This window comes from Aotus nancymaae, unplaced genomic scaffold (genome assembly GCF_030222135.1).
Source record: "Aotus nancymaae isolate 86718 unplaced genomic scaffold, 86718_ANA_hifiasm-v0.15.2.pri h1tg000012l, whole genome shotgun sequence".
Lineage (NCBI taxonomy): Eukaryota > Metazoa > Chordata > Mammalia > Primates > Aotidae > Aotus > Aotus nancymaae.
In genome coordinates, this window is record NW_026988423.1 from 29,567,957 (window position 1) to 30,141,314 (window position 573,358).

General features: G+C 45.7%; 8 protein-coding genes, 1 long non-coding RNA gene, 1 other non-coding gene and 2 pseudogenes across 27 annotated transcripts; 8 read left to right on the forward strand and 4 right to left on the reverse strand.

The window, feature by feature from the left end:
* The first annotated feature begins 23,389 nt into the window (after positions 1 to 23,389).
* Positions 23,390 to 49,213, forward strand: SLC37A2 (solute carrier family 37 member 2). Of its 3 annotated transcripts, none has more exons than XM_012470197.3 (19): positions 23,390 to 23,889; positions 37,055 to 37,136; positions 37,526 to 37,619; positions 37,753 to 37,831; positions 39,448 to 39,583; positions 40,021 to 40,097; positions 40,949 to 41,115; positions 41,767 to 41,804; positions 42,112 to 42,264; positions 42,596 to 42,686; positions 44,136 to 44,198; positions 44,554 to 44,639; positions 45,138 to 45,186; positions 45,380 to 45,453; positions 45,707 to 45,785; positions 45,890 to 45,987; positions 46,263 to 46,327; positions 46,516 to 46,572; positions 48,081 to 49,213. In XM_012470197.3, the coding sequence occupies exons 1-18, from the start codon at positions 23,831 to 23,833 to the stop codon at positions 46,544 to 46,546; spliced, it is 1,521 nt and encodes a 506-aa protein (XP_012325620.1). In that variant the 5' UTR covers positions 23,390 to 23,830; the 3' UTR covers positions 46,547 to 46,572; positions 48,081 to 49,213. The 3 variants fall into 3 exon arrangements, with proteins under 3 accessions (XP_012325620.1, XP_012325621.1, XP_012325622.1); XM_012470199.3 differs by lacking the exon at positions 23,390 to 23,889 and adding an exon at positions 35,707 to 35,930; XM_012470198.3 differs by lacking the exon at positions 46,516 to 46,572 and having other exon boundaries at positions 23,391 to 23,889.
* Positions 49,214 to 55,125: 5,912 nt separating this feature from the next.
* TMEM218 (transmembrane protein 218) lies at positions 55,126 to 70,181 on the reverse strand. Of its 6 annotated transcripts, none has more exons than XM_012470204.3 (4): positions 70,101 to 70,181; positions 60,152 to 60,374; positions 59,200 to 59,302; positions 55,126 to 56,052 (listed from the first exon to the last, which is right to left on the reverse strand). In XM_012470204.3, exons 2-4 carry the CDS (start codon positions 60,259 to 60,261, stop codon positions 55,918 to 55,920), a joined length of 348 nt encoding a protein of 115 aa, XP_012325627.2. In that variant the 5' UTR covers positions 60,262 to 60,374; positions 70,101 to 70,181; the 3' UTR covers positions 55,126 to 55,917. The 6 variants fall into 6 exon arrangements, with proteins under 6 accessions (XP_012325627.2, XP_012325626.2, XP_012325625.2 ...); XM_012470203.3 differs by lacking the exon at positions 70,101 to 70,181 and adding an exon at positions 69,961 to 70,083; XM_012470202.3 differs by lacking the exon at positions 70,101 to 70,181 and adding an exon at positions 69,929 to 70,083.
* A 53,673-nt stretch (positions 70,182 to 123,854) lies between these two features.
* PKNOX2 (PBX/knotted 1 homeobox 2) lies at positions 123,855 to 390,014 on the forward strand. 7 transcript variants are annotated; one of them, XM_021671229.2, is made up of 14 exons: positions 123,856 to 123,969; positions 179,984 to 180,072; positions 194,120 to 194,190; positions 289,130 to 289,237; positions 308,687 to 308,795; positions 324,638 to 324,777; positions 341,095 to 341,266; positions 353,024 to 353,212; positions 366,211 to 366,340; positions 366,790 to 366,887; positions 367,710 to 367,829; positions 385,900 to 385,976; positions 386,810 to 386,988; positions 388,035 to 390,014. In XM_021671229.2, exons 5-14 carry the CDS (start codon positions 308,709 to 308,711, stop codon positions 388,259 to 388,261), a joined length of 1,419 nt encoding a protein of 472 aa, XP_021526904.2. In that variant the 5' UTR covers positions 123,856 to 123,969; positions 179,984 to 180,072; positions 194,120 to 194,190; positions 289,130 to 289,237; positions 308,687 to 308,708; the 3' UTR covers positions 388,262 to 390,014. The 7 variants fall into 7 exon arrangements, with proteins under 7 accessions (XP_064231606.1, XP_064231605.1, XP_021526904.2 ...); XM_012470186.2 differs by lacking the exon at positions 123,856 to 123,969 and adding an exon at positions 177,500 to 177,515; XM_021671228.2 differs by lacking the exon at positions 179,984 to 180,072 and having other exon boundaries at positions 123,857 to 123,969.
* LOC135274664 (U6 spliceosomal RNA) lies at positions 234,462 to 234,570 on the forward strand. Its single transcript, XR_010342453.1, has one exon. It is a non-coding gene; the product is annotated as a U6 spliceosomal RNA (small nuclear RNA).
* Positions 390,015 to 401,842: 11,828 nt separating the features above from the next.
* Positions 401,843 to 421,218, reverse strand: LOC105729446 (fasciculation and elongation protein zeta-1). The gene is made up of 8 exons (XM_064375538.1): positions 421,195 to 421,218; positions 418,950 to 419,036; positions 416,065 to 416,233; positions 411,520 to 411,791; positions 409,541 to 409,621; positions 407,785 to 407,860; positions 404,534 to 404,599; positions 401,843 to 402,200 (listed from the first exon to the last, which is right to left on the reverse strand). Exons 1-8 carry the CDS (start codon positions 421,201 to 421,203, stop codon positions 402,184 to 402,186), a joined length of 777 nt encoding a protein of 258 aa, XP_064231608.1. The 5' UTR covers positions 421,204 to 421,218; the 3' UTR covers positions 401,843 to 402,183.
* Positions 421,219 to 445,416: 24,198 nt separating this feature from the next.
* On the reverse strand, positions 445,417 to 452,274 carry LOC135274625 (fasciculation and elongation protein zeta-1-like). Its single transcript, XM_064375539.1, has 2 exons — positions 452,134 to 452,274; positions 445,417 to 445,776 (listed from the first exon to the last, which is right to left on the reverse strand). Exon 2 carries the CDS (start codon positions 445,729 to 445,731, stop codon positions 445,417 to 445,419), a length of 315 nt encoding a protein of 104 aa, XP_064231609.1. The 5' UTR covers positions 445,732 to 445,776; positions 452,134 to 452,274.
* On the forward strand, positions 451,258 to 453,772 carry LOC105729444 (putative uncharacterized protein MGC39545). Its single transcript, XM_012470180.3, is given in 3 exon segments — positions 451,258 to 451,420; positions 451,423 to 451,649; positions 452,518 to 453,772. Coding segments are annotated over 3 exon segments (693 nt in total). The 3' UTR covers positions 452,821 to 453,772.
* A 62,014-nt stretch (positions 453,773 to 515,786) lies between these two features.
* On the reverse strand, positions 515,787 to 538,371 carry LOC110568359 (uncharacterized). The gene is made up of 4 exons (XR_002478655.2): positions 538,224 to 538,371; positions 521,316 to 521,433; positions 518,267 to 518,414; positions 515,787 to 515,797 (listed from the first exon to the last, which is right to left on the reverse strand). It is a non-coding gene; the product is annotated as an uncharacterized LOC110568359 (long non-coding RNA).
* On the forward strand, positions 517,489 to 535,184 carry EI24 (EI24 autophagy associated transmembrane protein). The gene is made up of 11 exons (XM_021671234.2): positions 517,489 to 517,548; positions 520,356 to 520,474; positions 523,147 to 523,292; positions 524,145 to 524,205; positions 525,370 to 525,436; positions 526,035 to 526,159; positions 527,133 to 527,252; positions 528,257 to 528,368; positions 529,351 to 529,462; positions 530,308 to 530,382; positions 531,407 to 535,184. Exons 2-11 carry the CDS (start codon positions 520,433 to 520,435, stop codon positions 531,567 to 531,569), a joined length of 1,023 nt encoding a protein of 340 aa, XP_021526909.1. The 5' UTR covers positions 517,489 to 517,548; positions 520,356 to 520,432; the 3' UTR covers positions 531,570 to 535,184.
* LOC135274668 (U6 spliceosomal RNA) lies at positions 522,596 to 522,691 on the forward strand (annotated as a pseudogene).
* Positions 538,372 to 538,641: 270 nt separating the features above from the next.
* On the forward strand, positions 538,642 to 571,649 carry STT3A (STT3 oligosaccharyltransferase complex catalytic subunit A). Of its 5 annotated transcripts, XR_010342414.1 has the most exons (19): positions 539,166 to 539,238; positions 541,288 to 541,410; positions 542,458 to 542,518; positions 546,417 to 546,538; positions 546,903 to 547,048; positions 548,858 to 548,948; positions 550,273 to 550,379; positions 550,969 to 551,133; positions 553,694 to 553,874; positions 554,902 to 555,057; positions 557,204 to 557,295; positions 557,965 to 558,120; positions 558,391 to 558,579; positions 559,486 to 559,602; positions 559,720 to 559,822; positions 565,123 to 565,311; positions 566,756 to 566,871; positions 567,524 to 568,288; positions 568,409 to 571,649. XR_010342414.1 is itself a non-coding variant. In XM_064375542.1 (18 exons), exons 2-18 carry the CDS (start codon positions 541,323 to 541,325, stop codon positions 567,560 to 567,562), a joined length of 2,118 nt encoding a protein of 705 aa, XP_064231612.1. In that variant the 5' UTR covers positions 538,642 to 538,721; positions 541,288 to 541,322; the 3' UTR covers positions 567,563 to 571,649. The 5 variants fall into 5 exon arrangements, 4 of the variants coding, with proteins under 4 accessions (XP_064231612.1, XP_064231610.1, XP_064231613.1 ...); XM_064375542.1 differs by lacking the exon at positions 539,166 to 539,238 and adding an exon at positions 538,642 to 538,721 and having other exon boundaries at positions 567,524 to 571,649; XM_064375540.1 differs by having other exon boundaries at positions 567,524 to 571,649.
* LOC110568360 (prohibitin 1-like) lies at positions 560,689 to 563,354 on the forward strand (annotated as a pseudogene).
* Positions 571,650 to 573,358: the final 1,709 nt, after the last annotated feature.

Consider the following 573,358-nt stretch of genomic DNA (forward strand, 5'->3'; position numbering starts at 1 on the left):
AACAATGAAATGAAGGTAGAAATAAAGATGTTCTTTGAAACCAATGAGAAAGTACTGGAATCTCTGGGACACATTTAAAGCAGAGTCTAGAGGAAAATTTATAGCAATAAATGCCCACAAGAGAAGCAAGGAAAGATATAAAATTGACGCCCTATCATCAAAATTGAAAGAGCTAGAGGTGCAAGATCAAAAAACTCAAAAGCTAACAGAAGACAAGAAATAACTAAGATCAGAGCAGAACTGAAGGAGATAGAGACACAAAAAACCCTTCAAAAAATCAGTAAGTCCAGGAGCTGTTTCTTGAAAAGATCTATAAAATAGACCACTAGCCAGATTAATAAAAAAGAAAAGAGAGAAGAATCAAATAGATGCAATAAAAAACTGATAAAAGGGATATTACCACTAATTCCACAGAAATACAAACTACCGTCACAGATTACTACAAACAACTCTATGCACATAAACCAATAAACCTGGAAGAAACGGATACATTCCTGGACATTTGCACCCTCCCAAGCCTAAACCAGGAAGAAGTCAAAACCCTGAATAGACCAATAACAAGGGCTGAAGTTGAGGCAGCAATTAATAGCTTACCAACCAAAAAAAGCCCTGGTCCAGATGGGTTCATAGCCAAATTCTACCAGACATAGAAAGAGGAGCTGGTCCCACTCCTTCTGAAACTATTCCAAAAAATCCAAAAAGAGAGAATCCTTCCCAAATCATTTTATGAGACCAACATGATCCTGATACCAAACGCTGGCAGAGACTCAACCAGAAAAGAAAACTTCAGGCCAATATCCATGATGAACATAGATGCAAAAATCTTCAATAAAATACTGGCAGACCGATTGCAACAGCACATCAAAAAGCTTATCCACCATGATCAAGTAGGCTTCATCCTGGGGATGTAAGGCTGGTTCAACATATGCAAGTCTATAAATGTTTCACCACATAAACAGAACCAAAGACAAAAACCACATGATTATCTCAATAGATGCACAGAAAGCCTTCAACAAAATTCAATAATCCTTTATGGTAAAAACTCTGAATAAACTAGGTTATTGATGGAACATATCTCAAAATAGTAAAAGCTATTTACAACAAACCCACAGCCAATATGATACTGAATGGGCAAAAACTGGAAGCATTCCCTTTGAAATCTGGCACTAGACAAGGATGCCCTCTCTCACCACTCCTATTCAATATAGTATTGGAAGTTCCAACCAGAGCAATCAAGGAAGAAAAAGAAATAAAGGGTATTCAAATAGGAAAGGAGGAAGTCAAATTTGTCTCTATTTGCAGATGACATGATTGTATATTTAGAAGACCCCATGGTCTCAGCCCAAAATCTCCTGAAACTGATAAGCAACTTTAGAATAGTTCAGGATACAAAATCAATGTGCAAAAATCATAAGCATTCCTATACATCAGTAACAGACTTAAAGAGAGCCAAATCAAGAACAAACTGCCATTTACAATTGCTACAAAGAGAATAAAATACCTAGGAATACAACTAACAAAGGATATAAAGGACATCTTCAAGGAGAACTACAAACCACTACTAATAAGAGAGGACACAAACAGTTGGAAAAACATTTCCTGCTCATGTTTAGGAAGAATCAGTGTTGTGAAAATGGCCATACTGCCCAAAGTAATGTATAGATTTAATGCTATCCCCATCAAACTACTTATGACCCTCTTCACAGAACTGGAAAAAACCACCTTAAACTTCATATGGAACCAAAAGAAAGCAGCATAGTCAAGTCAATTCTAAGCAAAAAGAACAGAACTGGAGGCATCATGCTATCTGACTTCAAACTATACTACATGGCTACAGTAATCATAACAGCATGGTACTGGTACCAAAACAGAGATATAGATCAATGGAACAGAACAGAGGCTTCAGAGGCAACACCACACATCTACAACCATCTGATATTTGACAAACCTCACAAAAACCAGCAATGGGTAAAGGATTCCCTGTTTAATCACATGGATAACTGGCTAGGCATGTGCAGAAAGCAGAAACTGGACCCCTTCCTGACACCTTACATTAAAATTAACTCCAGATGGATTAAAGACCTAAACATAAGACCTAACACCATGAAAACCCTAGAAGAAAATCTAGGCAGAACCATTCAGGACATAGGCATAGGCAAGGACTTCATGACTAAAACACCAAAAGCATTGGCAACAAAAGCCAAAATAGACAAATGGGATCTAATTAAACTCCAGAGCTTCTGAACAGCAAAAGAAACAATCATTAGAGTGAACCCGCAACCAACAGAGTGGGAAAAAATTTTGCAATCTACCCATCTGACAAAGGGCTAATATCCAGAATCTACAAAGAACTAAAACAGATTTACAAGAAACAAACAAACAAACCCATTGAAAAGTGGGCAAAGGATATGAACAGACACTTTTCAAAAGAAGACATATGAGACCAACAAACATATGAAAAATTGCTCATCATCATTGGTCACTGAGAAATGCAAATCAAAACCACATTGAGATACCACGTCACGCCAGTTAGAATGGCAGTCATTAAAAAATCAGGAGACAACAGATGCTGGAGAAGATGTGGAGAAATAGGAACACTTTTACACTGTTGAGAGTGTAAATTAGTTCAACCATTGTGGAAGACAGTGTGACAATTCCTCAGGGACCTAGAAATAGAAATTCCATTTGACCCGGCAATCCCATTACTGGGTATATATCCAAAGGATTATAAATCATTCTACTGTAAGGACACATACACAGGAATGTTCATCATGGCATTGTTTACAATAGCAAAGACCTGGAACCAACCCAAATGCCCATCGATGATAGACTGGACAAGGAAAATGGCACATAAACACCTTGGAATACTATGCAACCATAGATGAGTTTGTGTCCTTTGTAGGGACATGGATGAATCTGGAAACCATCATTCTCAGCAAACTGACACAAAAACAGAAAATCAGACACCACAGGTTCTCACTCATAGGTGGGTGTCGAACAATGAGAACACGTGGACACAGGGAGGGGAGCATCACACACTGGGGTCTCTTGGAAGGGACTTCAGGAGCAACGATGGGGGGTAGGGAGGTTGGGGAGGGATAACATGGGGAGAAATGCCATATAGGTGATCGGGATGGAGTCTGCAAACCACATTGCCATGTATATACCTATGCAACAATCCTGCATGTTCTTCACATGTACCCCAGAACATAAAGTGCAATAAAATATATAAATAAATAAATTAGTTTAAAAAAAAAACAAGAAGACCCCAGGCCAGGTGTGGTTGCTCACACCTGTAATCCCAGCACTTTGGGAGGCCAAGGTGGGCTGCTAACCTGATATTGGGAGTTCAAGACTAGCCTGACCAACATGGAGAAACTGTGTCTCTCCTAAAAACACAAAAAATCAGCCAGGTGTGGTGGTGCATGCCTGTAATCCCAGCTACTTGGGATGCTGAGGCAGGAGAATCACTTGAACCTGGGAATCAGAGGTTGTGGTAAGCCGAGATTGCGCCATTGCACTCCAGTCTGGGCAACAAGAGCAAAACTCCATCTCAAAAAAAAATAAATAAATAAAAGCACCCATGATCCAACAATCTCATTTCAAGGTATATATCCAAAAGAACTGAAAGTAGGATCTCAAACAGATATTTGCACACCCTTGTTTATAGTGGCATTATTAATAATAGCAAAGGTGGAAGCAGCTTGAGTGTCCATCAGTGGATAAATGATAAACAATATGTGGTACATACAATAAAATATTATTCCATCTTAAAAGGAAGGAAATTGGCCATGCACAGTGGATCACGAGGTCAAGTGTTCAAGACCAGCCTGGCCAAAATGGTGAAACCCCATCTCTACTAAAAATACTAAAATTAGCCCGGCGTAGTGGCATGCGCCTTATAGTCCCAGCTACTCGGGAGGCTGAGGCAGGAGAATTGCTTGAAACTGGGATGCAGAGGTTGCAGTGAACTGAGATCACACCACTGCACTCCAGCCTGGGTGACTGAGCGAGACTCTGTCTCAAAAACAAAAAGTATAAACAAGTCCTCTCACATACTGCAACATTATGCTAAGTGAAATAAGGCAGTCACAAAGGACAAATACTGTCATATGTGGACCTTTGTAGTCAAATTAGTAAAGATGGAAAGTAAAATAGTGGTTGCCCGAAGCTGGGAGTAGGAGGAAGTGGAGAGCTTTGTTTAATGGGTATAGAGTTGCAGTTTTGCAGGATGAAATGGTTCTGGAGATCTGTTTCACAACGATGTAAGTATACTTAACACTACTGAACTGAACACTTAAAAATGGTTAGAATGGTAAATTGTAGGTTATATGTTTTTACCACAATTAAAAATTTTAAAAATAGAAAATAAAGGAATCCCCCATATCCATTAATAGTCACTCCCTGTCTTCTCTTCCAAAATGCCCCTCCAACCATAGGCAATCACTGATTACTTTCTGTCCTATACAGCGGCCTATTGTGGGCTTTTCATAAAAATGGAAGATGTTATATGTGATCTTTTGTGATTAGATTTTTTCATTTAACATGTTTTCAAATGTGTCCATCTTGTGGCATGTATCAGTACTTCATTACTTTTTATTGCTGAATAGTACTTTATTCTATGAATATTTCACATTTTATTTATCCATTTATCAGTTGATAGAAATTTGAATTGTTTCTACCGCTTGGCTATTACGAACACTGCTGTGACCATTTATTTGCAAGTTTTTCTGTAGACGTATGTTTGCATTTATCTTGGATATATACCTGAGAGCGGAATTACTGAGTCTTCCGGCAGCTCTGTGTAACCTTTTAAGAAACTGCGAACTGTTTTCAAAAGTGGCCGCGCCATTTTACATTTCCACCAACAGTGTATAAGGGTTCAGATTTCTTCACATCTTCGCTAACACTTATAATTATCTGTGTCTTTGCTTATAGCCATCCCAGTGAGTGTGAAGTGGTATTTCATTGTATTTTTAGTTTCCATTTCCTCATGGCTGTTAATGATGAGCATCTTTTTCAAGTGCTTTATCTCTTTCGGAGAACTGGCTTTTCAGATCCTTTGTTCATTTTGTAGTTGGGTTATTTGTCTTTTTATTATTGAGTTGTAAGAGTTCCCAGTGTATTCTACTTATAGGTTCCTTATCATATATATGATCTGCAAATATTTTCTCCCATTCTGGGGATGGTCATTTTACTTTCTCGATTTTCTTTGCAGCACAAAAGTTCTAAATTTTGACAAAGTCCATTTTATCTACTTTTTCTTTTGTGGTTTGTGCTTTTGTTGTCTAAGAAACCATTACTTAATTCAGGGTCACAAAGATTTACTCTTAAGGGTTCCTCTGAAAGTGTTATAGTTTTGGCTCTTATATTTAGATCTGTGATCCATTTTGAGTAAGTTTTTGTGTATGGTGTTAGGTAGTGTTCCAACGTCATTCTTTTATATGTGGGTAACCAGGATCCCAACACTGTTTGTTGAAAAGACTTATTATTTGCCCCATTAGGTTGACAATAAACATGAACTTTTATTTCTGAACTCTTTATTCTGTTCCATTAATTTATATGTTTTACTGTATGCCAGTGCAATCTGGCTTGATTACTGTAACTTTGTAGTAAGTATGGAAGTTTGGAAGTGTGAAGCTTCCAAATTTGTTCTTTTTCAAGATTGTTTTGCTCTTCTGAGTCCCTTGCATTTTCATATGAATTTTAAGATCACCTTCCTACAAAAAGCTGGCTGGGATTCTGATAAGGATTGCGTTAAAGCTATTGATGAATTTGGGGACTATTGTCATCTGACTTATAAACATAGGATGTCTGCCAATTCACTTAGATTTTCTTTAATTTCCTTCAACAATGTTATATAGTTTTCAGAGCATAACATTTACATTTATTTTGTTAGGTTTATTTCTAAGTATTTTATTCTTTTTGATGCTCTCGTAAATTAAATTGTTTTCTTAATTTCATTTGCAGATTGTTCACAGGTATAAATACAGTTGATTTTTTGCATTATTAATATCTTTTTAGAGAAAACTTTAGGATTTTGTATATATAAGAGCTTGTCATCTACAAATAGCCTTTTATCACTTTTGCTTGCCTAAGTACCCTGGCTAGAATATCCAGTACAATATTTTATAGAAATGGCAAAGTGGACATCCTTGTCCTGTTTCTGATTTTAAATGGAAAGCATTTAGTCCTTCACTACTATGTAGTATGTTAACTGTGGATGTCCTTTTTCAAGTTGAGGGAGTTTCTTTCTATTACTAGTTTGTTGAGTGTTTTTATTATGAAACAGTGTTGGATTTTGTCAAATGCTCTTTCTGCATCTATTATTATCATATATTCTTTGTCCTTTTTTTCTATTAATATGCTGTATTACAATGTTTTCAGGTGTTAAATTACTTTGCATTACCAGGATAAGTTGTAGTGATTTTTATTTGTTTATTTCTTTCTTTGGTCTTATACGAAAATTGTATTTTGCTTGTTTCATTTTCCTATTTTTTAGTTTAGTAATCTGAAACAAGTGAATTGACTTGTTTGACATCAATTTAGTAGTAGAATGATAATGGGATTAGATCTTGCATTGGATTAGGAGAATTTCAAGTCTTCCCTTAGCCTTTGAATACAAATTTCATCTATGAATATATATGTTTTTGAATTATAATTTGGTTATTTGTAGACAGTGTCTAATGATTTATGTTTGTGGAGTTAGAAAATGTTGAGTAGCAGTTACCAAAGAGGAAGCCTGAGTCTCATGACCCTTTGTGATGGTAGTATAGTGAATCCTGTTTGGAATGGATTCGTGTACTTTGGAAAGGAGCCTGGTATCTTAAGTGGTTTTTTTTGTTTGTTTGTTTTTTGAGTTTACAAATTTGTGAAATCAGAGTTGTAAGGACATATTCTACCGATTTTCTAGATTAGCAGGGACCTATTAAAAAAGAAGAGGTAAAGATAAGAACTGAGCATAAATGAGTAGATTTTGAGTTGGGGGGATAAGAGTGCGAGGGACAGGATTAAATTTGGGTCCCAAATTTCAAGCAAGGTGAATGGCAGACACTTCAACTGAAAAATGATTAAGAATGAACATTTCCTAGATGACTGTTTCATTTCTTTCTTTCCTCAAACTTCCTATAGGTTTTTTTCTCACCTTCACTCCCAGTCGGTGACAGTGCTTCCCATATCACTAAAAAAACAAGCAATCTAAAGGGAATTTCACAAGTTCCCACCATCATACCTACCCACCTACTTGCATCTATTAATTCCTGTTAATGTGGAGAAACTGTTCTCCTTTCTTAGTCCTACCCTGACATGTGGCTAGATCCAATTCCCTCCCACCTACTCAAGGACACTGCTTCAGCATTTCTTCGCCCTCTTCTGCATCATCAGTTTTCCTCCTGACTACTAGAGTACTCCTATCCGTTTATAAACATGTAATTTTGCCCATCTTAAAAACCAACCAACTAAAAAAAACAAGAGAAAGAAAAAAACACCTTTTTTTATCCCACATCTTCCTTCGGCCTCCACTGAACTTCTCCGCTTCCCTTTATAACAAAAATCCTTGAGTCGTACATATTTGCTGCTCCTATTCCTCTCCTCACATCCTCTCTTGAATCCATTTTAGTGAGACTATTTGCCTTTACCTCTCTAATAAAATTACTCTTGTTAAAGTCACCAATAACTTCCACATTGCTAAATCCAATGGTCATTCTCAGACTCCATCTTACTGTCTTTCTTCCTTACTGTCTTACTGACTCACCTATCAACAAAATTTAACACAATTTATAAATCTTTTCTTTTTTTTTTTTTTTTTTGAGATGGAGTTTCACTCTTGTTACCCAGGCTGGAGTGCAATGGCACGATCTCGGCTCACCACAATCCTGGGTTCAGGCAATTCTCCTGCCTCAGCCTCCCGAGTAGCTGGGACTACAGGCGCACGCCACCATGCTCAGCTAATTTTTGTATTTTTAGTAGAGACGGGGTTTCACCATGTTGACCAGGATGGTCTCGATCTCGACCTCGTGATCCACCTGCCTCGGCCTCCCAAAGTGCTGGGATTATAGGCGTGAGCCACCGCACCCGGCCAAATCTTTTCTTTTTGAAGTACCTTATTACCTGGTTCCCGAAACACCAGAGCTTTTTTATTTGTATTCCAACTTCAACTGGCTATTGCTTCTTAGGGGTTTTTTGTTTGTTTGTTTTTTGTTTTCTGTTCTCCAGTCTCTTAATATTGGAGTATCCTAGGGTTCAGTCCTTGGACGTCTTTTCTGTCTTGCTTTTCACTTGCTCTTTTTGGTGATCTCTTCTTATCTCATGATGTTAAATACCACCTATATACTGATAACTCTCAAATTTGTATCTCTGGTCTACAGCCATTCTCCAACCTCCAGACTCATCTAACCCTGACTGCCTTGACATGACATTTGGTTTTTCACAGATTTGCTCCTCCCTCAGTCTTCCTCATATCAGTTAATAGCAGTTAATGTATCTTTCTAGTTATTGAGACCAAAATCCTCATGGAAATCGTTGACTCCCACCTCCCCTGCTCATCTTTCATCATTCCATCAGCAAACTATGTCAGTCTACCTTCAGAATCGATCTGCAGTTCTCATTACTCTCTCTGCCAGATGGCTGATCCAACCACCATTCTCTCTCTCATGGATTATTGTAAGAGTTTCCCAAGTAATCTCTCTGTTTGCACCTAAGTACTTTTGCAGTACAGCTACCATATTTAATATACCCCAAAGCGAACCTTCTAATCTCTGTCATTGCACACAATCCCCAGTAAAACCAACCAACAGAAATTTCCTTACTATAGTCTTCCCCATCTCAGTAAATAACAACACTCCATCTTCTGTTTCTTCTGGCCAAAAAAAAAAGGGTGGAGTCCACCTTCATTCTTAAACAACTCATATCCAATCCTTATTGGCTCCACCTTGAAAATATCCTCAAAATGTCATTATTTTTCAGTGCTTTCCTCACTACAGCCCTGATCTAAATTATCATCATATCTCATCTGAGTTCTTGCAATAGCTCCCAAGTTGGTTTTCTTGCTTCCATACTTCTATAAATTGCTCTTAGCACAGCAGCCAAAGCAGTGAAAATAATTAAGGTCATGCCACTTCTCTGCTCAAAGCCTCCTTTGACTATACATTTTGCTCAGAAAAGGCTGGAGCCCTTACAATATCATATAAGCCCTACAAAATCTGATCCCTGTTACTTTTGAGCTTTATCTCCAGCTGCTCCTCTCTTTGCTCACTCTACTCAGCCACATTGACTTTATTCTTTCTTGGACATTCTATGGACACTTCTACTTCAGGGATTTTTATTTGTTGTTTGCCTGGAGACACGTCTCCATTAGAAAATGTTTGGCCACCTCCTTACCTTCAAATCTTTACTCAAATATGGCTTATCAGAGGGCCTTCCTTGATTATCCTATTTTTAAATGCAGTCTTCCAACCCCCAAACACGGGTACTCCATATTCCCTTTCCTTTCTTTTTCCTCATGACACTTACAGCTGTATGACATACTATATATTTTACTAATGTTTATTTTCTCTCTGTCCCCACTAATTTGTATACTTTGTGAGGACAGGGATTCTTGTCTCTTTTTGTTTAATGCTGCAGCCCTAGTTCTTAAGGCTATGCCTGGTGTGTAATAGGCTTTATTTTCAATAAATATTTGTTAAATGAATCAATAAATGTATCTTTAAAACATTCCAAATATTTCTACATGATTAGTAGTTTTACCTAATGTGATATTTACTAAAAATGTTATTAGGAAATCATTTTGCTTTGTTTTCCAGGTTCTCATTGCTATTGTGATTTGGAGCAAATAATTTTATTTATTTGGGCAGCACTTTCTTCTTTTGTAAAAGAAGAGGGTTCTATTAAGTGGCCTCCCATCTACCCTGTAATTCTAACATTCTAGGAATTTATTATTTGTTTTATACTTTTGACCTCACTGTTTCTCATTTTTCAGTTCAGTCACTCTTCATGCTGAGGTGTGGACTAGTGATAGGTTTTACTTGTGAACAGTGAAATACAGTATTCTTCTCTACTGTAACTTAGGATTGATTGCGTTGTCAGAGTAGATGCAATTTCTATAGGTCAAAGTGGAATAGAAGGGCAGAACAGAAGGGGACAGGAGCATAAGGATATGAGCCCAACAAGAGAGGCACAGTCCTATCAAAGCTTAGCTTTAGCTCTTACCTAGAAGGGAACTTTATTTATTTCCAAAATCCATGGCAAGAGGTGAAAATGTTATATGATAGAGGCAATTCCAGGATTATGGTAGTAGCAAGGGATATATATGCTGTACTTTTCCCTTAATAGCCATCAGAAAGCATGTATGACATATTTTCCTAGGCATCAAGCGTGAAGCTGCTTGCTCCAGTTGCTTTGATTTACTAAACTTCTGTGTCCTCTCCTTTCCGTTGTTCCTGGATATTACTTAATTGTCCAGGCCTCACCCTTACCTATTTAGCACTTTTATGATGGGCAGTCAACAACTTTATTGACCACCCACTAGGTGCAGAGGCTAGAAACTCTTGTTTTCATATCTTCTAGACATTTAAGGTTTGATAAAGGAGGCAACAGGTATTATTTTTCTGTGTTTATTTACCTAGATTCTGTTTTTACAAGTAAAATATGTCCTTCAGTTTCTCTCGGAGTGTGGTGAGCATAATTTACTTTGTATCCCATCTTAGACATTTTTTCATGCTTCTTAGAAAAAAAAGTTTGGGAGATTGGAACTATTACAGAGAAAGACAAAAATAAATAGCCTCCTGGCATGCTGCACCCATTCTGTTGGGTGAAAGATTTTAAACATGTTGGTTTAGATTTTTAGAGCTCTCTTAAGGGGAAATGAATGGTCTATCTCTGGTCTTGTTCTCCGTATTACTGACCACTATTTGAGGTGGGCTGTATGGAAGCTCTCTAACATAGCTCACACCCTGCCAAGGAGAAGCTAGAGTGATTCCTTTTGATGAAGACAACATGGTGTACCATGGCACATGTATACCTATGTAACAAACCTGCACTATCTGCACATGTACCCCAGAACTTAAAGTATAATAAATAAATTAAAATTTAAAAAAGACACATGGTATTGTACTGCATGACTTATCATTTACAGGCTCCAAGATGAGCTTTCTGCTGGTAGAAGTTACCGCTCAATTCTTGTCATAGATTCTCCCCATGCTCAGACACCTACACCAATAATTAATGGATGAAAACATGGTCATCTGATGTAATGCAATAGGAAGGATGCAGTGCCTTCTATAAAGTATTTTTGCCAAATAAAAGGTCAAAACTAAATATAATCAAGCCTATCAGTCTTTCTCACTTGGTTTTTGGGTGAAAATTAAGCCCTAATGTTTTAAGGAATCCATTGTATATAATAAATTAACTTCTCTCCTGTTGATCTAGAATGGTACTAGTTACTTATAGACCATCCTTGTGGGAATTAAAAACATAATCACTCAAATTATTTTCTGGTTTAGATGATAATAATATGTAAAGAGAAAAGCCATGAGGATTCTATTTATAGGAAATAGAAGGAAACCAGTTAAATTATGCCATGAAGAAGCAGAAATCCAGAATATGGGTCCTTCTGTAGGAAAATAGAGCCAATTTCTTTAGCAAGTTAAGGGCTTGAATTTTAAAAATGGGGAGATGGCTCTCAGCAAGCTTATAGAGTTAGCAACCACTAAATATAATGTATGGACCTTGTTTGGATCCTGATGTAAAGAAACAGTCTGAAAAATAGAACTTTGAAGCTATCAGAGGAATTTGAATAGAATCTAAGTGATTGATTTTGTTAGTAAGTTGATGGCATTGTGGTTATATACAAGAAATATACAGAGATGGCTACTGAAGTATATAGGGATGAAATTATGTTTGAGATTTACTTTAAAATCACTTTAGCTTATTCGTAAGATGGGCCAAAAAAGATAGATGAAGTAAGTATGGCCAAAGCTTGATAATAGTGAACCTGGGTGACGGGTTTATGGAGTTTCATCATGCTATTCTTTATTTTTGTTTATGTTTGATTTTTTTTAAGTTACTTACTTCAGAAAACTTATGACTGAATAATTTTGTTAACAGTATAACTGTCTTCTTTTTCACTCTCCCAAATAATAGGAGATTTGGATGGGAAAGCAGTATCCCTTAGTTCTGGGACTTCTGACATAGTTATTATTAGGTGGTGGCTAGAACCTAGTGGCTGCAGTGTTTTGTAGCCTGTCTATAAGAAAGACTGAGTAAATGGAATTTAGGTTTATTCAAGAGACCAGGTCTGTTTAGAAGCTCCCTCGAATAGATCACACCCTAAGTAATCAGATAGGCACGTAGCTACCTGGTTTTATGAACTATAACTAGTGAATTCCCAGGCATATAAAAGTTGAGGAATCAGAGGTAAGAAACTATGCAGAGCATTAATGACAGAAAGAACAAAATGGTAGTTTTGCAAATAAAAGCAGTTTTGGAACCTTAGGATGAGATGGGGGTAAGAGATAATATGTGGTTCAATTCAGAGATGATAAAAGTCCTTTATATTTCTGTCTTCCCTCTGAATACAGTCTATAGAGATTGAAAAATTGCTCGTTGTTGTCAGCTGTTTCTTGTTGTCTTCAAAGGCCCTATTTCTGTGTGATAGTTTTTGTAGTGGTTAGGGTTGTGTTCACAGTTTAAATTCTGGTTTTATCTCATATCAGCCATGTGACCTTAAACCAGTTATTAATATTTAGGTCTGAGCCTCAGTTTTATCATCTGCAAATTGAGAATAGTAATAATACTTACTTCATAGCGTTGTGGTGAGAATTCCATGAGATAGTGTGTAGACAGTGGCTAGCATAGTGCCTGACACATGGTAAGTACAGGAAGTGTTGGAAACTAATATCAGAATTAGTATCTCTATTATCATAATTACTGCCACTATTATATGCCCTCTGTCTTACATATCCGAATATTAGTACTCATTTCTTACAGTCCTTGCTTAACAATTCAAGAGAGGAGGTCTTCTTCCCTTACATTAGCTGCATGTGGAATTCTTGATGTTTCAGATATTTTAACCAGAATAAGCTAGTTAGGCATAGGAACACAGGGACATCCAATTTGGCCTTTTGAATTATTGCCTAAGAGAAGTTTTCTTTGTTCCTAGGTTACGATGACATTAACATTTGATTTGCATTTGGCTATTTGATCTTACTCAGTGCTCCATCCTACACTGAGCCTACTTACCACTAAAACCAGATTTTTGTTTTGAAGGTGGAGGAGCAAAGGAAGAGTTTGCCAGATCGATGGGTGTGCCATTTAAATTGCAAATTAGCATGACTTCTTTATTGCTAAACCTGAGGGTTAGATGATACCTGTGTTTAAATCCTTCCTGTTTCAAAGCTGTAGGTGCTCCAAGTTACAAGTTAGAAGTTACCACATTGCCAGGATTGAGATGTGTGGTTCAGCTGGAGGAGGACATGTCTGTTGTGTTTTGCCAGGTGGGCATAGTGTTTTCTCTAAAAAGTTCAAAGCATTTGCCAAACAGATGATCAATACCACTTTTTCTTTCACACATTAGGACATTACATCCTACAAATAAAGTTTGACTGTGACACAGCTCTTTTAGGGCTTAGAGTCTTTTCTCACATGACTGTAAATCCTTGTTCTTACCTCATAAGTAACTTGGGTCAGGGATGTTAGGTAAGGGGGGATCTGAAACAGAGCTAAGACTATGAGGGAGATAACGCAGATACAAGGCAAGGATCAGAAGTGAGCTAAGGTTACAGAGCTTGAAGTAGAGCAAGACTGGAACTTGAGCCAACACAATCAGAATCAGTAGTTTAGCTAGACATGGGTCTCTGAAAACTGTGGAGAGGTGTTCGTAACTCTAGACTTACATATAGTGGCTCACATTGGAAAAAATCCATTCATCAATGCATATAATCTGACACAGATAAACCATGATAGCTGGAGACTGAGTGAATGCTCTGTGAATATATATTTTTATATGTATTACATTTTCTGAACCCCTTACCTGTCTCTTCTTTTTGACCATTAGCAAAATAGAAATGTAGAGATGAATAGCTGTTAATGCAGTTTATTTTGACTCCAGAAGTAGGATATCATTGGATCTGTATCACTACTACCTGGCCCACTGAGGCAGCAGGGATAGGGAATTTATTCAGATTGCGGTATGTAGTTCTGCTATATTACACACAGGAAGTGGGTTGTGATGCTTATTTCAAGACACATTGCTTTGGATCCATGAACCACTTATCCCAGTTACCATAGTGCCTCATGCTTCTTGTTTCCCAGGAGCGTTTCCTCAACTGAATAGTTGGAACTGTAAGCCTTGCCAGATAGGGATGATAGATAGATTCACTTGGATTGGTTCCAAGTTGGGTATTGTCCTTACATGAATCACATGGGACTGAGTCTGTCCTCTCCTTGGGGACTGTAGAAGCTGGGTGCTGGCTAATAGCTTCTAGGTTCATTACCAGGAGAGTCCCTTAGGATTAACAGGCCTTTTGTTTGCCTGAAATATTCTTCAAACTCTCAGTCTCAAAATTCTAATAACTCTAATAAGACAAGGTACTACTATCACCTCTCTATGAATACTTACCTGATTTCTCTCATTCTGAAGCAATTATTCCTGCCCAATTACATAGTATACTAGTTGTAACTATTTAGCACATAGGTTTTCTGAATTATATGATAATTGTTTATATATGTTAAAAGATAATTTTCATAAAAAGGTAAAATCATGACTCATACAGATACAAAAATGTATTAAACATTTTATTTAATTCATGAGGGAAATAAGCAGATGTTTCAGCTGGTTCCAAGAAAAAGGAAAAGGAAAAAAATGCACAAATTCATACAGACAAAGGAATGTTGGATTGAATGTACAAATGGAAGCAAATTGATTTTTTTCACACTTTATCTACAATTTGCGGATTGTTAAGGAGAACTTTAGGCTAAAATCAGACCACTTTGGAGGGGTATCCTCTGGACAATGCATTATTTTCCACTGAAACAAATTTTTTTCTACATCCTCTCCTGTTTTGATCAAAATAGTCTCAAAGAAAGACTATGCTTCATCGCAGAATAAGGCTGATTTCATTAGGTTGGGTCCAATAATAAGTGCAGTAAGCATTGTTAATTACCATATAAGCCTTCTTAAGTTTACTTTGCTGGAAGTTTTCATAAGGAACCTCAGATTGAACTTTTAAAATACTTGTTAATTAACTGGACTGGTGTATTTTGTTTGTAGTATATCTGTCTTCAACGTGATTGGATTGTTAAATTTTGAGATGTGTCTGTGTGTCTATGCCTTAAATCTCATGCTGTACAGTAGCCGAGGACTTGATAAGACAAGAACTTGAAAGAAACTAAAGTGTTTTCTGACTTTTCTAGAGATATCTGAGCATGTCCATTTCTCTCTAGCTGAAACTCTGTCATCATAAACTGGGAAGTAACTGTTTCAATTTATTACTAAGAAGGGGAAAAAAAGGTCCTTAGTAACAGTTCTCAGAAAATACCAGACAAGCTGGACATGGTGGCTGTTACCTGTCATCCCAAGGCTGAGGTGGGAGGATCACTTGAGGCCAAGAGTTTGAGACCAGTCTGGGCAACATAGCGAGGCCCTTCATCTCTAAGAAAACAAAAATTAAAAAAATAAATTAGTTGGGCATGATGGTACATGCCTCTAGTCCCAGCTACTCAGGAGGCTGAGATGAGAGGATCACTTGAGCTCTGGAGTTCCATGCTGCGGTGAGCTGTGGTAGCACCACTGCAATCCAGCCTAGGCGCAGAGAAAGATTCTGTCTCTAAAACATATTCTTTTAATTAGAAAAAGAAAATAGAAATTACTAGGGCACACTTTGGCATACAGTGAACATTTGGATGTTACTTAATTCTGAAGAAAGACACATTTGGGCATGAGAATGAGTTTCTAAGAGGATAGAGTGGGATCAGGACTGATCCTGATCAGTCCTGGGATCAGCACTCTTTTCCAGGAATTTCCATCTTAATCTTGATTTCCTGAGTCTTGTATCCTGTCCTTTATTCATTTTACAATAAGGAATGCCAACAGTATACTAGGAGTGAGGGCTCTCAAACCAGTGTTAAGGAGTTGTAGGGAAATTCTAGGATGAAGCTTTTGCTGGGACAAAAAATATGAGAGTCGAGTTTTCCCGGATCTGGGACCTACCTATGGGGGCTGCTGTAGACATCTAGAGGCAGCAGCGATATCTTCAGTCTTTGTTGTGTAGCGCTGGTTTGTTTATTCAGACCTTCTTTAATCTTATTAATAAAACTCTTCCCTTGAAGACCTTTCAATTCTTGCCTATGAAAAGCATCATAGTTCTTGAAGTCACATGCTTTTGATTCTAAACCCATTTTCATTTTCATTTGTTCAACCTGTTCTCCCTGTTTCATTACTCTTGCTTCACAACGTTACAATAAGAATGTATTCCCAATTGTAGTATGAGGCAGGGAGGCATTCCCACAACTTCCTTGAGCAGTATCTTAGGCTTAATTGGTAAGAGGGACAGAGGTTGGCCCCACATGATAAGAAGGAACCTGCTTTTACATATAGAGTGGCCCTTGGGTAGAGCTTCTATCTCATCTTTCCACCAGCATCACTGTGTGAACCAGGCATGCCTGTTCTCTGCAAGTTAAACTTGTTTGTCTTAGTAATAGGGAGGAGTATTATCTCCTAGCCATCTAGAAGTGCAGATGAAGCTGTTCAATAAAAGCAGAGTTACACGTTAAAAAAAAAAAAAAAAAAAAAAAAAACCCTCACTGATCACTAAAGAAATGCAAATCAAAACCCCAATGAGATACCATCTCATATCGGTCAGAATGGCTATTACTAAAATGTAAAAAAGAAAAAAAAAATACAGATGCTGGCAAGATTGCAGAGGAAAAGGAACGCTTTTACACTGCTGATGGGAGTATAAATTAGTTCAACCATTGTGGAAGACAGTGTGGCAATTCCTCAAAGACCTACAGAGAGAAATACCATCTGACCCAGCAATCCCATTACTACGTATATACCCAAAGGAATATAAATCATTCTGTTATAAAGATACATGCACAGGTATGTTCATTGCAGCACTATTCACAATAGCAAAGGCATGAAATCAACCTAAATGCCCATCAATGTTAGACTGGATAAAGAAAATTTGGTACATATGCACCATGGAATACTATGCAGCCATAAAAGGGAACAAGATCATGTCCTTTGCAGGAACATGGATGGAGCTGGAAGCCATTATCCTCAGCAAACTAATGCAGGAGCAGAAAACCAAACACCACATGTTCTCACTTATAAGTGGGAGCTAAATGATGAGAACACATGGAGAACAAAAACACACACTGGGGCCTGTCAGAGGTGGGATGGAGTAGGGGGCATGCGCTGGGTTGTGAGGGAGGGAGAACACCAGGAAGAATAACTGAGCTTAATCCCTAGGTGAGGGGATGACCTGTACGGCAAACCAGCATGGTACACATTTACCTATGTAACAACCCTGCACATTCTGCACATGTACCGCTGAACTTGAAAAATAAACCAATTATTATAACTTGGAATCCAAGGCACAGTACTGAAATCTGTATTGAGAGTTAGGTACTTGAGTTAATATGGGCAGCTGACCGTGTTGCTCCATAGCATATTCTCCAAAGGAAAGATTTCCACTTAAAAGGTAAATTTCTCCATCCTGTTTCTGGAATTAGAAAACTGAGAACTACTAAAAGGAAACTAAAGTTGACATAGAGGTTTTTCTTTAAATTGAATGAGACTCTTACAAACTAAGTATAGATTTACAAGGAGTTACAAAAATGGCTCAGAGAGGTCCTGGTGCCTTTTACCCAGTTTTCCCCAGCAATTAAATTTGACATAACCATAGCATGTGTGTGCTCTATTTTATCACATACGTTGATTCCTGTAAACACCAATGCAAACAAGATACAGAACTATTCCATCACCACAGAGATCTCACTTGTGTTACCCCTATAAAGTTACACCCTTCTCAACCACCACCTTTCTTAACACCTGTCCATCTCTAATCTCTTTTCCATTTCTATAATTTTGTCACATTGAGATTGTTCTATAAATGAAATCATACAGTATGTGACCTTTTGAGATTGATTTTTTTCCCTTGGCATAATGCCATTGTATCAGTATTTATTTCTTTTTATTGTTGGGTAGTATTTCATGGTATGAATGTACCACAATTTGTTTAACTTTATCTATTGAAGGGCATATTGGTTATTTCCAGTTTTTTGTTATTATAGATAAAGCTGCTATGGACACTTCATGTACAGGTTTTTGTATGGATGGAAGTTTTTAGTTATCTGGGATAAATGCCCAGGAGTGCAATAAGTATATGGTAAGTGTATTTTAGTTTCTTAGGAAAGTGACAGCGTGTATTTGGGTCATGCTTTTATCTACTCTGCCGGGGAGAGAGGTATGTGAAAGTCCAGGTTTCCCATTTGGCCTCTTACAGCATCCCTGACTGGGGGAGGCAAAGCAGGGTACCTCATCGCTGCTTGGAAGGATGGGAGTTTCGGCTCTCCACTAGGCCTCCATTGATATCGCCCTGTATGGGCTCCATTCGGCTCCCCATGTGACCTCCAATGACACCTTAGTGGTGGGGGTGGGGTGCTGTTTACTCATTACAGCCAGGTGCAAGTGGAAGTCTAGGTTCCCCACTGGCCTTTGCTGATAAGATGGGGTGGGGCTGCAGTGTTTTCTGTGAGGTTTAGTTGGAGCAGGGTGGTTATTGCTAGCCTGCCCCTTCCTTGGTCTTGTAGCTAGATAGAGCCAGGATTTCTTAGAGCTTTGGTGTTCCGTCTGTGTCATTGGTGCTTCTGGATTTGCTGGCTTCTTTAGCACCCAATCCAGGTTATATGAAGCCAAAAACAAACCCAGATAACTCACCACTGTGTCTTTCCTCAGATCTCAAGGTCCCTCCCTGATCTGTCTTCTCTCCACTTTTCAGAGTTTTCTGATGCTTGCTTTCTATATAATGTCCATGGTTTTTAACGGTACTTAGCAAGAAGAATAGAGAGATGTGTCTCTCTTCTGTCTTCATCCAGAGCTGGAAGTCTGACAAAGCCCTGTTAAATGGCCATTTTTCCTCTGAAAACATAAATCTGATCCTGTCTTCACCCTTCTAAAGCTGTCTTATAGCACCTAACTATCCAAAGAATACAATTCTAACCCCTTAATGTCGACACTGAATGCTCTTCACTATCTTACCACGAGTGATAACAGTCATATCTTCTGCAGCTCCCCACCATGCACACGTACTCGCCAGCTACAAAGAATGTCTCATGCACCATTTCTTCAATGTACCATGCTTTTTCATGGTTCCTTATTCTGCACATGCAATTTTCTGGTTCTACCTTTCTCCTGTTCACTTGGCATGCACTTCACTGTTCTTCAAACCTAGTTCTTATATTGTCTACAGTGAAGCCTTCTGAGACTCTCCTGGAGTTATGTGATTAGTGCCCCGGTATCAGCATGAACATACTTCTATAACCTATTTCTTGTTTGAGTTCATCTCTTCTACCAAGCTGTTTGAAGTGTGATTGTCTCTGTACATCTCTGTCCCATTCGACTGTAAATTATTTGGGATTAGGGACTGTGCCTGTCTTTTTCATTAATATATCCTCAGCACATAGCACTGTGCCTGGCACATAGTTGGCACTTAACAATGTTTGTTTGTTTATTCATTTATTTTTTGAGACAAAGTCTTGCTCTGTCTCCCAGGCTGGAGTGCAGTGGCGCAATCTCGGCTCATTGCAACCTCTGCCTCCCAGGTTCAAGTGATTCTGCTGCCTAAGCCTCCCGAGTAGCTGGGATTACAGGCACGTGCCAACAGGCCTGGCTAATTTTTGGATTATTAGTAGAGACGGGGTTTTCCCATGTTGGCCAGGCTGGTTTCAAACTCCTGACCTCAGGTGATCCATTTGCCCTGGCCTCCCAAAGTGCTGAGATTACAGGCAACAAATGTTTATTAAGCAAGTAAATGAATGCTTACTTTCAGATACTAGAACAACTAAAAATTTTCCCCAGCTGTGTGAGTAGGCTGAGACTACCTCACTTTTGTCATTACATTTATTCCTTTTAATTTTTCCTCTAAACATGGAGAAAACATTTCTCCATCCTTCTCTCTTCCTAAGGACTACCAACTGTCAGGCTGTCTTTTTATATACCTGCTCTCACCACTGGTATCCTAAGGAGATTGACCATTTGAAAGCAGGGCTGCCCTGTTGGTTGGCTGATAGGTCTCCAAAGCCCAGTCTTCAGGCCATTATGTACCATCAATCTAGTCTTCAGTAGATTGAAGCTGGATGGTCTTTGCCAAGCATTCCAGAATTTTGACTTCTATTGAGAATCTTTTTGAATACCTTTCATCATCTTGCTTATCTATCTTTTGACTGTGTTAGCTGGGAAGAATTTAGTAGTAACTCATAGAGTTCAGCATCTGACATATTTAAGATAATAACTTCTTCCATTTTTATGACACTCTACTCAAGCCATACATGCATCCTTGTCAACCCCAAATTATTCAACACGTATTACCATAAAGCTTACAATAACTCAGTGGGTTAAGTTGTATGTATGTACTTGCATACACAGATACACACACAACACACAAGCACATGATATTAAGGATTTTGCAGGTCAAAAATATATTCTATTATACCCACTGATCCTTTTTAAGAATTCTGATCCTTTAGCTCCTACATTTTGTTCTCATTTATGATGGTCATTGGTTTCTCTCAGCTGCAGTCAGTATCTGACCCTAGTATCGTATATGTTAGTTCCTGCACACACAATAATTGCTCCATTTGCCAAACCTACTTAATACAGCCAGGCACTGTTACACTTTTTACATGCACAAATGTTTGATTCTTACAACACTCCATAAGGTAGGTGCTGTTACATTCATTTTACAGAGGAGGGAACCGAGGGTTAGTGGAGTAGTAAGCATCTTGGCCAGACTTGGCTCTGACTCCAAGCCCGTATTCTTCTTACTACACCATTCTGCCTCTCAATAAAAAGGCCTAATATGAAATTGAATATTTAAAAGATTGAATAATTGCAGTTTATCCTAATATCCCAACTCTTACCCCCTCAATCAAGACTGTGTCTTGATTGTATTACCAAAAATTACACTTTTCTCTGTTTAGTAAGACAGAGTGGAAGGAGGGAAGCATGTTCAAAAAATGATGTTTGTGGATGTGATAAAATTGTGGAGTTCTGTTATCCAGTGGCCTGTTCTCATGGCATTTGTCCTCATAGACTTTCTTAAACATTCAGGTCCTTCAGTTCCTTTGAAAAAAAACAGGGAAGACACTTGTTGTCATGTCTTAAAGGGCCTAAAACACTAACTGGCTACCCTAACAGTCCTGTGGGCGGTCCTGGAACTTGTTAGCAGTAGAGACTGGTATTTGATGGGTAAAATGGCTCCTTTCTCACAAGTGTCTCATACTGAACCATCGAAAGCATTTTTGACAAATTCTAAGGCTATCCATGTAAGAACTGAGGATCTTTTCCTTTAGCATTTGATTCAGTAGCTCCTTCCCTCCCTCTTTATTTTCTTCAGATCCTGTCCACATTCTGCAGGATTTGAGGAGGTGGTGTATGGGAGGGGTGCCAGACAATAAAAGAAGGTGAGTCGAGAGTGATGAGGTTGTGTAGGTGAGTGAAGGGACTCCCTGAGCCACAATATCCCTCTTTGTCACTCCCCTAAGCAGCAGGAAACAAAGAGATTGTCCAGCTCACCACAGGAGTGAGTGAGGAATAGTTCCAACATTGGTAGGACTGTTCCCACTGCCACCCTGGCCCCTGAACAGGGATACATGACTGGAATTCACAGGAAGTAACTGGGACAAGGCAAAGTCTGTTTCAGTACTGGCCCTGCTCCTGGCTACTTGGTGGGTGCACTGTGAACAACAGCTGTACTACCATGAGGGCATATTCCTAATGCCTTTCTGAGAGTCCCAGCCTCAGGTAGGCATGGTCCCCTGAGAGGCAGGAACATAACTTCCTGACAAATGAGCAGGAGTGATCCTTATTCTTGGCTTCTGTCTGTCTGAAATGGAAAGACAGATGTTCCACATTACTGAAGTCTAGACAGCACCTCTGAAGCCCTGGAGATGGTCTCTTCCATTCCGCTGGTGATGTCCACCTACTTCTCAAATGTAGCATCAAGGAACTTCAGCTGCTTCCTTGGCTCAACTGAATTCCAATTGTATCCTTCCCTTTAGTCCCTCAGAAATAAGCAGTGTAGAAATAATTCCCTTCCTGGGGATATCAGCTCATTCCTCTAGTTTCTTTACCACCCCTTAAAGGAGTACCATAACCTGGGGTACCTGTGATTATTGACGCTAGAATGGGTCCGTCTGGGACAGCAGGTGTCTCCTGTCCCAGACAAACCAGGACATAAAGTCACCCTACCTAGGTGGATAATAGCCACCTAACTGACTTGTAAGAATGAAATGAACCTACCCCCGGACACAGCGAGGGGTCTAATCAAGGCTTTCATTTAGGGAGCTGCTGCTAGTGACACTGGGCCTTTGGTGTTTCGAGCCTCTGCACCCTATTTGAGCCTCTCTTCTATTTATTGCCTTTCTTTTCTCTATTCCTTTACCTCTTGTTATTGGCATGTTGCCCTCTTCATTTCTGCCACTAGACCTATGCCCCTGCCTGCCTGGCATTAACAGAGGCTTTTACAACTCTGCTTACCCTCTTTTTCTTGATCCTAGGGCTGGTACTAGCCAAGCCCATTATTCTGGGTCCTAACCTGTTTGGTGGAGTTGTTGCTCCACTTCCTTGACCTTGCACGTAGGGGCTGGGCACTCCTAGGAGTTAGGGGCAGGGTGGGGTTAGGGCTGAAACCCATTTGCTCGGACACTCCTATTTTATGTTCTATTGACTTTATTCTTTGGGAGAATACTTCCCTTTCCAGCCCTCTGTAGTTCACCCTTGGGTTCATATAGAAGTATCTCACAATTATCGGTGGAAACATACCCTGAAATCTTCAGCTAGTGGTTGTCACTTTCAGGACCACAGAATTTCCTGCTCCCCCCCACCACCACCACCTGCCTGACTGCTTGCCTCCAGAAGGGAGAGCAGGAGTGACTGCCACATTGACATGGTGGGAGCGCATGAGGGACCGTGTCTGTGAAGGGCGGGTAGAGTGGGGTCCTGAGGAATCTGAGCAGGGTAGGAAGCCCCAGCCTGAGCCTGTGGTGAGTTTGGGGCCAAATATTGTCCAACCCCCATCTCTGGGCCCACGGAAAAACTCCTGCGCTCCGAGAAAGCATGAGTACTGAGGTTGGTGTCATGCGGGGCCACTGCGTGTGAGTTCCAGCCCTCCAGTGTCTCGTGTCCGCCCGTGTCGGAGCCCACGGGTTCTCAGGACAGGAAGGGCTGCGGGGCAGTGCAGGCAGGCAGGCACGTCACACCGGACAGCGCCACGATTGCTGCTTTCGGTTCCCCAGCGGGTGGTGAGGCAGACAATGCAGGGCGGAAAGAGGAGCCCCTGCACCTCAGAGCTGTCGAGACAGGGAGGCAAAGCACAGGAGCGCTGTGGTGCCAGCGGCCAGGCTGGGTGGGGATGACCTGCGGATTTGCGCTGGACCCGACCCCAAGGGCTGTCAGGCGCAAGGGGGCGGGCGCTCCGTGCTCCAGTCGCGGGGCCAGGGCGGGCCTGCCGGCGGGGCATTTAAACCCTGCTGACAGCCAGTCCCGTCCGGGACACGCGCCCAGCTCCCCAGCCTCCTCCGTCGACTCAGACTTGGGTACCGGTCGGACAAGATGCGGTCTTCTCTGGCTCCGGGAATCTGGTTCTTCCGCGCCTTCTCCAGGGACAGCTGGTGAGCAGGGCAGGGGAGGGAGGCGCGCCGGGACCTCCCGGGCTCGGCGCTCGCGGCCCCAGAGACCATACCAGTTCTGTCCTGGCATAGCCACGCGGGTGGCCAGCGGGGCTCCTCCAGCGGCAGCCGCCTGGGAGGTTAATAACACTCCCTGCCTAACTCCACCCGCGCGCCCCGAGACCCTGCGACTCTGGCTCTGTGGCACTGGGGAAGAATAGGCTGCCGGGGAGGGTCTCCATCGTTTGCATTTCTAACCTTCCCTCGGAACTCACACCCGGGGTGCCTTCCGTGTTCCCCAGCTGGGGAACCTGGGCTCAAGGCTGAAGACCCAAGGCCAGGGCATGGTAGAGGAAAAGGGTGGCCACTGGGGTTTGTGAGTGCCCCTCTTGGTCTCCTTTAGCCCTCGAACACCAAGGCCAGAACTCAGTGGTCCTGGGAGCTCTTCTCAGGGATTTTAGCCCTGAGACACACACCTGGAAAGTGCACAGCTCTCAGAGCAGAGCAGGTCAGCCCCTCAGCAATGTGCGAAGGGCTTCATGGTGGTTCTCTTCCTAACCCCGGAGACCACATGTTGGGGTGCATGGTGGAATGGAGGGGCTTCAGCCACTCTTCCTTAGAGGCAGTCAACCTTTGGAGCAGTCCGTTTGGTCTGCACAGCTTTTAAAATATTGTGTTCATTGCCATTATTTACAAATTATACAATTTAACAAAAATAGCCAGATTCCAGACTTCTCTTAAAAAATAGACGATGTAGGCCAGGCATGGTGGTTCATGCTTGTAATCCTACCACTTTGGGAGGCCAAGATGGGATAATTGCTTGAGGCCAGGAGTTCGAGACCAGCCTGGCCAACATTGTGAGACCTTCTGTCTCTAGAAGTGAAAAAGGAAAAAAAAGAAATGAAAAATAGATGATGTAGCAATATTGGGCCTAAATTTCCAAATTAAATGAATAGGATTGAGGAGTTCCCTTTAGATAGGGCAGGTGCTATTAAAGTGGCCAATTTGTCCTAATTTTGAAACAGTCTTTCATCCCCAACCCTCTCAATCCTGGGCAAAGCGAGACAATTGGCTACCCTACACACTTTTTAATTGTTGAGAGCTATCATCAATTCTAAACTTCTTCACTCACTTAGAGTATTTACCTAGACTTTTTTGAGTTGGAGACATATTTTTCAGAAAAAGATTAAAATCCTGACTCTCACAAAGATACGAAAATGAACACGTTAAAGATTTTATATTACTCATAATAAAGGTCCAGAAGATATTATAATAGGTTCAAAAGAGAATCTAGAGAGGGGGATTGGGGAATTATTGTTTAATGGGTATGGAGTTTCGGTTTGGGAATATGAAAAAGTCCTGGAAATGGATGATGGTGGCAGTTGAGAGACAATGTGAATATACTTAATGCCACTTAAATGTACACTAAAAATGGTTAGAATGGCAAAATTTGTTATGTATATTTTACCACAATTTTAAAAAGAGAATCTAAAGAACATGTTCATTTATAGATTAGGAATATTGAAACCAAACTGGTTTTCCACAGGTTGTGAGGGAAGACTACTGAAATTATCTTTTTACGTATATTTTGTAATGACTTCTCAGTTACCTATCACTTCAAAGAATTTTAAAATAGCTCAAGGTCAATTAAAAGCTAGAATCTGATAACCCGGAGGACTATACTCTAGAAAAGCCGTAGTTTTCCACAGAAATACATTTTTTTCTACACTCTCTCCTATTTTGATTTTTTAAAGTTTCTTAGATTACTCTTGATCACAAAATAAAGCTGGTCTCATTGGATTTGACTGGATTGTGTATATAGGTACTACAAGAGTGTTAATTTACCATTTTACCGTATAGCCCTTGTTAAGTTAATAAACTTTGCTGGAAGTTTTCATGAGGAATCCTAGATTAGATTTTTTGAAGTATTTGATTGTTTATTGTCCTAACAGTAAGCTGAGTTAAGAAACCGTCTCCACCAGGTTCTACCTACTGTACTGATGTACTTGGGCAAACTCCTCTTAGGGTCCCCAAAATATCCTAAAGTTTATGGGCTAGCCAGGGAGTGACCTTCCTTTTGGCCTGTAAACCTGGAAACTCAGTAGACCTGTTTTCTTGGGAGGGTTTTCTTAGTATTGGCTCCATAGAGTGAAGCTCAGTTTCTGAAGGAGTCTGGTTGTATCTGATTAAATAGGCATCCTTATCAAATGCAACGTCCAGGCAAGGTCTTGGTTGCATAACCAATTTTTCTAATTATGTACTGGTAAAACAAAACAACAACAAGAACAAAAACGGATTCTTACTGAACCTATGCAAGTAACCATATTGCCATGAAAAGCAAGAAGGTTCCATAAGAGTTTCTGAATTCTGAGGAGTCAGGTAGGGAGAAAAAGATATTTTTAAGTGTTTCATTTCAGTTTACAAAAGCAGAATCTACTAAATTGTTATGGATTAATTAATACAGCCCAAGAAGAAAAAGAAAGGTCTTCCTTATATATCCAGAAAATAGAACACTATAACAACATCACCAATATTCTGAACATAGAAGACAGTTATCCATCACCAGTTCATGTGTGATTAATTCTGTTCCACTGAATCTTGGGTTAGCAATCTCAAAAACCCGTCTGGTTCTTGACTAAAGAGTTCTGGAACTCCTGACTCAGTCCACTAGTACATTCTTAATGTTGTCCAAGTGGTACCATCAGAAGACTATACCCAAGAGCAATTACTCAGTACGGTGCTTTTCTGAGACAGGTCTTGATTGTTAAAGAGAAAAACGCTTGGCCTTCCAGGCTCAGTGGCATGCTTACAGTCCTAGCTACTCAAGAGGCTGAGGTGGGAGGATCCCTTGAGCCCAATAGTGTGGGACTGTAGCGCACCATGATCATGCCTGTGAATAACCAGTGCGCTTCAGTCTGGGCAACACCGCAAGATCCCATTTCTTAAAAAACAAAAAACTCCCACTCTATTCTGTAGCTTATTACAGAGCCTTTAAAAACATCAGAGTAAAATAAAAACTATCTGAAGGTGACAGAGAGTTAAAAAGTGCTGATTAACTTAATACTGATAATTTTCAAGAACAAATGATCTGTTGAGAATTCATGACAAGAATAATGCAACTGACAAGGAAATTTGTTTGCTTCTGTGATGTGTAAAACAAAAAGATGCTAATCCAAACAAAAGCAATTCTAGACAATGTCTAAAAACTGCTCATTTCAAAGACACAATGAACATTATATTAATTTATAGAAATAAACATAATTTTTACAGATAGAAAATCTTAAGATATATAAAAATTTTGAGATACAATTTACATCATATGCCAAGAATATCAACTGAAGATATTCAGCAAGTTTGACGTAAGTACTAAACATCTGTATTTTAATAAAATGCCATAGGAAAGGCTAATGTACATCTCCAGTTGGAAACTAGTGGCCTGTAAGATGCTAGATTTAAATTAAGGAAAGTTGCAGCCTGGTAACATTTTTATTTTATTTTATTTTTTTGGAACAGAGTCTTGCTCTGTCACCCAGATTGTAGTGCAATGGTACAATCATAGCTCACTTCAGCCTCAAACTCCTGGGCTCAAGGGAGCCTCTTTCCTCAGCCTGCTGAGTAGCTGGGACTACAGGCATGCATCACCACACCCAGCTAAGTTTTAAATTTTTGTAAAGACAGGCTTTCGCTATGTTGCCCAGGCTGGTCTCAAACTCCTGGCCTAAAGTGATCCTCCTACTTCATCCTCCCACCTCATCCTCCCAAAGCACTGGGATTGCAGGCATTAGCCACCGTGCCCAGCCTCCAGTAATATTTTAAATAGTAACTGAATTCGTGACTAGTAACACATATACTGTTGTCATCAGGGAAGGCACCATCAGGGTGCTGATAAATAGAAACATGTCATGTACAGAGAGGGCACTGAGAAATCTGCAGAACTTCTCATACGGCATATCATTTCTCAAATATTTAGATTAATAATATTTTACTAATATAAATTTAACCTAGAGAAGGCTGAGTATCTCTTCTGACTTGACAATTATTTCCAAGCAATTGATCAGTAGTAACATATTAAATAAATCTAATTATTTCTAGCACCTCTCTTTTTAAAAAATGAAAGGACAAATCTTTGTGGTTTTCCAGGAGCTCTCCCTCTTTTTAAACTAAATATTCACAAATTCATCAAGATTTTGCCAGCTTTGGCAAAATTTTAACATATTTGATTGCTTATTTTCAGACTTACTGTTTGCATGTACTATAATCCAAGACAAATCAAATTTCCTTTCTGTAACCTAGAAATTGATCCATTCAGATTTGTTCTTCACTGTTCTCTTTCTTATTCTGGAACAACCATCCATTTTTCTTATGTAGATTATATTCATTTTAATAAAAACCTGTTTAAATACAGTGTATACAAAGTCACATAACTCTCTGCCACTGTTGCTCCTAATAGAGTCTCATTCATGTATATTAGTTATATCTTTTAATCCAAGTAACTAACGTTTCAGAGAGGATGGGGAGTAGGGAGGGTGGATCATTGTAAAGCATCTAGAACACACCAGCATTCTAGAAGAGCTCCGTAATACACATAACATGACTTTCTCCAGCCTCCAACACTCTTCACTTTCACACTTCTCAAGGTGTGAATTCAGCTATGTGTTCCCCAACATCTCTGAGATTTAAGACAGACCTGGATTGAAATCCTTTCACCACTGTGAACTTTGACTTTGCTGAGCCCCAGTTTCCTCATCAGTAAAAGTCAGTTGCTTTCTTGAGGATAAATGTGGTAAGGAAACATTCTTCACATCTTGTGGCTGATGGAGGTTACTCAACAGGTATTCTTTTACTTCCTTCCAGATGAGTTCAGGTTTGGATTCCTATCAAACACTAAATGTCATGGAGTTCTTCTGTAGGTACATTATTTTGCTGAGCTCTGAGGTCTGCAAAGACAATCAAGACAAGGTTCTACCTTCTTGGAACTAAGAATCAAGCTGGAGAGAGGGTGTGTACACATAGTCAGCAATTTTAGAAGGCCCTGCTCTATTTATTGAGTGCAAAGGATGCTGTTTCCCATGTGCCATGTCATTCAGAGGACAATTGAGGGGAATGCAGAAGTCAGTTGGGGTGATTTTGAAGAAAGCTGACTTGTTGAGCATTTAACACATAAAAGGTTAGAGACTATATGTATACATTGCCTGGCACACAGGAAGCATGGAATACATAGCAGCTTTTACTATCATTATTAGTGATGATGGTGTTATTATTACAGATACATGATAACCCAATTTACCTTTCTTGTGCTAAACAAAATATAGGCCAGAGTGGAGACAACAATAAAGACTTAACGTCTGAAAATGAGAAATCAAGTCTCTGTCACATTTAACTGCTTTCACATGTCCCCAAGGAGGGCATTTAAGAAGTGAAGAAGACAGTAGGAAGCTGAAAGTGGATTGGCCCTGGGCCTTGGACTCCTCCTCTGTAAAATGAGGATAATAATAATACTTGTGTCACATGAGTGTTTTGAGGTTTAAATGAGATTCTACACTTAAAGTGCTTAGCTCAATGCCAGGCTCATATGAAGCACTGAGTAAACACTAATGATTGACTATATTCTATTTGCTTTTTCTACTACTTTGTGCCAGGCATTGTTTATTTGTAATTCTTGTGGAACTGCAAGGTGAATGTTAGGTTCCCGTGGAACATATGAGTATAATGAGGCACAGAGCAGTTATGTAAGCCTGTCCAGCACCACATAGCTGATACTGAGCTGGAGCTGGAATCAAGATTAGGCTGACTCTTAAGCCTAAGATCTTTCCATTGCCTCCCCAATGACAGTGTGGTGTGGGGAAAAGACTTCATGGCCGTTTGGCCTTGGACAAATCACTTAACCTCTCCAAGGCTCAATTCCCTTATCTATAAAATGGAAATAACAATGTGCTTATATCACAGGGTTTTGGTGAAATCAAATGAGAAACTGCTTAAGGCACTTGGCCCAGTGTCTAGCATACTTGATATTGGCTAGGTGCTTATAAATTTCTGTGAAGGGAGAGATTCATTTCCATTAGGAGAAGAAGGAAGTCTTTGATTTGGATCTGGGGGTGTTCTAAGCAGAGGTCACAGAGCTGGCAAAGACATGGAAGTGGAGACATGACCTCTCTCTCCCCTGTCTATGAAGTGGTAACATGTAGCTCCAGCCAGCAGGAACATAGGGCGCCCCTGGATGGGAGCTGTGAGTCATACGGTGCCAGGTATGTGGAGACATACATCCAAGTAAGAGTCAGAGATGGCGGAGTTTCTGCCCAGGAAGACGTTGCTCTCCTCCTGTTAGACTTTCCTTGTCAGGATGGTGATGAGTGGCTTGTCGATGATGTTTCAGAGCCACATGGCACCCGGAGGTTCCCCAGTCCTGAGCCTGGCTGGTTCCTGCCTTTTATACCAGGGTCTGTATGGGTGTGTCTGGGGGCAGCTGGCAGCGTGGGAGATGACTGCAGCTGGTGCTTACGGGGCTGGGCCCATTTCCCAGGGCCCTCTGAGGGGGACAGCTCAGAACGTGCAGAAGTAAAGCCTGTGGGAGGAAATACCAGGGTGACCACAGCTGGATGAGCAGGAATGGGCGGGAGGGTGAATTGGGCAGGCAGGAAGAGCAGGAGCTGTGAGCCCCCATGACGCCATTTTCCCCACACCTCGATCTTCCCATGAGCTGGAAAAGGCCATAGCTGAGCTAGGATGGATGGTTCTGCCCTGTGGAGTTAGCTAACGGCTTTCACTGCCAGATCCTAGTGCCCACCCGGAGGAGGACGCAGGAGAAAGACATTCAAACACATACCGAGAGAAAACCTGCTGTGTGCCGGATACTTTCAGATTCAGGGTATCTCATTTAATCTTTATAACACTCTTGCGCAGCAGGAGTTTATGATCTTATTTAAAAGAAGACCAAACTGAGACTTAAAGAGGTACAATAATTTGCCCAAGGTCACATTAAGTGGCAGAACCAGAAATTAGGACTCAGGCAATTTTGCTGGAATCTGATGTCTGTTTCCCTATTCTGTGGGCTAGCTCTCTCATGTCTTTCCTGTTGACTGCAAAGAGGTGCATGGTAAAGGCAGCAGAAAGGGTTGCTTAAAATGAGCTTTGATGGGAAGAGGCTGCTTAGAACAGGAAATGAGGGCTCCTCTCCCTCCTGGGGAGAACCTGGAGGCTCAGCCCATGATCCCTACTCCGGCCCCCCATGAGGGTCATGTGAGCCTGTGGAGCTCCCATCCCCCACCCCTCGTGACAATAGCTTCTTCCCCAGCTGCTTTTGGGGCTTCCTTCTCCACCCTGCTGTTTCCTCTTTCCCTCCCTACAGTGGACTGGCGTGCACCTCACTGGCCTCGGGTGGGACTGTCTGACTCAGGCCCTGTGGGCTAGTCTAGAAGGTAGCAGCAGGGTTTTGAAATAGTCTGTATGGTTGGCCAAGGCCTTGTTTTTTCCAGTCAAGCTTCTGTACCAACCAAGAGCTGGGGTCGGGGTTGACAGTCCTGAAGTAACAGCAGAATTGAGGACAGCCACCAGGGGTAGAGTCCCTGAAGCCCAGGACCCCCTATCTGATTGCCACTAAGTTGGTGTATGAGGGGGTGGGGGTGGGGGCGGTGTCACTGCTCTCCTGCTGGCTTCTGGCTCAGGGCTTGTCTCCTGGACCCTTCCTGCTCAGGAGAAGGAAGGCCATCCTCCTACCCTCTAAACAGGACTGTAGCTCTGCCATCATCAACACGCTTCCATCAGTGCTATTTACACAACCTTTCTTCAGAAGCGACACTGAATTAAAACCTGTTGGCCACCTCATCTGAGCCCCACCAACTCTCCCGCCCTCCCAGTTATTCCAGCTGCTGATCAGAGCCCTTGCTGCAGCGTGAAGCCTGTCTTCATTCTGCCTGAGCATTCAGGGTCTTCTACTTGCCTTTTTCTCAAAGCAAAACAATCTCTCCTGTATTTTCCTCTTTCCTAAAACAGATTGTCATCTGAGCCACCAATCTCTTCTCAAATGTCCTGAGTGTTCCTCGTGGCTTCTGGCCAATGGCTCCCTTCTCTGGGAAGGCTCCCCGAGTCGACTCAGTCTCTCTGAGCGCGCCCATGTCGCAGCTGGAGGAAGGACCGCAAACAGAGGGTTCCGTTGGGAACTGGCTGCTGCCTGGGGAGAGCTTTGGGCCTCCCAGAGAGGGCCTTGTCCTGTCTTGTGTGCTGAAGGCCTGGCTCAGGGCTCTGCTCCTGTGGTATCTGTTCCTGGCTGGCCTTTTCCTAGCAGGGTATCTCCCAGTGCTGGTGGAGGGCTTGGTCGGGGGAAGGGGGCACTATCACCATTGGCCCTAGCTTGGTTCTTATCATGCCCAGCCCCCTATCCTTTTAGATCTGCTGAGTCTCAGAATCAGAACAGGCACATCCGAGAAGAGGCCACTGAGTCCATTTTCTCAGGGCAAGTGCCAAGGTCACCTGTAGCCACAGCCAGCCCAGCCTGGGACTGGGGGATGACTAGGGAGCCCCCAGGGAAAGGGGGCTGTTTCTGACATCTCCTGGGGCAGCGTCCCTCTGCTGGGCTGTTTTTTGGTTTTTGCTGTTGCGGTGGTGGTGGCAGTTGGTCCTCTAGGGGTTTTGTTTGTTTGCTTCTAATCCGTTGCTGCTTTGGGACACACTGTTTATTGATTTGACCCCAGAAGCATTCCTAGTGCAAAGTCTCAACAAGGTCAATAAAGCTATTAACACACTCCTTCGAAAGAGTGAGTTGGACTGTCAGCTAATAGTTGGGAGATAGCTGGTCGACCTCTGTCTAACTTGGTTATTCAGTAACCAGTATCCGGTGGGGGTAGGTGGGACTCCGAGAAGTGCTACCTCTTGCTAACAAAGTCTTAGAGGGTCACAGGACAGCCGCCCAATCTGAAGCAGCCAGGGGCCTTCCTGTCCGTCCTTTCGTCCTTGGCCTGCTTGCCCAGCCTGGCCCAGCCCCTAGGCCACCATCCTCCCTGTCACAGCCACCCTGGGGCCAGCTAGGCAAGGCCTGGCTGTGCATATTTTGTGCCCTGCTTCTCTTCTGGGACCTCTTGATTCACGAGGAAAGAGCTGGTGAGAGGGGAAGTGAAACCTGTGTGTTCTAAACATGAAAGGAGTGTGTCAGCTGCCTTCCTGAAGCTAATGTGAGCTTGGCAGCCTTGGCCTCCGTCCAGCCTTAACCTGACTGAAGTTCCCAATCTCTTGTGAACCACGGCACCTTTCTCTTAGAACACCCGACAATGGGGAGTGGACAGAGCACCAGACTCGGAGGAGGCCCAGCTCCAACTGTGCCATGCCCACCGAGCGGTGTGACTTTCAGTTCATCCCTCCACCCTCTGGAGGCCAGGAAGGAAATCCCAGAAGAGGTCAGGGCCAGGCCTAGTGTCACACAGCACAGCTGAGGACCCCTTGTTCCCCCAGACTCATGACTCTCCTGCTGTCTTGGGTATCAGGTTTTCTACTGGCAGCATCATGGGGGATCCCAGGTGGTGGATTTCTAGGAGTTGGGGTGAAAGCTGGCAGGGACATCAGGCCACCGCCTAGAGGAGGGCAGGGCTGGAATCTTGGAACCTAGCAGGTCAGGATGCAAGTGGGGACCCCTGCTGACCTTCCTGTCTGCCCACAGGAGCAGGTGGGAGGGCCCTGGGTCTGGAGTCTCCCCTATGTCCCACTGTAGGCTCCTCAAGAAGCCCTAGAGCCCACCATAGGCAAGGCCAGGGCTCTAGGAGCTTCAGGAGATCCTTATGTTCATTAGACCCAGCTATGCACAGTGGGAGGTGGGGAGGAGGGGGACAGGCTGACAGCCACATCTCTACCTTCCAGGTAAATCCAGGGCCTAGAACCTCCACTTCCCAGAGGAATTTGGTTCAGCCTCTGACCTCACTCAGCTCCCCTAACAGAGCAGTGTGGGCTGCCTTCACCCCTCCAGCCCTTCTTCCTCATCTGAAGATTAGAAACACACTAGTTGTCATCTAAGTGCCCACTGGGCATCAGGAACAATTTCAGACCTGTTAGATGCATCTCACTAACCCATCAGTAGTTCTGAGAAAGGTAATAGACTCTGGTTTTCCAATGAGCAAAAAGATGTAAGGAATGAAACCAGCTTTTGCCCAATTTCTAAGCCCTTGCTCTTTTCTCTTATAGACAACTCCCTGACATCACCACTTAGGGTCCCCTATGATGCTGCCATGTGCCTAGGAGTGGCTGGCAGAATGAAAAAGATCCAGGGAACTGGCCCTGTGCCTCAGTGAGGAAGCCTGTCTGTGCTTCCCACTAAAACCTACAGGGCACAGCCCTGGGTCTTCACTGCTTAGGGTGGCGGGGGTTCAGAGCCGCCGACCTAGAAACTTCTGCTCTCTTCAGTGGCTTCCCATCACCTCCAGAGATAGCCTAAATGCCTCAGGTTGCCAGCTGAGGCCCTGAGCCATGCCACCTGAGGCCCCTGCCCTTCCCAGCCACCTCTGCTCCTCTGCTTGGCTCAGTTTCACCCTCCAGATATCCTGATGGTGCAGAGTTCCCCAAACAGTTAGTGTCATTTCACGCCTCCGTGCCTTCGTGCACGCTGCTTCCTCTCCCTGGCAGTCCTTCCTGCCCCAGTTCTGGCTGGCTTGGCCTCATCTTGCTTGTTTTTGAAGCCTCAGCTCCAGGAATCCTGACTGCTCCCTCCTGCTGGCTCAGAGTCCCTCCTCTGTGTCACCTAGGGCTTTCTCCTACAGTGCCATCACACCAGGTCTAACTGTCTCCCACTGACCTGTGCGCCCAAGCAGGTGGAGATCCTGCTTACAGCTTCTCTTGTTAGTACTGGATCGTGGCATGGTGCCTGGTGCAGGATGGGCACAGGGATGCATGGGAGAGCAGCCTCGCTTCTGCCCAAGGGAATGGAGATGTTAGAAATGGGCACAGCTCCTCCTGCTGAGGTTGGCGGGGACAGGACTCCAGACAAAAGGGCCATGGAGCAGATGAGGAAGAACACCTGGGGCCATAGGCAGGGGAGTCAGGGAGGGCAGGCTGGGGTTGATGCAGTGTGGTTGGAGGAGTGGGGTGGGAGGAGAAGAGGTGCTGGCAGCTAACTGTGCCTTTGGGCCCCCATTGGCTCTGACCAGCCCTGGGAGGGCTCAGTGTGACTGTGGAACATCCTGGCTTCCTAGTGAACACCAGGACTATGTAGCCAGCAAGGGCTTCACTGCCGAGCCTGTGATGGGAGAACAGTCGTAGCTGGGCCCCAGTGGGGCCTCAGGTCCCCAGGGATCTTTCAGACACTGAGAGGATCTGTCACCATGGTCAGTGGCCAAACATCTTGGCAAAGACCCTTGCACATACATGGGGTCATGAAGTCTGGTTCTGCTGACCGGGACGTCTTACAGACAGTATAACCAGGACCTGGGGACTAGGGGAGATTCATGCTGTGTTCTTTTATCTTGAGGGACAGATGGAGTTGATACTGGCAGCCATGTGCAACTGATGAGGAAACCAGAGGCAAAAAAAAATGGTTAAGAACTCACGGGAATTTACACACGCAATTAGTGAGAGGCACCACGCAAAGCTTCCCGCCTCTCCCTGAACCAGTCGCGTCCCAGGCAGGGCTTGAGGGGTGCTCTCTGTAGGGCTGCAGGGTTCCTCCATCCATTGCTGTTTGCAGAAACCAGCTGGGAACCCTCTCCAAAGTCTCTGAGAGGATTTCCCTCAGACTCTAGAAGTCCCTGAACTAAGAATCATGAGCCATATGGCAATAGGTGGAACCCGGAAAACATTGCTGCCACAAGCCTGCCATGTCCGACACTGTGACAGGCACTTGGAGTAGCCCCAGCTTCCCTGGACAACTTGAGTCCCTAGAGGACCTCTGTGACCCGCCCATGTGCCTTAGGGAGGCCGAGAGGCCAGGATGTGGAGCCGCCTGCAATCCAGACTACACTGTTGCACCTTCATGCAGGATGGGATGGAAAGGCACTGAAAGCATTTAAGCAGAGCTGTGGAGGGGCGTGAGCAACTTCATTTTCTCAAGAAGACAGACTGTGGGGACCCAGGTAGGAAGCTCGATCCAGGGGCAAAGTGAGAAGGAGCCTCATAGCCCAAGCCCAATTCAGGCTTCGCTGAAACGCCCCTTTATTTCCCAAGTGGTATTGGGTTTTGCTTCATGCCACATTTGGGGGAAGTGGGTTTGGGGTGTGGAAGAGGATTCCTAGGTAGAGGGAGCATCCAGTGTCCTGCTCTTGGGCTCATGGGGCCAGGACAGAAAGGGTTCCGGAGTCCTCCCACCCTTTTTCCTGACCCTTCTCCATGAAGTCTTCACTGGTGTTAGGTCTTGCCTAACGCCTGGCCCCTTCTGGGCTGGGTCTCCACTCTGAGGCCGATTTTCCATGCATGTCCTGGCTCTTGACTGTGGTAGGGAAGCAGACAGTGACTCAGCAGGGCTCTGGGGCCCTTCCCCAGGCTTCAGGAGAGGGGAGTGGCTGGGGCGCAGTGGAAACGCTGAGTGCCACCCAGCTGAACTGTTCCTTCCATCCCGGGCCAGGGCATGGGATGATATGTAAGAGGTGGGAGAGGGCACGTGTGTGTGAGCCACAGGTGGAAAGAATGGGCTCTGTCCAGTGGGGTGGACAGACTGGGACAAGGGAGAGGGTTTGGGTCTGTCACCAGCTATCCCACTGCCATCTCCTTTCCAACCACAGCCTGGCTAAACAAGGTGCTGTGTCTTCCCTGTTCTAAGCTGCAGAGAAGTATCGACCTCACTTTAAAAACAGACCCTTCTCCCAACTCAATCTCCCTCCTACCCCCATCATTTCAGACGTGAAAATGATTCGAACTCCCCACCCCCACCTCTGCCATACAGGCACACACACAGGCGCTCTGACCTCAGGGAGGTGGTCGAAAAGCAGAAGTGCTGCCGGCTGCTCAGAGCAGGTGGAGGCGCTTCCCATGGGCTGGAGCCGAGCGGGTTCCAACAGAGGCCTCAGGAGTTGGGGCAGGGAGACAGGTCCCCCTGAGCACCCTCTGGCCTCTGGGCATTTTTTCCCAGCCTCCCCTTGGCCTCTGCACCAAGAAGGAAAGAGTTGGTGGTGCTCAGAGGGGGCACGGGTGGGGGATGCCAGCCCAGAACTTCCAGCTGGGGCTGACTTCCCACTAACGCAGATGCCGTTCCTTCCTGCAGGTTCCAAGGCTTCATCCTGCTGCTGACCTTCCTCATTTACACCTGCTATCACATGTCCAGGAAGCCCATCAGTATCGTGAAGGTGAGGCTAGGCTGGCAGCAAGGAGGGGTGCAGAAGCACATATCATAACCATCCTTACCCTTACGGTGGCCACCAAGGCTGCACCTTCACCTGGCAGGCTCCCACTCTCAGCAGCTCTCTTCCCCAGGGGCTCCTTTTCAGTTTATTCCCCAAGACAGTTGTGTTGGTGGCTGCGGATAGAATAAGAGTGCAGGGCCTCTGAGCTGTGTGGATGCGCTCGTGGATCTGATGTGACCACTTTGCCCTGCAGCCAGTTCCTGCAGGAGGAGGTGCCAGCAGGGGGAACATGGAATCTGGTAGGAGGCAGTGTCACCGGTATGGTTGGGGCAGGCGGTTACTTGCTCCCCTCTGGGTCGACCCCTGACCTGTGTGTCCCATTGCCTCTCCAGAGCCGCCTGCACCAGAACTGCTCGGAGCAGATCAAACCCATCAACGACACTCACAGTCTCAATGACACCATGTGGTGCAGCTGGGCCCCCTTTGGTAAGAACAGGGCGACTTGCTCTTCCCACTCCCCATTTCCCTCTTCCTCGAGAAGGGGCTGTCCAGGGAGGGCTTGCAGTGGGGGACAGGGGCAGCCAGCAGTCAGCTTTCTGTTTCTCCCGTCTGCTTTCAGATAAGGACAACTACAAGGAGTTACTGGGGGCCGTGGACAATGCCTTTCTCGTGGCCTATGCCATCGGCATGTTCATCAGGTAAGGACAGAGGCTGAGCCTGTGACCAAGAGGAGGATGGTTTAGAGCTGCTGCCTCCCCTGGAGGAAACTGGGGGCAGCTGGGTTGACTCGAGCTCCCACCAGGGAGTGATGGCTCCCCCGTGTGGGAATGAGACCGGGACTACTGCACATGCAGTCCGCCCATAGCCATCCTCCCTGCCTTACCGCCGTCGCCGAGGCTGCTCCTTTGCCTGGTAGACTCCCACTGGTAGCAGCTCTTTTGCTTGGAAAGGTTTTTCTGGATGCTGCTTCTGAGTCTATTCACTCAGATATCAGAGTTGGTGGGTGTGGACTGCGACCCTTTAAAGATGGCCCTGCATGCACCTATAGCTGGGAGAATCCCCATCTGCTGTGTCCAAAGCAGCATGGCAAGCACGCTGTTCCTTGCCAGGAATCCAAGATCAATATGGCTGCATACTTCCTCCAAAGAGCTCACAGGCTAATGGAGGCAATGGATGCATCAGCAGCTGGTGCCAAAACTGTGGCGGCTCCATGACAATGGTGGCCATCCGGTGTTCTGGGAGCTCCGAGGTGATCACTCAGTCCAAGCTGAGCTAGAGCGGAGGGGTCAGGGAAGGCTTCTTGGATGAGATGATGCCTGACCTGATGTGGGAGCCTTGGGCGCGGTGGTAGAGATGGAGACCTGAGCAAAAGGAATAGCATGAGCAAGTAGGGCAGATGCGAAGAAGCAGCATGACCTGCAGGAGGAACGGCGAGCAGGTGTACGCGAGGGAGTCACAATTTAAGGAAGGTAGCAGCAGGGCTGAGGGCTGAGGTCATTTGCACGTGAGGTCCACAGGCAGAGATGCATGGAAGGGTTTTTGCCAGGGCGTCCCGTCCAGATGGGCATTTCCGAGAGCTCACTCTAAGAGTGATGCTGACGTGAATGAGACTGGTCACACAGCGGGACCAATTTGACAACAGCCCAAGCTGTCGAGCTTACGTTACTACAGTGGTGATAGAGGTAGAAAGAGGCGACGTGCTGGAGAACTAGCTAAGAGGTACCCTGGTGAGTCTTGGAGACTGAAGGTGAGGGGTGGGGAGGAGAGGCCGGAGGCTGAGGGAGCTCTGAGTCTGGCTTGAGTGGCCAAGGGGTGGCATTCACTCAGATGAGGGTGACAAGACGATAAAGGCATCAGGGCAGTTGGCGGGAGGAGGAAGAGGAATTCTGCTTTAGAGCACTAGGTTTCAAATGCCCCAGGGGCATCCGAGTAAGGGTGTCCAGGAGGCATCTGGCTGTGACTGTGAAGCTCTGGGAGACAGATCAGGCCTGAAGATGTGCATGTGGGGCCATGTAGCCTATGGGTGGTTGTGAAAATTGTAAAAGTGATGCAAAAGAGGGCTCTGAGAGGAAAATACATGACGGGGAGGGGCTGGCCAACTGGGAGGAAGATGGGCACGCTAAATCCGCAGAGCATGGCCAGGTGTCACAGAAGCAGTGGGGGACAGAGGTTGGCCCCATCACATGGCGACACAGAGATCATTGGTGGGACCTTGGCCAGAGCCACTCCCTAGCGTGGTGGGGGCAGAAACATGGTAGGGAGTTGAGGTGGACACAGAGGAGGTTAACCGCAGATCCAACTTTGTCTTCCCCAGTGGGGTGTTCGGGGAGCGGCTTCCACTCCGTTACTACCTCTCAGCTGGAATGCTGCTCAGTGGCCTTTTCACCTCGCTCTTTGGCCTGGGATATTTCTGGAACATCCATGTGCTCTGGTACTTTGTGGTCATCCAGGTATGAGTCTCCGTCTTGCACTTGGGCCTGTGTTGCCATCTTGGGAAGGACCTGGGAGACTGCAGCTCTTGGCGGATGGAGGCCTGGGCTCCTGGCTCCCTGTCTGGTGCTCTCTATTACACTGCACTGCGTTCCACCTCCCAGCCCTGCTGCCTCCATATTTACTCACTCAGAGAGTTGACCTCGACCACCATGCTGCGGTCACTTCCGATGCATGAGAGGCTTGGTCTCTGCTTGGATAATCTTGAGCGAGAAAAGCCAGCTCATGACATTGGGGTGTGTGTGGTGTGTATGTGAGAGCAGGGCAAGGTCTGTGGTGTGGGGTGTGGAGGGCTCCTCAGCCGTGAAACTGAACCTCCTCAGCCCAGGGCAGTCAGAGCAGGGAGCTGGCTGCACAGCCCAGGCCTGTTCCCACCCTCCCTCCCCTCTCCCTGCAGGTCTGTAATGGACTCGTCCAGACCACAGGCTGGCCCTCTGTGGTGACCTGCGTCGGAAACTGGTTCGGGAAGGGGAAGTGAGTGTGACAAGGAAGGAGGAGCGGGAAGGATCTGGAGGGCTGGGGGTCGGGATCTGGTCACTGTGGCCTCTGATGTAATTTCAGAGGGAAGGGTCAGAAAATGGCCTCCGTGTTGCTGTTCTGCACATGCGGAGAAGTGGCTGAAAGCAGTGCTGATTTTCTCATTGATGAGGCTTGAACTCATGGAGCAGGCAACTTTAGTTACACTTTTTTCTAATAATAATTTATATTTTGAATGAAGACAAAAAGACGCCTGTGAAACTGGTTTTTTTTTTTTTTTTTTCCCGCTTGAATTGACTTGTGTGCAAAACAAAGTTGTTTTGGAGCAGGGATTCTCACCCTTGGCTCTACTGACCTTCTGGGCCGTTGGACCCTTGTTTGGGGACTGTCCTGCCACTGCAGGCTGTTTAGTGGTAGCCTTCCTGGCATCTGCTCACTGGATGCCATAGCACACCCCGAGCTGTGACCATCAAAAATCTCTAGCTGTTACCAGACGTCCTTTGGGAGTAGGATTGCCCCTGGTTGAGGACAGTGCTTTAGAGTGAGATCGTGGGACAAAAGAGAAGAATGAGAGCCAGGTCCCCATACCCTCAGTATGGCTAGAGTTCCCATCAGCGCTGACTCAGGGAGCTGGGCATGGGGAGCGAGACCTCAGGCCCTGCAGCCACCTGCTTGACCCACCCAAGGTCTCCCGCCCTTGCTGACTCGGGGCTTTGGGTCTCAGTCTTTGGTGACTTAGGGAAACTGTAGTCAGCCCAGCTTTAGAGCTTGGCTGGGGCACTTGCTATGAACAATGTGCTTTGCTTTTTACTTTTTCTATTCTCTTCCCTTCCCTGCCTCCCTTCCAGGCGGGGGCTCATCATGGGCATCTGGAATTCCCACACATCTGTGGGGAACATCCTGGGCTCCCTGATTGCTGGCATCTGGGTAAACGGGCAGTGGGGCCTGTCGTTTGTTGTGCCTGGCATCATTACCGCCACCATGGGTGTCATCACCTTCCTCTTCCTCATTGAACGTGAGTGGGTCCCTTGCTCCTCACAGACCCCACCAGTGAGCCTAGAAGTTCTTGGTTTGTGGAAGAAGGCAGCTGGATCTACTGGAAAGATTGCTGGTCACAAAGTGGGAGGACCAGCTGTGTGACTTTGGACAATCTCTTGGAGCCTTTATTTTCTCATTTGTAAAATAATAATAGTAATAATAATGTCTATTTCATAAAATTTCTGCAGGCTTAAATGAGACACCATAGTTAAAATGCCTTGCCCATGGGAGATGCTCAGCAAGCGTTGGTTGAATCTGAGAGGTGTAAGCAGGGAAGGTGGAGTTGCAGGGACATTCTTACAGTGACCTGGCTCTTCATTTGCTGCAGGTGGCCTTGTGGGCTAGCCAGGCCGGGTATGAGAGCCGCTCTGTAGCTAAGAGTACTAAAGTCCAAGAGGCAGTAGTGACACCGCTGGCTGTTAGGAAAGCCAGGCCTAGAAAGCTGTCTCCTGAGCCCCAGGCCCCATTCCTCCTGCTGGGACACACACTGGCCACCTTAGGAGTTGGAGGTGGGGCCAGCTCCCAGGATGGCTTAGACCCAGTGCAAGGTGAGGGCCTGGCAATCACCTTGGGATTAGGGGTCGGGGACAGACTGGGAAGCTCCTTAAAAGGTGATTTTTTTTTCCAGACCCAGAAGATGTGGACTGCACCCCTCCTCAACACCATGTGAGTGTGAACCCTCCCGGCCCCATCCCTGACCTCCAACTCCATCCAGAGGGCTGGACCCAGAGAGGCCTGAGGAGCTAGAGCAGGGAGTTCTGGCCCTCACTGACCTCACAGACCCAGTGCTAGGCCGGTAGTTTGGCCCTACAGCCTGATAGGTCTGGCAGGTTACTCCACCCGAGAGGAACATGTGCCTCCCCATCCTGGGAGCCCCTGTCTCCTGCCAGGGCTGCGCTGCCAGCTGGTGGGAGGTGGCACATAGAGGTGGCACAGGGATGCACCCATAGCAGGGTTCATCTCCTCTGCTCAGGGCGAGCCAGCTGAGAACCAGGACAACCCTGAGGACCCTGGGAATAGTCCCTACTCTATCAGGGAGAGCAGCCTTGAGACTGTGGCCAAATGCTCCAAGGAGCCATGCGAAGAGCCTGCTGCCATCAGCTTCTTTGGCGCTCTCCGGATCCCAGTAAGTTTGTAGAATGAAGGAAAGAGAGGGGCTCTCTAGATTTTTCTGTTGGCGATGAGGAGACGGGTGCTTGGGTGTTCTATTTTTCTAGAACTTCTTTATAGGGGTGGTGTAAGTTGGGCAGACTGCTTGGGGAGGGTGCTGTGGGAGACTTGTCTTGAAACAACCTTGCACAGTGGCCACATTGCTTTTTTGGGACTGGATGTATTGGAGGACGCCTTGTGTGGCAGGTGAGGGAAAGTGCTGGGGTGGTGCTGAGCACCCCTCGGGGCCACCACTGAACCCAGGACCTCTGGACCCCTTTCCATGTGCCCTCTGTTACGCTCCCCAGGGCGTGGTCGAGTTCTCTCTGTGTCTGCTGTTTGCCAAGCTGGTCAGTTACACCTTCCTCTACTGGCTACCCCTCTACATCTTCAACGTGGGTAAGTCAGAGAGGAGAAGGGGAATGAAGGAGTCTCTGAGGAGGCCAAGGCCACCTCTGGTGGGAGAGGAAGCCCCTCGTGGTGATGCCTGTGATTCCAGCATATAGTCAGGATTCCTGCTGAACCTCTTCTAGAGTGAAAGGAGATTGATTGAGTTCTTTATTTAAGTGAAAGCTAAACCCTGCACACCACCCCCTAGACCCTGACTCCACGCACCTTCCCTCCCTTGGAACTGAGCTGGGGATTAGGAACTCAGAACTCTGTTCTGCAATTCTTGCTATCTCCTCTAGCCCTTAGTGTAGGAGAAACCCTCTCCAGGCTGCTTGGCTCATAGGTGGTAGGGTTGGGAGGTGCTAGGAAACGCCTGCCTGCTGGATATCTCCCCCAGTCCAAGGGAGAGGCCTGGTGAGCGACCCCACTCCCTGTAGCCTGGTGGTGAACATGGTACACTTCTCCCAGTGGGACTGCATGGGATGGAGGCCCTTGTCCCTGCGTCTGCTGGGCTGCACTGGTGTTCTGCCCTGTCTCATGGACCTACTCCCTCCTGCCCCTGCCCAGGGATGTACAGATGAGATCACTTGGAAAAGGATGTTTCCTGTCCACCTGCTTTTCCACAGGTCGGGCTGCTCTACCAAGGAGCAGCCCACCCCACCCTGCCCAGCCCCCAGGAGCCTCCAAGCTCCACCAGGGCTGAGGACCTGTAACCCAGAACTGCTCCCCTCCCTCCCAGCCCTGGGGAGGAACATCACCGCCTTGCCACACATTGTACTTGCTCTGAACAGGATACTGTAGGAATTAGTCACAGCCAAGCCTCAAGCTGTAGCTTGCCCCGCAGCTCTGTTGGGGCCTCCCTCTGTGATAGTGTGGAGCATTAGGGCAGCTTCGTGGACACTGTGACTCTTTGTTTTGTGGCCTTGGAGCTGACTTCAGAGTATGAGGCAACCTTGGGGGTGGAGCTACAGTCCCAGCTTCTGGACATTCCTTTTTTTAAACACAGAGCCGAGGCCTGTGACCTGAGGCCCCTGTTTCCCTGCAAGTGTCCTTCCTGGCTCTGTGTATGTAAATGGGAAGAGCTCCTGGTGCTGCTAGGGCCAGAGTGAAGCAGAGAAAGGACTGGGGTGAGCCTCAAGTTGCGCTCCAAGGGAAAGGTGGCCATGGGACAGGGTGCTCAGGGGCCGGATCCCAGGGCTTGCCGGGGAGGGCTTGTTCTGAGAGGAGAAGGTCATCCTACAGGGGAAGAAGGCAATACAGGACGGGACCAGGAGGGTGTCTGCCCAAACTGCCACACTCCCACCCTGTGGCCCTGGCCAGCCTGCTCCACAGGTCCTCAGCTCTTCCTCAGAAAAGGGAGCAGCAGCCTGGATCATGCTCTGCAGGGCTTCTAGCTGTGACACTCCAGGATGTTCGCCCCAAACCCCAGGTCTGACCACATACCTGTGTTTTCCACAGCTCACTTTAGTGCCAAGGAGGCTGGGGACCTGTCTACACTCTTTGATGCTGGTGGCATCATAGGTGAGGCTCTGCCCTGCTCTGCCAGCAGCCTCCCTTCCCCTCTTTCCTTGTGGGGTGCGGGAATAAGGGACAGGTCCGATGGGCTATGACCCAGGCAGGTAGCACCAGAGAAAAAATGGCTCCTGGGTTTATTCTCAGTTCCGCTTCTGCCTGGCTGGGTGGGCCTAAGAAAGATGCCCTTTTGTTTGGGCCCCGGTAGTGATGGGCACTACAGGAAGGGAGGGCTGCGGAGAAAGCAACTCTGCTGGCTCTTGCTGACGGGCCCCGGCCAGCGCTGGGGCTCAGCTGGAGTGCCAGGCAAGGGGATGGCGTGGTCCTGTTTGGGAGGCAGAGTGTGAGTGGGTATGTGTTCCAGGCGGCATCATGGCAGGGCTCATCTCTGACTACACCAACGGCAGGGCCACCACTTGCTGCGTCATGCTCATCTTGGCTGCCCCCATGGTGCGTATAACGGTAAAGTGTGAGAGCATGTGAACAGGAGACCCTGTGGGCCTCTGACCCGCGTGCACGTCCACGCATTACGCACATGGCTGTCTCTGTGTACGTGTGCACCTGCATCCCTGTGCACACACGGGGGAGGAGAAGCAAGGGTCAGCAGAGGCACCTTGGAAAAAGATCCAGACTGCAGACTTTAGAGGGGGATTCATGACTGTTTGGCCTTGGTAGAGAAGGAGACCGCCTCCTAAACTTCCTGATCAAGGAAAGAAGAGACTGAGGTTGAATCTGAGAGAAGACTGGAGAAAGGGAGATGATAGAGTACCATGCTTTAGACTGTCCATCCCTGGGACATGTAAAGACCAGAGAAGTCTGGGTATTTGAGGGAAAAGGAATAAGATGCCCTGTGGGGTTCCAGGCCAGGAGAAGTTTGTTCCAGACTTCAGGGCTCCAGGCTGGCGAGGGGATTCTGGGTGACTCTGCCTCCTCCCTCTTCTCTCTCAGATGTTCCTGTACAACCACATTGGCCAGGACGGGATTACCAGCTCCATAGGTGAGGAGGAAGTTGCCAGTCCTGCCAGGCCATGGAAAAGGCACCACCTTGGGGGTCCCATGAGGCTGGCCCACATGGGGGCACCAGCAGGTGGAGATGCTGGGAGGGCTGAAGGCCCGAGGGTGCTCCTGCCTTGGGGTGGGGGCTGCGGGTGGCGCCTCCCCTCTGACTGGGCTGTCTCTGTTCGTCCCAGTGATGCTGATCATCTGTGGAGGCCTGGTCAACGGCCCGTACGCACTCATCACTACTGCCGTCTCTGCTGACCTGGTAAGTGGGGCTACCTCCTGAGGGCCAGGGACAACCCTAGGGGCTTGGTCAGGGCCACCATGTCCAGGTCTGTTTTTCTCTCTCCCATCCTGCAGAGGAGAGACCCTAAAAGTCCTTCAGAATGCACCATGGGCCCCTGTCCTCTGAAGCCCAAACCCCAGTCACCAGCTTCCTTGAGTCAGCCCCTCCCCTGCCCTGCTTCCCTTGGTGCTACTGCTCAGCTGGGCCTCCCTACTCTGCTGTCTCTCCCCAGGGGACGCATAAGAGCCTGAAGGGCAACGCCAAAGCCCTGTCCACGGTCACGGCCATCATCGACGGCACTGGCTCCATAGGTCTGTGACTCTAGCTCTGTCGTGGGCAGGCCCCTGGGCATAATGCCCTCCGGTGGGCAGGGGAGGCACAGGGCCCCTCGCTTATGAGGCTGTGCTCCATTCAGGCGCGGCTCTGGGGCCTCTGCTGGCTGGGCTCATCTCCCCCACGGGCTGGAACAACGTCTTCTACATGCTCATTTCTGCCGACATCCTAGCCTGCTTGGTAAGAATCTTAGGGTACACAGATAGGTATTGGGGGATGCTCTGTCCTGCCAGGCTGGAACCCTGGAGGTCCAAAGCACTGGCCATTGGGGGTTCTGAGACAATGAGAGCAGCTGTCGTCTGCTCAGAGCACTCTCCCTCCCCTGGGTGACCCCTTGCCAAATGGGAGTATGACCCTCCCTTCTCCACTGCCAATCCGCGGGTCACCTGGTGCTGGGCACTCAGTGCTCAGTGCTAATGGTGCCCTCCCTTCCCTCTGTGCCTCGTGCTCCACAGCTCCTCTGCCGGTTAGTGTACAAAGAGATCTTGGCCTGGAAGGTGTCCCTGAGCAGAGGCAGCGGGTGAGTCCTCCAGGGAGCTGAAGCTGCCCTTCCACCAGCCTTACTTCTCACGGGAATCAGCCCAGTGCTCAGCATCTCCAAACGCAGGCTGAGGCTCGTCCAGCCCAGACCTGAGGAGCACTGAGCCAGTCCCTGGGTAGCCCCTGCTTGGCTAACCTGTCCTCTGTTGTCCCCGTGTGTCTCCATAGCTCTAGTATGGTCCTAACCCACCAGCGATAGTATTTTCCTCAAGTCCCATGACTTTTGTGAGTATTTACTTTGAGTCTGTGACTCAAGTGCCATTTGAATGGGGGGCTGCATGCAAATCCTCTGTCCTACAGTATGACGTTCTCCAACTTTCTCTTTTTTCTTGTGGGCCAGCTGTACAGACTTTCAACCTCAGCAGAGCGAGGTGCTTGGGAAGTGTTTTCCGAGGGGTCTGAGATGCCACAGAGGTTGGCAGCCTCTTCCCTGAGGGACACTTAGAACTTTGGACATGTCCTCCGGGAACAGAGGGGTCAGAGATAGGGAAACCAGTTTCCCGCTGAACTAAGACTGAGGTGCAGGTGCCTCCTGAAGTTCAGAAATCGAGGTCATCTGGCCCCTCTGCCTGGAAGGGCCCTCTGCCTGGCATGCAGAAAAAAAGCAACTACCAATCAAAGCCTCTGAAACAAATGTGAATCAAGCATGGGTGGCTGGCCTGGTGTGCTCTCTGCCTATCATCTGGTGGTGGTGAATGTGGTGCTGGCACCAGCAGGTTAGTGGCTGAGGCTGCACGGTGCTGGTGGTCTGATGGTCGGGTGACCCTCTCCTACTGGCCATCCTGAGCAGGAGGCTTGTGCTAACGAGGAGGCCGCTAATGAGCTGGCCGGAGCTGTGGACCTGGGCTGGATGGCAAATGTGAGGAGGAACACCCTGGGTCATGGTAACCAGCATGTATCTGGGGATGCACTTCCACTTAAGGAAGAAAAAGTAAGAGCAGGAAGACACAATGCAGGAAGCATTCAGAGCACCCATCCTGCCCTGCCCTGGAAGAGGGGAGCAGGGGACTGGACTGCTCGGCTCAGAGTTCCTGTGCCTGTGCTCCTCGGAGCCAGGCCTGAGGGTGGGAGGGGAAGAAGAGCACCAGAGAGGGAGAAGGAGTGTTTAGTGAGCAACTGCTCGGTGCCTGACTTTAGACATGTGAGCTTGCCTCGCAGCAGCCTCTCACTGGAGATGAGAGACAGCGGCTCAGAGCTCAGGCACAGCCTAACACTCAACCTGGGCCTGGGGTTGTTTGCTTTTCACTGGACTGCCACTGCTGTCCCAGGCTGGTCCTTCTCTGCGGGAGGCCCACTTGTAGGGTGTGCAGTGATTTGTCAAAGCAGACAGAGCACTGGGCTTGGAGTCCAAACGTCCCGGGACAGTCCTGCCTTCTCCACTCACTCCATGAGACCTTGGGCGTAGCACCCAGATTCTCGGAACTGCCACATCTTTATATATGAATGACTTTATTCCTGAATACCTGGTGAAACTGATCTGAGGCTGAGATAAGGTGGGGTATGTGGTGTTGCTTTGTAAAGCCGTAAATGTGGCATGAACATTGTCAGGTTTTAAGTATTAATCTGGCTTGCTATTTCGTGCCTGAGAGGTGAAAGGGAGACCTAATTACAGAGAATTAAGATGAAAGGCAATTATGAAGGGACCCTAGGAACCTGCCTTTCCTCTCCCCGCTGGGCAGGAGCTTATGAAGTCGCCTCACTTTCCTTCCGTGCCCTCTCTCCTCTTCATGCAGGTATAAAGAAATATGAGGCCTCAACTGGAGGAGCAGCATGGAAGGTCCCAATTGGGTCCCCAGTGTGCTCCCCACGGGCAAGACCACCGAAACTTCCACAAGGAGGGGAAGCAAACCCTCTTTATTGAACAGCCAGCCCAGCCCAGACCCAGGGCCTAAGAACACAGATGTTTTCCATGGGAAGGGGACTGCCAGGCATGAGGAAATAGAAGATTCAAGGGCCTGAGCTCTGGAAACTGCAAGCAAAAGGGATGGGACTGTGGCCAAGTTATGTCTCCATTTTGATAGGGAAGGATATGCTCAGACTCTTGATTGTTCAGATTCCAAGACAGAAGGCTCTACAAGGTCAAGGCCTGGAAAATGTGCGACTCTCCTTCCCATGTTAAATTTTAATCTCTGTAATCCACCTGTATCTATAGGTGGGCATCTGACTCCATCAAAGGAGCCCCGCCTTTCTTTGTCCCTCTATCCATGAAACAGTCTTCTCTGTGCATTTCACCAAGCTGGGCCCTCTCCATTTGGGCCTGTCGATAACTCCATTACCCACCCATCATGCTGTTCCTCCAGGGCCAGCACTCGGGTGAGGCAAGGGAGCTGCCTTGGGTACATAATTTGAGGGGGCACTCCCTCTTGGGCACGTGCTGGCCCTGAGTGCCTCCTTTGCCTCACTGGCCCCAGTATGTTGGACATGACGGATCCTGGCCCCAGAAGGTTCTAAGTGGAAGGTGACTGGGGGCCAGTGCTGTTGGGAGAGTAGAGAGAGGGGTTGGCATGACTAAAAATTCCAGTATGTGTATTAAGTATTTTGAGAATGAAATGCTAAGGAGTGCCTACCGTGTGCCAGCTCTGCTGTAGGAATGGAGTAGACAATGGACACGCAAAGGACTTACGCCCTGAGCACAGGTGCCAATGGTGCCCAGACTGGCAAGACATGAGGGCACTGCATAGTTCATTTGGGCAGCTGCTGCAGGTGCAGTCGCTTGGCACCATCTGCCGCCCCCCTTTTCCACTTTTCAACATCCTCCTTCCACCCCAAGTCCTGGCTCACTCGCCGTCTTCTGGCTAGCTCTTGGCATCTCCATCTGACCCTAAAGCTGCCCATCAGCACCAATACACATTCCCTTTCACCTGTGTGCCTGTGTGCATCCTTGTGGCGGCCTGGCTTAGCAGTGAGCGGGGCTCGCGTGAGTGGGGTGCTGAAGTGGCGTCCCAGGACCACCAGGTGGGTAGGTTAAAGCTGATGACAGTGGGCATTCCAGAAGGGAATGCTCATGACACTGACGATGTGTCAGGCAAACTGGGAGCTTAGAGCGCCACACAAGATACAAGCATTACATTTTCTGGGACATTGTGGGCTGGTGCATTAGCCAGAATCACACCCTTCCACGCTAAAGCAGGCTGCACAAGTGCCAATGGTGACAAACAGGGAAGGCTCCTCCTGCCTGCAGTCACTTCAGCTCTGAGCATATGAGCCAGCCAGGGACCTCCAAGTCCTCAGAGCCCACAGGGGCAGAAGTTATACTCTGTGACCTTATGTTCAGCATTCAGGAAAGCTGCTATTTAACATTACTTAGGAGGGAGCAGCTTATGGAGAAGCTGTGTTGCTTATGCTTACATTAGCCACTAGATGGTGGCCCAATCCCATCATAGAGCCCAGGGTGGGCTGTGGTTCCATCCTGCTTCCTGGAAGAGAGATAGGAGCAGGAGTCTTGCTTTCTGCTTCAGAGGGCAGGGGAAGAGGAATGGGTCTCTCAAGGTCTTCTCTTCCCAGCTGCCCTGCTTGCTAACTTTAAGCCTGTTTTGTCATCAGGAAAATGGTGACATTACCTACCTCATAGGATTAGTATGAAGGGAGACAAACATACTCTGCACACCCCTGCCCTTGGAGAACTTGTCTAGTTAGGGGATAAATAGGAAAACAGAGACAGTGACTCCAGGTGAGAGCTGAGAGCTGTGCTGTTCATTAAGCCCAGCCATGAAGGAACAGGGCTGGCAGGAGGGTCATTCCAGGGGAAACGGGAAGAGTCCTTCCTCCTTTTGAAGGCAGAATTCTCAGGACTTGGATAATTCATTTGATAAGGTAGTAAGGGGTAGTGGAAGAGGGAGGAAGCTAACATGAATACTGATCCAACTCCTATGATGTTAGGCCTTAGAGACTGAAAACTGAACAAGTGGCATTGGCTCCTAACAGCAGGTAAGTTTGGCACTAGACACATGCAAAAGGCATTGTGGGGGCTCAGTCTGGCCTCAGAAATGAGGACTTAGGCTGTGGGTAGGGAGTTGGGAAAAATACCAAAGGTTGGGGGAACCCTAGCCCTGAGATCTGCCTGTCTGCACCCATATTCCAGGTCCCAAGTTCCCAGCCCCATTTGGGCAGCTCTGGGCATGGCCTGTTCACCAGAGGCCTGGTACCTGCCTTCTCCCTGGGCCTCGGCACTCACACAGGCTAATATAGGAGCATTACGGTAATTAGTTACTCATTTAATTTAACTTCACATTTGGTCTCAATTAAGCTTAAAATGTTCTTCCTTATAGATGCTACAATAGCACTTGTAATTAAAAAGCAATAACTCTTTGCGTTTCTTCCTTAGAGATCCACTGGGAGGCTGGGTGAGTGTGTGTGGGGTGGCTGGGGGAGGAGGAGGAGGCAAGAGGCAAAGAAAAGAAAGGGAAAGAAGCTCTTGGTTGGTCCTAGCACCATGAGGCCACCACTAAGACTGAGGCTGGCAGGAGGAAGTCAACACACCCTGGGTGTCTGAGTGGGGGTAGAATTGCTGCTGGGAATCCTAAGAAGCAACAAAGGAACAGGCCTCCTACTTAAAGGTGTGGGAGTGGAGGATGGCAGATGGGGGTGGAAGGAGGCCATGCTGAGAGATGGAGAAGGGGCCCTATATTCTGTGGTAGGTACCATGTGCCACCACATGATGTCCACATCCTATTTCCAGACCCAGTGAATGTTACCTTCCATGGCAAATGAGATTTTGCATATGTGACTAAGAATCTTGAGATGGGAAGACTGATCAGGGTGGACCCAGTGGAACTGCAGGGCTCCGTATGAATCACAGGGGGGTCGGGGATTGGCAGATGCTACTCTGCTGGCCTTGAAGACTGAGGAAGGGTCCACCAGCCAGTGGGAGGGGGCAGCCTCTAGAAGGTGGAAAAGGCAGGGAAATGGGTTCTCCCGAATTGCCAAAGCCTTTCCTTTACCCCCTGAAACTCATTTCTGGTTTCTGACCTCCAGAGCTATAAACGTGAATTGTTTGAAACCAGTAAGTCTATGGCAACTTGTTACAACAGCAATAGGAAATTGATAATATTCCCAGTGTAAAACTGGGGCACGACCAATTTAAAGGCAGGAAGAAAACCACAGGCAAACAAAAGAAATTCCCCAAAGCTTAAAACAAGTGAAGGGGCTGGCCTGTAGCACTTAGGCACAGCATAAGGGCTACTGTGTGACCACTTCAACCAAGAGATCTCCAAGGGCAGAACTTGGGCCAAATGCACAGGCTGTATCATCCCCAGCATGATATGATGAAAACCATTAAAAACACACTTTCTCATTCTGTCTTTGGCAGTGAGCCTGATTTTGATCCCAGCACTCATTTCTTTGGTGGCAGGAAACTGAGAAAGAGGGTAGGGGGTAAGGACTCAGAATTTTTTTTTTTCTTTTTTGCATTAACAGTCACCACCAATGATCTGCTAGAGATGGAGATCAAGTAGAAAACAAAACAAAACATTCTTGTTGTGTGGCTTTGATTCTGCCATTGGTACCTCTAAAAACCAGCTCAAGTCGCTACATTCCAGCTGGATGGTGCTTATAAGAGAGGTTGCAGTGTTCTTGAAACTTGAAAACCTAGTCTACTAGTTGCTCAGCTGTTTTAGTATCTCTGAGCAAGGGGAAAACCAAAGTCTAACAGCAGAGACCTGCCAGAAACGCAGGGCTAATGGGGTGAAGCTATGTCTGAGGCCTGCGTGCCTGTTCATGGCTTTCTCCCAGACTCCACAATTCCTAAGATTCTGGTTTTTCCACCAGGCTCCACTTTTCCTTGGTATTTCTGTCAAATGGATTTGCACTGCCTGCCCTTGCCACTCCTTTTCCTTCGTGTTCATCTTATGGAGCAACAGCCTAAAACAGAAAGTAGTCAGGCTCTTAGACTCTAGAGCAAACTGCCTGACTTCAGATCCTGACTCCTGTTTACCCTACCAGCCTATGCCTGTTCCCCATCTGTGAAATGGGGATATTAAGAGTACCTACTTCATAGGGTCAATATGAGGAAAACATAATACTTACAACACACTTAGAAAAATGCCTAGCACATGTTTGCTAAATGTAATAAAAATTATAATTTTCACATGTGGAACCCCAGACTTATTTCCAAGTATTGGGATGGAAATAGAGATTAAAGGTTGAACTTTATGAACTATAAAATCTCTTCCGATCCTGAGTTCTTACGCTCCTATGAGGATAATCAACACTCTTCCAGATTTGTTTCCATACGGTTCTGATTCTGACATCTGGAAATTCATTTCCGTGTAACAGCTAGATACTTAAAGGTTTAAGCAAAGGAATTATGATCAAATGTTTGTTAGTTGTACTATAAATGATCATTAGAATACTTTAATAAAACTTTTACCTTTTTGGATATGTGTTAGGAAAATGTCAGGTACAAATAGCTAAGAAATAGTATTAACCATGTAAAAATAAGGAGTTGCTTGAAAGCCAAAAGTGATCTTTAAACTATTTGAGAAATGAGATGTCAGGAATCCTGATGTCAAGTTTGAGCCCCACTTCTAATTAACTGTGAAACTTTTTAAATCCCTTTTCCTCTCTGCCTGTTTCTCATCTGTAAAATAATCGCAGCAGGTTTCTCTACACATTGAGCAAAAAATAAACCAGAAACACTTCAACTGCAACGATCATGAAATAGAGTTGATACAAAAGTTTCTGTTAAATAACAGAACAAGAAATGGATTGCTTTATGTTAGAATAAAAACATTTAAAAATAAATTGGATGCCCTCCTTCTGGGATGGAGTGAGGAAGACAGTCTAGACACCGCACAGCCTAGCCCTCTGATGGGCTTACTCCACCAGGACTAGTGCTTTCCGCCCTCCAGGCACATGATAAATGCTGAATGAACGGCAGGATGCGTGAAGGAATGGCTATGCACTCCCTAGTGCCTGGACATTGGTATGGTAATTCTGATGCAGTTTTACATTGTACACAAAGAATGTTAGCTTTACTTCCATTTTTATAAGTGAAAAATTTAAGGAACTTATCAAAAAACTACCTATTGTGATATCCATTGTGGGATGGGGTGGTATCCTGCTAATTCAAGCTTTTATCAGGATATAATTTTAAGAAGCTATGAAATGACCTATTTTCTTATATAGAAACCCAGATTTACTCTCCCTCTTCACCTTCTAAACAGTGGGGATCCCCAGTCTGTCACAGGATCCCCTCTGGATAGGGAACAGTATAGGCAGGAACATGCTTTAAGGCCACTGATCAAAGAAGGGTTCTGGAACACTGAGATGACTTCTGTCTGTATTTAAGGAATGACCTCTGAGCCCTGTCTCCAAGAAGGCCATGAGCATACAGGGTGCCATACCAGAAATTGACTATAGGGCTGTCCCACGCCAAACTCTCAGTGAAATTCATTTTGAGCCCTCTCAGCTTCTATGTCTTATCTCAACCCCTCAGCGTTTTTTTTTTTCTTTTTTTTTTTTGCATAACTGCTTTGAGTATGAAGGTAGAAAGAAGTCTATCATTCATTTCACCCAGCTGGTCTGGGTCTGTAGACGGTAGGTCAAGCTGAAATAAACTTTGCACAAAGTATATTTTTTTGCCTAAAGCCAGTCCTTAACATATGAGCCTGTCATTTACATCATGAAAAAAAAAATCAGAAAACAGTAGTATTAAGGATATAATTTAGTTTCCAACCTTAATACACTTTCCCCCATCTAAATAGTCACCCAAAATCTCAGTTATTATGCATTGATCTAATAGTTGAGTAACCTTTGCGGGGAATAAAAAAGATTCATGGTCAGGAACCTATAATAGTTTTCCCAGAGTTACTTTCTCAGCAGGGCTCTCGGAAGAAGGTAACAATTGGCACCCTGGGTTTGTCAGGAGCCAAGCTTCCGCTTGGGCTGGATGGAGACTCACAGAGAAGCACAATAGCATAAGGGCCCCAGCTTGTCTCACTTCCCTCAAGAGGCATGCATTCTTTTTTCTTTCCCTCAATCTGTTTAGAAGATGATTCTTCTTTTCTTCCTTGTGTGCCCTAGGCCAGATTAGGAAACTATTTCCTTTGAAGCTTTCTGTACAAAGCCTTATCTTCGAAGTTTTTCCAAAATAAGATAAAGGAGACTGTTCAATGTAGGTCTAACTATACCTGGCTCTCACCAGCCCATGACTCTCAATGATTACCTGTTCTCTCCTCTTGGAATTTAGAGCTTAGTTGCCTCTGGGGTGGCAGGACTGGGTACCTTCTCTACCGGGAAAACAGGATCGAGGAGAGAAAGTGAAGGAGCAGTGGCCTTAACTTACCTCAGGCTCTCAAGCAGAGTTCCCCCAAGCCTAGTGTATTTTCTTTCGGAGACAAGACCTGGGGGCTACCACACCTGGGTTTGCGAGCTGGCTGTTAGGTGAAGCTTGGGCAAGTCAGTTAATCTCCTGAAGCTTCAGTTTTTTCTACTTTAAAGTGGGGATGATAAAAATGAGACTGTTGTAAAAATTAAATAAATTAAACCTCAAAGAAATTAGTGTGCTACTAGCATAGAGCATGTACTCCATCAGTGTTCTCTTTCCATCTTGTTTTCTTGGTTCTTAATTTTAAGACAGAAGACTCTTTTTCAAATGGCTCTAGAGAGTCAGGATCAGACTTCCAAAGTGGAACCTGACCAGAGCCCCTCCATTTAATGCAAATTTCACTTGGTCTGGGAGATCAGACAGGTATAGAGTTATATCTAATGTTGAGAATATACCTTCCTCACTAGTTTTGGAGAAAGGGCTACAAAGATGAAAAGAGAAGACCCCCAAAAATGAATTAAATTGTATAATTAAATCATGGTAATTAAATAAGGCACATAGAGCCCACCACATCATGAAAGAAAAAAACCCTACAGATACACGGCAAGACAAAAAACAAAAACAAACAAAAGAAAAAGATATTTCCATACCTTTCCTCTAATCCCAAGGAAACCTAAAGATACTTGATTCAAAAAGCTGTGGCCAAAAGTTCAAAGTGAAAGTCAGCCCCTTAGCTATTATTTATTGCTTTATTAGAGCAGAGGGAAGTCATACTCATTGCCTTTATAGAGCTCTGCGGAAATATATGCACAGAGTGGTCAATGACCAACATTTGAGCAAGTCTTCCAAATTATCACATTAAAATAACCTTTTGAATTTGAGTGCTTCTCCTTTGCAAATGACTGCAACCTCATAATGAAGAATTTTATATATTATCAAAAAGAACCAGAAGCCAATGTGGTCTTTTCCCCAAAATCCACTTACTAAGGACTTGGCTGGAAATCCACTTTAAGCAGATCATCGCTACCATTTCCCTTTCAAAACAGTCGGAAATCCTAAGGTACGGGTACTGAAAAGATAGCAATATCCTTCATAAGTTGGTGACAATCTAGCCCCACAGAGACAATTTGGCAATTCTGTTTCTGGAAGCCAGGACTCAAGAGATTTGTCTTAGTGATGGACGGATACTCCTGTAATCTTAAGGCATGAGGGCTGTCAAAACAAGGGCTCTGAATAGTGCCTTTCTGCTCATCAATGTCATCACAATGAAGAAGAGAACAGGTTTTCATTTTCCTGAAGAGTGTTCAGTAGGAGCGCAGTGGTTTGGCATAGATGGGCTCCAGAACATGATGGATTAAAACCAAGAAGAGGCCTCCAAGGAAGATGGCGCTAAGGAAAGCAAGCAGGACATAGCGGCCAATGAACAAGTCATCCACAATCTGGAGAAAGAAAACATCAAAATGAAATTACTACCACTTAGGCACTCTGGCTGGGTTAATCTGAACTCTGTGGTGAATGGGTCAAGAGTTTGTTCATGTTTGTAACTCCCAATAACATCCTGCCCTGAGTCTCCACTTCACATGGATAAAAAAGAATCTTTTCCTCAACATCCTGAGCAGGAGACACAGGTCAAGAAGGGATTGATGAGGTACAGGGAACAAATGGCTCAATTTAGGAGGTTGGTAAACACTTTGAAGTCCCCGGATGAATTATATTCTGAAATCCACTATCTGAAAGAGTTAATGAGAAGCTTTTGCTTGGTCCTAGGAAGGCTCATTTTTGTTGTTGTTAAAACACATTTTATTACAGAGAATTTTAAACATACATAAAAATACAATTGTATAATAACCCCCATGTATAGGACCCAACCCCCAAAATCATCAATCCATTGTCATTTCAGGAGAGTTCATTTTCAAAATTAAAGGTAACTCTTTAAAGCTATCAGCAGAAATGCCAAGGGGCAGGGAAAATGGCCATTTACCTGAGATACTAAAACACTAAGAGGAAAGGTAACTTGCCCCAAATCAGACAGTTGGCTGCTTGGCCTTACACTTGAGGCCCCAAAGATGTTGGTCTTTGCTGACAAAAACCTATAACTGGTGTTGGCTCTACCCACTTGTCCACTGTCCCCTGCCAGAGCTCCACTCTCCCTAGATCCAAATGGTGATGCTTAAATTTGGGCAGGAAAAAGCAATTTAATCTACAGACCTATTAGAGCAATAACACAAACCAGGTGGCTGACTGACTTCACAGAAGCTTTGAAATCCCAGTACCTAGGAGAGAATCCAAAACACCTGAAAGGCAATTATGGCAGGCAGAATAATGGCCCAAAGATAGCCACATCCTAATCGCCAGAAATTGTGAATATGTTAGATTATATGTTAAAGGAGAATTAAGATTGCCAATCAGCTGTCCTTAAAATAGGATTAGCCTAGATTATCCAATCCAGGTGGACCCAGTGTAATCACAAGGATCTTTCCGAGTTGAATAGGGAGGTGGAAGAGAGGGTCAGAGCAAAAGAGGTGAGAACTGCAAGTGGTCAGTGAGGTGTGATGTCACTGGCTGTGAAGATGGAGAAAGGGGGCCATGAGCCAAGGAATATGAGCAGCCTCTAGAAGCTAGAAAGGATAAGGAAATGGATTCTCCCCTAGAACCTCCAGAAAGAATGCAGCTCTGCCAACCCCTTGCTTTTGGCCCAATGAGACTGATTTTGGACTCTAACCTACAGAACTGTAAGATATAAATCTGTGTTGTGAGCCATAAGTTCGCAGTAATTTGTTACAGCAGCAATAGAAAACTAATACAGCAGCCATATGCAAAGCACCTATAGACCTAAGCCCTGGTAGGATCACTGAGATCCAAAGACACCTCAGCTGCTCCAGAGATTACCCCAACAGTCAACTTACAACAAAGGTCAGTTTGATAAAACAGCTTTAACATAACTTTGACCTTGGCTCCAGTACTGAACAAGTCTCTTGTGGGCCACATGTTTGCTCGTACGACACGTTTCACTTTTTAATTAGCCAATTAGCAGGCCTTGGGTGCAGAAGGCCCAGGCCATGTATTATTGATACAGCACTAAGCCAGGCTGCTGCAGAAGCCAGCTCTCAAAACCTGAAAATGAGAACTCCAATTCTGCTGGCCATGCTGACAAACGTATTTTGCTCAAACCCTATTCTTCTCTCCCGGGTCTGAAACTCGTATGGCAGAGAATCGAGGGATTGGTTTTAAAAATGTGTTTGCTCTCTGCCCTTCTCCCAGTGTTTACATCTGCAGCATCCAGAAATGTGGCAGCCTACATCACTCTCCCCCTTAAAAAACAAGGAAAATGAGGCAGGAATTTACCCCTGGCTCACACACGTGGTACTCACACCTCCAGAGTGTTTTCCAAATGCTGACAACAAACTGGTGTCCTTGGAACCAGTTTCTTAAGTCTGTTTGGTAAGTACTATTTCCCTTGGAATTTTCAGAACAAATTCCCTTCCTCTTTCCATGGTTAATCCTAGAGTGTCAATTTTAGTTCAAAAGTTACATGTATAACCTTGTGTACTGTTGTCAAAATGCCAACCCATGAGCTCTCTGGGACAGCCCCGGATATTCTATTAGGTTCTGAACAATGAAGATTTTGAAGATGAACCTCAGCTTGAATCCTTGCTCTGCCTTTTGCTATGTGACCTTGGCCAAGTTACCTTAACCTCTTACAGACTCAGTATTCTTATTATAAAATGGGGATAAAAATTGCACCAACATCCTACTATTTAGGGCTGTCCTGAGGTTTAAATGAGACAGTGCAAACAAGGTGTTTGGCACAGGACCTGGCACATAGAAATCCCTTAAAGAATGTTAGCTATTTTCATGATCATTACTTAAAACATTGAAATGAAGGTTGAGAGGAAAGCTGTGAGGAGTAATGGGACAGAAGAGGTCAATGCCATTGCCAAGATCCCATGGGTCTGAGATCAGCCATGCATGGTAAAGCTGGAGTCCCAAATCAGGAATGAACCACAAGTCCAGAGAAGGACTAGGAGAGAGATAATAAAAATTCATTTAAAGAATTTTTTAATTCTGGGTGCTGGCAGGTACGATCCCAGGCATGAGGACCAAAGAACTCCCAGAAAACTGTTAGGAAAATTCTAGCACATGTCCCTCAGCACCCTCAGGGCACTGCATCAATTTCAGCCCAGGATCTGAGGTGAGGAGCCCAGGCTGCCAGGAATGGGAACACTTCCATCTCAAGCGTAGGCCTGTGACTATCCCTACTTCATTTTCTCTCTCTCGGTCCCCATGGTATGAGGTGGCTTTCCAACAGGCTGTTTTCAACTTGATGCAAACTAGAGTTGAGACCCAATCAGGCAAATAACTGCCTGCTGGGGTTGCAGGAGGAATTCAGAGTTAGATTCTTTTCCTCAGCGAAGGGGCAGAGAAACTTAAAACTCCCTCTGAACTTTCCCCATCGTTGGTTGAACTTTACAATTCTGACATCTCAGGCAACCCAATGTCAGGGAGCATCGAGGGCAGAGCGGACATGCAGACCAAGAGAAATAAGAGTTACAGCTCAGGAGGCAAAACGAAACCAACAGCTTTACCTTAACTTCCACCTCTGGGGCTGGGAATTCATCAGCTCGTGGGAAAAGCAACAGAACTGATGTGATGATCACAGCACCAAAGAATAAAAAAATGACAGAGAACCTGGGGTCAAAAAGACAAATTATTAAAAGCACTGTTTACAGTTTCTTCTCTGATCAGTTAGGTCTGGACAGTCTTTCTTGGGGCCAATATTCTATGTTTCAGTCCCTTAACAATGCCCAGAGATCTGCTGTCCACAGCCTCTTCATCCCAAAGTCCTTCTTCCTAGATAGGTAGCAGCTGTGTGCATTCCTCCTTATTCTTGGTAATTCCCATTTCCTAAGAATGAAAATTTGTATTTTTATTTTTACTTCTGCCCAAAGGCATAATCAAGAAAAACCAAAGCATCCCCTCTCCCTTTCCACTTCTGTTGTTTTTAGAACAGAATACTTAGAAAATTCTACAACTCTCTGCTTCATGCTAACACTACCTTGCCAGAGGCAACTCTATGGTGTTTTCAGAGTCGGTTTATGGCCTAACCCTGTTCTGAAGGCAACACCTGATAAAGGAAGCAGGCCCAACTCATCAAACGCTGCTTTAGTTTTCCTGGGTCCAGGGCTAGAGCCTTGGGGACTAGACCAAGCATCTGCCATAAATCTGAACAGTTCAGAAACACACATGTGTACAACCTCGAGAAATTCAATAAGCAGTGAAAGCAGAATTTCTTGTCATCTCTTGTGTCCCCCATCTCCTCCACAGTTAGAACGTAAGAACACCACTTCCTTCTCCTCCCATCTCTGCTTCAGAGCATAAATAACACAGTTCGTGCTTATAAAAAGAGGTTAAAATGCAACTCATTCAAACTGCCAGTAATTACAAACTGATCTCTTAAATTCTAAATGTTTAATGAGCATCAGCAATTTTGCCTCTAATTGCTTCACCTAGGACTCCCAGCTGGAAAGAATGCCTTACCTCGCTGCCCCGGAGGCTCTGGACAGCAGCGCACACAGCAGCAGCACTGACACCCAGAGCAGGGCTAAGATGAAGACGCCCGCACCGACTCCAAGCACAGTGCCAGTCATCCTGCGGGGAAGCAGCGGCGGCTCCCTACCCTGCACGCCGCACGATCAAGTGTCCTCAGTGCTCCAGTGCGGTCTTCCTGCCGCACACTCCCATGAAGGCATTCAGAGAAAGCCTAAACTCATTACAGGGAATTTTTTGATGATCAATGTGTTAGGAGGATTACTCAGTACAGGTCATTAATTTTCAAAAATGTCCAGTCCCAGAGTCCCTTAATAGAAACTAGAAATTTAGAACCCAAAGCCTTTCTCTTTGGCGGGGACTGAGAGGGTGATTTCAGTTGTGCACTCAGAAGTTTTTTCTGAGTGTTTCCCTTCAAATTTGGTACGTGAGCTCTACTTTGACTTCTTCCCCCGGCCTATGGGAGAAAGCTGAACCCTCTCTTGATACAAAACCTTAACTAAGAACTGCTAGAAGACAACAGGGAATGGGAGCTTCAGGGCCAAAGGAGAAATTGAAGCTCTCAAGTTAAATCCATGGTGTGAGCTTTGACTCACCAAGCAATCAATCACAGATAATTCCCACTCTATTGTTGAGTTCTTATTCAAGAAGAAGAAAACCCTTAGTCCTTAGAGAAGAGGAACAGCCATCACTATTTTTGAACATTTACTATGTGCTAAGTACTATACAAACATACCTCATTTAATCCTGGTGCTAAGCTTCTGAGAGAGATATTACTATATCCATGTTACAGAATGGGTAAGTGAGATATAAGCGTGATGGGGTATGTATTAGTTTCCTAATTAGCAGCTCAAAACATATTCTCTCACAGTTCTAGAAGCCAGAAATCCAAAATAAAGGTGTCAGTAGGGTTGTACTCCCTCCAAAGGCTCCAGGGCAAGGGTTCCCAAGCTCTGAGCCATGGCCTGTTAGGAACCGGGTCTCACAGCAGGAGGTGAGCAGCAGGCCATGGTCCATGGCCTGTTAGGAACCGGGTCTCACAGCATGAGGTGAGCAGCGGGCAAGCCAGCATTACCAACTGAGCTCCGCCTCCTGTCATATCAGTGGTGGCATGAGATTCTCATAGGAGCATGAACCCTATTGTGAACTGCACATGCGAAAGATCTAGGTTGCATGCTCCTTATGAGAATCTAATGCCTGAAGATCTGAGGTGAACAGTTTCATCCTGAAACCATCCCCCTGCATTTCTCTGTGCAAAACTGCTTCCATGAAACCAGTCCCTGGTGCCAAAAAGTTTGGGGACGGCTGCTCTAGAAGAGAATCCTTCCCTGCCTCTTCCAGCTTCTGGTGGCTCCAGGCACTGCTCATTGGCTTTTAACTCACAACTCCAGTCTCTGCCTCCATCTTCCCATGGCATTCCCCTGTGTCTGTCTTTGCCTTTTCTGTCTCTTATAAGAGTACTTGTCATTGGATTTAGGGTCTGTACAAATAATCTAGTATTATCTTGAGATGCTTAAATAAATCTGCAAAGACCCTTTTGTCAAACAAGGTCACAGTCACAGATTCCAGGGGTGAGGATGTGGACATATATTTTTTGGGACCACCATTCAACTCACAGCAGAATAACAGCACATTACACTACCTCCCTGGTTTTCCTTTTCAGCCTCAGAGACAAGTCTTAAGCAAACACATTCCTCTAGGTTGCTGATTTTCTTTACCCTCATGGTTTAAATACCATGAAAATATTAGCTATGAGAGGTTATAAAGTTATTGGAAAGGGGGGTCTAAGCATGAACTGCTTAAAAAAATACATTTATTGAATCAACATTTATGATACGCCTGCCATATACAGCACTGCGCTATAAGCTAGGGACACCAAAGGTGAATAAGGTATCTTCTGACAGAAGCTCACGGTCTATTGGAGGACATTGTCCTGAAAACAACTGTCCACATTACATTCTGACTAATGGTAAAAGTGAGGTGCGGTGAGAACTACAATAGTGAGAAGGGCTTTATGAAGGAAGTACTCTGCACACGCACATTTAGGAAAGAATCAGCATGAAAAGATGACAGAGTGAGGGGAGATGGGACCTGGGGCTCACCAGCATGCCTAACTTCTCTGGGAAACAGTCTCCCCTCATTAGGGCCACATGGGCGTCATCTTGGTCACTCTAACATGCCCAGGTTTCCCCATCTCTGAGTCTTTATACTTGCTCTTTGCACTGCCTGGAACTAACCCTCTACTCCAACCATGTCCCCTACTATTTAAAGGAGTGGCTTTCCTCAGCCTTTCTGATTTCTGCTTAAATGTCACTCCTCAGTGAGGTCTTCCCTGAGTGTCTTCTCTAAAGTAACCCCTCAAACACTGACTCTCTATCACTCTATTTCCTTCAGAGCGTCACAAAACTGTAGTTTTAGTTACTGGTTTACAAGTTTATTTTCTGTCTCTCCATCTAGAGTAGTAAACTCCATGAAGGCAGAGACCTGATATCTCTCACTGTGGTAACCCCAGTTCTTAGCACAGAATCTGTGGGATGAATAAATGACACAGTGCTAACAAATCCACAAAAATCAGGTGAGGGAGTGAAAGGATCATATGGAGTTTTACAAAGATGACTGTAACCTTTGGTCAATATGCTGGATGGAAGTTAACAAAGGAAGTGCCTCATATAACAGCAAACATAACAGCAAACACAGAAATGTTCAATAAAGTTGAACAAGAAGAATTTAGTACACAGCAGAGCTCAAAAGCAATAAATGAAAATTGTTAAGTGCTATTAAAAATGTAACTGAAGGCCTGAGCTGAGCCTAAGAGTCTCTGGGGGTGCTGGTGTCTGATACAGACCTTTGGAGTGATTCTCTTCAGGGCAGATAAGGTCTCAAACCCACGATGGCAAAGAACTAGAAATGAGAACAATGCAGAAAGCTGGGCCCTCACAGGGCTGACCTGTTTTTGAAATAGGGTCTAAAAAATTTGCTATTGACTTAGTTGGAAGAATGCTGGCTAGATGCTTCAGGCCACAAGCCGAAACACAACAGCCCTAGAGAAATCTGAATCCTCCCCACTCCCATGTCATATGCTTGTGTGAGATTCAATACTACCAATGTGGTACAAAAAAATAGAAAGATTCTCACGAAAACTAGACTAAAAGTGAGAACCCATTGGATCCCAACAAAGACAAAAATGAAAACCATAGGCTGGCATGTGAGACTCCCTCAAGAGTAACTGTAAAATAAAGATGTTTTCAGACATACAGAGGGTGAAACAGAGTTCACCTCTCATGGATCCTCAGTGAAAGAGCTACTCAGAGACATACTTCAGCAAGTAGGAAAATGAACCAAGAAAGGAGGTATGAGATGGAGGAAGAATGGTGAGAAAAATACTAAGAAATATTGACAGTAAAGATTTCTATAATAATGACAATTTTTGAGGGGTTAAAAATAAGAAATAACTAAAATATTACTCAACAGTTATATGGTAGATGGAAAAGAGTAGTTCAAAGTTAAAGCATTCTACAGTTATTTTGTTTCAGAGGAAGTATATATTTTTTAAGCTAAGTACGCATGTTAAAAAGAAATAAGTAAACAGCAAGCAACAGAAATAGAACAAATAACTTCCATACTAGTAAAGTAAAAACAAAATAAAGAAAACAGAAAGTGGGGCAAGGGTCAGGGGTAATGTGGTAGGTGGCAGAAAAAAGAATAAGCAAGGAAAATGGAAAATACAAAGTAAGATTTTAAAAATAAATCCAAATACACAGTAATCATAGTACATGGAAACATTATATTTGACTACTGAAAGAAATTCTCTTAGATTTTTCTTTTTAAAAATAGCTCTGTACAAAAGCTCTACAGAAAGCATAATGAGAGGCTGAAAGTAAAGAGACTGAGAAAGACATGCAAAGCAAATATTAACAGGACAAAAACCAGGGAAGGAGGGAATAAGGAGATGGTCAATGAGTACAGAATTTCAGTTTTCCAAGATGAAAACATTCTGGAGATGTTTCACATCACTGTGAATATACTTAACACTGCCGATCTGGACCCTTAAAAATGGTTAAGACAGAAAATTGTATTTGTTTATTTATTTTAGCCATGGTTGGAAAAAAAAAATAAGTGAAACAAAATAAAATATAAGCTACTGAAGCAATATACTAATATTTTTGTGGATTTGTTTTCCTTAACCTATAAATTCAATGCAATTCTAACCAAAGTCTAAAAACAACTTTTTGTGGAACTTGAAAATGGATCCTAAGCAAAATAGATGTAAAGCTCTGAAAAATATTAATAAGAACAGTCACAAAAAGGAACAATTCAGTAAAAAGATACAACTTGAAACAAATGTGAACCCAACAACAAAACCTCCAAATAAATAAAGCCAAAACAGACAGAAGTGCTATAATAAATAGATAAAACCATTAATTTAGTGGGAGATTTTTAAAATATATATCTCAGAAACTGATAGATCAAGCAGATAAAAATAAGAATAAACACTTGAGAAAGAGGATATCTGAATGAGAATAAATGTGTAAAAAGGTGCTCAACTTCATTAGTCATTAGGAAATTGCAAATGAAAACCAAAATTCAGTACCTTCATATACCCACCAGAATGGCTAACATGAAAATGACAGACACCACCAAGTGTTGACAAAGATGTGGAATAACTGGAATCCTCATATACTGCTGGCAAGGGCCATAGTTTGTTAAACACTACTTTGGAGACTATTGGCAGTATCTAATAAAGCTGAATATAAATGCACCCTACATCCAGCTCTTCTATTCTTAGATGTATTCACAACAGAAATGCACACATAAGTTCACCAAAAGACATCGCAGCCCTACCTGAAATAGCTAAAACCTCAAACAGTCCAAATATCTACCAATAGAGTGGATATAATATTTACAATCTATTCATTCATACAGTGTAAAAAGCATTATGTAGTATAAAGCAATGGGAATAATATAAAGCAATGAGAAAGAACACACTCAGACTCAACAATGTGGATGAATTTCACAAATATTGAGTGCAAAAACTAGAGGCAAAGAGTTCATATTATATGATTCCATTTATATAATGTTCAAAAACAGGTCAAACTAATTTTAAGGGCTAGAGGTCAGAAGTATGGTTGGCTTGTGAAACATAGCGACTGTAGGGGGTTCAGGGAGATGCTGATAAAATTCTGTTTCTTGATCTGGGTTTTGGTCATCTGGCTTTGTTCATACAGTGATGTTGTATCTAACTATGCACTTAGGATTTATATACTTTTCTGTATGTGTTTTACCCTTCACTAAAAAGTTTACAGAAATAATATTAAGAGATGTATCAGCCAAGTGTAGTAAATGGACCCATTTTTGGTACTGATTCAAACAAAACATTGTAAAAACCTTTTATGAAATGATTGGGGAAATCTGAAGAATATATAACATTAGGAAATTACTGTTTGTATTTTCAGCAAAAAAAAATTTTTTATGATGGTATTATATTGTTAAAAGATTCTTTATCATAAAGACATATACATACACACAAGTAATACATTATAGATAAAAGAAAAGGGTTTCTTAGAAGCTTTATATTATCTGGGGGAGAGAAGGTGAAGGGGGTGACAGGAAACAAGAGTGGTCATGAGCTAGTTGTTGAAGCTGGGTGATGAGTGTGTAGATGTTTGCTATTCTATTTTCTATACTTCTGAATATATTCAAAACTTTCATAATAAAAAGATGTGGCTATGTATATCTGTGTTAGTATGAAGAAACATAACAAAAGGTGAGTAAGATTTGTATAGCTAAAATTATAAAACTTTATTCAAAGACAAAAAAACAAAAGAGAGAGAGAGAGAGAGACCTGAATAGAGAAATAAAGCAGACCTGAAGAGAGAAATAACCTGTATTCCTGGATGGGATGGTTCAACTACAAAATTTTAATTTTCCTTAACCTATAAATTCAATGCAATTCTAACCAAAGTCTAAAAACAATTTTTTGTGGAACTTGAAAACGGATCCTAAATTCATATGGAAGAGCAAAAACCCAAGAATAGCCAAAACAATTTTGAGAACTAGGATGGCAACTTGCCTTTCTTGTTACCAACTGCCGCAAGACACATTAAAAAACCAAAGTAATTAAAACAGTGTGATAGTGGCACAAAGACACATGGCCCAGTGGTATAAAATCGAGAACCCAGAAACAGATACATGCATTTGTGAGAACTTTCTACAGGACAGAGTTGGCTTTATGATTCAGTGGGTAAAGAATTTCATAGATGGTATTGGGACAAATGATTCTCCAACAGGAAAATAATAAAACTAGATCTCTATGTGATATACAGAAGCCAATTTTAAATGGAAAGTAATTCATAATGAAATAGCATATGTTTAAATATACAAATGTTCAGGCTGACTACACTAGAATACATAATGAAGTACAGTAGTCAGATGCTTGCACCTAAACTTAGAATCACCACGAACGCAAAAGCTTCAAATGCAGACTATGCAGGTGTGTTGTTCTGGCAACTCAAATACCACGAGCTGTGCTGCCTTCAGTTACATGATTTGCTAGAGTGATGAACAACTCTTGTTAAAGTTCCAAACCACAAATAAGTATAATTTTCCCCTGATTTACATTAGAGTTGCATTCCTGGAAATTTTACTATATTAAACTGTGCCAAAAAAATACATTATGTTTATACAAAAACCGGAGTTAGGCTCTAGACTCAGATAATTATAAATGAGTATCCTGTGGGATACTCAAAAGTTGCACAGGATGCAGGACACTTCTTCATTGTGAGGACTGTCCCATGCATTTCAGAACATCTAGCATCCCCAGTCCTGATCTGTAAACCCTAGTAGTGCCTCCAATCACAAGAGTAACAAAATATACCTTCACAAATTCCAAAACACCCCTAAACAGGTAGCAACATCTCCTTGGAGAACCACTGTTCTAGAAAAACTCTTGCATAAAGAGACATGTACAAGGTGTTTATTGCAGCTTTGTTTACGATAGCAAAAGATAAGGAAAAAAACCTAAATGTTCATCAATCAGGAAACAGATACAATATTATATATTCATAATGAACACTTAAAATGAATGAAATTAATCTATATGTATTGTTGTGAATGTATCTCAAAAACAATGTTGAGTGACAAAAACAAGTTGCAAAATGGAACCCATTGTATGATACTATTTATGTTTTTAAAATTAAATATAATCTAAACAGTAATATATATTGTTTCTGATGTACACATATACATCAGAAGTATAAAAACATGGGCATAAATGATGTATGACAATTTCAGGAGACTATTTGCCTCTGGAGAGGGAGGAAGGAAAGGGAATGGGGCTAGGAATGGAAATAAAAGGGATCTGAACTAAATCTGTGATGTTTTATTCCTTTAAAATAAAAAACTTGAGCTGGTGTGCCAAATGTTGGTATTAATCCGATTGGTGGACATAGATATCATACTACCCAACGTACCATTTTCTGTTTTTAAAATTTGGGGGATAGTTTTTAATTTTTAAAAAAGGGCAGGGTGCGGTGGCTCACACCTGTAATCCCAGCACTTTGGGAGGCCGAGGCAGGTGGATCACGAGGTCAGAAGTTCAAGACCAGCCTGGCCAAGATGGTGAAACACCGTCTCTACTAAAAATACAAAAATTAGCCAGGCACAGTGGCAGGCACCTGTAATCCTAGTTACTTGGGAGGCTGAGGCAGGAGAATTGCTTGAACCCAGGTAGCAGAGGTTACAGTGAGCCTTGATCGTGCCACTGCACTCCAGCCTGGGCGATAGAGTGAGACTCTGTCTCAGAAAAAAAAAAAAGAAAAAGAAAGGTAATGAGTAGCAGAATGCATATGAATGGGTGACCAGTTAGGAAACTATTGCAGTTCTCCAGATAAGAGATGATGAGGGTCTGAACTCTAGTCTTAGCTGTGTCAAGGGAGGTATTAGAAATGACTCAAGTTTCTAGCTTAGTTGACTAAGCTGATGGTACTGCCCTTAAGAAAACGACTATTTAAATGTAATTTATGCTAGCCTGGATATTACACAAATAACCTAGAAGACTTGGAGCAACTCTAACAGAATAAAGGGCAAATGGTAGCTGAAGTTAGCTGGAACCATTAGAAATGTTGCCCTTCAATCCCCCGTAGTAGCCTAAGAGTTAATGAGACATTGGATTTATATATGGTATGGTTTTAAAGAAATAAGATAAACATTCCCAAGGTCTTCTATGAATGGAGTTGATAATTTTATAGGCAAACTATACACTTTCTTACTAAGCATAGAAAAGAAGGGCTGGGTATAGTATAGAGGGCTGCTATAGGGGAAGAGAGGACATCTAATCATTTTTATCTTATTTCAATGTGAGAATAATACCTGATAATTTCCATGTTGGAATAGCTAAATTATTGTTATTGAGTACAATACAATAAAATATAAAAACAAAAGTGTTTTTATTTACTATTGATGCCATCTTTAAACATTCTTTGAGAAGTGATGGCTTAGCCAATGTGATTTTAAGGGTAATTCCATTTACCTAATATCGGTGGCATTTAAAACAGGTAGATTGGAGTTGGAAAAAATAATTTAAATTTGAACAGTTCAGCAGCTGACAACAAGAGCAACTACAGGGTCAAGTTTTTTCCCTCTTTGCTCAGTGCTGTGAGGTTTTTCTCTGGAAAGAGTCTGTTCAAAACCTTTTAGATATGTGTGTTCATTTAACGGTTGTTTCTACATACCCTTTTATCCGGCTGTCAGAGAAAATAGGAATAAATTGACTGACCTCTGCACAGGTAACCTAATGGATTAAAAATACAGTACTCACCACCAGGCTGATCATGATGAGTGAGAATACTAACGGCCATTATAAGATGACTTATAAGATGATTTACTATCTAAGACAAATGCGGATTCCTCAGAGAGTAATGTGGCCTAAGCGCTGCTGCTGGTGGGAGATAGCCCACCCAGCCCCCGATTTTCACACTGACTCAAGCCCTTGAAAGCAACACTAAACAGTGGGTTTTCTGGAAGAGTCCTTTTCACTTCGCTTTATAGCTGTTTCCCAAACCTTCAAAAATAACTTGGAACTTTCACAATTTTGTTTCTACTTTAAACACTTCACTATCTTTTGAATTTTAAAGTATTAGAATAACACCTTTACCTTTGTAATTAGGTAAAATACAAGCCTGGAGAAAAAAAAATCAGTTGTCAAGCTCCCAAAATGCCACCGATGTAGCATCTGCTCTTAACACGTTGATAGAAAAGGGGGATCAGTAAACCCAGGTCTCGTCCTTGCATCCCTCTCCTGGACGGTGTTGTGGGTTGAAAGCACTGCAGAGCCTCGGTCTATCCGCTGTCTGCATCTCACAGCACTGCAGGCTGGGAACACCCCACTTGAACTCTAAGCTTCTCCACCACCCTTTTGCTGATTCAAACAGGAGACAGGAAAACAATGCCCCCCACGTCTCGTCTTCAGAATGTTCACCTGTCCACCTCCCAGTAGCTGGAGAGGGAGTAAAGTCTCGGTCATAAGAGATCTGAATCAAGCACTGACATTTCCTTTTCTTAATAGCATGAAACATAAAACAGTCCTTCCTTTTCTGCCCCCAATTAAGTATTTATTAGCCGGGTCTTGGGTCCAGATCGGCGGTAAGGGTGGTCTGCGACTGTCCGTGCATCGCCGTCCGCCCACGCCTTTTTCCAATCACCTCAGCCCGACCTTTCATCTTTCTCCCTTCTCCACAGCCACCCCACATTCCTCACCTCTGCCCATTTCACCTGGATGCCACTCTCCCCGGGGCCCTACTCACACCTCAGATTCCGGCTCGTTCCAGCCCACTGGGCTCTGATTTACTTAGAGCGAATCACAAGTGGGCTTTCATTCACGTGATTTAAGATTGCCTAATCAGCGTCGCTCTTTCAACACACAACTTCTTCCTCATTAGCTTACTCCTAGCGCAGCTCCCGGCAACGCCAAGCGCGGTGGGTTGGCTTGTCACCCTTCATTACGCCCTCCGATTGATGTTGCCTGTTGGCCCTTGGATCGGCTTCAGTTCAGTAGATCGTGGCCGTCAGAGCTGCACGCCGCCCCCTCTGTCAATCACACTATCCCTCCGTAACTCACTGGGCCATTGGTCAGTCTAGCCTGAGGGCGGGTTGTTGGGCGGAAGAGAGAAGCTTTTTCCGGTCTCCCTCGCTGTTACCATAGAGATTGCGCATCCGGGCAGCGAAGCAGTGGGGTCGGGCAGCCCAGATCTTGAAGTCCGGAGAGCTGCACGAGCTAGACATTAATGCCTGTTCCAGGGTCTCATGAACGCCTCACTCCCAAACCCCTCTAGTGGGGCGCAAGATGTTGGGGACGAGTCAGCTCAGGCCCAGTCATTAAGTGTCCCTAACAACCCTCCTGGAGGGAACTGAGGACAAAGCACCAGTTGTAATAACGGCACGCTTCATTTATCTTTATCTCACCTTATTTTATTTGACATTTAATTCTTCCGTTAACCTTGCAAAGCAGACTGAGGCAAGGATCGTTCTACCCATGGGACAGTCTGGGGAAGCGGCCCGGGGTCCATCAAGAAAACTCTCTGCCGCCAGGCTACTGAAAGTGGAGCTGGCCCACGCTGTTGGCCGACTGCTGTTAACTAACTGCCTACTAAAGCTTGCCATGACTTTGCTCCGAGGCTATGGCTTGTTAGACCAAAAGATGCGTCAATCAGGACAACTAAAGGAAGTGGACCAGAGGCTGCATGCTCCACCACTAAATCAGGAAGGGAAAGCAAACAATAATTAAAACAATACCAAACTGGAGAGCTGCACCGTTTGAACCTTTGGCTTTAAACAAAATTCAGAAATATCATGAAGCAATCTATTCACTCCTAGAGCACTGAATCTCTGATTTAAGGAATTCTCCTGAATCACAGCTTTATGAACCAAAAAGAAGATGCTTGAATTTCATCAACTGCCCGTCTCAAAGTTTTCTACTTTCAAGGCTTCATTTGCAGTCACATAAACTAACCAGTAATTTCTTATGTGTTTAGCAACTTAACATTACTTGGCCCAGTGAGGAGCTCTGTGGCTAAGAAATCCTTTATTTTGATGAATTCATTTTATTGGAATTGAGCGTTGACTGCAGCTATGTGCTGTTAGAAACTGTGAGGATATACAAGAAATGAGATGGGACTCCTGTCATAATAGCCTGTGGTTTTGTAGTGTTAGGCCAACCACACATGAAACAAGTAGGAGACACTTTCAAGCAAGATATAACAATGGTGTAACCCTATTGTACAACTAATTTCTCTAAAATACAATAATACTTTGTATTTGCAGAACATTTTGTAGTTTCCAGAGCACTTCTTCCCTTGTATTATTTGGGGGATATTTTGTTTTGGCTGAAGTTAATGTGTATGTCTTTATGATAGAGCTAGAACAGATGCTGGGCCCTAGCATATGAGTAGGGACAGGAAAGGTAGAACAGAATCCAGGGAGAGAAAGTAGTTTGAGCAAAGATGCCGAGGCAAGAATGAGCACTGAGTATCTGGAGAATAATGTGGAGACAAATGATGGCAAGTAATGTGTAGACAAGCTGGTCGGAACTGGCTCTGAGACATTAATATTCTGGAGGAAAGTGGTCAAAAGTTCAGAGTTTGAGATTGGAAAAGTTAACTTCGTTACACTTCTAATGATCAGATTGGCTACGTTATAAATTAAGAATGGGTGGGTCTTGAGAACCTGAATCCTGTCCTCTCTCTTTTCTCCTTAGGCAGCATGAGCTTCACCATTTGCTCTACCACCTCTACCAGCTACCAGTCCCTGTGCTCCATCCAGTGCCCTGTCCATCAGCAGCGTGGCCAAAGTCTATGCAGGCCTCAGGGGCCTGGTCTCCTGGACCTCAGTGTCCCGTTTCACCAGCTTCTGGGGCGGCTGGGGTCTGGAGGCCTGGCTGCAGGGATGGCCTGGAATCTGGCAGGAATGGGGGACATCCACAATGAGAAGGATACCATGCAAAGCCTGAATGACTGCCTGGCCTTCTTACCTGGACAAGATGGGGACTCTGGTGACTAAGAATCAGAGGCTGGTGAGCAAAATTTGAGAGCACCTGGAGAAGAAGGGACTCCAGGTCAGAGCCTGGGGGCATTACTTCAAGACCATCAAGGACCTGAGGGGCTCATATCTTTGCAAAGTCTGTGGTCAATGCTTATATCATTCTGCAGATTGACTTTAGAGTCTTGCTGCTGATGACTTTAGAATCAAGTATAAGACAGACCTGGCCATGTGCCAGTCTGTGGAGAGCAATATCCATGGGCTCCACAAGGTCATTGGTGACACCAATGTCACTCGGCTACAGCTGGAGACAGAGATAGAGGCTCTCAAGGAGGAGCTGCTCTTCATGAGGAAGAAACACAGGGAAGAAGTAAAAGGCCTATAAGCTCTGATTGCCACCTCTGGGCATTTGCCATGGAGGTAAATGCCCCCAAATCTCAGGACCTCAGAGAGATCATGGCAGACCTCCTGGGCCAGTATGATGAACCGGCTCAGAAGAACCAAGAGGAGCTGGACAAGTACTGGTCCCAGAAGACTGAGGAGCACACCACAGTGGTCACCACACAGTCCACCAAAATAGGAGCTGCTGAGATGACACTTATGGAGCTGAGATGTATAGTTCAGTCCTTGGAGATCAACCTAGACTCAGTGAGAAATCTGAAGGCCATCTTGGAGAACAGCCTGAAAGAGGTGGAGGCCCACTATGCCATGCAGATGGAGCAGCTCAATGGGGTCCTGCTGCACCTGGTTTCGGAGCTGGCGCAGACCTGGGAAGAGGGGCAGCACCAGGCCCAGGTGTATAAGACCCTGCTGAACAGCAAGGTCGAGCTGGAGGCTGAGATTGCCACCTACTGCCGTCTGTTGGAAGATGGGGAGGACTTCAATTGTGGTGATGCCCTGGACAGCACAACTCTATGTAAACCATCCAAAAGACCGTCCAGGATAGTGGATGGCAAAGTGGTATCTGAGACCAACAACAACAAAGTTCTGAGGTGCTCAACCAGCAGAAGCATGGTACCCTTTGGGGAATCGGAGGCCAATGAAAACTTCAGAAGTCACTGGATGTCAAAAATAAATAAAAGAATGGACATGAATGAGGAGGTACTCCAAAGTTTTTTACATCTTCCTGAATAGATATAACGTTGTTAGGTTTTCTCTCTCTTAAGAGGGGACCCACCTCCCAAGTACTCACCAACTGCACCCGTTAACTAGGAGAGGGGTGTTATTAATAGTTTTGTAATTAAATGATATCATATCCTCTTAATGAGATTGAGAGAAGTGCTGTCATCATAGTGCTTCATCTTTTGCTGTCTCAGAATCAAAACTGTGTTCCTCACTCTAAAAAAGACTGATTATTTGATTATCTAATCTTTCTCTTTTAAAAAATTGTCATCCCTGGCCAGGTGTGGTGGCTAACGCCTGTAATCCCAGCACTTTGGGAGGCCAAGACAGGTGGGTCACCTGAGGTCAGGAGTTCAATACCAGCCTGGCCAATATGGTGAAACCCTGTCTCTACTAAAAATACAAAAATTAGCCAGGCATGGTGGTATTCCCAGCTACTGGGGAGACCGAGACAGGCAAATCGTTTGAATCCAGGAAGCAGAGGTTGCAGTGAGCCAAGATGGAGCCACTGCACCCTAGCCTGGGCAACAGAGTGAGACTCCATCTCAAAAAAAAAAAAAAAGCCTTTTCTATGCCATGTTCTACAGCACCTCTACACACTGCTCCACATCTCTACGGTATATGTCTTCCTCATACTTGTAGAATGCACTTAGGTGCCCTATATGAATGCATGTCATTTTGTTAACTTATTTTCTCCTCTCTTAAACAAAAAAGTCAAAGCAACAATAACAAAAACCAGTGTTTCATTTCCTCCTCCTCAAATGCATAAAATCACTCATTATACTGCCCAATAGAAGGGAAGAATACAAAGAGGTCACTAGGGTTACCAAGTGCCTGGAATGATTTTAAGAGAAGATGTAAAGTTTTTTTGCTCATTTTATGGTTATCAAAACTTTCTGCCAGTAAGCCCTGAACTTTTTGTATACAAATTCTTATTGGCTGAGGCTCAAAAATGACTAATTTTTCTAATTCTCAATTTTGCTAATTGAAAAACCAAGTAAACAAAAATATCCTCAACGACTATTGTCAGTAGTTGAAGCCAAATTACTGACCTTCCAAGGCCACCCAGAATTACCACCATGACTTTCCAGATCACAATATTCACCTGTTGTTATGGACCAAGGGTTGGCAAACTATATGGCCTGTAGGCTTAATCTCAGCTTGTATGACCTGCAAACTAAGAATGATTTTTACATTTTAAATGCTTGGAAAAATAAAAATAAAAATGCTTTGTGATTTATGAAAATTATATTAAATTTAAAGTTTGGTTTCCATAAGTAAAATTTTACTAGAAGCCAGGAATGCTCATTTGCTTACATGTTGTTTATGTCTCCTTTTGCTTTATAACAGCAGAATTGAGTACTTACCACAAAGACTATATGGTCCGTAGCCTAAAATATTTACTATTGGGCCCTTTAAGAAAAGGTTTTAATTCTTACTAACTTAGAGATTTTTAACGAATCATGTCTGATGAACTGTTGGAATTGAAACAAACTTTGGAAATCATTTAGTGTTAATTTAAAAATCTCACACCGATAAGAGTTATGTTATCTCATTCCTAAAATCACATATTCAGTGGACAGAGGTGGTATTAATACCAGCACCCCAGTTCCCCTGGTCCCAGGTTGTTTTTCCTCCAGACTGTATCTTGCCTCATGTAGAGTTTATTTTATGATGGGATAGGCATTACATAGGCTGAAAGCAAGGAGAATTCATCAAAATTTTGCTAAGTTTTGATCTCATATCAGTTTCACACAACTGCAGTGCAGTATGCATCAATTTATGAAACCTTGGGCTTTCATTATTTATTTCAGCTCATTTGAGCTACCTTCTGTTTTCCATTTTTCTTCTTGGAACGTATACGGCCATCATAAAGAAACTTTCTCACTTTTAAGCTCTTTCTCTCTTTAAAAAATTTTTTCTTTTTTGCCTTCTACAGAGGATTTTGGAGGTGACTGAATTTCTATTCCAGCCTAAAGTTCTAAGGGAAGTGAGGATGGTTAGAAAAAAGAGGGCACCTAGTTTTGACACTGGAATCCATGGATGGGCCATATATGTGGAGAGGAGAGGGACTGTCCTAAATTGTGTGTTTAGTGTGCTTGAGCTTTTCCAGGGAGAGTATTCAAGCTTACGTAAGATTTATAAGAGTCCATGACCCAAAGAAGATTTGGAACTGCAGATGTAAAAGAGACGTATTTTGAGGAGAAAGCTGCCCAGATGTGTGGTGGTGGAGATTGATCCAGGTTCCCAAGACTGTCGGACCTCAGCCAATGTGAAGGGAGAGCTCTCTGCCCACGTATATCAGCCCACCCAAGTCTTACCTTGTCTGCCACTTATAGAGATGATAAAAATTCATCAGATTCACAGAATGATTGAACTCAGATGGTGATGAAATCCCAGTATAATTCTTTCCAAAGAAGGTTCTGATTAATAGAAACTGCAGAGGAACTAATTTTATGAAAATAGCAAATGGGATTGTTTCATTGAAGCAAGCGGGAGAGCGGGTGCTGATGCCAAGCAGGAAGATGCAAACAGTCCCATTGTGCAGAGCTGACAGCTCCAATCTTGCTGCTTATTTATTAAATGTCTTTCCGCTGTAAATTATTAAGCCTGGATTTGGGGAGATGCGGGAGCTGACAGAATAAGACAATAGAACAGAAAGCAAACCTGGACAGCTTTCTTCAGTTTTAATGCAGCATTGTACTTTCTGAAAAGCCTTTGCCCCCCCTCTGGTGTTGGAGAAGGGGGAGGATTCTCTCTTTGGTGGGACTCAGAGATGGATAAGACAAGTAACAGACTTCTAATTTCTGAATTATTTGCCAGTTCTTACAAATCAGAATGGTTTTCGGAGAAAAGTCAACCTTTTGGCTCAAAAACTGGGTGCCAGCTATTTTGTCTATTCTCTGAAAGGGCTGTTTCAGACAAGGAGGAGCTTGGTCTGCCTTAACATTATGAAGTGCCAAATTAAATGTTTTAGGGCACTCAGCCGCCAGAGGATTGGATTCACTTGGCATATTGGGTAGCTGGGAAGGTCTCTCACTCTGGGAAAGAGTTCTGAGGTCTATTTCTCTCTCTCTCTCTCTTTTTTTTTTTTCTTGAGACAGAGTCTGTCTGTGTCACCCAGGCTGGTGTGCAGTAGTGTGATCTCAGTTCACTGAAACCTGTGCCTCCCAGGTTCAAGACATTCTCCTGCCTCAGCCTCCCAAGTAGCTGGGATTGCAGGCATGCACCACCACACCAGGCTAATTTTTGTATTTTTAGTAGAGACGGGATTTCACCATGTTGGCCAGGCTGGTCTTGAACTCCTGACCTCAAGCGATCCACTCGATTTCAGTTCTGGGACTTTCTGTCCCAGAACCCTGTTTTGCTAACCTCTGTGGCACCATGCCAAACAATTCTCAATGGAAAATATTGACATTATGAGTTTGCTACAAAAACTCAGAGGCCCTGAAGGCAGTAGATGTGATTTAAATTATAAATGATAATACATGGACTCACTGCTTTGATTACTTAGCCAGTGTGGCCCCCAGGTTGAGACAGTCGGGGGTATTGACCAGCATGTGGGCAAGGAACAGGGAGAAGAAAGGAGGGGAGTGACACAGGGCAGGATACTTGTGCAATGGGGAGAATGAAGCCAAATCTCCTAAAGAAAAAAGGAAGCCCAGTGTGCATTCCTTTAAGTGGTACATGATTGAGAGGGATCGCCATGCCTTGAACTGGTCAAGATTTCCCACACCCTCTATTTCTGAAGTTTATTGCCCACTGGGTAGACTCCAGATTCTGCCTGATCCTTTGGTCATGTTTTGACCTAAGGAATAAAGGCCTGATGCAACTCACTTTAAAAGCTGAGCGTTCTCCCATCCATCAAGCAGGTTCTAGAAATGGGGACTTGGAAGATAAGACACAGCCCCTTTCTCCACATTGTTCACATTCCACTGAGTGACATAAAGAAGAAAAACCAAGAGGTAGCAAATTAAGGGTGCTTCCTAGGTACACAGGAGGAAACTAGAGGGCTTGGGGCGACTTCCAAGGTGACATTTCCAGGGTGATACAGCCTCTCTGCATGAATGCAGATCAGCCAAAGTTAGAAAGCAGGAAAAGGTTCTAGGCACAAGGAATAGCATGTGCCAATGTTGAGTGGCATGAGAGGACATGGCAGAATGGGTACTAGGCAAGCAGTGTGGAATGTGTTTGGTATGGGGTGTGCTCGGGCTGAAGGCAGAGGAGGCAGTAGAGGCAGATGACCTGGCAGGGGGTCACTGGGATCTGGATCACAACAGCTTCTATGACATGATAAGGAATTTGGACACTATCACACAGATTCTGCTGAGCCACTAAAAGATTTTACAAAGGAGGGTATTTATGCTTCATAAAACAAAACAAAACAACAAAAAAACTCTTTTTCCATGAATCTCTTATCTAGTCAATTGGCCTCTGCTTGACCCTGTTCAGGGTTGGGGAGCTCCCAGCCTGCTAAAGCTGCCCACTTCATTGTTGGATTACCAGAAATACTAGAAAGTTCTTTCTTATACTGAGCCAAACTCTGTCTTCTCACAGTTCCTACCCATCCTGTCTAGTTTTACCATTTGTAGCAACACATAAAAGGCCATTTAAAAATACATGAAGACGCCTCTCAAACCTTCCCCTAGTTTCCAGTTTTTCAAATGTCCAGGTTTCCACAGAGCTCCCTCATTCTTTGTCTATTTGATTGTTTCTAGACTCTTTTACCATTCTGCTCACAGTTTTCTGGATGAACTGTGGTTTATTAACGTATCTTTTGAATCTTATGCTAGATTTGCTCATAATACTTTAAATCAGCCCTGAAAGGCATGAATTACATTGATGTGACTACAATGCTGCTTCTGAGCTGGACATCTATGACCATTAGTGATCCCAATGTCCTCAGATTGTCATTGGTCACATCCCACTGCTTTTAAAGCTTTTGATTAACCAAAGCTTCTAACTCTTCTGGACATTAATTGCTGCCAAGTCCAGTCTCCACCATACTTGGTATGTGCAATTTATTTTTTAAATTTACATATAGGCCTTTACATTTATTTAAATTTTACCCTGTCAGTTGGAGCCCAACATTTGGGCCAATTACACTTATTTTTAGAGTCTTATTTTTCTTTCCTATGATATCAGTATGTCTCCTTTCAGATCTGATAAACATTGTTTGTATGTTTTAATCCAAGTCACTAATAAAAATGCTGCCTGGGATAGAACTTGGTAGCATTGGAGACCTCATTCCAGTCTGAGTATGTGTTCAGACAACTTCAGTTTTCCTAGTGACCCATGGTACAGCATTATTCATAATGTTGAAGATTTATCAAATGTTCCATTGAAATCCTGAGAGATTTATTAAATATTTTGTTTAAATGAAGATACATTGTATTTGGTATTTCCTCTCATTCATATCAATAAACATATATTGGTTGACCTCTTGTCTTCTAGGTTCTGCGTTAGGTGTTGAGGAAACAAAAATGACCAAGATATTAATTTTGTCTTAAAGAGATGACATCTAGCAGAGGTGACAGACATATATACACCAGATTCAAATCAATATAAGTATAGTTAACGTATCTGTTACCTCTAATTTGCATTAAAGGATGATAGATAGAAAGAAAGATACAAGATCATAGATAATGTAACATCTCATATGTATTATATTATACAGTAGCAGTATAAACAAAGTATACTGAAAACCTAGAGTAAGAGGAGATTAATTCTTCATGGTGGAGAAAGAGAAAGGAGGGCTTCACACACAAAAAAGTGACATTAGACTGGGCCTTAAAAATACATAGAGTTTTTTTTTTAGGCCGGGCATAGTGGCTCATGCCTGTAATGCCAGCACTTTGGGAGGCGGGCAGATCATTTGAGGTCAGGAGTTCAAGATCAGCCTGGCCAACATGGTGAAACCCTGTCTCTACTAAAAGCACAAAAAAATGAGCCGGACATGGTGGTGTGAGCCTATAATCCCAGCTACTCAGGAGGCTGAGGCATAATAATTGCTTGAACCCAGGAGGCAGAGGTTGCAGTGAGCTGAGATCACGCCACTGCACTCCAGCCTGGGTGACAGAGTGAGACCCTGTATCAAAAAAAGAAAAGAAAAGAAAAGACATAGGGGTTTTGTGAAATAAGTAGAGAATGGAGATAGAAATTCCAGAGTGGAGAAATAGGAGAAGCAAAGCATAGAGGAGTGAATGTCTTTGGCATGGTTCAAAAGGAGCAAATATTCTAGTGTAAGTTAAGTACCAGGTTCAGGGAAATGAGTGTCAAGGGCTGAGAAAGCATGTGAAGGGCCTCAAATGCTATAATAAGGAATTTTGGCTTTATCGTGTAGGTGAAGGGTTTAGGTAAGTCAGAAGTATTTAAGCAGGAGTGTAAGCAACACGATCAGATTGATCAACTTCATAACTCTATTGCACAAGGAAATAAGTTCAATTTAGCAAAACTTATTCTTAGTGAACCCACTTTTGTTCTAGCATGAATTTACCCCTAAATATCTGGTTAATGAGTACATCAACCTCTTTTGTGTGTGCTTTGCCCTGATATTTTGTTTTTCCTGACTTTCACTTTGACCTGTTGGCCCCTTGGCTTTATTTTTCCCTTAGGCATCAGTGTTGTGCATTCCCTTGGTTTGTCTGTCCGCCCACAGCTTGCTCTGATCTTTACTATTTAACATGTCCTCTGACTTTGGCTTACTTACTGGATTCTGAGCCACAGCAATTCCCTGACCTCCGTCCTAGACTTGCTTCTGCTTTGGAATTCCCACCTGATTTCAGTTGCCCAATTCTGCTGTGACCCCTGCATTCTCTCCTACCTTGGATCTAACCTGGTCTCATTCTTTGTGTTGCTGTCTCTGCCTCAGTTCTTCTATTCTAGCTCCCTGGCTGCAAGTTGTACCTGTTTGCTCACCTGGGCTCCAGTACTGGCAATAAAATGTAACCTCTCCTTTCTAGAAGCTGTCGTGTGGTTGAAGAGATAGAGCTGACATGCAAGAAATGATAAGTTCTAATTGATTGCCAAATTGGACATGTTAACTAAAAGTGTTATATGAGTTTAGAGGAAAGACTGAACTGGGAAATTCAAGACCCTTAGGAGGAATGCTCCTTTCTAGGTAACTTCCTTTCTGAAAGGTTTGGCTATCTGGAGCACGGACATTTCTTTGGAAGGAGAAAGGGAGATGTAAGGCGGGACTTCCTCTGGACTTTCCCATCATTGGTTCCAAAGCTGCCTATCTTCGAGGAGCTACCTTGTCGGTGCCATCTAGTGGCTGCTGCCACCAGAAACCCTACCCGCCTCAAGGAGAGAGCAATTTAACGCCATTTCCAACTTAAGCACCATATCTACAGGGCGTGAAATTAGTTCCAGCAAGCAGCAAATTTGCTGCTAATAAAAATATTTAGCGATTCACTTGTCTTTAAATCAGCAGCAGAATATTCTTTTACTTGCATCAGTGCTTGTTTCTCCCAATTCTAATATTTGATAATCAAGCTAGACTTGTTTAGCTAAAGCTATGAAACAGCAAGTTCTTCAGCTCTGCAAAAATGTTTTAGTTTCCTGAGCAAGAATTTTTATTTCCTTTTTTCTCTTCATCAGAAATAGGACTGGGTGTTCCTTGGATCATGGAGCACTTCCATTGATCTGAGAGTCTTAGAAATAAGTTTTCATTCTCTTCTGTCTGCCAACATTAGCTCCTGTGTTACTGCATGTGGAGAATCTGGGATGCTACAGGAAGATATGATCTCTGTCTCATGTTTAGACACTTCTTTACTCTGTCTCAGTGCCAAACTCATTTTAGTTCCTTTTCTGTGTCTTTTAGCCTCTACACCAGAGCAAGAGTTTTCTGAATACTGCAGAGCTATTGTAGATTGCTAAAACTACTTTTTCATTAAACTTGACAACTATTTATTGGGCACTCTCCATGTGCACCCATTGTTCTTTTGGGTCAGAAGTGTTCCAAGAAGCCTAGCATGATAGCCAGATGAGAGACTGACCTGGCAGATGACACCTCTTCGCAGTGGGTCAGATAGACTTCTGTGTTTTTCTTTTCCTTAAGGAGCTCATAGAAGGAATAAAGTGCATCAGATCTTCTACCCTTCATCACTTTATTAGTCTAAGGGTCTCTGAGCAGATCACTAGTTCCAAAGTCTGAATAATCTTTTTTTTTTTGAGACTGATTCTCCCTCTATCACCCAGACTGGAGTACAGTGGCACAATCTTGGCTCATTGAAACCTCCCCCTCCCAGGTTCAAGCAATTCTCCTGCCTCAGCCTCTGAAGTAGCTGGGATTATAGATGTGCGTCACCACACCCAGATAACTTTTGTATTTTTAGTAGAGACAGGATTTTGCCATGTTGGCCAGGCTGGTCTTGAACTCGTGGCCTCAGCCTCCCAAAGTGCTGGGATTACAGGCATAAGCCACTGTGCCTGGCCCTAAATAATCTTAAGAAAAAGTGTAGTGGCCCTGTGGGGACTCACTATGTCTTCCCCTACAGAGGAGTCCTGACTGGATTATCCTTCTTCAGCTCCTGGTAGAAATCAATTTCGATCATCCTAGCAGGAAATCAGGATACAAGGCAGCTTCAGATAGGAGTACCACATCCTTCTCAGAAATCAACCAACATGAGATGCTGAAGGAAAGCTGGTCTCTTGGTTAAAAGAGGGGTCTAGGTAGGGCTGATAACAAGTAGTTAGAATCAAAGACTCAAACTAAACCTCTTAGCTAACACCAGCTTCTCTGATGGAGATACTGGAGGGTGTAGGTTGCAGAGAGGGAATGACACTTGATAGTGGGCAAGTGACCAACCAAGCCTTGCCATGTTGGCCAGGCTGGTCTTAAACTCCTAAGTCTTAGCCTCCAAAGTGGAGGCTCTTGTTGGAGCTTCCAGAATGGAGACTCTCCAACAAGGAGCTACAATGGTTTGGGGATCAGAGCATCTGGGCTCTATTCTTGGCTCTTTCTCTCAAGTTCATGACTCTGATACAGCCCCTTTTCTTTGGCATCAGTTTCTCATCTATAAGAAGGGATAAATTTTACTCCCCATCCCAGGTCCCCTTACTGCAGTATCAGAAGGGTGGCATAGAGACTATTTTAAAGGGCTGTGAGAGAGTCTCCAGAGGGGGCTGTGATGAACATCTGTATTCCTCCTGGAATGGACAGCCCAGGAGAATGGTACATTTAAGTAAGACAAAGCAAGACTCTTCTGATGGTGAGGGACGTAAGACCAGTAAATCGGGCCACATGCCCTGAATGATATGTAATTCCCACATAGTGCCCTAGCCTCAAAATCTCAAATATCTGTTACTCGGTGAGGATCTCCTGAAGCTGCTAATGTCGAAAACCTTGATTTTACTGTAGTTAAAGTGATGGAAGTCATTAGCTTCAAATTACTGGGGAAATATAAGAAGTGATTTGAGGAGTAAGTTCTATCAATTACGTATTTAATCAAGAACCAGACTCAAGATCAGGGAAAAAACATAAAATCAAATACTGTCATAATTAGAATAGAAGTGTTCTCCAGTCCTGGTCCTATCTTTCTCATGTGTCCATATGTAATCAAGAAAGTCTTTCCAGGAGTGAATATCCAAGGAAAGCAGGTAACTTGGTGGATGCAGATTGAATCTAAGGCATCTAGGATGGATCATAGCACAAGGCCACCGGGGAGCAGGGAACATAAGCAGCAGATGAAGGAGCTATGAGAATAATTGGAGAGAAGGGAGGGAGCTGGCAGATGAAAGCCCTGGGGACTTCTGTGAGCCCCTTGACCCTGGAGGCAGAGCTGCCAGAGGCTGGAGAGAGGAATGAGGAGATCAGAGCAAGGGTGCAAGCTCTTTCTGCAGGGCAGCCTGGTCTGTTGGCATTCTCTCGGTTGCTTCTCATCTTAATGTCCTTTAAGTCAGTGGTTTGCTTCTCCGTTTCCTATTCCAGCAGCTTTACCTCGGCCAGCTACCACACAGGCAAGAGATCACAAGCCTTCAGCCCTCTTGCTGTCGGGTGCCAGAGTTGGGTCAAAAGTCAGGCAGGTTATGCGGATGAATTAAGGTGTCTAATTCCCATATGTTTCTCAGGCATTTCTCATGACCACATTAATCCTGGGCCAGTCATCAGTATTCCCAGTCATCAGGATTCCAAGAGTTCTTGAATTGATGCACATGAAAGGTAGCGCCTTAGCAGTACCTCTGCAAAGTCCTGATAAACGCAATCGTAGGAGGTTGAAAATTCCAAACCTAGGTTGAGCAGAGCACATGGTCAGTGATCAGTAGTCAAAAAGGCCTTTTAGATAGAATGAATAATGCTCAGAGGCATTCACTTATTTGGCTGTCTCAGAAAGGGACATGGGTAATGCATTGGTTCATAAAATAGGCTGGCAATTTGCATAATTTCTAAGTGGTTAGATTGCTGATCTTCATTAAAATTAGTTGTCTCAGAGGTCACAGATCAAGTACTGTAGTTTTTCTTTAAGGAAAGCTTGATCACCTTCCTGCCCTTTAGCATCAAGGAAATGGATTGTTGAAATCAAGACTGGATATTGTGTATGAAGGAGAGGAGATACGTGCAGTGTGACACTGTAAAAAAAAAAAAAAAAGCCTCTGCTGGGACACAACACTCCAGAATGGGAAGGCCATTTGAAGACTGTCAAAATGAGAAACGGAAGCAACTCTTAGAGGTCCCTTAAAGACAGCATGGCATCCTAATAATAATACAGGCACTCATGTCCAACTGTTTCGGTTGGAATCCTGGCTCTACTGGCTGTGTGATTTTACTTTATCTCTCTGTGTTTCTGTTTCTTCATCTGGAAAACTAAAAAAAGTTACCTACCTCAAAGGTTAGTTTGAGAAAATCAATGTTAGATATTGATATCTTAGTGATTGATCCCTGGCAAATGTTTGCAAAGCTCCTCAAAATGAGCCATTCTTTTTATGTGAGCTCTCTCTGCTTAATGTAACTAGAAAACTTCAAAAAACCATACCACTTAGACTGACTACACATTTATGCTATTTAAGCTTGAGGGGCAGGCTATATAGCTGCTGGAAAATTCTTCTACCTATTTCTTGTTGACTTTTAGTGAAATTTCCTTAGTAGTTGTTCATCTAAATATGGTTTCTCAACCTTGGCACTATTAACATGTTGGGCAGAATAATCCTTTGTTGTGGTGGATTTTCTGTGTACGGTGCTCCCTGCCTTAGCTGCAGAGGATATGGTCCAATGGTCCAAAACCCCCAGTGGCTGCCTGAAGCCACAGACAGTACCTACCCCTATATATACTATGCTTTTTCAATCTGTTAACTAAGATGGCTACTAAGTGACTAATGGGCCAGCAGTGGATACAGCTACATACATTGAAAAAAAGGATGATTCATGTCCCAGGCAGGATGGAGTGGGTTGGTGCAGGATTTAATTGCTCTACCAGAACAGCTGGCAATTTAAAACTTTTGAATTGTTTATTTTTGGGATTTTTAATATTTCTGGACCGTAGTTGACTGTGGCTAATGGAAACCACTGAAAGCAAACCTGGCGGGGAGGGGAGGCTACGGTATTGTAGGGTGTTTAGCACAATCCCTGGCCTTGCTTACCAGATGCCATGTCCCTTCGTGACAAGCAGACATGTCTCCAGACATTGTCAAATGTCCCTTGGTGGCAGGGTCCAAAATCACCCCTGGTTGAAAGAAACGCCCTATTCTGAAATTACCCCCGGTTGAGCCACGCTATTTTTCTTCTTCCTCAAGCTTGCAATCTCACCTTCAGAAACCCACTTTCAGTTGATAATTATGTCTCCTGTTTTCCTTAGAAAGACGTTATCTGATCTAGGCTTTAAAAATATCCCTTTCTGCCCATTCGAAATTCTTCCGGATAGTCATCCTCCCTTCTTTAGTCTAGCATTGCCCTCTTTTTCAAGACGCATCACCGCAGGTACCTCTTTTATTAAAGTCCATCCCAGCCAAGCTGTTCTCTTGCTGTCAGCTACTGCGCGTCTCTGCTTCTCAGTCATCTGGCTTTGCCGAGCTTTCACCTTGGTCTAGACGCCATTTCCACTGTTTTCCCCAAACACCTTTAAGACCTTTAGTTATCTTCATTAAGCTAGTAGTCCTTTTTTTCCTTCCATTTAATCATCATGTTTCTCTGAGACGCAGACATCAGCAACAGCTAGTCTTTGTGGAGCACTTATAACGCGCAGGCGTCGCCAGGTACGTGCAGCCGCCTCAGCCCGCGTTGTATCTTGACTTCCGCGCTAACTGGTTTTCCACCCTTGCCCAGCACGCTTACTTTCTCAACGATCACCCAACCCACCCAATCCGACGGCCTTTTCTTGGTCTTCGCGTCTTTACTGTCTTCAAAGCGCTTAACACTGTTGACCATCCATAGGTTGAAACCATTTCTTCCCTAGAATTTTAATTTCTTTGGGATTGAATTTGGTTAGCTGAAAGTTGGAGGATTTAAATTAGGTAAGTGATTTCTTTTTTTTTTTTTTTTGAGGCGGAGTTTCGCTCGTTACCCAGGCTGGAGTGCAATGGCGCGATCACGGCTCACCGCAACCTCCGCCTCCTGGGTTCAGGCAATTCTCCTGCCTCAGCCTCCTGAGTAGCTGGGATTACAGGCACGCGCCACCATGCCCAGCTAATTTTTTTTTTGTATTAGTAGAGACGGGGTTTCACCATGTTGACCAGGATGGTCTCGATCTCTTGACCTCGTGATCCACCCGCCTCGGCCTCCCAAAGTGCTGGGATTACAGGCTTGAGCCACCGCGCCCGGCCTTAAATTAGGTAAGTGATTTCTAAGACCTCCTTTGGTGCCCGAATCCTATAGATTTAAAACCTTCTCGGTTTCTGTTTGCCAGACAGCTGCAATCAGTATACCATACTTCAGAACCCCACGGGCCCAGCAGAGGGGCGGGCAGAGGGGTGCTCCCCGCACTGGGACTGCTGAGGTGACCTTTATCTCGATCTTCCATGCGTGCCTCTAACATTCTCAAGCTCTTCTTTTTTTCCTCAACCACTGTCATTATTCAAACCCAGACTGAAAACCGCAGAGTGATCATCTTTGTTTCTGTGTGTTTTGTGCTTCCTTTCCCTTGCTGTCCAAATAGCCCCCAAATCCAGCTTCCAGAGCTTTTCTCAACTCCATCTCCTGATTTTCATCTCCAGCAGCCACTATTCTAAGCCAGGCCTCCTTATTATTCTTTTAAAATGAATTTCTTCTTACAGCATTTCATTCCATATTCCCCCCCAAAAAAATCTGCTTCTAATTCTTGATTTCCACCCCCCAACATTGACATTGTTCTTACCTTCTTCCTCTGGAAGATGATAATTTAACTAACACATATGACATACACACACACACACATATGCATGTAACACATACATATACACTTATAACACATACAACACACACATATGCACATATTGCACATATAAGAAATATATACACATATATGCATATAACACATATGCAAGACATTTAAACACATACAACACTGCACATATATATGCATATAACACACATATAGACACACAACATACATAACACATACACATATATACATACATAATACATACATATATACACATATAACACATTTATATATACACATAATTCATACATATACATGCATAATGCATACATATATACACATGTACTACATATCTATATAAGCATATAATCCATATATACATACATAACACATACATATATGCACATATAATACATACATATATACACATATAACACATAAACATGTATATACTTCTCCTTCCTGAAAATTTAGTTACTCTAGAACTTTTGGTCAAATTGGTATTCGGTATTCATAGTATTATGACCATGGAAATATTGCTTGTAACTAAGTCATGTGGTGTACTATGATTACATTTCCTTTCTTGTATGTTTTCTCTCTCTTTTTTTTTTTTTTAGTTATTGGTTCTTTTTTCATTTGCTTAGTTTTTTAGATAACTATCGTCGTGTGTTCCAGACTTTGTAGGAGAACCGTGACTTCTTTCCAATTTGACCATTCATATCAGATAATTTCTCAGTTCACCATTAGTTCGGGTCCATCTTTTTTTCTGTTTTTTTTTTGATATGGAGCCTTGCTTTGTCGCCCAGGCTGGAGTACAGTGGTGTGTTCTCAGCTCACTGCAACCTCCGCCTCCCAGGTTCAAGCGATTTTCCTGCCTCAGCCTCCTGAGTAGCTAGAATTACAGGCATGTGCCACCATGCCTTGCTAATTTTATTTTATTTTTTTTTATTTTTAGTAGAGATGGGGTTTCACCATGTTAGCCAGGATGGTCTCGATCTCCTGACCTCATGATCCGCCCACCTCAGCCTCCCAAAGTGCTGGGATTTCAGGCATGAGCCACCGTGCCCAGCCTGGTTCCATCTTGTTTTGCCTGCGGCTATGCCTGGATCATCGCTCTTCTTGCTCCAGTCTAGAGCAAGTCAGGCTTATTTTCCAGTCAGGCCTATTTGCAGGCCTGTGGCACGCCTCTGCATCAGTGTTTTAGGAATTCCCTTCATTCCTCTCCTAAGCGAGCCTCTTATTTCTTGGATCCTGGGCCTCTTTTTTCTTAGTTTACTCCCTTATGTTGGAAGCGTATCTTCTACAAGTCTTCACGGAAAGGATTCACTGGGGTGAATGTTCCTTAGTTCTTGAACTTTTGGAAGTGTCTTTGTTCAACTTTATAGCTGATTAATAATTTGTTAAAATATAGAAATAGTAGTTAAAATTCCTATTCCCTCAGAATTTTGAAGACGTTGTTTTTTCATCATTTGTGTATCTAGTCCTGTTTTTAAGAAGTCCAAGGCCGGCCGGGCACAGTGGCTCAAGTCTGTAATCCCAGCACTTTGGGAGGCTGAGGCGGGTGGATCACGGGATCAAGATATCGAGACCATCCTGGTCAACATGGTGAAACCCCGTCTCTACTAATACAAAAAATTAGCTGGGCATGGTGGCGCGTGCCTGTAATCCCAGCTACTCAGGAGGCTGAAGCAGGAGAATTGCCTGAACCCAGGAGGTGGAAGTTGCAGTGAGCCGAGATCACGCCATTGCACTCCAGCCTGGGTAACAAGAGTGAAACTCCGTCTCAAAAAAAAAAAAAAAGAAGTCCAAGGCCAGGTGTGGTGGCTCACCCCTATAATCCCAACACTTTGGGAGTCTGAGGTGGATAGATCACCAGGTCAGGAGTTCAAGACCAGCTTGGCCAACATAGTGAAACCCTGTCCCTACTAAAAATGCAAAAATTAGCCAGGCATGGTGGTACATGCCTGTAGTCCCAGCTACTTGGGAGGCTGAGGCAGGAAGTATCACTTGAACCCAGGAGGTAGAGGTTGCAGTGAGCTGAGATCGTGCCACTGCATTTCAGCTTGGGCAACAGAGTGAAAAGTCCAAAGCCATTCTGATTCTTATTCTTAATATGCAATCTTTTTACCTCTCTGGAGTTTTTAGGACTTTCTTCTTTTTTTCTTCCCTTTTCTTCCCTCATTTCCTTCCCCTGTCTTTTGCTCTCTTTTTAATATATTAACTTTATTGAGATATAACTCATATACCATCTAATTCACCCATTCAAAGTGTATACATCGTTCCTGGTATATTCCCAGATTGTGCAACCATCTCAACAATCAATTTTAAAACATTTTGTCACTCCCCAAAAGAAACCAATCTCATACCCATTAAGCAGTTAATCTCCATTTCCCCTCAGTAACCCCCAACCCCAGGCAACCACCAGTCCCCGTCCCATCTTGATAGATTTGCCTCTTCTAGTCGTTTCTTTTTTCTTTTTGAGATGGAGTCTTGCTCTGTCACCAGGCTGGAGTGCAGTGGCACGATCTCGGCTCACTACAACTTCCGTCTCCTGGGTTCAATCGATTCCCTTGCCTCAGCCTCCTGAGTAGCTGAGATGACAGGTGCGCACCACCACACCCAGCTATTTTTTTTAAATTTTATATTAGTAGAGATGGAGTTTCACCATGTTAGCCAGGATGGTCTCAATCTCCTGACCTTGTGATCGGTGCACCTCAGCCTCCCGAAGTGCTGCGATTACAGGTGTGGGCCACTGCACCTGGCCCCTTCTAGTCATTTTTTATAACTGGAATCATACATATCTGCCCCTTTATTACTGGCTTATTTCACTTAACAGAATGTTTCAAGCCTCGTCTATGTCGTAGCTTGTCTCAGTGCTTCATTCTTTTGTTTTGCCATTAATTAGGTGATGGACATTCGATTTGTTCCACTTTTTGACTGTTGTGAATGATGCTTTCATGAATAGGTTTTTCTTTTTATGCCTGTTCTTTTGAAGTTTAACAGTGGCATTCCTTGGTGTCACTTTTTCATTCATTGAGCTGGGCACTGAACAGTCCCTCTCAGTTTGGGGAACTGTAGCCTTTAGTTCTAAGAAGTGTCCTAATATTATGTCTTTGATAGCTTCTTTCTATCAATTATCTCTTCGTCCTTTCTAGACTTCCTAGCAGTTGGATTTCAGAACTTCTAGACTGGTTCTCAAATCTTCTTATCCCTTTTATGTTTTTTTTTTTTTTCTGTTTTCTGGGAGAGCTCCTCAAATCTTTTCCAACTTTTCTAATTAACACTTTAATATTAAAAAGTTCTTTCTTGCTCTTTTTCATAGCATCCTGTTCTTTTTTGGGGGAATACAGTGTTGTCCCTTGATTCTCTTGAGATTGTAGTTGTTCATTCTATTTTTGAAGTTGCTTTTTCTTTCTAAAGGGTCTGTTTCCTCGAAGTCATTTTATTTTGACTCCTGTCTTTCTTGACTCCTGTCTTTCATGTTAGAGATTTCTGTCAAATTTTTAGTGATCATTACCTGTTCATTAGTATTTAAAAATGATGCCCTAAAGATCAGACTGGTGTGTGTGGTGTGTGTGTGTGTGTATGTGCACGTGTGTTTATAGGGCTTGGTCTTGGTGACTAGTGGGCCTTACAGTTGAGTGACTGGACAGGGATCAGACCCATTAGCTGAGGGCCCATAATGTCAGTGTTGGTCAGTCTTTTCTCTTGAGTTAGTATGTTTTCCAATAAAGGAACTCTCTTCTGCCTGAGGAGGTGGGCATAACCCTGGCTGCTGGCATCTGGAGAGCCTGGCCAGGGAAGGTAACTATGAGATGTCACCATTCAGTATGAAATCTTTTAACCCCCTGGTTTTGGAATTATGCCTCACCTCCACTGTCAGTTGCGACTTGTCTCTGTGTGTGGACACCCCTCTAGTTCAGTCTTTCCAGGGAGTCCTGTCATCTGCTGGGAGGAGGCAGTTACCCGACTCCCTGTTTCCAGCCTCACCCAGGTTTTTGGCCTTTGGAGGCACCTGGGGGATTCCAAATCAGATTTGTCAGCCTCGCTCATTGGCTGTTTCTTTTCTCCCATCATCTCGGTCTTTGAAGGTTCATGTCTTTCTAATTCACTTACTGTCATTTTGGTTGGCTTTTATAAGAGTGTACAGATGACAACCAGGAGTCCCCACTGTCCTGCCAGCCTCATGCTCAGTTCCTTGAAAGTTGATTCTACTTTGACCCAATCTCTACATTTCTGCCAGATTCGTCTTTCCAAAGCACAGCTGTAATTATATAAGTCCTCAGTTGAAATCCTCCACTGCTTTTCCACGTGACTGTAGAATCTTAACATTAGACAAGGCTCTATGCTTCCTTGCACCTGCTCACTGCTTGATGCACAAATCCTCCATCCACAGTGGCTAGTCATGGGGCCTCTGCTTGGACGTTTCTAGTGAAGAGCTTACTTCCTCACCAGCTCATTCGTCCATTCTATTATTGCACAGGCCTGTTTGTTAGAAGGTCTTTTTCTATATAGAACTGAAATACCACTCTTGAAACTTCCAATTATTGACCCAAATTTTGACCTGTGATCTTCAAATTAAAAGTTGAATCTCTCTTCCTCATGATAGCACTTCGTATAATTGAATTAATGCCACCTTGTGCTCCCCGGATATTCTCTTCTTCTAGCTCAAAACCCCAAATTCCTTCAGTCATTCTTTTATCTGGCATTGCTAATTGAATAATGCCCAAAATAACCAGGCTCCTGCATTTAGGACCCTCTGCGATATGACTCCAACCTCCTCTTGTGACGTCATTGTAAGGTTTAAAAGAAGCAAGCAAGGTTCGAATGAGGCAACTGAGGCCAGTTATTGAGATAAAGAAATTTAATCAGCTCCTGGGCGAGGTTCTGCAGTCCGACAGGAGGGGCCGGAGAAGTTGTGCTTGACTCCTCTTGGGCGTGAAGTTTTATAGGGAGTGGAGGCATTCTGATTGGTTATGGGGAAGCAGGACGTGGACGGGGCCAGCTGCTATTGGCAGGTAGGCGGGATTTCCGGTGAGCGGGCCACCCAGGGGGAGTGGGACCTGGACAGGGCAAAATGCTATTGGGCAGGTTCTGGCGGGGTTTCTCAATGGTTGGCTAGGTGCTGAGTGCAGAGGCTAGTGTTGAGTGCAGATTTGCATGCTGAGTGCAGAAGTGGGCGTGGAGTGGTGACATGGTTTCTAGGCGGGAAGAGGGGTGGGTGTGTCCGAGCTCCCGGCAAGGCGACCGGCCTTACGGTCATCTCTCATCTTCCACTTCTGCCATGCACTCCAGGCAGACAACTGACCTTTTCTCGTCTTTGTTTACATCCTGTTCTCTTCCTGCGATATCCCTCTCATCTCTTTCTGCTAAAATCATTTCCATCAAAAGACAAGAGCTGATAATACATACCAAACTGTTACAGTAGTTACTTTGGGGAGATGGAATGGAATGAGTGAAGGGAAATACTGATATTTTGCTTTATATATTTTTTAAAAGGCAGTACAATTGTTGATAATCTTATTTTTTATGTTGGTCAATGTATTTCCCAAATATATTAAAATTAATTTTAAAAGAATAAATCAATAATAAATACTAGCTCTCAGTTGCAACTCACTTCAAAAGTTGTAGGGCCCTGGAAGCCTTCTTTGATTCTTCCGTCTGGAGTGAATGTCCTTACTCCGCCCAGAGCATCTGGGGAGTGACCTTCTCATCACTGACATTATGCTACACTTTCATCGTAGGTATTTGTGTGCAAGCCTTACCTTTCTAGCAGGCTGCAAGCTCCTGGAGACCAGAGCTTGTCTTTCTTGTTGTAGAAGTCCCTGCTTTACGTGCTGCATAGCTGGAGCTCCACACATTTTTGTTGAAAGAGTGAGTTGGTGAGTTCGCATTATAATTTTTTAATGCTCCTTCAAATACGTTCCTCTATATTTCTTTAAATAAAGAGAGAGAATTCTGGGCACTCTAGCCTGTGGTGAGTCATTCCCGTAGATCACTCGGCCTCTCCGTAGGCAGAGGACTCCTCTCCGCAGCCTCATCTGCTTCAGTGCATGGGTGTGTGAGCTCACCAAGACTCTCAGAAACACTGAAGAGGGTGAGGGACTGTGAAGGTGGGGTTGGGGGAGTGGAGAGGAGATGGGTGAGTCAGGGCCCAAGGAAGTGTACATGTCTCTATCACAGAAGAGTACGGAACCCATGACACCTGAGAGTGAGCAGAGGGGAGAGGCGGGATGCATGGGGTGCAGAAAGCAGGGCCCAATGTCTAGCTCCATGAGGCAGACCAAGCTGCATCCCGGATGTGAGGAGCCGCACCCTGCAAGTGTAGGAAAGTGCCAATCCTTCTCCTACGGTGCTTCAGCCAATAGTGAGACCAGGATCCCTGTCTCTGCTGAATCTTGGGCTGTTCCCTGCCTGAGGTGAAAATGCGTTCTCTGTCTCTCTCTCTCTTCTACACCCCCCCCAACATACCATTCTACCCCACTGCACATACCCCATACTCATCTGCTTCCTCCTTCCCTGGCTGGGCAGGATGGAATCATCTCTCACAGCTCCTTGCAGCAAGAATAGACTTGGGCCAAAGGAGACATCCCCCTCATCCCCTGATTCTTGAAGATGCCCCAGTTACAAGGACAAAAAACATGAGTCCTTGACCATCACTTGTTTCCAAGTCTGTTACTTGGTCACCACTAGCCTGTGGGCAGAAGACTAACTGATGTTGAGCTACAAAGTGAACAAGGGAGGGACAGCTTGCATACGGTCACAGGCAGATGTTACGTTCCCCATCTTTTCATTTTACATTTTGGACTCGGGGGGCACATAATGGGGTTGATCATACTCCTCATTTCATGGTGTGTTGTCATCATTGTTGATAATTTACTGAATTCTTGTTTTCTTCATCCCATTTCTGTTCTCCTTTCCCCACTAAAGGCTCTCACTCTTGATGGTTTAACATGTCTTTTAGATGGGGCTCTCTGGAATCAAGTTCTGAGACAGGAGTGACATGCAGATTTATTCATGAGTGCCCTCAAGAGAGACACTTGTACAGAAATAAGGAAGGTCGGATTGCACTGAAGGGGAAGGGGATCACCCTGTGGTTACAGCTGAGCTGAGCCCTTCATCGTTTTTGCAAACAGAAGCAAAGGACACTACTGTTTTATATCTTGGAATCAGCCAGTGACCACTGGCCTTTCCGTAGGAGAAGGATGATCTTAGGTGAAGTGGCTCCTTGTGGCCTAGCAATTCCCCTGAAGGACACTGCCTTGCACCTCCGTGCAAATATTCCCAGCAGCCAAGGACTCAGGTGGATGGGCCCTGAATCAGTTCTGCGGTTGGCGCACCACCTCATCCACAGTACTGTATGTCCTTCCGATCCACCTTAAGTTTATTTTGAGATATGTATACTGCTGCTTTGTGTCTTGAAAAAAATGCATAATTGGTGTCATGCTATAAATTTATTCTCACACCCCTTCCTTCCAGCTCTGATTTGGAGCCCTAGCCACGTCGCTGTACGTGGATCTGTCACGCTCCTTCATATCACTCCACAGTGTTTCATCAGTTCTGTTTACTGCAGTTCACCCTTCCATTCCCCTGGTGAAGAGCACCCAGGTTGCCACCAATACTTTGCTACCACCATCGGCAAGGGATGAACATTTTTGTGCTTTTGTGCCAGTTTCTCCGGGCATATAAACCCACCAAGAGGCAATGTGGGGTCATAGGCTATCCGCTTTTCTCCTTCCACTACACTCTACAAAACAGTGCTGCCAAATAACTGCTCCAGTGTTCACCTTCATCAGCTGTTCCTGGTGAACATCTTTGCTAGCACGTGACATTATCAGGCTTTCTAATTTTTACTGACTTATTAGCTGTAAAGTGAGATCTTAGTTTTGTTTTGCATTTTCCATATTATTTGTGAAATTAAGCATCACTTCAAATACTTATTAGCCTATGAACTACCTAATCATATGCTTTGCTCGTTTTTCTATTGTTTCTTGTCCTTTTTTTTTTTTCTAATTTGTTGGGATTCCCTGAACAATTGTTAGTTGCAAATGTCTTCTTCCAGGCATTACCCATCTGTTAACTCTGTCAATGGTGTACTTCACTGAATAGAAATCCTTACTTTGAGTGTAAAATTCATCCATTTTTCTCTTTATGGTTTTGCTTTTGGATCTTGTTTAAAAAAATATTTTCCTGCTTCAAGGTCACAATATACTATATTTTATTCTATTAGTTTATGGCTTTACCTTTTGTATTTAGATATTGAATCCATATAGGGTTTATTTTCATATCCAGTAATAAGGTAGATATTCAAATGTATTTCATCACTTATAAACTACTTCATCTTTTCACCCTTTGATTTATGATGCCGGATTCACTATATGCCAGGTTTTCATGCACACATAAGTCTACTCTGGACTTGCACATCGTATCAGCCCGTTTATCTGTTCTGTGCCTACCACACTATTTTCGTAACTCTGTTCTTGTGATATTTTTTAATGTCTGGTAGAGTCTGATCCTTCTTTTTGCTCTTTTTCATTTTTATTTTTTAAAAACCACCTTAGCATTAGTTGACTTGTATTCTTCACCACCAATTTTTGAATATTTGTCAAATTCATCCCCCTCTCCCCAGTCTACTGGGATTCTTACTGGAATGAATTAAATTTACAGGCTATTTTGGGAGAACTGGCATTGTATAAAGTCATCTCTTCCATAAATATGAAAGATTCTTTCACTTATTCAGGTTTTCTTTTATGTTCTCTAATAGGGTTTAAAATCTTTCTCCATAAAATGTTTTATATATTATTTGTTAGACTGCTTCTCATATTCTTTACAATTTCGTTGCTATTGTAAATGATATGCTATTTTACATTGGATCTTTAATTTGTCTTTACTTGTAAAAAAAGATTGTATTTCATTCTCTATTGGTAAGATAGTTTGATATTTCATGCACTAGCCAGTAAAATACCAAAATAACCCAATAGCTGAGCAGCCTCTTACCTTTCGATGTCAAAAAACTAACTACTCTGAAATTGCTACGGCAATCTGGGAATAACAAGCGTCTGAATTGCCTCCTAAGATGTCACTAATTTATACTTCCATGCTATTTTTTGAAACATTTTTACGTGGCAGCAGTGCACCACTTCTGCTTCCTCTCCTTCAGAGAACTCAGTCCCTGAAATGTCTGACTGAATTTCATCTGCCTGAGTTTTACTTAGGTGAGTCCAATCTTGAATGCAAAACTGCTGATTAGAAAGTTGGGTCAGGCCAGAGCAGGAAAAACTGACAAGTGTCTTCCCATTAAGTAATATCACTCGGTCTCATTTCTCAAACTAACTCAGAAACGGGTCCTGGGAGGCAAGAGAACAGAGGAGGCAGAGCAGGGCCTGACAGAACAGAAAGGCCTGTGACCAACGGCTTCATGGAGCATGTTGGACAGACTGCACAGCAGGGTCTCTGAGCTGAGCCAGGTACCAATGGGCTAAATACAAGTTGCTTCCTCTATCCTTTTCCTCCTTCTCCCCCTTGAGGTCTTCTTAGATTAACCATGATGGAGCTGACAGCTCTTCCCTCTCAGTGAGTTCGAGCATGCAAATCCAAGAACAATCTGCCTCAGAGTAGACTGCTTACCCTTTATTACAACGCCACGGAAAAACACTTTTCTTAATGGTTTAAACAGCACTTTTTGAAATAGTTTTTCCACACCCATTATCTTGTTTGATCCGGAGATAATGGGCGTGGAATAACTATTTCAAAACTATTTTTTTTTTTTTTGAGACAGGGTCTTGCTCTGTCACCCAGGCTGGAGTGCAGTGGCGTGATCTCAGCTCACTGCAACCTCCACCTCCCAGGCTCCTGATTCTTCTGCCTCAGCCTCCCAAGCAGCTGGGACTACAGGCGCTGGCCACCATGTCTGGTGGATTTTTGTATTTTTAGTAGAGATGGGATTTTGTCATGTTGGCCAAGCTGATCTCAAACTCCTGGCCTCAAATGATCCACCTGCCACAGCCTCCCAAAGTGCTGGGATTACAGGTGTGAGCCACCTCGACCAGCCTGTAATCCCTGTTTCCAATTAACACTGAGTAGGCCACAGCCTTGCCCACGTTACCTAGTGAATTATGTGAGGATTAGGCTGTTCTCCCAGCCTGCCATTGTTTCTCATATTTGATTAACATCACACCATTTTTAAAAAAGGAAGGATAGTCCCCCCAGACATCTAATATTGACCTACATCATTTATATCATACTGTAACCTAAAAAGTACAAACCAAAAATAGGTATGACCTCCCAACGTTTGTAGCTCTATTCTAACTACGAATTAATTGAATGCTAACAAAATTCTAAAGCAAAAAAATGTTAACGATGAGTCCAGTTTGAACCATTACGTTGTTTTCCTGAAATGACAGCATTGCCATAGCGGGCCCGTGGCCGTGGCTGCTCTGTTGCAGGCCGTGCCTCCGTGGGCTTGCCATTCTTCTCTAGTCCAACCCCTGCAGAACCTTCGTTTGTCTAAAACACCGTGACACCAGTGGGCCTTCACTTGCCACAAGTGCATCACTGAAGGGATGAAGCTGCCTCTGTCTTTTGCCCTTTCCAAGTTCATTCCTTCCTAAGGAAAAGGCAATTAGCAATTCTTATTAAACCTGGCTTTCCTTCGTGAAACATGGTGGAATTAACCCTTTGCATCATGGGATGAAATTAATCATTTCTAGATTTGGGGTCTTTTAAAAAAAAAGTGATTGGATGTTCCTCTTTGGGCAGGGGGTGGAAAGGGGAAGATAAATACTGAAGAATTCAATTTTGCTGTGTGAAGGCCTCGTCTCTGACAAGTAGTTTATCTATTTGTTGAAACTGTGAGAGGAGAGGCTCCAGCAGGGAGAAAATTAAAAAACACTCAGCACCAGTTGCTACTCTGATGAATCTCATCCAATTATTTAACAGGACGCTGCTTGCTGCGTATACTTTTTTTTATTGTTTTAATTTTATTTAGTTCTCTGTTATTTGTCGTATCATTGTAAAAGTTTCCTGAATTAAGAAATCCTTTCAGTCTACACTTTTCATTCGACCACCCTTGAGTTTCTGTGTTCATAACTGAGTTTGAAATTCCTGTAGGATTATTATTGATTTATGTATTTATTTATTTTCTTTCCTCTTGGAATGTAGCATTTTAGAGGCTGGATTCTGAATAGAATTTGACAGAGCATCCGCTGAAGGAGGAGAGTTTTAGGTTAGGGAAGGATTGTTGTGTGAACTGGGAAGGGCTTGAGAAAAGTGTTAGTTACACTCCTCAGAAGGACTGAGGCAAGCTGCTCTCCCTGGGGAGGAAATTCTTTCTTATTGGTTTGGTTCAGGCCTCGCTAGCCTCCAAGACTCCTGTGGATGTAGAAAAAAGGCAGTTTTTCCTCTGGGGGTGTTGCTCTTATCTTGCTGGATCCTGGTTCCCTCCAAAAGGCACTGGCAGAGATGAGGTTTTGGCCAAGCTCTCCCATGGGCCAGGGTGCCTGCAAATGACACTGCTCTCCCAACCCCAGCCATGGCTGGGACACACTGATTGGACCTGGGCATGGGTAAGGCTCAATGGCATGTCGTAAGACCCCGACCTCTGAGGCCCATAGGGTTCCCTGGCCTCACCCAATTTGTGACACAAGCCTTGTGGTCACCACTGCAATCCCTTGGACCCAGGGATAGGGATGCCAGACAAAATATATGCTAACCAGTCAAATTGAATTTCAGATAAACAATGAATGATTCTTAAAATGTTACAGTACGGTGTATCCCGAAGATTGCAAGAGGCAGATGTATGGCTCTGTTCCTCCACCCTGCTCTGCAACACACACACACACACACACACACACACACACACACACAGACACACACAATCAGAGGCTTACCCCTGCCCCATTTCCCCTCAAAGCCTCTAACCTTCAGCAACCTGGAGTCCTTCCTTGCCTCCAGCCAGGAAACCAGGCTCCTCCCCACTCAGCACTGCTGCTGACTCTTACAGGCTAGGGCATCCACGTGGAGGCCCCGGGCCACAGGCCCCCTGCTCCACCCCAGTTCCTGGCCCCAGCTCTGTTCTGTGTTTGAGGAGCCTGTGGGCCTTGGCCTTAGATCTGTCCACACTCCACCTCCACCTTTGCCCAGACAGTGGTCCCTTGGCCCGCCTGGGCACCTGCTAAGTGGTCTGGAAGGTGGAGGGTGCTCCTGGAGGAGAGGCTTTGTGGGCTCTCTGAAAGCACAGGGTCAGGCAGAGACCCAGCGTGGGTCCCGGTGCTGCTGCCTTAGCTGCAGTTTTGGAGAGCCTGTGTGGCCTTTCGGCCTGCAGCCACTGCTTCTAGATTTCTTCATTCTCTCTCAGAGGGTCCCATGAAGACCAAAGCATCGGCTGGTTTGCTGTCACTGCCGCGTCCCTCCTTTGGTCCTCCTTCCCTGCCTCAGCTACCATCTCCCTTCCTCTATCTGGGACAGGATGTAGGGTTTCCATTCCCTTGAACACACAGGTCATTGGGGTGGAGGGGAAGTCACAAAATTTATTTTAACAAAATCTTCACAACCCAACGGTTTCAGTTTAGTGTGTTCTTAAGGAGACAGAGGGACAGATAGAAGGGAGACATGAGCGTGGGGAGAGCCATTGTTGTTTGGGAAAGAATTCAGCCAGTTTTCGCTCCCTTCCCCCTCCCTCCTGCTTTGGGCAGAATTCAGCTAGTTATTTTCCAATTCGGTTGTGTGTATAGACACACCACAGCTTCTTTGATCCCCGCCTTTTCTCCTAATAGACAAACTGCTGCCAAAGCTTCCAGCTTCTTTCTCCATGGTGACCAAGCCCCTCATTTCCATTTAATCTCAGCCTCCACCTCCCCTGTACCCCACCCCCTCCTTCCTGTGAAGCTGGTTATTTCCCTTGTCTTCTCTCATTTCTTTCCCCTTCCCCCAGCAGTTCACAATCCTCCTCAAAGTTCAGGCGTAAATATCGACGTGTCATGGTTCCTTCCTTTCTCCCTGACCTGCCTCTTCCTACTCTCTACCCCTTTTCTCTGCTGGATCCCAAATCTTTGTTCTTCTTGGCTCCTTAAACGCATTCCTCTTAGTTTTCCCTCAAGTTTCCTTTCCCGCTCCAGCCTCTGGCCTAGGAGAGGTGAAGATGCGGAGGAGGGAGGCAGGGGGAAGGAGTGGAGGGAAGTAGTCCTCCCTCCCCGCCTTCCCTTCCCTCCCCTCCCTCCCCTCCCTCCCTTCCTTCCCTCCCCTCCCTCCCCTTCCTCCCCTCCCTTCTTCCCTGTCTCCAGGCTCTGCCCACACTCGGTTTCCCGTGGGAGAAGATGAATCTGCAGCACCAGCCCCTGCCCGTCTCCCACAGCCAGAGTGGCTAAGCCTTCAGAGCTCTGCGGGACAATCCTTCTCTGCTGCTGCTGCTGCTGGAACCTTCTCAGGGTGTCCTCTGCTGGCAAGCAGGCTTCACACACAGGGGAGCAGAACTCACCACCAGTGAGAAAACTGGCCGTCATACCTTGCCTAGATTGTGAAACCCAACTCATTCCACCAGTGTCACCTCACGGACTGGCTTTGGAAATTCCATTAATAGCTCCCCTCTGGCCTTGAAGCCTTGCTACCCTCATCCATCAACGATCATTTCACAACTGGGGAATGACATCTGTCCGTGTACTCACTTTGTATGGTCTGGTCCTTTATAGCGTACACACATTCTTCCCAAAGTTCTCTTACTTGATCCTCATGATAATGGAATTCCAACTGGGCAGAGGGAAACTAAAGCTCGGAGAAATTAAATATATTACCCACATATCTGAACAAAGAAGTCATCAGTGGAGCCAGGACAAGAACCCAACTCATCGCATTCCTAGTTCCTTCCGCCTCCTTTCTTCAGGGGTCTGCTGGAAGGCAGCAGGGAAGCGAGAGGCCGCATACTCCCGCACAAGGCAAAGGGGTTAACAGGAGTGCGTTGTGACTTTTGTCCTTCTGCCAAGTCCCCTCATGTCCAATTTACATTGTTATACAACGCTGATGTGTGCATTCTTGTTAATGTTTCTTTATAGATGTTTTAGTTATGTCTGCCCCATATGTGCGTCTTTTTCCGTAGACTCTGAGCTAGCTCCTTGCTGCACAACTACCCCGGGAATCAGAACAGGTTTCTGCATGCAGCTCTTTGGTGAGAGTGACTTAGGGCCCCTCGAGGGGCATGAGAAAACGATTTTGATACCGTGAACACTGGGGCAGGTAGAAATTCAACGTATTCCAGCTTTTCCATCTTCCTGCTAGGCCCCAGCCGGGCTGCCCAGCCTCCTCATTAGCCTCTGTGAGAAATTAAAGCCCCAATAATCAAATCAACCCTTGTAAATTCTCTAAAAGCCGCTCCAGAGCACCAAGGAGCCAGCAAACCCCAGACCCAAATCCATGTCAAATTTCATAGATATAATTTAAGCAGGGATCAAAACCCACACTAACCTAGTAACTAAGGCTGCTCAAAATGCACTTTATAGTCCATCTGCCTCTCTGCTTCAGGGAGTCTATATTAAATTTATTACAAAGTAAAACAAATAAACCCAGGCAAAGGCAAGATGGAAATCTGCATACTGTCAGAAAATTAGCAGCCCTCTCGGGTTAGGAAGGCTGCCTCTCAATTTGCATCTCTAAGGAGTTGTGACTGGTGCTGGGGGCTGGGATGGTCGGGGCAGGAGGGAGACTCAGAGTAGGCCTGCCCCCTGCTGGCTCATTGTAGAACTGCAACCCTCTGGCCTCGGAGGCGGGCGTTGCAGGACTCGCCCTGCCAACTTTTGAAAGAGAATCTGCAGCTGAAATAAATGTTGAAAAGGTGTGGAATTGGAAGAGCAGGTAGTAGAGAGAGGGGAGGGAAGGGCTCTGTGGGGGAAGTGATCCTCATTTCTAAACGTAAGACGAGGAAGGAAGGCTGGAACTTGAAGTGGATGGATATAGAAATTCAGAGCTGTCTTTTCAGTTGTAGGAACAGGAGATCACGGTGCATTTCTTGACTACACTTCGTCCTTTTCCTTCTTCCTCTCTCTTGCTCGTCACAGTCACAAAACGCAGAAGACTGGAGTGCAGGCGGCAGGGGTTCTTGCACTGTTGGCTGTTGAGTCCTTGCCACCCCCGGCTGTGTGACCCTTGGAGAGAGCTGTGCCTTGGGACCAGGGTGAGGCCTCGCTTGCGGGGTGGGGCTGGCGGGTTGGTGCCTGCATTGGCTGAAGAGGGGGTGCTTCCTGAAATTCCATTTCACACTAGGCCTGGCTCTGCTCAGTTGGCTCACCTGTGGATAGAGAGGGCCTCTGAGGCTTCGTTCAGAGTGAATATCTGAATTTAATGATCCTGTGGTCCAAGAGATCAGGCATCAATCACAGACTTTCCAGGGAAGCTCCAAGGATCCCCGATGCTCTCCTAGGATATTCCTATCATACCCTTCTGCACTGGCTCCAGTGGTACCCTCTCTAGGGTGAGGCCTCCCCTGACTTCTTTGGGCAGAGATGGGCTGTCTTCCTTGTACTCCTTTTATAGGTAGGTAGATGCCTTAATAGACAGATAGATGTAGATATATTGATATATGTGTAATCACACTGTAATAATTTATTTATCAACTCCATCTCTAGAAGGCAAAGCCCTTGAGCTCCATAGACAAGGGGAAGGAGTTAGGCCTCGTGAGTGTCATGGCCAATCTCAGTATCTACCTACTCCCCAATTCTTGCTTTTCCCAGCAAGTACCTGAAACACAGTATGTGTCAAATGAATGAAAGAATGCATGAATAAAGAATAAAGTGGCAGAAGATGATGAAGCTCTGGCTGCACAGTTGACCTAGAAACCTGGCTTTGCCCTTGGCTTCCTATTGTATCCCTTATTCTTCAATTACCCCATGATAGTTCTAGCTCGTTGCCTTCCTGAGTGATCATCAAACTCATCTGCTTCTCCTCCTTTCCCTCAAGAGGCAGCCCTGCTAAGTGGGAACAGCAGAGACCATGGGATCAAGAAGACCTCAGTTCTAGTCCTGGTGCCAATGCTTAACCCAGCCAGGAGAACCTAGCCAAGCCTCAGCTTCCATCTTTTTTTTTTTTTTTTTTGACAGCACATAGACACCCAAGCTAGACTGCCTGGGTTTTAATCCCACCTCCTCTGTTTGTTTGTTAGCTGAGTGGCCCTAGGCAAGTGACTACTTAATCTCTCTGTGCTTCAGTTTCCTCATCCATAAACTAGAATTAATAGAATCTGCTTCATAGTGTTGTTGTGAGGATTAAAAGAGCTAATACACACAAAGCCCCTAAAACAACGCCTGGGACATGGTTAGCATTAACTAACGCAATAAACACTAGCAATTATTAATAAAAAGCAAAGGAATTTTGCAGAACTGAAGGCAAGCACCAGAAGAGGCTGTCCCAGAAGAGGCTTTGAACGGCAAGGAGGAAGCTTATGGATGAACAAGCAAAGCATTTCCACAAGGAACACATGCAGCCATGCCGAGGAGTGATTCAGCCAACTAGGTGGCAAGGAAAGCTCGCAACTTCTCGGAACCTGCAGAGCCCAAGTTGGCATTTTTTTCCAGCAGAATCAGAAGCATCAAAGAGGTGAGTCCGAAGTGTCAAAGGTAGAGGAGCTTGTTGGCCTCTGGGATCTTCAGGGTGTTTGCTTATGAAACATCCCCCATGCTGGCTCCCCCGACCTCCTCAGCCTCATTCCACCCCCTCTTCCTCTGACCCTCCAGGCTCCATCTATAAAGAAACGTGTTCAGGTCCTCTGACAGAACTTGCTCCTCTTCCCTCTGGGTCTTCACAGGTGTGGGCGTCCTGCCCTGAGTACTCTTTCCTGTTTGCACCTGTTCATCTTCCTGACCCTTCAGTCTATATTTGGATAGCAGGTTCTCTGGAAAAACCTTCCCTCCTCCTGTAGCCTAGGTGGAGTGGCCCTAATCTGCGCTCCTGTAACACTGTGCCCTTTCCTGCTTACCCCCGTAGCAGTCAGCTCCAGCCTCGTAGCAAAATACCAGACTGCAAGGCTTAAACAACAGACATTTATTTTCTCACAGTTCTGGAGGCTGGATGTTCAAGATCAAGGTGCTAGGAAGCTTGGTTTCTGCAGAAGCCTATTTGGGTTATAGGTGGATGCCTTCTCCCTGTGCCCTCCCATGACCTCTTTGTGCACAGGTGGGAGAAGGAGGAGGAGGGAATCTTTGTTTTTTCTCTTCTTATAAACACACGAGTCCTACTGGATTAGGGCCCCACTCTTGTGACTTTTTTAACCTTAATTACTTCCTTAAAGACCCTATGCCATCCCAGCACCTTGACTCATACCTGTAATCCCAGCACTTTGGGAGGCCGAGGCAGGCAGATCACCTGAGATCAGGAGTTCGAGACCAGTCTGGCCAACATGATGAAACTCCATCTCTTCTAAAAATACAGAATTAGCTGAGCTTGGTGCCATGAGCCTGTAATCCCAGCTACTCGGGAGGCTGAGACAGAAAAATCACTTGAACCTTGGACGGAGGTTGCAGTGAGCCAAGATTGCGCCACTGCACTCCAGCCTGGACAACGAGTGAAACTCCATCTCAAAAAAAAAAAAAAAAAAAAGGCCCTCTCTCTAAATACAGTCACATTGGTGGTTAAGGGTTCAACATATGAATTTGGTGGGGGATGCAATTCAATCCATAAGACCCCATTAGATAATATATTCCATGAGGGTAGGACCTTATCTGTAGCTACGTGTTCCCCACCAAGCCCTAGTTCCTCTCTAATTTATACAGCACCTGCACATAGCAAGGGCACAATAAATATCTGTTGAGTGAATGAATGAGTTAGTTAATTACTTGTGATGGTAGCAGAGGTTTGGGAAACATAAAAGCTCATAATCTAGTTTTGGGTTCTCTCTCTCTTTTTCTTTTTGAGACGGAGTCTTGCTCTGTCGCTCAGGCTGGAGTGCAGTGGCACAATCTCAGCTCACTGCAACATCCGCCTCCTGGGTTCAAGCTATTCTTCTGCCTCAGTCTCCTGAGTAGCTGGGATTACAGGTGCACACCACCACACCTGGCTAATTTTTTTGTATTTTTAGTAGAGATGGGGTTTCACCATGTTGGCCAGGCTGGTCTTGAACTTCTGTCCTCGTGATCTGCCCACCTGGGCCTCCCAAAGTGCTGGGATTACAGGCATAACTCACCGCACCTGGTCTTGGGTTCTCTTTGTATAGAAAAGGAAATTGAGGCATGAGGATCCTTCCTAGTTTGTGTCAGAGGAGAGTTGGCAGTCAGTTTCTCTGTTCCGTCACTGCTACTCTGAGTCTATGCTCTTTTCACCAGGAGTAAGAGTTGTCAGACAGCTGTATAAAATTGTTGGTTAAAAAAAGTACTTGTCCAGAGTTTCCCTAGAAAGAAAAGTCTTTGGTCCAGGAGCGGTGGCTCACCCTGTAATCCCATCACTTTGAGAGGCCGAGGCGGGTTTATCACCTGAGGTCAGGAGTTTGAGACCAGATTAGTCAATGTGGTGAAACCCTATCTCTACTAAAAATACAAAAATTTGCCAGGCGTGGTGGCAGGCACTTGTAATCTCAGCTACTGGTGAGGCTGAGGCAGGAGAATCACTGGAACCTGGGAGGCAGAGGTTGCAGTGAGCCAAGATCATGCCATTGTACTTCAACCTGGGTGACAGAGTGAGACTCCATCTCAAAAAAAGAAAAAAGAAAAAAGTCTTTGGTTTTTCATTGACAAGCAAATGAAACTTTGTCTCTCTGAGGGTCTCCTCTCCTCCTATCAATGTGTTAAGGCACTTGAAATGCGTGTCCTCCTTCCCCTCTGCTTAGAGGCCTGGAATTTGGTCTGGGCGAGGGCAGGGACTTCTTTGCCACAGTCTTTGATTCTGAGCTGACTACCCAGGTGTGCAGTTCTTTGGATTCCTGCCTCTCTGCTAATGGGTTTTTTTAACTGTTTGTCATTTGCTTATGCAAATCTACCTCTTTCCACATTAAAATGAACCCAATTATAAAGTGAAATTTCACAATTAAACCACTTAGTGAAGGACATTAAGCGACCAGAAGGAATTGATTTGTAAAAACTTCAGCGATAATTACCAAATGTTTCTGAAATGTGACTAAGTTCTAGGTTTTTCTTTAAACAAACACACACACTTGCACATTTTCATGTATGTACTGCACAGACACTTGCACATATTTTCACACACCTGGTTTCCATCTTCTCACTGTGGGACTTGTTCTTACTCCTTCTCTGGGTCTAAATTTTCCCCACATAGAGGAAATTCCACCAGCCATCAGATCATGTCTGCAAAGTTCTTGGAAACCATCCAAAAGAAATGGCCACTGGGCCGAGGAAGCTGGGGTGGGCAGGAAAATAGAAGAAGGCATAATGGTTTTAATAAAGTCTCTTGGCCACCTTGGTGATTGATTGATATATTTTGGCATTTGCTTCCCTGCTCTGCTGTAATCGATAGCAGTTGTATGCTGAGGAGCAGGAAAGGGTGGAACGTGGGATAGAGGCAGTATTGATAGATCTTTACAGGAAAGAGCTTTGCCTGGTGATTGCAGTGCTGTGGCCACTAGAAACAGGACCTTGTAGTCCCAGGGAAAGGTGACTTTCCTTATACCCGCTCCCTCTCCTGCCAGGCAAAGTGGTATGGCGTCCAGAAACGTGGAGATGGATAGGGACACATAGGCATCCACCTAAAAAAATTAGCCATGCTGGGTTTTGGGAGAGCCGAAGTCACACTCACTTCTCCCCTTGCACGCTCAATTAGAACGTAGAAATCAGTCTCCCGGGCTGCTGCAGGACAGGGTGGGAAGAGTCTTTAAGGGTGAGGAGGTGATGAAATGCATATGGGTTCCAGGTTACATCTATATCCAGGAATGACTCCAACTCACTTGGCTGTCTGCTGCTGCTCAGGCCGTATAATGTAGAGGTGACTTCAGCACACACTCTGGAGCCAGCTTGCCTGCGTTCAAAGCCGGCCCTCCACTTACTGTGCGACTTTAGATGGGTTAACTCACCTTCCTTGTACCTTGATTCTCATATCAGTAAAATGGAGATGACAACAGTGCCTATTTCCTGTGATAGTGAGGAGAGTTAATGCATGTAAAGGACTTGGAAGGGCCCTGGCATAAAGGAAATGCTATGTATTAATACATGTTGCTGGCCGGGTGTGGTGGTTCATGCCTGCAATCCCAGCACTTTAGGAGGCCGAGGTGGGCAGATCACGAGGTCAGGAGTTCGAGACCAGCCTTACCAACATGGTGACACCCTGTCTCTATTAAAAATACAAAAATTAGCTGGGCATAATGGCACATGCCTGTAATCCCAGCTACTCGGGAGGCTGAGGCAGGAGAATTGCTTAGACCAGGGAGATGGAGTTTGCAGTGAGCCGATTGCGCCATTGCACTTCAGCCTGGGAGACAGAGAAAGATTCTGTCTCAAAAAAAAAAAAAATGTTGCTATTGTTATCTGATGGTGGTGAACACCCAGGCTGCCATCCATGATTTACGGGTGGAAACTTAAAGGCACAAATTTCTCTAATCAAACAGGGTCACCACAGCCTTTGCCTTCTGGTAGAGAACACAAGGCTCAGGACTTGGCATCTGCTAAATAATTCTCTTAGTACATCAGCCTATTAGCTACAGGATTTCTCAACCCTTTTAGATTAATATTTTTTCCTCAAAGCTTTCAAACATAGCAGAAAAATAGGAATAATTTGGATTGGGAATGATAGTTTCAGTCCCCAAGATGTCCAGCTAAGACAGATACTCATTCATTTAACTCACACCAAACTCCTACTAAGTGCAAGACAGTTTCATCTGATGTGATGGTTCCCTTTGTGAACCTGAACTTAGTGCAGATACATTCAGATGTGTAATCACAACCCTCAGCAATGTCATAAGTAATTTTCACCTAACTGGAGATCCCTCTGTCAGAGCAACATGCTCAAAATAGAAAATGGTTTAAGAAGCATTTGCTGCTTAATATTTTTGCTGAAAACATTCATTTTTGAAGTATAGTTGTATTTTCTTCTATTGACATGGATGAACGTTTGATTTTTAGAAATTCATTTTGGCACATGAAGTGACTTTGGGGCTTATTTTCTTTCTAATCATAGAGCTGGATGCCGTGAGTAGTGGCAGCTGACAGATTGGCAAGTGGGTGCTAAGGGACCAGGTTGAGGGGTTTCATGACAGGCTCCTAAGAAGTGAGAACTGGAAGGAACCCCAGGGATTTATCGAGGTCGTCCCTTTCATTTGAAAGCTGAGCCAGGGTGGTAGAATGGGTTTCAGAGCTGAACTGAAACACAGGCCTCTTGATTCCAAGCCTGGTGCCACTTCCCGTGCCCTCCCAGCTCCACAGCAGGCCCTTCGCCTTCTTCAAATTGCCTTCTGATCTTAGGTTTCTGTATCAGGCCAGGTTATTATCTGACAATCAGTTCAAGTCCATGAAGATGCTCTGAGTACTTGACTGGGTGCCAAGCATTGTGTTAGGGCCAGGATATAAAAATAAGATGCGGAACCTACTACCAAGGAGACTGCGATAGACGGTATTAGTGTACCCAGTTATTTGCTGCCTTGCCCTGTAAAAGCGTTTTACTTATCTGTGACGTTACAGAGACCTGTAAGTCACATGACTACGTCTGATGCCTGACTTGCTTTGGCCAATGACATTTAAGCAGAAGCTTTCAACCAAATCCTGAGCAGGAGGTTTCAGGGACATTTTGTGATCCCCCTGCATTTTCTCTTTTTTATCTTCTAGAAGAGTGGCATGTCCCGAATAAGGCCAGGCCTCGCTAGCAGGGTCCCACAATGAAGAGAAGACGTGGAGTGGAGCCAGCGCCACAGCCGACGTGTACCATGATGAGAGATAAACATTTGCGTGGTGAGCCGCTGAGATTTTGTGGTTGTTTATCCCACAGCATAACCAGCATAAGCTGATGGCCACAGAGAGAATCACAAATTAGTTGGAGAGACGGTTTATTTACAACCGAAACACAGGGTGATGGATGCTTTGCTAGATGCATACACGGAAGATTCAAAAATAGGTAAAAGGAGAGAATAACTCTCTCTTTGGGAAGGAGTGATCAGGAAAGGCTTTCTAGGAGACGAGATAGATTGGAAGTGTTTAAAGGTTGAAGAGATGTCCACCACATCAGGTGATTAGAGCTTTATTTATTGAGGCACTCTAATCAGAGAGACCAGCATGCACAGACATGAAATACCACGGCATATTTGAGAATTGTCTATACCATCCACACTGTGGACCAGGATCAGGTTTCTTAATCTTTGTAGCCTACTGGCCTTCAGCCACTGTCTTGGGTCCCCAAGGGGTATCTGCAGGCACGCGGATAAAGATGCGTTGTTTATTTTGGTCAGAGCTTTGACCACGAATCCTCATCTGATCTCACACCCTGAAAAGCTGAGCTGGGTTGTGTGTGAACCATGTGGACTCTTTTATGAAAGTTGAATTTTTATTCATCAAAGGATATATATACATAGTTTGGAAATCAACAGTGGCCTTGCCTCACCTCTCCACACTTCCAAGTCCTGCCTGAAGGCAGTTACCACCAACTCTTACATCTCCTTTCTTTTTTGTGTATATCGCTGTGTTTCTAATGCTGATATTGTTACTACTTAATTTACCAATTTTAGGAATCAGGTATTGATTTACTGCCATGTAGATAACTCAGTTCTCTCATGGTGATCTCTCCCAGCTCCATCCCTGCACTTCCCCTCCTCCTACCTCTTCAGCATAAACTTACTTTTTTGTTCAATCACTATTTGGTGTTTATATGCTAATGACTATGCAAATATAATTTGCTACCAAGTCAAGTAGTACACTGTGACCTTGTGTCCTTTTCTGTGCAATCCATTGTTCTTCCTGGAATTTACTTTCTATGCATTCAAGCTCATCTGTTCTATTTTTCCCCCTATAGTAATCCCTCCAAGAATCTTCTGTTTTTCTGTTTCAGCCTGGATTAGCTGCTTTATAGGAATGCTGCTTAACTGTCATCCAGAGGCTTCAATTTACTATCATTTTGAATATTTCCTTTATTGCCTTCCTGTGGTAAATACCCTATTTCCTGAATTCCATGTATTCTATGTTGCCCCATAGTCTAACTTTATTAAACCCCATCCTCCAATAACTTCCTAAGATAGGGTGCCTAGGAGGTCATTTTCTTGAGTCATTGAATATCTGAAAATATCTCTAGACTACTCTGATATGTGACTGATCATTTATTTGGGTATCAAATTTTAGAATAAAGGACAGTTTCTTTCAGAATGTAAAAGACATTTCTCTCTTTTAACATCTGAGGTTGCTATTTTTAAAAGTTTGATGTTTTTATTCTTGTTTCTTTTACCTGTGTTTTAGGAACTTTTAAAATGTCTTGTGTTCTAAAGTGTCATAATAACAAGGGTGGTGGGCATTGGTATATGTCTTTTCTATTTTTTGTGCTGGGCTCATTAGGAGACTAATTTCCTTTTTTTCCTCTCTTATTATCCATCTCTTTACCTTTTTGCCCCACTCTTTGAAAAATTTCTTTAACTTTATCTTCTAAACCTTACATTCAATTTTTGAAAAAATTTTAGTTATATTTTTAATTTCAAAGAGGCTTTTAAAATTAAAATAAAAATTTCTCTTTTCATTGTGATCAGTTCTTGTTTTATGAATACAATTTTTCCTCTTTTTTAGAGTGTTTTCTTGAAGAATTATTGCTCTTTTTTTTTTTTTTGAGATGGAGTCTCACTTTGTCACCAGGCTGGAGTGCAGTGGCATGATCTCGGCTCACTGCAACCTCCGCCTCCTGGGTTCAAGTGATTCTCCTGCCTCAACTTCACAAGTAGCTGGGACTACAGGCGTGCACCACCACACGCAGCTAATTTTTGTATTTTTAGTAGAGACGGGGTTTCACCATCTTGGCCAGGATGATCTCGATCTCTTGACCTTGTGATCCACCCACCTCAGCCTCCCAAAGTGCTGGGATTACAGGTGTGAGCCACCGCGCCCAGACGTGTTACTGCTCTTTTGAAGTTTCTTTCATTCCTAGCAAAAGCTCTGTTGCTCCAGTTCTCCTTTTTTTCTGTTTCAGTTTCCCTTTTCCATGTTTGTAAATTTCTTTAAGTATGTGGTAATCCTCTGTCGTTCATATTTAAGAAAGAGGCACTGACAGTTGATTTTGGGAGCTTAGGATTAACTGGGCAGTCTGCTGATCAGTGGGCTTACTGTAGGTGATTGGGTCACAAGCCAGCCTTTTTACTGAGATGCCTTGTAGTGGCAGTTCCCTCTGGGGCTGTTCGGTCCTTCCAGTCTGCTGGCTAAGGTTGGTGGTGTTGGGGAGTTGCTAGCAAGGCCAGGAAAGGGCTGAAGGGCACACGTTGAGCATGCAGATCACTCTTTTCACTTTCCGCCATACTTGGTGTTCCCAAATCCAATATTGTTCTTATTCAGTTTTTTTCAAAGAAAAAAATTCATTTCCTGGAGACACAGGAGACTGGCTGAGTGGCTGTGTGGGGTGGGGCAGAGCCCTCTTCTAAAAACTGACTTCCCACCATTGTCCGCTGTCCAGCCAGGTACCTGACCCCAGGCCACTGTGCTCGGTGTCTCAGAGGGCTCCACCCCACAAGGTTCTGCAGAGTCACTCAGCCCCACCGCAGGCCCTGAGATTGTGACTTCTCTCTGTGGAGCCAGTTACCATTCTTCCTTTTTTTTTTTTCTTTTTCAGAAAAACAATTGTGGAACTCTCTTGTCCACTGTTTTTATGTTTATTCTTTCCTCTCCCATTCCTGTTGCCCTTGGTTATCACCTTTGCAGCTTCCAGAGGTTGGGCTGGTGAGTCACAGGTTCTCTGGGATGACAGCCACAATGCCAGAGAAGAAGGTCGGGGGTAACCAGCACTGTTCTGGGTATCACAGCACTCTGGGCCCTCCTCAGTTCCCTTTGTGGGCACCTTATCTTTGAGTTGTCCCTTCAGTATTGGTATTCCTCAAGCTCCTGCCCCATAGGGACTTTTGCATGAGCTGAAGCCTGGGGCAGGCTCAAGGCCTGCTCCCTGGCCCCTTTCCCTGAGCACATGTCCTATTGTTAGCTCCTGAATTAGACAGGAGGAGGCAGAGAGAGAAGGCAGAGTGGGATGGTACCAGCTGCTCAAGGACTCGGGGCCTGACCTCCTTTGGGCCCCACCTGGTGCCTGTCTGGCTTTTGGTTTCCATAACCCCAAATAGGAGCGGCTTCCAGTTTGGCCCAATTATATCAGCTTCCTGGGAGGGCAGAGACGTAGAGAGTGCCCCTTTTCCTGATCCAGTTCTATTCCAAAATTAGTCAGACACCGCTCTTGGTGTTGAAATCATACTTGTGAGCAAAGCAGACTGGATCTTACCTTCATGGAAGTTATAATCTAGTTCCAGAAAAGATAACAATAACAATAAAGCAAAAACACTCTTCTCCATCATATAGTGGCCCCATTGGGGGCCCCACATTTTTTTGAGATAGGATCTTGTTCTGTCTCTTGGGCTGGAGTACAGTGGTACGTACGATCATAGCTCACTGCAGCCTCAACCTCGCAAGCTCAAGTGATCCTCCTGTCTCAGCTTCTTGAGTAGCTGGAACTACAGGTGCGCATCACCACGTTTGGTTAATTAAAAGAAATTTTATTTGGTAGAGATGGTGCCTTGTTAAGTTGCCCAGCCTGGTCTTGAACTCCTGGCTTCAAGCAATCCTAAAGTGCTGGGATTACAGGCATAAGCCATGGCTCCTGGCCCTATGTGGTTCTTATCGAATTCTTGAGCTCCTATTTCGTGACAGGAATGGTAGGAGTAAGGGAAGTCACGGAGGAAGCAGGGAGCTTTTGAGTAGGTGGCCAGAACACACAACTCTGTTTCATGCCTCCATGCCATTTCCACCTAGACGAATGTTCTAGATAAGATCGGGCGGGTTCAGAGTGGGATGGCTGTAGACTGGACATTCCATTCCTTGCCGTTCTGGCAAATTCCATTTGTTCTTTGAAACTGTTCCATAATCCCTTCCTGTGGAGTCTTTCCTAACCCCCTTCCCTCCCAGCATTAATCCCAGATTCTTCTGTACTCCTTCCCTACTTTGTATAATCAACTGCTTCCTGAGGTAGGTGCTGCTTTAGCTGCTGAAGTTGCCCTCTGAGCAATGTGTGGAGAACAAGCCTGAGCTCTGGGGCCATACCAGCTCGGGTTGAGTCCCAGCTCCTCCACATGCTAGCTTTGGCCATGGGCAAATGAATTAACCTCTCTCTCAGTCTTCTCATCTGTGAAATAGAATAGTGGAACCTCTCATGAACTGCTGTGATGGTGAAGTGACTGCCAAGTGCCCAGTGACAGCACGTAATTGGCACTGGAATGTTGGTTCCCTTTCCTTTCTCCCTTTAAGGAGTTCCCAGTCTGATGAGGGGAGAAAAGCAAACAAACCAATAAATACAAGGATTTGTCATAGATGCTGAAGGTGATAAAGAAATGTGACATAACAATCATGAGTTACAAGCATGGATTTATGAGTCTGCTGCACTAGACCATGAGAAGAACAGGGCCACATGATTCTGTTCTTTTCAGCCCTATGTCCCAGCACCTAGCACAGTCCCTGGCACATAGTAGCTGCCCACTAAATGTCTGAGCAAATGAAGCGGGAATGGCTCCTGCTTAACTGATCTCAGTCTGATGGCTAGAGCCTGCCCAGCTCTTCCTACCTCAGAGAATGGAAAGGTATAATTTATCCGCCAGCAGAGATGCGAATCTTCGCTCCTCACTAGAGGCTAATTTTTCCAAACATTCTCACAGTTTGGGCTGCTCCACCTGTCTTGTACTGTGGGAATGAGGTACCAGGGATGAGGGGTGACTTGACTCATCCACTGTCCCCCTGTGAGACCAGCCTTCCTCAGTCTCTCAGCATCAGACAGGCAGACCTCCACCAGCTTATCTATCCCATTCAAATGAGTCTGTCTCCCAAGAACCAAACATTTTCTCTCCCTGGCCCTGGCTTGAAATGAAACAACTTAGCCCAAAGACAGTTTTATGGTCCCTCGCCCTCCATTCCTCTTGTCGAGCCATGCTGGTGAGAGCCCAGCCCGGGCTATGATTTATACAGCTCTTCCAGGCCCCTGTTGGATTCAGAGTCTGGAACAATAAGACAGGGCTATCCATCACCCCTCTGCTCAGATCTCCCCGGACTCATTGGGAAGCAAGGAGGGGTTGGTGGCAGAGAAGACAGCCTCAGGGGTCCTGCCCAGAGAGCATTTGTCACATTGATGGAATGCACAGGGCGGGGTGGGGTGGGGACAGTGGAGGCTTTTTATTTCACCCCAAGCCTGCCCTGTGACAGCTGGGATGGAGTGAGCCTGGACAGGGGTGAGAATACACCTGGGGGTGGGGGTGGGTGCAGGAAGGGAATTAGAGCTCAAAGGCTGATCCCAACTAAGGATGCTGCCCTCACTCCTGCTCCAGCTCAGAATGAGCAACGCATGGGTCCACACCAGCTTCCCCACCCTCCCTGTGCAGCACAGTCCCCAGCATCTAGCAGAGTGCCTGGCACACAGCAGGCACGCCACACAGATCCGTGTTCGCTCACTGACTACATCCTCTTTCTTCCCTTAATCTCTCACCTGGGCCTGGGATCAAAACCATTTGGAGAGGTCCTCACACACTGTGTGACTGTGTGCTTGTGTGTCCCTGTGACCTGCGTGACTCTGTGACTGTGTGGTTGTATGATCATGTGTCAGTGTTTCCATGTGACTTTGCGACTGTGTGTTTGTGTGGTGTCTGTGTGACTTTGTGTGTGTGACTGTGTCAGTGTTTCTCTGTGACCTTATGACTATGTGTCTGTGTGACTGTGTGATAATGTGTCAGTGTTTCCGTGTGACCTTGTGACTCTGTGTTTTGTGTGAATGTGTGTCAGTGTGACTGTGTGTCTATGTGACCACGTATCAGCATCTCCATGTGACCTTGTGATTGTGTAATGCTTCTGTATGACTGTGTGTTTGTGTGACTATGTGTCTGTGTTTCTATGTGACCATGTGTCAGTGTGGCTGTGTGTCTATGTGATTGTGTGATCATGTGATCATGTATCAGTATTTCCATGTGAACTTGTGACTGTGTCTATGTGACTGCGTCAGTGTGACTGTGTCTGTTTCTGTGTAAACATGTGTCAGTATGAATGTGTGACTATGTGCCAGTGTGACTGTGTGTCTATGTGATTATGTGTCAGTGTTTCCATGTGAACTTGTGGCTGTGTTTCTGTGTGACTGTGTGTCTGTGACTGTTCCTATGTGACTATATGACTGTGTGACCACGTGTCATTGTCCCCATGTGGCCTTGTGACTATGTGGCTATTTCTGTGTGACTGTCTGTGCGACTGTGTCTGTTTCTGCATGACCATAGGTCATTGTGACTGTGTGTCTATGTGATTGTGTGACTGCGTGATCGTGTATCAGTGTTTTCATGTGAACTTGTGACTGTATTTCTGTGTGAACATGTGTCAGTGTGACTGTGACTGTGTTCCTGTGAGACCATGTGTCTATGTGATTGTGTCTATGTGACCATGTGTCAGTGTTTCCATGTGAACTTGTGACTGTTTCTGTGTGAACATGTGTGAGTGTGACTGTATCTGTGTCCTACCTGTCCAGCTGTGATGAGTGCATGCCATGCATGTGTTTGCAGCTGCACACAGGTCCACAGGAGTCCAAGCAATAAGTAAGACCTTCCTGAGAGTCAGGAGTTTACATTCCCGAGTGGATGACCGAGGGAAGCCATGACTTTGGCTTCTGTGAAGAATTCAGTTCTCTAAGCCTGGAGCTGAAGAGGTGACACCCAGCCAGGAGGAAAGGAACTGGGACCCTGTAGATGGCCTTCTGTGCTTTCTGACCTTGTTCACCCAAGGCAGAAGAAGGTTGTTATGTGGTGATTGTCTGTAAACAACTTGAAATTGCCATTCTCTCTAGGAGTCCCCACCCTTTTGGTTTGCGGAGCCCATCCCAGAAAAAAAAACTGTGGTGGGGATGGGGCCCAGAGCTGTGAGAACAGTGAGTCCCTGTACCCCCACCTGTGCCCAGGGAAGACTGCAATGCCTTGTCTTCCAGGGTATGCGTGCCCTGGGGACAGCATTTTGGTTGTCAGGAAATTAGAGGCTTTGTTCAAAGCCAAAAAACAAAAATTGATGCCCAAATCCAGGAGCTGAAGAAAAGAGAATTCCAGGCCTGTGGTGCAGTTGTGTCTTTGTTGTGTGTTTTTCTTTTAGTGCTGCTGAAGCAATAACATGTAATGACCTGAGCGTCACAGCCTTTCTGCTGCCAGCTGCCTCCAGCGCCTGGGAAGTTGGCTGACCTGAGGAGAAGCCAAGGGTGGCTAATGAGTCATTAAGAGTCTTTATCAAATTAGGATTATAATCCATCTCAACATGCAGAGGAAAATGTTTCAAATTATCTACTTTCTTAATTGCAACTCAAAGATTTGGCAGGAAATTATCATGAGAGATAATGTCTGGAAATTGATGAATTGTGCTGATGTGTGTCTAAGCTTCCCTAACTCTAATAGCTGGAGAATTCACACACACACACACACACACACACACACACACACACACGCTTATACTGACATTTTGTATATGCAAACACCCCTGCTATCCATACTGGTTGAAGTTACAACCCAGGCAGACACACACACACACACACACACACACACACACACACTCTCTCAGGTACACACAGATTATGTCTGCATAGTAGATCAAAAAATTCACATTTATTAGTTAATTTGAATCGGCTGAGATTATTACCAGATGCTAAGAGACTTAAGCGATTGGGAAGGAGAAGATAAGATATAAAAGAAACACTTAGTCCTTGCTTTCATGAAGTTCAAAAGCTGCTTGAACTAATGCATACGTATTTGAAATTTAAGAACATGTACAGAGCAACATACAAATGTATACTCCGGTGGGAATGTGAACACATAAGCTCAGGGGATACAGGACCTGGGTGTCCTGAACTGAGTAGTTTCTGGAGTGGATGAGTTTTGATTTGGGTATGGACATTATCACTGGGCATTGTGAAAGTAGCCAATGGGGATAAAGGCAGAAAGAGACATACCAAGTCTGTCAAAAGGACCACGTAGCCAAGCAGTGACACAATACACATGCACAATCTCTGGAGATGGGTGAGGCTGGAAGACAAATGTTGATTTGTGTTGAGAATCCAAGCGGACTCTTATTTGACTGTTAAATCGGGCAAGATTTGAACTTCACCCTTTCCATGCCCCTCCTACTAGGCCTCAGTTTCTCTGCTGTAAAATGCAGGTGTGATCTGAAGGCAGAGTTAGGCTTTTCCACATCTCTCATGGCCTCTGAAAACCTTTAAGACTTCTGTGAGTTCAGGGACTGTGATTTATTCATCTTCATAGCCCAATGCCTTCTATGTGCCTGGACAGCCTAGATGCTGAATGGGTACCAATGAGCTGGTAAGTTTCTTGGAGGCTATCAGTGTATGAATGCTGAATGAGTGAATCAGTGAATAAATGAATGGATGAGAGGGCAAGGAAATTTATGCTTTACGAAGGAGCAATTCAGAATGGTGGTTTGGATTGTGGGTTCTGGTGGCAGCCTGTCTGAGTTCACGCCTGGTGACAGGTACTTTCACTTACCTAAGCCTCATAGGGTGCTGTAGAGATCTGATGAACAATGCATGTTCAGCACTCAGCATGGAGTCTGGCATCCAGCAAATAAGCAGTACATATTAGCTAATATTATCGCTGTTGCTTTGTTTTGTTCTTCCTTGCTAAGTAAACCGTGGTCCCTATGCTAGGTAAGCTGGAGGTTTCTTGCTCCCTCATTTGGTCGCTCTTCTTCACTGTCCACTTCCAGTGTGATAAGAGGGGACCATCTTCTGCAGGGCATGTGGCCTTCACGCCCTCCCAGGGTTGTTGGTTGTTTCTCTGAGCCCTGCAGTCTGGCTGCCATGGGGTCCGGCTGCCAGAATGAAGTTGGGAGCCCAGCCATGTAAAATCCTCAGCTCAGGAGGGCTTAGAGGTTGGATGCAGCATCAAAGGCAGCAAATGCTGATGGGGTTCCTCCCTGGGGACGGGAGAAGAGGGTCCACTGGGTGAGCAGAAGGATGCAGGTGGTTCTGTGTGAGGTGATGGCGATGAGAGTGGTGAGAATGGAGATGGGGCAGAGGGAGAGGATGATGGCAGGGGAGTGACAGTTGTGATGGCGAGGAGGGTGCTAAAAAGGAGACAGGAGACAAGAGGCTCAGGGATGGATCCTCCAGTGCAGATGGAAGAGGTGGTTTTTTGGGGAGAATAGAGCTTTCAAATCTTCATGTAACCCTGGGCAGGGGTTGGGGGTGGGGAGTTCTTAGCCACCTCTGCAGTCTGAGGGAGGCCCTGAATAGCCTAATGATCTCCTTTCACGCTGGTCCTCTGTGGGGTCGGCAGGAGCAGAAGAGACGGAAGAGCTGGTAAGCTGGAGTGATATCTGATAAATAATAAAGGTTTCAGCATCCAAACATAGCTTCTACCAGAACAGAAACGAAGCCCGGAAGGGAGGCTTCAGTAAATGGAATGCAAGTCACATAGTAATTTTGAATTTGCTAGTGGCCACACTGAAAAAGTAAAAGAAACAGGTGAAGATACTTTTAATGACCTATTATATTTTTCTTTAACTCCAAGTATCCAACATATTACTATTTTAATATGTAATACATATAATTCTTAATAAAATACTTCACATTCATTTTTATAGATGAAATTGTCTAAATCTATTACACGCACGTCACATCACAGTTGGGACTAGCCACCTTTCAAGCGCTCAGGGCCTGCATGTGGCTAGTGGCTGCTGTAGTGGACAGCACAGGTTTAAATCCTTCTTCCTCGAATTTTTTTGGCCAAACTTTTGGGATGGCATTTCCCAGAAATGGCTCTTTTTGGAAATCATATAACATTCTCTCTTCTCTTCCTAAATATAGTCTAAATATTCTCTCTTCCAATCTCTCTCTTTCTCAGTTCTTTCAAGCTGGCTGTGATCCTTCCCACCCCTTGCTAGAACCTAGAAAGAACTTTGAAATTACTCAGAAATCTTCTTTTTCCTTTCCTGCCACCCACAGATCCTCCTATCTGGAGCTAAGGCCAGGACAGCTCCCACCTGAGAGCTGGGGTGTGTGTGTGTGTGTGTGTGTCTGTGTGTGTCTGTGTGTGTGTGTGTGTGTGTAGAGTTGGGGTAGGGTGGGGAGGTGCTCGGGATAAGTAAGGGATGGGGAAGAGACAGTGTTTGAAGAAACTTCCCCAAAGTGTATCAGTGCCATAATGAAGAGGGATTTTTAAAAAGCTTTGGGGATTATATTGCTCCTATATTAGAGGAGTTGGTTCAAGGCATGACACAATTAATTGCCTATCATGTGCCCAGAGGACAGGCTTCATCCCCCTGCTTCAGAGGGTAGGAGTGGGATGAGGAGCTGAGAGGCTTTCTCAGGGTCAAAAAGAAAAATCAGAAATAGAGAAGGGGCCTGGACATTCCAGCTTCCAGCTCAGAGCACAATCCTGGACCCCCAACTCCCTTTTGGAGGATTTCTAGCATCTGAGTTTTTATACATCTCAGGTCTCCCCAGTCTGCTTACCCTTTTCTCCAAGGGATGTGCCCTTCATGCATTATTTCGTCAGGAACAGAGTCTTCCTCACTTGGCCCTGGCTCCTCCCACCATAGCCCCACCTGGATCCAGGGTCAGGAAGGAGGCCTTAGGTAGAGAGAAGCGTCCCCCTGCCCTCATTTCCTGGCTCCCATTATCCGTGTTGCAGCCCTCAGGGCCTGTAGCAGCTTTCTCAGTAAACAATATCTTCCTTCCTCAGGCCAATTAAATAAGCAGTATAATAAAGGCAAAGGCAAAGGCAAAGCAAAGCTCTGGGCAGCCCTGGGTAAAGGGCTATTAAACCTAATGCTGCCATTCATTTATTAAAGAGCCTCCCATGTGCCAGGGACTGTGCTAAGCTGGTTACATTTGTGATTTTATTTAATCCCCATGGTCTCATGAGTTGGATTCTATTATCATCCTCATTTAGCAAACACAGAAACTGAGACTTGGCACTCGCCAGTAACATCCCAGATAGCTGGCCATTTCATTACAGGGTGGAGATCTGAGCCAGGTCCTGGTGATTCCAGAGCTGGTGTTCCCTTTGGGGGGATCCAAGGGAGCTTTGAAGAGAGGTGATGTTTCAGTGAAAGCTTAAAAGCAGATAGGATTCAGAAGGTAGGGAAAGGGGGAATGAAAACCCAAGGCTGAAGGAAGAGCATGAGTGACGACGGGAATGGCCAAGAGTCCAGAATGTGTTCTGGGACCCATGAGTTGAGCAGAAGTGCTGGCTGGAATGGAAGTTCCCAAACCTCACAACTGCAGCGGCTTTTAAAATATGGACTCCTAGGCCTTTCTCCAGACTGATTTCTCTAGGGGTGGAACCTGGAACCCTGAATTCTGAAGTTCCCCAGGGATTGGTGGGGGTCCGTTCTGATGTAGCAGGAACCATTGGAAATCACTAGAAGGTAGAGTTGGGGATGTGTAGGCAAGAATGTAGATTAGCCTGAGAGGGAATCAGGGCCAGAGGAGGAGCACGCTTCTTTTTGTTAGAAGGCCCAGTGACTTTTTAGGCTAAGTCTTATAAGCAATGGAAAGCTACTGATGATTTTCAAGGGAAACCAAGGAGTTGATCCAACCTTTGTTTTAGGAAGAACATTCTTGTGTCAGTGTGTAGGAGGGATTGGAGATATCGGAGGCATTTAGACCAGTTACAAAATTATCAGAATATTTATCAGAATATTCCAGGTGACCAGTGATAAGTCTGTCAACCAGGCCTGGAACAATGATGGAGAAACACATTTCATTCAGTTCAATCCAACAAGCATTTCTTTAACATGTTTTCTGGATTGGGTACTGTGCCAGGTTTTAGGGATCCTAAGATGAAATAAGATATTGTCCCCATCCTCAGGGAACTAGCAATCTATCAATATTCATTAAAAATAATTAAGTTTGGAGGTTGTAGTGAGCTGAGATAACTCCACTGCACTCCAGCCTGGGCAACAGAGCAAGACTCTGTCTCAAAAAAAAAAAAAAAAAAAATTAAGCTGAGAATGAAGGGAACTGGTAGTTGGGTGGTATTACGGACTGAATTGTGCCCGCCACCCAAATTCATATGTGGAAGCCCTAACCCCCAATGTGACTGTATATGAAGATAAGGCCTTTAGGGAGGTTAAACGAGGTCCTAAGCGTAGGCCCTAATCCAACAGGACTGGTGTCCTTATAAGATGAGGGAGAGCTCACCAGAGCTGTCTCTCTGCCTGTGTACACAGAGGAGAGGCCATGTGAGGACACAGTGAGAAAGTGCCATCTACAAGCCAGGAGCAGAGGCCTCTCCAGAAACCGACTCTGCTGGCACCTTGATCTTGGACTTCCAGCCTCCATATCTGTAAGAAAATAAATGTCTCTTGTTGAATCCACCCAGTGTATGGAATTTTGTTATGGCAGCTAGAACAAACTGATACAGACAGGTCTTACATTTTTATTCATAGTGTCACAGGCAGAATTCAGTTGGGCCATTGATCACCTACATTGGAAGCTTGGAGGAGACAGCCTGGGCTGGTGTGGGCTGCTTATACGTAAGACAAAGGGCAGGTAGAGTGAGAAGAGGGCCCAGAACCAAACAGGAACTCCAACATTTAGGAGTGATGACTAGGATTTGTAGAAACTCCTATTTGGTTATAATGTCAATGTGTTAATGGCTTATACAATACAGCATGTACATTCTTCTCCATCCTCTTCTTCATCCTCAGAGGGATGGTGGGGAAGAAATTGTAGAGTATCTGTAGTGAATTCTTAATTTCTACTCTATCCCTACTCTACTCACTGACAGAGCCAAAACTGATGTGTGGAACTCTTGGAATTTGACATATTGACAACTCATTTGTTCATTAATTATTCACTAGCTTGTGTCTTCTATTGACTTCTGTATTATTGCTACTTAATGTTTTACATATGAGTGCTTTGTCTTCTTCAACTAGAATGAACGCTTCTTGAGGACAGGAACCGTAACCTGAGCCTCTTTGCTTCTGCTCTTTATTCTTAGTGCTAACACACAGCAAAGCTTCTGGTGGGTGCAGGGCAAATATTTGCTTTCAGCACTTATAAAAAAGGACGGTTATAGTTTGGATAATCATTTTTTAAGCTCTTGCAAATGACAAAAATAGTCAAAGCAAGATACATTTACTTAAAACTATGATCTGCAATTTAAAGCACCAAAAAGGTATTAGTGAAAATCATAGTATTTAAAGACTCCAAAAATTAATAGCTCATGGCAATGGATCTCCCATATCAGGAAAGTGTTGGGCACTGAACTAGATGTCAGAAAACGAGGGGTGTGATGAGTGTAGATGAGTGATGCAAGGCTGTTGCCTGCGGCCCTATTTATGGCTCACTGACATCTCTCTGATGGGTCGAATTCAGCCTGATTTTCCCCTCTGACTCTGCAGGCTGTAGCAACTCACTGGGAGCCATGGGAAGGAGAGAAACGCCTCCCTCTAGGGGTCCTAGGCAGAGACAAATGGATCTCCCCTCCCCCTGCCTTATCTGAAGAGGTCTTCCCTCTGAGAGTTTATGGCAACCTGACCTCCAGCCTCTGGGTTGGAGAATCTGGTCGCATCTGTACCACATAAAAAGGGCAAGTGCATTCATTATTATTATATTATTATACAATGTATAATATATAATAGTGATTATGCTGTCAGCCGCCAGAGACTCTGACCGCAGATCAGAGGCTAGGGTGACATAAATCCACCTAGTGAAGTTTTTGGAGGTTCTATGTGAAGGTGAGAGGATTCTACTCTGTCTATAATGGGGGCTACCACTGAAGAGTTTCTCCCACAAGCAACGTTGGAGGGTGCATTTGAGGGGTACTGGGAGGATCTGGACAAGCAGTAATGTGTGTATCTGGGATGTGATGTAAGAAAGGTCTCAATTGCCTCCCTGAGCCCAGCAATGCTAACAGCTCTGATCCTTGCCCATGATGGAGGCAGGTGAGCGGTGACAGAGGCCTGGGAAGAGCTCAGGGCAGCCTTCGACTCCTTGGGTCAAATTCTTTACTGAAAACCTGGTGGCTGGGTTTCATTTTCTGCTTTCCCGCTTACATTGGTGTCTTTGTCTGGGCTTCATCCAGGCCCCCTGCCTGGCCTGGGGTCAGAGTATCAATGGCTGGCAGACTGGCTATAGGGAGCAAGAAGCAAACTTCCAGGGGCAGAAGGGATTCTCTTGTCCCTTTATGCAGAGGACCATGTGTTAAGCATGGAAGCAAGCATGTGTGCTCTGGTAGGTGGCTCTTAGTAGGACTGTATCTCTGTTGAGTGATCGGAGGCATTTGTGGGTCCACACATGCCTGCTTTGTCTTCTGCTATAGACAGCACAGGTCAGAGGCGGATTTCCTCCCTGATGTAGATGAAGCCACCACAGCAGGCCTAGGCTGAAGCAGCCCAGCTGGTCTCTCCCTTTATATGACTGCATCCCAGCCCCCAGAACTCTGGGAACTCACTGAGTTTCTGGAGGACTTTTTATTAGAATGAAAATAGCAGTGGCTTAGAAACAGCTTGCCTGACATTTGCAAAGAGGTGCTTTACTGACAAAGCCTCTCCACTCTTTCCTCTCTCCCTCTGCCCCACCTTGAACCAGACACCCCGGGAGCCCACAGCAGAAAAAGCTCTTGAGACCAGGAATAACTAACCAGAGTGTCATCTGAACACCTTTTCTGGGGCCAGGGTAATGAGAATTATTCAAATGCAATCATAAAAATGAGGCCAGCCAGGCAGGAAAGGGGGGAGGTGGAGTGCTGTGGAAAGAAGGATTTCTTGCCCGTTTTAAGTTTCATCATTTCTGGGGAGTTCTCTTGGGGTCCACAGAAAATCTCACCTCATCTCGGTCCCCTCAGCACCAGCAGTTGTCCTGGAATTCGGCCTCGGTTGTTCGCTAAGGAGGACTTGCCTTGTGGGGAAGGAGGGTGTTCCTGAGTTCCTGGGGGGTTCACCGCGCTCCCCATCCGAGGCTCCCCGCGAGTGGAGCCGCTTCTCCAGGCTACCCGCCTCCCCGCTGCAGAAGCAGGCCCGCGCCCGCCGCCCGAGAGCCTCCAGTAGAGGGAGACACTCCAGCGGCTCCTCCGACTTGGCAGCGGCCGGGCCGGGAGTGGGTGGGGGTGATGGGGGGTGGGGAGAAAGGGGGAGTGGGGAGAGGGGAGGTGTGTGAAGGGGGGGTCCGGGGGGCGGGTCCCTGTGCCGCTGACGTCCCGAGCAGTGCTGGGAAGTATAGGCTGTGTTGTCACGCCGGTGTCAGTCTGATGAAGATTGGCATCAGGTAAGCTGTCATTCATTTCCATGTCAGAGACGCTTTTGCAGGCGGCGGCGGCGGCGCGGCGGCGGCTGCTGCTGCGGGCGGCTGCCTCAGAGCGCGTGTGTTTTATTCCAGTCCCCAAGCCAGAGTATTATTCATTGCGACAGGGCAAGGAGGAGAGAGGGAGAGAGGGAGGCAGCAGGGAGGAGAGAGGGAGGCAGCAGGGAGGAGGGAGGCAGGGAGCAGCGAGGGACGGCGGGAGCGTGCAGAGAGAAGCTGGGGAAGCGCCGGGAGAGCGCGGAGCGGAGCAGCGCGAGGGCGGCGAGGCAGGGCGCGGAGGCTGCGAGAGCCCCCGCGGGCCGCCCGCTCCCCGGCCCGGCCAGCGCGCAACCCCGCCGCCGCCGCCGCCTCGCCGCGCTCGGGCCCCGTGGCCGGCCGCGCATTGTCCGCTGGTGCGAGGAGCTGGGCTGAGGACTCGGACCGCCGCGGGCCCAACCCCGTAGCGGGCCGGCGGGAAGCTGTGCGCCGGGAGCGCCCGGGGCCGCGAGAATAGGGAAGGGCACGCCGGCCGGAGCCCGGGTGCCGGAGGCTCCCGGCTGGGCGCTCTGAGGGGCGAGGCTCGGAACCGCGGGCCCGCTCCAGGTTCTCTTTCTCCCGGCTTCGGGTGTCCTTGGGGCCAGCGCTTACTCGGCGCCACCAGCCTGGAGCAGCATTCGAGCGGCTGGAAGCGGGAGCGGCCCCAGGCTGGGGCCGCGACAGCGGCCGGCCGGGCCTGGGGAGGCAGGGCGAATGGGGTTGTGCAGGCGGATCAGTGGGGACAGGGGAACACCGGCGGGGTCCGGGAAGCCACGATCCGAGGGGCTACGCGCAGGGACCCTCACCCAGGGAGGAGCGAGAATGTGTAGTAGGGTCACTGCCTTTCCATGATTGTTGGGGATCTTTGGTGAGGCGGGCGTAGGGGCCCGCGCGAGGCTTGGGGATCGGGAGCCCTTCTGGCTAGAGAACTGGAGGATGAGTTCGTAAAAGAGGGGACCGAAAGCGCTCGAGAGCAGAGAGCTGAGGGGGATGGGGCAGGGTCCCGAATCTGCCGCGCAAAGTTTGCATTTCTTTCGGGTTAGGTGACGCGGCTCTCCTGGCTCCCGATGCCTGGGACGAAACGAGCGAAACGGGCCTGCCTTTCCTGGGGCTCTTCACGGGGGAGCCGGGGGTTCCCGCGCGGTAGGGAGACTCGGGTTGGGAATTGAGGGGTAGGGGGTTGTGGATCGGCCCTGAATTAGGGCTGGGTTTTAGGACCAGGCTAGAGTTTGGGTTATAGGATCCAGACTGTTTACGGAATCGGGATTGAAGGGCCGATAAGTAGTTTGCACGCTGGCCAGAGCAGAGAGCTGGAGGTCGGAGTTAGGGGCTGGAGAACGGGTGGCGTTTTTAGGATTCAGTAACAGAATCACAGCTTTTTCTTGGGGTCCAGGCTATTGGAATTTGGGGAGGGTCGCACGCGGAGGTCCTGGAGCTCCGCGTGCGAAAAAGCGTTTAGGTAGGCGACGAAAGTAGTTAACCTGAGCCATGGCAGACGAGCCCCGAATTTCTGCTGCTGCTTCCCGAAAGTGTTTCTGGAGGAGGAGAGGACTTGGGCCACACAGGACCCGGTCCTAGGAGAGCAATTCCGGAAAGCGGACAGATCGGAGACTTTCTGGGCGAAGCCGCTGGGCAGCCTCGTGGGGCGCAGAGTGGATCCGAGGACCCGACCCAGGCGGCTCGGAGGGCTCCGGGAGCCACTCGGGTCTGCGGACGCAGAGCGGCGGGGCGGGAGCGGCGGCCCGCAAGGGCCGCGGCCTGCTAAGAGGGTGGGGGCAGCGCTAGCAGCGAGGTGCCACTTTGGGCTGAGGAGTCTGGGCTGTGGCCCAGGGCAGGACCTGCTGGAACTCCAGTGCCCTGATTGGAGCCGCTTCCTGTCCTTACCCCCGCCGGGCTGGGAAGCCCACAAATCCGGCCTTTGGCGCGCCAGGGGGAGGAGGAAGCTTGGGGTGCCCTACTGTCATCTCTCCTGTCCAGAGACTTCAGGATATTGCTTTTCGGATTTCAAATGCTCTATAACTGGTGGAAGCCAAAAGCTTCGCATTTCAGGCAGATTAGACTATCCTCTCCGCCCCAAATCTGAGAAAATGATGTTTAAACATAACACGATGTATTACCCAAAGCCCCTGCCCCCTGCCCTTCCTGCTTTCTCTGCCTTTCTGGTCTTTCGAGGCCCCAGGACCTTGATGGAAGCGGGGAGGGAGGGTCCCGTTTCTGGTCTCATAATCCCCTACTCAGGCTGCATCCCCATAGCTTGGGCCTAGCTGGGGGTGTGGGGTGGGAAGGGGTCCCGACCAGGAGCAAGGTTATTATCTGGCCATCTAGAGAAAGTGTGTGTGTGTGTGTGTGTGTGTGTGTGTGTGTATGTGTGTGTGTGCGCGCGCGCGCGCGCGCGCGTGTGTTTTGAGGGGGCGGGTATTGAGGGGAGAAAGATTTGAAATTTCCTCCTTGTAATATTGAACCCAACTTCCCAGCCCCCTGCACCCCTGGCAGGGAGAGCCAGACAGCCCTTACAGGACACAGAAGACGCACGACCCACGACCCACGAGTAGCCTCCGCGGCCCGGGGCGCGGCGACTGCTGCGGCGGAGCTCCAAGGCTGTTGTTTTGCATGCTTGGAATTCGTGCGAGCTCTCTCCCGCCTTTAGCCCGAGGGGGGAGGGAGCCATGACCCCACGGAGACTCCCTGGTCACCGCCTCCCCTTTGTGAGCGGGAAAGGCATGAAAGCCAAGAGAAAGAGAGGCTGCCCCGAATAAGGGGCAGGGGGTTACTGGAGGGAGATGGGCCCGACCACCGCTCACAGTAAAATGCCTCGTGCAAATTGCACTGAAGTATACCCAACTTGAGACTGGCTGTTTTATGATCCTTTCTGGGAGTTTACTGCTCTCTGCTTTTAAGTCTATAGATTGCTTTAAGTTAATGAAAGTGCTGCTTTCAAAAGGGGCTTTTATTGTGCGGCAATAGCAAATCCAGTACCTCCCTTTACTCTTCCAAAATGGGCCTGTTTAAAAAGAACGAGCTTGCTGGAGTTCCCACATGGATAGAGCTTGGGGGAGGGCGCCATGCGACAATGAGAATTAATAAAAGTTAATGTCCAAGTGATTCTGAAAGACGAGTTCGCTTCTTTTCCAGTCCAGTTTCATCTGTTCATTCTTGTGTTGCCTTTGGCCTTTCTGAGTCTGCCTTTAAATGTTGCTTTGGTGCCTCCCCAGCAGCCCCTCCCAGCATTGCTTTAGGTAGGCCTGACCCTGTTCAATTAAACTCAAACTGGATTTTAGGATTTCAGCCCAGCTGCCAATTCAAACTGCAACTAAAATATTTACTCGGCACTGGAGGAGGGGCTTTGCCTCGCGTTTAGTAAGATAAATGTGTTTAAATGGCTGGGAACCTTGAGAAGGAACAAGGCAGGCTGTTTTTCAGTGCTTTTTGCTTTTTCAATCTATTTGGCACAAAAGGTGGGATGACAAGGTTTTTGACTAGGTCCTAACACAGAAACTGCAGTGGCCTCGGGCTGTGGCTTTGACCGCATGTCATAACCATTTAAACTGTGGTTAGTTGTTCAAAGCTCAAAGCTTCTCCAAGCTGGGTTTCATTAACTCTACACCAGTTGCCTGGAAGTTCGGTAGCAATAAATTGTATAAACACATTTGAAGTAAGTTAGTGATGAAATAAGGAGAATTACTGTCTTGTGAGTGGAGGATCCTGAATTCATGGAGTTCTAGCTTAACTGGAAACATACCTCTTCTCCCTTGGCCTTGAAGTTTATGGGTGCACCAGAGTGTGTGTTCAATTTCTTTCTGCCATGTCCATCTTCAACCTGGGCTGTAACTCATTAGAAACCAAGGCATGCCTAGAAAGCAAAAAGGCTGGGTTTTAAAGGGGTCTCTATTAGCCCGGTTTAGGAACCAAACCAATCGACCTGACTTCCTTACCTTCCGTGGATCCAACGCGCAACATAAACAGCAGCAGAGCAGGGGCAAATTAGATGTCTAAATGTTAGAGGCTTAATAATACTGCGTTGTTAGCAATTGAATTTGTTTTTATTAAAGAAACAACCAATAAAATTTATAGGCTTCCAACATGTTGCAAGATTTCCTTGCTATTTATTTAGCTCCCCCCCACCCCCGCCACTTTCTGAAATTCTATCTCTAATCTCAGACTTTTGTTCCCGATTTATTTAATCTGGAGCACATTTCTAAATTAGTTTGAGGAGGGTGAGAAAGACTGTTATGAGTTTTCCTTTTTCCTACGCTGTGTGGCACAAGGCCTGCGATGCTGTAAGATATATATAAACGTGTGATGCAATTGCTGGAGGTGACGGCATGTGAAGCCAAGTGTCTGGATCAAACAAAATGCAGATCCGAGTATGGAGAGGGTGAAAACGCTGCTGCAGAGGAAAAACTGAGGAAGTTATAATGGAAAATGAAATCATCATGAACCACCGTTAGCCTGAGTCTAGCCAACACACCATGCTTTGTATAAAACACTTCACGTGAGATCCGTGACTTATTGAAGATTGAATTATATTGAGAAGCAGGATTTAGAGGGAGGAGCTGCATGGGCTGGGTTCTATCCAGGCAGCATGGCCAGGATTGTTGCGATGGGGATCTGCTAATTTAATTAAATCTAATACCTGGTGGGAAAGGGAGGAAGGAGGGAGGGAAGTGGTCCACAGATAATCAAGGTTGGCAGGTCAGCATGCTGAGCTAGTGTTTAGGTGGAAATTTAGGGGCCTGGCCTCTTTCTACTCTATGATTGCCTGGGCTGCATGACTCCAGTGGGTCATCTAGCTTCTGGGCCTTGGTTTTTTCACCTGTAAAGTGGAATGTATCACACACAATTCTCACTAGGGGGTAAGGATGGGCTTGGATCAAGCACAGGCTTCGCTCTGAGTAAAGAAAACGGGAGATGGAGGCTTCTCAGCAGCAAAGTCTCATTCTTCGGTGTGTTTTCTTTCCTTGCCTGGCTCCAGAGCCTTCCCCACAACTCTCAGGAGTTCTTAGGCTATAGGAAAGAGGCTGAAAACCTGCCTTGCTTTACATCCTAGAATTTGAAAGGCCTGCTGTGATTTCAAAAACCACCTGCACTTTACCAAGAGGGGCAATTTTGGCTGAGCTGGGGGATCCAGTCCCTTTCTTCCGAATGGTGTTACCTGGAATAGCTTTCATGCATCAGATGAATGCAGAATCTCACATCAGAAATGCAGCCCCTCCTCTTTATTCCACTGGGAAGGCAAGGCCTGAGCCCTGACTGGTGTGTGTGACATCTGGTCAGCTGTGGGGGATGGGTGCCGGTCTGGAGCTAGCCACAGCCTGAACCTCGCTTAGCAGTCTCTACTGGCAGATCAAAGCAGATTCTGGGCCAGAAAGCCCAAGAAGTTACACCCGGCACTTACACAAAAGTGTGTGTGCGCTCGTAGACTCCTTCTGTTCCGGTGCCCGATTTGTAAAAGCTAGCTCTGATCTTGGAGACGAGACGCGGCTCTGGTGGAATGCTTGTCTTTAATTCTCCCTAGTCTGTGGGGATTCCTTGGGGGTAGTTTTTCTGCCGTATCTCCTTCTCAGCCAGTCACAGGCAACGTCTTAGTCTCCATTTTGATTGGGGGTGGGAGACTGGCCTAGGAGTTGAGGAAGCGACAGTTGGAGGGCACAGTCTTTCTACCTGAACTCCAGCTTCTCCTCCCGCCCAGAACCCCCAGGAGACGGGGAGAAGCAAGCCTGGGGCAGCTCAGTTCATCTCCTGAAGTCAAACAGAGCTCAGGAAGAGCTTGCTGCAAACGTGTTGTCTTCAGGGGAATCTGCTATTTGGCTTGGATGCCTCACTGCAGGCCCGGCCTGCCTGGGTTTCTAATTACAAGAAGGACGTTTCTGCTAAGACCTATCTCACTAAAAACACATCTCTGCATGTAATAAGAAACCCTAAACCAGGCAGGATATTTTAAAACTGAAGCAATGAAGATTAGATTAAGTCTCCACCAAACAGCTTCGTTCTTGTATTATTTTTGGCTGGAATGTGGAGAAAAGCAGCTGGCCCTGGGGCCCAGAGCAGACTCTGGAGGGTTCCGATAGGGCCGGGGTGGGTGGCGTAACTGTTAGTTCTCTGCTTAGTAGGAACGTGGCCAATTTCAGTACAGCTCAGTCAAGGCAGTGGGGGTGCCCAGTCGGGGAGTGGGGAGGCTGGGGTAGAGGAGGGGCCAGATCCAGATGGGCCAGAAAGCGGCCACAGAAGCAGCAGGTCACAGGGCACCGAGACTTGTAAATCCTCCACCTCATTAGGACACAGTCTTTTGCACTCAACTTACGCTTCTAGTCACATCCCCATTCCAAACCTAGTACACGTGGCCTTTGGAGGAACCTTAATAGACAGGGTACTTTTCTAGGTGGAGAGAGGGAACAAATAGTTGTTCAAGATTCTTGGAAATAGAACCAGTAATCTGGCATCCTGAGCGGTGTCCTGTCCTGCTGGGGAGGGGCAGCATGGCTTTCATTCATTCCCTATGTTCTTCCTCCATTCAGCAAGTATTTACAGAGTGTCTTCTGTGTGCCTGGCACAGTCCAAGGCATTGAGAGGACAGCAGCAAAAACAAAGCAAACGCATTGCCATGAAGTCTGTCCTCAAGGAGCTTGCTTGTGGTAGGGACAGTGTTGAGTATGGGCTTTATTTAGCACCAGACAAAACTTCATTTAGAGTCTAGCCCTGCTATTTACCTATCATATGGATCCAGACAAGTTGCTCAACATCTTCGATCCAGTTTCCCTGTTTGTAAATGGGGAAGTAGAAGCATATAGCTCATAGGACCGTGGAGAGGGCGTCTGTGAAGTCCCTAGCACGGTGTCGGGCACAGAGGAGAGACTCAGTTATGGTTTACTCTCCTCTGTCGTGTTTTTTTGGAGCTGATGATCCAGCTGGGGGATTATCTTTTCCCTTTCCTATTGCTTCCCCAGAACTTGGCCTGGGCCCTTTCCCAGGTCACTGGCGCCTTCAACGAGCATCGCACAAAGAGCCAGTCAATGCTGTGGCCTGGTGCTGCCTGCTGTGCACAGCCCTGGCAGAGGCTGTGGTAGAAAATGGGTACACAGACCCTGAGGACAGTTTGAGGGTGAGGGATGTTTGGGGGTGACAGTGGAGGGGGCACATTCAACACACAAACATGAGAAATGATGGACAGAGAGGTGATGTGGAAAAAGCCACCAACTAGGTGTTAACCACAGGAGGCAACAGTGGGGCAGGATGTGGAGTGACCATGACAGAGTGGAGTCACAGGGTGGACTTCTGGGAGGAAGGGAGCTCTCTGCAGAGTGTTAAGGGAGGACTGGCTGAGCGGGCTGGCCAGCAGGGGAGCGAAACACCAGTCATGGCCTCCCAGGTCACAGTGCTCTGTGTTGTCCTAGGGACCGCAGGGGAGCAGCTGGGACTAGAAGGAGGAGTTCAGCCCCCTCTGCCTATCCCAGGTGGCCAGAAGTAGGCTGTCCCTACCCCAGGAGCACCAGGTAGGACTCCATGTTGGGGTCCAGTTTCCCTTACACACTGAAGGATTTCTGAGCAGACCTTCCATGTTGACTTCTCAGTGGGTAGAACTTAGGCCAATGAACTGGTGCATGAGGCAAACAAACTCACTTCACTCCTGGTTGCAACATGGCTTCTTACCTGAGATCCCCTTTTTCCCTAAGCAGAGAGAGCAGAGACTATAGGCCCACACCCAGCCCTCTCCCCTCTCAGGAACCATGAAGCGGTTGGATGCCAGGGTGGTCAGGATGGTGGAGAGAATACGGTCGAGACTGGTAGTCTGAGGATGGCCGATTCCACGGTGGGCTTGGCCACTGACTGACTGTGACCTTCAACAAGGGACTTACCTTCTCTAGATGTCAGTGTCCTCACTTATCCAATGAGGAGCTTGAACTTGCTCTCAGAGGTCTTCAGCTCAGAGTTCCATGATTCTGTGCTTCCTCCCAACTGGATTGCTTCGTGGCTAGGCAATCACTGAAACCACCGCCACCACCACAAATCCAAGCAAAGAATCATGACGACATTCAACAGACTGCAGGGGCTTGGTCCCTGTGGTATAGCATCTTAAGGACAGTGAGGGGCTGGGGGTTGGCTCTGACCCTTCTGATGGCCTACTTGGGGCAAATGGATATGTCCGAGCAATAGGGGTTGGCCCCATGTGGCAGCAATTTCAGTCTGAAGACTCACTGGCTTCTTCATAAAAAGCAACGTTTACTTTTCTTGTTGAGACAGCGTGGGGCCAGGGGAAGGAACACAGGCTTTGGAGTCGGATTCTAGGTTCCGACCCTGGTTCTACTACAAGTAAGCAGTGTGCACATCACTTAACCTCTCTGAGCCTCCGTTTTCTTAGCTTTATAAGTGAGGATAATAATAATACCACACATATTTAAGACTGCTGTGAAAACTCTAGAAGAAAACATCTGTAAGTGGCTGGCACATGGCAAGCTCCTGGTGAATAAATATTAGGCTTCTCTCCTAATAAAGCTCATTCTCACATGCCCTCGTCTGATCCTCATAGTCTTGTGAAACAGGTAACATGGGCATTGTATCATTTTACAGGTAAGAGAAACTGGGGCTCAGAGAGTGGCTAAAGTGGCAGGTCCAGGAGGCGGGTGCGGATGCGTCTGTCTGTAGCAGTGGAGCACGTTATCTAGGGTGGTCCAGGCCTATCTTCTACAATGACGGTTCTTCCTACAGCCTTCTGGAGACAACGCAAGCCGCTCCTGAGCTCTGTCTATTCCTCTCCGGATCTTTCATAAAGGAACCAGCTGAAGTCATCTCCTCCATTACCGAAACCTTTGTTTGGCAAATGCTAGGAAGCGCTATACTGTTACAGAAACCAAAACCTAGAAGATCCAATTTTTACTTCCACAAAGCCTTCAGTTTCAGGTGGGGCTGGGAGGGCCCGCACTAAGAGGTAGAGGTAGATTTAGGAGCAGGGGATGTCTCGTGGCTGTGAGTGGGGCGGCGGAGCTGCAGTATAGCGTTGGTCTGCCAGCCCAGGTGTGGGCTGGACCCCTGGGTGGAAAGAATTCCCTTGGGGGCTCATGCCCATGGTCATCAGCTCACAGTCCAGACAGATATCAAGCCTGACAGACACCAAGGAGGGTTTTAGTCCATTAGCGTCTGTCTGATTCCTATTACGCAAGGGGAGGGCACAGTCTCCCTGGCTTCCAGGGTAGCACAGTGGGTCTGTGCTGGAGTAGTGGCAAGTGAGCCCCACCCCAGAGCTTCCTCTCACGGTCGGTCCTCAGCCTACGGTGCATTGTTGAGGAATGGACGCTCCTCTGTTCCAAGTCCCGTGCAAGGTCTGAATGTGATGTGACCCCTCCTTCTGAAGAGCTGTCCCGCCTTCCTCCCGGAAGACCTTCCTTTGTGGAGATTGATAGTTCTATCTCCAGGTCCAGGGCAAAGAGACAGACACCCAGAGTCAAGTGTATGCCCAGGCACCAGGGGCGACAGGTGCTTGTTCTCCTTCTCATTTCCTCCCTAAGAATCTGTCTGTCAACAGGTGTGGCCTGAACTCACTATTTAATTAGTGCCCATTAGCATGCTGTGTGGGACACTCAGTGGCCTCATCCTCTAGGAGCTACATATTTTTGATGAGGAGACCAAACAAAATGCACATGAAATTGAGAACAAGCTATGTGACCTTGACTCATCTCTTAGCTTCTCTAGATTTCAGAATCCTCATTTTATACAGTGAACAAGGTTACACTTGACTATCAAGGCCCCTTCCAAATTTATTCTTCTAGGACTGTATGGGCTATACATGCAAAAATGTGTGGTCCAGTCCATCAGGCACCATGAGTTTATAGAAGGTGATGGGACACCAGAGAACCCTTAGCCCAACAGGAAGGCCTGTCTACCTCCAGCCGGGTGAGGGGTGGGAAGATATACTGCAAAGGTAGCTGGCCTCATTTATTTGTCTGCAGAGGCTGTGAGAGCTCTTGTTGAGAAGGGCCCTGTGGAGTCCCCCAGCTTCCAGGAGGGTCATGGAGACAGAAATCAGGCAGGAGAACCTGGCAGAGTGGGAGCTCAAGACCACTGCTGCCCTGTGTCCCACATAGTGGTGGTGGAGGGAGTTCCCTTCCCAGCCCCTCTCCCACTCTGCCCCCTACCCACTGCTCTGGGAGGAGACAACCGGCTTCCTAGTAGGGCAGCGGTCCCCTGGGACTCTCTCGACTTGTGAGACAGATTCTGGAGGAAAGCCAAGGAGCTTGAAAGGATTCCTCCAGCCTTCCCTGAAGCCTGTTCCCAGGGAACCTGACTTAGTCTCCGGCACTGGCATAGCACCCCTTGAGAAGTCACCTCCATTCATGAGAGCCTGTTAGTGGCCACAAGATGGGGAACTGCTAACTCCTGCTGACTTCCAGATGGTTGGGGGAGCCCCTTCCCAAGCTGGACATCTGGTCTCCTGGAATACTTTTCAAAGTCATTTCCACTGGGTTTGAGGAGAAGGAAGGAAGGAAGGAAGGAAGGAAGGAAGGAAGGAAGGAAGGAAGGAAGGAAGGAAGGAAGGAAGGAAGGAGAGCTTCATTACCAGGCAGTTCTCCGCGGAGCAGCACCGGCTGCTGGCAGGGGCGATGGGAACTACCCGGCATTTCTTTTTCTGCCCAGACTGGAGTGCAATGGCATGATCTCCGTTCACTGCAACCTCTGCCTCCCAGGTTCAAGTGATTCTCCTACCTCAGCCTCCCAAGTAGCTGGGATTACAGAGATGCGCCACCACGCCCAGCTAATTTTTTAAATTTTTAGTAGAGACAGGGTTTCACCATGTTGACCAGTCTGGTCTCGATCTCTTGACCTTGTGATCTGCCCACCTCGGCCTCCCAAAGTGCTGGGATTACAGGTGTTAGCCACTGCACCCCGCCTACTTCCCAGCATTTCTGCTGCACAGAGTCCTGGTGCTGGCCGCCCCGGCCTGGCTGTGGTGGAACTGGGCTCTGGGGAGACAGGCTGCCACTGCTAGCTTGCAGGTAAAGGCAGGAACAGGATGTTCCCTGAGCTCTGTGATTTCTGGGTGGCTGTGCGAGACCTCGAGCATGAAGGCCACGGACGAGCAGAGGCTCCTTTGCTGTGTGGTGGGCTCTATGCTGCGCCCTGCACTGGGAGCTCTCACACTATTTTGTTGAGTCATCGATGTAGACCCATGAAGGAAAGTGAGGCTCAGAGAGGGTAAGAAAATTTGCCCAAGGCCACCCAGCTATGAGTGAGGCAGGTCAGTGTAGAACAAGCAACAGGCTTAGATGTGGGCCTTGACTCAGCCATCTGCTCACTGTGGGACCTTCAGATCTGGCCTCACTTTTCCCATCCGTCAACTGGTGGCAATAATGCCTACCATCAGGGCTGGGGGGAGATCAAGCGAGTTAGTGTATGCGGATGTGTTATACATGTTGTATAAACATAAATGACAGCGCCTACACAGTGCCTTGCATGTAACGTGTGGGGGAGAAAATTGGTTGGCACAGACTATATGTTTCTTATTAGTTTAAAATAGAGTATACACACAAATTCACACTCCTTCTCATACTCACTCACAACGTGATGACAACCATGTTTAGTTGATTCAAGGCTGGCAGGATGGCTTTCCATGACTTCCCTGTGCCTGAGGCAGGCACGGGTCCTCCTGGGATCCCTGAGCACCTGGTGGTTTTGCCAATTCCAGCTCAGAGTCAACCAGCCCGAAATGGTGCCTCCTAAGTGCCGTGGTTGTTCTTACTTAGGTTTTCGCATCTAATGCGATGTGGGAGGCTGTCAGGGGCCTGAGGTGAGGAGGGGGTTGGCCTCCGCCAGGTCCTGTTGGCTTGAAGCAGGCCCTGGCTTTCTCCTTGCTAGTCACATTCACTAGATAGATTTTTACTGAGTGTCTTCTATGTGTCAGACCCTGCAGAGGTGCCAAGGATATGACCATAAACTAGACAGATGGGTTCCCTGCCAGGAGGGCTCACAGAACATAGGGGAAGAAGACGTTCAAGTTTCGTAGGTAATTAGTTGAACCACAAGAGTCATTCAGAAGTCCAGGAACCCATAAGGGCCTCGACGGGGAGCGTGACCTACTGTGGGGGTCTGGGAGGGTCTTGGAGGGCGTCCTGGAGGAAGTGAGCTTTAAGTTAAGGCGTGAAGGGAGACTTGCCGTGAACTAGGTAAGAGTATGCGTAAGAACTCTGGCCACCTTGGGCTGGCCTTGCCTGACCTCATGCTGAGTTTCGTCCCTCTGGTGAGGCCCTTCTTGGGGAGAGAGCTCACCAGCCCCTTTCTCCCCAGCGTCTCCTTTTCCATCCCAGGCAAGGGCAGAGCAAGGTAAGAGGAAGGCAGCCGGGCACCAGGAGAATGATGCCAGGGATTTTGCTCTCACCTGAGCTTCCCTGCCTGCTGCATCACAGAGCAGGTGCAGTTCCTGCGGTTCTCCCTGTCCCCCTCATCTGCCATCCTATGCTCCTTGAGGACATAGTTTTCAGGGGAGCCTTTAGGCAATGCAGAATGCAGGCATCCCTTCCGCATTCTTCCTACAGCCCCAGTCAGGGCCCTGGTGACACCCTAGGGCTTCCTTGCAAAGTTCACCTTCACGTCTTAACTGAGTCTGATTTCTGGAAAACCCTCATGGGCAGCAGCTGTGACGGGGGCAGAAATGACTCAGCTCTTTTTGCCCAGCACCAGCCATGAGGGGACTATATTTATTAGAAAAAGTCTTTGGCAGATCTGGCCTCTTCCCCTACATGAGAGGCGGTCAACTTGACAACGTCGTTTGAGAACTTGGTACAGTGACCAAGGCTGTGTCTTCCCTTTGGAAACACTGAAGACAATTTGTGAGTATTTTGCAGTCTGGTAATTTGGAGGAGGCAGTAAGGAGACAGCAGGGGAAGGCTAGAGAGGGACCGGTGGGCTTGTCACTGAGGCTGTAAATCCACAGTTGCATGGATATGAAAAGGAAAGCCAGTGGCCTCCTGCCCAGGGTTCGGACGTCTTCAGAGTTTGCAAAAGTTACCTGTTTTGGGGGCTGGCAGGCAGGGTGAAAGCCCAGCTTCTGCTGCTTGCTGCCTATGTGATCCTGGGCAACTTCTTCACCTGCTTGAGCCTTCGCTTCTTCCTTTTTATGAAATGGGAATAACAGTGTCCCTGTGTGGGGGATTCAATGGGATAACAGCGACAACAGCAAAGATCCTGCTCCAGCCCCGGCCTCAGAAGGTATTCATAGGTGTGGGCTCCTTTCCCGCCACATCCTTCTCTCTCCCCACAGTGCTGCACGGGACCTGGGTACCCCTTCAGAGGCAGGAGGCAGGAGGGAGTGTGCCAGCAGGAAGGCTGTGGGCCGTGGGCCTCTCCGGGGAGTACAGCTAGAACAGCTGACTAAGGACGCTGAGCTGGCTGGGACAGTGATGTTAGAGCCTGGGGAGGCAGGGGAAGCAGTGCTCTGGGTGTCCTGGAAGAACCAGACAGCATAGGTGGCCTCAAGGAGGGCTGTGAAGCAGAGAATCTTTGTAACAGGGAGCAGGAAGGAAGGCAGGGAGGGAGACAGGGAGGAAATGAACATCTATGAAATGTCTACTGTGTGTTTGACATTGAGCGAGGTACTTTAATGCTCATTTTTTGATTGTATAAATTTAGAAGCATAGAATATTCAAGTCAGAACATCTCAGAACTAGAAAGGACATGTGAAACCATCCATCCATTCGTCCATCCGTCTGTCCCTCTGTATTTTATATATGGGGAAACTGAAGCTCAGAGATTAGACAGTAACTTACCTAAGGTCACCCAGGAAATCAGTGATAGAGGGTTAGAAACTGCCCAGGCCAGGGCAGTTGGCACAGAGCAGAAAGAGCATAGACCTTAGAGTCAAAGACTGGGCTTAACTACAGAAACACTTGCGATATGACCCAGGAAAACTTACCTCCTGAGCCTCGGTTCTCTTATCTGTAAGATGGTACAGCAATTCTCAACTCAGGTGGCTGCCAGGACCACGAAAGGAGATAGCCCCATGTAAAGTGCACGGCGTGGTGTGGGGCTCGGATGGCACAGGCCGCTCCTTCCCCTTCAAGCTTTGCCCTTTCCCACGTGTTTCATCGTTCCGGCCACGCCCATAGAACCCACCAGTGAACCCTGAGTTTGCCCCACTGTGCGTCCCCTGGGCTCAATGAACAGAAGGCCTGAGGATGTCTTCATTCTTTCATTCACTTATTCCTCAAGTATTTATTGAGTATCCTGAGCATGTGCCCAGCATTGTCTTGGTGCCAGGGATAGAAAAGTGGGCAAACTCAGGTGGCTTCTATCCTGATAGGGTTCACAGTTAGATAATAAACAGAGACATTACTTTTTAAAAATCACACGAATAAATGTGAGAATATGAGTGACATACGAGCTTTGAGGAGAAGAACCTAACACTGTGAGAGCATTCTTCAACAGGAAGATTTTATCCGGAGAGAGCAGGGCAGGGCCTCCCTGGGGAGTGATGTTTGAGCTGAGCCTGAAGAGAGATGAGGCTAAACTGAGAAAAGACAGAAGGAAAATGAGTCCCAGACAGGGGACCATGGGGTTATATGCCCCTGGCAGGGAGAAAGGGCTGTGCCTACAAGGGCCGACAGACAGCTAGGGACCTGGGGCAGAGTGGCGGGTCAGGTGTGAGTCACTGAGCTGTGCCTCAGAAGAATTTTCGAGGGAACCCCTGGAGTCTGAGTCTGAAGTAGGGCTGCACCCATGGAGAGAAGTGGGTAAACTGAGTCTGAGATTCTGAAATGGAGACGAGGCCAACATTTGGATATAGTCCTGGACAGAGAAACAGATGTCTCCAAGCCTCGGTTTTTCTGCCCCAAAACGAACATAATGATAATAAAAAATTATAAATAGATTGCAGATCCATGATGGTGGGGGTGCAGGTAAAAATGAACAAATGCATTCAGTATTTTGCCCTCATCATATATGTGAACAGCATCAAATTCATTTACATTAGAGCTTAATGATCTGGGTTTGTAATTGAATAAAAGCCACAGTCCTCCCCATGGCTAGATCCCCACCTCCCCAATTCATCTCCTGTCGCTGTCTTGCTCACTCCAGGCACATGGGCCTTCTAGACGCCCCTGTTGTAACTGAAACAGCCATGCACGCTCCTGCCTCAGGGACCCTGCACGTACTGTTCCTCCTGCTGGGAACACTTTCCCTGGATATCTGCGTGGCTTGCTTGCTTGCTTTTTCAGGTTTCCCCTCTAATATCATCTTCTCAATGAGGCTTTCCTCATTTCCCATCTAAAATAAAATCCCTTTTGTCCCCTCCCTGGCTCTCCCTTTCCATCTTTATTTTTCTTCAGAGCAATTATTGGATTCTGTCTCTTTCTCACCCCCCGCACCCGCTATAATCGGAATAGTGCTTGGCTGTAGTAAAAGCCCAGGCAATGTTTGTGGAATGAATGAACGAGTGAATAAATGGGGAGAGCTGTTTGTTCCTGAAATGATGTGTCAGGTTCATTCAAAGATGTTTTTTCCCTTACTCTGAAATTGACTCATGGAATGTCAGAATTGGAAGGAACTAAGTCATTGGTCTTTGAGCAACTCTCTTATTTAACAACTGAGTAAACAGAGGCCCAGGGAGGTACTTCAGGGGCTTGTGAAAGGTCACAGAGCTCGGAGTCAGAATGAGAACCAAAGCCTCTGGGATTTACTCCAGGACTCTTCACGAAGCTTTGGCTTTTTTGCATGACACAGCTCCTGGGGAAAAAAGGGGTTTTGCTTTGTGGTCTCTGGCTTCCTTGTGTTCTGCTCCTGGGGTCACATGGCCTGACGGGCTGTAATGTCACTCCAAGATCTCTGGTGCTGCTCCTTGGGCCACCTTGTGGGACGTTGGTAAAGGCAGCTATTGGCAATTGACAAGCAGACATACTTCTCTCCCAGGAGGTAAAATGAATGTTTTCTGTCAAGGTCGATCTATAGGAAATGATTATTCAGCTCTGACTTGGAGTCTGCCTAAGGTGGAGAATACAAGAAGTATCAGATTGTAGTCCTGCATTTCAGGAACTTCTAGTTTAGCTAGGGAGACAATGCTTACTAATGTCGATATTAACATTAAAATAATAATACTAGAAAACATTAACCAGTGCTTACCGCATACCAGGCACTGTTCTGAACACTTTATGCCTATTCACTTATTCAGTTCTCACTATGACTCTATGGGGATGATGCCATGCTTCTTTCACATTTAAGTAACCTGAGGCACAGAGAGGTTTAGCAACTTGTTCAAAGCCACACAGCTAGTTAGAAGAGAAGCCATGATTGGAACCCAGGTGGTCTCTCACCAGCACCCATCTTCTTATACATTAAGTTAAATAATAGCACAAGACAAGCATGTGAGATGCATTTTGAAGCAGTAGAGTGAGGTCAAGGGAGGAGGTTACACTGCAGGCTGGAGTAGTCTGGGATGGCTTCCTGGAGGAGGTGCTGCCTGAAGGAAGCAGAAAGTTTGGATAGCAGGAGAGAAGCTTTGCCCTCTTGGTCTTCTATCCTCAGGTAGAAGGGAACAGTGGTTAGGGGTGTCTGATGAGGGACTTGTGGTAGGGAGGAGCCTCCTCCCTTAATATATACAATTGGGAGCAGGTCATTTATCAGCTGCCCAGTGAGAGCTTGGAGAACTTGGCACTGGCCTGGCCTCCCTCTCCCATAGAAATAGTTCCCCATGGGCTTGTGTCATGGGGGCTTTGCTTAGTTTGGGAGAGGAGTCTCCTGGTGAGCCCCTTGGGATCTAGCCTTCTTAAATGTTTGGGAGACTCAGAGAAGATCTTCTAAATGGTCTCCAATATGCCAAGATGGCTGCTCCATCTGTAAAATGAGCCAGTAACCCCATACTATGGGGTGCAATGGGCATTTTGTGGCTCTATGTTTTTAAGGAATCTGGCCCATTTGGCTTCAGTTACAGACTACTTCCTTTCTCTGTGCACCTCCTGCAATCCCTAGTTCAACTCAGATTGGTTACCTTCAGTATCAGCTTAGAGCTGGGACACAGAGAGGTTTCTTTGATTGTGTGACCTGGCCCTTTGGGGCTGTGCTAGGGGACAGACCTAAAGCTGCTCTCCTCAGTGGAGTTACTGATAACGTCCCTCGATTATGTTTGCATTCTAAAAATATATTTGCTTTCTTTTGGAGCCATAAAGCACAAGGAGGTCCCCGTTGGAGTCTGGCTAACTATCTCAGTTTGCCCAGGATTGTAAGGGATTTTATACTGAAAGTCTGTGTCTGGGGTGCCCCTCAGTCCCCGGTAATCTAGGCAGGCAGTTGGTCACCCTATGAGTCAGGAGAGAGGGAGAGAATGTTGTGGAACTGAAGGCTCATGAACCCACTAAAGGCTGTCCCACTGCTTTCTCTGTGTGGCGGAATCCCCCAGAGATGGGCAGATAGATGTCAAAGGAAGATCTAGCTGAAAGGTAAAAAGGCTTTAGATGGACCAGGGTTCAAATCTCCCATCGGCTGTGTACTATCACCTTGACTTTGGCCAAGTATCTTAACCTGAGCCTCAGTGTCTTCATTTGTAAATATGGGGACTGTAATAATTATGTCATCATTCTGTTGTGGGACTCAAATGGCCCAAGGCAAATAAAGTACCTGGCATATTACAGATGTTACATACAACAGGCTAAGCCATCTAAGCCATTACATTTATTCCCAGTGTTGGGTTTGGATGGGAAGAAATAGCCTCTTTCTCTTAGGAAAGCTGGGTTGTGAAACTGGCCTCCCCAGCTTCTCCAAATTCATGGCACCTGGCCCATTTCATAGCACTGTCCTGGCCTGCCAGCAGCTCCAGAGAAGGGCCTGGGAGGACCGTTGGATTTTTTGTGGGGAGAGAGGTGAAGATAGGAGAACTGCCGTTGTCCCTGCCCTGAAGGCTGGGCTGAGGGCCAGAAGCCTGGGGCTTTAAGTGTGTCTTTTTCCCCTTTCCCTGGCTTATTTGACTTTCTGGAAAACAGGAAGGCTCATTACTGTTTGGAATCAATGAAACTTGCAAGAGGGACTGTAGAGAGCCTCTGGTCTAGGCCTTCTCTGTGATGAGGACCTTGACGCCCAGAGAGGTGGTAACTCATCCAAAGCTCCACTGCTGATCAGCACCCAGGCTCTCCCAGCCCCTAGCCCAAGGGACCTCCTAGTCCAAAAGGCTGGGGAAGTCCTTTAAGCTCCAAGGAACAAGGCACACGATGACTGCAGTGTACAATGAATCCTTTTTTTGACAGTAGCTTGTCGGCTTTGCGGATTATTGGTGACACATATTAAATCTCTGGCCAGCTACCTTCTGCCACTTTAGCCCACTCCTGAGCCACTTCTCTCTAATGGAGGGTGAGCTATGCTCATAAGACACCGACTCTTTTTTTTTAAATTAACTTTTTTTTTACATTGACTCTTTTTAATGGTCACACTGAACTTAGAAGATAAACACCATTTCTAAAGACATTCTAAAATTCACAAAAAGAGGTAATTTTTTTTTCAGACTGAATATTTTTCTGGATTAGCCACTACAATTGACCTTACTGAGCTGAGGGCATCAGCAGATTTCATGCGCTCAATGAATGGAGTGTTCATTAAGTGCCAGCGTGGGCAGGGAACAGTTACATCCAGAGTGGAGAACATGAATGGGCTATTACTCCGAGCAAATGTGATCCGTTTCCTGTGGGGGTTTCTTCTGTTGCCTGTGGACCCTCCATTTGCTGCAAATACATCTTCAATTTATTTAGCATCCACTGTGTTCTAGTCACCATAGAGGGAGACAAAAGATGACAAGATTCGGTCTCTACGTGAAGGAGCAGACAGTTTGAGTGGGGAGAGAAGCGTGGAAACCGTGGAAAGTTTAATGATATTGAAGGAGTTACGTCACAATACCCGAGGGCAGTTCATCACAAGAGATGTTACAGGGCAGAGAAGATTCATTACCAAATGAGTGACATTAGTAAGAGTGATACTCTCACAGGAAGGACAGACCGAGCAGGCTGCAGGGATAGGGAAGCTCCTGGAAGAGGTGGGTGGTATGGCAGACCCTTGACACTCATTCCCTTTTAGCAGGCTTGGAATGTGGAGACGACTATCCCCATTTTCACATATGGCAAAGGCCCAAGTCACACAGCTGGCAAGTTGAGATTTGGAATCCAGACCCATCTGCATCTAAACATTTTCCATTAGAAACCCTGTCTCCCATGAGCCAGGCTTTGAAGTTTGGGTGGGATTGAGTAGAGAGAGAGAGAGAGGGGAGCCATAAACAAGAGTGTGTGTGAGCAAGATAATGAGCAAAGACCCTACTGCGTGGTGGGGCATTGAACCCACCAGTGTGGAAAGTAGAAAGCAGCCTGCTCTGGAGGAGCATAGCCTGCAGCACTGGGCTCCATGCTGGTTAGAGGTGGAAGCCTCTGGAACCTGCATGTGCTGACTGCCATTCCCTGCCCTCTCCTCAGAACCTCTTTTCACACCCAGGAACCTCTGATTGCTTTCCTGGCCTTGCGTTGGAGGCTGGCTAGGCTGGCATCTGTCTCCCAAGAAGACCTAGTAAATCCCTAGTGATCATAGGAATGACAGCAACACCATCCCCCACCTGGAGAATACTTTTTTACCTACACAGTCTTTTCACTTGAAACCAGAAATGAATCATGAAGAAAGACATCATGATGGGTAGGCAAGGTCCAGGGCTCAAGGCGACTTCTGCTCAGCCCTCAGAGGACAGGCCAAGGACGAGTGCCCCAGGCAGGTTACTCACTGTTTACCATTTTGTGTGGTACCTGGCAGGCATATAATAGGTGCTCAATAAACATGCATTGAGTCCCACCCTGTTTGCAGGTACCTGATTCCAGCACCTCTGCAGAAAGCGAGCAGCATCCCTGACCCTTGCCTTCTGGCATTTGTTCATTGTCCTCAGCCCTGCAGCTCTGTGCCTAGTGGCCTCATGCCTTAGCCTGAGTCGAGGCTGTTGCAAACCTGTGTATATTTACAGTTTGAGCTTGAATGAAGTCTGGTTTCATTTGTTTGGCTGGGCTTTCTGAGTTCAATTTCATTTTACATAAGAGATTACATAATTAATTACACTCTACCTTGTCTTTTGTCCTTTTCTTGGTGGTAAAACATACACAACATAAGATTTGCCATTTTAACTATTTTCACCTGTACAATTCAGTGACATTAATTACGTTCACACAATTGTGCAAACACCACCATATATATTTCCGAAACTTTTTTGTCACTTCAAACAGAAACTCTGTACCTGTTAAGCAATAACTGCATTCTGTCCTGGTAACCTCCCATCCACTTTCTGTCTCTATGAATTTGACTATTCTATATGCTTTGTATAAGCAGAATCATAATATATTTGTCCTTTTGTGTATGACTGTTTCACTTAGTGTGATGTTTTTAAGATTCATCTGTGCCATAACATGTATCAGAATTTCATTCCTCTTTAGAGATGAATAATATTTCACTGAATGTAGATACCACATTTTGTTTATCCATTCATCTGTAGACAGACATGTGGGCTGTTTCCAATTTCTGGCTATTGTGAGTGATGCTGCAAGTATTGCATATCAGTACTTACATTAATATGCAAGTATCATTTGAGTCTCTGTTTTCAGTTCTTTTGAACATGTACCTAGTACTGGAATTGCTGGGTCATATTCTAGGTAATTGTAAGTTTAACTTTTTGAGGAACTACCAAGCTGTTTTCCACAACAGCTGTGCCATTTTACATTCCCACCAGCAATGCACAAGAATCTGAATTTTTTTCACATGCTGACCAATGTTTGTTATTCTGTTTTTTTCTTTTTTTAATTGTAGCCATTATAGTATTTGATTGTGAAGATAGAATGTGAAGTGGTATCTCATTATGGTTTTGATTTTCATTTTCCTAATGCCAAATGATGTTGAATGTCTTTTCATTATTGGACATTCATATATCTTTTTTGGAGAAATATCTAGTCGAATCCCATGCCCATTTTAAAATTGGGTTGTTTATGTTTTTGTTGTTGAGTTGCAGGACTTCTTTATATATTCTGGATATTAAACCCTTATCAGGGAAAATATGCAAATATTTTCTCCCATTCTGGAGGTTTCTTTTTTACTTCTTGATGATGTCCTTTGGGATGGGTCCAGTGGCTCATTTCTGTAATCCCAGAACTTTAGGAGGCTGATGTGGGCAGATCACTTGAGCCCAGGAGTTTGAGACCAGTCAGGGCAACAGGGTGAGACTCTGTTTCTCTAAAAAAAAAAAAAAAATTAGCTGAGCGTGGTGGCATGTGCCTGTAGTCCTAGCTACTCAAGAGGCTGAGATGGTAGGATAGACTGAGCTAAGGAGTTTAAGGCTACAATGAGCTGTGATTGCATCATTGCACTCCAGCCAGGGTGGCAGAAAGAGACCTGGCCTCAAAAAATAAACAAATAGATAATATTCTTTGATGCCCAAAAGTTTTAAATTTTGGTGGTCTAATTTATATATTTTTCTTTTGTTGCTTATGCTTTTGGTGACAATAGCTAAGAATCACTGTCAAATCCAAAGTCATGAAGATTTATCACTTTTATTTTTTTCTGGACATTATAGCTTTAACTCTTATACTTAGGTTGTTGATATATTTTGAGTTTTTTTTGGTATGTGGTGTGAGGTAGGAGTCCAACTTTATTCTTTTGCATATGAAAATAAGTTTTCTCGACACCATTTATTGAAGAGATTGTTCTTTCCCCATTGAATGGACTTGCCACTCTTGCTAATGATCAATGTGGCCATAGCTGTTTGGCTTTATTTGTGGACTATTGACACAATTCCATCAGTCTAAATGTCCATCCCCATACCAGTATCATGTTGTTTTGATTACTGTAGATTTACAGTAAAATTTAAAGTTGGGACGTGTGAAATTTCCAACTTTGTTTCTCTTTTTCAAGATTATTTTGCCTATTCAGGGCCCCTCACAATTCCATTTGAAGTTAAGATTAACCTTTCCATCTTTTTTTTTTTTAAAGAGACTGGGGAATTTTGATAGGGATTTCTTTGAATCTGTAGATCACTTGTTAGAAGTATTGACATCTAAACAATGTTAAGTCTTTCTATCCATGAACATGGTATGTCTTTTCATTTCTTTAAGTCTAGTTTCAATAATGTTTTGTAGTTTTTCAGTATACAAGTCTTTCATCTCCTTGGTTACATTTATTTCTAGATTAAAAAAATATGCTATTGTAACTGGAATTGTATTTTTAATTTTCTCTTCAGATTGTTCATTGCTGGTATATAGAAACACAAACTATATTTTGCTGAATGTATATTTGTTCTAGTAACTTCCTTGTGGATTCTTTCAGATTTTCTATATATAGGGGTCATGTCATCTATGAATAGAAATAGTTTTACTTTTTCCTTTTCAGTTTACATGCCTTTCTTTCTTTCTCCTTCCCTCCTTCCTTCCTTCCTTTCTTTCCCTCTCTCTCTCTCTTTCTTTCTTTCTTCTCTTTCTTCTTTTTTTTTTCCTAATTACTCTGGCTAGAACATCCAGCCAATATTGAATAGCAGGTCAAAGTGGCATCCTGTATTGTTCCTGGTCTTAGGAGGAAAGCTTTCTATCTTGCCACTGAGTATGATGTTAGCTGTCTACTGTCCTTTTGATGATAGGTCACTCCTAGAAGCCTGGGCCGGGGGGAATGGGGGCATCCATCTGATTTATTACCCAACAAATGGGTTTCTCCTGATGGAGAATCATATTTGGAGTCTTGTTCAGAGCAAATACCCACTAATCAGAAAATACCAATTTCATGGGAGCACTAATCACACTGTTAAAATGTCAGCTGAACTGAAACCCAAACATTTGTTAAGCTCCTACTATGTTGCAGGCACTTTTATTACCTCATTTGATTCTAAAACAGCCCTCGGAGACAAGCTTTTTATTATTACCACCCCCATTTTAGAGGGGAGGAAATGAACGCTAAGAGAGTGAGGTGATTCATACAGCTAGTAAGTGTTCATAGGAAGTTAGGTATATGTGGTAAGTTTTCTGATTTGTAAGTGGACTTGTTTTCTATCCAGTAATTCTCAAAGGGAAAGAGGACTGCACTCCTCTGTGGAGTGAATTGGAACCTCCCTGGGGGTGGTTGGAGGACTAGGGAAGGCTTTTTCAAAGGTACTGCACCCTTCAGCCTGTTCAATAGATCATGTCTTCTGGAGTCTTTCACCCCCATTAGAGATTCATTGCTGCAAGGATTCTCTGTGACTGACAAGAGCTTCCTGCAACCCTCATGGGTGTGCTATGGTGAAAAGGTTGTGAGACACTGAAAAGCATCTTCTTTCTTTTTTGATGTTGGTGTTGCCAGGTGAGTCTGAGAGACATGTGGAATTGATTCTATCAAACGGTTCCAAGGGATAACTCTTTCTGATGATTGGGAGCAAATTGTTTGCAGCTCAAGGAGAGCTGCTGGCCCAGCAAATTTTGTCCTACCCCAAACCCCTGTGCTGTTAACTCGGTGGTAATCAACACTTTCAGGGAGATTAGCTTTATCAAGTAACTGCAGCCACAGGTACTTGGATAATTCATAGCCAATGGTTAGTTTCTGCCTCAAATTTCTGGGTCACTGGAGCTGTGTAAGATCCTATTCTGGACAGTGATATGAGACTTGGCTAGTGGCCTTGTACATTCCTCCTCATGTGCCTTTTTTTTTTTTTTAAGTGTGAGCATGAGCCTGGAACAGAGTCCCCAGGAAAGGATGCAGCGGCCTGCAGAAAAGTCCTGAGGTGCTAGTGGTAATTCTCAGTGTGGACAGGACACACAGCAGGAGTTGCTGCTGATGGTCTGATTGGAAGATTCCTGAGCACAAAAGTCCCAATCAACTTAGGGCAAGGGCAAGGGAAGGCTGCGTTTTTGCTCTCTTGATATTTTGGGGTTGGCTTTCCTCTTTCTTTTGTTCACATCTGCTGCCCTATGGTCAGGAAGAGAGGTATAGGTGAGTTTAGTTCCCTGCTTCTCTCATTCAGCTTGGAGCAGGGTTTGCTGAGCTTCCTTTGCCAGTCCGGCCATTCAGTGCCATGTTTATGTTTTCAGCCCACATTGGAGTCATCGGTTCATGATGAGACTTCCTGGCCTGCAGATGGCCCAGGGGACAGGAACAAGCCCACCAAGAGATACTCTATTGAAATTCGAAGTACACGTATATAAACAAATAAAACCAAGGGGAGAGGGGTAGCCCTGCCCCATCTCCTTCACAGTCAGTCCTGTTTAGATTAAATTCAGAAGGCCTTTGTTGCCTTAATTCAATTTAACAAATATCTGTGCAATAATTTAGATAAGATGCAAGTCTTCTCTTCAGTGAAATACATATCAGCTTGGCCGCTCAACTGGAGCAAACTCCTTTCAGAAACAAACTCCTTTCATCCTTCTTTCTCTGCACTCTATGCCACTGTCTTCCACCATCCTCCCACGTATCCCTGTCAACTCTAGATTTTTTTCTGTCTTCTAGGCTTCAAATCTTGGAGTCCCCCTTTCTCCTCCCTCTCCTTCCTTTCCCGGTCCACATAATAACCATACATCCCTGCTTTTCCTGGACGGTCCTGGTTTAAACCTGTTGTCCTAGTCTAACTGTAAATAGCTCTCTTTTCATTCTCAAGAGTATCTCAATTTGGGCAATAAATTAAATGGTGAACCAATCTGTCACCTATCAGAGGCTGAGGCTGTCCTATCCGTGCCTGGTATGTCACCGTCTTCCCAGTGTCATCAGCCTCACTGAGGTGCTGTCACCTCTTGCTGGCTCACTGACGGTGCCTTTTCTCTGGCGTCCATACCTGTGCCTCTTACTTCCGATTCGTTCTGCAGATCATGGCCTGATTAATTCTCTCAAAACACAGTACTCCACTGCTCACTCTCTCGGTTCCTTACTGCGTGTGGGATACCAATCACACATCTTAGTCTGGCACTGAAAACTCTATACTGCCCAGCTTCTGCTTTGGTCTCCCTCTTTCGGTTTCTCGGCATGAAGTCTCATTCCACTCTAATTGGTTGATACTCTGTCCCCTGACCCTGCCCTGTGATGGCCACCTGTGAACATTTGCTCTCGAAGGTCCACTTACCTGGGCTCTCACTCTGGCTGTTCCCACAGATGCAAATCCGCGCCTGCATCCTTCAAACCCAGCAGGGATTCCCGTCTTTTAAATACAGTGCTCTGTGACCAGCCCGTCCCTCAGCACTCTCTCCTCCTCTGAACTCCTTGGCCTAGAGCAATTATTATCTGCACAATTCATTTGGCATCTAATCATGTACTGCCTCATGACTTTTTATATATTGTTTCTTGAACTAGGGCTGGAATTATTTGCTGTGATTTCACTTTTTGTTGTCATATGCCTGTCTCCACAGTGAAATTGCAGGTTCCTTGAGGACAGGAGCTGTATCTTTTTCATCTTTTCATTCCTTATGGCACCAAGGACCTAGTAGGTATAACATAAATATTTCCAGAAAATCTTAAGAGGCATTCATTTAGGAATCTTGGGACTGCAAAGATCCTTGTAATAACATAGCTCAAACTCTTATGTTGTAGATTTAAAAAAAAAAATGAAGAGACAAGAAGTCAAGAGGCTTGCCCAAAGTGACCCAGCTAATGCAGATGGCAGAGGCAGGATTCAAACACAGATCTTGTCATTCTAAGTCCAGGACACCCTCTAGTCACCACAGGTTACTCCCTATGTGTTGATTTTATTTTGTGAGTGGATCGCATTCATTTTCAAGGATGAGTAGGAATTTAGAAAGCAGGATAAACCAAAGCGAGCAAGCCAGGAGTGCAGCACGGCCTCAGCGGCGTCCCAGAGGTGCAAACTCGTGTGGCATAACTCTGGTGGCACAGCAATTAGGCCACCATAATCTCACTATAAGAGAGTGGTAGGGGCGGCGGGTCAGGGAAGACAGCAGTCCCATGGTTTTGGGATTGAGCCGTAGGTGTCACAGTCCAGTCATCTGCCAGTGCCTCAGGCGAGCATCTCATCACTAGACTCCAGTGCTGGGAAGTTGTGGTGGGGCGTGTGTTTGGAGTGGGGTGTGGAGTGGGGGTGGCCAGCTCGGATGGGGGCATAGGAAATGCCTGCTCCGAGGTGGCTGGGACCTACTTGCTTAGGGTTGTGATGAAACATGACTGCATTGGCATTGAAAAGCGTCACTGGTAATGCTGTTCTATATCCCTTTCAACTTTAATAAGGTGTTGCAAAAACTACGAAAATACATATAACTGAAACTACATTTCACCAGAAGCTTGATCTCGAATCCCTTTCTACTGCTCCAGTGTGGTGCTTCGTGCTGTCAATAGAGCTGTTAAAACACAATGGAAAGTGGGTAATTGTGCATTATATGGCTTTTGTTTTCCGTGATGAAATATCGACATCCGAGCAGAGAGAGGGATTATTGTGGCACAGGGCGCTGTGGAGAGACATGAGGGGCAGGCTGGGGACTTGTAGCCAGGGGAGGGCTGAGGCCAGAGGTAGAAGGAGCAGGAATCTGGCTTCTATTCCAGCAGGTCTCTCTGAGTCTCGGTTTTTCTAACCATAAACCTGGGGAAATTCATACATCTCACTGATGTGAAGAGGCTCTGAGCCAATCACCAGGGTTGGCAGGAGGCTCTTGGGTCCTGGCAGTGCCGTGCAAAGCCAGGGCAGGGCTTTGCGCTCATTCACAGGCGCGGCGGCTAAAGAATGTATCTGAAGGCAGCTCGGGAAGATAAGGGCAAATTAAGTCAGGAAACAGGCACTGCAATTGTTTCCTGGGGAAAGCTGGGCCAGCGTCCATCCTGTGTCCTGCTGGCGGGAATTCATAAATGATGTCCTTCAACCTGACGCTGGGGAGCCTGGTGGGAGCTGGGTCTGAGGAAGGTGGAGACCCGCAAAAGTGCTGTCTGCTTAGGGCACACTTGTTCCTCCCACAAGTGATAACAACTAAATTACAACAGCCACCCTTTGTTGAGTGTGGGGTAGCAGGTGCTTTACATACTTTTTCCTAATTCTTTCAGCAGCGCTGGAAGGGAGGTGTTAGCCCATTTTCTGGATGGGGAACCCAGGCCAAGTGGGAGGACTGTCTGCCTTGTCTCCCAAGTCTCAGCCTCCCTGTTTCAGAGGCCACAGGGAGGAAAGGACATCTGGGTGGCACACAGGAAACCATGGCCAGCCAGGTCGAGGGGGTTTGGTTTTGCTTGTTTGGGGGAAAGAAATCAAAAGAAGCTGGCGGGGAAACCAGCTGTGAGCTCTCAGTGAGTGGGGCTGTTTGCATGTGGGAAAGACTGCCCCAAGGTGGCCTGAAGGCAGTCCTGGGGTCATCTGGGACAGTCCCCTGCCTCCACACAGGTGAACTCTTGCCGAGTGGGACCCTCAGAGTCACTTCTGTCAGCTGTGAGCATCGCGGGCTCTGCCATTGAGTTTGAGGGACGACCTGTCTCTCTAGATAGATTACATTTGGTTTGCTCAGAAGGCATTTATGGCTTTATAAAGCTCTTAAATTGGCTCTTTTCCCCCCTCAAAACATTTCTTCAAGCTTACAAGGCCAGTTTTAGAATAGCAATTACCAGCTCCAATATCCCCCAGCAAACTCATGCTGTGCTGTTGTATATAAACTGCTTGGGACATTTGTAATGCTGCCACACAGCGTATCTGCGCGGCAGAAAGCCCCCTCTCTACCGAGGAATGCTGCAGAGGCCCGTTCTCGGCTCTAATTTATGGGCCACATAAAACTCTGTGAAGTTGCCCTGCATCTTTCTGAGGCAAAGTTGAGGTTTTTTACTGTTTCAAGCTGCTAATTTTTTCCATTTAAAGCCAGCCTTCTGTCCGTGCCAGTGTGCATGTGTGCATACAAGTTGGCCACTTTAATTTATGTGCCTCTTTCTCTCTGTGTAAGGCTTATAACTTACAAATGTCTGCATGAAATACAGTGCCACTCTTTCTCATTACAAGAGGCGTGGATGCTTTGTCCCATGCACGGGGTAACCTGGACCCCACCCCGCCTCAAACCCAGGGACAAAGTAGCCTCAGTGCAGAGAGGGACATTGACCTGGGAACAGGAGTTGATAGACTCACCATGTGAATGAAGGCCCAGTGTCCTCACCAGTGAGACCTGTAAGGGGCTTGATGAGAGGCAGCATGGTGGCGTGCAGGCACAGGACGTTCAGAGCAGGGAACGAGGATGTAAGCCTGGAATGGAGCACATCATTCTAGAGGTGCTACCTTGGGCAAGCCATGTAAGCTTTCCAAGCCCCAGTTTCCCCATTTTCAGGATGGGGGTAGGATTACAAATTTCTCACCACAGTGTTGTGAGTACCAAGTGTGCTAATGACCACAGAGGCCCTGCCCCGGCTAATCTAAGGCAATGTCTAAGGGCTGGTTGGGAGCTATTCCAAGCTCTGAGCTGCCAGCAGGGCCCTGTAGGAGGGGCAATGACCAAGAGCAATGTGATGTCTCTGGGCTTCCCGAAGTCAAATCTTGATGCCTTTGTGCAAGCCCTTCCTCCCTGGTCTCTGCTGAGCCCTGTGTGCAGAGCGGCTGTGTAGGACAGGGCAGGAGAGCTCTGCACAGGCTTCTCCTTTTCCAGCAGGGCCCTCTGGGCTGGAAAGAGCTCTGATCCCTTGCTACGAGCAGTTGGCATCCCCTTCCCCACCCCATGCCGTCTCCCACTGAAGCCTTTCTTGAGAGCAATAATCCTCTTCTGGTCTTTGCTGATGCTTCTCATCAGAAGATAACGCAGCAAGTCTTTTCAGGGTCTCCTGAGAACCTAGAAGATATTGAACAGGTGCTGGGGGATTCACAGGCAAGGAGGTTTGTAGCTCCCAGTCACCACCCCCATCCTGCTTCAACGGAGGGTCCTCACCCTGTGTCCTCACAGCAGGACCCTTACAGCTGGGGAACTTGGCCCTCCTGCCCCCGAGGTGGGATCACACTGACTGATAGAGTGGGGCATTCAGCTCCTCCTGGGGTTTTGGTGAGCCCCTCAGGGCAGAGGACCCCCCACAAGGCCCACTCTTGCTTCAATGTCCCCGAGGCCTCATCCGTTCTCTTAAAGAGCTTGCTGCTGCAATGCTTCCACTTGGATATTTTGCCACAAATGTAAAATGCCACGAGTTAAAACAGATTCAATACATTTTTAGTGAAGGGAAAGATGCTGCCATCCATTGAGCACCTACTATATGCCAGGCTGCGGGCGAGGTGCTTTATATGCTCAAGCTAATTTAGTTCTCACCACAAACCCTCCAGATAATAACTAACCTGTATGCAGCACTTCCAACATACCAGTCACTGCTTTGAGCTCTTTACATAGGTCCTATCTTCCTGACGCTCTTAGGAGGCGGGCTTTATTGTTATCCTCTTTTGTATTATGGACAGAAAAATGGAGGCATGGAACGCTTAAGGAACCCATCTAACATCACGCAACCAGGAGTTTGGGAAGATGGGGTTAGCACCCAGGAAGTCTGTTTCCATGTCTGAACTTTTAACCACCCCACGAAAAACATGGCTTCTTCAAGGACAGCATTCATTATTACTATGTTTTAATTTTACCCCACCTAAACTTATCTTTAGATATAAACACTGAATCTCAGACTAGAAAGAAGCTGAGCCAGAATTTGAACCCAGGCTGGTCTGCTCCAAAGTCTCTGGTCTTTCTGTTATGCCTCTATTCTCTTGTTTACTGGTTCAAGACATGTGTTTTTCATACTCTCAGTTCATAATCTTTTAAGCAAGCAGGTGATATTATAAAACTAAAAATTTTTAGGAAGATGAGGATGGCTTAGAGCTGGGAGACCTGGGAAGCAGGAGGAGGGATGAGGACTTTGCCGCAGTCGGCAGCGAGGGGAGAGGTAAGGAGGTCCTGGTGAAGGTCAGGGTCGTGGTTGGGGTTGAGCCCAAAAGAGGAGAGGTTTAAGAGCTGTTCTGAAGAAGCAAAGAACCTGGTGGTTGAGCAGATTTTGGAAATCTGGCTTGGGGGGAGTCTACAGCCTGAAGATTTGGTGAACTGACACACTACTCGTGAAAATGAGAGTGAAGTTCTTGTGGGTGAGGGTCTCATTTGTTACAACATTGAGTTTGAGGTTCCGTGGAAACGGCCACTGGGGGAGTCCCGTCAGCAGATGGCAATGCCTGATAATTTCTCCAACTCTAACACTGATTTTGAGTGGCAGGGTTCTTAAAGTGTGTGCGCCATGGCCTCCTTGAGGAACTGATGGAATGATGTGAGGAATACACACACACACACACACACACACACAATTCATTGACAATATCCTTGACACAGAAACTCCAGGTTAAGGATGCTGGGTTTACAGCCTCTGGCCGGCCCCCTCCCGCACCGCTTAGGTGGCCTCTGGGTCTGCTTGGGAAGCTGGGGGACCGGCATTCTGCACGGCCTGGCTCTGTCTTTAGGCATTGGGCATGGGGATCTGTGCTAAGATCCTTAAAAAAGCCACTTTTGCACACAAAACATGGAGCTGGCAGCAGTAAAGGTGGGATTTCCTCTCGGACCCTGAGCCTGCAGGAGTGTCAGCATGGTCATTTTTCCAGAGCTTGTGTATTCCCATGGCACCCAAGAGGTGTGTGCAGAATACACACTGAGGTCTGTATGTCTTTTCTCTCAGTCACTCACTCTGTGAGTGCTGACTGCAACTGGGGCTGGACTGGGCGTTTTGCTGGTTTCTCTATTGCTCCCCCTGAGGCCTATAGCTTAGGGTAGGGCCTGAGCCGGGGACATCCTCTTCTGTTGAGCCCACTTTCTGTCCCCATACACCAGATCCCAAGTGGTCTTATGCCTTTCCATCAGGGAGTCTCCCAGCATCCTCACCGAGAACCTCCAAGCTGTGTGTTGTTAACAAGGTTCTTATGGGACAAGGGTGCAAGGGCCTCTGTCACAGAGAGTGCTGGTATTCAGAGGCAGTGCAGGGGAGGAGGAAGATCTGAGAGCCAGTGAAGGTAAACCTGGGTCAAACCCTGCTCCGGTTTCGCCTGTGACTTCAGGCAAGCTGCCTCACCTCTCTGGGCCTGAATTTTCTCATCATTAGAACAAAGGCATTGGATTCGATCATGTCCAAGGTCTCATCCATGTTAATTTTCCATGATTCTAAGTATTAGTAGAGAACCACAGCTTGCCTACAGTGGCTACAGGGAATGAACTATCCCTGATCATTAGTGAAGATAAAAGGGTCCTCTCCTCCTGAGCAGGGGCCCTGGTGCTTTATACTTTGAGAAGAGGGCTTTGTAGTAGTGCTTGGTATGCAGGTATGAAGAATGTACTTCCCTGAGATCGCCGATTTTACCCTATTGGGTAAGAATAGGGTAGCCACAAGCTATGTGGCTACTTAATTTTAAACAAATTAAAATGAACTCTCACCGGAAAGTCAGTTCCTGAGTCTCACTAGCCACATTTCATGGGATCAGCATCGCTGCAGAGAGTGCTGCTGTCAGTCAGCCGGGACCCCTGCTTCCCTGAGGGGACAGAGACCTTGCTTAGTCAGGGCAGGCTGGTGTTTGGAGTAGCTGAGTGATGACTCTCAGGGAGACCCTGGTCCTGTGTAATTCATCGCATCTGAGATGGGAGGGAGCTGACATTTCTCAATGGATTCAACCGCTGTAACCCTCAGAGTCGTTTAATTACTGCCCAGGCTCAGGGGGCGGGTGAGCAGCGAGCCCAGAGAATGCCGCTGGTACCCCGGGACTGCCCACATGGGTCCTCTCCGCCTTCCCACGAGGTCCTTGAAGCCCAGAGTCAGGTCACTCCGACCCTGAGTGGAGATCTCTCTTTCTAAACTCCCACTTGCCTGGGGACCCAGAGAAACCCATTCTTTGGCCCAACTGCTGCCTAAGAGAGGCTCCGGCCTGGTCTTCTGTGGGAGTCTTCAGCTGTCAAGGCTCTGCTGGGGCCTTAGCTGGGCAGGTCCCCATGCTGGGGACCCCATAACAATGCAGCCCTGCTTCAGACCCCTTCCCTGCCTCAAAGCAGAGGCAAAAAAAAGCATAGCTGAGGCTCTGATAGGGCTGCAGTAGGGGTTAGCTGGAGAGTACCCCAGGGGAAGGCACCCATTGCCCAGGGTCCTGGGTGCAGCTGGCCATGCAGAGCTGGTGGGACCCCTGGAATGATGTCCTGGTGATTTCAGAGTGGGTCATCTCGGCCCCCTCTCTACTCTGCCCTTCACACAGACGTGCTGCAGCCACCTTTTTGGGCCACAGCTGCAGCCAGGGTTTGTCTATTAGATGCCGTAGGAAAGCTGGAGGTCACTCCCTGCAAACCACATTAGCAGCATAATCCTTGTCCTTGCAGGACCAATGTGGGGAAGCATCTGGGCTTTCAGGCAGCCCTCACAGGCGAGGCCTTTGGTGGAGAGAAGCTTGAAAAGGGTAATGGTCCCTTGTCTGTGTTTCCCAGTGCCATAGTCTGGGATGGGCCTGGTAGCCCATCCTCTTGGGACTTGTTGGGGCTCCCACATCTACTGACCAGAGAAGAGAGAAGCAGAGACATGAGCTGTGTCAGGAGCCCAGCGTGGAGTCCTCACATGGAGGAAGTCAAATGTTCCACCATCATTTCTACAGCTGATTTTTTTCCCCCAAAGAAGACAAGGATTTCTGTGTCTAGGTGGGTTGCTCCCATCAGCTTTTTGGATAGAAAGGCCAGAAGGTGAAGGTGGTGGTGGAGGGCCATACGACACCACACCCCATCCACCAGTTTCAGCCATGGATCCCCTCTTTACCTGAGGGTAAGAAGGATGGCGCGTGGGGACGATTTCTCCCTCTGAAACCTGCTTTCTGCTTCTCCTTTGACATTGTAATTCCCCTCCATGGTAGTCAGGTAATTGGAGTGCCTCACTGTATTTTCCTTCAGTACAAGTGAATTTGGAAGACAGGCTTTTCACAGGACAGTAAAATCATCAGTGCAGGCTCATTCTCACGTACACTTCCTTGCGTTTCTGACCTGGGACAGCTGGGGCCTGCTCTAAGATGATTGGTGGTCCCAACCCTATATATCTGACCTTCGGGCCCCTCAGACATGGACGCTATCCCTATTGCCACCCGCTCCTCTATTATTTTTTGTTCCTTTGCAGATTCCACTCCCTCACCTTTCTCCTCATCCCCCTCCTCCTCCTTCTTCCTTTTTTTTGGAGACAGAGTCTTGCTCTGTCACCCAGGCTGAAGTGCAGTGGCACGATCTTAGCTCATTGCAACCTCCGCTTTCTGGGTTCAGTGCTTCAGCCTCCCGAGTAGCCGGGATTATAGGCACCCACCACCATGCCCAGCTAATTTTTGCATTTTTAGTAGAGACAGGGTTTTGTCATGTTGGCCAGGCTGGTCTCAAACTCCTGGCCTCAAGTGATCTGCCCTCCTCGGCCTCCCAGAATACTGGGGTTCCTGGCATGAGCCACTGCACCCGGCCTTCTCCCCTTTTCTTCTCCTCTTTGGTGGTTGTCCTCACCTGTTGCTCCAGCCCAGCCCCAAGTGGCATGTGATTGCCTTGTGCTCGGCTCACCAGCCCCAGCCCCTCTGAGAGCTCCCCAGCCCCTCTGAGATCTCCCCAGCCTCCTAGACTGCTCTGAGGAGGCCAAAGAGCTTCAGCGATGGGGGAGAACAGCTCCTCCCACCATTGCCTAGGTACCCCCATCTCATGGCAAAACATTTCTCGATTCTCACCTTCACTCAGGCCCAGGTACCCCTGCCAGCCTTGCACACGCATTTGGTGCAAATTAAATATTTTATCCTTCTGAGAAAAACCAACTCAGGAAGTTAAATCAGTTATTGCAAAAGAAAACAATGTGGCATATTTTACTTTTCCAGATCAGCAATGTGGGCTCCTGGGCTGCTTAAGATTTCCTGGGTTGACCGGGCACCGTGGCTCACACCTGTAATCCCAGTACTTTGGGAGACCAAGGTTGGTGGATCACTTGCTGTCAGGAGTTCGAGACCAGCCTGACCAACATGGTGAAACCCCTTCTCTACTAAAAATACAAAAAAATTAGCTGGATGTGGTGGTGGGTGCTTGTAATCCCAGTTACTCAGGAGGCTGAGGCAGAAGAATCACTTGAACCCAGGAGGTGGAGGTTGCAGTGAGCCGAGATCATGCCACTGCACTCCAGCCTGTGCAACAAAGCGAAACTCCAGCTCCAAAAAAAAAAAAAAGATTTCCTGGGTCTTTCCTTGCTATGTGTATGGATTGGACAAGACAGAAGCAACATCTATTCATGGAATGACCCCTGGTCTTGGAGCCAGACCACCTCAGTCCATCACCCATGGCTGAGAAGTTTGGGCAGGTGTCTCCTCTCCTCTGTGATTCCACTTTCCCATCTATAGAGAATGACACCAATGGCCTCTTAGGGCTGTCTGTGCAGAGAGCACCTTGTCTTGCCTTTGATATACAATGTCAGAGCCTAGCTGCTGGCCTTTCTCCCAGATGGTAACCAGGGCAGGGACCAGAGGGTCCCACTGCCAAAGCATTTTGTTCTCTATTGTCACAGACATTGCTCCCATGAAGAAATAAGGCAAAGGGATGAATAGAGAGTCCCTCCCAAGGGTTAGAGGCAGGGGAGGGAATAGAAAGGACCAGGCCAACCTGATCTTCTCCCCCTTCACCTTAACCTGTGCCTCCCCAACCTGCCCAGTCTCACCGAATAGCAGCAGAATTCACCAAATTTCTGCAGCCAAAAACCTGGGCACTGGCCTTGACTTTGACCCTTCCCTCATTTCCTCGTAGCCAGCGCTAGGTTCTGTGAATTGGACCTGTCGTGTAAGATGAATCTTGGCTCGACCATAGCTCTCCACTCCCCATGCCGCCCCCTGAGCCCAAGTCTCTGCCACCGCCTGCCTGGCCCATTGCAGTACCTCCAGCCGGTTCCCAGCCTCCCCTTGCCTGCCATCTCTTCTCTACGCTGAAACCAGAGCCATCACCCATGCCTGTGATTCTCCTGCACCGAGGCCACCACAGTCTGCAGTCACGTGTTTATTTGTGAGATGAGCAGTCTAATGTCTAACTTGCCCACAAGACATGCTCCAAGAGGTCAAGGGCAGGGCCTGGGCTGATCGTCACTGCATCCCCAGTACCCTTGATGAGGAACGGTTGAGCAACTGAGCGAATGACCCAGGCAGGGCCCTTGTTTCCTCACTACCTCTTACCTCTCTTCCAAAGGGACTCCCCGTCTAGACTGTGTGCTCCTCATGGGCAGGGGCTCTCTGCCTTCTGTACATTCATGTCCCCTTAGAGCCTAGAACACCAGCACATCGAGGGACTTGGTAAAGTTTTGGTGAATCAATCATGAGTCTCTGAAGTAAAGGACTTGACTGGGGTCCCTTAATCCAGACCACTGTCCTCAGATCCAGCCTGGAGCCACCTTCTCTGTGCCAACATTGCTCATTTTAGTTCCTTCTCACTGGTCTCCCAGGGTCTTGGTTTCTGTGAATGCTTTCTGATCTGAGAGCTTAGGCCGGGGCTCAACCCAGATTGCTACTTGGTTATGGCCATTCTACCTCCCGGAGGAAGCGAAGCAGGGTCTTCCTTATCGCTTTCTAGTTGAATTTGGGAGCTAGAGGAGACATGCAGGGGCTCTGAGTGAAGCCCCCTCACTGCTGATGCCTAGAGCCTTTGGCCTGATGAGCTCTTCAGAACCTCTGTGTCCTCTGGAACTGCATCCTTCCTTTTTTTTCTTCCTTGGTAGAAAGAAAGGAGCCCCCCCAAAGTTCTGGGGACTCCCAGACAATATGGAAAATGTCCACAAGGAATGGCCACAGAAGAGCAGGCAATGCCCTGGGGAGAAAGTCAAGGCCGGCTAAAGAAGGTGCCTATCGCTGTGTGATTTGCTGCCTGTGTTCCTCTCAGAGCTGGAGTTTCCACCTGCGAAGGGAGATTGTGTCACCTGTGTGGCTGCCAAGCTAAGGTGTATCTGACAGATTCACTGGAAGCAGGAAGTGTGACAGCTGGAAAATGGTGATTTTTCATCTGACACCATCAGGAAAGCCCCAGACTTCACCCCCTCCCTCCCTCCTGTTATTAATGGCTATGTGGACCAAATTCCTCAACCTCACTTCCTTCGAGTTTTTCTTCCAGAGCCTTATCTCAGGTCCTCTCGGCTCCTTTTAGTTTCTTTCCTGCTGGGTAGGCATTTCCCCCAAGAGCCCAGCAAGTTTAGCATCTGCCCATGTTGGGGAAGAATGTGGGCTCGGCTGGGAGGCTGGGGGTCTCGAGCTGCCTTGCGGCTGCTCCATGGGTCTGGCGGAGCCCCAGCCTCTGGCCGTGACATACAGCCCCCTTCATGAAGCCAGACAGAATTAAGCCTTTTGTTTCCTGTTTTCTAGGCCGGCTTAAAGAAAACACAGAGGGTCCGTGCGGCTGGGGCTCCCAACAAGACGGCCTTTGTATTCATTTAATTAATCAGTTAGCTGAGGGGAAGGCGAGGGGAAAGTTCATGTTATAAATACATGTTTTTCTTTGGCTTCCCCTCCTGCAAAAGACACAGCCTGAATGGCATCCCCAAGAGAGCCCCCCATCTCACCATGGACATGCTGGGGGCCAGGGGCCAGCCAGGCTGCAGCTGGGACCCTCCTTGCCCCTTTACTAGCCCTGCCCCTGCACCCGTCATCCAGGGACCTTATCCCTCATGGCTGTGGGTCCTGGGGGAATGTTAATGCTGATAAGGTGGGCAGGGAGGGGTGGCACTAGCTTCTAGACCCCATTCTTCCTCCTTACCTCTCCCCACAGACCCCACACCCTCCACGGATGAGGTGGTTGCACTGCCACGTGGGAGAAGTGTCTGTCCCTAAAGAGGACTGGGCAATGGCAGGTGCACTGTGGAGAAGTCCAGGCGCAGAGGAAGAAGGGCTGAAGCTGGCACCAAAGTGTTCAGGCCGACAGAGCACTGAGCACGGGCAGGGGACATCGACACATATCTGGCATCCTCCTTCCCGTCTTCCATTGGAGCCTTCTGGAGTGCAGGAGGAGGAGCCGTGGAATCTGCTCTTGGGGCTCTGGGGAGGCTGCGGGTGGGGCAGTGAGTGCTCTGGGACCGATAATTTCATCACCCCTTCTGTCTCTACAGAGCATTTTTAAAGCTTTTTTTGGATTATATTAGTTAAACAATTTTGTTTTCTTTTTAGAGATGGGCAGATTTACCCACTATTCTCCCACCTTTCCTCTCTACCCCAGCTGCTAGGTATTTTTAGAGTTTATAAAACCTTTCATTATGAGGTAAAATATTTGCAGTCCCTAAATATATGGCCCTCAGAATAGAATTTCACTGTGGTAAATTTTTCCTTATGTGCTCTTCATTTTAGTTCTTATTGGCATCTCTGGTATCTGGGGACCATGGCTCTAGGCCTTCCAGCTATGCTGCTCCGAAAGTCCCCAAGTCTAACCAAAAGGTACAGAGTTCAGGCTGGGACCTCACCTCTGGCCTCTAAATATTTATTTATGTGAGACAGGTTAGAGTGCACTCGTGTGATCACGGCTCACTGCAGCCTCAACCACCTGGTCCAAGCAGTCCTCCCACTTCAGACTTCCGAGTAGCTGGGACCACAAGTGCGTTAATTTAAAATTTTTGGTAGAGACAAGGTCTCACTGTGTTGGCCAGACTGGTCTTGAACTCCTGGGCTCAAGTAATCCTCCTGCCTCAACCTCCCAAGTACGAGGAATATAGGCGTGAGCCACCATGCCTGGCCTTTGAATATTTATTTAACTTGCCTTGTCTGGACATCAGGACAATTACAAGTGGCCCTGCTTCCTTCCTGTAGCTCTCCCTTCCTCAGCCCTTCAGGGAAGTCAGCAGAACCAGGAGATGGGCAGAGCTGTACAGTATTCTGGGGGGACAGGGGTACAAGGCCTCAGTTTTCTCTCTCTCTCCGTGGAGGACGTTCTTCGCCTCTCTACCACAGAAAGAGGTCCACAGTTTCAAACTACAAACTCGAATGCCCTCTCTCCAGGGGTTTTTGGGGACAGAGACAAGCCAGGCAGAGCTCTGGATAGTGTGGTATTCCACTAGCTCACCAGCAAAATGCCTGGAGTCATGCATGCCTTGGGTCAGCACACTGTTCAATTTAACTCACTACGTGGTGACTGGAGTGTGTGTCCCTGCGTGCCCATGTCCCTGAAACAAAGAGTAACACTCAGGGCTCCAGAATCTCTGTGTCATCTCTGGGAGTATCTCGTATTAGCTCATTCTTCCCAAGCTTCATTTCCCCAAACCCGTGCTCCACTTGCGCCATCTGAGTAGGAAGAAGTACAACCCTCTGTTCCTCTGCCCAGACGGTGGGTCATGGTGCCCTTTGCTTGGGGCTCCTGGAATTGCCTTTCCGCAGAGATGAATGGAGAGGGTGAAGGCAGGGAGAGAGGTTTGACCTAGAGAGCAAATTTCCTTCTCAGAGCTGTTTGAATCACAGAGACACCAGAGCTGGAAAGAATCTCGGTGACCAGGTGAACAGGGTGAGAAGCAAAGGCCTGCTCCTTTTCTGAAAGAGGAAGTACAGTTCATGGCTTGGTGGCAAGTCGGGTAGCAGGGACTTGGTTTGGGAGTTAGGTCTCTGGGGAGAAGGGGCAATTAAAGCTGTGTTTCTCAAACGCTAAGGTACAATACAAAGGAGCCACCTGCGCACTGTGTTAAGATGCAGATTCGGAATCACCAGGTCTGAGTGGGCTGAGATTCTGTGTTGAACAGGCTCCTGGTGATGTCAATGCTGCCGGTCCCTGGCCACACTGTGAGTGGCACATGGCTAGTGAATTTGGCAGTGCTGTGCTCACTCAGTAAAAAGTCGTCAGTGGCCTGTGGCTCAAGCTCCCAGTTTAGTTCATCCCGGGTTGAACAACTCATCCCAGTTTGCCTGGGACTCTCCCGGTTTTATCAATCTGAGTTCTGGGGAAGTTGATGGCTTTAATTCCTGACCTCTCTCCCAAGCCTACCTGCCTTAAAGGAGCTCTTCTATCTTGTCATGGGTCCTTCCCTTGTCACATCACTCCCATTTCAATTGCAAATTGGCCACACTCCTGGTCAGAGACAGCTCTTCCCAATATTCTAAGGTTTGCCTTCTACTGTCCTTCTCTCTCTGCTGACTCCTTTTCTCCTGCTGTGATCCTCTCTCCCCACTCCTCCAGGCCGAGTTGAATCACTCCTTTCTTATCCTTCTCTGAGCCCCTGGGGTACACCTGTGCTTGGTGCTTAGCAGAGACTGTCTGATGTGACCGGCTCTCAGAGAACACTGTACACATTCTACAAAACTAGACTGTACACTCGCAGAGGACAAGTGCCATGTCTGATCCTTCCTTGTTATCCCCATGGTGACCTATGCACAGTGGTTGCTGACCCTTGGAAGGTAGGGGCTCTTGCTGTCGCTACTCTATTCCCAGAACTCGGCATTGTGTGGAACATAGGTGTTGTGTACCTTACACGTTCATTACATGTTATTCCTAGAAAGGAGTGAGTTAGTTAAGGTGCTCCATACATATTTTAATCGTGGATCCTTTTTGAGGTCTCAGTTCTTGGCATTTATTTTGTATCTATTCTGTGTCTATTCCGCTTATGTGCCTGAAACGTAGTGGGGCTGGACATTCTTTTTAATGAAAGTGTGTTGTTGGGTGTGGAGTCCCTTCCAGGGAGGATGGTGGGGAGGCGGGAGTGCTGGTGAAAGGCCAAGTCTGAACCCAAGCCCAGGTGGGCTCTTTCTCTCCAAGCACGGTCTTCATGTAGCACATTTTTCAGTGTCTAGCAGGCCAGGCAGGCAGCTTCTTGATCACGGAGGGCAGAGATACTTTTGGTTTTTATGCACACTTTGTGCCCTGTTTCTGAATTCATAATTGTAACTCTATATTTTATTACATCCAAGTAAAGATTCATTTCAAAGCCATCGGGTGACTCTCTTGCTAGGGGTGGAGCTGGGATAAGCAGAGACTGGGTTATAACCCTTTCAGCCCAAATATTTTGTCTTTCTAAGTAGCCCCTATTTTAAAATGTGTCTCCTCCCTCCTCTCTCATGCCATACCTTGCTCCAAACACATACACTGCAGCCCAGTCTCGACTTCCCCAGACTGTGTTAAATTAAGTCACTGTACATTTATTGGGTACTTAAGATCTACAAGATACTTAAAAAGATGAAAATACACATGTAACATAACCCCTAACTGCCATCTTCAAGGACTTCACCCTCTACTTGGAAAGGCAATTTATGAAAAGAAAAGTAACAGTACAAAAGTTAAATCATAATGAAGATTACAATGCAGGAGATCACATGATGAAACAGGATTAATTAATCACTGAATGAATGGCACAGATTCTGTGTGCTGAGGGAATTCCAGGAAGAAAGAGCTGGCTGTGCACTGGGGTGGTCTGGGCCGATCTGAAATGACTGAGGCCTTGGTTGGGGTGGGATGGAGTTCAGCTCAGCATATATTTATGGGGCACCCATTGAGTTCCAGGCACTGTGTCATACTCTGCAGGCACAGACCCAAACGAGACAGAGTCCCCACCCTCGAGGAGCCTACTCTCTAGTGGGGAACTGAGAAGAAAACTCCAAGGGCAAGGGCTGTGGGCAATTTATGAAAAGAAAAGTAACAGTACAAAAGTTAAATAATAATGAAGATTACAATGCAGGAGATCACATGATGGAACGGGATTAATTAATCACTGACTGAGTGGCACAGATTCTACGTGCTGAGGGAATTCCAGGAAGAAAGAGCCGGCTGTGCACTGAGGTGATCAGGGGCGATCTGAAATGACCGGGGCCTTGGATGGGGTGGGATAGAGCTCAGCTGGAGAGGGATAGTTGACTCCGGCTGATGCTGTCCGGGAGGTTGGCAGGAACCAGCCCCGGTGCTGTCTAACCTGACTTGAGTAGAGAGTAGTTAGGTTAAAATGTAGAGGAGCGGGTGTTCCGCAGACAGATGACTACACAGACACGTGGGGGCATGAACCAGCATGGTGTGTGTGCAAAAAGTAAGCAGGTGCCAGGCTTCTGCTCCAAGGAGTAGCAAGAGATGAGTGGGAAAGCAGGCAGGGCCAGGTCACAGAGAGCCTCAAATGCCTTGCTAAGGAGCATAGAGTTCTTATCTAGCCAGTGGGGTCCCCTGAAGAGGCAGCATGAAATAGCGGCTAAGAAGCAGCCAGATGCCCTGCTTTGCCACTTGTGAGCTGCTGATCTTGAGCGAATGACTTCATCTCTTGGTGCCTCAATTTCCTAATCTATTAAAAGGGCAAAATCGTAGTACCCTACCTCATGGAGGTGTTGGGAGGACTGAGTGAGCTAATCAGCATAGCATGCTAACAGCTGTCTTGGAGCAAAGACTGTGCTCAGTAAATTGCAGTCAGCATTAGCATGAAGGGATTTCAGGCTGGCGAGTGACTTAGACAGGTTGTGTTTTAAAAGGATCACGTTGGCGGTATAAGAAGGCTGGACTAATGTGGGCAAGACCCAATGTAGGGAGCCAGTTAGAGACCTACTGCAGTTCTGCAGGCAAGCCAGGAGCGTGAGGGCCGGGCCGAGGGGTGGTGCTGTGAGAGAGGAAAGGGCTGGGTTCCAGAACTAGTTAGAGGAAAAAATCTTCAGGTGTCGGGGGTGGGGGGTGGGAGGTGGGAGAGTTGGGGGGTGGGTGGGGGTCTGATCTGTATTTGGGAGAGTAAGAGAAAGGAAGGACTCTAGGGAGAGTTCCAAGTTTTGACCGCATACTTAGGTGGGTGGTGGTTCAATAACTGTCACAGGATACAGAAAAGGAAAAACAGGTCTTTTGGAAGATATGTTCTCTCTCTTTCTGTCTCTTCCCTTCCCTTCCCTTCCTTCCTTTTTCCTTTTTTCTTTTTCTGTCTTCTTTTCATATGGAGTTCCAACATCTACGAAACATGTAGTTGAAGGCATCTAGCAGGAAATTGAATATACACATGAAAGAATATGGCTGGAGACAGAAATGTGAGCACCATTAGCCCATGATGGGTGCATAAGCTCTCCCAGGGAGCATGCGCAGAGCAGGAGGAGCAGTGGGCAAAAGCAGAATCCAGAGGAATGCAGAGTTTAAAAGATGAAGCGAGAGAAACCACAAGAGGCACAAAGTGGGTAGGAGAGTTAGGAGGAGAATCAGGAAGGGGTGGCATTAATGAACCAAAGGAGTAGAAAGCTTGGTGATGAGACCACAGAGTCAGCTGCAACAAGGACCAAAATATCCAGTAAGGGAAGGAGCAAGAGAGTATTCCTCCACTTTGTCAGCATGAAAGCCAATGGCACCTGGAGAGAGAGATTTTAGTGGCAAGTCAGGGTGGAAGAGATTGGAGAAGGGTGATGCGTGGTTGGGAGGTGAGGAAGAGGTGGGAGTAAGTGTGTCAGGGGCATGGCTGGCTGTGGACCTGGCTGTGCCAAATGACTCTTGGATGGGGGAGGAGATGCTCTGGTCAGCCATCAGTCAGCAAAGCCTACGTGTGGCACTTGGATTGAAAACTGCCAGGAAGATTTAATTTAGCCATCTTTTTTTTTAATTCAACAAATATTTATTGCATAACTACTATGGATTTTAAAATACACTAAATGGAATTCTGTAATGAATGTGTCTAATAGAGGAGATAGGACAAATGTAAGTAGCTGTAATGCAAAGATAAGTATCTTAGGCAATGTGAGATGAATTTGGATGAGAAAACATTACTTTTCCCTGGGGTGACCAGGGAATGGTTCATGGATGAGATGGCTTTTGAGCTGGGCTTGAAGGAGGAGTAGAGTTCTAATAGGCATCAGTGGAAAACAGGCATTCCAGCAGATAGGAGGGATATGCAAAGGCCCTGAGGCAGGTAAATTTGGAGCGTAGTCATGGGACCTGAAAGACACTCACTTACTTAGAGTGTGGTGATAGCACAGAGGTAGATTGTAAGTTGAGCCTGGAAAGTTAGACTGGGGCTATGTCTTGGAGGTTTCCTATGCCAGGGGTAGGAATTTGCACTTTATTCTATAGCCCACAAGGAGCCATTGCAAGTTTTTGATGTAAGGAGTAACAAGAGAAGACATTGCATTAGCAAAATCTTGCTAACACTAATGTGTAAGGCAGATCAGAGCAGAGAGGATTGAGTTAGGAGACTCATGTGATGGTCTAGGAATGAGAAATAATGAAGGATTTAGCCAGCATATTGGTAATGGGACAGGAGAAAGTGAATATAAGAGACATACGTGGAAATCGGGCCACTTAGGGCTTAAAATGTGCCTGTGTGGGAACATGTGGGGTCTGGGTTGCTTGCAGGTTAAGATGAGAGGTAGAAGAGAGTTTGAACCGTCATGAGGGATAAATCAACAAGAATTCCAAGATTTGTACAGCTTGGGTGGTTGGAAGTAAAGTGGTACCATTAACAGAAATAGTAAAGACTCAAAGATGAGCAGGTTCAGCGAGCAAGAGGTGCTGCATCTGTGCACGTGGTGAGTGAGTGAAGGAGGGCTGCGACTGAGAAATGGCCGCTTCTAGGGTGGGTGGGAGTACTCGGCCACCTCAGTGGCAGCCGCATTGGAGGTGTGGGGCCAGAATCCAGGTTTCAGGGTCTCAAGAGAGAACGGGAAGTGAGGAAGTGGCAGCTGTGAGTGCAAATCGCTCTTTCACAAGTTTGGTGGTGAAAAGGAAGAGAGAGATGGGAGGGATATAATTCCAGAGGGCTAAGAAAATAACTTTTTTCTTTTTATGCTGGAGTTTCGCTCTTGTTGCCCAGGCTGGAGTGCAATGGCGTGAGCTCGGCTCACTGCAACCTCCGCCTCTCAGGTTCAAGTGATTCTCCTGCCTCAGCCTCCCGAATAGCTGGGATTACAGGCACCTGCCACCACGCCCGGCTGATTTTGTATTTTTAGTAGAGATGGGGTTTCTCCATGTTGGTCAGGCTGGTCTTAAACTCTTGACCTCAGGTGATTTGCCCACCTAGGCCTCCCAAAGTGCTGGGATTACAGGCGTCAGCCACCGCACCTGGCCGAAAATAATTTTAAAATTACATAATTCTTTAAATCCATATTGTGAGTTACAAAGTACTTCGAGTCTCTTGTCTTATCTAGTCTTCACAACATTTAAGGGAGTCAGGATAGCAGGGCTTTAAATCCACTTTACAGATGAAGAAGCTGAGTATCTGAAACAAGCAGGGCCAAGAGGTCTCACAGGTGAGCTCCTGCGTTCTGGACCAATGTTTCTTTCACTTCACTATAATGCCTGTGGATCTGGGGAGACTTTGTATGTTTGTATATCAAGGCGGGGAGCCCAAGTAGGAGACTGAAGGTACACACACACACACACACACACACACACACACACGATCACAATTGATGGGCATCACTATGGGATTATGGGATGGAGGGTCAGAGACCAGGTGGGGTCAGCTTGGGAAGGAGAAGGAGGGTTCTGCTTTTGGAATAGTAGGAAGGAAGAGGGAGATTAAAGATATATGATGTTGAGGAAGAAGGAAAGAAAATTAGGAAAACACAGAAGACACAGAACCAATGGCTACAAAAAACACAAATGAAAAAGTTAAAGAACATTCATAAAGCAGCATGTCAACACACAGTAATTCATGGGCTGGGTTGGAGTGGGAGGAGGAGGACAAGGGGGCTGGGGGCTGCAAGATGCAGGTCAGAGCCGATTCTTTGTTGTGGATAAACAAATAAAGAGGCAAAGGGGCCCCTCTCCCAAGGCCCTGAAAACAGAAAGCTCAAAGGCAGGAGGGAGCTGTGTCCTGTGCAACCCTTATACCCACCCCAGTGTCATTCTTCATCCCCACCCTCACCTCCACTTGCTCTCTGCTGCAGTTCTGGGCTGGTATTGATGTTATTTTATCCCTGGTCAAAGAAGAAAGACCAGATCAGCACCTGCTTGAGGTCAGAGGTGGCCCAGGATGCATGCTGACCATCACTGGAGGCGAAGCAAGGTGGTGGTGGTGCTGGGGGACTGATCCCTGGTCAGGTTATCTCTCCGGCAGCAGGAGAATGAAGCTATATAGTAAAGGTTCTGCCAATCTCTGGCTGGAGAATAGAAGGACAGCTTCTTGTGCAGAAAGAGGATCCCACAGAGGTGACCTTTCCCTCTGAATCCTTTGATCAGGGATTCCTGGAGAGTTCATCCCTTGGGCCAGTGGTGCTTAAGAACTTATTGGCAGTCCTGAATTTTGCTCTTTGTGTTGGAGGGAGTCTGGCTGAAGCCAAAGCCTCACTGACTGGAATTCCAGGAATCTGCCCTCCTCTCTTTGGGGATGTCATCTTGCCCTTTTGGGAAGGAGCCCATGCTTTTCTTGTTCTGAGGCCAAAGCCTGCATTCAGGGCACAGGAAGGCAATGATGCCTTGAAGGTTCCTGCTCTTCCCTCTGCTGCGGGCACGAATGTGGATGCAGGTGCAGTGTTGGATGGCGCGTGCACGTGGTGCAGGACAGGAGGCCCTCCCCGCATGGCCTGGGAAGATGTAAAGAATGTGCTCCCTCTGAGAAAAACCCGTGGTCTTTGGTTCAGATTTTCAGGGTCTCTGGCTGTGTCTGCATTCATCTAGGGAGGTCAACTGTTTCTGTTTGCCTGGGACTGGGATTTCCTGGAACACAGGAATTTAGTGCTAAAACCCGGAAAGTTTCAGACAAACCAAGACGAGTCGGTCACCCTCACTGTCCCGCCTCCTACTTCTGGGAAACTGCAGAGTTCAGGATCTCCAAATTCCACTGGGCAGAGTCTGAATTTTCTTCTGGAATGATGTGTCCTTTACAGGGGTAAAAACATAAACTGCGCTGAGGCATCCTGTTGTGTAGAAGTGACTTCAGGATCTAGGTCAGGACCTCCTTTCTGTCACTTTCTATATGTGCATGTTTGGGTGAGTTGCTTTATATTTCTGGGCCTCAGTGTCCTTATCTGTAAAATGGGGATAATAATGTCAATCTTGCAAGGAAGGTTGTTGTATGGAATGAATGAGATGATGCTTGTTGGTCAGGTGCCTAGCACAGTGCACAGTACTTCGAGAAGACAGTGAGCGTCAGTTCCCCTGATTCCTCCCTCTGCTTGCACTGGAGTGATTCCCATTCTTCAGATGGAGAGAGTGAGGCTGTGAGCAGAGATAGTTTCCTCTGGGTCAAAATGACAGTCAGAAGCAGAGACCAGCCACAGACCTCTCAATCTCAACTGCAGCTTCCTACTTTGGAGTAGACAAGGGTTTCTCAATCTGGAACATTACCTGGAAGAGAAAGGAGGATGTATTTTTATGTATTCCTTTATTTGTTCAGTTATTCATTCATTCCACAAGTATATACTGAGTACCTACTAGGTATCAGGTACTGTTCTAGGTGCTGCGAATGTAACTGTCGACAACGCACGTAAATGATCTGCCCTCATACATTTTAGATCTTGTTGGAGACATATAATAAACATCTGTATAATATAATGTCAACTAATAATAGTTGCTTTGAAGGGAAAATAAAGCAGATCTCTGGCAGAGAGCGACTGGGGCCTGGGTATTATTCTATTGGATGGTCAGGGAAGGTGTCTCTCAGCTGAGCCCTGGAAGAATGCCACCTGGGTCTTCTGGGCCTGCCCTCCTGGCCCCTGCAGCTTCTAGCTCAGACCCAGCTGCCTGGGGTGGAGCTGGCTGCTCAGGAACGAGCTGGTGCCTGCTCTGGGCTGCAGGGGGAGGTGGAAATGCAGCTGTTTTTATCAGTTGTCCTTCCTTGGTGCTAACTCCTCTGCTGATCTGAGCTTTGGGGTTGGAGGAGGAAGCTAAGCTGGAGAATCAGTATTGAGGGTCAGATTGCAGATGACAATCATATAAACAGGCTGTCCTGCCCTACTTGGGCACACACGACATGTGGGGACAAGTCATGATGTATTTGGTTTCCTATATGGCTCTATTTCTTTGGGATTCTTTTCCTTTAAGAAAAAAAAATACACCCCTGTTTGGATTGCATGCTAAATGATTTATGAACATTATTCTTCTCCGTTAGTTCTACCTGTAAGAGCTCCAGCCCTCGCAATCCTTTTCATGTTGATTAAGTACATTTGAAAGCAAGAGGAGACTGTCTGAAATTGCTTCACAATATAGACTCACGATTTCCCTGGACCCAGGAGGGATTCCTCATCTTCCCTTTGAAAGAGTTCCTTTGCAGCTGGTTAAGCAGGAGATCAGTCTAGAAACATGGAACCAGTCTTATGTGTGCCGGAAGAGGTAGAGTGGGAGCATTCTTTCTAGAGCCGGGGAGGTGAATTTCAGATCCTGGAATCTCTGGGCAGGAGTGTCCTCCAGGACTAATTCTTCTAGGCCTCTCCTCCCTGCCCAGGTATGGTTGCACCTGATGTGGCCCTGACAGGTCAATACTGGACAGCAGAATGGGAGGGTATTCCTAAAGAGCTTGTCAGAGCTTAGTGTTGCCAGGGGACTACACTGCACAGGGAAGGAAGAGAGGAGAGGGAAAAGGAACTTCACAGCTGGGCTTTTTATATCCCTGGGCTGATAGTTGGTGCCTGCGGAGAGGAGGCAGGATCCCCATCCAGAAAGCCAGCTCAGTGGCCTTCCCTAGTTGCTGCCACATCCTTTGTTTATTTGTTTGGTGGAGATCCTGTGGGTAGACAGCAATTGAGATGGCTCAGAACTCACTTTGATTTGGCCCAGGTCAGCCTGGGAAGTAGATGTCAGCAGATTCTGTGTCTACCCCATATGTAGCCTCTTACACCATCTGCCCACGGCTCCCTTCCCCAGATCTTTGGGTCAAAGATGAAATAGGACAATTTTCCCTGAACTCCTAGCCTCGCCACTGAAATTGTGTGAAGGTCCCCCCTCTCTCTGCCTCCTTGCCCCACAGGCACTCCTCTGAGATACCTTCAGCCCTATATCTTTTAAATCCAGGCTCTAAAATTTTATTTTCCCCATCTTCAAAATGCTGTCATCCTTTATGGCTTCCCTTTGTGTCTAAGCCCCAAGTTTCCTCACATCTGTCACCTCTGCCTGCTCTTTGCAGGGGTGTGGAGCTCATGTCTGCATTAGGCATCAGACAAGTCTTGGCTGTCATCTTACCTTTGTTGTTTACCTATGGCATGACTTCGGAAACGTCGCTTTGGATCCCTGACTCTCGCTTTGGATCCCCTCACCTGTTAAATGGGAATAAGGCCATTTGAGGAGCAAATAAGATGCTGGTTTTGAAAAATACTTTGTAAACTGACAGTGTTCATTGTTTCCTCAGGACAAAAGCTTTGTTTTGTTGTTTTGTTTTGTTTTTTAGAGACAGGGTCTCTCACTCTGTCACCCAGGCTGGAGTACAGTGCACGATCAGGGCTCATGGAAGCCTCTGCCCCCTGGGCAGGATCAAGTGATCCTGCCACCTTAGCCTTCTGAGTAGCTGAGACTATAGGTGCACACCACCATGCCCAGCTAATTTTTATATGTTTTGTAAAGACAAGAACTCCCTATGTTGTCCAGGCTGGACTTGAATTCCTGGGCTCAAGTGATCTGCCCACGTCAGCCTCCCAAAGTGCTGGGATTACAGGCATGAGCCACTGTGCCTAGCCCAAAAGTTAAAAAACAGTTAAAATGTAAACATTTCAAATTCTACTGTGATTCTGGCTACATGTAATCTGGGAGGAGAGTGACATGGTGCCTACAGAGGAAAAAGCCCCAAACCACATGTGTGGAAAGTAAAAACAAGGACTGACTGTGTCACCCCGACCTCAGGCCTCGCAGCAGGAGGGCCAGGGAGGGGTTTCGAGCACCTACCACATGGCAGATGCCCTGCTTGACTTTTTAGGTCTGCCGTCTCACTTCCTCACATAAACCTGGAGACGATGTTATCTCCATGTGGGCAGATGATAGGAATGAGACCCAAAGAGGTTATGTCACTTGCCCAAGATCACAAAGTTCACTAATTGTAGGGCAGCGAACCAAACCCAGCTCTGCCTGGTCCTAATGTCCACGCTGTGCTATCCCGTGTCAGGACCCGCCTCTTGGACGGTGGCTTCGAGGAGAGCTAGGCCGTCATCAGAGTGGGCTCCGTGAGGGGCCACCTCCCAGGCCCCCCATCCTTGAGCCTGTGATTCTACCATTCCCAGTCGATTCCTCAGAGCTCAGCATTTTCTCTTCTGATTCACTCTTGCTCTCCCTCTCACTCCTTTTCTCTCCCCCTCTTTTGAATGCACTGCTCTGGAGGGATTGCTCTGAAGCGTGGATTCGTGGATTCGTGTAGTCAGCCCCTTTACGTCCTGGCTAAGAGAGACAGCCAGAGTACCAGCTCTACACTGTGTACCTGGGAGGACAGCTGATCCCGAAAAGGGCAACGAGGAAAGGCTCCTCCACCTAAGATAAATCTTATCCCCTTCTGAGTTTTGCCTGGGCTGGCCCTGCCTGGGTGCAAGTTGAGTCATATCCTCGGGGCAGCCTCCAAGGTCTGCATCCTGCTGTCAGCCCCCACTAGTTAGCATCTGCATCATCAATCGGGCAAGGCAGCCTCTGCCTGAGGGGTGGAGAGGCTGTGGCACAGCCTCTCCATCTCCTTGCCAACCCTCAGACATACAGTCCTTCCCTCTCCACCCCCTTTCTCTTTTTCTCTCTCTTCTCTCCCCTCCCACCTTGATATGGACAGCTCAGCCCCTCCCAAGCTTCTGTCCACTCCGAGAACCCCTCTCTCTCCACAGTGGCTCAAAGGGCCTTTTGAGTGGGGGAGCAGGCAGCCTGTGGGCCTGGGAGGAGAGATAAAGGCGTGAGATCCCCGAGGGCCTGCGGGGTCAGGGGCTGTGTATCTGGTGACTTCTGAATGCAAGCTCCAACAAAGAGAAATCTGTGGTGGGAGAGCCTCCCCGAAGGAAATAAAATCTCCATGAAAACAAACTTTTGTTGGAAGCTTTCTCCTCTTGTTTTGGCAGCGTTGCTAAGTCCTGGGAGGGGAAGGCCGAGTCTTCCGGAGCAGTTGCGAGGCTCTCAGATTGTCCAAATATCAGCTTGCTGCAAGAAGGCTGCTCTTCCCCCACCAGGAAGATGGGGCTTGGGAGTTAGTGCAGTAATCGTTGATTTTCTAATCAAGGCTAGAATGGCTTAAAAGAAAGGCTGGGGGCCATGGAGAGCGCTCAGGACTGTGGGTTAGGAGACTCAGCACTGTGTGTGTTACAGTCCTGTGACTCCGGCCGACCTGAGATCCCTTCGTGCTTTCCTCACCTGTTAAATGAGCATAACTAGTTCAAGGTCATTCAACTAGAAAAGCAGGGGCAGGTCCAATATATAAACTGCTATTTCCATGCCAGGTACAGTGGCTTACGCCTATAATCCCAACCCTTTGGGAGGCCGAGGCAGGCAGATCACCTGAGGTCAGGAGTTTGAGAGCAGCCTCACCAATATGGTGAAACCCCGTTTCTACTAAAAATATAAAAATTAGCCAAGCGTGGTGGTGAGCACCTGTAATCCCAGATACTTGGGAGATTGAAACAGGAGAATCACTTGAATCCAGGAGGTGGAGGTTGCAGTGAGCTGAGATTGCTCCATTGCACTCTAGCCTGGGCAACAGAGCAAGACTCCATCTTGATAAATAAATAAATAAATAAATAAATAAACAAACAAACAATTTCCCATTACCCCCTCATAAGTGAAAAGCTGAGGCTGGAAGTAAAAGGGTCTTTGAAGTCATCATAAGGCCCGGGAACACTGGATGATTATGTCTTCTTCAGGGCTAGGTGGTTGCTTACAGCGCTTAGTCATTTAGTCTCTGCATCTGGTTTTGCCAACATCAGAGAAGTCAGGGAATGATTAAAGAAGGGCCTTGCAGTCCATGCTTGCTGCTGACTTGAATTGGTCAACTTCATTGCTTCTCTAGATTGATTTCAGAACACTGGATTCTCACAAGCTTTAAAGAATGAGGAAAATGAGGCTCACCTCAGCTGCAGATATGTTTTTGCATTAAATAACGATATCTATTTTTCAGCTTGGGTCCAGGTCCCATGAGATTGTCTCCTTTTGCCCTGCTTGAGGAGAAAATCCTTGACTATGGCTGTTGTCCAGTAGGGCTCAGAGGACTTCAGGGCCATGAGTAGCCAGGGGACTAAGACAGGGGGAGGGCACTAAGCTACTTAGGGAGTGGGCCGAGCTGTGGTTTTGAGTCTGTCTGCTCCTAACAGGCCATGGTGTGACCCTGAGCCCCTGTCTGGACCCTGCTCTCTTTCCCATAGACAGTGTCAGATGGGGTAACTTGCTCTTGCCTCCACCCAGCAGGGAGAGGAGAGATAAATTCAGGGCAGACCTGGTAGGGGGCGAGTCCTGGCAGGTGCTGAGGGGCCTGGGAAACCTGGCTGGGGTGGTGGCGAGGCTGAGAACCCAGACTGCCCTTTCTCACCTCATTCCCTTCCCAGCCCTTTCCCTCTTCTTCAAAAAGGGTTGCTCCTATGAGAAGGAGTGTGTGTTTTCCCCTGTGCTCTGTGTGTCTATGAAAACTGAGAGACACCTGGACAGAGGTGCATTTCCCAGAGTTCTCTCTGCCCCAGCGCTCTGGATTTGGGAAGGCCTGTCCTGGAAAGCCTACTGCATTTGCGAAGGTGCTTCCTCCCTCCCTCCTCCCCTCCACTGTCCCTTCAGCAGCCTGGCCAGGTCAGTCCGGGCATAGTAACTGGTGCCCCTGAGATCACGTGGCTGGGCTGACCAGCCTGCAATGGGGCAGGAGGGAGCTTGTTAAAGGCGCATTAATAGGTGAAGTCTCCCACTGTTGACCCTATGCGGAGTTCACGTGGGGCATGTTCAGGCTTGGTGTGGCCAAAATGTGCATGTGCGTGAAAGTAGGCAGGCGGCCAGGCTGTGAAAGGTCTTCTCCACATCCCCTCAACACACACACACACACACACACACACACACACAGAGTCACACACATGCACAGTCACACACACACAGTCTCTCTCTCTCACACACACATACACAGTCACACACACACAGTCACACAGAGTCACACTCATGCACATGCATGCACACACACCCATGGAGTCACACACACAGGTGTGTGCACATACACCCCCCACCCCAGACAACAGCACGCTAGTGATATGAGAGAAGCCTTTTCTAGGAGCTTCTCTTTCCACTCTCCCATCCCCTCCTTTCACACTCCTGGTTCTCTCTCCTTCCATTCTCCTCTGTGGTCACCATATTGAGCTTAATCAGCAGGAATCACAAGTCCTAGATTTGCCAGACCAGCCCTCACTCCATGTAGTTTTCAGACAACACGAGACAAGGAAAAGAACTCAGCTGAGAGCCCAGTGGAGCTGGGTTCCGATCTTCGCTCTTCCACGTAGCCAGGATCATGGCCATGGACATGCACACGAGGCAGCTGCTTAACTCCTCTAAGCCTCACTGCAAGACCAGCTGCAAATTCTACCTTGCAGGTTGTTGTGAGGAATGCACGTGGAAACAGGTAGAAGCCACCTAGTGCAGGTGGGCACACAGGAAGCGTCAGTGCACACAGGCTCTCTCCTCTGCCTGGTTGCCCCATGAATATATTTTTGCTGTGTGGTCCCCATACCGCTGTTTGAGCTGGAAAAAGGCCCACTCTAGGGAAGTGTTTGGGGTCTACTTTGCGTGGACTTTTCCTCATTTACCTGTGGGGGAAGGTTGACCCTAGGAGGGGGCAATTCTACAGCTATCATTTACTGAGCCCTTTCTATGTGAGACAATTACACTCATTTCATCTCATTTCAACGGCCTGCTCATCCCTTCATCACAAATAAGGAAATGGAATTGCAGGGAGGTTGAGTAATTTGCCTGAATTCATGAGCTAGTAAGTGGTTAGGAACCCAGCTCCTAATCTCAACTTTCTGTTGCACTAGATGATTTGCTATAGCACTGAAGACACTAGCATGAGCCCACACAGAGGCAGATGGCGCTATTTGATCCGGTGATTCAACAGGTCATCTGCTTCTCCTCTTAGCGCAGGTGGATTTGGATGGGGCCTTTCTTCTAGCTGCTCTTTAAAGTGATATGGACTTGGGTGGGAAGGTTTTGGTTCTGAGGAGCTGGATGCAGGAGGCCTGAGGGGACATCTGTGGGAATAAATAGGATGGAAGTGGGGAGCTCCATTCAGGTTTGCAAATGCTGTGAACACCACCTCGCGCTGGCCCCAGGGCTAGGTACTGGGGATGCAGAAGTGAGTAAGACCTTGTCCCTGCCTTCAAGGAACTCATGGGGAAGTGAGTGGGGTGGGGGCTCAGGCACGTAAAAAGATGCATGGACATGGGTTTGTGCAGCCATAGAGAAGACTCTGGGTGCAGCATGGCAGTGATGGGACTGGGGAACTTGTTCTGAAATTTGTTTGTAGGAGGTGATGCCAGAACAAACCATCCTGGGAATTAGACAGCAGAAAGAGTAAAAGGGTGCTCAGGGCAGGAGGGACAGGCTGAGCAAAAGCATGGAGGTGTGAGCAAGTCTGGGAGGTGTAGGCAGGGACACGGTGAGTGCTAAAGCATTTGGATTATATCTTGCAAGAGATGGGGAGCTAGTGCATGTATTTAGATGGGGAGTGGCACTGTCAGGTCTATATTTTAGAACACTGGCCTGAGCAGCAGTGTGCATGGATTACAGGGGACCAGGCCTTTGCAAGAAGAGTAATCAAGATGTGTATCAGTGAGAAAGCCTTAGACTGTAAGTAGCAGCAAATCCAACCCCCAAAGCCTTAGAGTGAGGCACTGAGTTTCTTATGTGTTATGAAGTTCACTTCCAAGACTGCTCTAGGGCTGGAGAAATTCAGGGGCTCCATGACATCCACAAGCACCCAGGTTCTTTCTCTGTCATCTTCTGGATGTTAGATCTGTTTTCCCAACTGGCTTTCCTGTGGGTCACAAGATGGTAGTGGCAGTTCCAGGCGTCACACCCATGTCCAGGCTGGCAATCAAAAAGGGTAAAGCATGTCAATGGCAAAATTGTGGGGAGCAGTGGAGGCTGCAGCCAATGGGAGAGTGTTGGCTCCCAACCTGTTGGCATTCAAACTAAAATTTGTTAAAGTACCATAAAAAATTATAAGCAGCCCAGGCACAGTGGCTCACATCTGTAATCCCAGCACTTTGGGAGGCCAAGGCGGGCAGATCACCTGAGGTCAGGAGTTCAAGACCAGCCTGGCCAACATGGTGAAACCCTGTCTCTACTAATAATACAAAAGTTAGCCAGGCATGGTGGTGCACACCTGTAATCCCAGCTACTCGGAAGGCTGAGGCAGGAGAATCACTTGAACACGGGAGGTGGAGGTTTCAATGAGCTAAGATCACGCCACTGCACTCCAGCCTGGGTGACAAGAATGAAATTCCGTCTCAAAAAACAAAAACGAAAACAAATTATAAGCAAAGCTAAGAGACAATGACAACCTGGGGAAAAATTTTTACAACTCATATCACAGGGATATTCTCCCTAATATATGAAGAGCTCCTAAAAATCAACAACAACAAAAACACAACCCAATGGACAACGAATGTGAACAGATTTCACAGAAAAGAAAATACAAATAGCTTTTAGCATATGAGAGAATGTTCAACCTTGCACGTAGTAAGAGAAATGCAAATTAAAACCATCCCAGGATACCATTATTCATTTCTCTTTTAAATGGGCAAAAAGCCAATAATTTTGATATCACTTTCTATTGGCAAGGCCCTAGGGAAATAGACTGTCTTTTGGTGTAAATCTGCACAACCCCTTTGAAGGGCCATTTCGAATATCATCAAAATGATAAATCATATGCCTTTGACCAAGCAATTTCATGTTGGGGAATTGATCCTAAAGACATTCTTGTATATATAGGAAATGACATATGTCTAAGTACATTCTTTGTAATATTATTTGTAATAGTAAAAGATTGGAAAGAACCCAAATATCCATCAACTGGAGACCAATTTATTAGATTATGGAATTTCCTGACAATGGAATACTATTCATTTAAAAAGAGAAATGAGAAAGTTCTCTTTGTACTGATAAAGATCTCCAAAATATGTGTAAAAAGAAAAAAAAAGCCCACCAAACTGCAAAAAAAAGTGTGTATAAAAAGGGAAGGATAAGAATCTATATTTGTATTTGCTTGGACAGGTGGGAGACAGGAATGGAAGGGAAAAATTTCAGTGTTTACCTTCTTATACTTTTTGATTTGTGAACCATATTACATATTACCTTTTTAAAAGCAAAAGAAAACAAAACACAAAAACACTGTGCAAATCCCACAAAAATGTCTGGGGCTGCATTCTGCCAACAGCGGCTGATTTCCAACCCTTGGGCTCCGAATTATACAGTGGCAGTGGAGACGGAAGGGATAGAGTTGAGAAGTCTTTTTTAGGCGTGGAATCCCCACAGGTTTGGTGTGGGATTGAGGGAGAAGGCAGAGGCAGCATCGGAGATGGCTCCAGACTTGGGTACCTGGCGGAAGATGGCACCATTGTGAGATGGGAAGGCTGGAAGGGAGTACGTTGGGGGAAACAGAAACAATGGCAGGTCACTGGGGAATCGGCCCTGGGGAATCATTTCACCTCTTGAACTCGGTTTCTGCCATTCTCCAGTCACACTGTTCCTAGGATCTGACCTTGTTCTATTTCTCCATCCATCTGTCCATCCGTCCGTCCGTCTGTCCATCCATCCATCCACAGAAGCAGTATTTCTGACTACAAAAGCAGAGGGGACATTCCTCCAAAGTTTCAAAGGCCAGCATCTGTAGCACTAGGGACAGGGAGGAAGCCCAACCAGTGGACACAACAACAAAATCCCACATTTGCCACTGGGTCAGTGTGTCCCAGAGAGAGGGCAGGACGTTGTGTTCTGCTTCCATCTCTGTTCTAATTCTTACCATCGAATTGGTTCCCCAACTGCTGCTGGAGTGGACTCTGGGACTGTGAGCCTGGCGCTGGGGCATCCAGGAGGCAGTGGACTATGTTTTACAGGGTTAGTGTCCATCCAGGGGCACCTTGGTACTGATGGCAGTGGGAGAGGTGGACGAGAAAGGGAAGCCAGATGAAGGGGACTCTAGGCAAAATGATCATGAGATGTGTGGCATGCATGTGATAAGTGCAGTGTGTTTGGGGTACATCTACCCACTTTGATGAGAACAGCAGTCCGCTAAGCAGCCCACCCTGTTCCAGGACTGTCTGCAGAGTTGGGGGCCGGAATGAAAAATGGACCTGAGAGCTAACTGCAGACACGATGTTTGGTGTTGGAGGACTGTGAGCCGGTATGTGAAATACAGCCACATTCTTGGTTTTAGTTGTAGCTGGAAAGGATTAGAAGACAATTAATAAATCATTTAGTGCCCTGAGTTTAAGTAACTTGCTATTATGGGCTGCATATATTTATTACGCTTCACTGAGCAACACTGGCACATTTCCTTTGAGTGTCACACAATTTGTATGCAATTTGTTTCAGAGGTTTTTTTTTTTTTTTTTTTAAATGCATATATAAATTATTAACCTGCATTCTTCAAGGTAGATTGCTGGAATCCCTCCTCCTCCCCCACCATCCTCTGTGAGTCTCATAAAAACTTCCTGTCCCCAAAATGATAGTAGTGCCATGTCCCACAGCCCACTCCCTGCCCGGCTGGGGAGGGGAAGAAGAATCACTTGCTGTCTCCCTTGGTTGGGCACCTCAGGCAGAGACCTGACACAGTTAGGAAGAAATCAAATGCCTGTTTTTGGGTGATTGGCCAGTGCCTGGAGAGGAACTGTTGATGAGAATCCTGCCTTTCATAGCTGCGGTGAAAATAAATCAGGGGGACAAGGAGAATCAGCCCTTGAACAAAACTGGGAACCTGTTGACCTGGAAGCCAGAAGCACTTCAGACACCGATGGCCCCAAACCATTCCTTGTCTGAATGAGGAAGCTGAGCCCACGGAGGGGTGACAACTGCTTGAGGCCACAGTGATGGGTCCTTCCTCATCCTCAGCCACACCCCTTCCTCTCCTCCAGCTGGGATTTTTCCCCCGGCTGACACGAATGCCTTTCCTTCAGCCTTTCTCTGAGGTGCACTGGGGGGAATCTTCTCCACATTTTGTTCAGGCTTGAGGCTATGTTGTCTTTTTGTTCTTGGTGGAGCAGTTTGAAGTTTTCATAATGTGATATTTTTAGTTGAACCCTGAATGATTATAGCCCCTTCCCACAAAAATTCTCACCTAAGTACCTAGGGACTGGGTTAAAGAACAATCTGACTGGCTTGCCTCTGCTCTTTCCAGATGCCTTTTCTAACATCTGCACAATGTGCATCTGTCAAGCACCTAATGTGTAATAGGTGCTCCTGGGGTGTGTGTGTGTGTGTGTGTGTTGCATCAAAAGATATCTCTGCCTTCATCTTGCTTTCCGCATTGTTGGGGTGACCCAGCAACTGGAGGAGTCCATGAGTGTTGAGTGAATGAATGAGCCTAGTTAGGAGTGAAGGCAGTCAGCTTCTGAAAACACAGATGACCTACAGGAAGAGCTGGGCAGCCTGGAACCACCAAGAAGGATTCTCATCTGGGCTTTGCTAGATGGCTAACAGTTTACTTCTTCAAGTCCCCTGAGGATGTTGTAAACATTGTGAGTGGACATCCTCCCTGTCTTCTTGAGTAAATTATCGGGAACATGATTGAGTCTCACTTAATGACATACTGGGTTGCCCTTTAGCTCTCTCCATGACTCAGTTTACCTTCTGGGGAAGCCCAAGCCCTTCCTCTTTTAGTCTTTTCTTCTTCTTTTTTTTTTTTTTTTTGAGACAGAGTCTTTTTTACTCTGTCACCTAAGCTGGAGTGCAATGGCACAATCTTGGCTCACCTGCTTGGTTCAAGTGATTTTCCTGCCTCAGCCTCCCAAGTAGCTAGGATTACAGGCTCCCGCCACCATGCCCAGCCAGCTTTTTCTACTTTTAGTAGTGATGGAGTTTTGCCATGTTGGCCAGGCTGGTGTCGAACTCCTAGACCCAAATGATTCACCTGCCTCGGCCTCCCAAAGTGCTAGAATTACAGGCATGAGCCACCAAGCCCAGCCCTTTTTTAATACTTGTAATTAGCTGAGGCCCAAGGTACCAGATAACTTAGTCTGTTAGAAATGTGTGTAAAACCAGAGTAAAGAAGCCATCAATAAGAGCCTGAGGGTTTTCCTTTTGAACAAGTTTCATAAACATTAATGCAAAGATTTCATGGCATGTACGTTGACTGCCAGGAGATTTAAAAAAAAAAAGAAGTTGTCCTCTGTCCTCCAGTTTTTTATACTATGTTGGATTTATGAAGCTATTGAATAGCTAAATCACATTCTGGTGAGGAAGGCATTTTTGGCTTAGAAACGACGACGTTGCTGCTGGGAGGCTGTGAGTGAGGGCTACAAGGGTTGGTAAAGGCATGGTATCTCCTAGTTCGCTTTCAAGAGGGTCACACTGAAGGTTCTCTGATTCAGTTATTTTAAGCCACAAGAAGGCAATTTAGCAACAAGAAGGGCCTCTTGTTACCGGTGGTCTCGCACATGAGTCTTGAGAAGGCAGCGGCTGCTGAGGCCTTGCTCACGCAGCTTTTCCCCTTTGCCCCTGGACGGTGCTAGCTCCTCAGTTGGCCAGAAACACAGCTGCCTTTGTGTCTTCTCCTGATGGGTGTCTCAGGCAGACCTTCCTGCAGTCCAACAGAGGGCTCTTCGAGCAAGTCCTGCCTCAACAGGGCCATCCCTGACCTCTCTGTGCCTGGGGAGTCGCCCGAGCCAGCCCAACCAGCCTGTGCCACCTGTGAGCTCTGTGCCTGGCAGGTGCCAGGTGGAGAGAGTCAGCTGCTCAGGAGAGAGATTGTTCAGGGTAGTTACTGCTAGCAAGGGATCCCATTTTATCTACCTGCCATCAGAGTAATCTGTCCTTTGCCGCAGCCCCTCGGAGGAGCCCTGAGCAGGTGAGGCAGGCAGATGGCCCTGCAACCAGGGTGACTCTGGGTTGGAGAGCGAAGCTGCTGGCCCTGCCTGGGAGGCTGAGGCCTGTGATGTGAACTCAGGAAACCTCCTTCCCCTCCCCCGTTTATGGTGAAATCAGGCCTCCCTCAGAAAGGCAGTTTTCCTACTCCGTTTGTTCTCAGATTGGTGTTATACCCTGGAGCCAAATTAGTGGCTAAGAACAATTGGAAACAAATGCTCTTTCAGCATCCTGCTGTGATCCCAGATCCAGGTGGGGACACCAGCCGTGGCTGTCTTCACTGAGCCACCCCTCCGCAGAGAATCAGCATCCCAGAACCTGTCAGTGCAGCCAAATTCCCTCGTAATCAGCCAGCACCATACACATCTGCCTAACCTCAGTGAAACAAGCTGGAGCCCTGCTAAGTTATTTATGAAACAATATTCAGGACCGCCCTGCTGAGGCGCGTTAGGGAATAATGAATGGAAAGTGCCCCGGTGCCTTTGGAAAAGCCTGTGGCTGGTCTGCTGCAGTGGGGACCGTATCCCTCCCCCTGGGGGCTGGGTGTTGGGTGCCCCCTCCAAGGGGCCTTCAGATGGCTGCCTGGACCACACCTTCTCTGAGATGCCAATGACTGTTAGCTTGGCTCGGATTTGATAGCGAAATTTTTTTCTACTCCCTCTAGCACTGGTCTGAGAAAGTGTGGCTAACCCCCGATGGCCCTCTCTCTGGATGTACCTGCCCCAACGGGGAGTTATTAGAAGGTTCTGAAACACCTGATGGGAAGGATCTACATAGCTTCGGGATCATCCTTAACTCCCCAACCAACTGGTTGCCTGTCCCCCTCATTAGACTGTGGGCTCCTTGAGGGCAGGGAATTGGAATTGTTGTTCATCATTGATCCCCAACCTAGTGAAGGATCTAACGCTCAAAAAACATTTTCTAAATGAATGAAGGGAATTACTGGCTGGCTTCCAATGCTGGACTTCTCTAAATAAGCTTCCACTGCTCTCTGAACTGTTTCTTCAAATGTGAAATGAGGAGGTCAAGGTAGATGATCTCTAAGAGTCTACCCAGGTCCAACCATCTCACTTCTAGCACTGACTTCTGCACTGGGCTGCCCCAGACTCCAGCTCCCCAACTGCCTCTGGGCTGGCTTACTCCTGGAGGGTGCAGCCCATGGTGCAATGTCCCCTTTGCCCTGGCGACCCTGGCTTAGTCATTATGCAGGGCTTCTAGTCTGGGGCTGGCTCTCTGCTACCAAATACTGTCCTCAGTCCGTGCTATTTTCCCCTGACCCATCTTCAGACTGTCACTTTTCTCAGTCACACAGTTGAAAATTTCCTCCAAAGTAAAGCTGGATGCAAAATGAGGACTTGTTAGCACAAAGGGATACATGTGTTCTGCCCTGCCTGCACCTCCTGGGTAGGCTGTATTTATTTTTCTTTCTGAGCTAGACCCTTCTCCACAAGGGGAATTAAAGGCCTCTTCATTTCCAACTAGAAGAGGAAAGCTCAGGGATCAACCTGTGGCACCTCCACGTTCCTTTATCACGCTGCCTTTGTTCAGGAAAGCAGAGGAGCGGCTTCTTTTCTCCTCCTTCCCGCTTGCTGCAGAATTTCTCTTGCTTCCTATGAATCAACAACAGCAGTATTTACTTGCACAAGACACATAATGTTAACTTTTCAAAGTATATAATTATTTCATTTCATTTTTACAATACGTCTGTGTTGCAGGCAAGGCAGGAACAAGCATCTGGATTTATTTGACCCCCAAAGATTTATTGGTGTCTGGTCCAAGATTTCTTGGAATTTGAGGACTTTCTGGCTGAATGTGAATCTAGTGTCTTCTCCACTGATTTTTAATCTCTCAGGGGATGCAGACAGCCTTGAAATCTTGGTAAAATCTGTAAACCTCTCCCCAGAAAAACTTGCACACAAATACTATTCTGGATAAAATTTTCAGGAATTTGTGGACCCCGACCACGTTAAGGTTCTTCTTGCTCTGGTGCAACCACTGGGTTGAAGAGATGAGGAAACTGAGGCCCAGAGAGTTACGGCAATGTGCACAGAGTCATAAGGCTGTGAGGACGAGGGCCATCTCTTAGGTTCTGTCTACACCCTTTCCAACACGTCAAGGCATTCACTGCTGCATCCCATTAGGTGCCCAAATCCTCTCACCTGTTTCTATTCCTCCTATTCCCGTCTTCTTTTAGATTCCCTGCTCGTCGTTTTATTGCTGTGGATATACTCCTAGACTGTACAACTAGGAATGCAGATACACTACTACACTCCTAATTGGCCTCCCTTTCCTTCCCTTATCGGGCTTTCTTCTTCTTTTTATTTTTTAAATCCTGGCCGGGTGTGGTGGCTTATGCCTGTAATTCCAGCACTTTGGGAGGTCGAGGTGGGCGGATCACCTGAGGTCAGGAGTTCGAGACCAGCCTGGCCAACATGGAGAAACCCCATCTCTACTAAAAATACAAAAAATTTAGCTGGGCATTGTGGCAGTCATCAGTAATCCCAGCTACTCGAGAGGCTGAGGCAAGAGAACTGCTTAAACCCAGGAGTCAGAGGTTGCAGTGAGCCAAGATCACACCATTGCACTCCAGCCTGGGTGACAGAAAGGGACTCTGTCTCGAATAAAATAAAATAAAATAAAATTCTAAATCGTTGCTCATTTTTCCAGCATCAGCCTTCTGGAGTTGCCTTCCCTGTTGGAGGCTGGCCCAGCCTTCCCATCCTCAGGAACGTAGTCCCTCCTCCCTGGCAGCTCCTCCCCTGACTTCTCCACTTCTCCCTGTCAAGGCTGGGAGGCTCTGGGTTCCTTGCTTTCTCTGTCAGTCCTTGGTTCCCTCATCCTGTCCTTGGACTGATGAGCTGTTCCTTCCCCTACTCCTTAAGACCTCAGGCTCTTTTTCGTTATTATTCTTGATAGAAATTGGGAGGCATTCGTGGTGGCATATATACATATTTTTTAATTGCCGTAAAACATACATCACATGCAATTTGCCATCTTAAATAGTTTTAAGCACCCCTGAGAGCTCTCTCAATAACACCCTGCGATGGCTGTCCCAGAGTTACCTGGGGGAAGGAGGAAGGGGTTGCTAGATGGTGCATGTCAGTAATGAGCCTTAGTGTTTGGTGACATTAAGGACATTCACCTTGTTGTGCAACCATCACTGGCATCCATCCACAGAACTCCTTTCCTCCTGCAAAACTGAAACTTCAAGCTCATTAAGCAACAGCTCCCCAGTCCCTCATCCTCTGCCCCAGCCCCTGGAAACCACTAGTCACTTTCTATCTCTGTGAGTTTGACACCCTCAGTACCTCATACAAGTAGAACCATGTAGTATTTGTCTTTTTGTGACTGGCCTATGTCACCTAGAATAGTGTCCTCAAGGTTCACCCATGTTGCAGCATGTGTGGGAGTTTCCTTCCTTCTTAAGGCTGAGTTATATTCCATTGCATGTAGATGCATGCATGCCACATTGTGTCTGTCCATTTGTCTGTTGATGGATACTGGGTTACTCCCACTTTTGGCTGCTGTGAATAAAGTTGCTCTGAACACAAGTGTACAAGTATCTGCTTTAGTCACCACTTTCGCTTTCTTTGGATGTATAGTACATAAAAAGTGGAAGCACATTTTTAAGGAGTCTTAATTATTCTCTGCTGTCCCTTCAGTCTATATGAATTTTCTTCATTAATGCCTTTTGTGCATCTACTGACCTCACTGGGTCTGTAGCACAAAAGGCATTTTCTCAGAGAGCCCCGGAGGAGCCACAGAAAATAGAAGAGACTTTCTACCACCCGAAAGGCTCAGGAGGGCCCCTGCTGCCTCCACTGCTGGTCCTGGCTGGAGGTAGTGGCTCAGCAGTGTATCAGCGGCATGGCATGACCTTGGCTGGTGTACAGCACCTCTCTCCTTTTTTTTTTTTTTTAGAGACAGAGTCTTGCTCTGTTGCCCAGGTTGGAGTGCAGTGGTACGATCTCGGCTCACTGCAACCTTCACCTCCCAGGTTCAAGCGATTCTCCTGCCTCAGCCTCCCAAGTAGATGGGATTATAGGCGGGTGCCACCGTGCCCAGCTAATTTTTTTTTTTATTTTTAGTAGACACAGGGTTTCACTATGTTGGTCAGGCTGGTCTAGAACACCTGACCTCATGATTCACCCGCCTCGGCCTCCCTAAGTGTTGGGATTACAGGCATAAGCCACCTCGCTCGGCCTCCCCGCCTTTATTTCAAAATTAGTTAAATGAAAAAGATAAAATACCCCCAACATTCTAGAGCAATTCGGTCCTACACAACCTTCCACGATGACAGAAACGTGCTCCATCTGAGCCGTCCGCTATGACAGCCACTAGCCACATGAGCTGTTGAGCCCTTGAAATGTGGCAAGTGAGGCTGAAGACTGAATTTTACATTTCATTTCATTTTAATTAATTAGAATTTGAATTTTAAAAGCCACACATGGCCATTGGGTACTTTATTGCAGCATGCAGCTATAGAGGATGAAACGAGTAGCTGTTATGCAGTCCATAGAAGGGGGTCAGAAAGCCCAGTGTCTGGCACATAGTAAGCACTCAATAAATGTTTGCTATGATTAGGTCTTATGTGTCTTGCTTTCCAGCCCACCACACCTGATGGCTCTCAATGACACCCCACACTAGCTGTCCCGGAGTCACCTGGGGGAGGGAGGGAAGGTGTTGCTGCATGGTGCATGTCAATAATGAGCCTTGCACTGAATGTTTCTGGTCTGCTACTTTCCCTGGAGGGTCATGTGAGCTGGAGTGGTATGTGGCCTGCTTTGCAAGTGATTAACATGGTGTAAGCAATCTGCATAGAGGAAAAAACCCCTCGGCTGGTATTCCATTATTCTATTAGAGTTTCAGAGCCAGGATTAAGTGGACATGATTTCTTCCTATGGGCCATTAATTTTGTTTTATTGCTGGTCTGATGGCCATTACCCTTTTTTGCCAATGCATTCCCCCATTAGGTTTGTACAATTAACAAAATATGTGCTGTTAGGGCTTTGATAGGAGGAGTGGGATGGAAATAAAGGAAGGGGGTGAAACTGCCACAGAGTTGGGGGTAGGGAAAGTGTCTAGAATGAAGGGGGGCCTTCAGCACCTGCCTTCTGGTCACTGACTTTCCTGGAAAACTGCAGTAAGACATTTCTCCAGCTCTTCCCCGACTAGGAGTGGAGGAGTTGCCCAGGTGAGAGGGAAGGACACTTGGTGGGTCCATGTGGGAGCGGTGCTGGCATTTCCTGGCCCTCCTCCTCCAGCCTGCAGCTGAGTAGCCACAGCTGAGAACATAATGCGACACCCCCACCATCCCCACACTATCACCTTGAATATGATACTGCTCAGCAGGCAGCATGAATCAGCCTCTAGGTGTCCGGCGCCATGACGGGGGAGACTTCCGGGGCAACACCAGTCTTCTGTCTATGGGGCAAATAGGAGGACAGTTAAAAGGAGGTGGCTGATACTCAACATCAGCCAATGATCGACATGTGGAGATGCAGAATTGGCATGGTTGGGTCATACAGTTTATGGAGAAAAGTTAGGAATCTGGATCTCTAAATGTGAAATTTCACAAGGTTTGGATGTTGGCAGAATTTATAAAAATGCTGGACAGGCAAGAGTCAACTTTGGGGCCGTTAGTTGATGATGTCTGCCAGTCAATGAGGAGTCATGAAAAGGCATTAAAGGAGAAGTGGATGTGATCAAAATCGTGTTTTAGAAAGATTCCCAGGGCAAGGGTAGTAAGGCAGACAGGCAAAAACAGGGTGAGGCTGGAGACAAGGCGAGTTGGGTTAATGGCAATGGGATGGGTAGAAGAGCAGTGATGCTTGAGAGGGAGAATTAGCAAGTCTGGGGTCTTGGTGTGTTAGCACCACAGAAGATGTCCATGGGGCCAGGGAGGCTCACCTGTGAGCAGGCCCACCATCATGCTCAAGGGTTTATCTCTGCTGAGATCAAGCCGCTCTGTGAGCCTACACCACTCAGTGTACGTGAGTCTTTCCATCCCAGGATGGGAGGGTAAATTGCTTGCTTCTGCCTGGTGTTGAAAGGTCACGTGTGTTCAGTTCTTTCTCTCACATGGGATAAATATTAGGGTTAACCCATCAGTGCCAACATTCCTAAAGAGGACTTCATATTCGTACCTATACTGACAGGTCCAGGCCCAAGAGTCAAGGCTTGGCCCAGGCAGGGCCCAGGGAGTGTCACAGAGGGATCCTTTCCAGGTCCTTTGCAAACTGGGTGCCCAGTACTACCTGTGGCCCAGGGGGCTGAGGACCAGTGTGGAATTAGCATCCAAGCCCATTGTGCTTTGAGGAAGGCTATATAGTACCCTCAGTGCTGGATGCATAAGAATCTCAGAGCCAAGAAGTTAGCACCAGATAATTATATCTATTTAATTACCCAGTTATTGTGTCATTTAAAGTCTGCTGGTCAGGGGCCACAGGACCTGACTGACAACCTCATTGAACAAGCACAAGCAACTGCAAAACGTTGTCAGGTGATGAGAGTGCACAGGTGGAACAGATCAGGGACTCAGTGAGATATGGCGGGAGCTGTGGATACGCTGTTGGAAGGACGAGTGGCCCATCAGGTGTTTGCTCCTGGAATGGCCTATCTCAATCAGATTTTCCACCCAAGTTTTCGTTTCTCTTTTGGAAGCTTGGCTTATGAGCCTACAGAGGGCTTTGCAGAGGACAGGAGCATCCAGAGAGACTCTCGGTGTTCAAGAATGAGTTGTTACAATTTGGTCCTCATCCCAAAAGTCTGCTTGGGCAAGAATAGGAAAACTTGTCATGGGCAGCAGGATGAATGCAGAAGTCCTCAGTCTTCTGGATTTGCCTCTCTTTTCCCTATTCATTTGCAGCCATTTATTAATTAAGTTATTAATTTGTCCTAGGCATTGCACAAAATGCTGTACATGCACCATCTCATTTAAAGGTGCTACAGTTAGCATCCTTTTAAAGATGAGAAAACTGAGGTTCATAGAAGATAAGGTTAGGTAAGTGATGGGCCCTGGCTTGAACCTGGAAACTGTTTGACTCCAGCATCTTTAGTCTTAACCTCAGTGATATACTGTGCTAGCCAGAGACTTAGCACCCTTCCTGGAGGGTTAGTTTGGGCAATCTCAGAGATTGTCAGATGGAGTTTTATTTTAAAGATCTAGTAGTCTGGCTCTATCACTTTGCAGATGAGGAAACTGAGGCATACAGTGATTAAAGGTCCTTGTCCAAGATCAAACAGTAAGTTGATAAGAGAGTCAGGGCTTGAACCCATGTCTGGCTGACCGCCCCCCACCCCCCGCAAGTGTGGTGGCTCTCTGTGTTAGACCCATGGCTTTGCTGAACCCACAGCTCATCTTCCTTTTTACCTGGGTCTGTTCATAGATGCCTGCACAGCTATCCTTGAGATGAAGAGACAAGTTCTATCATGCTACCTCCTATGGGAAGCTTTCTTCTATCCCTCTCCCCACCTCTTTTCCAAACAAGCATGACCATTCAACTCCCTCCTCATTTACCATTTCATAAATTCCCTCTCATCTATAAATGTGAATCACCAATCTCATTTATGATTCCATTTTATTTTCATGATGAATAAGACAAGCCTGAGTTCAAATTCTGGTTGCATTATTGCATGGCTGAAAGCCTTTGACATGATCATTTGCCTGTGAGTATCACAGACTGCTGGCTTTGGAAGGCCATAAAACATTAGGCACATGGATGGTTCCCCAACAGGCATCCATAGGCTAGTGCCAGTCCAGGAGGACTTTTGCAGTGGTGCATAGTGATGAGTGAAACATAAGTACAGTGTGTAGAGACTGCTCGTGTATATACAAACTGTGTATGTGTGTGTGTGTGTGTGTGTGTGTGTGTGCAGAGAGAGAGAATGATGCTTTATTTCTCAAAGGTTGGCTCTTTATTGTGAGATTTTTGCACTCTTTACTTTGGGGAGTTGAATTATTTCATGAGATGATGGTGAGAGAAGACACTATTAATGTTTTTTCAAAATATAAGTTTGTCAACACTATCAGTCTTTGAATGCTGTTCCACACTTTACTGATGGCTGAAACTCAAATCAGGGAAACATGCTTTGAGCAGCTTCTCACCCAGTGCAGGATTCTCCTCTCAGTGTTGGGAGTTCACTACCTTCCAAGGAAGCCTCGTTCATTTCTGGATGGTTCTCATTGCCAGAGAATTCTTCCTTATGTTGAACTGCAGACTGGCTTCCGCTAACATCTAAAGTTAGACCTGATCCTATCCTCTGGAGCAACACAGTCCCCATTTCACACAGCTTCTTCAAATATTTGGAGGGTGACCATGTGGGAGAAGGATTGTATTGCTTCAGTCACTAGAGCAAGGACCAGTGGATAATTTTAGAAAGGGACAAAGGAAGATACCTCTCTAGTTTTTCCTGCCGTATCTTCTACCTCATAGCCTCCTAATGATACTGAAAACAGCCACAATAACAAAGATAGCTAACGTTTGGTGAGCGCTTATTTTGTGTAAGGCACTGTTTTAAGGACCTTCCTGTATATTATATATTAAGTCATTAATCCTCAGCACCACTCTCAGAGGAGGAGTTAGTATTAGCCCTATTTTACAGATGAAAAACAGGCATGGGAGCATTAAGTAACTTGCCCATGGTAAAGCCAGAATTGAAACTTGTGATTCAGAAAACTCAATCTGACAATCTCTGAGATTGCCCAAACTAACCCTCCAGGGAGGGCGCTAAATATCTCGCTAGCACAGTATATCACTGAGGTTAAGAGTAAAGATCCTGGAGTCAGACAGTTTCAGGTTCAAGTCAGTGCAATTCCAGAGCTTACCCTTTGAACCACTAGACTTCTAACCCACGACTTAACCACTAGACATCTTCTCTCACCTCTCTTCTACTCATATTGTCAAAGTTCTTAAAATATGATGCTCTAACTACATATAGAACTAATACAAACTGTTAAGTTCAGAGTGGAGGAGATCATTCACCCTTCAGTTGGGTACTGTATGGCTATTAATGCAACCTAAAATCACATTTAGTGAGTTTGGCAACAATATCATACCCTGACTCATTTTGACCTTGGATTTTATTTTATTTTATTTATTTATGTTTTTCCACCTGGCAACTTTCATTTAATTGACCTTGGATTTTAAATCAAATAATAGAGGTCTTTTTTTTTTTTTCAAACTGGGTCACCCCATTCTGCTTTTTTTTTTTTTAATGTAAGAGAGGGATTTGGTATATTTATTCTTGTCAAATCTTTTCTACAAAAGAGTCTGTAAAAAAAAGTGGGTTTGCATGTAGACATAGGATACACTAATCTGACGGTTTAGAGTAATGAGATTGTGGGCATTTTTTCTTTATTTTCGAAATTATTTCATTTGTAGTTGTCATGATGTTATTGTGCAAGAAATAAAAACTGGTAAAGGAAAAATGGACTTTTTACTTTTGGCCTGTTATTTTAGCTTGCTAAAAGTTTTATGACGATTTGAATCTATCCCTCCAGCACAGTAGCTACCTTTCTCAGCCTTGCGTCATGTGCACATGGAAAGTCTGCCATATCTTCTTTCAAGTCACAGGTGTCTCAGATGGACAGTCCCAGAGCGCAGGCATAGAGCATACAGCTCCATGTAATTTAATCTAGAGACTTCATGTGCCAAGTTCATATCATGCTCAGTAGTAATATGTAAGTAGTTTAGAATAATACAAGTTGGAACCCATTGCCAGCCAGGTTGGTTCTGAGGTGCTGGTGGTGGATTCTGGTTGGAATGATCAGAGTTCACCATTCAACATTTCAGCAGATATTTACTGAGAACCCAGCACAGGCTGGGCACTCTGCTAGGTTCTGGGGATATAAAGATACAGAAGACATGGTCCTTTTCCTCAGTGGTTTGTAGTCCAGTGGTCTGGTCCTACCTCTGAGGCGCCTCCATGATCTGTAAACCTTGATCATGCAGGTATAAGGAGACAGCTCCAGAGGAAATGCCTTTGCCTCGAGGAAGTCATCATGAACAAGAGAGACAATTTGTTTTCCTCAGCACATCTCACTACACCCCATGCCTGAATCCTAACTAAAATTCCACCTTCTTCCTAAAAGCCTTGCTCATCTTAATTAGAGGGAAACTACTAAAGAGGCCCAGGACACGTGAGGCTTTACGTGATGTCAAGTCCTTGTTGAATGAACAACCTTCAATGTCTCTGCGAGCCCACAGGCCAGCCTGCCCTCTATTACCTGACACCGAAACCCCTAGATGCTCTGGCCCCACCTTGCTAGGCTGGCATTACCCTCTCCTCTAGTGTCTTTCAGGCAGACCAGTCTCTGTGTCATCCCAGGACCCTCCATGCTCTCCTGGTCCTGGCCCTTGCTCAGATAGCCCCTTTCTTTGGAACGCCCTCTTCCTCCCTCACACCAGCCAATTCTTGTCTGTCCAGCCTGCCACGACCCATCAAATTCCACCTCCTCATGAAAACTCCCTTGAGTCTCCAACTCTTGCAGACTTCGTGTCTCTGTGGAGGGAGAATAAGCGTCGCTTCTACGCACTTTACAACTTCATATACAGTCTGGTCTTATTGGGGGTTCTTTTATATGGGTGATCTCCCTTCTCCAGCGATGTGGAGGTAGTGCTTTTATAACAGGATCCATGGATTTTATTTCTGCTGCTTCAGCATGTGTAGATCACAGAGCAGACCACTGAAAAATATGTGTTGACTGTTTTTATTTTTACCAAAAATGTTTTATCCCAGAAAGAATTAAAAGCAGTCAGATTTTTTATCTTTCCAGTCTTGCCCCATTATTCTTCTCCATGAACATTTTTCTTCCTGCCCTATTGGACTCTTTACCTTCACTTGGAAGTTCTCTTCTGCAGCAAGACTTTCATATTTCTGCAGTAGACAACAGGGTCAGTGATGTTGTTTGCTTGTGTTTTTGCAGCCTTCCCTGTCAAGATTGCAAAGTTTCACAGGGGCCCTTCTGCTCTGTTCCCCTGCATGGGGTCTTCCAGTAGGCAGGAGGCATCAGTAAATAATTATTGCCTTGGTCAGCTCAGGGCACTTGACAGTCATGAGCCTTTTTTCCCTTCTGGTAGTCCTACAGGGAAGGGCATACAAGTCCTAAGAAGTAGAGGCACCAAACAGGTGGAGGAGGGCATGATCCTCTCACTCTGCCCTGGTTAGCTCTCTAAACAATAATGGTTTTTCACCAGGAGTCCCTTGCTAGGAAGCTTTCTCACTCAGTGCGGGCACATGTCTGCCAGCCCTGGCCTTTTTCCTGAGCCAAATTCACCTGGATTGGGGAGTTTATCCCCATCCCCACCCTAGCTTTTACTTCCACAGCATCTTACATAGTCTATAAAGATGTTTTCTTTCATTGGCAGGTGAAGTCTGGAGCAGGACTTCTGAGGCTTTCTGTCCTCCATGCCGCTCACCAGAAAAGGGGCTGTGAACTGTAAGTAACTTTGATTGGCATTTTCCATGCTGACTCAATAAGGTTATGGGTTAAAGACCAGCCCTGAACCTGATCTTTGACAGCCATGCATTGTGCAAGAGAAACACTCAACAATGAGCTAGTCAGAATATACAATACAGTGGAGCTCTAATTAGATTATGTCTGAATGTGACAAAGAGGCCCTGTAATATGACATCCTATTTAATTAGACCATATTGATTGTGCATTAAGGTAGACTTGATGTGTTACATGTGTCATGAGTGCTGGAGAAGGAAGCTCTTGACTCTGCAAGGCTGACCCAGACCCCAGCCACTCTTGCCTGTGGGCTAAGCTTGAGAGGCAGCGAGAGGAGGAAGTGGCAACATCAGTTCTCAAACTGGGCAAGGTTATAGCCTGCAGTTGCTCTTACATCTGGTTATTTCTGGGGAGGTGTGAGGGAGGAAAAAGGAAATGCTGCTGACCGCTCCTTCCATCAGCCCAGTAATAACTCGATCTCTTACTTAGGCTAATTTGCTCATATTGGTTCTCCCCACTTGGCAAAAGTCTACCCACCTGTGGGATCTGGCCTAAGTCCAGCCTCCTTCGTGGAGCCTTCCTTGGTAATGCTGGCTGGAAGTGATTGCTCCCCCTCCTGAAATTCCACAGCAGTCACACACGCTGCCCCTGCCTCTGTCCCCAGCATCTGTCCCCACCTCTGACTGTCACTTTACCATGCCCTCTCCAGCGAGGCCATGAGCTCCTGGTGGGTGAAGTCTGGGATTCCTACTTCTTTGTCTGCCCACTGCACCCTCAGCCTAGTCGCTCTTTAGTGAATGTTACCTGGATGACTGGGTTGCCCTGGGCCCGCATAGCTTCCCCACCCTGCTTCTGGGGCTACCTGAGGCTGAGCTGCTGCGGCGACTTTGATAGTACATTGGCTTCCAACCAGTCCATGGAATTATAAATGATTAACCGTTATCAGTGCACATCTTCACCTCTGTGTAAAAATAGATTGACTGTAATGAGTATTTGAATAAATCATAAGAATGGCCGCCCTGCGATCGGCTAACATCCTGCCGATGGCTGCCCGGTGAGTGAACAGGGCGCCGGCCCTCCCGCCTAATGGCCTGTGATTCAGCGCCGGTCGCCTGTGTGATTGACGGGCCTGGGCTCCCGGGGCACCTCCTCTGCAGCCCTGCTCCGGAGCAGTCGGATCTCCAGACCAGGGGTTGGGGGAAAGGGTGCCTCCCTCCATCCTGTTCCAGGAAAGCCTGCCTAGGAGGTGGGGTGGGGGTGGGTGGAGGGGCAGACTAGAAGATAATGACCTTTGTGAGAATCGATGTCTCCTCGCATCGGAGGTTAGAGGGACCTCATAAGTCAAGTATGAGGAGCAAGCTGAGCGTGAACCTTAATGAGAGCTGAGAGCGTGGGGGAGCTAGGCCTGCACATTTTCCCCATCCCTGAGGGCAGCAGGGCACCTTGGCTTCGGCTTCGGCCACCACATCCCAGGAAAGCTCCCTGGCAGGGACACAGTCTTGGGCCTGCAGTGAGAAACCAGGAAATGCAGGTTTCTTCAGGTCCCAGGGCTCTGAAATGGGAAGATTCAAATGATCTTCAGGGAGTGGTTTACCAGGGCAGCCTCAGGCATGGGGATCCTGCCTTTTGGAGGGAAAGGAAGAAGAGGAGAGGGGGAGGCAGGCTGAGAGTGACAGGGACTAGTTGAGGAGGAAAGCGTCTAAAAGTCTGAGGTTTCAGAGACAAGGCCAGTGAGGGCTGGATTTGAGAGGGAAACAGCAAATATTCCCAGTTAATTCTAGTGGTGTCCCATTTCTAGGCTATGTAACAAATCACCCAAAACAGAATGGCTTAACATCATTTGTTCTTCAGGTCAGGAATTCAGACAGGGCATGCTGGGGCAGCTTGTCTCTGTGCTACCAGGTGCCACCATGGAATCTCAGTGGGGGCAGCTCAAAAGCTAGATGCTGCAATTGTCTAAAGGCTTGCTCCCTCGCCATTCTGGGCTTTGATGCTAGCTGATGGCTGAGAGGTTGGCTGGACTGTCTTGGCCAGACCCATGTGACAGCTCCATGTGGCCTGAACTTCCTCACAATATGGCAGCCTGATTCCAAGGGTGAGCATCCAAGAGACAGCAAAAGCCAAGTGGACGCTGTGTTGCCTTTTATGACCTGCCCTTTTATGACCTGCCTTTTATGACCTGGGGCAGTTTCAAAGGTCCACCTAGGTTTAAGAGAAGGGAACATAAACACCCTCTCCTCCATCTCTCCAAGGAGTATCAACAACACATTGAAAGAAAAGTGTGCAGAATAGGATGTATCTTGTTGCAATTGTCTTTAGAGAATACAGCGTACCACAGTTGGTACTCATCAAGTTAGTGGTCTGGCACAGCACAGCCTCATCAGTTTCCCAGAAAGAATAAAAAGACCCCTTCTTTGGGGGATTTGTTTCCCCTGGAAAGACAGCCTAAAGAACCCCTGCTTTAGATAAATTAAACTGTCCCTTAGTTCACAGAATGTTTGAGTTGAAAGGGCCCTTGGAGATGAGGCAAGGATTCCTTCCTGGGCAGGCCATGCTGGTGTTAGCAAGTCCTGCAGCTGGTAGAAACTTCGACCTCAGGGTCCATCTCAGGAAGAGTGAGTTCAGTCTGCAACTCACAGCTTCAAGTATCAGGTATGGAGGAGTCTTAGACTGTGAGCTAGGACTCCACAAGCCTTGAGCCCTTCTTTCACATTCAGGGCTCCGTGTACCTCCATCCCCATAGACGTCCAAGCTGGGGTAGGTTTCACACAAGGATCAGGATTTAAGATGCTACAATGGGCTGTGCTGTAGCTGGGGAATTCTGGGCAGCCCTTCCTCCCTGACCTCATGTCCCCTGCTCTCCTTCCTTCCCCTCTGCCACATACTATGCCCTGGGGAGGCTGTGCCCTTCAAGTCTCTTTCCTTTGCCATTTTTCTGACCCAGATGCAGCTAAATCCTGGAAGAGGATCTCGGTGCCCTGGGTGCCTTGTTGTGACTTAAGGGGGTAGAGAAAAAACACAAGCAACCAAGGAGTAGAAACAGAACAAGCCCATATCCCCAAAGGGCAGAGATCTGAGAAGGCTAACACCAAAGGGGAGGGGGCAGGGACGAGAGGGGCGAGTGGACTTGGTTTTGCTAAAAAGTGCTGGAGTTTGGAGGGAAAGTCTAAGGTTCTTCCACATCAGCTTAACATTAATTATTAATGGTAATGAACACTTATTGGGCACTTACTACATGCTAGGCATTATGCAAACACTTAGGGTGCATTTTCTCACTGAACTCTCATGCTATGTTATGGGATGCTGTTATTATCTCTATTACGGAAGAGGAGAGGAGGCTCAGAGAACAAGGGGAATACCCTAGGAAGTAGCAGAGTTGAAATTCAACTTAGGACTCTCTATTCTTGAGGCTTACACTATTTTCTTGTATGACACTAAGAGCCTCAGTTTACTTCTCTGTAAAATTCCCAATGTTACCTTCATTTCTAAGATTCTAAATGTGCAGATAAGATTTGGGGAACTTGCTTAGATATATCTAAGTGGGTGTACTTTATGGAGTTGAGTCTAGGTGAAAGTAGGGAATGATTTCCTGTTCTGTCCCCTTTTGTGAAACTTAGGTCAGGAAACTAACATTTAATTTGGGCACATGAAGGAAACAGACGCATACAAACATAAAGATCATTTAGATTTTCAAGGCTTCAGCTTGGGAGAAGAATGTTGGATTTGAAGTACAAAGCTCAGGTTTGAAGCCCCCAGCCTTAGCACCCCTGTGATCCTGGGCACATCCCTTTTGCCTTTGGATTCTTCTTCTCTGGAATGGAAATGGGGCTGTATATACTTCCCAGGACTGCTATGAGAGCTCAATGAAATCCTGCATGTGCGTGTATCTAGAGCCATTCTTGGCACACAATAGGTACTCACTAAGGGTTCAGCCATCCATTCACCCAGTAAATAAATAAAAAGTGGAGTTGGAAAGAAAGGCTATTCCTTTCCATTGCTTCTGACAGAGACAGTCAAGAATCTTGGCTTTAACTGTAGTCTCCATAAAAGTTCACTCATAAACTATTGATATTTTAATAATACACATTAGCGTCTTGCCCTTTGACAAATGAATATTGAATGAGCAATAAAGAGGCAAAACACTAGCCAGGTATACTGCTGCAGAGAAGCTGGGATCCTTGCTGGCTGTCTAAGGGAATGCCCCCTTTCCAAAGGCCTTGTGACTCACCTCTCACCCCAGTGACCCCTAAGGAAACAGCTGTCAAAAAGAGCTCAGAATCCAGCCAGTCCAGCCTGGCCTGAGTAGGGTTTGTCTTCATTTTTTCTTTCAGTTGGCTGGAGGGGACTTGAAAGGAGAGAGAAAAGGTTATTAAAAAACCACTAAAAGGGCGGATGTTTTACCCCATGTGCAACACTTTGGATCTTCCCATTATCTTTGCAAAAGGTGGAGGTTTCTTCTTCACATGCTCTCTATCCTCCGTAGACTGTGTCTACAGACAGACAGTGTGCCCACAAGAAATCAGGCAATGAACAGCAGGCTTGTTCCACCCCACTCGACCAGATCTTGATGGAAACCTATGCTGGAAGGGTGTGTGCTAAGGTTTATAAGACAGAATTTCCTGCCTCTTCTGGCTTTGCTTCCAGCCCCGTGGCCACAGCCTCCCGGTTCTCATGGCCTCCATCTAGGCTGGGAGTCCTTGAGTGTGCACAGAGCAGTGACAGGCGCTTTTCGTTGGTCCGGCTTAATTGGTGTGATTTAATGGCATTTCTGGGGGATTCAGATTTAGGCTTTCTGAGCTGCAAATCTGCTTTCTAAATGTAGAATTTTTGTGGAGTGGTAAAAAATAATGGCTGTTCTGTGATTCCTGCCTCCTGAGCTAGGAGATTGCAATTTACATTATGCAAATAGACATTATGCAATCAAGGCACTTTAGCAGGAATCTGGCGGCAGAGAGGCCGATTGATGAGATGCCGAGGTCTGCAGCCCCAACTGGAGGCACCCCGGAAGAGTGAGATAGAGTGGGGAGGGGGTGGACCAGGCAGGAAAGGAGGCAAAGAGTCTGTTCCCCTGGCCTAAGGAGGCAGAGTGGAGCCTGCCCAGAGATGAACGCATCGGGGAGCTGCCAAGGCGACTCTCTCAATTAATGGCTTTGTTTAATCATACCCCCTGTCCAGAAGAGTATTGTCTTATGGATAATTTCGTTTGCCTAACGAGATTTTGCTAATTAAATCTCCTTTCAGTTGGTGTGACTATGCCTGCAGGAGAGGGGGCTATTTGGAGTCTGCTCCGTAAACCTTTCTGGAGAGGAGCTGGGACGGAGGGATGGGAGGGAGGAGAGAGAAGAGGTGGAGAGGGAGACCCTTTCCTGCTGTGAGCAGGGCAAGAGGCTTTGAGCAGAGTTTGGAAGCTGCAAGGTTGCTGCCACCACCCAAATCTCCTTTCTTTATCCACAGAAATGCAATTGTAAATCCTTATCCAGCCTGAAAGGATTTCCTTCTTTTTTCTTTCTCTGTGGTGCCTGTCACTTCCACCACTACTCATTCTCAGGTTCTTCTCAAATCCTAGAAGAGAGAACCAGGAGGCTTATAAGGAGGTTCTGAAGGGTTTCCAAGCACTGCTCCCAGTGTCCCTGGCTGTGAGGGCTGGCGATGGTGTAGGATTCCCTCTTCTTTCATTCGCAGTTAGCCAGCTAGGCTGGCTCTTCAGAGAGGAAAAATTTCTCCAAAGCTAGCCATTTGATGATTGCATCAATCAAAGAGGAAAATACCTTCTTAGATTCATTTATCATCAGAGCCAGCCAAGGAGAGCCTCCTGTGTCTGGAGGATCCTAGTGCTGTGCTTGCGATAGCTGGAGCCTAATTAATGCTGCTGTGACATGTGTCCATGCCATCCTCATGCTGGACCACCCCTAGTGGTTCTTTGCTATCCACAGGTTGAAGTTTGGCTTCCTTGGACTGGCTGACCATGGGCTTCACAATTCAACCCTGGTCTACTTTTCTAACTTCATCTCTCACGCCCTAGCTGTTCCCCATCCCTGTAAATACAGACAGTAAGGTGCACACGCACTCCTACAGCTGATATCCCAAGTATGCCAGATTGCTCAATCTCCTCCGACAAATACTCTGTGTACTTTTATGCTTCGGTGCCTTTGCACATGCTGCTTAACTGGACTAACCTCAGCCTGGGCACCCCTTGCTCATTTATCTCCTCTGTGGCTTTCTCCTTACAGGCCTTCCCTGCCTCCCCCATCCCTATGCTGCTGCATTCTTTTGCCTGTAGACCATCACAAGACTCCAACATAATTATTTGTCTGTCTATCCAAGTGAACAATTGAACCCCATTCTTCTTTCAATCCCAGTACCTTGTAATCATTCCTGGCCATAACTGGTGCCCTACAAGGTTGATGAAGAGAAAGGATGAATGTATGATTCAAGGAGAAGATGGTGGAGTGATGGAGAGGCACTCTCCAGTTAAGCCCCCCAAGCTCCAGGATGGATGGCGAAGGTGGGGGTGTGGGGCAGGAGACCGATTTCTGCTGAGGCCATGCAGAGGTAGCTGCTCATCCATTCATTACATTCATTTCACAGGGTGAGGAGGGGCACTTCATCTGTGGTTCCCCGTCCACACGGAGAACCTGTGCATGGCGTGTCACTGTCTCATTTCACACATGCTCACATGTGAGGTGGGTACTATTTTTGCAGAGGAAACTGAGGCTTGCCTGTTGTCATCATAGGGAAAGGCAGTGTTGGTCTGTAACTGGGTCCCCCAACTGGGCCCACTGGGGGACCCAGGAGCATCTACCTGTAGAGAGGTAAACACTCCTATACTTCCTAGTCTCCTCTCCCCATGTGCCCTCCCTCCCATCCTTCCATCCATCCTTACTGAAACTTAAGCTGCGCTGGGAGTTGCCCTATTCTCACTCCCCATGATGCCAGGGCTCATGGATGTGCTGGGATGCCCATGTATACCTGCCTGTGTGTGTCTGCATGTGCTGGAGGCCTGAGTGGTGCACAAGCCCTGCAGGGCAACCTCTGGCTACTGGTTCTGGACTGCTGCCCAGCTGGTGGAGGACCTCAGGGATGGAGGAGTTGGCATTCCATGCTGGGGATGGGGCAGCCCAGGGGAAATGGCTCAGGTCTTCCTGAGCAATGCGGGCCAGGGGTGGGAGGAGAGAGAGTCGTGTGTGTGTGACAGAGGCAGTCTTTCAGGAGAGTAGCTTTGTGTCCTTCTCGGCTCCGGAGTTTTAATGCTCTGCTTGTTGCACTTTGTTGGGGCACATCTGTCCATGGTCTGTCTCTTTATCTAGGCTTGTAATCATACTAACATCCCCATCATGCTCTGCTAAGCCTGTAGTGTTTCTAGGTACACAGTAGGTGCTCAACAAATGCTTGGTGAATGCAATGCATATGTGAAGGATTGAACAAGTTTGCATTTTGGTGTCAGACAGACTTGGGTTCTGTTATTTTCTTAGCCGGGAACTTGGGATTTAATTTTCTCATCTAGAAAGCAAGAATAATAATATTTCTATTCTTTCTCGAAGGGTTGTTGGTGGAGGATTAAAAGAGATATGTGAAAGTGTTTTATAAACTATAAAGCACTGCACAAATATAAGAGGTTATTACTATGATGGTTATTACACTTGAAGTGATCACCGTGTTTGAAAATTAGGGATTCTCTTTTCAGGAATGTAAAATCATCCAGGCCTGATTTGAACTCTGGGACTTGCAGAGCCATTATTGTAGGAACCGATTCTAGATTTGGCCAACAGTGGGAGCTTTCAGGGCCTGGAGGCTCGACCCAGAGCCCCCTGCCCTCTCCCTTTGCTGGTGGACTGTCCCTGGGTGGGAGGATGAGTCTGGCAAAGTGGACCATCTTCAGTTAAGCCACCTGTCCCCCAAGTGGGCCCATGGAAATGGTCTTCCCGAGTCTCTGCCATTGCCTGGACTCCATGCCTCGTTATCTTTGCATATGCTGTTCCCTCTGCCAGGAATGCTTTGCACCCTTTTCTCCACTGGTCTTTTCACCTCTTGTGCTGTGGTTGCTGCATTGTTTCCAGGCACCCAGGTTACCAAGCTTGCTGCCATGAGGGAGTCTATCACAGGGTACCTGGGACTCAATGCCTGCCTCCCTTCCCAGTGTGCACTGCTAGGGCAGGTACTGAGCTTCACTCACTGCTGGAGCCCCAGAGCCAAGTGGATGAATGGATGGAAGGATGAAAAGTGAAGGGAAGGGTCGGAGCTTGATAGCTGCACAGGATTTGAGCTTCTGAAGCACCCTGAGCTACAGGGGAAGGCGAGGAAGAAGAAGCTGCAGAAAGATCAGTAATGCCTTGCAAATCACCCCCACATTTCTGAGATATTTCTCAGCCAACCTCATGCTCCAAATGTCAGCGAGGCTGATCTTCCTTGGGGTCACAGGGTCTGGGGATGGACCTGAGGATGGAGAGGCATCTGCCTGCTGCTGACCTCTAGAGGTGAGCAGTTCCCCACCTGGGGATGCGGACACTGCCTACCCTAATCCCCAACCCTTCCAGATCTGTCTGTTGGTGGGGTTGGCCCCAGCTGGTGGAGAATCTGCTGTAAGCCCTCCCAGGGACCTGGCTCCCTCGCCTTCCCCCTGAGTTGGAGGCATCTTGTCTCTTGCCTGTTCTGGGCCTCTCTCCCCATGCCCTCCCACTCCCAGCCCCAGGCAGCCTCAGCAAAGTGCCAGGGGGCTGGGAGGCTTTTCATTACCAAATGCACTGAACCTATTTGTGAGTGTTTTGCAAAGTGTTTAATCCAAGGTGTTCCCTCAATTAAATTAGTGCAAACATCTGTGTTCCACATCCACCTCCATTTGCATTCTGTGCCATTTATTACAGCGGGAAATTGGAAGGCACCTTAGGAATACTTAGGACCGAATTAGGCTAGGTTGGGGTGGGCATCTAGGGGAGGGCGGGGTGCTTGTGAGACTGGTCTACAAGGTGGATCCTTTTCCAGGCTGGGACTTGTGAGGACCCACTTCCTGTGCAGGAGACCACACGGGGGGTGGTGGTGTCTGGGCTTGGGACCACCTGGTCTCGTGGGGGAAGTTGGGTAAATTTAATTAATGCCACAGCTCCCCACCTCGGACCACGTACCTGCAGAGGCAGTTCACTGTTGCTGTTTTATAACTTTAAACCCAATTTTTTAAAAAGTGTATCAAATTAAAGCAACTCCTCTGGGTCTCTCCCTGGGGGAGCCCTTCCATGCTGGAAGGTGTGTTTGTTTTATCCGGAAACTACTCAGCCTTGGGGACTGGCTGAGCATGGGCAGCACCTTCTCCCGTCCCTTATACCGTGTGATCCCCATGACTGTCAAGTGTTATGCTTTAGGAATAAACTAGTCTAGGAGGCATCAGTGAATAGTTTCTGCTGTGTGGCAGGCCTGCGCCGAGTGCGTGGTCACCCTCCACCAGCCCTGAGTCAGGATGACCCAGGGACTGGAGCTCAGAAGGCCAGGCAATACATTCATGATTCCATGGCTAGACGGCAGAGCCACTGGGATTCAGACTTGGGTTTACATGACTCCAATGACTGTGTGCTTTCCACTGTACTTGGAGTTCTCTCTCAAATGAGGCAGTTGGACTTGGCTTTGAATCAGGAATGGTGCTGCCTCCACAAATCCCCTGACCAGCATGCCCTGACCAGGTTGTACAGAGGCCCTGGTTCTAGCCTGCTCCCATTAGGATGGTTTATCCTGGCACTTCTGAGGACGTATGACGGGTAGGTCCAGGCTGCTGCTGACTCACCAGGAGAAGGAGAACCCTGGGTTTTGAGGGATGGGGCAGGGCGCAACAGGAAAAGAAGTTTGAAGAGTGAAGGAGAGGCTCATAGGCTGCTGAGCCTTATTTGTCACTGAGTTTCTCAGTACTGAGTGGGGAAACTGAAATTCAGGCTGGACTAGAATCCAGGACTCCCAACTACTCGGAGGGAAGTGATGCCAAGGCCTGGGAAAGTCCCAGGGTTGTTTTTTTTAAGGGTGAATGCTATCTTTCTAGATGCAAAATGTAGAAGAAGGTTGGAGCAAGAAACCAAGGTGGAAAGGAGATAGGAGGCTACTGTGGACCCCAGACCCCAGGAAGAAGAACTTCACCAACTCCTGGGGTTTTCCCAAGAGATTTCCAGGGAACAGACAGAACAGACAGAAGGTGTTTTAGTCTGTTTTGTGCTGCATAACAGAATACTTGAGATAGGGTAATTTATAATAAACAGGAATTTATTTCTCACAGTTCTGGAGGCTAGGAAGTCCAGGATTAGGATGCTGGCATCTGGCAGGGGCCTTCCTGCTGTGTCATAACATGGTGGGAGGCATCATATGGCAGAAGGACAAAAGAGAAGGACAAAATCAGACAGCAAGAGGGACTGGGACCCACTCCTGCAATAACAAACCCACTCCTATGATAAAGGTGGCACACCTCTTAAAGACCCTGCCTTCCAATACAGTCATACTGACAATTAAATTTCAATGTGAGTTTTGGAAGAGAGAAATGTTCAAACCATAGCAGGAGTATTCCTGGGACATGAAGCTGGGTTTCCCCTACTAGTGTTCATCTCTTTCTTCCCCTTCCCCAGTTTGCCCTGCGGTCTGGGCAGGACCACAGCATCTGGAGGAAGATGGTACAATGGAGGGACTCTGAATTTGAGCTCAAATGCCTGCTCTCCCACTTCCTCCCTCTGACCAGCCATAACCATGTCATAGCCTTAGTTTCTCCATCTGTTAAAGAATAATCATGATCTCACCCCGCAGGGTTGCTGGGAGTATTAAGGGAAATGTTAGGCATGCTTGACCCTAGATGGCAACTCAGGACATCCCTGTGCATTTTGCTTTCTCTTCCATGGCTCCTGTCTACCTTCCCCTCTTAGACCCTGTGCTTTGATCCTGGGCATTAGGGAGGCTGTGGAGGTGAGGATGGGCAACCCCTGCTTCAGCTCACCCTCCTCACTTTCCTGTTCTCTCTCCTTTCCACTCTCTCATCAAAAGACTTTAATAAATGCATCTCAGCGTGTGGCACTGCCTGGGGCTTTATAAGAATAAATTGCTTATCCCAGCCCTTACTCCCTAGAAATGACAATCTACAATAAAAACACATTTATTAAGCATCAGCTGTGTGTAGTACCCAGTGCTAGGCACAGCGGGGTCAGACTGAAAGCGACCCTCAGGCCTCTTGTCTCCTCCCAGACCCCGACAGTTTCTGCTTTCTTTGGAATTGGCAGATCCCAGAACCATCTGCCTTTCCCGGCAGAATATTGGGCTTCTGTACCCCTTTGTGCTTCTCTGCTTATCCACATGAGGTCCTTTCTGCCTAGAATGCCCTCCACCCCCCACCTTTACCTGGTTGGAACCCAGTTTCTTGATGAGGAGTACCTCTGTGACCACATCTGTGCTGGGCTCATCTTCCTTGAGCGCACAGTGCCCACTAAGCATCTTCCTGAGACTCTTCCTCATCCTGGGTTTCTATGCCATCTCTACCAGAGGTGCCTAGGTCTAGTGAAGGTCACTACAAGCCAAAGTATGAAGTCCTAGAGCCAGCACAGGCCCTGGGATCATTTCTTCTGCCTCGCCTGCAGGGCCGATCATGCCCAGTCCCTCCGCAGTAGAAGAGAACGCCAGGTTAGTGGAATGCCTTCCCCTCTCGTTAGACTTTTGCACTCAATAAATGCTTATTTTGTTGGGCAACTTCAGCAGCCTCCTTCACTGGAATGCTTGAAGAGAGGCTGTCAGAGCAGCAGCCTCACTCTAGTTGCCAGGGTGTTCAGTGTGAGAGCCCCTCCATGTCTCTGTTACTTGCAATTCTAGTAAGGATTTGCTGTCTCCCTACCCAGCCTCAGGATATGGGAATTTCCAGAGGTGCGCAGGCTAAGAAGAGAATGACCCTTAATGTATTGCCCCTGTATCTTTGCCAAGGACATTTCCTTTCCCAAAGTCTTTTTTCCCTCTCCACATGGCCAAATTCTTCCCACCCAGCTCCTATCCCGCCTCTTCCACAAAGTCTTCTTAAGAAGATCCTTCAGGGAAGGGCAGTTTCTTCCTCCCAGAGCCCCTGGCCTGAACATCCCACCACTGACCATCCCAGGTGTATCTGTGTCTGTCCATTTCCTCTGGGCTGCGTTGGTCCAGGGTCCATGGCTGATGCTTCTGTAGCCCTCACTTCACCTGCCCTGGCTCTTGGCAAGTTCTAAATTTGCAATAGATGTTTCCCAAAGGAACAAGTGAACAGGACTATTTCTTGTTTGTCTCGAGGGCGGTGTCTGGGTTTTTCTCTCTTCTACTGCTTGGAGTTTTCTGCTCCAGGGTTCTAATGACCCCGAAGGCAATTTGTCACTAGTTACTGGAAACTAGATATTATGGCCAGCAGAAGAAAAACAGGTGTTAAATTCTGCGTGGTATGCTGAGCAGACTGGAATTACTTCTGCACAGCAGCTCTGTCAGGTCCCAGGACACTGATACGCTACAGGAGAAGTCTCCAAAACAGAGTAAGCAAGGTGGGCCATTGGAATAAGAGAAGAAAATCTTGCAACTTTTCTTATATATTTTTTAAAAATCTTATTTTACTTTGATTTCTATTTTTGAAATGTGTTTTATAAAAGACATATCATATACTGGAAGAGTAGTGTGGCTTATATACAATGTATATATTATAACATAATATATATGTATTATATATGACATATAAGATACATTATATAGCATATATACAACATATATACATATGTTATATATAATACATATATATGTTATAATATATACATTATATATAAACCACACTACTCTACCAGTATATGATGTGTCTTATATGATGGGTCTCACAATGTTGCCCAGGCTGAACTTGAACTGTCCTCAAGTGATCCTCCATCCATATAACATATATAATATATGCATTATATATAACATATATAACCAATATATGATATATAATATATATATGACACATATATATACACACATATGTTTATATGGGTACATCTTGAGGGTGCATGAAAAATTTTTACGGGTAGAGTTTTGTTAACAGCTGGGGATCTCTTTCCCCTGGGAATCTCCAGGGCCTGGCACATGGCAGCCACTTGCAAATACGTGTGGCTGGAATTATATTGATTTAAATGGATTAATACTATTGGAGAATCTTTTAAAATTTTAAACTTTGACTTTGATTTAGTCCTCAATAATTTACTTCTAAATAATATACCTAGAGAACCACGGTGCAGCAAGTGAACAAGAGTAGCCAGCCCTCTGTATCCACAGGTTCCACATCCATGAATTCAACCAAGAGCAGATGAAAAGTATTTGGAGAAAAGAAAAATGGACGGCTGCATCTGCACTGAGCATGTGCAGACTTTTTCTTGTCATTATTCCTTAAACAATATAGTACCACAACTATTTACATCACATTTGTATTGTATTGACCTGTATTAGGTATTATAGGTAATCTGGAGATGATTTAAAGTATACGGGAGAATATGTTTTATGCAAATACAATACCATTTTATATCATGGACTCGAGTGTCCATGGATTTTGGTAACCAAGTGAGATCCTGGAACCAATCCTATGCAGATACCAAGGAACAACTGTATGTGTCTGCTGTGTACCAAGTTCTAAGACAGGTATTGGTGTGACAAAATTTTTTTAAAAAATTTAGAAATGGGAGTTTCACTATGTTGCCCAGGCTGGACTCGAACTCCTAGTCTCAAGTGACTCTCCCACCTCAGCCTCCTGAGTAGCTGGGACTACAGTTGCATGCCACCACGCCCAGCTTGGGGTGACAAATTTGAGGTCCTTCACCTCAAGTTACGTACATTCCTTTTTTTCAAAAACAAGCACAAATAACTAAACAGGAAATTTTTGTAATGTAAATTTTCAAACAGATTTCAAAAAAGAGAAGAAATAATAGATCATGAACTCCATGTACTCATTACGCAGCTTCAGCAACTATCAGCCCTCCCTCTTCGGTGGGGTTCTTTGGAAACAATTCCCAGGCTTTGTATCCTCTCCTCTGCAAGAGCTCTGGTGTGTACAGCCTTTCAGAGAGAGGCAGACCTCTCAACAAATGCTGTTGTGTTGCAGGAGCTGTGCCAGACCCCACTGGCAAGACCTGGGCTTAGCACAGGTCTGGAGGGATCACTACTCCCTGGGGAAAGTAGAGAGAGGTCGGGAGTAATTTTTATATCAAGGTTGTCTAGGCTGAGGCACTTGGCTTAACTTCTAGGCTCCTGTGTTGAAATTTCAGAACTACGGAGGCGACCTGCCAGATAAGGGGTGAACATGAGAGGAAGACACACCTATTGGAGGAAACTGCAGGCCTTCACAGAACATAGACGGAGCACTTACATCTCTCGCAGTCTGCCTCCCTCATCCTAAAATGGGGAAACTGAGGCTCAGAAGGCTGATGCCTCCTGCCCACTGTTGCACAACTGGAGATCGGCAGGGCAGAATGGGGCTGGGCCCAGGTTCCTCCCTCCGCCTCCTCTCAGCATATGGGGGACCCCCGGCCGTGCCAGCCTGGGCCTGTCTTTTTCATGCACCCAGGTTTCTGTGGCTGGGAATAGCATTCCCTGAGCCTCCAACAGGCTCTGGGCTGCGGGCGCCCCTCTGCCCCCTGGCAGCTTCTGGAGGGGGCCAGTGGCCTGTAGCCCCCGAGTCATCATGGGAGGCATGTGACTTCTTTCTTCCTGTACAAGTTGAGCACTTGCCACCCTGCTGTCTGTTTTTCCTTGCTAAGGTTCAGTTCTAATTATGTTGATTTTCTTCATCCCACCCCCTCCTGGAAGCTTATTAGGTTGAATATTTTTATTTATTATCATTTCGCCCAACTCCTGCCAGCATTTCCAATTACTCTCCCCGCTTCCTTGTAATTGTCTTTCTGTAATGGCTCTGAAACAATTGCGCTAAATGAGGTGTCTCCTGGAAGATGAGAGTCTCACTTCATTAAAGGCTAATGTATTCTCAGCTCCAGCTCTGTGGGGCTAGCTTGGAAGGAAGACATTTAAACAGCTTCTTTTATTTTATAGGGAGCAACTTTTCAGCGACAAAGATGTCTGTGGGGTATATGTGTATGTGTGTGCGTTGCCTGGATTTTAATTTAAAGAAAGTTTATGAAATACCGTAAGTCCCTTTATTGATGAGACTGTGTTCTCAGGGAGCTGAGATCTACAACAGATGGGGTGCAGGGGAGCAGGGGGAGAAGGGGCAGTAGATTCTGAGGTCCACCTGCCTTTCTGCTGGTTCCCAACCCATCCTCTCTTGCTATGTTCCTGTTGGCTCAATCCCCAAACGGATTCATGCCTCTATCCTGTGTCTCTGCCTCCTCATTATATGCTCAGATTCCACTGTGGTGATGGCCTCAGTGATGTGTTATTTTGTATCAATCAAGTCTTTTTTTTTCAGTTCCTATATCCTGACTCTTCATTGTTCATTCATTTGTTCTATTGTCATTCATTCAATACCTGTCCATTGCCCATTGCCCACTTTGTTCAGGCATCATTCAGGTTAGGGATATGCCTTTTGGTGCTTCTAGAACAGTAGCAAATAGAGGCAGCTGACAAGTAAGCAGGCACCTCTAGCACAATATGTTAAGTGCCTCCAACAGGCAAGGCCATGACACTCCTCAAGTGGCGAGGAGGGCACCTTGTGAAACCTTGTGGGATCAGGGCTGATAGCGGAAGTGGCCAGTGAGTGAGTGGAAGTACTCCAGGCAGAGGGAGCTTTGTGAATCATGTCCCGGTAGCCAGAGAGGGCTTGACTGACAAGGTGAAATGCAAAATTTCCCACCTGTCAGGAGCATCATGTGAGATAAAGGCTGTGGGGGGCCCCCCTCTCCCCATAGGAGATTGATTTGGCTAGATCTGTGTTGTGGAAAGGTGGCCCCTGTTTCAGTATGTGAAATAGATTAGAGGAAGGCAGAAAAAAAAAAAGAGGCAAGGAGACCTTGCAGGAAGCTGTTGTAAAAGATGATGATGACCCGCCTGAAGACAGAGGCAGTAGAGAGAGACCTGTGTACCTTTGTAAGGTGTTTCAGTTGGAGAAATGGCAGGCTCGAAAAGGGAAGTGGTGGGAGCGAGAGGTGGCACCAAGGATGTGCTCTAGGTTTCTGTTTTGGGCAACTGCTGCATGTTGAGTGGTGGGGTCCTGAAAACCAGGACAAGGCGTGGTACCCAGTGAGAGGTCCATGTAGTTCTCCCTGGCTGTGGGATGACCAGGCACAAATCCCAGTAGACACTGGCCACCTTGGTCACTGTCACCACAGAACCTCTACCAACCCAACCTTTGGGTTGCAGGTGGCATCAGCCCACTCCTTCAGAGAGTCATAGATAGCTGCATCTGTCGAGTTCTTAAAAGCACCTGGATGCAGTGAGCTGTCAGCTAAGCAGGTCACCAACTGGCTCCAACTTATGTCTCAGGCAACACAACTCATACCAAGGCCTTCAGGTGTTCACCAGCAGCTCCAGGGGTCAAAGTCTACCTCTTCTAAGGAAGTTGTCATTGCACAGTCAAGAACGAGTAGGAAGACCCTTCCTGATATTTTTGGGTTGGAAGTGAAGAATTTAAGTGCAACCAAAAATATATTTATGCCTCTGGGGCATTTGCTTAGGGTCCTTGGAAGCTTGCCCGCAACACTGGTGCTGATAGCAATGAAAATAGCAATAAAACTTTTCACATTGATCAGGGCTTACTCTTGTTCCGGACACTCTTTGAAGCACTTGCACTATAGCCTCTCAATCCTATTGTGTAGATATTATCATTTTCTCTGTCATAAAGAGGAGGAAACAGAGGCACAGGGAGAAGCATGCAGGCTACCAGGCCTTCCCTGCTGCAGTTTCCCTCTCAGAATGAAAGAAGGAAGGAGAGAGTCCTGCTGGCCAGAGCCTGTTTGGGTGTGAGTGAGGAGGAGAGGTGGGGGGCTCAGCCCTGCCCTCCGCTTGCTGTTCCGCTGTTCTTCTGTTCCTCATGCGCACGTGTCCTTTGGGATCCTCTGCAAATGCCACCGACAGCCCCAGGCAGAGCTAGGACTTCCTTCTTCCCCAGTTCCCAGACGTCATACAGTTCTCAATGATAGCACCGCTGATTTGTCATGATTCCTTGGCATGACTGTCACCTCAGTTTGACCTTGGGTTTTCCCAAGGAAGGATCCTGGCTCACTCCTCTCTATCCTTGGCACCCAGCACAGAGCCTGGCACCCAGTAGGCTTTCTGCAAACAAATAAATGCTATTAGGGAGGCCAGGATGCTCAGGAGAGACCCTGGAGGTCAGAGTCAAAGAGAACCCCCTGTTCTCTTCATCACAGGTGCAGCAAGGCATCCAGATATGCCCCAGATTGGACTCAGCTTTTCCCAGGGGCCTGTCTGGTAATAAGGGGGCAGTTGTCAGGAACACAAATCTCTCTCTATACTCTGGGGAAATGTGGGGGTTGGGAATAAGTGCTCCTCCTGGGTGGGAGCATTGAAGGAAGCCGTATCTGGCTGGATGTTTATCCTGATGAGGTGCTTATGTAACACCAGGCTTCCTCCGGCTCCCAGGGACTGAAGAGCATGCACACCAAGGAAACAAACAAATGGAGATGCGAACCACTTGTGCCATTAGACAACTGAAGGGAAGAGGTGTACACATCTGACGTCCTCAGCAAAAATGTAGCACCAGGGCAATTTCCAAATAGCTTTTTACAAAGAAAAAAAATGCCTCTTTATATATTCAAGTGTAAAAAGTCACCAATGGCTTCCATCTCCCTGAATCTCAGATGGTCCTCTGATGGACATTCTCCAGGGCTGCAAGGGGGCGATGGGGTTCCTGGAAGTTCTACCCACTCCACCTCCTCAGCAGCCCCCTCCTCACCCAGTGGGAACAACCTGAAGGCAACAAGGGGAGAAAAAAGGGAAGGCAGTCTCAGCTCTGAGTCAGGAGTCCTGGTTTTGAGGCCTGGTCACTAAATGGCTGTGTGACCTTGGGCAAGTGACTTACCCATTCTGAGCCTTAGTTTCACATCTGCACAATGAAGAGAGCAATCAGTTCTGACCTACCTAACTCACCCGCTTGTTTTGAATATCTGTACCCTGCACAGATTGTGTAGGGGATCACAACCACATTGACACTGCCTGTCATCCAAGCGGGGTTGCAGCTGAGCCCCAGGTGCAGGTGGGTAACGTGGCATCCCCTGCCTGCTCTAGCCAACCCTCTTTTCCTCCTGCTCCAGAGCTGAGCCCTGTTCCAGCCTCACCTTCCGTAACATTGATGACAGTGTCCAGGTGAATTCTAAGTCTGAGGTCACATGGGGCTGCTAGAAACAGCGGATGGGGATGGAAACTGGGCAGCTCACTGCCAGACAATGGTTGGTTTAGGGTAAGAAGTCTTAGAATCCTGGAATGGAGCTAAACAGAAAAACACTTTGCTCATTTCCTAAACACGTTTAAGGACCTACCATGCACTGGCATTATGCTAGATATTGAGGATGCAACCGCGAATGATACACAGTCCCTGTCCTTTCAGTTTGCTGTCTAGCAAGTATTCCAGATTAATGCCCATTTACCACCATGTTACAGATGAAAACTAAGGCTGCCCAGGAGGGAAAGTGACTATCCCAGCCACACGGCTGGTTAGTGGCCTTAGCAGCATCAAAAACCTGCATTGAGAAGGTGAAATGAATGAATGCATACCCAGGGCTCAGAGCCATGCCTGGAACCACTCAGTGAGTGTTCTCTAAGTGTTTCCATGACATCTCGAGACTCCACGAGCATTTCTGTGATGCCATTAGACCTCTCATTGGTCTGAGCTCCAGCCTCACTCATATCATGAGGTTGGACATTTGAGATGAGCCCAGCCCACCTCCTGGATGAGACCAACAAAGGCAAGACAGGGATGACAGTGGTCCTGAGGCCCTTGACTCTGGCTCTTATGGGAGCAGCCTGAGCATTTTGTTCTTTCATTCATCCAGTGCTTATGGAGAGCTTGCCCTGTGCCAGGCACTGGGGCTACATTGCTGAATGGCACCAACGAGGCCCCAGTCCTCAAGGAATTTCTATGTCAGTGGGGAAGGGGGTTAGAGAGTCAACTATAAATAAACAACTAAACCAGATATTTTCAGAATGAGACAAGAGCCGTGCAAGTCACATGCAGGATGATGTACTAGAGAGTAACAGGGTGGTTGTTTGAGGGTGGGGGAGGCGGGGCAAGAAGGGGCACAGGCCTTGTTCACTTCTGGAAGTCACCCTGCCAAATGAGCAGGGTTCTGGAGAGACTCTGCCCAGCACCAACACACCAGAGGCTCCCAAGCTCGGCATTCCAAATAAAGATAATCAATACTGAGATGGTCTCTACCCTTCCCAGCCCCCAGCCCACAGCTAGAAGTCATGCATCTAGTATAGGCTACCTCAGTTTCACCAATATCCTCTTGGAGGACTCCATGACCTCCTTTCATCAAAATGTGGAACCAGGAGTAAAAGAAATATGGAAGGACCAGCCTGTTCTTCAGATGCTCCTTGGGCCCAAGATCTCCAATCTCAGGAAATGAGGGAACTTAGCCTGCTGGGAAGATGGCGGGGATGGACTCCAGGCTGATTCCCAGAATGTCAGGGTGAAACTTCCAGAACTGAGAAGCAACAGAAAATATTTTATTACAGGGCAGTGGCAACTGGGGAACTACAATAGCCTCCCCATTCCATGAGCAGGGGAAGAGCCAAGACACAGTCTCCAAGGCACTTCAGGGCCCAACCAAAGCCAGGATCCTGCCTAAGGCATCAGACAAGCAGAGATTAAAAAGGGGGCTTCTGGATATGGGTGCCCTCTGAGTCTGTCTCTCCAGAAGTCCATCAGAGGCACCCTTAAAAGAGATATTTGACTCAGAATCAAGTGTCCTCCTTCCTCTGGGACTGCTCCTCACTGCCCTAAACCCTGGGCAGGCACCTCAGGTGAAAACCAGGAAGAAGGGAGGCTTTCCTGACCAGGTAGTACCCACTGTGTGTGTCTGAGGCCAGGGGAGGGCACCCGGACTCCATCCAGTGAGCACCTGGTGCCACCAAGCCAGTGCTGGGATTGCCAGGCCCCGGGTTCCCGCTTATCTCAACTTAGCCCTGGGGATTGGTGGTCAGCGGTGCCTCCCCGTGCCAGTTCTCAGAGCTCCCGTTTTGTTTACCAACCCCCTGACTTGGCAGGCCCCTGAGAGACACTTTTTTCCAGATAGCCACTTCCTGGTTTCCCAGCAGATCAATCCTGCTGCTCTTCTCTGGCTCAGCTGCTATAGTGGCTGCAGATTTCTTAGTAATGATCTTCCTTCAGGAGCACGGGAGAGAGAGGCTGCTGCTGCCGCTGCCGCAGCGCCTCTGTCTCGGCTGCCAACATCAAAGCTTTCCTTGTGGCTTTGGTAGAATGTTAAGAATTGCGAGATAATTAAGTTGCATTTCTGTGCATTGTTTACTGTTGCTCTCAACCAATCACTATTCCATAGGGGCTAATCTGTGTGGGGTGTTTTTTTTTTTTCCCTTCTTCTTTGCAGTGCCTGTTTGTACCACATTCTTCATTATGCTTCAGTTACAATTTTAATTTTACTATTATTAAATCTTCCCCAAAGCTGTATTATTCTGCGCCTCTGAGCTGGAATTCCTGATTTGGGGACTGTTTGCATCTGGGCCTGTTCACAAATGATTGTTCTTGTTTACAAAAGAACATACATTAAAACTCAGCACTAGAGGAATCCCTGCTCCTTTCCCTCCTCACTGTCTCCGGCTGGCTCACCTGCTCGTAGGAGGTAGGGGACAGCAGAGAGGGGAAGCAGGAGCGATTTGGTACTTTCTGAGATTGTGCTATTGAAAGAACATCTTCATGGCCTCCAATGGTCAAAGAACGAGTGCAGGGGCCGGTCAGTGAGCTGGAGGCTGTTTTCAAGGCATGCAGGATCCCAACAGGATACCTCCGTGTTTGTTCTAGCAATGGTTAGGAGTACGGGCTTTGGAATCAGAGAAATCTGGATTTGAAACCCAACTTCTTCACTCACTAATCATCTGACATTGGGCAGTTAGTAACTAACTTCTCTCAGCCTCAGTTTCCCCACTGTAAAAATGAAGAAGAAGCTGATGATCCTGCCCACAGGTAAGGATGAAAAGGGATGATATTTTATTAAGAACAGTGCCTGCCACATGGTAAGGGCTTAGTAAAGGGTAGGTAAATTAAGGTTGCCGTTTTCATCGTCATTGTCACTCTACCATTCTGACAGTTTTGCTTCCATCTTGCTGCCCCTCTGAAGCGTGCCTGCTCAGTTACGCTTTGCATGAGAGCTTGGAAGCTCAGGGCTGCCTCTGGTCTCATCACTAAGCCAGTGGAGTGGAGTAGGAAGCACTTACCCTGCGCTCTCAGTGATCGTTAATGGTAGGAATTTGTTAACCTGCCTTCCCAAGAAGGAAAAGTGGAAGGCTCCGGGGCATCTGAGCTTGCAGAAAGAATTCAGCCCTGCCCCAGTTGAAGGTAGCTGTCCCTGGGGTTTTAAGACCCCAGAGCCAGCTGCCAGCATCCTACTGTCTTATTGTCAGGCTCCAATCCTGGCAGAACCAGTGCAGCCAGTTGGAAGCTTCCTCCCGCCACACCCACCCCAGCATCCCTGCAACCTCAGCTTCCTCGCAGACTTTCCTTAGCTTCTTTCTTCCTGTCACCCTGTCCCCTCAAGCGCCACACACACACTAAAACCATAACTTTTTTCTCCCCTTTCCCATTATCTCTAACCCATATACTCCGGGAAGTTTAATTTGTTCTCGGTAGTAATCACCATTAACTAGAAATTGTCTTTCTCTGTGTAAACACGTCATTAGTGAAGCTGGTTTTCTGCAGGGTCCAGATTTCATTTTTATTAAAATGAAACACTTTCAGGCGCCTCACTGTGTCCAAGGAAAGAGAGTATAATTTTAACCCATTGGGTTGGCCACAGATAATTGGGCTGGCATTTGATTGGACGATTAGGGAAATATCTTCTTTGCATGCAGTATAATTTGCATTTTTTTCCCACTTATATGAAGCTAAGTCATGCTTTCGTACACAGGCAGTTTTAATGAGCATTATAAATCCTAATGAATATATTTTCATGTTCATTTTATTGGCTTGTTTTTATTACTAGAGGTCTGAAAAACAGGGCCAGAGAGGGAGCTGCAGAGGAAATGGCAGGGGAGAGAAGCACTGTGGCAGCCTCCTCCCCTCTCCCCTGCTGCTGCCCTGGCTGCCAGAGGGTGGAGGACTGGCAGGATGGGGTCACCCAAGTCCTCTTTAACCCAAACCAGAAGTTGCTTTGAGTTCCCCAGGGATGCAGAGAACATGTCTCTTGCCTCGGGGCCAGAGGAGCTCCTGCTGCAGCCTCAGCCTCAGCTCCAACAGTGACAGAAGCCGTGAAAGCAGCAAACCCTAGTTCATCATGGTCTGCCGTGGAAGAGAGTGAAATATTTCTGCATAGTGTCGGATACATAATAGGACTGAATTCTTCTTCACAAGGAGCCACCACATCCAGAGTGCTCATTCTCGATCATGACGCTGAAAGGCAATTAACAAGTGTACAGAGCATGAATTTCTCCTGGATGATTCAGAAGGTTCTTCAAAATCTTAGGGTCTTTCCACATCATTGTGAGTATCAATTCTAGGTCCCAGAGTTTTGCTTATCTCGAAAATTCATGCATTCATTCATTCACTCATTTAAGACACATGTTGGACACCCACTATGTTCTAGACACTAAGTCAGGACATATACAAGGTAACCCTAAGGTTTCTGCCAGCTCTGAATTTTTTTTTTTTTAATTCTGCAATAAACGACCAATAAAGAAAGATTTTTTTGTTCCAGCTTCTGGCTCTGGTTCTAAAATCACTCTCAGAAAGGTGTACCTCTGTTGTACCCTGGCCCCCTGCATATCAGCAGTTCCAGGCACCCATACCAAGGAGGCCTGTTGCCCCTGCTCCCCACACTGAGGCTGACCTGTGGACTTCTGCGTGGTCCTTTACCTTTGCCTCCCTGCTGGGGGTCCATGGCAGGCTGGCTAGGGGTCTGCTCTGGCCTCACACGTTGTCTACCTACTGACCTATTCCACCTCACCACAAAGCCTGTTTTCTGTTGACTATCCCGACCCCGTCCTAACTCTCCCATCCCACCCTCATTCTTATTTTTTAATTCTTGTTTTTTTTTTTTTTTTTTTTTTTGAGAGACAGGGCCTTGCTCTGTTGTCCAATCTGGAGTGCAGTGGCACAATCGCAGCTCATTGTAACCTCCAACTCCTGGGCTCAAGACATCCTCCTGCCTCAGCCTCCCCAACAAGGACTACAAGCACATCACCATGCCTAGCTATTTTCTGTTTGTTTGTTTTTTTTGTAGAGATGTTTTTGCAATGTTGCTCAGGCTGGTTTTGAACTCCTGGCCTCAAGTGATCCTTCAGCCTCACCCTCTCAAAGTGCTGGGATTATAGGTGTAAGCCACCATGCCTGGCCCAATTTTTGTTTTTATTTATTTATTTATTTATTTTGAGATGGAGTTGTGCTCTATTACCCAGACTGGAGTGCAGTAGTGCAATCTTGGCTCACTGCAGTCTCCGCCTCCTGGGTTCAAGCGATTCTCCTGCCTCAGCCTCCCAAGTAGCTGGGATTACAGGCTTGTGCCACCATACCCTGCTAATTTTTGTATTTTTAGTAGAAACAGGGTTTCACCATGTTGGCCAGGATGGTCTGGATCTCCTGACTTCGTGATCTGCCCACCTCAGCCTCCCAAAGTGCTGGGATTACAGACATGAGCCACTGTGCCCCACCCTGTTTCGTTTTTTTAATCAGAAAGGTGTTTGATGCTCACATAGGTTGGATTTTTGAGGATGTTTCAGAAACTAAATCAACTAAAGACAAGTTCAGTTACCTTTCCCAATATCTCTTCAAAACGGCAGTTCAGTGCTTGGGGGTGATGTCTCCCCAGTAGCTGATGACTCATGCAGGCTTTTGTGAGTTGCATTTGGTACAGCCCTGTCTTCCTAAGAAGACACCCTCCCTCCCCCCACCATGTGTGTGCACACACGCACGCACACAAACACACACACACACACACACGGCTGAGGACGTCTTACTGTGGCCTTCAGGACAACTTTACATTTTCCTGCTGTCCAAGAGCTGTTTACTGAACAAACACCAGTGCTAGGTTCTGTGAGAAACAGGAGAAACTAGCAAAGAGGCCTTGTGGTGAAATGGGAAGGAAGCTGGCCCACAGTGGAAGGCCTTGGTGAGTTTTTGACTTTGCTACTTTCTGCTGTGTGACCTTGGGTAAGCACCTTCCTGGGCCATTTTTCCCCATCTATAAAGTGATAATAATAATTACCTATGGCACAGTAGGTGGTAGGGATTTAAATAGAGACTGATTGTGGTAATGACCTAGAAACTGTAAATGCTGGTCATTTTTCAGATGGAATGTGACCAAGTCCCAAAGTGATTTGGATTGTGGGTCCTGGGTTAAGAACCATTTCTTGTCTTGGAAGGGCTGGTGAGGGGGTAAAGGGATGTTTGCTGTCAGGATGGGGTGTTGCTGCTTCCTGGAGTCAGATATTTATGTATCTGTCTTTTCCAAAGAGGAGAAACAGAGAAAGGGCTCTGGCTGGAGTTAGCCATTGGGATGGCTGAATAGATCTGGTTTCAACCTCACCACCACAGAAGACCATGACTGCCAAGCAAGTGCCTGCACTTTGCCTTAAGAAATGAGCTCAAGTTGAGGCAATGTGCAATCCAGGGTGCTCTCCAGCTAAGAATGATTCTCTGTTGCATGTGGTCAGCCCTGTCTTCCTTTAAGACTGCAAACTTCTGGACAAGGGTCCTTGTGCAGATGTCTTCCACATGCTCCCTCCTCACCACCACACTCACAGTGGTAGGCTCAGGTTGGTCATTTGCTCAAGAAGTGCCTTTCAGTGACCTCACTGGCCAGGAGCAGGAGCACCAGGGATACTCTCAGCAGGGCATCTCACCCCCAAGTCAAGGCTAGGTGTCTGCAACTGACAGCCGGTCTTGCTCAGGGAGGAGAGAATGGCCAGAGGAGTGGGGCATCAGCTCCAATGCTGCTCTTTCCAATCTGCAAACACAATAGAATTAACTGGCCAGAGACACCAAATTTTTGTCAAAAAGGTGGTGTAAGTGCAAAAGCAATCTGCTGGCCCATTGCAGAGCCAGGCCTTAAATTACAGAGTGTAATGGTGTTGGCACATTCCGAACCGTTCCCGGAGTCCCTTGGCGCCCCTGGAGCCAAGGCTTCACAGACAGAGCAACTTCCCAACAGCCCAGGAGGGCGTGGGGATGCAGAGCCGCCCTCCAGCCCCCTGCAACCAACCTATTGTAGGGCAGCTGGAGGGGAAGGGCACTAAGAAGGGTGTTAATTCATTATGAGCCGTGATGGGGCTCTGGAGGGGAGAAGGGGGCCCACCTGCTCACAAGATGCCTTTGGTGTCGGATCTAGCTCTAGATGAGGAAGCGTTGAAGAGTAGGGGCCAGAGACTGGGGCAGTGGAGGCGGTGGGGGTTTCTTTCCACAGCTGCGTCTCCCTTTGGGCCGGAAGGAGTGATGGCTCTGGAGAGGTGGGGACAAGGGTCAGAACAGACCATGAGGAATGAAAGGAAGCTTGTGTTCTGGCAGCCACACGTGAGGATGGAGGGCTGGTCAGGCACTCAGGGAGGGAGTGCTATCTCACTTCTCTGGCTGAGGGGGTGTTTGCTTAGTGTTCAGTTGTATTAGCCCACCTGACTCTAGAAGTGCCACATCGCGGAGGGAGGCAGGCTGGTGTGTTTGCGCTGGGCCACTCAGGGAGCTTGAGGCATTGTGGGATGGCAGGAGATGCCTCCCGGAAACCGATTTTCGTGTCCGCTCCACCTTTGCCCTGCTCCCTCCAGCAGCCCTCCCACCCTTCCTCCCTCCCTCTCCTTTCTGATGCAATCCTCTCTCTACCCCACAGGCTTTGTCTGTGGTGGGAGGGGCTCGGACCTAGCTGGGGAAGGGAGGTGATCTGGTCCTTTCTCTCCACTCTTTCTGGGCACTTCCTCACCTCTCTTTCTCTAACTTTCTCTGCCTCTCTTACCTGTTTCCCTCTCCCACACGTTCCTTTCTGCTCCCTGACTCACACAGCCTCCTTTTCCCCTCTGCGTGTCCCTCTTTCTATTTCTGTGATCCGTTTCCTGGTGCTCCTTTTGTTCAAGCATTGATGCCCCCCGCCCTCCCCAGGTTTGTGTTGGGAGTGATGCTGGTTAAATGCTGCTGTCTGCGTGGGGCAGGCTCTGTAGTGTGTGCTGAATGGCTGCAGGGAGGGCCGAGAGCACAGCGCCGAGGGCCAGAGTCGGAGGTGCGGCGCTTCTAGACTCAGCTGGGTCCCAGCCCCAGCTCTAGCATGCCTGGTTGTGTGACTGGGGACCAATTCCTATTTTTCCTTGGGACTCGGTTTCCCCAGAAATGCAATGGGGGAAGACATTGCCCTACCCTTCAAGGATGTGCGGTGCTTCATAAAGGAGACACCCTCTCTCTAGAGCCAGGCTCTGCTCCCCCGCCCCACCCCCATCCTGCCACGGTAGGCTCAGCCGCTCCCTTCCCAGCGGTAGCAGTGGGGGTGGCCGCATGAGGAGGAGCGGGGTGGGAGCAAATGGAGGGGATCTGCTGCCGGGCCTAGTTTAGGCAAACAGCAGGGACTGCTGGCGACGGCTCCAGCCCCCACTCCCGCGGTAACAGCTGCAGTCCAGCTGCTGGCATCCCTGCTGGGGGAGCGTGCTAAACCTCTCCGGGGTCAGCACTGTGGTATGTCGGTTTCCATAGCAACCAGCCAACGGGCCACTTTCTCAGAACAATTCCCCTACTCAGCCGGGTTCTGGACTTAGCTCAGCCCAAGGGCATGCGGCTGAGGAGCAGAGCGGGAGGGGGAGAGCTGCCCTGGGCCAGACCGGGCCCCACAGTACAGGGCTATCTCAGTCTTGTCTTCGCTCGGAGGGCGTGGAGCTAAGGACGAGACTTGCAGACTCTTCCGGCGCTGGCTCTCCCTGGCCTCGCTCTGTGCCACGCCGCCCCCACCGCCCGTCCACAGACTGCCCGGCTCGGCCCGGTTGGAAGAAGTGTCAGGTCTTTGTCTGAATCTGGACAACAGCTGCCTTGGTTGGGTTCAGAGCTGGGAGGAGAAGGTCCTGGAATGGCGTATAAGGGGGCGCGAGGAGGGGGCTTTTCCTGGCTTCCTTCTCTGCATCCCCCCCATCCAGCTCTTGCAGGACCGTGGGAATCCCTGTGAGCTCAGGGGATGGGGGGTAATCAGTCCTCCCCCACATTTAGAGGGTGGGAGAGGATCACCTTTCTCAAGCCCCTCAGGAGTAAACTCCCTGAATCTGAGCAGGTCGGTGCCATCCCTGACACTGTCAGGAAAAGGGAATGCTTAGAGGTGAGCGCCCAGGAAAATGGGCGGTGCTAGAGCTCCTGCCCCAGATCCCTTGGAATGTAGCTCAGGCTATGGTGGGCTTGGGGTCCTGGGGACTTTGTCACTGGAAGGGATTTCATTTTTAGAAAGGAGCCATTTGCAAATTGGGAAACTGAGGTCAGTGATAGTGTCTCTGTAGGCCTAATAACTGCAGGATTGGACATTGGCGCTGGGACTTGGCTTCCTGAGAGGTCACCTGGGTGGTCCCTGCTAAGACCTGGGAGGCACAGAGTATTCTTGGGCGGCAGGGGGCAGGGGACTGTCCAGCTGTCTTGATCTTCTACTCCATGAAATTATTTTCACTTTCAAGGAGCCTAGTTCTCCCTTCCCCACCCCCCACTCCATTTACCCCCATCCCCTGAAAAGGAGGAGACAGATGTCCTTTCTTTCACACATCACAGCTGCAGCCAGGCACAATTTCCCTAAGCCCTGGGAACAGGTGTGGAGTAGTTCTAAGCCCCTTAGGGATGTGAGGGACTCAAGAAGGCGGCCAGTTTTAGAAGCTGCAGGGGTTCCCGTCCTCCCCTGGCCCCATCTCTGAAATGGGAGGACTGCTCTAGAGCACTTCCCAGAGTGGGCTCCATGGGGTAAAGAACGTTCCAAAGCTAAGCCAGCTTGGGAAAGGCTGTGTGAACACCTATTAAAACAGTTACAGGGCTAAATTTAAAGACTTTAACCTAGGGCTTTCTAAACATGTATGACCAAGGCATGCTGATTTCTGATTCTATTGAACAGAGGCTCCAAAGCCTTTCTCTAGCCCAGGTTCCTCTTCAGCACCCAGGATGCCCACGCCAATTCCTGCCACACACCTAACCCTCTCCTCCTGCAGTGGACACATCCCCGACATTGTTCTCTGTCCCCTAGGGGCCTCTGCTGAGGCTACCTCACCCTACTGGCTGCCCAGCTGTGCTTGAGTCATCTCCATCCCAGACCTTCAGAGAGCCCGGGCACAGGCAGGGCAGTGCAGGGCTGGCACCCAGGTATCTAAGGGGAGTAAGCCCCTCAGCTCAGCCCCCACCCCAACTGTCCCCAGAAGGTTGTGGATCATCTGTGGCTTTTCTGCTTCACAGAGTCAGGTAATAGCTCTAGAGCAAAGAGAGAAGAAAATTCTGGCCACCAAGGATCTCATCAGGAGGATCCCGAAGGTGGAAGCTGAAGGAGGAAAGGCGTTCCTCTCCTCCCCACCATCTAAACTCTCAGAGAAGTCACACCTCACATTCCGCAACCCTCAAACGTCCCAAAGGCCCTGAGTGTGCATTACTCCTGCCCATCAGGAGAGAGCTGTGGTATGGTGGAAAGCATGTCAGCCATGGGGGAGAACTGGGACCCCAGCTCCATAACTGGCCAGGTCTCTGCCCCGAGGCAGGTCACTTCACCCCTATGCACAGTTGTCAAATTTCTCAAAGAACAGAATAGTTCTTTTCTCACTGGATTCTCATCAGAGTTGAATGATATGATAAATGGTGTGGAAGAGTAGCTCAGAAAGCATGAGCAAAGAGGAATTAACCCTCTACCCCACACTGGCCACCGGCAGAGGTAAGATTTCTCTGCTTTTAGGAGGGAGAAAACTGAGGCTCAGACAAGTTAAGTCACTTGCCCAAGGTCACACAGCTGGTCACCCCTAGTCCTTTGTCTTCCCAGTTTGCCTCATTTCCAGGAAGATGCCTCTGAGATGGGAGACATCGTCGCACTGACTTTTGAGGGCATTTAGCAAGTGTGATGTCCCTGACTCTTCAACCTTTCATCCTCCTCATTAGTAAAATGCCTGTGAGACAGAGGCTGGAAGACAGGCCGCTTTTTTTGGAGGGACGGGGTTATGGATGTGTGGAAGTGGGAAGGGCTATTAGCTCTTGTGAAAATAGCTTTTAAAAAATAAAAGTAGGCTTATGCACTAAGACAATCACATTGCAGTTTCCAAAGAGCTCCTCCCAGTAAGAAGCGAGAACATTTTCTCCTTACCTCCTCGTTCCTGGCCACGCAGACTCTCAGTAGCCCCTGCCACCATGTCCCTCTCGCTCTGCGTGTGCAGCCACAGGATGCTGAGCTGCTGTCCTTGAGCCCTTTCCTTACAGCAGCAAAACCACTCCACATACAAGGCAGGGGGTCAGGACAGGACTCACGGCTTCCTCCCTACTTCCCACTCAGGTTCTAAAGTCATTTGATTTAGCACAAGGAAATGAGGAAAGAACAGGGGAAATGAGGAGAAAGAGCAAGCGTGCCTGTCATGTGCTCCACATTGTGCTAGGACCTTAGGAATGTGCCTTTGGCAAACACTGGATCTCCCTTTTGATTTTTATGTGGGTGAGACAAGGCTTTTAGAGGCCATGGGAAGAAAGGGTTTTGTCTCTGCTATGATTGCTCTCACCCTGTCTGTTTTCTGTCGCCAGCCAAAGCATAGACCTTGATCGTTATCTTCATTTGGCTAATTCACCTTCTCTTCTGCTATCTCCTTTCCTTCCTCCATCATTTGAAAATTTCACAACCTGTGAGGTTGGGAAGCATAGGTCAATGTTTGGTCAAGCTTGAACAACTGATCTACCAAACTCTTCCCCCTGTGCTCACGTGTGTGCTCCCGTACTCACATGGATCTAACATGCCTGTCCTGGGATAGTGCTTGCATCTGGAGTGAATGAAGGGTCAGGAAGGATGTGCTCATCCTGGAGCCTTGTAGGGAGAGGAGCTATCATTGTAGCTGCTCCTTCTGAGCTCCTTCAGGTGTGCCCCTGCCTGGCTGGGGCATCTCTTTCCTTGCCTGTTCAGGAAGAGGCTGTTGGAATTATGTGAGGGAGAAGAAGAAACTACTGCTTAGAGGGAATCTGCTCTCCAGGCCTTAAGCTGGGGTGCTTTCTAGCTCTGCTCTTCTCATTTAAAAGGATGGCCTGACTCCAGCAGGTATCTGAAAGTAAAAACAACAAACAACCCCAAACCTCTCCCAATGCCAGACTGATAGTTCAGATCCCTACCACAGGCGAGATTTCCTGCTCAGCTTTCTGATGGAGGAAGCCTGTGTGTGTGTGTGTGCACATGTTGTGCACGTGTGCATGTGTGTGTGCATGCACATGTTGTGCACGTGTGCATGTGTGTGTGCATGCACGTGTGTAGGTACATGCATGTGTGTGTTTTCTCTGCTGACTCACAGGCACTTTGCGGATGGGTTGATTCGTGAGGAGGAGTAGGGCTGGAGTCAGGGAATTGTCTTCAGTCAGATGCCTGATGAAAACAAGGTGCTCATCAACACGATTTCGGAAGGTGTTTTCTACAGGATTTGTGGCAAGTGATGGGAGGATAGTCGGGTGTGAGAAGGGTGTGAGAAATGCCACAGTATCTGACAACTTAAAGCCCAGAGGGTTACAGAAATGTTGGGGCTTTGAGAAATCTTTGCCAACAACTCTCCTCTGAGGGTCTCTGGCCTGAGGTCACTGAGCATCGCAGAGGGAAGACAGGAGCGAGGACACAGCAGGCCCTCCTGGGAGCAGATGCAGGGCTTTAGCCGCCTGCCCCTCCCTGCTCTCATCTAGGAAAATGTCGGCCCCCCCACCCCACACAGACAGGCCACAGAAACCAGGGAGTGGGGTCAAAAGCATCTCTCAGCTCAATTTTCCCTTCTCCTTTCACATGCAGTATTTTGGGAGTCAGGTGCTGTAGAAGCTGCATTATACCAGTGGAAACATTTTAATTAAATGGGGAGACCTTAGACCTGTCACATGACCTGGGTGTTCTCCTGTATTAAATGAAGGCTGGTAACAGCTCCTCGACCACTTCACAGGACTCTGGGGTCAAACGTGGCATGGGAAAGCGCTTTGTAAGGGAATTCAGATGTATAAGCTGTTTTTAGTAGGAGGGCAATTTGCTCACCTGCTTACTGCTGGGGTTGGGGTAGAACTGAAGCTGGGAGCTGGTGTTGGTGACTTTGGGAAGTTAGTTCTCCCTTGCATCCAAGTCAATCAATGCTGGCTTTCAGTGATATTATTGAAAGCATATAAAGCTGGTTCGGTTGGCCTTAGAATAAAAGCTTCTGAAGGGCAGGGGGGCCTGGGGCTGTGTGTGACAGAAGTCTCTTGTTTCAAGGCAACATCAGTTCAGTGGTGGTATTCGGCCTGTCCGGCCTGTCCGTGTGAGATCTGGGCTCAGATAAGCACTTTAAACCCACGAGTTGGCTGCATCGAATTCCATGACCCTTTCTAGGGTTGGGGGCTGAGGAGGCCAGGAAATGGCTTTGGTCCCATTAGTCATTCTGGCACCAGCAGCCCGCCAGCAATGGCTTCTCGGTAGGGAGCTGGGGGGAGATGCCCATGGCGGGAGGGTGCCATGGGGGTAGGGCAGGGGGGCTGCTGTTCTCATGCCCCTTTTTACCTAGATGCTGCCAAAGGTGGCCCCTGGATCACTGACCACAAAGTGCCTCATGGGAGGAAGAAGGATGAGAGAGATGGGAATTCTCGTGAATTTTTAATCTGAAAAATAAAGAAAGTGTGAATTAGAATTAATGCAGGTATTAAATATTTAAACTTTCTGTACTCACTTTCATTTTTAACATATTCCTTCCTCAAAAACCTCGATAACGTTTGTCAGATTTGTTCTCAAGATGTCCCTCTCTCTCCACCTCCCCCAGGCCCAGCCCCAAAGTGAGACCGCAGGTATTCATCATCCTGATGGAAATGTTCATTTTATTTCTCCTACAGGAACCGTCTGATCTCTCTCTTTATATTTCTGCTTTCTCTCTATGGCAGTGTAAATAATTAATGCTGTTATAAACACATCCTATGCAAAATATATATTAGAAAAAATAACTCTTTAATTTGGCAAGTCGTTTAATTCCATTTTGTAATCATAGCACATGGGCTACAGTTAATGCCAGGGCTGAGGAATCCAGCCTGACTGCTGACACTGGCAGAGGCACGATCAAGCCTCCCAGACTGAGGACCTCTCGGGCCCTCGGCTGTTTTTCTTTTTGTGCTTTTGGTTCATGGATGGAGATGGTGCCCACTGTCCAGGGCGAGGCTGAGAGTGAGTCTGGAAACGAAACAGGAGATTCACTTCTATCTTCAGTAGAATGGGGTGAGCGTGGTCCAGGTCTCTTCAGGTGCATTTGGTAGCATTCAACCAAAAGGATGCTGGGATACTTAGATGTAGGACATTTGGTGCATCTTCATGGGGTTGGGGGTGGTTATCCTTGGACTTTTGGGGAGTTCTCACAAGGATTGGCTTGGGGCACAGTAGCAAAGAGCTTCCTAGAGGGTGGGTTTCATATTTAGCAAATATTTATTGAGTGCTTCATATGTGCCAGGCATTGCTGTGGTCCCTGGAGATACAACGGTGAATAAGACAAGGAATGAAGACGAGAATATCCAGTTTCTGAATATTCCACCATTGCCTCTGCTCATTCCTTTTTCCATTCAATGGTCTTTCTGGCTATCTTACGGAATCCATCTGTCAGAACCACTCCCCACTCAGGTTTTAAGAACTCATGGCTGTATTTGAATAACTCTGTGTTCCTGGATTTACAAATTCCTGTGAGTTTAGCACAACCTTGCAAATAAGATTGCAACTACCACCAGGCCTCTCTCCCCTGGGAGGGATCTTGTAAACTGAATGACTGGCATCGGGATTCCTTTCTCCTGGACTCCAGGTGTGGTCTTCCCTCCGCAGGTGGGTGAATGGCTGTTTTGGGAGACTGCAGGTCCTGCCATGACATGGTGTCCTGCACTGCTGATCCTGCCTCTGTGTGTCATCTCAAAGTCCCAGACTTGGGGCTGAAGCCTCGGAGGTTTGAATTTCAGCTTCAATGTGGCATTTGTCAGCCTTTCCCCCTATTGAATGTCTTCCGTAATTGTCCCATGCCTGGCGCCATTCAGTGTGTGTTCCCAAGCTAAAAAGCCCTCATTCACTTGTGGCTCAGGCTGTCATTAATTCTTTCATGGGGTGGAGAATAATGAGGGGACAACTAATGCACTCAGAAAAAAAAATTGATTTTGTAGTTAGCAATTTGCCACTCTTTGTTTGGAAAGCCAATGTGGACTCCTCAGCCTGTAATTCCACTGAGGAGAAAATTTAAACAATTGGCACCCAGGCCCCAGCCCACCTTCCCAGAGAGGTTCTGATGCACTCTGCATTTCATGTTTCCCAGGATAGGATTGTGGGAGGAAACTTGGAAATCATCACCAGCACCCTGCTTTTCTCCCCGACTCAGGCTCCCAGACCATGGTCTGTGTCAGGCCTGGGCTGATTCGGGAGATGAAGTTCTGTCTGATTGAAAGGCCTACGGGAGGAGTTTCCAGGCAGCTCAGAGGCTCTCAATTGGCTGGGACCAAAGAGGCTGAGCCTTAGCTGCCTTGGGGGTAACACAAGTAGTTCTTCAGGACTAAACCCTGTGACTCGACTTCTGTGTCTTTCATAGGGGCTGATGATCCTGTCTGTGGATTTGGAGAGGAGATGTTTGAATGATTTCCCAGTTCCCTGCACCACCATCCTGTCCACTGCTGGGGTAGCCATCAGACTGAATTCTATGCAGGATCTAGTGTATATTCTAGTCTTCTTTCTTAGGAAGGATTTAAGGAGCTCTGAGTTAGTTTTCAAACTTTGCTGCAAATCCCGCTTGGTCATTTTGCTCTGCTTTTAGAAAGTGGGCTTCCATCTTAGTAATACCAACTTTGCATTTGTACACTGTGTCAATCTGACAAGACACTCAGAATCTCTTTCTGGACGTCTCCATTGCTGAATGCTCCCTGAATAGTGTTCCATGCTCTTCTTTCTTGAATAGACCTTCTCCCCTCATTTGCACCCAGGTTCTTTCCCTACCTCCATCCCAAGGCGGAGTGCATATTTGGGTCGGCTCTCAGCCCCACTCCTATCTTCATTTGTTCATTCAGCATTTGTCATGCCAGCACTGTATCTCAGAGCACTCTGCTCACTTGGTTTTCAGAGGATTCTCGGTCTGTGTTCCAGAAGATACTGATTTCAGTTCTACTTGGACCGTCCATGTGTGTCCTGTCACAAAAATACCAGAGTTGAGGGAAGGAGAGCAGCAAATTGATGACTATGTCAAGAAAAAAAATCCCACAAGGTCCATAAAGAGTGGCTCCTCTTTGGGCCTTGCTCCAGCTCATAGCCCAGATGCTTTTCCTGGCTGTGCTCAGCCCATGGTACCCAGAAATGATGCAACTCCAGTTGGAGCCATTGACGAGCCAGATGTATTCATGGGGAAGCCACTTTTGCCCACCCCCTGTGACAGATGCATCATCGAGTCCCTTGGCTCTGTTAATAAAACCTGCCCTTGTTTTCCTAATGCCCAGTACCTGCAGTGGCAGGGCCATAGACCTCTCGATGCTACAGTGACAATTCACAGAACACTGTAAGCCCAGAGCCACTCAGTGCCTTTTATTAAACCTGACAAATATCCAATAACCCTGGCCTCATGCCTACTCTCCTACATCATTTGATACAAACTGCATTGAGGCTTGAAGGGAAGAGTATTTCGAATGGGAGCTAGAGCTAGTGATGACAGTGCTCCTGGCTTCGAAGGGCAGTGGGGGTGTGAGGAAAGCTCCCCAGGTATTTTTCCATAAGTCCATCTCAGCATGACTGATCCTGCATCCTTAGATAATTGATTCACAGGTGAAATGTCTGGATGAATCACGATAAATGGAATCTGTGAAGCCCTTTACCAATTGCTAAGCAGATGTACACATATCATCTCATTTAATGCTCACATCAACACTGAGATGAATGCTATTGTCCCAGTTTTATAACTGAGATGACAGAGATGCAGAAGGTTTGACTTGTTAAGGTCACATGATTAATATGGGACAACCAGGGCCCAGGCTCAGATCTTGATTTTGTATCCTGTGATCCTTTAATTTTCCATTTACTTCCGTGCCCTCTCTCCCCTTCTCCCTCCATAACATGGAGTATTCAGGCCTTGTTCTACCCAGGACCTGGAGTAAGGATTAAAGAGATGTTCTTTAGGCTTTGATCATGTCTGGTAAAGAGGGCACAGGGACAGCTCTCCCACTTCCTCCACGAGGAACAGCCTCCTTCTTTGTGGGGTTTCCCCTTCTTTGTTCTTCCCACGGACTCCTGGTGCCTTCAGCACAGGGCCTGGTGTGTACGGGAGAGGAACAGAAATGAATCAGTGCTTTTTGAAAGCTATTTTCCAGAAGTGAGGGAATTGACTTCTCCACCTGCCTCACCACACCTTGTTTCCGGGGGGTGACGGAAGCACTGTTGAGACACTTACTGTCAGGTCTGGCCACAGTGCAGGGAGGACAACCTGCAAGGGGAGACAGCCAAAGGCCCTACTCTCACTGCCCATCACTCAAGAGCTTAAGCAGCCAGCTTCCTGCACCAGTCTTGGATTGAAGAAAACTTGCAGCCTGCCTGCCTAAAAGCCCGCCCAGCTCCCCAGGATTCCAGGGTGAGAGGCCTCTTGTCAGGCCTGAGAGACTGGCTGTGCAGGTCAGGAAGGCAGCCTATGAATGAGCGCGCTCCCCAGGTGGGCTCAGAGTTCAGGGATGGGTGTTTACCTTTACAGCCCACTGTGCTGCTCGCCACTTGAAATTCTCCTACGAACCCAGAGGAGCAGCTGAAAATATCCCAGGTAATATGAAAATGAACGAAGGCTCAGCAAACAGAGCCCAGCTTCTGAGCAAACAGCTGAAAAGGCAGGCGGCAAAACAAGAATAAAGGGAGAATGTAAAAGGAGGATGGGCAGATGGAAGTAGGAGGGAAGATGGACCAGGGGTGGGAGGAGGTGGGTCGGGGTGAGAGCTCTGGGTTGTCCTCTGTCCTGGAGATGCCTCTGCCACCCACCTCCCTACGGGGTGAGGAAAGCAGTGCCAAGAAAAAGGTTCTCAGCTTTGGGCCAGATGGAGAGACTTTTTGGTGGAAAATGCCCTGTGGTCTAGTGAGTTCTATGGTATTTTTCTACAGTGGAAGGGAAGTTGGAAATGAGGGTAGGTGTGGACACTTTGCCTTCCTAGGAGTTAGGAGGCCTGAGTTCCAGACCCAGCTGTCATGGTGTGACCTTGGGCAACACCCACATTTGTGAATATAGTTTCCTTACTGGCAAAATGAGAAAGTTTGACTAGATAACTTCAGGGGGATCCTTTTAGCTCTAACATTCTACAGACTTTTTGTTTTGTGTTGTGTTTTGCTTTCACCATAACTGACAAAGACTTGGATACACATTTGACGACTTGTTGAGCTGTGCTAACAGCCTTTGGAAGCTTATCTTCTGGGGCACATGGACATGGACAGTCATGTGAGCAGGAACCAGCAGAATAAGAATCTTCTTGGATATTCTGAGTGAGACCCGGCTGGAGCCAAAGAAGTGGCTTCCTGCTAACAGTGGTGAAGGTAGCATCATGCTGGCTCTGGAATCACAGGTTAGAGTTGGAGGACCCCATATTTAGTATTTAGTGTGCATTCAGTGTCTAAAGCTGTGCTAAGCACTTTGCATGTATTCTCTCATTTACTTTTATACTAATGCTTTGAACTAAGGCTTATCATTATCCCACTCGTACGCCTCAGAGCAATAGAGTAACTTGCCCGTGGTCACATAACCTAGGTGTCACCCAGGTCTGAATGATGCCGGGGTCCACACTCCTAACCATTGCACCACACATACTTTCAGAACCTTATGGTCTCCAGGAAAGACATGATGAGCCCGCAGTTTAAGGAATGTCGAGCCCCACATCCAGCTCCAGAGCACAGAATGGAGTCCCTAGATGTGAATCCATCGGCTTTGCGGTGCCAGCCCTGTGCAGAGGAGCCCTGCCAGCTCATATCAGACAGCAACTCATGAAACTGTGGCCTTTTGATTTTCACCTTTTATAAACTAGAGAACAAACTGTGCAGCAAGCATAGTGCCAGGAAGGCAGGCAAGGATGTGCAAACAAGGAGCACGTGGGATGGGAAATGTCGCCTGCAGCAAGGAGGCCCTGACCTGGGGCTGGAGGCTGGAGCAGGCCCAGGCTAGGACACTGGGCCATGGCCTTTGTCTACTCTCTGAGTTGCTAAGCTTCCTCATCAAATATTCTAGGACCTTGGAAGGATGAATGACCACCTGTGAGGAATGTTGGAATAAATGGGAACTCTTGCTGTATTTAGAAGGTCAGATCAGGGGCGCTAGGATAACACCCAACTCCAAGATGCTGCATATCCATGTGCATCTATTATGTGCTGATTATGAACCTGGGTGGCTGCAGGCCCAGTCCCGGGGCACAGAGATAAGTAAGACAGCATGTCTAGCCATAAATTGCTTCCTTCAGGCAGTCAACCAACAAATGCTAGATGCTTACTGTGTGCAAGGCTTCATTGAAGGTTCAGGGAATAGTGTTAAATAAGACAAGCCTCCCTGCCATCAAGGATTTCATATTCTAAGTAGGGAGGAGGAGAGTGAATAAACAAGGAAGTAAACATGGAAATAAGAAACTGTGAGGTCCTGACAAATGCTGGGAAGAAGGTAAAGCGGGCTCCTGTGGGAGAGTGTCTGGGCTGGGTGTTGGGGAAGGCGCTCTAAGGATGGGATATTTGTACTGAACCTGATGGTTGAGAAAGTGACAGCCATGGGTAGATGGAAGGAGGAGCATCTCAATCAGAAGGAAAAGCAAAAGCAAAGTCTCTGCATGGGCCTGAGCCAATGTACCTGGGTAGACAAGAGGGAGGATGAAGGGAAAGGAGGTCAGGGAGGCAGAGGGTCTTAGGAGGCCACACGAAGGCATTTGGGTCTTCCCTGTCTTGGGTAGGCCATGAGGACTGTAAGGGGGAGAGTGAAGAGAGCTGAGTGTGCTTTAGAAATGCCACTGTGGCTGCTGAGGGAGTAATGAGGGCTGGTGGAGGCTTCGTTGGCTTAGTCTTGGCCATGGCAGCGGAGACGGAGCAGAGTTATTGGATTCAGCTGGTTGCGGAATTCTTGATGCATTGAATGCAGTTGAGGAAAGGAGGGAACCAAGACTGACTTCTAGATTTTTAGCATCTGAATGGAGAGTTTTACTTAGATGGAGGAAGCTTGGCAGAGGGGGTGTAGGATTTGAGGGGAGAAATTAAGAGATCTGTTTTAATATACCAAGCTCAGGATGCCTTTGAGACGCTGAAGTAGAGGTGTTGAGTAGACAGCTGAATGCAGATGTCTGGGTGTCTGAAAGAGGTACAGCTGGAGATTTGGATGTGAGAGACCTGCGTGTGTAAGAAGGCCCTAAAGCGATGAGGAAGAGAGAGAGAGGACGCAGAAAGGGAGAGTGACGGAGATGCTCCAGTATTTTTAGGAAATGCCAGCAGAGGAGACTGAGAAGGAGTGTTTGCTTGTGAAGGATGGGAAAAACCAGAGGAGCTAGGTGTCAGGGCCTGGAGGAGAAAGTTTTCTCAGATCAGCAATTGACCCGCTGCACCAAGTGCTGTCGGGAAGTCAAAATGAGGACAAAGAATTGACCATTTACTTTGGCAAGATATAGTCTTAGTAATCTTCGTAATTAGTCATCAGTGGAGTGGTGGGTAATAAAGCCTGATTGGGGTGGGTTGAGGAGAGAATGGAAGATGGGAAAGGAGAGACAGTGAGTATAGATGACTCCTTTGAATAGATTTACTGTGAAAGGGAGCTCCAAAAGAGGTGGAAAATGGAGCAGGGACTTGGGTCAAGGGAGAGTTTATTTAAAGGAGGATGATATGGAGGTATGTTTATATGCCAATGGAAGTGATCCAGTTAAAGAGGGAGTAAAGTCCTTGAAATGGCACGGGAGAATGGGTCCAGAGCCCAGTGAAGGTATTGACCTTGGATGGGAGCCAGGACTCTTTTTCTATGGTAATTGCAAGGATGGCATGGCCTGAGTATTTTAGTTCTGAGGCAGACACAATAAAGGGCTTGTTGATGGGAAGATGGGGTAGTTCTCATCTTATACAAATCTGTTTTCTCTATGAAATATATTGCAAGGTCATCAGCTGAGAATGGGGTGGGGAGGGAGTGTTGGAGACCTGGGGAGACAAGGAAGTATGAGGTTTCCCCAGAGACTGGGAAATTGAATTTTCTAGGGAAATGTGGTAGGTTTTTCTGACAGTGTTGAGTGAGATTTGTGGTTATGTTTGAAGTGAGTCTCATCAGAAAATTTGTATCATTTTTCTCCAGTAATGTTCAGCTGCTCTGGTACAGGCCCCGAATAAGTGGGTAGGATACCAGGGCAGGAGTTCTGCTAGACTAGGGCAATGCAAGGATTGCTGCAAGAAGCCCAGGTGATTGGCATGGCAGTAGTTGAAGTGTTGGGTAGTGGAATCAGAGCTGGGCGAAGAGGGAAGTGAACACATGCAGGGAGTGATGAAAACGGATAATAAAAAAAATGTTTTTAATGAAGTGGGGTTGGAGAATTGCTGGACTAAGTAGGAGTGTCAGAGTAAGCTAGGGTGGCAATGGTCAGAAAATGGGATGTTGGCAATGTACATTTCATGGGTGATTCAGTTATTGGTGTGACAAAGTCTAGGGAACAGCCATGTGAATGGAGCAAAAGCTCATTGGATGCCAATCACAGCGGGAAGAAAAAATAATAATAAATAATAATAAAGGCTCATTGGAGCTAGGAAGGATAGCCAGCTAGAGGCCAGAGTATTGGACAGATCATCTTCATGGATTTTGGAGTCCCCAGTGATGCTGGCAGAAATAATAATGCAGAAGGAGTCACCAACCCAAGTGCTGAGGTCGTCCAGGACTGAGGGGGAACGTCCAGGAGGTTGGTAGACTGACAGGATTTCATACGTAGGAGGGGTCATGAGGTCTGATGACAAGTGCTTCAAGTGAGCCTGGGTTTTTGAAAGAAGAAAGAGAGATGGGTTAGAAACTGCAGTGGGGTGCTCACTTCAGCGGCACACAGACCGAACTGGGAGTGGTACAGAGAAGATTAGCATGGCCCTGCTGCACAAGGATGACACACACATTGGTGAAGCATTCCGTATGTTGTATAAAAATACAGTTAGATAGAAGGAATACATTCTAGTGTTCGATAGTACAGTGGGGAAATTATAGTTAACAGTAAATTATTGTATATTTCAAAATAGCTAGGAGAGAAGAACTGTAGCATTCGCAACACAAAGGAGAGATAAATGTTTGAGGTGATGCGTATCCCAATCTTATACGGATTCAATCATTTCGCATTGTGTATAGATATCAAAATCTTACATGCACCCCCAAAATATACAGCTATTGTGTGTCAATACAGTTTCGTTTTTAAAGAAACTAGCCAGGTGTAGTTGCTCACGCCTATAATCCCAACACTTTGGGAGGCTGAGGCGGGAGAATTGCTTGAGCTCAGGAATTTGAGACCAGCTTGGGCAACATAGCAAAACCCCATCTCTAAAAAAATACAAAAAAAATTAGCCAGGTGTGGTGGCCCACGCCCATAGTCTCAGCTACTCAGGAGGCTGACGTGGGAGGATCACTTGAACCCAGGAGGTGGAGGCTGCAGTGAGCTGTGATTGCACCACTGCATGCCCACTCGGGCAACACAGTGAGACCCTCCAAAAAAAAAAAAAAAAAACTGTAGTGTGAAGCAGGGAAGAAGGGAAGACACACACACAGCTTTCACTTCTGAAGTATGTGAGATGTAAGAGCTAAAAACTATCCCCAACAGGAAAGGGCTTCTGAGGAAATAGCTCATCAAGTCTGGGTTTCCCCTGAAGCAAGAAAGTGAAGGAGCCAGTCAGAGAGACCAGGATTTCCAGAGGGCATGGCCAAAGGCTGTGGGGGCAGCCTGGTGCTGAGTGTCTACCCAGCGGCGCATCTGCTAGGAGGCTCAGACTCCCAGTGGTGGCTTAGGTGAATGGGAAGCCTGAGGAGCGAGGTCCTGGAGGGCACAGCAGTCTGGGACTGAGGACCTTGGGACGACTGGGTCTTGGCTTGCGATGGAGATGTGGTGCCTTCAGTTAAAGACCGAGGGAGGGGCCGACTTGCTGGATGAGTACAGTTGGTGACTGGACATCAGGGTGGTGGACACAGCCCACCTCGGAGGTGTTTGGCTCTTGGCATGCAGTGGTGGCAGGTGAGAATCATATGACAGGGAATGTCAAAGTAAGAAAGACATTTAGATATCCCTTGCCAGCTCTTATTTTTCAGATGAAGAAACTGAGGCCCAGAGGGGTCAAATAACTTGTCCAAGGTCATCATGCAAATGAGTGGGATTAGAATTTATTCAGAACAGAGGTGGGCATAGAGTTTGTGGGTGCTGCCGGCCTAAGGCTGGGTGGAAGGTGCGGGAGGCTGGGATGTCTGTTTTCCCAGCCTGGCTGAGCCGGGAGACCACTTGGTCCGGCTGCACCTATTCTCTCCTCCTGGTCACCATGTTTGCCCCTAACAGAGGCATGTGCCTGGCTTGGTGGGACTATTAGAAACCAGAGATCTTGGGCTCCATCCCTGTCACCCCTGTGGCACCTTGGCTAAGTGCCCTGGCTCATTGGGTTTCCAAATCTCTGATTGTGGGCGTGGCTGTATGGTAGGTGCCGTGGCCTGTGAATTGCAGTGAGCAAGGCTGTGCCTGGACCTCTCAGGACGGGGCCGTGGTATCTCCTGGAGGGGGCTTCTGTCTGACTAAATGATTGAATCACTTACTGAGTACCTACCCTCCACTCAGCCCTGCTTCCATGAAGCTCAAAACCTGACGGGAACCATCAGACTGCAGCTAGAGACTCACAAGCTGATAAAAGAGAACCGAGAAGTATTTTAATTCACTCGCCTCCCATGTCAGATGAGGAAAATGAGGCCATGGCAGCACCAGAGCAAGAGCTTGACCCCGGCTGTGAACTCCTGGTCTGAAGCTGTGGCTGGTGTGTCCCAGCTCCCCATTCAACTTGCAGTGTCTGCCCCATGGCCCCAGCATCTGAGGGGCATGTGGTGGGCCCTGCCCAGCTCCTTCCTACCAGAGCACCTCAGAAGCGGAACGTAGGGAAGTCCTGGCCCCCACTCCTAGGCCAACAGCAGGCATCCAGTCTATGGTGGTATCTGGGGCCCTTTTTGCCACCCAGAATAGGATGCCAGTGAGCGTGGCCCCGATGAGCTGGCTCCTCCTGCCTTTCAGCCCTCCTCTCCTTTCAGCCTGCGCAAGTGTTAAATACAGCATCAAATTAAGCAAAATTAAATACATTTCCATGCAGCATTTTTCTCTTGACTAAATCAAACAATGCAGTTGCCATAGCAACAGCCTCTTCTGAAAAGGTCACCTGCAAGAAACTGTGTTTTAGGTACAACTCAAGGAGATTATGGGGGATTAACTCATTTTATACATATATATTAAATATATATTTTTTTCCTTTAAAGGAACTCTTATGAAGAAATAATATCCAACTGAGCTGGAAGATACCCACAGAAAAAATTTTAAGTCCCCGATAAAGGATTTTTTTTCCCTTTTTTTTTTTAACCAGCATGCAGTGGGGTGATATCTGAAATGGCGACTCTGTTTTTACTTGGCTTTAATTAAACCTCAGTCAGGGCTGAGAAATGTGGTGAAGCGAGATAATTACACTATTCCCAGTACAGTTTTTAAACTCCGGCTTTGATATGCACCTCGTGACAGCCTGAACCTGCACCCAGACTCCTGGGGCTGCTTGAAGCTCAGCTCATAACCACCCCTCTCAACCGGCATGCACCTAGGGAACAGTGTTGGGGACCTTGAATGAGAAGTATAGGCTAGGCGGGTGGGAGCCCTGGTCATCTGCCCAAGGGCCAGGAAAGGCTGCATCTTCCCTAAAAAGTTCATCTCTGGCACTCAGGGGTTCTCCACTGGACTTGAGAATCCAAACTGTCAGGGAAGGAAGAACACAGCCAGTCTAAGTCAGAAAGAGAATGGGGAGGTCTTCTCTAGTTTTTCCCGTAAGGTAGAGAGGAACTGGAATATCTCCAGGAAATCCTTACTGGATTTGAGTTGATGTGGGCAGCCTGGCGTGGGTTCCTTCGTGAGTGTCACAGGCAGGGTGAGGGGTAATGCATGTTCCTGTTCAGTGCGCTCCATCAGGAACCGGTGCGGAGTTCCTCCAAGAAAGAGGCTCTAGTTTCATGCATTTGCAGGGCCCCACATAGTCTGCCCAGCCTGCCCAATGATGACACAGGCATGGCAGGGCTCTGGCTGTCATGGTGCCAGGGTGATGGACATCTGTGGCAGAGTTGTATAAGGAGCATGTCTGTCCCCTTCCCACTCACCCCTAGTTCTGCCTGCTTTCCAGAAGGCCGAGAGACTGAGGGTGTTCAGGTGGAAGGTTCAAATAGATGGGGAAACAGGAAACTGGCGACCTGGGTGACTTGCTGGCTTCCTGGGCCCCAGATGGACAGCTTCTCTGGAACCAAAGGACAGCTTCTCTGGAACCAAAGGTGGATCACACTCCAAAGACGATCCAGAATTTCCTGGGCAGGGCTGACAGCTCTCGTGTCAGGCTCTCATGAGGCTCAGCTTCGTCTGGAGCTCAGGCCACTTGCTAGGGTCATGCCTCCCCTTTGGACCTGCAAGAGTTGGTGGCCAGCACCAGCTCAGAGCCACCTCAGGAGGAAAGAGATTGAACTCCTGTAACGTATACGTGTGATATGGCCATTGTAGAGCAGGCCCAGCTAAGGCAAATACTCTTAGACATGTTCCTTCAGTGCCTTTCTGTTGGCTGACCTGCCATCAGACATCTTTCTCTTTTTGTCCTTAGATCCCCAGACTCCAGGCTCTTCTCTTAATTTATCCCAGTGCTAGACAAGGTGGGCTTGTATGGTACAGCAAAGAGGGAGGAACTTGCAAATCGGTAGGCCTGGATTTGAATTCTGGCTGCCACTTACCCGTGGATTGCCTCTCTTTCCTTATCTATCAAATGGGGATAATAATAGCTACTGTCTTAAATAATAGGTCCTCATGGGGTTGTTCTGAAGATTGAATAAATAGACCTGAGAGACTGTAGCTGGATAACATAGGTGCTCAATGGATGTTTGCTGAATACTGTATTTCAGGAACATGACTTTTGTACAGAACAAATCATGTGTTTCCTTTCCTGTAAAATCCTGCTTTCCAGCCGGGGGTCAACCGCAGAGCTTAAAGAAGGAACAGCAATTTCTAGCTCTAATCCTCTAATACAATCACTGGAGGTTTTCTTGAACTCTTAAGAAAAGCAAATCTACCGTCATCCAGGGAAGCATTTTATTTTTAGATCAACTCAGCCCTCTGAACTCACATGAACCCTTAAAAGAAGATCCCCAAGTGGTTAGCCAAACTGGAAAGACTAGGAAAGACCATTGCTCCAAGTGGAGAGGGCTGACATTCCAGTTACTCAAATCCAGCTCATTTCCTTGTGTAGGACAAGGTGCAGCTGCTGCTGCCGTGACAGCGCGGTTGTGGTGTCTGCTGCTGAGCGGGGCTTTAGCCATGCCGCTTTCTCTTGGGTGCCACTGCTCAGCTTGTTAGATCAGATCTCCCGAGTACCTTCAGGAGACACTTGGTGAAGAAAACTTGTCTACTAACTCCAAGCCAGGGGGTGTCACTGCATAAGCTTTGGAGTCAAACAAAACTGGGCTTGAAACCTACCTCTGCCAATTTTTAGCTGCATGGCCTTGAGCTGCTTACTTTCTACTCAGAATCTTAGCTCCAGGCTCTAAAATATGAATACTCTGCTTATCTCACAGTGTCAGTGTCAGGTTTAAATGAGCTAATACTCATAAAGTGTTCACCACCAGGATTGGCATGTCGAAATCTCTCAATCTGTGGCGTCATGATTACGTTGAGACCAGTGGGTGGCAGGCATTTGAGTCACCTGGAGGGCTTGTTAAAGCACAGATCACTGGGCCTTACCTCTGGGGTTTCTGATTCAGTAGGTCTGAAATGGGGCCTTAGGATTTCCATTTCTCTCTCTCTTTTTTTTTTTTTTGAGACGGAGTTTTGCTCTTGTTACCCAGGCTGGAGTGCAATGGCGTGATCTCGGCTCACCGCAACCTCCGCCTCCTGGGTTCAGGCAATTCTCCTGCCTCAGCCTCCTGAGTAGCTGGGATTACAGGCACGCGCCACCATGCCCAGCTAATCAGGATTTCCATTTCTAACAGGTTCCCAGGTGATGCTGCTGGCACAGGGGTCACACTTAGGAAAGCACTGGTCTCTGTCATCCAGCGAGGAAAATATTTGACCAAGATCCATGAAATTTGAGTTGTATAGGTATCCAGCATTGTTTACCAAGGCTTCCAAGTGGGTACAAAGGACTGAATTTAGACTAGTGCTGTCCAGTAAAAGGTTTTGCAATGATGAAATTGTTCTATGTCTGTGCTGGCCAATTTGGTAGTCACTATCCACGAGTAGTAATTGAACACTTAAAATGTGTGCAGCTGAAGGAATAAACTTTACATTTAAATTCCACATAGCCAGCTGGGAGTGATGGCCCACGCCTGTAATTCCAGCACTTTGGGATGCTGAGGTGGGCGGATCACTTGAGGTCAGGAGTTTGAGTCCGGCCTGGGCAACGTGGCAAAACCCCATCTCTACTAAAAATACACAAATTAGCCAGGTGTGGTTAGCTAATGCCTACCACTAGATAGCACAGATAAGATTCTCATAGAAAGGGCTTAGTGAAGGTGTAACTATTAACCAGGGAAATGAATAAGTGAGTGACACCTCAAGAACGGAGATTGGGGTCAAGACAAACATTGCAGCCACCTGCCCCTTTAGTGTGTTTCCTACATCTGAGACCTTCTCTGGAGAGTTTAGGAGCCAAGTTGAAGCTTCACCCTCCTCTCCTATATTTGAATATCTAGGTAGACTGCTCTCCGGAAGATGCAGAAACAATTGAAATATATGACACGTAGGGTTTGAACATCCAAGTGGAATAAATAGTGATGGACCTCTTAGGGACAGTGGCAGGGTGGAGATGTGCCGGGGCCATGGCCTGTGTGTTTTCAGGATATAATAAAATAAAGACATTCGGAAGGAAGTAGGAATCAGAGAGCAGTGTGATTTGTTCTGGGTTGGAAGATGGGCGAACAGAAGTGTCAGTTAAAAAGAAAGACAAGACTAGGGACAATTTGAAAGAGGGGAACTCATTCCTCCGGGCAGTGGGGAGTGGGGAAGAAGAGAATAATGTTTGTGTCCAGGATAGAAAGGTGCTTGCTAATTTGGGGCATTTCTGAAAGTGGGAAATGAGTCAACTATTATAATACTATTTAACATCACCCTGGCATGTTTGCTCTAAAAATCTCTCATCTCACACTGGATCTACTCTGCTTGGGAAAGTGATATAACATGGCAGTTAAGGTCATTGATTCTGAGAGTCACAAAGATGAGGCTCAAAATTAGCTATGCCGCTTACAAGCTGTAGGACCTCAGGCAAATTATGTAACCTCTCTAGCTTTGGTCTCTCCATCTGTAGATGGAAATAGTAGCGGTACACACCTAAAGGGTTGTTTTGAGAATTAATGCGATGTGGATCTCAAGTGTTTCACGTAATGCCTGGCACATAGCAAGAGCTTTGTAGCTGCCGTCATCTCATTACAGTGCATACACCACTGACTTCCCTCCTAGTCTCTGAAGCAAGTACCCCCATGGGCTATCTCATTAGGGCAGTAGGAGGGCTCTGCCTCTGGGAGCCCTTCCCTGAGAGTGTCTCATCCCCGACCCTTTACCGAGATAGAGGTGACCTCTCAGCCCGCTGTTCCTCAGGGGTGGTGCCTTTACTCCACAACAACAACCAGGATAGACTGTGATGCGTGCTAGCGCCAAGACACAAGAAATAGCATCACCAGAGAACCAACTTAAGCCTGGCCTGATTTAGTACAGAGAAAATGACAGCTGCTGTGCTCGGCTGGCTTCCACCCAGCAGAAGGCTATTTTTTGCAAATAAAATGGTAAGTTGCTAATCAGAAAGATAAATTAAGAAGCATTAAGATAATGATGGTCTAATCACCGTCCACACAGAGAATTGCTACAGTGAATATCCAGGCTACCGAGTACTTGAGCGCATTTGGTGATTATTTGTATTACGAAGGGAATGATGAATTCCAGGCCTGGAATCAATTTAGCTTAGGAAACCCACAAGACCAGCCTCCTCAGAGAGAGGACACTAGGGACGTCTGGAGGTCATCGGGACCCCCTGCTGGCCTCCACCCTCAGCTCTGAGCAGCCTTTCCCAAACCATTCTTGATTTCTGGCTGTTTCCCTACTGAGGTTCCCTGGCTTCTATGGGGGCACCTCTTGGTCCACCTTTTTAGATACCTAATATGCTTCTGCTTGCTTGGGGACAGACTGAGTGGGAGGCTCTGCTCTAGCCTGAGAGCAACAGAAAGAGCTCCATCTGGGAGCAAGTTGCCACACAGCAGAGAAGGGGATCTGGGCTTCCCTGGGCCTTTCTGTGGGCCATTGGACAGAAATGCTGTCCCGTAGCATCATGGTGCCTGGAGCAATCAAGCCACGGAGACTTTCTCTTCCTATCCTTTAGCTGAGGACTCAAGGCTGCGGGGGAGTGATTTGTCCAATATTGCAGAGATAGAGTCTGAACCAGGACTCAGGCTGGTGCTCCTACACATGTTCTGCTGCTTTGAAAAGTGCTTTGGTGCTAAACTGAGCAGGAACATTGAGAAAATGCACCCCAGATTCCAAGTCCTCTGCTGAAGCTCCATTGGGAATAAGGATATTGAAAGGTATTAGACATGAAATGGAGTAAATAGAGAAGGCCCAGTTCATAGAGTCTTGACAGTTAGGCTAAAGAGTTTAGATTTGATCTAATATCGAGCTATACATCATTTAACTTCTCTTAAGTTTCAGGACAGCCTCAGCTGTATCTTCACCTGTAAAATGGGGATAATAAATGGCCTAACCTCTAGGTTTGCTATGAGGCTTAACTGAAAGCTGCATTTGAAATGCTGAGCTTCCCATCATTCCTATTACTGTGAGTAAATGCAGTAACAATAGTAGTAGAGGGGGCCGCAGCTAGATTCTAGCAGTGGTGAGCTGGAGTCCGCTGGTGACAGCTTGCAAGAGCTGATTGTTAAATTTTCAGAAATTCTGCAAGCCAGTGGTTAATCACAGCCACTATTAACATTAAGTTGCACAAATTTAGCGTTAAATAAATTCTATTAAAAACAAAGGTAATAAATATTCAAAGCTCACGGCTTCCTGAGCCCTTCACTACCATCCATACCTTTGAGGCTCTTAACATCATCTCCATAGGGTGGAAACCCTAGATGATGGTGGGCAGCTCTGCATCTCTTCCCCCTTCACCTTTAGCAACTTTGCATTGGTAGTTTGAAACTGGCCACGGTGGGAGTATTATTCCAGAAAGTCAGCTGTTAAATATTTACCAGCATACACTACTGGTCCTGGTGTGTAGAGCATAAGTGAGAGACGGGGCAGCGTGAGGCTGCATGAAGGACCGTGAAAAAGGCCCCAGCCCTGGGCAGAGCACAAAGTGCACACTCAGTTCATGACGGAGGTACCTGGGAATGCACGGAAGAAAGGAATGGGAAAAAGAACAGATCTGGGGCCGGGACATGGAGGCTTACAGGTAGCTTAAAAGTGGCACAGTCGTAACTAAAGGAAATAGGAGTGCTTTACAAATGTGATTTCCTGAAAACGTGCATGTAAAAAAGGTTTAAAAAAAATCAAATTGTATCCTATAGGTATTAGGAAGCTCTTACTGAAAAATTCCATGGTAAATAATATTGTAGAGAAAAGAATCCTTTTTTAACATAAACAGTTTCTCTCTGATAAAGTGAATTTAGGGTAAAAATGGATTTTTACCCAATTTCTTCAAAGTAAGTTTTGCTAGCCTACATAAACCTATTGGGCCTGATGTGGGTACAGTGCCATCTCTGTCCACTCCCCTGGCTATATACCACCCCTTTGCCACCCACCAAGGTTGCCGGGAGAAGGGGTGCTGAGCCCTCCTCCCCACTGCCAGGCCTGGTGTCGCTTGCCAGGCCCTGCTGGCCCCAGCTGTGTAGCCTGCTGGGCTGGGCGGAGCAATTGCCAGAGCAGTGCTTTGCAGCCTGTTCTTCCTCCCTTGCCCCGAAGTTTCTTGTGAATATGGCCTTAGGTTCTGACTGGGAGGAACATCTGCAGCCATGGACTTCGGACCCATCTTGTTTCAGGGCCTGGCACTGCCATTTGGCCAGAGTCTCCCAGGCCTGACTTTGCCAGAACGTGCAGGGAAGAACAGCACATGTTGTGAGTGCACAGGCTGTGTATGGCCTTAAGTTCTTTTTGGCCTTCTCGAGAGGAAGGGCGTTGCTGGTCCTTTCATCCAGGAAAACATTTGCTGCACGTGGGATCCTCCAGCTCACTTGATCCTCCAGCATGTGAAGGCCCTGCTGAGGAGGAACCTGCTGAGGAATTTGCTGGCTGATGAGGTCCTCTTCGTCTCTGACCTTTCTCTTTTTCAGGCGTTTGCTGTTGACAGTCTGGCCACATTAATCCTCATCAAGTACATATTTTATTATCCCCATTTTGTAGATGAGGGAACTGAGGCACAAAGAGGTTCCTCAGCTTGCTCAGGGATGTGTAGTTGGTAAGTGGTAGGACTGGGACTCAGCTCTAGAGCTGCCTGAACCCAGATCCCAGGCTGAACCACAACACAGTGCTATTTAGAAGGTAGCCATTGGAAAGAGAAGTAGCAACCATTTGGGGAGGATTCAGGTGGACCCCAGCTCCACTAGCCTGTCTTAGCAACTCTGAGAAACTCACAGCCAAGACCAATCCCCTTCACAGAGCCACAGTGGCTGCAACCTAGAGAAAGGGCGTGCTAGCAGCCAAATGCTCTAAGGTCCTTATGGAAACAGAGCCTGACTTCTCTGTCCCATGTGGCGGGGAGGAACGGGTGTCTAGGGCCTCACCATTTCCTTTTCCCTTGTTAGTTGGTGTGGTCACTCCCTCCTGGCTCCTTCCAAAGCTTAGGCTACAGGCAGACCCTGGAGCAACATGTGGTGTTGGGCTAGTTCCTGGCTGAGTGGGTGAGGGAGGAAAGGGGCTGGAAATTCCTGAAGACTCAGTCTTCTGGGGAACAAATGAATCTTCTTCCTCCCAGGTCTCCTCAGCAGCTGCTGAGCTGCAGAATTTATGGAAGCCCTTCACGCTTTGTGACAGACTGCTAATGAAAGAGAGGCCAGGCTTCTGCGTCTGCCTTCTTTGCTTTCTAATTTGTCCAGGGATTCTATCCCCAAGTGGGGGCAAGCGACTTGGAAGCCAGGGGGGCCCCACAGAGCCCTGCAGCCTGTCAGCAGGGCTTGGCTTGAAAGGCCCCTGCTGAGGGCCACCCAGGGGGCAGAGGGTTGCTCCCAGCTCCAAGTACCTGCCAGGGATGTGAAACATGCCCTGGGATTAATGGGAACCAGATGGGCAGGACAGCCCCTCCACCTGGCCTCCACCAGAGAAAAGCTCAGATTTCTGGCATTGTAGTGAAGCTTTTCTCAGGAGTTCTCTGATACTGTTTTTTCGCTCCAAGCCACATGCCCAGGAACAGAAGCCGGGAGTCCTGGACCTTTCTGTCCAAATGAAAAGATGAGGAAATTAGAACAGTCCTTAGAGCTTGCACCATGTGAGGGTTCTCAACCTAGGCTGCACATGAGAATCCCTGGGGAGCTTTGAAAACTACCTAGGCCTGAGTCTACCCGAGATCACTATATAAAAATCACTTGGGGAGGGGTCCAGGCATTGTTTTATTTTAAAAGCTTCCCAGATGTTCTGATGTGCTGCCCAGGTTGAGAACCACTGAGCTCTCCTCCATCACAGACACTTCTAGATGGAGGCTGTGGTCAGCCCGAGGTCACACAGTCCAAACTGAAGACCCTGTCTCCCACTCCCAGCTACAGCTTGTTCTCCCACAAGTTCTTTTGTGTCCTCATGGCCCATCGGCCCTGCAGAGTGCCTGTTAAAGATTGCAGTCACCTTTTTATTTCTGTCTTGTTGATTTTCCTTGCCAACTTGAGGCCCTCCCCTCCTTGGAACCAGCATGAGCGCATCTCCTCTAGGAAGCGCTGCTGACCACTGCAGCAACTCTGGCTTCTCACATTGTGCACGATCCCCAGCCTTGCTACTCCAAGTGTGGTCTGAGGACCAGCAGGACCAGCATCATTGGGAAGATTGTGAGAAATGCCTTAGCATGTCTCCACTCAACCCTGACCCCCTGAAACTGAATCTGCATTTAAGTGAGATCCCCAGATGCTTCGTACATATCTCATAGATGGAGAAGCATTAATATTTGTTGTGAAACACACTCTGTCAGATTCATTTGTGTAGGTTCTGTTTCCACAGTAAAATCACCTTCTTCTTGAGGAAGGGCACCCTGTCTTATGTGTCTTGCACATAACATATAACAACACAGCACAGTGCAAAGCACATAGCAGGTGCCTTTTACCATTTCATTGGCCTGAGACCATCTCTCCCAGCTGCTGCGATGTAGAGACCTCTGGAGGATGGGCAGTGTCAGGAAATCCTCAGCCTTCAAGCTGAACCCATAGCGGACCAGGGCCCTGTTGACCAGGGAAATCTCTTAGCTCTCAGGTGGGAGACTTCACAGTGGAATGAGACCAGCAATGGGGAGAAGGAGATGAGCATCCCCTCATGACTGACTCCATGCCACACGCTATGGTAGGATATTGTTCTCTTCCCACCTCCGCCACTGACTGACCTTGTGATCCGGGTAGATGATGCAACATTATCCTTTAGTTTTCTCCAAAATGGGAATGATAGTTTCTGCTCCACAGATCTTCTGAGGTCCCTTTGAATTTGGGGCATCTAGAAGGTCTTCAGTAAATGCTTTGAAGGAGGATCAGGTGAGATCATGCATGCACTTTGCTACCTCCAGCCTTATTTACGTATCAGGGTCATTTTCTTATTCTTCCCTTTCCAGTTTTGTGGATGAGAGACTTCACTCTCATCCCTGAGCTTTCAGGGTCTAGGTCAGATTTGACCAAACAGTGGCCCTGGAGTTGCAGCTGGAGTCTCCACAGAGGAAGAGAGTACTCCTAAAAAAAAAAAAATGTTACTCAGGCCAGAGCAAGGGGTTAGCCCAGCCAGGTCCTGATGGAAGAGGAGATAAAGGCGGGGCAGAAGACTAGAGCCTTAAATTGCTATTCTAAAAAAATTGCTGCTCACACTAGCGTGTCACTCGGTGCTCATTAACCGTGTAAGCACCTTCACCGGAGGCCCATGCAGCCTGGAGGCTTCATCCTTTGCCCAATAACTGTTAATCAGCCCACAGCAGCAACAGCAGCCCTGTGAGGGCTGGGTCTTTCCTGACAACCACAATCTGTTTCTATTTCATCTGAAAAAATAAAATAAAATGGATAGGATGTTGTATTCACCCCCACCCCCAGCATAAAAGAGCGGAGGATCAGAGCTCCTTCCCAGCCCCACCCCCACCTCCTGATGAAAAATTAACCAGCTGCGCAGAGCGAATGAATCCCTAAAGGGGAGTGAGGTCTCTGATGTGAGCTGGGCTGGGTTCTGGGAGCTCCAAAAATCCTCCTGGTCGTTAATTCTCCAGCCCCTGGATCCTTGGAGCAGCTGCAGACAGGTGTTGCAGCATGCTAATTGGCCACCCCTCCCAAAGCCAGCTCTGCCCAGCAACTGGTGGAGTAGAGACGGCCTTGGTCAGGTTTTTGATGTGATGCAAGTCCCTGTGTGCTTTTGGGGAAACGGAATGGCTTGAAGCACACTTCTTGTTTACTTCTGTCTCCATCTACTCTTCTGTGGGCTTCCCGAAGACAGAGACTGAGGGTTTTTTGCATCTGAATCAGAGTTCCTTCTAGATTAGACACAGCAGTGACTGTAATAAAGGAATGAATAAATGGGTGAGTGAGTGAGGACTTGACCGTGATCCAAGAGTGTACTCCACAAGCTCGATTCAGGCCTTGGGACACCATTCATCCATTCACTTGTTCATTCATTCAGTCAATAAACATTCATTAGGCAGCATGGTAATGCGGAGCGTGCAGTTCATTCATTCTTTAGTCTCAGTAATACATTCATTCAACAAACACTAGGTCCTGGGGCTTGTCCTAGTGGCAGGAATAGAGATAAAATGCTCATTTTCTGCCCTCAGGATGCCCACAGTGTGGTGGAGAAATGGGTCAGTAACCTGAAAATAAGATGCCTGTGGTAACAGCCTTGAGAGTAAATGCCTGGGGTTCTGTGGGAGCCAGAGGAGGGCACCCACCTCCGTTGAGGAGACAGAGCATGGTGTCATATGGGGGATGCAAATATGACAGCTGAGCTGAGCCTAGAAGGTGAGTAGGAGTCAACCAGGAGAAGCTGATGGAATACGAATGTTTCCAGCAGAGGGAGCCGAGACAGATGCAGGACGGTGCCCTGATACCATGTCATGGCAATGGCAGAGGCAGAGCATCGAGGGGGTCTCTTCCCACTTCTCGCCCTGAGCTGCCCCATTTTTCCCAGACCCAGCTCTGGCAGGCTGGTACTGCAGAAAGAACAGAGGACAGGGTCATGAGACTTCAATTGTCATCAGCTCTCTGGGCCTCACTTTCCTTGCATGTAAAGTGGGAGGCAGAGGGGTAGACCCTAAGAATCACTGCTCCCCATGCCGCAGGTTCACAGCAAGCCTTCTCCCAGGAGCTGGCTGGGTACCTTGGGGAGCTGTAGGGAGAGCCAGTCCCACTAGGCTTTATTCTAATGCTCCTCAGCTCTGGACTCATCCTGTTCTTTCTACTCCAGGCCAGGCAGCAGGCAGGCTCGAGTGTGCTATGTGAGCTCCCAGAACCAAGGTGCACAGAACAACTCTGTCTTCTAGAGCACAGGCTGAGTCGTCTTCTTAAATCTTAGGCTAGTCACTGTGCAAAACAGTTTGATGGTTCTTCCAAAACTGAAACATAGAATTACCATTTGAGCCAGCAATTTCATTCCTACATAGAATCCCAAAAGAATCAAAAATAGGGGCATGAACAGATATTTGTACACCCATACTCATAGCAGCATTATTTATAGCAGAAAAGGCAAAAACACCTCAAGTACTCATCAACTGATGAATGGGTTAGGGAAATGTGATGTATCCATAGAGTGGAATGTTATTCAGCCATCAAAAGGAATGGAGTTTTGAAATATGCTACAACGTGGATGAACCTTAAAAACATATATTAAGTGAAAGAGGACAGACAAAAAGGGACAAATATTGTATGATTCCACTTACATGAAATATCTAGAACAGACAAATTAATAGAGAAGAAAGTTGATTAAGGTTACTAAGGGCTGAGAGGAGGTAGAGATGGGGAATTACTGATTCAAAGAGTGCAGAGATTCTGTTTGGGGTGATGGAGGAGTTTTGAGAAGAGATAGTGGTGACGATTGCATAAAAGTCTGAATGTAATTATGGCACTGAATTGTACATTTAATGGTGAAAATAGTATAATTTATGTCATGTTTTAAAATTTTTAAAAATCCTAGGCTAGCTTGTGCAGAAGACCCACCAATCATACCTCATCTGGTAGCCCCTCTCTGGCCCGCCTCCCCAGCAGGCCTCTCTTCCCCGCTTAGGATGTCTCTCAGCATTGAGTTCTGCCAGGCTGGTGTGTTTCATTTTTGTTTTTATTTCCTGTGTCTGCATCTGCTACCCCCAGAATCTATTATTGCTCTCTGGGGCTCGTGCCCCTGACAGTGATTATTTGTACATGTAAATCAGAAAATCAGGGACAAAGCTTTAATGAGTCTTTTTGGAGTGGTGGTGGCAGCAGCAGGAGACGAGCTGGTGTCAGCCTTCACACTGGGTTCCCTCTGGTGTGGTGCTGGGTGGGGTGGGGGTGAGGGGGCTGACCCTATCTGGTCCAGGTTCAGGGAACTCTTCTTTTTTTAGACAAAGTCTCGCTCTGTCACCAGGCTGAGTGCAGTGGCGTGATCTCGGCTCACAGCAATCTCCATCTCTCGGGTTCAAGCAATTCTCTTGCCTCAACCTCCTGAGTAGCTGGAACTACCGGTGCACTACCACGCCCAGCTACCTTTTTTGTATTTTTAGTAGAGATGGGGTTTCACCATGTTGGCCAGGATGGTCTCAATTTCCTGACCTCGTGATCTGCCCACCTTGCTCTCCCAAAGTGCTGGGATTAGAGGCGTGAGGCACTGCACCCAGCCCAGGAACCCTTTCTGGAAGTAATGTTGATTCTGGGTTCTGGGGGCACTGCCTCTGTTTTCTTTAAAGGCAAGATACATTTGTGCATCCTCGGCTCCTGCTCCAGGGCTGGGTTCCTAGTGGGTGCTGCTTTGAAGACTGATGGAATAGAGCAGGTCTAGCCATGCATGGGAAGGCAGCTTTCATTCATGATGCCGGCAGCCCTTCCTTTCTCTCTTCCCTTTGCTGTCTATCAGGAATGTTGCAGTCCTAGAGAGAAGGCTGGGGTTCCTCAGACCATGTCCACATTGCCCTGTACCTGAGAAGTGCTTGCCCTAAAAGAGAGGAAGCATTTCCGTTCGAGACGAGATATTCATCACTTCTTGATGTGCACGTACAGTGTGGAAGTGGGGGTCCCGGAGAACCAGAACCCACAAAGGGGGAGATTGTGTGTGTAATTTGGCTTGGTTTTTTTGGGGGAGGGTCACAGTCAGCCTGGACCACCTAACCTTGTTCACAGGCCAACTCCAAAGGGAAAAAGCAAGATGTCGAACAGCGTGGTAGAGTGTGCTCCCATTTATGTCAAAACCACATATGCCTGTATATGCATAGAATCTCCCGGAGAGGCAGACATACAAATTATAACAGTAATTGCCTCTATGGGTGGGGTGGACGAATGGGGGATTCAGGGTCAGAAGTAGAAATATTTATACACACACACCTGCACCCGCACGCACACACATACACGCACACACACACAAACATATACATATCTATCTGTAATTCATACTGCTTAAATTCTTTACCATATTCTTTTAATTACTTAATCACAGAACAAATTAATTTTTTTAGGCAAACCCATGTATGTGGGCAGGTGGATGACTAATGGGGCAAGTGAGTGAAATGCAGCTCTCCCTCCCTCTGATTTCTCTTAGTGTTTTTCAGAAGGAGATTGGAGAAGCAGAGAGTGGCTCTCCTGTCCCTGGGGAGCTCACCACAGTGTTAGATGTTACTGGAATTTCTTTCTCGGGAAGAGATTTTCCTTTTTCAACAGTCTGTTTCCTTGTTCTTTGTCTGGCCTGACAGACACCCCGAGCCTTGCACCTGGCAGCCTTGCCATCTAACCCTCTGGGCATCTAAGTTGTTATTGCTTGAGCCTCTCCAGAAGACATCCCTGTTTGTCTTTTGCAAATCTTGTCTCTTTAAACTCTGGGAAGAATCAGTCCTCATTGATGATCAGCCTTATGTGAAGTTCCTTTTTGTTGGAGTCGTTGACACTCACACACACACTTGATCCCGGGGGAAATGCAACATCTCCCATCTCCCTCTTACCGCTTACTCAAATGTCTCCAAAATGGCTGTAGATATTACCTTTAATCTTATTTCTCCCAACATTGATTGAAGGAGGGAAAAAAAAAGCAGAATGCTTTGGAACATTTTTGAGCAATGAAAAACTGTGTTAGGAAGGAAGTCTCAACTGAACTCTGTTGTAGACTGCCACTAATGTTATAATAATATTTTACTTAAATAACAAAACTTCCTAGCATCACTATTCTATTTAACTTGTCATTTCAGACAATTATTTCCATGTTAACGACAGGAAATTAACACATTAAGCAGAAATACAAATGATTCCCTCTTGAAGTTGTTTTTGATATTCCTGTTAAGGAACTTGTTGTTACTGTTTTCCTTTCCACAAGTATTATGGGGTATCTCCTCTGGGACATCCAGAAGGTTGAGATAAGCCCCTGATCTTATGGAGCTTGATGAAAAGGCATGAACCAGAGCTGGGGAAGACATTCTATAGCTAGGTGGCCAGAAGAGAGGTACAGAGAGAAACTGACTTCTGCATGAAAAGAAAGGAGAAGTCAGTACTGAGTAGAGAAGCTGGGAGAAGTCGGGCTTGGAGGAGAAAGGAGACCTTGGAATTGGGTTGTAGAGGATTTAGGGAGGCAGGAGTTAGGGGACAGGGTTGGGTGTAGAAGCAGCATGGCAGGGCATTGCCGGTGAGTAGAAAACGAGGGCCAGCCCTCTACAGTGGAAAGATTAGTGTGCAAGGACACAGTGTGGCGAGAAGGAAAAGGTGTGGGCTTGAAGTAAAAAAGGCCTGAGCATCAGCCCCCAGTCTGCTACTCACTAGCTCTGTGACTTCCAGTAGTCAGTCTTATGAAGAGCCCACTTCGGGCCAGGTGTGGTGGCTCACGCCTGTAATCCCAACACTTTGGGAGGCTGAGGCAGGCAGATCACGAGGTCAAGAGATGGAGACCATCTGGTCAACATGGTGAAACCCTGTCTCTGCTAAAAATACAGAAATTAGCTTGGCATGGGGGTGCATGCCTGTAATCCCAGCTACTCAGGAGGCTGAGGCAGAAGAATCGCTCGAACCCGGGAGGCAGAGGTTGCGGTGAGCAAGATCGCGCCACTACAGTCCAGCCTGGCAACAGAGCAAAGATCGGTCTCAAAAAGAAAGAAAAGAAAGAAAGAAAGAGAGAGAGAGGAAGGAAGAAAGGAAGGAAAGAAAGAAAAAGAAAGAAAGAAAGAAAGAAAGAAAGAAAGAAAGAGAGAAAGAAAAAAAGAAAAGAAAAGAAAAGAAAAAGAGTCCCTGTCTTCATCTGCTACACAAACAGGTTAATATCTACCCTGCAAGACTGTTGTGCAGATTACATGAGATAAAAATGGCACAAACTAGATACCAAGAATTGCTAGATCCCTCCACCACCTACCTCGAGTGGAGAACTGGGGCTTTCTGGGAGTGAAGGCTGAGACATGACTGTGGAGAGGAGTAAACACCAGGCTGAGGAACTGGAACTCTGCCTTGTTAGACACGAGAACCCACTGGGAGTTTCTGAACAGGAAAGTGAATTAGCAAGGGTCATACTTTCGGTGGGTCAGTTTGGTGTTGGCCTTCTAGAGGCTGGCCAGACAGTGAAGCTAGAGGCAGGGCACCGTGTGGTGCTGCAGACACTCAGCCGTAAGACATAAGGGAGCATTTCATGTATACACACATATATATGAGAGGAGGAGGGAACCAAAGATGAACCTAGGGCTTGGAATCAGAGCGCTGTGCCAACCGTGATGCCCCTGACAACAATGAACAAGGTGGCATGAAAAGCTGAAGGAGGGGGAAGGTTCTAGCAAGCTTGAACATGAGGTGACAGCTGGATGTCCAAAGGAGTTGTCCAGTTGAAATCAAAGTCCCTAGGAGAGTGGTCAGCTCTAGCGATAGACATTTGAGAGTCAAGCATTCATGTGGATGAAATCCATGTATGTGCACTCGTGTGTGTGTGTGTGCATACACGTGTATGCCTGTGTGTGTCTGGGCATTTGGGTGTGTGCCTGTGTGTGTGAACCGCTCTCAGAGCCAGAGAGCAGAGTGAGGGCTCAGGAGCAGCCTTTGCTGGATAACTGTGGCTGAAGGACGAGGACACAGTGAACCGGAGGACATAGCGGGAGAGGAGGGCAGCAGCACGGAAGCTTGGGGGTGTCACTGGAGCAGGGTAGACGCTAGTGTCAGATGTGATCTTCAGTTAAAGGACAAAGAGGCCTGAGAAAGCGTCACTGGATTTGGCAAGGAGGTGGCCTTCGAAGAGGGCAGTTTCAGAACTGGGTCTGCACGGACTGCCCCCATCCTGACCACCCAGAGCCTTCCTCGTCCGTACCTCTGCGGCGTCTGCTGGTCTGTTCTTTTATCGACGGCTATCTTCTGTCTTCCCTCCTTCTGTACCGCCAGTAGTTCGCCCCCGTTCAATATGTTAAAAGTTCTTCAAGAACGTTGTTCTGTTCTCTCTGCCCCACAACACGTGCAAGGCAGACTTTTCATCTCAGTAAAGGGCAAATCCACACTTCAATTGCTCCAGTTAAATAAGGCGGGGTGCCCTCGACTCCTCTCTTTCTCTCACACTCTCCACCCATGGTGTCTTCAGAAACCTGGCCAGACCCAGCTTCTTTTCACTGTTTCCACCCTGGCCCCAGTCCCACTGTCTCCTGCCTGGATTAGTGCAACAGCCTCCCGCCTTCTTCCCTTCTTCCCACTTTTTTTTTCAGTCTGTGCTCAAACCAGCAGCCAGTTTCCATTTAAAATGAAAATCAGATCATGCCACTTCTCTGCTCAAAAGCCACCAGTGTCTTTCCCTGTCATTCAGAATGAACACTCAAAGTCTTCCCCACGGTCTGCCAGCGCTGCCCAAAACAGATCCCCGCCAAGTCAGCCACGTCTCCTGCTCACTCTGTTCCAGCCACGCTGGCCTCCTTGCTATGCACCTAACACATGTCTCCTGCTCACTCTGTTCCAGCCATACTGGCCTCCTTGCTGTGCACCTAACACGTGACCCTGCCTCAGACAGTCTTCCTCCACGTGTCCACATGGGTTGCCTCAAGTCTCTGTTCAACTGTCATCTCACCATCAAGGTCATCTGACCACTACCTTACACAAAACAGCGAGCCCTTTCCCTCCCTGACTCCCGGTGCTCTCGATCGCTTTCATTCTGGCTTATTGTTCTACACACCTCTCATCTCCATCCGGCAGGCTATGCATGTACTTGTTTATTATCTAGCTCACCCAGTGAGAAGTTGTCCTGTGAAGACAGGGAATTTGTTTTGTTCACTGCTTTAAACCCAGTGCCTACAACAATGCCTGGCACATAGCAGGTGACTAATAAATGTAAGTTAAATGAAAGAGAAGAGAAACTAACCTTTACAGGATGCTTACATGCTAAGTTGTGCCATAGCATCTACACTTCCGTCATTTACTTTTCACAACAATCCTTAGAGTATTATTCTTCCCATTATATAGATGAATAAACCGATGAATAGAGATATAGATCAATATTTATGCATTTAAACTGAGAGTTCAGAATGGAGGCAGATAGCAGGGAGTGAGTAGATCATTTGATCTCAATTTGTTCTCATTCACTGATCCATAAAATCTGTATTAAGCATCTGAGTATCCCAGGCCTTCTGCTAATTTCTGGGGATCTACAATTGAATAGAAAATCATTCTTGATCTCCAGTCTAGTGGTGGCAACAGTCATTTAAACAAAGGCTTAGAGCATGTGTTGTATAATAGAAGCAGGAACTCATTAGTCAGAGAGCATGAGTAGGAAAGTGCTTCATTCTGGAGAAGTCAGAGAAGGTTTCCTGGAGGAGGTGACATTTGAGATGACCCTTTGTGAATGAGTGCTGTGCATTTAAGGAAATTGGCTGTTCCTAGAAGGATGAAGACTAAGCTTTTGTGCTTGGTGTATGAGCCCTCCACCTTCCTCACCAGCCTCATCCATGGCCAGCCCTTCGTCATAAACACAGACTTCTCATTACTTCTTGCATGCATTTTGCTATTTCCTGCCCTTGCAAATGCTGTTTCCTCTGTCTGGAACACAGTCTCTCTCCCAGCACCCCATTTTTATTTTTTGAGGCTCAGCTCAGCGTCATCTCCTCCCCAGGAGGAGCCTGGTGCTCATCTTTGAGTCCCATATCACCCTTCCCATAGATTAGCTCATTGTCACATTTCCATAACTCTCTGCAAGCCATAACCCTTCTGAGTTCAGTCTTAATCCCCTTTGCTCTTGCTGGAGGATGACATCATGGGACCTGTCATATAGTGGACAATGAACGTACAACTCTTGGCTGGAACTGAGCCTGTCCTGGAGAGGAGAAGAGGACTTTCAGAGCTTGGGAAGACCCAGGCACAGTGAGGGCACTGGGCAAACAGTCGTTCGAGTAGGCCAGGCTGAATAAACTGGAGTGGTAGCTCTGGGTCCCTCAGAAGATGGCGTTAAGGAAACACGCAGAGGCAGTTGTTCACCCCGGGGCTGTAAAGGTTCAGACAGGGTAGATGGAGGGCCTTGCATAAGATGCTCTAAAAGCTGAGCATCGGGAGATCTGGAAAAGCCAAGCATCCCACTTAGTGACAACCTTCTGGGCCACTTTGTGTACGCGTCACCAGGGATGGAGGCCCACACAAGGCACCCTGGAAGTGGCACATTGGTCACAGGCTTGTGAGAGTCTTACCCGCTCCCTCCCTGTACCCCTGGGCTGGCTCACCCCTCAGCCTGGCCATCAGAGTGGAAGGCTTTCTAAAACTGGACTGAGCTCCGAAGCAACAGCTAGAGGGTTGGCCCTGACTCTGGGGCGGGTGAAGCAGAACCTCGGCCTCCCTCTGTGTTCCCTCAGCTCCCCTGGAGCATCTGTTTAGCCTGAGATGTGCACAGACAGGCCTCCAGGTCCCCAGCTCTGAGTAGCTGAAAGGCCAGCCCTTACCACAGTACCAGGGACCAGACAAACATTTGCAATGAATGAATGGGTGAATGAGTGAAAGCAGCCTACACTGCAAGGCTGTCAGAAGAAGCCAAACAGTGGCCTCAGACTTTGGCTCCTGACCTCGGTGTATTCCCAGGGTCTCAGCAACCCATGTGGCACACCTGTAGGGCCCGCCTTCTTCGTCCCCTTCTTGTTCTTACCCGACCATTGGTTATCATGTCAAGAGTCCAAGAGACACCTGTCTCCTTTCTCAGGTCGTGCTCTGTGTTAGGCTGTTCCTGAATTGCTATCAAGAAGTATCTAAGCTTGGGTAATTTATAAAGAAACAGGTTTGGGCCGGGCGCGGTGGCTCACGCCTGTAATCCCAGCACTTTGGGAGGCCGAGGCGGATGGATCACGAGGTCAAGAGATCGAGATCATCCCGTTCAACGTGGTGAAACCCCGTCTTTACTAAAAATACAAAAAATTAGCTGGGCATGGTGGTGCGTGCCTGTGATCCCAGCTACTCAGGAGGCTGAGGCAGGAGAATTGCCTGAACCCAGGAGGCAGAAGTTGCAGTGAGCTGAGATCGCGCCATTGCACTCCAGCCTGGGTAACAAGAGCGAAACTCCGTCTCAAAAAAAAAAGAAAGAGGTTTATTTGGTTCACAGTTCTGCAGGCTGTACAAACATGGTGCCAGCATCTGCTCAGCTTTGGGGAGGTCTCCGGGAGCTTTTACTCCTGGTGGAAGGCAAAGGGGAACAGGCATGTCACAGGGCAAGAGCAGGAGCAGGAGAGATCAGGGAGGTGCCACACGCTTTTACACAACCGTGTCTCCAGGGAACTACCAGAGCGAGACCCCACTCAGTCCCATGGGGAGGGCACCAAGCCATTCATGAGGAATCCACCTCCACGACCTGAGCACCTCCCACCTGGCGCCACCTCCAACACTGGGATCCATTTCAACATGAGATTTGGAGGGGACAAACATCCAAACTAGGTCACACTCTAAACCCAGCTGTGGTCTGAGTGTGTGACTCATGTTACCTGCCTTCCCTCCCTGGGCACGAGACAAGGAACCAGTTACATGAGTCCCTCAGCTGCCTCCGTGGAGAAGTGGAGAGCTGGCCGAGGCCGGGGAAGGGTGGGTGGCAAAGGAAGCCTGTGCTCTGCTGGGCATTGGGAGACTGGCAGTGCCACTACTCCTGGCCTTGGACAAGCCATTAGCACATCTCAGCCTCAATATACTTGTTGGTTAAATGGGGTTGATTTTATCTGCCATGTTGGTCTCAAAAACTGTCGGGAAAAATTAAAGGATGTGTAAGTGTTTCACACACGGTGCTAGTACACGCCTGGAGTTGTTTTCCTGGGGTCCTCCTTCTTCCCTGACTTGGAGAGTGTGAGGGTAGGGGATAGGGCTGGATCTCCTCGCATCCCCCACACCGGCTGCTCCGCTTTCCTGGGCCTGGGTTCTGAGCCTGAAGTGACTGTGGGGCTTCCCAAAAGCTGTAGAATGAACCAAAAGCAGCCTGGTCTCTTCCCCGTCTCACCGTCTGTTTCTGAGACACCCTGTCTGCCGCCCCTTACGGCAGGGCTGTGCTTGATTGAAGGTGAGCCTTGGACCTGCGGGCGGATGACTCTCCTTCTCCACAGATGGCTGGCACGTGGTTAGCCCTGGCTGGTTGTCCAGGGGTGGAGTCACCAGCCATGGAGAGTCTAGGGCAAGGACAGGAAGAGAGCCAACGCTGACATCCTGCACCTGTCCGGCCTTCCGGGTCGTGTGAGCGGTGGGAGAGGGGACCCTAGGAGCTGAAATGACAGCTCCCATCCTGATTTTGGAGTGGTTTCTTTGGAGAGTCTGCTTTTGAAAGAGCAAAGCTGGCCAAGCCTAAGGCTGGAGACCTCTCTTTTCCTAGCCCCTATATCCCTCTTTTGACCCCTCCCTACCAGCAATGACTACTACTACTACTAATAATAATAATAGCAACAGCAGCTGACAGTTTATGAATACTAGTGCTTGACACTGTGCTAAACACATTCCATGTATTATTCTATTTAATCCTATCTAGGGATATTATTATTCCCATTTTACAGATGAGGCCATTAAGGCAGAGAGAGGTTAACAGCTTCCCACAGTTCTCCAGCTGGCAAGTAGTAGAACCAAGATTTAAGCTCTAGCATTCAGGTTCCCAAGCCCAGACTCTTAACCACCATTCTAAGAAAAGGAGGAAATGTGTGTGTGTGCAGACAGAGACAGAGACAGAGAAACAGAGAGACACACAGAGAGAGACAGAGAAACAGAGAGAGACAGAGACAGAGAAACAGAGAGACAGAGAAACAAAGGGAGACAGAGAGAGAGAAACAGAGAGAGACAGAGAGAGAGGAGCAGAGAGAGACAGAGAGAGACAGAGACAGAGAAACAGAGAGACAGAGACACAGAGAAAGAGAGAGACAGAGAAACAGAGAGAGACAGAGACAGAGAAACAGAGAGACAGAGAAACAGAGGGAGATAGAGAGAGAGAAACAGAGAGAGACAGAGAGAGAGGAGCAGAGAGAGACAGAGAGAGACAGAGACAGAGACACAGAGAAAGAGAGAGACAGAGAAACAGAGAGAGACAGAGGGAGAGAAACAGAGAGACAGAGAGAGAGGAGCAGAGACAGAGACAGACAGAGAGAGAAAGAGATGGGTGCAGGGGAGGGAGGGAGGGGAAGTTGAAAATACCTGCTTCTAAAACCATGTATTGTTTACCCCAATAAACCACCCAGACAGGCAGAGCCCTGCATTTTTTCCTCTATAGGGAAACCTGAAAGTTAAGCTCCCAGAGTCAGGAAAAGCTGCTTGGAGTCAGAACATAGTACCTGGCATGTTGTAGGCATTTAATATATTTTAGATGGCTCAGAGGATGGATGGACAAATGAATACACTCCTGACCTAGGTGTCAGGAGAGGAGGTCTCCAGTCTTGCTCTAGCAAGACTGCAGTGTGTGGCCCTGAGCAAGTCTTGTGCTCTCTCCTTCGTCCCCTCCTCCAGGAAATGAAAGTGCTGGTATTAGATGCTTATCTCAGCCCCAGGCCAAAATATGCAGTACAAGTTGAGAATCAGAACTTGAAGGTGTCACTGGCTCTGGTAACTTCCAGGGCTCTAGGCTGGCTCTGGTTCAGGTAGCACTGTTTGGAGCTCAGATCAGATGCTGCCAATCCACTGCTGGGACTGTCTGGGAAGGACTCCAGGAAGTAGGGACAGAGGACAGACAGAAACTATCGGGGACCGCCCTGGACACCTCAGGTGTTCAAGATCCTCCAGCCCATATGCCCCAGGGGCAAGTAAAGCCAGGCTGTCCTTTGCCTTGGATAGAACTCTACTCAGACTCTTGGGTAGACACAGAGCCTCCCAAGCAGGGTAGACTTCTACTTGCAAGAAAGAATGTGTATCTGATTTCACTTCCCACAGCTGGCAGCATCAAATCGATATTTTTCTGTGGTGCAGACAGAGTAAAGAGAATAAAGTGTTGAATTGTTTGGCATTATCAAGGATTTCAGCTCCCCAAGACTCCTGCATAAAGAGATGGAAATTTTAGCTACCAGAGCCAAGAAACACACACAAGTATATGTATTTGTTACATATTATCTCTCCTTCTACCAAGCAGCCCTGGAAATGTCAAAAGATCATCTATTGTTTCATTGTTGATTAAAATAATAATAATAATAATAAAGAAGAGTTTGGATTTGGTGGACTCAGCTTGGGCACAAGGCAGGTGGTGCCAGGCCAGTGGGGAGGAGACAGAAGTGATTCCCCAGGACAACCTTCCAGAGGCAGAGCCATCTTTCTAATTCTCCCTCTCTGGGTGTTGATTTCGCAGATGTAATTTAAGCCAGGAAAAGCGTGCTATTACACATTTGCCCTGACCCAGTCATTTTGGCCAACATTTACTAGGCACTTACTATGTGCAAAGTTCAGGGCATGATCCCTCTGGAGATCCCAGTGTGTATTAGCGAGCGCATCGATGCAAGGAGCTTGGGGCCAGCACTTGTCTGATGGGGCTAAGAGTGGCCATGGCATCTGAGACACAGCTCCCCAGCTGCCAGAGCCCATGGAGGGGCTACGCTGCCTGGAGGAGGTCCAGAGAGACCTCATAGAGCAGGGGATGTCTGGGTGGAGCCTGGAAGGATGATTGGACTCCCACAGAGAAGGGGAGCTGCAGCATTGCAGGCAAAGAGAAGAACAGCGTGGGTGATGTAAATTGCAAGGCCACATTCAGCACAGACCTAGAATTTGGGCCTGGAGAGGTGGAGGGGACAGGAGCTACCTCTCCGGCTGTACACTGACCAGCCCTGATCTGACCAACCCCTGACAATCCAGTGAGTGACTGAGGCCATGTCTAGTCCACGATCTGCTATGCACACTCTCCTCTGATGTTGATGGGTGCAATTCCCCATCTTCAGGCTGCACACTACCCCTCACTGCCTTTAGCTGGCTGGGCCAGCCCACCTGCTGCTGGGCTCACAGGCTTCTAGAGAGGAAGCTGGCCTCTGGCTGTCAGGAAGCTCTCGGCCACCCCAGGTACTGGTGGGGCCATACAGCCAAGGGGATTGAGCCAGGACCTCCAGAGTATTGGGGTGTTTAAAACAAGGCTGTCCCCAATTCCACCCTGTGGCCAGGAGTCATTAGCCTCATGTACCTCCCATACCTAATGGAGAAGCCAAGAGCAGTCACTGCCGCCAGCCCTGAGCCCCCAGCTTCTCCTTTTCTGGCTAGACATCCCTCAAAGGGAGGCTCTGTGTTCCCTCCTCCATGCCCTCGCCACCTCCCTTGTCCCACTACGGCCTCAGAGGGCAGAGAAAAATCAGGGAATACCGGAGTTGGGAGACTCCTTGGAGGCAGCAGAACAGTCCGGTGCAGCCTGGCTGTGCAGCTCCCACCTGCAGCCCAGCTCACGGCTCCACACGGTGGCCTATGTCACGGCTAGTCTGTCCTTCCTTTTGCTTCCTGAGAGCTCAGGGCCCCAGCAGCCCTAGCCCTCTAGAAGGTCAGAAGCCACACTGCCTCTATTCTTCCATATCCCCAGGAGCTCATCTTGCTGCTCCCATGCTGGATGCTGAGAGCCAGCTGGGAAATTCCTATCATGCAGACCAGTGTGTCTCCACACCCTCCAAAACCTGACCCACAGCTGGTTAAGAGGGACCCCAGGCCACAGAAATAAACATAACCTAAATCCTGTACTTTTGAATTTTGCTTTTCAATTTTCATAGCCTTTTCCCGTTTATTTTTCTCATGGCCTCTAATCACCCTGAAGGGAAGCAGGCAAGTGTCCTCACTTTTACAGATGAGTAAATGGGGCTACAGGCTGAGCAACATGCCTGGAGCCACACAGCTAATTGGTGGCAGAGCCGGCACTGGGCCCAGTCTCCAAGCTTCTGATCACAACCCCAGCCACCTCTGCCACATTCCCAGGCAAGCCCCAGGCTTGGGAAAGGATTTGGGGTGCAGGATGGGTCTGGATATGTGGATGGTGAGCTCTCCAGTGCTGCCTGGGCTATCAGCCCCAGTGTTCCCTGGCTCCGTGACTCCGTCACACTTGCCCTCCTTCTTATCAGGAAGCCACCACTTCAGTATTTCTCTTTCCGCTTTTGGGAAATGCTGGCATCAGTGGAGGACAAAGCTGTATCAGCACTGCAGAACTGGAGAAGGAATTGGGCTTACACGGAGGGACAGGCACTAGAAAGGGGACATAAAAAAAGAGGGCACTCCCCCTTACCAATGAAGGATGTCATCTAAGGGGAAAGCCAGGCTGCCAGGGAGTCCTGTGTAGGCTAAGAAAATAGAGGGAGGCTCATGTTTTCATGTCCATTGCAAAACCATCTCCTTCCCTCATCAACAAACATTCTCTTATCTGCTTCCCCCAGGCATTTGCATGGCTGGCCTGAGCTAGGAGGCAGTCACTGGGGCTTTCCCTAGGCCAACCTCAAAAAGCTTCTTTGGGAATTCAGGGATGTTGCTGGGATCTGGACGCAGCAAGGGATGTGGTTGACAGGGACTCTATGACACCTGCAGGGAGCTTGGCCTGATGGATCCGGGAAACACCTCAGGGCCTCCCTAGAGAAGGCTGTTGGTGGCGAGGGGGTGGCTTGGAAATGGATCCACCTGGGTAGAGACTAAGAAGAGATGATGTCCTGGACTGCAGCCCCAGCCCCAGGGGGCCGTCTCGCCCAGCTCTGGCCCCGAAAAGACTTTCCATTCCCCTTCCCTGGAAACCTCCTCACTTACGGGAAGCTGGGTGTTATCTTAAGGTCTATAAACGGGCTGCCTGCTTTTCCAGCTGGAGCTGTTCATTCAGAACAATTAGCATGCAGTTTAGAGCTCGATGGAACATATGGCAGAGGGGGTCCCCAGGAGCCAGCGTGTGGCAGCCTGAGAAGGAGGGGAGCAGCCTGAGAGGCACAGGAAGGGGTGTGTGTGTAGGGAAGGGCTTCCAGCCTGCTGCCTAGTCCAGGTACACCTGCTTTTAATCCTGGAGGGAACAGAAGCAAGGGCTGGTGTAAATTCCTTATGCATCTCAGGTCACAGATGCATTAAACGTCCCCTAAATCAGCATTTTATACCAAGAGACTTGAAAGGCCCAGAAGCCCTGGGCAATGTCCTTCTCTGGAGAGTGTCAGGGCAAATACCCAGGGGTCTGCACAGGATGAGGGTGGGGTACTGAGGAACTAATGTCTCCCTAGACACTCTTAGGCATTCATGTATTCACTAAATATTGTCTAAGGGCCTACTATGTGCCAGTTACTGTCCTGGGCATTAGAGATACATCTGTGAAGAAAACAAAGCAAGGTCCCTGCCCACGTGGAGCTTCAGACATAAATATAACACATAAGTAAACTGTGAGTGTGTTAGCAGGCCTTAGCCTCATGAAGTCAGCCTATGAGGTAGTATTGTAATTTCCTTTTTACACACAAGGAAATGAAAACCAAAGTGTCTAAAAAGCATGTTCAAGTTCTCCAAGCTAGTAAGTCGTGGGACCTGGATTTGAACCCATCTGGCCCAATGCCACACACTCACCTTGTGTTGAAGATGGACAAGACACCCACCTGAGCAAGCTCCAGTTTACAACCCCAGATGGTCTAGGTGGGCAGCAGAATCAGAGGCTGCAGAGCAGAAAGAGCTCTTAAGAGATTGCCGCTCTGGCTTCAGCCTCTTAGAGTAGAGTCACAACCTCTGGAGGTCTAGTGACCTGTAAGATCACGCAGCCAGGCAAACTATTGCAGAACTGACCCCTGGAGGCCTGACTTGCAGCAAGTGTCCTTTCTGCCCAGGCACACTGACATGCTTAGGGCTCTCAGCAAGACCACAAGTGAGTTCTCAAAAAAGCCAACCTGCTGCCGACTTCCTGAACCCCTTCATGCTTCAGAGAGCACACATACACCCTCCAGCACCCCTACCTGCCCCAGGTCAGAGGCACTCACGGTCTAGACAGTGGCTGGTTCTTGGGGCCCCCTGCCGCAGGCAGTGATCCGGCATAGCTGGAGGGGGCCACTCAGCATCACGGCACCCACCCTAGTCCACATTTTAATGTGCTCTAAGAAATGTCTGTAAACAGGTGTCAGGTGTCTTGCAGGGTCAGGAACTAACCAGCACCCTGTCTGGAAGAAAAATTGCAGTAGCAGCATCGGGAACAACTGCAAAGGTGGAAGGGAGGGGAGAGAAGAGATGCGGGGGTTATGACACTTCAGTTGGATCCCAGGGCAGGTAAAGAACAGAGCTATAAATCCAGCCTCCTAAAGAATATTCCGGAGGTAGGAGACACAAGCTCACTTAAAATATGTCTGAGACGAGAACCAAAGATCGTTATTTTTGAGCAAGGATATAAAATGCTAAACACTGCCTTTATTAGTCTTTTTAAAAGCCAGGTGTAAAATACTGCCATTCCCAAGATTGCGTTTTTCCTTTTTTTTCCTTTAATGGCAGAAATTAAAATCTCCTTAAGCTATTAGCCATCCCTCCCCAAGGTAAGCCCCCAAAAGGGCTCTACCAGGGGCCTCTTCCCTCCCCCAGGAGGCATGGTGGCCATCCAAGTCTCTCATACCTTTTTCCACTCCTCCCTCACCCCCACTGGCACTGAGTGCCCGCCTGGCGGCAGGTGGCTGAAAAGGCTGGGAAATTTTATGGGTCTGCCCCAGTAGGCCCTGTCTCCCACCAGTTGCCAATTTTGTCAGTTGCTCCCTACTTGCAAATACCTAACGCTAAAGATATTCCACGCACTGGAGCGCCGCCAGGGCAGCCCCCCACCCCCCCCACCCCCCAGGGCGCTCAGTGATGCAGGTTTAGGTGCCCCTGAAGGCCACGTCTACTCCCAGGTCTGCTTCTCCAGGACTGACTATTCTTCCTTCCCTCTCCGCCCTTTCTTTCTTTCTTTTTTTCTTTTCTTTCCATCAAAGGCTGGTGCTACCAGAGAAAAAGTTCATAAAAATGTTATGTCCACCATAAAACCCCTAATGTGGCATTCTGCATGATCCATGCATTAACATTAACATTTCCCAGACAGTTATTGTGAGATAATGGTCCCAGCTATAATTCAGCGGCAACGTTCCTTCGAGCAAATGTTATGGAGGAATAAATGACTTGCCGAGTGTGCTGCGGCAGTGGGGGTGGAGGAGAGGTGAACAGCTTGAAAATGCAGACTCTGGACCCTAGAGATCTCTGCACAGCTGTGGAGGGGTCTGGGGCTCATTCTAGGTTGGACCATGGGCTCTCTGGGGACTGCGAGACCGGGCCCCATTACCCTCCCCCAATTACCATTTCACACAAATCGCATCTTTCTTCCCAGGGTTGCATTCGGAGAATTTGCCAAGAGAATGAATTCAAGGCCACAGGGTTGCCGGTAGGGCTGAGAGGGAGAAGAGGGGCTTTGGCATCTTAACCAGCCTCTTTCTCCCGTTTCTCCTTTCTGTGGGCCTGGCGCACTTTATACACACCTCCGCTACAGCACTTACCACCTTGTCTTTTTACTATTTGTTTCTCGTATCTGTGTCCCCTGCCTGTGCCCTCCTTAAGAGCAGTGTGTACATGGTAGTCTTCTTGGTGACCTAGTGCAAAGCACATATTCATTTGCTGGGAATAAGGATGGATGAATGGACAGATGGACAGTTGTTTGAGGGACAACAGCAGAAAAAGATCCAGAAATGCAAGCGGACCAGAAGATGGACAGAACTTAACATTAGCAATAAAGGGGAGGCCGGGTGCGGTGGCTCACACTTATAATCCCAGTACTTTGGGAGGCTGAGGCGGGTGGATCACCTGAGATCAGGAGTTTGAGACCAGCCTGGCCAACATGCGGAAACCCCCATCTCTGCTGAGGCAGGGGAATCGCTTGAACCTGGGAGGCAGAGGTTGTAGTGAGCCAAGATTGCACTCCAGCCTGGACAAAAAATGTGAAACTCCTTTCCAAAAAAAAAGAAAGAAAGAAAAATAGAAAACAAACAAACAAAAGCAAGAAAACCATAAAGGGGGACACACCCCGAAACACTTACTGAGTGAAATCCTAAGTGTTTGACCCTGAAATGTGCCTTAGGGATCTGCCACTGTATTCACTTTACTCTTTAGGAAAAAGAGGCCTAGAGATGTTGGTGAACAGGCCAGGATTAGAACCCTGGGCTACCAGTTTAATGCTCTACCAGCTGCCCTCTTGCCGCTAATGTTCAAAGCTAATAATACGCAAAGGAACCCTTTCTACCCTCAAGAAGTTTGCTCCCTAGTGGAGGAAACACGTCAGCACAAATGCAACTCACCACAGTCAAGGCAGATTGCAATGAGTGCTGCCATGGGAAATGTCTTCAATTGACAAAAAAAGTACTGCCAAGGCTATGGGCCTTGGAGGATGAGCAAGACCCAAAAAGGCAAACGTGGAGGGGAGGGGAGGGGAGGGGAGACATTTGAGACGGAGGAGGCAGTGTGGGCAAAGGCACAGAGATGACTGGAGAAGAGAGTTCCCCATAGATATTTAATTTGTGCAATATCAGTAGGTGTCGAGCATATGGTCCTGGGAGACCCTTGGCCACTGGGATGGCCTTCCTTAGAATGTGCCCTATTACTGCTTCTTGCTGCCCCTTCCTGCCGAGTTTCAGCTTATGGATCACACCCTTGGCCACGATGGGTAGCTCCTAGGCTTATGTCTGGACTAAGCCTGGCCAGCTTCAGCGCTGCCCAGCCAGCTGCCTCAGAGCTCAGGAGGAACCACCCCAAGGATGGCACCACTCCAAGGATGGCAGCACCCCAGCCCTAGGGCTTTCCTTTCCCACCTCTGCTCGGTCTCACCCATCCTCCAGGGAAGACTCAGTGGGAGCTGCATTCCTCCAGACATGTTAGGAGAAGCACAAGAGAAGATGCTGGCTCTTTTCCAAATGCCATATGTCATGGCCACCATGATCTCTCCCAAGAGCAGCTCCCCGGAAGGCAGGACCAGATTTATTATACCAGCAAAGGAGATGGTGACCTCCACAATGTGTTCACAGGACTCGGTGGGGGCTTTGCGCCAGTCAGAAATACCTTCCCCACTCAGGAGTCTCATAATAACCTAGAGCTGGAAGGGGCTGTGGAGATCACCTAGTTTAACCTGCTGTGCTGTGATGGCATCTCTGATAGGGAGGTTTTTCTTCTCTCCTAACAACTCCTGATGATGCCAGCTCTCCCATTCTGGGCCGGTTCTCACTGGTAGAACTCCCTCACACAAAGGGAAATTGGTCTCTCTGTCCCTTCCACCTTCTGTCCTAGCTCAGCTCTCTTGCCTGCACAGTATAAGAGCGACCCTCTTCTGCATGGTGGTTCTTTAAATATTGAAGATAACAGTCACGTCCCTCCAAGATCTTCTGTTCTGCACATTTTTACCTTTCTTCAGCATCCTAGCCTTCCTTCACAGATGCATTCTGTGTTGCCAATGTTCCTCTTATGGAGTAAACACGCTCCTCCTGTGTGGTCTGAACCGTTTTCTCCTTCGTCCAGACACCAGTCTGCAGTCATCTTGTAGTCATTCAGCCTAAGAGTGCAATTACCTCCCTCCCTCCCTCCCTCTCTCTCCTTCCTTCTTTCTTTTTCTTTCCTTCTCTCTTTCTTTCTTTCTCTCCCTTTCTTCCCCTCCCTCTCTCTCTTTCTCTTTCTTTCTTTCTTCTTTTCTTTCTTTCTTCTTTCTTTCTCTCTTTCTTTCTTTCTTCTTTCTTTCTTTCTTTTTCTTTCTCTCTTTCTTTCTTTCTTCTTTCTTTCTTTCTTTTTCTTTCTTTCTTTCTCCCTATCTCTCTCGTACATCATAACATTGTTTCCTACTGAATTTTCATTCCAACATCCCTTTATTTTTTTCCCACATGACATGCTTTTAAGTTCCATCTCTTCACACATATAGCTTGCATTTTACTCTAACGTACCAATTTATATTTCTGTCTACTCAACATCATCTTCTTGCTTTCAGCCTGTAATTCTTGCTTCATGAGCTCTTTCTCAATCTTAATTATCTCTGTAAACACATTAACTATTTCAGTGTGTGGTATGATCAGCACACCTTCTACAACGTCATGCAAATATTTGACAAAAATCCTCAACAGTATAAAGCTGGTTACTTTGGCATGAAACAGCTCCTTCCAGACTGAAATCTACTAATCAATACTGATTGGGGACAATCACTCACGTAGCTAAAAACTCCTCCACTTCTCTCATTCATCCTACCCAGAAGGATACCATTAAAGACTTCGTCATACTTCTTACTGAAATCAAGATATTTTTCCGAATTTTCCTTATGCCGGTTTAGGAATTGTGTGTGTGTGTGTGTGTGTGTGTGTGTGTGTGTGTGTGTTTAAAGGACAATAAAGTTAGTTTGAGATGACCTTTTTTCAATGAAGCCATTCTGGGTCTTGTCCATCCCTTCTTTCTTTCATAAATAATCCCATTTAAAATTTTTGTGAGCCAGTAATGCCAAACTTACTGTTACGTAGCTTCCAGAACCCTGATGTTTGCCACTTTTTAAAAAGAGGGACAACTTTTGCCTATTTCCATCTCTAAAAGCTATTTGTTTTCATCAGTTCACAGACAGCTAACAGCGCTTTTGCAACCCTGTTCTTTCCATACTTCATGATATAATTTGCCATTGTCCACAGCCTGGAGTTTATTTAAAGCTATGAGATGCTAGTGTACCATCTCCTCACCTATCTCAAACTTGAATCCTTTTAAAGTCATCTTTCTGGTTTGATGATTGTTGTCCTTGAAAGAAACAAAGCCGAGTGGGAGTTCAATCGTTTGCTTTCCTTCTGTCATCTGCTAACCTCATATGTCTGCCCCGGGATATAGCTGCCTCAATCCCTTGCTTTTTTTCTTTTTCTTTCCATTTTGTTTCAAGTATTGCTTTTTAAGAGAGCAGGGAGAGAATGTGTGTGTTATGGGGAGTCTGGTGGGGGAAGGTGTTTTTAGACTCCAGTTCACTCCAGTCTTTGGCCTTCCTAGCACACTTCTAACAGGCCCAGGCTACTCTTCTGTGTTGCTTCTTACTCATACACGCCTTGTTCCATCTTTTATACACATACTTTTAAATCATCACAGAACTCAGCTTTGAAAATTTAGACTAAGATGTGATGTCCATTATATTTCACATTCCCCATTAGAAAGCCATGGGTTAGACCTTGCCCTCTTTTGCTAACACTCCTTAGAAATAGAATTAACAAGGAAATCCAACCTCACCAATATTTTTTTGATCACCTCTTATTCCCAAGGCACAGTACTAGATACTGCAAGTGATACAAAAGGGAACAAGAATTGTCCCTGCCTTAGATGCCATGGAGGCGGCAGAAACACAAGTTGCTATAGTCCTGGGTAGAAGGAGACAAGGATGAGAATTCTGGTGTTTGCAAAGTGCTGTGAAAACACCCAGGAAGGAGAGCCCGTGAGAGCCCATGTCTGCCTGGGAAGGTGCAAGGAAGAGACATGAAGGGGGTGACATTTTAAACAGTTGTGGATCAGAGATGCAGAGACGGCTACACATTCCTTATGGAGGACACAAAGGAAAAGATTCAAGATGGTGTTTGGGGAACAGCAGATAGTTGTGTGTGGCTAGATCGTACAGTGGACCGGGGTAGAATGTAGGCCCTACATTCATTTCAAGCTTTCATTTCAAACATTCGTTTCAAGCTTTCTGCTTGACCCAGCATCCCATCAAAAGCCTTGAGCACAACGCACCCTCAAATAAACTCATCAGCACCTCCTCCAAGACTATTCTTCCTCTGTGATCCTTAAAACTTTTTCTGTAATTTTTGACATCACTGTCCTCCCAGTAAGTTGAACACTGAGCTTAGAATCAAAACATCTAACTTTGCGCTTGAACCCAGGAGGTGGAGGTTGCAGTGAGCAAAACTGCGCCACTGCACTCCAGCTTGGGCGACAGAGCAAGACTCAGTCTCAGAAAAAGAAAAATCTGAATTTGGACCTCAGATCCAGCACTTTCGATTGGGCAAGTCTCTTAGGTTCTCTGAGCCTTGACCTCTTCATCTGTGAAATGGGAAAACCAGTGACTGACTTGCCTCCTACAACGGGGAGTCATGAGGATTAAATGAGAACGAGCTGAGAGCACTGCTTTGTAAGGGGTGGAGTGCCATGTGGGGGTAAGAAGGATGCTTAGTATGACCTGGTCCCCAGATCTGTGCACCACACAGTAAAAAATTCTTTTAGATGAAACTAAAGTTTCCTGAAGCTTACTATCAAGAAAATGCCTGGTGGAGGGGAGAACCAGGAAGGCCAGATGCAAAAGGAGAGTGTGGAGGCCACAGACCCAAGCCCATTTTGGTTGAGGCTGAGGTCGGCTGATTTTGAGACTCTCTTCAAAGCTGTCTGAGTTCACGCTGAGTGCCAGGTTCTGTGGGAAGTCACCCGGCTGTGCCCCAGGAGAGCAGGCAGACTGTGAGGTGAATCAAGAGTATTCCATAAGGTGGTGTGTGGTGTGTCGAGGTAGGAGGGCCGGGGCAGTGGGTGCTGTGGCTCTGCAGATGACTGCGGGGACAGACTCACCACACCCTGCCTGCCACCCCCCACGTGTCACGCACTGCAGGCACTCTGAGCAGAGTCAAAACCACTGACCTCAAGGAGCTCCATGGGATGGAGGAGACGCATGTGCCCATAATGCCAATTCAGCAGCATCAGCAGCACCGTACAGGTGTGCTCCAGTGATGGAAGCACAGAGGCAGAAGTTACTGTCCGCCCGAGGGGCCAGGATGCTCAGGCAAGGCTTCCTGCAGAAGATACCCTGAGCTGAGCCTTAGGAATATGCGGTGGCCCCAGTACGTAAGGTAGGAAAGGGCATTCTGGACAGAGAAAACAGCATTTGCAGATGCACGGAGGTATAAGGAAGGCTTTTGCTCCCACGGCAGTGTGAGAGGCAGGGAGGAGGCTGCAGAGGAGGCCGGGTCCACTGGAGGCCTGTGTCATGCTATTGCCTTCCATCCAGGGCAATGGGGAGCTTAGATAGCAGGGATGGGAAGCAGAGAGTATTTACGGTGCACTTAGGAAGAACTATGCATGTGTTCTTGAAAGTAGAATGTGAGAAGGGAGAAAGGGGAAAGAGAAGTTGAGGGGACCTCCCGGTTTCTTTCTTGAATACCTGCAATGGCAGTGCCATTCATCCAAACTGAGGAACGTGGGAGAAAGGAGCAGACGGAGGGTGGGCAGGAGAGAGCTGCTGGAGCCCCTGCTGGGGTATGGTGAGTTAGGGGAGGTTGCTGTGGGATATGCAAGTGACATCCTACCTCATTCAGTTCTGCATCTGAACTCTCCTGTCCCAAGTAGAATTTTCTCTTTCAACTGAATTGGGAGCACCTTGAGGGCAGAGACTAGGTCTGACGCATCTTTGTTCCCCTCACTGCATTCCTGAAATCCTCACAGAGCTCCTGCTGGCTGTGAGCACTGCGTGGGCTTGCTAATGCCACTCCACTTCCTTTACCTTGGTTTCCTTTTGCACTTGATGATAAAGTTTCAAAGGACAGCATCATAGAAAAGCATATATACCCAGGAGGCAGACAACCCTGGCTTGAGTCCTGGCCATGCCCTTCCCTAGCTGTGATATTGAGTACATCGCTGGGCCCCTTTAAATCTGTGCTGTCTACCGTGGCAGCTGGTAGCCACTAGCCACGCGTGTCTATTTAAATAAAAATAAAAATTAAATGAAATTAAACATTCAGTGACTGAGTCACACCAGGTTTGATTCAAGGGCTCAGTAGCCACACGATGTCTGTGTCACTGGAAAATACAGACAGAGAGTGTTTCCATCACCACAGAGAGTTCTATTGGACATCGCTGGGCTAAGATGCAAATGGATCTTAGTACTCACTGCAGAGGGTGGAGTGAAGGCCTGTGAGATCTGTGGGTAGAGCACTGGGCACAATGGCAGGCACACAAAAGACCCGCAATAAGCACTGGCCATTATTATTCTGAATGAATTAAGGGAAATAGCTGAGGTCCTGGGCTGCCGCAGCAGTGTCCAAGACTCTCCTTGAGGATGCAGGGCTGCCAAGCCTTGTGAGTATGCAGAGGAGACCGGCCCTGACCCTGGGGACAGTTGATGAAGGGGCTTCACCTTGCAGTTGGAGACTTTGGGGTTGGTGTCACGGGCATCTCCTCGGGAATCACCAGAGAGAGGCACCTGGAGGAGTTCAGCGACGCTGAGGAGGTGATCTCAGGACACCTGCAGTGGGGTGCCCTCACCGTGACGTCACTTGCTCATAATGTCACCATGGCCAGGTTAGATCTGCTCTGGGTCCTGGGCTGCAGCAGATGGGTTGGGAGCCAGGGTGGGCCAGGGAGGGGAGCCCTTGCTCAGAAGTCCATCTGCGTCTTAATGGTGGGGAAGACTCAGAGCTCGCGTCCAGATGGCCCGGCAATTTCTCCTCCTGGAAGCATGCTGCTTCCCCGCATGCTTTTGCTCCTCTCCTGTGCCCTGCATGTCAGGGGCCAAATGGGCAGGATCCATCACTGACCTGCAGTCAGCAGGGAGGGGACAGGGCTTCGTACTTCAGCTCCCCCAGAGCCGGGCTAGATGCCCACACCTGGAAACGGAGGAAGCAGTGCAGCCCCCAGCTCTGGCTGTGCTGCAGAGAGGCTTCCCCTTGGTAGGGGCCATCCCAGAAACCCTCACCTTGCCTACCACTTCCTGCCCCTGAGAGGACAACAAACATGGCAGAGGTGTTCTGACGAGGATGCCCCTTGGGCCCACCCTCAGGGCAGCCCTGGCTGGACACTGGATTGCCCCTGAGCACCAGCCTCCTTACGAGAAAAGGAGAATATTCACTTTGAGTCAGGAAAGAGAGCTAGGAAGGGAATTTTCATGCAGCAGAAGCCCCAGGCAGGCTGGGTTCTGGCCAGAGGCTCTCACTGCTCCTCTGTGTGTCCAGTAAATCACGCCCCTCTGATCTTCCCAACCAGGAGCCAGACAGTGTCATCTCTAAGGCCCTCTCCTGCCCTTGGTTCTACCACAGGACGGGCTGCAATTCTCCTCTGGCTGAAGCCTGCTCAGAGGGAGACAGGAGGTTTGTATGGGCCAGCGCTGCTCTCCACAGCCCTCCCCCTCCCCACCTCCATCCTTTTCTCCTCCCTAGTAGGATGGATGGAGGCAGTGAGGAGAAATCCGAATAACTAATCAGAGTCCTCATTAACCCCCTGCTGGGATGCTCAAACATTCACTTTGCTGTTCGTGAAGCAGAAAAAAAAACTCTCCCTGCATTAAAATTGATGTGTTATTAATCCCTGTGCTCCCAACCTTGTGGGCGGCTCTGCCTCCTGCCCGAGGCCCAGCCCATGGGGTCTGCTACCTTGGACCGCTTGGACTTTTATTTATTGGCCCAGTGCAGAGAGTCCTCCTCACAGGGAGTGAGTGGGCTTGGTGCCAACACATAGGCAGCTGTTTGTTTTCTCCCTGGCCTGGCCAGTGGGAGGCCTTTGCTCAGCCCCACCCCAGGGTACAACTGCCAGGCTGCCTTGCTGGGCTGGGAGGGCTGAGTACATGGCAGCTAATGGTGTGTCTCTCACCAGATCTGAGGGCGTGGTGACCCCCTCCATGCTTCAGATGAGCCAGCCTGGGACTGGGCAGCTTCTCAGTCGAGTGGTGGATGGGCCAGGAAAGCCTTAGTGTTTGGCCCAAGTGCTGACTCTCTGCACACCTGAGACCACAGTGCCCCTAATGGCCTCCCAGTGCCACACCCTACCCAGGGCTTAAAGCTGTTCTCTGGCTCTGCACTCCAGACAAGTACCCCACATTTACACCCTCTGTGTAAGAGCAGGAATCTGCAAATACTCATCTTGTGCCTGACTTTGTACCAGGAGCTGTGAGGATTCAGACATGTAAGATGCAATCTCTATCCTCCAGGAGGCTGCACTGGAGTGGAGGCAAAGATGTCCATACATAAGAGGACACCATAACAACAGCAAGGGAAAGACAGAGGATGGACCCGGGAGGGCAAAAGACTCCTTTGGGTTCTCATGAACCCACGATGGTGTGGGAAGGAAGCACGGAGGAAAGGAGACCCACTATGAACCCCTCATTCCCAGCCAGTTAATACTGGCTCACCCCTTTTTAGTGGTCCGTCTGCCTCCCCTAATGTAGGCTTATCTACATCTGTTGCCTGTCTTGACCTGAGAACACACATCCAGTGCCTTCTGTGTGAACTCTATTATGTGGCCTTCTAGTCACTGGACCCTTAAAGACAGCTTTGTATGGAGAAGAAGCTGAAAGTGCAGGGTGAGAAGAAAAAGGAATGTAATCCGTAGCTCTCATCTTGAATCACCTTCACTTACTGCATTGAGAAATGATCAGAGATAGCCTTCCTAATCTTTGACTCAGTTGCTGAGAATGATCATTCAATTATAGGCATACCTGGGAAACATCGCAGGTTAGATTCCAGACCACCACAACAAAGACAATATGGCAATAAAGCAAGTCACATGAACCTTTTGGTTTCCCTGGGCACATAAAAGCTATATTTACACTATACTGCAGTCTATAAAGTGTGGACTAGTATTATGCCTTAAAAAACAACATACAAACCTTAATTTAAAAATACTTTATTGCTTAAAAATGTTTACAATGATCTGAGCCTTCAGTGAGTCACATTTTTTTTGCTGCTGGAGGATTTCGCCTCAGTGTTGATGGCTGCTGACTGATTAGGATTGCAGTTGCTGAAGGTTGGGGTGGCTGTGGCAATTTCTTAAAATAAGACAACAATGAACTTTGCTGTATCGACAGACTCGTCCTCTCACAAAAGATTTCTCTGTAGCATGTGATGCTGTTTGATAGCATTTTATCCACAGTAGAACTTTTTTTCAAAATTGGAGTTAATTCTCTCTAATTTTGTTGCTACTTTATCAACTTAGTGTATGTGATATTCTAAATCCCTTGTTGTGACTTCAACAATGTGCACAGCATCTTCACCAGGAGGAGATTCCATCTCAGGAAACTGCATTCTTTGTTCATCCATAAGAAGCAATTTCTCATGCATTCAAGTTTGATCATGAGATTGCAGTGGTTCAGTCACATCTTCAGGCTCCCCTTCTCATTCTAGGTCTCTTGCTATTTCTACCACATCTGCAGCTACTTCCCCCACTGAAATCTTGAACCCCTCAAAGTTATCTATGAGAGTTGAAATCGACTTCTTCTAAATCCCTGTTAATGCTGATTGTGACCTCCTCCCATGAATCATGAATGCTCTTACTGGCATCTAGAATGGTGAATCCTTTCCAGAAAGTTTTAAATTTACTTTTCTCAGATCTGTCAGAGGAATCACTATCTATGGCAGTGAGAGCCTTAACAAAATGTACTTCCTAAATAAGAAGACATGAAAGTCAAAAGTACTCCTTGATCTATGGGCCACATAATGGATGTTGTGTTAGTAGGCATGAAAACTACATTAATCTCCTCGTACATCTCCATCAGAGCTCTTGGGTAACCAGGTGCATTGTCAATGACCAGTAACATTTTGAAAGGAATATTTGTTTCTGAGCAGTAGGTCTCAACGTTGGGCTTAAAATATTCAGTAAACCATGCTGTAAACAGATAAGCTGTCACCTAGGCTTTGTTGTTTCATTTATAGAACACAGGCAGAATAGGTTTAACATCATTCTTAAGGATCCTAGGACTTTTGGAATGGTAAATGAGCCCTGGCTTCAACTTAAAGTCACAGCTGCATTAGCCAATAACAAGAGTCAACCCGTTTTTTTGAGGATTTGAAGACAGACATTGACTTCTCCTTTCTAGCTATGAAAGTCCCAGTTGACATCTTCTTTTAATATAAGGCTATTTTGTCTACATTGAAAAATCTGTTGTTTATTGTAGCCACCTTCATCAATGATCTTAGCTAGATCTTCTGGATAACTTGCTGCAGCTTCTGTAATACATCAGCACTTGCTGCTTCACCTTGCACTTTTATGTTATAGAGACAGTTTCTTTCTTTAAACCTCATGAACCAACCTCTGCTAGCTTCCAGTTTCTCTTTTTTCATTTTTTAGGAGATAAGAGTCTTGCTCTGTCACCCAGGCTGGAATGTAATGATGCCTTGGCTCACTGCAACCTCTGCCTCCTGGGTTCAAGCAATTCTCCTGCCTCAGCCTCCCGAGTAGCTGGGATTACAGGCACCTGCCATCATGCCTGGCTAATTTTTTTCTTTTTTCTTTTCTTTTTTTTTTTTAATTTTTAGTAGAGACGACGAGGTTTTACCATGTTGGCCAGGTTGGTCTCAAGCTCCTGACCTCAAGTGATCCACCCACCTCAGCCTCCCAAAGTGCTGAGATTACAGGCATGAGCCACTGTGTTGGCCCCAACTTTTCTTCTGCAGCTTTCTCACCTCTCTTAGCCTTCATAGAATTGAAGAGAGTTAGGGCCTTGCTGTAGATTAGGCTTTGGATTAAGAGAATGTTGTGTTTGGTTTGATCTTCTATCCAGATCACTCAAACTTTTTCCATATCAGCAATAAGGCTGTCTCACTCATTTCTATATCATGTGTTCACTGGAGTAGCACTTTAAATTTATCTCAAGAACTTTTGCTTTGAATTCACAAGTTGGTCGTTTGACACAAAGGCCTAGCTTCTGCCCTATCTCAATGATACAGTTAGGCTCTGTGTCTCTACCAATCTCATCTCAAATTGCAATCCCTGCCTGTTGAGTGAGGGACCTGGTGGGAGGTGATTGGATCATGGGTGGGTTTCTCCCATGATGTTCTTTTGATAGTGGGTGAGTTCTCATGAGATCTGATGGTTTAAAAGCATCTGGCAGTTCCCCTCACCCCTCTCTCCTGCTGCTATATAAGGTGTTCCTTGCTTCCCCTTCCCCTTCCACCATGATTGTAAGTTTCCTGAGGACTCCCCAGCCATGCAGAACTGTGAGTCAATTAAACCTCCTCTGTTCATAAATTACCCAGTCTCGGGTAGTTGTTTATAGCCATGTGAGAACACAATAATACACTCAGTTTTTGACATGACTCCCTCACTAAGCTTAATCATTTCTAACTTTGATTTAAAGTGAGAAACATGAGACTCTTTCTTTCACTAGAACACTTAGAGGTCACTGTAGGGTTATTAATTGACTTAATTTTAATATTCTTATGTCTCACACACATGATATTTATGGATTAAGTTCATTGTCTTATAGGGGTACATTTTATGGCACAAGATCACCATAACATATAATGAAAAAGTCTGAAATATTGTGAAAATCACCAAAATATGACACAGAGGCATGAAGTGAGTACCTGCTGTTGGAAAAACGGTGCTGATAAACTTGCTCAATGCGGGGTTGCCTTGAACTTTCAATTTGTGAAAAATGCAATATCTGCAAAGCACGCCAAAGTGAAGTGCAATAAAATGAGATATATCTGTGTACGCTGAAGTGCTGCCAGGTGCTAGGGTTTCAAGATGAGCAAAACAAGCCTGGGCCCTTGTCCACATGGAGTTTACAGCCTAACGAAGAAAACAGGAATTGCTCAAATAATCACAGATGCTGTATAATCACAACATTAATTACATTCTCAAACTGAATTAAGAAATGCATATAACAAAGGAGCCTTACCTGAGAGATCAGTGTAGCTCTGCTGAGGAAGTGACTCTTGAGATGTGAAAGCAAAGCAGGCTATTACTAGTTTAAAGAGAATGAAGAAAGAGCAACTTCCAGGAAGATAGGTAGCTTGTGCAAAGGCCCTGTGGTGGGAAGCAGCATGGCTTGTTTGAGAGAACAGAGGCCTGGGTGGATAGAGGCCAAACAGGAAGCTAGCTGAGGCTCAAAAGGTGGGAAGGGCCAAACTGACTTTCTAGACCATGGTAAGGATTTTGACATTGATCTCAAGAATGGGAAAACCATATTGTGTTTGAAACAAGGGAGGTATAAGCATGTAGTAGAATGATATCTGTACCTTCAAAAAGATCTCTCCAGCTGTTTAATGGAAAACAGATGGAGAGTGTCAAGAACGTTAAATGGGTCATTGTAATCTCTTGCTGCTTCCTGTCTCCCATTTTGGTGAGCTGAAGTCTATAGAATGTTCTGGTGCTTTATGAAAGAAGATGCATATTTAAATTTTGGTTACACAGTATTCAGTCTCAAGAGGGAACCTAGGAATCCACAGAAATAAGCTATAGCCCTTGTATTAGCACCCCTCCTTTCCTAACACAGCAGCAATTGAGGAAGTTACAACCACTTTGATCATTACAGACCCAGGACTGAGATGTACATGGGACTCTATAGAACAAGAGATGTACCCCAGGCTCTGTGAGACCAGATGTCAGGAGGGAACGTAGGAGCTGAGAGGATGAATGGGTTGGGCTTGGAAGGACAGGAGGGTGGGCTGCAGGGGAGCCAGAGATGCAGAAAGGTGAGGTGACTCCTGGTGTTCCAGGCACTGAAATGGCCTGTGGAGCTAGGCATACAGGATCCATGAGACACACATAAACCTGCAACCTCCATTGTCTACAAGCACCTCCTCCCCATTTAGCTAATGGCTCCTCTGTCCTCTGTTATTCCAGCTTGCTATTCTTAAAGAAACTGCTTGTGTCTAGCTTAGGGCCAGAGCCCTTCTTTCTTTCATCTGAACAAATATGAATTGATCACGTTCTCTGTGTAAAGTTGCTCTGAGGGTCAAAAATCCCCACACTGCCCTTGCCCTTAAGCATGCTGCCTCCTGGAGGGAGCTGGATATGTAAACAGCTAACCCTTGGGAGGCAGGATGACAGAAGCACTCCATGCCTGCAACCACACAACCTGCTTTGCCTGGCGTGGTCTCAGTTGCAGCCTGTAGTTGCTGTGTAATTAGTCATTGTGCTCTCTTTCACTCTCAAAATTACTCCAGTTGGATAATAAACTGTGGGGTCATCCTAACAATGTGCCATGGCTGTAAAGAACTATGAGCAATTCTTTGTAGCAATTCAGGAGGCATCACAGAATAAATAATATTTGAGCTGAGTCCTTGAGGAATGAGCTGTGTTTCAGCTATTAGAGTATGAAAAGAGGGCATCCCAGTCTTGGAACAAGCAAAAGCCTGGGTTATCTGAAAGTGGAATCTATATAGCAGAGGGCAAGTATAGTTTAACTATAACCCAGAGCAAAGATCAGAAAACATTTCCTGTAAAATTTAGAACAGTAAATATTTCAGGTTTTGAGTTGCAACTGCAGTCATTCCTTGGTATTTGTGGGGAACTGGTTTCAAGACCTCCCACGGATACCAAAATTCACAGATGCTCAAGTCCCTTATATAAAATGGTGTAGTAGTTGCATATAACCTACACACATCCTCCTATATACTTGAAATCTCTAGATTGCTTATAATACCTAATACAATGTAAATGCTATGCAAATAGTTGTCCTACTGTATTGTTTAGGGAATAATGACAAGAAAAAAAGTCTGCACATGTTCAGTACAGATGAAATTTTTTTTTCCAAATATTTTCTATCCACAGTTGGTTGAATCCATGGATGTGGAGCCCACAGATATGGAGGACTGACCACGTTGAATGCTGTCATCACAGTGGAAAGCAGCCATAGACAATAGTAAACAAATGGGCGTGGCTGTGTTCCAATAAAACTTTCATTACAAAAACAGGCAGCCTCAGTATTTGGCTTGTGAGTTTATATCTTAGTCCTTTTGGGCTACTAGTACCACAAAATACCACAGACCGGGTAATGTATATAACACAGGAATTTATTTCTCACAGTCCTGGAGATTGGAACGCTAAGATTAAGGCATCAGTAGACTCAGTGTTTGATGAAGGCTCCTTTCTCATAGATGGGACATTCTATGTGTCCTCACACGGGGGCGGGCAAAAGGAACTCGCTCAAGGCTTTTTTATAAGGGCACTAATCTCGTTAATGAGGGCAGAGCCCTCATAAATTAATCACTTCCCAAAAGGCCCCATCTCTTAATAGCACCACAATGGAGATCAGGTTTTGACATGAATTTTGGAGATGCACATTCAGACCGTAGGGTGTGGTTTACCAGCCCCTGACCTAGCATCCTTGAAGGAGAGTCATAGGCTGGAAGTTAGGTAGGAGCCGCCTCATGAAAGGTCTCAAATACCTGCACTAAAGATGTGTCTTATTTTAAAAAATAATCATTTATTATTTTGAGCATAGGAGTGGGTGATCTAAGGTCCTAGGGTTCATTGTTGGAGTTTAGAGGGTACTGGAGAAATATGGGGAACAGCAGTGCAGAAAGAGGCCTAGCTTCGGGAGGCATATCCGAGTGCTGGTAGCCATCCCTCCAGACTCTTCCCCTTTGCTCTACAGCCCCCAACACTCCCTGTTCTCATCATCATTATGAGGGTGCTGAGGGGCCCTGTCCTTTCTTACATAGGTACAGTCAGAAGGTGCTATCTTCTGCATTTCCCATGGAGTAAAACCCGTTAATGACCACCTTTCCCTCCCTACCCAGGGTGGCACTGCTGTCATGGGTTTAATCCTGATGAGCCCAGTGGTTCCTGGGCAGCTTCATGCCCAGAACTCCCCATGGATGATGACACCCCCACTGCTGAATCGCTGTGGCAGATGCTTGGCTGCAGAGCTGGAAGGGGGAGCAGTTAGCCATCTGCCATCACACCTGTGTCCCCCAGTTCCCTTAGAGTGTGCAGGTCACCTTTCCATTGAATATCCCAATAGTTCAACTTGAGATTTCAATATTGATTCTTTTAGTGACCTTAGCCGAGACAATTAAGTCTTAGTTTTGCTTATTCTGTCTGTAAAATGGGTGTATTGATACCAGCACTACCAACCTTCCAAAGTTACAGTGCAGTGTAAACAAAAAGTTAACGGATGGGATTGGACATGCTTTGGGTTGTATACATCATCTTGCAGAAAACAGCAGTATGTAAGTCTTATTAACACTGGGCCAAGGCAGAGCGAGGAGTCCCCTGATGCAGACCATGGTGGAAGGAATCATCTGGTCCTAACCTCACTTTGCAGATGGAGAAACTGAGGCCCAGAGCAGTGACGTGCTGATGCAGGAGGGTTATGGATAGAAGCTAGGTATCTTGGCTCCTGGTGCGTTTCCAGCATCTGTTGAGTTTCTCGGTGCCAATTTTGTAAGAACAGGGATCCTGGGCTTTCTTTTGAGCCCAGGTCAAAATCACCATGGCTGGAAGGGAAGTCCTAACTTTCAGATATCCTTTCGAAACCCAACTCTTCACAAGCAGCCTAGGGAGAAAGGGATTTTAAATAAAATCCTTTTACCATCCCTTCCACTTCTGAAATTCATTTCTCAGCAGCACCTGAATGAAAATTTTACAGACATTTCATTTACCTTCCTGTTGCCTTCCTTTGCTGTCCTCCAGGAGCTGGTTATGACTGAAACCTCTGCAAGGCACAAGGTGTAAATCTTCCCTGAGTGGAAGCTGTGCCCCGGGGCGCAGGTCATCGGATCGGCACCGTCTCCGTATGCGATGTGGTCATCATGGGAGGAAATAGAGCCCTGAGAAGGGCAGGGAGGCACAGAGAGATTAATTTCTTCAACGTCATGCTTCCTCTGCCTTCCTTAATAATGAAAATTTACATGTGTGGGGAAAATCTCAACTTCTCCTGGAAGGCATGGAAGAGAAAGTCAGAGAGAGCATTCTGCCTGTTTTGCAAGTGGGTGTGAGCGTAGGGCTCTGCATCCATCTGACTTGGAATCTTCTGGCTGCTTACTGTGTGTGACATGACCCTGAATTAGAATCTGTGCCTTTGTGTGTCTGTGACAGTTTTTCTGGGATTATATGTGTGTGTGTTTGTGTGTGTGTGTGTGTGTATCACCGCCGTCTTTGTGACTGTATAGATCAATGTGTGTTTCCTTAAAAAAATATATTTCTCATTTCCTGCATAAATTACTTCACGTAAAAGGCCATCCGGAGCTCAGTTCCTAGCATCCTTTTTCAATAAAGCAATATTATCAGAACCTGGTCCCAAAACTAGTCCCAAGAGAGGCTTTTCCTAGATTCTTTGTCAAATGAAATGTCACCGACTCACCAAATGATGAGAAGAAGAATTCTTCTTGTTTATTTCCCAAGAGAGGCAGAACAGGAGCAGCTCAGCCTCTTTACAGCTTTTCCTGGGCTAGATGGGCAGGCGGGCAGGTGCCCAAGAGCTGTTCCGAGGAGGCCACAACAGCGCCCTTGGACTCCACTCTTTCCCTTCACCCTTTCATCAGTTTTGTGTCTTTTTGCCGGTCACTTAACTTTTCCAACCTCAGTTTTCCCTTTTTAAAAATAGGACTAATAATAACTACTTTCCAAAGTTGCTGCAAGGCTTAAATAATAAATTGGATAATATAGTTCTCCATAAAGGAGACCAGCATGTACACTCCACATGTCCTCCGCTGAATATATACATGTATTTGCTCCTTCATCCAACAAATATGCTGAACACCTTATGTGTTCAAAATACATATAAGGCTCTGGGGAGCTCTATAGGCTTGAGATTCCATTTAGGATTATATAATCAAGTGGGGTGGCAGAGTAGTACACAGACCATCACAATGTGGCTGGCTAAGTGTGAAGAGAACTGTGCATAGGATGCTCTAAGCTGCTGGAACGGTCCTTGCACAGCCTGTGGAGGATGCAGCAGCCCCCAGGGAGATGGATCAAGAGGCAATTGCTGAGCTGAGGTGCAGCCGTGGAGATGGCAAGGAGAAAAACATAGCTCAGTCTATCTGGGAGCAGCAAAAACAAACAGATTGTACCAAGATGCACTCACCTTCACCTGCTTCTGGAGAGAGCCATTGGTGCTGGGGAGCCTGCCTTGAAACCCATGGTCATCAATCAAGCTAGCTGGGAGAGAGAGCAGGGACTCAGAGGCTGAGGGTCGGACCACTAGGGAAAGGGATGGGAGTGGAGGAGTAAGAGAAGGAGGCTGAGCCGGGTTTGGTAAGGAAGGTAGAGACAGGCAGGGCCTTTCAGAGGTATTTAGTGTCAAAGTCTTCTGATGGGGCTGAAGGTTCCCCAAATAAGAAAATCCTGCTGGGCAAGTAAAAGGCTTTTTTCAAAGTCCCTTTCAAGTGGGCTGGTCTTAGCTGAGTTAAAGTAGACAATTTCCTTTCCCTGATCCATTCCCAATTATCAGTCTGTCCCCCAGACCCCTGTCTCCAGACAGAAAATTTGCAACTGGCCAAACTCTGCCCAGGTCTCTTGACTGCTTCTGGCACTCCTGCTTATCCATTCTTTCCCTCATTTAATAGACACACACTGAGCCTGAGGCTGGGCCAGGGCTGGAAGTTCATGGTGAGGAACACAGAGTCCCTGCTCTCTGGAAACTCAGAGCTTAGTGGGAGGGACACACCAAGGAACAGATAATTCAGTGACACATCCTGGAGTTCATGGCTAAGGACTTTGGACTTTGTCTTGGAGATATGGTCCCAGGTATTAGGGGAGCAGAAGGGAGGAAGTAACAGACACCTGTATGGGGTTCAGTGGCCCTGAGAGAAAACCTAACAGAGCTGAGTCTCAGAGGATGAGCAGGATTCTGCTAGATGAGGTCAAAACAAGCTATTATTACTATCATTGTCACTAGTGGCCATGTATGAAAGGCCTAGTCTATGTCATTGCTGAGCCCTTTGCTATTTGCTAAGTGTATCACATGTCTAATGTAATACCATCAAATCCCAGGAAGCATCCTGTGAGTTGGATATTATTGTGACCGTTTTATGGAAGTAGGAAAGCTGTGATTTATACACGTCATGCAGCTAGGAAGACAGAAACCTAGGATTCGAATTCAAGGTTGTCTGACTTTGCCTTTCCACCCTGTTGTATTCTCTCTCCCACGTTCACTTAGTATTAGTGCAGGAACCATGCGAAGTAATACATAGTTTAGTCAACAGCTCTCGATTCAAGAACACATTGAAATATAGGGAACTGTAATACCTTTGGTAATTAATAATAATAATAACTAAGCAAACCATCAGCTGAACTGGTTCAGCATTGATCTGATTTAATGTTTTCTAGTAGCAGCTCCTCTTCATGTGACAGGAAAAATACTTTCCATATCTCCATGGGTACAGTATGAACCTAGGTACACATGAAAGGAATAAGAGAAATATAAACGCCTCACAATCAAAAGCTTATGATGCCGTTGAGGAGATTAAGATTCACAAACCAAGCAGGGGTTCATGAAATTGAGTAAGATCAAAGGTCAGAGGGTGAGGGGGGTAAAAGGCTGAATTCATTCGGCTGCAGAAAGGCAGGACTTGAGCTGGTCTTTGCAGGTTGGATGGGACCTGGACAACAAAGGAAAGGGAAGCGTGGCAGGTGGGCCAGAAGGTCCAGGGAGCTCACACAGGGTGGGGAGGGGGGAAGTGTACTTGCTTGTAAGGTGGTGGCAGCCTGGCCTGGCTGGAGAAAAGGTTCAGATTCGAAAGTAGTGGGGGATTAGGTAAGATTGGTAGGGTCAGGCTGATTATGAAGGGGAAGAATGCAAGCTAAGAAATCTCAATTTTGTCTTTTTAGGACCTGGCAAGTCATTATAGACTTTTGAGCAGAGGAGAAACAGCATAAACCAGTCAATGAATTATTTTAGCTTCCAAAGAGCCCCTCTCTTTCTAGACGATTGGTCTCTCTGAGATCAGCCTCATTGCTTTGGTGAAATTTGACGCTTTCCTTAGGATGACAATTGAGTTTAATAACTGATCAAGCATTGTCAGAGACTGAGATCAGAGAATGTCACACTGTCAGGTCCAGCCCCTTGTTTGTAGATGGCAATGATGAAAACCAATAATGACGATGATGAAACAGAATTCAAACGGGTGGCATATTTCATCCAACTCACAGAGCAAACATGTGGCAAAGCTGGTACTGGCTGCCATGCTTCCATAGCTCACCCCCGACCCCAGCAGGGAGGTGAAGCCTGAGGATTCACAAACATCAGGTATTAGGAGTTGCTAGGGTGTCCATATAGGCAAACCACACTTTCATTATTGCACTCATGAAAGAAGAGGCCCTCGGTGGACTCCAGAGTGAGAACAGATTCTTTTTTAGGCTCTCGGGCCAACTGAGACATAAACCTTGGTGTTTTATACTCCTGGGATAGACACCAGAATGGGGTAACCTCCCCAAAGTGGACAGGGGACAAGCCTTTGGTCTGGATCTCTAGCCAGAGATTCCAGAGGCTCGGTTTCTCCTATCCAACTCATCTGCAAAAAGCCTAAGCACAAGTTGCCAAAACAGGCAAAGGTGATCTGTGGGGAAGCCTGCCCGTGCCCGTAGAGGGGGTCCAGTAGAATGAACTTGGATAGGCAGAGAGAGGCCTGTGGGAGCTAAAGTGCCGGAGGTGGGAGGTCGTGAGGACAAAGGGACTATATCTTCAATCTGAAGCCCTTGCTTCCTTTCTTGTCCCCTGAACCATCTGGGCCATCGGGTCACACAGCCCTGTGCCTTCTCATCCGTCCATTTCTCTCTGACTTTCTTTCTGCATCTGTGGCTTGGCCCTGCCTGCTGGGCTGCTTATTAGCTTTTAGAGGGGAAGAGCTCTGTATGGTGACGAGAAGGAGAGTGTTGGGTCTCTCTGCCTGCGATCTAGAAATGGGCACACAGCTTGAGTGTGGAGGGCAAGAGGCAGGTGGGGGCTGGGAGGATGGCCACGGCCATCGGGTGTCTCCTTCTCCCTGCCATCCTGGCTCTCTATCATGTGAGTGGCCCCGCTTGTGCTTGGCGGAATCGCTGGCAGTGACAGGAAGGAGATTACAGGCTGTATTTATGTCCTGTAACTTTCGCTAGGCTGTCGGGAAACAAGTGGAACTCGGCAGTTGTCAGTTCTGGGAAGGAGAATTCCATGTATATTGTAGCCCTGAAGCGGGGCCCTGTGTGGGGACATGCTGGTGTCACCTCTGATCGTCCTTCTTCTCTCAAATGTGTGTTTTATTAATCCCTGAGTGGAGAGCAGGGTCAGTTTCTTTCCCTAATATTGGAGTAATTCCTCTCTGAGAAGTTCTAGCTCCTCTGTGTTGTCTTGGGGTGGGGGCAGCAGAGGCTCAGCTAGAGCAGAAAGACAAGGAACAAGTGACTATGGCAGGATGTCAGAGCCCTGGCCCCCAGTGCCAGGAATGGTACAATGAATGAGAGAGAGGCTGGAGCCCACACCAGGCAGGCAGGGCTTCCTCCCCTCCCCAGCCCTGACCCTGGCCCTGAGCCCTGCTCCGGCCATTGTGAGATCCGGAAGCTGACAGTCAAAAGCAGCATCACACACACATTGTAGGTGACAATTATTTCTTTACCTTCCATTTTGCCCACTAGACTGTAAGCACTTAGAAGACAGGGAGGGAGGAGAGGAATAGAGAGAGAGACACAGAGAGAGAAGGAGAGACAGAGAGACAGAGAGAGACAGAGACAGAGTGTGTGTGTTTTGTCTTTGATGCCCAGGCCCCAGCACAAGGTAGATTCTTAATACGTGGGGACTAAAATGAAGCGATTTGTACCTTCCCAGAACAGGGCAGGAGGGAGTAGTAAAAAGCTACCCAAGAACAGATCTGTCATTTGCTAAGTCAGCCTCAGACACTTGGAAAAGGCTGATGTTAGCAAAGCTCCCAGGATCGCTTCTCAGCCTTTTGGCTAAGATCAAGTGTAGCAAAGCTCCGAGGAATGGCCCACCCCACCGTTCAGGGCACACCGCCTTTACCTCTCCTTTGGGGAGTGCAACATTAATTTATCACTTACTACTGCAACCACCCTCTCTGGATTGGTAAGAAATAGAAGGGCAAAGAAAAGCAGAGAGCTTGGGAGAACAAAATGTCTGGAGTCAGAAGACACACCACTTGCTGGCTGTTTTCTTAGGCAAGAGCTGTGCTTGACTTTTCTAAGCCTCGTTTTCCACATCTACAAACTACCTGGCAAGGGAAAGGGGTCTCTCATATGCTGCTGATAGGATGTAAATGGGTGTGACCTTCCGGCAAGGAATTTGTAAAAAATCCTTAATATGAAAATACCTTTGGACTTGGCAACTCCGCATCCAGAAACTTATCCTAAGAAAATAATTAAGTCTGGAGGAAAAGTCCACTGCAAGAATAGTCATTATGTGTTTATAACAGCAAAAACTGGAAACAATCTAAACAACAAATGTTAAAAAGTTGTCTGAGTAATTATAGTATATCCATAAATGGAATGCTATAATCATTAAAATTATATTTTCCCCTACATGAAAAGGTATTTATGATATGTTGTTAAATATAAAAGGCTGTTTAGTGAACAGTATGAAAATATGATACTGTTTTTGAGAAAGAAGCATTTACTCCAAATATTAACTGTGGCTTGTCTTTATATTGTTGGATTGCAACTAACTTAACATTTTTCCTCTTATTTATCGATTTTCCATAAGAAGCATTTGTTATTTTTTAAAGGTAATAAAATCATCATATTAAAATACCTACTTTTAAAGGTTGCTTTAAGAGTCAAAGAAGATATTACACATGAAAGTACTTTGTAAACTGAAAAACGGTATACAGATTTAAGATAGGACTTCTGCCCATGAGAAGCTTATAGTTTGGAAGGAGATGAAAGATATCTAAGATAACCACAGCATGAGACAGGATGTGACTAGAGCTTTCAGAGAATGACAAGCAGCATGTTATTGGGTAGCAAAGAGGAGGAAATATTACTCCTGGCTGTGGAGGTAGCAGCCAGAATGTTTGCATGAACACTGAAGAATGGTTCAGATAGAAATATCTGATCAGATCGACATATAGAATCGGGCATTGAAGGGAGTGGGAAATTGTGGACGGGTTTGGAGAATGGCAAGTGTTGTGAGTGGATGGAGAGTGGAGAGCCTCTGGCGCAGGGTGGAAGATGAGTCTAGGAAGGCAGTCGGGCCAGCTGCTTTCTACACAATAAGCAGATGTGCGTTGAGGGCCTTCTCTGAGCAGGAAGTCATTGAACTTCTGGAGGAGGTGGTGACACAGCTGTAAGCCCATCACAGGTGTGAGGCACTCACGGCTCTGTCGGCAGCGCCTGGCATGGACGAAACCTTGAAGAGTGTGGATGAAGTCGCCCGCCCCAGTAGTTCTGTCTGGAAGCATCAGGACAGGGGTGGGCTCTGGGACTGACGGTGGGAAGGAGGGGTTTGGTGGCGGGGAGAAGGGCTCTCTGTAGTTTGTGCTGCTGGGATTGGAAAGGAGGGAGGATATCTGCAGCCCTGACTGGAAGGGGATGAGACGTGGGAGAGTGATGGAGGAGTGAAAAGGGGATGAGGCTTGGAGGAGAAAGGAATCAGGCGTATCTCCCAGGTTTGCTGCAGGGGTGGCCACAGAACTAGGGTCAGTCACAGAGTTCACAGACAAGCTCACATGGAGAAGAAGCCTGGTGCGGGGAACGAGCTAGCAGTAACTGGACCATGATGATGCCTCTGAGCTGGCCCTGATCTCTTGGGCTCTTGCGAGGGCTGCCCAGGGCAAGCAATGGATGGCATCCCTTATTTCCTTTTGGGAGGAACCTGGGGTGCAAAGAAGGGAGGGGTTTTCTTTCAATTCAGAGAGCTTTTGTTAATGGAAATTCACAAACCACCCTGCCTATCCTTGCTTCCTTCAGCTCATCCCACCTCCCAGCACACCCGGCTTCCTCTCCCCTGCCGCCAGGAATTCAAACCTCCCTCAGGATCTCGGATGCTGTCTGTCTGCTACCCTCACCTCCTAGCGGTGCGCGTGCGCGTGCACACACACACACACACACGCATACACACACCCCACAGAAGGGAGGTAAGAAAGCCTAGTTGTTCAGGCAAATGTCTACATTTCCATCATCCCACCAACACACCACTACCCCTTGCAGCTCCCGACCTGGGCCACTGTTTAGCTCCTCCTGTTGTCATGTCACCAGTTAATTACATTCTTTACTGAGGTGCAAATGTGTTTTTACAGGGAGAGTAAGATGGTGTTAACTAGGAAGGAACTGTTAATGTTAAAGATGCATTCACCTCTGGTGTAGGGCTGGCCCTCCTGGCCAGCGGTGCTCCCCGATGCTGCCCTGAAAGTACAGCCCAGGCCTCAGAGCAGCCCCCGCTCCCCTGACCCTCCCATCCTGGCTCCAAGCACAGCCCCACTGAAGTCCAATTAGCAACTCATTTACAAGGAGAAATTGATGGGTCGGTTTGAGAAGTGTCCGGCCAGACACCTAGCTTCCATTCGCCAACACCATGGTCCATTTCAAATATTGAGAAACAAAATTAATTTGCTTTAATCTGAAAATAAAAATAAGTTGTGCAACCAAAGCCACCTTGAAGCCACAGGTTGTCCTTTACTGCTAAGTGCTGCTTTGGGTCCACTCCCCACCGACTCTTCCTCCCTGCTGCCCTGGAGCCCTCACCGCATCAGTGCCTCTCCAGATCCCAGCTGAAGCTTGCCATCACGTGGATCTGCAACTTATGTGCATGCCTGACAAATCTATCACTGTCACCCCTTCCTCTGAGTTTGCCCACAGCCTTAAAACAAGATGTCAGCTGTGGTCTTCCCAGCACCGCAGAAATCACTCACAGGCACCTGCCCACACTTGCGGGGAAGGGCCTCGGTCACACCTGGTGTCAGGAAGCCAGATGGGCAACAATAGGGCGCGTTCAACAGTGACCAGGGCTTGGCTACAATGGCTCTGTGGGCCTCAGCGACCACACTGGGAGAGAGTTGAATGGCAAATACAGGAAAAATGGCTGCAAGGGAAATTACAGAGCATATCCCGGAGCAGCCTGGAGAGGGGAGAACAGAGCCCAGGCTGCCCCTGCACCTCTTGCCTTCCTGCTGAGGGCTCCCTACCTTTTTTGCAGGTGCTTCGGCTCTAGAGGACAGGAAGAAATTCTGGCCCAGCTGGAAGTAGGAAGAGGGGAGTGAGTCTCCTGAGGACCATCTCAGAGGCCGCCGGGATCACCCGAACAGTAAGAAATGCTCTTCTGTCCCTTAACATATTTTTAAATCCCCCAGACGGATTATCTTTTCTTCTGAAACCAGCTCAGAACATGAGCTGACACTTACATGAACAACCTTAGAAAGCAAATTGTTGTATGATTATTCTCATGTCTTTATGCTATCGCCTTAGCTCCTTGAGGACAAGGGCTGGGCCTTTTATTCCTGTCTCTTTTCATCTACGTATTCTGTGAACGATAAATGGTTGTTGATACCAGTGGGAGGGGCCTTGTTTAGTATCATGATGATGATCACATTTGTACCACCCTCTGGAGCAAACATTATCACCTATGAATGACCTGGCTGGGGATGGGGGGGTCTTAAACATGCAGTTCCAGGACCCCAAAGCCAGAACTTCTGATGCACTGTCAGGATTAGGACTCAGGAACCTGCATTCTTTTTGATGTATATGGAGGAAACTGCATCCCAGGGGTTTCTGACGAACTCTGAAAAACAGTTCTTTTGAATGTATAAAGCATTTTGAATAGAGAAACTCATTTAATCCTCTTATCAGATAGGGTTTTTTTTTAATCCCCTTAAGTAACTTCATGATCTCACGGATATAAGTATCAATATAGGCAGGGACTTAGAAACCTAGTTATCCAAAACAACCCTTTTCTCCTTCCAGTCTGCCATGATAAGGGCTGGATCTGTTATGGTGAGATTGGGCCCCAACTCCAAAGGACCTTGCCCAGGACTTTGTAAGTTTCCCTGATGTCTTAGGGCCACCACGACCTTACAGTTCATTAGTCTCCATTTTGGCAGTAGAAATCATTGCTAAATTCCTCACAAAGCTGGTTTCCCTGGAGAGAGGGAATGAGGGAGAGTTAACCACAAAGCCGGATGTCCTTTTGCCCAGCTCCCCACGCAGCTAGTTAGTCTATGCAGAGGACCACATGTCTGAGGAGAGATTGGAAGCAACGCTTGTCCTTCTTCCTGTCTGAGGAGCTCTGTGTTCTAGGTACAACAAAGGGTGGGCAGCATGGGAGAGCTGTAGCTCCTCGAGGTGGAAGCCGAGGGGAGGGCATCTATGTGGGTCAGGTCTTCACTGAGTGTGGATTGGGTGATGCCCGTTTCGAGGGCAAGTTGACGGTCTTTTCAACAACATTCGGAGTCTGCGTGCACAATGATGTCGCAGGGAGTTCACTGTAGACAGCAGCTGTGGGCAGGGCTTGAAGAAGATGGGAGGAAGGTACAAAAAGGAACAGGAGTTCTATACCTGGTGAACCCGTGTGAAGTGTATCAGTGGCTTTCTCTGGAAGTGAGAATAGAACTGAGGCTCTTCCTGCTGAACTCTCCGTTAAGAGAGTCTTAATTCTCTCCAGGCTGTGGCTGCAGATGCGAGTCCAAACAGGCCAGCCGGAGCCTGGGAGAATGGAGGTGTTCCTGCCGTCACCTGCATGGTAGATTATGCGGAACAGGGTTGACGGACTGCTAATCCTGCTGGGAATTATGTCTTCCTGTAGAATGGAAGGCTTCCATGGATGGCACAGAGGCAACCTTAGATACCACCCCTGATCTTTGCCCTCTCACTCCCGAGACACACACACACACACACACAGACACAGACACACACACACACACACACACACACACACACTCTGGCCACTGAACCATCTTGCTAAGTGAGTGACAGTATGGTCTGTTCTAGGGACTAAACACAGTTGACACTATTGCTTGGATGGGTGCAACCGACAAGGACAATTTTTGCAGCTAATGCTGGAAGTGTGGCAATCAGAGAAGCTGCCAGCTGTCTCACTTAAATTCTTAGCTCTCTCGCTCTCTTTTTTTAAAATCGTTTTGCTTACATAATCCACCCCCTTTTTATTTTCTAATTCTCTCCTTGCAAAGCTGGCACCAGAGGGGAAGGGCTGGGGTGGAGGGGGTAGCAATTACACATCGGTTTGGGGAGCATTTACATTTTGCAATTACAATTTAAAAATAAGTCTTGTTAATGATCTCCACGTGTAAACGACAAACCCTAACTGACATACATACTCTCCTGGGCCTGCCTGCCTCCCCCAAAGTCAGGGCTCAATGGAAGCAGAGGTGCCTAGGGAGACATAGGAGGAGGCTGGGGGCCAGTGCTGAGGAGTGGCAAGAGCAAGTCATATGCCTTTGAGGTTGGTACAGGACAGATTCGGGGCTGAAAACTTGGAAGTCAAGAGTTCTGGACTCCAGCATCTTCTCCTCCCTATACTCACGCTAGGTCCTAGCCCATCTTCTTCTGAGCCTGGCACTGTAGGTACTCTGAGCTGGGAGAAGGGGAGCCCCAAATACTGATAGCCTCTGAGGTGGGGATTTTCAAAGTTCTGTTGGGCAAATGTAAACCCTAGTTCTCAAGAGCCAGCCAGTGTACCTAGATGGTCATGGATTGGGTACAGGAGCTGATTCCATACTCATAGTTCAGGAAGGGAATAGCATTTCTTGTATTCCCATTTAGGAGAGATATTTCTCCTCTTCTCAGCTGGTGAACACATAGTTATTGGAGCCCTCTGGTTCCTTGAGGAAGCTTAGGCTTTGGAACCAGACCAACCTAGACTCCAATTCTAGCTCTGCCATTTGCTGGCTGTGGGATTTGGGGCAAGTTATATAACTTAAGTTTTCTCTCTTTCTTTCTTTCTTTTTTTTTTTTTTTTTTTGAGACAGGGTCTCACTCTGTCACCTAGGTTGGAGCACAGTGGCAGTCTCAGCTCACTGCAACTTGCACCTCCCAGGCTCAAGTGATCCTCCTGCCTCAGCCTCCTGGGTAGCTGTGACAACAGGTGCGCACATCCATGCTGCGTGGATTTTTCTATTTTTTTTTTTTTTATAGAGGTGGTGTTTTGCCATGTTCTCCAGCCTGATCTCTAATTCCTGGGTCCAAGTGGTCTGCCTGCCTTAGCCTCCCAAAGTGCTGGGATTACAGGCATGAGCCACTGCGTCTGGACACTTAAGTCTTCTTACCATCGTTGTATTTCTGTAATTGTGGTAATCATAATTACCTCATGGGGCTTCTGTGTGGATTAAATGAGAGAATGCACAAGAAGGCATCTCACACAATGTCTGGTGCATCAGAAATGCTCAGAAAATACCAGTTCCTGTGCAAGTCCCTCCCCTTGAGCCCCAAAGTGCCTCCTTCTACCAATATTAAAACTGCTTCTTTCCCACTACCATGGACACTAGGGAAGGGTGATGTGGCCTGATTTGTCCAGGCCTCCCCTCAAAGCCAAGCCATCTGCATTTTGAGCAGCTCCTGAATGGGCTCCCTCTGAACTCCCTGTAGGATTCTCTGCAGGCCACATGGTTTCAGGCTCCCAGTTCAGCCTTCAGCTTGTCTGCTGTTTCCTGACTCTGTTCACAAGCCCAGTTCTGCCTTTTCTGGACGTCATAATTCAACTGCATGACCTTTTATTGGCCACTGCCCCTCTCTGGGCCGCACATGTGTTCCTTCTGTGTGAATGGGGAGGAGGACTAGAGGCTCTCTGAGGAGTCTTTCAGCCCTGACATCCTGTAGTCCTTGAATTCTCATTCTCCTCTCTGCTTCCCTCCACCAGATACTTGTGTAGAAAGCTGTTCATCTCTTGCACAGCTTCATCCAGGCCAGGCTTTGGACTGAGCACTTATAATCAAGAACTTAGAGTTGTTACTTGAAATATGCACAAAATAGTTCTTATCTACTGCAAACGCGGTATTAATTTTTAAAAATTAGCCAGGCATGGTGAGGCACACCTGTAGTCCCAGCTACTCAGGAGGCTGAGGAGGGAGACTGCTTGAGGCCAGGAGGTCAAGGCTGCAGTGAGCTATGATTGCTCCATTGTACTCCAGCCTGGATGACAGAGGGAGACCCCTGTCTCTAAGAAACAGACAAGCAAGCAAATAAGAGGTATACATCTTACAAAGGAAAGAGGTCCCAAGCAGCCCAGATGGCCCAGGGCAGAGGACACAGAGGGGGTACATGGTCAGGGAGCTCCTTGAAGGTAGGGTCTACATCTTATTGGTTTTACTGTTTATTATAACACAATTAAATATTATGTTTTAAATATTGTTCTAAAAACTTGCTTGTTTAACATAAGTTATATGATAGACAGTTTTCTGGGTCAAAACAAATAGATCTACTCCATTACTTTTAACTGCTACATAGTTTTCTATTATACAGATGTATAATTATTTATTTATTGTAGTTATTTCTTAAATTAGAAGTAAACTATGTGTGAGAGGAAAAAGCAAACAATGTAAAAGATACAAAATAAAAACTCTCCCTTCCTACCCCCACCTCTACCCACAAGGCTCATGATCCAAAGTCAACCACAACGAACAGCTTCTGGCTTTAGTTATTTGCTGGTCAACATTTATTACATTAGATAATATGCTTAAGTCCTTTGTTCTTAGTTTATCTATTTATCCATTAACTCTCTGTTACTGAAAGTTGAGGAAATTAGCCCAAATCTTCCCCTTCTCCTTCCAATTTGTATTAGTTTGATGTTTTTATCAAACTATTTGATAATATCTATTTTTAGTTCATAGCATTATATATACTATGTAACATATATACACCATATATAGTATATGCTATATATTCATGTAAGTATAAATCTTCTAAATCTTAATAATGTAAAATGATAGTAATATACTGAATAACACATACCATATAGCATTACATATACTCTAGAGATTATGTGTTTTATAGAGTGTAGCACTACATATTATATATAATACTAAATAATATCGACTATATGCTCTATAGTATATTTTATATATAATATAGTATACAGTATTATATAGTATATATAATATGGTATACTACATGATATATAATATATAATACTATACACTATATTATATAGTATACATATAATTTACTATATATCATAATACATACAGCATTTTTAAAATCACATATAATAGTGATTGTAATGTATATTATAATAAATATATTTACTATAATATTTATAATTATATTTATATATTACATGTTACATGTAACATGTAATATATAAATATATATACCATGTAATATATAAATGTATATAATATATATTTATATATATTATATAGTATATATTTATATATTACATATATAATATATATGTTATATATAGCATATATAATATTTTCATATATTACATGTTATATAATGAATATAATTAATCTATTTATATATTATATTTATAATAAATATAATATTTATTATAATATTCATTATATAACATGTTTATATATAAATATTATTATATATACTATTACTATTATACCATACTACATGCTATTATATATAGTATAGTATATATATAAAATAATGTATAGTATGTTATGTGCTGTGTTCTATAACACATATGTATGCTACATACTATAATATATAATTGCATATTATGTAATATATAGGATATAGTATGCCATATACTATTATACTGTATATAATATACTATATATAGATTTATATATTATATTTTGCATAATAATAAATTATCTGTTATTTTTACATTGTTAAGATTTAAAAGATTTATACTCTGTTACATTGCTGTAGTTTACCTCTGCATTCTATAGGTGATTATAAGATGGAAATCTGTTTAAAAGCATTAAAACCACCGTGGGCATGGCAATGTTATTCAACCACAGAACTAAGCAGTGTGAGTGGCCCGTGGAAGGGGCGTCACAACGTGGCTGCTGCGGAAGGACCTTCTGAGCCCCGTGGTGCCATGACGGGCACCCTGAGCAGCTGCTCTTTCCTGTTCAGTGTTCTCCTCCCCTTCGGATTTCTTCGTTTGCTGGACTACAACCTCTAGTTATTTTTTTATGTCAACGAGTGGAAAATAAACTCTGAGTTCTCACATGTCCAACACAGGCTTTGTCTTCACACTTGATTGATAATCTGACTGCACTCAGAATCCCAGGTCCAAAACCTTTTTCTCCTAGAACTTGATGACATGGCTGCGCCGTCTCATTTTCAATCTTGCAGTGAGGATCCATGGGAACATGTGGTTCTCTCTTCTCTTCCTGTTAAAGTTCTGATTTCTGCACAATGTGTTAGGGCTTGAGGTTTGCTTTGTGTTCTCCTTTCTTAGCGCTGGGATATTTTCAGTCTGAAGTCACCTGTCTGCTTCGGCACAGGGAAATCTCCATTTTGCTATGTCTTTATTTCTTTTCCTTTGTCATCTCTGTTTTCTCCTTCTGGGACATCCACTGCCCTGCATGGTGCCGGGCAGAGAATAGGTGCTCAGTCAATGAGGCCTGGATTTGCTACCTGGGACCTGGGTTCTAATTAGGACCATATCTCCAACTTGCTGCATGGATTTGGGCAATTTTCCTTGTTTGCCTGGGGAAGACGTCAGACCTCATGATGACTCAGGACCCTCCCGCCTCTGTTGGTCGTCTGACAATCTGCCCTAGTGCCTTGAGTTCCCACTGCTTCTGGAATTGGGGAAGAAGCATTGATTTCCTGAGGAGTGAAGAAAAGGCTGAGGTTGGGTTCCAGGGCAGCTGCAGCAGCCAGCTTCCTGCTGTGAGTGGCTCCTTTGGACCCTCCATCTCCCCAGCATCCGCTCTCTGTCCCCCTTGGGGAGCTCTCTGCCTGACCTTCCCCATCATTCTGAAATGGGCTTCCTCACCTCCCTGTCTCCCTCTGCCCATCTCCCCTACTCCCCACACTTCCCCAGCTCACATGCACACACAGCTTCTGCCAGTGAAATCATCCCCGACCTCGGCAAGTGCCACATTAAGTGATATCTTTTTCTCATGTTTGTGAACTGCAGGACAAAGAGACAGCAGACTGCTCTTCCCAGCCACAAAGCACAGGCTCTCACCAGAGACAGCCAGGCCCTAAACAGAGAAGAAAGCTCCGAGGGGGCTGCAGACAGCAGGGACCTCCCCCAGCCCCAGAGAAACTTGTGTCCTTGGGGAGTCATCTTAGAGGAGGATCCCGGCTTACTTCTCTTTCCCATCCCGAAGACTGGCTCTGGGAGCAGACATCTTACAGGCACCACACTGCCTGCTCTGGTCAACCTGCTCTGAACAGAACCTCCTGATCTGGAAGTGGAAACACTTTGTTCCTTTTCTCTGGACAGGCTTGACCCTGGAAGATCCAGACTAACAAATGCTCAGATCCCAGAAGACAAGTAACCGTTCTAAGCATCCTAATTGGTCCCTGAGGGCCAGAGTCCACTGTGCAAAATTGCCTTCTTCTCCTCCTCTTCTTCCATCCCCTGGTCCTTGCCCTGGCATAAGAGATGGGGTCTATCTCACTGGAGAAACAAGAGGGCGAAGTGAAGGCACAGTCTTGAACTTCGAGACTACAAAGATTCTGTGCTAAAGGCAGGATTCTCTTTCCTCCCAGACCATAATGATAGGAAATGGGTTGCATTGCAAAAAGCAGAATTAAGCTTCAATGCAGGTTATAATTTTCAGACCCGTTCCTAGTATTCAAAGACTCCACTGCTAATATGAAACACTCCTCCTCTGTGTCTGAGAGCAGCTAAAAGGGCCAGCACATGACTAAAGTTTTCCCTCTTAGGAGCCAGAGAACCATAGCCCCCTTTCCAAGGCTAGAGGTTGAAGGACCTGGCAGAGAACAGCCTGAGCCAGTGTGAGGTAGAACACAGCGCTGTCCTTGCACTTCTGTTTAATAGCTGCCTGCCTCGGAGGCTGTGGGTAATAACCCTGCTGCTGGCTCACTGGTTGCCCATTCAGACTGCTGCCTAGAATCTCTCAGGGCTGAGAGAGGAGGAAAAGACTCTGAAGTGAACAGGAAGGGGCTTCTTTGGCAAGAGGATAAATCTTGGATTCAGGGAGATATGACAAGAGAGGGGATGCCCCGACTTGAAAAAACTAATAGTGCTCCACTGGACAGGCTTTCCCAAGATAGACCCAGCTGCCTCTTAGCCTGTGTGTCATGGACAGATTTCATTCCAGAACAGGGACTTCTTTAAGCGGTGGGTGGTCTCTGGAAAGCCATGGGTATGTGGGGAAAGAAGGCCAAGTGGAGACGGTCACAGAGAGCAGGCTGCCTATATGCTCCCGTCCACCCCCTTTCACTCTTCCTGGGTCCCAGCAGGGCCCCTCAGTCCAGTATGACAAGACAGAGTCACTGACCAAATCCCAGTCAATATGATTCAGAGCCCTGGTGCCAGAGTCGCCAAGAGCAGGATGAAGGACAGGCAGCCTGGCTTTCATAGGTACCCCTTGCGTTCCCAGAGTTCTGCTCCCAGACAGCTACAACACATGATCAGATTCCAATTACACGTTGCCTTTGAGATGCAGTCTTCAGCCATATATTTCTATCATTTTGTGTTCTTTAATTTTGTTCCTTCTTCTCCTAATTGAACACACAGTCCAGTGAGTCCACGATGAAGACTCAAGATTTGCCACCTTCAACTCGTTTGATGTTTTCCATCTTTGTCTCGGTCGTATTAGGTTTATGAGGCCCCTACTTACCACTGGTATCAGCACTTTCATTTTCCCATCTCCCGCTCATTTTTATAAAATAATAAGAGCAAAATGCAATGAAATATTTAAGAAAATGTGTACACACACTGCTGTAGCAGGACGACAGGGCTGATGGAAGGAACTTCCCCACTGTGGGAAGGCACAGAGCATGTGTTTGTTAACTGATGTGCAAAAGCCCAGGCTCGTCAAGACAGAAGACATTTAGTGGTGTCGGTATAACATGATGCTTGGAAAATCAGGGCATGTGAAAGTCAAAGGGCAGCCAGTATTGGAGGGCCCAACTCTCAACCGGCAACTCGGTTTTAGAATCAGCCTTGCCTTTTCGGCACTTCTCCAACTTCAAAGTCTCAGTCCTTTCCTGCTGTCTCCTGCCTTCACCCTGAAACTTCCAGTCAACCCTGCAGACTCTGGGATCAGACTGTGTGTAACATCTGGAAACTTCCTCAGAGTCCCAGTTTGCTCATCCTCAAATGGGAACAACCGTAATGCCGATACCATCTGGTTAAGAGAAAGAGACCAGGTGATCCGTATCTGCTGTTAGCATCGTGCCTGGGGCAGAGGGGGGCTCGATGGGTGGCAGCTGTTATTAATTCTATATTATCGTCTCACTCATGTTCAAATTGGCTCCAGGATCTAACACACTTATTCTCAATGCTGTGTAAATGGCTACTGGGACTTAAAGGGTTATGCTTCTTGGATTGGTTTGTTTTACATTTTAAGAGTAAGCCAAAGAAATTAAACTATAGCCGTGTATATATATTGAGGCTCCATAAGGAGGAAGACTTTGTGGAGTCATCTTGCATAGGCTGCCCCTTCTCTCCTAATGAACATGCAAGGGAGCCATGATCTTGCCTGCTGGGGGGACAGGGGCCAGTGGGCAAGAAGGGACATGCAGGTGAGGGGCAGATTTTCCATAACACAGAAACACGCATGGTTATCGTTCCCGCCACAATTTCCTACATGTCCTGGGGTGGAGAGGGAAGGAAGGCTTCATGGAACAGTAGGGTTTGGAGCCAAGTGTTGATGAAGGGAAGGGCACGGGTGTGAAATACAGAACACCTTGCTGGCGAACAAGAAACACAGCAAAAGGCACGAGAGAGCATCTTAGGTTGGGGGCAATAGAAGGTGTGTCTGCTGGGGTGTGAATCTGCATGGCCGTGTCACTTCCTCTTGCATCGTGGCTGTCATCTTCCCTTCCCCAGGGCTGCCTTTCCTGCAGCTCAGCAACAAGAGCCGGTGTACCTGCCCTCCTTCCAAGGGGGTGGTGAGGACCCAGGGTGGGGTAGCCTTTCCTCCTCCAGCTGATCCCATTGCCGTGGGCTCTGCTTAGAGCTCCCATCCTGTTTTTTGTGAGCTCCGCCTGGACCACCACAAAGGCGCAGGAAGGGCACGTATTGGCTGGGTATGGTAGTCTCAGGAATGAGTGGATTTTCAATGATAAGCGGAACCCACAGAGCCACTTGCTTCCACAGCCCTGACTCTTGACCTTTTTTTTTTTTTCCTGAAGGCAAGTTTTAAAAATTAGAATGAGGTGTCATCTAGCCAGATACAGTACAGTCCTCAGAGAGAAAAGAGGCCTGGCTGACCCTCTTAGCTCTTTGTCTCCAGGAGAATCTGAGGTTGCACCAGGGGTGGAATGCACAGGCTTCAGAGTCCCTCACCTCCATGCCCTTCTTCCCCAACAGCCCCCACTCAGCCCGCCCTGCCCACACCTTACATGGTCCCCCACCCCTGCTTTCCTTCTCCCCCCAGCTCCCAGGGAGTTTCAGGGCCCTCCTGACTGACTCAGAGAAGAGAGGCTTACCAAAGGAAGGGAGGCCGGGAGGGCTGCCAGAGGTGGCTCCTTGCTCTTCCACCTGGGATCCCAGCTCTGGAGCGGTTTGTCTGTCTCTGCTGAGTTGTGGGTCTCAGGGGCCCGGCCCGTGTTGTTTTCTCAGCTTGGTTCCTGAGCAGCGGCTGCTGTCAGCTCTTGACAAATAATAATAAACCTGGGAATCAGGTTTGTCGAGGGGGACTTCGGTGCCTAGTTCATTTTTAGATATGTTTCTCTCTGTGTGTGTGCAGATGAGAAAGCACATGATAGTGTCTCTAGGGGAGGGGGGAGCCGGGGCTCCCAGGTGCCCTGACAATCCACTCTACCCGCCACCGAGGAGGACCTGGAGGGCTCTCTGCTGTCTGATCCCTGGAGTTGCCTGCATGTTGAAAAAAAAAAAAAAAAATTAAATAAAAGGCCTCAAGCTCTCTCCTTTCCCTGGGCCTCCCCACTTCTCCCACTCTGTTTGGCTAGAGATGAAGCGGTCTGGAGAGGAAGAAAAAGGGCAGAATCCCCTCTCTAGGTTAGAATATTCCAAGGGGGCCACAGGCTGGGGGAGAGTGTTGACTCAGACCACCCCAGGGCAGCAGCTGTGGCCTCCCTCCTGCCTCCATTCCTGGGGGTGAACAGTAGGAGGAGGGCCTCATGGAATGGGAAACACTCTAAATTGAGCATCACTGTCAAAGCAGGACCCAGGTGTAGTGACTGTGAAGTTTGGGAACACATGAGCGATGGCCCTTTGGGGCAGAAAAGCACCCACTTTTCAGCAGATGGGACCCACTGCAGGTCACTGCCGCCATTCCCCTGCCTCCAGTTGGGAGAAGGTGCCTACCACCTCTGCAAGCAGAATGCAAGACCTGTGCTCCCCCTTCCAACCGGCATGCTTTTTTTTTTTTCTGTTTTTTGTTTTATTTTGTTTAAAGGAACCAAAGGGGGAAAAATTGCCAAGTTGTAAAGTGCTTAAAGAGGAGATGAGAATCTTCATCAAAATGCTAAAAGCTGGAGGGGAGAGTAATGTGAGAACTCTTGCCTGCTATTTATGGGATTGATTCTCAGATCAAGAAGAAGCAAGCAGTTGGATGAAAGGAATTATTGTTAAGCTCCTCGGTAGGAAGATCTAATGGACAATTGCCGCTATCAGGGGGAATTAAATTGCTGTTTCAGTTTGTAAAATATATCAGCGGCTTTTTGAAGCCAGAAAAGGTGTGACAGCGAGGCAGGGAGGGAAGTGGGGCTCCAACACTCTGGTTCCTGGTGTGGAGAGGCAGGAGAAGGACCTGGAAGAGGGCGTGGGAGCAGGCAGAGGTTGCTCCTCTAACTCCCCTGCTGCATGTTGTGAAGCCCAGTTAAAAAATAGCTGAACTGGGGAGTCAAGGAGGAGAGGCTGCAGCCCTGGAACTCGCTCCTGTGTGAATCAGAGCGGCATGGCCACCAGCAAAGGGCAAGATGGTGGGACTCCTCTCTGGGAAACCCGGTCGGACTGGAGTTTAAGGAAGGCAAGTCCTGTCCACAGAGGAGGGAGCGGCTGAGGAGGGTGATGGACCTGGTGCTGGGTCCCATCCCCAAACACTGCTTTGTCATGCTGCCTGTGTGCCCACTAATCCTTCCCATAGTGAACCGTGGATGCAGAGGGACCCAGAGTGGAAAACAGCACGCCCTCCTGCAGCGTGGGTCTATAATGTAAGCTTCTGCTCATCTCTAGGCTGGGGTCAGTGAGTCCATAAGTGATCTGTTGGCCCGGCCACATTGGGGACATATTGTCACTCTGAATAAAGAACAAACAGTAAAATGGTCTTCAGGGTGGAGAAGGGAAAGGAAGTCGAGGCCCTTGGAAGTAGGACCACAGGCCATTAGGGGGAGGCCGCAATCCTTGGGATGGAAACTGGGGGTTGGGTAGGAAGGGTCTCCAGTTTCCCTGGTCTCACTGAAGGACCTTACCTTTTCCAAAGCGCATTTGCTCCATGTGGCATTTAAGGGCTGAAGGAGGATTGAGACAGAGAGATTTGCACATCTCTCAGGGAGTCAGAAGCAGGGAGCCCTAGCCAAAGCTCACGCTGGCTTCCACTCTGTTCCCTGGGCACCAGCATCGTGATATTAGGGCATGACCTGGCACCACCTCCCAAGTTGGCTTCCCAGAAAGGTGGCAAATGACAATTAGTACAGAGAGCTATGGGTGGCCAAAGTGTCTGGTTGTCTTGGTTGTCGTCTCTGCCTCCCCACTGAGTGTTCCCAGGAGGATCTGGAGGGGCAGTAGGGAAGCAGGTGTTCTGGCTGCGACATTCTGCAAGGATGCTGGGTGCAGTGCGCCCTGGGACCTGGGTCATTGTGGAGTCGCAGCTTATTTTTGACCTCTTAGCCGGCCTTCAGGACACAGAGTGAACAAGAGTGTCAGACACGAGTGCAAATCCCACTCACTTCCTCTCCACCTGTTTCTCCTTCAGTAACATAGATACAACCTCCCTCCCTGGCTCCCAGGCCCCACTCCGAGCCTGACCTCATCAGACTGGGGGATCTCCATTTACCCCCATCAGCCCAGGATCAGAAAGACAGGCAGAAAGCAGCACCCACTCAGCTCCACATTCCTTCTGCCTGACTCCTCAGGGTCCCAGCTTCCTCTCAGCACCCACAGCCCCTGGGATGAAGAGGCAGGCGAGGGTGCTTGCTGTGTTGTAAGGGGGAGCAGCCTCTGGGGAGCTTACCCCAATTCCCAAATTCCTTAGTCTTCCATTCCAGGAGCCTCCACTTCTCCCTCTTTTTGAAACATTTCAACCCGACAACTGATTTGGAGGTGACAGAGCCCTGCTCACATGGCCAAGCTTCCCAGCCCACGGTGCATCCTCTCTTTCCCTTCTGTTCTCCTCTGCCACCACAAATCGACCTCATCCTTGACACTGCTCAGTTCTCGGTGCCAACTCCATCCACCAAGCCTCAGGGACCACCGAACTCCGGCAGACACCCCGCCTCCGGCTTGTCACTTCTACCCTTACCGGGCTTTGCAGAGAGACCTGGTGCGCGTGTGTGTTTCTGTGTGTGTGCTCGCGTGCACCCACACGCCTGCGCTTCTTTAGATAAATCCACAGAGTCACATGAAATCAGTGACAGGCTGACACTGTTATTTCAAGATTCATCGCTGTGAGCTGCCAGCAGCGGAGACCTAGCCAACTCCATTCCACCAGCAACACTTTTTTTCCAGGCATAATTTATAGCACTGGGGTGAATTTGTTTCCAAAAGATGAATATCACACTATCAGCAACAGCTGCCTCTCATTTTTATTTGTTTTTAAATTTGACTCAAAGTCCAATTCTCCATACACATCCCAGGCTGCAAATCCTAAGGCGACTGATTACATGATTTAGTAAACAGGTTATATTATATAATGCAATTAAAACGGGGCCCTGCGACGCCACCTACAGGCCACTTCTGGGAAGGGAGCTGGGCCAGAGAAGATCATTTTGGACGCGGTGTTGGTGTTGGGGCTGAGGGAAAAAGAGACGGATTGTGCCAGGGTTGAGGAGTCTGCCCCAGAGGGAGATGTTGAAGCCAGCCAGGTTACTAATGCAGCTTTTCGGTCCCTCCTGCTGAGTTCACTGTGTTATTTCAGCCTCCTGCAAATCTGTCTAGACGTCAGAACTCAGGCCTGGGCAGCTGCTCAGAGGGGACAGCTTGGTGGTGGGGGTGGAGGGGTAACCTGGGGCGTCTGGTCTGAAGGGATTGACAGCTCCTGGCTCGCTGGCCTCAGGGGCCTCCTTCCTACTCTCCAACTAGACGGGAGGAAGAGAAGTCAGGCACTGGCTAGCCTTTGGAAAGAAGCTACAATCCAACCCTTTCCGTTCCATCCAACAAGCATGAGTGCAGTGCAAATCCTGGGCAAAGGCTTCTGGAATATTCTGGAGAAATCCCTTCATTTTGCAGTCCGAGAGGGAAAGTGACTTGTACAGGCTACAGAATAAGTGGTAGAGTCCCTGGATATGGAATCCAGACTTTTTGACCCCAAGCCCAGGCTTGGAACATGGTACTGGAGAGCTGAGGATGGCCCTGTGAATTCCCTCATCCAATCCCAAAGTTTACAGATGGGGAAATTGAGACCCAGAGAGGGGATGGGATTTTCGCAGCCCCTACTTGTCTCAAGGGAAGGAAAATCATGCACATACTGCTTGTGTGTGTCAGAGGACAGACAAAAAGCATTCCTAGGGGGCCCTCAGCAGTGCCTCTTAGCTACTATGGAAGGAAGAGAGGAAGGGAGAGGGAGGAAGAAGGAAGGAAGGAAGGAAGGAGGGAGGGAGGGAGGGAGGGGGAAGGAGGAAAGGAAGGAAGAGAGAGAGGGAGGGAGGGAGGGGTAGGAAGGGAAGGAGGGACAGGGAGGGAGGAAGGAAGGAAAAGAGGAAGAAACAGGGAAGGAAGGGAGGAAGGAAGGGGCAAGAAGGGAGGAAGGAGGGGAGGAAGTCAGGGGCTGGAAGGCAGGAAGACCCAAGGCCACCCTTCCCGTCATCCCTCTCTCTGAACTCCAGCACTCTTCAGATGAATGGAGCTCTAGGCCTCAAGGATTCTAGCTTCTCCAAAGAGTTCTTCTAAGAGGGTAACATCACTGAAAAGCAGTTCCTGCAGAGAAGGGACTCACTTGCCCTGGGCTCAGAGAGAAACTTGACCAGAGGGAGTGGGGAGAAGAGCGTGAAGGAAGAAAACAGGACTGTCAGAGTCCAGGAGGGTGGGAGTGTCCCCTACCCCTTGTCCTTGTGCCAGCCATGGGCCTAGCCTCCAGTTTGGGGCAGGTGGCTGGAACACTGAGGGGCCAAGTGAGCTGGCCCTACTTCCCCTCTCCCCCCTCAATTTGTCTCAGCTAGGGTCAGGGGCCAGGAACAAATGCTGTCAGGCCAGCTGGCCAGAGAGCTCCCAATTAGACTTTGTGTCTCATCCTTAAGGCCCTGAGCCCCCAACCCCGGCACCCCAGCCCAATTACTGCCCAGCAGCATTAACCCCTTGGTACCCTAGGCCGTTAATGGAATGTTAATTGGTCTAATGGGTTTCATGTCAACAAGTCCTAATGAGCTCCTTCCTAATGAGCTTGGTATTTTTTTCTGAGTCTGTTTGTCAACACACTGAATTTGGGGCCCTGGACTGCGGGCCTGGTGGTGCAGGGCTGCGGGGGGGCCTGGGTTGAGGAGGCTGAGGAAGGTGGGTGCCTAGGACTGCCCAGCCCATTTCCTAAAGAGGTGTGCTTTCCCGACCCGCATCCACTGACCCTGCCTTGCTGGCTCCTGGGCTCTGTAAAATGGCATTTTAGCTTCTTCTGATGATATCAGAGACACAAATAATTTCTTCTTGGATATCATTGCGGGGTCGAGTTTTGCATTAGAATTTTTCCCTCCTAGATGTCATATCATAAAGGTTTTCAGCATTGAGCAAAACAAATCAAAAAGCAACCTTTCCCTGTCAGCCTGTTCGCCATTGGAAATCTCTCTGTGGGAGGTGCTCCTCGTCTGTCCTCCATTTGCAGTCTTGGCTGTGCCCCCTTGAGTGCCCAGGTGTCTGGTGACAAAGCACTGGGGCCTCTGGACAGGGCCAAGCAGCCTCTCGGAGTCAGAGACAAAAGCTCTGAAGCCCGAAGCCCGAAGCCCGAAGCTCAGGGCTGGGTTTGCAGAGGCTCAGGCCTGCTGCTCCCCTCCCTCTCCCAAAGAAAGTGCAAACATGGCAGTCTTCCCCCAAAGGGCTGGGACCCCCCACCCCCCCACCCCCACTATGGCTCAAGGAGTTCTCCCATACCCCATGCAAAGTCCCATCCAAGTCCCAGATAAGGCAAGTCAGATCCCCAAATTCCTCTCCAGGATGGTTGAACGTGGCCCCTCAGGAACCAGGGAAGTGCATGTGTGGGTGGAGAGGTGTGAAGAAAAGAGCAGGCTTCCGGACAGGGTGCAGGGTCCTGCAGCAGCTGAGCTCCGGGAGTGTCAAGTTGCCAGAGATTTCTGTGCTCGAGTGAGCAGAGAAGGAAACTTAAGCCTCTGATGAAAAGGCCTCCTGTTCTCTTGCAGGAGAAGCCCCCACAGGGTAATGGGGCAGTGGCCTAGTGGCCTATGGTGACCCCAAGGAGGGGGAGGGGCCAGGGCCATCTGGGTCCTCAGAACATTGTTCCTGTGTCCTCTGCCAAGACAGGTCTGGCCCTGCTCCACAGCCTGGTGGGCTCAGGACTGAACAGTCTCTTCTCAGCCTCACGGGTGGTTGTCTCTGGGCGCAGACTACTCTTAACCATCCCTCCTTACCCCCAGACAGGGCTGCCTCCTGCTGCTACTAATATTTCTAGGGACAGTGCCTCTAAAATGACCCTACCTTCCATTCACTGGACAGTGAACAAAAGAATGAATGAAAGGCGCCTCTCTCTGTAGTCTACGCCCTACTGGTTGAGCCTCCTTTGTTTTGCCTTCATTATGACTTTCTAATCCATGGAATGAGGTTACCAAAGACCCATGCCCGAGGTTAAAGAGAACTAGTCGCCCCTAAGAGGGGAGAAGGCCCTCCTTCCTAGAAGCGGCTCCCACCCTGACTCTGTCCCCAGGCTCCCTCTTCTGGAGGCTGCAGGCACTACAGTGCTATAGCCCTTCACTTTTTTTCTGGCAGATGAGCATCTGTGATTGATGCTCCCAGGAAGAGATCCCGCCATCCTGACCCTGGGCCCTATCCAAGGTTGCCTTCTCTGCCAGAGTTCCAGGGAAGGCTATGCTTCATAGGCCCCTGAAATATTTCTATTCCCTTTGTTTTATCAGGGTTCAAAAAAGAGAAATTCCATCCACTTTAATATCTCAAAAGTCTTAATTCTGGAAGTTCCTTCTGATAGCTCAAAGAGTCTACATCTCCCCCCTGCCTTTTTTCCCTCTGCAACCTCCCCACTCTGCTCTTAGTTCTCTGGGATGCTGACCATCACCCAGACAAAGACCCAGCTGTGAACAGAGGCCTTGGTTCCCCTGCTTAAAGAGAGAGGCTTCTCCAAGGCCCCTTCCTGTGTCCCTTTGCTAAAGGAAATCGGATCTCGGGGTCCAGCGGTGTGTGAGATGGGTAAGGTCCTGTGTGCTGTTATTGTGAAGATATCCTGGTAGTCTGTCTTCTGAAGGAGGCCAGGCAGGGGCGAGCAACAGGCAGTGAAGCCAATGAGAACCAGCCTGCAGTCAGCAGTTTTAGCACCAGGGGAGCCATCCCTCCCTGTGTGTTCTCCACCCACCGCCACCTCACTTGCTTTTTTTTTTTTTTTTGAGACAGAGTTTCGCTCTTGTTACCCAGGCTGGAGTGCAATGGTGCAATCTCGGCTCACCGCAACCTCTACCTCCTGGGTTCAGGCAATTCTCCTGCCTCAGCCTCCTGAGTAGCTGAGACTACAGGCACGCGCCACCATGCCCAGCTAATTTTTTGTATTTTCAGTAGAGACGGGGTTTCACCACGTTGACCAGGATGGTCTCGATCTCTTGACCTCATGATCCACCCGCCTTGGCCTCCCAAAGTGCTGGGATTACAGGCGTGAGCCACCACGCCCAGCCACTTTCTTCCTTCCTACAGGACCATGACCTCCCTCCACTAGCCACGCTCCTTGGACAGATGACCTTACCTCGTTCATCTGTCCCACCACACCCCCTTACATAGTTCTCTGCAGAGTTGGTAGTTGGTAGACATCTACTGAGTGAAACGTGCATTTCCAGTGCTTTTTGCAGAAGGTCAAAGCATACTTGGTACTTTGGAGACTCAGGTCAAGTCAGAGTAGATCTTCTGCTTCCTGAAAAAGAACCAAAAGAATGACAGGCACATAACACACGGCCCTGGAGGCCGGCCCCTTTACTTGACAGCAGCTCCAAAGCACTCTCAAATTTCCACAGAATTCAGGTCTGTGAACATTTTGGAAGACCCTGGGAAGGGTCAGACTGGAAGAGGATGCAGCCCTAGGTGCCTCAGGGAGAGGGGACAGAGAGTGTGAGTGCTGTGCTCACAAAGGTTTCTAGGTCAACAGTGCCCTCCACCCAGGAGAAGGACGTCCTGCACTCCACAGAGGCTCTTAGCAACCTCCTAGCGTAAAGTGGACAGACAACCCTGTATCAGGCAACTAGCCTGTGGCTTCCAGATGTAAATACTTCAGAGCATCTACCGTAGCATAACAGCTCTCTGGGCATTCCATTTCCTTGGGTGGCACAGCCGGCTGTCTCCACTTACGGCACCACATCCTAGTTCAAGAGGATATCTTGAAGTTTCATGGGGACAGCTCACCTGCTTACTGGGGATGGGGAAAAGATGGGGGTACAGTGGAGCAGACCCAGAGCTGGGAATCTGGAGGTGCTGCTTCCATCCTAGCTTCACTAACGAGCCCCCCAACCCCCGCCCTCCCACTCACAAGTCACCCTTCTACCAGCCAAAGAGGCAGGTAACCCATTTGGCTCTGATAGCTCTTCTGACAGCCCCACATTCCGGTGACGGTGCTGAACCAAGGCTGAGGAAAGTCCTCCCTAATAGGATGTGCAGGCACATCTGAGGCCACACCTAGTCACAAGCCCGCGCCTGGAAAAGTACCTTGAGTGGACTGCCCTGCCTCTTTCCCTTCCCCAAGGCCTCCAAGCAGCCACCCTGGGGCTGCAGTCTGAGGAGGGGTCCGGGCCCCTAGGTCCGGGCTACCACTAGGGGGTGTGGTGAGCCCTAGGGAGGGGCTAGCTCGGCACCTGGAGACCCTGGATCCCTGGAGCTGGCCTGAGGCCCTCCTACCCCTGTGCGCCTCTGTGGCAGCTCCAGAACGCCTGGGAAACAGCGGGGCTAGGAGCACCCTTATCAGGCTGGGACTCAGGGCCCTCTCTGGGGAAGGAGGGGTCTCCAAATGGCCTCCAGTCCCCCGGTGCTGCCACCAGCCAGGCCCCCTCCCCCTTCACACCCCCTCCCCACAGGCACACCAGGCCGGAGCTGATACTGAACAAAGCGCCGCTGCAGGGCACCGGTTGTTTTACATATGATTTGAATATTGTTTCTTTCAAGTCAAAATAGCGCAGCAAGCCCCTCCCCACCCAGGCCTCTCCCTTAGCTCTCATTTGTTGCCCTGAAGGGCCTGAAACCCTGGCGGCATCCAGCCAGCCCAGGTGGCCCAGCGGGGGGTCACAGGGAGCTGCTGGGTGCCCAGGGCGGGCCTGCTGGGCGGTGTTAACGGTGCGGCCCCCTTTCTCCTGCCCACAGGTCCTCCATGTGAATCAATCCCATGATGCAACATGCCTCCCCAGCCCCCGCTCTGACGATGATGGCCACGCAGAATGTCCCGCCCCCACCCTACCAGGACAGCCCACAGGTGAGTGCTCAGGGGCCGCTGCCTCCACCCCGGGGGAGGGAGTGTGGTGGCCTTAGAGCCCTAGCTGCAGGCTGGGATATTCCAGGGGCCGACGGGCAGAGCCAGGCCTCCCACAACCGTGCGGCACTCCGGGCTCTTCCCCGTCAGCCTGGGGAGCGAGAGGCCTGCAAACACGGACGCCGAGGGGAGTCACAGGTTCAGACCCCAGGACCTAGGACTGGAAGCTGGAGTAGGGGTCACAGTCCTGTCCCCCACCCCACCCCACAGACAGCAGACAAGCACAGCCAAATCCCTTTTTGGTGACTGGGGCGAAATCCACAGTTGGGGAAACCCAGGTACCAGATGTGAGTGGAACCGCCCTTTGAGTGTTCGAGAAACTTCCTACTCAGAGGCTCCTGGGTGCCAGGCCCCCCATTTTCCAGTCACTTGGACCCTTTTGTCCTCCTCTGCCTGCCTATCAGGAGAATCTCTGTTCTCTTAAGAATTCTTCTGGGCTTCTACTTTTAAAAAGCCAAGATTCTTTCTCTACACATGGCAACCCCTTCACTCTGGTCCCCAGCTTCCATCCCTTAGCTCAGACACAGCCACCCCCCAAGATCTTCTGCGCCCCCCAACCCCGATTGCCGCTCCTGCAGCAGGCCCCTCCTCAGCAGTGTCTTCTCGCTGTCTTCATGCTGTCAGCCCTCCTCCTCCTGGAAGCCTGCGTAGCTTGTGGGGGCTGCCCTCCTGCATCCTTGAGACCAGCCACTTTTCATATTTGCTTCCCCCAGGTGCTCCTCTTGTCTGCCCTTGGTTCTTTGGAAACTGAGTTTTGTGTCTGTGCTTTCACAGAAGCCTCTGTTCTTTGACCCTTCCCTTCATGCTCTCCTGTCAATATGAATTTGATCATTATTTATTGGGTAACTGTGATGTGAAATACACCCAGATAGAATGTACATCCACACATTCACCATGTGTGGCAGGTGCCCGCTGGGTGCTGTGGTCAGGCTACTATCTGCAATCCTCCAGCAGCCACTCTCTACCCTCCCCTGCCATCCCCCACTCACTGGCATTTTCAAACACAGCCATTCTCGTGGATCACGCGGAAGATCCGTACAGCATGAAAAGGATCTTAAGATGCAGATGCGGGGCTTGTGCTCACTATGGCCCTGACGTCCCCAGCCTAGCGGGAGCATATAGTAGCTGCTTTATACATCATTGTCATCCCCCAGGAGTTTACCAGATGCTGTGGGGCCACTCTCTAGCATGCCCGGCATACGGAGCAACTTTGACTGCTCTGCCCTTGAAAGTCCAAAAACCCTGGTCATTCACCAACCTCTGAGCACGTGTCTATGGCCCGGCTCCCACATATAAAATCACATTACTTGCCCAGCTCTCCCAGCCTAACCCCATCCTCAGTGAGCCCGCTGCTCATGCCAGTAGCTTCCATGAACAAACCACAGGGTTGAACTTGGCCTTTACATGGCTCTTGTATTTGAAAGCTTCCAAGCATCCAACACTATGTCAAGTCCCTTCCCTCTGTAGTCTCAGCTCCCGAGACGAAGTTCAGAAGGAGCCTTCAACCGATGGGAACCTTTTGCCTTCCAAGAAAGAAGTGAGAGAAGGAGATGCTAGGGGCCAGAATAGGGGCAAGATCATCCTTCCTCAATAGAAGCAGACCCATCCCCACTCCGCTCAGCCAGCACAGTGGATGCCCACATATCGATTAAGTGGTGGGAGCTTGGGCTCCACTTTTTTTGTAACTGGATTCTCTCTCCAGACTTCACAGTCACAATGGGGAACACAGATGGGGACCCTTCCCGTATTTAGCAGGTGGTAGGTGCCAAGGCCCACACCTCCATACCCAAAGCCTCGAGGATAACCAGGGCAAGGCTGAGAGGTCAGAGAATACTGTGTTGGCATGGCCGGTGCCGGCCACTTCCCTCTCACCCACCCCTCCCTGTTTTGACTGCCTGGGCAGCTGGGAGAAGTTTTGGTTTGGTGAGGATTATCGGGAGAGCTGCAGCAAAGGCCTGTGTTGAATGCTGATCCAGAAGCCTAAGGATCAGCATACAGCTGGATTAATAAACCCCAGCTGCCGAGAGACGGATGGAGGTGGGCTGCAGCTCTAAGGTGCTCAGTCCCCCAGAAGTCACCACTGAGCTGCTCTAGCCTTTGGGAGGAAGAAGGGAGACTCCACTTCCATATCTAAGATCTCAGGCAGAAGCCAGATGCAGGCACTGCCCAAAGGCTCTCCTCTCTGAGGATCCGCCAGAATGTCACCATTTAAAATCTTCACATTTAGAGCAAAGGAATAATTTGCCCTGGGGAAGCTGCCATGTGCTTGTAACCTAGGCAATCCATGAGTGAAATGTCTGATGAGAAGCATCAGTGTCCATGGTGAATTGACCAGGTCAAGGTGTTGGGGTCTTTATGACCTTGAGGAAGCCACTAGGCTATGGCCAAATTGCCATGGGCCTTCCTTAAGCTGAGCTGGTTCCCAGGGGAACTGAGCGGGATGTGGGGCTAAGGAGAGGAGTTAGGGCAGGGGTGGAGTGGAAGGATGGGGAACTGGGGGAGCCCCCCCAATAAAGGCTTCTGACGCTAGGGAGAAAGGCTGTTCTCTCCAGAGTGCTAATATTTAAGGCCCTTCTGCCCACTCTTTTGGGCTTCTAGGAGGGGCTCCCTTGTAGGAACAGCTCTTCCATGCATGCCTGGCTGCTGGCGCTTTCTGCGAACTTGCACTGGACCCCTGACTTCTTCCCTTTATGTTTTTGAGATATGGACCCCAGCCTCCCACAGGGAGACTCTACTACATTTCCCTTCAGAATGCTAATATCCCCAAGAACCAAACTGCTCTCTGAGACTCCACGTCTTCAGGGAAGCAGGGCCAGATAGGAATGTAGGTCGGGCACATCAGGGAATCCTGTCCAAAACAGAGCTCTCAGGAAACAAGACCCACTCCCTCCTCATTCCTTTAGGTCTAATCTTGTTACTTTTGGACTCCCTACGACTTGTTTCCTCACGACCTGGGCAGCTGAGCACACCTCTCCATCAGCGCTTCAGAAACCCAGTTTCTTCCACAGGCAACAAATGGACAGTCTCTGATATGAAGTCTCCCAAATGAAAAAGGAAGCGAGACACAGAGCCCTTCCTCTGAGACCCATGCGATCGTTTTAATAATGTTCCCGTTGTGCTAAGGGCTAGCAATACCGAGCATAATCTATTCAAATGCACAGGAGAATCTCACTTTGGAAAATTAGGAATCTGCATTAAAAAATTCCCAAGCCCCGGACCTTCTTTATAATAAATTAGAATTTTTTTTCAAGGCAAGTTCTTAACTTGGCAATTTCATTTTTGAAGTTTGGGGAATAAAGTTATTAAAAATGAGGGAGGCTTTTTTTTCTTTCCATTTTAGTAGAGAAGCATTTGTGGTTATAGCCTCATGCTATTTGGGCACAAGCCAAGTGATACGATGGCTAAGCGGCATCTAGCCCCTCAGTTCTGTTGCAGTCCATCCTGGGGAAACTCTGCAATTGCTTGTAAGGCCATCATTGTCTGTTGATTGTGCACTGAAGGATGACTATATGTTTAGTGTAAAATCGAGCTGGGGGAGGTGGCTCATGCCTGTAATCTCAGCACTTTGGGAGGCCAAGGTGGGCAGATTGCCTAAGGTCAGGAGGTCAAGACTAGCCTGGCCAACACGGTGAAACCCCATCTCTACTAAAAATACAAAAAAGTAGCCAGATGTGGTGGCACATGCCTATACCAGCAATTCAGGAGGCTGAAGAAGGAGTATTGCTTGATCCCAGGATGTGGAGATTGCAGTGAGCCAAGATTGCACCACTGCACTCCAGTCTGGGAGACAGAGTGAGAATCCGTCTCAAAAATAAAAAGAAACTGCAAAAGCAACAACCCAGTGGAACCCTCCCTATGGCCTACTTCCTCCTTCTGGTGGCTTCCTGCTAAATTCTGCCACAGTAGCAGTGCCCTCTGTTGTCTAAATACAGGACCCCAATTCCAGCCTGCTGTAACTGGGTCCTTGATGCAGACCCCATTTTATTCCCTGAAGAGGTAGGGCTAAGTCACTGGGGTGGTGGAATTCTATAGTGATTGCCTACTGAACACACTGTCTCTAGGGAGACCTGGATTTGACCTAGGTGTGTGGTCCTCAGTTCAGTGCGTTGTATTGATTCCACTATTACCCACTTCTGTTCTGCAGCTCTGCCACAGTGGGCCTGGCTGTCGGCTGGTCTTTCACGGGCCCCTCCTCCCACTGACGCTTCTGTTTGCTCCTCTTCTGTTTGACCCCAGCATCCCCACTGACCCTTCTGTTTCTCTCCTCTCCTGCCTTGCTTAGAATCCCAACAAGCGTAATTCCAGCCCCCTTCCCAGAATTTTCTTGGAAACACACAACCACCCTGTAACTCCTTCTAGGCAAATACCTCTCATTCTTGTACTCTCAGAAATGTCACTCGAGACCTTCCTGTAACACCCATATGCAACATCACCCACCAAGCAAAGTTCTCACTTCCTTAGCACCATCAGCCACTCCAGGGAGCCATCCGGATTCACTAGCGAAGGCAACCACTTTTCTCCCCTCACCTTCCCACACAAAACACACTCTCCCTATCAGCACCCCCTGCAACTCTTCATCAAACACAGACACATACCTACTGTTCCACAAATATCTTTGCCCTTGGCTTATTGGCAAGACAAATATTGTATCTGGTCTATTTGAGTATGTATTCGATGTTTAGTATGCCTCAGTCTGCATGTCCCCTGCATGTCAGCTACATGAGCATTGGACTAGAAAGCAGAAATCCTAGCGGATCCTAGTCTGACCCACTAGGCACAGCCCCTGTTGATGTAGAACTAAACTCAATGGATAGTTTAGGAACAAATTGATGGGGAGGTAGCTAGGTGCTTACATAGCATCACTTGATGATGAGTGGCATTGAAAGAGTTTTGTCAGTTCACCAAGGATGCAGCCTCATTTTTGACCAGAGGGAGACAAGACAGGCAGTTAGAACTCATAGTTAAGGTCCGATTTGGGAGGCTCACTTCAGAAGGAAGTAAATGTTTGCTTAAGGCCCCTTTGCAAAAGCTGCATCCCTCCCATTCCCCCCACCCCGATCCTCCACCATCCCTCAGAGCAGGGAGAATGTTGTCTGGGACTCCAGGACACGGCACTCAGAGATCTGGGGCCAAGACAACAGTGTCTTACCTACCCTGCAAGAGGAAGACTAAGGCTGGGCCAGCCGCACCGAGGAAGCCAGACCCGTCTCTCTGGGCACCTTCTTTCCCTCCCTGTCCTAGCACCATCCCCACTCCAGGTGGGGCCAGGAGGCAGACATCCTGGGGAAGCTGGATGGGCTTTGATCAGTCATTAGAATCCCCATGCTGGTTTCATTAACCAGAGGCAAAAGAGGGTGGCTGGGGCCCCTAGCTGTGAATGACCTCCATCCAGGCCATGCAGCTGTGACAGGCAGAAGCGGGTTCAGATGTTTTCACACTCGCTTTACATTCCTCTCATCTCTTTAAGGGCTGGAGCCCCCTGCCTTGCAGGGCCCTCTGCTCAGCTGCCTGTGAAACACATTCGCTTTGCAGCAATAGAGTTAATTCAGCAGCTTTGAAAGTTCCCCTAAGCCTTTTCTGTGATGGTGATTGACAGCTCCCTCTGCCCCTGGGGGCAACACTCCAGGGACCATAACAGGACCCACCTTCCCTTGCTTTGACTCACCAAAACAGACTCTTCCTTTTCTTTTTTCTTTTCTGCTGGGCCTTTCTTCTCTTTGTGCATAGTGACCTCTCTCTCTCTGCCTGCTTGGGCCACCCATGTCTTTAAACTGGACATATCCCCGAACTCCAACTCACCCAAGATCTGGACTCTTGATTGTGTAAAAGGCAAAAACAACTTCCAGGTCCAACCATGGGGCCTTTATGCCCCATGTAGGAGATGGTGGGCTGTCAGCATGACTTTAAAGCTTGGGAAGAAACACTCTACTAGCCTGGTCTAGGTTTTTTATTTGATGAACTTACTATATTCTGAGATTTACCAAAAATAGAGATTTTATAGTCTACCCGCTTGTCCCCAAGCAGGACAAATGCCCTAAACAGCTACAAAAATGGTTAATGGCCCAGGGATACAAAGCCTAAAATAAATCAGGGGACAGGTGATCCAAGTCAGCAGCGGGTCTGGGGAGGATCTCACACGCTCCGCCTCCCTTTCCCATGTTGTTGGTCTTAGTAGATCTTCGGAATGCTTTGGTGTCTGTGCAGCCTGGCAAGAGGCAGGTGGGTGAGTTAGGGCCCCAGGATGCTTGATGTCCTTGTAGTCTGTTGTCTGAAGAGGAGGGTGGGGTGACTAACCTAGTAGAAATTCAGGAATCAGGCCTTGTCCCAACTTCATTGCTGATGACTTACACAAATTTAGGCAAGTAATTTCATAGCTGTTTCTTTCATTCACTCATCCATTCGATAAACATTGAGTGCTTCCCGTGGACCGTGCGGACATTGTGCTGCGTACTGGGGTGCAACATCAGCAGAGTTCCTGCCCTCTTGGAGCTTACAGTCCATTTGGAGTCTTATTTTCTGTGTCTGTAAAATGAGAATAACTGCCCCCCCGCCTTACGAGGCTGTTGAGAGTGTGAGTACAAAAAGCACAGTGGTGTTCCTCGGCCCCTTTTCACCTCCACCCCAACTTGATTCTTCACTTACTCACCCGCACATCTCCGGCAGCACAGGTGGGATTGAACGTTAATTGCTTTTTATTAGGAACACAGTAGGCATGTCAAATAGGTTTTTCCAGCTATGAACACACACACACACACACACACACACACACACACACTGCTGTGCACACACTGGGATTCTGGCATGCCCCAGAAGGACCTATTGGAAATCACTGGTTTGGGACTATTGGAAAAGGGAAAGATCTTCCAGAGGGAAGCGATGGGATGGGCAGGGGGCATCAGTTCTCAGGAAACTGCACAAAGCTGGGAAGTGAAACAGTTTTTCTCTCTTAACCTCCTGTCATTGACAGCCCAGGAAATTCAGTTAGGGCCAGCGAATGTTCCATGAGTCACATTTTGTAAACCACCACTTATAAACCCTTTTAAAATTAATTAACTAACTGAAACTCCATTGTACCCCACTTAGTAACTCTTCTGTGGTCTGTTCTATCCACTTGGCCCAGGATCAGAATGGAGGTGGCCAGTGCCCGCTGTTCCGAGAGCCTCTTTGAGCTACGTTGGGCTGCCCAGCTCTGCTGCTGGCCCTTCCGCTCCCTGGGCTAACTGGGTTGGGGAATATTTTGAGGAGCCTTCTTTGGCTTCTCCCACTTTGGGACCCCTGAGACCTTGAACACATCACTCAATCATTACCTCCTTCAGTCATTTAACACGTGGGAGTGCACTGCAGGCAGGCATGGAGCTGGGAGACCAGCCCACTCAAGAGACAGGCAAGGGGCCTGCTGTTGCAGGTGTTGAGGTGCAGGTGTTCAGATGAGGCAGGAGTCCAGCCTACCTAGTTCCGAGGAGGGCAGAGAAGCAGGAAAGGCTTCTTGGGAGAGTTGAAGCTGCAGCTGAATGGGAGGGAGGCTGCAGCAGACATGAGGACAGTCCCTGCTGAGGCAGCTGTGGGAGCAAAGGCAGGAAGATGGCCATGATCGGGTGCATTCAAGCAACCGTGGGTAGGTCTGAGGCTATAGGGTAAGGGGAAGAGGGCTGTGCAGGTGGCAAGGCTGTCCGTGAGCAGTTTTCAGCATCTTTCAAAGTTCCCCTAAGCTTTCTCTGTGACTGTAACAAAAGAGTCCCTCTGCCCCTGGGGGCAACACCCCAGGGACCATGCGGGGACCCACCTTCCCTTGCTTTGACTCATCAAAGAAGACTCTTCTCTTTTTCCTTTTCTGCTGGGCCTTTCTTCTCTTTGTGCACAGTGACCTCTCTGCTTGCTTGGGTCACCCATGTCTTTAAACTGGATATATCCCTGAACTCCAACTCGCCTGAGCAGACCCAGGTCTGGAGCACCCTGGGGGCTGTGTCCCCCAACGTGGTTCATGCCCCCTGCTGCCTCCTACCTGTTCAGGCCAAACCTGATGTTTACCAAGTGGCCTCAAGCCCTGACCTCTTCCCAGGTCTTTGGCTTCTCTCCTGGTTGCCAGGAAACTGATCCCATACCCGGCTGGCTCCGAGCTGGAGGGAGTGCCAGCAGCCCCTAGAGGGCCAGGCCTGGGCAGCCCCAGGGGGCCAGAACACAAGGTTTTGGCAGCCTAAGGGACCCTCCTGGAGCTGGCTGGCACCCACTCTGCCTTGTCAGGTGGAGGGCTCAGAAGAGGGGATGTCCTTCTTAGAAGGAGTGTCTGTGCTGAGAAGGTGCAGGTTTGGGTGTTCAGTGTTTTCAGAAATAGACTCTGTGGGGGCTGGGGTGTGTGGGTGTAATAGTCACAACAAGCAAGACTATGTGGAAGAGGGGTGGGGGGAGGCATGGGAGGTGTGGGGTCACTTGGGCAGGATCTGAGCAGAGGATGGGATTTGGATTGATTCAAAGAAGAAATCTAGAAAAAGGAAGCATTAGAATTGCTTAGAAACCGTGGTTTGCCGACATCTGCTGCTTGCAATGCACCCTCACATATGGTCTCATAGTAGCCCTGGGAAGAGATATTAATAGCTCCATTTTTACCTGATGGGGAAACTGAGGCCCAGAGGAACTGAGTCATTGCCTTGGGGAAGTGACTCATTTCCTTTGAGCCTCAATTCCAAGCTGGTAACATGTAATGTGACCTTCTGTGACACCAGGGGCCCCCTTTTCCTGTACTTGAACTCACAATTGCCTGCTTCCCAGGGAGCTTATGCAGAATGGGTTCTTTCAGTAGGGGTAGCACCCATACTGGCAAGACCCCCAGGGCAGCCCACACAAAAGAAACAACAGCAGCCAGCTCTCAGGGTGTGGGCTGTAGGCTGTGTGGATTATATTAACAACAACTGCCATATGCTGAATATCTGCTGAGTGCCAGCTACTTTGGATATAATTGTCTCATTTAATTCTGAACACCCTGTACCTTGAGTATAATTATTCCCATTTTATAGATGAGGACCCTGGTTGAGAAAGGTTGAGTAACTTGCCCAAATCACACAGGCAGGAGAGAGCCAAATACAAAGCAGAGGCTCATCCCCAGCGCATCGTGCTCTGTCCCATCGTCTCCAGCTCTGGGCTGGACCCCCAGTCACTTGTGTGGTCAGGAACTGTAGACTTCTCTTTCATGGTCCGAGGATTCAGGTCAAGGAGGTAAATCTGCAGCTAAATGGTAGCCTTCAACCAGACTCGCCCACTCCGTACCAGTCACTCCTGATTCAACAGATATTTCAGATACTCTCTCTACCAGACACTGAGGCTACGACAGTAAACAGGAAAGCCCTGGTCCTGCCCTCAAGGATCCTACAGTCTAGTGAGGAAGAGAGGCGAGTGAGCAAGCAGGTCGCAGCAGCCTGCTGAGGGCAATGTAGGCCTGGGGCAGAGGAGCCTGACCCTGTTCCAGATGCTCTGCCATCATCCACTGGAGGAGATAGCCATCCCCACCACGGCGATGGGAGGTAGGAAGCACCCTGCCTATTTTTCAGGTGAGGAACCTGAAGCCCCAGAAGGTAAAGTTACATCTTTAAGGTTGTAAGTGGTAAGGGTGGGATTCAAAATGAGCTCTATCTGAAACCAACGCTTCTGCTCTCCCCAGTGCCAACCATCTTCTATGGGTGCTGGAAAGACCTTGGTGTCAGCCCCCCTTCTACACCATCTGCTCCCACCTCCCATGAGCAAGAGAGGAAGTCTTAAGGGAAGCTTGCATGAGGCAGCAGGTGAACGAAACTCAGGCCTCAAGGCTCCAGAAGGCTTGCAGTCCCTGCAGGCAGGTTTCCTCTGGGCCCTAGGTCTCCAAGCTCCTCGTAGCCTTGGAGGGAAGTCAACCCAGCAGTGAGCCACCTCTGTTTAATAAACTAGCTGTGCCCTCCTACTTGGGTTCTGCATGGGAGAACTGTTTCTGGTACAATCACTATTGGGAAAATGATTTGAACTTGTAGGGGAGAGGTTTGTTGAGGGAGAGGGACAAACTGGGACCAGCAGTGAGGATGGGGTGGACTAGATAGAGACTTAGAACACATGCTGGGGGGGGTGGGTGGGGTGAAGTTTCATCCTAATTTGAGCCCCACTACACCTCCTGCCTCTTTTTTCACAGAGGGGAAAAATCTTCCCATTCTCTTCTTCAAAGTAGAGTAATTAAATGCTCCAATTCACATAGTGTGATTAGTCAGAAAGCCCTCTGTGGGTTTCTGTTTTCTCACCTGCAAAATGGAGATGATGATAACCTACTGCACAGGGTTATTGTCAAACATGAAAGCCTACATAACCTTTTTCTTTTTTTGTTTTTTAGAGACAGGGTATTACTCTGTCTCCCAGGCTGGAGTGCAGCGATACGACCATAGTGCACTGCAGCCTCGACTTCCTGGACTCGAGCAATCCTCCTGCCCCAGCCTTTTGAGTAGCTGAGACTACAGGCACACACCACCACATCTAGCTAATTTATTTTACTTTTTATAAGATGGATTCTCATTTTGTTGTCCAGGCTGGTCTTGAACTCCTAGCTTCAAGCAATCCTCCTGCCTCAGCCTCCCAGAGCACTGAGATTACAGGTGGGAGCCACTGCACCCAGCCCAGAAATATTTTATTAGCTTATTAGAACAAAACATGTCACTGTTCCCCTACAAGTGGAAAAAGATGATGCTTAACAGAAAAGAAGCATCTATGGGGGTTGCGGGTGTCAGTGAGAGCAGGTAAGACGCTTCCCAGCACCGCTTAAAACACACCAGGGAGCATATCCTACACATTTTCATGAGTAGGAAGCCAGACTGCCAGTGTGGCTGGATCTCTCAGCCCCACTCAGATTTTGCACACCTGCACATACATCTGACAACCCTCGCCTCTTCCCACTCCTTTTTAGGATGGGAAAAGAAGGAACCTTCAAACCAAGAATCTGGGCAGGGGTTCCTTAGCTGCAAGCTTAAGGCAGAACTGGTTCTGGTTAGATGGCAGAGAGACGTCCAGTGGTTATAGCATCTATGGGAGGGAAGTGCATGAAGGTGATGACCCCAGGGTCTTTGCCCCAAGAAAGAACCCTAGGCCAAGAGAGGACATGGGAAGTGCAGAGCCCGCTTCAGCCTCCCAAAGCACTGGGATTACAAGCGTGAGCCACCGCACCCAGCCCAGAAATATTTTATTAGCACATTTGTAGGTACTGGCACAGCATCACATCTCACAGGGGCCTCCCCAGGGAATGCTGCCTCATGCCCCATCAGTAGCTATTGTCTGGTTCTCCTGATTAATCCACACAGCCTGAACCTGTAGAGTGAGTATTATCTCCTGCATTTTACAAATTAGGAAACCAAAGAGGTCAAGAAACTTGTTCCAAAACACATAGCTAATAATTGGCAGAGGAGTATCAAACCCAGGGCTGACTTCTCTGCTCTTTCCATTCTCTGAGGCTTTTCTGGTCTCCAAGGCAGTTCTCAGGACGTTGTTCCACATTGCCTCTCCTCTGTGCCTTAGCTTCCCCTGGTTGAAAAGGGACAGTCCTCCATGCCTGCACTGATGGCCTACCTGCCCCTGTCCCTAGCCGGCTGCCAAGGTAGGGTCTCCAGAGTGCTCTGAGGGCTCCTTGGAGAAAAGCTCCAAATCTGGAGTGGCCAGTTCTGAGACCAGCTGTGAATGCACCAGGTGGCCTCCTGGAGTGGGTAAGAAGAGTTTCTTCCCACTCCAGACCACAAAGAATGGAAGAAAGCTACTTGGGGAAAAACCAAAATTAGAGGTGTGCTAGTAAATATTTAACAACTTGCTCTCTGGGAGTGGGGTGGGGGGAGGGCAGGGGTAAGCCCTGATTTGCAGAATTGCCAATTTCCATGGTGTAAATGCTCCCGCCATGGCCAATTCAAGCTCCCAATGTTATGTCAACCAGCTTGCAAAATTTCTGAAAATTTAACAATTGGCTTTCACAAGCCAGAACAAGGCAGTTCCAGCCCACTGCTTAATAGCCGCACCCTGCCCTGGTCTACCCCTGATCCTACTCTTCAGGCTGTGCTGCCCAATAACATTCCCCCAAAAAACTGACTTCAAGTTATCCCCATCCTCCTGGCCCCCAAACCCTGTGGACAGCTGCCGGTCCTCTCCCTTGAGCTCCAGTTCTTGGGAAGTAGATTTCTCTGGCTAGAAAAAGAAACCTATTTGGGGATAAACACTCATTCTCCAAACCTGCAGGAAATGCAGTTTGCTGACTTGGTCCCTGTGAGCTATATAAATTTGAGTCATCGTCCTCCTCAGACCAGCTCTGCTGTCTTCTTCCCGTCCTTCTGCCAGTCACAGCCTCTCAGCTGGGGTCTCTTGGGACACTGGCAAGTGTCCGCTTTTGATTTACATTTTATTCTGAGCTTTCCTCTTTCAACCATGAGGGCCCTCTGCCCGACCTTTCCCTGAAGTCCTGCCTAGGAAGGGGGAGGTGGGAGGAAAAAGAGCACCTCCTTCAACCCTCTTCATCTCAGGAGCTCAGCTAACAGAAGCCACTCGTGGATTCCTTCAAAGACACAAGGAAATTCACTCCTAGTGGGCAGAGCAGAGCACACCGCTCCCCCTACATTTCACCCTCAAATGAGCTGTGCAGATGTAGCTGTGCCTTGCTTTATGGCAGAAGTACATTCCGGAAATCTCGTGTTTAATAATAACAACCTCTCCTCCATCTGTGAAGCACTCTAGAGTTTCCAGAGCACTTTTACATACTACACATCGTCAAATCTGAGCCTCTTACCAGTGCTGTGTGGTGGGTGGTGATTATTAAAACACCCTCATGGTGTCTGAGCCTGCCAGAGTTGGAGGGGACTTCAGATGTCATGTAACTGAGCCACCCAGCTGAAGCTCCATCTTCTCCATGGTGGCCCAGCTGGTCAGTCTGACTCTACTTGGCCTCTGTAGTGGCAGGAAATTCACCTGGAAAAGGGGGCAGCCCACTCCAGCCTTAGAGAATTGGGGGCTTGGAGAGGTATTATTTAGGTTGTCTCCTTGTTATAGATCTAATGCGTCATTTGTAGTTTGGCCCTTCAAGTCATGCAGAAATGATAGAATAAAATCCCCTCATTCAGATATTCAAAGGGGACTCTCATGTTTCCCCCACCCCCCAAACCTTGTTTATGTATTCCAGGTTCCTTCAAATATTCCTCATACAATGAAGCACAGAATCCCTTTACCATCCTGGCTGACTCTGCTTTGAATGTACTTTCATGTGCTTGTTTAATCAAAGTAGTGCAAGACCAGAAGTTTCTGCACGCTGTGAACGATGCCTCTGTTAATGCATCCTCAGCTAGCATTAGTTTAGGTTGGATTTTTTTTGACAGACATTACACTTTGGATATATTGAGCCAGCTGTCAACTAAAACACAGCTACTAAGCCATGTCTCTCCTTCTCTTCACTTCAATATTGATTTTTCTTGGCCCAAATGTTAGAAGTGTTAAATTTTAACTTATTAGATGAAGGTTAATCTTATCAGATTTAGCCCCTTGCCAAAATCTGTAAAGATCTTTTGGATTCCAGTTTCACGGCATTCATAAATTTCTTGAGCATTTCTTTAGATGTTCTCTAAATCACTGATTAAAGTGCTGAATAAGACGATAAGGAGGAAGCACGTGACACTCTTCTGGAAACCTGCCCCAAGCTGACATCTATCCTTTAATTGTCATCCCTTGGGTGTAGTTTGCTAATCCATGCAATTGTCCACCAGGCTGCCTCTCTCCACGTTTTCTGCAAGGCTATCATGGGAAATACCTTGCTGAGGTCACTTACACCATGTTTTCCTACTCTGCTAGCTTAATGATCATGTCAGATCCACGAACTGAGCTTTCTGATAGCAGGCACTCATCTTTGTGACCCCAGTGCCAAGCATGGTGCCTGGTACATGGCAGGGACTCAAGAAGTATCTGAAGAAATGATCAGTTGCATTAGTGAATGAAGGGATGAATCTGGCCCAGATTAGTGTGAATATTACTGGGTCGTAGTTTTTTCAGAATTCACTATCTTTCTCTATTTTGAAAATAGAGGAACAGCATTTGCTTCTACTTTCTTTGTTACAGTACCTCCTTAATACTCATGAATCCCAAAAAGTCATCAATTTGCTTACTGATGAGAAAATAGGAGCTTAGGAAAGTTATAGAATTTGCCCAAGGTCAAAGGCTAATAGAGGGAGACAGTAGGATTCAAGAAATTGTCTTCTGGCTTCCAGGCACCATGATGCTATGTCTAGCCTCTTACCCGCTGAGATTGGAAAAGCTCCCCTAGATCAGCCAGCAGTGGCAAGGGTATTTCTTGATTCCTAGATGGTATCATAAACAACGATATCATTCACCACCCGTCATTCATCTATTCATTGATTCAACGAATATATATTGAGCACCTACTAGTACCAGGCTATTCTTGGCCTAGGAATACAACTGTTGCAATCACTCCATGAGATAAGTTTTAGCTGGGAGTGAAGAGAAAATCAATAAGCCCATAAATATAGAATATGGTCATGGTAATGGCTATGAAGAAAAATAAAGCAAAAGGCAGAGGGGCTGTATGTACTCCAAAGAGGTGGCATCTGAGCGGAGATCTAAATGAAGAAAAGATCTAAATGAAGACATGCAAATGTCTGGGGGATATATGCACCACCAATGCTTGCATTCATAGAAGTATAATACTTTTTCTTTCAGAAAGCAGGGACCTAGATTTATATGATGAGCTTTGCAATTGTAAAATATCTGATTCTTTCAGGCCATGTTCATTCATTTATTCACTCACTCATTTTACCCGCAAATACCTTGATTAAGCGTCAAACCTTTTTACTAAGTCTGTGCCAGTTGGAAGCTGGGGATGAAGGAGTGAACAAGTCCTCAGAGGAGAACACAGATAAGTACATGCAGCCCAGCAACACAGTGTGGGTAGAGCTACCTTCGTGCTATGGATGCGGTGATGTAAGAGAACAGTTGAGGCTTATCATCATTCACACTTTTAGAGATTTATTTGACTGAAGGAGATAAAAAAGCACAAAACTCCATAAAAAGGGTTTTAAAAAAATTCTTAAACCATTGAACCATTTCTTTAAACAAAACCTTAGACAGAATGGATAATATTAAAAGGAGTTGCTCTCATTGGCACAAAATTGCAGGCCTTGGGACACCTTCAAAAACATGTCACAGATTATGAAAATCCCTGCGCTAAATATTAGTTATGGCCAAGAACAAGAATCTGTCCATTACCCACTAGAGCCTGCCTATCTTCAAATGGCCAGTAAACCAGATTTGGAGAGCCATTCAGTCATCAGTCAAAAGCACTGGAATTGTTGCCTGTCACTTGCATTAAAGGGAATAAATAAACCTGTGTCCAAATGAGAGCTGATTCAGCTCCTTTTTTTCTACTTTTCAAAGTCATCAAATCAATGTATCACAGTCCAAATGACCCATAAGCACAATTTAAAGGGTTCATCCTATTATTTTTTTCTACTTCTGGGCAAAGGTTACCACATTTGCATTAAGAGTCGTCTCTTTTCAGATGTGCTGGGCATCTCCTAGTTTGGGAGGGCCCGAAATTGTTTTCTAGAACATGCCCATTTGAAGAAAGCCTGATTTCTTCCAACTGTAGCACACATACAAATGGATGCTCATTGTGTGCTCACAGTTCTCTTTCCCACGTGCTCTCCTCCGGGTACAGCACAGGCCAAGGCGGACCTCACACTGCAGCCTGGAGACCAGCACCCTGGCCATGCTAACCCACCACCTCCCCTTTCTTCTCTCTGCAGATGACGGCAACTGCCCAGCCACCCTCCAAGGCCCAGGCTGTCCACATCTCCGCCCCCTCAGCTGCTGCCAGCACACCTGTGCCCAGTGCCCCCGTCGACCCCCAGGCCCAGCTGGAGGCTGACAAGCGAGCTGTGTACAGGTAGGAGACACTTCAACTGTGTCCACAGCCCTCGACCAGCTTCAGGCCCAGTTCAGCCATGAGAGATGAGAATGCAGGCCTAAGGGTGGGCTCGACAGAGATCATGGCCAATAGCTATTCTCCCTCAGCCCGCTTCCCTCTCTAGTCAATCCAGAAACACCCAGCTGGCCACAGTGACTCTAGTTTTTTGGGAATGTCTATGGAGGGATATAGAGGCCTAAGCAGCATCTTCCAAGAGCAGCACTTCCTATCTCAACCAGGGAGATGAGCCTTAATGGGTATCGGAAACCCTCTGCTCAGCCAACAAGCCAATGGGCAACTGCCTCAGGATCCTCTCCTCACCCTGTGCCCCGCTGTTACTTTCCCTCCATCAAGCCCACCGGAGCACTGGACCTCTGACTGCACCCTCTAGGACTTGGCAGTCCACAAACTTTAGGAGGCCTGAAAGTCACAAGGAGAGCTTGTTAAAACACATGGTTCTGGGCTCCATGCTCCAAGATGCCAAATCAGTAGATCAAGCTATAGGAAGAGGGATATGCATTTTTTTTTTTAAAGCATTCCACGTGAATCTGATGCAGCTGGTTATTGGACCTCACTTGGATTCATGGTAGCCTTTGCTTTTAAACAATAGGTATTAGGTGTGACTGCAGGTTCTGCTGAGAGCAGGCAGCTTGTTTCATCTTGTTCTGCATCTTCCCCAAGCATCCAGGACTGAGTCTTGAATGTTGCAGAGGTGGGATGGGGCTCAGGGAAAGGCCTATCTCCTTGATGAACTCCCGTTCTTGTACATGGTTGGGGAGGAAGATGCTGTCACCTGAGAATAGGCCTGAATGAGGCTCCTGCAGGGATTTTAGTTATCTTTAACCACTAAGAAGAGGTGCCCAAGTCTGCACTCAGTGTTGAGGCTGGAGCCTTGCTCACATTCCCTTGTGGGAGCTTGTATGTTCACATGCATCAGTAAGTGTGACTCGCCTCTGGCCGGGTACACACTGCAGCAGGTATGAATGCCAGTAACATGTGAAATGATTCACCCAAGACTAATGAATAGGAAGATTGATTTCTTTCTGACTCCTCCCCACCACCACAATGACAGTGCCTTTATGGTAATGGTGGTAATTAGGGCTGTTACTCTCATTCTCATTGGCATTATTTTTAGTTTCTCAGATGAGCCGAATGCTTCTAACACCAACAGTTGGGAATCCAGATCAGTGGGCCTTGATCACGAATCCTGGCACTGGGGACCTCCCAGGCCCAGCAGAGGGACAAAACACAGCACCTGTGCCCTGCCCTGTGAAACACACAGGCCAGACCCAGCTGCCTGCCAGTGGAGAGCTCTGGCTTGGGCACCAAAGAACTCCAGGACCTGGTCACTGTACCTGTCAGGGAGACTCTAAGAAAGTTCAAGCTAGCAGCCCGCGTGGGGTGGGCCTCCTTTCCTCCACCCCTCCTTCTTTACACTCTCTTGTTGAATCCTTACTATTCCTATGTGCAGGCTGTGCTAGACTCCTGCGGAAGGAGGGTCAACGTACAGGCTCTTCCCTCCATCTCTTCAGGCACCGATAGTTGTGCAAACAAGAAACCAGTGCTATGTGGTCAGAGCAACAGGGAAGGCTTCACAGAGGAGGCTATATTTGAGTTTGACCCTAAAGATTGAGTAAAAGACCCCACTAGGTGGAGAAATGTGGTGGGAAAGAACCTTCCAGGAACAGCCAGTGGCCAGAGAAGCTGGGAGTGGGGAGATGAGGCTGCACAGCCACCCATAATTAACCGGCATGAGGTGCAGTGGGCTTGTGCTTTTGTGGGGAGCATGAGGGAAAGGAGTAACGTGGTCTCTGAAAACTGCCCAACTACCTGATGACATATGCTTGTCATACTCTATTTGGAGTATTGTTACTCAAAGTATGGCCTGTGGACAGGCAGCATTGCATCACCTGGGAGCTGATTAGAAATGCAGACTCTCAAGGCCCACTCTGGCCTCAGGACTCACCATTTGTACTTTCACAAGATCCCAGGGGATTCCTATGTATACTGAAGACTCACCTCACACCTACTCAGACCCCTGGGGCAGGGGCCTGTAGTGAGCATAGATCACAGTTTAGAAAGACCCCCAGATTAGTGGTATAACAGTTTTTGGAAACCTACTCACCTTCACTGTGTCCTAGCCTCTCTGAGCTTCTGTGTCCCTATGGACCCTAAGCAACAGACTTGATAAGAGTCAATGAGACGGCCCATGGAAGCACCTGGCCCCATGTCTGGCACCAAACAGATGGGTTTACTCCATCCCACCAATGGGAACCTTGGGTTCCAAAGCCCTTCTTACAATCCCAGGCTTATACCCTACCGAGGCCAACCTGTAGGAGAGGTGGGTCATCACTCCCATGGGAGCCACCACATGGATGTCACTTGAAGTATGGCCCAGACCTTTCTGCAATTAACTTTTCTTCCTATTCCCCTTCCCTCCGTGGCTTTATCTTCTCCCATGGGGTTGACCACCCGCAACCCTTGGTGTTTGCCCAAAGTATGTCTGCAGCTGTCTGACCCGGAAGAAGGAATCCCAGGCAAAGGTGGCTGCCACAGCACCTCAAGACACCAAGCTGACAGCAGCACCATGCTGGCTTCCCAGCTCTCCTGTCCTGCCGCTGCTCCTGGCCCGGCAGGCCCAGGGTTGTCTCCCACAACCACACCTCTCCCATTAGTACCAGCCCCTCTCTCTGCAGCCATTGTCCGGGGATGACCGGGGAGGGAGCTCAGCCTCCTGTAGGGTCGGGTAATTTTAATTAGATTTGCCTGCCTGGGGCAGCCTGGCTGCTCCAAAGCACATCAGGGAGTCGGCATTTCATGTCAGTAAATGTAACCAGACCCTTTCCATTCAGATGAGTGGCCCACACTAGTTTTTGGGAGCCCCATCATGGCCCCTCCTAGAACCACAGATGAAGGAAGGGTGGGGGTGACCCCTCCTTGCCTAGGCCCCTGCTGGGTGGCAGAGGGGCAGTATGACAAAGGGGAGGGAGCTTGCCAATGCCCGGGAGGTTTTATTTGTGTATGAGGATGTGTTAATGAAATGTACTGGTTCCCTTCTGATGTGGAAACTGTGGGGTGGGGGACGGAGGGCAGCGTCTGTCTTTAATTGGATCATACCAGAGCATCATCTGGACTAATCAGCAAAGCAACCAGGGGCTCCCGCTCACATTAATGATTGCAGTCTAATCCGAGCAGATCCCATGATTGGATGCACATCGTGGGTAATTGTGTTTATGGCCCAGGAGCAGCACTGAGAGGGGGTCCGAAGAGGGGAGGCCGGTGGAGTGAGGGACCCCAGGTTTGGACCCAGCTCAGTACTCTCCTTCCCCAGCCCCCACCTCAACCCTGGGGTTTTCTCCCAAAGAAGTTTAAGCTTAGCTTGAACCACAACACCCACCTGCCCATGCTGGTGATGGTCGGATGTTAGGTGCTGCCTAAATCAGGGGATTAGGCTGCCAGCGGCACAGAGGCAGGGCCAAGAGGGTGAGGTTAATCCAGCTTTCCCTCCCCCTCCTCCCCTCCAGTCTCCTTCATTCCCCTTTGAAGTGAGTGGGTTCCCATGGAAACCATGGTGTCCTGAGGAGCGGAAGAGTGGCAGGAGCTAGGCCTGGCCAGGTGCTGGTGGGGGAGGAGGTTGGCTTTGTGAAGACTGCTCTGCTAAGGTGCTGGCTCCCTTCCCTAGGGCTGAAAATCTCTCTGAGAACCAGGGACATGGAGGTGCTAAAGTCGCTGCCCATTATTGATAAGGAAAAGCTGAGCTGGAGGCATGAGCAGTGAGAAAACAGTGAGGGCATTGGTGCTTTGCCTTTCCATTAAAAACCTAGAGAGTGGAGCTGCGGGTCACGGGGAGAGGGTGAGGTGGCTTCGGGACCCTGCCTGTCTCCTTTGTGGCATTATTCACAATTGAATTAACTATGTTAGCATTTGTGTCAACCTTATTTGTTTCCCCTGCTATCCTGTTAACTCCGGAGGACAGAGTCTGCGTCTGTCTTGCTCATTGCTTTATCCCCAGCACCTTGCATGATACCTTAGAGTCAGCCGCTTAGATGAAGTAGCTACTGCCTTAAAGCTTGTTGGACTTCATTAAATAGGTTAGGGAGCACCCCATAAATATACCATAGTTCTAGGTTGCTGTGCCAGCAAATATCTCTCGAGGTGGGGAAGGGGAGCAGCTCTGTTTTGTAGGATTTGCTGATCCCAGTGATGTAAATGCTCGCACCATGGCACATCCCACACTGCCCACCTGATGTCACTGAGCAGTAGCCGGCCTCAGAGTGCAAACCCCACCCAGGGAGCCAGCTTCCAGGCCCTCAGTCTCTAGATTTACATGGGTAAGCCCATCTTACAGGCCAGTTCTTTGGAATGGTCTTACTGATCCTTTCAGCCACGATCCTACATTCTTGGTCTTCACTGTCTGGTCTCGTCCACTCCTGGGTTCTAAATTTGAAATGTTCTCTCTTAATCAATGAACTCTTGGAACAGCACCTGATGTGCGTAGGTGCCTTATAAGTGTCTGTAGTGACGATTTTCCACCTGAATGCCGAGGCAGTCTGTCTCTTTCCATCTGCTTCAGGAAAGCCCCACCTTCACTCCAAACTTCTCCATCTTTTCCAAGTTGCTTCCAGCCCTTTCCTGGTGTATCAGCAAATGATCTCCTTCCTTGCAGCTCCAGACACCCTGCCTCAAACCATTCTGCCTCCTCTTTAGTTTCTTAGCTCTGAGAATCTTGTACTTTCCACACCGTGTGTCCAGTTCTTTCTGTCAGTCTCATCTCCCACATATCACAAGCTCAGAACTTCGACCCACATGGGACCACCAGAGAGCTCATGCAGAAGTCCAGCTCTAGTTTAATAAAAACAATGTGAGTTTCTGGAGCCCTGTTTATAATGCACTTGTTTCTATCTCCTGCAGACTGGATGGGCAGAATCCACACTTGTGTGGGGAAGGAACAGAGCAGGACAGTAGGCAGTGTTCAGATCACTCCCTTGAGACTATCCCAAAGATCATGGAAGTTCCTGACATGATCCTGACAGCCCAATAGCTAGAGGTGCAAATGCAGCTGTGGCCCCGTGTTGGGCAGTGGGAAATAGAATCGTGCACTAGAAATAGACTTGGTGAAAACTAGCTTTGTCACCTTGGGCTAGTTCATCTCTTGGGGCCTCTGTTTTCTCAACTATGAAAAAGAAAAATGATGATAGCTAGAATACAATAAGGTAATATCTGGTATATAGATCAGTGTTTGGTAGATGGGGGTATTTTAAACAGAAGGACCAGCATATGTTGGTTTTGCCCATTCAGGATGTGAAATCTGGTACTTTTGAGGGAGCAGGATTCAGGGTTACAAGCACAGCCTTTGGACTTTGCCTGGTTCACACTCTAGCTGCATCACGGGCACTAAAACTTTCTGTCTCTCAGTTTCCTCACCTGTAAAATGGGGCTAAAAACTGTACCATCTCCTCATCTAGATTGTCATGAGGTTTAAATGAGATAATGCAGGTAATGTGCTTGGTAAAGAACCTGACGGGTGGTCCACGTTCTGTGAGTGTCAGCCGCTGTTGGATGTATTGGTGTCAGGCAGGAGCTTGTGAGCCAGGACGTAAATGCTGAGAGGCGGCGCAGCAAGAGGCAGGGCTGCAAGGGTTCCCAGTCAAGTGGTCTTCACTCTACAATTCAATTAATTATTAACTGAGCATCTGTAAGACACTGTGCTAAATTTGTAAAGGGATCTTGTCCAGGGAGAGAGGAAAAGATAGGCATAGAAAATAGCTGTGATATAAACTTGGCACACAGTATAGGCTCAAAAAAGTATTTGTGGATTTGACTGCAAAGCTTCAGGCCCGCAGTGTAGCGTGGGAGAGTTGCACTGCTTTTCCCAAGGGAGGTGAGTCCCGAGAGAATGACGCCATGCTACCGATACTGGGGCTGGGCTGGTGGATGGGGTGGGAGGAATCTCTCTAGGTCTGAGGCTAGACAGACAGGGTGGGTCCTGTGTGACTGTCCTCTGTAGCAGCTGCCTGGTCAGGACCCTGGGAACTGGCACTTTCTAATGAAGTGTCTTTGAGAGAACTCTTCCACCCTGTGACCAAAGAGTGTTTTGGCTCCAGTGAAGTTGACCCTGGGGCTTAACCCTCTGCCTTCCCTGGCATTGGGCTTCATCATTCCTGGAATGTGCTGGGTGAGGTGGCCCAAGAATGGTGTGGGAGATAAGCAGCTACTCCAAGCAGAGAGGTTGGAACTGGATGCTTCATGCCAGGGCCTCTAGACTACTAGGTGCTGTGGGCAGATGTTCTAGGCTGTGTTCTTGGCAGGGCTTTGTGGGCTAGGGGTTCCAGCAGACAGTCCCTGCTTTTTGAAGCAGCTGGGTTCACTGGCAGCCGAGGTATCATCTCAGCTGCTGACTATAGTCAGGGAGGTGATCCTGCTGGAGCCATAATCTGAAAAGTACAACCATGCTCAGATTTCCTCTATACCAGGCAAAGCCCATTCCCTGCCCTTTCTACAGCATCGTAAGGCCTCCTATGCCAAGCCCAGCCTCTGCAACTCCTGCTGACAGGCCCAGAGGCTGCAGCTGTCTTGCTCAGGGAGCAGGTGTGCTCAGGAGTGGTGGGTCCTGCTGCTTCCACGGCTCACTGGCCTGTCCTAGGTAGAGCTGTATTATCCAGGGTCCCCGCCAAGACAAGCCTCACTGAAAAGAGATTCAGGAGTCCTGAAATCTGCTGCCTTTTATCCTCACAAGGTTATGTTAGGATTAAATGAGATAACCCATGCTAACAGCTGGTAGTGCTTGGCACACAGAAGGTTCTTGGTAAATGGTAGCTACATTCATGAAGAAGAACTGCACCAGGTCTGTCCCCCTTACAAGAAAAAAGACAACCAGCAATTGGGCCTCCTGCTAATGCAAATGGGGTGGTGTGGTGTGGGGTGGGAGGAGAACAGAAAGCTGGGGCTGTGAAGGTTCATACGGCTTCTCACCGGGCCTGGGCTAAGCCAGCTTGCCTGTCTTTTAACCATACTGCCACTTTCTGCTTTTCGTAAGCACTGATCCATTTCATGGTTGAGTGGGAAAAGCCTGAACTGAGACTTTAGTCTGAGTTCTGACTCTACCATCCGGCAAATCATTTAACTTCTTTAGACAAGCTTGCCTACTCCACAGGGTAGGCATCAAATGAGGAAAGGAGAGATCTGTAAAATGTTAAGGCCTCTTCAAACACACACAAGTACTATTACAAGAGGAGGTTCTTTTGGAAACTCCCCGGATAAAGTGGAGATTCTCTCATACAGCAACAGTCTTGAAACTCCCAGGGTAATCCTGGCAGCTCAATTCTTGGACCCCAGGATGTGTATGACTCAAGGGTAGTAAAGAAAGGGGAAAGCAGATGAAGTGAGTCCAGTGACTGTTCACGAGTAGTACATGGAAGAGAGGGAAGAGCACACGATTTGGAGTTTGAACACCCAGATTTTAAATCTCAACTCATTCACTGCATAGCTTGATGCAATCATTTAACCAAACAGCACATCCATTTGCTAATGAGTAAAATGAGAATGAGAAGCCCGTTGGGGTATCTAAATATAAGACCACTTAACAGAGTGCCGTCAAGTGTATGCGGGTGCGTGTTTAGTCCTTGACTGTGACCAAGACAAAACGGTTAGGGCTCACCTCCTCACACCATCTCTTCCCCTTGAAGTTCTTTCTCTATGGGGACCGGCTGAATCTCTGGTGACTTGGATGGAATCTCTGATCGCCTTTCACTAGCTGCCTGATTTCAGGAGACACTTCTCTTTTCTCTTTTGTCTGTAACTTTGGTTTTAGGTTCAGGGTGCGGGTTTGTTATATAGGTAAACTCATGTCACAGGGACTGTTCCACTTCTCTTTTCGCTGCCAGAGTCACCTCTCCTTGTTATGAAGGGGCTGGACGCGACATTTCCACCAGGTCTCATGTGTCAAGCTCTTTGCATTTTTGCCCTCACAGAGCAGTTTTAACTTTCACTGTGTTGAGATTACACATTGATGCGTTTAATGTTCCGGGAGGGATGTGTGCATGTGAGTGTCTGAAGGGAGGAGGGCTGAGCAGACTGCGATCTGCCCTGGGCCCCATACTCGCCAGGAATGGACCTGTCCACCCACCTGGGGGAGGAGAGCTGGGCTGGAGCCCAAGAGCCCTGACAGATGCAGCTCCAATTTAGCAACTCGAAGAAGTCCTCTCCAAGGCAACCCAGGCGAACACACCGCCCACTGGGCAGGACTAAAAATACACCCGCATGGTTTCAACGTCACACCTGAAGTAAAAATACATCCAACCAGGGGCCGCTGGCTCGCTCCCACCCCCTCTGTTCTCTCCATCTGTTGCTTTCAAGGGGAGGAGAAGCAGAGGGCTGGACAAGCACCTTCCTCCCTACTCCCTCTCCTCTCTCTAAGACCTCACCACCCTCTCTGCACACAGCCCCCAGCACAGCCCCAAAGAAGGCAGGGCCTTTCGTAGCAACTGTGGCTAGAAGCTGCCAGATGGCAAAATCTGAACCAAGTCCCCCAAGTATGGATGGATGCTGAGCCTGAAAGAACTTGAGCAGTGTGTCTCAGAACCTTCATTTTGCTAGTCATCCCTTACTCCACTCCTTTGTTCACTCATTCCCATTCACCGATTCGTCAAAAATGTATTGATCCTCTGCTATGTGCCACACACTGTGCCTAACCCTCGGGAGTTCAGAGAGAGGTAAGGTGGGGCCACTGACTGGAGGAGTCCACCATGCCGTGAGGAAGATAGACCTGTGCACAAGCAACTGTGGTTAGTAGAGTTTCAGAAGTGTCATAAAATAAATAAAAATAAATTCCTACTGGTAGTGCTTTTTTGGTTAAAAGAAAATGAGGTTCAAAGTTCTGATAGACTGTAAGATGTCTCTCCCCCTCCTCTTTCTGGGCCTCTATTTGAATTGGCATGTGGGTTTGTTTTCCCAGCCAAATGAGTCAGTGGAGATGGGAATATAAATGTATTGGAGTGGATGGTGTCAATGTTGCCCTGAATTTAAAAAGTACCCATGCACCATTCCAGGGAAATGGAGCAGGCATTAATTGATAGTTTACTAAGTGCCAGACACGCTCCACGTTTCTTCATTTAATCCTTACAGGAACCTGCATGGGAGGTGTTTTCCTTGATGAAAGAGAAAGCTGAGGCTCTGAAAATTCAGCCACTTACCCAAAGTCTATGCTTATTTCAGACCACCCAGCTTCCCACCCTAAATTGTGAGTGAGGTCAAGGGAGAAACCCCTAGCGTTTGCTGTGAGGGCTCAGAGGAGGTGATGGTTTCTCTTGCTGGAGAGACCCATGAGGGGAGCCTGTGCAGAAGGCATGTCCACCTGGATGCTGAGGTCATTGGAGGGGACATGAAGAGACACAGGAGCAGGGAATCCAGGTGGAAAGAGCAGCAGGAAGAAAGGCATGGGCACAGGAAAGCATGGGGCAAAGGTGGGCATAGGCAGGAACAGAAGTTTGCTTCACCTGGGCTGCTGAAGGGAAGTAGTGACCATTCCAGGGACCAGGGTCCACCTGCCCTCTCTCCTTACAGCCGCCACCTTTCTCTGCTGAGTCTGTCTACAGGGGTGTCTAATCTTTGGCTTTCTTGGGCCATGTTGGAAAAAGAATTGTCTTGAGCCACACATAAAACACTCTAACACTAACAATAGCTGATGACCAAAAAAAAAAATTCACACACAAAAAAATCTCATAATGTTTTAAGAAAGTTTAGGGATTTGTATCGGGCCACATTTAAAGCCAATCTAGGCCCCATACAGCCCATGGGTCATGGGTTGGACAAGCTCGCTCTAGGAGAAATACTGAAAAGAGGCTGAGGCCACATGACGAACAGCCTGGAGTGCTCATCTGGGAGCGCTGGCTTGAGTCTGCCAGTGTCCAGGAGGAATTTTACTGCACTCTCCAAATGGGCACTTGTCGTGGGCCCTCTGCGGTGAACAGATGCCCCAGGAAAGGGTTAGGGGTCTGTTCTGGAAAGTGGTTTCTAGGATATTCTCTGGTTCTGAGATTCCAGTGATCTCTGGCCTGGGCACTAAAAATAAATGCTCGAAACGCCAGCCCTTAGGCAGAGTTTCTAGAAAGGCAAGCTTTTGGCAACTTGACAGCCACTGTGTGTTGGTAGGGCATAGGTTGGTAGCCAGAGTGCCACCGATCCCTGCATGCTCTGCCTTACCCTACCCCACTGGCCAACGGTGTTGCATCCTCTGGTCATTGGGGCCCTGGCCAGGCCTCTGGTCTTGCTAGCCCATGCCTGAAGATGTCCACCCAAAAATCTTGCTCTCCTCCCCTGCATTCCACCTCTGGATCATCCATCCTTGGCCCAACAGGAAGAGACAGAGGCTCTGTCTCCCCTGTCTCCTTTGGAAGAAGCAGTCGGGGTTCTGGGATGGGGTGGACACCGACACTGGGCCTTCCTCTTCCCACCCCCAGCAGGGTGAGAGTGCCGTGGCTGTAAGGGCAGTGTGGAGGGAACCGGGGGGCTCCAAGGTCAGTTACAGGAAAGGAGGTGGATGGCCCAGGCAGGCAGCCACACACTTGGCTGGATCCATAATTGAGGTCTGCAGTCCTGGCCAAGGTCACAAGGGAAGGGATGGCTGAGAGGCTCAGAAGGGACAGAGTGGCATGACTGTGAATCACAAAGTTTATCACCCAGAAAGAGAACTCAGCATTCACATCTCCCCTTTCGGAGACCACCTCACCCAACTCGTGGTCGGTGCTGTTTCTGTCTGCACATCCACTCTCTCACTCCCTTGAATTTTACACCTTCGCCTCCCTGAAGCTCTGTATTTTTGCATTCTTTCTAACTTATTTTCTGTCTCTGCTTCTGTTTCCACTCCTCCCCTTAGAAGGAAGAAATGTTTTATTAAAAAAAAAAAAAAACCCAGGTGGTCCAAAGAGAAAGAAAGAGAAATGAAAAATGATCCAACTATCTTTTTTTTTTTTTTTTGCGCTAGAGTTTTGATCTGTCACCCAGGCAGGAGTGCAATGGCGTGATCTCAGCTCACTGCAACCTCCACCTCCCAGCAACCTCCGCCTCCCAGCTTCAAGCAATTCTCCTGCCTCAGCCTCCCAAGTGGCTGAGATTAAAGACGCGTGCCACCACATCTGGCTAATTTTTGTATTTTTAGTAGAAATGGGGTTTCACCATTTGTACAGGCTGATCTCGAACTCCTGACCTCAGGTGATCCACCTGCCTCAGCCTCCCAAAGTGCTAGGATTACAGGCATGAACCACCATGCCCAGTCGAAGACCCAAGTATCTTTCTTAAGTACTTTTAACAAAAAAAATTAGCTGCAGCCACATAGGGGAACTTTAAGTTAGATATGAGCATAAGAGTTAGCAAGGAAGTTGTAGGGTCCATTCCAGAAGGTCTTTAAAAATGTTAGGGCAATCTTTCAGCCCAATGTATGCTAAGAATATCTGTCTTGAGGAGTGGGCTTTGTTGAATCTTGCCTGCCCCATGATTTTCTCAGAAGCTTTGGTCTTGATTGAGGGGTCTCAGCCTTTCTGTTGCTAAGAGTGTTAACCTCTGCACACAGCTACAGCCAACATCCTGCCCTGTCTCTAATCGGCTCTCCCGGGGACAGCTGCACACACCTTGGCCCCAAACTGGGCATTCCAGACCAGCAGATTTGGGTGATGTAAAAAACACGAAGGCAGAAATGTCAGAAGTAATTAAACCAAACGATGGCTTAAACCCCTGTAGAAATCAACACATCCGGTTTAATCACCTTCTTAAGCTAGCACAAGACTGCAATTCTGTGGAGAGGGGTTCTTTATTTCTTTGGATCATTAACAAGAACTGCATATCTTGAGTTTGATTTTAGTTCAGATGCTCCTGGGGAGAAGTGATGAGGGGAGGGGGTGGGGGGTGGGATGGGGGACTCAGAAAAGAGAAAAGAAATAATAAAATGTTATTCGCGATCGTCTCTTCTTCCTCTCTCCCTGAGCTGAGCCGCGTCTCCCTCCTGCTGCCTCCGTCCGCACTCCTGGTGAAGGCAGCCGCCCTCCCAGCACCCAGGCGGAGGCACAGTGCTGAATGTGCTAAATTAGGCCATTAGAGAAATTCATTTCTCTTTATTAGTCTGTGTCAAATCCTTTTTATTAGTGGCTGGAAACGACCTCTCTTCTGCAGTAAAATGTCATGCCAGTTCACTCCTTTTATTTGTTCTGCACTGACGAGGCTCAAACTCTCACTGAATTAGTGCAGAGAGATTTATTTCCTCCAAATTTTGAATGGCTTAAGAGAGATTGGGGTGGAGGGGGCGGTTGGAAGGGAGGCGACATGGGGGGAGAAGAGTGAAGAAGGGGCCTGGGAGGGAGAAGGTGAGCTCTTATGGAGGTCACATGTCCTCAGCTCTTTGGATATAAATTCTAATGACCATTCCTCACATCCTGCTCATCATGTTCTGGGCATTGGAGACCGAGTGTCCACATCTCTGCTCCTAGCCCATGGAGGATATGAATCCACAGCAGAAGAGATCTGGACAGCGGGAAGAAGCACTTCTGAGAAAACCATCTTGTAGTGGGACAAACTGAGGCTCAGGGAAGGCCAAGGTCTCTCCTCTAACTAGGAATCCTTCTCCCCACCCATCCCTGGCTCACACAGGGCTGTTTTTATCCCAGGTGGCTTTGGTGGCAGTTCTCATGGCCCCTGCCCTCAGGGTGGACTCCCAAGCCTGCAGCCTAGACTGCTGGGAAGAACTTTTCCAGGGTGGCTGCCAGCTTCCTCTCATGCTTTAGGGGGTGATGTTGGAGGGTAGCTTAGAAAATATAGGTCAGTCCTTAGCCAGGTACAGGCTGGGCACTTGGGGAAGGGCAGATGACTCTCCCATAACTGCACCAGGAATAGCCTGAGAGAAGCCGAGGACCATGCTGCAGCCACAGAACCCATGGAGTTGCTGGGAAACTGAGCCTGTCTCTCAGGGGGCAGTGCAGTGTCTCGGGGATCCCCACACATGGGGTAGAAGGTAGTGTCTGGGTTTACAAGTGATCCAGGTGGATGGAGAAAGGGAACCACAGGCGCCCCACTGTCCATGGCAGTGGATCACAGGAAAAGCTGTGGGTGGTCTCAGATGCTGTCTGAGCTCTGAGAGACAAACAGGGCTCTCAGATGGGGTGGGAGGAACCAGACACTGGAGCCTGGGGAGGCTGGGGTAGGAGAAGAGAGTATCTGGGGTCTGTCAGTGCTGATCTCTGCCCTCCAACTCTGACTGCTCAGTCCTCAGGTTGCAGAGCAGCTGGAGAGAGGGTGCCAGGACAGCACCTGAGAAATCTGCCCTGAGCTCCATGGACTCTTAGTTAACTTGGAGGGAAGGATGGGCAGCATGATCCCTTCTTCTGAGACAGAAGGAGCCATGGAAGATACCCCTAAATATGCCCCCATATACATACACATAGCCATTCTGGGGAGATCTGACACCTGGAAGTGAAGGAGGTTTATAAGACTGACCCTGGCTGTGGTTCTGCAGAGGAGGTGCCTGTTCCCTACCAGCTTTCTGGTAGATCTTTCTCGATGGATCTTCTGGCAATTTGGGGCAGCAAATAGGCCACCCTTAAATATTGCCCCTTTCTTCTGCAGACTGCACACCCTGGTGTATGTGACAGTGCCTCCCACCCCATCCCTGCAAGCCCAGCTCTGTCATGAGACACCTCATGATCTGACTGCTGCTGCCTTTTCAACCTCATCTCCCTCCACCCCTCACCTGCCTACCTGGCTCCAGCCACAGTCGGTTAGATTTTGTTCCGGAAACATGCAAGCTCATTCCCATCTCAAATGCTTTGCTTTTTCTCCTGCTGGAATGCCAATCCCTTAGCTCTTTGCATGACTACGTCTCATCATCTGAGGCTTAACTTAAATGTCACCTCCTCAGGGAGGCCCTCCCTGACCACTCTAAGAAAAGCCGCTCCTCCCTGAAGAAGCAAGGAGAGAAGCAGAGGAGATCCCCTCCTCTCCCTACCCAAAGCCTAGTGCTAGTAGCTGGGGGGACACAGTCATGGCAGATCTCTCTTTGTTACCCCACTTGCCACTCACACTGTGTACACAGCACACACCATCCCTGTACACTTACACACATATTACATACAAATAGTACAGAGAACATGCATGCTGTGTTCACAGCACACAAAATCAGCACCCCAGGTACACACACACAACCCATCTGTGCATATATACAGCATTAGCACAACACTGTGTGTGCACACAATGAAAGCACACAGTACCCCACATAACACTTGCTCTCATTGACAGCCTGCATACAACGTTGGTGCACGCACACACATATGCACTTGCACATACATATGCACACATGCACACACACACTTTGTCCCTTCCCTCCAACTAACCAGTGAGAAAGGAATGTGCGGTGACCGCAGCTGATGCGGGGTTGGGGCGGGGGCTGCACCCCCACCACCTGGCACGATGCTGCGGATTATTAGTTCCTGGTAATTTAGTGCCCTTGTACAGAGTCGATTTGTGCCTTTCATTCCTAATTGATCTAGTGGCTGTTTAAATGGCAGCAGGCATCTGTTGAGAGTAGGGAGGTTCATAAGGCGCAATAATTCATAACACCGTCTGGAATTTGCCTTTCATGTCCCTCAGCTAAACCACTGCAGGGCTCTGCTTAAATTACAGCCACTGAGGCTTTCTTTGGTATTCCACTCAGGGCCAGGAGAATCTTGCATTAAACTGGGATCAGGTTAGATTAGACTATAATATGCTGCAGTATTAGTGGCTGCAAATGAAGACTTATACTGGAGTTTAACCCCTTCACCTGGTTTTCTCTTTGTCTTCAGCTGAATGGCTAAGCTAACCCATTGTTTTCCCTACCAGCTTTCTGGTAGATCTTTCTCAATGGATCGTCTGGTAATTTGGGGCAGCAAATCGGCCACCCTTAAATACTGACCCTTTCTTCCACAGACTGCACACTCAGCCTGCAGCCCTGGGGCCCAGCAGTTTAGGCATCAGCTTCCAAAACCAGGGTCAGGGGGAGAGTGCAGGGACAGGCTCTCCCAAGCCCAGCAGCTCCTCTGGAGCAGGAATTTTTCTCTTTTCCTCCCCCGGCACCCGTGAGTCTGAGTAGAAAGACTCATAAAATGCGAACGTGAGTGTGGATGGGGGTAAGCCCTTTCTGTCTTTTTGTCCAAAATTGTTAGAATTCCAGGATGGACAGGCTCCTAGGGGTTCCCCCACCCACTTACAAATATCGTATAGGCTAGATATTCAGTCCTTCTCTGTGTGCTCAGTCATGCTGTGCTGGAGGGGAGACCCTGGTCTGTCTTCCTTACCTTGGTCTAGTGAGGAAGGCATATGATAAAAAAAAAAACAAAAACTCAGGGACTATCACTGTAGGTTTGGCGGTGGAGGAGTGGGGGTTGGGAGTCAGAAAAGCTTTCAACAGTTTCTGATCTCCAAGCTTAAGATTCATAGAGCCATTTAGGAAACACTTTGGCTCACATAGAGATGTCATAGGACCCTCTGCCCTGACCACCACGTATACCCTCTTCACTCACTGATTCCTTCAATCACCAAATATTTATTAAGTGCCTGCTATGATCATGCATGCCAAGGTCTTAGAGATATCAGGATCACTAAGTCAGGTAGAGTCTTGGAGGAAAACAGTGAACAAATGATTTGCATCACATAGTGATGCAAATAATCACTGCATCATTGTGTGATGACCTAACACACTGGGGTATCTGACCTAAACTGAGTCTACCAAGACTCAGGACAGGTGGAGACATCTGCCCACCACGTGTGGATGAGTCTTCGGGCTCATGTGTGTCTCCTGCATACACGTGCAAGCACAAAAGTACTTGTGCACATCTGCCACCCTTAGCTGGCTCCAGAAAGCCAGGAATGGATCTATGACCTACGGCTAATGTTCACGTCTAGGACTTCTATAGACACCCCTCACAATTCCTTCCTGGGTTGACTCTCAGCCAGAAATGGACACCTACTTCTTGAAAGGGTTATAACCCATCATCCCTCCCCAAATATCTATGTAGTTTATCTGACCAAAGAGAAAAGGTAGGTGCCCAGTGGATAGGGACAGGAGCCTCTTGAGCCCAGAAACTGGAAGAGCAGACCCTCCTTGCCAAGGCACGAAGTGCTGCCATCTAGACTGACCATGGGGACTGTGGATGTTATCAAGGAGTGGGACCTTGAGAAAAATGACGGGAACGTGGGCAGGGGAGCCTGGTGGCTTCTGAGCACAGGTAGCAGCACGGTCTCTGTGTGTGCATGTGTGAGCTCTTGATGTCCCCGCAGGCACCCTCTTTTCCCGCTCCTGACGCTGCTGTTTGAGAAATGTGAACAGGCCACCCAGGGCTCTGAGTGCATCACCTCCGCCAGCTTTGATGTGGACATCGAGAACTTTGTCCACCAGCAGGAACAGGAGCACAAACCCTTCTTCAGCGATGACCCAGAACTGGACAATCTGGTAAAGAACCTCCACCCTCTACCCTGGCTAGAGTCTTCATACCCTCTGATCCCCTTCAAAATGCCCTAGAAATGATCCTTTCATTAATTCACCAACAAAAGGTTTTGGGTACCCACCATGGAGCATGCACGAGATGCACCATTCTTGCAGCCAAGAACCATTTTTAAGTGCCTTAAACCAAGAATTCCATGCACAGGTTTTGCAGCCAAAGTTCTGCCCATCTATGCCCAGGTGGCACTAGCATCTTAGCACCCACCCTTCTGCAGTGCAGACAGGAGGAAAGGAGGGTCGTAGTAGCCAGAATATCTGGGGTAGCTGTTCTGAGTCCCGGAGTCCCGGCATATTAGCAAATCTTTCTTGGGCTCTCCAGAGAGGAGCTAATAGTTGACATGCTACTGTATGGAGGACGAAGGTAACTGATGTTGAAGCACATTAATCAAGAGAAAGGCCTGACGTCGATGTGCTGAGACCAGTGGAGGACCCGTTCATTCTGGGGACAGGGTAGATCAGGCTCCCAAACCTAATTTGTCAGCTAGATCTTCACTACAGTTTTATAAAAATACATATCCCTAGGCCACACCACCTGGAAATCGTGATTCAGTGAGTTTTGTGGGAGCCGTCGAATCTACATTTTAAAAAGTTTCCAAAATGTTGCAATCATCATTAGGTTTGGTAACCAATGGGTCGGATGACATCTGAATTCTCAGCCAGTCCTGAGAATTCTGCGTAAAGAGCAGTAGAGAGGTTGCTCTGGGTTTGTCCATTACTCTAACTAGTCATCTTGGAATTGTTAACCACAGTTCTTTATTTTTTGTGGGTGGATTACCCAGATTATGCACAGTGAATTTGGAAACTGGAAAACTCTCCCCCACAGATTGATTAACGATAGTGCTGACCTCTTGCATCCAGAATTTAACCTATTCCCAAAAGGGAAACAGAATTAGAAAGGCAAGGCAAATGTGGTTCCAAAAAGGACGAAAAAGAACACACACACAGACACACACACACACACACACACACAGACACACACACACACACTGCATCTGCAGAACAGATGTAACTGGCTTTGGTATTCTGTGCTGTGAATTATCCACACCACTGCTTCTCTCAAGAGCTGAATATGTGACTGTATGGAGTCCAGAAAAGCTGCCAGCAGAGCCCACACTGGCCTGAAGCTTTGTGAAGTGTCATGATGGGTGGAGTGTTTGAAGAGCGGAGGAGGCCCTGCCAGAGGATAAGCACTCACTCGCTGTCGAGAGGGACAGTGAAGGCTTCTGAGAGCCCCAAAACCTTTTCTTATCCTGGGGCATCCCTTTCTTTGGCTGGGATTGGCAGCCCCCTTCCCAGGAAGCAGGCCACTGTCTCTTGGTTCCCCTGGGAAAGCTGCCCCATGCAGGTGCCCCAGTTGCAGGCTGGTCTTACCCTGCCCTGTGCTCTGGCTGATCAGAACCACAGACTGCAGTTGGGGAGCAGATCCTCACAATCTAGACCCATGGCAACCAGGGGACCAGGAGATGCCACAGCCATTTCTGTAGGAGCTGGGATGGACCTGGGGGGCAAGGCCCTCTCCCCTCATTTGGCACAAAAAGAAACCAAGGCCTAAATTGTTAAGGAAATATCTAAAAGTAGACTGGGTAGCTAACGTAAAATAACTTAAACCTTCTTAAGAGGGAGGAATCCTGGGGAAACAAATTTCCCATGCCCTGCCCACCACCACCTGCCAGATGAGCTCTGGAAGACCCATCAAGGGCAGCCACCTATCCTAGCACAGCCTGGAAACTACCCAAGTGGCCACCTCCATGCTCTCTCCTATGATGTAGGCTCCCCAGGCAGGGCTCTGCTCACTCAAAGAATCATGTTTAGAATTAATCCAACAGAACTTGGTTGAGTGTCTGCCATGACCCAGGGACGTGGATGTTGTGGAAGCTGTCCTGGTGGCCCCATACTACCGGTGTTCCCCAGTCTTCCATCTCAGGCACTGGGCTGGGAGTGTCCAGCCAGTGGAACAATCCTTGGACATTCCATCTATTTGGGAGCACCTGATTTATCTAGTCGAGTTAGCCATGGTCAATGACTGGTTGATTGACTGACTGATTATGTAAATGGGGAGATTTGAAAGAGCATGTACAGATAAGAGCCCTATTCAAACCTCTGCTATCTGTGTGATTTGGATGACTTAATTCCTTTGAGTTTCCTCATCTGTAGATCTAACACACCTATCTCGTGTAATGGTAATACAAAATTAATGAGATGTCTCCTGGAAATGGCCTTTAAAAATACCTGGCATCTGGAAGGTTAATATCAAATGCAGGGCCCCTCCGAGAAGGTGCTCCACTTCCTCAACCTCATATCCTGGCCACCAAAGAGAACATGCAGCCGGGACCCTGAAACTTTATGTGGGGAGTCAAGCAGTGGCCCTTGTCACCCCCACCCCTGGTCCTGTGTCAGGAAGGGGGAGATAAAGAGGCCAACCGCAGGAGCCATCATTAGAACAAGAATCATGTAGCCAGTACAGCCGAGATGCACATAATTAGAAATTAGAAAAAGGTCAGATCGCGTCATTATCAGCTCAATCAGCTGCCGAGTGCCACAGCCAGTTAATTTGGCATCTGTATTTTTTACAACCCCGCACACGTAGCCCAACGGACTGTAACTCTTTATCCGGACAGATATACTGCGCAGCCGAGCAGGGACATAAAATGAGAGACCCCAAGCAAATGAGCTGAGATAATTGAGAGATTTATTTTTTATATATGTGTGTGTCAGGGCAGCTTTCCTTTGCCCTTGAATATTGACTTTCATAGGGATTGTTAGGAGGGCACTCGGGTCCCCAAAACCTTTGCTCCTTGGAAGTTCCTCTCTCCCTGAGGGCCCTCAAGCCCCATTCTGGCCCTGATTTCTCCCAGGCCCTGAAGCCTGTGGTCTCCAGCTCCACCAAGCCCCACATTTGTACTCAGAGCCTCCCCATCCCTAGCTGGCCACCCACCTATACCCCCAGCAAGTTGCCCTGTACCACCCTCTCATGCGCCCCCCACCCCCGGTCACCCAGAGCTGCCCCAAAGATCAGAGAGGTTCCCAGATTGTAGATTTCAGCAGGAACCTCCCTCCCTTCATTAGCCACCTGCTCCCACAGCACCCCTACCAGAGAAGAAACAGAATCATGAATCATTAGAGGGAAAAACCCTAGGGAGGGCCAAGCACAGTGGCTCATGCCTGTAACCCAACATTTTGGGAGGCCGAGGAGGGCAGATCACATGAGGCTAGGAGTTCGAGACCAGCCTGGCCAATATGACAAAACCTCGTCTCTACTAAAGATACAAAAATTAGCCAGGTGTGATGGTGCATGTCTGTGGTCCCAGCTACTCGGGAGGCTGAGGCAGAAGAATCACGTAAGCCCAGGAGGCAGAGGTTGCAGTGAGCCAAGATCATGCCACTTCACTCCATCCTGGGCAAAAAAGTGAGACACCGTCACAAAAAAAAAAAAAAAACCCTAGGGAGAAGTACATCCTACCTCCACCCCCTCTTTTATAGCCTGGGATGTAAGTTCATAGAAGGAAGTGGCTTGCCAGAACCAGAACCCAGGTCAGCTGACTCCTGATCTTCCAGTCTGCCCACCATATCACACCACCACTCCTCCTTCATTTACAAATAAAAAGTCCCCCCATATCTCTTTCCTTGCACCCACACTGTACCTCCCCATTTCCAGGGGACAAGTGTGGCTTTCCACCCTCATGGTGGCCAAGCTGCAATACCCTGGCTGGCTCCCCTGGGAAAGGCCGGCTCCATCCATCACTCCCTCCACTCCAATTCCCACAACCACAGGGGCACACCAGGCTGATTCCTTAGCTGGGCTCACAGATCCCCTCCTTGGGCCCAGCAGCCTCTGACTGGCAGTTGGTAAAGTTTGTAAAATTTGCAAGTTCCCCAAAACCCTTTGAAAGGTAAAAGCTTTTTGTTTTATAAAATCTGATTTACAGGCCTCCAGTGCAGGGCCAAGGTTTTATATATTATGCAAGATTTCAAACTGTGGCTGTAAAACGTACGGTTTCAGTTTCATGCATGGAATTTTTTTATGTGTAAATTTTTTAACATTTATGGGGCACGTTTTAATGAGACTCTGGTGTGGCTCAAGGGACAGATTACTGCTGCCTGACCGCAAAGCCAGCTCTAAAATGGGGCCCCCCAGGCCCCTGGGCCCACTCTGAAGAGGCAGGGCCAGAGGCCGGAGGCTGTGGATAAGGAGGCACGTGAAGGAATCAGGTCAGAGTTCTGGGCCCAGAGGCCTCAGGCCAGTGGCATTGAGAGACTTATCCACTTTGGCCTTCAGTCCAGGCTGTCTCTGCCTAGACGGGAGCAGAAAATCCCACAGACACCAAGAAAGGGAAAGGAAATAGGAATCATCAATGACAGTAATAATGAACATTTATAGAGCACCTATCAGATACCGTTCCAACTATTTTACATATATTATTTAATCCTCTTTCTGGACCCACAAGGCACATGTTACTATTATCCCCATTTTAAGAGGAGGCAATTGAGACAAGAGGTGCAGTCACCATCACACAGCTGGTCCATGACCCAGGCAGGAATCAAATACAGTGCAGGACTCGCGCTCCAGCGGCCACATCCAAAACAGCTCTGTAGCTGATCTCTTCTTCCATCTTTCTCTGGGCCAGGTCTTGTTTTTCATTCTCTTCTAGCCACATCTCATTTAACCCATAGTGCAACTCTGAGGAGTCACTGTCATTATCTTATTTTACAGATGAGGAAACTGAAGTTTAGAAGAAACTAAAGTTTACGTAAATTGTTCAAGGTCTTATCATAGATGGAAGACCCCAGACACCCAAGACCTAAAGCCTTGAGCAACTTCTTTACTATTTATTTCTCACAAGAGCCCTGTGAACTAGTTGTTATTATTCCCATTTGACAGAGGAAGAAATCAAGGACTAAGAACCTTACAGCCAATAAATTACATAGCTGGGATTCAGACCAACTGGATCTAACTCCCGAAGCCCACCCTCCTTCCTCTGTACCACTGCTTCCCCAAATTCTGAGGCCATCGGGAGAGTGCTAGGTTATTGACTTAAAAATGACAACATGTCTTGCATGATGGTTTCCATAAAATACTTGTTTTATCCCCCAATCACCAGGCAGTTCTCCAGTCGCTGGTATTCACCTTTTTTTCATGTCCCATTTTTTGTTCTAGTGACCCCACACTTCCAACTGGTCAGGCCAAGCTGGCCTGGTCTGGAAAATTCCTGATTAGATTTGAGCTTTGGCAGCCACAGTGACCCACAGGAAATATCATAACAGGTTAAGGAATGTGTGTTTATAAATTCCTTCTTCTGTCCGTGAGGGAGAACAGTTCCAGCTTCCCAATTTGCAGAAAGGAAGGAGAGGGTGAAAGGAATTTGCCTGCAAAACAAAGATGCCTGCCTAATTCCTGCATGGAGTTGAATGGGTTCCATAATCTCTGAGCCTCCATTTCCTTATCTCTAGGAGAGAGATAATATTGCCTGTGTCCCTGTGGTGATGAGACTCAAATGAGATAATGGAGAGAAAGCATTTTGTAAATTTTAAAGTGCTGTGTATACAAATGTTTTGAAAGGCAAGAAATTATTATTATCAAGTCCAGAGGCCACTATCTTACAAGAGAGACAACCACTGAGAGAGGCGTTTGGTGATGGAGGGAGGACCACACTGGTATAAAGAACTGACATTTATTGAATGGCTACTATATGCCCAACGCATTTGCATACATGATCTTACTCAGTTTTCACAACTCTAAAGTGTAGGTATTATTGTCATCCTAAATTTTGCAGATAAAGTTTAAACTACTTGTTCAAAATACCCAGGCAGAAAATAATCAATGTGGGACATCAGACCATGCGGCTTTATAGAAAATAAGAAGCCTGATTTTCGTGAACTTTCCTGTGACTGTGAGACTTGTGTAGAGTGGTAGGAGACTAAAATGTGAGGTTGCATCTTGTTTTGCTTTTTTGACAGGGACTTCTTAAAGAGGGCTGGATCATTATTTTGAAAAAGAAGGTAGGGAAAGAATCTGAAAGACGGAGCAATACCTGGGGAAAGGGGAAAGGATTTAAGGACGCATTCACTACATTTGGTGGTGATGTTAAATTAAGTGGTACTGTTTTTGTTCTAGAAGATTTGGAAAAAATTTTTACATGACCCTGATTATTTAGAAAATAGTTTAATAAATCAGAATTTTCTAACTTAGAGGCAAAAATCCAAAATTGTAAACACAGGATAGAGAATGATTTACTAAACACAAACATGGGGGAAGAAGAGACCGTGGGAGTTACTATTTTTTCACAAGCTGAGCATAGAATAGTAGTAGAAAAGCCAGTGAGATTTCAGACATTATTAGAAGAGATTACTTTTACAACTTGCAGGCATTTGGTTTACTGTGGTTTATAAAGCACATTTACATTATACTCTCCTTTAGCCCCTAGCAGATATTGTGAGGTAGAGATGAACATTATCCCCATTTTACATGTAAGGATACTGAGGCTCAGAGAAATCATGGAATTTGCCCAATGGAACCCAATTAGCAGACAGCAAGCCCGGACTCAAATCCAGGCTGCCTGACAATGAACCCACAGTGTTCCTGCTCTGCCAGGCAGCCTCCCCAACACTGATGGTGTTGCTTATCTTTCTAATATTGAACAGGTCCTACATATTCATTGCCTCAGAATACCATTACGATTTACTCTACCTTCTTAAATCTTTAACCAATTCCATTAGCCCATAAAAAAGTAATCCTTCAACTGCTCTTTATTACACCAAAGGATAGGTCCACTTTTGGCCACTGAGCACCACACTTGGTGCAAGTATATGCAAATATAAAATATGCATATATTTTATTTGAACAAAGCTCTTCTGGGCATATTTTACTTTTGTTTTACTTACCTGTATTTTCTGATTTTATAAAGTAAGTATAAATTGGTTATATATTTAAAAAAATGAATAGATATGGGCACTTTTCTGTGCGTATGTATGCATGAATATATATATGTGTGTGAGAAAGAAGGAAAAAAGACAAGGAAGGGAGGGAGGAAAGAAGGAAGGGAGAAAGGGAAAGAGAAGACAGGTTTAAGGAATTGTGATTGTTTTTGTCTAAAGAAGAGAAAGTTGATTGAACAACTTATTCAAGTCAGATGCCTGGTCCAATATATGGCATATAGTAAGACTCAATACTTTTTGAATGAATAAAATTAAATTAAAAGAAGTTGTGCTGATAGAGGTTCTAGATGTTTCTTGATGTTCTTGGTACCTACAGAAGGCACTTTACATTAAGGCAGGAGAGATTTTGATTGACTATAAGGAAAAGCTTCTTAATCAGCAGACTGAGAGAACATGGAGATGGTCTGAGGCAATAAGTTCATCTCCCAGTGACAGGGAGAGGCTGGAGGAGAAGATGCAGCCTGTGTCCTGGTGAGTTTAGACTGTGCAGCCACCTAGAGGCTGGCCCAGGTTATTATACAGGGTTCGTTCTAACACCACCAAGTGTGAATTGAGGGCAGAAGTCCTCGTAATGTTCAGAGAGTCAGAAAACATAAGGGACCTGACAGTCCAACCCTCTCCATGTGCACATGGAGAAGCAGGCACCTGTGCTGGTGAGGTGTTCGGACCCCGGGGGGCTGCGCCAGGAGTGAGAGATGGGAGATCAGAGCAGCCAAGAAAAGGCACATTACCAGGAATGGTTCTGGAAATCCTAAACGCTGATGTCTCAAAAGCTATTTGGTTTTCCTAGAATCCCATGCTTGCTGTCACTGAGCCACTTTCTCCCAAACCATGCACTCTACAATGCCATTTCCTCTACCTACATAATCCTGAGAGTCTCTACTAAAAGCCAAGGCACACAGGTGGGGGTGGGGCAACCTGGCTTCATATCACTTACCAGTTGTATGACTCAAAGCAAGGAAACGTAGTATTTTTGGATTTTATTTTCTCCAAATGCAAAATGTGAGCAATAATGGTACCTACTCAATGAGATGATTGTGTGGAATAAATGAGGCCTGGAATGGGCTTAACACAGTGCCTGAGACATAGTATGAATGAGCAACATTTGGATATTATTATCAATCCAGCAACACATATCTGTTAAGTACTTTATCCTGTGCTCATTACACTGAGAGACATAGACCAAGACGTTCATGGCCAAAGTCAAGTAGAACATTAGGCAAGAATAAACCTAACTCCACTTCAGGGTCCAAATAATCCATTCTAAAGCCACCATTCTCCTCTTTGCTTAGGATGGCTCTGTCTCCCTCAGTCTCTGCCCCATGGAGGTGGCACTTCTTAGGAGGAGACCCTGTGACTGAGCCCTGCATGCAGACACACAATTGCTGCTTTCTGTCTTTGAGTGACACTTGGTCTAATTTAGTACTCCAAAAACCCTTAATTAGTTGAGCACAATCCCTGCTCATCAGACAAGCCACAAACCCAGCCCAGGGAATGTGGGCTCCCCACTTGAAATGCCAATAAGGCACAGAGAAGGGTGTAACACTGGCTTCAAGCCACACTGCTCTACACACACCTCACAGTCGCAATTCTCTGGGAGAGATTTCCTTCCTTGTTTCCATTCCTTTTTATAATGTTCAAACTCTCCTCTAGGCATCAAGGTGCTAGCCAAAAGCTGGGAGGGAGGGATTAAATAGAGCTCCCATATATTGCTTGTGTCAACATAAATGGATCTATAAAAGCAATAAGCAGCACCCCCCAGCATTTTTTCCTTTTAATTTTGATATATTTGTAGATTCACAAGCAGTTATAAGAACTAATACAGAGAGATCCTGATTCACATCTTGTATGAGATATAATGTCACAGCCAGGTACAATACACCAACTGTATTCAGATTTCACCAGTTTTACATGCACTGCGTGTGTGTGTGTGTGTGTGTGTATACATGTATTTAGTTCTGTGCAATTTTATCATGTACCTAGATCCACATAAACATTGTTATAGTCAAAGTACAGAACAGTTTCTCCCTCCCTCCTCTACTCCACCCATCAACTACTAATCTGTCTTCAATCTCTATAATTTTGTCATTTCAAAAATGTTATGTAAATGGCATCATATAGTATATAATCCTTTGAGACTGCCTTTTGTCTCTCATTAAAATTCCCTTGCAATCTATCCACATTGTTGAGGGGTATCAATAGTTCATTCTTTTTTATTGCTGAGTTATATTCCGTGATATGGATGAATTACATTTTCTTTATCCATATACCCATTGAAGTTTGAGTTGTTTCCAATTTTGACTATTAGAGGTAAAGCTGCTTTGAACATTTGTATACAGGTTTTTGTAAAAACATATGTTTTTATTTCTCTGGGATAAATGCCCAAGAGTGCAATTGCTGGGTCATATGGTACACACACATTCAGTTTTGTAAGAAGCTGTCATACTGTTTCCCAGAGTGGCTGTACCATTTTACACTCTCACCAGCAATGTCTGAGTGATCTAGTCTCCAGTTCCTCATCAGCATTTGGTGGTGTCATATTTATTTCTTTTATTTTAACCATACCAATATGTGTGTAGTGATATCTCATTGTGGTTTTAATTTGCATTTCCCTAGTGACTAATGACATTGCATATCTTTTCATGTGCTTATTTGCCATCTGTATATCCTCTTCAGTCAAATGCATAATCATGTCTTATGACCATGTTCTAATTGGGTTGCTTGTTATTTTACTGTTTGATTTTGAGAGTTCTTTATATATCCTAGATACAAGTCCTTTGTCAGATATGTGGTTTGCCAATATTCTCCTCTAGTTTGTAGTCTTTTCATCTTCTTCACAGGGTCTTTTGAAGAGTAAACATTTTTAATTTTCACAAGGTCCAGTTCCTCATTTTTTTTTTACTGGATCATCTTTTTTGTTTTGAGACGGAATTGCGCTCTGTCACCCAAGCTGGAGTGCAGTGGCTCAATCTCAGCTCAAGGCAACCTCCACCTCCAGGGTTCAAGTGATTCTCCTGCCTCAGCCTCCCCAGTAGCTGGGACTTCAGGTGCGCACAACCACCTCTAGCTAATTTGTATTTTTAGTAGAGATGGGTTTCACCATATTGACCAGGCTGGTCTAAAACTCCTGACCTCAAGTGATCTGCCTGACTCAGCCTCTCAAAGTGCTGGGATTACAGGCGTGAACCACAGCACCCAGCCTGGATCATGGTTTTAGTGTCAACTCTAAGATCTCTTTGCCTCGCCTTAGATCCTGAAGGTTTTTTCCTGTATTTTTTTTAAGAGGTTTATAGTTTTATGTCTTACATTTATATATTTGATCCATTTTGAGTTAATCTTATCTAAGGTATGAGGTTTAAATCAAGATTCAATTTTTTTTTTTTTTTGCATATGGATGTCTAATTGTTCCAGCACCATTTGAACAACCCCCTGTTGAAAAGCAATTTGGCAATATTTATCATAATCCACAAGACGTTCATAGCTTTTTCTTCCTGTCACTTCTGGGAATTCATCCTAAAGAAATAATGCAGAAACATTAAAAAAAAAAAAAAAGCTATAAGCTTAGAAAATATTCACTGTAACTTTTTATAAAATTGGAAAATTGGAAGTACTCTAAATACCTAACAATAGGGTACTGGTTAAGTATGGCACACACATGAAATAATCTTTGACATTTAAAAATATATTTACTCAATGACTTTCACCCATTCAGCAAATGTTTACTCAATATTCATATGTGTTGGTGCTGACGATAACATGGTGAGCAAATTAGACATCATCTCTGCCTTCTCTGAGCTCATAGTCTAGAAGAGGGTCCAGAAAACAAAATTGCATGCACAAAGTTATAGAAACTATGTTAAAATGTATGTGTGTGGGAAAAAGTTGTCATTCTTTAGGGTAATTGGATCAAAGACAGGTTTTTTTTCACCCTGTTTTCCATACCTTCCATAGAATTTTCTTTTTATGGTAATAACAGCAGTAAAGAGCAAAGCTTCAACTGCAAAGTAGCTTCTTGCCATGAAAAGGTTAGGAATGTCCATTTGAAGAGACAGCAGGCTCCCGTACAGCAATCCAAAGGGCATGGAAAAGGCCACAACAGACAGTGAGGTAGCCTGGTGCCCAGCTTAGTCATGCTGGATTATTCAGTCCATCAGCAAGTATTCACAGAGTGTCCACAAGGTAACCGGTATCCCATGAGGCACTCAGAAAGCTTGTTTAAGAACAGACAGTCCCTGAGCTCTAGGGGCACTTGTAAGAAACTCTGATCTCCATTTTCCCCATGCTTGCCTGGTCCTTCACACCTCACAACATGCTACCATGTATACGCCCTCATACAACACCCGTAACAAACCTGTAAAGTTGTCAGGAAGAATATAATCCCCACTTGTTAGACACTAAGGCACAGAGACCTTAAGCAACTTGCCCGAGGTCATACAGATAGTAAATGACAGGCTGGGGCTTGGACCTGGCCTTCCATTGCTAAGGCCAATGCTGTTCTCAGAATACCACAACTGCCTCAAGAACAGCTGTGATAACAGAGGGCTCAGAGCAAGAGAACAACCAGCAGAGAGCCACCATCACTAGAACTGAAGCCATGAGGATGAGAAGGCACTGCCTACCACTTCTGGGTCATTTGGCCAAGATCAAGTGTAGGAAGCATGAGCTAGGGCAGGGGGTAGGCTCCCCTCCCCAGGGGTGGTTGGGGCTGCAGGTCCAGGCAGTGAGAGGAACGGGATGCAAACTCCTGGGCTCACCTCTCCTTCCTCTCCGCAGATGGTGAAGGCAATCCAGGTCCTGAGAATCCACCTGCTGGAGCTGGAGAAAGTCAATGAACTCTGCAAGGACTTTTGTAACCGTTACATCACCTGCCTCAAAACCAAGATGCACAGTGATAACCTGCTCAGGAATGACCTAGGGGGGCCCTACTCCCCTAACCAGCCCTCCATCAACCTTCACTCACAGGTAACACACAAAGCTGGGTCCCATCTCTTAAGCCAGGCTCCTAAGCTCAGCTCTGGAGCCAGGTGTGGAGGAAGGTCCCCTGGTGACCTTCATTGGGTTAGACTCACTGGGTTCCTTTGCCATGAGGCCCTCCTCTGATCCACCCCTCTTCAAATCCATCAGGCCACCCAATCCCTTTTTTACACAGAATGCCCTGCCAGGGGATTGGTATTCCCTCAAAAATGACCTGATCAGAGAGGGACAGTGTCCAAAGTCATTCCTGGCTTCCTGGCCCAAGATATCCCCCAAAATGAGGACCAGAGCTAAGGAGATGGAATGCTCTCCTGGAGGATGAGCTGGGACTGGGCTCAGACATCCCAGTCCCACAGGCTTCTCTAGAGGGCTGCGGCTTGCCGAGCCATCTGCATTTCTGGGAAAGGGCATTTGGGGAAAGCAGTCATTCCTGAATTCTGCCCACCTAATGGGTGAAGCCAGCATCCCGTGGGCGTGCTGCTCCCTAACCATTCTCCAGGCACTCATGCTACCCTGTCACCTCTGTCCTCCTAAGGTTCAGGGCCATGTTCAATGTCATCTCAAACCACCCCATTCCCAGGTTCCCCTGCCACCTCCATCCTGGGACCTGGGAAATACAGAACTGCTGACTACATGCTTTGGGCAAGAATGGGCTTTCCCCTCCAGGGCAGTGTATTTTCCCCAAACCTACAAACTGAGAAAGCTGCTGGCAATACCTCCCCACCCAACTTACAGGCATATGCGTAAGCCACAGGCTTGAGACTCTGTTCCCTTTCCACTGAGCTCCTGAGTCCTGGAAGATACCTGGAGGGTCCCCAAGGAGGCCTCCGTAGCCTCTTCTCATTAAACAATCAGGCAGGGGGATGCAGGTAAACTTTCTAGGAGTGAGTGCCGAGAGGTGCTGGAAGTAGTACCTAAGAAAGACTATGCCATTTTTCTCCCTAGACCCTGAAGGAACCACCCATGTACTCTGTCTCCTCAGATTGGTGGAGTCAGGGGAGGGGACAGGCTGACTTCTAGAAAGCCAGCCTCGATTTGCACATTTTGACGACAAGCACAAGAGATATACTCGGAATCACATCCAACCCACCCCAGTGGGCTCTTTGTGAGACTTGGTAGTGCGTGCTGCCCAGGACATAGGGCACGAAGTTTACTTCCTCTTCCTCTTGCTTAAAATCACCAAGTCACTTTATTACAGATCTAAAAACACCCGCCCAGGCTTCTGCCTGCTAATATTCTCTTGAAATAGACTCATTCCTTCAGAGTCTTATTGTACTTTCCCTTATGATCAAAATTAGCAAGAAACTTGCATAAAAGAGGACAATAATTGCTCAACGAGCATCTCGTTTGTAATTTATTAGTTTCTATTATTGTGGGTTACCATGGTGACGCTGCGCAGTCCCGGTGATGGGAGAGATGCAAGATAGGAGCTGAGGAGGCTGTGAGGCCTCGCCAAATGGAGATGCACATTTTTATCAGTAATTTTCATGAAAATAATAAGTGAGGAGTTAATGAGATGGAAAGCCATCCTGTGGCTATTGTGAATTTTTTTTAAGTGTTGATCTAATTAGAATGCATCGGTCAGGAAAAGTAATGAGGATTTAGTGCCTCACAGAGATGTGAGGATCATATCAGAAAATTAGCACAAGTCTTTGGAAATAATCAGGTCCTTGGAGAGGCACTGGATTTCCCCTCCTGGGCCCTCCAACTCCACCTCGAGCTCTGGAGCTGGGGGTGCACCAGGGTAGTGGGAGGAGGAAGGAGGGGCAGGGGGCTTAGCAGCCACTTCCATCCCCACAGGGTTGGGGGTCTGAGGCTGACAAGTCAGGCTGCAGAAACAGGGTCACTGGAGAAGTGGGGTTTGCAGAGAAGGATAACGTGGGCTCTGGATGGTTCAGATCTCAGAGATGCTGCCACCTGCAAAAATCAGTCCCCCTGGGAAATCCCAGCACTCAGCCTTCCAAGCTTTGAGGAAAGGAGGAAGAACTTTGATTCCTATCGCTGGAAGCATCAGATCTCTGCCTGGAAGTGAAGGTGGCCCAGGGGTAGCCACTGTAGAAAGGCCATTGATCAGCTGGGAAAGAGGAATCAGGCAATTGGGTGGTGGGGGGTGGGGAGGGGATGCGGGCAAGACACTAAGAAAGAGAAAAGACACTTCGTGAGGTATTCCTACTTGGCATTACTCAAACTTGCCCCTGTGTTTTCTCTGACTGCCACTGCCTGCTTTGTTCTGGCTTCAGGGATAAATATGGTAATTACACATAGGCTATGGCAGGAGCTTCCTAACCTGCTCTCCCATCTTCTCTGGCCATCCCTCAGCCCACCTGCACACGCGCGCATCTCTTAAGCTTCTGCTGCTGGATTCATCTTTCTAACTTTGCTCACGTCATTCGCCTGCTCGAAACCCTGCTTGCCATGCCTCTGGGAGTGGGAGACAGGGCTTCCACATCTGTTCATCTGACATCTAAGGCCCTCCTAGGTCTGGCTTCAGCCTTCCTGGCTGGGCCAATCTGACTGCTCGAGGTGCTGTAACCATCCTTCCATGCCTGTTTGTTTGGGTGACACCTCCCTGACCTCATCTCTCTGCAGGACCAAACCCAGCTTCTTCCCCAAGGGCAGTAATAAGGCTGCTCACCCAGGAGGCCTCCCTGATGCCCCATCAAGAATGGACGCTTCCTGTACTCCACTAACTGTTGGAGCCTGCTGAGCCACCGATATGGCGAAAGTCATTGTGACTTTATATTCTAGATGCTTGTGTTCATCTCATTTTCCTATCCTAGATAACACTTTTTGAGTAGAAGCAGCATTTTATATGTTTGAAAACACAAAATCACTTTGCCTTTTATTATTTATTTATTGAGACAGTCTTGCTCTTTCGCCCAGGCTGGAATGCAGTGGCGCGATCTCGGCTCACCGCAACCTCCACCTCCCAGGTTCAAGTGATGCTCCTGTCTCAGCCCCCTGAGTAATGGGGATTACAGGCGCACGTGCCACCACGCCGAGCTAATTTTTGTATTTTTAGTACAGACAGGGTTTCACCACATTGGTCAGGCTAGAAAAATCACCTTATTATAGACCAAAAACAACCATTCCTGGCTTCTGCCTAATGATGGTCTCTTGAAATAGACTCGTTCCTTCAGAGTCCTATTGTACTCACCCTGTGACCCCAGCAGTGACTACCACAAGGTCTTGTGCATGATAGATGGCCGGGAAGCATTTATTGAAAGAAGTTATGGAATGAGAGAGAGAAAGTGGGGGGTAAGGGGAAGCCAAAGGAGGAAAGGAGAAATAGGAAGAAAAATAAAGGGAAAGAAAGCCAAATATGCAGGGTCAACATGCAGGAGGGAGGTAGAGACAGGCTGAAGAATTGGAGGAAAAGAGCAACAGAGACAGGGAGACACACAAACGCAGGAAGAGGGAGATGATACCGAGAATGACAGGCAGAAGGAAAGACGGAGAGAGGAACGAGGAATGGCGGCAAGAGTGAAAGCAAGTGAAAGGACAGTGGGTGTGGCTCAGTGCACAGTCCAAGGTACGAGGAGGGAAGTCAGTAGGATGTGCTGTGTGCTGCTCCTATCGTATTACTCAAACTTGTCCCTGCATTTTCTCTGACTGCCCCTGCCTGCTTTGCTGAGGCTTTGGGGGTAAATATGGTAATTACACATAGGCTATGGCAGGAGCTTACTAACCTGTTCTCCTGCCTTCTCTGGCCATCCCTCAGCCCACCTGCACACTCACACATCTCTTAAGCCTTCCCAGGACAGGCTCCTGTCACTATCACACTAAGGTAGGATTGGGGGCTTGCATGGGCTCTCCTAAGAAGGAGAGGAGGCCCAGGGCCGCTAATAATCGAGGACCAGAGACTTTCAGTGCAGGAGACAGGTCTTGGGTTCAAGACACAGGAGCCTTTATGGAGAGGAGATAGAAAAGGAGTGTGTGTGTATGCGTGCGTGTGCATGCGCACACACACAGGGGCACATGCATTCATCATGGTTCACCTTTAATCCCCCCCAGCCTGAAATAGCCTGACTGAGCACCAGCCTGGCCTGGGGAGGGGTGTCTCCCCTCTGGAACATGATCCTCTGGATCAACATTCCAGCCGCCTGCCAGCTTTGTTGCAAACTGCTGGCTCATGGTTTTCCCTGTGTGCTAATCATCCAGTGTTGTGTTGCAAAGTGGGAGACATTTTTGTTTTCAACTTGGTACCCCCCACTCCCAGATGCTATGCCGTGTCCTCCATCTAGCTCTATGGGTTGAACGTATTCCTGCTGGTCCTTCTATTTCTCTGTTGGGTGGAGTGGAGGTGGGAAGTAAGGCAGACTGCTCTACCAAGCAGGGGACTAAAGCAGACTTGCAAAGACCTAGGCCACAGCTAGATTTTCCCCCTCCCTAGGAACTCATTGTGTGCTGCAGGCACCCAATGACACTCAGGCTTCCTACTCTTCAGAGCCCAGGCTTGTTACAGGGGCTGCATCCTCAGTAAGGAGACTGGTTCCAGACCCCAACTCTGGGTTCTCCTGTCCTTCCTAGAGGGCACAAACAGAACCATTCCACGAGAGAGAACTTAACTCCCGCCTCACTCAAGTATCAGTTTGACCTGAAATTCATCCTTCTTTCTCTATGGAGATTTAAGTCTCAGCCCTATTCCAGGCGAATTGGATTGAATCATAGTTCTCATTCAATTGCCAAGCATTTGGGGGGCACTCACTCTACGCACTGTGCTAGCGCCTGTGTGAACAGACCCAAGCCATTGTCCAAGAGGAGTTTTCCAGCCATGAGTTGCAATGAGGATCTAGATAAATCATGTCAGCCATGAAATACTCAGGGTCAAGAGTATAGAGGAAAGGAGCAGCCAAAGAGATGGGGAAAGCAGCTGCAGGCAGGGGTCCTCACATGTGGCTTGAGGTTGCCCCAGTCTCCACTCAGCATCCTTCATCCTTCCTCAGAGAGGGGCCAGGCCCTGGACCCAGCCCTCACACCTTCATGGCCAGTTTGTTCCTGCTCCCAGTAGGATAAACAAACCTCAGTACGGAGTGGAGAGGCTAACGGGAGGATTTTGCCCATTGTGATTGGAGAAGTTGCAGATTCATTGGCTGGAAGGACTTCCTGGGGGAGGTGGATTTCAGACAGGCTTGGGGAGAGCCAGTAGCCTATTAGGCAGCCTTTATAAAGGTGAGTGTTGGCCAGGCATGGTGACTCACGCCTGTAATCCCACCACTTTGGGAGGCCGAGGCGGGCAGATCACGAGGTCAAGAGATCCAGACCATCCTGGCCAACATGGTGAAACCCCGTCTCTACTAAAAATACAAAAAAATTAACTGGGCGTGGTGGTGTGTGCCTGTAGTCCCAGCTACTCGGGAGGTTGAGGCAGGAGAATTGCTTGAACCCAGGAGGCAGAGATTGCAGTGAGCCGAGGTCGCACCACTGCACTCCAACCCAGCACCTGGTGACAAAGTAAGACTCTGTCTCAAAAAAAAAAAAAAGAAAAGGTGAGTGTTTCCAATGTAGTGAGAAGTCTGGAAGAAGGCGAGGAACAGAGAGAGCCAATCAGAATACCTAGAGAGGAGATGGGGTGGAGGAGGGATCATTCATTCGTGCATCCTGCACCCATTCAGGCACCTCTGGGGCCTGCTGAGTTCTGGGGATATAAAAACAGATGCGACACAGTCCCAGATCTCCAAGCGTAATGATGGAGTACCTTGAAGCCAAATGCGTGGGAGTTCTGTTTTGAGGCTGATAGTGGTGGCCAACTGCTAAAGATTTTAAAGGTAGTGGAGAATATAGGTGATGGGGTCAGGTCTGGAGGCATGCTGGAGACAAATCAATTGAGTACCCACATCTTGTATTGGTCCAAGAAGAGCCGGCAGAGGGCGGGGAAACAGTGAACATTTATTAAGCTCCCCTCTGTCTCAAATATGGTGTGTACTAGGTGCTTTCCACAGGTTATCTAATTTACTCTTCACCACAGGCTTCAAGGTACACGTTATTTTCTCCATTTTACATCCAAGGAAAGAGAAGCGGAGAGAAGTGAAGACCCTGGCTCAAGGTCACACACCTACCAAGTGGTGGAGTCTGGGATGGGCTACTCCAGAGCCTATCTTCTTGCTACATGGGGATGTGTTTTGTGACACATAGGGAGAAGAATCAGGGGTCCTGGGACCTGGTGGGGAGGGATGGCCCTTTGGGGTCAGGGTTTTAGGGACTACAGAGGAAGAAGCCAATTGCTAGGAAGCAAGAATTTGGATTTTCTAGTAGACTGGAAGTAGGGAAAAGAGAGGTATGAAGTTAAGGCCATTCTGAGGTGCTGGCCCAACAGCCAGATACAACTCTGCAACTCTACGCCTCCCCAGTGGAATAAGAAGGGGGCTAATCAATACATCCCTACCTAGGAAGGGTGGCACTTGTCTATTGATCTCTAAGAAATTTTGAATTTTCCAGATTGGCAGGGGGCTGAGGCGGTGGGGGACTGTCACCCCAGCCAGGACCCTAGAGGTTCTGCCCAGTGCCTAAGCATCCTGAGGACAGGACCGGGGAGTCTGAAGACTGGATGGGGCTGGGGCACGGGAACAATCTGCCCTGGGAAGATCACTACTTAGATGGACAGGGGGCATCCCTAGACTGAGGTAGAAAAAAGTAGAGCCACACTGCCTGTCACAGGCTTTAAAGCTGTCTCTTCTGCCGGTTCCTCACTCCCGGCCCTGCAGCCATAGAGCCGGGAGACAGGAGGGCGGCCCTTCCCACCAGGCTAGTGAAACCCGAGCGCTTCTCCCGTCTGAGAAGGAATGTTCCTTAAGAGCAGCAGCTGCTGCTTGTCCCCACAAGCCAGAACTGCCTTTCCCTTGAGACTAAAGCCCCCAACGGGAGTGGAACAAGAACAGGATTAGGTGGCTTGTTTACATGTGCTTGGCTTCCTGGAGTTTAGGAATCTGGCTTTTCTTGGTCTAAGACAGGGCCCTGGTTCTGCCAGAACAGAGGGATGCTGCCAGGAAGGGGTGTTTGGGGACAGGGACAACCTCTCCACCCTTGTAAGGCACATTTGTGCATGCATGAGCGAGCACGCGCATGCGCACACATTGACACACACACACACCCCACACCCTCCAACACACGCACACACATAGGAATACACCCCCAGCCCTAGGCCAAAGCCCAGTCAGACCACACATGTATCTAGCATCTACCATGCACTTAACACTGTGCTAAGCAGTTTCAGGAAATTCAAAGACCCCTTTTTCCCCTCAAAAAGCCTGCAACCAAGCCAGGGAATGAAGACACCTGCATAAGAAAGAACCATTCTGTTGTGTCCGGTATGTAAGGCAGATGGGAGGCTCTGAAGAGTCCAGAGGACGGGGTGTGGCCATGCCCTGGGGAGGTCAAGACAAGCTTTCTAGCAGAAGGGAGACACTCAGAACCAACCCCTGCACCACCCAGCCCAGGCAGGGGAGCTGCCAGCGCCGGCATCCTGGGAGGCTTTGGTGAGTGTGGTCTGAGCTGGTGGATCAGCAGAGACCCCTAGTGGCCAGGGGGAGGATGGCAGGTGGTGGGGGCTGGCTCCACACCACCCCATACCCGCCACACACTCACCCTCACCCACCCTCCCACACAATCCCCAGGAAATGGCATTGGGTCTTTTATAATCCTCAGCTGGAAGGATCTTTGCCAGGCAGTCCAGTTCACTCCCCTGTTTCACAGGCATCCAAGTAAGACAAAAATTCTACTTCAAAACAGCTTAAACAGAAACTTTTCTGTCATTTTTTTTCCTTTACTCCTTCATGTCTTGGTCCCGTTATGGTTTCTTCTAGGAGTTCCTTCCGTGAGTGGAAATGAAGTCTTCCTTGAGTATCCCAGGGCAGCCCAAGCCCTTTCCCTATTAGCAATGAAGCACAGTGGCTCACAGAGCAGACAGCTCTTCCAGGGCTGACGTCAGACCACTATACATTCACGTGGGCCCCTGTACCCCACACTTCAAAAAGTCATTCCACAGCCTCTCACCATTTCTTAGTCAGGCCTTCCTTGGGAACAAGTCATCTTTCTGCTGTTCTAAATGCAATTTGGAGTCAAACTCGCCCGGTGACCACTAAGGTCTGTGTAGAATGAGTGGTGGCCACAGTTCCAGGGTGTTGCAGCTGGCCCAGAGGATGGCTCAGGAGGCACCAGTTCTCTGCCATTCCAAACCCAATGCCCTGCCTTGCTCTGCCCCTCCTCAGAGGCTCTCTGCTTCTGAGTCTCAATCAATAGTGCCCAAGGAACAGGAGTGGGGCTGCTTCCGGGGGTGCCCGTGGAGCCTAGTGTGTTGGTTTTCATCTGATTCCCAGGCTTCAGACAGTTCCCAGAGGCTTGGGGACGCCACAATGTGTTCCTAGCAGAACAAAATAAACAGTTCTTGGGCTGGATAACCAGCTCTCATTCCAGCAGGGATGTGAGGCCTGGGTGCTGAAAAACATCACTAGAACGGCATCAAACACTCTTCTCACCTCCATCTGGGTGCTAAGGAGCCTAGAGGGGACAACTCTGTTTGCGTCTAGACACAGCGGCATCTACCTGGGTTTGGAGTCTGATAAGCCCCAAGGGGAAACTGTCAAAAAGCTAATAATACTGTGTGCTTAGCCAACACGTGCTCCCCACGGGGCTTCCACTGCTGCTCTGGAAGCTCCTTCCTGAGAAATGAGAGTCAGAGCCCCCCTTGTCTTCAGAAAAAAAAAAAAAAGAAAAAAAGAGGTGCTAGAGACCAAGCCTCGACTGGAAATTGCAGCGAAGTGGAGTTGTGGGGCCAGTCAGAGACGGCACTTAGGATCCTGGGGCTCAGCCACTGCCCAGGAACATCTCAGACAGGGAGGCAGGTAGCAAGGTTTGCACAACTCTGGCCGCATGTGCAGCCCCAGCTGAACCCCTTCCGTTGCTAAGTAAAGGACTCAAGTGGCTTGAGGGTTTGTAGGACAGGTTTCTAAATCCCAACTGTGCCACTCCTTAGTTGAGTGATCTTAGCCAAGGGAAGTGGGAAATAAATTACTGGATGGCTAAATGTGCCAGGCACTGTGCTTGCACTGGAGCCTGTCTGCCTGACCCCGAGGCATGTATTCCTCTGTGAGCACTTGTCCTACACTCAGAGCCAGAGGCCTTAGGCTAGAGGAACAGCTCTTTGACTTTGGGAAGTCACTTCCACTCTCTCTGAACCTCCATCTCTCTTCAGGCAAATAGGACAGTCTGTCCTGCTGACCCCATGGGGTGATGGTGAGATTAAAATGGAACATCGTGGTGAAAGAATGTTCTCTAATACTCAGTGTGTATGGTAAATGGGTCGTTTTCAGACCCATCTGATCTTTGGTACCATCACAAGGAGGTTTTTAAAAATATAGATTGCTAGATGGGTCAGGGTCTGATCCAGTGGCCCTGAGAATCTGTGTCTTTAAAAAAAAAAAAACACTCTCAAGACAGGTTTGTGAAACAGCTCATGTTTACAGATGTAAGGGATGAATATCATTTCCCCAGCCCTCCGGGATGCCAAAATTTTGCTTCCTCTTCCCTGCCCCACCTAAGATGTTGCCAGTCCCGACCCTGCCCTTGGACTCTATCTCTGAAGGTTTTTATTTTATTCCTTCACTGATAGAATCTGGCTGCCTCTCAGCACCTTCCAGCCAAAGACCCAGAGAAGGGAGAGAAGGGTAGGAAAGAGAAGGCTCTGATTCAATGCATAAATGGCCTTTAGTAACCCAAACTGGGTAAATTGGCATGGAGGGTATCCAAGCCACGAGGTGGAGCAGCAGCCAGGGTCTGAGTAAGCAGACGAAGCTTACTCAGGTGGTGGCTCACCCTCTGCCTTTGAGCAGGAAACAATGTGTGTTGGTTGAATCCCAAGGGACACATCTTGTATTTATTTTACCGACTTTGCTTGTATTTTTCTAACCTTGCTGGGTACTTTTTGGGGGATGAAGAAAGTCTGGGACAGCTTTTTATGTTTGAAATCCTCAAATATCCCTATCAAAGAGGAGCATGCTAGCATGGATGATTCCAAACAAGGGATTATTGAGAAGTCACTTCCACTGGTTTTAAGGTGAATGGCATGGAGGTACCCACTCCTCCATTAAATTCAAGCCTGGTGTGGTGGCTCACGCCTATAATCCCAGTGACTCAGGAGGCTCAGGAGAGAGGATCACATGAGCCCAGAAGTTTGAGACAAGCCTGGGCAACATAGCAAGACTCCCTACCCCAACTCAAAAAAAAAAAAAAGTATAAGTAAATTTACCTTCCGAGTTTGCTTCAGCTCCAAATATAATATCAATACTGGTTTACATGCTGTGAGAATGGTAGGCCGGGATGTGGGAACAAGGGAAACTCAAACTCAGAGCAGGCTCATCACTGAAAATGCAGCCTTTGAGAGCTACTGGTGTCACGTGCACTTTATACACAAGGAGACAAGGCCCAGAGAAGGGTCGTGACATGATTGCCTTTCCTCCAGTGCCCACGCTGCTTCTGGACTTCTGGGTTTTAGTTGTTTTATCTGTTCACTGTGCCTGCAATGACCATTGGTTAACCTGCAGGATTCAAGGAGCATTTGCTGCCCAGAACCTGTGTAAGGGGCATTTGTGGGTGAAGGAGAGCTGTGTTCTGGTCCTCTGGCTGCTAACCAGCCGTGTGGCCTTGGGCAAATCCCGGGCATCTCTAAACCTCAGTGCCTTATTTGTACTTCAGGGAGGGGAAATACGTGGCTTTGAGGGGCTCTTCCAGCTTTCAGGCTTCTGCACGGCAGACTCCATTTTAGACAACTGCAGGAACAGGAAGGCCAAGAGCTCTGCTCAAAGTATAAACCTCACAGGCTAGGAGGCTCTCACAAGGCCCAGGAAGGGGAAGCCAAGGCAAGAGCTGCCCCCTCCCTTCCCGAAGGTCACAGCAGCAGAGGTGAGCCCAGAATAGAAGCGAGGCCTCCATCGCCCCACCCACCCAGAGCAGCCAGACCAGGAGGCCCGTGCGGCAGGTGGGTGGGAGGAGGGCGTGCTTGGCTCTTCTCCTCCTGGCGCTGCTTATTTATAGGCAATACTCCTCCAGCTCTTGGGCCAGAGACAACCCAGGAGAGTAAAAAAGGCAGCTCTGGAGGAGACGCCAAGGGGGATTTAATCAGCTGAATCGAGTGAGATGTATAAATCAGGGCCGACTTCCACTTCCTGACAGGCCCTGCCAGTTTCTGTGGTGTCAGGGTCTGGGAGGAGATCCGCTGTGACTGTCCCCCTGGGCGGTGACACTTTCCCTTTGTCTGTTGCTACAGGTAGGCAGTCACTGGCTCAAGCTTTCCTCCAAATACAGATCTCTCCTGCTCAAAACCTTAGACCTGCCCTGGAGGCAGAAGACCCAAAGCTTCTTCAAGTCCTAAAACAAAAACTGGGAAGCTGAGGGCCTTCTTTTTTTCCCCATTTTGTCTATTTTCTTGACCACTTACCTGTCTCTAAATCCTTGCAGTTCACGCCTTATGATTCCAGCATTTGAGCATGAGAATGTCACCTAAATGGCCATTGGACCTGTGAACTGGTTCAAGCCCCATCTTCAGATGAGGAACTGTGGCTAGGAGGAGCAAAGATACCCAGGCTGGCCTCCTGAGGCTCCCACACCTCATTTGCTGACTTTTTTGCCTTCTCCAAACTGAGAGACCCTAACCTCTCCCACATCCTATTTTTTCCTCACAAACTCTTTCCAAGCACCTCGCCTCCCAGCGCAGGCTCCCCAGAAAGCAAGGAGGGCTCTACATCGACCCCAAGGACTTCTTTACCCAGCTGTTAACTGGGGATGGTGAGGGGAGCAGAGGGCCAGGAAAACATGTCTTAGCTGCTTGGGCTAACGCGAAGAAAACCACCAGTCCGGGCGCAGTGGCTCATGCCTCTACTCCCAGCACTTTGGGAGGCTGAGGCAGGCAGATCATGAGGTCAGGAGTTCAAGACCATCCTGGCCAACATGGTAAAACCCCGTCTCTACTAAAATACAAAAAATGAGCCCAGCGTGGTGGTGCATGCCTGTAGTCAGTCCCAGTCACTCAGGAGGATGAGGCAGAAGAATCACCTGAACCTGGGAGGCGGAGGTTGCAGTGAGCCGAGATCACGCCACTGCACTCCAGCCTGGCAACAGAGGGAGACTCCCTCTCAAAAAAAGAAAAGAAAAGCAGCAAGGGTTGCCTGCTGCTGGCAGTGTGGGGAAAGGAGAGTCTGTTTCCAGTGGAACCCTGTGGGGAACCTGAAGAGGAGAACAGAATTGATGCCATGTGCCGAAGGTGGCTGAGGCTCATATGAGACACATTCAAAGACAGGTTATGGAAAGGCTAGGGCGGCTTTCGTTTGCCTTTTTTAACATGTATTTTAGTATCCTGAACTAGGTGCTAAGGATACAAAGGTGAGAACTGGAGGCTGCTCCATCTGTGGAGCCTAGTGTGACAGGTCTATGATGGAGATGTGTGGAGAGGAACTGGGGGACGGGAAAGCATCAGGAGATAAGCATGTCTGAAGGATGAGCAGGTGCCAACCAGGTGAAGCCAGGTTCTCAGACCCAGCTGCACAGTAGAATCACCTGGGGAGCTTTTTAATAACCCAGAGCCCATTGAATATGATGAAGCTGATCAAGAAGAAATAATCCAGAGCCCAGTACACACTCCTGACCAATTAAATGAGACTCTCTGAGATTGGAACCTAAGCATCATTGCTGAAGATTTCAAAGTATAGCCAAGGAGGAGACCACAGTGTTATCAGATAATTTGTGCCTTAGGTTTGCAGGGCAATGGAATGGTTAAATGGGTGACTACTTGGGGGTTGTTTTAAAAATATATATTGAGCCTTCTTATTCACTCTTTCTAGGAAACCATGAGAATTGCCTTCTGGACGTGGGTCTGGGGAGGAGCTGGAAGGAGGGAGGGCATAGGCAGGAAGGGGAAAGGACAGAAGAGGACTCTGGGGCTGTAGCATCTGAGCTCTCAGTGACATTGTCACAAACCACGCCTCCCTCACTGCCAGGACCTCCTGCAGAATTCCCCCAATTCCATGTCTGGAGTCTCCAATAACCCCCAGGGGATTGTGGTCCCAGCCTCAGCGCTCCAGCAGGGCAACATCGCCATGACAACCGTCAACTCACAAGTCGTGTCAGGTCGGTGCAAGGACCGGGAAGGGGGATTATGGGGATTCCCTGGGAGGAGAAAGGGTGGCCCCGAGGGGGTTCCAGGGGTGGGGGGGTGTCCTCCACCAAGGTCCCAGCTCAATTTCTTGACTAAAGTGTTCTGTAAGTTTATAGATGGTTAGCACCAAGACCCAATTGTGATGGTTTAGAACAAATTTGGGTCAAAATCTCATGAGCCCCTGAGAGGACCAAGTAAGCCTGTTGTCCCTTCCCCTAAGCACCTCCCACAAGAGGCTCTGCCCTAGGCTGTAGCCACCCTCCCCTATCCAGCCCTGAGGCAGAAGAGCCATAGCTCACCACCCTAGGGCTCCAAAGTAGAGGGTCTTTACACATGAGTGCCAAGTGAACTGGGAACCCTGCTTGCCCTCGCTCCTACCCACTCCCATGGCAGGGGACCCCAAAACTGGTTGTCTCCTCAGGTGGAGCCTTATACCAACCGGTTACCATGGTAACCTCCCAGGGTCAGGTGGTCACCCAAGCAATCCCCCAGGGAGCCATCCAGATCCAGAACACACAGGTGAGTGTGTGTAGGTGTGTGCACATGTGCATGGTGTGGGCTAGGGCACCTGTAATCGCTTCTTATCTGCCAGGCACTTTACACGAGTGACTCATTGAATCCTCATCATCCTCTAAGAGGTATCATTCCTCCTACTTTACAGATAAGAAGCTGGGTCTTGGAAAGGTCTTATCAACTTCTGGGATTGTGCTGCTCCCTCCTGGGGTTACATCAAAGGATCCTGCACTTCTGTGGCTGTCTGTAGACCGAGCCGCTGTGCACCTCAGTGGTAGAGAGCGCACACACAAAGGAAGAGTAGAAAGACCCGAAGTCAGAGTCTGGAATCTGACATTAACTCTGGGATCTCGGATAAGTCACCTAACCTCTCTGAGCCTCAGAGTTCTTATTGATGAAAGGGGGATTAATAGCAACTGCACACAGCCCAGTCAACCCATAGGGCTGCTGTGAGGATGAAGCACGGCAACGGATAGGAAAGTGCTTTGCAAACTTTAAGAATGCTGATAACTACTTGACAGCTTATGGCAAATTCACATCTTCTATACTCTCTGCATGGCCCTGTTTCCTCTGTCTCTCTCTCTCCCTCCCTCTCCCCCTTCCCCTTCTCTTCCTCCTTGTCCTTCTTCCCTTCTTCCCTCACCAGAGCCTCACCTTCACTCTCCAAGGGGCTGGTGTGGGGTGAGAGGGAAAGGCAACCTCCCCAGGGCCCTAGGAATGAGCCGGGAAAGGGACTGGCAGCTGAGCCTGCCGTCGCTATGGCAACAGGTCCCTAGCCGCTGGCCTCACAGGCTGCTGATGCTGATTTTCTCTTCACGTGCCCTGAAGGTTAACCTTGACCTCACCTCCCTCCTGGACAATGAGGATAAGAAGTCCAAGAACAAACGAGGAGTCTTGCCCAAGCATGCCACCAATATAATGCGTTCTTGGCTCTTCCAGCATCTCATGGTGAGTGTGTGTGTCCTGGGGGTGTGGAGTCACGGCATGGGGTATGAATAACCCACTGCGTGGGTACCAGACTCTGCTGTCGGCTCCAAACCCACAGACAGAGGGCGCGGCCTCCAGGAGAGCTCTCTGATAGGGATGACATCTAGAGGCCAGGCCAGGGGCCTCACATGGGGCCTAAAGCTGGGAGACTTTCTCTAGTACCTGCTGCCGTTGCTGTCTGGAAAAAATGTGGCAACACGTGGGGTAATGGGGACAAGCACATGGTGAAGAGTACTGGGCAGGTGTACCGCATTGTTTCATGAACAGAGAGAGGGCTGTGTGGGGAGGGGGTTGTTTCTGGTCCAGAGCCCTCCCCCTGCGGCAGCCGCACTCACTGTGTCCCTCTCCCATGGAAGAACGTGTTGACTCTGCCAGGACTCCTGAGTCCTCCCCACTGGGTGAGCCAAGCACTGTGTGGTGGAGATGGACGCCAAGGCTGGAATCCTGGCTCCTCACGTCACAGCTCAGCTCCAGGACACAGAACTATTTCCTTCACAAGGCTCAGCAGCTCCTTTTATAAAATGGCACACTACCTTGGGTTTCAATGGAGTGTTTATAAAGTGCCTACTGTGTGCACATAACATGATGATTGCTGTGTGTTTGTGTGCAGCATTAGTTGCAAAAGACAAGCCTTCGGTGGAATGTCAGGAAGGAAATATTTCAAAATTGCTATCCCCTAACACCACTTTCAAGGGCGGTGGCAGTAAATAAAGGCCAGTGACTGTGCTGAGTGTGTATGCGCTGGTGTGTGTGCATTCTGGGATGGGGAGGTAGATGCTGTGACCATGGGTAGACTTCCAGCAATTCTACCCTGGCATGTCAGGACAGACAGACACAGATACAAGCAAGACAAATACCAAGGGACTGAGAATCCATTGGCTGGAGAACTGTAGGAAGAACCAGGAGGAAGAGGAAGTCCTTCTCCAGAGAGGAGACAAATCAAATGGGCCATGGAAACTAATCAGTCCATCAACAGCCCTTTATCTGAAATGGGAGAGCCTTCAGAAGCCGCGGAGACCAGGCCTCAGTGGTTCTCAGACTTTAGTGGCAGCAGAAGACTGACTGGGTCTTGGGGGCTCTGACTTGGAAGTGCTGGACCAGGAGACAGGAAGGATCACCTCCTAGCGAGAGATGAGAGCCAGAGCTCGGCATCACCCCAAAACTATCCCCTTGCCTCCGGAGTCATGGGGCTGCCCCCGTGCTTTGGTGAGTGAGTATATTTTGAAAGCACTGACTAGTTCGAACACGTAGAGTTTCCAGATGAGGAAGCTAATTTGGAGAGGAGAGGCTGGAATGCTGGGGTTAAGTTGAGAGGAGTCTGGAGGGACCCCTGTGCCTAGGTGATAACACCAGAGGCCCAGTGGCAGGTCCAGCCTCAGGCTTCTATGGAGCAGCTCTGAATCAGTGGCTGGAGTACACAGAGGGAGTGCCCAGGTCTCCTCCCTTTCTGGTTTTCCAAACTGTTCAAAAGCCAGGGGGCTCAGATGGACTCAGTGGCCTGTGGGTCCAGTGTCCATGCCACAGCTCCCAGCCTACCTGTGGGAGGAGGGACTCTTGAGGGAAGGATGCCTCTTCTGTGCACTGACCTGGCACAACCAAGATTAAAGCATCTCCATCTCCCCCAGCCCCCAGTGGAGCTAAATCTGGCTCCACTCATTGTGGTGGGTGATGTACAATGCAAGATCACAGATGTGCTAGAAAGCTCAAGGGCTTTTGAGGCAGCCAAACTTGGGTTCAAATCTGTTATTTTTTACCCTGTAACTTGGCCACACTCACCTCTTATGAAGATTGTGATAAAGTAATGAAAAATTACCAGGACCTTGGCACACTGAGATGCTTAATAAATGCTCCCTTTCCTTCCCCACCTCTCGCCCTCATGCATTTTTGAAGACTGTTGCGAACACACCTACAGCCTCACTTCTGAAGAGAAAAAAAGGCAAGAGGAGAGAGAGGAAGCTGCAAGGCAGATTCCCCTGCCCAGGAGCCTAGATGTCCAGGCCACCACCCACTCACCGACTCCCATCACCCCATGTGTGGGATTCTCCTTTACTACCTTCCACTCCCCACTTGAAACTCACCCCTGAGAGTCGTTAGCCTGAGACTGGAGGAACACCCATCTCTGTCCCTCCTGGCCGTACCCGGCCTCTCACCTGAGACCTCAGTTCACGCCCCACCCTCTCATCCCCTTCCTTGTGAGCCTCCCTGCAGAGCTCAGGGTCCTGTCCTTCCACTACACAGTCACTTCCACCCAGACTTGTGAATGCAGAGGAACGGGAGGTGGAGAAAAGAGGAGGTAGTTGCTGAGCACAGAGCGAGGCAGGACCCAGGCTGGCTCTACAGAAAGCACCGGGGATGGGGTGGAGGACTTGCCGAAAGGCACGAGGAGGGGCTTTCTGCCCGCACTTTCCCACCCACTCCTGCTGCCCTCTCCAGCCTGGCAGTGTGCACAGGTGCAGATGCCATTCATGAAGCACTTAACATTGGCAGAGTCTTCCCCCAGTTAATCACAGCGGCCTCTAGAGAGTCTAAAGTCAAAGATCAGGACTTTGGGACTGAGGGGGAGGATGAGAACGAGAAGTCCAGGCTGCTCCAGAGAAATAAGCACACCCCGGTTGTCCTTGGCAGGCCATGCCTGCACCACACAACCATGCACATGTGGACACAACCTCCCCAAACCCCAGCTACTTCAGGAAAGAGGCTATAAAGGCTCTTCATAACTAGCCACAGTAGAAAGAAGACAGGATTTGAAGCCAGACAGATCAAGGTACGAATTATGGCTCTCCCACCAGCAGTGTGATTACCCTGATTCTATTTCTTTGAAAAAAAAAAAAAGAAGATAATACTTATTTCCCATGGTTGTGAAAATTAAATGAGAAAACATATATAAAGAGCCAGGCCTAGCACATAGCACTTAAGAATTAAGTTCCCTGGGCCAGGCGTGGTGGCTCACTCCTGTAATTCCAGCACTTTGGGAGGCCAAAGTGGGAGGATCACAAGGTCAGGAGTTCAAGACCAGCCTGACTAACATAGTAAAACCCCATCTCTACTAAAAATACAAAAATTAGCCAGACATGGTGGCAGGTGCCTGTAGTCCCAGCTACTCAGGAGTCTGAGGCAGGAGAATCGCTTGAACCTGGGAGGCAGAGGCTGCAGTGAGCCGAGATTACGCCATTGCACTCCAGCCTGGGCAACAAGAGCAAAACTCTGTCAAAAAAAAAAAAAAGAAAGAAAGAAGTTTCCTTTGAACTTCCTATAACAGTGGACCAAGAGCAAGTTTTTGGAGGCTGAAGGCCCACAACTTGTGACTATTAATCAGAGGTAGATGGCTGATTTGTTGTTTTGATCTATAACATCTACTGATTTTACTATCATTTGACCCTAAGGGTGACAATACTGTGACTTACCCATTCTTTGTGTAGATGTGTATGCCTGTCTTGTATCTCTGACTCTTGTAAATTTCTCACAAATAGGGATCATATATTATATTCTTCTATGAGCCCTATACATTAATTCCCAAGATATGGAGCTTTGCAGGATTTATAAGGTATTGCTCCCCAAAAGAGGTTCCATGGTGAAAGAAGTTTGGGCTGATCTGAGTTATACAAAGTTTAGCTTATTTATTTATTTATTTATTTTGTGGGAAGTACAGAGTCTCACTCTGTTGCCCAGGCTGGAGTGCAGTGGCACGATCTTGGATCACTGCAACCCCCACCTCCCAGGTTCAAGTGGTTCTTCTGCCTCAGCCTCCCGAGTAGCTGGGATTAACAGGTGCCCACCACCACGCCTGGCTAATTTTTATATTTTTAGTAGAGATGGGGTTTTACCATGTTGGCCAGGCTGGTCTCAAACCCCTAACCTCAAGTGATCCACCCTTTTCAGCCTCCCACAGTGTCTTTTTTTAATTCTCACTGGACAAAGGGGCATGGTGAATTTGCAAGAGGGTAAGGTTCAAAGCTTCTCCCAAACTTATGTGAGCGCTTTACATCCTCTCTGGTGTTTTCACTGTTGCTCTGAGGAACAACTCTGAGACTGAAGTTCTCGAAAAACGCAACCCTAGGGAGACACTGTGTCAGGCTGATAGGAGCTGTTCAGTTCTAGGAAAGATGAGTGGGAAGGGTATGAAGTAAGGACAGACCTAAATATGCCATAGATGTTCTCATATCCAGTGCAGTTGGGACAATTAATTTGTTGTTGATTGAAAAAGTTAGTTTCAAAACGAAACAACCATTCAAAAGAGATACTTTATGTTACTTTAAAAGATGGACATACTGTATACATTCGTTTGCTAATCTTTTGATATAGAGCTAAGGTCTCTTTCTGATTGTTAGTCATCTTCCTTGCCTAAACCTCTCATATAGTGTAACATCCATAAATTCCACCTCAATGGAAAGTGGAATAACAACTTTCACATTTGGGAACTAATCTGGCCACAGGATCCTTCCAGATTTTTATTATGTAAAATAAATCCAATCCTTGATGTTTGTCTCATCCGATCCTAACTATTCAGCATTTGTAAGCAAGTTTGGGTCTCAAGACTTTTGAAAACTTTCTACTTATCAACAGCAACTCTTTTTGCACTCATATGTCACTGGTTTACAGAATAGTTTGTTAAATTACAGAAATTTACATACTTCATTAATAATACATAGAATTGGCACAAACCAGTCGGGATACGATCACTGCTGACTTTCAGAGAAGCAGACAGTGTGGTTAACAGACATTCTACAAAACAGCCTACTCATCTCAAGCATTCAGAGTACTGCAGACAGCAGTTCTAACGATTTATAGGAGAAATGGAGACAGCACTGATTAATCCACAAACTTTGCTAAATAGGGATTGGTTGTGAGGACATCTGTAGTAAATACTGGTTGTTCCTGTTGTCTTCTTTCCCTGGGGCATAAGTTAGAATTCTTTGGTTCCTTTTGTCCTGTGTCTTGTCATTTCTACTGTTCTGCAGCACTGGCAGCCACAGAAAAGTATTCAGATGATAGAAGGCTCCTGAGATGGAGGTGAAATCCCGAGGCTTTTTTCTGTAAGGCTTCAGTGAGATTGGGATGGTTTCATCCATTAGCTGCTCGCCTTGGAGTCCCTGAAGAATCCAGTGACATTTTCTTGCTCTTGCATTTGGCTGAAAGAGGCTAAACTCCTGCTGGAAGCAATCATTCCATAGCAGACTCAGGTCAGCCGAGAGCCCATGTCAGACAGTCCTCCTCCTAGAGGATAGAGAGGTAGGCACTGTTCCCCCTCTCCGGCTTCTGCCCCACCCCTTCTGCTCCAGAGCCTAGAGTCTTCCTGACCTGCCACGTGATTCTGCTCATTTCCATCCCAAAATATGACATCTGTCTGTGCTGCTGCTAGCCAAGCACATGAGCAGCTTTGCAGAATATCCTCTGTGTGTGGGGAAATCCTGGAGACCAGGCCCCAGCAGGCCCTGCCATCCACCAGAGGAGCTGCTTCTGCATTAACCATTGCAGCGTGCCAGGTTCTGCACTAAACGCCTTAACACATCATCTCATTTAACCCACACAACCACCCTAGGAGGAGGTAATACGATTTTCCTCATTTTACCAGCGACAAAACTGACACTCAAAGAAGGCAACACATTTCTCAGGGTCACATGGAAGACAGGTGGCACAGGATTTGAACCCAGATCTATGCAACTGGAGGCTCTAATCTCTTACCCACCACATTGACTCAAGAAACCACAGGCATCTCTCGGCTCCCATGCAAAGTCTAGGTAAAGCAAAGGGGAACCCCAACTCTCAGTGGAGGCGTGGAGCCCCATTCTGGGAGAAGTGTAGGGATTTGACATGCCCAGTCGTACTCTTCAGATCTCACAGTAAGGCTGCCTGTGACTTCTCCCACACCCCATTCATCACATTCAGAAGCCTGGCATGGCATCCAGCTGCTCTCTGCCATCCACCACCCCATCTTCCATTCAGTCACAAGGAGCTGAGGGCTCACTCTAGGGCTCTCCTGTGAACTCTGCTGTGGTCACAAAAGCTGAGTACACAAAAAGCACCCAAGGCTTTTTTAAATTGAAACATAATTCACGTACCATAAAATTTATCCTTTTAAATGGTGCAATTCAGTGGCTTTTAGTATATTTACAGAGTTGTGCAATCATTACCACTATTTAATTCCAGAATATTTTCATCACCCCAAAAAGAAAGGCTGTACCTATTAGCCCTCACTCCCCAGCCCCTAGCAACCACAAATTCACTTTCTGCCTCTATGCATTTGCCTATTCTGGACATTTCACATAAATGGAATTGTGGGATTCTTTTACTTAGCACAGCGTATTGGTACTTCATTCCATGTTGTTTTGTTTGTTGGTTCATCAGATGATGGATACTGGGGTTGCTTTCACCTCTTGGGTTTTAAGTCCTGCTGCCATGAACATGGGTATACTCTGCATGATTCTGTGCCTATTGTTATCTTAGACTGTCAGATTCCCAGCTATCCTTCCCCCAGCCTGAGAACCTCACATGCAGGGGTCATTCCGGCTGGGGAAGCAGAGTGGCTGCACCCAGGAACAGCTTGTGCACTGCACAGAGCTCCTGGCCAAGGAGGGCACGTGGGGGTGAAGCCCAGCCAGTTGCCTCTGTGCCTCGGTGTTGCCTTTGGTCACTCCACATTCTTTGCATGCCTCGCCACCTCCCCTGCTCAGAGCATTGTGTTAGGTCTTGAAGGGATTACAGTCAGCCCTCTGTTTCTATGGGTTCTGAATCCCTGGATTCAACCAACCTTGGTTTGAAAATATTTTTTTAAGTGGATAGTTGCATCTGTACTGAACATGTATCTTTTTTCTTGTTGCTATTCCCTAAACAACAGTGTAACAACTATTTATGTAGCATTAACATTGTATTAGGTATTGTAAGTAATCTGGAAATGTTTTAAAGTATACAGGAGGATGTTTGTAGGTTATATGCAAATATTACACCATGTTATATCAGGGACTTGAGCATCCACGAATCTTGATATTCACCAAGGGGTCCTGGAAATAGTCCCCCAAGGATCCTGGGGGTCAACTCTATCTAGCTGTATCCCTGTCAAAGGCCCACCTGCAGGACCCATCCTGACACAGGATGGGTCACATCTGACACAGGAATGACGATGTTTTTTAGAAACCATATAGCCTTCCAGGCACAGTGGCTCATTCCTGTAATCCCAGCACTTTGGGAGGCCGAGGTGGGCAAATCACCTGAGGTCGGGAGTTTGAGACCAGCCTGACCAACATGGAGAAATCCCATTTCTACTAAAACTACAAAATTAGCCAGGCGTGGTGGCCCATGCCTATAATCCCAGCTACTGGGGAGGCTGAGGCAAGAGAATCTCTTGAACCCGGGAGACAGAGGTTGCAGTGAGCCGAGGTCACACCATTGCACTCCAGCCTGCCAGCCTGGGCAACAAGAGCAAGACTCCGTCTCAAAAAAAGAAAAGAAGGCCGGGCGCTGTGGCTCAAGCCTATAATCCCAGCACTTTGGGAGGCGAGGCAGGTGGATCATGAGGTCAAGAGATCGAGACCATCCTGATCAACAAGGTGAAACCTCGTCTCTACTAAAAATACAAAAATTAGCTGGGCATGGTGGCGCACGCCTGTAGTCCCAGCTACTCGGGAGGCTGAGGCAGGAGAATTGCTTGAACCCAGGAGGCAGAGGCTGCGGTGAGCCAAGATCACGCCATTGCACTCTAGCCTGGGTAACAAGAGCGAAACTCCGTCTCAAAAAAAAAAAAAGAAAAGAAACCGCATAGCCTATGGAAAGGACATGACACCTGGGGCAGGACCTGGGATGAGTTTCACCACCCCCTCTACCTAGTTTGGCAAGCTGGGTGATTGCTTGACCTCATTAAGCGTCAGTTTCCTCTGCTGTAAAACAGGAACCACAATATCCAGCTCATAGGTTGTTGCAAGAATAGAATACGCTGATGGACGTGAAGGTTCTTTGTCCCGATACAGGCACCGCTACTACTACAAATGCCTCCAGTCTCACCTTGAGAGTTCCCATAATTGGCCTTGCCTTGGAAAATGCTGAGAAAAACTGTCAAACTTTTGGGGAACCTGTGGAGGAAAGTAACCCCTGAAAAGGCAAGAAAACGGCTTAGGGAGACTGGCCCATTCTTGTTCCAGTGTATCTTGTCTGCTAGCTTTTCCTTTAACCTCCTCACACTGTCTGGAATTCCACTTGCATACATATTAAGGATTACATTTTCTAAATGAAATTCCACTATCAGACACCCATTTTAAACTATCCAATCCCTGTAAAAAGTGATGCCTATGAAAGGCTATGAGGCCATCATTTACTCAGCTTAGTGTGAATTAGTTCAGAGGCTTGCTTTTCTATTCCCACTCAGCTAAGATCAGCTTCATGGTAACAATGGGGCCAGGCACATTGGTAATCTCAGCACTTTGGGAGGCCAAGGTAGGAGGATCGCTTGAGTCTAAGAGTTCGAGACCAGCCTGAGCAACATAGTGAGACCTCATCTCTTTAAAAAAGAAAAACATAAAGGCCGGGTGCAGTGGCTCACACCTGTAATCATGCCAGCATTTTTGGAGGATGAGGTAGTTGTATAGCTTGAGTCTGAGAGTTCGAGACCAGCCTTGGCAACATGGCGAAACCCCCTCCCTACTAAAAATACAAAAAACTAGTCAGGTGTGGTGGTGTGCAGCTGTGGTCCCGGCTATTCAGGGGCCTGAGGTGGAAGGACTACTTGAGCCCAGGAGGTCAAGGCTGTAGTAAGCCTTCATTATGCCACTGCCCTCCAGCCTGGACAACAGGGTAAGACCCTGTTCTCCACACATCCCCCCAAAAAAACTGAGTTTTTTATTTAAAAAAGAAGAAGAAGAATGGGAAGAATGCCAGTGCTTGTTGGTGGTAGAAGATGAAGGTTAGAACACTTTCTAACACAGCGTTTTGAGGAGCCAAGCCAGAATGGGGTGCCAGAGGAGAAGTTTCTAGCAGTTGTTATAAGCCTATCTTTTGGGAATCTGATGAAAGCTTATTTAGATCATTGTGAACATAGTTTCAGGGCATTTGACCCTGAAGTCAGAAGGGCCAGAGGCCTGGATTCAGTACACTGACTGTAGGCTGACACAGAACCCAGGGGCTTGTGAGTTGCGCAATCATCGCAGGGGCTTGTGATGTTGCATCAATAGGGCACAAAAAGGAGATGCTGAAGGTTCACATGCATCAATCATGGAGTCTTCCCTGGTCTAGTTCTGACCCTGAAAGCAAGAGTGGTCTTACACCTGTCCTTCCTGAAGCCCGTGGACACCTCCCACTTGAACCAGACCTTTAACCAAAGTGGCTTTTAGGATTAGCCAGGAAAACTGCTTGTTTTTATAACTTATGGCTATGGAAAAAAACGTGATCTAAGTTCCAAATAACATGTCTCTTCACAAACACCCACGAGTCAGGTATGAGACATGATTTCAGCACTAAGGGGGCTGATCATGTAATTGGGGAAATAAATGATACACTTAAGCCAGGAGAGGTCAACCCATGACATAATCAAGTGCTGTTATATAAGCACGGACAGTTGAAGGGCTCAAGAGTGGGAAATCGATATTGGTGAGAGGAGCCTGACCATCTGTGCTGGTCAGACACATCCAGGAGAATATGTCCAGGCCCAAGAATCAGGTTGCAAAAGGGTCTTTGACAATTGTGTTCAGAGGGGGCAGGCAGGATGGGGAGATGTTTGTTCCAGTGACTCTAACAGGAAGCATGTTATGTGAGGAACAACTAAGGGGTCTGGGGATGTTTTGCCTGCAGAAAAGAAGACTCAGGCAGCCTGTTCCTTCATGGCAGCATGGTGTAGTGCAAGCAGCAAGGGCTTTGGAGGCAGACAGGCCTGTAGTTGGTCCCAGCTCTAATTTTACTTACTGTGTGACCTGAAACAGGTTAATGAACTTCTCTGTTATTGCTTTCCTCTTTACAAAATGGAGATAGAAATGATACCTATGGTGGGCCTGGCACAGTGGCTCATGCCTGTAATCTCAACACTTTGGGAGGCTGAGGTGGGTGGATCATGAGGTCAGGAGTTTGAGACCAGCCTGGCCAACATGGTGAAACCTCATATCTTCTAAAACTACAAAAATTATCTAGGAGTGGTAGCACACACCTGTAATCCCAGCTACTTGGGAGGCTGAGGCAGGAGAATCACTTGAACCTGGGAGGTGGAGGTTGCAGTGAGAAGGTGCCACTGCACTCCAGCCTGAGCAACAGAGCAAAACTCCATCTCAAAAAAAAAAAATGCTACCTATGGTGAACATGATTGATAATATGTTAGAAAACACAGTGCCTGGCAGGTGGCCATGAGTTCAACAGAAAAGCCTTCCTACCCATCAGAGCAAATGGCTATGCACTGAGTGGTGGCCTTGCAGGCCAGCAGCCACATTTTTCATGTCAGCACACATACAGAATGATAGTAAGCCCATTAGGCTGCTTATGCCTGGAGACCAGCCAGGGAGCCCTCACTGCTCCAGACCCTGCAAGCCACACCCGGAGCTGAGGACATCACTGTGTGCACACTTAGACCTTATTGGAGTATGCCAGCTGGTGTGAAGGGCTCCTGCCCTGCGGGAGAAGCTGGGCACAGAGACCCTCAGGGCCCTGTGTAATCTCGAGATGTTGGTTAGCAGGGTTTGGTTGGAGAAGCTGGCATTTGGGCTGGGACTTAGGAAGGATGGCTAGGATTTAGGATTGGGTAGGAAGAGAAAAAGGAGAGGTCATTTTGGATGACAATTATCTCTCAGATAATCATCAATGCCACTATGATTTTTACTGGCCAAAGGGAGTGACCCCTCACTCCAGGTTGTTTTGGTCGTCAAATCTTCTTTGCCCCTCGTTCTCACTCTTAAAGCTTGGGAACACATGCGGTCCCTTACCCCAGCCGTGGCTTTCACTCCAGATGCTGCTCAGGCCTCTGTGCCTGCAGGGCTTCAGTGTAAGGCTACCAGGAAGCAGGAGGCAGGAGGTCAGGCCAGCCGGGTTCTCTGCTGCATTTCTCTTTGTCCCAGAGAAACGTTAGGCCTCAGATTCCTGCCTATGGTGTGAGAGTTTTCATCACCCATCCTTCCCTGTAGGGATCTAGAAAGAAGCTGCCCTCCAGCTCCCCAGGAGTGATGGCTGACTGTCGGAGGCATGCCCTGGTGTAGCACCGTTCCAGGGTATGTGCCACGCTGGCAGTGAGTCCCCAAGGAAGGAAGAAGATTGACGCTTCTCCATCCAAAACTGAGCCTTATCGACAACAGGCAAGCAGGGTTCGATGGAGGAGCTGAAAAACGAAGGTGTGCAGGAGATCCCTGGGCTGCACTGAGCCCCAGGATACCCCACCAGGGCCTGCAGCACTAAGAGATTCCACCTGAGAAATGGCTGCAGGAGATTTACAACCTCACAGCATTCCCCAGAGGCTTGAGACCCAGGTTAGTAAAATGTCCCCATCATCATACACAGGGGCTGGAGCCGGCAGGAAATAAAACCCATTCAAAAAAGTGAGCGTATTTGTACACTCACAGAGGGGGCTGAGGGGAGGCTCCTACCATCTGCCAGGAAACAACCTGTGGCTTCTTCAGAGACACAGCCACATGTGTCAAGCCACTGATTTATTTTATTTATTTATTTAACAAACACTCACAGAGTAGGCTAACCACTGTTCTAAATAGCGTTCATATATTAACTCCTTTATTGGTACTGATCAGTTTAGCTACACACACACACACACACACACACACACACACACACACACACATATATATATATATACTCATTTAATTCTTTTTTTTTTTTTTTTTTTGAGACAGAATTTTGCTCTTGTGGCCCAGGCTGGAGTGCAATGGTGCAATCTTGGCTCACCGTAACCTCCTGGGTTCAAATGATTCTCCTGCTTCAGCCTCCCAGGCAGCTGGGATTACAGGTGCCTGCCACCACACCCAGCTAATTTTGTATTTTTAGTAGAGATAGGGTTTCTCCATGTTGGTCAGGTTGGTCTCAAATTCCCAACCTCAGGTGATCTGCCCACCTCGGCCTCCTAAACTGCTGGGATTACAGGCGTGAGCCACCACGCCCAGCCTCATTTAATTGTTATAACAATCTTGAAGCAGGTGGAATTACCTCTTTCATTTTATAGAAGAAGAAACCAAGTAATTTGCCCCAGGTCTCAAGCTGGCTAGAGACAGGACAAGGATTCAAACTGGGGCAGTCTGACTGTGGAGTCCATGTTCTCACCTACTTCTAACAGTACTGCCTCCAAGTCTTCTTTAGCGAGATGACCAGTGTGCCTTAATGGACTTTTAAGTGCCCCTTTTTTCTCTTCCGCATCCTCCCCAAATATGCGTTCAACAATAATTGAAAAAGCAACATTATTAGTAAGTAGAGCAGTCTGCCTCTAGGTGGAGCTCCTGGGGGGTCCGATCACCGATGCTTTCCCCACTCACCATTACACCTGCAGATGCCCACAGAAAATGGTGAGAAGTATCAGTTACTCCCAAGACCCCATGTTCATTCATTCAACAGATGCATACTGAACACTTCCTACATGCCACACATTTTTCCTTGGCACTGGTGAGGTAGGATTGAAAAGAACTACATGGTCCCTTTTCTTAAAAAACTGTCAGCCTGCCCCTTGGGGTGACACGTAACTACACAGATCACCCCTGTAGTAAGAGGGATCCTAGGTAGGGCAAGATCTCAGGGCTCATAGAAGGGGCATCCGAAAGGGTTTCACTGAAGCAGGGATGGGGATGGGGAGGAGGTTAAGAAAGACCCACCCATCTTGCTGGCATTGTGAAGGATAGATTGACACAGAAACCAGAGGGAAATAGAATAGTTTTGAGATTTCAGGAAGATAAAGAATGGGACAGCTTTTCACGGTGGAAAACTACACAGCAATTAAAATGAACAATTATAGTTACACAGAACCACTGTGGATGAACGATTCCGTTTACATCACGTTCCAAAACCTGATGTAAACTAGGCCATCATGTTTAAGGATGTAACACAGATAGTAAAACTATAAAGAAAAGCAAGAAAGTGGTTACCATCAAAGTCAGGGGATCTTTGGAGAGGTGTTTGGGAGGGGTCAGAAGGGGGTTCATGGGGTGCTGGTAGTATCCTATTTTTTTGACCTGGAGGTGGTTACATGGTATTTGCTTTTCTTTGTACTTTTCTGAGTATTCACAGTTTGAAGGGGAGCAGAGATAAAAATTAGAGAGAAAATAAAAGAATGGAAAGCCTGAACAAGGGCAATGACTCTAGAAAGAGAAGTTTCTTTGGTGACTTACGGTACTTCTCTTTATTCTAAAAGGCTTGGTTTTTGGTTTTCTGGGTTTTTTTTCCATTTTAACATCTCTGAAATCGGGTACATCCCACGTGCTTTTTAGATGTGATGCAATGTGGTTGTTTCAAGGACCCCCCTATCCTGGCTGCCTCCTTCTGGGTCTCTGGCCCTCCTAGAGCAGAACCACCCCAGAGTGGTGGCTGGCAGCAGCCCATGCCACGTTAGTTGTCAGGAGGGAGAGGAAGGGGAGAAGCATGTGGTGGACTCCGGTGCGGCGCTGCTGCTGGCAGGAAACCCAGTGGAAGCTCACTCATCTGAATCGGGCTCCATGCCCCACTCCACCAGCAGCTCAGTGTCTATTGACGCCAACAGGCTGGGGCTTCCCATCTGCTGTGTCCCTTGGTGACCTGGCCCACCAAGGAGACGGCGAGGTCTGCATGGCTAGGAGGTGGAAGGACAATTGCCAGTGGGCTGTCCGTGAAATAAGTGGCCAGGGACCTGTGAACCAGCACTGGCTTAGCATCTTTCTGAACCAGCCCATGGGCAGAACTCACTCTTTCAACTAAAAGATGCTTTCAGCATCAGTTTAGTCCAGAGGAGAGTTGTGTTATGGGGCTATAAAGGGAGGTATCAGAGAGAGATGGGAAAGAGTCAAGGTCAGATTTCAGAGGAACTTCCTGGTGGCAACTACAGTGCCATGAAACACCTACTTGGTATAAATACCATAATTCCCTTTGCTGGAGTCCTTGAGTATTCAACTAGATGATTCCTGAAAGCTTCAGTGCATCGCACAGAGTGAGTCAATGGAGCACACACGCTTACCCTGCACTATCTCATTAAATCATCCCCATGTCCAAGAGGTAGGCACTATTTTGCTATTTCCATCTAAGGATGGAATACATAAAACAAACAAAGGGCTGGGCATGGTGGCTCACACCTGTAATTCCAGCACTTTGGGAGGCTGAGGTGGGTGGATCATCTGAGATCAGGAGTTCGAGACCAGCCTGGCCAACATGGTGAAACCTTGTCTCTACCAAAAATACAAAAATTAGCTGGGCGTGGTGACAGGCGCCTGTAATCCCAGCTACTTGGGAGTGTGAGGCAGGAGAATTGCTTGAACCTAGGAGATGGAGGTGGCAGTGAGCCAAGATTGTGCCACTGCACTCCAGCCTGGGCAACAGAGTGGGACTCCATCTCAAAAAAACAAAAGCAAAAATAAAAAACAAATGTCACACAGTGCTAAGGGGTGAGTCAGGAGTTGATCCCTTCTCCAAAGGTCCTTTACTTTCAGGCAGCCCTGCCCTGCCGTGTGAGGTTCCAGCTGTCCCTGAGAAGGCTCTGGCATCTTCTAGTCTGTTCTTTACCTCTTTTTCATTTTTTCCTTGCTTTTCATGAGCTGTATGTACTTCTTTTTCAAGGAAGGATTGTCTACTTCCAGAGAGCTACTGTCTGGGCCCTTCCCCTCCAACTCCAGGGAGTTCCCTCCAATAATGATCAGAGCACAGCCAATGTGGCTTGATGGTTTGCCATGATCGCATTTGATTCCTCTTCTTGTCCTTGGCCCCAAGCCTGGCCAGTTGTGCTAAAAGGAGCACTGACCCAATCGTGGTCTGTCCAGGGGCCAAGACTATTTTGACTCTGTCCTCAGGAATCATGTGGTCTGAGGCGTGTACAAGCTGGACTGCTCCGATAAGCACTCAGATGTGGTGCCAGGAATGTTCTGGCTGACACACCTGTTCCCAAAGCTGGGCTAAATGCTGCTACTCACCCCACGGCCTCCATCATGTGCATCCTAAGATACTGGTTCCAGGAGGGATAGGTGGTGAGGACTTGCACCAGGGGGTGGTAAGGGGCTTATATCCTCATTCATAAGAGAAAAGCCAGCCAATTTTGGGTGGCACTGCTTTTCATAGCTCCCCATTGGACTGGAGGATGTTAATCTGCATATTCATGACATCCACTTAGAATGGGGGCACCGGCAGCAGAAGCCTTCTTAGAGACAGCAAACATTATTCTTCCAAGGAAGGCTGGAGGATTTCCTTCTCTGGAGGTCTTTAACAGTGGAAGTGCTTCTCATCCAACTGACTTAAATATAAGTCTTAGTGCAAGGCTCCTGCCTGGAACACCCATCCTCTCCTCTACTAGAATGGCTTGGCCATTCTTCGAAGTTCAACTGAAATCCTCCTCCCTAAGGACTTTCTTCTCTTATTACCAAAGGGGTACTTAGCATGGACTTCCCATGAATAGAGGGGCTTTTCCTCCTTTTTTTCCTTCCATCTAGTCTGTGAGCTCTTAACTTCAGATACGTTTTCCTTGCCGGCACCTGGCCGCTGGCTCTGCTCAGGAAACAAGCCTGCATCTCCTTCTCGTGCCAGTTCACTCATCAGTTCCCTACACAATCCTTGAATGTTGGCCTCTTTGCCTGTCACTGGTCTGCACTCTGGAGACAAACAATGTCTAATAAGATGGGGTCCCTGCCTGAGAGCAGCTCATGGCCTAGTGGGGGACACATACCTTGCCATCTGGTGCATGAAAAGCAATCATTCAGAGGCTGCTGTGACCAGCTTTGCCTCGGGGAGTCGGGAAGGGCCTTGCAGAGGCTGTGATCTGTGGCAGGCCCTTACAGACGCTCAGAAAGACACGCGAGGACAGGCGGGAGGACGCACGCTCCGGAGGAGGGCCAGCACGTGTGAGGGCACGGAGGCAGGAAAGCGCCTTGTGGGACCCGGAAAGGCCAAAAAGGTGCCATATTTTTGCTGCATTTTGCCTACAGACTGGCTGGCCATGGACAGGGAGGCTGCTTGGCTCTTTCCCACAAATAGGGATATTGGAGCCAGGCACTAGGGCTTGACCCCAGAAGGTATCAGAACTCTCAGAGTCCCTGCCCCTCTGCCCACTGGGGCCGTCTGCATTCTCTCCTCCCATCCTCCCTCTACTCCTTCCCAATTATAATAAAATTGGCTCCTATAATGCTGATGTGGCTTCTTTCTTGTTAGAATCTTAATATTATATAAATCACAAGTCCCAGCTGCCTTGGCAGGGCCGTCAGGGTCAGAGGTTTGAATTAAAACAACACACAGTCCTGATCACTTCATTTAGGGGATGCTGAGGCAGGGAAGAGGCTGCTCTCGTTTTCCACTGATAATGAGAGTATCACCAAGGCCGCTGATCCCACCCTTTTCCCTTAGAAAGTCTTAAGCACCTTGCAACACCACCTGATATTAACAGTATTGGTACCTTTTATTGAGCATTTTACAAGTATAATTTCATTTATTTGTTAGATGACTTGATGATGTGTGGTTAAGTGACATCCCTGAGATTTCACAGCTAGTCATAGTAGAGCCAGATTGTAAAACCGCCCCCTCCCGATCTCAGGGACCTTAGACAGCCCAAGCACCACTTTCTAATACCACTCCAATCAAAAGGAATGATTTTAGCCCGAGGATGCTGGATAGCTTGGTCTTCTGCCGTAAGGGCCCCCCAACCATCCTCTAGCTTCCAGGACAAAACTCTGACCTATTCTGACCTTTGTCACACCTTAATTGCATGCCTGCTGGGTGCCAGGCACTGGGCTGTGGCCTGAACAAGTCATAGGGAGGCAGAGACTCAGTCATCATGTGGCCTCCCTCCCAATGGGGTCAGGACCCTCTTCCCACTGCCACCCAGAACCTTCTCATTCTTTAATGTGACTTGTTCAGCCCCCACCCCTCTAGCCAGCACCTGTTTCTCTCCTCCTTCTTAGCCTCTATAGCTTCTGTGGTGCTCATCACCCAAACCACAGCATCGAGTGCTCTGTTTTTGCTTTCTTTCACTCAGCAGGCATTTGTATGTCATTTGTATGTGGAAGGCACTGGGGATACATTCAGTATCCCGATGCCCTCATGACGCAGTCTGAAGGGGGGGACAGAGGCATAGTCAGTGCATGGCCTGCAGCATGCAGGGTCTGAGAGAGACACATGGCCCGCTGTTTTTCTCACCTCCACTCAGTCCTGTAAAAAGTGGCATCTTAAAGCAATGGAAGGAAGACTGGACCCAAATTGGAAGACCTGAGCTGGTGCTACCGTCTGGGGCACACTGGAGGAGTCATTCTGTCTCTTCATCTGCAAAGTGGGAATAACAATACTTAACTTGCCTACTTTTCAGAGTTTTAATAATGTGCTTTATTAAATAAAAGTATAATTTTTCATGAATAAAATGCATGAAGGCGTTTTACAGGTTATAAAGCACTATACAAGTAGCACTTATCATTATATTTCTCTTCTGTCTCCTAGCAATGCCTAGCATAAATGTGGGCACATAGTAGATGTTCAGTAAATATTAGTTAACTTAAATTGATCCATTCACCCCACTTACCATCTTCTATGGGCGTTTGAGGCCATTGGAAACCCTAATATTGACAATGTTTGCCCTGCCTGCTGGGGGCTGCAGTGAGGATCAAGTGAGAAGGACATGCCTTGGAAGCTATCAGTACTGAACCATCCTGGCTCTTGGGAAACCTCCCCAGCTCCCCATTGTGGGGGGTCAACTGAGGGGGCTGGCCAGCCCAGGATGTGGAGTCTCAGGCATGGGGCAGCCCTCCTCCAAGCTCTAGGTCCATTCTCTGTGGGGAGCAAACATGACACTCTCCCAGTTTGGGTTCCCACACCACTCAGGCTGCCTGGCTCAGCATAGTGCCCATGGCATGGGCACAGTCTCTCGGGGGCCCAGACCAGCATGTGCCCAGCCCTCACTATCCTTCACCTCTCGTTTCAGCACCCCTACCCCACGGAGGACGAGAAGAGGCAGATCGCAGCCCAGACCAACCTCACCCTCCTGCAAGTAAATAACTGGTGAGTTTGCATCACCTGCATGCAGGCTCGCAGACCTAGGGGCTACTTTCTGGGCAGGGGAACATGTAGCAGGGAAAAGAGACTCGAATGCCCCGATCTGCCTCAGTCTCAGCCCACCTACCATGCCAGTCCCCCATTTGGGCTAGAAGCAGGAAACAAGAATCAACACTGGCACCTGTGGCTTCATCTGCAGCTTCTCAGCGCCCTCTGCTGGGACATTGTGTCAGGCACGTCCCTGGAAGCTTCTTGAGATGGACAGGATTGCCTGCACCCGTGGACTGGAGGCCAGTGGTCATCTGGTCTACCCCACCCCCATGTGAACTAAAACTAAAATATGCTGCAAAGCTGGGAGTGGGGAGAAGTAGGAAGAGTAGGCATTCCGACCCCACAGGGATCTTGACTTTCCCAGACTCTGTGCCTGGCTGGGCTGTCATGGAGAACTCAGAGAGCAAGGTCTGGCTGGATGGAAGTAGACCCCAGAGTTGGGGGCCCTGATTTGAGCCCCCAGCTCTCTGGAGAAAAGTCAGAGGTTGGTGCCTAGACTACCACACTCTCCTCCTCTGTTCAGGCTGGCAGGTCTTGAGCAGGGATTTCTGACCTCCCCCGCCACCCCACCACGTGCTCTTGCCATATGACTTTGTGGTTACCAAGCCCCGGGAGATTTCGTGAACTTCTCAGTACCCAGGGCCATTCTCCCTGCTAGGCTTTTACATCCTATATGGGAACCCCAGTCTGCTGTGTAATGGAGTCTGAAGGCAGCTTCACCCTCCCTGCCCCCACCTGAAGGCCATGCAGGCGGTGACTAACCAGGTCTCCGCTTTACCCCTGAGCAGGTTCATCAATGCCCGGAGGCGCATCCTGCAGCCCATGCTTGATGCCAGCAACCCAGACCCTGCCCCCAAAGCCAAGAAGATCAAGTCTCAGCACCGGCCCACCCAAAGATTCTGGCCCAACTCCATCGCGGCGGGAGTGCTGCAGCAGCAGGGCAGTGCCCCAGGGACAAACCCCGATGGTAAGAACTGGGGCTGCGTGCACCCTAGACAAGGGCAGGTGGTGTTCCTGGAGCTTCCTCAGGTCAAGCTGTGCAAAGATTCAAGGGCTATCTCCTTACCTGGGCTCCTGTCCCTGCTCTGTTATAGTGATTATCCTTCCCCAAAGCCCTAAAGAGGGGGATGTTTTTGTACATAATTTAACAGACCAGATGCACTCTCATAAAGACAAGCGGGATTGGTGGTCACTCAAGTCAGTGACTGCTCAGCAGAGCTCCCCCGCCATGTCCACTCCCATCTGAGTTCCTTAGCACCACTCAGTATCTGCACAGCTCCCCCAGAGCCAAGGCCATCTATAAATATCAACGCAGGCAGCTGGCTCGTGAACAGAGGCCAGGAAGAGCTCTGTTTTCCCAGCTTCTCCATCACACCCTCCATATACACTTTTCTAATTGCCAGTCGCCTAGTGCACCATGAATAATTCAATGAGCCAGACATTTTATAGCTTGGCACATGAAGATAGCTCTGCATGGGGAGTGGGATGTAGGTGTGCATGTGTGCACACATATCCTCATGCACAAGTGTATGTGTGTGGTTGCACACAGGTTCCTTTGTGATGGGCCATCATCTTATGAGGTATGATGGGAAAAAAACAGATTTAGGGGGCTAGACCAACCTGGGAGAGAATTTCAGTTCTGTCATCACTGACAGTGTCATCTTGAGCTAATGACGTGACTGCCTGAGACTCAGTTTCCTCCTCTCTATAATGGAGGATAGTGACACCGGCCTTACAGAACTGTTAGAAAGTCAAAAGTGGTTAACACATAAAGAAAATGCTCAGTGAATGGTGGCTGGGAGAGCTGCTTCCTGAGATGGGGCAGGAAGTAGCTGATGAGTGAATGGATGGGAGACTTCACACCAGGGCATTGTCCAGCTCAGGCTTCAGCAGCCCTAGAAATGAGGAGTTCACCGCTCTATGAGCAAGTCCATTAAACCCTGTCCAACACAGACGTGCTGGCCCCGACCGGCCACCCCTGCCTTCTCCTGACCCTTGCTTTCTTTCACGCAGGTTCCATCAGCCTGGACAACCTGCAGTCCCTGTCCTCAGACAATGCCACCATGGCCATGCAGCAGGCTATGATGGCTGCACATGATGACTCATTGGATGGGACAGAAGAAGAGGATGAGGATGAGATGGAAGAGGAGGATGAGGAGGAGCTGGAGGAAGAGGTCGACGAGCTGCAGACGACGAATGTCAGCGACCTGGGCTTGGAACACAGTGACTCCCTGGAGTAGTCGGGCAGCCCAGATGGCACTGATCACCAAGCAGGAGAGGAGTGTCGCTGGGAGGCCTTCAGGGTGGGGGGGAAGGGGACATGGGCAGGCAGCACCAAGGGCCCTAGCTTCCCCAAATCAGTAGCTTGAAGAAAGGCAGAGGAGACACCTGTTCCTTCCCAACCACCGAGCTTCAATGAGGATCCCAGCCCCACTTCCCCGGAACTTCAGAGGACTCTGTTTGGCTGGGCCAGTCGAGCAGCCTGTGTGGAAAGTCAGGACTGAGATCTGGACTCACCAAATCCCTGAGGACAGATGGCACCCACGGCCCCACTCACGGAAGGACTTGAGCTGTTTACAAGCCTTGCACTCTGAGGCAGATTGGTGCTGTTCGCAGGGTGGGCCTTTGCCGGGAGCAGACTGAGAAGGAAAGGGAGAGGCAGAGGGGGTCTGGGTTTCATCCCCAGAAGGTTCTCAGTTCCTTTGACAGACATTCAAGGGCAGGAGGGAGCCCCAAAGCATGACCAGTGGGCAGAGGAGTGGGAGGGCCTGAGGCATCACATCTTGCAGATCAGAATGGGATGGAATCCACCGGCCTCCAGCTCATCCCTCCAAGGCCCTGTCTCTGCGCACAGCAGCCATGGATGTGGGAGAGAGGGATGGGAGCCATGGTACCCTTCACTGTCTCCCGGAAACTAATTGTAAGCTGGTGGGCTCAACCTGTGGGAGGTTAAAAGGAGTCCCTTCTCCTGGGTTGACTCCAGGAGCCAAGGAGATGGCAGACCCTGGGCTGGGAGCCATATCAAGATGACTTTGGGGCCACAGCTGTCCCTAGGCGGTCACAGAACTCAGCTCCTGTAACAACAGGACAATGGGGTTTTATCCTAGATGTCCCCTCCCTCAGTGTTCCACGCCTGCAGGGGTGCCCACTCCACCTACCCCGAGGTTCTAACCCTGCTGTCCACAGCCCTGGAGGAACTGGGGCTCCTGGAAGGAGGAGGAGGCTCTCCACTGTCCGCGCTAACACATGCCCTCCCACCCACCTTCCAGACTCCCTTGGTTGGCACCCTCTCCTCCCATTCCCTCTCATCCCATGGCTGTGAATGACAGAACTGGTCACATGTGTGTTTTCCATTGGGTTTAATTTAATGGACATGCAGTTTCATTTGTAAATTGTGCATTAGCCATCTCCTTCAGTGGCAGGATGTGAGTGGCAACCTGGCTCAACTGGAGGGGACCCTTGGGGTCCTCTGGGGCTTCCCCTCCTCCACCTGGTTGGGGTAGAGCAAAAGGACGGTCACTCTTCTGAGGTCTCCCTGAAATGAATGTATTTCTCCCCCAAAAGAGCTGATATTTAATGTTTTAATAGGGATTTTTGAGAAACAAATAACCTTATTTATAATCTGGGTGATCCAATCATTTTTTACTCCCTTTTGATGCCATACATAGGGGAAAGTCTAGCTTTTTTGGCGTGAGACTTTTACAATGTGCAGTGGGATAAAATACATTTTCTTTTCTGGTTCGTTTTTCTTGTTAACAAGCACACACACACACACATGCACACACACACACACACACACACACACACACACTGTTCCACCCACCACCTGGACAGGCGTCCCCCAGCATGGGCACACTGGCACACAGGTGCCCACGTCTCTTCCTCCCAGCCCCTCCACCTGCCTAATGTTATGCAACCTCCTTCTGATGTATCCACCAAACCAGTACTGAATGTGGCCGAGATGTTTTCAGTAAATCTTATTACCTACCGTAACCCTGGTGCACAATTCTCTTTCTGTGGTTGCTGTGGCAATCATTTGCTGTTTTCATGGGACCCAAGGCCAGACAGAATTTGGAGGCCTCAGTGTACACCTGACTACCCAGGGAAGGAGACAAGGTAGATGTGCTTCCCACGTGAGCTCAGCCGAGCTGTCTGGGGAGGAAGAGCCAAGTTCAGCACACTCACCTTGTGTGCCGCCAGTTGTAAGGCAGAGCTAGGGAGGCAAGGCAAGGAAGCTCTGCACTGCCCTCTCCTGACAGCTTCCTCGACCACAGCAGAAGCTCTGAATTTGGTCCCTCTTGTCCACCATACTCCGCCTCCCTCAAAGGCCTCTGCTTTCCTGTCTCCATCCTCGGCCCAAGAGGGTTTTCATGATTGAAGCCCACACCCAGCCTTCAGTGCCCACTGTTTCCTGATCAGCAGGTGAAAGTCCCAGGCAGCAGGAGGTAGAGGCAGTCTCGGCTGCCACCTTTCACCCTGGAACTATGTCCAGAAGCCTGCCCTTGAATCCCAGGGGTCAGCACCATAATCCCCCGGCAGCTGATCTCCTTACAGAAGTGAGAGGCAGTCCTTCTTGTCACCTCCAGATGAAAGGGTTCCTTCCTTAGCTACCCTTGCTGAGAGGTCTGGGGCATCTGTTTAGAAGCAGAACGTGCCTTGTTCACATTCGGGGATGCTGGAGCGTTTGCATTTACTGGCATATCCCCCTATGGCCAGGTGGAAGATAGGGAAGCCAGTGGTTGGTTGTACAGGCAAAGGGGGCTCTGGCCAGCTCTAGTGGCCTTCCTTGAATCACTGCCCTCAGGGAGCCCAACCTCCCTCCCCCTCGTCACACCTGGAGAGAGTTCTGCAAACTCAGCAGAAACCCCTGCTCTCTGGGCAGACCGAGAAAATCTCAAGAACTGTAAGTTGATTGGAACCTCACCTCCAGAGCTGGGAAGACAAGTCTTTTAAGATAGTGGTTTCTAAGGAACACGCTGCTAAAAGATATGCTAAAAACCAAACAAAAACAAACAAACAAAAAGATCCATGCCCAAATTAGCCTAAGATTAATTGCATATTGTATTTCGTTAGCAGAGTTTCATCATGCACATTATTGTACTAAAGGCTCTGAAAAGTCCTGCAGGAAAGACACCTGTTTAACTTTGTTTCAGTTGTTCCCAGATTTGTTTGCTCCACCCCCTCCTTTTATTTTTCAAGTAATAACTGTTCAAGTTATATCAATATTCCACAAAACACACTTCAGGGAACACTATTCTAAAGAAATCACAGAGTAACCTGTCCTACGCTCTCCCTCCTTTTTTTATCAAGTTCTGCCATCTTTTCAACCACACTGCCAACTGAAAGTGGGTTTCTTTTTTTTAATTATTTTTTTGAGACAGGTTTTCTCTCCCATCACCCAGGCTGGGGTGCCATGGCACAATCCCGGTTTACTGTAACTTCTACCTCCCAGGCTCAAGCGATTATCCTGCCTTGGTCTCCTGAGTAGTGGGGCTATGGTGTGCGCCACAAGGCCCAGCTAATTTTTTGTTTTGTTTTGTTTTGTTTTGTTTTTGTAGAGATGGGGTTTTGTCATGTTGCCCAGGCCGGTCTCCAACTCTTGAGCTCTAGCGGTCTGCCTGCCTCAGCGTCCCAAAGTGCTGGGGTTTGAGGCGTGAACCACCACTCCTGGCCGAAAAGGGGCTTCTTAAATCACTTGAGATGTAGGTATTGTGTTTTGAGAAGCCAACAACCTCTCTCTGTGCATGATCCAAATGCTACCCGACCCAAGGAAAAGACACACCATAATCCCTGTGGAAATACAAGAGATGGATGATAGGGTGAGCAGTAGGGGAAGGTTTCCTTTATCCCATAGTAGAACTCCAATATCAGGGTGCTGGCAACTGTTCAGACTGACGTCTGTCCTCCACCCCCGACCCATCAGGAAAGACCTTTCAAGTTCAGAGATCCTGCTCATGGGAGTTGGTGGCCACAGCTCAACTTCCTTACCAAGGATCCCTTCTCCTGCCTTGCGTGGCGCCCCAAGGAGGGCCGTGACTGCCACACTGCAGCCTCCTCAATTCATTCAATTCATTCCTGATGAGTTGCTCCTTCTCTCAACATGCATTTAGCAAGCCCCAACTCTGTCCCAGGCATTGCTGTACAAGGATACAGCTGTGGCTGACAAAGACAGAGTTCTTTACTTCAGGGAGTTTACATTCCACTAGAAAAAGACTGATACTGTGCCCAGTGCAGTGGCTCACACCTGTAATCTCAACATTTTGGTTGTCCAAGGTGGGAGGATCACTGAGCCTAGGATTTTAAGACCAGCCTGGGGAAATAGCGAGGCTCCCCCATCTCTATTATTTTAAAATATATATACAAGAAGAAAGAAAAAGATTGAGACTGAAAGAGTGCTTGTAGCATCCCTATAATGGCTATAACTGTGATCTCATCCTTAGCACAGAGAGCTCAGACTTCATCATTAGGAGTTGCAAAGCAGGAAGCTCTCAGCTCCACCATGAGGTTCAGGTTAAATACAATTTTCAGACTTGTTTTGAACCATATATTGTTTTTTAAAAATTGTGTGCCAACATTTAAGACTTAGAAGGTTAGACATTTAAAAATCAGATTTCTGTCTTCTCCTGAAAAATCGGGCAATCGGGCAACTTGGGACCTAAATATTCCCATGTGGCCATGATTGAGTGTAGTTGAATTAACTGCTGCCCGCTAAGCCATGTTCTCCATGTCAGTGGGACATTTGCGGCCCCTGTGGTCTCCCAAACACTGAGGCTGAGGGTTCATTGCCATTTATTATTGGCTGTTACTATTTGGGAGGCTTATTTTTTTTCCTTTCCCTGCAATATCTAAGTGGTTGTTTTTAAGAAGGGGAATATTTATACCCATTTCTCTATCAAGTGTAAGAAAACAAGATAGTCCAAGAGGGAGGGCCCTGCCTTTGGTACAAAATATTGGAGAGCATGTATTTGTTTGTGGGCATAAAAATACTCCTACCTTTCATTGCAAAGTATACCTGTGTCTCACATCCAGATAGCTTTATTCATACATTATCTGCTTACCTTGCCTCCTCAGGCAACAATGAGACTTGGGCATAAAAATCACCAGGGTTGCTAGTTATAGATACAATGTAGGTTCCACAACCAGTGTTTGCCCCAGATAGCTAGGCAGGATGCCCAAAGACTTGGAGGAACATTGCTCTCAGAAAATAGTTTTCAACTGTCGGCCAAACACGGTAGCTCACACCTGTAATCCCAGCACTCTGGGAGGCCGAGGCGGGTAGATCACATGAGGTCAGGAGTTTGAGGCCAGCCTGGCCAAGATGGTGAAACCCTGTCTCTACTAAAAATACAAAAATTACCCAAATGTGGTGGCACACACCTGTAGTCCCAGCTACTCGGGGAGGCTGGGGTATAAGAATCATTTGATTCCGGGAGGCAGAGGTTGCAGTGAACTGAGATTGCACCCCTGCACTCCAGCCTGGGTGACAGAGTGAGACTGTCTCAAAAATAAAAATTAAAAAAATAATAATTTTCAATTGTCATTTGAAGCTCTTTGCATTATAGCTGCTCCTTTAACTTCCTTTAGCCAGAGAGACTACCACCCTCAAGCCAGTTATTCATTCAGTACGAATTCCCAGGTGCCCACTATGTGCCTGGTGTCCTACTGGGGACAAAGGATGGAGAACTTTGCAGAGCACCACAGACCAAAGGACCGAGCGCCGAGGACTGACAGAATGTCGATCACCTCACACGGTGCATTTCTACCTGGGGACCTTATTTTCATCCCACAGACGAGGCAGGTTTTATTATATCACTTTCAAGTGTATCTTATATTTTTTATTTCTCAGCCTCTCTCTGGGCCAATCTCATTTAGCCCCTTTGCAAATTAAATGCATCTTATTAAATCGAACCCATTTAGGACAATGCCCTTCAGGTGTGTGCCTCTTAGTACATCTTTCATTTTAAGACAAGTGTTTGATTTATTTTTCATCTCATTACACTCTTTAAAATTATGTGCATCTCATTACACTCAACGCACTGAGACAACATTTCTGGTATAGACATTACACCCAGTATTAGCAGGCAAGAATATGATTTTTTTTCATTTCATTACAAGCCTTACAATTTATGTACATCTCATTACAATCAGCCATTTAAGACAATTCCCTTCAGTTATGTGTATCTCATTATACCTTTTCATTTTCACATTTTTTTCATCTTATTATTCAGAGAACCTACTACAGGTGTGTATGCCTCACATCCACCTGTTATTCCTGTGAATTTCTAGGTAGCTGTTTCCACTGATGTACTGCAAAATTTTTATTCTACCAAATTCATTTAAGGCCAGCTCTGCCCATCTGTGGGCCTCACCTGATCCCTTTGCATAGGAAAGAAGAACACTAGGTTCCCCTGCATGCAATTGAGATTCTTTCCCTTACACACAGGGACCCTCTAAAGCAACTTCCGTCATTTGCACATTGAGGGGATTAGAGGAGACGGCACGAGGAGCCCCTTCAGTTGATAGCTGATGAAATGCTACTCCTGTGGATGACAGCTCAGCAGCTTCCCAGCTCCTCCTGGGAATGCAGCTGCTCTCCTTGGAAGCCACCCACCCTGCTGGAGAAGCTGACATTGACATCACTGGCCAGCTTCCAACAGCCAGTCCGCTTCACACATCTTGCTTCCTTTTCGACTGGTTAACACTGTGAATCATGTAGGAACACATTTTGGAAGGAGGTGAAATATTAGATAACTGCTCTGTTATGATGGAAGCTTCCCCGCCTCCAAACCCAATGGGTGTCTTCGTCTCTCCTCCAACCCCTAACCCAGCGATTCTCAGCTGGAGTGCACTTTAGAATTGCTGAGCAAGCTTTAGTTGCAGGTGCCCAAGTTCTATCCTCCATCTACTAAATCAGAAACCCACAGGGTGGGGCACAGGTGGGTGCATTTTTAGTAGCACCCCGGAGATTCTCAATCTGATTCCACAAAAGGATCGGCAGTGAGTCACTCTGAGCAGAAAACACCTGATGCTCACAGTACTGCTCATCTCAGCTGAATTTGCGTCTTAACAGGAATCCAAGCCTAGAGTTAGAAAACAATGATTTCTCAGTCATGAAAAGGGTACTGTGGGTCAGCAAACCCAACTCACCCATGCCACATAGGAATCCCACCCACAGAACACTAAATTGTCATCTCTTGGCCAGGCACAGTGGGTCACATCTGTAATCCCCGCAATTTGGGAAGCTGAGGCAGGAGGACCACTTGAGCCCAGGAGTTTGAGACCAGCCTAGGCAACCCCTAGTGAACACCCATCTCTACAAAAAAAAAAAAAATATATATATATATATATATGTATATATATAGTTAGGCATGGTTGCCTGTGCCTGTGGTCCCAGTTACTCAGAAGGCTGAGATGAGAAAGCTGCTTGAGCCCGGGAGGTTGAGGCTGCAGTGAGCCATGATCATGCCACTGCACTCCAGCCTGGGTGACAGAGCAAAACCCTGTCTCAAAAAAAAAGGCATTTCTCTTTACTTTACACTGCCCACTGCCTCCCAGGGCAAAGAAGGCCAAATTGTTACACAGAGCCAACTCACCCCTCCAGCTTCCACCCAGTGATCTGAGTGAGCTCTGCCTTCTGCAGACAGAGGGCATATGTAGGAAGCCTCCAGACTGCACACTAGTGGTCTTCAGGGCTTATGTAATTTGCGGGAGCAGCAGCAGTTCAGGAGATTTACAGAACCTTTCTCCAACCTCTTAAACGAATTGTCATGTTCCCACCTGTCTCACCTATTCTTAAAGCACAGGAGGCTTCCCTGAGCATGTCTGCAGTGGTCTGTGTGTTTTTCTTCTGTGAGCCCACCCATCTCTCTGCCAGTGGAAATAGAGTCTGTTCTCTAAGCTCAAAAATAAATGTGACTTTTCACCATCCCTCCTCCACCCCTTCCCTTGAATGAACCTGCTGAGGAATCAGAATACACTCCCACTCTTGCCTCTTCACTTTGTCTTCTTGTCCAGATGTATTGGAGGCCGCTAGTTCCAAAATCAGCAAGTACCAAGGCTCCCTGGACTACCACTAAGCAGGGTTTAATGAGGATAAAGCGTAGGTGTAAAGCTGGTTTTAGGCTGGATGCAGTGGCTTACACCGGTAGTCCCAGCACTTTGGGAGGCTAACGTTGGTGGATCACTTGAGGTCAGGAGTTCCAAACCAACCTGGCCAACATGGTGAAACCCCATCTCTACTAAAAATATTTTTTAAATTAGCAGGGCATGGTGGTGGGTGCCTATAGTCCCAGCTACTTGGGAGGCTGAGGCAGGAGAATCACTTGAACCCAGGAGTTGGAGGTTGCAGTGAGCAGAGATCATGCCATTGCATTCCAGCCTGGGCAACAAGAGTGAAACTTCATCTTAGAAAAAAAAAAAAAAAAAAGCCTGGTTTTAGGGGAATGGGCTGCACCTGTCTTGTTTTGATTTTGTTTTCAGGTCTTTTATGCCTGTTGGATTGAAAAAATGATCACGTCCCCAAGGCTGAAGAGGCTACAGAACCAGGCCTTTCTCTATGGTTTTTGAAGTTTACTAGAAAAAAATAAAAGTCATGCTTCATTGAGCACTTAGCATACCTGCTAGACACTAAAGATTATTTAAAACAACTGTGGGAGAATTACTAGTATTATCATTAATATTAGTATTCCCATTTTTTAAAATGAGGAAACCAAGGCTCAGAGAAATTAAGTAATTTTCTAAAAACTTATTTAGCTTAGTACGTATCTAGAGCTGGATTTGAACTCAAGGCACAAAACCCATGCTCCTTTTAGGAGATAAGCTGCCTCCCCAATCCTTAGCTGACCCAGGCTGGTCTTTGGAGTCAGAGAGGCCCCCTCTGTCCTCAAATCCCAGGAGGTTCCTGTGTCCCTGCACCTGCCTATACCCCTCTCCTCCATGGTCCAAGATGAAACAGCATCCAAAGATGTGCGCTTCAAACCCAGCCTGCTTCTCCCACAGCAGACCATCGACCCTGTCGCCCACCAGCTCCATCTACATTTTGGGAAGAAGGAGCAGGACTCACATCCTCTGAGCTTAAGAAATTGCTCTTCGTACTACTCAAGTAGCTCTGCCATGGGAGGGGTTCAGGAAGCAAGCCATGGGGGAGAGGCTGCTGCCAGGATAAAGGAGGGGCAGTGGCACCACCAACTGCACTGTTTGTGATGGTTGCACAGATGTGTCTTAGAGATTGGTGTGTGTCAGGAAATGTTGAGTCCAAGTGGCCTGTGTCAGTGATGACAGCTGACATCCAAAACTTCTCTCCTGACATGCGCAGCTGATTCCTTTTTTTCTTGCATGGAAGGCAAGGCCAGGTTTTTAGGTTCTTAGGTTCTTAGGTTCTTAGACTTGACTGCTGAGAGTAAGGGCAAAGCAGGTTGGAAGATGGAAGAAGAAAGACAAAGGGAAGGAAGTTAATCCCCAGGAGAGAGCCAAGAGCTGGGGGAGTCAATGGAGAGCAGAGGACAAGCCAGGAGACCCTGAGGTGTTGTCAGATCAGTCAACACTTTGGTAAGAAAAAAACAAAATGACCCAGTTCAAGGAGGAGAGAGGAGAGAGGCAGAAGCGGAAGCACACTGGACTGGCATAGAGATGCCAGGCTCCTCCATAACTTGCTTCTTTGGTTTTGTGATTCATTTTCCTGTTCTCTGGGAGGCTAGGAATGAAAGAGAGGAGCAGGACACAGGGGTAGAGAAAAGAGAAAGGGAGAAAGAGAGAAACTAGATGTGCATGTGTCTCTGGGGTTTTTCAGACAAAGCTATTATCAAAATGCCAACCAGCTCCTGCCTGGCTAATTTGCATATTCCATGCTGTGCTCTTTGAAGCAGGATGAATATGCATGAGGGTTTGGGCGGGGTGCAGAGCTGCTGGGCTGTGGGCTAAGGTGGCTCATTGTTCTTTTAGAAGAAAGGCATTAGAAGGAAGCCAAAACACCTTCCCAGTGAGCAGAGTGGCCTCGGCTTCCTTTCTCTGATGAAGCTGAGGAGAGCAAACCTCAGGCTCAGAGAGACAGAAACCCTAACGACCATTCTCTCATCCTCTCAAGGAAATAAATAATCAGGCGCCATCAAGAACGCAAGTAGCTCTTTTCCAAGAGTAGCATTTAATTACTCTCCTCGCCACGCATATGAATTACAGAGGCTGACTGGGTGATGAGAGTCACCTCTCCTGGCTTCCCCGGAAACGAGGCTGCCACTCCCCATTTCTTACTTCTGCTGCACAGAAAGCTGGGCATCCTCGGGTGCTTTTTGCCTTTGACCTCTGGTGAGACCCCTAAAGCTCTCAGTGACCGGGCTGTTGTGGGAGTGCTGGGACATAGTGGGTGCTCGAAAGAGGCGTGGGCATGGATTCGGTGAAGTCCATTAAGACTTGGAGGCCGCTAGTTCCAAAATCAGCAAATACCAGGGCTCCCTGGACTACCGCTAAGCAGGGTTTAATGAGGATAAATGAGACACCAGGAGGACCAGGTCTTCTCATTAGCAGTCTCCATTCCTTCTTCCCTGACCACTAGTGGGAGATAGTCATTCTCCAGACATTAGTCCAGCGAATATGAAAAGGGTTTATTTAACTTTAAAAATTCAATTTATCCCACAAACTTAGGGTCACAAAATGCTCCCTTTGGGTTTTCTTTCTGAAGTATCACATTGGTCTCCTGAAGTAGAGATGAAAAGTTAGGGAGAAATGTTGGAATATTCCATTTGAAAAATAGTTTTCCTGCAAGATCATTTGTTTTAATTACACATAAATAAAGGCTGGCCTCTGGCCGGGCACAGTGGCTCAATCCTGTAATCCCAGCACTTTGGGAGACCGAGGCGGGTAGATCACCTGAGGTCAAGAGTTTGAGACCAGCCTGGCCAACATGGTGAAACCTCGTCTCTACTAAAAATACAAAAAATTAGCCAGGTGTGGTGGCGGGCACCTGTAACCCCAGCTACTCAGGAGGTTGAGGCAGGAGAATCACTTGAACATTAGAGGCAGAGGTTGCAGTGAGCCGAGATCGTGCCATTGCACTCCAGCCTGGGCGACAAGAGTGAAACTCCATCTCAAAATACATAAATAAATAAATAAATAAATAAATAAATAAATAAAAAGGCTGGTCTCTGGCTCCATGGTGGAGTTTTCTCTTTTTTTTGAGATGGAGTCTCGTTCTGTCACCCAGGCTGGAGTGCAGTGGCACAATTACATCTCACTGCAGTCTCCACCTCCCAGGTTCAAGCGATTCTTTGGTCTCAGTCTCCTGAGTAGCTAGGACTACAGGCATGTGCCATCACAGCCAGCTAATTTTTTGTATTTTTAGTAGAGATGGAGTTTTACCATGTTGGCCAGGCTGGTCTCAAACTCCTCACCTCAGGTGATCTGCCCGTCTCAGCCTCCCAAAGTGCTGGGATTACGGGGTGAGCCACTGCACCTGGCCTTATGGTGGAGTTTTGTTACAGAACTTCACCAGACTAGGCCTAGCAAAATCCTTTAATTCATGGGAACATACCTCATTTATAGGCTGTATTTGCCAGACAGACCTCTGACCTACCTAGAAGGGATCCCTGCAGACCTTGGCTCTCAGATACACATTGCTGAGTGCACACATCCTAGATAGGACTTGAGTTTTGCAATCAAGACTGACTGGGGCCTGAAAATCTGTTCATTCTTGGGACTCTTCCCTGAAGTTTCTGCAATCCAGAAGAGGGAAAAGCCGAAGAAAGACAATTGAGTTCACCTATCCACAAATTCCCTAGGTTCAGTACTGAAGAGTCAAGGCTTCAGTAACTCTGAAAACCTAGGGCACAGCTTCTCCAATCCTTGATGCAAATACCAGTTGCAAGAAGATTTAGCTTAATATGTAGTAGAGCTGCATTTGAACTCACGGCACAAACCCAGGCTCCTTTTAGGAGAAGAGCTGCCTCCCTTTTAAAGGGAGACCTTGTTAAAATGCAAATTCTGACTCAGTAGGTCTGGAGTGGGGCCTGAGGCTATGCATTTCTAACACACTTCTAAGCGTGGTCAGTGCTGCTGGTCTGGAAACCATGCTTTGAGTAGGAAGAACACAGGGAAGGGCAATGCAAAACCATGAGGAACTGATTTCATATTCCCCCTTAAACTCCAGACACAAGCGAGAGAGAAAAGAGGAGCTACTGTTCTCAGCCTGCCCTGCTCACCTCCTCCTAGCCTGAGCGTATCCCTGACACTCAAGATTTATTTTTAACTGCCAGCAGCTTTGATTAGCTTGTCTCTGCTGCTTCAGACACCTGCTGGCAGGATAAATTGGGGGAAAGGAGTGGCTGACCCAGATCTGACAAATCTGAGGCAGGAAGAAAAGTTCTCGGGAATTCGCTGCTTCCGCTTTGCTGAGGCTGGTGAAAACCCCATCACCCCCAGAGTGCTAAACTTGCAAATGACCTCACACCACCAGTGACCCTTGGCATGTTTCGCCTTAGCATCGGTGAACTGCAGCACTGAACCCACGCCCTTTTGTCACAGGACTAATAGTCACTTCCATGCTCCTACAGCAGCCAGGGCTCTATCTATGGAGAAGATCTGCTCTGTGCGGATGCCTGGATTAGAGCTTTAGGCATTGCAGCAGCTGTCCTGGTGGGTAAGTCCCTGTCACCCCAAGCTAACATTGCTAGTGTTCTGCTTCTAGAAAAGCAGAGGCCCAGGAAGGAAGTCAGGGCACCGGGAGTGCCTTCTGTGTCCCCTAGATGGATTCCGTGGCCTTCTGTGGAACTGTGGATGTCATAAAGTATGACTTTCCCTGCGCATGCTCAGTTCAAGCAGACACTAAACTCCTAGGAATCAATGGAGGTCTCACTGGATAAGAAGCCTGAATGCCAATCTGACTCTACCACTTCCTACACGGCCTTGGGCCAACTTCTGAACATCTCTGCTGCTTCGTTTCCGCCTCTGCAAAATCAGGATCATACCAGCACCTGTTTACACGTGGGGCTGCTGTGATGTGTGCTACTATGTAATGAAGCCAGTGCAGGCCATAGCAAGTGCCCAGTACAAGTTTTTTGTTTTCAGAGGAGGATGTGGGAATTGGCAGGCTTAATGTTTTTCAAGCCAGAAGGTGGAAGCCAACAGAATTCAGATTGTGGTGAGATTGAGCCAGCATCCAGGACACAAGGACGGCCTTCGCCTGCTGGTTGGTCAAGGCTGGCAGCTACCTGCCGTCAATGCTGGAGAAAGTGCAAGGAGTCAGAGCTGTTGTTCATGGAGGGCCGCAGGAAGGGCCAAGGAGGGCACTGCAAAGTCAAAGGACACCGTTGCCAGGGGTCGTTGGGGATAAACAGGGAGTGGCCTGGTCAAGGGCAGGAAACAAGTTGCAGTCTCCCACACTGGGAAAGCTCAGCAGAGCTGACTCCCCATAGGCCCTGAGCCTCCAGGTCCCCATGGAGGGCCAGGGAAGGGCCTCTAGGGTCAGCCTGGCCATCCCACCTGGAGGCCTGCAGCTGTGTGGCTCCTCCGTGAGGCCCACTTTCTATCTGCTAAGTGCACACTCTCGCCCTGGTCTCACACCCCTTCTGACCAGCTCCTTTCTGCAGCCCCTGGTGCAGCTCCCTTGAATGTGACTGAGCAGCAAAAACTGAGGTCGTGGAGGGTCTCCTTCTGCCTATACCATATGCGGTGCCACTGCGTCCCATGAGCCCACCATGACCCACAAACAGGGCATGCGCCCAGTCCCTAAACACAGCACTGGCTGCCACAGGCCATAGGCCAGCATGTGAAGAACACTGAGTGTCTGGAGCAGAGAGCTAATGGACACCACACTCCAAAGCACATGAAGGATATTAATTAAATGAAAGTTTTATTTCAAAATTAGTCTTAGAGTATAAGCTGTTTTTGTGGGCTGGAGCCAGACTACATAATGAGCGGTGAAAGTGGCTGCCTTTCCCTCTCCCGACACCGGCAAGGAGGAGGCACCATCACCAGCCCTGCCCTATCATGCATCCAATGATTACTAGCACTAGAAGCCAACGGCAAAGGACCCCGCGAGCTTGCTCATGTTTAATCCAGGTTAAGCTATACACGTTTAAATACACGTCGGAGGTTACGTGGTGTCATGCAGTCCCTGTGATGGAATGACTCTTGCTCAGTGACCTTCTGCAGCAAGCTGCTCCAAAGGGCAAGGTTAGGTAGGGCAGAGCACTGGAATGAGAAGAGAGGAGAGGAGAGCGGTCAGAACACCGTTGCAGGTCGGGACTTCCCAGCCCAGGATAGCACTAGCTTAGAGCAGTCACACAAGCTCCTGAGTGGTGGACAGCCCCCCTTAGAGCCTAGAACAAAGGAGAGACAATGGCAAGTGGTTGATGGGTATAATGACTAAGCGTATAATCTCCAGGGCGTGAGTTCAAATCCTGGATCCGGCCATTACTAACTACATGACCTCAGGAAAATTAACTTCACCTTACCATGCTTGTTTCTTCATCAGTACAATAGAACGTACCTGCGCCTACCCCCATGGGATTGTTGAGAGGCATGTGGAAAGTGCTTAGTAAATATTGATTACTTGTATAAATTCATTGGCATTTCAGTGGATCATGAGGGTTAAAATCTAGCCCTCAGACTACCAAATTTATATAATCCATTTCTATCATCCTCCTTTGAAAACCTCCTTTGAGAAATATGCCACTCTTTTAAAATCTTTGAGTCACAAATCCTTTTTATGTTTTTTTGTTTTTTTGAGACAGGGGCTTGCTGTGTCACCCAGGCTGGAGTGTAGTGGTGTGATCACAGCCCACTGCAGTCTCAGCCTCCTGGGTTCAAGTGATCCTCCCACCTCAGCCTCCTGAGTAGTTGGGACTACAGTCGCACACCACCACACCTGGCTGACTTTTTTGTTTTTTAATTGAGACAAGGTCTCACCACATTGCCCAGGCTGAACAAGTTCTTTTCAATGTTTAACTTCCTCCTGCTGAAATTTAAGATTAGTCCTTCTGATCCTTATAGAAACAATATAGCTCAGGATTTCTTAACTATAGGTCTCACAAATATGGTCCCTCTGCAACTGTACATAGTTTTGTGTGCATGCAGGGCAAAAACTAATCTAATAATGGATCTAGACAATGAGCAATCCTCAATGGCTATTAACATCACAAAAGGAAAGACAATCAGACAATATATGTCACCTCATGGAGGTCTGAAAACCTATAACCACCTATAATGTAGTGCTTATCAAAAAATCTAAAGCTGAATCTGATCAGGCCTCTAGTTCGATCAGTTCACAGGCAATAAAAAAGACAGGAGAACATATTAAATTATACCATGGGGATGAAAAGCAAAAATCCACAAGGAGGAAATTCTACGGCACAAACAACCTAGTTTCTCCAACAAATGCATTTCAAGAAATGGAAGAGAGAAAGGAAAGGGAAACCTATATGTACCAAAGAGATGTAAAAAACATTATTTCTAATTGCAACATATGGATTTTCATTGGCTGCTGATTCAAACAAATAAACTGAAAAATATTTTATGGGAAAAACAGAGAAATCTGAATACTGATTGCATAGTCAGTACTAAGAACTCTTGGCTGGGTGCGGTGGTTCATGTCTGTAATTCCAGCACTTTGGGAGGCTGAGGCTGGTGAATCACCTGAGGTCAGGAGTTCGAGATCAGCCTGCCCAACACGGTGAAACCCCATCTCTACTAAAAGTCCAAAAATTAGCCAGGTGTGGTGGTGGGCACCTGTAATCCCAGCTCCTTAGGAGGCTGAGGCAGGAGAACTGCTTGAACCTGGGAGACAAAGGTTGCAGTGAGCCAAGATCATGCCATTGCACTACAGCCTAGGTGACAGAGCAAAACTCTGTCTCAAAAAAAAAAAGCTCTTAATTTTTTTTTGTTGTAAAATGGTATTGTGGCTATGTTTTCCTCAAGAGTTCCTATGTTTTAGAAATGCATACTGAAATAGTTATGAATGAAAATGTATGACAGAGATTTGCTTCAAAATAACAGGGGAGGGGAGAAGTTGGGAGTTGGGTAGAGGCATAAACGAAATAAGCCTGGCCGGGACTTAGTAACTGTTGATGCCAGATAATCAGTACCTGAGATTGTATTATGCCATTCCCTCTACTCTTGGATGTGCCACCGGTTTTCATAATAAAAGGTTAAAAAGTTATGAAAAGATGTAGTTAATCATGCCTCCAGTTTCAGGTGCTTGAAAACTATTAAATTATCATCAGGCTTTGTTTTTCCCAACTAAAACTAAGTAGCCCAAACTCCGCAGAATTTTCACAAAAAGTCCTTTGTTGGTTTGCTGCTCCATGGAAAGTCACTCTGGTGACTGGGGGTGATGGAATGTCCTCCTGCGGCCTCATGGCAACACCCAAAGGCAGAACCTATTACTGCAAAGCCTCACTATTGTCCCTGATTTCCCTGGCCGCTGTCTGGTCTGGTCTGGTCTGGCGTGGATGCTGGGAAGCTTCCCTAACTAGAGCAGGAGCCCCAGAGTACCCTTTCTGCTCCAGGAGAAGGGCTGCTCTTACCTTTTAAAATGTAGTCCGTTAGCAAAGTAGGCACCTTCTCATTATCCTCCTTCATGGCAAAGAGAACTAGGAAAGGAGAGAGAGAGGAGCTAAGATACCATCTGGTCGTGAGGCTCACTTCTAGGGCCACATGACCCACCAGCCCAGAGTGAGAGAGGGAACCAGGCATGTGATTCAAGGGAACCAGATATTTACTGATTACTGAGCAAAGGTCTAGAAACCTCTGTCAAGGGTTAGCATTTCGGGGGCAAAGGCTAAAAAACTACCTACTGGTTACTATGTTCGCTACCTGGATGACAGGTTTAGGTTCCTTCATGTCTCAGACCTTGAGTCCAGGAGTTCAAGACCAGCCTAGGCAACATGGCAGAACCTCATTTCTAACAATAAAAAAAAAATTAGCTGGGCATGGTGGCACAGTGGCACATGCCTATAGTCCCAACTATTTGAGAGGCATCACGTAATACACCCCGTAGCAAACCTGCATATGCACCCCCTTATTCTAAAATAAAAGTTAAACTAAATAAATAAGAGAGTCAGCATTCAACATGGTGATGGAGGAGAACACAGCAAAAGAGCCACAGTGTTTGCCTCTAGGTAGCTGACCTATTGGTGACTTTCCTCTTTTTTTCTTTTTGAGACAGGATCTCGCCCTGTCACTCAGGACTGAAGTGCAGTGGCATGTTCTCAGCTCACTACAGCCTCCATTGATTACCGTGCCTAGTTTCAAGGCAGGGAAATGAAACTTGAATGCAAGAATTAGGAGTGAGTGCGGAAGAAAGGCCAATGGTGTCATGAGTCAGTGGCCAGGTCCTGAAAGAGACTCAACCTGAGACCATCGAGGGGCTGGTTTGTTTCTGTTTTATTTCTTTCTGTGTCTTTAGACATGTATTCATCTCAACTTAGCTGGATTCTGGGAGGGGCAGGTCCTGCTTTCTCCTGTTTTTTTCTTTCTTTCTTTCATTTTTTTTTTTGAGACAGAGTTTCACTCTTGTCGCCCAGGCTGGAGTGCAATGGTGTGATCTCGGCTCACAGCAACCTCTGCCTCCCAGGTTCAAGCAATCCTCCTGCCTCAGACTCCTGAGTAGCTGGGATTACAGAAACCCGTGACCACGCCCGGCTAATTTTTTGTATTTTTAGTAGAGATGGGTTTCACCATGTTGGCCAGGCTGGTCTTGAACTCCTGACCTCAGGCAATCCACCCACCTCGGCTTCCCAAAGTGCTGGGATTACAGGCGTGAGCCACTGCACTCAGCCTGTTTTATTTTTTTCTGCATTTTTAGACATGCTTTCATTTCAACTTAGTTGTCTAGAATACTCTGCAACTGATCATAAACAGACTAAATGCCGTGCCACAAAGAGCACGTAAAAATACAATAATTGCACTTGCCAATATGTATCTAAATTAATCTCCAAAATCTAAAATTTACAAGGATTGTCTAGTCACAGGAGCTGGTCTTTGGCCCATGTACTTAGTTCAGAGAGTAGGAGAGAGAAGAGACATTGTTCACAAATTCACAAGAGGATCTGCCAAAACAGAGACCTCAGAACCCATGGGAGAATTGGTATTCAGAAAAGGTGGCAGTTTTTCTTCTAAAAGCAATAAAATGTTGGAACATAGTATATCCACATGATAGAAGAGACAGCCATAAAAAGAAAATTAATAAAATGTTAACTAATGTGAGTAAAATCATGATACAAAATTTTATAGCCAGTATGATCTCAACTATATAGAAAAGATACAAAATATTATTGCTGAAAAACACCAAAATAGACCATAGTGGACAAGAAGTTATTTATTTTTCTTTGTTTGCTTTTCCATATTTCCAAAGCAGTCTAAATGATGGATACACTCTAGCTATAATTTTTTAAAGGAACTTGAAAAATGCAAACAAAACCACTCAGAATTAATGAAAATGAAAGGATTTCACACTGAATTCCTGAACAGGTATCTGCAAAAAATTAATAGCTATTTCTTTTTTTGAGCTATGATAGAACACATCTATCAACCTTCATAATTTGTCCAAATTACTTTCCAAATGTTACTTGCGTGAAAACAAAACACTTATAAATGTCAGTTCATCTCTATTTTCTCCCTTAAAAAAGAAATCTTAGTGCCATTTATGCAAATAAAGGAGTTTACAATGAGTTAAGAACAAGTCACTGTACTTTGAATTTAAAATTCCTGATTCTCAAGGGCACAGTGTCTATTGATGTAGGCAGGATTTCTGTTAGCCAGAACCTCCTGCTTTAGTTCTCCAAATTGATTAAAAAAAAAAAAAAAAACGAAACGTTTGATCACCTTCAGTACCAGGGCTCAGCAGGTATCCATCCTGCTCAGCTGGAGAGAAGCTCAACTTCCCATCCCCTGGGGTATCCAGTAGCCCCGAACTGGCCTACTCTCTCCAGAGCAGGCTGCAGTGGGCGGGGCCTCCTTAGCTGTCACTCTCTGCAGAGCACGGTTGCCGGTTGCCAGAGAAATGGAATTTTCCTCGTGATCTTCTGGGCCTGTCACCACATCTCAGCCTAGGATTTTTCTCTTCCTAAGAGGGCCAAACTGACATGATGGCTAACGCCATGTGCCCCCCAGCCCTTTGGGGGTCATACTGTTTGATGTATATAAACAGTTATTATCTACAAAAGGTTCTTTATTACACACAGTCTTCCCTTGCAACTCAAAATGTTTATTAATATTTGACAATAGAACCAAAGTGGAGGAGAGGAGGCAGTCACTTCTTGGAAGGAAAGCTAGAGTGTATTTTTTCCAGTCAGCCTTACCCCACCCAACAAGAAACCTCGCTTCTCGTTGAAAATGCAGCCAGACCCACAGACCGGGCACCCTGCTTCAAGGGACACAAGTGCCTACCAGGCAACCTCTCAATTTGTAGGGAGAGAGAAAACAGGGAGGCAGAGGATGCCAAGCCTTGAGAACTGCAGGGGGTGGGGGCAAAAAAGTCCCCTGCACCAGCACCCCCCACCCAACACCCCAACCTCTTTCACCAGCTCATTTCTTTTTCCCAGCAGGTCTCTTCCCTTACAGGAACCAGGGGAAAGAAAAGACAGCTCTGGTTATCACTGCAGAGTGTTTTAATTTTACACTGTGCAGGAGGATGTGACGCAGTCGCTTGGAGGTTATTTTGGCCCATCTAAACCTGCCTTGAGGAGTCCTGGGCCTGCAGCACCGGAGGTACAACATCCAGGCAGGAAGGGAGAAAAAGGAGCTGCTGATCTGGCTGAGAACAAGAGGAACTCACTGTTTGTCAGCATCTGCAGGTCTTCCACTGAAGGAGGAGAGGCTTTCTTCTCGTAAGGAATGACTGTGTTCAGATACTGCAAGACAAACAGCAGGCAGGGGGCTTGAGACAGATGACAAGGTTCCTCCGGGTTGAGATTTAGCCTTTCTCTAAGACACACACTGCAAATCTGACCTTCTCTGAAACACTCATGGTCACTGGCGCATCACTGTTTCAGAACTTCTTCCCCATCTTTAGAAGATGTCTCTTTAAAAGTAAGACTTTCCCACATTTAGCCAGGAAAGCTCTCCATCCCAACTTCTAGATTCTTCCTACACTACAAACTTTTCTGTTATTTAGGAATCCTAGGGAGCTTTTTCACCTTCAGACTGAGAGCAGAGAATATCTCCAAGGGGATTATATTTTTTTATTCTTTGCAGGGCAATTTGAGAAGGAATTATTTCTCTTTTGTCAAAAAAGATAAGCAAGAGAACCTCAACCCCGCCCAGGGTCTCTGAGGTCAGATTTGCTCCCTCTGCTGGATATCAGGGGCTCCTACAACAAAACCAGCATCAGGGCCTATGGGCTGTCAAAGGAGTTCCAAGAAGCCTGAGGTGGTGAGTGCCAGAGCTCTAGACAAAAGCTAAGAAGCTCACTTTTTTTTTTTTTTTTTTTTTTTTGAGATGGAGTCTTGCTGTGTCACCAGGCTGGAGTGAAGTGTCATGATTTCAGCTCACTCCAACCTCCACCATCTGCCTCAGCCCCCCAGTAGCTGGGATTACAGGCACCTGCCACCATGCCTGGCTAGTTTTTGTATTTTTAGTAGAGACAGGGTTTCATCATGTTGGGCAGGCTGGTCTTGAACTCCTGACCTCAGGTGATCCACCTGCCTCAGCCTCCCAAGTGCTGGGATGACAGGCGTGACCCACTGCACCTGGCCAGAAGTTCACATTTTAGTCTCGGCTCTGCCACTGGCAGTGTGTTTGGCTTTGGAAAAACACCTTGGATCTCCGGGCCATAGTTCTCACTGCCATAAAACAAGAGGACTGGGTTAGATGCTGCTAAAATCTCTTTCCCTGCTGCAGTTCTAGAATTCTTGCACTTAGAATTCAGCTACGAATATGTTTAAAACATATACTTTCATGCGCACTTATTCCATCTCAAACTTGTCTGTTCACATGACAGCCATGTCTATTAAATTATACACTCCATGAGGGCAGGGATCAGGACTCTTCACCTTTGCACCTGAGGGCCTAACAACAGAGCCTAGCACATAACAGGCACTTGATAAAAGTTGTGAATGCTGTCTTAATAACCGGAAATGCAAGCTACTTCACAGCGAAATTACTGAGCCAACAAAAAGCCGCAGCATGGGTTACAACCAGAGCTGGCTGCTGCAGAGGCTGTCTTAGTGGGAATGGCTCGGCTGGTGATCCAGTGTGCTGGGAAGCTAATTAAACTCTAGGATAGGATCTATCATCAAATGGGCGACCTTGTAATGCATTTCATCCTTAAAACAACTTAATTCGTAGACCTACAAGCAGTGTTGAGTTGTAAGTCTTGTCTATGTCCTGGAATGCCAGAGCTCAAAAAAAAGATGCACCTTTTAAAAAGATATTCTCTGTTCCTCCTTAAGAGGAGAAGAAAGTGTTAGGGTCTCTACCCTCTTAAATAAAGGCTGGGATAATTCTGGTGAGTCACTGTCCCCTAGCGTTGTTGGGGAGGCCGAGCTGCAGGAGTCTAGGAAGAAAGCTGGGAGCAGGGAGACTGCTCGTACCTGTTTGTCAGTTCCTGAGGAGCCAAAGGTCTGGCGGATGCCACTCTGCAGAATGTTGGAGATGCCTTCCATGCTGAAGCGCTGGGGGGAAGAGAGACACTCAAGAAGGGCAAATGCTTCCTGCTCCATCGTCACCAGACCCAGGGGCCGCTCAGCTACCAGGCTGTCCCAGACAACACCCCAGGGTTCTGTGACTAGACAGTAAGTGTAAGATGTTGGCATAGAGACAGGCTAGAATTGAAGCCTGAACTTTGCAAGAAGAAATAGAGTCTCAAAAACTCTTATTTTAGTAAGTTCTTCAGGGCTACAACACCCCTCTGCATCCCCCAGTTTTCCTCCTTTTATCATCTATCATGCAAATAGAAAACTAAAGCAGTTCAGTCAAACTCAGATGGACCATGATGCAAAGATCTTAGAGGAAAACAAAATGTTCAGCCATCAGAAAAGGCTGTCTAAAAGCAACTGTCCTGATCTGGGAAGTTTTTTTCAAAATGTACATGTGGAGGCCATATTCCATAGGTCTGTGAGAGAGCCTAGGGAAAGATATTTTGAAAAAGCTCCTTAGATAAATTCTACTGAGCTCCCCTGATTAAGAACCACGGGTGGCTGGGCGCAGTGGCTCACACCTGTAATCCCAGCACTTTGGGAGGTCAAGGCAGGCGGATCACAAGGTCAGGAGTTTGAGACCAGCCTGACCAACATGATGAAACCCCATCACTACTAAAAATGCAAAAATTAGCTGGGCATAGTGGTAGGCGCCTGTAATCCCAGCTACTCAGGAGGCTGAGGCAGGAGAATTGCTTGAACCTGGGAGGTGGAGGTTGCAGTGAGCCGAGACAGTACCACTGCACTCCAGCCTGAACAACAGAGCAAGATTCCACCTCAAAAAAAAAGAAAAAGAAAAAGAAAAAGAACCATGGGTTTGGAACTGCAGCCAGGTGTGGTGGCTCATGCTCTTAATCCCAACACTTTAGGAGGCCAAGATGGGCAAATCAACTGAGGTCAGGAGTTCAAGACCAGCCTGGCCAACATGGTGAAACTCCATCTCTACTAAAAATACAAAAATTATCTGGGTGTGGTAGTGTGAACCTGTAGTCCCAGCTACTTAGGAGGCTGAGGCAGGAGAACTGCTTGAACCTGGGAGGTGGAGGTTGCAGTGAGCCGAGACAGTACCACTGCACTCCAGCCTGAACAACAGAGCAAGATTCCACCTCAAAAAAAAAGAAAAAGAAAAAGAAAAAGAACCATGGGTTTGGAGCTGTGGCCAGGTGTGGTGGCTCATGCTCTTAATCCCAGCACTTTAGGAGGCGGAGGCGTGCAGATCATTTGAGGTCAGGAGTTCAAGACCAGCCTGGCCAACATGGTGAAACCCCATCTCTACTAAAAATACAAAAATTATCTGGGTGTGGTAGTGTGAACCTGTAGTCCCAGCTACTACAGAGGCTGAGACAAGAGAATTGCTTGAACCTAGGAGGCAGAGGTTGCAGTGAGCTGAGGTTGCGCCATTGCATTCCAGCCTTGGCGAAAAAGCAAGACTCTGTCGCAAAAAAAAACAGTAAGGTGTCTGATCATTTTCAATCACTGAAACACCCTAGCACACCCTAAAGAGACCAGTCAGAACTAGAACCTGGGACATGAGGAGGGATTTGGATCCAGAGTCCTGAGGCCCATCTCAGGACTCCCAACACGAAATGCCCTCACCCCACTCTCTCTAAGGTCTTGCCTACAGAAAACACATGCCAAATTCAATTATTTCCCAATGTTTGCACGCTGACTCCCCAGGTTACACATGAGCCCTCTGGGGGAGTGGAGGAGACAGGTGATATCGTCCCCCTTTCTGACCCCCTGTCTGTCACAGTGCGCTGCTCACCACTGCTGCTCAGTAAACGTGGTTGAGTCCCCTGCAAGGTTGGTAGGGCACTGAAACAGACAGGGTTCAAGGTTGGAGGCACCCAGTCTTCCGCTTGTTGTTCACATACCTTGAGAGGCATCTGGTTTCCCTTCTCTATCCGGCTGCTCTGCAGGCTCAGCCCTTTCTCTTTCCGCCTCTTTTTCATCAGTTCTCGCTGCTCCTTCTGCTTGTTCTGAACCTCAATAAGCACCGTGATAAAGGAGTTCTTCACTTCCTTCTCAAACTCCAGCTCGTCCCGACGAGCCAGCTGCTGCACCAGCTCCTCCGAGAAGTCGCGGATGGCACCCTCCACCTGGTCCAGCAGCTCGGTTAGCTCAGACCCAGACATGTGCCTCAGTCCTGCAGGGGAAGACCGACCTGCAGATAACACCTGCATCCACACCAGAGCACACTGGAGAGGCTCCTGAGGCCACCACCACTCGAGATGGGACTGCCCTGCGGAGGAGACCCCTTCCAACTCCTTAAAGGTCAAAGAAAGACCTTCACAATTTAGGGGCCTGGCGGGAAGGGAGGGTCCTGTGTACTGACTGCAGAAGAGAACACCTCTCTCAGGAAACAAAGGAGGAAGAAGAAACAGCCCACAAGGAAGTCTGTGGATTCTGTCCACAAAAAAGGGGATGGACAGACAGACTGTTCCTTCTGTTTTCCATCTGTCTCCATAAGATTCCTTGTGTGAAATGGGTCAAAGTGATGGGAGGGAGGTTTTTGCCATCCATCTGAAGAGCGATAGAGACATGGTGCTTATTCCCAAGAACTGATCAAGATATAGCTTATGGCACACACACAAAATAAGCTGACCATCTGAGCCCTTCTTTACATCTCTGGTCCTGTGTCACAGCGCAAGTATTCAAAAATATGTGAAACCTGGAAGATTGGCAGCATGCATGAAAAAATAAAGCCTCACTCGTCAGCATGCAGCAGTTGGCTACTTTCAGAGAAAAGAAAAGGGAATCTGAGATCATGGGAAACAGATAACTTTAACTTTTAAAAGTCCCCTAAGACTTCTTCATTTAAAATAGATTTGGGTATTTTATTCCAAATTTTTCTGTTTACATATTATACATTTTCATAGTTGAGATTATACTTGTATACAGGTCTAAACTATGCTTTAAAACTTTATAAACTTTAGGCTGGGCATGGTGGCGCACGCCTGTAATCCCAGCACTTTCAGAGGCTAAGATGGGCGGATCACCTGAGGTCAGGATTCGAAACAAGCCTGACCAGCATGGTAAAACCCTGTGTTTACTAAAAATACAAAATTAGCCAGGCGTGGTGACGCATGTCTATAATTCCAGCAATTCGGGAGGCTGAGGCAGGAGAATCGCTTGAACCTGAGAGGCAGAGGTTGCAGTGAACCGAGATTGCATCGTTGCACTCTAGCCTAGGCAACAAGAGAGAAACTGTCTTAAAATAAAATAAAATAAAAATAAACGTTATACATTTTAAGCATTTTCTGATTAAAAATTCTCTTAAACATTAAGAAAAAAAATTTAGGCCAGCTGCAGTGGCTTACACCTGTAATCCCAGCACTGAGGCGGGTGGATCTCTTGAGGCCAGGAGTTCGAGACCAGCCTGGCCAACATGATGACACTCCGTCTCTACTTAAAAAAAAAAAAAAGGTAATAATCAACATTGAAAAATACAATACATTTGGGAAACAGCTTTTAAAATGTGTCTCCATCTAATGATATCTTTTTGTGGGGGGAGGAAGAATTAATTGATTTATTTATTTTTTATTTTTAATTTTTGCGGGTGCATAGTGGGTGGATGTGTTTATGGGCACACGAGATGTTTTGATACAGACATGCAATGCATAATAATCACATCATGGAGAACGGGGTATCCACTCCCTCAGGCATGTATCCTTTGTGTTACAAACAATCCAGTTATACTCTTTTAGTTATTTTGAAATGTACAGTGTCTAATGGTATCCTTCACTTTCACCTCAGAATCCATTTTCCTCTTCCTCTTTGTTTCTGCTTCGCCTGGATATTTGCTGACTTGGTTGGCAAATATTCTTATTCTGCTCTTTGGAGCTGTCCTCTCCCCCTTCTGTTTTTTTGCCATTTCACTCTGCATTTCAGCTGTTTTCACAAGTCTTTTGCTGAACGAGTCTATGTTTGGGACCTTTGTGCGGCTGAGAAAGGCCTGACTGAAGCAGTCGGGAATGCAGAGAGGCAGCCAAGTCCAGTTCAGCACCGAGCAGACTCTGCGGCCACCTCCTGCCTGCTGCTGCTATTCAAAGCCAAAGTCTCACTTGCGGGACGCAGGCCTTCAGATTTTTTTGACCACTTCTAACCCGTGGTTGACCTTTGAACCCTGACCAACCCACCTTCTCTCTCCATTGTTTTTAAGTTCCCACCTCCCACAGGTGGATCTACTCTGGGGATGGGGCCCCTCCTGCAGCGCTGGCATCAATACCTACGGGTTGATGAATTTTTTTGCATTTGCTGTTATATTTTTTCATTTCATGCTTCATCCAGCGCTTTCTTGTGCACAATCATAATTACTATAAACCTGTGTCAGATAGTTAATATAATACACGGATTAAGAGGATGGCCCCTGGAGTTAACCTACCTGGCTTCAAATGTTGGCTTCACCTGTTATGACTTGAGCATGGTCTGAGGGCAAATACTAATTTTAAATGTGAGGCTTGATTCTTCTTGTTGAAAATAAGGGAAGAGACTTTTCCTCTCCCCCACCTCCCTTTTCTTTCAGAATTTCTTCTGAAATGTCCTTTTCAATCTCTCAAAGATTTAGATTAAATCTTTAAAATAAAGGTATATTACATTTATTTTAAATTATTATCATGGCTAAATAAGCCTCTTGCCCTTCTTATAATTCAGGAGGGTTTCTTCAAGGGCCTGTGGGTCACTACTTTGAAATATAATCATTAGGCTGGGCTCAGTAGCTCACACTTATAATCCCAGCACTTTGGGAGGTCGAGGCAGGAGGATCACCAGGTCAAGAGTTCGAGACCAGCCTGGCCAACATGGTGAAACCCCATCTTTACTAAGAATACAAAAAATTAGCTGGGCATAGTGGTGCATGCCTGTAATCCCAGCTACTCGGGATGCTGAGGCAGGAGAATTTCTTGAAACCGGGAGGCAGAGGTTGCAGTCAACTGAGATGGTACCACTGCACTCCAGCCTGGGCAACAGAACAAGATTCCGTCTCAAAAAAAAAAAAAAAGAAAGAAAAAAAAAAGAAAGAAAGAAAGAAATATAATCCTCAAAGAAGATAATGCTCACTGTTCTGAGCAGAGGAGCCTAACTCCCTTCTGACTCCAAATTGCAAAACCTACTCAATGTAATGAGTTCCATTTATCCACTTTGCTACACAAGAGTGAGACTGCTTTCTGTCTTTGCAGTCTCTTTAGAGAGTTGTCTGTGATGTGGCTCCCATCTGGTTTAATGCTCATTCGATAATAAGACAGTTTTCTAGGCCCGGCATGGTGGTTCACGCCTGTAATCCCAGCACTTCAGGAGGCAGAGGTGGGTGGATCACCTGAGGTCAGGAGTTTGAGACCAACGTGGCCAACATAGAGAAACCCTGTCTCTATTAAAAACACCAAAAATTAGCTGGAAGTGGTGCCATGTGCCTGTAATCCCAGCTACTCAGGAGGCCGAGGCAGGGGAATCGCATGAACCCGGGAGAGAGAGGCTGCAGTGAGCCAAGATCATGCCACTGCACTCCAGCCTGGGTGACAGAGCAAGACTCTGTCTCTAAAAAATAAAAATAGTAATAAAATAGTTTTTTTTTCTCTCATCTATCTTTGTGGAGAGGTTTTCTGGACAGGAAGGAGATCTCATTTCTAATGATATTTCCCTAACAGTGGCCTTGAACAAGCCACATAATCTCTGAAAGACTCAGTTAGCTTGATCCTAATGGGGTTGGTGTGAAGATGAAATGAGATTAGGTATAGAAAGCCTTAGAATAAGGCCAGGTGCAGTAGCTCACATTTGTAATCCCAGCACTTTGGGAGGGTAAGGCAGGCAGATCATTTGAGGCCAGGAGTTCGAGACCAGCCTGGCCAACATGGTGAAACCTCGTCGCTACTAAAAATACAAAAATTAGCAGGGCATGGTGCCATGTGCCTGTAGTCCCAGCTACCCAGGAGTCAGGCTTGAGAATCACTTCTCAACCTGGGAGGTGGAGGTTGCAGTGAGCCAAGACCATGCCACTGCACTCCAGCCTGGGCAACAGAGAGAGACTGTCTCAAAGAAAAAAAAAAGTCTTAGAATAAGGTCTGGCACATAGAAACCACTTTAAAAATATGAGCTGTTATTATTACCTTTTTTAAAATGGATTTTATGGTAGCATCATTCATTGCTTTTACATAGTAGTTCAGATTTCTTCTACTTATTCTGCCTTAGTCTTGCTCTTTGGTTAGTTTTAACATTTAAATTTTGCTTGACTACCTTATTTTTTTCGCAAAAATGCAAACTTCTCCAAGTAGAAAGATAAGATGCCAAGTAAACTGCGTAGATACGCAAGGCTCTGCTCTGGGGCAGTGATCAGGGTTCTATTAGCCATAAAGAAGCACACAGCCTAGAGCCTGGCCTAGAGCAGGTGCTTCCTCCTCTGCCAGCCCAGCGCCCAGGGCTCTCACCTTCGTAGGACCAGTTGTTGTTGAAGGTCTGTGTCAAGGCCTGCATCTCCTGCAGGAGGACCGAGTCTGCCTGGGAGGAGGTTTCTTCCCCATCCTCTTCTTCCAGAACCTCCTCTTCTTCCTCAGGGTCTGGGGAGTTCTGCATCATTTCCTCAATCTCCTCAATTACCTGACGAAGGTACATAAGAGAGTGCTAACTCCGTTCTCTGCTAGAGGGGCATTCTGGCTTGTATTTTGATCAGTTAAGGATATTTCTAATTAGCTATCTGAAAATTACTAAAGCAATATTGCTTTTAAATAAATACTGAATAATAGAAATAGTTCTAACTAAAGACTTGCATATACTCTTTCTTTAACGTAAAGCACTCTTTAATGTAAAACCTCTTCCAAGAGCTCCATTTAGATAAATGATTGATTGGAAATAAACTACTCTTTCAGGAAGCAAGGCAGAGCTGCCTGGAAGGGAACATTTACTTCGATTTGCTGAGGTCTTTATTTCTAAGTGGGAAAATATTTTATTCACCCAACTTTAACACAAAACCCAGTCCATTAATTGTCCTAATACATATGACTGGAAAAAACAGCATGCTCCTAGAACAACACAAAATGGGGAGGAAAACAGCTATTTCTCCAGAATTCACCTAGACAGGAAGCGAAGCTGCCCAGCATCAAGTGAAAATAGAGATAATAAAATAATAGAAGGATAAGTGGAGTCTAGAAAGCAGCAAATGGATAAGAACCCCAGCTCCAATCTAGACCATTGACAGGAGCCAGCTCCCAGAAGTGGAGGGAAAATTAGATATCTGCCAAAAAGAATAAAATTGAATTACTAGCTGGGCATGGTGGCTCATGCCTATAATCCCACCACTTTGGGAAGCCAAGGCAAGTGGATCACTTGAGCTCAGGAGTTCAAGACCAACCTAAGCAACGTGGCGAGAACCCCGTTGGGGTCAGTCAAAAATTGGCCAGTCATGGTGATGTGTGTCTGTAGTCCCAGCTATCTGGGAGGCTGAGGTAGGAGGATGGCTTAAGCCCAGGAGGCGGAGGTTGCAGTGAACTGAGATTGGGCCACTGGACTCCAGCCTGAGCAACAGAGCCAGATCCTGTCTCAAAAACAAAAAGGTGAATTACTTTGTACATTAATTATTTATAAATAAAGAAGATTGCTGCTGAAAGCAGGTCTTTAGATGAGTTTGGTCACAACCTTAACCTTTGTCTGCCCTCTGTAGACGGACTAAATCCCTAAGGCCAGCACTGTAGTCTTTGAGGTGGGTTTTTACACAATGGGCTGGACCAAAGGTAAGGGGCTTCAGGGTCTCCTTCTTTAGAATAATTTCTGTTCTTATTCCCAAACCTTTTCATCTCTACTCACAAACTTAGGTGATACCTGGTCTTTGACTACTGGAAGTCATTTTACAGAATGCAACCAAATACCATTCACAAGAATAGCTATTAGCCCCTATTTTTTAAAATCTGGTTCTCTTCAGTCTCCTAATCTCACCTGTTTCAATTCCCACCTTTTTTTTTTAAATCACAGATAGGAAAAACCACTTCAGCTGCTAAAAAAGCACTTTCTGGCACTGAAGGCTCCCAGTGGAGCTTTGCAGAATGACTTTGTGGAAACTTGTGTAGCGTTTAGCACAAAATAAGCACCCATAAAGATTTGTTGACTAAAACACTGAATAAGGAATCCAGAAACAGAACATTATCCTCCCTAAGTAATAAATTATTAAAGCTATGATGATCTCAATTGAATGCGAAAACACTCTATCTTTTTTCACAAAGTCAAAGTGGCTCTAAGACTCCTTTTCGAAGGCTCAAAATTTTGAGTGTTCTATGAAATGTAAGAAAATATTCATCACACAAAAGCATCTGTCACTTCTCTTTTTGGAAAAACAGGTATTTGGCACCCTTGTTTACACATCTTGACTCCAAATTCAACGAATTACAATAAGAAGGTTTAGCAGTAATTAACGCTACTAAACACTACGCCCATCTCTGGCTACTATCAGAGACTGACTCCAACAATCCTAGTGTCAAGAATGATGTTTATGTTCACTGCAGGTGGGTAACCTGAGGCAGAAAGATAAACGAAATCCCTTATCAAAAATACTCTGAGTTAGTTGGACAGGCACCATGGCTCATGCCTATAATCCCACCATTTGGGAGGCCAAGGCAGGTGGATCACTTGAGTTCAGGAGTTTGAGACCAGCCTGGGCAGCATGGTGAAACCTCATCTCCACTAAAAATACAAAAAATTAGCTGGGCATGGTGGTGCACGCCTGTAGTCCCAGCTACGTAGTGGCCTGAGGTGGGAGGAGCTTGAGCCAGGAAGGTTGAGGCTGCAGTGAGCCGTGATTGTGCCACTGCCCTCCAGCCTGGCTGACAGAGTGAGACCCTGTCTCAGAATGAAGAAAAAAAAAAAGCCAGGCATGGTGGCTCACACCCATAATCCCAGCACTTTGGGAGGCTGAGGCAGACGGATCACTTGAGGTTAGGAGTTCAAGACGAGCCTGGCCAACATGGTGAAACCACATCTCTACCAAAAAATTTTTATTTTAAATTAGCCCGGCATGGTGGTGCGTGCCTGTAGTTCCAGCTACTTAGGAGGCTGAGGTATAAGAATGACTTGAAACCAGGAGGCGAAGGTCACAGTGAGCCAAGATCACGCCACTGCACTCTAGCTTGTGCAATAGAGCAAGACTCTGTCTCAAAAAATATATATAAAGAAAAAAAGAAAAATATATACTGTGAGTCATCAGCACAGGCACCACATGACCACATATCTTTCTTCTGCCTTGAATGGATGTGGCAAGTATATTCTCCAAAACTTTTTCTCCATCAAAAGAATAAAAGCTTCCAATAACCTGGAGAGATACTCATACCTGATCTGCTGTGAGCAGAGGCTCCTCATTGATACCAGAATCATTTTCACTCTTCTCATTGAACTCTTCCTCTTCTTTCTCATGGATCTGGAGAGGAGGAAGGGAGATGGAATTCTGGATGATGATCAGCAGAAGTGGGATTGCCTCGAGTCTTGAGAATGGATGATACTGACTGGGAGGCCACTCCAGCCAGCTGCTGTCTAAACAGTAGAGCTAAAGAGGTGTCCAGAGTTTCCTCCAATTCCAAACATATCCCTGCCCCATCATTGAATCCAGCATACCAGAAATCCAGCATGCAGCACTGAATACAGCTTGGGAGGAAAAGATAATAGGGGAGTGGCCAGCACCATTCTGACCCAAAGGGAACAGCACCATTCTTTAACCCACAGACATGTCATCCTGGGGTGAACAAAGGCACCTTCTTCTCCAGGTAAGTGACACTGCAACCTACTGCAGCAAAGGTGTCCCAATTTTGTTAAGGAGTTCCAACCTGGGGGTTTGTTTCCAGATTTTGTCTTACTAGGCATTTTAAGAAATAGGTTGTTCTAGTTCAAATAATGATGACTTCCAGAATTTGATGAAATGTCATCCTGTTACTGGAATCCAGGCATGATGTCATAGCTGATGGTAGATATAAGAAGTCTACATGGGACATGCCACTGAATAAACTGACCACATGAACTAAACAACAACAAAAATATGAAAGAGAAACCCATTTATCTCATTTGCCCTGTGTCTCTATAATTCCATAATCCCCAGTAAGATTCTGAATGTTCATAACCATCAAGATTCTAGATGTTTAAATCTAACAAGATAATCAAAACATATCTAGCTTAACTGACCATATCCCAAAGTGTCATAGCCTGGCATTTACAGTTCAGTCCTGCACAAAAATTGATCACTGAACACTTAACAAGCTATATGTCTAGAAGTCTGATTTGAACGTCATCCAAGGGGGAGGCAGGAGGTGTCTCTAGGAAATCTCTCTGCTGAGTCACCTCTCATCCAGGAATTAATCCTCCTTGCACTTTAGTAGCTGGCACACTGATTGGCTCTTCCCTGAGGCTTGTATTTTGCCTCTTCTAATGGGAGACAGCCCAGCTCCCATCCAAGTAATCATAACAGAGGTAGTCTATCCTCAGAAACTTCTCACATCTTCTGTGAGCTCTGCCTTGGCAGACACCCCTAACAGAGCACATCACCTTCTATCTCCATTTGCTTAAAACCAGGACTATGTCATTAAAAAAAAATAAAATAAAATAAGCAAATATATCTTAAATGCCATCCGCACTCAACCTGGATACGGGGCAGGACACGAAGGTAATGGAATCATCTGAGGGAACTGTGTGCCAGATGGTGACATCTATTTCTGCTGTCAAACCCATATGCTCCTCTCTCTGCCAAGTCCCCCACCTGCGGCAGCCTCGTGGTTTCCACCGCTCCTCACTATGCAGAACAAAACTCCTGGAGTTACACTTTGTTCACAACCACACTCATGTGGAAGAACTTTCTTCAGGCCAGAAAGTCTTGCGGTAGAAGCTAGCCCAAAATTAGGAGAATGAAGATACATTTTTACCTCCAGACAAAAAGTAAGGGAGAAAAAGGAAGAAATTTATCAATATGTACCCAGCCCAAGTTAATGTGAGCCCAAGTTAGGCTCATCTGGGAAACGGGGTTATTTTTTATAAGCTTCCAACAGCAACTGTTAGTCTATAACCAGAATTTGGCAGGGGGTAGGGAGTGGTAGGCACTAAGTCTATAAAAAAATGGAATGTTTACATTTTCTGAAATATGGCTGATTTTCCCTGACTGTTAATATTGCTTCTTTCAACTTCACCATCTCCTCCCTCCCCAAGGTCCTCACTCCTTGGGGAGTTCCAGGAAGAAGGTAGGGAGGATGCTTCTAGGGATAGATCCTTCTGGCTGCTTAGATGCTAACAAGCCTGGGCTGTAGCTCGAATGATGGACTAGTAGAGCTTCTCTTCCCTCCCCTTCTCAGGCACAAGGCTTCCAGGTCTGAACTGTCAGGCTCAGGAAAACAGAGATGGGAAAATCAATTATAAGCTTCTGAAAGGTACTGTGAGTTCACTCTATTATGGGAACCATACTCATCCCTTATTTTCTTATTTCTCAGAAGTCTGCCACTAAAAAATAAAATAAAAGGAGAGGCATACACAAAATACTGCCAAGAAAACCCTGGCTCCTTCCATGTATGGATTATCCCCTCTTCCTTGGGCTTCCTCACCTCCGTCATGCCCCCAGCCTCTTCTCCTCCCTCTCCAGTGTTTGATTCTGATCCTCTTGTCCTTCACACCCTCCCTAGGCCTGGTTCCCACATTTTCTGTCCGTCCTGCCAGACTTTGCTCCAACAATATTCATCACTTCTCCACAAGCTCGAGCCTCTTTACAGGCAGTTTACAGACTCCTCCCTCCTATCCTTGACCAGGCCAGTATCTTGTGCAGAGGGTGGAGAGCTGGAGGGAGAAAGAAAGGTTTTGAAAAATTATAGCTCTTATGCATATGAATACTCTTAATCCTAGCATAAGACATAGATATAGAATGTGGTAGAGAGTTCCTTTAGTCCCTTGTGTGGCAGTGGGGAAGCTCCATGTCAAAAACAGCTTCAGGTCAGGTCATTTGGGGCTGAGTTTCTTTGTCAGATAAAACTGCTAGTTGTTACTAGGTGTGGTGGTTCATGCCTATAATCCCAGCACTTTGGGAGGCCAAGATTAGAGGATCATTTGAGTCCAGGAGTTCAGGACCAACCTGGGCAACATGGTGAGACTCCATCTCTACAAAAAATAGAAAAATTAGCCAGGTATGTTGGCATACCTGTAGTCCCAACTACTCAGGAGGCTGAGGTGGGAGGATCAATTGAGCCATGGAGATGGAGGCTTCAGTGAGCTGTGATTGTGCCACTGCCCTCCAGCCTGGCCAATGAAGTGAGATCCTGCCTAAAGAAACAAAAACAAAAAACTTGGTAACTGTTTGGATACTAATGAACTATGCTCTTCCAAGAAAAGTCATTCTTCCAAATGCCTTCTTCCCAGAATTGAGAAGAATAGGATCCAGAAAGGGGTCTGGCCATACCATTCAGCAAGCTGTTTCTTCCTCCTGCTTTGGGTAAGACTGCGTCTCTAGGATTATAACATGAAAGCTTAAAACCTGAAAAGAAATGCAGAGAACCTTCCCTGAGGCCTGTAACATTGCTAAATCTTGCTTCACAATAAGGTATTCTGAATGTTGATTAAAATTATGTGGAGTTCTTGATTCTAATAATGACTATGAACCAGTGTATTTTATTAAAGCGTTTCAAATGACCCCATTCATAGAAAAGGTAATTTAATTTTTACAGCATATTTAACCCTTTGCATAATATTTTACTCCCCTTACCACCACTGTTTGACATGAGTGGTTGCCCCCCAACAAAAATTAAGAGAACAAAGATTCATTTTTACCTTCAGACAAAAAGTAGAAAAAATAAATTCATCGCAACTGTGTCTCCTTTTTTTTCTTTTTTTTTTTTTTGAGACGGAGTTTCGCTCTTGTTACCCAGGCTGGAGTGCAATGGCGTGATCTCGGCTCACTGCAACCTCCGCCTCCTGGGTTCAGGCAATTCTCCTGCCTCAGCCTCCTGAGTAGCTGGGATTACAGGCATGCGCCACTATGCCCAGCTAATTTTTTGTATTTTTAGTAGAGACGGGGTTTCACCATGTTGACCAGGATGGTCTCGATCTCTTGACCTCGTGATCCACCCACCTCGGCCTCCCAAAGTGCTGGGATTACAGGCGTGAGCCATCGCGCCCGGCCCTATGTCTCCTTTTTTTTAGACACAGGGTCTCGCTCTGTCACACAAGCTGGAGTGCAGTGGCACAATCATGGCTCACTGCAGCCTCCAACTCCTCGGCTCAAGTGATCCTCCTGCCTCAGCCTCCCTAGTAGCTGGGACTACAGGCAGTCACAACCTGGCTAAGTTTTTTTTGTTTGTTTGCTTTTAACTTTTTTAGAGATGGGGGCCTCACTGTGTTGTCCAGACTGGTCTCAAACTCCTGGCCTCAAGCAATTCTCCTGCCTCAGCCTCCTGAGTGGGATTACAGGTGTGAGCCACTATGCCTGGTAACTATGTCCCTTTTATGCTTGTGAATAATCAGGAAACATCCGCATGAATTAAGTCAATGGCTGTGCATTCCCACAGGGATATGCACCAGGGCATGCAGCCAATACATGTTTGTTGAAAGAATTAATGAACAATTGAAAAAGAGAGGACTAAGAGCTATCACCTTCTAGATTCAATCTACCTCCACAGGTAACTTAGCTATTCAGTCACCTGGAAGAGGAAGACACGACTGAGTATGGTGGCTCATGCCTGTAATCCCACCAATTTGGGAGGCCAAGGTGGGAGGATCACTTGAGACCAGCCTGGTCAACATAGTGAAACTCTGTCTCTACAAAAAATGAACAAAATTAGCCAGGTATGGTGGTGCACACCTGTGGTCCCAGCTATGCAGGAGACTGAGGTGGGAGGATTGTTTGAGCCAAGGAGGTGGAGGCTGCAGTGAGCCATGACTGTGCCACTGTACTCTAGCCTGGGTGACATAGTGAGACCCTGTCTCAAAAATATGAAAGACATAATTCACTGTCCTGGACTTCCAATTTCCTCTTATCCAGACAACCACTGTCTGCCATTAAATAAAGGTTATAAGGTAAAAGGAGGCTGTGTTTTACAACACAGGAACAGAATAGACTGATTAATTGAAGGCCCAATAAAAGTGGTAAATTGTGAAAAATATAATAAGACTCATACACACATATTAACTCAAGCAAATTATTTTGACCTAAAAATGTAACTGTACATTTATTTATTCACCAAGTTCCTAGTGCAGTACCAAGCTTACAATGGGACTCTGAGTAGAGTTCCACAGTCTCTCTTTGCATCATCCACATTACAACATTTTTTTTTTTTGAGACAGTCTCACAATGTCACCCAGGCTGGAGTGCAATGACACAATCAAAGCCCACTGCAGCCTCCACTTCCTGTGCTCAGGCAATTCTGCTACCTCAGCCTCCCAAGGTACACACCACCACTCACGGGAAACTTTTTCATTTTTTTGTAAAGAGTGATTCTCAATCCTCCCTCTTTACCTTTACCCAAGCTGGCTTCTAACTCTTGGGTTCAAGTAATCCTCCTTCAGTCTCCCAAAGTGCTGTGATTACAGGAGTGAGCCACCATGCCCAGCCTGCAACATAATTTTAAAAATGATTTCCTGTTTCCATTTCTTTACAGTAGAAGGTGGGTACACAGGAGATTGGGTACACATTTATCAGCCCTTCCTCCTCAAACCCTACTAAAATGAGAGTCAAGGGATCAAGAAAGAATATCCCAAAAGGGACAAAGTGAACGAGAGAAAAGACAACAGCAAGAGAAATGCCGGAGAACAGACGCTGGCCCAGCAGGCTTGGCAGGGTTAAACTTGGTGAGGGGAGGCTGCCCAAGGTAAAGGGGGTCACACTGCAGTCACTGAATGGCTTAGGAATTGCAGACCCTGAGGAGCAGCATGGTGGGGCTACATAAAGGAGGATTTTCTAGGATTCTTCATCAAGAATAGTGAGACCCAAGTGCCTTCTTCCTTCCCAGGTAGAAAGGCAACTGCCATCTTCTCAGTCTCAAAAGGACTGGAGACTTCACTCTGAGCAGGTTGAACTGGAGGCTCTGGACTCAGAGCACCAGGCCACCTGAAAGTGAGGGTGAGGATTCTTACCAAAAACAGAGAGAGGACGCAAGACTCTACAGACTGACTCACCAGAGAGACCCCCGGCCTCCTTCCCCGATTGGGCTCCAAGGACACTGGCAGCTGGTCTATTCTGTCCATCAAGCCATTGGAGGACACCTCTCTGTGGATACTCTAAGTCTACAAATACATATCAACTGTCGAGATCTCCAAACAAGACACACAGGTCCTTACTGAGCACGTGATCCAGCAGGAAACAAGCCTTCTAGGGCCTCACTTTTTTTTTTTTTTTTTAAAGAGTTCCGCTTTGTCACCTAGGCTGAAGGGCAGTGGCTAGATCTCAGCTTACTGCAACCTCTGCCTCCTGGGCTCTAGCAATCCTCCTACCTTAGCCTCCTAAATAGTTGGGACTACAGTCACATGCCACCATGCCCAGCTAATTTTTGTATTTTTTGTAGAGATGGGAAACTTGCCATGTTTCCTAGACTGGTCTTGAACTCCTGAGCTCAAGCAATCCACCTGCCTCAGCCTCCTAAAGTGTTGAGATTACAGGCATGAGCCACCACCAGCCACTTTTTTTTTTTAATTAATATTTTTAGAGAGGGAGCTTGCTCTGTCCCCCAGGCTGGTGTGCAATGATGTAATCATAGCTCATTGCAGCCTCAAACTCCTAAGCTCAAGCAATTCTCTAGCCTCAGCCTCCCATGTAGCTGGGACTACAGGTGCATGCCACCAAGCCCAGCTAATGTTTTCTTTTACTTTTTGTAGACACGGAGTCTCACTATGTTGGCCAATCTGGTCTTGAAAATCCTGAGCTCAAGGGACCCTCCTGCCTCAGCATCCCAAGTAGTTGGGACTACAAGTGCACTCTACTATTCCTGGCTACTTTTTTGCATTGTTTTTTCTTTGGTAGAGTTGTAGAGATGGTGCTGCTCTCAAACTCCTGGGCTCAAGGGATCCTCCTGCCTTGTCCTCCCAAAGTGCTGGGATTATAGGTGTGAGCCACCATGCCTGGCCATAATACCTCACTTTTAAATATGAAAAGAATTGCCAGACATTTGAGAATAATCCCCAACATGAAAGATGAAAATGTATAGAGGAAGGAAATCAAAAACAACAATGAAAGCAGAAGAAACCTCTTCTAAGAAACTGCTATTCCTGCCTTCAGAAGGATAACAGAACAGCTTGCTTCCTCAAAATGTGTCTTATTTATCAGAATTAATTTAAAACCTACAAAGATAAACACTAACTAAGACTAGAAAAAAGAAAAAAAATACAAATTTTGTAAAAACTGGAAAGGGCTCTTAGAAATAAAGGTATGATAGAAAATTTAGACTTTTCCACAGAGCTTAAGGCTGAGAAAGTCCCCTGGAGAGTGAAACAAAATAAGCAGATAGCACATGGGAAGGGGAAATTACTCAGAAGATCAGCTTCAGAAGTCCAATACTTGAATGAAACGAATTCTAGAAGGCAAAAATAGAAGAAATGGCCCCTTTCAGCCATGACAGAGTGACTAGTATTGTACTTACCCCTCCTACCATAAACAACTACAAATCTGGACAAAATCTATGAGCCAATTGTTTTCAGGCACTGGACACAGGCAGTGCAAGGCTGTGATCCTTGAAAGAAGGAAAAACATGAAAGAAATAAATGAAAACCAAAGGAATCTGTCACCTGTGGCTCTACACTACAAGAAATGCTATAAGAAGTATTTTGGGTTGAAAGAAAATGATGGAAAATCAGAATCTTCAGGAAAAAATAAGGAACACCAGAAATGATAACTATGTAGGTAAATATTTTTAAAGTATCTTTTTTTTCTTCTCTTGATTTTCGTAAAAGACAACTAACTGTCTAAAGCAAAAATAATAATGTGTTGTGGAGTAAATAATGTAGACTGAAATAAAATATATGACAATTATAGCACAAAAGATGGAAGGAATAAACCTTACACTGTTCAAGTGTTTTACATTTTGTGTAAAGTGGCACAATATTAATTCTAAATGGACTATGATAACTTAATGTATAGTGTAATCCCTAAGAAACCACTAAAAACAAAATACCATGAGGTATAGATAAAAATCCAACAGAGACACAAGATGGAAGGCCAGAGACTATTTGATTAACCCAATAGAAGGCAAAAAAGGTGGAACAGAGGAACAATGAGACAACAAAACCAGATGGGACAATCAGAAATGAAGACAATATACCTCAACACAGACTATCAATATTATGTCAAGTGTTAATGGACTACACACCATGCAAATAAACTAAACACAATAATCAAGAAGCATAAATTGTCAGACTGAATATAAAAGCAAGATCCAATATATGCTACCTGCAAAAACACTTTAATTAAAAAGACAGAGATAGGCGTAAACTAAAAGGATTCAGATAGACACACGCGCGCGCACACACACACAGACACACACCTTGCAAACAGTATGCATAAGAAAGCTTGAGTGGCTACATTTGTATCAGACAAAGTAGATTTAAGACAAGTATTACAGAGAAAGAAGGACATTTCATAAGGGTAAGAGGGTCAATTCATCAGGGAGATTTACTCAATAACAGAGCTTCAAAATATATAAAACAAAAATCAGCAAAACTAAAGAAATAGAAAGAAATGCACAATAATGATTGGAGATTTTAATAATCCTTTCTCATTAATTGATAGAAAAAACAGACTAAAAGTATCATTTGGAACACAGAGGATTTCAACAATACTATCAACCAAGTTAACCTAGTTGACAGTTATAGTACATTACAACCAACAATTGCAGAATGTACATCATGTTCAACGGTACATATTACATTGCTAAGATGTACCATACGGCAGACCCTATATCAGTCTTAACATATTTTAAAAGATTTAAGTCACACAAAGTATGTTCTCTGACAAAATTAAATTAAAAATCAATTTTTTAACAAGATAGCTATAAAACCTCCCAAGCACTTTGAAATTAAGTGGCAAACTTCCAAACAACCTATGAGTTAAAGAAGAAATTGCAAGAAAAAATTAGAAGCTGTTTTTAATTGAATGATGATGAAAACATACCCGATCAAAATATGTAGAATTGAGCTAAAACAGTGCTTAGAGGGAATTTTATAGCTTTAAGATTTTTTTTTTTTAAAGTTTAAAAAATAATCAAGTTTCCCACCATAAGAGCTAAAAAAGGCCGGCCGTGGTGGCTCCTGCCTGTAATCCCAGCACTTTGGGAGGCAAAGACAGGCGGATCACTAGGTCAGGAGTTTGAGACCAGCCTGACCAACATGGTGAAACCCTGTCTCTACTAAAAATACAAATATTAGCTGGGCATGGTGGCATGTGCCTGCAATCCCAGCTACTCGGGAGGATGAGGAAGGAAAATTGCTTGAACCCCAGAGGTGGAGGTTGCAGTGAGCCAAGAAGGCGCCATTGCACTCCGGCTAGGGGAACAGAGCAAGACTTCAAATCAAGAAAAAAAGAAGCTAAACAAATGAAGGGCAAATTAAACTCCTACTAAGTAGAAGGAAGGAAATAATAAAGCCAAGAGAGGGAATCAATACATTAAAAAAAATAACAAACAATAAAGGAAATCAAAGAAATCAAAAGTGGTTTTCTGAAAAGATTAATAAAGGTGATAACCCGGGTGCAGTGGCTCATGCCTGTAATCCCAGCACTTTGGGAGGCTGACGCGGGTGGATCGCTTGAGGTTGGGAGTTCCAGACCAGCCTGGCCAGCATGGTAAAACTCCGTCTCTACTAAAAATACAAAAATTAGCTGGGCGTGGTGGCAGGAGCCTATAGTCCTAGCTACTCGGGAAGCTGGGGCAGAGGTTGCAGTGAGCCAAGATTGAGCCGTTGAACTCCAGCCTGGGCAACAGAAGGAGACCGTCTCAAAAAAAAGTTAAGGTGTTAATCCCACAGACCAGCTGACAAGAGAGAGTGAGAGAAGGATGGAGAGAAAGAGAACACAAATTAACAATGTCAGGAATAAAAAAGGGGACATCACTATAAACCTTATAGACATTTTCAATAATAAAAGGACATTATAAACGAATGGATGGTGAATACATTCAATGATTAGATTAAATAGATGAATTCCTTGTGAAACATAACTTATCAAACCTGATTCAATAAAATTGAATTTGCAATTGAAAATCTTCCACAGAGCCAGCCTGGCCAATGTGGGTGGTAAAATCCCATCTCTACTAAAAATACAAAAATTAGCTGAGTGTGGTGGCTGTTGCCTGTAATCCTAGCTACCTGGGAGGCTGAGGCAGGAGAATTGCTTGAACCTGGGAGGTGGAGGTTGCAGTGAGCTAAGATTGTGCCACTGTACTCTAGCCTGGACAACAAGAGCAAGACTCTGTCTCAAAAAACAAAAAGAAAAAAAAGAAAGAAAGAAAATTTTCCACAGAGAAAACTCCAGGCCCAGATGCTTTAACTAGTATAGTCCATCAAACATTCAAGGAAGAAATAATACCAATGTAATACAAACTATTTCACAAAGTAGAGATAGAGAGGATAATTTCCAACTTATTTTATGACACTAAAACAAAATAAAATTTCAGAAAAAGAACATGATGCAAAAATTTTTAATAAAATATCTGTAAATAAAAGTCCACATTATAGAAAAAAGATAAAATATTGTAACTAAGTGGGTTTTATTTTAAAAATAAAATACTGGTTTAATATTTGAAAACCAATTAATAGAATTCATCACATTAACATAATAAATTGATCTACATATACAAATTGATCTGTAGATTCTACACAATCACAGTCAAATTTCCAGCAGGGTTTCTTGCAGAAATTCATAGGCTGATTCCAAGATTTATATAGAAATGCAAAGAACCTAAAATAACTAAAACAAATTTGGGGAAAAAAAAAGAAAGGACACAGTTGGATAACTTATACTACTTTATTTCAAGACTTGGCCATAAAGCTACAGCAATCAATATAGTGTGGGATTGGCATAAAGATAGACACATTTTAAAATAAATTAGAGATGATTAAAAAAAAGACAGACATGCATATATATATATATATATATATATATATATATATATACCATTGAAACAGAATAAAGATTCGGAAATAGATCCACACATACATGATCAATTGATTTTCAACAAAGTTGCCAAAAGCCAAAACAATTTAATGGGGAAGGGATAAGATTTGCAATGAATGGTACTGGAACAATTGAATAGCCATATGTAGAGAAATGAACCCTGAAGCCCACCACTGTGGAGTGCCTCAGTAGTCTCAGCAATTTGGGAGGCTGAAGCAGGATCCAAGGAGCTCAAGACCAGCCTGGGAAACAGCAAGACTTTATATCAAAAAGTTTAAAAAATGAGACTTGACACTATGTACAGAAACTAATCTGAAGGCTGGGCACAGTGGTTGATACCTGTAATCCCAGCACTTTGAGAGGCCAAGATGGGTGGATCACTTGAGGTCAAAAGTTAGAAGCCAGCCTGGCCACCATGGTGAAACCTCGTCTCTACTAAAAATACAAAAATTAGCTGGGCATGGTTGTGGGCACCTGTAATCCCAGGAACTCAGGAGATGGAGGCAGAAGAATCGCTTGAACCTGGGAGGTGGAAGCTGCAGTGAGCCAAGACTGAGTCACTGCACTCCAACTTGGGTGACAGAGCAAGATTCCATTTCAAAGAAAAAAAAAGAAAGAAACTAATTTGAGATGGATCATACACCTAAATACAAGAGCTAAAATTACAAAACTTCTAGAAGAAAACTTAAGAAAAAAACTTTAGTGACCTTGAGTTTAACAAAGATTTCTTAAATACAACATAAACACAAAGTTTAAAAAGGAAAATATCAATAAATTGCACTTCATCACATTTAATTTTTCTTTTTGAGAGGGGTCTCACTATGTTGCCCAGTCTGGTCTTTAACTCTGGCCTCAAGCCATCTGCCCACCTCAGCTTCCCAAAGTGCTGGGATTACAGGCATGAGCCACCACACTCAACCTTAGTCGCATTTAAAAAACATTTGCTCTTCAAAAGATAATGTTAAGAAAATTAAAAGGCAATCTATAGACTAGGAGAAAATATTTGTAAAACATATATTTAACAAAGAATTTTTATCTAGAATTTATAAGAAACTCTTACAACTCAATCCTAAGAACACAAACAATGTACTAAGAAAATGCACAAAAGATCTGAAGAGGCACTTCACCAAAGACGACATACAGGCCAGGCATAATCACGCTGGTAATCCCAGAACTTTGGGAGGCCAAGGCAGGCAGATCACTTGAGCTCAGGAATTTAAGACCAGCCTAGGCAACATGGTGAAACCTCGTCTCTACTAAAAATACAAAAATTAGCTGGGCGTGGTGGTGTGCACTTGTGGTCCCAGCTACTTGGGTAGCTGAGGTGGGAAAATTGCATGAGCCTGGGAGATGGAGGTTGCAGTGAGCTGAGATCGATCCACTGCCCTCCAGACTGGGCAACACAGCAAGACCCTGTCTTAAACACACACACACACACACACACACACACACACACACACACACACACACAAATACATTGTAAATAATCATTTAAAAGATGCTCAATATCCTATGTCACTAGAGAAAAGCAAATTAAAAGTGAAATAAAATATCAATTTTATTACTACCCATGAAGATGTCTAAATTTCAAAGATTGTCCATAACAAGTGTTGATGAGAATACGGACAATTACAGCTCTCAAACTGGAAAACAGTTTGGTAGTTCCTTAAAAAGTTAAACATGGGAACTAAATGATGAGGACACATGGACACACAGAAGGGAACAACACACACTGGACCCTACTGGAGGATAGAGGGTGGGAGGAGGGAGAGGAGCAGGAAAAGCAACTAATGGGTACTAGGATTAATACCTAGTACCCCTATGACACAAATTTACCTGTATAACAAACCTGCACATGTATCCCTGAACTTAAAATAAAAGTTAAAAAAAAAAAGTTGAACGTACACCTACCATATGACTCAGACATTCCACACATAGATTTTTATCCAAAAGAAATGGAAGCGTATGTTCACACAAAGATGTACACAAGAATGTTCATAGCAGCTTCATTTGCAGTATGCAAAAAGTAGAAACAAACTGTTCATCTATAAACAAATGAACAAGCAAATTGTGGTATATCCATACAATAGACTACTACCAAACAATAAAAAGAAATGAACTGTTGCTATACTTAAAAACATAGATGAATATCTAATTACACTAAATTTAATAAGCCAGACAAAAGAAAATGTACATATTGCACGATTCCATTTATGCAAAATTCTAGAAAATGGAATCTAATCTACAATGACAGAAAGCAGATAAGTGGTTGCCCAGAGATTGGGCGGTGAGAGAGAGGGATGATGCATATGTTGAATATCTTGATTATGGTGATGGTTTTGCAGATGTATGCAGATGTCAAAATTTACCAAACTGCCCACTTTAATATGTGCAGTTCATTATATGCCAATTATCTTTCCATAAAGATATGAGAGGAAAAAACAAAAATAAAATAAAATGGTATGACCAAGTTGTGTGTATCTCAGAAATGCATGGTTGAGTTGACATTTGAGAATTAATTTATGAAATTGATCACATTAACATCATAAAGGAGAAAAGCTATATAATCATCTCCACAGAGGCAGTAAACAGAAATAATAAACCTTCAGAAAAATAACAAGAAAGCATGTCACAATTTAAAGTCATGAGCTTCTAGTTTGAAAGGATTCACTGAGTATAACATAATGAATGAAAAAAAAACCCTCATTCTAAAACACATTATTGTAAAATTTTAAATGAGAAGGGAAAAGGAGAACATCTTCAAAGCTTCCAGAGAGAGCCAAAAAAGTCATATAATAAAGGAGCAGGAATCTCAAGGTGGAGAACAGAGTCAGCAAAAAAAAAAGACGGAATCAGAACAGATTTGGGGTTTCTCAACATGACTTAATGCTAGAAGAGAACAAAGCCTTCAAAATGCTAACTCAAAACTTTTTTGCAACCTAAAATAACAATCTATCAATGAAACTCTCAATCAGGTACATGTCAGGTGAATAATAATGTTCTTGTATATCCTAAAAACCATTTCCTCTGTACCCATTTCTCAAAAATATGCTGAATGGTTTGGTTTGTTGTTGTTGTTTTTTTTTCACCAAAACAACGAACTATATCTACAAAGATTTTTAAAATACGGCAACCAGAGGACAGGAGAGGAAGGCAAGAAGAATCCCCAGCATGAAGGGGAAGGATGTTCTCCAGACAGCAGCTGTGCAGCTCTAGCGAATGACCAGACCAGTTTGTAGCAGAAAGATGGAAGCACTAATTGGGATGTTTTCAAGAAATAAACATGGAATTGACACATACAGTACCTGATTTCTTTAAGCACTGTATTATTTATACTTTTAAGTTTTTTGAAAATTATGATTTTTAACATTTTAAAGAACTTTCTGGTGAGGAGAGACTGTACCTTCAAGATTAGCCAGTTCTGGCTGGGTGTGGTGCCTCACGCCTGTAATCCCAGCATTTGGGAGCCCAAGGTGAGTGGCTCACTTGAGGTCAGAAGTTCGAGACCAGCCTGGCCAACGTGCAAAACCCTGTTTCTACTAAATACAACAACAACAACAAATTAGCCAGGCGTCGTGGCACATGCCTGTAATCTCAGCTACTTGGGAGGCTAAGGCAGGACAATCGCTTGAACCTGGGAGGTGGAGGTTGCAGTGAGCCAAGATCGCACCACAGAGCATGACTCCGTCTCAAAAAAAAAAAAAAAAAAAAAAACTAGCCAATTCTTAGAGATAGCAAAGGGTTCGGCATACCTTCTGTATGCAAACTAACCAAGGGTGAGCCCTGCGCCTTCTACCTGACCTCTACAACCCAGGAAGCAGAGTCCTCTGCCTTCGTCATCCCAGGGTCAGGTACTAGGCACTAAGGACCACCCCGAGTGTTAACAGCTTGCAGAAATTATTCAGGCTAGCCAGTCCTAAACTGTTTACCCCATCTTGTCTTTCCTGAGGCACTGGCCTGGCTCCTTCTGTCTCCAGAGGACACTGTAGCCTCCTCATGTGGCCCCGCATGGCCCCACTATAAAACTGGAGCTACATGTAAAAAAAAAAAAAGTTAAAAGAAATGCAAGTAGTTGCCTCTATGGAGAAGGGAAAGACAAGGCCGGGGTCTACTGTCTACTGTTTTGGGGGATTGTTTTGTCTTGTACTTACAGTTCATTACTTTCAAAGCATTATTTAACTTTTGAAACTACGTAGGCGTGTTGCTTTGATTTTAACAAAAAATGACTCCCTTTGCAATCACAATTCAATAGTTTGTATAATATTTAATTAAATTACTTAGTGCAGTCACAAGGACAGCACAAACAGGTTTGGGAACAACTGATTCTTAAAAATGGACCACTTGGCAGGGCGCAGTGGCTCACAGCTGTAATCCCAGCACTTTGGGAGGCAAGGAGGGTGGATCACCTGAGGTCAGGAGTTCAAGACCAGCCTGGGCAATATGGTGAAACCCTGTCTCTACAAAAATACAAAAATTAGCTAGGCATTATGGTAGGTGCCTATAATCCCAGCTACTCAGGAAGCTGAGGTGGGAGAATTGCTTGAAGCCAGGAGGCAGAGGTTGCAGTGAGCCAAGATCACACCATTGCACTCCAGCCTGGGTGACATAGCAAGAAGCCATCTCAGAAAAAAAGGACCACTTAAGTGGAGGTATGAGGGCTCATTAGAGAGAAGCCTCATAGCTGTGTGCGTTCAGCATGTCAAGGGCTTTTGGTCTTATGTTTTACAGAAGGAATACAGAGCACGGTTAATCTGGTAAATCGTTTAAATTGAGGGTAGTTAATAGGGCTCCTACTGTAATTAATCCAGATAATAAAAGAGGATGAAATAAAACAGCCTTAATCCATCTACTTTTGCTACCCTGTCCTTTTCCCATGGGTTAGATAGAAGAAATACTACAAGGAACAGAGCTCAAGATCATCCTTCTCAGGGTCATTCAATTCGCCCTGAAATATTAACCCTCTTGAGGGAACTCTGGAAATGAGGATAAATTAAAGTCCTTCTGAAGGGCAGGCTATCTTATATATCTTTTGGCTTAACCCACAAAATTAGTTGGAAAGGTGTCAAAAGAGATAACAAAGCAAAATCTGCCTTTTGTACCATGACGGACCTGATTTAATTTCAGTAACTAGATTTATTCCATTATTGCCTCCATCTCCTTTGAGGTTTGGGTAAGTACTAAGCACCATACCTGTAAGCACTGCAAGAGAAAATGCACAGCTGAGAGTTCAAAACAAGACCTGAGACACGGCCTCCTGTGTCCGTGCTGAGGAGGCTTGTGGCAAATCTTAGTCTCAAAGCCACCATCTTACCTGCTGCCGTCAATGAAGCCTTGAGGTTTTGAGTATTTTAGGTTGCTAATTACTAGAAAAATAGAGAAGGATATATACAGCTACAATTTCAACAAATCAGTCAACTGCTGATCTCTTTGCTGTGCTATTTTGAGCAATCATCTACAAATATATTGCCGAGTAAGGGGAATCTGTTTCTTGCTTTTTTACTTGGACTCAGTTCTGAAACACTTAGAAAGATTAAATCCATCCAGCTCTATCACTTGCTGAGCCCACAGGGCTGTGACAGCCCTTCCTGACAATAAATTGTCAAATTTCCTTCACAGCTGAAACTAGAAAACCAAGCGAGGCAGAAATTGGCTTTTAACATAGAGCTATTAAATAATTTTACCTTTTGCTGTGCTCTGAATGTTTATTTCCACCCCACACCTGGCCCCCAAATTCATTTGCTGAAATCCTAATGACCAAAGTGAGGTGATGAGATCATGGAGGTGGGGCTACCCACAAGTGTCCTTCTAAAAGAGACCCAAGGGGGCACTTTAGAGCCTTCTACCATGTGGGGACGTAGTGAGAAGGTGCCACCTGTGAACCAGAAAGCAGGTCCTCACCCGATACTGAATCTGCCAGTGCCTTGATCTTGGAATTCCCAGCCACCAGAGCTGTGAAAATCAATTTCTGTTGTTTATAAATTATGTAGTCTAACGTATCCTGTTACAGCAGCCCAAACTGACTAAGAAACTATTCCATATGTAGATTCAGCTGGGAGGGGCAATTTGGCCCCTTCACAGCCTTTGCAAATCGACTCAAAATAAGTATCATCTTTATTTTTCAGAAGCCCTTAGGCTACTTTCTTCTTTGGAGTCAGTAACTCATGGAGTGGGACTCTGGTCCAGACACATAAACGTCCCCTTGGTTGAGTTTCATAAAGAATTCTAGGCCAGCATGGTGACTCACGCCTGTAATCCCAACAGTTTGGGAGGCCGAGTTGGGTGGATTGCTTGAGCTCAGGAGTTTGAAACCGGCCTTGGTAAGTTGGGAAAACCCCATCTCTACAAAAAATACAAAAAGTACTTGGGCATGGTGGCGTGCGCCTGTAGTCCCACATACTTGGGGAGGGAATGGGGGTGAGGCTGGAAGATCACTTGAGCCCAAGAGGTTGAGGCTGTAGTGGGCGAGATTGCACCACTGCACTCCAGCCTAGGCAACAGAGTGAGACCCTGTCTGAAAAAAAAGGAAAGACTTCTTCCCCATTGTATGGCCACATCACTAATATCTGGGCCCCACCTCTGGCCATTGTCAAGTGCAAGATCCATCAGCACTTGTTCTCAGCACTGTTCTTGGTGGGCCTGAACTGTTCATCTAAGATGGGAAACCCTGCTTTTTAAAACCATCATTATCTGAACCAAGAGAAGCCTGTGACAGTTTATTCCTCCTCTTATTTCAGGCCTGAACTGTTCTTTAGATGGGAAAACCTGATTTTTTTAACATTATTATTATTTGAACCCAAGAGAAGCCTGCGACAGTTTCCTCCTCTTATTTCAGGCCACCTTATTCTTCATGTTGTAGTACACAGATTAGAAATATTGAAAGTAATGGCAAAAACACAATTACGTTTGCACCAACCTAATAGAAGTGATCTGCGTCTATGCTTTTTGTAGATAACCATTCCTGTCACCTCGGATATGCTGGATGTCTTCCTTATCTTGTTTTTCACCCTCCTCCACAACTCCTTCCTTCCCAACAATAATTTTTTTTTTTTTGAGATAGGGTCTCACTCTGTCATCTAGATTGGAGTGCAGTGGCATGATTTTAGCTCACAACAACCTCAGCCTCCTAGGCTCAAGCAATCCTCCCACCTCAGTCTCCTGAGTAGCTGGAAACACAAGCATGCACCGCCATGCCTGGCTAATTTTTTTTATTTTTAGTAGAGTTGGGGTTTCACCATGTTGCCCAGGCTGGTCTTAACCTACTGAACCCAAGCGATCGCCCACCTCGGTACCCCAAAGTGCTGGGATTACAGGCATGAGCCTCCATCAACAATTTTGAGCTTTATTACACAATGAGGAAGACTGTTGAGTTACTGAATGTTTTTCTAACTGGATTCCACATCTTCTCAAGTCCTGCTAAACCAGGGGCCCCGGAGAGGTACCTCAGTGTCAGAGCAGTTGCCATTCAGAGCCTCGATGTTTGGATCCCTCCAGTCTTCTGAGAGTGAAGGGATGTAATTGTCTGTCAGAGCATCCCAAACCCTGTAAACAAAGAGAAGCTCTCATTAACACACATCTGTGGCCTGGCCCCGCCTGGAGGAAGGAAGAGCTGGGCCGGGAGAGGAGAGAGGCTTCTATGTGTGCCAGGCTGAGATCATCTGCCTTCCAGCATGCAGTGGCAAAGCAGCTTAACAACTGAGTCAGAGGCACATACAGGGAAGAAAGAGCATGGAGCCTGGCCAGGGGCTTCAGTGTGAAAGGTGTTTGCTTTAAGAAAGAGGAATTTCCTACCATTAAGATACAAATGGCAGTGTCTATAATCAAACTGCCTCTGACCCTGAAAATAAATCTGCCCCTCATCCAAATAGCTCACATTTGAGATGCCCATGTTTCTTTTCCTATGAGCAGAGACAGACAGACAGAGAAAGGGAGAGAGAGAGAGGAACTAGAGACAGAGAGATTTGGGCAGATTTTCTGGCTGAATCTCATTAAGATCAGGATCATCATCTAGTTTATAACCGTTTCAGTTTCAGAGGCCTGCAATCTAAATGATCAGGAATTCCCTCCTTGACATCTAATGTAGGTAAGGGAGTAATGCCAATGCTGTGAGTGCTTACTCACTATCCAAAATGTTCTGTCGAACCCACGGGTTGCAAGATTCTGCCCGCTAGCAATGCAGCATCTAAAGCCCGCATTGTGTCATTTCAACATCACAGACACTCTAAGGTAAATACCATATATAAAAGAAACCAATAAATACACCTCTGTCTACATAATTTGTTTTTAGTGGGGAAAGATGGAGCTACATTTATTACATTTCTTTTTAAACTTCTGATATGTACATTATAAGAAAAGACTTTTACAATTCTTATTCCTTATTTCAGAAAGATTTCTTAGGGAAAAAGGGAAGGGAGGGTGGGGAAAATTCTAAAGTCACAAACACACATCAGGAAAATACATAAATTATTCAATACCAAGAGATTAATGTAAATCAGTAAACAAAGCCCCTAAGATAATAACTGCCAAGGAAGCCAGTGGCACCTGAGTTAATATTAATGAGGCCGTGTGCGGGTAGCAAATGCCTGTAATCCCAGCACTTTGGAAGGCCAAGATGGGCAGATCACTTGACTCCAGGAATTCGAGACCAAACTGGCCGACATGATAAAACCCTGCCTCTATAAAAAATACAAAAATGAGCCGGGCATGGTGGCATGGGCCTGTAGTCCCAGCTACTCATAAGGGTTGAAGTGGGAGGATAGCCTGAGCCGTTGGAAGACCCTTAGGAAGTCAAGGTTGCAGTGAGCCATGATTGTGCCACACTCCAGCCTGGGTGACAGAGCAAGAGCCTGTCTCAAAAAAAAAGGTAAAATAATAATAATGATAAAATAGCGCTCTATGCTGCAATCTCCTTCAGGTCCCTATGCATGTCAAACACAAATGATACCTGTGAGAGCAAGATTTTAAAAGCAAGCAAATGTGTATATATACACCAGCACACAGACACTTGAAATCAGAAAGTAATGAGGGCGCTATTAACTAAACGAAATGCCCATCTATCACGTCACATTCCTGATTTTGTTTATGTCAAGAATGCCACATGATATATGGGTGTATAAGCAAAGAGATTTTCTTAGTGCGCAATGCATATAATTGGTAATGGAACAAATAAAAGGAACCCAAGAAAACACAATTTAATGGCGGTGCTAGGGGCATCTGCTTATTCATTATTTTCCTACCATTACAAGAAAACCTTTTGAAGAGAACTCATCAAGTACTCATTAGCCATCTACGCAGCAGGATTTCAGAGCAGACTTCTTAAACCATGGGTGATATCCTAATCTCCATCAGGCACTATTAGAGCTGCATTAATCCAGGCTAATTCTAAATCCAAGTGCCATTAGCATTCTAGAGCCAAGAAGTAAATAGGATTTGCTTTCTCCAAGACAAAACTCCAAGGCACCACATCCGCTGGAAAGGTCACTGTAGGACTACTTTTTACATCACTGCATTACATTCTCTGCTGCAAGAATGAACGTGCATACTAGGCACTGACCTTCAGATTTGTCCCTACAGAAAGTGCCTGCAGAAAGGAAATTCAGCAAAGCCCAAAATAGGCAGGAGCCTTTTGTATCTCGCCCAGGCTGGAGGGAAGCTGAGAACTTTAATGAACTACACACTTTCCAATGACTTTGAGACTATTTACATCCTTAAAGTGATAAGCAGGGGCTCTCTTGGGATCATTTCGAGTGCAGATCTGAGCCTTTGCTGATAAGCTTTGAATTTTGTTTTCTAATTCTAGATTTTTAGCGACAATTCCCTAAACTTTTATCTTCTCAGCATTTCAAACCATCCTCGTTCTCTTTCATATTTTATCCAGGTTTCCTTTTTCCTTGCTGACATACTTTTTATCCTTTGAAGTTTATAAACAACCTTTAAGATAAAGCAGCTTTCATCTCCTTATAATCACTTGCATATCCTTTCCATATTTATCCACTGCCCGTTTAACAATAACACATGGACACAGGGAGGGGAGCACTACACACTGGGGTCTGTTGGGGGGAAACAGGGGAGGGGACAGCTGGGGGTGGGGAGTGCGGGAGAGATATCATGGGGAGAAATGCCAGATATAGGTGAAAGGGAGGAAGGCAGCAAATCACACTGCCACGTGTGTACATATGCAACAATCTTGCATGTTCTTCACATGTACCCCAAGACCTAAAATACAATAAAAAAAAAAAAAAACAATAGCAGCCAACACTTGCTGAGCACTTACTATGAACCAGATACTATACTAAACTGGATTCTAAATGTGGATTGATTCATACATTCTTCACAACAATCATGCAAGGCAGATACTAATGAGAAAAAAATTGAAACATAGTGAAATTAATTCACTTGTCTCAGCTAACACTGCCAGTAATGGTAAAGATGGGATTTGAACTCAGGCAGCACGGCTACAGAGCCCATATTCCTAACCACTTAACAATTCTAACTCTTTATGAATTATGTAATTGGCATCGGCATGGGCATCAAAATAATATACCAACTTCCTAATCATAACCTAGAAGACCAGTTTAGAAACTGGCTCTGCTTGAAAAACCCACACCTACAATGATTCTGGACGTGGTGCTTTCATCGATCTACAGAAAAAGGAATGGCAAAGGTAGCAGGGGTGAATAGCCACTTTCTTTGTAGATCTCCAGCCCAGGGAGGGGCACAAGGAAGGCACAGGCAGAACACTGGCAGCCAGCAGCCTCAGCCACAGAGGAGCTGAGGAAGCCAGGGCGGGGTGGGAGGATGGGGGTTGAGGGGGTGAGGAACAAAGCTTTCTGTGGGGAAGAGAATTGGAAGGACTGTCTATCCCATCATATATCCCATCATAAGCAGGGTTCTTGGGAGTGTGCATCACCCCTTTTGTAAGTACCCAGAGGTGGACTGTAAAGTTTTACTTTCCTGAGAAGCATCCTGCTGTTTACTCTTACCTTGGGGAAAGAAGACTTTGAAAGCTGTCTCCTCTACCATTCATCAAAGAACTAAGATTAAGCAGGTTGCCTCAGTTCCTATCATTATGCTGCCATGACACCTGAGATTCGATTTGCTGTCTCCATCCCTATATAACAGAAAAGACTTTTTCAGGTGCATATTTTATAGCTTGGGCTTAGATGACTGTAGAATTGACTTAAGTATCTTTCGCCACAGAGAGCAAGAGCTTTGGGAAAGGCTGCTGGCAGTGTATGAGCAAACCCAGTGGAGTAGGGTAGAGACTGGGGGGTGCCAGGACACCTGTACAAAGAGCTGCAGGGCCTGGAACTGGCAACATAGCCAACAGGGCTCTATCAGTCCTGACACACATGCAAACCTTTATATACCTATTTCTGACAATACAGCAGGCAGCTTAAGGGGCTTATTAGAATTCTAACTTGCTGACATTTCCCTCAAGGCAGGCTACTTCCCTTGTCTAGTGTTTTGCTGGTGTCCAGTCATGCCAATATCCACACTCAAATGTGTATTAATTTGAGTACATTTTTGCACTTCAAGTTGAGAAAGTAGAAATTATTAGCAGCACATTAATGCCTTTGCTCAACTTTCTAGATGTCTTCAAATGTTTAAATAGAATCAATACTGTATCTGCTTTCTATAAGGGGAAACTGAACCTCTAAAAAGAGAATTAAATTTTCTAAAAATCCCAGTTACATGTAGCTTTCCCTAGCTGACTATTTGGTATTTACTTGTGTTCAACATGTCTCATGATATGCAGTTTATCTTTATTTTTTTTTTTTTTTTTTTTTTTTTTTTTTTTGAGACGGAGTTTCGCTCTTGTTACCCAGGCTGGAGTGCAATGGGGCGCGATCTCGGCTCACCGCAACCTCCGCCTCCTGGGTTCAGGCAATTCTCCTGCCTCAGCCTCCTGAGTAGCTGGGATTACAGGCACGCGCCACCGTGCCCAGCTAATTTTTTTGTATTAATAGAGACGGGGTTTCACAATGTTGACCAGGATGGTCTCGATCTCTCGACCTCGTGATCCACCCGCCTCGGCCTCCCAAAGTGCTGGGATTACAGGCTTGAGCCACCGCGCCCGGCCGTTTATCTTTATTTTTAACGTCACCTTTAACAATTCTCTCTGAAGAACAGGAAACAGCCATTGCATGTTTGGCCCCTCTGTCTGCAGGGTACTTGTAAGAGGGGTGATAGGGATCCCATGTAGCAGGAGGTTAGCTAAGGGCCATCCATTTCCATTTTGTAGTGGCCTCTAAGAGGCTCTGACCTCCCGGCCCAATCTCTTATAGCAAAGGAAGACGGTGATCACATATACACAAAGAAAATATTCTGGGATATTTCCTGAATTCAAAACCAAAAAGCATGTATTCAAGTCTGACTCCCCTTTAATGCCTAGAACTTCCATACCCTGACAAATCAGAGAAAAGTTGACAAATCTTAGCCAACTCCCATCTTGGCTAAATAGTTCCAGATGAAGACTAAAGAAAAGAAAACTTCTAAGGGAATCACTGCATTTGCTCTATGATTTGTGCTGTCTTTAAGGAGGCAATTTAACCAAGTATTTCCCTGCTTTTGTTTTAAGCTTCTATTATTTATCTCTAATACCCACCCACAGCACTTTTAATTAATTTGTGGATGAAACAGCCCTCTAAATACTAAACCTGAGGAAGTGTGTAACAATAACATTATCGATATATTCAGGAGAACTGTAGTCAGGTGAGATATTAAATCATCCTTTTCCTTTACTTTTAGCCATAATTTCACAGCTGAAATATCTGGATAGTGTCTATAAAACAAAGTGTGTAACAGAATTCTGATTTTTATTTTAAATTATAAAGAGGCTTTACAACTGAATGCCTAGAAAGTGTTGTGTTAATTTTTCTCTTCCCAGCTTCCCTCCTCTACACTGTCCCCAAATTACACTTTATCTCAAAGGAATTATTCAACTTTAGGTCTCTTAACTGAGGCAGTCAATAAGGCAGTCAAGTCAGAAAAATCAGGCTGAGAAGGCCAATAATCCCATGTGACGGTAATTAACATTGACTGGCCTCTGCTAATGTGCTAGAAGAGAGTAAGAATCTGCTCGTTGGGCCTTCATCCTTAATGAGGCAGAGGAGGGGCTTCCATAAGGGCTAAATAATTTGTTGGAAGCAAAAGGAATGGGATGAATCTTGAAATGTCACTTTCAGAGCACATCCTGGCTGAGGTAAGAAATTAGGTTCTTTACAAGTCCCTAGCCTCGCTTCATCAAGATTGAGCTCTAGAGGTTTCATAGATGAGGACCTACACAGTCAACCAGAGTTAAGTGACTTGCCCAAGGTCACACAGAGAGTTAGAGAATGTACCAAAATTAGAATTCATAGTCTTTGTGTTTCTAGTTCATTGGCTGGTGCACTGGAATGAAAAAATATTCTGCATAATAAAGCCCCAGAGCCATTCTTTTTTGACTTATAGATGTTGAGCAGGTAATAGGCTCAGAGTCTAAAAGAATCTGTTTGAAACTTAAAATTTAAACACATAGCCCACAGCTATAGTACTGGTCGACAGAATGAAATGTTCTCTGTGATCATAACTTCCGGCCAGCATTAGCTAAAAAGAAAAGAAGGAGGCTGGGCACATGGCTCATGCCTGTAATCCCTGCACTTTGGGAGGCCGAGATGGGTGGATCTCGAAGTCAGGAGTTGAGACCAGCCTGGCCAACATGGCAAAACTCTGTCTCTACTAAAAATACAAAAATTAGCCTGGCATGATGGCAGGTGCCTGTAATCCCAGCTACTCAGGAGCCTGAAGCAGGAGAATCGCTTAAATCCAGGAGGTGGAGGTTGCAGGGAGCCAAGATCGTGCCATTGCACTCCAGCCTGGGCGACAAGAGCAAGACTCCATCTCAAAAAAACAAGAGGGAAATGGTGTGGGCCTAGAAATCATTACATGTACATGCAAAGCTAGCTATTATCACTCGTCTAGTTTATTCAGTGTTCAATATTTCATTCAAAACTATTATTTGTTCACTTACCACAAACCAAGCACTGCATTAGACAGTGTGGCTATAAGAGTGAATAAGAGAGGTATTTGGCTCCTGTATGCATAGGAGTCTTATAGCAGTCATCAAATAAGCAACCCTCTCCCAAATACAGTCCTAATCCTCTAGGACATGCCTCTTACCCCATTATTTGTGGGCCATTCTTCCTACTCAAATCCACGAAAAGAGACACAAAAGCAAAGGTGCTTCAGACTTCGCTGACCTTTGACATTTCTTGTGTGATAGCTAAGGAACAACTGATGCATATTGTATCTCTTCAGGGAACTCATATAGACAGTAGTCCCCCCTTATCTGTGGTTTTGCTTTCCCAGGGCTCAGTTATCTGCTGTACAGTACAATGAAATATTTTGAAAGAGAGAGAGAAAGAGAGACCACATTCACATGACTTTTATTACAGTATATTGTTATAATTGCTCTATTTTACTGTAAGCTGTTGTTAGTCTCTTACTGTGTCTAATTTATAAAGTGAACTTTATCATATGTATGTACACGTAGGAAAAAACATTATATATATATAGGGTTTGGTACTAACAGCAGTTTCAGGCATTAACTGGGGGTCTTAAAACATATCCCCCTGATGGGCTAGGCACGGTGGCTCACACCTGTAATCCCAGCACTTTGGGAGGCCGAGGCAGGCAGATCACGAGGTCAGGAATTTAAGACCAGCCTGGCAAAACATGGTAAAACCCCATTTCTACTAAAAATACAAAAATTAGCCACACATGGTGGCACATGCCTATAGTCCCAGCTACTCAGCAAGCTGAGGCAGGAGAATCGCTTGAACCTGGGAAGCACAGGTTGCAGTGAGCCGAGATCGCACCACTGCACTCCAGCCTGGGTGACAGAGCGACAGAGGGAGACTTCGTCTCAAAAAAAAAAAAAAAAAAAAAAATCCCCCAAGGATGGGGGGAACCACTGAATTTTTATTAAGTGCCTAAAACATCCTTCTTTAATTTATGTAACATATTACCATTACCCCCTTCTCTTTCTAGTCTCTCCTGAAAGAATACTTTTCTCAGATCCCTTTTCTTGACTACTATTAAGACCCTAGAAAGTAGCTAGCAAGTGACACAAGGAATCTAAATGCTCAAAGTCCAGATCACCTACTTTCCACTTTTACATTGTCCAGGGTAGCTCCCTGTGCTCTCAGTTCAGGTTAGACGCTTTCTTATTTGGATATATCCTAACATCTGTAGATAACTCTTCAGGCCTGAGGGGCTGTCAACAATTCTGGGATTTTCATATTTCTGGTGTTTCTTGAAGCAAATTGGTCCAATAACATAGATTCCTCCATCATGGTTAATTTAATTTTTTCTGGCCTTTATTTCTAATATCTTGCTGGATTTCCACTGATATAAAGACAGCTCAAGATAGACCCTGAAATTTACTGTGCTCCTGAAATTCCATTTTGTATCTAGGAAAACCTAAAATCCTTCATTCCTCTAAGACTTCAATTTAAGAAAATTCTCCGCAGGGGACTGTAAAGGGACATACATAGAGCTATGTCAGCAAGTACCAGGGCACTGCTCCGCTGGCAACACAAAAATGTAAGTAATAGGCCATAAATCTATAGACAGAAACTAGCACTATGTCAAGGAGCCAAGGATTACAGGGCTCTTGACTGAAGCAGGAGAGGGCAATTAAGACTTCTTACTCCTCATCCTGAAGGGTCTCCTCCTCCTCTTGGATCTGTAACTGGTTCTTCACGGGAGCTAGGTTCTCGGTCTTGGCGTTGTAGTTCCGAAAGCAGACATTGAGCTTCTCATCAAATTCATTCACAAGGTCCTCCATGGACTTGAAGCTGATTATTTCGGAAGAAAAATTCTCCAGCTCAGAGAGGGAGGGGTCCTCAAGATGGTGGGGAGATGAACCATAGAAACACTGGGGCTTCTCCTCTGGGTCCTCCGAGCAGCAGGGTCGAAGGTCCTCAAACTCTTCATCCAGACTCACCAGTGGGGCCTCCATTCTTGCTCAGCAGAAGAACAATGGCAACTTTCAGGATGCGTTTATCTAAAAGAAATAAACAGCATAATGTGAGTTTAGACCAGGAGTTAACTTTGGAAACACACCTGCTTCCAATTCTCTATTCCAAAAGATGAGGCAGTGGTTAAGTATGAAGCTCCTGGACCAGACCATCTAGGTTTACATTCTCTTCTGTCCTACCAACTGTCACCTTAGGCAAGTAATTAACTGCTCTGTGCTTCTTATTCTTCTCAAGACGGATATAATACTGAACTCACCTCAAACAGCTGTTAGAAGACTAAAGGAGTAAACACAGGTGAGTGCTTAAAACAGTGCCTGGACGATAATAAATGCCAATATTGTTGAATACTTTCTGTTGGTATTTTAGTAGTATTATTAGTATTATTACTGTTACTATTACCACAGATCCACAGCCTTAACTATGTGATCTAAAAGCTAAAAATTCTCTGTGACTTGTTTGGTGGCAAAATGTGACATGATCTAAACTCATCTGGCAACTAAACCTGACCAACATGAATAGAAAATTGCTCATGGCTTCAATGTATCCCATTTTGTGTGTTTTGCTGCGGAAATATTAACTTTTTAATTATAAAGATTGCTATGCCAGATCCCACTGGATGAAATGCAGAATATGCATTTTATTACTACCTTCCAAAATCTGAAATAATCTGAATTCCAAAACATGCCTGGCCCCAAGAGTTTTGGATAAGGGTTTATGTACCTAGATATTACTACTCGCATCAATAAATAATAAAAACGAATAAAACACTGGCTGGAGTGGTGGCTCATGCCTATAATTCCAGCACTTTGGGAGGCTGAGGTAGAAGGATAATTTGAGCGCGCTCAGGAGTTCAAGACCAACATAATAAGGCTCCATCTCTATTTTTTATTTAGAAAAAAACTAATAAAACGTCAATACTTTACAACAAGCGCCTGAGTTCTTTTTATTTTGTTTGTTTTGTTTTGTTTTTGAGACATAGCTTCACTCTGCCGTCCAGGCTGGAGTGCAGTGATGCAATCTCAGCTCACTGCAACCTACACTTCAGGCGGGGTTCAAGTGATCCTCCAGCCTCAGCCTCCCAAGTTGCTGGGATTACAGGCATGTGCCATCACACCTGGCTAATTTTTGTATTATTAGTAGCGATAGGGTTTCACCATATTGCCCAGGCTGGTCCCGAACTCCTGAGCTCAGGTGATCTACCTGCCTCAGCCTCCCAAAATGCTGGGATTACAGGCATGAGCCACCATGCCCAGACAAGCACCTGAGGTTTTCGCACACATAGAGCATACACCTAGGAGCAGAGAAATAAACAAAATGATCTATTATCCTGTATCCTCTAAGAAACAGACCAAATTACCCATGTGCTCCAAAGCCATACTTCATAATCATCTTGGGCACTGCACCCTGGGACGCAGCACACGCAGACTTCCCTTCAGTCCCCACCAACTGTGGGACCACTACCCCTCATCAGGCCCTCTTCATACACTGCTTCCAACTGTGATTTATCCATCTGTGTGTACATCTGGGCCCCATTCAATTTTAACCTAAATTCCTCGAGGACACAGAAATCCTCTGGATATCTTCCCTGGCTCCAAACATACACTGCCTACCCTGTGGCTAGGCAGTCAATCAATGTGTGCTCATTGAAAAGATGATCTGTCCCCCACACACAGTTTTCCATTTTCAATTTGAGACCGCACAAGAATTGCTGATTATCATACCCTTCTCTACATGCTCAACTTCATTCTCTATAACACAGAAAGGCAACCAAACTTTTCTCTCCTGTTTATACAGTTATTGATACAGTTAGGTGCTTAAATTGGAGCTGTGTTCTGAGGGCAAACAGACAGACAGCAAAATTCATGGATTTTGCCCTAGGAGTGCCTATTTTCCATCTCCACCTACAAAACTAAAACTCTAAATAAACAAGGCAAAGGACATGCCAGGCAAGGACACTGACAGTTTGTACTGGGATTTTGCTGGAATTAAGTCAGTGACCATTGCTTTAAAACATACTCGGAGCATTTACAGTTTGCGAAGGCAACATGACAGGACGTTGGAATACAAAAATATATACAAGTAGTACCAACAGATCTGCCGATGGCTGGCTGAGTGACAAGCATTGTTGGTCCTGATTTCCTCATTTGTTATAAGAAAGGTGTTTGGTATAGAGTTAACATCTTCATGAGTTAATTTTAATAAATCAATAATTTAATTAATCATTTTTATTGAAATAATGTTTATTTAATCCAATATATCCAAAGTGGTACCATTTCAAAATGCAATCCACAAAAAAACTAATGAGGCATTTTTTAATTCTTTTTTTTTTATAAGAAGTCCTTTGAAATCTAGGGTATATTTTCCATTTACAGTACATCTCACTCTGGACTAGCCACATTTCAAGTGCTCAACAGCCAAATGTGGCCTGTGGCTATCGAAATGGACAACACAGCTCTAAAGCAAACACAACTAATTGCCACAGGGGTTCTTCATCTTCAGTACATAGACCCCTGCAGGCTCTTTGAAGGTATCTATATTTCAGTGAAATTGGTTTCCTTTCCAAGACTAAGTATTTTATTTTATGCATTTAAAAACATTACTTGGAGAAGAAGCCCATAGGCTTCTCCATACCACCAAAGGCGTTCATAGTGCAAAAAAGATTAAGAATCCCTGAGCAACAAAATGGTGAGATTAGAAAAGACGGCAGAATGCAGTACGGAGTAAAAAAGGTTTTACAGCCCAGGGATTTGTGTTGACTAGGGCAGTACACTGTGATGGCTAAGAGCTAAGTTTCAGGTTCCTGTCCTGGTCCTACCACTCCTAGCGGGGAGATTCTGGGCAAATTATCAGCCTCACTATGCCTCAATTTCATCATCTATAAATTGGAGTTTAAAACAGTGCTTCCCTTGAAGATTATTTTTTGGACAAAATGAGATAATCTTTGAAGTGCTAAGTACAATGTGTGAAATATAAAAAGCATCCAATAAAAATCAATCATTCTAGGAAAATCAAAGCTGGGCATGGTGGCTCACACCTGTAATCCCAGCAACTGGAGAGGCTGAGGCAGGGTGACTGCTTGAGCCCATGAGTTTGAGATTATAGTGAGCTATGATCACACCACTGTATGCCAGCCTGGGTGACAAAGTGAGACCCTACCTCAAAAAAAAAAAAAAAAGCTGGGCGTGGTAGCTCACACCTGTAATCCCAGCACTTTGGGAGGCCGAGGTGGCTGGATCACAAGGTCAGGAGATTGAGACTAGCCTGGCCAACATGGTGGAACCCTGTCTCTACTAAAAATACAAAAATTAGCTGGGCATGGTGCTGGGCGCCTGTAATCCCAGCTACTCAGGAGGCTGAGGCAGGAGAATCACTTGAACCCGGGAGGCAGAGTTTACAGTAAGCTGAGACCACACCGTTGCACTCTAGCCTAGGCGACAGAGTAAGACTCCATCTCAAAAAAAAGAGTAAAAAATTCTAGGAAAACCAGGATAGCTTACTTACATAGAAATGTGATGTGGGGCCAGGCACGGTGGCTCACACCTATAATCCCAGCACTTTGGGAGGCAAGTGGATCACCTGAGTTCAGGAGTTCGAGACTAGCCTGACCAACACGAAGAAACCCCATCTCTTCTAAAAAATACAAAATTGGCCAGGCATGGTGGTGCATGCCTGTAATCCCAGCTACTCGGAAAGCTGAGACAGGAGAATCACTTGAACCCTTGAGGCAGAAGTTGTGGTGAGCCTAGATTGAACCATTGCACTTCAGCCTGGGCAACAAGAGCAAAACTCCATCTCAAAAAAAAAAAAAAGTAAAGAAAAAGAAAATAAATGTGATGTGGGAGTGCTTCAAGTAAAAGAAAAATTATCCCTGCCATGATATCCTCTGTGCAGTGCTTCAATATGCTTATCAAATGAGGGAACTATTGCTGAAAGAATTTTAGCATCTTTTTTACTAAGATTTTCTTTCAATTCATTTATGCAAAGGTTCCTGGATCATGGGTCACATTGACAGAAATATGAAAGCTAATCTGATAGTGTGGCAGGTATTTACACTGCCTTTAAATTTGTACTTTTCTCTGGGAATGACAGGGGAGAACCAGATGGTGACACCAGTGGGGTTTCTGATTTGAAATGACACAGTCTATACGATTAATCAGAAACAAGAGGCCAATCCAACTAGGATCAAGGACTAAGATTGAGTTTTTAGTGTTGGCAACAGAAAGTGTGTGCTGAAAGCACCTATCCTCAGCCCAGGCAGATTGTAGAGAAAATGGATTCATCTAGAAAATTATAAAAGACAAAATGAATATCACAGCTCTAGGGTTCAGACACATGCTCATTTGAAACAGTCCATAATATAGACTGATTACTTTTTGACAACTCATTACCCAGGAGCCCGGAAGTGCTGCATGAATGACCAGCTGGAGATGAAGTTAAGTGAAAGCCAGTGCTGGGAAACTAAAGTCACTCAACACCCAAACAGAACCCAGCATTTGAGAAAAGACTCCAGGCGGTGACACAGGAGAGTCAGGCGTTCTGACTGGCCCTACTATAGCCTCCAGGAGGGCTCTGTGGGATGGGACTGGCAGCATGTCCTTAGATGGTGACCCTGTCTTCCTTCCTTTAGCCCACTTTCTTTCGCCCTCCTCTCTTCACGAGTGCTTTCATCCTTCAACAAAAATGTCTGAAACAACCTTATCTTCCATCATGGCAAGCTTGCCCCCCGTCCTCATTCATAGCTCATCTGGGAGTCCTCCTTTCCTTAAAGTAGGATTAATACAAATGATAGCTTATTCCCTTTAGACTTCCATGATCAGAAATAAATACATACATACATACACGAAAATGGCAGAAAGAAGGAACCATGGGAGGGTCGCCTTTTCTTTTTCTCTTTACCACAGAACAGAGCGCAGGACTATAGTTGGATTGTCCTACAATGTAGTCCATTTATTTTCACTCCCAATCGATGATGTGATTTGGAAAATAAAAGACACTCACGGGGCTTAACAGAGACTCAGCAGGAAGCGCATAAATGTCTCCCTGCAGCATAATGATACACTCGCTGCAGCTCTGGGCTGCGGTACAAATGCTCACTCCCTGCTTTGCTGAGCTGAGCCGAGTGGAGTGGAGCGGTGGAGATTTCACCACGCTAACCCGGCTGGGTCTCGGCACCTCCACACAAACCCCATTCCATTTCCTTCTTCTCATCACTTGCTGCATAGATCAATTGATTCCGTGCCTCGTACCCCATATCTATCCCTAAAACCTGCCCTGTACTGATCCATCTGCAGATTTCCCACTGCTCCTCCGCAGAAGCCAGCCAGTGTGCATGTTTGTTCCAATGCACATTTTGACAGAAAGAGTATTTCGTTGCATGTGGATTAGCAACCCCTTCGCGGTTCTGCTTGCTCCCCTCCCCCTCTCCCCGCTGCTCCATTCACCTCCATCTCAGATCCTCCTCCTCCCCTGGTCCGGTGGGGTAAAGAAAGGCTCCTCCAGGCAGCACAATGGCTGGCGCTCCGAGGAAGCCGGGCTCATCCCGTGCAGGCCGCACACACACTCCACTGCCCTTCTGGCCAAACAAGCCCGGACACCGGAGAGGGATGAGAGTCGGGGGACCCAGGGTCGGGGTGGGAAGGGATAGGCAAAAGTAAAGAAGGGGCTGTGATACCCCTCGGCGCTGTCAAACACTGCTCCTCGCGCTCCAGAGCCCGGAGCCCACCCGACGGCAGCGTGCCCCGCCACCGCTCCGCCGCCCGGGTCCCTTCTACCGCCGGTCAATAGTAAAACAATCGCTCCCCCGGCGTCTGCGGCCGCTGCCAGCGGTTCTGACACTGCAGGAATGCGCTGTCTGGGGAAGGCTCCGCACTCTGGGGAGGGGCACAAGCGGGGTCGGAGCTAAGTTCTTAGGGACAAAGAAGATCTTAGGGCGTTTACGGCGACTGGACCAGATAACGGTCCCGGGACTAGGCACCTACCCACTGCCCCAGCGCGATCGGGCAGAGTTCCCACCCTCCCCCAACCCCCAAACCGCACCGCCTGTCTTCACACACGCGGGGGCACACGCACGCTCCCACACACACAGGCTGAAGGTCCCACAGGCCTGGCTGGAGGACCGATGCTGAGATGTTACTGGAGGTGCCCATCATCCCACATCTCCCGGGCCTGGCGCTGCGACCCAGCTGCGCTCCCTAAAGGGTTGGGCAGGAGGGCGGCGACCTCTGGTTGTTCCTTTCCAATCCCAGGATGGGACGGGGTGGGGGACGCTGCGGCGACCCCAGACCGTCCTGTCGGAGAATCCCCGGGCCTCCTTACCACCCCCACCAGACCCCACCCTCAGCAGTGGGTCGGGTCCTAACTAAAGTCGCCCCCCGCGACGGCACCTGTGCGGGTCCTGGCGGAGGGAGGCGGATCCCGGGGCTCAGCCGGACACCCCCATCCACGGGCTGCGGGAGCGGCCGGAGCGCAGCGCAGCGCAGCGGAGTGCCTGCCAGCCAGTCAGCTAGCGCTCCCCCCGCAGCTCCGGCGGCGCCCGGCTCCGCTCCCGCCTCCACCCCACCCCCTCCCCGCGCTCGTGCACGGGCTCCGGGGGCGCGCCCGCGCTCGGGCACCCACCCAACTGGCACGCGCGGGAGCTGGACGTCATCCTCTCGTTAACATTCATAGCCTTCCTCCGAGCACGTGGGCCTACCTTTATTAATATTTATGAATTACTGTTTCTCCCCTCTTTAACATTGGCTTTTCTGCTTCCCTCATGAATATTCAAAAGCTCCTACATGAGCGCGTGCAGTAACTACCAATATGGATACCTCACAGGGCCTGACACTGGCTTCTGGATAAAATGCAGGCGATGGCTGCGGGCGGATGCTGGTGGACACACTCGAAGACCCTCTTGGACTTTCTGGGCTTCCCATTCTCTTCTACTGGAGGCTGCGGAGGGCAGGCCCAGCGAAGTCTCCCAGCCCCAGCTGGGTTCAGACCTCAAGCCAGAGGTGAGGAGGCCGGCAGGAGAGCTTTACTCGCCCAAAGATTCGGAACGGGAGCCGGATCCAGCTGAAAAATCTGAGTGAGAAGGTTTCAGGCCCAGGAGGACTTGAGATAATACAGGAAATTCGAGAGGCTGAAATAAGGAAGGTCCCTGGGGTCTTGTGAAAAATTATTTATTTATCTTGTCTACTATATATAGGCCTGTGTTTATAGAAGCTGTCAATAAAAAGTCTAATGATTCATGAATACACACAACTAAGAGCGCAAGAACTGTAATTACTGAAGGAAGGCACTGGGAAAAGCATGTCGGCTTGGAGAACCCCAACTACTTTTGCCTGATGGCAAAGTACCTCTGGGCTGAATGGAGGACTTCAACTGGAAGGGACAGGGAGCTTCTCTTTTGCTTATGTATGCATTCATTCCACAGACATTTCAACCATGAGAAGGATGGAAACAGGAATAATGTCCCAATGAGATGAGAAGCAGCATTGGCCTATTTGCCTCTGCGGGAGCAATAACCAGAGGATATCTTCCTGTAAGAAATCATAAGGCCAGGCACGGTGGCTCGCACCTGTAATCCCAACATTTTGGGAAGCTGAGGCGGGAGGATCACTTGAGGCCAGGAGTTCAAGACCAGCCTAGGCAAAATAGTGATACCCTATCTCCACAAAAAAAAAAAAAAAAAAAAAAAAAAAATTAGCCAGGCATGGTGACTCATGCTGGTAGTCCCAGCTACTCTGGAGGATGAGGTGGGATGATCACTTGAGCCCAAGAGGCTGAAGATGCGGTACAGTGGTGATCGCACCACTGTGAGTAGCTGGGTTAAAATATCACAAAGAGTAGCTGGTTAAAATATCCCTAAATCTCCTTTCCTGGGATCATACCCAGTTCTGTGACCTTGGGTGAGTTAACTTCCCTGTGGCTCATTTCCTCATCTGTAAAATGAAGATAATAATAGTGCCCACTCATGAGTCCTGTTGTGGGATTAAAGGAGTGAATATAACTAAAGTACTTCCAGGCATATATATATATATTATGTATACACACACACACACACACACACACAGTGCCTTCTTATATACCTGGAAGTACTTTACTTATATTCACTCCATATATACATATATATGTGTGTGTGTGTATATATATCTGTGTATATATATATTAGTCAAGATATATATATATATATCAGCTAATTGGAGACCATCTTTTGTCTAGATCTTCAGAGTATGGGACAAACAGGTTTAAGAGAAGCTTGTGAAGTACTGAAAGTGATAAAGAACGTGGTCTTGAGCTGGTGACCTTGTTAGTTATCCTCGCTGAGCCTCGGTTTTCTCATCTGTAAAATGGAGATGCCAATATCTACTATAAGGTTGTTGTTATGCATACTAAGTAATATAATGCATGCAAAATGCTTAGCACAGTGCCTGGCATATAATAAGTAACCAATCGGCTGGGCGCAGTGGCTCACGCCTGTAATCCCAGCACTTTGGGAGGCCGTGGCGGGTGGATCACAAGGTCAAGAGATCGAGACCATCCTGGTCAACATGGTGAAACCCCGTCTCTACTAAAAATACAAAAAATTAGCTGGGCATGGTGGCGCGTGCCAGTAATCCCAGCAACTCAGGAGGCTGAGGCAGGAGAATTGCCTGAACCCAGGAGGCGGAGGTTGTGGTGAGCCGAGATCGCACCATTGCACTCCAGCCTGGGTAACAAGAGCGAAACTCCGTCTCAAAAAAAAAAATAAATAAATAAATAACCAATCAGTGGATTCCGTGGTTATTTTTGTGAGGCTGTGAAGAACCTGAAAGCTGAGGACAGGTAGTCTAGGCTAGGTACCTGGGATGAGAAATCTCTGAACATGAGCCCAGTTATTCTTCCAGCAAACACTTATTTTATTGTAGTAAGATATATATAACATAAAAATTACTATCTTAACCTTTTGTAAGTGTACAATTCACTGGTATTAAATGCATTCACATTGAGGCGTAACCACCACCACTATTCATCTACACAAATTTTGTCATCCAAACAAACTCTGCATCCATTAAACACTAACTCCGGAGTACTCCCTTCCCCAGCCCCTGGTAAGCACTATTCTAACTTTGCCTCTAAAAATTTGACTATTCTAGGTACCTCATATAAGTGGAATCATACAATATTTGGTTTTTGTATCTGACTTATTTCACTTAGCATGTTTTCAAGGTTCGCCTATATTGCAGCAATGTCAGAATTTCCTTTCTTTTTAAGGTTGAATAATATTCCGTGGTATGTATATACTACATTTTGTTTATCCATCTGTCCATGGACATTTGGATTGTTTCCATCTTTTGGCTGTTGTGAATAATGCTACTAATCTGTCATGAGATTAGAGTGAGAAAGAAAGAATTAAAAAATAATGCAAATAAAAAAATAACTTGAACACTGGTGTACAAATTCCAGCAAACATTGGTTGCATTCTGGGACCTAGGCTAGAAGCTGGGGAACTAAAAGTGAAGGCATGCCTTCAAGAGGTTCCATGTTATTATGTGGATTTCCAAACTCTGCTGCTTGGAACCTGTAGTGGATTGAATGCTGCCTACTTAGAACCTCAGACTGTGACCTTTACAGGTGTAATTAGTTACAATGAGGTCATACTAGATTAGGGTAGGCCCTAAATCCAATGACTGGTGTCCTTATAAGAAGAGGAGAGGAGGCTGGGCGTGGTGGCTCACGCCTGTAATCCCAGCACTTTGGGAGGCAGGTAGATCACCTGTAGTCGAGAGTTCAAGACCAGCCTGGCCAATGTGGCAAAAACCCAACTCTACTAAAAATACAAAAAAAAAAAAAAAAAAAAATTAGCAGGGTGTGGTGGCACAAATCTGTAACCCCAGCCACTTGAGAGGTTGAGACTGGAGAATCTCTTGAACCTGGAAGGCGGAGGTTGCAGTGAGCTGAGATCATACCACTGCACTCGAGCCTGGGTGACAGAGCAAGAATATGTCTCAAAAACAAACAAGCAAAACATGAAAGAAGAGGGGAGCATGCACAGGAAAGGAGGCAGAGATTGGAGTAATGCAGGTACAAGCCAAAGGACACCAAGGATTGCAGGGAGCCAGCCAAAGCTAGAATGAGGCAAGGAAAGATTCTTCCCCTAGGACCTTTAGTAGGTAGTATGGCCCTGCTGACAGCTTGATTTTTTTTTTTTTATTCACTCTTGTTGCCCAAGCTGGAGTGCAGTGGGGTGATCTTGGCTCACCACAGCCTCCACCTCCAAGGTTCAAGCAATTCTCCAGTCTCAGCCTCCCAAGTAGCTGGGATCACAGGCGTGCACCACCACACCCAGCTAATTTTGTATTTTTAGTAGAGATGGGGTTTCTCCATGTTGGTCATGGCTGGTCTTGAACTCCCGACCTCAGGTGATCCACCTGCTTCAGATTCCCAAAGTGTTGGGATTACAGGCATAAGCCACCACACCTGGCCTGATTTTAAACTTGGAAATTAGTACAAATTTTGGTAGTAGAAAGCGGGATGCTGCTGTAACAAATACTTAAAAATGTGGAAGTGGCTTTGGAACACAGTCATGGAAAGAGTGTGGAAGAATTTTGAGACATATGACAGAAAAATCCTGTATTGCCCCGAAGAGACTGTTGGTAGAATTATAATATTAAGGCCAATTCTAGTGAGGGCTTAGAAATGAGGAGACTGTAGAGAAAGTTTCTGTGCTCATAGAGTATACATATATTGTCATAACAAAATAGAAACATGAATGTTAAAGGTGATTCTGGTAAGGTCTAAGATGGAAATGAGGAACCTGTTGTAGAAACTGAACAAAAGACAAACTTTGAACAAAGACGATTCTTTGAAGCAATGAACTTGTATATTTAGCTGAGATTTCCAGGCAAAGTGTAGGAGATTTGGCCAAGTTTCTCCTTGCTGCTTATAGTAAAATACAAGGAGGAATGATGGTGTGGATCCCTTTCACTCCTAAGTAGTGAGTCACATAGGAGACCAACATGATTTCTGAGAATTTTATACCAACAGAAACACTGTCAGCCTGGAATGAGAAGGACAAAGATAAAATGAAGGACAACTTTTAGACCTCTGAAATTCTACAGGCAGAAAATAGGCTGATGCATGTTCTTGGCAGCAAATATGGGTTATCATTCAAGAAAAAGAAAGAATGACTCTTAGGATGGGGCCCACTGCCCTGGATCCAGCAGATGGAGTGTTGAACCACAACGGATTATTCTCAGGCCTTAAAACCTAATGGAACTTACCCTGTGGTTTTACAAGCTTGCTTTAGACTAATGACCTCCATGTTTTCCTTCCATTTTCTCTCTTTCAAAAATATTTAAAACATTTTTTTGTGTGTGTGATGGGGTCTCACTATGTTGCCCATGGTGGTCTCAAACTGTTGGCCTCAAGGGGCCCTCCTACCTCAGCCTCCTAAAGGACTAAGATTATAGGCATAAGCCACTGTGCCCAGCCCTCATTTTCTCCCTTTTGCAAGGGGAATGTCTATCCAATGTCTATTCCACTGGATTTTGGAAACAGATCATTTGATTTCTAATTTCATAGGTCCACAAAGGGAGAAGAATTTTACCCCAGAACCTATCACACCTAGAGTTTCACCCATACCTGATTTAGATGATGAGATTTGGAACTTTAAAAGTTTATATTTGTAATAGATGAAATTTGGATTTAGAGCTAATGCTGGAATGAGTTAAACAGGATGTTGGAATGGGGTCACTAGGTAGCACACGCCAGTAATCCCAACACTGTGGGAGGCCAAGGCGGGCAGATCACTTGAGATCAGGAGTTCAAGACCAGCCTGGCCAATTTGGTGAAACCTTGTCTCTAACAAAAATAGAAAAAATTAGCTGGGTGTGGTGGTGCACACCTGTAATCCCAGCTACTTGAGAGGCCAAGGCAAGAGAATTGCTTGAAACTGGAGGCAGAGATTGCAGTGAGCCAAGATTGTGCCACTGCACTCTAGCCTGGATAACAGAGTAAGACTCCTGTCTCAAAAATAAAGAATGTTGGGATGGGATTAATATATTTTGCATGAGGAGTAGACATGAATTTTAGGGGAGTCACAGGGTAGACTGTAGTGGGTTGGATAATGTTCCCCCAAAATACATGTCCACCCCAAACTTCAGACAGAATATGACTTTATTTGGAAGTAGGGCCTTTGCAGATGTAATGAGTTAAAATGAGATCATACTAGATTAGGGTGGTCCTAAAAATCTAATGGCTTGGTGTCTTTTTTTTTTTTTTTGAGACAGAGTTTCGCTCTTATTGCCCAGGCTAGAGTGCAATGGCCCGATCTCGGCTCACCACAACCTCTGCCTCCCAGGTTCAAGGGATTCTCCTGCCTCAGCCTCCCAAGTAGCTGGGGTTACAGGCATGCACCACCACACCCAGCTAATTTTGTATTTTCAGTAGAAACAGGATTTCTCCATGTTAGTCAGGATGGTCTCAAACTCCCGACCTCAGGTGATCTGCCCTCCTCAGCCTCCCAAAGCGTTGGAATTATAGGTGTGAGCCACTGCACCTGGCCAACTTGGTGTCATTTTTAAGGCAGTCCTAAAAAACTAGTACAGGACCCTAGAAAGAGTTAAGTATATAATTTAATATTCAACATACTTTAATACCTCCTGTGTACAAAGCACTGTGCCAAAATTAAGGATGCAGCAATGAAGAAAATAATTCAAGCACTGGCACATGACCTAGCATATAGTACGTGCTCAATAAGGGCTGACTGTGTGTTGTTAGGGGTTTCAGGGATCCTCCTTAGAGTTAGTTGACAGAGCTATTTCCACCTCCCCAACCCTTCAATCGGAGTTAGTCCTATTTTATTTTTATATATACTAAAAGTTTCTAGAGCTTTACAAAGTTTCAGCTGGGTGCAGTGGTTCACGTCTATAATCCCTGCACCTTGGGAGGTCAAGAATGGAGGATCACTTAAGCCCAGGTGTTTGAGACTAGCCTGAGCAACATGGTGAAATCTTGTCTCTTCTAAAAATTAAAAAAAAAAAAAAAAGTAAAAATTAGCCAGGCACGGTGGTGCACACCTGTACTCCCAACTACCTGGGAGGCTAAAGTAGGAGGATTGCTTAAGCCCTCCGAGGCAGAGGTTGCAATGAGCTGAGATGGCTCCACTGCATGCCAACCTGAGAGACAGAGACACACCCTGTCTCAAAAATACATATCCAGCTGGGTGTGGTGGCTCACCCCCGTAATCCCAGCACTTTGGGAGTTCAAGACTGGCAGATCATCTGAGCTCAGGTGTTTGAGACTAGCTTGGGCAACATGGTAAAACCTCATCTCTGCCAAAAATAAAAAATAAATTAAAAATTAGCCAGACATGGTGTGACACATGTGTGATGCCAGGTACTCAAGAGGCTGAGACGGGAGGATTGTTTAAGCTTGAGAAGCGGACATTGCAGTGAGCTGAGATTGCACCCCTGCACTCCAACCTGGGTGACGACAGAGTGAAACCCTGTCTCAAGAAAATTAAAAAATAACAAATAAATAAATAATATACACTAAGGGAAAGTGTACACATAAAAAAAGGAAGAAAAAAATCATCCACATAGAAGCTGATTATTTGATAGAATGACTTAGGCATTGAAATAAAAGATAATGGACACTGAGTAACTGAGGTCAAATGAATGAACCAAAACATGCAAAAGGAGATTTGGGCTCTGGGGTCTGAATAACTAGGCTTAAACCTTGATTCCACAGTCATTAACTGTGTTTCTTAGTTAACTTCTCTAATATTTTCTCCTTCTGGGGTTTTTGTGAGTGTTGAACTCCTTAAATACAAGCTGAGTGACTTGAATATAGTTAGTGCCTAGTAATGATACAAGCTCCTATTTGCTAAGTAAGGAAAACTGAGGATTGGTGTCACATAATCCCAGCACTTTGGGAGGCAGAGGCAGGAGGATTGCTTGAAGTCAGGAGTTGTAAACCAGCCAGGGCAACAAAATAAGATGCTGTCTCTACCAAAAGAGAGAGAGAAGACTGGAAAAAATGAGATCCTATCTAAAACACACACACACACACACACACACACACACACACACACACACGAAGGAAGGAAGGAAGGGAGAAAGAGAGAAAGAGAGAAGAAAGAAAAAAGAAAGAAAGAAAGAAAAGAAAAGAAAGAAAGACTAAGGCTGAGTCATAGCTTTAAACTGCTGATTGTGGGGGATACAGAGTAAATCATTCCTGGAATCCCACCAATACCACCACTCCAGGGGCTGATTTCAAGGCATTCTGATTTACTTGATGATAGAATCAAAGAACCTTAGAACATATGGAGTATTTGAAGCTCATCTAGCCTGATCACCCACCTGATGCAGAAATCAATAACCTCCTAGACTGTGTTACACCCCTCTATCTCGGTTTCTATTTACATACCTATAGTGATGAGAAAATTGATGTTATAAGTTCACCTAGTCCCTTTACAAAAAAAAATGGCTTTCAAGTCTAGATATAACTTTTTAAGATTAGAAATTCCATGATAGTGTGCTATGTATTATGCTTATTATATCTGATCTTTCTTAGATCCTTCTTGATGAAGCCAGTTTTCCATGAGATTCTGGAAATGAGCTGCTAAGTCTTTATGAAAACCTGTGTCAATCACAGTGCAGCAAATAAAGATGAGCTCATACCTACCAACATTTTAAGACTACTCTATTTTCCCATCACTGGTAGTTCTCAAACTTCAACATTTAATTCAAGCCTATATTCATTTCCATCCTTAATATTCAGGGTTGATTAAACTCCCTGATTTGTTTCCACAAGGGAAATGGAATATTCCTCAACATTCAAAATCTATTCATAGCCACCTCAGTCAGCAGGTAATTACTCCCTACCACACACACAAAGAACAAGATAATATTACTTTCAAAGAGAATGGGCAGTAGTATAAAAATGGACAATAAATCAACTCCAAGAATAATTATAAATTTCAAAATGGTCACCTCTTTTACTTGATGAAAACACAAAACACACAAACTAGTTGACAAATAGAGTAAATGAATGAGATCACCTAAGGTACTGGGAATTCCAGGTTGAGGTGTGAAGACTGCTTCAGCCCAGTGGTTTGAGGCTGCAGTGTGCTATGATCTTACCTGTGAATGGCCACTGCTCTCCAGCTTGGGCAATATAGTGAGACCTTGTTTTTAAAAAGGAAAGGAAGGCAGGGGCAGGGGTAGAGTGGAGAAGAGGGAAATGGAGGAGAGGAGAGGGGAGGGGAGTAGGGGGAAGTGGAGGGACAAACTGGAATTTCCCATAAGTGCACCTTGGCAAAAAGAAAGAGAGGTAGAAAGGTCCAGGGGTGGTGGCTTATGCCTGTAGTCCCAGCACTTTGGGAGGCTGAGGCAGGAGGATTGCTTGAGCCCAGGAGTTTGAGATCAGCCTGGGCAATACAGTGAGACTCTATCTCTACAAAAAAAAAAATCTTAAATAAATTAAAATATATATATATATATATATGTATATATATATATACACACACACCACAAAAGGAAAGTTAAAGAGAAAGGAAGGAAGAAAAGAAGGAACTGGAAATTCCCAGGAGTACAAATGTGTTGACAACTGTTTTTTTCTACACAAGAAGAGAATGGGATATTTCAAAAAAGGAGACCCTCTGGAATCTGGCTGTTCAATAGAAAAAAAAAAAAAAAGAAAGAAAGGAGAACCACAACTTGTAGTAGGAATAGAAAATGAGGTACCCACTGTGGGAAGCTTTTAGATCTACAATGGTCCAAGAAAAACAAACAAACATGTCATTAATCTTCAATTCTCTGTGGCTATCAAGTGATTCATCAGCACAGATCAGCATATGCCCTGGGTGAATGAGGGAAGGCATAGGCTATTATTGTCTCCTACTCTCAATAGGAAATAGAGCCCAGTCGACAGTGCTGTGGTGGAAGGGCGGAGAGCAGGACTCTTGAAAAGGCCAGTTCTGTGAGCTCACTTTTAAGTTAGATTTTTGTCCTTCTTAAGACCCCCCAGTTCAAGCAGGGACTTTATCTCTGCAAATCCCTGAGGACTGACTCCCACACCCCTCTATCTCAGACTAATCTTCTCTATTTTCTGCTATCCCCAGGATCCCCTGGTAATCAGAGTTGTGATGATTCAGAAATGAACTTGAGGAAATGGAAATACCAAAGAACATTAGCATTTCACTGCATCAGTCCAGCCAAGTAAAAATCACTTCGCCACCAGCAAACCCCCAGGGGCCAGCAAGCCATGCAAAAACTGCCCAAGGCCACCTCCGTCCTCTTTAAGGCCTCAACTTGGAGTCATGACTGCATTTTCAACCCTGTGAAAATGATGACAAAGAACCCACATTTTCCCCAAAGTCTCATTTAGCCAAGATTTAAATACGCCAGTCTCTCCTAGTTGTCACATTCTACAAGGCAAGAGCCTAACAATACAGAGCACCAAGTCCCAAAGAAGAGGTGTGCTGGGTTCATGATGAGCCAGGTTGCTCTGACAAAGATTTTTCGCTTGAGCAATCTTTAGCCGGGCTCCTGAACCTTACCCTAGGTCTAACTGTACACTTCCTTATAAAATCCATTTTCAGCAAGAACCCTTTGAAGTCAGTTTGTAACAAAACCCCCACCCTCAATATCTGATCAGGGTCCTCATCCTCTACCATCCCCCAGGTAATATCTGACCACCCTGGCCTGTCTTCAGCAAAAATCCTGTTACGGTGGTTTAGCCAGAATCCTCCTTACCCCTGATGTTTCCGCCTAGTAATTTTTCACCCACTGACCCTCATTCTGTTGTTGGCTATAAATTCCCACTTGTCCATCTGTTTCAGAGTTGAGCCCAATCTCTGTCCCCAACTGCAGAATCCCATTGCAGTGGTCCCTATGCTTATTGCAATGGTCCTCAGTAAAGTCTGCTTTACTGTGCTTTAACAAGTGTCATTGAATAATTTTTCTTTGACAGCTCCCTTGAGAATATATAAACGAAATGGCTTGGTGTGGTGGCTCATGCCTGTAATCCCAGTACTTTGGAAGGCTGAGGAGGACAGATCACCTAAGGTCAGGAGTTCAAGACATAGTGAAACCCTGTCTCTATTAAAAATACAAAAATTAGCAGGGGGTGGTGGTGGGCACCTGTAATCTCAGCTACTAGAGAGGCTGAGGCAGGAGAATTGCTTGAGCCCAAGAGGCGGAGGTTGCAGTGAGCCAAGATCTCACCACTGCACTCCAGCCTGGGCAACAAAGGGAGACTCCATCTCAGGAAAAAAAAAAAAATACTATGTAGAGGAAATTATATCCTGAAAAACTCTTGACATGGTATGGCGTTGGAACTGGGTTTTGGAAAGCTATGAGAGAAAAAATTCATTGTTGGATATTGATCAGATCCCCAGGAGCACATGAGAAGTGAAATATGGAGTGCTACTGCTGTTTTAGAAAAGCCGTTGGGCAGAGAATGAATATAAAATCAAAAGCTTTGAGAGGCTTAGCATCTATGATCACACACAGTCTGCTGATTTTGTAGATTGGTACAGTCAAATAAATCCAGATTCTTTCCAGGGTAAGAATTTGTTCATTGGGTATAATGGTTGGACATCAATGCAATGCAAAATGTATAAATCAAAGAAAACTCATTCATGACCTATCAGAAAAGAAAAGATTATCCCAAAATCTGATAGTGACACCTTTCTTTATAACTAAAAGAAATGAATAGAGATTATTCTTAAATCCTTTTGTATACTTGTTTAGAACAGAAAAATATTGATCTACATGAAGTAATCTATGTCTCTACTACTTGCAAGACCAGAAAGAATTCCCATTTTAGTGTACCATATAATTGTGTGATTATGGCAAATCTAATATCTAGACCATTAAAAGAGAAGAAAACTAAAGATAAGGGAGAAGAAGAAGAATACATGGCCATGGCAAATTGGGGAAAGCTCCATAGATTAGGAGTCAGAGGTTTTGGACTTAAGTGTCAACTCTACCATTAGCTAGCTTTGTGACCAGGGAATATTACTTAAATTTTCTAAAGCTCAATTCCCTCTGGTATAATATGAAGGGCTTACAATAATATCCTTTCCTGGTCATAAATTTCACGAATCTAAACTCTTTTCTTTCAAAAACTGATCCCCAAGCTGCCCCCAATTTTGTTTAAATTGATCCCAAATTCACTGAGGTATCATAGATTGTCTTTTAATGTCTTTGCCTTTGTTTCTTCATTTGTAGACTCTATATTTCACAGGGATATTGTGAGAATGTGAGATAAAACCATACTTAGTTATACAAAATCTTAGATAGAAAGCAGAGAAAGTGAAATCTAAAAATTAACATCAATTCCATTTTATTCAGAAATTTTCTCCAACCAAACCTCAATTGCTACTTAGTCATAAAAAGAAAAAATTCATTACTTATATCCATTGGATATTCTTTAATTTCTCATTCTAGGATGCTGGATTTGCCAAATAAAAATACGGGACACCCTGTTAAATCTGAATTTCAGATAAGTGATGAATAATTTTTTAAAAATAAATATCACACAAATATTGCATAGGACAGATTCACACTAAAAATTACTCATTGTTTATATGTAATTCAAATATAACTTGGCATGCTATATCTCTATTTTATGTGGTGTAGGGGTAAAGAAAATTTTTTCCTCCTCCTCTGAATGTTTGAGTCCTTAATTCTGCTGAAATAAACTGACAATAGACATATTAACAGGGAATAAAAAGCATACAAATTCATTAATGTGCAAGTGTGCATGTGAGCCACAAAACATGAGACTCAAAGAAGAGCCAGATGGTTGAAGCTTAAATACCCTCTTCACAGAGGAGAGGGAAGTGAGGAATGTAGGCAATTTTAGAAGAAGAAGAAATGATTTTTTAGGAGAGGTGAGTGGGACCAGAGAGCAGATGATAGCCTAGTAGAAAGCTCTGCTGGCCTTTGTGAGAAGTGTCAACAAGTTATGGGAAGGTTGGGGGCAGGACTGTACTGAGAACAAAGGCTGTCTTATTATGCAGATAAAGTCTCTCAGATTAGCCCTTAGAAGAGTAAGTGGAAGGAATAGGTGAAAAGTCTGTCCAGGCATGGTATCCTGGGCTTAAAGACTTTTACTTTTCTTTCCTTCATTACCAGTTAAGCTTCTTGGGTTAATGTAAATCCCAGAGAGAGGGCCCAAGACAGCTGCATTCCTTCTGGATAAACTTTCCTCAGTCAGATAAGGGAATTTCTATTTATTTATTATTTATTATTTATTATTTATTATTTATTATTATTATTTTTTGAGATGGAGTTTTGCTCTTGTTGCCCAGACTGGAGTGCAATGGCGTGATCTTGGCTTACTGCAATCTCTGCCTCACTGCAATTCCCCTGCCTCAATCTCCTGAATAGTTGGGATTATAGGCTCCCGCCACCACACCCAGCTAATTTTTGTATTTTTAGTAGAGATGGGGTTTCTTTGGTCTCTAACTCCTGACCTCAGGTGATCCGCCCACCTCAGCCTCCCAAAGTGTTGGCATTACAGGCGTGAGCCACCACACTTGGCCAGTTAAGGGAATTTCAGAGATGACCTCTCACTGCACTTCCTAAGGGAAAAGAAAGAAGGAGGTCACAGAGAGAGCTTTGTTCTAAGGCTTACTTCTAAGACCTTTCAATTTCCTTTGTTCAAAGCACTCAGCCTGCCAAAGCTTCATATTTTAGGGTATCATTTTCTGAGCCCCAGCCCTGGTAACACTATACCTATCCTTACTTTGGTGGAGACATGTAATTCCTAAATAATTTGTGTTGGTGATAATTAATTAAGTTGTGTACTTTTTAGTATATATATTCTGTCTTAATAAAAAAGTCTGAAACATGGCCGGGCACGGTGGCTCACTTCTGTAATCCCAGCACTTTGGGAGGCCAAGGCCAGTGGATAACTTAAGCTCAGGAATTTGAGATCAGCCTGAGCAACATGGCAAAAAACCATCTCTACAAAAAAATACAAGAATTAGCTGGGTGTGGTGGTGCACACTTGTAGTCCCAGCTGCTCAGGAGGCTGAGGTGGTAGGACCACTTGAAGGAAGGCAGAGGTTGCAGTGAACTGAGATCACACCACTGTACTCCCTCTTGAGACGCTGTGTTAATTAAAAAAAAAAAAAAAAAAAGAAGTTTAAAACAATGTTCCTAAATGATTTTTTTTTAATTTTTTTTGAGACGGAGTTTCGCTCTTGTCACCTAGGCTGGAGTGCAATGGCACGATCTCGGCTTACTGAAACCTCCGTCTCCTGGGTTCAGGCAATTCTCCTGCCTCAGCCTCCTGAGTAGCTGGGATTACAGGCACGCACCACCATGCCCAGCTAATTTTTTGCATTTTTAGTAGAGACGGGGTTTCACCATGTTGACCAGGATGGTCTCGATCTCTTGACCTTGTGATCCACCCACCTCGGCCTCCCAAAGTGCTGGGATTACAGGAGTGAGCCACCGCGCCTGGCCCCTAAATGGTATTTTAATTGATAACAAGTCTGATTTTATGTGCTGTTGTCTTTCTTCTCCCTCTCTTCCACATTTTAAGAGTATCTTCTGTGAGCATTTCAGAGTGCCACATCTGGATATCACCTGAAACTGACTGCTCCATAGGGAGAATGAAAATAGGAGTAAGAAAGGGAATAAGAGTAAAGGAAGGTGTAGCCAGCAGAAAATTTCTAAAGAAGTAATGACATCAGCTGCTCTTTTACATTTCCCATTCCTTTACCTGATCATATCATGTAAGCCATGAGGCCTGATAAATCATTAAATAAAACTTGATCAATACATACACACAAAAATGTGTATACAAATGTACATAGCAGCTTTATTTACAATACCCAAAAAAGTCAAAACTTGTTGGGGATCAGAAAATATGGCACTTAGAAATGCTGAGTACTTTGAACTAAAGAAGCAGCCTCTGGTGGAATGTAATTGCTCACACCTGTAATCCTAGCATTTTGGGAGGCAAAGTTGGGGGGATTGTTTGAGCCCAGGAGTCCAAGACCATCCTGGTCAATATAGTGAGACCCTGTCTTTACATAAATTTTAAAATTAGCTGGACATGGTGGCACATGCCTGTGGACCCAGCTACTTGGGAGGCTGAGGTGGGAGAATCACTTGATCCTGGGAGGATGAAGCTGCAGCCTGTTGCCCAGGCTGGAGTGCAGTGGGTGTGATCACAGCTCACTGCAGTCACTGCAGCCTTGACTTCCTCGGTTCAAGTGATCCTCCTACCTCAGCCACCCAGTAACTGGGATTACTGGTGCATGCCACCACAACCAACTAATTTTTGCATTTGTGGTAGAGATAGGGTTTTGCCACATTGGCCAGGCTGGTCTGGAAGTACTGGGCTCAAGTCATTTTCCCACCTCAGCCTCCCAAAGTGCTGGGATTACAGGTGTGAGCCACCCTGCCAAGCTAATTCTTGCTATAGCTCACAAGAGCTATTTAAGTTTCAACCATCTGGCCCTCCTTTATGTCTCATATTTTGTGAAATTCCCATATATATGCATGTAATAAATTTGTATGCCTTTTCTTCTGTTAATCTGTCTACTGTCAAGTTTATTCCAGAGATAATCAAACCTTTAAAAGGTAGAAGGAAAGTTCCTTTCACTCTTACAAATCCAAATGTCCATCAAGGGATGAATGGATAAACAAATTATGGTATATCCATATAATGAAATGTTATTCAGCCATAAAAAGAACAAAATACTAATACAATGCTACAACATAGGTAAACTAGAAAGCATTATGTTGGCCGGGGTCGGTGACTCACACTTGTAATCCCAGCACTTTGGGAGACCGAGGCAGGCAAATCACCTGAGGTCAGGAGTTCCAGACCAGCCTGGCCAATATCTGAAACCCCGTCTCTACTAAAAACACAAAAATTAGCCAGGTGTGGTGGTGCATGCCTATAATCCTAGCTACTCCAGAGGCTGAAGCAGGAGAATTGCTTGAACCCAGGAATCAGAGGTTACAGTGAAAAAGACACAAAAAGGTACATGTTATATAATTTCATGTACATGAAATGTCCACATAGTGTCAATTGAAGAAAATGATGAGACAAGTCTCAATCATTTTAGGAGCTTTATTCACCAAAGTTAAAGATGCACCCTGGAGACAGGTCTATGCCTTTCTCTGAAGATGATTTTGAGGGCTCCAACTTTAAGGGGGAAAGGGCGGGATATTGAGAAGCACAGTTTTCATATAAGCAAAAGGGGCAGAGGGAAAATGTGGGGAATCTGCATTTTACATAAGATAACACAGACAAAATGGGGTGAGGGAAAAATCAGATATGCATTTGTATCTGGCAGGCCTGCACCTGTAAAGATAACCTATCAATTTGCATTGCCATAATGATGTTTTAACAGCTCACCAGGAATTTCCTTGTGGGCAAAATATGGGGGAGGTGGGTAGCTTTTTATCTTGTAGTCATCTTAAGTAGGCACCAAAAGGGGGAGGCAGGTTTGTGTGACCCAGTTCCCAGCTTGACTTTTCCTTTGGCTAAATGAGTTTGGGGTCCCAAAATGTAATTTCTTTTCACAATAGAAACATAAAGTAGATTGGTGGTTGCCACGGGCTGTGGAGAGTGACTGCTAATGGATTTGTGGTTTCTTTAATTTTGGGGGAGATGATGAAAATGCATTAAAATTAAATTGTGTTAGATAGTAAAAATAGGTAGTTATGTGATTGTTGCTCAACTCTGTGACTAACTAAAAGCCACTGAATTGTGTACTTTAAAAGGGTGGCTGGATGCTGTGGCTCGTGCTTGTAATCCTAGCACTTTGAAATGCCAAGGCAGGAGGATTGCTTGAAGCCTAGGAGTTCAAGACCAGACTGGCCAACATAGCAAGACCCCATCTCTACAAACAAGTTTTTTTTTTTTAATTAGCTGGGTGTGGTGGCACACACCTGTGGCCCCCAGCTACTTAGACTAAGAAGGCAGGAGGATCACTTGAGTCTAGAGGGTAGAGGCTGCAGTGAGCTATGATTGCACCACTGCACTCTAGCCTGCGCAGCACAAGGAGACCCTGTCTCTAAATAATAAATGAAAAGGGAAATTTTATGGTATTCAATTATATCTCAGTAAACGTGTGATCTTTGAAAAGTCAATGCAACTTACTACTTTTTTTTTTTTTTTTTTTTTTGGTGATGGCATTTCACTCTTGTTGCCCAGGCTGGAGTGCAATGGCACAATCTCAGCTCACTGCAACCTCTGCCTCCCAGGTTCAAGCGATTCTCCTGCCTCAGCCTCCCAAGTAGCTGAGATTACAGGCATGCGCCACCATGCCGGGCTAATTTTGTATTTTCAGTAGAGACAGGTTTCGCCATGTTGACCAGGATGGTTTCGAACCCCTGACCTCAGGTGATCCACCTGCCTTGGCCTCCCAAAGTGCTGGGATTACAGGCATGAGCCACTGTGCCAGGCAAAAAAAAGTCAATACATCTTAAATAAGCAAACAAAAGCTTAATCAATCTCAGGTGATGCTACAGAACTACCCAAACAGCCATTTCTAAAGAGTGAGCAGTGTAACAAGCAAGAACAGCCATTTATGTGCTATGTAAGGAGCTTTACCTAACAATACTGTTTATAAAATTTTTTATTTCATTGTACTTGCACAATGACGTTATAAAGTATGTATGATTACCCTTTGTTCGGGAAAACAGGAAAACAGGCTCTCAGGGAAGGGATAATTTGTTCAAGGCTCACACAGCTAAGAAGGGAGTAGGGCAGGAGTTCTAACTCATTGAGCCATCTGACTCCAAAGTCCAGCATAGCCTCATTCCCACCCTGTACATAAAAAAAAAATGAGAATAGGCCAGGCGCAGTGGCTCATGCCTGTAATCCCTGCACTTTAGGAAGCTGAGGCGGGTGGATCACCTCAGGTCAGGAGTTCAAGACCAGCCTGGCCAACATGGTGAAACCCCGTCTCTACTAAAAGTACAAAAATTAGCTCGGTATGGTGGCATATGCCTGTAATTCCAGCTACGTGGGAGGCTGAGGCAAGAGAATCGCTTGAACTTGGGAGGCAGAAGTTGCAGTGAGCTGAGATTGCACCACTGCACTTCAGCCTGGGTACCAGAGCAAGACTCCGACTCAAAAAGCAAAACAAACAAAAAAACTGAGAATGACAGGGATTTTAGCTTAGCCTAAAACAAGTACTGGCAGGGCTCTGCTAACCACCCTGCTGCTCACTCCTTCCTCTGCAATAGTTATTTGTCCCTAATGGGTTTTTGTTTGTGTTGGGAGGAAATCTTTTCTTCCACCAAGCAGATTGTAGTGTGTGTTTGGGGGTTGGGGGACTGCAAATTAATTGACGATAGACAGATCCACTGGAGAAAAGACAAGGATTATTTACACATCCATGGGGGAGTACTCAGAAAAGGGTAATCCCTGGCAAAAACTGCCAGGGGTACGTGTGATTGTACCAGTTTAACAAAGGGGAATCGTGGTTAAGGCTTCAGTGGGCATGTATGGAAGGTTCTATTGGGCTTTTTTATTCTGATGCTAATAGACAGGCTTCTTCCTGGCTGGAAGCTCCCTGTTGGAGGGAGCTTTTAGTCAGCTGAATTTGACCAAATCTGGGGATTCTCCCAAACCTGAAACTCTCCTGAGTGGGGGTTAATGGCAGCTGTATTTTGGGAGGCTCTGCTCTAGTCAGATAAGGGAAGTCCAGATAAGATTTCTATCTGCATCCGCTGTAGCTCAAATGTTTTCAATTTAAAATAATCTTTTTATCTTTCTGGGGGTTTCTTGGTCCCTTCATTTATTTATTTCTGCTTTTACTATATTCCCAGACATTCTCAACATTATTGCAAAGATTTTTTTTTTCTTGCTTTAGGTGCTGCTTGGAAATTTCCTTGTCCCTAGATGTCTTTAATAAAAGGTGCTTGGGCTCCAGAGCCCGAAAAAGCTCTGGGTGGTATTTTGCCTGCAACTAAAGCTTGACATCAGAATTTGCACAAGTGTTGTAGGATCCTTTACTCTGTGTCTCCAGCCCCTGCTCTTTTCTTGGTGCTGCTGCGTTACACTTCGGAACAGAAAAATATCAATAACTCTAGGTCTTAGTTCCACATTTGGTTCCCAGCCCTGCTCTATGGCCCACCTCAGCTGAATTAAGGAGTGAGGTTTGAACTCATCAGGGGCTTCTCCTTGGGGCCAGATGGCCTCCTTTCCTCCTCTTTTTCTCTCCTCAGCGGGAAGGAAGGCTGCTTCCCCCTCCCCTATTCCTAAGGACTACTTTCCACCTCTTCCCTTCCCTCCGCCCCCCCAGCTGCCTTTCTTATGGCTGCCAGGTTGCTATGCCAATAAGGTTCCCATGGTTACTAGGAAGCGCTGCTGCATTCCCACAGGCAGCTTTTATCTTCCAAAAGAGAAAGGGAGACCAAATTGCTCCCAGGGCAAAAAAAAGAAAAATGAGAGGAGGGACAGAGTTGGTCTTAGCCCAGGAGATGCTGCAGAAGGGAAGAAGGGATCTTGTTAGCTCTGGTATCTCCAGGCTGGACCTTGAACCAAATCCTGCTGCCTCTATTCAAGTTCTCCTTCCCTTAAACCTAGGGAGAGAGGTGCCTGGCACTAGTTCAAGTCCATTGTTTTGCCTAGTATGGGGTCCACATAGACACCACATTGTGAACATCATGTTAGTATGGTAATACACTAATACATCTGTGCTCTTTGTCTATCAAGGAAACTGGCAAAATGCAAGGCATGCCCTGCTGCCTCCTCAGTTGGATATCTTGTCAGAGAACCTGCTTTTCTCCTGGTGCTTCTTCCTGGGTAGAGTATCTTAGGCCACACCACATTTTTTTTTTTAACTCAGTTTGTTTTTCTCAAATATAAACAAATATATGTTAACGTAAAATTTAAAAATAAATAAGGAAAAAAGTCATTCATAATTCCAAAATCAAATTATTTCTTCTTTTTAAATTATACACTTTTTATTGTTACTGGTTTGTCTCACATAATTGTAGAACATCATTTCTGAAACACAGTTTCCTTTATTTGGAATTTTGTTATGTTGAACTTTCTGCTTTTATTAGCTGTCAATAAACAAATGGCAATTGGGCCCGGCACATTGGCTCATGCCTGTAATCCCAACACTTTGGGAGAGCAAGGTGGAAGGATTGCTTGGGCCCGGAAGACAAGCCTAAGCAACATGGCAGAACCTTGTCTCTAAAAAAAAAAAAAATACAAAAATTAGCAGGGCATGGTTGCACACATCTGTAGTCCCAGCTACTCAGGAGGCTGAGGTTGGAAGATTGCTCAAGCCTGGGAGGTCGAGGCTGCAGTGAGCTGTGATCACACCATTGCACTCCAGCCTGGATGACAGAGCTAGCTCTTGTGTCCAGAAAAAAAAACAAGGCAATTTCTCAAAAAACATACGGAGTTATCATATAACCCAGGTATTCCACTCCTAAGTATAAATATGCCCCCCCAAAATGAAAATATACATCCACAGAAAAACTTATGCATGAATGTTTATAACAGCATTATTCATAACAAAAAATGAAAACAAGATAAATATCCATCAACTGATGAATGAACAAACAAAATACGGCATAGTCATACAAAAGAACATTTTTCAGCCAGGAAAATGAATGAAGTGCTGAAACATGCTACTACATGGATGAACCTTGAAAACATTATGGAACTGAAAGAAGGCAGACCTAGAAGACCACAGAGACAGGATTGTTCCCTTGACTTTGACCCCCTTCATGGGTGGGAACTACAGTGGCTTATTTAACTCAGCCCACCACTGACCACTCCTTGCAAGAGGAAGCATGTGAGCAAGTAAGGGAACGAAGGCTGGAACCAGCAGGCCATCCCTCCCTCACAGGAGCAGGCTCTGTGCAAGCCCTACGGTAGCATCCAAACCCCTACCCTCTCTGCATCCGAGTTCTTTTTTTTTTTTTTTTTTTTTTTTGAGACAGAGTCTTGCTCTGTCGCCAGGCACCATGCTGGAGTGTAGTGGTGTGATCTCAGCTCACTGCAACCTCTGCCTCCCAGGTTCAAGCAATTATCCTGTCTCAGCCTCCCGAGCAGCTGAGACTACAGGCATATGCCACCATGCCCAACTAATTTTTGCATTTTCAGTAGACACGGGGTTTCACCATGTTGGCCAGGATGGTCTCGATCTCTTGACCTCATGATCCGCCCGCCTTGGCCTCCCAGAGTGCTGGGATTACAGGCAAGAGCCACCACGCCCGGCCCCAAGTTCTTATCTGGCATCCAGTAATAATCATTAGGTCACAGGAATGGATTGAAGGGTAGTGTATGTGAAAGATTTTACTGGGGAATAAAGGTGGCTGCTTGCATCAGTTGCTTGTATCCCCCAGTGCTCAGCTGCTTGCATCCCCAATCACCTGCATCAACCACTTGTGTTGCTCTGCCAGCATTCGGGTAGAAAAACAGGGTCAGCTGTTTCCTCTTAGGAGGGAGGTTCCAGGTTTAAGGGTAGGGGTTTAGCCTGGAGCCCAGCCATTCTGTATCAATATGATTCTATTATATAAAATTGAAACTGCCTTTGTAAAGATTATGACAGTGAGAGAAGTCTAGCATGGCTGACTCCATCTTGTTTTTAGCCTCACAGACTGGCTACCTTGGCTCATTTCTGGGTATAGGCCAAGTTAACCATGGGAGGAATTCAGTTTATAGTTAAACTTGGAAGCAAGGATGATAATAGTCAAAAACTAATCCCTTCCTTGTTTGGGGCCTTTGTAAAAGTAATGAAAGGCCACAAGATTAGGATTTATGGGAGGGGCCCAAATTCTGCTAAAATGTAGGTATAGTTTCTATAATCCTTTACTTCTCAGGAGTCATGTGGCCAGAGATTGAAAGATTTGTGACTTCCCCAGTTGCTCCTATAGATAACGTCACTCTTGTAGAATATTTTGAGATGTTTTTCAGACTGACTCCACCTAGACTCTGACTCATGACTCAACTGGTCCTGTGGCCCCCAACCTGGTTGCAGAGTTAGCACACAAAGACCATTTTCTACACCCCTATCAGTGACTCCCCAAACAATCATCAGCACCCATTCCCTAGCCCCGTGCCCACCACACTATCCTTGAAAAACCATAAGCTTTGAGCCTTCCAGGATGCTGATTTAAGTAATAATTCTGTCTACCACATGGCTCACCTTGTGTCAATTAAACTCTTTCTTTACTGCAATACCACAGTCTCAGTGAATTGGTTTTATCTGTTTAGTAGGCAAGGCAAACTCATCAAGCAATTAAAAAATGTCCAGCATAGGCATTTATAGAGAAAGTAGTGTTTGAGCCAGGTGTGGTAGTCCACACCTTTGTAATCCCAATACTTTCAGAAGCTGAGGCTAGTGGATCGCTTGAGGCTGGGAGTTTGAAACCAGCCTGGGCAACAAAGCAAGACCCTGTCTCTACAAAAAATTTTAAAAGTAGCTAGACATGATGGCATGTGCCTAGAGTCTCAGCTACTTGGGAGGCTGAGCTGGAAGGATTGCCTGAGCCACAGACTTGCAGGCTGCAGGGGGTATGATTGCACCATTGCACTCCAGCCTCTGCGGCAGACTGAGATCATGTCTAAAAATGAAATAAAATCAAGAGAAAGTAGTATTTGCCTAATGCTAGGGGAGTGAGATGGGAATGGGAGCATTGGCTAATGGACACAGCTTATTTTGGAGGCAAAAACATGATCTAAAATTAGATCATTAAAGGTATTTAGGTATATTTTTAAAAATAAAACTAGATCGCCGGGCGCGGTGGCTCACGCCTGTAATCCCAGCACTTTGGGAGGCTGAGGCGGGTGGATCACGAGGTCAAGAGATCGAGACCATCCTGGTCAACATGGTGAAACCCCGTCTCTACTAAAAATACAAAAAATTAGCTGGGCACGGTGGCGCGTGCCTGTAATCCCAGCTACTCAGGAGGCTGAGGCAGGAGAATTGCCTGAACCCAGGAGGCAGAGGTTGCAGTGAGCCGAGATCGCGCCATTGTACTCCAGCCTGGGTAACAAGAGCGAAACTCCGTCTCAAAAAAAAAAAATAAATAAAATAAATAAAACTAGATCATAGTAATTATTGCACAACTCTTTGAATATGTCAAAAACTACTGAATTATACATTAAAATTTTTTGTTATTGTTTGTGGAAACAGGGTGTCATATGTTACCCGGGCTGGTCGTAAACTCCTGGCCTCAAGGAATCCTTCTGCTTTCCAAAGTGCTCCGATTACAACAGTGAACCACTGTGCCTGGCCTGAATCACACACTTTAAGTGGGTGAAACGTATGGAATGTGAATTATATCTCAACAAAACTGTTTTGAAAAACCTAAAATAAAAAAATAAAAAGGATGTATTTAGGCCTCAGCAAACTGCTGAACTCTAATGGCTATAATAGCTTAACATGAAAAGTCAAACAAAGCCTATTAGCCTGAATCTGTAATTAACTAAGGAGAAATTCCTTTAGCTTTTTCCAATTCTTGGGCTCAGCAAATTCAGTTCAGAATCTTTATTTTTAATTCTACCATAAATGTATTGCTTCTTTAATTTCCTAGATGTCAAGATAAAGGATGGGGTAATGAAGAGTGCTTTCCTATGCATTCATTGAGGAGGAAATCCCCCAACATCATGCCATGTTGTCCTAGGCAAGTTATTACTCTTTGGCTTCAATTTCATCATATCTAAATGGGAACCATAATAAATATAAGTTCTAGGCCAGGCATGGTGGCTCATGCCTGTAATCCCAGCACTTTGGGAGGCCAAGGTGGGCAGATCACCTGAGGTCAGGAATTTGATATCAGCCTGGTCAACATGGGGAAACCTTCAAACCCCGTCACTACTAAAATACAAAAATTAGCCGGGCTTGGTGGCCTGTGCCTGTAATCCCAGCTACTTGGGAGGCTGAGGCAGGAGAGTCCCTTGAACTTAGGAGGTGGAGGCTGCAGTGAGCCAAGATTGCGCCACTACACTCCAGCTTGGGTGACACAGCGAGACTCTGTCTCTAAATAAATAAATAAGTTCTGTTAGTGTATGGCAGAAAACTTGGAATAAGCAAAAGAGACAAATTGGGTTTCTCCAGGTGGCAAACAAAGCCATTGTTTACAACACACCTGAGGTATCAGATATATGTGGTCTCTGTCAGCAGCTCCTGGCACAGAGCTCCCAAAACTGTTGGAGTTTCCTAAATGATAGAAATGTCTTTTGTTTTTTATAACAAGCTCCTCACTATCTGTATGACAGTTCGATTTTATCTTCTTTCGAACTTATCCTTGTCAAAAGAGAAAATTATAACAAATGTAAAGATCTCAATTAGGTTTCTTGCAATTCTATAATCAGACAACATATTAGTCTATAAAGTAGAATAAGTGTTCCAATGAGTCGAGCAGAGGAGGTTGGCTTTATAGACAGAATAAAGGGTTGAAGAAAGCAAAAACAAAAAACAAGCCTGGGCACAGTGCCTCACGCCTGTAATCCCAGCTCTTTGGGAGGCCAAGGCGGCTGGATCACGAGGTCAAGAGATTGAGATCATCCTGGCCAACATGATAAAACCCTGTCTCTACTAAAAATACAAAAATTAGCAGGGCATTGCAGCACACACTAGTAGTCCCAGCTACTCAGGAGGCTGAGGCAGGAGAATTGCTTGAACTCGGGAGGCAGAGGTTGCAGTGAGGAGGTAACACCTCTGCACTCCAGCCTGGCGACAGAGCCAGACTCTAAACAGACAAACAAACAAACAGTGGGTGGTCATTTCAAAGTTACTTTCCTTGTAAGGCAGGGACAGGGAGACAAAATAGAAAGATAATTGACTGGTTAACATCAAGTTACTTCACTTTGCTCTTTATTGTAAAAATTAAAACAGAGGGAACTTCATTATCCTGCCTACTGAAGATGCAAACTAGCCTTTTGCTGGTGGTTCTCCTCCAGTCTAAACTCAAGAGTTAAAACAAAAAAAACTTTTTTTTAAATGAAATTGGCTTGTTTGGGAAACCAGGCTGCAATCTTTTTCTCCCGGTTTCTCGAAAGACCAAATAACAAGTCAGTTTTGGTTTGGGGGAGCTTAGATGACTCCATTTTAATTTTTAGTTTGGTCTGTTGGGGCCTACTGGAGGAATTTAGTCCAAAATGATAGCCTCCTATAATTTTTGTTTAACATCTTTGAACACTATCATCTTTCTGTTTCTGGTAAATGAAGAAGGAGCACTTCTAGACCTTGACTTTTTCCAGTGCGCTGCAAACCTTCTCAGTTAAATTGAGAGGGTAAACATTTATTTCAGTAAAGGTTTGAACATAGGTTTATTTTCGTTTTCAACTATACCTCTGGTAAGCACATCAAAATAAATTTGTCTTTCAAGTGTTAGATATGGATAGTAATAAGAGTTTACATTTACTCAGTAATTTATATGTTTCAGGCACCATTTTAAATATTTTATTTGCATTATTCCTATGAGGTGAATACTGAGAACAGCAATCCTCTCCTCTTTCCCTCAGCCTGATCACTGAGAACCAAAACCATACCAGATTGCCTACAATAAAAAGACTCTGCTGACCACAGAGGAGGTCTACAGGAAAAAAAAAAGAAAGAAAGAAAGAAAGAAAGAAAGAAAGAAAGAAAGAAAGAAAGAAAGAAAGACTCTGCTACTTCACTGTCTTTATTAGCATTTTATACTTTTCTTGACCTGCCCAAGCAAAGCATTAGATTCCAAATTGCAGGAATTTCTCAAAGACCCATCAGCTCTTCAACAGAAAGTATCAAAAAAGCACCAATAGACAGTCTGCACCTTACAATTCTTTGAATCATATTATTTTGCAATAAAAGAGAATAAAGTGCTGATACATGCTGTAACATGCATGAACCATAAAAATATTACGCTAAGTGAAAGAACCCAGTCACAAGGGACCATATATTGTGTGCAGAGGTGCATGCATGCCTGTAATCCCTACTTGGGAGGTGCATACCTGTAATCCCTATATGGGAGGACCAAATATTGTGTGCAGAGGTGCACGCCTGTAGCGACTTGGGAGGCTGAGGTGGGAGAATCACTTGAGGCCAGAACTTTGAGACCAACTGAGCAAAATAGCTAGACTCTGTCTCTAATTTAAAAAAAGAAAGTGGCTGGGTGCAGTGGCTCACACCTGAATCCCAGCACTTTGGGAGGCTGAGGTGGGCAGATCACCTGAAGTCAGGAGTTTGAGATCAGCCTGACCAACATGGAAAAGCCCTGTCTCTACTAAAAATACAAAATTAGCCAGGCAGCATGGTGGCACATGCCTATAATCCCAGCTACTCAAGAAGCTGACCCAGGAGAAACGCTTGAACCCATGAGGCAGAGGTTGCGGTGAGCTGAGATCTCGCCTTTGCACTCCAGCCTGGGCAAAAAAAATTGAAACTCCGTTCTCAAAAAAAAAAAAAAGTAGATTGGTGACTGCCTAGTGGTAGAGGTCATGGGAAGGGTTTGGGTAAAGGGGGAGTGACTGCAAATGTATAGGGGGTTTCCTTTTGGCATGAAAAATATGTTCTCAAATTTATTATAGTGATTGTTGCCCAACTCTGTGGATATACTAAAAACTACTGAATTGTATACTGTAGATGGGAGAATTGTATGGTATGTGAATTACATCTCAAAGTCATTCTTTGAAAAAGTATTCTTTAAATCCTTCTCAAAATCTTTGCCTTGCTGTTTCCACCAATGCTAGACCATTGAGTGGGTCTCAAGAAACAGTATTCTAAAGTATGGTGCTGGTATGCTTTGGCTTTGCGTTCCCACCCAAGTCTTATCTTGAATTGTAAACTCCAAAGAGGAGGTGATTGGATCATGCTGTTCTCAGATAGTGAGTGAGTTCTCACAAGATCTGATGGTTTAAAAGTGGCAGTTTCCCCTGTGCTCGCACTCTCTCCTGCTGCCATGTAAGATGTGCCTTGTTCAGAGAATAAATGCGTGGGGGGGCATAAAAAGACGTGCCTTGCTTCCCCTTTGCCTTCCACCATGATTGTAAGTTTCCTGAGGCCTCTCAGCCATGTAGAACTGTGAATCAGTTGAACCTCTTTCTTTATAAATATCCAGTCTCAGGTATTTCTTTGTAGCAGTTTGAAAATGAACTAATACAAGTGCTTTGGTATGTTGAGCACTTTTGAAGCAAAAGAAATTAGAAGATCTGGCCAGGCAAAGGGGCTCACACCTGTAATCCCAACACTTTGGGAGGCCGAGGCTGGCAAATCACAAGGTCAGGAGTTCAAAACCAGCCTGGACAATATGGTGAAACCCTATCCCTACTAAAAATACAAAAAATTAGCTGAGCATAGTGGCAGACGCCTGTAATCCCAGCTACTCAGGAGGCTAAGGCAGGAGAATTGTGTGAACCTGGGAGGCAGAGGTTGCAGTGAGCCGAGATCGTGCCATTGCACTCCAGCCTTCCAGCCTAGGATACAGAGTGAAACTCCATCTCAAAAAAAAAAAGAAAGAAAGAAAGAAAGAAATTAGAGATCTTAGAAGCTGCTTCAGAACTGAACACCTTCTAACCTTCTCTTGTTCCTCCAGCCCACAGAGAAGGATTCTCTCTGGAATTTCTTTACCTGACTGAGGAAACTTCAACTTTTTCTTTTTTTTTTCTTTGAGACAGAGTCTTGCTCCACTGCCCAGCCTGGATTGCAGTGGCACGATCTCACCTGACTGCAACCTCCGCCTCCTGGGTTTAAGCAATTCTTGTCCCTCAGCCTTCCAAGTAGCTGGGACCACAGGCAGACACCTCCATGCCTGGCTAATTTTTTGTATTTTTTAATAGAGACAGGGTTTTGCCATGTTTTCCAGGATGGTCTCAAACTCCTGGTCTCAAGTGATCCTCCCACCTTGGCCTCCCAAATTTCTGGGATTACAGGTGTGAACCACCACATCTGGCCTTACTGAAAAAATTTCTATCCAAAAGAACTGCAATTGTTTTAAGACCTCTTATCCTAGAAATGTCATTAAATAACCAGGAAAGATTAATCACCAGAAGAAATTTCTATCCAAAAGGACTGCAACTGTTTTAAGACCCCCTAGCCTAGGAATCTCAAGCCGGAAAGATTACCACAATATCAAAGAGACTAAAAGTCATCACCATGGCTACACAGACTTCTCCCCTATTCTTCTAAGGACAGCTCCAAGAGTTTACCTGGGAGACATGATCTGCGTAAGACAACGCCTGTTCACAGTGCAGTTCTGCCCCTCGCCTTTAAAAAATTTGTCACCTCCCCGCCCAGAACTCAAAGGAACTTTGTCCCAGGTCATTGTCTGTTCTTTGGGCTCATTAGTTTCTACTGAAAATCATTTACCACCCCTCAAAATCATCTATACATTTCCTTTCCCTCTCCCCCGTGAAGATGATTTTCTTCTTTCTTTCTTTCTTTTTCTTATTAATTTTAAGTTTCAGGGTACATGCGCAGGATGTACAGGTTTGTTACATAAGTAAACATGTACCACGGTGGTTTGCTGCACCTATCAACCCATCACCTAGGTATTAAGCCCAGCGTGCAACTTTTCTTATTTATGTATTTATTTATTGAGACAGGGTCTTGCTGTGTTGCCTAGGCTGGTCCCCATTTCCTGGGCCCAAGGGATCCTCTTGCCTCAGTCTCTCAAGTTAGCTGAAAGAACAGGTGTATACCATCACACATCCTGGAGAGGTTATTTAAGCTTCAACAATCTCATCCTTGTTTGAGTCTCATACTTTGTATGATTCCCATTCTTAATCGTGTGCTTTTCTCATGTTAACCTATTGTCAGTTAATTTCAGCAGAGTCAAACCTTTGTAGGGGAGGGAAACACTCCCTTCATTCCTACAGTTGTATTATGATTTCTACTCAACCGTTATCAAGTATTCTGTATTGAAAGAAACACCTTAAACCAAACTTCCAATTCTCAATAAAAATCTTTTTAATATTCAGTGGCTAGTTATAAGATCAATAAATTTTGGTCTTACTTTTCCCTTCTGAGATTGCCAAAGCTCTTTTACTATGGTAAATAGTTAACACAGAATTGTCCTATCAAGAGATTGGGTTGGTAATGTTTGGGAAATGGCTGTTAGTTTTGGTTTGTTTTGTTTTGTTTTGAGATGGAGTCTCGGTTTGTCACCCAGGCTGGAGTGCAGTGGTGCAGCCTTGGCTCACTGCAACCACTGCCTCCCAGATTCAAGTGATTCTCCTGCCTTGGCCTCCCAAGTAGCTGAGATTACAGGCATGCACCACCATGCCTGGTTCATTTTTGTATTTTTAGTAGAGACAGGGTTTCACCATGTTGGCCAGGCTGGTCTTGAACTCCTGACTTCAAGTGATCTACCTACCTCACCCTCCTGCTGGGATTACAGGCTTGAGCTACCATGCCCAGCCTTGTTTTTTTTTAACTATGTTAAAATACATATAACATAAAATTTTACCATTTTAACCAGTTTAAAGTGTATAGTTAAGTGGCATTAAGTATATCACATTGTTATATAACCAGTGCTACTATCCATCTACAGAGCTTTTCAACATTGCCAACTGAAAATCTGTAGCTACTAAATAATAACATCCTGTTACCCCCCTTGCCCCAGCCCTGGGACACCACCATTGTACTTGCTGTCTCTATGAATTTGACTATTCTAGGTACCTTATATAAAAGGAATCAAACAATATTTGTCCTTTTGTGTCTGGCTTCTTTCATTTAGCATAATATTTTCAAGGCTTATTCATTTTGTAGCATGGATCAGAATTTCTTTTTCAATTCCTTTGAGGCTTTATGGGATATTGTGAAATATATATTTGGCTTTTGTCCTGTCTCCTGTCATATAACTCCTAAAATCCTTGGACTCTCCAAAGTCATCAGTGTCTTTAAGTATTCTAATGAGTTGACTGGTGACTGGGGAGCCCTGGGTAGCTTCAGGATGGGGGCTGGTCACTGGAAAGAACAAGGCATCATTAGAGGGTTGGGACTTTACCTCACCTCCAATCCTCTGGAAATGGGAGACAGGCTGAAGGTCAAGTTGATCATCCATGGCCAATTATTTAATCAGTCATGCCTACAAAATGAAACTTCCATAAAATCCCAAAACAGCTGGGTTCAGGGAGCTTCTGGAGAGCTAAACACATGGAGATTTCTGGAGGGTAGCATAACCAGAGAGGGCATGGAAACACCATGTGCCTTCCCCCATAACTCACCCCATGAATCTCTTTATCTGGATCCTTTGTAATGTCCTTTATAATAAACCAGTAAATGTGTTTCCCTGGGTTTGGAGAGTTGCTCTAGCAAATAAATCAAACCCATTGAGAAGGTTTTGGGAAGCCCAATTTATTGTTGATTGGTCAGAAGCACAGGTAAAACAATATGGAGCTTACAATTGGCATCAGAAGTAGTGGGCAGTCTTGTGGGAGTAAGCCCTCAATCTGTGGGATCTAATGCCTTCTCCAGGTAGACAGTGTCAGAATTGAATTGAATTAGAGGATACTTAGCTGGTGTCAGCTGAAGACCCTGCTGCAGAACTAATTGATTGGTTGTTGGTGGGGAGAAATCTCCACTCATTTCTTGGGATCAGAGGTCACAGAAGTCTTTTATGGTGTGATGTGAGAGCAGAGGAAAAACAGTTTGCTTTTTCTACAGGCTGTAATTTCTTTAATGATGTTAAAGGCTTTGGGAATGCATGGTGGCTCACATCTATAACCTCAGCACTTTGGGAGGCTGGGGCAGGAAAAATGCTTGGGGACAGAAGTTCAAAACCAGCCTGGTCAACATAGCAAAACTCTGTATCTACAAAAGAATAATTTAAACATTAGCTGGATGTGGTGGTACACACCTGTAGTCCCAGTTGCTCGGGAGACTAAGGCAGGTGGATTGCTTAAGTCCAGGAGGTCGATGCTGCAGTGAGCCATGATTATTCCACTAAACTCCAGCCTGGTTGACAGAGCAAGACTCTGTCTATAAATAAATAAATAAATAAATAAATAAATAAATAAATAAATGGCTTTAATTCCTTGAATAATATTCCATTATATGTATGTGCCACATTTCATCTCTCTATTCATTGTCCGTGGACACTTGGGTTGTTTCCACATTTTGGCTGTTGTGAATAATGCTGCTACTATGAACAGATACAAATATCTGAATTCCTCACTTTCACTTTTTTAGGGTATATATCTAAAAATAGAACTGCTGGATCATATGATAATTCTATGTTTAATTTTTTGAGGAAGCATCATACTGTTTTCTTTAGTAGCTTCTCTATTTTCCATTCCCATCAGCGATGTACATGGGTTCCAATTTCTCCACATCCATGTCAATGCTTGTCATTTTCTGTTTTGTTTTTGTTGCTGTCATTGTTGTTTATCTATATAGTAACCATCCTAATGGGAGTGAAGTGGTAACTCCTTGTGGTTTCGATTTGCATTTCTCTAATAATTAGTAGGGTTGAGTACCTTTTCATCTGTTTATTGGTTATTATTGGAGAAATGTCTATTCAAGTCATTTGCCCATTTTTTAATCTGGTTGTTTCTTTTTTGTTGTAAATTGTGAGACTTCTTTATATATTCTGGATAGTAACCCCTTACCAGACACATGATTTGCAAATATTTTCTCTCATTCCATAGGTTGTCTTTTCTGTTGATAGTGTCCTTTGATGCATGTCTTAAATTATGATGTAGTTCAATTTATCTATTTTTGTTTTTGCTGCCTATTCTTTTCATGTCCAATCTAAAACATTATTGTAGAATCCTATGTCATGAAGTTTTTACTTCATGTTTTCTTCTTAGAGTTTTATAATTTGAACTCTTGAATTTAGATCTTTAGTTCACTTTGACTTTTGATTTTTCTTTTTCTTTTTGAGATAGGGTCTCATTCTGTCATCCAGACTGGAGTACAGTGGTGTGATCTCAGCTCACTGCAACCTCCACCTCCCTGGCTCAGATCTTCCCACTTCAGCCTCCCAAGTTGCTGGGACTACAGGTGCACACCACCACACCTGGATAATTTTTTTTTTTTTTGTAGAGATGGAGTTTTACAATGTTGCCCAGAATGGTCTCGAACTTCTGACTTCAAGTGATCTGCCCACATCTGCCTGCCTCAGCCTCCCAAAATGCTGGGATTACAGGTGTGAACCACCATGCCTGGCCTGAGAAGTCAGCTTTTAACAGAGCTTTTTTTTTTTTTAGATACATGTATATAGCCAATAATTCAGATATTTAAACTTAGTAGTCTGATACCAAACCACAGTTTAACTACTACAAAAGAAACTGTGCCAAGTGTCTAAGCATAGAACTTCAGTTGTGCAAAAATTGAGTAAGAATTTTACTGACGTCTTGTTAAAGAACTAATATATAAAATAATATTTTAAATATACTTAAAATGTTGTCAACATTATGACTTATACATTATTATTATTATTTTTGAGACAGAGTCTCACTCTGTTGCCCAGACTGGAGTGCAGTGTCATGATCTCAGCTCACTGTAACCTCTGCTTCCTGGGTAAGTAATTCTCCTGTCTCAGCCTCCCAAGTAGCTGGGACTACAGGCACACGCCACCACACCCAGCTAATTTTTGTACACACACACACACACACACACACACACACACATATATATATATATATTAGTAGTAGAGATGGGGTTTCACCATATTGGTCAGGCTGATCTTGAACTCCTGACCTCAGGTGATCCACCTGCCTCGGCCTACCAAAGTGCTGGGATTACAAGTATGAGCCACTGTGCCTGGCCAACTTATATATTATAACTCGAATCACAGTATGCCCAAATCTATGTAATAATGATTCATATCATAAAAAATCCCCACTCCTCACAATATTTTCAGGAAGATAGGTCTGTGTTTCCAATAATCTTCACCTTAATGGCTCATAGGCCCTTCAATTCAATCATATTTATACCTCAACTCATGATCTTTGGACTCCTCTTTTCTATTCTAGTCCATCTTTTCTTTAATTTTTGAAACACAAATCTGATCTCATTCTCTCACTGGTTCAAATGTTTTAATGTGAAGGTCAGGAAATGACTAAATTGAGCTTGCAGAAATATTTTGTTTAGACTTTAGTTTTTTCAACATTGAAAATTCAGGAAATTTCTTGTAAAAATCCTGATTTCTGGACTCTCTTGAAGAATCTGATTGTCTTGCAACATGTCCTGCATTGCCATGTGGCTACAACTACCTGCATCTCCACCCAGTTAACATGCTCTGGGGCCTACAAACATCTGACTTTACAGACAATGCTCTAAGGGCTCCTTGAGGCCTGCAGTACAGTCAGGACAAAATTGGTCCTTAGGCAGGAATGAGATTAGTGAACTAAATGTCCACACGTCAACCTGAACACATCTTCAAAACACTGCTGAGTGTAAAAAAGTAAGAAACAAACTGAGATCTATGGCATATAATTTATATAAATTAAAAATATATACATATTATAAAAGAGTTCACATTTCCCAAGAAGATATTCCAATAAAATGGACATATATCATACACATTGGAACATTTTACAGGTAAGGACACAGAAAGGGGGCGGAGTATACTAGGAACTGAGAAGTGCTGTTAAATTAGTCAGCTGGAGCTGATATCCCCCAAAAAAGTGGGGAAAAAATGAAGTTAAAAACTTTTTTTTTTTTTGAGACAGAATCTTGCTCTGAATGAATAATGTATTTTTCATTTTAGACATTCTAGTTTAAGTCTCTAATTCAATTTGGACCTTTAAAAAATATCTTCCAGTCTATTTAACTTGCTCAGTTTTTCTCTACATTATTAAGTGTATGAAATACAGTTACAGTAACTCTTTTATGCCTTTATTGAGTTATCATATCATTTGTGTCATTTATGGATCTGTTTCTAATGACTGATTATTCTCCTCATTGAATGTCATATTTTCCTGCTTTATTCCATGTCTGGTCATTTTTGGCTGAATGTAAGATCCTGTGAATGTTTTCTTGTTAGGAGTTGGATATTTTTATATTCATATACATATTCTTGAGCTTTTTTTACAGGGATGCAGTTAACTTGCTTGGAACACTTTGGCACTTTGAAGGATGGTGATGATGTTTAAATTCTGTTAGGCAGGACCAGAACAGCCTTTATTACAGGACTAACTTTTCCCAGTATTGAGGAAATACTCTTTTAGGAATTATTTTAACCAATGTCCTTTAATAATTTTATATATATATAATTGTGGCTCATGCCTGTAATCCCAGAACTTTGGGAGGCTGAGGCAGGCAGATTGCTTGAGCCTAGGAGTTCAAGACCAGCTTGTGCAACATGGTGAAGCTGTGTCTCTACAAATAATACAAAAATTAGCCAAATATGGTGGCCCACACCTATAGCCTCAGCAACTCAGGGTGCCAAGATGGGAGGACTGCTTGAGCCTGGGAGGTCAAGGCTGCAGTGAGCCGCTTCATGCCACTGTACTCCAGCCTGGGTTACAGAGTGAGACCCTGTTTAAATAATTATAATTAATGTATACAATTATTACACATAATTATAACATATCTATTTCCACTTTGGCTTGTGGAAATGCAAAATATTCCTAGTTCTTTGAGAAGTTTAGGAATTATTTCTTTGAATTATTTTAGTGTCTCTTCCTCAGACTAAGGTAGTTTCCTAATATGCATACACTGCTGTATACTCAACTGAAGACATGATCTTGGAGCTTCCACACCTGTCTCTGTACTCTCCTCTTCAGCATTCTGCCCTGCAAACTCAAGCCACCTTTGCCTCCCAAGACTCCCAATTCCATTTTGTAAATTTAGGGAGACTGCTAGGCTCCACCTAGGTTTCCACTCTCTGGGCTGCATCTTCCATACAGTAAGATGGGGCAGAAATAGGGCTCTCTCATTTGTTTCTCTCATCTCAGGGATCACTGTCCTTCATTACCTGATATCCAATATCTGAAAACTATTATTTCATATACATTGTCTGGTTTTTGTAGATGTTTCCTGTAGGAGGGTAAATCTTGTCTCTGTTACTACATCATGGCCAGAAGAAGAAGATACCCTCATACATAATTTAATTTGATTCTCAGCATTACTCTGGGGCAGATAATATTATTACTGATGAAGATTTGAAGCTTGGAGAAATTAAATAACCTTTCCTAAAGGCTTGCACAGTATATGATGCCAGGGCACTAAAACAACGTAAACCACACTTCATCTTAGCCAAAAGGCCGAGAAGAGATAAAAACAATGTAAACCAAACCAAACAAAACCTAAACAAGAGACACAAAGCCTTTCTGATGGAAAGTAAAAGGGCAAATCAAGGATGATAACAAAAATCCTTTTACTCCAGGCACTTTACCCTTTCTGCTTTTATCACTGCCTCAGAGCACAGTTGGACTACCATGATAGCAAAAACATGGAGGGCTGGTTTGAAGTGTAAATGTCTGTGTTCCATCCCTGATACACTAAATCAAAATCTCTGCTGTCAATCCTTAGAATCTGCATTTCTAATAAATTCCCTACCCCTTGCCTTAAGACATAGAAAAGTCTCCACAGAACTTTTTATTTTATCTCTCTCAAATGTCATCAAGAATCTTCCTGTAGATTGTCATCCTGGTTTCTTCAACTTTCCTTTGTTTCTGGATCTTTCCTTTTATAAAAATATTCCATTTTCTCCCAGCTTAAAAACAGACTCCTGCTCTTTCCCTGTCACTGCCGAGTTGCGTGGAGGTGGAGGCTTGAGTGTGTTCAAGATTCAGCTTTACCCGAAACCCATCGCCATGGCTGAGGAAGGCATTGCTATTGGAGACGTAATAGATGTTAATACTGCTTTGCAAGAGTATTAACTGAAGAGGTGCTGAAGACCACTCTCATCCATGATGGCCTAGCACATGGAATTTGCGAAGCTGCCAAAGCCTCAGACAAGTGCCAAGCCTATCTTTACGTGCTTGCATCCTATGTATGTCAAGTTCGCAGAGGTCCTTTGTGCTGAACACCAAATCAACCTAATTAAGGTTGATGACAACAAGAAATTAGGGGAATAGGTAGGCCTCTGTAAAACTGACAGAGAGGGGAAACCCTGTAAAGTCGCTGGCTGCAATTGTGTAGTAGTTAAGGACTATGGCAATGAGTCTCAGGCCAAGGATGTCATCAAAGAGTACTTCAAACGCAAGAAATGAAGAAATAAATCTTTCACACACACACACACACACACACACACACACACACACACACGACTCTTGTAAAATCAAATGTAAAATTCGAAGCTTCTAAGCCCCCAACCAATGGAATGGACCCCTCCTCTTGGTCAAGGGCATTACAAAGTTAACCCGAAAAACTAGTTCAGGCCATAATGGGAAGGGGGGTTAAATATGCCTCATTGTACCCTTCTCCCTTTGAAATTCAGGCACAACTGACCAACATTAAAGGCAAAAAGAAAAGTAATTTTATATGTGAAAGAATCTCGCATAGTGAATTTCTGTTCTAAAATAAAATGACTAGGTTGTTTAAGAAAGTGGAATATTTAGGACAAGCCAGAAGGTTCACATATGTTGTGAATGGTCTAAGTTGTAATAAGATTAGTAAAAAGGGAACTTATAAAAGTGTTATGTGATTAATTGGTTTTAATTAGAGAAAATTATGATAGTTTTTAAAAACTGAACTTTGATATTTAAAAATATGCTTTCTAGGACATCCTTGAAAGAAAAAAAGGAAAAGAAAAAATAAATAAATAAAAATATGCTAATACAAAATTAAATAATTGTTTAAAACAAGATTTTATTAAAATATTGACTTACTCTTAATGCAAGAAGTTTTTAATTTTTAAATTCTATAATCTATTCTTCAGATTAATATCTTAAAAGTTTAGTTCTTTCTCTTTTGAAAAGGCCTTCACCTTTTGTTGGCTCTTGTAACTTTTAATTATCTAAAGGTAAGAGAGAAATTTTTTTAAAAAACAAGTAAATTAAATATCTTTTGGACCTGCCATTTTTATTCTGCATGCCTGTGATAGCTCTATTTTTTATACATGTCATGTGGAAGTGATAGTTCACTACTGTTAAATCAAGTTTAGCCTAAAACTATCTCCTTACATATGTTGTTTGGCCTAAAGGTTTTACTGTACATCATGAACTGCTACAAATGGAGGTGTAAACAAACTGTACCCTACACTTGTGCCAATCACAGAATTTCTGCCAATCAAATGTAGCCAACTGTTCAAATTGTGTTCAAATAAGGTGAATGCTGAGGTATAATCAATCCAGACGTTTCTGTACCTCACTTCCATTTTCCGCACATCGCTTTCCTTTTTCTCTCAATAAATCTTTTTCACCACACACCTATGCTGGAGGCTTTGAACCTACTCTGGGTCAGGAGGCTGCCTGATTCACAAATTGTTCATTGCTCAATTAAACTTCTTTAAATTTAATTTGGCTGAAGTTTTTCTTTCATCAGAAGTAGGATCTGAAGTAGAGTTTCTAATGAGACCCCAAGAGTGCTGACTGACCAAGCGAGGTAGCTGCTGGACCCTTTGTGTTTGTTTCTCTCTCAGAGAAGTTGAGGATCATGGCAAGTTCTCTGTCAGATGCCAAAGCTCCATGGATTTGTTTTGAATTGAGTTTCTTTGACCAAGTTTCTGATTTAATCTTGATTTGGAAGTTGTGACAAAAACTGGACTTGGTTCAGGATTGGATTGGATCTGGAATTAATTGTCTTGGATTCAGTTAGAGATCTCTTATATCTGACCGGGTCAGAAAGAAACTGGTAGTAAATGGCAATGTTGCAGGGGGTATAAAATTTGGCTTTTGGAAATTCTCATGGATTTTTGTGTACTACCCCTTTGTTTCATTTTTCAAGTGCACTTAAGTAGAAAAACATTATTGTCTAAGTTGATCAAGGGAACCTGAGAGCAAACCCAATATTTGAGGTAAAAATGAGATCCTTTTTCTTTTTTTTTTCTTTTTCTTTGCTTTCCTTTTCTTTCTTTCTTTTTTTTTTTTTTTTTTTTTTTTTGACAGAGTCTCACTCCATCACCCAGGCTGGAGTGCAGTGGCATGATCTTGGCTCACTGCAAACTTCACCTCTTGGGTTCAAGTGATTCTCGTGCCTCAGCCTCCCAAGTAGTTGAGATTACAGGTGTGTGCCACAACACCAGGCTAATTTTTGTATTTTTAGTAGAGACAGAGATTTCACCACGTTGACCTGGCTGGTCTTGAACTCCTGGCTTCAAGTTATTCACTCGCCTCAGCCCCCCAAAGTGCTGGGATTATAGGTATGAGCCACAACAACCACCAGGATCCTTAATTTCTGAAGAACTGAGTTCCTTCCAGCTTAAACATGCATAAGTATTATGTCCTGGAAGCAGCAAAGTTTTACAGAAACAGCAAAATATTACTAAAGATAACTTACAGTGGAATGTTCCAAATAAACAAAACTGCACTGAAGTGAATTTGAAAATAAGGGCTCCCAAATTAGTCTCATCTAGGGATGCCTATTGATATACAGAAGCTTCTTAAAAAAATAGTATTTTTATTTAAAACTTTATGAGGCTGAGTGCTGTGACTCATGCCTGTAATCCCAGCACTTTGGGAGGCTGAGGTTGGCAGATCATCTGAGGTTGGGAGTTTGAGACCAGTCTAGCCAATACTGCAAAACTCCATTTCTACTAAAAATACAAAAATTAGCCAGGCATGATGGTGGGTGCCTGTAGTCCCAGCTACCTGGGAGGTTGAGGCAGGAGAATCACTTGAATCCAGGAGGTAGATGTTGCAGTGAGCCAAGTTCATGCCACTGCACTCCTGTCTGGGTGAAGAGTGAGACTCCATCTCAAAAAATAAAATTAAAAAATAAATAAAGACTTCATGACAGGCAAATAATAAAAAGCTTAAGTGACTAATTGATTTTAAAAATTAAATCTGCTAAACTTTTGGTTTAGATACTATCTCTATCCAAAAGAAATAGACTGCAGCACCAATTGGCTGACTTTGAGCAAGTAGTGAAGTGCATTTTACCTCGGTAAAGGATAGGATTGGGTTCAGGGCCCAACTTAGGAAAATTAGAGTCCCTCCTAAGATTTAGAGGGTTAGAGGCCTGTCTCAGTAAAGTCCCTCTTGGTTAAAAATGGATTTGGCACTACAGAATGTTAACTGCTATTCTCTTTGAATTTAATCTGCCTTGAACTCTTTGCTAATGGCTGTGGGTGACGGGATTAGGTGTGTACAGGATCATGGGACTGCTTTAAGAGATCCCTTCATGACTGGCAAGTGGCTGCCTGAACATTTGGCTCATTGTCACTGCAATGGGTGGGTCTTTCTCTAGCCTCCCTGAGCTCCTAGGCTTCCGAGCTCCTAGCCTTCCCCACCTCACCACAGGCAACACTTTTCTCTCTTTCTCCTTTCCCTTTCCTCTCTTTTGTGCTACTCAGAGTGACCATCTTGCCCAGAGACACTTGTGAAACTTCTATAATCAACTTTGAATGGATCAAAGGTGACAAGGGCCTGACCAGGGGCAAGTTTGAGCCTTGACAGTTCAATATTTGGTGCTAAGCAGAGTGGCTAATGTTTGTTTTGTCACATGTATTTTGCTCCGACTGGAATGGAAAATATTTATTTGGTAACCCCATACAAGTTCTGGACAGCATCTTGCAAAATTGAGAGGCATTGCCTATGGCTTCATGAAATGGAAAAAAGTTGTTGCCTATGGTTTCATGAAATGGAAAAACGTAAATTTCCTTTGCAATGTGGCTTGGCCCCCAGGGCTATGGTGCAGCAAGCAGGATCAGTAAGTTCTGCTCAGGGAAAGGAAACCCAGAAGCCTGGCATGCTGGCAAAAGGGTAAGAATTTTTTACCAGTCAGACTATTAGCCTCTCTCTATATATACAAACTTGTTGTAGAAATGGCAAAAATCACTGTCTGCTCTACAAAGTTTTAATTAATGAAAAAAATCATGAGGCTAGTCTTAAGCTGTAGAAAGTCTTGTGTAATTTGTGCTTTGAATTTGTCTTTCTACATTGTTCTGTCATAAGAAGTGGCATCACATGATAGAATGCAGGCCTAGGACCCCCATAAACTTGCTGTTCAAGTTAGCCTGTCAAACTGGTCAGTGGCAAACTTTGCTGCAGTTCCCCAGAACAAACAAAAAAACTGGATGAGATTTCCCTCTCATCTTGTTTTATGTCTTTAGGAGCTTGACCTTGAAACCACATGGCCATACTTTCTCTTGGTCTTTGCCATCCAAGGAATGGAAATTTTGGGGTTCATGTCATAGTTATCTCTAAAAATTATCCTGAGAAGTTAAAAACCATTGCAAGCTCAAAATTGACTGCTCTGGCTCCTTATGGAAAGAAAAATGAAAACCACCTAATGCTGTTGCTTAGTGTCTAAGGCTTTGTCTTTTTACAATGGCAGTCAGGGTTCAATTCCTGGCTTAGGGAATGAGCCCTTTCTGGTTTGATATCTGTGTGAGTTTTCATTTATTGATTCTCTTCTTCTCTATGAACAACTTCTGACTTCCCATTTTGAATTTCCCTTTCTCTGAGCACCTGGGAGGTTATCTCTGTTCAAAAGCCAGAAATATTTGCTATTTGTTCTGGCTAGAGTTCTATAATAAGATATTTGGTTAAAAGTCAGCATAGTTAAAAGCAGATATTAAAGCTATAGGTATATTTTAAAGGCCTTTATGGTTCTTCTTGGTTCTTATTTTTCTGGAAAAAAAGTTTTGTTTTTTTCTTTTCAGTCAACTGAATTATATTTCTTTATTTTGTCTTCTCACTACTCTTGATGCACACATGAGAAGCATAACTTCTAACAGCCTGGGACCCCTTGGGAAAAACAGAGGATGTGCCACAGACCCTGTTATAGGAAAAACCTGTTTTCCTCATGAAACCCCAGGAATTGAAAGCAGATAGATCTCTCTCAAAATCTAAGGCTAAATATACTCTTGGGGATGGCAAATGGCAATTATGGGAAAATACTTGGCTCTTTGCATGTTTTGATCAGAGAAGCATGCTCTTGGCCATGTAGAAAGTATAGAAATGTCCCCACCCATTCCCATGGGTGAGAGATAAGACACCCATGGGAATGGGCTGATCGCAAAATGGGCTGATCAGCTTTGGATTGCTTTGCAATGAAATGCACTGTAAAATAATTTCTCTGGCCAGGTGTGGTGGCTTATGTCTGTAATCCCGGCACTTTGGGAGACCGAGGCAGGCAGATCATTTGAGACCAGGAGTTCGAGACCAACATGGTGAACATAGTGAAACCTGTCTCTACTAAAAATACAAAAAAGTAGCCAGGCACAGTGGTGCATGCCTGTAGTCTCAGCTGCTCGGGAGGCTGAGGCAGAAGAATCACTTGAACCCAGGAGGTGGAGGTTGCAGTGAGCAGAGATTGCACCACTGCACATCAGCCTAGGTGACAGAGTAAGACTGTTTCAGAATAACAATAACAAAAATCATTTCTCTGTCTTGTTCTGTAGCATTTCTCTTTTGGGGATCTAGGATCCACTATTGTTAGGGGTAGCAAATATCCAAGTTACTGGCAGTAAATCCAAACAAGAGTATACAGAATCTAAATTCTTGCCACTTCTAAAGAAAGAATTTGACTGAGGGACACAAGACAGAAAAAGAGACTGAGGCAAGTTTCAGAGCAGGAGTGGAAGTTTATGAAAAAGTTTTAGAGGAGGAAAGAGAAAAGTACACTTGGAAGAGACCCAAGTGGGCACTTTGGAGGTCAAGTGTCCCCTTTAATGTTGACCCTAGGACTTTATATACTGTTGAAGTGGCTACTTTGTCTGGGGTATATACCCGGGGTTTGTTGTCACACACTGGGGAAATTTAGGACTGTGTAGACAAGGTATGAAGCCAGTTCTCCCCATGGGGCTTTTATCAGCTCAGCAAGTAGAGATTGACTCCTTAAAGGAAAGTATACCCTTCCAGTCAAAGCCTTGATAAAATAACCAATTTTTCCTCTTGTGTCCTGTTGAAAAAGAAAAATGGATTCTTACTGCACTGATGTAAACAACTATATTGCCATAAGTTGTTTGGCAATATAGTTGCCAAACACACAGATAGTTTACAAATTCTAAAGGAACCAGGCAGAGAGAAACAAATATGCTTCAAATTTTGTTCACAGGGGTATAACTTAATTGCTAAAGGCCACAAATAGTTCAAAATAAGTTTCCTTGACTCTGAAAAACAAAACAAGGATCAGCAATATTCCAAGCAAAAGTCAAAAAGTTTGCTTTAACTTTCTGAGTGCAGTCCATTTAGTTAACCCTTGTTTTGCTTAATATTTGTGAATATGTCAGTTCTTTACAAGTCCTTTTTCTCTATTCCAATGTTATAATCTTCAAAGCTATTAGAAACCTTCATTTAAAGTCCTATAGCTTGATTATAACCCATCTTTTGAGAAGGAATAAAGCAAGGCAACAATTATCTGCAAATGACAAAATTTCTAGGATAGTGCAGTTAAAAACATGACTGACAAGTTTAGTTATCTCCATGGTTTATAATAACTTTACCCTTAATTATGATTGATAGCATATACTTAGACATTGCAATTTTAGAAATTCCATACAATTTTGGAACATACATTATTACTATTCACCAAAAGATAACCTAAAGAAGATTGGACATCATTTTGGCAATCTCATGTGACTAAACATGTCAAATAATCCTGTTTACCACTTCTCTGGATGTTTCAGGGGCCCCCTGAACCATCCAGAAAGCCAGGTATCAGGGAAGACAATTTTGAAACCTGAAGTTGGATTTTGGGATGCTTTTTAAATGTTAGAAGTTTAAAACACTTTATGTTATAAAATAAAATTCCAGATTGCCATAAATTATTTTACCAAAATGATTACTCAAAAGGCAAAAACCATTCATTAGTCTTTACTATTGCACAAAAATCCTGTCCAAGGCCAAATTTTACCCTTGCATTAGTTTATTAACGTTAACCCCAATTTGTTTAAATGAAACCTTATAGAAGTTTCCACATAATCTTAACCAATTTGACCATGAGGTGAAATCTTTACAAATCCTTTATAACCTCTTTTGCTAAAAGGCAGATTAGTATCCTAAGACAAACTTGCTGTGCTTTTATTTCAGTACTGAATTTATAAAAAGACCATATAATATCTTTTTGAATTTAATTAATGTTTACATATTTTTTGCACAATTAATATTTACAATCTTGGCCAGGAGCAGTAGCTCATGGTTGTAATTGCAGGACTTTGGGAGGCTGAAGCAGGCAGATCACATGAGGTCAGGAGTTTGAGACCAGCCTGGCCATTATGGTGAAATCCCGTCTCTACTAAAAATACAAAAATTTCCCCGGGCGTGGTGATGGGGGTGCCTATAATTCCAGCTACTCGGGAGGCTGAGGCAGGAGAATCACTTGAACCCGGGGAGGTGGAGGTTGCAGTGAGCTGAGATGGCATCACTACACTCCAGCCTGGGCAACAGAGTAACACTCTGTCTCAAAAATATATATATACATGTATACAGTCTTTCCACAACTTACTTAAACCGTTATCTTTATCATATCAAATTTAAGATAATCCTTACCCCTGAGAAAATGTATTTTTCCATGTTTTCTTATAATTTTTTACTAAAAGACACAGTTTACTGTTTTTATATGTATTGTAATATAACTGTTCAGTGATCTCAAATACATGTTGCACTGTTAACTCTTAGCGACTTTTCCTTTCAGTGAAAAACCTGGTTAGTAAGTGATTTCAATCATGCACCAGGTGTGGAGCCTAGGACCCAGACAGAAGTGCAGATAAGTTCGAACTCTTTGCAGAGTCTAACTCCATGTGTTCCAGGCCTTTCCTATGTGTAAAGCAGGCAGTATACAACCTTGAAATATTTAGCAAACCTAGCATCTGATTTGTATGATTTAGATCACCTATTTGCATTTTGATGACACCTGCATTTTTCCAATAATCCTTAAAGACTATTTTTATTTACTTATTTGCGACAGAGTCTCACTCTGTTGCCCAGACTGGAGTGCAGTGGCACCATCTTGGCTCACTGCAACCTCTGCCTCATAGGTTCAAGTGATTCTCCTTCCTCAGCCTCCTCAGTAGTTGGGATTACAGGTGCCCACCACTATACCCAACTAATTTTTGTATTTTTAGTAGAGACAGGGTTTTGCATTTTTGGCCAGGCTGGTCTTGAACTCCTGACCTCAGGTTATCCACCTACCTCGGCCTCCCAAAGTGCTGGGATTACAGGCATGAGCCACTACACCCAGCTTATTTTTATTTCTTAAAGTCATGTAACTAAAAATAATTTGATTTAAGTGCTTATTTTCCTTTAGAGCCAGCCCTTTTTTATGTACATTACACATAACACATATATATACAGACAGACAGAAGATTTAGCACCTGCAAGATTTTTCATTTGCCAGTTTCTTAATTGGATTACTGGCTTCAGGGTGGAGCCCTTGGAGGAATAGGACAAGACAGCATGCATTTTTAGGGCCTAACAAGCAGGCACAGCTGAATGCAAAACAGATCCCTAAAACTAAGGGTACCTTTTTATACTGGATTTTGGATCCCCCAAAGGAGGGAAATCCTATGGGAGAAGACAATGCAGTGCTTCTACTGTGTATTTCATTGCAAGGAAACCCAAAGCCAATTGGCTTATTTTGTAATCAGCCCATTGCCCATGGGAGTCTCATCTCTCAGTGAGGGGTGGGGATGTTTCCATCTCTTTCAGGTGAACAAAAGCACACTTCTCTGATTTAAAACTATCATTAGCCATCCTTTAAATTATTAGGTAATAATAATAAAAAATTAGGTATGTAATACCTAGTTATTACATACCTAAGCTCTCTCCTAATGTGAAGTAATTTGATACCCCCAAAAGTCAAAATTGTCAGATAACACAATGCAAAACAGAACAAAGCCTTTGATATTAAGAGAGAACTATCTGCCTTTAATTCCTGGGGTTTCATGAGGAAAACAGAGGGGTTCCCCCCCCCCGACAAAATGGGGTCTGTGGTGCCTCCTCTGCTTTTCCCAAGGAATCCCATGCTACCAGAAGTTATCTTAGGGCCTCTCATGGACGCATGAAGAGTGGTAAGACAAAAAAAAAGAGAGAGGGAGAGAGAGAGCGCGAAATAATTTGGTTGACTGAGAAGAAACAAAAAGCCATTTTCCAGAAAAATAAGATCCAAGAAGAGAGAAAAACATAAAGGCCTTTTAAATCTACCTATAACTTGAATATCCACTTTTAATAAGAAAATCATTTCAAATCCCTTGTCACTCAACTTTAGCCATACCAAGCAGTTAAGATTTTCAGCTTTTGAAATTCACAGAATGTAACTTCACAAGTGAAACCAATAAGCTTTAATTAGGTTATGACTTAATCATGAGTGTACGAGGCATTTTCAAAGGGGTGATAAGGAGTTTCTGAAATTGTCATCACAAAATTGTGACTGAGAAAGTGAAAGAGATCTGATCCAAACAACTCCATTTTGCTTCCAGTCCCCAAGCTGTCCTTGCCCATCCCTGGGCACGGGTCAAATTAACTTTGGGAGGAGCCTGGTTTACAGTTTTCAGTCTGAGCCAAAGATGATAACAACCTTTTCTTAAAACATACTTCCCTCTTGCCTGGGACCAGACCAAGAAACCTAGCCACAAGATTAGAAACTATGGCCTAGGAGTCAGGCAGCTGGACGCTACAAGATTTTGACCCTCCCCAAACTGCTCTCAAGATTAATGCTTTTTGCTTAGAATTGACTTGGCTATGTGGGCTCTCTTTTGGTTCCATATGAAGTTTAAGGTGGTTTTTTCCAGTTCTGTGAAGAAAGTCATTGGTAGCTTGATGGGGATAGCGTTGAATCTGTAAATTACTTTGGGCAGTATGGCCATTTTCACGATATTGATTCTTCCTAACCATGAACATGGAATGTTTCTCCATCTGTTTATGTCCTCTTTTATTTCGTTGAGCAGTGGTTTGTAGTTCTCCTTGAACAGGTCCTTTACGTTCCTTGTTAGTTGTATTCCTAGGTATTTTATTCTCTTTGTAGCAATTGTGAATGGCAGTTCGTTCTTGATTTGGCTCTCTTTAAGTCTGTTATTGGTGTATAAGAATGCTTGTGATTTTTGCACATTGATTTTGTATCCTGAGACTTTGCTGAAGTTGCTTATCAGTTTCAGGAGATTTTGGGCTGAGACGATGGGGTCTTCTAGATATACAATCATGTCGTCTGCAAATAGAGACAATTTGACTTCCTCCTTTCCTATTTGAATACCCTTTATTTCTTGTTCTTGCCTGATTGCTCTGGCTAGAACTTCCAGTACCATACTGAATAGGAGTGGTGAGAGAGGGCATCCTTGTCTAGTGCCAGATTTCAAAGGGAATGCTTCCAGTTTTTGCCCATTCAGTATGATATTGGCTGTTGGTTTGTCATAAATAGCTTTTATTATTTTGAGATACGTTCCACGATACCTAGTTTATGGAGGGTTTTTAGCATAAAGGCTGTTGAATTTTGTCAAAGGCCTTCTCTGCATCAATTGAGATAATCATGTGATTTTTGTCTTTGGTTCTGTTTATGTGGCGAATTATGTTTATAGACTTGCATATGTTGAACCAGCCTTGCATCCCCAGGATGAATCCTACTTGATCATGGTGGATAAGCTTTTTGATGTGCTGTTGCCATCGGTTTGCCAGTATTTTATTGAAGATTTTTGCATCTATGTTCATCAGGGATATTGGCCTGTAGTTTTCTTTTCCTGTTGAGTCTCTGCCGGGTTTTGGTATCAGGATGATGTTGGTCTCATAAAATGATTTGGGAAGGATTCCTTCTTTTTGGATTATTTGGAATAGTTTCAGAAGGAATGGTACCAGCTCCTCTTTGTATGTCTGGTAGAATTTGGCTGTGAACCCATCTGGACCTGGGCTTTTTTTGGGTGGTAGGCTCTTAATTGCTGCCTCGACTTCAGACCTTGTTATTGGTCTATTCAGGGTTTGGACTTCTTCCTGGTTTAGGCTTGGGAGGAGGCAAGTGTCCAGGAATTTATCCATTTCTTCCAGGTTTTCTAGTTTATGTGCATAGAGTTGTTTGTAATAATCTCTGATGATGGTTTGAATTTCTGTGGAATCTGTGGTGATATCCCCTTTATCATTTTTTATTGCATCTATTTGGTTATTCTCTCTTTTCTTTTTTATTAATCTGGCTAGTGGTCTATTTTGTTGATGATTTCAAAAAACCAGCTCCTGGATTTATTGATTTTTTGAAGGGTTTTTTTGTGTCTCTATCTCCTTCAGTTCTACTCTGATCTTAGTTATTTCTTGTCTTCTGCTAGGTTTTGAGTTTTTTTCATCTTGCTCCTCTAGCTCTTTCAATTTTGATGATAGGGTGTCAATTTTAGATCTCTCCTTGCTTCTCATGTGGGCACTTATTGCTATATAACAAAGCAGGAGGCATCACACTACTGGACATCAAACTATACTACAAGGCTACAGTAATCAAAACAGCATGGTACTGGTACAAAAACAGAGATATAGACCAATGGAACAGAACAGAGGCCTCGGAGGCAACACAACATATCTACAACCATCCGATCTTTGACAAACCTGACAAAAACAAACAATGGGGAAAGGATTCCCTGTTTAATAGGTGGTGTTGGGAAAACTGGCTAGCCATATGCAGAAAGCAGAAACTGGACCCCTTCCTGACACCTTACACTAAAATTAACTCCAGATGGATTAAAGACTTAAACATAAGACTTGACACCATAAAAACCCTAGAAGAAAATCTAGGCAAAACCATTCAGGACATAGGTGTAGGCAAGGACTTTATGACCAAAACACCAAAAGCATTGGCAACAAAAGCCAAAATAGACAAATGGGACCTAATCAAACTCAACAGCTTCTGCACGGCAAAAGAAACAGTCATTAGAGTGAATCGGCAACCAACAGAATGGGAAAAAATTTTTGCAGCTTACCCATCTGACAAAGGGCTGATATCCAGAATTTACAAACAACTGAAACAGATTTACAAGAAAAAACCTAACAAGCCCATTCAAAAGTGGGCGAAGGATATGAACAGATATTTTACAAAAGAAGACATACATGAGGCCAAAAAACATATGAAAAAATGCTCATCATCACTGGTCATTAGAGAAATGCAAATCAAAACTACATTGACATACCATCTCACGCCAGTTACAGTGGCGATCATTAAAAAATCTGGAGACAAAAGATGCTGAAGAGGATGTGGAGAAATAGGAACACTTTTACACTGTTGGTGGGAGTGTAAGTTAGTTCAACCATTGTGGAAGACAGTGTGGCGATTCCTCAAGGACCTAGAAATAGAAATTGCATTTGACCCAGCAATCCCATTACTGGGTATATATCCAAAGGATTATAAATTATTCTACTATAAGGACACATGCACATGAATGTTCATTGCAGTACTGGTTACAATAGCAAAGACCTGGAACCAACCCAAATGCCCATCGATGATAGACTGGACAGGGAAAATGTGGCACATATACACCATGGAATATTATGCAGCCATCAAAGACAATGAGTTCATGTCCTTTGTAGGGACATGGATGAACCTGGAAACCATCATTCTGAGCAAACTGACACAAGAACACAAAATCAAACACCGCATGTTCTCACTCATAGGTGGGTGTTGAACAATGAGTGAAAGTAGGGGATTGGGAAGTTTTGGAGATGGTAGAGGTGGAAGAGCTGGTGGTGTGGTTGGAGGTGGCCCCAGATAAGGGTGACTGGAAGAGCTGGGACACCCAATAACTTCCTCAGATGGTTCCTCCAAAAGTTGCTTTTCTACTTTTGGGGAATTATTCCCTTTGGGCCTGCCTGATAAAATGGCTAAAAGAGCTGGGTTGATTTTAGAATGCCTGTAGAAGCTCTAGTAAAAAGGCCATGCCCTTGTGCAAAAGAAAATGAGTCACTTTTTCTTTACAGTCTCAGAGTAAAAGGAGTCCCACTGCTTCAGAATGCACTCCAGTAGAGCGCAGGTTGAAGACGGTACCCATCTAGAAAGAGAAGTGAGAAAAAGGTGTCATTTTAGTCTCCTTTCTTTTGGTGTGACCCAGGGTGGAGAGGAAGACAGTGGGTGTCCCCCCACCCTGCTGTTTTCCCTCCATGGTTCCTGGGTCCTGGCACATGCTGCCCATGGTTGCAGGTGTGACCCCCATCCATGGAACCAGAGGAACTAAGAAATTGGGGCCAGTCACGTTCACCCAAGTGGCTCTAGTCCTCTTTCTGTGATTTCCCTTTGACTTCCTAGACTGTGTGACCTGCCTGGCTCCCCCAAAAAATGGATCTCAAGAAAAACTACCTAATAGTTGGGCAAGGCCCCTTTAATGGAGGGGGCATGCTAGATTGAACTCTATATCCTGCTATTATGGCCCATGCTAAAGCATTTACCCTTAAAAAATGGTTCCAGTTAACTTCCAAACTTGAAATCCACTTACTAATTAAGTACCATTCTAATTGGAGGCAGAATAGGTGACTTAATGTAAGGCCCAAATGGCCGTTTTCCTGCTGAAGGGACAGTACTGAGACTAAAATTTGGCTTCAGAGGATATTTTACTCCTAGTTGTTGAAGGCAGAGTTTGCCTGTTTACAAAAGCAGCATAAAGCCTGGTTTCTAGTAGAGAGGTACAAAAAGGGGAGACAATTGGGAAGCTAGGGAGTTTTGGTGAAGGACCGACAATGTGCCTCATGGAGAGGATCCCTATTCCACTAGGTAGCACTGTTGACCTTGAAACACCCATGTGCTCTCTAGACCAGGGGCAGAGTGATCTTGACATGGCATATGCTCACCAGACAAGGGTGCTCTCCAGAGGCCTTCTGGAGTCAGTCCAGAAGCCTTTTGATAACACTGAGGGGTAGCCCCAGCCAGAAATCCTCAATTGCCCCAGGATTTCTTCCAGCCCCACGTGATGGCTAAGTCTTCCATGAAAGGAAGCTGGTTTAAACATGGCCAATATAGGCCAGGCACAGTGGCTCACAACTGTAATCCCAGCACTTTGGGAGGCTAAGGCAGGTGGATCACCTGAGGTCAGGGGTTCGAGACCAGCCTGACCAACATGGTGAAAACTCCATCTCTAATAAAAATACAAAAATTGGCTAGGCAAGGTGGCACATGCCTGTAATCCTATTTGGAAGACTGAGGCAGGAAGAATCACTTGAACACAAGAGGCAGAAGTTGCAGTGAGCCAAGACTGTGCCACTGCACTCCAGAACTCCAGCCTGGGTGACAGAGCAAGACTCTGTTCCAAAAAAAAAAAAAAAAAAAAAAAAAAAATAGCCAATATACACAGCATCCCATGGGTACTGAGGGATTCTCCATGTTCTCCACAGCAAGCCTGTCCCCAAGTCTTCTAAGGCTGGCCCCCAAATCTTCTAAGGCTGGCAGCCACACTAATCATTTTTAAATGGCTGAAGGGGAACCAGTATTTGGTTTGATTTGGTTCTAAAACAGAAGGTGAGAGCCTCAAAATGAAAGGACAAAGTTGGAGTCCACATTTCTACTCACTGTTCTGATGAATGCTGTACCTTCTTATCCCAGGCAAGGTCCCCATTATGAAGTGGCTACGTTGTCTGGGTTATATACCCTGGGGTTCATTGTCACCTTCCAGGGAAATTTAGGATGTGGACACACACAAGGAGTTTAGGAGTGGAGGTTTAATAAATAGAAGAGAAGAGAAAGAGAAACAACTTCCTCTATAGAAGAAGGGGCCTTGAGCAGAAAAAACAGGCTGGCAGCAAATGTGCTGAGTTTTATAGTCCAGTTTGAGGAGGTAATGTCTGATTTACATAGGGCTCATAGATTGGTTTGATCAGGTATAACGTTTACATAGTGCATGGGGAAGGCTGTCACCCCATCCTAATGTTTTTATGCAAATGGGCTTTCCAGTTGATCAGTGTCATATTGTCTGCTTCTTTACAGTACAAGTGGCTGGAAGAGAAGGAACGATGGAGTTGCCATCTTGAACATGTCTAGTCATTAGTTTCTGCCTGCATTCACCCATGCAAGCTCCCAGCTTGCAGCCTGCTCTTTATTAGAAAATGATTTGGGGCTGCTTTTCATTAAAAAGAAAAGCCCTACTGAGAACTCCCATACTCTTGTTATCTGCCTAAGTGATTTCTTCTTAATTCCTATATCATTGGCACACTTTTAGCATCTTGTACCACATTCTCTTCATTCTTTCCTTAGGGTGAGCTGCCCACATGTACAGTGCTCTCCTTACACTTAGGAGGTAAGTATGTGCAGTGTGTTTAAGAAGTTGTATACCTGCCCACCTGAAGATTTCTTCCCTTTTCTAGTGGAATACCCCTGGAAGGTCATACTCTACCATTTTGTCTCATAATGCACACGCCTAAGCTCACTCCCCCAATTACTGATATTTTTTTGGAAGCTGCTGATTACCAATATCTAGCATTTTTATCTATTGGGAAATTGTCTTTCCCTGGCCTTTGTGACCAATTATCATTTTTAGAGAGGCAGTGTGACAACTGCCAAACCATCACCTGATGGGCACCTGGCATTCCTAATGGGTGGGTACAAGCTCTCTCCTGCCCTGCTCATGCCTGGCTAGCTACCTACTGCAGCAATATGAAAATGGGACCCTGAATTTTTTGGGATCTGTGTTGCTTTCCAGAACCTGTTTATTAGGCCCAAGAAACTACATGTTTTCCTAGCCCTATTCCCCAAAGAACTCCACCCTGAAGCCAGTAATCCAATTAAGAAACTTAAAAACTGGCTCATGCCTGTAATCCCAGCACTTTGGGAGGCTGAGGTGGGTGAATCACGAGGTTGGGAGTTCAAGACCAGCCTGGCCAACATGGTGAAACCCTATCTCTAAAAGTAAAATAAAATAAAAATTAAAAATTAAAAATAAATTAAAAAAGAAGAAGGCTTAAAAAAAGAAATTTAAAAACTGGCAAATGAAAAACTTTACAACTACCAGATATTCTGTCTGTGTAGTTATATGTGTGTTATGTGTGGTTTATATTTGAAGGCACTCTTGTTAATTAGGTTAAAATACTTAAACCAAATTTTTTGTTAGAAAAACAAAAAAACTAATGACTTTTACTTCATTTGACTTTAGTAAGCTTTGGGAAGTAAGAAATTTTAATGATTATTGGTCAAATGCAGACATTTGGTCTAAATTAGGCAGGTTAGATATTAGATTTGGTAAATGCTTTAAGGTTATAAACTGCTTCTTTAACTTTTGGAAATTGTTCAACTTACCTGCTTTGGAGCCATCAGATTTTAGGTAAGGCCTGGGGACATATGGAGTTAGCCATTCCCCTCGGTTATGCTGGAAAGAGTCAAGACTTTATCTGCACTTCTGTCTGGTGTCCTGGGCTCCACACCTAGTACATAATTACAATCGCTTACTTAGCAGGTTTTTCACCAAAAATAAAATTTCTAAGAGTTAGCATTTTAACATGTAATTAAGACTTGTGAAAAAACAATTTTACATGCAAGGTGTGCGAGGAAACTGAAATGTGCTTTTAGTAAAATATTGCAAGAAGGCATGGGAATGTAAATTTTTGCCTAGTTTAGAGGGTTAAAGGATTGTCTTAAATTATGTAGGATAAAGCTAATGGTTTGAGCAAGCTGTGGAAGGTTTGTGAAAAATTAATCTTGTAAAAGAAATTCTCCAAAAAAAAAGAAAGAAATTCTCTTTTTAAACATATAGACTAAATTTAAATTGAACATCAGAATGAAAGCACAACAGGGTTTTCTGAGAGCACCAATCTGCTCTTTAACAATAACCTGTAAAGGTTTATGAGAATCCCACCTTATGGTCAAATTGATTGAGATTGAATAGATTGTTCTATTACTAAAAATTGGGTTGACATTAATAGTACACTAATGCAAGGATGAAATTTGGCTTTGTCTCTTGAACAAGATTTTCATGTAATATTAAAGGATAATGACAGTTTTTTGTTTGCCTTTTGAATAAACTACAGGAAAAACAAGGGAAAGACAAGAGACAGACTGTTTGGAAAGCTAAATCTTCCATCAATGAGTAACGGTTTTTGCCTTTTTAAAATTTTTGAGTCATCATTGTGGCTAAATGAATGACTTACAGTGACTTGGAATCCTATTTTATAATATCAATACCTTTAACATATTTGACAGCCTTCCCGAAATCAAAGTTCAGCTTCAAAATTGTCTTTCCTGATCTCTAATTTTGGAGTACTACAGAGGGCCACTGAAGCATCCAAAAGAGAGGTAAGCAGGATTATTTGATATGTTAAATTATGTGGGAAGCATTGTTAAAAGAAAAAATAATGTTTGACCTCCTTCAGGTTATATTTTAGTGAATGTTATTAATATTTTTTGCAAAATTGTATGGGATTTCTAAAATTCTAATATGTTTGAGTACATGTTACCAATCATAATTATAGTTATTATATTAAGCTATTGTAGACTACAGAAATAAACAAATTTTCTTGTTGATTGTGTCTTTTACTATGACTATTTAAAGTCATTTCCAGGCCAGGCATGGTGGCTCATGCCTGTAATCCCAGCAATTTGAGAGACCAAGGCAGGCAGATCACCTGAGGTCAGGAGTTTGAGACCAGCCTGGCCAATATGGTCAAACCCTGTCTACTAAAATACAAAAGTTAGCTGGGTGTGGTGGCAGGTGCCTGTAATTCCAGCTACTCAGGAGACTAAGGCAGGAGAATTGCTTGAACCCAGGATGTGGAGGTTGTAGTGAGCCAAGATTGCACCACTACACTACGGTCTGGAGGACACAGTGAGACTCTGTCTCAAAAATAAATGAATAGATAAATAAATAAAAATAAAGTCATTCCACAGTTAATTACTTAATTCAGATACAGTTTCTGAAAACTTCACAAGTACACAAAAGCCTACAATATGATGTATTTTCGGAGGTTCATGAAAGGATGGAAAAGACCCTGAAAAGCACTTTTGAATACAGATTTCTGACAAATTTATAATCATATCATTTAGACTGGGTAAGAATTTCTGAAACTATAAACAAAAGACTGACTAGTTTATAAAACTGCTAATCAAAGTAGAACAAAAATTAACTGAATGCCAAGAAAATACTTTGCCAGATTTTCATGCTAAATCAGCCAATACTAAAATTGTGTAGCTATACAATGAACTCTATGATCTAAGTCACATTACTTATGATAAAGCTATTAGTGCTATGCTCCTAAATTGGAGAAACAACTGGTATTCAAGAGGACATATGTTCAATGTTAAGCATGGACTCATGGAAAACCAGGATGGCTGCCTTGTCTTTCCTGAGTCCTTAAAGCTTTTGTTATTAAAAGTTCTGCATTCCATGACTCACAATGAAAAATATAAAATGACACAAATTAAATATATATTGGTGTGGTGACTTCTAAATTGCTAAAACAGCTTATGACCAATGTTTATCAAACCCATATTCCTGGAAAAACAATGATACAGGTACATTTTGCTACCTGATGGGCCATTTAAACATTTACTGAGAGAATTCATGCAATTGTCTTTTTTTTTCCCCTTGAGACAGAGTCTTACTCTGTCATCAACGCTGGATTGCAATGGCATGATCTCAGCTCACTGCAACCTTTGCCTCCTGGGTTCAAGTGATTCTCCTGCCTGAACCTCCTAAGTAGCTGAGATTACAGGTGCTCACCACCATGCCCAGCTAATTTTTGCATTTTTGGTAGAGATGGGGTTTCACCATATTGGTCAGGTTGGTCTTGAACTCCTGACCTCAAGTGATCCATCCACCTTGGCATCCCAAAGTGCTGAGCCATCACAGCTGGCCAACTGTCATTTTCAATGCATGTTTACTGGTTGTATAAAAGCTTCCCTATGCAAGAGAGCTAATGTTATGATAGTAGATTATTATGCCATAGTATATTTTGATAAGGTAAAGAAAGATTTTATGGCTTACTGACTGAGTACAATCAACCCCTTCATAATCTAGAACCTGAAGTTTGGATCTCCTGAGAACATCAGAGAAACACTGCTCTTGCCATCCACACGTAGCAAAACTTTCAGACCCTGAACTTTGGGTTCACAATCTTACAACCAAGAAGGGTCCCTCTACATTCTTGGAACTGTACACTCATTGAAACCCTTAAGGAAAAGCTAACCAGCGAAGTTTCTCAAGAAGAAGAAGATGGCATCCTTGACATGAACAGCTTTTCCCAAGATCATGAATCAAGACTTCTCTACTATTATGAATACTATATTTATGTTTGAATATTTTTTCCTCTGCTTATGCCTCTATGGACAATAGAAATGAAAAGGAGTTCTGTCCTGTGCACTTATGGGGTATACTTTTATTTGTGAGGAATTTTGTAGCCACCCTTATACATGGATAACCTTATACCTTGATAGATGAAAGATGAAAGCCTCTGGTTAATTAACCAGAGAAACTTTAATTGTACAGTTAATTATACAGTAGGTGAGAAGCTTTAATGATACATACATTGCCTCACAATCAGCCAGAAACAGAACACTCTTGTTAACTCACATCATGGGTCAAAGAGAACACTGCCAGGAGGCCTTTACTCTTCTAGAAGGACATCATTTGTGAGGTCCTTTTTTCCAAGATTTGGAGTGAAAGAGGAAATAATTAGAAATGTATCCCTCATGATATGCTCTATAGCAGATTCTACTGTAAAGGCCATGGTTACACAATAGACTTTAAATTCTCTTGTGAAAGTTATGCTAAATAATAGTGTTGCCCTGGGTTACTTACTGGCTAAACAGAAGTATCTGTGCAGCTGCTGGCAGTTGTGGCCTATGGAAAAAATACATCAAATGTACATCATAGAGATTCAGTTGCAGGGGATTAATTAAGAGACTGCTTATTAAGTGAGTAGACTCTTTATCTAACTCATTCTTTTATCTATTTAGTTTTAGGTGGTTTGGTTTATGAAGATCCTTGGTAAGGCACATACTCCAAACTCTTGGTGTTATCCTCCTGATAGTCATAATGGTAGTGTCCCTGGTATGCTGTATTCTCTCACAGATTTTAAATGATTAAATACAGCCATCTTTAGAATGTCAAATGGTCTCTCTTCAACTGGAATTACAAGAGCTGAAAAAAATGTGTGACCATGAACACTATAACCTTTAAGTGACATGCAGAGATTGGAAACCCAAAATGATGGTTATCTGAGAGTGGTGCTAAGGCCCGACATTCTGGTCACACTCTCATCTAAGAGAGAACCTGACAAAAAAGGGAAATTTTTAAACAAAACTATGAGAGGCCATTGTTTAGGACTGCGCTCATGTGCTAGGCCCCAGTGGACCAGACCAAACAAAAATAGAGTATCTCATGCTAAATGTGACATAATCGAACTAAGACTTTAAGAAAACACATAGATTCTAGACCAGATCCTCTTTTGTTCTTCTCCTATAGACAAGATGTTCCAGCATAAGGAGGTACCCTCTACTCAGTCTTTGTTCCTACCTTGCAAAACCTGTGTTCCACTGTTTCCCAGTGGGTTTCAAGACCAAATAAGTACATTCGTGATGGTATTAGTGACATCAATGACTAAAGTTTTGGTCAATCTCTCAAAATTGAGAAGATGACCAAAGTGGAGAATTGTTAAATCAAGATTAGCCTATGCATACTAAAGTATGACAAGAAGAAAAAAATGTTTAGCCTATAGCTGCCTCCTTATATATTTTAAGTTCAACCTAAGGTTTCTCTGTACACCATGAACTATAACAAGTGGAGGTGTAAACAGACCGTAGCCTACACTTGTGCCAATCACCAAGTATGGGCCAACCAAATGTAAACAGCTGTTTGAACTGTGTTCAAATAAGGCAAACTCCAACCCGTAACCAGTCCAGCTGTCTGTACCTCACTTTTGTCTTTTGTATGTCACTTCCCTTTTTCTGTCCATAAATCTTCTTCCACCACGTGGCTGCACTGGAGTCTCAGAGCCTACTCTGGCTCAGGAGGCTCCCCGATTCACAAATTGTTCGTTGCTCAATTAAATTCCTTGAAATTTAATTTGGCTAAAGTTTTTCTTTTATCACTGCCAAACTGTATAAAAAAGCTAATCGGTTGACTTAAAAGAAAAGAAATGCTTATCAGATTAGTAAAAATTAGCTCAGATACTTTTAATTCACATGATCTTGGTAATCTTGGGTAAAATTAATTTGATAAATGTAATCTCAAAACTCCAGTAATTAAAAATGTTTAAGTCATGTTATGTTAAAACCTCATTTTTTTCCACCAGAAATTTGGGTTACTGAATTAAAATAGAACATAAAAGATGATGCTTGTGGTGACATTTGTAAAACACAAGGATATGGATTTTGGGGAAAAAAAGGGTTTTCTTTCTAGTTAAGAAACAATTTAAGAGTTACTTTAAGATGAAGGAAAAATTATACAAACAAAAGCAAATGAATGAAAAAATCAATTAAGTCAAGGAAACAAGTTTATATATGAGATCTGTGGCTTCGAGAAGATAGTGGATGTAGGCAAAAGGCAAAACCAAGTAACTATTAAAACCAGAGGCTATAATGTAAAGGAATTCTTCCATTTCATAGATTGGTATCATTAGCTTCTTAAAAAATCTTTACTATAGTGGATTATAAAAATAAACAATTTATGGACAAAATCCTTAATTTTAAATGTTACAGAATTTAAAAGCTTGTTTGGATTAATGCAGACCCCACAGCTCACTATTGAACAATCACTGATGAGTATATGTAATCCAAATGCACAGGAGGTTATTCCTGAAAGAATGATTAGCTAGTGGACCGGATAAATGCTGCTGTAAGGTCTATTTGCCCTATGAAGGAGACTACCCAGCTCTCCCTATACAATACCAAGTGAAGCACCCCAAATGAAGCAGTTATTGAATAATATGCTTCATATGAGAGCAATGACTGGCTTTATGATAAATGGGATATCCTCCCACTGAATATGCCTATTACCCACGTCATGAAAAATTTGGGGGTTAAGAAGTCCCCTTTTACATGCATTTCCCTCCTGCAGAATCACAAGACTGTTTGAGAAGCCTTATCAAATTTGCTGTTCCTGGCCGGGTGCGGTGGCTTATGTCTGTAATCCCAGCACTTTAGCAGGACGAGGCGGTCAGATCACTTGAGGTCAGGAGTTTCAAACAAGATGTTTGTTCACCTTGGAAATGCCCTTCATAAGCCAAATAGCTCATGAGAGCTGTCTATCAGGCACTGTAGAATCTAGCAGCTCCTCACATAGTTAGAATTAGTCCTAGGGAAAAAGAAGCTACCTGCTTATGAGTAGCTCCTCCTTGTATCCCCAGGTGGCAAGATCCTCTGTAAACTCATTTTATTTCATTATGGAACTCTTCTGGGCACCATTATTTCAATTAGCATAAGGGTAGCTTCAGTGAACATTTCATAGCAAGGCAGTAAATGAGCCTCAAGTAGAAATTTCTTGTCCAGTAGTTGTCATTGGGAAGTACTTATAAGGGTTTTTTGTTTTGTTTTCTTTGCCATTATCCCCAATAAACACTTCAAAAAGAGCTATGAAGGGAATGATTTGTCCCAACTAGCACTCTAGCTTCTACCTGATACTTTGTGGGCTCAGGTGATTTTACTATTTCCCATTAACATGTCCAACTGATATTTTTTCAAAAGAGCAGATTAACATGCCTTCAGTTTCATAGTAGATACAATACCCATTTTCATAAGACATTTAGGTAAAGGAGTTACAACTATCTTACATAAAGCCTGTTTAAACATCTTAAATTTCATAATTCTATTAACCTGTACATTTTTACATTCTACCCTCAGACGATTTTATCCTTCCTGGCAAAAAAGGTTTTGGGTTCCCAGCAGGGAGTTGCAACTGTAAAGCCCATGAGGAACAGCAATTTTTTTTTTTTTTTGAGACAGAGTCTTGCTCTGGTGCCCAGGCTGGAGTGCAGTGACACGATCTCAGCTCACTGCAACCTTTGCCTCCCAGGTTCAAGTGATTCTCCTGTGTCAGCCTCCTGAGTAGCTGGGACTATAGGTGCACACAACCACACCTGGTTAATTTTTGTATTTTTGTTGTTGTTGTTGAGACAGTTTTGCTCTTGTTGCCCAGGATGGAGTGCAATGGTATGATCTTGGCTCACCGAAACATCAGCCTCCCGGTTCCAAGAGATTCTCCTGCCTCAGCCTCCCGAGTAGGTGGGATTACAGGCATGCACCACCACACCTGGCTAATTTTGTATTTTTAGTAGAGATGGGGTTTCTCCATGTTGGTCAGGCTGGTCTCAAACTCCAGACCTCAGGTGATACGCCTGCCTCAGCCTCCCAAAGTGCTAGTATTACAGGCGTGAGCCACCATGCCCAGCAATTTTTGTATTTTTAGTAGAGACAGGGTTTCATCATGTTGGTCAGGCTGGTCTCAAACTCCCGACCTCAGGTGACCCACCCACCTCTGCCTCCCAAAGTGCTGGGATTACAGGCATGAGCCACCATAATGGCCAACACTTACGTTCTTTTCTCTCTCTCTCTCTCTTTTTTTAGCAACCACAGGCAAAACAAAGAGGAACCCTACTTTAATAATGACAATACACAGCCTAAATTTAAATGGGAAGACTTTTGTGATCCATAACGGAACACAAATATGGTAAAGAAAAGGCTGTGGAATTGGGCATCAGACAAACCTGGTTGGAGTGTTTTTTTCTTGATAGGAAGGCATGGAATGTTTTTAAAAATCAGCTACAACAGCTACTTGGGAGGCTGAGGCAAGAGGATTGCTTAAGCCCGGGAGGTCAAGGCTTTAGTGAGCCATGATCATGCCACTACACTCAGCCTCAGTGTCAGAACAAGATCCTGTGTCAAAAAATATATATACAATAGTAATAATTTTTAGTTACAACACCCAAATGGTTGTTAAAATAACAAATATATAAAAGACTTGGCATAGTAGATGCTTAATAAATCATAGCGTCTCTCTCTCCTAGAAGATTCAAGGCTTGAAGCTAGGAGATCTGGCCCCTAGTGATGCAGGATTTTTCTTGGCCCCTTCGACGAATTCACAGAAGGTGTGCCTTGTCTACTCGGCCCACTGCACTCAACCACTTGCAAAAAGGAGCACATGAGCGAGCAAGATCAAGATCCAGCCAGCCACTCTGGGCACTGGCACAGGAGCAAGCTCTGTGTGGGGCCCACAACCAGACCAGGCATGTCACCTTGAGCGGAACAGTGCCCAGGTGAAGGTGCCCATGACCCTGAAGCCTCAAAGCGGGTGTTACAGTGCTCCTTTAGTTTCATCACGGACAGCAGCATGTTAGTAGCTCAGTTGGCCCCTTGCTTTGTCATGTGGGATGGCTGCCCTCCGCTGGTGAGGGCAAAGGGCCAGTGTGACAGCCTTTCTAGGTACCTGTACTTGGTGGGTCCCAAGGTCTTGTTCAGTGTCCAAGAAGAATGAGGTCATATGGAGGATTGAAGGATGGCAGGCCAGGGAAGGATGGTTCATGCCAGTAATCCCAGCATTTTGGGAAACTGAGGTGAGTGGACCACCTGAGGTCAGGAGTTTGAGACCAGTCTGGCCAACATGGTGAAACACCGACTCTACTAAAAATACAAAAACTTAGCTGGGCATGGTGGCAGGTACCTGTAATCCCAGCTACTCAGGAGGCTGAGGCAGGAGAATCACTCAAACCCAGGAGGCATAGATTGCAGTGAGCTGAGATTGCACCATTGCACTTCAGCCTGCGCAACAAGAGCAAAACTCTGTCTTGACAAAAAAAAAAAGAAGAAGGATATTGAGGGCAGAGAATTTTTCTGAGTGATGAAAATGACTCTCAACAGAGAGGGAAGCTGGAGAAAGGACAAGAAGGGCAGGTAGTCTTTGACAAAGTCAGGCCATCTCCCCCTCTACTGGCTGAGTCTGGCGTCTTTATAGGCACAGGATGGGGAGTGTGTGCTGATGACTGGTTTGTGACTAAAGCAAAGACACTACTCAAAGGTGGGCACGACAGTGTAGAAAACCAATCAAGAAAGGATAGGTATATGTAAAATAGATGAAGGGTTGGGATCAATCAGAGGAAAGCATGCTAAACAGGAAGACAAGTTCTCAGTCTCATCTGAGTATTATAACCTGTGGCTTGGCTTTCAGGCTTTAAACTGTTTTGGGCCTGGAGGAGAGGTTTCACTGGGGACCCGCCTCTATCTACCTAGCATTTGGCTGCCTCCTGTCACTATCACCAGATCTAGTATTGTTACCAATTCACTAAATCATAGATCCACAGAGTTAGAAAACATCTTCATACATATACCATTTATTTTAGCAGCCTGTGTTAAAGAAACTAAGGTTCATTGCTAAACTGGAGATCAAGTCTTCTTAGTTAAGTGTGCTCTGCCACAAACTTCCTCATTTGTGAAATTTGAAAAATAATATCATCCTTTTTGTCTCACAAATAGTATCTAATCATACATAAGTATGTGAGGGCTTTTTAAAAAATGCAAGGTATTAGGCCAGGTGCAGTGGCTCACACCTGTAATCCCAGCAATTTTGGAGTCAGAGGTGGGCAGATCACCTGAGGTCAGGAGTTCGAGACCAGCCTGACCAACATGGTGAAACCCCATCTCTACTAAAAATACAAAATTAGCCAGGCATGGTGGCACATGCCTATAATCCCAGCTACTTGGGAGGCTGAGGCAGGAGAATTGCTTGAACCTGGGAGGTGGAGGTTTCAGTGAGCCGATACCGTGCCATTAAGCCTGGGAAACAAGAGTGAAACTCTGTCTCAAAAAATAAAATAAAAATGCAAGGTATTAATTATTATTGGTTTTCATTTTAAATTTGTTTATACATTTTGAGATTTAAAAGATTTCCTCCCATCAAGTAAGCCAGAATAGAATCATACCTACTAAATTCTTTCTAAAATCTTTTCTAAATTCACACTCTTGAGAAAGAATAGAGCTTGGAGGAAGAGCTATTGTTGTAATTAATAGCACAATAATCAGTTTATCATTAAACCACTTATGTCTCTTTGTAACAAGATTTCTAAGCTTTAGTAGATGGATTTTACTTTATTTTATTTTATTATTTTGGAGACAGTCTTACTCTGTTACCCAGACTGGAGTGCAGCGATGCAATCTCAGCTCACTGCAACCTCCGCCTCCTGGCTTGAAGTAAATCTCATTCCTTAGCCTCCCAAGTAGCTGAGACAACAGGCGTGTGCCAGCACGCCCAGCTAATTTTTGTATTTTTAGTAGAGACAGGGTTTTGCCATGTTGGGAGGCTGTTCTCGAACTCTTGGCTTTGAATGATCTGCCTACCTCAGCTTCCCAAAGTGCTGAGATTACAGACATGAGCCACTGCACCCAGCTGCTTATTTTATTTCATTTTATTTCATTAATTTTTATTTATTTATTTATTTTGAGACCGAGTCTTGCTCTGTTGCCCAGGCTGGAGTGCAGTGGTGTGATCTCGGCTCACCGCAACCTTTGCCTCCTGCGTTAAAGCAATTCTCCTGCCTCAGCCTCCCAAGTAGCTGGGACTACAGGCATGTGCCACCACACCTGGCTAATTTTTGTACTTTTAGTAGAGATGGGGTTTTGCCTTGTTGGCCAGGCTGGTCTCAAACTCCTAACCTAGTGATCCACCCACCTCGGCCTCCCAAAGTGCTGGGATTACAGGCGTGAGCATGTTGCTTCATGTCTGTAATCCTAGCATTTTGGGAGGCCAAGGTAGGAGGACTGCTTGAGCTCAGAGTTCAAGACGAGCTGGGACAACATGACAAAAGTCCGCCTCTACTAAAAATACAAAAATTAGCCTGGTGCTCTGACACATGCCTGTAGTCCCAGATACTTGGGAGGGTGAGGTGGGAGGATCAAATGAGTCCTGGAGGTTGAGGGTATAGTGACCTGAGATCGTGCCACTGCACTCCAACCTGGTCCAACAGAGTGAGACCCTGTCTCAAAACAAACAAACAAGCAAACTCAAAAACAGTAAAAAAAAAAAAAAAAAAATCATTTCATTGTAGTTCTTTATAATAAATAGTTACAGAGATTCACTCATTTAGGCAAAAGGAAATGTTAATGTCTCCTCTTTATAATGACTTTAGTGAAGGAGTAAACGAAGGGATACATTTATGAGATGAGAATAGGACATTTGCAAGGCTATTCCTAGCTCTGTTTTTAGTGAAAATGAGATTCCTGCCCATGGCTGAAACAAACAAGATAAAAGGCCTCCTCCCTACTGGAGTGTCCATATATAAATCCTAGGTTGATCCTTTACTTCAGGTCTTCTACATATCTTTCTTGACTCTTCTGAATCCTTCATTCCCTTCTCTAATCTTGTTGGTCTTAATTTTAAGTATTCCCTTCCTTAAAGAGAACATGGGTTTCATCAGGCTGGGAGTACGAGAGTAGTTTCCGGAACGTGGCTGGATACTAGGCTAAGGTGTAGAGGCCAACGCCTCCCTAGTGCACAGAAATTGGAGGAAAGAGGAGAGGTCTGGGTATTTGTTCTGCCACTGACCTTAACATCTGGGCTTCAGGTTAAGTCACTTAACATCTGGGCTTATGGTTCACCCACAATGAATGTTGCAGTAAACAGCTTCTAGTTGTAAAAATTTTGATTCTAGGCTGAGTGTGGTGGCTCATGCCTGTAATCCTAGCATTTTGGGAGGCCGAGGTGGGTGGATCACTTGAAGTCAGGAGTTCAAGACTAGCCTGGCCAGCATGATGAAACGTCATCTCTATTAAAAATACAAAGGCTGGGCCCAGTGTGGTGGCTCACGTGTGTAATTCTAGCACTTTGGGAGGCCAAGGCAGGTGGATCACCTGAGGTCAGGAGTTCAACACCAGCCTGGCCAACATGATGAAACCCTGTCTCTACTAAAAATAAAAAAATTAGTTGGGCATGGTAGCAGGCGCCTGTAATCCCAGCTACTTGGGAGGCTGAGGCAGGAGAATCACTTGAAACTGGGAGACAGAGGTTGCAGTGAGCTGAGACCATACACCATTGCACTGCACTCCAGCCTGGGTGACAAGAGCAAAACTCTGTCATAAAAACAAACAACCAAGCAAACAAAGAAACAAAACAAAACAAAAAACAAAGGCTGGGCGCGGTGGCTCACACCTGTAATCCCAGCACTTTGGGAGGCTGAGGTGGGTGGATCATGAGGTCAAGAGTTCGAGACCAGCCTGGCCAACATGGTGAAACCCTGTCTCTACTAAAAATACAAAACTTAGTCAGGCATGGTGGCGCAAGCCTGTAGTCCCAGCTACTCTGGAGTCTGAGGCAGGAGAATTGCTTGAACCTGGGAGGCAGAGGTTGCAGTGAGCCGAGATCATGCCATTGTACACCAGCCTGGGTAAAGAGCGAGATTCCATCTCTGCTCCAGACCACAAAAAAAAAAAAGCTGGATGTGGTGGTGCATCCCTGTAATTCCAGCTACTTGGGAGGCTGAGAGGAGAACTGCATGAACCCAGGTGGTGGAGGTTGCAGTGAGGCGAGATCACACCACTGCACTCCCACCTGGGCAACAAAACAAGACTCCATCTCAAAAAAAAAAAAAAAGTCCGATTCTGTAGGTGGTCCTAACACAAGTATCTCCAAGCACAGCCAGAGGTGGTAGAAAAAAGAAATGGGATGGATATAACAGGTTGGGAATAAGGGAGAAAAGGTTATAGGTGAGGCTTGGTGTTCTGAAGGATGGGAGAATATGCCACTCCAAATTATACCACTTTGGAGCAAGAATTATTGCTATGTTTTTGTTTTGTTTTGAGACGGAGTCTTGCTCTGTCTCCCTGGCTAGAGTGCAGTTATTAAAGAGTCTTTCTAATAAACCAGTAAAGGTAAATATTTCCCTGTGAGCCACTCTAGCAAATTAATGAAACCCAAAGGGTGGATGGCTGGAGCCCCAAATTGAAACCTGTTAGTTAGAAGTTCAGGGTACCTGAACTTGTGACTGGTGTCTGAAGGGGAGAGTAGTCTTGGGGACTGAGCCCTCAGTCTGTGGGATCTGAGGCCACCTCCAGAAAATAGCATCAGGATGGAATTGAATTAGGGGACACCCAGCTGGTGTCCCCTGCTTGGGGTGTGTGGGAAAAAAAACCCCACCCATTTGATCACAAAACTCTTCTGTGTTGACCATGTTGGTGTGAGAGTAGGGAAAAACGGTTTGAGTTTTTCCTCACAGTTTTTCTCTTGTTAATCTATCTTATGTCAGTTTAATGCTCAGGCCCAGAGGAGAACCCCTAAAAGGGGAGAGGTAAAACTTTGCCTCCTTTCCAGTTCCATGCTAAGAAGCTGCCCTTCCTGCGGTAGAACTGGACTTGTGGGATGGAGATGAGAACAGCGATTCTCTACCTTGTTTCATTTCAACTACTCCTTTGCCATAAGATTACACAAACATAATGCAGCCAAATTGGATGGGAGCTTGTCCTATCCTGGATCATTGCTAGTGAAGCTTGATTTGAACCCATCATTTGTTAGTAACTTTTACAGAAAATCTGCAATCAGATAAACCAAGGTCCCCTCTGTATTTTACTGCTCTCCTGTTACTAATTTCACAGGATTTTAGAAACACAAGCAACGCTGTGGAGTCAATGGGGGAAGGCAAAGAACAGGAGGAGAGTTCACTGAGAATGGGATCCGGGAGGAGGCGACGGAGAGGGGCAAGGGGTCCTCTCCGCCGCAAGGCGGAGCCGGGAAGCGGACGACCCCGCACGCTGCGCGAGGCGCGGCCCTGGACTGACTACATTTCCCAGTCTCCGACGCTCCGCGCCGCCCGGCCCCTCGGCTCTGGGCCCCGCCCCGTCGCCCCGGCGGGTCCTTCGCGCCCGCCCGACTTCCCAGCGGTCCTGTGCGGCCCGGGCATGCCCAGTGCGGGCGCAGCGGCCCCGGCCCTGGGAGCGTCCCGGCGGAGCTGGCCCGCGGTGGGCAAGGGGCCGGGCTGGAACCGCGGCGGCGGAGCTGCGGGTAGGTGCGGGCTTCGCCAAGCCAGTCCTTGGGGCTGCCGCTCCGCCCATACTGAGCGGATGGGACCCGGAGGGCAGGCAGGGCCCGAGCGTGGGTTGGTGGGCTGCCGGCGAGGACCCCTCGCGGGAAGGGGCAGGATGGAGCCGGAAGGGGCCAGACGCTGGGCGCATCCCCGGGCGAGGCCGCCCCAGGTGCGGCGCGGCTATCTTTAGCTCCCTGTGTGACCCGGAGTGTGCGCGGTCCGCACCTCGTGCACAGCTGTGCCTAGGGAGGGAGACCAGTTTTCAGCCGAATTGCCTAGGAGCTGTGAGGAGACGGGCCCGAGTGGACCCTTGGACTCGGAGGTAGCCAGTGGAGCCCCGTGGGAAGTGAGGATGTTTACCTTCCCTGTACCTGGAGTGGACTGTGACAGCTTCCTGCTTGTGAGACTTGGGTTTAGTGACTTAGAAATGAAAGTGCAGGACTGTGCCTCAGCAGATGCTTACTAGCTTCTAATGACTGTTAGAAATTTAATGGCATTTGTGTTTCCAGGTTTGAGAGGTTATTTGTCCATGGAATGGTCGTGTTAAAACAAAAATCTTCATTGCAGAGCTTAAGTAAAAACAAGTCTCGACCGAGGTAACGTTAGGACACCAGGGTTCTGAGGTTCACGGTCGCTGCCATTCATTTGCTGTCAGTCTGGGCAAGTCATTTAATTTCTGAGATTTGGTTCTCTCACCTGTTAAATGAACCAGATGCATCTTCATCTATCTAGCTCAGCTGTAGGATTCCCCCCGTGTCAGTCTCTGTGTGTGATCTCAATTGTGGCAAGTTATTTTCCTCGATGCCTCAGCTATTTGTCAGATTGGGTAATTCACCAAATATTCCTGTAGGAAGGATGTTAGGATCTAAGTATAAAAGTGAAATGATTTATCCTTCATAGGCCACTCTTGGTCAAGAGGTGCCCAGCCACTTGGTACATGCAGAAACCAGGTGTTAGCTGGCCAGGGATCAAATGACACAGCTGTTGCGGACTGAAACAGAATGTTTCAGGTTCCCTGTCAGTTCCCTGTGAGAAATCCAGGCCAAGTAATGGGCTTCCTTAAACCTCCAAGCTGGCTCACTTTAGTGGGGTTGTGTTTTAAGTTTTTTTTAATGCTGTTTTGCTCTATTAGATGCAAGAAACCTATGAAGAAGTTTAGTACTCTTAATTTATAGATGAGCAAGTGGCAGGTTAAGGGAGTGGATTTGTGAGTCTTTACAAACTAGTGTCTTGCATATCACTGAGCATTTGCTAGTCAGCTAGCTCAGCTGCCCTCACCACAACCCTGAGAACATGTCTGTATGGCTGTACCTACGCGATTGGAACTCTAAGGTGTTTGTCTTCAGGGGGGAACAGTTGGAAGTATTAACAGAAGTTTCTTACCCTAGAGACATCTATCTGAAGTCAGCCCATCTGTGTAGGATTTGACCTAAGAAGCAGAGGCCATACAGTGTTGTGCAAATTGCCTTCCTACTGCCATATCCCTTGCTCTTCCAGTTCTGAATGGCATTAGTTCAGTTAGGTCATTGAGGAGCAGTTTGGTGAAATGGTTAAAGGTCGGGGAAAGTGTACTTATGTTTTGAAATTTGGTTTGTACAAGCTGCTTGTGAAAGTCCGTCATTGTATTATGGTCATACCTCGTAAATTGAGAATACTGCAACTTGGTTTAGTGAGTGTTGAGAACTTTAGAATATTAAGTTCTTAAAAATGTCTGAAAGTGGGTTTTCTATTCACCTTAAAAGTCATCTTACATTAAATATGAGAATAGTGTATTAAAAGCTGGGTGCGGTGGCTCACACCTGTAATTCCAGCACTTTGGGAGGCTGAGGCAGGAGGATCACGAGGTCAGGAGAACGAGACCATCCTGGCCAACATGGTTAAACCCTGTTTCAACTAAAAATACAAAAATTAGTTGGATGTGATGGCGCACGTCTGTAATCCCAGCTACTTGGGAGGCTGAGGCAGGGGAATGGCTTGAACTGGGGCGGCGGAGATTGCAATGAGCCGAGATCACGCCACTGCACTCCAGCCTGGCTACAGAGCGAGACTCCGTCTCAAAAAAAAAAAAAGAAGTATTTATACACATGAACTCTCAAATTCTTAATTTTTGAAACTAGATATCCCATTCACCTGAGACATAAAATGGGAAAGTCTTACTGTTTTAAAGACTGTTTATACATATGAACTTTTTTTGAGGCTTAGTTTAAAATCCACTGTTTATTGCATGTTAAAATTATATCTGTATATATGTAAAGTTAGAAAACATAGAGAACATCTATTTGGAAGTTTTGGTAGGCAATTTCATGTCATACCTTAAACTTTCATGTGTGCCTGAGGGCTCTGTATGACTGAAGCATGTGTTTAGTAATTTTTGTAAGAACTTTTATCTTGCTTTTGTATTTTCATTCAAGTATTTGAAGGTATCCAGCAAACATAAAAATTGCATAAGAGGATATTGAAATGTAATTATCATCCATCTCCAAACCCTCAAAAGTGCTTAGAATGTATAGGAGGGATAGTTAGGGGCATTGAGGGTTAGAGGAGGTTTACCGGTCAAGACCACATATACCCCATGTAAAAATGAAATGTTGGTGAGTGGATTCGAAAAAAATTAGAGATTTTAGGTTTCAGCTGTACAGGAATAGCTTTACTTGATTCACTCTCTTAGTGCTAGAATCTGCTACTATCTTACTAGAGCTACAAGTATGTGAGGTAATCATGTGGAAATGATCATAAAGTAACTTATCTTTAAAAGAAATATTTTGCCCCCATTATGTTCCATCAGTTTCCAGGTCCTTCATGATGAGAGACTGGGGGATACTTCTCTCTCCTCTGTATAGTTGATAGTTTGGTGGTGAAGAGATGGCTGACAGTGTCAAAACCTTTCTCCAGGACCTTGCCAGAGTGAGTACGTCTTGTTTCTAGGAATTCATCTCTTGGCCTTTTTTGCTGAAGGAACTATCTAGAAAATCCTGTGGGGTTTTTGGAGCTTTTGTCATATTTCTTGGGTTTTTATTGCTCCACATCTTGCAGGCACTCTCGCAAGTGCTTGGAAGACCTCTTGAGTGAATGTCTCTAGTATTGGGACCTTGGTCATCTTGGCTTCAGAGCTTTTTTTTTTTTTTTAACTTTTTATTTTGGAATGTGTTTAGATTTACAGAAAAGTTATAAGGTAGTACAGAGAGTTCCCATATATCCTTCATCAGCTTCCCTTAATGTTAATATATAACCATGGTACATTTGTCAAAACTATAAGAAATGAACATTGGTACAGTACTATTACCTAAACTAATTAATTCAGATTTAAATTAGAGAACCTATCGTTTTTTTCCCTAATTTTTCACGTATTAAAAAAAAAATTTTTTTTTTTAAAGTAGAGATGGGGTTTTGGCATGTTGCTCAGGTTGGTATTGAGCTCTTGGGTTAAGTGATCTGCCCACCTCAGCCTCCCAAAGTACTGGGATTACAGGCATGAGCCACTGCACCCAGCCAGAACCTTTTTTCTTCCCATTCTACAAGCTGTGCAGGTGAGGGGGATACTCTAGGAAAATGCCCTATAAAGATCTGTTTAGGACCCAGTCATCCAAATTACCCATAGCCCAAAAGTCCACTACTTTTAATTTATGTCTGAAATCTAGTAATGTCCCAGTTGTAACCCCCTCTTTTTATATTTCCACTAGCGTGAGAGAGGCCAATTCTTGGAGGAGGTTGGTTATTTCTTTAGTGGGAGAGTTTAACAGGTTACCTTTATGGCCAGGGGAGGTGGCTCACACCTGTAATCTCAGCACTTTGGGAGACTGAGGGAGGACTGCTTGAGCCCAGGATTATAAGGCAGCAGTGAGCTATGATGGTACCAGTGCACTCTAGCAGAGTGAGAAAGTAAAAAGGTTATTACTTTTGATCAGAAGAGAGAAGACTGAAAGGATATCTTAGAAGGTCTAAAAATACTTTATGCATATGATCTACTTTTTTTTTTTTGAGACAGACTCTTGCTCTGTTGCCCAGGCTGGAGTGCAGTGGCACAGTCTCGGCTCTCTGCAGCCTCCACTTCTCAGGTTCCAGTGATTCTCCTGCCTCAGCCTCCTAGGTAGCCGGGATTACAGGCATGCACCACCATGCCTGGCTAATTTTTGTATTTTTAGTAGAGATGGTGTTTTACCATGTTGGCCAGGCTGGTCTTGAACTCCTGACCTCAAGTGATCCACCTTCCTCAGCCTCCCAAAGTGCTAGGATGACAGGCGTGAGCCACTGTGCCCAGCTGCATATGATCTACTTTTAACACCTTTGCCTTGTTGTCTTGCCATTCGTGTGCTATAAAATTTCAACCCTCCCAGCCTGGCCAACATAGCAAAACCCCCGTCTCTACTAAAAATACAAAAAAAAAATTTAGCCAGGCATGGTGGCACACACCTGTAATCCCAGCTACTCAGGAGGCTGAGGCAGGACAATTGTTTGAACCTGGGAAGCGGAGGTTGCAGTGAGCCAAGATCACCCCACTGCACTGGGTGACAGAGCAAAACTCTCGTTTAAAAAAAAAATTCAACCCTGTGTTGGTTCTGCAGTTCTACAGTGTGCTGTTTACATGTTTGTCTTCCTCACCATACTGTAGATGTCTTAGAGATGGGGATCCTATAATCCTAGCATGTACTAGGCCCTCAGGCATTTGAATTAACTACCTTAGATAGATGGAATTTCCTGATTTAAAAAATTAATGGTGGAAGATTTAGAAGCTAAAAGCAAAATTAAGAGTAAAATTACTCAGACAAAAAAGATCAAAGGCACACTGTGCCAACTTATGCTTCTGTCAGCAGATAATACATAAACTTGCCCATTTCTCTGAATTCTAGCTATTATTTCAAAAATTTGTTTTGTCTAATAACAGTAGGCGAGAATGCCATCCATTCTTAAATCCAGCTTGGCCATTGCTTCCAGAGTAACTTTTTCTGCCTTCTAATGAAGTTGAATACCCCAGTGCTGACAATCTACTTGGGCCGTACATCTCTTGTGGTACTTATTAAACTATGTGTGTTTCTGTAGCACATGTACTAAAATTGGAACGATACAGAGATTAGCATGGCTCCTATGTATGACATGCAAATTCACAAAATGTTTCATATTTTAAAAACTTTTTTTTTAAAAAAAACTATAATGTAATTTTTTTTGTTTACTTGTGTGCTTTTTCTACTAAGTTATAAGCTTCTTGAGCATTTCTATATGACCAATATATAGCTTATTGAAGATATGCAGTACATGGGTGGGGGATGGATGCATGAGTGAATTCTTAGCCTTTGGGAGGCTGAAGCAGGAGGATTGTTTGAGGCTAGGAGTTTGAAACCAGCCTGATGAACATGTGAGACCCTCACCACTACAGAAGAAAAATTTAAAAGTTAGCCAGGTATGGTGGTGCACATCTGTATTCATAGCTCCTTGGGAGGCTGAGGCAGGAGAATTAATTTGAACCCAGGAGTTGGAGGCTGCAGTGACCTGTGATTGAGTCACTGCACTGTAGCCTGGGTGACAGAGCAAGTCCCTGTCTCAAATAATAATAATAACAACAACAACAACCTTTTCTATAGGGAATCAAAGACTCCATCTGGGGTATTTGTACCATCTCAAAGCTAGACGCTCGAATCCAGCAGAAGAGAGAGGAGCAGCGTCGAAGAAGGGCAAGTAGTGTCTTGGCACAGAGAAGAGCCCAGAGTATAGAGCGGAAGCAAGAGAGGTAAGGAGTGCATGCCTGATGTCAAAATGTCCAGGGGAGGGAAGACCCTATGTAGTGACTTGACATTTCAGTACCAGGTCATTTCTTTTGTGCTTTTTCCCAGAAAAATGTTGCAAATGACTTCCCCTCTGCCCACAACATTGACTTAAACTAGAGTCTAACAATAATCCTTGCTAAAAATGTCATGACATTAAATCAGAATGCTGAATAGAGAATCACAAAATACTATTTGGTTTGATAGATACTTCTAGGGAAGCCTGTGTGGATTTATATATTAATAGAAGAACCCCTGCCCCACACTTTCTCTTTTCATCTTTTCTAACATCAGACTTTAGAAAATACTTTTCTTTTAAAAGCTGGTTCCCCAAAAATAAATAAATATATATATATTTGGAGATGGAGTCTTGCTATGTCACCCAACCAAGCTGGAGTGCCGTGGTGCAATCTCAGCTCACTGTGGCCTCTGCTTCCTGGGTCCAAGCAATTCTTCTGCCTCAGCCTCCGAATAGCTGGAAGTACAGGTGAGCACCACCATGCCTGGCTAATTTTTTGTATTTTTTAGTGGAGACGGGGTTTCACCATGTTGTCCAGGCAGGTCTTGAACTCCTGACCTCAGTTGATCTGCCTACCTTGGCCTCCCAAAGTGCTAGGGTTACAGGTGTGAGCCACTGTGCCTGACCATTTTTTGGTCTCATTGACTCATTTTTTCTCATTGACTGACATTAGAATGTTGGGAGAACATGAGGTACTGAAAAATAATATAGTACCCACAAAAGATATAAAACGAACTACTGAATCACAATTAGGAAATAACTTACGCCTTATGAACTAAATACATGTGGTCTTTTCCAGTGAACCACGTATTGTTAGTAGAATTTTCCAGTGTTGTGCTTGGAATGGTGGAGTGTTCTGGGTAAGTTCTTCTTTAAATTCCAGGTGCCTTATAAGCATCTTCAGATTGTTGCTGGGTTGATAGTTAGGAACTGTTTTTTTGAAACACTGAGACAAATAGTTTTCATCTGCTAATGTATACTTAGGAATATAACTCAGGAGTCTGTGCATCTGCAGTGATTTTATTCCCACCCAAGAAAGCACACTTGTATGTAAACAAACATCACAGCCCTGAATATACAGTTTGTATTTTGTTTCTAAAATGACTCATTCACAAGTATTATAGGTAGCAGTTTCTCTTGACACTGTCTAGACATTTTAAAATGCTAACAGCAACTATGGGGAATTAGAGGGGAAGGGCAGACAAGAACAAGGTTCTCCCTGCTTCTGCTTATAGTGATCAACAAGAATTAATTACCATTGAAACCTACAGCAGAGAAGATTGCCTGCGATTAACTGAGAATCAGTGTAGGCTTAAGTGAAATTTTGGTACTTTGAAGAATGGGTAGTTAAATATTTCCTTTGACTTAGAATTTAGAGTAATTCAATCTAAACAATTCACAGATATTTTCATATGTTAGCTTTAAATTTAATTAATATGTATTCCCGTGTACTTAGTACATGACTGTATTTTGGCCTGAATACTACTTAAAATGTTCCTCTATGCCCCCGAAAGTTTCATTGTTTTATAGGCAGTATCAAGTTGGTGTCTCTCAATTGGAGTGTTGAGAAATAGAAATGGATCGAGTTTGGCGCTTTTTCAGGCCTGCTGATTGATTTCATTTTTTTTGAGATGGAGTCTCACTCTGTTGCCCAGGCTGGAGTGCAGTGGCTGATCTCATGTCACTGCAAACTCTGCCTCCCAGGTTCAAGTGATTCTCCTGCCTCAGCCTCCCCAGTAGCTGGGATTACAGGCATGCACCACCATGCCCAGCCAATTTTTGTATTTTTAGTAGAGACAGGGTTTCACCATGTTGGCCAGGCTGGTCTCGAACTCCTGACCTCAAGTGATCCACCTGCCTTGGCCTCCCAAAGTGCTGGGATTACAGGTGTGAGCCACTGCACCCGGCCTAGGCCTCCTGATTTATAAAAGGCACTCCCATCTATAAAATCATTACACTAAAACTTGAAACTCCTGTTTTAAAGACTGGCTTTTGATGTTTGCCTTGTTACTTCTTTTCTTTAGTTCAGTCTCCTCTTGTTTTATCGAGTATTTATTCCTGTGCTTCAGTCAGTAACAGCCCGAATCATTGGTAAGTATATGCCCTGCTCCTTGTCTATTGGAGACGGAGTGGGAGATGTTTCAGTCTTCCTCAGTTTACTGAACATTTCCTGTGTACCAGGAGCTTTCACTGTTTTTGTTTTATTCTTTTTAAAAATTTATGTTTAGTTATTCCCCTAAAGCCTTCAGATGACAGCGTTAGCTGTTTTTTAACTCAGACCTTTCAACAACCTTTTAAGATGGGTACTGTTACTCTATTCATTTTATGAATGAGGAAATGGAAGTTACCAAGGTTAAACCATTAATAAGTGGCAGAGCTGAGATTTAAACCCAGATGGTATCCTGCAAATATCGTACTGGTAATCACCGTGGCATCTCGTTAACCATCATATAAGCAGGTTTGCATCAAGACAAGCAGCACATATCTGTGGTTTATCTGAATTGGAATTGTGGCCAGAATGTGGTGTGTCTATTATCAATTAGATTCTTTGGGATAAGTATAGTGATGTGCTGGCAAGAACTAGAAAGATCCAAGAGGAGACAGAGAATAGTCACGAGATGGGGGTTCCACATTTGGTCTTCTGGGTTTCCATTTCTCCATTTCTAATAACTTGTTTCCTCTTTCTTAGGTGACCCGTCACTACATGGAGATGTTTGGTCGTGGCTGGAATTCTTCCTCACGTCAATTTTCAGTGCTCTTTGGGTGCTCCCCTTGTTTGTGCTTAGCAAAGTGGTGAATGCTATTTGGTTCCAGGTAAGTCCAGGGCAGAATGGAGTCTGGGTCCCACAGCATGATTGGTTGACAGGTGACAAGTTTCAGCCTGTAAAGTTAGTAGCCATGTAGAGGGGCGTATTTTTCAGCCTTAATGTTTTTTGGCCAAGAGGCAAAGTGATCTTTGTGTTCCTTTTTTGTTGTTGTTGAGACTGAGTCTCGCTCTGTTGCCAGGCTGGAGTTTAGTGGTGCAATCTCAGCTCACTGCAACCTCCACCTCCCAGGTTCAAGTGATTCTCCTGCCTCAGCCTCCCAATCTGCTAATTTTTTGTATTTTTAGTAGAGACAGCATTTCACCTTATTGGCCAGGCTGGTCTCAAACTCCTGACCTGATGATTCGCCCACCGCAGCCTCCCAAAGTGCTGGGATTATAGGCATGAGCCACTGTGCTCAGCCTTTTTTTTTCTTATAGAATGGAATTATTTTCTCAGCATCTCACTGCCAGATGTCTGGTGCCTTTTCTTTCTTTTTTTTTTTGAGACAGAGTCTGGCTCTGTCGCCCAGGCTTAAATGCAGTGGCGTGATCTTGGCTTACTGCAACCTCCGCCTCCCTGGTTCAAGCAATTCTCCTGCCTCAGACTCCCAAGTAGCTAGGACTACAGGTGTGTGTCACCATCCCCAGCTAAGTTTTTTTGTATTTTTAGTAGAGATAAGGTTTCACCATGTTGGCCAGACTGGTCTGGAACTCCTGACATCTTGATCTGCTAACCTTGGCCTCCCAAAGTGCTGCGATTATAGGCGTGAGCCACTGTGTGAGCCACCGTGTAAGGCAGTGGTCCTCCTACCTTAGCCTCCTGAGTAGCTGGGACTATAGGCACATGCCATCATGCTCAGCTTATTTTTAAATAAACCTTTTCTTAACTGGCAGCTCTAGTGGCAGACCAGAGGCCTTAGCTTTGGGGATGTATATCAAGGCCATTTAATTCGTGTTTTGGTACACTTTTCTCTGTTACAGGATATAGCTGACCTGGCATTTGAGGTATCAGGGAGGAAGCCTCACCCATTCCCTAGTGTCAGCAAAATAATTGCTGACATGCTCTTCAACCTTTTGCTGCAGGCTCTTTTCCTCATTCAGGTGAGAATGGTCTTCTGGGCACACAGACAGCTTTATTTTAAAAAATGTTTCACTAGAGGGAGCTTCACAAAGAGTATTATAATTATAGAGTAGTATATATATGCTGGTGGGAGGTAATAATTTTTAAATAGTTTTTTTTCACAGAAATAAGAATTTAAAAATTGAATTTACCTGCTCTTTTCTGCTACTCTGGTTATTTTCCAGTCCTGCCAGGTGGAACTTTTTTTTTCCTTTTTATAGTTATGCCAAACTTTTTTTTTTTTTTAAGAGACAGAGTTGGCTGGGCATGGTGGCTCATGCCTGTAATCCCAGCGCTTTGGGAGGCCAAGGCGGGTGGATCATCTAAGGTCTGGAGTTTGAGACCAACATGGTCAGGCTGGTCTCAAACTCCTGACCTTAGGTGATCTACTAAAAATATAAAAATTAGCTGTGGATGGTAGCGGGTGCCTGTAATCCCCAGCTACTTGGGAGGCTGAGGCAGGAGAATCTCTTGAACCCAGGAGGCAGAGGTTACAGTGAGCTGAGATTGTGCCATTGCACTCCAGCCTGGGTGACCAAAGCAAAACTCCATCTCAAAAAGGAAAAAAAAGACAGGGTCTTATTTTGTCACCTAGGCTGGAATGCAGTGGCACAATCATAGCCTCACTGCAGCCTCAAACTCCTGGGCTCAAGCAGTACTCCTGCTTTAGCCTCCTGAGTAGCTGGAACTACAGGCACATGCCATCATGCTCAGCTTAATTTTAAACTTTTTTTTGTAGAGACAGGGTCTCACTTTGTTGCCCAGTCTAGTCTTGAACTCCTGGCCTCAAGAGACCCTCCTGCTTCAGCCTCCCAAAGTGTTGGGATTACTAGCATGAGCCACCGTGCCAAGCCTGTACCTGGCCTTTTAGAAACTTGAGAAGCAGCTAGGAAGCTATCTCAGACAGTCATGATTGGAGAATGGCAGGTGAATGGTGTTAAATTACCGAGGCTTTGGGATTAAGATTTTCCATATTGTTCTTCAGGGAATGTTTGTGAGTCTCTTTCCCATCCATCTTGTCGGTCAGCTGGTTAGTCTCCTGCATATGTCTCTTCTCTACTCACTGTACTGCTTTGAATATCGTTGGTTCAATAAAGGTAAGTCCATCTAAAGAAATCCAGAAAATGGAGGCCCAGTTTGGAAATGCTACTGCTAAGCAGACTTCTTAAACTACTCAATAGTCAGGCTCTAGGCAAACCATCTTAGGAGGGACACAGTCTCATTGGCAAGAGGGAGCTTACATTCAGCTTAGAGGGTTTAACTCTCAACTTTGAGGCTGGGGGACGTGGTAGTATAACATTATCTTTTTGGTGCTTAACATGATATATCTCTGACTGGGCTGTAAGATGTCATAAATGAGCATGAGTTGTTCTGAATTAGAGAAACTGAATTGATGTCAGCATCTGGATTCTTTTGAGGGTGTTTCAGAAAGACCTTCAGATATTTACCAGGGTGTGTGTGAGTTGAAAGAGGTTAACTGATACTTACAGGATGGCATCCTCTGGATTTGCTATTTGGCTTAGTTCCATACTAATCCTGACAAAGGATGCTGGTGCTGAAATTCTTAATTCACTTAGCCTGTCAGCTTTGAAATTACGATTACGGAATTGTAAAAAGCTTCATATGCTTTATATCAGATTTGTACACTTCTAATTTACATGCTGTAGCTCTGTTCTAAATCTGTACCTAGGCCAGGTGCGGTGGCTCACACCTGTAATCCCAGCACTTTGGGAGGCCGAGGCGTGTAGATTGCCTGAGGTCAGGAGTTCAAGACCAGCCTGGCCAATACGGTGAAACCTTGTTTCTACTAAAAATATACAAAAATTAGCTGGATGTGGTGGCGGGTGCTTGTAATCCCAGCTACTTGGGAGGCTGGGAGAATCGCGTGAACTTGGGAAATGGAGGTTGCAGTGACCTGAGATTGCACCACTGCACTCTTGCCTGGGCAACAAAGCAAGACTGTCTCAAATAATAATTTTAAAAAAATCTGTACCTAAAACTCATGGTTTGTCTACCATAGTTTGGTCACTTGACTAAAAGGAAAAATAATAACTAATTGTATTGGCTTTCTTGTTTTAGGAATTGAAATGCACCAGCGGTTGTCTAACATAGAAAGGAATTGGCCTTACTACTTTGGGTTTGGTTTGCCCTTGGCTTTTCTCACAGCAATGCAGTCCTCATATATTATCAGGTAATTTGGCTAGAGGGATTTGAAGGAGACTAGTAAAAATAAAAATTCATGAAGTTGGTACCTTTTGTTTGCTTGGTTCTATGTTATGCTTTCTACATAGTTATTTGTCCATCAGGAGACCTGCAGGTTGTTTCTACACTTGTTAGCATGAAGATCTAGTATGCATGTCCCTATATCCCATATTCTTTTTCTATGTTGCCTCCTGGAGAAATTTTTGGGTTTTTTTTGAGACAGAGTCTCGCTCTGTTGCCCAGGCTGGAGTGCAGTGGCACAATCTCGGCTCACTGCAACCTTCGCTTCCCGGGTTCAAGTGATTCTCCTGCCTCAGCCTCCTGAGTAGCTGGGATTACAGGCACCCACCACCATGGCCGGCTTTTTGTATTTTTAGTAGAGAAGGGTTTCACTATGTTGGCCAAGCTGATCTTGAACTCCTGACCTTAAGTAATCCACTCGATTTGGCCTCCCAAAGTGCTGGTTTACAGGCGTAAGCCACCACCCCAGGCCGTAGAGCAATGTTAAACATACCCAATGCTTAGAAAAATCTGTTCTTTTTGAAAGATGTGGTTGATGGGCCTGGTGCTGTGCCTCACGCCTGTAATCCCAGCACTCTGGGAGGCTGAGGTGGGCAGATCACCTCAGGCACTCCAGCCTGGGTCAAAAGAATGAGATTCCATCTCAAAAAAAAAAAAAAGGTGTGTTTGATGAAAGATGTGTTTGATATATTGAGGTTTCATCAAGCCATTACATTTATACTGGAAGCAAAGAAACTTGGAGTATCTAATATCTTCTCCAAAGTTATGGCTGTTATGAAGGTGACTAATTATTTCTTTTCATTTTATTAACAGTGGCTGCCTTTTCTCTATCCTCTTTCCTTTATTCATTATCAGCGCCAATGAAGCAAAGACCCCTGGCAAAGCATAGTAAGTACTGGCCAGTGATGAAGTTTTGCTGTGTAAAGGATTGGGGCTGTAACACCAAAGTTATGTCAGTGAGGCTTTATTTTATTTTTTTTTCCAAAATTGATCCATTATACACAGTCAAGTAGAAGGCTGTATGATCAGGCCACATGAGTTTATCGATAACAGTAGTAAAATATGTTTTAAAATAAGTTTTTAGCAATAATAAAGGTTTATCACTTCAAAGAACAGCTCAATTGGTCTTTGATCAATTTTGGTTAAGTCTGTGGATACTTGTATTAGAGACTTAGGTTTGCTTTGGGTTTATGTATGCTCTTGCTATACAGCAGTGCTCACTGTTTATCTTAAGAGGAATATTTGACTTTCTTTTGAAACTCTTCTTCCTGCAACCACAGATAGAATATACCTTCAGACACTGCTTGAAGTCTGTACGCTGAAGTCAGCCATAGAAAAGTACTTCTCAGTTGAACTGTGATTTTGTGGAAAAGGAAAATAAAAAAAATAAAAAGAAAAGTACTTCTCAAATCAGAATTAATACTATTTCCTGTAAGAGCCACAATACTTCAGTGCTAGTAACTGCATTACATTCATTGCAGCAGCAGGGCCCAGTGCATTCTTTTTTGTTTTTTTGAGACAGTGTTGCTCTGTCACCTGGGCTGGAGTACAGTGGCACGATCTCAGCTCAGTGCAACCTCCACCTCCTAGGTTCAAGCAATTCTCCTGCCTCAGCCTCCCGGGTAGCTGGAAATACAGGCACATGCCACCATGCCCTGCTAATTTTTTTCTCAAGTGATCCGTCTGCTTCAGCCTCCCAAAATGCTGGGATTATAGGTGTGAGCCACCACACCTGGCTCCAATGCATTTTTAGTTGCCTGTTCCATCCATGTACCTACTATCTGTATTTCCTTGATCAAATTTCATTTGTCTTGTCTTTCCCTGTGTAGTTTTAATGTCAGGTAAGTTGTCAAATAACAGAAATAACTCTGAGTAACTGGGGAGCTAACAAGGTGGGTTTCTTGCCTTTTAGTCTCTTCCAGTTGCGCCTCTTCTCCTTGGTGGTCTTCTTAAGCAACAGACTCTTCCACAAGACAGTCTACCTGCAGTCTGCCCTGAGCAGCTCCACTTCTGCAGAGAAGTTCCCTTCACCGCATCCATCTCCTGCCAAACTGAAGGCTGCTGCAGGCCACTGAGTTGCCTGCCATCCAAAGGGGATGGGCGGGATTGGAAGGAGGCTGTGGCAGCTCTTTCCTTGTTCACCTCCCCCTGCTACGGAAGGCAGGACCCACTCTGCCAAGGGCCCTCTGTGTATTCCCTTCTCTCTGAGGAATTGGAATTTTTGTCTCTGGTGCACGTAAGGCAGAATGTTTCCGACACCAGTGTGTGGATTTTTAACATCACCGTGAGTCTGAAAGGACCACAGGTTTTTCTGCAGCTATTTTCTAGCATTTGCCAGTCCTTGTGCCTGGACTGATTTGAATACTTTGATTTTCTCCCTGTGCCATTTACCCTCCCACCTTTCCATCCTGCCTTCTACCACCCTTGGATGAATGGATTTTGTAATTCTAGCTGTTGTATTTTGTGGATTTGTTATTTTTGTTGTTTTTCTGTGAAGCACATACATTGGATATGGGAGGTAAAGGAGTGTCCCAGTTGCTCCTGGTCACTCCCTTTATAGCCATTACTGTCTTGTTTCTTGTAACTCAGGTTAGGTTTTGGTCTCCTTGCTCCACTGCAAAAAAAAAAAAAAAAAAAAAAGCCTGAAGAGATGACATAGGAGGAAAAACCTCACAGCCAGATCTGCTGGGTTTTGAGGAGTGATTTTCTTTCTTCCCCTTGAAGGGGAAAAAGCTATTTTCACTGGTACATTTAAAGTCCCCCAACTATGGGGAAGTACCAATTCTGGACAAGTGCCACTGCAACAACACTAAACCTGAACTTTTCAAATCTGTTGGGGGTGGGAGACGGCAGGCAGAAATGTACTGTTGGCCACTGCCAGGTCTGTTTGATATTTCAAAGGAATACTGGGTGCTGCAAATAGGAACTGAAGGGGTAAACGTATCAAACCTTTGATTGCTTTATGTTTTCCTGTCATTTTAAGAGATTAAATGTGGGGGGCAGATGTCAAAATACTTGTACAATTTTAAAATGTCACAATTAAACGTGAGCTGGTTTCCCACAAAATGTGTAATGGTTGAGTTTGCAAATTATGACCTCGAGAAATGTATTCATGGAATATAAGACTTTGTCTTAGAGAATTTAGTTATAGATTTGAGAAATTAGCCCTGAAAAATGTTCCTTGAGAAAGGCTGGATTATATTATTATAATCACATTTATATTTGGTGGGAGACTCAGATTGTTATTTGTTCTAAAGTCTGTATCTCGCTAGGAGCGGTGGCTCATGCCTGTAATGCCAGCACTTTGGGAGGCCGAGGCAGGTGTATTACCTAAGGTCAGGAGTTCGAGACCAGCCTGGCTAACATGGTGAAACCCCATCTCTACTAAAAATACAAAAAAAAATTAGCCAGGCGTAGTGGTGCACGCCTGTAATCCCAGGTACTGGGGAGGCTGAGGCAGGACAATCGCTTGATCCTGGGAGGCAGAGGTTGCAGTGAGCCAAGATCGCGTCATTGCACTCTAGCTTAGGCAACAAGAGCAAAACTCCATCTTAAAAAGATAAACAAATAAAAGGTTAAAAAAAATTGTTGCTGGGAGTTGTAAACCAATTTTGAAGGTAAACACACATGCTCCTGTATGTGTGTTTACTTCCATCATTGAGATTGGTCTGGTGAAGGTTATCTGTTCATCAGTAGTGGGGTGGAATAGACAGTTTAGCAGTCATCTCACCTTTTATTAACATTCTGGGCTGGGCAAGGTGGCTCATGCCTGTAATCCCAGCACTTTGGGAGGCCAAGGCGGGCAGATCATGAGGTCAGGAGATCGAGACCATCCTGGCTAACATGGTGAAACCCTGTCTCTATTAAGAATACAAAAAATTAGCCGGGCATGGTGGCACACACCTATAGTTCCAGCTACTCAGGAGGCTGAGGCAGGAGAATCACTTGAACCCAGGAAGCAGAGGTTGCAGTGAGCCGAGATCATGCCACTGCACTTCAGCCTGGGTGACAGAGCAAGACTGTCTCAAAAAAAAAAAAAAATTCAAAACTGTATTCTGCCTAAGCTGTATAACCTAGAGGAGTTAAAAGGAAGCTGACTTCCAGTCAGTGTAATTTACACCTTTGTAACAATGAGAACCATACACCAGTACAAATTTTAGATGGACCTAAAATGAGTCTGCAGAACCACTGAAGGATCAAGTGGGGGAACTATGACTTAATCATGTAACAAGTATTTGAGCACTAACTCTGTCAGGTACTCAGCAAGAGACTGGGGACTCAAGGGTGAACTAGAAAGATATGATTACTGCCATCTAGGACCTGATAGTCCAGTGAGAGGGACAAGCAAATGAACATGCAAAAATTTTAAGAATTATATAATCAGCTATTTTTCCACAGATCTCAAAGCTGAATAAAACACTGGAATTCAGATAATCTTTGAGTAAGATGAGCAGGTTAGGCCATATGTTCAGCCTTTCCTTGTACTCATTCTGATTTCAAATGTAAATGTTCTGTAGTGCTTTGAGACCTACAGAAAAGAAAAAGACCACTTAATCATTTAGGTAAGTTCCTCTAACTATTCCTCTTCACGAGGAATCAACATCGGAATCATTTCAGCAGCTTTTCCAAAACACAACAACACCTGGCCCTGCAGGAAATTTAACTAATTATGGAACCAAAAGGTAACTTAAGATTTTTTTTTTTTTTTTTGAGATGGAGTCTTGCTCTGTTGCCCAGGCTGGGGTGCAGTGGCATGATTATGGCTCACTGCAACCTCCGCCTCCCGGATTCAAGCGGTTCTCCTGCCTTAGCTTCCCGAGTAGCTGGGACTGCAGTCACATGCCACCAAGCCCAGCTAATTTTTTGTATTTTTAGTACAAAAAATACTAAAATATTTTTTGTATTTTACTACAGGTTTTCACCACGTTAGCCAGGATAGTCTCGATCTCCTGACCTTGTGATCCACCTGCCTTGGCCTCTCAAAGTGCTGGGATTACAGGCATGAGCCCCCTTGACCAGCTGTAATTTAAGAAATTCTAGTAACTTCAGAATTCTAATAATTCTAATAATTTTCATAGACATTTCAGAAGCAACTGCATCCATAATGTAAGAACAGATTATTGTGAAAAGAACAGAATAGGAACACTCTTGGAAATTAAAGCAGTTATGGAAATTTTAAAAAATTAGATGGCTTATAAAAGTGACCCTGGCCAGGTGTGTCATGTTCATACCTGTAATCCCAGCACTTTGGGAAGCCGAGGTGGGTGGATTGCGTGAGCTCAGGAGTTCAAGACCAGCCTGGGCAACATAGTGAAACCCCGTCTCTACAAAAATACAAAACTTAGCTGGGTGTGGTGGCTTGTGCCTGTGTTCCCCACTACTCGAGGGCTGAGGCAGGAGGATCGTTTGAGCCCAGGAGGTTGAGGATGTAGTAAGCTGAGATTGTGCCACTGCACTCCAGCCTGGTAGATGCAGTGAGACCTTGTCTCAAAGAAAAAAAAAAAAGTGACATTGAAGAGGATAAATTAGTGAACTGCAAGATAATATTGAGGAAATCTTCCAGAACATATAGCAAAAAGATCAAGAAAAAAGAATGGTAGAGGTATCCAAGAGCCAGGAGATAAAACATTTGTCCAACAGCAACTTCAGAAAATGAGAATAGAAAAATGGAGACGAATAAAATCAAAGAACATTTCCTAAACTGATGATACAAATTGTAGTTTTCAGACTGAAAGGGCCTGCCAAATGTAAAGCAGAAAAAATGAAAAAAGACAAAACACATAGTTGAAATCTCTAAGGAAAGAAAATTTATCAGAGAGGGAAATAGATTACCCATAAAGGAATGTGACTCAGATTGGCATCAGGCTTCTTAAGACAATGCTGGATCACAGACAATAAAGTCATAATGCCTTGAAAGTGTGCTTTTATGTGTCTGTGCATAAGGGGTGGGGTGGATGGGTCCCAATTTTGTTCCTAAACTTCTAAACCTAGCCATGCTATTTATCAAGGACAAAATACAGATATTTTCTAACACGAAAAGGCAATGTTTGCTTCCATTCAGCTTTTCTAAAACACTTACTTGAAAAAAAATCCATCAAAAATGAAAAATAATTCCAAGAAATAGATGTCTTATCAGATGACAAACTATGAAAAAAAAAAAAAAAAAAAGAACAACATCTTATTAAGACAAAACACCCAAGCAAACAACATGCAGCAGTGGAATCCAGAAGTGCATTCATTGGAAATCCCAGCAATACAGCTTTGCACACACTTAGAAACGTGGGTTCTGGAGAAAACAGCTTCAAGGGTACATATTACTCTGGTGTGCTACAGATGAGATGAAGGCATGAGTTTCTTTTGATCAATGATACACAAGAAAGGTAAACTGATACTTTAGAAAGACCAAAAGCTTTTCAAGAAAGTTCTAACTTCTACATCAAAACATTCCTTTTATACAACTGATGAAATAGTAAAAGCACTGCTTTCTGAAACAAACAATTCAAAACTTCTGGTCTTATAAATCAGGAGGGAGTAGGATTAGCTGATACACTAAATTCATGTATAAACTCTAGGTTTATTTTATTTTATTTTAGAGACAGGGTCTTTCTTGCTCTGTTGCCCAGGCTGGAGTAAAGTGGTGTGATCATACTGCTGCCTAACTTTTGGGCTCAAGCGATCCTCCTGCCTCAGCCTCCTCAGTAGTTGGGATTACACGACCACATCCAGCTAATTTTTAAAATTATTTTTTGTAGATACTGCATCTCACCACGTTGCCCAGGCTAGTCTCGAACTCCTGACCTCAAACCATCCTCTCGTCTCAACCTCCCAAAGTGCTGGGATTACACTCCTGAGCCATCACACCTGGCTCTCAAGGTTTGTTTATAATAATTATAATGGCCGGGCGCGGTGGCTCACGCCTGTAATCCCAGCACTTTGGGAGGCTGAGGCGGGCGGATCACGAGGTCAAGAGATCAAGACCATCCTGGTCAACATGGTGAAACCCCGTCTCTACTAAAAATACAAAAAATTAGCTGGGCATGGTGGTGCATGCCTGTAATCCCAGCTACTCAGGAGGCTGAGGCAGGAGAATCGCCTGAACCCAGGAGGCGGAGGTTGCGGTGAGCCGAGATCGTGCCATTGCACTCCCAGCCTGGGTAACAAGAGCGAAACTCCGTCTCAAAATAATAAAAATAATAATAATAATAATAATGATTTTCCAATGAGTTTGTTTTCCTTTGATTTTATTCATAAATAAGCCTTTCCCCATGGACTGGTATCAAAGACTCATCCTAAAAACAAGCTTTGATTTTCAAACTTTGTTCACACATTATTTTGACTTCTGAAAAGGTTGTCTTAATTTCATCATTTGGAAGCTTAAATGTATTCTCTTTAAGAAACATGTTTAATACTTTTTAATAGTTTTTTTTTTTTTGGAGACGGAGTGTCTGTCGCCTAGGCTGTAGTGCAATAGCACGATCTTGGTTCACTGCAACCTCCGCCTCCCGGGTTCAAGCGATTCTCCTGCCTCAGTCTCCCGAGTAGCTGGGATTACAGGCGCCCGACACCATGCCCAGCTAATTTTTGTATTTTTAGTAGAGACACGGTTTCGCCATGTTGGCCAGGCTGTTCTTGAACTCCTGACCTCAGGTGATTCACCTGCCTCAGCCTCCCAAAGTGCTAGGATTACAGGCTTGAGCCACCGCGCCTGGCCTCAGTATTTTGAGGTAGTACTTAAAAAAAAAACAAAAAAACTTTAACACAATCTTTATAATTTTAATCCCGCCCCCCCCCGCCTCCGCTTTTTTTTTTTTTTAAGAGAAAAAACTCTTGTTTCAAAGAAGCATTTACTTCAAGTTCTGTAATTCCTTCAGGCTCAGCTTGTTTCCTTTTGCGAACGCTTACTATTAAAAACAAAACAAAAAAGCAGATCTATTGAATTATAACGTCCTGAGGGGAGCCTGGTCATATGAATTTTGAAAAGAGTACATGTGATTCTGAAGCACTGGTTTAAATAATGACCTTTCAATAAACGGTGGGTTCCCTTCATGGGAGAGTAAATAGGAAGCTGTGGGAGTGGCAGTGGCAACAAGTTCGAACAGCTGCGGGACGTTCCCACTCTCTCAGGTGTAGCCTTGGCTCACCGAGGCGTGCAGGGAGTGGAAGTGCGTGAGGATGTAGGTGTGTACGCTGCGAGTCTGAGATGATGGAATTGCTGCTGAAACTTCGTCCCCTTCTCTGCCCTCAGCAACGCTATTGGGGGTGGGGGACCGTAGGGTGCGGGAGAAGAGAGGCAAGTTAAGATAGGGAGAGCGGCTCTCTGGCAGGTTATCTTAAAAAGGGCTTCTAAGGCATGGCCGGGCTGTCTCTTGGTCCTCGCCCAAGGAAGCCCCGCCTGCTGTTTGGGAGGGCTGTGTCTCCGCGGCGGCGGCTGTTTCAGCTAGCAGTGGAGACGCTTCCAGCTTAGCCCCGGCAACCCCTTTAGGCCTAGGCACGCTCTTTCACAAAGCCAGGGGCTGAAGAAAGGGCCATGCCTTGTGAACTCTGTCAAGGTTCTCAGGTGCACCGCAGTTACCAAAGCACAGTCAAAGCTCTTGAGCTAATTATCAGGCACATCCTGCAAAAGACGGAACGGTCTGGACCAGGAAACGTTTGAGTTTAAATTGAGAATAAGTAAGTAGAAAATGCTTCCCTCCTCTCATTTCACCTTGTATTAGGTAACAATTTCTAACTTAAAAAGACGGAGATCAGCGACTCCGCATTCCGACTTACTGGGACTTGCAGCGTGGGCCTATTTCGGCGTAGTTTCCGCTTCTTGTCACATGACGGGAGTCAGCGGCCTACGCCTTTCCACCGCGACTCTCAGTGGTTCCGCAGACCGACACGTCACTCCTCGGCCCTCAACCAAACTGCTTGGGGCATGTTCTTTCCTCGCTCCTGAGTCCGATGCGCCGGCCTATGATAGCCCGGCGGGAGCACACAGACCCGCCTCTAGACTGCTAAATGATAGCTGTAATAACCAATTAACAACTGGATTCACGGCTTGGTTTACACCTCCTCCTTTGACAGACAGTTCCGCAATCCTATCGCTCTCCCGAAGCGTCGTATTGGCCGGGAGCCAGCCAACGGGGACGCGGTCCGGGAGGCGGATCCGTTTGCTGCCAGGGTTGGGTGCGCCGCTGAACGGATGGCCAAGGGAGCCCAGCGGATCGCTTAGTAAAGCCGTCCAGGTGAGAAAGCCATAGAACCTAACTTGAAAATCAGTGGCAGGTGCAGTCCATGGCGTTGGTGAGACTGAACGAAGTGCAGGAAGCAAAACTCCAAATGAGGGTGGAGAGCAAAGCTTAGGGCCTTGCAGAGGAGGGGGCGTGGGGCGTGGTGTGGGGGGCTTCCTGGATGGAAGGATGTGAAAGTCTGGGGAGGGAGGATAAGGTGGGTCTTGGGAACAGAGCGTGGGAAAGACTGGGTCCTGGGACTAGTTCTGGAGGGGAAGGCGCGTAGAATGCTGGGGTGATGAGGGTCCCGCGCTGGGGGGTATCAGAGGTGGTCAATTCTTCGAGGGTGGAAAGAAGAGGGAGGTGGGACCCGCTGGAGAGAGCGGGAGGGAGAGGATAGTAAAGGATTGTGAGAGAGTATGGAAACGTGTGTAGGAAAACGTGGCTGGGGAAATTGCGGTCTGGGAAACTAGAGCTACGGTGGCAGGAGAAGCCACAGCTTGCAGGGCACAGTTGAAGAGGAACGCAGATGGTAAGTGTTTTAAGAAAGGTGTCTTTGCTCTTATTTGCTTTGGCGCTGTGCCAGAGTGACCAAAGAGCATGAAATGAAATCTCCCTTACGGCCCTGCCCGAAATGACCAGCTACCTTACTCAGTTTTCAAGTAGAGGTCTTAGCAGTCTCATTTTGGTGTGTGGCTCATATCGACACATTGGTGTCAAGTTTGTTCCTATTTCAGGCATTCCAGAAAACAGCTGCAAACCCTGAGAGATATGGCTGAATTGTTGACTTCCCATTTTTGATTGCAAAACAAGGTTTCCCTTTAGGACTATACTTAAACAGATTTCTAAATCTGCTCTTCTGGGACAGTTAATTATGGAGAACATGCTTGACTTCTCAGTGTTGGGGCTAGCATTCTGTATGCCTTCCACCTAGTCCAGTATTTTTTTTTTTTTTTTTTCTCCTTTATTCCGATAATAGTGGGAAAAAATTCGTGGGGGAGGATATACAAAGGTTTGTTAAGAGATGCACAAGTACAACTAGATAGGAGGAATAAATTCTAGTGTTCTATAGGATAATTATGATTAGGAGTATAACAACAAAAATAAACAATTTATTATATATTTTCAGATAGCTGGAAGAGTGGATTTTGAATATTCCTAAGACAACAAAACAATAAGTGTTTGAGGTGATGAATCTACTAATTATCCTAACCTGATTATTATACATGATATACATGTACCAAAATGTCACACTGTCCTCCATAAATATGTACAATTATGTGTCAAAAAGAATGAAGCAAAAAAAGTCTTGAATGATGATTTAAGAAGATGGTAGTACTGTCTTATTCAAGAATAACCTATGGTAATTAGTGCTATATAAATAATTCTTAACCATCATGTGATTTCCATTTTGTACTGCCTACAGATAGTGTCCCTCAACATTTTAATCTACTTTTTTCCCCCCAGTCTTCTGCTTCAGTAGAAAAAGTTTGTTTTCTTTCCCTCTAGATTATCATCTGGTGCCATCAAACTGTCTCTGTGTAATTGAATCAATCTCTTAAATCAGCATTGTCAGTTACAGAGATGCCTTGAGACAGGTGATTGAAAGCGGGTATAGATCTGAGCAGTAGTTAGTCTGATATATGTGATTGAGAGCACAGTGGATCTGTGTGTATGTACCTCCTCTTCTTGAGTGAATGATTTTTCCTTCATTAGTTATCAGTCATGCTCTTAGTTGACCTGACAGCCCAATTTAGAAAAGAAAAAAGTTTATAGCCGTTCAGTTGAAGTTTAAATTTAGGGCAGGATATTGTGCTGATTCGGTGGTGACTTCTATTTTTCCTCTTATTGCTTTCCCTTCTTTTTTTTTTTTTTTTTTCCTTCCTTTTTAAAGAGATGAATTCTGACTCTGTTGCCCAGGCTGAAGTGCAGTGGTGTGATCATAGCCCACTGCAGCCTCCAACTCCTGCCTCAGCCTCCTGAGTAGCTGGGACTGCAGGTACAAGCCACCAAGCCTGCATAGTTTTAAACAATTTTTTGTGGAGGTGGGTTTTCGCTCTGTTGCTCAGATTGGTCTTGAACTCCTGGCTTCAAGCAATCCTCCCTCCTTGGCCTCCCAAAGTGCTGGGGCTTTCACATCTGGTCTTAGTGTTCATTTCCTGCTTCCCCCCATCCACTTAGAATCCTACCTTTTCCTGAGTGCTCTCTTTCTCCATTTTATTATTTTTCAGTATTTCCAATCGTTCCTATTTATATTTTCATCTCTTCCTTGTTGTACTATACTGTTGCTAATTGTGCTTATGTACTTGTTAGCTGTGAAGGAGTGGGAAATAGAACTATGAGTGGTTTATTCTGACCACTCCATTTTAGACTTGACACATAGACTTGACTTTTGCCTAATTCCTTACAGGTTGATCATACTTTAATATCCAGAGTTGGGTATTAGCATTAGCCTTGACCCTTTCTGGTGTTTTTGCTAGCTTCTATGTCCTTTATGTTTCCCTTTCATCATAAAATACGAAAGTTAATGAAGTAAATTGAAGGTGTTCAATATCCTGTGGTCTTGACTTTTTCATTTTAGCTGATTGTCGTCTGTTGCCACCCATTCATGTCAAGATGACTAAGCTTGGATTTTTGCGATTGTCCTATGAGAAGCAGGACACACTTCTGAAGCTTCTCATTCTGTCAATGGCTGCTGTATTATGTGAGTGTGCACGTGAACCTCTCTTTCTTTGGGAATAGAAAGGAGAAAGTCTAGAAAAACATTGAAAATGGCTATCTTAAAATGCCTTGTTCTTTTTAGCAGATTGTTATGTTTTTCCATTCCTCATCAGTATAATTTTATGAAGGCAAATAAAGTAAAAGGAATATAAAAGTCAGGGCTATGGGCCAGGCACAGTGGCTCACTCCTGTAATCCCAGCACTTTGGGAGCCTGGGGTGGGTAGATCGCTTGAGGCAGGGAGTTTGAGACCAACCTGGCCAACATGGTGAAACCCTGTAAAAATATAAAAATTAGTTGGGTGTGGTGGTGGATGCCTATAATCCCAGCTACTTGGGTGGCTGAGGCACAAGAGTCACTTGAACCTGGGAGGCAGAGGTTGCAGTGAACAGAGACTGCACCACTGCACTACAGCATGGGTGACAGATCGAGGCTGTCTCTCAAAAAAAAAAGATCAGGGCTATGATCACCTGTGAAAGAATGGGAAACATGCTGTGCCAATTCTGTTTTCTCATAGGGCTGAAAGAGATATTGGGGACCCTTGGATAATGAATTTTTGTATAAGACAGTTATCTTCAGTTTAGGTGCCTCCTTTAGTATTTTTGAAAGTCTCTTGAGAGGTTACTCTGTTTTTTAGATTTTCTGGCTCTTCATGAGTCCCAGGTATAGGACTTGCTTGCCATACCTCTTTGCTCCAAGGTTAAGGTTTGTTGTGTGTGTATGGTGGGGGAGTCAACGTATATAAAAGATGACCATGTAAGTTGAGTTTGGTATTAGAAGGTGAATGTAGGCTTTTATAATTAGTTAACTGTGACCTGTGAAAGTGGAAAATGTAGATGCTATTGTCAGGGGAAAGTAAACTTTTTTTGTTTCCTATATGTGGGAAGAGATGGATAAAGACTTTATTCAGGGATTATTTTATATTTTCTGTGATCTCTCTACTGCATGATACTGTCTTCATTATAATACTATATCTGCTGCTCTTTCATGGCACAATACCAATAAAATATTAATTTTCTGGTTTTTTGCAGCTTTCTCCACTCGTCTCTTCGCTGTCCTGAGATTTGAAAGTGTTATTCATGAGTTTGATCCGTGAGTACCTTTGCTTGATCTGGTATTATTTTCTTTGGGAGGCATTCAGGTTCACAGGTTTTGGATTAAAATTTCAGTCAGCTCTCAGTGATAGAGATGTGCTTTCAGTACATTTAAGGGGAAAAAAAACCTTAAACTCTTCCAAAGGAGATAATTATCTCCTTTTAAAATATATGTGTTGGAGGCCAGGCACAGTGACTCACACCTGTAATTCCAGCACTTTGGGAGGCCAAGGTCGGGGGAATCACTTGAGCTCAGGAATTTGAGACCAGCCTGGGCAATGTGGTGAAACCCCATCTCTATAGAAAAAAAAGTTTGTGTTGGAATTGACCAAGTAAATCTCAACCTCAAAAAATGTGAGAGGCATTGCTAGTATGTCTGCCTATCATTTAAGATCTGGATAGGCTAAGAGAATTCTGACTGCTCAGTTTGGTAAAAGTTTGCAGATTAAAGGAAAGGGTCCTGGTGTATATTCCAGGCTCAGAAGAGAATCACAAGTCATGGACTTGAGATTCATGACATTTTTTGTTTGTTTGTTTGTTTGTTTAGCAGTTTTTGTGATCGAAGTTGGGCTTCTTAGTTAAATTCTAGGGCAATGCCAAAAGCTCAGAGTTATCAGTTTGATTGGGAGTTTTGTTCATCAGATGAAAAAGATATAGTGGAAGTCCTTAGTGGTATTAATAACTACCATTTACTAAGCATTCGTTTTGTTCCAAGCACTAATTTACAGATTATCTCTAAATCCTTTCAGCAACCCTTTGAGATGTAGGTACTAATATTCCCTTCTTAGCAAGGAGACTCAGTGGGGCACAGTGGCTCACGCCTGTAACCCAGCACCATGGGAAGCCAAGGCAGGCAGATCACGAGGTCAGGAGTTCAAGACCAGCCTGGCCAACATATGAAGCCCCGTCTCTTCTAAAAATACAAAAATTTGCTGGGTGTGGTGGCATGTACCTGTGTTCCCAGCTACTTGGGAGGCTGAAGCAGGAGAATTGCTTGAACCCGGGAGGTGGAGGTTGCACTGAGCCGAGATTACACCACTGCACTCCAGCCTGGGCAACAGAGCAAGACTCTATCCCAAAAAAAGAAATGAGGAGACTCAGGCTGGTAATGGTTATCTGAGGTTATATATTCAGTACATGGAGGAACCAATATTTAAATGTACATTTGTCTGACTCCAGAGACTAGAGTCACTTTGTTATATTGCCTAAAGTTAAGGCTTATAACAAACTTGGAGGGCCAAAATCATAGGCTCTTAAAATATTATTGACATCTTAAAAATAGTATATTCAAGCTTGTGGAGTATTGATTCAAAATGCCTGCATCTATTTGCAAATTTTTAATTTTGTGTAGATATTTGAAAGTATTTTGGAGGCATTACAAGTATTCTGTTTGGGGCCTCTCAAATCAGTTTCTACTTTTTCTCATGAATGAAGAAACCTATCCTTTTGTTTTTTTGTTTGTTTTTTTGTTTGAGATTGGGTCTGACTGTCACCCAAGCTGAAGTGCAGTGGCATGATTATGGCTTACTGCAGCCTTGACCTTTGGGGCCCAAGTGATCCTCCCACCTCAGCTTCCCAAGTAGCTGGGACCACAGGCATATGCCACCATGCCTGGCTAATTTTTAAAACATTTCTTGTAGAGATGGAGTCTCACCATGTTGCCCAGGCTGGTATCAAACTCCTGGGCTCAAGCAATCCTCCCCCTCCTTGGCCTCGCAAAGTACTGGGATTATAGGTGTGAGCCTCCATGCCTGACTTCCTTTTGTTTCTTGATCCCAATCTGTTAGACTTCTTTCTCAGACCCTCTGGATGAGCAAATAATGTTAGATAATCATGGAAAGCAAGAGCATCTGTTTTGTTGTCAAGAGCTGTTAGGGACCATAAAGGACTTGACACTTCCTTTTGCAGAGGAGGAAACTGATGCCCAGAGTGGTGAACCCAGTCCAGACCTATTTCTACTAACTTATATTTCCTCTCTCTCACTTTGCCTCTCCTACTGGTAGGTAAAGGACACAATTCTGACACACATTGATGCCTGCAACCCTCATCTCTTTTGATCCTGACAGTCACCAAAATAACATCAGTGACAAACAGAAAGATAGAGATTTCTGCCATCTGTTGCTTCTGTTTATTTCAGCTTTCAAAACTTGACTGACCAAGGAGGAAATAGGGTTAGAGAGGTGGGCAGAGAGGATGGTTAGTCATGATTATCTGTAGTAATTAAACTATCTCTAGTTTGAGACTCTTTTTGTTTATTTTTGTCGGTCTTCCTTTTTTTTTTTTTTGGAGACAAGGTCTTGCTCTGTCGCCCAGGCTGAAGTTCAGTGGCTCAGTTATGGCTCATGCAGCCTCAGCCTCCTGGGCTCAAGCAATCCTCCCACCTCAGCCTCTCAAGTAGCTCGGACTGTAGGCGCCCACTACCACACCCAGCTAATTTTTGTATTTTTTTTATAGATTGGGTCTTACCATGTTCCCAGGCTGGTCTCAAACTCCTGTGCTCAAGCGATCCACCCACCTCAGCCTCCCAAAGTGCTGGGATAACAGGCATGAACTACTGCGCCAGCCTCTTGTTTCTTTTTATTTATTATTATTGTTAATTTTTTGTTTTGAGATAGGGTCTTGCTCTGTCACCAGACTGGAGTACAGTGGCATGATCACGGCTCACTGAAGCGTCAACCTCCCTGAGCTCAGGTGGTCTTCTTATTTCAGCCTCCCAAGTAGCTGGGACTGCAGGTGTGTGCCACTAAGTCCTGCTAATTTTTGTATTTTTTTAGAGACAGGGTCTTGCTATGTTGCCCAAGCTGGTCTTGAGCTCTTGAGCTCAAGTGATCCACCTGCCTTGGCCTACCAAAGTACTGGGATTACAGGTGTTAGCTACCTTGCCCAGCCTTATTTCTTTTTAAATGAGGAACTTAAGGGCTTATATATTTTGGGCCTAAAGAACTGTCTTTCCATTTATAGCTCTTAAGCATTTTATATCAAATACTTTTCATGTTGTCTGTGTATCTGTCTATCTGTTTTTTTGAGACAGGGTCTTGCTTTGTTGCCCAGTCTGGAGCACAGTGTTGCAATCATGGCTCACTGCAGCCTCGACCTCCTGGGCTCAAGCAGTCTTGCCATTTCAACCTCCTGAGTAGCTGGGACTATAGGTGTGTGCCACCATGCCTGGCTAATTTTAAAAAATTTTTCTGTAGAGATGGGGTCTCACTATGTTGCCCAGGCTAGTCTTGAACTCCTGAGCTTAAGTGATCCTCCCACCTCAGCCTCCCAAAGTACTAGGCTTACATGCATGAGCTACTCTGCCTAGCTGTAATCTATATTTTTATGCTACTATATAGGTTACATAAGAAGCATTTTACATAACTGCATGAGTAGACCTTGTTGAAAGTTTAAACACTGATTAAGGAAGTTGTGTTATGGAGTAGGTTAAAAATTCTTCATCCTACATATGATGGTGTACCAACATCTTTAAAGATGCTTATCACTGGAAATTATCCATGTGTCTTTGTGTGCAGTCTAAATTTTTAAAAATATATTTCTGTCGCTTGAAAGCCAAAATCTATTGGTGCCCACATCTCAGTGGCTTTGTCTTCAGGGTGCTTGAATTCTCTGACTGGTCCTAATGGCTACCACATGTCAGCTTGATGAAGTATCCCATTTGATTGCTTTGTTATAATGTTAGGCTCCAGTTTCATTTCCTCATGAGAGAAGCAGTGCTTTAGTTGAGACAAGCATGGAACTAGAAATAAACAGACTTCTGGTTGTGAAAATGATTTCATGGCATAATTTTTGATGCTAAACTGATTTTTCATTGAGTAGTGCTGAGTTTCTCAGTGGTGTATCCTGAGGAGCAAAAATCACCATAAATTCACAACAAAGTTTCTTTCTTGCTATAGGTACTTTAATTATCGGACTACCAGGTTCCTGGCTGAGGAGGGGTTTTATAAATTCCATAACTGGTTTGATGACCGAGCTTGGTACCCTTTGGGACGAATCATTGGAGGAACAATTTACCCAGGTGAGGAGACCAGATTTTCCTTTTAAAGCAAATATTTGTATGCTAGAGAACAGTTTCTTTTATTTCTAACAGATTTGTCTTGTGATACTTGTAATTTCATTTTGATTACAGGTTTCTAAAAGTGCATCTTATATTGACAGGAGTACATTTGTAGTAGAGTAGAGATGGGTGGTTTTAATACATTCTAGACTTCTGATTGAATCCTTAGGATAGAAATTTATAGGCTTACTGCAGTTGCTATATTAGTATTTCTGGTGATTTGTCAAGACTTACATAGTCATTTTATTGATGCTGGGACTTTCCCTTTCTTTTTCCCTTAAGTTCTGGTAAGACAACCTAATGGAGTTTCTTCTTCCTGTTACAGGTTTAATGATCACCTCTGCTGCAATCTACCATGTACTCCATTTTTTCCACATCACCATCGACATTCGGAATGTCTGTGTGTTCCTGGCCCCTCTCTTCTCCTCCTTCACCACCATCGTCACGTACCACCTTACCAAAGAGCTCAAGGTGAAGGATTTGGGGTGACAGGAGGCTTGGGAATGAATGTTATTGAGCCTCTTTAATAGATGCTGGAGGGTGGGGGACAGAGCCTTAGAAAGGTAGGGAGCCAGAGGATAAAGACAACTTTTACTGGGCTGAATTAATTGGGTTCATTCCAACCCTTTTCTGGAATATGTGTGTATGTTTTTTTTGAGACGGAGTTTTGCTCTTCTTGCCCAGGCTGGAGTGCAATGGTGTGACCTCAGCTCACTGCAACCTCTGCCTCCCGGGTTCAAGTGATTCTCCTGCCTCAGCCTCCCAAGTAGCTGGGATTCCAGGCACCTGTGCTCCCACGACCGGCTAATTTTTTTTATTTTTAGTAGAGACAGGGTTTCACTATGTTGACCAGGCTGGTCTTGAACTTCAGATGATCTACCTGCCTTGGCCTCCCAAAGTGCTGGGATTACAGACCTGAGCCACCACGCCCGGCTGGAATATGTGATTTTTTATCATTAGTAACTGTCCTTATGAGAGAACAGTTGGAAGTGAAATGTAAATTGCCACATAAAGAAAAAAATATTTAAAATGCAAAATCAAAATGTTTGGTTGAAGTTCTCACAGTGTAAAAGAGAGGAACAAAAACTACTTGAAACTTTCGAAAATGGTTAGTTTTTCCTACCAGGAATGTACTCAGCAATTATTTGTTGATTAAAAAAAATTATCTTAAAATTCTTAAGCCATTTGGCTTCCGTAGTAGACTCCGTAATGCTGACTCTCTTTTTCCATGTTTCAGCATTGCTGACCTTGGCTCCCTGGGTGCTATTCTTAGTTTGTGCTGTGGTAGAGAGATACCTGAGAGGTGATAAACCAGTAGGGGGTTTGGGAAGCCTGAATTTAGTTTGGAAAACTTTTCATCCTTCTCCTTGCTGCCCTTTCCCAAATTTGACTCTTTTCAACAGACAAGTCTTTGCTTTTTGGAGTGTGGCTTATATCTGTTGCTCCTTTCTGCTGAGCTCAAAGGGTTCCTGGTGATATTAAGCTTTATTGCCTAAGCTCTTGGCATCTTTGGTTTAGGTAGATTATCACTTAACTTTGTTGGCTTTTTAACTGAAATAATAATTTTTCTTCCTTTGATTGTCCTTGCATGAGTTGTAGAGATGTGACTGGTGTTCCAGTGATGTGCAGATATTGTTAGAAGTAGACACTTACAAGCTTGGCGAGATTGGTAGCCAAACAGCCCATTCTGGGGCAGTATTGATGTTTGACATCTCACTTGATTTGTCTGTCCTCAGCATATGTGTTCTCAGTGTCAGGTTTAGTGTCATCATAGGGATGACACTAAATTGGTCATGAAGTTTTTAGCTTTCTTGTTCTGTGAGCATTTCTTTTTTTTCTTCTCTTTTTTGAGATGAAGTTTTGCTCTTGTTGCCCAGGCTGGAGTGCAATGGCATGATCTCGGTTCACTGCAACCTCTGCCTCGCGAGTTCAAGTGATTCTCCTGCCTCAGCCTCCCAAGTAGCTGGGATTACAGGCATGCACCACCACACCTGGCTAATTTTTGTATTTTAGCAGAGACGGGGTTTCTGCATGTTGATCAGATTAGTCTTGGACTCCCGACCTCAGGTGATCAGCCCACTTCAGCCTCCCGAAGTGCTGGGATTGCAGGTGTGAGCCACCGCGTCCTGGCATTTCTACCATTTCCAACATCTCACATCTACCTTGGAAATTGTTGGACTATTTTTGGGGCCCATTATAAACAGAATGGACTAGTAGATCCTCTATTTTTTCTCAGAGTTGCATTGGTGTTAATGTCTTAATGCCCTTTTTTTCTTACAGGATGCGGGGGCTGGGCTTCTTGCTGCTGCCATGATTGCTGTAGTTCCTGGATATATCTCCCGATCTGTGGCTGGCTCCTATGATAATGAAGGTAAGACTTTTAAAATGCTAAAGATGATCTTCTCGCCTTATTATCCAACAGAGCTTCATAAAGTGCAGTCTATGGCTTAGCACTAATAAAAATGGTATCTGGGTTAGAAGATTAGAAATGGGCAGGAAGGGATCTTGGACAAGTTCATATTCTCTTCCCATCATCCTTTCCAGAAAGGTAGTTGGTAACTTTTCTTACAAATCTTTGGTTCCTTATTATCATTTACTTTATTTTCCTAGATAAAGCGAATAAATATCCTTAAAATTTTAATGACTTATTGACTTGTTTTCAATTCAACATACACTTAATGAATGTTATTGGGAAAACATAATATTAAGTGTTAGAAAGATAGATAATGAATAAGATTTTTTTTGGCATAATTATAAGAAATTAAAGAGATAGATAATGAATAAGGTTATATTGGCCCATAATATATTAAGGAAGATTAAAATGGATAAATATGACTCAATGACAGTAGATAGCACTGTGTGCCGTGATAGAAATTTGACAGAGTACTTCAGGAATTTAGTGAATGGAGAGATTAATTCAGATTTGGGGCTGAGCTCAGTGGCTCATGCTTTATAATCCAGTACTTTGGGAGACTGAGGTGGGTGGATCGTTTGAGCACAGGAGTTTGAAACCAGCCTGGGCAACCCTGTCTCTACAAGAAATACAAAAATTAGCTGGGCATGGTAGCATGTGCCTGTAGTCCCAGCTACCCAGGGGACTGAAGTGGGAGGATTGCTTGAGCCTGGGAGGTTGAGGCTGCAGCAAGCTGTGATCACCACTGCACTTCAGCCTGGCAATAGAGCAAGACCCTGTTTAGAAAAACAAAAACAAAAGCAAATTCGGGAATCAAGGGACACTTTTTGGAAGTGGTTAGGGTTCAGCTGGGTCCTGAAGTTGAAACTTCATTAGGTAGATATCAAGGAAAGAGGCAATTGGAGCATGAGTATTAGCTATATTAAGACGTAGAGGCAGGATGATGAATGATAGTATAGGATGTCTTTAGGACTATACTAGTAGGATGTTTAGTGTTTGGAAAGAATGATAATAATGGCCAATATTTACTTAGTGTTTATTGTATGCTAGGTACTGTTCTAAGTGCTTTACAAGCATTAATTATATTTGTCTTCAGAGCACTTTTATGAAGTAGATACTATTACTTCTTTTTACATGAAACTGAAACAAAAGGAGTTAAATAATTTGCCTAAAATTACACTATTACTTGGTAGTAGATCCAGGCAGTCTGTTCCAGAACAATATTCTTAATCACTATACTAGCCTGGCCTCTTGTTGAATTCTTGGTGTGTTCTTTCTGCAGGAATTGCCATCTTTTGCATGCTACTCACCTACTACATGTGGATCAAGGCAGTAAAGACTGGTTCTATCTGTTGGGCAGCTAAGTGTGCCCTTGCTTATTTCTACATGGTAACTTTTTCTCCATGTTTTTAATTTTTAAAGTTCTCTAAATACTGTATTTCCTATGGGTACTTATTATTTGACCAACTTTCTTATTTATTTTTTTATTTGACTAACTTTCTTTTCTGGTAGTTTCCCCTAAATTTTTTTCTTTTCCAGTATATTTTTTCCGTTCATACTTATGTATATATGTAGACTTCCTTAATTGCTTCTACTTGCTCACATATCCCTAAATCCTCTGTATGACCTTACAGTGATTGTATTTAGATTAATTTTGAGGCTTGGATACCTCCCATTATGTGGTCATGACATCAGCAACCACAAAGGAGCAGGGGATTGAGTTACAGTGTTGAGTTTGAACTTGATTTTCTATTTTTAAACTTATTTTATTTTGTGTAACAAACCTGTACATGTAAGAACTTGATTTTCCTGTTTTAAAAAAGCCAATTATTTAAACACTTTAAGCCATTTGGCATAAATAAAGTTATAGTTACTATAAAGGGTGTTCTTTCAAAGTCACAGGTGATATCCTACAATATAGGGGTGGTGGTCTGAGGAGGCATGCTCAGAGAAACTGTTTTTTTCTATTCTATTGTAGGTCTCGTCATGGGGAGGTTATGTGTTTCTGATCAACTTGATTCCTCTCCATGTCCTGGTGCTGATGCTTACAGGACGTTTCTCCCACCGGATCTACGTGGCCTACTGTACTGTTTACTGCCTGGGCACTATACTTTCTATGCAGATCTCCTTTGTGGGTTTCCAGGTGAGCCCTTGACTGAGTAGGTTTTTCAGCTTCTACTTTTCTACGCAGCCCCAACTAGACTGATTTATCCTGGATTCTGTTAAGAAGAATACAACTTAATCACAGCTTTTTTTTTTTTTTTTTTTTTTTTTTGAGATGAAGTCTCGCTCTTGTCCCCCAGGCTGGAGTGCAATGGCGTGATCTCGGTTCACTGCAACCTCCGCTTCCGGGGTTCAAGTGATTTGTCTGCCTCAGCCTCCCAAGGAGCTGGGATTACAGGCATCTGCCACCACGCCCAGCTAATTTTTGCATTTTTTTTTTTTTTGAGAAGGAGTTTCACTCTTGGTACCCAGGCTGGAGTGCAGTGGCACGATCTTGGCTCACCGCAACCTCCGCCTCCTAGGTTCAAGCAATTCTCCTGCCTCAGCCTCCCAAGTAGCTGAGACTACAGATGCGTGCCACCATGCCCAGCTAATTTTTGTATTTTTTTAGTAGAGACAGGGTTTCACCATGTTGACCAGGATGGTCTCGATCTCTTGACCTCGTGATCCACCTGCCTCGGCCTCCCAAAGTGCTGGGATTACAGGTGTGAGCCACCGCGCCTGGCCTAATTTTTGCATTTTTAGTAGAGATGGAGTTTCACCATGTTGTCCAGGCTGGTCTCAAACTCCTGACCTCAGGTGAGCCGCCTACCTCGGCCTCCCAAAGTATTGGGATTATAGGCGTGAGCCACTGAGCTTGGCCATATTCACAGCTTTTATACTGAACTACTTGTGTTAATTGAAGAAACAGAATTATTGGTCATTAAAGTTTGTGTCCTGGAGTGTGTTAGTATTTGCTCCTTGCAGTTTGAATTTCATAGTTCTTTTGGCTTTAAGTTTGTGGGAAGGGGAGGAATATTTAGTTAAGTTTAGATGAGTGATCAAAGTTAAAGTTTCCAGTCCTTTTAATGTAGATGGCCCCGTGTAGTAGCAGAGGATCCTGATCTTAATGGCATCTAATTGTAAGTCCTTCAGGAAGTAAAGCACAAACCTTTATTAACATTGCTACATAGGGTTAACAGACAAGAGTTAGAGAATAATGTGGTGTGTTTGATTTTTCTTGTGAAATTATCATGAAAGTACAAACCTTATTTAGAGGTCAACAAGTATTTCTTTTTTCTTTTTCTTTTTTTTTTTGAGAGGGAGTTTTGCTCTTGTTTCCCAGGCTGGAGTGCAATGGCGTGATCTTGGGTCACCACAACCTCCGCCTCCTGGTTCAAGTGATTCTCCTGCCTCAACCTCCCGAGTAGCTGGGACTACAGGCATGCGCCACTATGCCAGCTAATTTTTTGTATTTTTAGTAGAGACAGGGTTTCTTTATGTTGGTCAGGCTGGTCTTGAACTCCCAACTTCAGGTGATCCGCCTGCCTCGACCTCCCAAAGTGCTGGGATTACAGGCATGAGCCACCATGCCCAACCCACAAGTATTTCTTTACTGATCACCTACTGCAGGTTGCCCCAACTTATGAAGTGTTGACTTAGGATTTTTTGGCTTTAGAATGGTGTGAAAGTGATACACATTCAATAGAAACTGTACTTCCAGTACATACATAACCGTTCTGTTTTTCACTTTCAGCACAGTAGTCAATATTACATGAGATAGTCAATACTTATTGTAAAATAGGCTTTGTATCAGATGATTTTACCCAACTGTAGGCTAATGTTAAATGTTCTCAGCATGTTTAAGATACTCTATGCTAAGCTACGGTGTTCCTTAGGCTAGGCATATTAAATGCATTTTCTACTTAGGGTATTTTCAACTTACAGTGGGTTTATTGAGATGTAACCCAATCATAAGTTGAAAAGCAATTGTATATGCAGTTTGCTAATCACTTGAAAATGTAAAAAGAATAAAAATATGATCATGGTTTTTAAGGAAGTCTTGGTCTTCTTGTGGGGAAATAAATACGGGCAGCTGTCTACATTCGATAGGCTACAGTTCTGGGAGTGTGGTTCTTGTATCATTATCAACAGCAGCATTTAGGAACTTGTTAGAAATAAATGCAAATTCTAGAACCCCAACACAGACCTACTGAATCAGAAACTCTGGAGGTGGGGCTCAGCAATTTGCATTTTAACACTCCTACCCCATTAGTTACTATAATGTCCACTAGCGTTTGAGAATCACTGCTGTAAGGCAAAGAATGATTAAGTGCTAGAAGATACTAATGCGATATAGAACATAGGAGTGATTGATTTCAGTTTGGCAGATTATGGAAGAGATGATATTTGAGTTGAACCTTGAATGATGAGAATTTTAGTGGATGGGAATTTGGGGAAAATTACAGTCTACGCTGAGGAAATAACCTGAACAAAAGCCAGAGATGTGATAATGATAGTGTATCTTATGCTTTAGGGGGCTCCAAATACTTTAGAAAATATGGCTGGTTGAATTAAACCCTTCCCTAGATTTGCCCTGGTTCCTTTGGGGCCTCAGAACTCATTTGGTTTGAACTAGATAAGGATAATGCAGGCCTGGGCTGGACTTACTCTTTTTTTTTTTTTTTTAAATATTAACATGCATATCCTTTTACCTACAGCCTGTCCTTTCATCAGAGCACATGGCAGCCTTTGGGGTCTTTGGTCTCTGCCAGATCCATGCCTTTGTGGATTACCTGCGCAGCAAGTTGAATCCACAACAATTTGAAGTTCTTTTCCGGAGCGTCATCTCTCTCGTAGGCTTTGTCCTTCTCACTGTGGGAGCTCTCCTCATGCTTACAGGTAGGGAAGGCTCACAGGTTTTTTCTTTTTGAGATGGAGTTTCGCTCTTGTTGCCCAGGCTGGAGTGCAATGGCACAATCTCAGCCCATGCCTGGCTAATTTTGTATTTTTAGTAGAGACAGGGTTTCTCCATGTTGGTCAGACTGGTCTCGAATTCCTGACCTCAGATGATTTGCCCACCTTGGCCTCCCAAAGTGCTAGGATTACAGGAGTGAGCCACTGTGCCCAGCCAGGCTCACAGCTTTTACTATTAAATACATTTGGGTACAGACATAGAATAAACTCCAAAAGATGGTATTTTGTTTACCACAAAGGATTCTTCTTTTCTTATTTCTATTTTCATTCGAAGCATATATAGTCCTACATTTTTACATTCAGTCTACTTTTCAGCCCAGTGTTTGGATTCAGCATAGAAGAGAATGTCTTGTTGGAGCCGCTCTTAGTCACACTTGGTGAAAGAACTAGATCTTAGCTTGCAAATCTTTCTCCTTTTCCTTTCTTTTTTTTCTTTCCTATTGGTTGGGTGGGAGAAGTCATTATATTGTTTACCGTACTCTCTAAGGTGGCACTCATCTAATCCCGTGGAAACTAAATCATGGCTGTTTAGTTGGTTGGAAGGCCGCATTTTCCTTCTCTATTTTCCCTACTTTTATTTCTCAGAGATTAATTTGATTTTGCTCAAGTCTGTCTGTTGATTAACTCAGAGCAGGACCTGAGGATATAGTTGATTTAGTCTCTAGAATTGGCCTTGGTTTGACCAAATTTGGCCTAAAACCCTTTCAGGTAGCATTTCTGCCTCTATTCTTCTCTCCAAGTTTATACACAGCCTGGCTTTATTCTGTTGCCAGTGCTGACAAAAGTACTCTCAGGTTTGGAAGAAAGGAAGGAGTGAAACTCTCTAAATATTTAAGCAAAAACCTAATCCTTCTCTGTCACTGAGAATCTTATTAAAATGGGAAGTTTTGATTAGTATCAGATGTTTGTTTGAAGAGTATGTGTGGAATGTTTATTGCCTCTTTGCTGCCAGGAAAAATATCTCCCTGGACGGGGCGTTTCTACTCACTGCTGGATCCTTCTTATGCTAAGAACAATATCCCCATCATTGCTTCTGTGTCTGAGCATCAGCCCACAACCTGGTCCTCATACTATTTTGACCTGCAGCTCCTCGTCTTCATGTTTCCAGGTATGTGGCCTTGTGTTCTGAAATGGCCTTGTTCGTAAGAATTACCATTTGATTCCAGATTTGTAAGCTACCTTCATTCATGTTTTGTTTTTCTTTGCCTGTTTATGTTTTGTAATACAGAGGATGTTTAAGCAAATTTTCTCATATATGAAGCTGTAGAGTAACAGAAGTTCAATAGTTGTAGATATTGGCAAGTTCAAAGCCTATGCCATTTGTGTTATGAGTTAAATTTTAACCGTAATTTTTACTCAAGTTTTTTTCTTTATTTCTCTTTTTTTGGAGTATTTCTGTCATGCTCCAAATCAGGGGTAAAGGGCAGCCCTTTATCCCTGTTTCTCCTCTTGGCAGTATTGAAGTCCCATAATGAGTACTGCTAATTGTAAAGCCTCATCAATCTCCTATCTTCTGGCCAATCCAGATGTGTTTCAGAATTTACCAGTGGTCTTTTTCTCTTAAAAAATAACTTTTACTTTTTTTTTTTTTTTGAGGTAGAGTCTTGCTCTATTGCCTAGGCTGGAGGGCAGTGGTACAATCTTCGCTTACTGCAGCCTCTACCTCTGGGGCTCAAGCCATCCTTCCACCTCACCCTCCTGAGTAGCTGTGACTACAGGTGCATGCCACCATGCCCAGCTAATTTTTGTTTTTTTGTTTGTTTGTTTGTTTGTTTGTAGAGATGGGATTTCACCACGTTGCCCAGGCTGGTCTCAAACTTGTGGGCTCAAGCCATCTGCTCACCTTGGCCTCCCATAGTGCTGGGATTACAGGTGTGAGCCACTGCACCTGGTCAACTTTTACTTTTCTCTTATTTTAAAAGCAATTTGTGTATTGTAAAAATACATATAAATGAGTAAAAAAGAAAAAGATGCCGGTACAGTGGCTCATGCCTATAATTCTAGCCACTTAGGAGGCTGAGGTAGGAAGATTGCTTGAGGTCAGGAATTTGAGATCATCCTGGGCAACATAGTGAGACCCAAGTCTAAAAAAATTAAAACAGGCCTGGAGTTGTAGCTCACATCAGTAATCCCAGTACTTTGGGAGGCTGAGGTGGGAGGATTGCTTGAGGCTAGGAGTTCAAGATCAGTCTGGGCAATATAGTGAAACCCCTGTCTCTACTTAAAAAAAAAAAACACACATAACGTGCGTATGCATACACATGCACGCGCGCACACACACACACACATATGTAAGATAAATAAGCTGGGCATGGTAGTGTGCACCTGTAGTCCCAGCTACTTGGAAGTCTTGGGTAGAAGGATTACTTGAGCCTGGGAGTTTGAGACCAACCTTGGTTATACAACAAGACCCCATCTCAAAACAGGTAAATATTCTGGAGTTCTCACTACCCATCTCTAGCCACTGTTAACATTTTGATGTATATTTATCATTATTTATTGAATAAGAATGAGATCATAGTTTTTTTCCTTGTTTTTTTTTTACTTCATAAAGAATTAAATTTCTGCTATTTAGTATTATTTTATAGAAATACTTAAAATATATCACTTATTTTTTTTTTAAGTACAGAGATGTGTAAGAAGGCAAATGGTCCATAATCTCATGTGGCAATATTTTAATTGATGTATTCCATTTTATAAATACACTATAATTAGGCAGGGTGCAGTGGCTCACGCCTGTAATCCCAGCACGTTGGGAGGCCGAGGCAGGTGGATCACGGGGTCAAGAGATCGAGACCATCCTGGCCAACATGGTGAAACCCTGTCTCTACTAAAATATAAAAATTAGCTGGGCATGGTGGCACATGCCTGTAGTCCCAGCTACTTGGGAGGCTGAGGCAGGAGAATTGCTTGAACTCAGGAGGCGGAGGTTGCAGTGAGCCAAGATCGCGCCATTGGACTCCAGCCTGGCGCCTGGCGACAAAGCAAGACCCTGTCTCAAAAATAAATAAATAAATAAATGAACTATAATTAGCTCCTTGTTATTGATTGTTTCTGATTTTTTTGCTACTTTAAAGTTCGCTATAGTAAACATTTTTGCATGTTTCTATGATTGTTTTTTTAGGGTAAATTCCTGGAAGTGGAATTGCTGGGTTAAATGTGTGGAATCATCCAGTTATATAATGAAGATACTTTCCCTTGTAGGTTTCGACCTACAGGACTCAGCTGCTTATTTCTCCTTCCCTCTTTTGTAGTTGGCCTCTATTACTGCTTTAGCAACCTGTCTGATGCCCGGATTTTTATCATCATGTATGGTGTGACCAGCATGTACTTTTCAGCTGTAATGGTGAGGAATACCCTCAGTCTGGCAGACTTTTTCACTGTACTTTTGAGGTGCTTTTTTATCTGCCTGGCAGAATTCAGAAAGTACTGATGATTGTGCTCATGCTTCTCTCCGAGCATTTGAGGGACTGAGTTGTAAAGCTGTTTGCTGTTGTTGATCCTTCCCAGAATGTATGAGACACTCATACATTCTGGTTGTGGGGTCCAACTTTCTTGGATTTATAACTTTGTATTACAAAAGCACTTTTGCACTTTGTTGGGAAATAGGCCCTTTTGGAAAACTTGCCCCTGGGTGTCTTAAAACGGGAGGTGATATTTTTTTCTTGAAGGCATGGGAGTATTACCCAGTGCTCGATTGTCAAAAGAGAGGAGGAAGGATTTAATATATTACAGTAAAACAGTGTTTCTCATACTTTTTTGGTCTCAAACCACAGTTACGAAATAAACTTTATATCATATTGTTCAAGACACACATACATATGTATATGCATGTAATTTAAACAGTTTAAGAAATATATACTTCTACTGTAACTGTTTTAAGTATTTTCTCTTTCACTTTTAATGGAAGTCATGTTTGACGAAAACTCCTAAAGTAATGTCTTGATCTGCTAATAGGCTGAAATTTGTAATGTGATGAACATTGATTAGACTAATCATGCTTCCTGTCTGTTAGGTGCGTCTAATGCTAGTGTTGGCACCTGTTATGTGCATTCTTTCTGGCATTGGAGTCTCCCAGGTGCTGTCCACGTACATGAAGAATCTGGACATAAGTCGTCCAGACAAGAAGAGCAAGAAGCAACAGGACTCTACCTACCCTATTAAGAATGAAGTGAGAATTAAGCGATGCTAAGAATAGATTTGGGCAACTGTGTGTGTGTGTGTGTGTGTGTGTGTGTGTGTGTGTATGTATGTGTGTGTGTGTGTGTTGGGGCAGGGGAGTAAAGTAGAGCACTGTCATAGGTGGTCAGAATTAACTCATACAGCCTCTGACTTGTTTTGATCAATCTTATCTGTATTATTAAATGTGTCTAAGAAGTTGTCCTGTGTTGTGTAAATTTAGTTTGGTTAACTACACAATTAATTCTTTTTCCCTTTTTAGGTGGCAAGTGGAATGATACTGGTCATGGCTTTCTTTCTCATCACCTACACCTTTCATTCAACCTGGGTGACCAGTGAGGCCTACTCTTCTCCATCCATTGTGCTGTCTGCCCGTGGTGGGGATGGCAGTAGGATCATCTTTGATGACTTCCGAGAAGCATATTACTGGCTTCGTCACAATACTCCAGAGGTAAAGATTTGGGAGGAATGGGAATTGCGGGTTAGGGGCAAAGGGGGAGACATTTGATGTTATAGTGAATGATACAGCTTTTAAATGGGTGGAAAGCTTGGTGAAATTGGAACTTTGCAACTCTAGTCTTAAATGAGCCTTAAAGTGAACCTCCATTTAATTCAGGGATCTTTTATAGTTACTCTTACTAGTAATTATCTAGACATTGTGTGGATACTTTTATTGATATGATGATTTTTAAATGAGGTAGAACATCCCAGTTATAAAAGAAGAAAAAAGTTATAGATAAATAATACATGTTCACTTTAGAAAAATCAGAAAACTGAGGCAAGAAGAAAAATATAAATCTTGTGTAAAATGATCACCTTATGAAAACTGCTTTTAATATTATAATTATACCTTTTGAGAATCTGAAGTGATTTCCTTTACAATAACTATTAGGAATAGCATTTCTAAGACAATTTGTTAGGAATCAAAACTTTTAAGAGTCTCTTAATTCTTGTCCATCATATCCTGTGATTTGAGTTTCCACTCTATAATAATAACTGTATTTCGTGATTCAGTTAAAGGTTATTTAAGAAAATTGTCAAATGACACTAGGCTGTTGATGTGGCTATATTGCACAGTCTCCCACACCTCCCACTCCTTACGTTTGTTTGTATAAAATGATCTGGGATGAAGTATTGGGAATGTTGCTTTGTTATTTGTGCTGAGATTTTATGATTGTATATAAATGGAAGACCAGGTGCCAGAATTTATTTTCTGGTTAGACCTGCATTACTCTGTGAAGAAATAGATTAGTTAGCCAGGCGTCACTTCTGTTAGATCAAAGATGCCTTTTCTATTGCATTTGATTTTTAGAGACAGTGAGAAACTTATTATTTCCATTTCCCATTCTACTTTCAGGATGCAAAGGTCATGTCCTGGTGGGATTATGGCTATCAGATTACAGCTATGGCAAACCGAACAATTTTAGTAGACAATAACACATGGAATAATACCCACATTTCTCGAGTAGGGCAGGTAAGATAAAGGGATCTTTGAGTGTTTGGTGTGCAAGGTCTAGTGGGAAATATGTCTGCATGAGGGGATCATATAACTTGGTATTGTGCTCTGAAAATTGTACATTTGTTTTTCCAGGCAATGGCATCCACAGAGGAAAAAGCCTATGAGATCATGAGGGAGCTCGATGTCAGCTATGTGCTGGTCATTTTTGGAGGCCTCACTGGGTATTCCTCTGATGGTAATATACTTGATTCTATTTTTAGCTGCAGGACATAGATTCTAAGAAAATTAGAGGAATCTCCTAGTTGTCTGTACTTTACTGATATTTTACCAAGATATTTTTCTTACGTGGAAGTTCCTAAGTATTTGCAGCTTGAGGTTTTGGTATTTTGATTTTTTTCTTTTTGCAACAAGTAGGACATAAATGTAAACAATTCCTATGTAGGTACAGCATGCTATGTGATTGTGTAAGGCATAGAAGTAGTTCCACAACCAGTAGTAAAACCAAGCTGAACATAAGGCTTATGACAATGGACTTAAGAATTAGCATTTTTTTAGTGGGTTTAAGCCATATAATCATTGGCCAGCTTAGAAATGTTTTATATGGCCTGAAAAGAGCGTGTAAAAAGAGAGAACATTTGAAATATATGTTTATATATATAAAATATATATTACATATTTTATGTATATATTTACATATGTCTATATGTAATATAGACATAAGTATGCAAATATATACATACAATGTATATAAATAAAAGTATGCATAAAATGGAGGTTACCATGTGCCTTATGATTATTGGCACAAAGACTTTTATTTATTTATTTATTTTGAGGCGGAGTCTCACTCTGTCATCCAGGCTCGAGTGCAATGGTGTGATCTCGGCTCACTGCAACCTCCACCTCCCAGGTTCAAGCAGTTCTCTTGCCTCAGCCTCCTGAGTAGCTGAGATTACAGGTGCATGCCATCGCGCCCAGCTAATTTTTGTATTTTTAGTAGAGACGGGGTTTCAACATCTTGGCCAGGCTGGTCTCGAACTCCTGACCACATGATCCACCCACCTCAGCCTCCCAAAGTGCTGGGATTACAGGCGTGAGCCACTGCGCCCAGCCTGGCACAAAGATTTTTGGAAGAAACCTCCAAATATAGTTCTCTGACTTAAAAATTAATGTAATGCCTATTTATACTTTAAAAAGTTAAACAGTTCACAGCTGGGTGTGGCTCGTGGCCTGTAATCCCAGCACTTTGGGAGGCTGAGGTGGGCAGATCACTTCAGGTCATGAGTTCGTGACCAGCCTGGGCAACATAGTGAAATCTTGTCCTTACAAAAATTAGCCAGGTGTGGTGGCATATGCCTGTAGTCCTAGCTACTCAGGAGGCCGAGGCAGGAGAGAATCACTTGAACCCGGGAGGCAGAGTTTGCAATGAGCTACAATTGCACCATTGCACTCCAATCTGGGCAACAGAGTGAGACTCTGTCTCAAAAAGAAAAAAGTTAAACAGTTCTGAAGGTTTATAATAAAAATGATAGTTCACTGCCCCCAAATCTAAGCCCCCTTAATATCAGACACAGAAACAATTATTCCTGCAGCTACTTCTTCTAGTACTTCTAGCACATATTTCTAAATACTCTGTATACAGTTTCCCCTCCTTATCTGTGGGTTCTGCATCTGTGGGTTCAACCAACCACAAATGGAAAATATTTGTGAAAAAAAATCATAATACAACAATAAAAATGATATAAATGAAAAATACAGTATAACAACTATTTACATAGCATTTATACCGTATTAGGTACTATAGGTGATCTAGGGATGATTTAAAGTATATGGACAGATGTGCATAGGTTATATACAAATAAGGGACTTGAGCGTTTGTGAATTTTGATATCCTGGTGGGAGGGGATATATGAGTTAGACTTTTTGTTTTTTAAAGAAGATCGTGAATTCATGTGGAGGTCAGAATAGAAGCAGGTATGAGAGGGTCCAGCAGAAGAAAACATGGCTGCCAAAGCTTTTGAGTCCATTGGCAAGTTTAGCCTGGCCTTAGCTGTTGCAGGAGGCGTGGTGAACTCTGCCTTACATAATGTGGATGCTGGGCACAGAGCTGTCATCTTTGACCGATTCTGTGGAGTACAGGACATTGTGGTAGGGGAAGGGACTCACTTTCTCATCCTGTGGGTACAGAAATCAATTATCTTCGACTGCTGTTCTCGGCCACACTGCGCATCCTCTTTGGGCCCATTGCTAGCCGGCTTCCTCGCATCTTCACCAGCATCAGAGAGGACTATGGTGAGCCTATGCTGCCGTCCATCACGACCAAGATCCTCAAGTCAGTGTGGCTCACTTTGATGCCGGAGAACTAATCACCCAGAGAGAGCTGCCATGACCAGGCAGGTGAGCGACAACCTTGCAGAGCGAGCAGCCACCTTTGGGCTCGTCCTGGACGACGTGTCCTTGACACATCTGAACTTTGGGAAGGAGTTCACAGAAGTGGTGGAAGCCAAACAGGTGGCTCAGCAGGAAGCAGAGAGGGCCAGATTCATGGTGGAAAAGGCTGAGCAGCTGAAAAAGGCAGCTATCATCTCTGCTGAGGGCGACTCCAAGGTAGCTAAGCTATTGCCAACTCACTGGCCACCACAGGGGACAGCCTGATAGAGCTGCGCAAGCTAGAAGCTGCAGAGGACATCGTATACCAGCTCTCAGACTCTCAGAACATCACCTACCTACCGACGGGGCAGTCCATGCTCCTCCAGCTGCCTCAGTGAGGGCCCATCCTACCTGTACCTCCACAGGCCAACTGGGTCACATCCCCAGTGATTTTTGACACCGCCTTCCTTCTGTCCCCACCCCAGAAATCACTGAAATTTCATGATTGGCTTAAAGTGAAGGAAATAAAGGTAAAATCACTTCAGGAAAAAAAAAAAAAAGAAGGTAATAAGATAACCATTAAACAACAATGCAGAGGCTGGGTGTGGTGGCTCACACCTGTAATCCCAGCACTTGGGGAAGCCAAGGTGGGTGGATCACTTGAGGTCAGGAGTTCGAGACTAGCCTGGCCAACATGGTGAAACCCCGTCTCTACTAAAAAAAAATAGAAAAATTCTCCACATGTGGTGACACATGCCTGTAATCCCAGCTACTTGGGCGGCTAAGGCTGGAGAATCACTTGAACCTGGGCAGCCGAGGTTTCAGTGAGCCTAGATTATGCCACTGCACTCCAGCCTGGGTGACAGAGTGAGCCTCCCATCTCAAAAAAAAAAAAAACAATGAAAACATATATGTGAAAATCATAGAAGAAGATAGTGTAGTTGTCCCTCTGTATCCATGGATTATTTCCAGGACATCCCCCCCACTTCCCATCAGGATACCAAAATTTGTGGATGCTCAAGTCCCTTATAAAATGGTGTAGTATTTGTATATAATATACATACATTCTCTTGTATACTTTAAATCATCTCTAGATTGTAATGCTAATCCCTAATACTAGGTAAATAGTTGTTAATACTGTATTGTTTAGGGAATAATGACAAGAAAAAAAGTATCCATCTATGTTACAGATGCAGTCATCTGGTTTTTTGTTTTGTGAACATTTTTGATTTGAGGTTTGTTGAATTTACGGATGTCAAACCCACAGATGTGGAAGGCCAACCATATTGATTAATTTATTACACCTAATTTATTTATCAAGGTCATATTATTAATTGGGCTTTACTAATAGGAGGAGTTCTGTAACATTTGAGAGGTATTGTATAATAAAAATTTAAAAAGTTGAGCCTGGCCCAACTTCTTTTTTTGTAGACAACCGTATCTTTTGAACAACAAGCTGTCCATGCAGTTCCTGTCATCATCATCATCATCATCATCATCATCATTATTATTTTTGAGACAGGATTTCACTTTGTCACCTAGGCTGGAGTTCAGTGGCATGATCTCTGCTCACTGCAGCCTATTCTTCCCCTGTTCAAGTGATCTTCCCACCTCAGCCTCCTGAGTAGCTGGTACTATAGGCTCACATCACCATGCCCGGCTAAGTTTTGAAGAGATTAGACTTCACCACGTTGCCCAGGCTGGTCTCGAACTCCTGTGCTCAAGCGATTCTCCTACCTCAGTGTCCCAAAGTGCTAGGATTACAGGCATGAGCCACCATACCCAGTCATTCCTGTTATTTTCAGTCTTCAATTCATAAAGCTTGTGGGTTTTATGCTTCAGCCATACCTCCTGGGCAGCTACAATACTAGTGCTCTATGATAACTGAGCTGATGTTCTGGGGTTTTGTCTTTGCTCCTGTTTGTGGCCCTGTGATCTAGGCAAGTCTCTGTGCCTCAGTTTTTCCATTTGTAAGATCAAGATAAGAATGCAGACACTGCCCGAAGATAGTAATATTTTTCATTGGATTTTTACCGTGTGACAAACAACTTATTAAATGCTTCACATGTCGTTACTCATAATAGCAGCCCTATTGTTGTAGATACTCTTATTTTTCTAATTTGACAGATAAGGAAACTGAAGCACAGAGAGGTTAAATAACTTGCTCAAGGTCACCTGGCTAGAATTGGTAGTGCTGGAATTCAAACTCAGGCAGTTTGGATCCAGAGTCTGTTCCTAACCACTGCAATATCTCCTGGAACTCTTTGCAGTACTGCAATAGAAATCTTTTTTTTTTTTAATGGATTAGAAATATTTTTAATACTAACCATCCAGTGAAACATGTAGCAGTTGATTTCCCTAAAGCCTATGGAAGCAATACAGGGAATGATGTAAGAGATATCATGAGTTGATAGTAGTGTCAGTATTTATCAAGCATGGGAGTGTGTTTGACACAGAAATGTTAACTTCCCATATACATGCTTTGGAGGCCTATAACTTTGCAACTGTTGGTCAAACAGAAGCACACTCATGTCTTATCTACCTTTTTGGTAAAGCTGCTACTCTTTAGATCAGTCCTGCCCACTGTCTAATAGAATATAATGGGAACCACATTATCATTTTAAGCTTTATATTAATCACATCAAAATAAGTGTAAAGAAACAGGTGAAAGTAATTTTAATAATTTTATTTAACTGAATAATCATATCAAAACATTATTATTTAACATGTAACCAGTATATGACTTTTGTGTTTGGGAGTTTTTTTAACTAAGATTTCAAAATCTAGTTTGTATTTCATACTTACCTAGTGTGAATTTTATACTTATAGTACATCTTGGACTAGCCACATTTCAGCCTCTCAGCAGCTACATGTAGCTAATTGCTACTATATTTGATAGCTTAGCCCAGCTAAACTATAGGACCAATTTCAATTGTGGCTTAAGTCTGGACTAGTAGCATAGGATTTCAGGAATGTAATAATTTTTAAGAAAGGTTGTACATTTTGAGGAAAAATGCTTTGCCTATATGTTGTCCTCGCTATTTTTACAAATTAGAGTTAAATGATATCAATCCCCATTAAAAAAATGTTGAGGAATTTTCTTAGAATTACTAACCTGCTTTAATTCCAGCAACCTTTGTGATGCAGCAGTTTTTTTTTTTCCCCTAGATATCAACAAGTTTCTTTGGATGGTCCGGATTGGAGGGAGCACAGATACAGGCAAACATATCAAGGAGAATGACTACTATACTCCAACTGGGGAGTTCCGTGTAGACCGTGAAGGTTCTCCAGTGCTGCTCAACTGCCTCATGTACAAGATGTGTTATTACCGCTTTGGACAGGTCTACACAGAAGCCAGTGAGTGATTCATAGTATTAATAACAATAGTAATAACAGTGATTACTAATACACAGTATTTTCCATATACCAAGCACTAGTAAGTGCTTTATATCTGTTAACTCATTTAATCCTCACAGCAATCTAAAAGGCAGATGATGATATTATTGTCATATTATCTTTAATTTTATTGTTTGTATATTTTTTTGAGACAGGGTTTTTGCTCTGACACCCAGGCTGGAGTGCAGTGGTGTAATCATGGCTAAATGCAGCCTTGATTTCCAGGGCTCAAGCAGTCCTCCTGCATCAGCCTCCTGAGTAGCTGGAACTAAGGTGCATACCACAATGCCTGGCTGTGTTTAAACTTTTTGTAGAGATGAGGTCTCACTGTGTTGCCCAGGCTGGTCTGGAACTCCTGAGCTCAAGCAGTCCTCTTGTCTTGGCCTCTCAAAGTACTGGAATTACAGACATGAGTTACTGCACCCAGCTATTGTTATTTTTTTTCCTTTTTTTCTTTTTTTTTGAGATGAAGTCTCACTGTTGCCCAGGCTGGAGTGCAGTGGTGCAATCTCGGCTCACTGCAGCCTCCATCTCCCAGGTTCAAGTGATTCTCCTGTCTCAGCCCCCTGAGTAGCTGGAATTACAGGTGTGCTCTGCCAACCCCAGCTAATTTTTTTTTTTTTTTTTTTTTTTTTTTGGTATTTTTGGTAGAGATAGGGTTTCATCATGTTGGCCAGGCTAGTCTCAAACTCCTGATTGCAAGTGATCCACCCACCTCATGCTCCCAAAGTGCTGGGATTACAGGTGTGAGCCACCATACCTGGCCTGTTAGTTTATATATGAGGAAATTGAGGTACAAATAGGTTATTTAACTGCCACTGTCACATAACTAATGGCAGAGTCAGGATTCAAACTGACGAGGACTGGCTCCAGATTCTGTGCTTTTGACCATTACTTTTGTCCTTAAGGGTATTATAGTGAAGAAAGGAACAAAAGGGTGAGAAAGTGACTTTTCATATCTTCAGATGACGATATTGAGAGTTATTTTATTAGGTTAAGCCTCTCCTGACTTCAATTTCTTGGTTCTGTACTAGGGAGAATTTGTAACATGAATGCAGGTCTTTGGTTTCTAGTAGGTTTTTTTCTCTGATCCATGCAAGCGTTGCTAGTGTGTTAGAGGCTCTGAATGACAATCCTCAGGAACAGAGGGCCTTGGAAGTCAGCTCCTTATGTCTGTCTTAGCAGAGATAAGACATTGACTGCCAAGCATAATCTTGCATAGAACTTAGGATAACACTTGATTTGCCCTTACTACTTGATGCCCTTTTTTGCAGGCTCTACTCTCACCAAAATGCAGGCTGAGGAATAATCACTCAGTCAGTAGATGGTGTACTGAATCCATATACTGTCTCTCTAGGAAATCAGCACTGTAGAAAGAAGTGTGTTCTTTTTCATCTCTCTCTAGAGCGTCCTCCAGGCTTTGACCGTGTCCGAAATGCTGAGATTGGGAATAAAGACTTTGAGCTTGATGTCTTGGAGGAAGCGTATACCACAGAACATTGGCTGGTCAGGATATACAAGGTAAGCAGATGCTGTATGTCTCAGAAAGCAACTTTCATTTTTGCAGATTGGTTTCAGTGCTTATAAAATGGGCCACATATTTCTCAAATAGGGAAACTTCTCAAGACATCTGTGTTTGAAAAGTAGCTTGCAAACCTACTCAAAATTTTACTTTTTATTTTAGGTTGTTCGGGGAGAGTAGATGATCCCAGTCTGCCGTGATGTTGGCAGTTGTTGCAGTGATATTTTTGCAGCTGGGGCTTGACTCAACCATGTTTCTGTGATTATGAGACTCACAGGTGGGGGGAGTACAGGAAATAGAGCAAAAGTTCACATATTTATATTTTTTAACTATATTTTCTTCTCCCTCTGAAGAACTTATGGTATGTAGAGTCACACTGAACCACATAGGAGTATATCTGTCATATAAGAAAAGATTAAGAACCCTTGATCAATGTGGAGGGTAGATCAGTAATATTGCTTCTCACAGAAGTATTCCAAAAGGCTAAGCAGAGAGAATCTAGTCTCTAATCAGTGCTTGTTTATTCACAGCCCCAAACCAGGCTGCAGATCCCAACATAATCCTACCCACTGTGGGTGAATCCATTTTAGTAGAAAATTTCTCCAAAGTTCATCTGATTGTAAATATTAAACTGACTTCTTTGTGTTGCAGGTAAAGGACCTGGATAATCGAGGCTTGTCAAGGACATAAATGTCACATCCAGCTCTGATATGCTTCGCACTGAGCACATCACATTTAGGAGGTTGAAGATTTTTTTTTTTAATGCAGTTTATAAGAACAAAGCTGGATGGCATTAGAATTGTCTGGAAGTTTTGTCCTGGACAGTATGGGCTGGGCCAAATGAAATGATTTTTATAATTCTGAACAGGTTACCAAATGAAATGTCATGGCTTTACTTTGGTCAATTAAAGGGGGGAGTTTTTTTTTTTTTTAAATGTGCCTTATCTGTTTTGACTTAGAACTGATTTGAGGAAAACAAAAAGCTTATGCTGGTCTGCCAGAAGGACATAAGCAGACCTTGTCCATTCTCTTAGCTCCCTAAATTAGCCAAATAGGGACTTCATTCTCTCTCATATCAGGAAAATATCAAAGACCAATTCAGATCCTACGTCTACAGACAGTTTTGTCATACTGTCTGCATTGCAGCACCTAGTACAATTCCTTGCAAACAGCATGGCTCAATAAATTTTTATTGAATGAATAAGTGTTTGTGGGACCAGAAGAGTGCTAGAGGATTGCCTTTCTGGGCTAGAAAGGCAGGTTTGTTGCTACTTTGTCTCTGTTCTCAATGTCTCTTATCCTTAGACGCTCTTTTGACTTTGTAAATCAGCAGTTTTGAAGACTCAGACAAACTGAAATTACTGGTTTATCAATGGAGAGGAAGAAACTCTTCCAGCATTACATATAGAGCTTGATGTAGGTGTTTTTAAATCAGCTTAAATATAATCATACATATTGATTTGAAATTTAGTTTTTCAGTACTCTCACTTATTCATGACACAGGAATGACTCTTTTTTTTTTTTTTTTTTTTTTAGTTTTCCTTCCTTTTTTCTTTGTTTTTGTTTTTTTTTAAACCCGAAGCAGATGCAAGAAATGACTCTTTACTCAAAAACTCTTGCGGTTATTCAAAGGTGAGCTTCTTTTCCCCTTAGTCTTAGCCTATGTGTTGCTATTGTATATGGCTAACAAGTTTAATTACCTAATTTTGAAGCTCTTTCAAAACAAGATACAAATTAAAAGGGGAAGCATTGCTAGTAACAGGTCCCTAGAGAGCAGTGCCAGCCTTCCTGCAAGAAAAGAGAGGAAAAACTTCTTTAAAAGTTTTAAGCCTGGGCAACATAAGGAGATACTGTTTCTATGAAAAATAAAAATTAGCCAGGTGTAGTGGTCTGCACCTGTAGTCCCAGCTACTGGAGAGGCTGAGATGGGAAGATCACTTGGGCCTGGGAGGTCGAGGCTACAGTGAACTGTGATTGTGCCACTGTACTCCAGCCTGAGCGACAGTGAAACCCTGTCTAAAAAGATTTTAACTGGAAAGCACAGTGGTCCTTGAGGACATTTAATGTTAGGACAAAGAGCCTATGACATGTATATCACTGATGTTTATAAACCCTAAGTCATTAATAAAAGGTAACTGTTTAGTGTTATCCGTTTAAGAAAACAGGAGGATTTAGATAACTTTCAGATAAGTCATAGGGTGCTCCTAAAGGATATGCTGTTATATATTTGTATAGCCAGGAAACTTAGCCTTCCAAACCAATTTATATACCATGTTCTTCAACTGTGGGTGAGATTTAGATTGAACATTTTATTTACTATATGTAAATACATTACTTATGTAAAGAATTCATCCTTAGTGGAAGAGGTTATTCTGAATTATCAATATGAGTAATACCAGTTAGAAATTATTGATGATCTTCCTTTATACTATAAATAGCGTAACCTTTTAACTTGTCACTACAGTTGTTGCTCTGAGGATCTTAATTTTGTTACTGTCTAGGCTACATGAAGCTATCTTTTTAAAAAGTGTCCTTTTCATTTTCAATGTTATTGTGTACTTAATATAAAAAACTCAAATCTAGGCCAGGTGCAGTGGCTCATGCCTGTACTCCTAGCACTTTGGGAGGCTTAAGTATGCGGATCACTTGAGCCCAGGAGTTCAAGACCAGCCTGGGCAACATGGCAAAATCCCATCTCTACAAAAAAATACCAAAGGTAGCCGGGCATGGTGGCACATGCCTCTAGTCCCAGCTACTGGAAAGGCTGAGGTGGGAAAATTCCTTGTGCCTGGGAGGCGGTGGTTGCAGTGAGCCAAGACCACATGCACTCCAGCCTGGGAGACAGAGTGAGACCCTGTCTCAAAAAAAAACAACAACAAAAACTCAGTTCTAAAAGGCAGCAATGCTGTTTTCTGCTCCTGAGAGGCAACTACTTTAAACTCTGATTCTCAGATTACTTTCATATCATAAATAGCTTGCTTTATTTTGATGTTTTGGTATTTCAATTTTAGGCATCGTGTAGAATCTGTGGTATGGAAACAATAGAGTTAGCTTTCTCACCATCCCATTACTTCTATGGACAGATGTATTCGTGCCATCTATTATAGTTCTTTTTTTTTTTTTTTTTTTTTTGAGACAGGAGTCTTGCTCTGTCACCTAGGCTGGGATACAGTGGCATGATCTTGGCTCACTGCAACCCCTGCCTCCCAGATTCAAGCAGTTCTCCTGCCTCAACTTCCCGAATATCTGGATTACAGGTGTATGCCACCACACCCAGCCAATTTTTGTATTTTTAGTAGAGATAGGGTTTTGCCATGTTGGCCAGGCTGGTCTAAAACTCCTGGCCTTAGGTGATCCACCCACCTTGGCCTCCCAAAGTGCTGGGATTACAGGTGTGAGCCACTGCACCCAGCCTATAGTTCTAATAGTTATTTTTCTGTTGTCATGATTCTATTTATCTATTACTCGATTTAGTTCTATTATAGTTAAAATTTAGGTTAGATCTGTATTTTGCCTTATGGCTATTCACAACTAGGCCATGTAGTTTATTTACTATTACTACTTTCCTGCATAATTTTTTTTTTGAGATGAAGTCTCGCTTTTGTTGCCCAGGCTGGAATGCAGTGGCACCATCTTGGCTCACTGCAACCTCCGCCTCCCAGGTTCAAGCAGTTCTTCTGTCTCAGCCTCCCTAGTAGCTGAGACTACAGGCACACACCGCCAAGCCCGGCTAATTTTTTTTTTGTATTTTAGTGAAGATGGGGTTCACCGTGTTGCCTAGGCTGGTTGTGAACTCCTGAGCTCAGGCATTCTGCCCACCTCAGCCTCCCAAAGTGTTGGGACTACAGGCGTGAGCCATTGTGCCCAGCCTCCTGCATAACTTTTTTAATGGAGTTTTTCATTTCTTTTTTGTACTTATCACTGATTTGTCCCCAGATTCTCCTTCATTTGTGCCAACTTCCTTTTAGTTTGTTCAGACACTTTGAGCATTTTCTTAGAGATACCTTCCTGTTCAGTTAGAATTGGTTTACTCTCAAGGTTTGCTGCATACCTCTTGGGTTGATGTATCTTTTTATTGTCACATTATCCTGATTTCTCACCTTCAAGTGCCTTTCTGAGAAAATGTCTGTGAGAGATAAATTTCTTGAGAACCTTTCATATCTCTTGTCGTATACTCCATTGATAGGTTGACTGGGGACAGAATTCTAGATTGGGAATGATTTTTCCTTAGGACTAGGAAGGCATTGACCCATTGTTTTCTGTCTTCCATATGTTGAGAAATGTAATGCTATTCCAATTTTTTTTTAATGTATCCGTTCCTTCTCACCTTCAAGCCAGACCTCTTAGGATCTTCTCTTCATAATGTTTTGAAATTTTCCCAATGTTGTGTCTTGAGTGAGTCACCTATTGTGCTGGGCAGTTTGGAATTTTATGTATGGAAAGTCAAGTTCCTCAGTTCTGGAAAATATTCTTGCATTATATATGCAAGATATTAAGACGGGAAAGAGGATGGAAATCCCAACCCTCTTTTTTTTCCTGAAAAATAGTTATTTGGATGGTGGACTTCCAAATAAGTGAATTTATCTCCTAATGGTCTTATATTTACTCTTCTATTTTGTATCTTCTTCCTTCTCTGAGATGTCCTCACCTTTATTTTCTAATGTATTTAAAATAGCTTCTGTTCTTCTATATTTTTAATGTCCAGAGGGGTTGGGGCTTTTTGTTGTTGACTATTCCTTTATTTAGATGTCTTTCATATTAAAGACTTTCTCAAATTCTTGGTGGTCTGCTCCTCTTTAAGAGTGGGACCCTAGGCTTGGTACAGTGGCTCACACCTGTAATCCCTTCACTTTGGGAGGCGGAGGCAGGCAGATCACTTGAGGCCAGGAGTTCAAGACCAGCCAGGCCAACATGGCAAAACCCTGTCTCTACTAAAAATAGAAAAATTAGCTGGGTATGGTGGTGCACACCTGTAATCCCAGCTACTGGGGAGGCTGAGGCATAAGAATCACTTGAACCCAAGAGGCGCAAGTTGCAGTGAGCAGAGATCATGCCACTGCACTCCAACCTGGGTGACAGCAAGACTGTCTCAAAAAGAAAAAAAAAGTGGGACCCTAAAAAGCTAATTGAAAGGTCTGTTTGTAGGGGGTAGATGGGGATTAATAATGTGTTTTTTAATCTACCATGATCTGGCTGGGCTGTTATATTGGGAAATCCATGATACTGATATTTTTAGATTTTTTTTCTTTTACATAGGTAAGATTCCCTTGAGGCTTGTATATTCTCTTACTCAAGGATGTAAGCCAGGCAATCAACTAACTGTAGAGGAAGGAAAGAAGTTTTACAGGCTCAACTTTCAGTGGATAAAACTTAATTCCTCCATTTTCAGTAAGGTGCCCAAGCTTTTAATTGTGCCTAATGATCTCCAGTTCACATACTATGCATTTATCCTCTTACATCTTGTACCAGCTTTGGGAGGGACAGTTCCTTGGTTACATAGAAAGGAAAAGGATACAGGGATCTATTTGCTTTTTATGTAGTCTTTTAAACCTATCCCTTTTAGCCCCATTCTTACCTCCACCTTCAGTTACCTGGTGTCACCAGTTCAACTTAAGCTTTTTGAGAGTTCCGTGGTGTTGATTCTGCTTTCTATTGCTAGCTTTGGGATTCATCTTCATTACCTTTCATCAAAAGACTTTCTACTTTCCAAAATGTTGTGTCTCATACTTTGTTCTCATGGGTTCTTTTAAATATTGATATCCTTTACACTATAAAAATATTTTAGTAAGCTTTCAGAAGGGAATAGAGGCTATTTCCATATATTCTCTCTTTAACTGGTAATCTGCTGGAGTCTGCAAATCTTTTTTTTTTTTTTTTTTTTTTTTTTCCAGGATAAAAAGACTCCATCAGACAGGAATTTTGCAGGTCTTCCTCTTTTTCATATTCTTTGTTTTCAGCACACAGTGAGGAAACAAGAGAAAATGGGATAAATGATTTTAAAACTTTATTTTATTTTTATTGTTATACCAGGCCCTGTGGCTGACTTCTATAATCCCAGCGACTTGAGATGCTGAGGTAGGAGGATCACTTGAGCCCTGGAGTTCAAGACCGCAATTGAGCTAAGACTGCCCAATTGCACTCCAGCCTGGGTGACAGCAATACACCATTTCCAAAAACAACAAACTTTTAAAAAATTATATGAAGCCTAATCTGTGATGTCATGATTCAAAACTATACACATAAGCATTTTAAGAATTTTTTCCTTAATTTTTTTTCTTGACTTTGCTTCTTTGAAATGTGTTTTGTTTTTTTGTTTTGTTTTTGAGACGGAGTCTCGCTCTGTCACCCAGGCTGGAGTGCAGTGGCTACATCTAGGCTCACTGCAATCTCCACCTGCTTGGTAGCTGCAATTACAGGCACCCGCCATCATGCCCAGCTAACTTTTGTATTTTTAGTAGAGATAGGGTTTCGCCATGTTGGCCAGGC

Bases quoted from the DNA above. Each gene is read 5' to 3' on its own strand.
- SLC37A2 (XM_012470197.3), top strand. From the start codon at position 23,831: ATGCGGTCTTCTCTGGCTCCGGGAATCTGGTTCTTCCGCGCCTTCTCC. The intron at 41,116-41,766 runs GTGAGTGGGTCC...TTTTTTTTCCAG, and splicing joins CTTCCTCTTCCTCATTGAAC to ACCCAGAAGATGTGGACTGC. The intron at 45,786-45,889 runs GTCTGTGACTCT...TGCTCCATTCAG, and splicing joins CGACGGCACTGGCTCCATAG to GCGCGGCTCTGGGGCCTCTG.
- TMEM218 (XM_064375534.1), bottom strand. From the start codon at position 60,261: ATGACTGGCACTGTGCTTGGAGTCGGTGCGGGCGTCTTCATCTTAGCC. The intron at 59,519-60,151 runs GTAAGGCATTCT...TTTCATTCTTAG, and splicing joins AGAGCCTCCGGGGCAGCGAG to GAAATGGGAATTACCAAGAA. The intron at 59,303-59,440 runs GCTGTGGACAGC...TTTTGACCCCAG, and splicing joins AAGGACTTTGGGATGAAGAG to GTTCTCTGTCATTTTTTTAT.
- PKNOX2 (XM_064375535.1), top strand. From the start codon at position 308,709: ATGATGCAACATGCCTCCCCAGCCCCCGCTCTGACGATGATGGCCACG. The intron at 324,778-341,094 runs GTAGGAGACACT...ATGTCCCCGCAG, and splicing joins GACAAGCGAGCTGTGTACAG to GCACCCTCTTTTCCCGCTCC. The intron at 353,213-366,210 runs GTAACACACAAA...CCTCACTGCCAG, and splicing joins CCATCAACCTTCACTCACAG to GACCTCCTGCAGAATTCCCC.
- LOC105729446 (XM_064375538.1), bottom strand. The intron at 416,234-418,949 runs GTATGAGTATCT...TACCTTCGTCAG, and splicing joins CTCTGCTCACAGCAGATCAG to GTAATTGAGGAGATTGAGGA. The intron at 409,622-411,519 runs GTATGTGAACAA...TCTTCCCCCCAG, and splicing joins GAAACCAGATGCCTCTCAAG to CGCTTCAGCATGGAAGGCAT.
- LOC135274625 (XM_064375539.1), bottom strand. From the start codon at position 445,731: ATGGAGGCCCCACTGGTGAGTCTGGATGAAGAGTTTGAGGACCTTCGA.
- EI24 (XM_021671234.2), top strand. From the start codon at position 520,433: ATGGCTGACAGTGTCAAAACCTTTCTCCAGGACCTTGCCAGA. The intron at 523,293-524,144 runs GTAAGGAGTGCA...GGTCTTTTCCAG, and splicing joins ATAGAGCGGAAGCAAGAGAG to TGAACCACGTATTGTTAGTA. The intron at 527,253-528,256 runs GTGAGAATGGTC...ATTGTTCTTCAG, and splicing joins AGGCTCTTTTCCTCATTCAG to GGAATGTTTGTGAGTCTCTT.
- STT3A (XM_064375541.1), top strand. From the start codon at position 540,036: ATGGTAGTACTGTCTTATTCAAGAATAACCTATG. The intron at 546,539-546,902 runs GTGAGGAGACCA...TTCCTGTTACAG, and splicing joins TGGAGGAACAATTTACCCAG to GTTTAATGATCACCTCTGCT. The intron at 555,058-557,203 runs GTATGTGGCCTT...CCTCTTTTGTAG, and splicing joins CCTCGTCTTCATGTTTCCAG to TTGGCCTCTATTACTGCTTT.